The sequence below is a fragment of the Ursus americanus genome, chromosome 6 (genome assembly GCF_024610735.1).
Source record: "Ursus americanus isolate L20-20 chromosome 6, mUrsAme1.1.p, whole genome shotgun sequence".
In the NCBI taxonomy this organism is placed as follows: domain Eukaryota; kingdom Metazoa; phylum Chordata; class Mammalia; order Carnivora; family Ursidae; genus Ursus; species Ursus americanus.
Genome location: NC_142132.1, coordinates 39543769 through 40005581, shown reverse-complemented (window position 1 = coordinate 40005581; position 461813 = coordinate 39543769). Strand labels below are relative to the sequence as shown.

Here is a 461813-nt window from a genome sequence, read left to right as displayed (position 1 = left end):
CCATGCTCCCTCCCTGAACCTCACAGTGCCCCCATGTCCACTGATCCCCAAATGAAATATGAACGTGGAATCAACTTTGGCTGCTGGATGTCCAGAATTTCTGGAGACTAGGGGTCTAGCCCCTGCAGCAATCCATGCTAGAGGACAGGGTCTGGCCTACAGAGAGGAGGGGAGAATTGGAGAGGTCAAGGACTCATCAGGATGTGGGGGTCCAATGGCCAGGTGGCAGGGAGAAAGCAGAGTCCCTGGAGACAGAGCTGTCTTACTCCGCACCCAGTCACTTTTTCTGGCCCCCAGCCACCCCTCAGGAGAGAGGAATCAGTAGTTTGAGATAATATTCAAGGCCTTTCATGGTACAGTTCACGGCTTCATCCATGACTTATCTCTTGCTAATGCTACACATGGCCATGTGCACATGCAGCCCATGTGCCCCCGGGCCTTTGCACCAGTGGTTCCCTCTCCCGGGAGTATCCTTTCCCACAGTTTCAGTTACATAAGCCTGATCATTCTAAGTCCCTGTGAAAGTCTCCTGATTCTACCACCAGAAGGAGCCATTAAGCACTTCCCCAGGGCTCCGAGCTGTGTCTCAGACTGCCCAACACCCCTCCTGCACTCCCAGTCCTCAGCCTCAGGCTGGACTCAGGCCACGAGCCATGTGAGGAATATTGGCTTGAGGGACAGATCCGAGAAACACCACTGAATGACCGAATTGCCCTCCTTTTCCTTTCAGCCCAGGTAGAGGCCGGGTCAGGCTGGGACACAGGCCACCCGGGAGGAGTGGGGAGGATACAGATCTGGAAAACCTCATGTTGACATCAGGGTCACAGGGTGAGGTCCCGTGGCCAGTGACAATGTCTTGAGCAATCCTGAAGCCCTGTGAGTAATGCAGCCTGGACCACGTCCTCCAAGCCAGAGGCAGGAAAATGCCCTGAAGACTTAGTTTGGGTCCACTCACACTTGTTTTGGTTAAGAAACCACCCCCGGGTGCTTTTCCTGTGCAGCTGTTTCCCCCAATGACATTGAGTCGCTGCGCTCCCCCGCCTGCTTTTCCTGGGATCAGTGTTGGAATCGGACAAAACCACGGAGGCTCTGGGCTCAAACCCAGAAGTAAAGCCGGGAAGAGGGCAAGATCTAGTCTGGACTCTGCACCTGAGAGCGATGGAGGATGGGGTTGTGGCGGGTGGGTGGGCAACGGAACTCTTCCTTTTCCCTGCTCTCAGACCATGTTCTCCAGGACTTCTCTGGAGGAGGGGATCCACAGGGTCCAGCTGGAAGGGATGTTAGCACCCCTTCCTTCCTGAAGTTTACAAAGGAAAGATACAGGCCTCTCACAGAAGTAGAGGCAGAGAGGCGGCCCTCTCTCCAGGGCCCTGCCCCTGCCTGCTCGGCACTCCCCCAGCTCCAGCAGTGGTCCTGGGTCTCCCCCAGTTTCCTGCCTGGCATTTTCCGAGGCTGCTGTGGGCCAGACTTGGCCAGGCGCTGAAGGGTGAGTAGAGAAGTTTGGGAGGGCAGAACTCTCCGAAGGCGGCTGCTGGAGCGCACACCTCTCAGTCAGGTGGTCACCCACCAACATCACGGGCCAGCACCAGCATGGCTTCAGGTCAGTGGCTCTCAACCTTGGCTGGATGTTGGGAAGTTTGAAAATTAATTTCTGTGTCCCATTGGCCATTGGGTCCTGTTGAGTCTGGCATGTGCACTGGTCATTGGGAGTTGTAAAAGCTCTTCCCATGATCCAGCATGTGGCCAGGGTTGAGAAGCACTACTTTAGAAGATAATTGCATATCCTTCAGCCTGGGGACACCAGAGGCAGTCTCTGTCTCCTGTCACCCCAAGAGAGTCTTCTTCTCAGACAGGGACACATTTTGCCAATCAGTCTCCCAGTCAGAAAGCAGAAAGGGGCCCCCCTCCCAAGTCTCAATGGGAGACTGCTCCATTCCACATGGAACCACATGTACGGTTGTACAGCCTGTTCACTGTACAACGGTGTCCAGCAGAGGAGGGAGTAAGGCTGGGTTTGGGCTCTGCTGGCAAAGCTGTGTGTTCTAGCACTGTTAGAGGGGATCCACTGCCAGGAGGGTGAGCCTTTCACTGTTTTTTACCAAGACTTCTTCTAGATAGCAGAAACCTGCTTCCCCATTCCAGAACGTGCAGAGGAGGCAGAGGGAGAAAACACTGCTACCCTGGGTCTGAGATGCCTGCACAGTGGTCACCAGCACCAGTGTCCCCTGACTTCCTGCTTCGACTGCTCTCTGTCCCTGTTGCCAGGAGGCTTTGGCTCCAGCCCTCTCGTGTGTCACGTCTGCCCATCCCAGTGGTGCGCTGGAACAGCTGGCCGGAACAGAAGCCAATGAGAGCTGATTGCTAAGTTTTCAGGAATTTTGCAATTTTAATACAGGCATCATTGGAGATTAAATTTTATAAACTTACAGTGAAATAAATCAGATAAAAACAAACATATACAAATACATACCCAACACACACCACTTCCTAATTATTTTACTACATTTTAGTATTCTCTACATTCTTACAGTTATTTGCACTATAGTATCTGCGTGATAGTGAGAACACTCTCGTGAGGGCTGATTTTGTATGGCATCTTGACTGGGTCACGGGGTGCCCAGCCAGACATTTGGTCAAGCATTATTCCCGGTGTGTGCCCGTGAAGGTGTTTCTGGATGAAATTGGCATTTGAATCAGTAGACTGAATAAAGCATGTTGCCCTTCCTGATGTGGGTGGGCCGCATCCAATCAGTTGGGGGCCTGAAAAGAACAAAAAGGCTCACCTTCCCATGCATAGAAGGGAACTCATCCTGCCTGACTGCCTTGAGAGGGGACGTTGGTTTTTTTCCTGCCTTTGGAGTAGAACTGAAAATCGGCTCTTCCGCGGTCTTGAGCCTGCTGGCCTTTGAACTAGAACGACACTGACCCTCCTCAGTGTCCAGCTTGCCAACTGTCATCTTGGGACATTTCAGCCTCAATAACATACAGTATGTATGCATAAATATGTATATATTCTTATGACACTCTTGAGAGCTATGTAGCTCTCTTCCGTTGGTTCTCTTTCTCTCAAGAACCCTAACTCATCTGCTTATTGGGCTGCAATCACACGTCTCTCAGCAGCGCCTTGTTCAGGGATCATGCTGGTACTTTGAAATGGATGGTAGTGGGAGTATTTACATCAAGAAAATTAGCACACGCTACCAATCCAGACTTAAGTGTTTTTTCCTTCCAGAGAGCCAGTCGTGAGGTGTTTGCCAGCCACCTCTGGCCATTCCCTACCCCGTCGACGCTGTGTGCCCCACCACTGTCGACTCCCTGCTGTGGGCAGAGGAGGCTAGCTCTGCACCGGATCTGCTCTCCCCTCCCTCCTGGGCATGGCCCGATGCTCTACATTTCCCAGGCTCCTTGAAGTTCCACGTGACCCTGTCCTGGCCATTGTTTCTGAGCAGACATGATGTGGCCGCTTCTGGGCCTGGCCCACAGGACCCCTCCCTCCAACACTCCTCCAGGCTTGTCTCCCTTTTCTGGGGCCACCTGGAAGGTCCATGCAGGGGGAGCAGAGGCCCTGCAGTCTGAGCCTCTGAGTGACTGAGGGAGGGCAAGCCCCACCGTCAACCTGGAAGCATCTCGGATGTCTATGAGAGGGAGGAGAGCCATTACCTAGTGGGTCCTCTTCATGACTCCAGCTAACCTTTCCGCCACATATACCCTCTGCCTGCCCTGCTTTGCCTCTCAGACTTCAATGCCTCCTTTTGGACCCTGTTTCAGTGTCCCCTCCCTGCTCGGTGGCCACGGTTAGTGTCCAGCACCTTTACTATCTCCCTCATCACCCAAGCCTGAGGCCACAGGAACCTTCTAAAAGGCCTCTTGCCAGGGCTGGTGAAGACATGACCCATAATTTTAATATATACAATTTAAATTACCCATAATTATTACCCATAATCAACCCATAATTTAAAAATTAACCCATAATTTAAATATGATAACCCATAATTTAAATATAAACTATAAACAAAACTTAAGAGTATGTTGAATTTGAAGTGTTCTTTCTAGAGTTTTTAATTGCACGATTGTGTGGGATTCATCAAAGGTGAACTTTTCTGCCACTTTGGTGGCCTTGCCTTGCTGGTACTCTGAGCATATCCTTGGTTTTACCTGCGGGCACTTGGGTGCTGTGAGCTGCTCTGTCCCGGAGAGCAGGGCCTCTCTCCCTGCCCACTGTCCCAAGGTCCTGTGGCCTTAGGCTTAATGTCTGTCTCTGCTTTTGGCCCAATGCCTCCTTCAGATGCCTAGCTTGGCTTCTCATTTCAGTCTCATGCACACACCTCGGCGTATGGTACAGCCTCGCATACTAGCCCAGGCCCCCAGAATGGGTCTAGAGCCCTGGACTCCTACTTTTCTGGGTCTTTGGTTCTGGGTCTAGGCTCCTGGCCAGAAAGTCAGAAGGACAAAGATGCAGAATCCTGGATTGGGTATTGCAAAATCACCCAGACACGCCAGGCCAGAGCAAGAGGGTGGAGACCAGAACCTGGAGGCCTTGCTTGGAAAGCCCCTCCTTTATGACTTGTAGCCTCGGGCATGGTTTCTAGAGTTCTGCAGCCCTGGTGTCAGGGCAGAGGTGGCCCAGGGTCCCAAGCGGGTTCAGACACCACAGCCTTCTGCTCCAACCTCCACTGTCATGCTTGTCACATGTCACCTTCTACTTTGGACAGGCTAATGTCCAAGCAGCTGATGTCGGGGGCGGGGGGCTTGCTGTGTGCGATGGATGAGTGATTGGTTACTGGCTGGGTTCTCTAGGGCAGATGCTGAGATGCGAGTTCTATTGGGAATGAACACCTGTTCAGGAGTGTGGTGGGAGGGGAGTGTTAGAGCACCAAGCGAACCAGACGGCGTCTCTGCCAGCACTCTGGGGAGCTCCAAAGCAGAGGGCCCAATAGGGGGTCTGGCTTTGGGTGGAGGTGGTCAGGCCTGTGTGCCACTGCCTTTCCAGTCACTGGCTGGGGGTCTTCTCAAGAAGAGCATGACCTTGGCCATCATTGCTTGGCATAGTTGTTGGCTGGGGGCCCCCCAAGAACAGCAGGGACTTGGCTTGAAAGCTGAGGCTGACTCTAAAAGAGGTAATAGTCAGTGGCTCAGCCGATTCCTCTCCCTGCAGCTGGGCAGTTAGTCGTTTCTCGAAGGGGGCTCTGAGCGGCTACCACACAGGGGTTCTACGGAACTCAAAGGCCTCATTTTTAAGTCTCTGTAAAGGCTGCGTTCAGACACATACTACTTGCTTAAGAATCTTTATTTGGCCAACTGTCTGAACTCCCCATTTAATTGGGAAGCTTTCAGATAAAGATTTTATTGAGCTGCAAAGTCTCACTGAGGGTTTCTTAGAAGGGAAGCTTCTATTAAAGAGTGTGTGGAGCTGACAGTGGGACAGCCCTGCTGTGAGTATGTGGGGTCCCCCAGGGCACCAGCGGAGGGGCAGGAAGGACCCCAGACCACAGGCCTGACACCCTGGGCCAGGCAGGATCCCTTGCTGAGCTCCTGCTTTTGGCAGAGGCTGAGAGGAAAGAGGGAAATGTGGCCTCACTAGTGGGTTTCTGAGTCCTGGAAATAGAATGTACCGAGGTTCCAAGGAGCTGTCACTCTTCCCCTGAAGCAGCGGCGGGGGACCCAGTGGTGGGGCTACTGCCTGCCCAAGTTCAAATGGCAAAACCTGTCCTCGCTTGGATCCAGCGAGGAAGCAGGTCTGAAATGTTTTCCACTCCCCAAAGAGTCGGATTTTAGAAAGTGATGACTCACCACTTTAGTCAGTTTTGTATTGTTGAAAAACAAGTCTGCTCCCTCGTGAAAACACCTGCTAGTTGTGGAATGGCCGGGTTTGGGATAGATGGGAAGAACGGAAATTTCCCAGAAGCCTTCTCTCTCAACTCACACCTCTCCCCAAGGTCAGGATTCCTTCCCTGCACAACCAGCCCTGCCCCTTGCTCCTCTCCTCTGGGCACCCTGGGCTCCCCTCCCCCTGACACATAACGTCCCTCTGCTCTTCTAGACATTTCCCCTCCTTTTGCATCTTTAATCCCTCCCTTGCTCACTGGCTCTTTTCTCCAAGTTGACAAAACCACTCAAGAGTCCCCTGCTCTCAAACTTACACCTTTTCTTTCCTTCATTTGTTATGGTGGAATGGAACTTATTTGGGGGCTGCCCAATATCCAGCCCCTTCCTATCGTGGTGGTGGGGGGGATATCTTCCACCATCTCCCTCTTTGGAAACCATAAGGAATGGATCTGCTACGGCCCTGCAGGCAGTCAGATGTGGCCAGGTGACAGAGGCTCAGCCCACCAGACACCCCTGCCTGGTTTTTAATCTAATCTTGAACATCACAAAAAGTCGGACACACGATTAGAATGGACTTTCCAGCACCGGCAGCAGTGACAATGTCCTGCTGTGACAGTGGTGCCATCCCATATGGGGGAGCTATCAGGCAGGGGTGTCTCGACCATGCCATCCCGCGAGAAAAGAATCCTTATGCTTCTTTCTTTTAGGCCCTCTGGGGCCACCATCATTCTTGTGCATTTTTCAAGCCTAGTTCTTCAGCTCTCAAAAGATTTTGTAAATCTCCAATATACTTCTGATAAATTCCCCTTTCTGGCTTCAGCTGGTTTCGGGTGCCTTCCAGATTTCTAGCTGGGGCCCATATCATGCCTCTCAGCCCCTGTTTCCATATTCCTCTTCTCTCTCACTTCTTGATCCTCCTGAGTCAGCACAGATGGTGCATCTCCCGTGTGTCTGTTCTCTCACAGATGGTATTTCCTTCCTTATTACTCCAATTCTGCCACCAAGCTAATCATCGCACGTCTCAGACTGGAAACCACAGACTCTCCTTCCTAACCATGGCTGCCTGTTGCCATGTTTCCCGGGTGAGGCTCTTGTGGGTTATGACTGACAGTCATCGCAGCTCAACCAGAAGGGGCAGCTGGATGGGGTCTTCCCACTCTGACTGATACTTCTTTCCTTCCGGACTCTTTCCTCCTCATCTGTTCAAAATTCAGCTCCTGTCTGGGTGTGCACCTCTGCCCTTGTTAAGTATCTGGTACACACACCACCTTCCTTTAACCCACAGTGGGGGGACTTATTTAGCCTTTGGTGCTGAAAAAAAAAAAAATCCTGTCAACCAAGAGTTCGATATCTGATGAAATTATTCTTCCAAAATGAAGTAGCGATTAACACATTCCCAAATAAACAAAACTTGGGACGGCTAATTGCAAGCAGACCCACCCACCAAGAAATGTTAAAGGGAGTCCTTCAGGCTGAAATGAAAGGACACTAGACGGTAACTCAAATCCACGTGAAGAAATAAAGAACAGCAGTAAACTATAGAGGTAAATATTTAAGACAGGATTAATGTATTTTTTTGTAACTTCTCTTTTTTTCTTATCTGATTTAAAAGATAACTGCATCAAACAATAATGGTAAATATATGGTGAGGAATACCCACTGTATAAAGCACACAGTGTATGAAGATGTAACACGTGCATAAGTATGTGTGTGGGGATAGAGATATCTAAGACAAGGTTTTGTATAGTTGGTATTAATCCAAAGTAGATTGCTATAAATTAAGATGTAATCCCCAAGGCAACTGCTAAGAAAATAATCCAAAAATAGGTAGTAAAAGAAGGAACAACAAGGGAATTATGAGTATGTCAGAAAATATCTACTTAACACAAAAGAAGTTAGTAATTAAAGATCTGAGGAACAAAAAATGATATGTGACACAGAAAAAAGTAGCAAAGTAGCAAAAGCAAATCCTTCCTTATCAGTAATTACATTAAATATAAATGGGTTAAGCTCTCCAATTAAAAGGCTGAAGTGGAAGAATGGATTAAAAAGATACCAACAATATGCTGTCTAAAAAGACTTACAGTAGCCCCCTTTATCCATGAGGGAGAGGCTCCAAGACCCCGTGGATGCCTGAACCACAGATAGTACCAAACCCTATACATATTATGTTTTTTCCTATACCTGTATACCTCTGATAAAATTTAACTTTTAAATTAGGCACAGTAGGAGAGTAACAACACTTCATAAACAAAGAGAACAATTATAACAATATACTGTAATGAAAAATGTGGTCTCTCTCAAAATATCTTATTATACTGTATTTACCTTTCTTCTTGTGATGATGTGATAAAATACCCACGTAATGAGATGAAATGAGGTGAATGACATAGGCAATGTGAATAGGGTTAGGCTAGTATTGTCTTTCTGATGACACATCAGAAGGAGGATTATCTACTTCTAGCCCATGTTCGACCACAGGTAACTGACACTGGGGAAGTTGAAACCACAGGTAAGGAGGGACTACTGTACTTTAGATTCAAAGACACAAATAGGTTGAAAGTAAAAGGATTGAAAAAGATATCCCACACCAACAGTAAACAAAGGAGAGCTGGAGTGGGGTACTAAATTCAGACAAGATATAGTTTAAGACAACAATTACTATAAGGGAGAAAGAAGGACTATAAGTATTAATAAAAGAGTCAATATATCAAGAATATGTAACAATTATAAACATATATTCACCTAACAATAAAGCACCAAAGTTCATGAGGCAAAAACAGACTCAAGAGAGTAATAGTGCAGCAACAGTAATTGGAAACTTTAATACCCCACTTGTAATAATGGATAGAACATCAATGAGGAAATAGAGGACTTGAAGAACACTGCAAACCACCTAGACCTAACAGATATTTATAGGACACTTTGCCCAAGAACAGCAGAATACATATTTTTCTCAAATGCACATGGAACACATTCTAGAACAGACCAAATGCTAGACCACATAACAAGTTTCAATAGATTTAAAAGGATATCTGCTCTCACCACTTCTAGTCCACATTGTACTGGAGGTTCTAGCCAGGCAGTTAGGGAAGAAAAAGAAATAAAAGTATCCAGATTAGGAAAGAAGTAAAACTATCTCTGTTCACAGATGACATGACCTCGTACATTGAAATTTTTAATGAATCTGCTCAAAAACTATTAGCATTAGTAGATGAGACCAGCAAGACTGAAGGTTAACAAGATCAATATACAAAAATCAATTGTATTTTTACACACTTGCTGTGAACAATCTAAGAATGAAGTCAGAAAAGAAAATTATTCCATTCATGATAGCATTAAATAGAATAAAATATACAGGGATAAATTTAATAAGACAAATGCAAAACTTATTCTCAGAAAACTAGAAAACACTGTTGAAAGGAATTTAGCTGAAAACATCTAAATAAATGGAAAAACATCCTATGTTCAATGACTGGAAGACTTAACATTAAGACGGCAACACCCCCCAAATGATCTACGGATTTAACACAATCCCAGATGACTTCTTTGTAGAGATTGACAAGCTGATTCTAAAGCTTATATGGAATTGCAAGGCACACAGAATAGCCCAAACATGTGTCCGACATCAAGCCCCAGTGCAGTGGTGATTTTGGCCACAGCACAGGGAGATGCGTTTGTCATGGTTGCTGACTTCGATGTGAAAGTTGGTCCTAAATGTCTTTGTCTACAGGCAAAAGGGTGGCTCCCTACTCTGTATCCTACCCACTTTGTTCCTTACCTCTGCGAGGGAAGCAACACTCCTTTTCTCCACCCACAGCCTCCGACTCATCCATCTTTCCACCCAAGAGGTAGGCTCATCCTACAGGATGGCTTCCAAGGGGGACAAGGTGGCTCTTTGGGAGCACTGGAGGCTGAGAATTGAGCAGGAGGATTGGAATGATCTAGGCCAGGGATGACTAAGGCTCCAACTAAAGTAAACTGGAAATGGTTGCAGTGGCCAGCTGAAAACAGCTCTCACAGTGGGGAGCCAAGAGGATGAAGAGCAAGAGACCAGAGTCTGACTCCTGGCTCCACCACCCTTGATCTGAGTTACTTGGAGCAAGTCCCTTAACTTCTCTGTGCCTGTTCCTTCACCCATCAAACGGAGACGATCATTTCTTTTCTGCCCATCCCAAATGGGCCATACTAAGGTAGGAAGGCTGTGTATGTGGACGCTCTTTGCAAACTGCCGAACACTATATAAGGACATGTACGAGAGTGTGTATAAGCCTACAACTCTGTGGCCCACGATGAGCAAGAACCAGCTGTGCGCTGACAACCCAGTAAACTCTGAGAAGAACCACTCCTGGTCATTCTTCCCCAAGATTTTGGCCCCGAGAGCTGGATTCGTATCCCACAATATGACATATGCTCAGTAACAGCCACCATGATATCTCTGCTCTTACCGATGAAGGTAACACACTTATTTGCACTGCACGTTAAAAGCGTTTGCTCACTAGCTTGCGGTTTGCTCTGACGTCTTTGGCATGTGAGCCTTGTGTTTTGGTCAATAATTTCAAGCCTTCCCAAACGTGGCTTCTCTGTTTACAGCTCTGCGTAACTCAGCAGGCAGTCTCTTGATGTAAATACAACAGGGAGCGGAGGGGGGAGGTGACTTCAGAGGAAGTGAGCTGGTGGGGACACTCACTGTGCCCGCTTACGGCGTGCCACCGCTCTAGTTTGGCACACACCACATACCAACGCCGAGCGCTCGCTGCCCCGTCAGCCCTCTGCACACCCAATGCTCTGATGAGCTTCTATCATCTGATTAGCTTTTTCCGTTCTTGGTTTCTGTTTGCCAGGTTATGGGAGGCAGTGCGATATCACGGACAGAGCCTGGGCTTTGGGATCAAAATCTGGCCCCACCATGCACTGGCTGAATGGATTGAGCAAGCCCCTTCATCTCTCGGTAGCTTAGTCACCTCAGCTGCAAAATGGGGGTGGCGACTGCCACCTCCCCGGCCAGGGTGGTGATGGAGATGAAGTGAGACCAGGATTTAAAGCCGGGAGCATATGCTTGGAACACATTTGACCCTCCGTAACACGTAGGTATGTGGCTTCCTTTATGTCGGTTATGAAACAGGTAACCTGACAAGCAGGGCTGCTGCTTTTAAGAGCCTATAATCTTGTGAAAGGGGGAGGCAGATACGAAACTGCTAACCCTCACACATGCACTCACATGTGCACACACTCACATGCACACACACACGTGCACACACACGCACGCACCCTCACAGTCTTACATACACACCCTCACACTCACATGCATACACACATTCTGTCCCAGGCACATGATCATGCTCCGGTTCAGACACAGTCGCACACTTCCCTTTGAACTCGGCTTCACCACCCACGCATGCGTGTGTACATACAGCCTGACACGTACCCACAGGCTCACCCTCACACAGGTGTGCTCACCGTCATGAAGTCACATGTTGTGACGGCCCTGGAAAACACTCTAGCCCTGCTGTCCATGAGCCCCACTCCTCTGTCACCATCTGCTGCTGCCCAGTGTGGGGATCTGTGCTGACTTGGGGGGTGGGCTCCCCATCACCAGACGGTGGCATGGCTCCCTGGCCTTCCTCATGCTCAGGGCTTATTCTCAGAAAATATTGACTTTAGGGGCGCCTGGGTGGCACAGTTGTTAAGCATCTGCCTTCGGCTCAGGGCGTGATCCTGGGCATTATGGGATCGAGCCCCACATCAGGCTCCTCTGCCCTGAGCCTGCTTCTTCCTCTCCCACTCCCCCTGCTTGTGTTCCCTCTCTCACTGGCTGTCTCTATCTCTGTCAAATAAATAAATAAAATCTTTTAAAAAAATGTTTAAAAAAAAGAAAGAAAATATTGACTTTGGTCGATAGCCTATCAGCCCCCTTTCTACGAGCAAAAGCCTCTGGTCCAGAGGTAACTACGTGCAAAATGTGCTTCTGTGGGCTCCATCAGGGACCAGCAGCCTGCTGACCCAGCCTGGCCACATCCGGGTACTTCCCGGTTCTGTCTGGTCCTCCTACTGTGAGCTCTGCCTTCCTCTCCTGCCTTCAACCAGCCTTCAACCAGCCTTCCATGAACCATCCTGGCCATCTCTGAGCTAAGGGGCCTTAGGAATGCCTGCTGCTCTCTATTGCCCCCAACTGGTCACCCCGCGCTGGCCAAAGCAGCCTGGCATCTCCATCTGTGTAGCAACGCGAAGAAGACTGCATGGTCACAGTTGTGATCTAGTTCTGTGAGTATGTCTTAACTTTCCTAGGGGTTCTTCCAGAAACCAAATCATCCCTTGCACAGCTTTGCATCTCCAGGGACCTTAATAACTAGTCACTGAATGAATGACTGAACCATCTAAGGACAAATTTGCCATGGTGCCTTGGTGGAAGGTTGAGATAGGCTGTAGAAAGAGGGTGTATCACTTCTGCCCCAAACACACTAAAATGGACTAAACAACAGAGGAGAGCCCAGCAGGCGCCTTGTTGTTCAGGTCAGGGGACACCTCTATCTCTTCAGAACCCCTTGGAGGTGACCTTACTGCCAAACAAATCTGGACTCATCACCAAGTTACTGGTTCAGAGAAGACCAGGTCCAATCTCCGGGGGTGGGCGGGGGGTGGCTGAGCTGATATAGAAACTGCCACACAAGAATGTTTTGGGCACATCCTGGAAAGAGGAACCTGGCACGGAGGATCACTGTGACTCATTTGCTCTTCCATTTCTCAAGAGGAAGTCAAATCAATCACAAAATACCACTTCCTGAAATGACGAGTGGTTAGAGTGTTTTCTTCTCCTTGTGAAATACAATTCCCTAATATTGGGGTAGGCGTGTGTATTTCTCAGTTGCTCTTCTTGAATCAGTCTCTGTAGTCACAGCTGACTTCCAGTGCCAGGTTGGCCACTGACGAGAGGTTGGACCCTGGACAGATCAATTCATCTTTCTGTGCCTTTGTTTCCTCTTTTTTAAAATGGGGACATGACACCATGTGTGGCCAGCACTGTTGAGAGGATTAAATAAGAGGACTTATGTACATCTCTTTGGACAACCCAGGAAAATACAGATGTTAAGCACTTGGTCTCTGGACTTTAGAACCTATCCCAATGTTCTGAGTCTCATGCAGCCCAGATCTTTTCCCTCTTCTAGAAAACACAAGAATGGGACTGGATAACTTTGATGGCATCTTCCAGATCTGAGAGAACATGACTGGGTCAACAGAAAGGTGGCCATTTTGAGCCAACTCCGAGAAAGATAAGTTCTCATGTCACTGAGAGAGAAGCATGTTGAGCAGTGTGTCCAGGGTGAAAGGATTCTACCACATTCAAACTCTAATGAGAGGCCCTGTTCCTAATAACAGTTGTCGCTTCCCCCCAAAATAAGGTTGATTCTCAGGTGACCACACCTAAGCCATTGTGCTGAGTGAAGAGTAGGTAAAATATCTACGTTACGCTCTTCTGGGATCTGGTCACCAGAGGTCTTTCACAAGGAGTCAGTCAAGGGAGGCCTGGGGAGTCAAGGAGATGACTTTGACTTTATGTCCCATGAGACCTGAGTTCACATCCTTCACCTGCCTGTGGGTAGCTCCAAGAACTTGGGCCAGTGGCTTGTGTTCTCTGAGCTTCAGCTCCCTTATATGTGAAATAGGGATACCGGCGCTGTGGGGAAGTTAGAGGTCAGAGAGGAAGTCTCATGAATGAGCTCCTCTCCCATGACTCATACCTTCACAGCAGGGATGAATATGTTATGATCGAATTGCATTTATGAGCACACACTGTGGAACAGGGACTCTTGTAAGTACTTTAGCTCAAAGCACTCTGAGTTAGCTGCCATCGTGACCTCCGGTGGAGCTGAGGGCTGCCGTGGCCTAACGGAGGTCATGCAGGGAGTCAGGGTGGGGCTGGGATTTAAGTCCAGATCCATCTGCCTCTAGGATTTATATCTGAATCATAATGTGACACAGCCACCAGGGCATGTGGCAATGCATTAAAGGATTTCAAAAAACATGCACTTGATATTTGCAATATGCCCAAGTTAAGGGTCATTCCTTCCAGAGCTATTATTTTGCATTTCCACCCTGAAGTGATTTCCTAACTCTCCTTCAGCTTAAAGATGGCTGAGTCTAGCAGGAATTAGACCAGATGGTGCTTACATTGCCCTTTCTTGCAAAGGAGGGGCTCCCCCCAGCATACACACTCATGCACCTGCTTGCTGGGCCTTTCTTCTGGCCCAGGCTTGGCTCAGGCTGGTGCCTCAGCCTCAAGGCCCCCAGGAAGTAGGCTCTGCTCCATACCTATCCACACTCAGCCACCCCAGGGTCCTAGCAAAGGAGCGGGTATAGACACGCACAACATGTCACCTAGAACAGAAAGTGCTTCTCAAACACTTAGCTCACCTCCAGGAAATCTAGCCCCAGGAGAGAATCAGGAAAACAAACATCCAATTCTTAAAAGCAGCCATGTCCCTCCTGTGGTAGAGTAGTTGCAAAAATCTCCCAAATCCCTCAGCCCTTTCTGCATCCACAAAAGACACGTGGCCCCATCACCCTAGTGTTTGCCCTAGCAGACAGCCAGCAACCATCACAAAATGAGGGAGGCCATCCCTACCAGCATCCTCACCATGGACACACCAGCAGAGCACAGAAGACTGCATGAGCCCAGGAGAGCTTGACCCACCAGCAAGAATAATTGCTTATTCTTTGAAGCCGCTGAGTTTTATGGCTTGTTATACTGCGATAGCTAACCTCACCCACCCCAGTTGCACCCAGTTATAACCTGAACTCCCCCAGCCACACCTCCTTGGTTCTGAATTTCTCATGCCCTGATTCCAGCCAGGAGACCCGACAGGGGGTTGGTGAGAAACAGGCTAGGTTTGAATCCTAATTACCCGCCCCCCAGCCCAAGTCTTAGCCCCTCAGATCCTCCTTGGGACTAATGCTATCCAGCCCTCGGGGCCATCGTGAAAACCCAAGAGAACATAGATGAAGCTTAACACTGGGTAGGTTTTCAATAAATGGTAGCTTCTGGGAAGTGCTACATTGACATTTGTTAAGTTTTTGTCTTCAAAATTGAAGCCCTGTTTCAAACCCATGGCAACACCGTTGGGGTTTCAGGGAAGGTGGAAGATATTCGATCCCTTCCTCTCCTTGTGTATTTGTGAAAAATCCGTGCTACACAAAGTCCAGTGCCGAGCACAATGGAAGGATCCAACTTGGGAGAATGCAGTCCTCATCTCTAGGATGGACACTCGCATGGAGGACATGTATAATGGGAAATTTATATTTGGTCTTTGTCCCTGGTTCCTGGCACAAAACTCTGAAAACTCTTGGAATTTCCTGAGCAATGGGAACATCTTGGTTATTCATATCAACCCCTTTGAACCACACCTGTGTCTATGCTACTGTGGTGACTCCTGACAGGCTCCCAGATACCTTCAAGGTGGGGGCTGACCTCCAGAAAGACCAAGACATGATTGGCCGGCTGGAGCTCCCAGCCCCACCTCTCACTCCTACCCCTGCCTCTGGGGAGGGGGCTGGGACTCAAAGTTGATTTCAATCACTAACAGCCAATGATTTGATCAATCTTGCCTATGTCACAAGACCTCCACAAAACCCCCCGAATGACAGAGTTCACAGAGCTTCCGGCATGGAGGTGTTGGGATGGTGGCATGCCCGGGGAGGTACGGGGTGCTACCTTCAACCCATACCTCAATTATGCATCTCTTCCCATTTGGCTGTCCCCGAGTTTGTACCCCTTAACATAAATCAGTAACAGTGAAGCGTTTTCGTGAGTTCTGTGAGCCATTTGAGCAATTATCAAAACTGAGAAGGGGGTCACATGAATCCCTAAATTTGTAGCCGAGTTGGACAGAGGTGTCCGGGCAACCCATTTGCAACTAGGGTCTGAAGTGGGGGCAGTTTTGTGGGACCGGGCCCTTAACCTGCGGGGTCGGTGCTCATTCTGAATGGCTAATGCCAGAATTAAGTTGAATTGAATTGTTGGAGACTCAGTTGGTGTCAGAATCAGAGAGAGTAAGCCAAATATCCAAGGCTATCATCTTCCCTCTAGATGTGAACGCTCAAGGCCATGGCCTGTCACACTCCCTCCTGGGACTATGCCCATGGCAGGCTTTGGGAGAGAGCAAAGGACCAGGGACTGTGCAGGGGCTCTGGTCTCTCCCCGGGCAGGGCCATGGGGAACAGCTTGGGCCTGTGTCCATGGCAACTTTCTCCTCTTTCCAAATTTGCAATTTTGAATATCAGTCTCTGCCAATATCCCAGGGGATTCACAGGAGACTCCCAAACCTATAATTTGGGGCACACACTGTAAGAACCCTTGTGTGGGGCTGGGCATTTGGGTCCTGCTGCCAGTGTGCCTAGCGGAAGAGACGCAGGGGGCTTCGTTCAGGCCCTGCTCTGCGGTCTGGGCCTGGGGCTGGCTCAGCCTGGAAGAAGGACACCTCTGTTATTGGCAGAAAGGTACTGTCTAGCCTCAGGCCCTGGCCCAGTACAGTGAGATGCTTGGAGAATCAGTCCCAAGGCGAAGGGTTGAACACAGTACTCCGAATTCAAAGAAAGGGGCAATAGCCAGAGGTGACAGCAGGGTACTGACATCAGGCCTATTTCTCTTGCTCGCAGCGGGCACGTGAATCCAGCCTGCCCTCTGTTCAGGACAGCCCCGCCTTCACCGGCGTGCTCTCACGCAGTCTCAGAGCCAGACCGGTCAGTAAGGAGCATACTGTGCCCCTGTGGGAGCACCTCCCCCATGCAGATTGGTGTAATCCTATGTTAGCGGTTATCATTTGCTGAGCACATACCATGCGCCAAGCCCTGATATCATGGTTCACACACCCTCCAAAGATGTCTTGTTCATTCCTGTTTTAAGAGGAAAGTAAGGCCCAGAGGTCGTAAGTGACATATGCCAGGTCACCCGCGAGCAGGCACTAAGCTGGCATCTCAACCCCAGCCTGCCAGGGGGTCTGACACCAGGTGGCTCCGTCTGTTTCTACAGTGAGGACGGGGCATAGGTGTCCACCAGATGGTACGTGTGTGATGGAGCTGACTGCGTGTTCTGTGGGCTCTACCCACCCAGCCCTGGAGCCCCCAAACCACTGATAGGCCCAGAAATCTGCTTTCAAGGCATTTGATTCTCCTTGGTGACCTCTGTTAGCAAATTTAAAGGATAAAGACTTTTGAAAATCATCAAGTCATGGACTCAGTAATATTTGTTTAGGCATATTCATAACCAACAGGATTTCATCATAAAATGGGCCTAACCCCCTCCTCATTCTCCATGCGGCTCCCTGGAGCTCTTTCTTTGCTACAGGTAAGATGTGGGGGCAACAGTCATGTATCCTGCTGGGGAGGGTCAGAACTTGCCTTGCCAGCCATCAACCCAGGGAGTCTGAGTGGAGAGAGGAACGCCACTGTTCACAGGCAGCCCAGGCCCAAGGACGGGACTCGGGGAGGAAGGCAGCACTCACCCCTGACCCAGCAGTTCAGCCCCTGGGGCCGTATTCTGCAGATGCATTATCTTGCAGACAAAAGTGCCTTCACAGCCTGGCTTATAACCATGAAGATCTAGAGATGGCCCGTGAGATGGCCCGTCGTGGGCTCTGCTGTGTAACCCGGATGCTCCGAGCACTGACATACAGCCCCCCATGCCTCTCCCTCCACTGTAGATGTCCTCACCTAAGGTGCACTCCCTTCCTGGGGGCAGCCGCCACCGATGGCTGGTCACTGTGGGGGTATAAAGGCCTGGTCCTCTCGCCCCAACTCAGCACAGCCCTGAGCGCCCACCCCAGCCTCAGGTGAGGCTCTGTTGTGCCTCCATCATAGTCTAGCATCTCCCTCTGCTCAGTCCTGCTCGCGGACTCCTCTCTGGTGCTGGTCCCCATAAACTTCCTCCAGGCTAATCCCCACCTCACAGCCGTTATGAGATAACCATGGTGTCGTCGGAAAGTCTGTAACACACACGTCATAGTTATTTTAAATTCTCCACCTTATTATGCCGAAATCTCTGCCATGTCTGAGTCTGGTTCTGAGGCGTGGCTAGAGCTGCCTGGAGCTGGGTATTTGCGTTCTTTAGGTCAGTCAGGCTCCGATCATACTCCATTAGGTTGGGCTCTGAGGAAATAATTTCCTTTGACGTCAGGCCTTGTTAAGAACAGAACACTCGGGTCAAAACTGGTTCCTTTTCCTCTCCTCCCGCGGATATTTACTGCGGGAACCCAGCCAGGCTCCTGGAGGTAAATCGCACAATGTGGTGGGGTTCTTGCCTTGCGGGGTTGTCCACACCGAGCTGCCCGCAATTCACCAGCTACATTGCAGTTTCCCTCTGCGGGCTCTGGTTCCCACGGTGGCGTCCACATGCGAGTTTCTGCTGTAGTTGTGACTCCTCGTGCCTGCTTGTCTGTCTCCAATCCGGCAGGCAGTGGTTTGCCCTGCGTCCTCCCTTCTCTTATGGCTCCCAGAGGAGGGATCAATTTTTCAGTGGGTTCAGCTTGTACCTGTTCCTGGGACGGGGTGGTGACTTCCAAGCTCCTTCCACGGGCTTGGTTGTTCTCTTCAGGTGGTGTTTTGGTCTTGCTGTTTGGCATGTTTTCTCATTGTTGGTGGGAAGCCATGCATAATGTATTGGGTAACCAAAACTGAAGCGAGTTGCTCTTCGTGTGGGGTTTTATGTTAATCTGGCCAGGCGCCATGCTCGGATTAACACTGATGGTAACCGTAGGCACCAGACATTTCAGTTTTTCTGGCTTCCTTGTTTTTTTTTTTTTTTTTTTTTTTTTTTTTAGCTTTCTCAATGGTTTTGGGTTTCCCTAAGAACTCCTCCTTAAATAGAGCCTCTGCTTGCAGCTCCTTGGGCTGCGATGTGCTGTTACACTGGAGCCCAGCGATGCGCTGGTGAAGTGTGAGAAGGGAAAGCATTTTATAATCTTGTGATTAACTCTCAGGCTTTTTGTGGGCCTGAGTCCCCGGGCTATGACCCTCAGAAGTATGAAATAGGCCACGCCCTTTTTTTCTTCCTCCCCTGAGGTGAGAGGGAAGTCTAGATGAAGCTGGAGTTGGCTACCTACCTTCCCACCAGGTCACTATGGCTCTGCTAGGTGGTTTTGCTATGGAGAACATTTTGGTGATATTTCCCAGTGGTTACTTTTTCCTCCCCCCTGTCCAAAACACACAGGGATTTTTCTTGATTCTTTACCTTGAGAATCTGGCAAAGTTCCTGAAGGTAAAACCCACAAAAGCATGCCCCTCTCACTGGCTGATTCTGGGACCCCAGGAGTTTCTCACTCTCAAGCTAATCCACAGCCCGCCTCCAGCAGGTAGTCAAATTTAGCACATCAGTGTTCGTGCCAGATCATGATTCCAGTGGCTTCTGTTCCAGGTAAACTGATCTTGGCTATTATTTTCTGAATTCCCCAATGTCTCCAGATTTGAGGTGGTGGTTTGCCCTGGGACCTCAATTTTCTGATGAGTCTAAGAAAAGTCATTGATATTAAGTTCATTTACATTTTTCCTTGTTGTATGAGTGGAAATGACAATTTCCAAGCTTTTTCCATGTCAAATTTTATAGCTGCTGCAGAATAATTATTCTTTTTCAAACAACTCCTACTGTACCTCCCATCCTCCTGTCCCTAGGGGCTCCTGTCCCTCCATGTCCCAGGGGCCCATGATCTACAGAAGACTTGAAAGAACAGCTTCCTTCAGATCCCGCCATTAGACTGTAACAAGTGATGAATGAGCTCCAGGAAGTGGGCATTTTTATCAGTTTTGTTACCTGCTGTATCCCCAGTGCCTGGAACAGTGCCTGGCACAGTGACTGTGTCCTGAGTGACTAAATGAACTATCAACCTTTTGTTAGAGAACCCTTGAGTGAACTTCCCAGGTGTGGCCACCTTTGATGGCCTCAGCTAGCTTTCATCTCTATGACGGTCTGACTGTCTCTGGGACCCTCAGTTGACTGGTATTGGGTTAACATTCCCTGAACACTGGAGAAATAAGACAGGGTGCCTGGTTCCAAGTAGAGGGTCCTTGTGCCCAGTCTCCATCAGGCACAAATTGATCATTCCACTTTCTTTTTTAAAAAATTGCCAAAGGCAACAGCTCAGAGCCAGAGATTAATAGTAGAATCCAATGGTTTGTCTGGACAGGAATTCTTATTCATTCAGGAATTACCCTGTGCCCTTCTTTGAACTCTTTGTTTTTTATTAGATACGTAATCCTTATAAAGTTTCTGTGATGTGACCTCTCATGATCTCCCTTCTATAGTGAGGAACCCAAACAAAGAGACTATATAACTTGAATAAGCTCACAGAGTAAGTGTTGGACCTCGGATCTACATCCAGACTTGGCTTTCTCCAAAAACTAGTCTTATCTTTTCAGAATTGGGAAAATGATGTCAGCAGCAGGTGGGAGGGTTGACTTTCCCTGTGCACTGGTGAATTAACAGGAACTGGATCACAACATGGGGCAAAGAGGAGGAGGGAGCAGAGGTCTGGGTAGAGGAGGGAGGGCCATTGCTTAACTGAACACTGGGCAGAGCTGGTCTTCAGGATGCCTGACTCTTAGATGGCATTTAGGGCAGCTGTCTGAAGGTCAAGGCCATGGGCATCTATGTTCCCATGTTCATCTTCACTTTCCTCCCAGGTCACCAGGATGCTGCTTCCTCCTCTCCTTGTTTCTGGGGTCTCTGGCTGGCACTGATAGCCATCTAACGTGTTGAGAGAAGCCAGTTTGTACCATTAACCCAGTCCTACTGCAGGGAGCCGGATGGGCACGTTCCAGATGGGGGATTTGATGGCCATGGCCAAGGGTGTGGCCGATGTCCATAAAGGCAGAGGTACAGCTGTGAATGAGCACTAGAGATGGGTCAGCTCAGATCTGGGTTGAGTCCTGTCTCTGCCACTCACTGGCTGGGTGCCCTCAGGAGTCAAATTGCTTCCTGAATCTCAGCTTCTTTATCTGGCCAACAGGGGGAGCTGCTCTGCCCCCAGGAAGCTGGGGCAGCATCAAATGAAGACTGCGGGGGACGGGGAGCTGTGGGGTGCAGAAGGGCTGTGAGCCCTCTCTGCGGTCTGCTATTTTGCAATCATTCTCAGGGTCAAATCACTTCTCCCAGATGTGCAGGAACAGAAATCATCGTAAGGAAATGGCTCCCTAAGGAAAGCCTCTGACTCAGCCCCTACTTGGTTCAGTCGCTGGGGGTGGGTAAGTGTGGGCTTCCGCTTGGCTCCCCAGTGGGCAGTGTGTCTGGCAGAGCTTCTGTCTAGACATTCACTAGGGGCTCTGCCCAGCCTCTCCTGAGCCTCCTTGTTCCCGGGGCACAGATGCCTCCAGCCTGCCAGCTCGGAGCCCAGGAAAACAAGAGGGCTCCTTCCCGATGTTATGGGCTGTATCCCCTCCTAAAATTGAAGTCCTAAGCCCCGGCCTTTCACAATGTGACTGTATTTGGAGGTAAGGTTATTAAAGAGGTAATTAAGTTAAAATGAAGTCATTAGGTCAGGTCCTAAATCCAACGTAACTGGTTAGAAGAAGAAATTAGGACACAGACACCCACAGAGAAGGACATGTGAAGACACAGGGAGAAGACGCCAGCTGCAAGCTAAGGGGAGAGGCCTCCAAAGAAACTAACCTTGCCGATACCTTGATCTCAGACTTCTAGCCCACAGAGCTAGAAGAAAATAAATTTCTCTTGTTTAAGCCACTCAGCCTGGGACACTTTGTTATGGCAGCTAGAGCAAACCAGCATGCCTGGCTTTCCTCCTCACGGTGAGTCAGGGTGAGGCAGAGACGCCATGAGAGACAGGCGCAGGGACGGACTGGTTGCCCAATCAAGGCCAGGAGGCAGCAGTAACAATTATAAATATACACACACACGAAGAGTCTTAAATCATATGAGGCAAAAACTGACAGCAGACGATTGAATAATAAGAACTGGAGATTTCATATCTTTCTCAGTAATTGATAGAACAATTAGACAGAGCATCAGCAATGATCTAGAAGGCCCGAGCAACATGATCAACCAATCTGACCTAATTGCTATGTATTGGACACTCCTTATTATGGGTGCAGAATATACATTATTTTCATGTACGTACGGAATGTTGCTCAGGATAGGTCATATGCTAGGCCATAAAACGAGAAACCAACCAAAATGTACATCCATGTAATTGAAGCATCATTCAGCTAAAAAGGAACAAACCACTGATACACACAGGACCACGAATGAAGCTCAAAGACTTCAGGCTGAGTGAAGGACTTCTGATACAAAAGACTACATAGTAGTGGGGTGCCTGGGTAGCGCAGTCATTGAGCGTCTGCCTTCGGCTCAGGGCGTGATCCCAGAGTTATGGGATCGAGCCCCGCATCGGGCTCCTCTGCTGGGAGCCTGCTTCTTCCTCTCCCACTCCCCCTGCTGTGTTCCCTCTCTCGCTGGCTGTCTCTCTGTCACATAAATAAATAAAATCTTAAAAAAAAAAAAAAAGACTACATAATACAGGATTCCATTTCCATATCTAGAAAAGGCAAATTTATAAAGACAAATGGCAGATCCATGGTTTCCTTGGGCTGGAGTGGGAGTAGGGATTAATTGCAAATGTGCACCATGGAATTTTTTTGGGTGATAGAAATGTCCTAAACTTGGATTATGGTGATGGTTGTACAATTCTACAAATATACTAAAAATCATGGAATTGTACATTTAGAATGGGTGAATTTTATCATACATAAGCTACACCTCCATAAAGCCGTTAAATACATATGAGGGGCACCTGGGTGGCACAGTTGGTTAAGTGTCCATCTCTTGGTTTTGGCTCAGATCGTGATCTCGGGGTCGTGAGACTGAGCCCCACGTCAGGCTCTCCACTCAGCACAGAGTCTACTTAAATTTCTTCCTCCCTTCCCCCTGCCCTTTCCCCCTGTGCTTTCTCTTTCTCTCTGTCTCTAAAATAAAGAAATAAATCTTTAAAAAATAAATAAATCCACCCACACTTATATGAGATAACAAATGATGTGAAGAAAAATAGGCAGTGAAGAAGGGTAGGAAGGTCACAGTGGTTTGCAAATAGTGCAGTCATCCGTGGCATTTGCCAAATACTTTCAAATTCCCCTTCTAGGCACATGGTAGGATGACACTTCCTGGACTCCTTATGGGTAGTTGGACAGTGAGTTGACAATGAGTGTGACGTGCGGGACTTCCAGACCGAGGATTCCATTGCTCACCCGGGATCTTTCTAGAGCTCAGTCTCTCCCTTGACCCCCTGGCCTGGCCACCAGCACCACGTACATGATTGTTTCATCAGCCTGGGTGTTTGAGTCACTGCGATGGACAGGTGACCCATGACTCAGTTACTGCATGACCTACCCTACTGGGACGCAGACAGGTGGTCAGGGAAAGCCTCAAAAGATGGGAAAAGTCCGAGGGAGGTCAGTTTGTGAGTCAGGTGGGTGTCTGGGGGGAAAGGGTACTCCGGAGAGAGGACAGAGCACGTGCAAAGACCTGGGGCATTGGAGGAAGAGCAAGGAAGCCGGTGTTGCTGGTGCTCAGCAAGTGGGGGGCAGGGGAGATGATGTGTGACGCGTAACGGTGAGTCAGCTGGAGAAATCCACCGGGATGTGCTCAGCGAGTGCTGCTCCTCTAGGCTTTAAGAGCCTTGTTCCAGCTGCAATATTGGGAGGAGATGGATAGGCCGGAGGTAGAATCAGGAAGACCAGTAAGGAGGTCTTTGTAAGAATCTAGGTGAGAGCTGCCTTCACACTCTGCCACCGCATCATTCTTCCTATAAAAAATTCTTTTCTCCCCCAGCTTTATTAGGATATAATTGATATCCAGCACTCTATAAGTTTAAGGTACACAGCATATAATTTGATTTACATCTATTGTGAAATGATGACCACAATCCATTTAGTTAATATCTGCCATCTCATGTAGGTACAAAAAAAAAAAAAAAAAAAAGAGAGAGAGAAAAAGAAAAAAAATACTTTTTTTCCTTGTGATGGTAACCCTCAGGATCGCCTCTCTTAACTTCGAAGTGTATCTTACAGCAGTGTTCATAGACTCACCGTGCTGTGCACACCACTCCTCTGTGGGACTTGCTTATCTTACAACTGGACATTTGTACACTTTGACTGTTTTCCACCAATTCCCCCTCCCCCTGCCCCACTTCCAGTAACCACAGATCTGATCTATTTTTCTTTCTTTTTTAACTTGGAAGTGTAGTTGACATATGATGTTGTAAGTTTCAGGTGTCCTATAAATCTGATCCAATTAGTCCTACACTTAAAACTTTCAACAGCTCCGTATTGAGCATGAAAAAGAGTCCACGTTTCTCAACATGGCATCAACCTACCTCCCCTGCACCACCCACCACTTCCCTTTCTATGATTTCGGTTCCCCTGTCTCTGAGTCTCCTATTCTCCCACACACTCGCCTCCCCACCTGGGTCCATGTGGTTTCCTCATGTCCCTGCCATCCACAGCAGGGAGGGGAGAGGAGATGTTCCAGAGAAAGACCACTTGAGAGAAGCCAGAGCTGGGAGGGCGCTGGGGTAGGGTGTGAGGGAGGATGTCCAGTCCAAGCTGCCCCCTGGTCTTGGTCCTGGAGGTTAGCTTGTGGGCCAAGGAGCTGGGGTTCTGAATGGATGATTGGACTCAGAGTGGCTTCTCCTTCCTTCTGGACTCTCTGGCCCAGTGTGGGCAGAGGTTACCCTCTTTCTGCCCACCATGATTCAGACCTGGCTACTCATGGTGGGAAGTACCCAGGAGGGTCAGCTAACCGGGTGAAGCCCCCAGCCCTTGGGAGAGAACCGGGCAGGCCAGTGGGCAGCAGCAGCGTGGGAAGCTGGTGAGCCAGGAGGCTGGAACTGGTCTGAACGGGCAGGATCGTGCCACAGGAAAAGCTTACAAGGGTGAGAGTTTTAGCCAGCTCTCATTTAGTCTCTCCCCGAATGAGAGACCAAAGTGCTGGCTGGCCTCTGGCTTCCTGCTACGTGGCAGTTCCCTGACTCAACAAAACTCTGGGCAGAGTGAAGAGATGAAGTACAGCACCACAGTGTAACCCCGAAGGATCTCCCACCTGCCCCAATTCCCTGGAAATATCCGTTCAAAGCGAGCTCACGTTCCCAAATGACTTCCTCCAGAATCTATGGTGAGAGAGAGGAGAGAAGAGGGAGAGTCAGAGAGTCAGACAGAGGGACAGAAAGACGGAAAGAGAGAAATCAAGAGAGGAAGAGAGACAGCACAGCTGACCCAGAGAGACCAAGGATGGGGAGGAGAACCCACTTGCCCGGTGCTGGCTGCCTTTCCTATTTTCAGAGCCTTCTGTAGAACAGCATGGCTGGCCCGTTGTTATAAAGCTGCCAAGCTGTTTGTGGTCAGATAATGATTTTAAAGTTAATTAAGTCTGAAGGAATGAAGTACAGACGCCTGCTACCATGTGATCAATCTCAGACACGTCACTCTGAGCCAAAGATTTCAGACACAAAAGGACACACGCCATGTGGTTGCATTTGTATGAACTACCCAGAGTAGGTAAGTCCTAGGGACAGAAAGCAGATCGGTGGGTGCCAGGGCTGGGGGAGGTGGGGAGCCACTGCTCAGTGGGTATGGGGTTTTCTTTCGGGGTGGCGAACATGCTTTGGGACTAGAGAGAGGGGGCAGTTGCACAACATCGTCAAGGTACGAATCACTGCGGAAGTAATGGCTTGCTTTCAAATGGTTAATTGGGTTACGTGAATTTCACTGCCCTTAAAAATGTAATTCAACCAACTTCTTTAAATTCAGGTATCTCATGCAATATCTCACTCGTCTTTTCCTTAAAGAATTAGCATCTGTACTAATTAGCATCTGTCCCGAAGCCAGGAGATGGGGGGTGGGGGTGGAGGCGGGTGGGTATCTGCTATACTGTGAAAATCTGGTGGCCCAGAAGCTTCCACAAAAGCAAGTGACTTTTCCTTTCAAATCAGATTATGCTATAAACCCAACTGAGGGGAAAATATCTGATGATTTCACAGACCCTTAATGCATTAGACCTGACCAGAATTAAAGGCTGATTTCAGCTGCTCCCCACCCCTACTACAGAAAGGGAGATTCAGGAGATGACACATTCTGAGAGGTGTCCTGTAGCATGTGTCCAGCTCTGCGTCAGATCCAGGCCACCTGGCTTTGTGAACCCAGAGCTTGAGTCCTCATCCCTACACACCCAGACCACAGCAAGGGCCGCTGTGTGCCATCTGAGGCCTCCCCAGCCTGGGTCGGGTGGTTCCGGGCCCTGGGCGCATGGGAGGTTCACCTGGGAACTGAAAAATATGCTGATGTCTGGAACCCACTCCAGACCAGTCTCCAAGTATCTAAAAATACCTGGGGATTTTTAAAAGCTCCTTCAGGATTCTAACGTCGAGCTAGGTTGAAGACCACTGTCTGTGTTTCTTCCTCTGGTATCTGGAATTTCAATCATCCTCGGAAATTGTCCAGGTCCAGAGAACAGGAAACACCACGGCACAACCCCCCAGCCAGCATCTGTGTGATCCCCCAACAAGCAGCTGCACGACCACCCACGCAGCAGCTGCACGTGACCCACCCCGAGGGATGTCCCACCGTGCCTCGGTGACCTCCTGGCACTTCACTGAGGGCTACTGCATCAACTCCCTGGCCGGACCGCTTCCAAGCAGGATACGGGGCTGCTGTAGGATGCACCCCATTCCCCGTGAAGGACCTGCCTCTTGTCCCCATAGTCTCTGGGCACAGTGGTCTTTCCAGACGCTGACTGTCATCAGAGCCCTGAGTCACTGGACTCAAATCCCTGCAACAAGTATGGTCATGTTGAAGGCTCTGTGTTTCAGGCAGACCCAGAACAGCTCCCAAGTTCAGGGGTGAGGGCTGTGGGCACCATCAGCCAGTGCCCAGGCCCTGACCACCGATGATGCCCCTTGACGCTTCCAGCCTGCGGGACCAAGACAGCTCCTTGAGTGACCCCATCTCTCAGCCTCAAGTGACCCCCATCTCGCAAGCAAGAAGCCAAGAGCAAAGGTAATCATACTCCACATAGAATAAAATAAAATTCTTACCGAAATATCTGGCTGCAAATGTTCTTCTTTTGCTGGAAGCTGTCGGCAGCATAATGAAGCTGGCAGACTATGTGCAAATTTCTTGTGTATCCTTTTTATAAAGAACCAACCACATCCTCAAGCAGACAAGCTAATTCCTGTTTTCCAGTAACAGGAGATCAGCATCTATAGAAAAGAAATATATTTAGAATGCCCTTTATCTGGTGTTTTCTTGGATTTCAAACAAGAAAGCTTGCTGTGAGGAATTCGTCCCTCAAATACAAGTGGGCCCAGGCATCTTGGAATGGCCTTGGGCAAGTCACGGGACGCCTAGGTATCAGTTCCTCATCTGTAAAATGGGAACAATAATGACAACTGCCTCTCCGGGCAAGCAGAAGATCAACAAGACAAGGGAGGCTGTGAAACAGCAAAGCCCTTCACACGTCAGTTCCCACACAGCCTAGAAAGTGGCCACAATGCCCTGCAAGTACGCAGAGACTGCCAGGATGCTGTCTGACTCCCGTCTGGTATGTGCCAGAGTCCTGCTAGCGGGGAGACCGAGGACATGGTCCCCACGGCCGCATGGAGAGACGAAGCCCCCACAGCAGCCAGCAGCAGACCGTCAGCCTCGTACTCTGGCTGCTCATGGTGCAGCTTTTTGTTCCATTGCTAGAAAATTCAGCACCATCCCTGCATCACTTCAGGTGTGGGAAATTGAAAAGGAAATCCCAATTAGGAAACAGCCAAGTGACATTTAGGCAGCCATCAATGTCATTGACATTGTGGTCTTGGCCATCTCAGGGAAAGGCAGTTCCCAGGGGGCGGTGCTGTTCCATTTAAATACATATGGAGCTTACAGAGGCCAGGAGCAACCCCTGGGAGGACAGCCCCCAGAATGTTCTTCCTACTCCCCTTCTTGTCTTCTCTGATCCCGTCTCTGCAGTATTGCACGTGTAGTGTGTTCGTGATCGCAGAACCGATCCCTGCCATGCAGGTAAAACAAGCATTGGCCAGCACTCGGTGTGGGCAGGTCCCTTCCCCCGTAGGCTGCAGGAAAGCAGGGACTCAGGCTGCCACTGCCACATGAGGTGGAGGCGGGGCTGTGGGCTGCTGGGCCGGGCAGCACTGTCCTAGGCTGCAGGGGGGCCAGCCTTGGCCATCTGCGGACAGTTCCAGCTGCTGGCATCCCTGAGGGGTGCACGGGGCCAGTACAGAGGAATCGCCCAGTGGTGCCTCTGGGGAGTGACCTGGGACAGCTGGCCGCCAAAGAAACCACACTGTTCGAAGACAGCAGCAAAGCCCCAAACCAGAGGCTGGGGTGGAGCCCAGCCCAGGGGCTACAGGAGCAGTGTAGCAAGCAGAGAACTCTGGAGCTGGGACAGACTCAAGGACCTTTAGGGACCCAGAGTGACATCTCTCTGTATTCTCCAAGCACACAGGGCTAGGAGGGGAATAAAGAGTGATAGGTAGAAGCCCTTCCTATGACCTTGTGTAATAGGGGCTTTAGAATTGAAAACTCTGTGTCTGTGTCCAGGCTTTTCCTTTTTCTAGTAGTGTGAATCTGGACATGCTACTGAGATAGGGCTACCAGAAATAGCAAATACAAATACAGAATGCCCAGTTATGTTTTTAGTGCAAGTGTGTTCCAAATATTGCATGGCACATAGTATCTAGTATAAAGGTATTCATTGTTGGTCTGAAATTCAGATTTAACGGACTATTCTGTATTTTATCTGGCAACCTTATGCTTATACCTTCTGAGTATCCATTTTATCTTTGGTCAAAAGAAAGATAATCAGGTAAGAAACTTTCAGTTGCTGGAAACAAAAAGGACAACTGAAATTGTCTTAAAACATAAGGGGGGATATTTTGGATCCTTTAGTGGTAAAGACCTCATCATATGGACTTCAGACCTGGCTGGATCCAGCAGCTGATAATGTCAACCAAGTCTGGTTCCCTCCCACCCTCCCCTGTTTGCTTCCTGGGTGTCTGTTTCATCCACATCAAGGTTTCCTAATTATTAAAAAATGCTGAATGCCATCTTTGGGAGCTAATATTTTCTCCTTTGTGTCTAATAGGAAGAGAACGTATCTTTTGGTGTTTCTCTCAGAAATGCTGGGAAGCTTCTCTTCCCTACCTTCCCAAATATCTCTTGCCTTATGGCTTTGACTGGGCAACCAAATCCATCCTTGAACCAGTCCTGATGGCTGGGGAATGAGATGTATGTACTGGCTAAACCAACCTGGTCTCATCCCAGGAGCTGGGTGGACCAGGCTGGTATAGGAAAGAGGTAGATGCTGGAATAGATGTCAGAGCCCTGTGACCAAAGTGGGGAGCCGGCTCCAAATACAGTGCCCACAGCAGACTGCTCTAAGGATAAGATAGATGAGACTGACCTCAGGTGTGTGTGTGTGTGCACATGTGTGTGTATGTGTGTGTAAAATGTTAGCTTTTCCCCTTGGACATGATCACTCTTACTTTCTTTCTCAGCCCCTACCTTTCTCCCGGCCAGATGTATGACCCAATCTCCACTCCGCTATCACAGAGCAAAGAGGCCTCCCTGGGAACCAGTGTGCTGGGCCTCTGTCCTGGCTCTGCCATGTGCCCTTAGCAGGTCTCTGCCCCTCAATGGCCCCCATTTACATCATGGGGGTAGTGCATGTGTGTAGGGGTGTGGGGAGCGTGATTGTACCAGGAGGGCTCTGGTTCGAGGAGTGACCTTTGCAGACCTCAGCCTGCAGTGAGAATGACAAGGCTCTAGGGCATGGGCTTCTGCTTTGGGGAAAACAAGGGTGGAAGGGCAGATATGGTGGGCCTTGCTTGTCAGCCGCAGGGAGAGGGGAAGCAACCTCAGGGGCAGAGGAGACAGGAGAACTGCTCTCCAAGCACCCAGCCTAGCCCTCCCCTTATCTTCACTCATCTTTCTTGGCAGCAGTGTTCAAGGGCAAGCCACATCCCAGGTAAGCCCAGCAGAGTTGGGGCACTGCTCCCAGTGCCTAGCAGCGCCCAGCCAGGTAGTCGTGGGGAGCCAGGGGATGACTCAGCCAGGAGCAGCTTGACTGGCACCAGCCACACGGCCAACGGGCTCACTGTGGGAGAGCGTGCTGGGAGCACCAGGTCTCCTGGCCTCAGGCCAGTGTGCCCTGCACGAGGCGTGCCCCGACCCACAGGCATTATGCACAATGACGACCAGCTCTCAGTAGGCTGGCTGTGGAGCAGACTTGTTAACCTGACAGTTTACCGGGTGAATATTTCAGCGGACTCGTGGGTCACCCCAGCACAGTTTAGCGTTGTGGAGGCGGAACCTTCAAACCCACGGTGCTCGAGGCTCACTGCCACCCCATCCCTCTAGGGTGGCCGAAGGGTCCCGCTGTGCGGCACTGGCCCGGCACGTGTTCACCCTGTGGCCCCTCGTTCATCCCCGGCAGCCTCACGCTGCGCCTGCGTGGGAGCCATGCCAACGAGCGCCCACCACCCGGCGGGCATCCGGACGTCCAGGAAAGCTGCCTGGGTGCTGCCCGCTGGGGTCTGCTCACCTGGGACCCGGGGCCGGACACCGCCGTCTCCGCCGCCCAGAGCCGGCCTGGGATCCTTCCTCGGACACCGCCTGGGAGCCATCCTCGGGCTCCCTGCCCTCTCTGTTCACCCAGTGGCGGTGGCCTTGGCCCTGCCCCCTGTCCCCCATGTGACGAGTGGGCAGGGGAGGCGGGCAGGACCAGGAGGAAGCTGCCCGGGCCCAACATCATCAGTCAGATGCAGGCTCCCTGGCTCCTCGGTGCCTCTGGGGACGTTGTGTTGACGGCAGTCCTTGGCCTGCTAAGAGCCTGCGGCTGCCCCGCCTGAAGAAGCCTTGCCTGCCAGGCTAACCTCTGCCAGGAGGGGCTGCGGCAGGCCGGCGGAAGCCCGCCTGGAGTTCGACTTGGTGCAGAGCGCCCCCTGGCGGGCACCAGCGCACACCGCCTCGCACACCGGGGGACCGTGGCCTTCCTCGCAGACCCAGCTCAGGGGCTCCCAGCCTGGGTGGGCCAGCTCCCACCCTCCCCACCCTCGCCTGTAGCCTCACCTTTCCTGGTGCCACATGTGGCTGGGAGGGTGTGTAGGATTCCTGGGGATTTCCACACTGGGTCTTCCTGAATTCTGCCCAGCGGGCCAGTCTTGTATCTTCAGTCTGGGCAGGAAGGTGGGGCTGCAGGCCTTTAGCAGGGCAGGAGCCCTGTTCAGGTTGGGCAGGGGGATCTGAACCACTTCCCAAAGAACCAGCATCGCTTAAATCTCCCCACTTGGGCAACTGAGGTCAGAAATGTTCAGTGAATCTCCCAAGAAGACAGATTTCAAGTGGTATTGCTGAGATTTGAAACCAAGGCCAAGGACAGAAACAGGAGGGTAGCCTTCATTGACCTGGCCTTCCAGTGGCTCTGGTGGGCAGTCCCCTTCTGTGAGGGTGTGCCAGCTCCCCTTCCCCTGGACTCAGTGTGGCCCTTTGCTCTTGTCCTCCTGACCAAAGCAGGGTGGCTGGCCACGGACTGGAAACCTTAGAAAGTCTGATTTGGCATCTGGGCAGAGCTGGGGCTGGGATGGAGTCTGGGTCAGTCCAGTCTCAGGAAGATGATGATGGCAGAGGCAGGCCCATCATCTACCCTAAGCACTGCCCTTGGAGTTCCCTGGGAGTAGAGCGGGTGGGCCGTGGTGGGGAGTAGTTGCTGGCAGAGGCAAAGAGGCATGCAACCTGGCACAGGGCCAGAGCTCAGGGCTTGTGAGAAGCAAGGTGTAGTGTATTGTTCTTGGACCCCGTCCGTCCCCATGGCTACCGTGGGCATGATGGCAAAGCAGCAGGCTAGGCCTCCTTTGGGCATGCACTATGGAGGGCTATGACCTCGCTCCTGGCTTGCTGGGGGAGGGGTGGGCGCTGTAACAGAGGGCGCAGAAGCACTGGAGTCCGGCAAAGGTGGTTTTGACTCCTGCCTGGACATCTTTTAGCTGGGTCACTGGTAAGTTACACTGCCTCTCTGAGTCCCGTTCCCCATCACGGCAGTGGGGATTGAGGGAGGTAAGCCGCTCCAAGAACCTGGCTAAGTGCTCTGGACCTGTCCTAATGGCCATAATGCAGCTGCACTTAACAGGGGCCCAGGAAGGGTTGTTTCCTCCGTCGTCAGCTGCGGCATTAGCTAGGGCTAGTGTTTGGTTCTCGAACCGGGTCTCCTGCACATTTTATACATTCTGCACTTGAATTTACATTACACATTAAAGAGTGAGCCATTTTTATAAGGTGGGATGACCACCTTATAATCAAACACTCCTAGGTGATGTCAGGACCTGAGTTTTCATTTGTACTTAACACAATTGACAGCAAGTGGCAGAGAACGTGCCTATCTTTAATGTTTCTGTTGGGCTCTGGTGCCCTTGGTCTTGGGAGCCAGCAGTCATACTATGGCTGCCTCTTGGGCTTTTTTCTGGGGCCAGGAGATGGAGTAGGAACCCTCAGTCCTAGCCAGAAGCCTGTCACCATCCATGGGCTGACTAGCTTCTGTGAAGTTAGGGTCCTGGGAAAGGGAAGTCCCCAGAAATCATGGTGGTCACAATGACCCTCTGGAAGCTTCTTATCAATGAGCTACTGAACCCCAGCAGTCACAAATTCAGCCAGAACCACTCTGTAGATCACATTGCATTAAGAAACCTTAGGAGACATTTTGTTTGTTTTTACATAGCAAAGTTTTGTTTTCCCTAGTTGTTGAAAGTTATAAACATTGGAAGGATATATATTATTTTATGCATATAAATATTTAATTTGATGCTGGAGTCAGGGGATTGTTTCCCCTTTCTTTTGAAGAGGGCTTACCATTGTTGAATAGAAGAAGCACTGAACTAGTTAGTATAGATAGAGCAAGGGGTGCGTGGGTGGCTCTGTTGGTTAAGTGTCCAGCTCTTGATTTCGACTCAGGTCATGATCTCAGGGTCATGGACTCGGGGCCTGGAGTCTGCTTAAGATTGTCTCTTTCTCTCTCTTCCTCTTCCCCTCCCTCTTCCTTCTCCCCCACCCCTGACTGGCACACTCTCACTCAAAAAATGTATGTATGTAGAGCAACCCTGGCTGTAATTGGCAATTGTGGCCACACGATGGTGCTCTCAGAACACTACTTACAAGTGCGTGCGTGCATGTGTGTGTGTGTGTGTGTGTGTGTGTGTGTGTGTGTGTGTTTTCAGCAGCACACTGTCATTTCCGAGGAAGCCCTTCTGAGGTGGGGCTCTGTAGGCCTGAGGGCGGTCAGAGGAGTGACTTGAGAAGCACCCATGGGAAACACACACTTCTGGGCAGTTCAAGGCTGGGACAAGGGTGAGGCAAGTGAGGCGAGCCAGGTGCAAATCTGAAGGAGGGCAAGCAGTCCAGGACCTGGCCTACTGGGCTGAGATGAATGGCACAAGCCCTGGGGAACGGCCCCCTAAGTCCTCAGGAGAGAGGAAGATGCTTTGACTATGACCCTGGTCAGGTAGGACCCAGAGAGTGTGGCCAACATAATCAGATGCACATTCTGGGGGAGGGTTAAGAGGAATGGGCAAGGTGCTGCTCATTGGCAGTCCCGCTCTGAGTCAGAGGTGAGTGTGAGCGTGGCGGCCAGCCACAGAGAGGCCGGCGGGATGAGGAAGCCGAGTGGAGCATCACCCTGGAGGCTGCCCACCTGTCCGCAGCTCAGGCTTGCCGTGGCCTTTGGTGGCCCCTGCCCACGGCAGCTGCCCCTGAGGTAGAAGAGGCCACAGTGCAGCAGCTGGACTCCAACAGAGCCGTGGAGGGCCTGGTGCCTGCGGCAGGTGTGTCTCTGCCCAGGTCCGGGTCCTTAATATTACTAGTGACACCGAGAGAGTCAATGCGGCCTGCAGTGTGGCCTCTGGAAGCCAACAGAAAGAGCTGACCTGCAAAGAAGGGTCCCAAGTGTACAGGTGGACGAAGAAGTCAGCAGATGTTGTGGTCAGTCTAAGTCATCATTGTCTATAAAAGAAATGAGAGTAATGAATGAAGACAGGGGCGTGACTACTACTGAATATAAGAACATGGAAGAGAAGAATGGGGCAGAATTAGAACCTCCAGACTCCTGGGTCCTTCCTTGGGGCTTGAACGTTGTCTCATAGAGATATAATGGGAGCCATACATGCAATTAAATTTTTTCTAGTAGTCACATGGAAAAAGGCAGAGGAAATCGCTTAATAATATAATTTCTCTAATACAACATATCAAAATATGATACAGTTGGCTCTTGAATGATGTGGGGGCTCAGGGTGCTGAACCTCTGCCATCATCATCTTCCTGAGACTGGACTGACCCAGACTCCATCGCAGCCCCAGATGCCAAATCAGACTTTCTAAGGTTTCCAGTCCGTGGCCAGCCACCCTGCTTTGATCAGGAGGACAAGAGCAAAGGGCCACACTGAGTCCAGGGGAAGGGGAGCTGGCACACCCTCACAGAAGGGGACTGCCCACCAGAGCCACTGGAAGGCCAGGTCAATGAAGGCTACCCTCCTGTTTCTGTCCTTGGCCTTGGTTTCAAATCTCAGCAATACCACTTGAAATCTGTCTCCTTGGGAGATTCACTGAACATTTCTGACCTCAGTTGCCCAAGTGGGGAGATTTAAGATTTAAATTCCGCTTTTGACTCCCACAGAACTTAACTGCTAATACCTATTGCTGATTGAAAGCCTTGCTGATAACAGTTGATCCGCACATATTTTGTATTCTATATGTATCATCTACCATATTCTTACGATCAAGGGAGCTAGAGAAAGGAAAATTTTATTAAGAAAATCTTAAGGAAGAGAAAATCCATTTATAATACTGTACTACTGTATTTATCAAGAAACTCATGTTATTCAAAGGTCAACTGTCATTTCAACATGAAACCAGTATAAGTACTATCAATGAAAAATTTTATATTCTTTTTATACTAAGCCTTCCAAATCTGGTGTGTATTTTAACATTTATACCACATCTCATTTGGATGCTAAATTTCCACTGGACTATTTCACCTGTATTTAGATTTCACAAGATTTGGAGTCAAAAAAGACAATTCACCTACCCAAATTTTTCCAAGCATATGTAAAAGCTTTCCAACAACTAGATTGTGTATCGATTTTTAAATCAAAATGAAAATTAATTAAAATGAATAATTTAATTGTCTGTTGATCCCATTTCAAATGTTCAATAGCCAGAGGTGGCTGGAAGCCCTGCTATAATGCACAGTTCAGCTCTAGACTTTTTCTTTAATTAATTAATTACTTAATTAAATTTAAATATTGTTAGTTACATACAGTGCAATATTGGTTTCAAGAGTAGAATTCAGTGATTCGTCACTTACCTACAACACCCAGGCTCATCACAACCAGTGTCCCCTTTTAATATCCATCACCCATCTAGCCCATCCCCCACTCACCTCCCTCCATCAACTAGCTCTAGACTTTTTAAGGTCAAGTATGTGTTAACATTTAAGAATACCAAGTAAAGAATAGAAATAGAATGTATAACTTCCAAACCAATAGAGGGAGATAAAGACCAAACCAAAACCAAAACCAAAAAATGCACCAAGAAATACTTCCTAAATTCAACAGAAGAAAGACAGGAAAAAAAAAAAAAAAAAAGAACTTAAAAGAAAAATCATGGTAAATAGAAACACAAAAGAAGGTTAAAAAAATAGGTATAAACATATCAGTAATCATAGTAAATGTGAACAGATTCGGCTCATATAGTAAAAAATAGAGGTTACTTAGGTTGAATTTTTAAAAAATCAAATTCTAGCTGTTTGCCAAGAGATATACCTAAAACATAAGAACACCGAAATATTGAAAATAAATGAACTGAATCTGATATACCCCCAAATAGGAGCTAAACGTGCTGTAGTGCTTGAAATAAGACAGAAGATGTACTGAGGAGAAGCTTTAATGAGGATAAAGTTTATTGTCACCACAAGATAATAAAGAGAACAATTCTTGGAGATACAAAAGTCTTGAACCTCTAAACACCTAAAAAAGCTTGAAAGGAAGAAAACAAGCAAACACGAACCTGTGACCTAATGAGGAGAATCTGACCAGTTTACAACCTTAGTGGACATTTTATGACAGCACTCTCAGAAACCAATAGAATAAACAGAATTGAAAAAAATTAGTAGAGAAGTAAAGATTTTATTTTATTTCGTTAGTTGACAGAGAGAGAGAGTGAGAGAGCACAAGCAAGGGGAGAGGCAGAAGGAGAAGCAGGCTCCCTGCTCAGCAAGGAGCATGACGATGGGGCTTGATCTCAGGACCCTGGGATTATGGCCTGAGCCGAAGGCAGATGCTTAACTGGCTGAGCCACCCAGGTGCCTGAGAAGCAAAGATTTTTTTTTTAAAGATTTTATTTATTTATTCGACAGAGATAGAGACAGCCAGCGAGAGAGGGAACACAAGCAGGGGGAGTGGGAGAGGAAGAAGCAGGCTCCTAGCGGAGGAGCCTGATGTGGGGCTCGATCCCATAATGACGGGATCACGCCCTGAGCCGAAGGCAGACGCTTAACCGCTGTGCCACCCAGGCGCCCCGAGAAGCAAAGATTTTGAGCAACACAAGGAGCACGCTTGAAGTAATGGATATTCACAGAAGCCTTCGTGGAACATTGATAGAAACCGAGCGCATAGCCCATCACAAAAAAGGCACGACAGATCAACACTGAAGAATCGTTATTATTCACAGTTCTCCAACCTCTGTGCAATAAAATCAAGTATCAGTAAGAAAAAAGAGCTGAAAATAAAGGATGTGTATTGAACGCTAAAAAACTCATTGTTTGTTTATGTCTCAAAGCAGATATTGGAATGGAAATTACAGAATATTTAGAACCGCATGCAACACAAACAATGCGTTTTAAGACTCATCGTAGGTAGCTCGCTAACACCGTCCCTCAAAGGAAACGTATGGTGTTAAATGTGTATGATTAGAAAACAGGAAAGTTGAAAACTGAGCATGAGTTGAAGACATGAAACAAAGGCAGCACGTAATGACAGCTGTTGTTGTCGTGTTTGGTCTATCCAATTCAGCTCTGCGGGGGGTTGGAGAAATGGCTTGTCCGTGCGATGTACAAGTTCTAACTTCAGGACCTAGGCTCAGCCCTTTCCTTCTTGTACACTCTCCCAGTCATCTTATCCACTTCTACCATGTTTTAAGATACCCTCTAATGAGCCTCAAATTGATATTGACAGATAACACCCCTAAGTTATAGGCTTCCTTTTCTGGCTGCCCCGTTACCCTCACTGGTTGGCTTAACACATCCCACACTGGTGGCCCAGCCTGTCCCAAGCTTGCTCCTTTCTCCATGTCAATAAATGTTACTGCCCACACTAACTTTCAGCAAAATCCCAGGAGGTCATTCTTGATTTTACCTTCTGACCCATTCCATGAGGAAGGCTTACGGTTACTTCTGTTTCCAATGCATATCCCCAATCCAACCCTTTCTCTCTGTCCCCACTATTATCACCCTAGATGGGCCGCCACCACGTCTTGTCTGGCCTTATACAGGGACTTCCTCACTGGCTTCCACATGTGCCCCATCCCCCCCCCCGGCCATTCTCCACATGGCAGTAAATAGTGAATTGGAGTGTGCCACTTCTCTGCTTAAAACACTTCACTCATCATGAAAGTCTCAAGTCCAAACTCCCCTCCAGATCTTAGAAGGTCTTCCCTGAGGGGTTCTTGCCTGTTTCTCCATGTCATCTTGGAGACACCCCCACCCCACCCCCTGCTCCACCCCTTACCAGCATTATGCTCTGGGCAAACCGGTCACTTAACTCCTTTCCTGTCCCAAAGCCTTTGCACCTGCTTCTCTCCTTGAAATCCTCCCCACCTACTCTGTCAATAACACCTTGACTTTGTTGAATAAACAAATACATACTTATCTGTTAACATAGGAATTTTTTTAAAAATCCTTATTACATAGCCAAAGACCATGAGGCCCAGAGAGATTGAGTCTATTTTTTAAGGCATTTTTGACTATAAGAACATAAACCTAATGGTTCCAGCAAAACATTTGAGATGCTTTCTGGCTGGACCACCGAGGTCCACACACACATTACTGTGGCTAGGGCAGAGAATAATCTCATCTGATAGACCCTGGTCATGTGTCCATCCCACTGCTGAGGGGTGGGATCAACTCCCACCAATCCCCATGGAGAGAGGATAGGTGAAGAGAGGTTTCCTGAAGCAGCTATATTTGCAACAGCCCCAGAGAGAATGCATTCAACGTGGTGAAACAGGTGAGTAGTTAAACTGTGGTACATCGAATCCTACTCAGCAATAAAAAGGGATGAGCTTTTGATACACGTGGCAAGGTAGATGGATCACAAGGGTATTATGCCGAGAGAAAAAAAGCCAATCTCAAACAGTCATATACTGTATGATTCTATTTAGATAGCATTCTCAAAATGACAAGATTGTATACATGAAGATCAGACTAGTGGTTGCCAGGGTTAGGGATGGAGGGGGCAGGAGGTGGGTGTGATTACAAAAGGGGTAGCACCAAGGAGATCTTTGTGGTGACGGAATAATTCTGTCTCTTGGCAGTTACAGAAATCTACCCATGTGATAAACTGTCACAGCATGATACACATTGTACCAATGTCAGTTTCCTGGTTCTGAGATGTAGCCAGTGGGGAAAACAGGGTAAAGGGTATGTGGGACTTCCCTGTAACATTTTTGCAACTTCCTATGAATCTATAATCATTTCAAAATACAAAGTTTAAAACATAGAATATTCACTAATAGCAACTGTATACATTCCGAATCTATTATGTATCTACATAGAAAGGTCTTCTTAGGAAGTTAAAACTTGCTAATATAGTCACTTTAAAAGATTTCTCTAAAAGATCAAAAGGCAAAAGGTATATGATAATTAATGAATATAAAATTGAAATAAAAACTTTTGGAACAAAACTAAATTTTTATTGTGGTTTAAAAAAATATAAATATAGGGGCGCCTGGGTGGCACAGCGGTTAAGCGTCTGCCTTCAGCTCAGGGCGTGATCCCGGCGTTATGGGGTCGAGCCCCACATCAGGCTCCTCCGCTAGGAGCCTGCTTCTTCCTCTCCCACTCCCCCTGCTTGTGTTCCCTCTCTCGCTGGCTGTGTCTCTCTCTGTCAAATAAATAAATAAAATCTTTAATAAAAAAAATTAAAAATAAATAAATATAAAAAATAAACTATTGGTAACTCCGGTGTTGATTGTCCATCCAGTGGCCACTGGGAAGCATCGGTGTCACACTTGTGTATATTATGTCTAGAGCTATGTCTATGTGTTTAGGAGTAAGTGAATTGTATAATGTTACAGAACATTTCCAAGCCGCTACATGGAAACACTGTGACTATTGCACGGATGTGCTGTGCCTGCGGGACGATGAATTTGAGCTCTAAGAGAAACAAGAAAATGGATGCTTGGCGCTGTTGGGAAATGAGATTTTGTTGTGGAGAATCTACCACTTTCAAGTGCTCTGCAAGGAAGGGTTTGAAAAGTTAAATAGATTTTTTAAATCATTTCTATATTCAGTCTCTCCCCACACAGCGGATGGTGGCCGTGCTGGCCCTGCCACAACATATAACATAAACCTGAACCTACAAACCAAATCCATGACATTTGCTTTTTCTCTTGAGGATGTAGGGCAAGCCATGTGGCTTCTGGACAGTGCTTAACATTTTTAATCAAGCATTTCCTCATGGCATTAAAAAGAACATCCGAAGGGCATATTCACGACCAAGTCATGTTATTTTAAAGTCCCCTAAAACAGGACACTTTCGATGATTTCTCCCATGCTGAGTGCACCTTCCTGCATAAAGGTTTGCTCTGCTCCTGCATATTATTTATCTTCCCACAATATTACATTATTTAAAAAAGGATTTGAGGCAGGTATGTGAAAAGCTTTTTCTGACTATTGGGTCATTTCCTTCAGATAGATTCACGGAGGGTAAATAAAATACTTCAAGTTTAGGGTTTTCTGCAAGAAACCTCTGGAAGGAAAAGACAATCGGTCTCCATGAGTGAGCGTCACATCCACCCATATTTAGAGCGATCATTCCCACATTTCATAGTTCTCCAGAAACACAGAGAGGTACTTCGGCAGAGGACCCAGCTATAATGACTTATAATGAAACTGCCCATAAATTTTCCCTTAAAACCTGAAGTGAACCTGTGGCTGAGGTTTGAGAATTCAAATGTGCTCTCCGGGCAGATACCTCGGTGGCTGTGAGCAGAAAGCAGAAGTGGCCTGCCTCCCTGCTTCTGCCCCTTGCATCAGAATCAGGCCAGCTCCTGCAAGAGCCCCGGTGGGGACAGCTTCCCAAGCTCTCCAGGCAAGCCCGGCAGCAGGTGGCCTTGGGGAGTTTGAGCCACGGGTCCTGCTGGTGGCTGGTGGTGGGGATGGGGGCTCCTCTCTGAAGGGGCAGATGTTGCCCCCTGGGCCTGCACACTGGCACAACCACGATATTTATAGAGTCTCACAACTGCCCCCTGAGCCTGGGGGGAGGGATCAGCAGCCTCTTTTTAGAAATGTGGGTGAAGGCACAGAGGAGTGATCTGCCCTGCAGCCCTGCTGTTTCCAGCGTTTGTTTCCCCATCACCAGAGCCAAGTCCTAGTTATCCTTGTGGTGAGTCCTCTAGCACCAACACCCCTTTTCCCCCTGTACCACACTGGCCCTGGAGCATGGGAGGAGGAGACCTTTCCATAGTCTCCTGATTTCTTATGTGATGTGATGGTGAGGTCAGCAAGCCTGTGAGACGGTGGTGTGCTGGTAAGCCCTTAACAACCAGCTCTCAAAAATATGTCTGCCTGCCTGCCTATCTATCTATATCTATGTCTGTCTATCTATCTATCTATCTATCTATCTATCTATCTATCTATCTATCTATCATCTATCTATCATCTACCTATCTATCTACTATCTATCTACTATCTATCTATCTATCTATCTATCTATCTATCTATCTATCATCTATCTATCATCTATCTACTATCTATCTATCATCTATCTACTATCTATCTATCTATCTATCTATCTATCTTCTATCATCTATCTATCTATCTGCTATCTATCTATCTATCTATCTATCTATCTATCTATCTATTATCTATTTCAGTTTATTATACATTTTACGATATAAAGCATGTGGAGCCCATAATTTACAAATAATAATAAAGCATACAATTCTCGACTGCAAATTCTTTTTTTTTTAAAGATATTATTTATTTATTTGACAGAGATAGAGACAGCCAGCGAGAGAGGGAACACAAGCAGGGGGAGTGGGAGAGGAAGAAGCAGGCTCATAGCAGAGGAGCCTGATGCAGGGCTCGATCCCGGAACGCCGGGATCACGCCCTGAGCCGAAGGCAGACGCTTAACCGCTGTGCCACCCAGGCGCCCCTCGACTGCAAATTCTATTTAGTCAATTAGTTTTTATGGAATGCCGTTATTACTTTTTGCCCAATTTTTGAATCTGTAGCCAAACTAGACCGTCAATTTAACCATGATTTGACAAACGGAGTGGCGTCCTGATTCACAGCGCTTTACCCTGTAATTTATGGTCATTAAGTCTGATATGTAATTTACTGCTAAACTCTTTCTCAGATGATGTTCATTAACTGAAACCATTTTCAGCTTTCGAGCTACGTATGTCAGAACTTTCCTCAGTTGTCAACGGCTTGAGTGACTTTGTTGAACTGGATAATTGTTTTCGAACACCAAAAAAAGTATTTCCTCAAGTTTGTATGCTCTTGACAATGTGATGGCTATAGACACGGCCCGATTTAAATTTAATCTGTGTTAACATTTCCCCACCACTTCCTTTTTTTTTTTTTTTAAAGATTTTATTTACTTATTTGACAGAGAGACAGCCAGCCAGCGAGAGAGGGAACACAAGCAGGGGGAGTGGGAGAGGAAGAAGCAGGCTCCCAGCGGAGGAGCCTGATGTGGGGCTCGATCCCAGAATGCCAGGATCACGCCCTGAGCCGAAGGCAGACGCTTAACGACTGAGCCACCCAGGCGCCCCTAACTTTAAGGTTTTAATGACACAAGAGTACTTTTCTTCTCTCTGGGTCAATCATGTTTCTTGATTCTACAATGAATATTGTGTGAAACCACATTACTGTCAATGCCGTTGATTAGTTTTCAAGTTTTTAGGACCAACCTATCGACAAAACAAGTAAGAGTCTTATAGTCCCCTAACACAAAGATTTTAAACCACAATGACATGAAAACAGTAAGAAAACTTAATAAGGGGATGAGAGAGGAAGTGTAACCAAGCTAGTATCTTTATCTTTCATAGCAACGAATACAGTCTTGATTTAGTAACGGAAGACTGCACGTACTATGAAAATCATGACAGTAACTGCCAGAAAGAAATAGAAGAACATGATGAACAAACTTGGAAAGGCACAGGTAGAAGAATAAACTACAAATACGATTACGAATCAGGAAGGAGTCTGAGAGAGGAAGAAGTAAATAAGGGAAGGAAGCAAATTTTCTTGTTTTTCATTTCTGAAGGTCAAAAGGTACCGTCTGGAATTAACCCTAAAATAGAATTATCAGTTAAAGTTGTAATGGTAACCATGAGCAGATCTGTAAAAAATCACTCTTAGTGATTATTTGGGCCAAGGTGAAAATAATCACAGGCAAAAGAGAAGCTAGTTTTTGTGTTTTTATAAGCTGAATTTTGCTTCCATGTGCAGGTATAGTTTTATAAGTGAAAAAAAAAACACCCCACATCAGTATTAAAAAAGCGACTTCTGCTTCCTCATCCTGGACCCCGTTTACTTTGCAGTAGTCTTTTTTACAGCATATTTTGCTTTCGACCACATATGCAAATATCCTGCATTCACATTTCATCCGTATTCCCACTTTCCTTGGCTCTCCCCTTTCCCCCTTGCCAGCCAGGGGAATTCTCTCCTTACACTGAGAAGTGGTCACATTTTGTGCTTGTCTACACTCCAAATATTCACAATATGCTGAGCGTTGCGTTTGGCCATAGGTACATTCTTATTATTTAAATCCCATTACCCTAAATGTATGTGTTGGAAAGGGAGGCTCAGGGGGCTTAGACACCTTACTCTGAGTGCTACAGTTTAATGGCTTACGTTGGCACATTCCTGTTCTTTGCAGCAAAGGATTAAGATAGTTAAACCAATATGAGCACGGGCACCTCCCAGGAAACGCCCCCAGGCAGAACTGTTGAGAAGTGAAGGGTGACCTGACCAGCCAGGTTACACACTTGTTCTATTTGATTCTCATGAAAGCAAAATCCATATGAAACTGTAATTTCTTCATTTTCAGATGAGGGGACAATCTCAGTGCAGTTAAATAATGGGCCTGAGCTCACCTCTCCCCACCTGCTTCTCCCCGCCCCCAACCACCTGCCTACAGGAACACGTGGTCAGTCCCTTCCTCTGATAGGTCTCCTGGCTGCCGGGAATGGTGCTCCCTGGAGGGAGGACAACAGGGTCCTGCAGCCTCCTCTCTGAGCACAGGGGCTCAGCGCCTCTGATGGGAACTGTGGCAGCCCTGCTCCCGTCGCTGTTCAACGTGCAGAGCTCCCGCCGATCTCCTGCTCTGCCGTTTCTGCAGGGCGCGTCCGGGAGCCACGCCTGAGTGGAGGCCCCAGGGCCCCCAGGCCAGCTGGCGAAGTGGTTACTGAAGCAGGGAGCCAGCACCTGCTGTGCTTCCGCTGCTTTCCCCTGTCACCGAAGGCCACTGTCTGGTGCCAAAGCACAGAGGCCCCCGGGATGGCTGCAGAGGAGTTGGGCTCTGTACCCTGAAACAAGGGATGTGGGACCCGAAGAACAGCCCTGGGATGTGGAGAAAGGTGCGTCCCTCCCTTTGCATCATCTCGGCGCATCTTGGCAGGAGTTGGGAGGAAGGCTCCTCCACAGAGACCTCTGATCTTGCCTGAGCTCGCACATCCAAGAACGGAAGCTGGGCCACCCTGCTCTTTCTGCTCCACCCTGCCTCTCCTCACAGTCCTCGGGCAGCGGTCTTAACCCCACTCAGCAACTCTGGACCCCCCAACCCCAGCCTCCCAGGCCTTTGCTTCCCTGTCTCCGGGGGCAAACATGGCAGCAGCTCATTCAATGGGGCCTTTCTGTTTCCTTCTGCTCAAGGAGAGGACAGGCTTCGCGGCCTTGCAGGGACCTTTTCTGGGGCATGGGCCCCTGGCTGGGTGTGAGGCTGTAAGGATGCAGGATGAGAGGGCCTTCCCTGCACCTGTCCTGCCCCCAGCCCCTCAAGAGGTGGCAGCCAGGACAGCCAGCTGTGCTCAGGGCAAGCCATCAGCGGTTGTTCTGATCGGGCACTTGACCGTGGTGACCCCAAAATGACCTAATCACCATCACTTCCCAGGCCCCACCCAGGCCTCATTTGTTTGGTCCAGGTGTTTATGGTTCCAAATGAAGATGTGAGAGGAGGGCACAGCTCTCTCTGGGAGGCTGAGCTCACATGAGAGAGGACACTTAGGAACCACGCATGGCCATGTTCCCCCGTGGATGCCGCGGACCGGGGAAGGGAACAGGTGGAATGATACAGACAGCAGGAAGCAGGGACCAGAGGAACAGCACCCGTGCTCACTTCAGTGAAGGCAGCCACTGGGTTTCTGCTCCAACGGGGAGCTTACCCAGTGAGGCCTGTGGAAGAATCACCCAGGCTCCTGCCTGTGGGGGCTGAGGACACACGTCCCATGCAGGCCCTACACTAGGCTTCACTAAGGACAACGGAGACAAGTCTCGCCTTCAGAAACCATGTCTCTGTTCTCTGCCCCAGCCTCCCTCCAAAAGGTCAAAGACATGGTAGCCCGGACACCGCGGCCACGGTGTGGCGTCTTCATTCGGGGCTTGCCTGGGGGTCAGTTTTACTTCACAGCCAAGCCTTGGAGGTGCATAGCAGGTCCTTGGGTGCCACTTTCCCCCCTTTATCTTCCTGGTGACAGCCCGGGAAAGCTGAGCACAACTCCATCCAGACCAGACATCCCTGCCCCGCCTGCCCCGCCTGCCCTCCCTGCGCTGGAACGTGGCCTCCTGTACGTTCCCAGCTGGCCTCTGAATATCTCTGCCTTCCTACCCTCTGCTTCCCAGGCCTCGCCTAGCGGGCTCCCAGCACCTCCATCCTCTCGCGGTGCAGACTGTCTTCAAGGAGCCTGAGGCTCCAAGGTAAATTCTTCTCAGGCCCTCCCCTAGGGTGAGTTCGCTGTAGCCAGTAAGGGTTGAATGGGGCCTTTGGAAGTGGAAAAGCAGCCCCTCCTGGATTAGGTAGAATTTTGGAAGGGCCATCATCTAGAGGTCTAACCCCTCTCTCGTGGCCTTGCCACCCCATCCTTCTGCTGCCGGCTGTGTCCGAGATTCAGCGGGGGCTTGCATGGCTGTTCTAGGTGCCACAGCAATGCAGAGTGCTCCCCTCCTCCCCTGCCCCCTCCCCTTCCTTCCTCCCTCTCCCCAGTACAGCTGTTGTAGCTGTGGTTGACCTGGTGCAATGACCGGAAGGCAGTTCATCCCTTCCCTGGCATAGCCCCAGGCCCTTGTGTGATGAACGTGGTTTTACTTTGGTTTCTCCTGGTTTCCCCAGGCCTGCAAGCAGCCTCTGGGACCCCACGCCCCACTGCTCAGCTATGCCTGCTCCTGGAACCCTAGCTCTTCATGTTAGCCCCTCCTTGGGCTCTCACTTGAGGTCTGGGTCCCAGGCCTTGCCCCTGCCATCTTTTTGGGACTGACCAGCTTCGCGGTCACCTCTCTGCAAACATGTCCCCCCAGCACCTACCAGATGCTTTGTGAATGCTTTTCATTTTTTTTTTTTTTAGCATTTTTTTTGCATGTAAACAGTGGGTTCATTTAGCTTTTATTGAGCTGTGAGAAATGATCTAATTTTATTCTTTCCTTGTATTTCTATCTAGTTGTCTTAGTTTCACTTACTAATAGTTCATCTTTCCCCACTGACGTGAGATGTCGCCTTTGAGTGCGCTAAATCTGCACACCTGATTGAGCCTATTTCTGGATCTTACGTGCCGTTGTTCCTTCTAATTATCCCTGAGAACACTTTTCCCATGATGGAAGATACAGGGTATGTTAGGGTTTGCAGTATACCTAGTACTCCCTTCCTGCTCTCTTTCTTTCTCTTCTAAAACAAGTTTCATTATGGAAAATATTTAATATACATAAATATAATAATATAATGAACCCATGTACCCACAGTTCAACTTCAACTTCGATCAGCATTTTGCCATTTAAAAAAAAAAAAGATTTTATTTATTTATTTGACAGAGAGAGACAGTGAGAGAGGGAACACAAGCAGGGGGAGTGGGAGAGGAAGAAGCAGGCTCCCAGGGGAGCAGGGAGCCCGATGCGGGGCTCCATCCCAGGACCCTGGGATCACGCCCTGGGCTGAAGGCAGACGCTTAACGACTGAGCCCCCCAGGCGCCCCCGTTTTGCCATTTTTGGTTATGTATATCCTATCCCCTACTTAATTATTTTACTCATTTTTTAATGTAAAATTTTGTATATGTTGAAATGCATGACTTAAAAAAATTCCTCCATTTGGGTATGTAACCCATACCTCTATCAAAGCATAAAATATTTCCATCACTTCAGAAAGTTCCTTTGGTCTTCCTTCCATTCCGTACTTCCTTCCCAGAGGCAACCACTGCTCTGATTTTTTTTTTTTTTTTTTACCAGGGGTTCTTTTTCATTTAAATGCACTTTTTGTGTGTGGCTTCATGCAGTCAGTAAGGTCTGTGAGATTCATCCGTGTTGCAGGCTGTATTGATGGAAGGATCTTTTTATTGCTGAGTAGAATTCTATTATATGAATATACCATGATTTGTTTATTCATTATCCAGTTGGTGGACATTTGGGCTGTTTCTGGTTTTTAGCTATCATAAATAAAGCTATTATGAATATTTATGAATGATCTTTGTGTGGACATGTGTTTTAATTTATCTTGGGTCAGTAGGTAGGAATGCATTCCTGAGTCACATAAGTGTATGTTTAACTTTGTGAAAACTGCTGAACTGTTTCTGAAAGTAGTTATATCATTACACATTCCTATCAGCAATGTAGGAACATTCCAGTTGCTCCAAGTCCTCACTATTTGGTGTTAATCATCTCTTTTAGCCATCCTAGTGCGTGTGTTGAGGCATCTCAGTGTGATTTTAATTTCCACTTACTGATAAGTAATAATGTTGAGCACCTTTTCATGTACCTTTTGGTCATTTGTATATATTTGTGTATATATGTATATATTCATGTATATATATGCATATATGTATATATTTTATATATTAAAATTTTTTTTGGTATCTAAGGCTTTTGTACATTTTTTATTGGGTTGTAAATCTTTAAATTGTTGATTTGATGGAGTTCCTTATATGTTCTGGTTAATTCACTGGTCAGATATATCCTTTGGGAATATAATCCCGGCCTGTGATTTGCTTTTTCATTGTCTAACAATGCCTTGTCCAAGAAGCTTTTTCCTCCTCTCAGGGCCCATAGATATTTTTTAATGTTTTCTCTCAGGAGCATTATAGCTTTAACTCTTTCATTCTGAGAAACCCCTTACGTTTTGTTTATTTGTTGTGTTTAAGGGTTTTTTGTTCGTTTGTTTGTTTGTTTCTTTTTTTTTTTTTTGGTATATGGTGTGAGGTAAGAATCAAGATTGATTTATTTTCATCATGGACATCCATGTTTTTCCAGCACCATTTCTTTTTTAAAAATTTTATTTAGATTCAATTAATTAACATATAGTAATTATTAGTTTCAGAGGTAGAGTTCAGTGATTCATCAATCATATATAACACCCAGTGCTCAGTACATCACGTGCCCTCCTTAATGCTCATCATAGAGTTAAGGGTCCATTTCTGGGTTCTTTATTCTGTTCCATTGATCTGTGTGTCTGTTTTTTGTGCCAGTACCATGCTGTCTTGATGATCATAGCTTTGTAATAAAGCTTGAAGTCCAGAATTGTGATGCCACCAGCTTTGGTTTTCTTTTTCAACATTCCTCTGGCTATACGGGGTCTTTTCTGGTTCAATACAAATTTTAGGATTATTTGTTCTAGCTCTGTGAAAAAAGTCGATGGTATTTTGATAGAGATTGCATTAAATGTGTAGATTGCTCTAGGTAGCATAGACATTTTAAATAACATTTGTTCTTCCAACCCATGAGCATGGAATGTTTTTCCATTTTTTTTGTGTCTTCCTCAATTTCTTTCCTGAGTGTTCTATCGTTTTCAGAGTACAGATCCTTTGCCTCTTTAGTTAGGTTCATTCCTAGGTATCTCATGGTTTTTGGTGCAATTGTAAATGGGATCAACTCCTTAATTTCTCTGTGTTGTGTCTCATTGTTAGTGTATAGAAATGCAACTGATTTCTGTGCATTGATTTAATAACCTGCCACGTTGCTGAATTCCTGTATGAGTTCAAGCAATTTGGGGTGGAGTCTTTTGGGTTTTCCATATAAAGTATCATGTCATCTGTGAAGAGTGAGAATTGGACTTCTTCTTTGCCAGTTTGAATGCTCTCTATTTCTTTTTGTTGTCTGTTTGCTGAGGCTAGAACTTCTAGTACTATGTTGAACAACAGTGGTCCAGTACCATTTCTTGAAAAGGCCCTTTTTCCCATGAATCTTTTTTCAAAACATACCCTCACCTTCCTTATTGCCAGAAGCCGCACTCCATTCCCCTTCTAAGCTGGCTCCTCACTGATACCCTGGCTCTGATCTCATGAGATCTCCCTGCAAAGTGGAGCCTCTTTAGGGAAGACCTCATTGCTGTCAGTGTCACATCAGTGGTGGGAGGGCATAAAGGCACTCAGAATTAAACAGAAGTTTCAGCTGTTTAGTCCTACTTCCCTAAAATAAAACCGTTTTGGCATGACAGGTGTGTGGCTGTGCATGATGAGTCCGATGTCTATGAATTTCCCACAGACAGACCAGATCTCATCACACCAGGTATCGAGCATGGCGGAAGGCATATGGTGGTGTTGAGGAGATGGCAGTGGGACAAATGGAGGTGTAAATCAAGAGAGGTTTTGTCCAGTGCCTTACTGAAGCTCACATCCTTAGTGATGTCTTTACCTTCTCAACCACCAAAGATAAATGAGCTTAGCCTAAAGGACTTGTTCTTGGGTTTAAAGTTCCTTGAGAAAGGCATTCTTCTCTCTTATTTGTGTCTGCAGAACCCAGCTTAATACCTGGTCCTAGCAAATCATTATGCTGGCTGAAGAGGGTTGAGTGGCTTAAGTTTGACTGAATAATAGCTTATGGTTCTTCTTTATCTTCTCAGTGAGCTCCTTGTTGGGTATGATGTCAATGCTACTGATGCGGAGCTGTAAATTCTACCTTCCAGCTATTTTTGAAAATTAAAAGAAGTATTTGACCATCTGTAGTCTTCCGATACTCTGTCATTCTCCAAGTCTCCACCAGAATTTACCACTACTCCTGTAGGCTCCAGGTGTCTTGTAGGGTTATTTCCCAGTCACACCAGTATTCACGTCCTCCATCTCCAAGAAAGCACAATTTGCTGGTTGGATTTCCTCTCTTTTTCTGGAGTTTATCATAATCCTACAGGGAACATGAAAATTCAAGGACATTGCTTTCGCTTTGGATTTAAAAAAAATGTCCCACTGCTATGTAAACAGCCTTCTTTCTTCTTGATTCCAACTTGTTGTAAGAAATACATTGTAATAATGACATGGGAAAGAGTTTATGATGAATTAAGTGAGAAAAAACCCCCAACATGTTATAAAGCAGAATTTATGGCATGATTTTAAATTTGTTAAGAAAAAAATAAAGACCAAAGAAATATATTTTGGTAAACACAGAAAAGAAATGAAATGTTATTCTCACATGGGTTATTGCTTAGCAGTTTATGGTATTTAGGATATTAATGATTTTAATTTTATGCTGTATTCTTTATACTTTTTTTGCATCATGTGTGAAGTTAACATGATTTATTTTAAAAATCAGGAGATTATTATCAACTTTTTTGTTTATTGCCCTAAGTGTGGATCATAAGCTCTCTGCAGAGAGTATGATAGAGACTACCAAAATGCATTCTCTCCGGGTAATAGGATTAAGGCTGGCACATGGCTGAACTGCACCTCCCAGCCTTCCTTGCCATTAGATATGGCCATGCAATCGCAATGGATTGTGAGCCAAAATGATGCATGCCACTCACAGGTTGGGCTTTTGTGAGTAAAGATGGGCTTTGTCCATTTGCTTTCCCAGTTTGCTGATGGGTTGCAGATGACAACAAGTCTTTAAAGGACAAAGTAGCTTGTGTTCCTGTATCACTATCTGAGGGAGAACCACCTGCCCTCTTGAATTGTAGGAAATAGCCTTAATGGAAGCTTTGTTTACTTATCTCAGTTTCTCCAGGGTCTAGCTGGGACCTGGCACAGAATAGGTGCTCAGTGCGTTTGTTGATAAGAACTGAATGTTGACTTTCCTGGTATCTTTGTCACAAAGTTATAAATAAAATATGTATCCTTAACTTATCTCAATCTTATTATGCAGAGTTAGTAAAATACTACGGCATGTAAAATGTGAGAAGCTTGCAACAGTATGTCTCACTTACTCCCTCATCTTTGTGAGACTGCTGTCATATATTTTTTGTGGGTATGGTATAAACGCCAAAGTACAGTATTACATTTTTTGTTTTAAACAGTCCTAGTGTTTTAAAGAAATTAAGGCAAGAAACAGTAAATAGTTTGATTATATTTGCCATTACTAGTGCTCTTCTTTTCTTTCTGTAGACCTACATTTCCATCTGGTTTCTTTTCCCTTCAACCTCAAAAACTTCCTTTAGAATTTTTTTTTTATTTTAAGATTTTATTTATTTATTTGACAGAGAGAGAGAGAGAGAGAGAGCAAGCACAAGCAGGGGGAGTGGCAGAAGGAGAGGGAGAAGCAGTTGGTGAGATCAAGCCACCAATTTGTGGCTCCATCCCAGGACCCTGGGATCATGACCGGAGTGGAAGGCAGATGCTTAACCTACTGAGCCACCCAGGCACCCCCCCCTTTAGAATTTCTTGTAGCACAAATCTTCTGGAGATAAATGATTTCAGCTGTTATTAATCTGAAAATAAATTTGGTTCTTATTTTTTTTCAAGGATTTTGTTACCAATTTCTGGTTTTTTCTTTTAATATGCTAGAGATATTTTTCCATTGTCTTATGACTTCCATTTTTTCCTGACAAAACATTGGCCTGGGGTTGTGTTTTTGTTCCCCTGTATGTAATACTAGTTTTCTCTGTTTCTAAGATAACCTTTCGTTTTTCAATGTTAGGAGTTTGACCCTGATGTCCCTAAGTGTGGGTTTCTTTCTGCTTTGTTGTGCTTGGGGCTTACTAAGCTTATTGTATCTGCAATTTGTTACTTTTCAACAAACTTTGGAAATTTCAAACATTATTTCTTCAAATATTTTTCTCTACTCTCTTCTCTCTCTTCTTTCCCTCTGGGACTTCAGTTACACATCTATTATGCCATTTGGTATTGTCCCAAAGGCAACTGAGTGCAGCATGTTTATTTTTCTTCAATTTTTTCTTCTCTATCTTTCAGATTGAATAATTTCTATCGATTGGTCTTTAAGCTCATTATTTTTTTTTCTTTTGCAGTCACCATTCTGCTGTTGGCCATCAGTAAAGTTTTCATTTCAATTATACTTTCTGGTTCTAAAATTTACATTGTTTTGCCCTTCTCTTATTTTATTAACACATACAGTGTTATATTAGTTTCAGGTGTACAATATAGTGATTCAACACTTCATACAGCTCCCAGTGCTCATCACAACAAGTGCCCTCCTTAATTCCCATCACCTATTTAATCCAACCCCCACCCCATCCCCTCTGGTAACCATCAGTTTGTTCTCTATAGTTAAGAGTCTGTTTCTTGGTTTGCCCCCCCTTTTTTCCTTTGCTTGTTTGTTTTGTTTCTTAAACTTCACAGATGAGTGAAATCATATGGTATTTGTCTTTCCCTGACTGACTTATTTCACTTAGCATTATACCCTCTAGCTCCATCCATGTCATTGCAAATGCCAAGATTTCATTTTTTGTTATGGTTGAATAATATTCCATTACATACTTATACCACAACTTCTTTATCCATTCATCTGTTGATGAATACTTGGGCTGCTTCCATAATCTGGTTATTATAAATAGTGCTGCTGTAAACATACGGGTGCATGTAGCCCTTTGAATTAGTGTTCTTGTATATTTGGGGTAAATACCCAGTGGTGTGATTACTGGATCCAGGGTAGTTCTGGTTTTAACTTTTGTTTTCCGCAGTGGCTGCACCAGTTTGCATTCCCACCAATAGTGCCCGAGGGTTCCTTTATTTCCACATCCTCACCAACACTTGTTGCTTCTTGTGTCTTTTTAAAATTTTAGCCATTCTGACAGGCGTGAGGTGATATCTCATTGTAGTTTTGATTTGCATTTCCCCAATGATGAGTGATGTTGAGCATTGTTTCATGTGTCTGTTGGCCATCTGGATGTCTTCTTTGGAGAAATGTCTGTTCATTTCTTCTGCCTGTTTTTTCATTGGATTAGTTATTTTTTGGGTGTTGATTTGTGTAAGTTCTTTTTCTTTTTTTAAAAAATGTTTATTACGTTATGTTAGTCACCATACAGTACATCCTTAGTTTTTGATGTAGTGTTCCATGCTTCATTGTTTGGCGTATAACACCCAGTTGTGTAAGTTCTTTATGCATCTTGGGTACTAACTCTTTATTGGATATGTCATTTGCAAATATCTTCTTACATTCAGTAGGTTGCCTTTTAGTTTTGTTGATTGTTTCCTTTGCCATGTAGACGCTTCTTATTTTGATGTAGTCTCAATAGTTTATTTTTTCTTTTATTTCCCTTGCCTCAGGAGACATATCTAGAAAAATGTTGTTATGGCTGGTGTCAGAGACCTTACTGCCTGTGCTCTCTTAAAAAATAAGGATTTTTATGGTTTTAAGTCTCACATTTAGGTCTTTAATCCATTTTTAAAATTTTATTTATTTGATCCATTTTGAATTTATTTTTGTGTATGGTGTAAGGAAGTGGTCCAGTTTCATTCTTTTGCATGTAGCTGACCAGTTTTCCCAGCACCATTCGTGGGAGAGACTGTCTTTTTCCCATTGGATCTTCTATGTTCCAATCTTCTTATATTTTCCATTTATTTGCTGAAATTTCCTACCTTGCAGTTATTATAACTATCTCTTCTTTTTAAATCCTTGAATATGTCTCTAATAACTGCTTTAAAGTCCTTGGGTGATACTTCCAACATTGGGTTCATCTTGGGGTCTGTTTGTATTGACAGTTATTTTTCTTCTTATAGGTCACATTTTTCTATTTCTCCAGATTTTCACTAATTTTAGTCATATGCTGGAGAATGTAGATGGTACACTGAAGGGATGCTGCATTATGTTTTCTTCCATTAAAAAATGATTAGTTTTGTTCTGGTTTTCAGTTTAACTGCTGGAATCTCCTTTTGGTTCTGCCAGGTTTGCTTCAATTATTTGTTAGGGCTTTCCTGTTTCAGTTTTGAAGTTGTTCCTGGTTCATAGCTCCTACTCTAGGGTGTGGTTCTTACTCCTCTGCGTGGACTTTCTGGACCGTGAGATGAATTCTCAACATGTTCAGTGAGGTCTTTCCAATCTGAATGGGATGTAACTCTAGCCTTCCTAACACTGCCCAACCTCCATTCAGTTCTCAGCCTTGGAGAAGGTGATCTAGGTCGTTTGGGGTCTTACCCCATGTGTGCACAAGCAACCCTTGGCCAAGGACACACACGATGAGTTCCCACAAAACACATTCTTCTTAGGACTCTACCCTGAACATTCCAGCCCCTTCCATCTTACACATGTTTAGTTCAGGGAGATTATTGTCCCCAGGCCTCTGCTTGCCTGTGCCCTGTCAGGAAGTCACCATAGGAAGAAAGCCAGGGCAACTGTGGGGCTCACACCTATTGTGTTATTCTTATCTCAAGGACTGTAGTCTTCTGCTGCCTGCTGTTTAATGCCGGGAAACAGTTGTCTTATATATTTAGAGTTACTTTCAGTGGGCGGGTATGTTCTGTAACAGTTACATATCACAAATAGAAGCAGAAGTATAATTGCTATTTTTGGACATTTTTAAAAAAAATCATAGAATCTCACATTTCCCTTCAATAAAAATACAGACGTACACGAGCAGTCCATAGTTCCCTGGCTGCTGCAGGGTCCGAGCATGGGCAAGTGTCTCAAGAATAACAACTTGTCTTCGTGCAGCTCTTTCTAGTGTTTAAAAACCTACTGGCAAATATTACTTGATTTGTTCCTATGACATCACAGTCGTTCCACCCCACAGATAAGACATAAAGTCTTATGTAAAGATGGTAACTGTCTTAGTACAGTAGTGAAAATTTCAACTGAGATCTTCAACCCAGAGCCCACCCTCTAACAACTTTCCTCTTCAGTCGACAAAAGCAAGTCTCTCCCTGGGGAAGAGTCTTGGCCCAGCTGCCAAGAAAATTAACATTTCTTTTCCCACAGTGGTGCACACTATATAGCATCATGGATCTTGGAAATAGTATAACCAGAGATTTTAATTAGTTGCTTTAAAAGCAGTGGCACCCACTGTGGACTGACAAGGTGATTCTCGTGCAGCTGCACGCACTGCGGCGTGTCTCAGGGTGACCCCAGGTGCCCCTCCTGTGCTTCCAGATTTCCAGCTTCCAGTGTAGCTTCCTTGGTACCTGTGGATAGCAGATGAGAAATGAAAGTTCAAGTAAGAATGCTGGTAACTCTGCCCCCTGCCCCCTGCCGGGGAATGGGCCTGGGGTCAGCAGGGCTGTATGGCCTAGGTGTTAAGCTGGACGGGTCTCCCATTTTGGCTGCTGCCTCCTGGCAAGTTTGCACTGGCAAGAGTTGAGTTTCATTGTAACGGTGTTTTCATTTTTGAGCCAATGTCAGAGACTTTTTGCCCCCCATGATAAAGGATGTTGCCCCTCACTTACAGTTATGTAGGAAAGGTCAGTTGATTGTGAACTAGGAACAGGTGGTGAGCTGGCCTGCAAAGATCAGGCGTTCACGGTACCTACTGCTTTTGCTCATGGGCCACAGGGAGGTACTCTGTTTGGAGGGACTTGCTGGCCGTTGCTACACGGATGATGCTGTGGATAGGTGATATGAGATGATACAAACTAATGAACCTGAAGGAAAGAGAATTGTGAGGCTGAGTTTCAGAGAACTTCATCCTATTACTTAAACTTTTCTTTCATGATGACTTCAGTGTTGCCCCACAGCCGGCCATCTAACGCTGGAGGACTCCCTATGTCAGTAGTACAACTTAGGTCTGAGGACGGAAGAGGATGGAATCCAAGTGAAAACTCTCTCTGGGCCCGAGAGAGAGGAGGCTGATGACCCCATGCAATGTCCACGGGTGCACTTTAGACACATCTCTAACTAAATTCACCTAAGCCCCACTATTGTCTGTGTTTTACCAGAGGTTCAAGGGGAATTCCAACTGGACAGCACAGGGCTAAATTCTGTGTCCACTACTCACTAGCTTTTCCTCTTTGTCCTTGGCCCCAGCCAGCCCTGCTTGACTGCTGAGCTCACTGCCCTAAGGGGCCTTTCTGTAGGGCCCGAATCATCCACCAGAACCAGGCAGTGCTGGTCATGTCTGGGTAATGGGCAGAAGCAAGCATCTGCTGACTCTCCACTTCTGCTTTCTCCAGGAAATGAGCAGAAACGCAGTTCAAGTGATTCATAGTGAAACGTTGCTGGAGACTAACCATGCTGGCTGAATCCTCTTCCCCCAGGTCTGAGGGGCTCTGGCTGGGTCTGGGGGCACCCATGCCACCTGACGTCTGCAGGCCCTGACCGCCGCACCTCTGGGTAGGTCTCCTTGTTCCTGGCCAGGCCACGCCGGGCCAGAGGTGGGCATGGAGGTCCTGTCTGTCAGGGAAGGGCCTACTGGCCGCCTCCTGAAAAGCTGGGCCTGGGAGCACACGTGACCGCCCGTGCCTGAGCTGGGCTTGTGGATGGGGGGGGGGTGCTGATGAGCGGGAAGTGTGTGCCTGTGGGCGGTGCAGGTAGTTGGGGCCACTCGAAGGCGTGGGTCTGCTGGGGTGTCTGTCGCTGCTGGAGTTTGCTGAGCCGGCCTCGGCTCCAGCTCCATTCCTCATCCTCCGACCTCAGGTCAAGCCCTTTCTCACGGTTCTGCTAAGGAAGGTGACGAGCCGCACCTGGGGGAGGCTGGATGCAGGCCTGTCTGTGCTAAATCCCAGGGATGGAGAGGGGAGGCTGACCGGGAGCCCCTCCGCCCAGCCCCCGCCCAGGCCTCTGAAGGGTGCTGAGCAGTGTGGGCCGCGTCAGCCCGGTCACCAAGAGACCTAGCTTTGTCCTGGTCCGGGGGTCCTTCCCCGGGGGTCTGGTAAGTAGGTGCCTCTTTGGGCCTCCCTTTACTCATGTGAATTACCCCATCAAACCCCAGAAACGCCAACATTTTCTGAATCAGCAGGACCACCTGGCTCACAGAGACTTTGCTTTTCTCCCCTGAAATCATACCTTATCGAACACTGAACCAATCCTTTGTCCCAGCTTCTCTCAAGCGATGAGGAGCGAATCGGGCAACTCGGGATTTCATGTATTACTCTTTCCAAGGACATTTCGATGTTGACATGACGTTCTGCAAAATCATCCATTTAATTATTCGAGAAATACTGAGGGAGAGCCACTTCCTGCCAGCCCTGTTAAAGGCATTGGTGCGGTGGGCTGAAGTGGGATGGGGGGGTGGGAGTAGGGGATTGAGAGGCCAGGAATGTGTGTGCCTCCTGGGTGGAGTCCTGAAGGAAGAGAGGGTCTGAGCCCTGTGATCTTTGAGAAGCATTCTGGGGCGGGGAATAGAGAACGTCAGGGTGCACTGCAAGGAGGCCTGGTGGGGGCCAGTGGGGCAAAGAGTGGCGAGGTGCAGGCCGGGTGACCCGGCCAGAGAGGGATGCCATGGGGTCAAGTAAGGGAGGGCCTTCCCGTTCAGTGTGAGGACCTGGGTTGTGCCCCCCCAGACTTAGGGAGATTCTAAATGGTGAGTAGGTAGAAAAGAAAATTTAGAAACAGTGATTAGGGTATAAGAAATATCACCTAAGTGTTTTTTTGTTTGTTTGTTTCGTTTTGTTTTAAATCATCAGCACCTTTGAGGTCCTTCATAGGCTTGGCCTCTCCATCTCTTGTCAGACAACATGGTTGTCCAGAATTTGGGGCTTACTGGTCCCTTGCTTTTCTTTATAGTTTTACCTCATATGTTGAAATTGCTAAATACGTCTTATTTAGTTTTGCATGTTTTTTGGACTTTGTAAATAGGAATTAAAAATTCTTTTAAGACTTGCTTCGTTTGCTCCACATTATGGTTCTGGAATTCCTTCATATTGTTGCATGTGCTTCTAATTCATTCATGTTTCCTGCTTGCTGTATAGTATTCTGTTATATATAAATGTATCTCGATCTATTTCCCCAAGTTAATTCTGATGGGCACTTGGGATTTTTTTTAGGTTTTTGTTTTTGTTTTTCTATTATAAGCTGTTAGGTGCTCCAGCACTTGCAAGTATTACTAGGACTCCCCTTATGCATATATCCCAGGCTACGTGTGCAAGAATTCCCTAAGGTACGTACCCTGGAAGTGGAATGGGTAGGTTCACATATCTTCACCCTTACTGGATGATAACAAATTGCTTTCTAAACCAATTGCACTATTTTACCCCCCCCCCATCAGCAATATGTAAAAGTTTCTCTTGCTCCACATGCTCGCCAACAGTTGATATTGCTGGAGTTTCCATTGTTGCCAATCTAGTGAAAATGAAAATCTACCTATGTTTTTAATTTGCATTTCCTGGATTACTAAGGTCAGGCATCTCTTCATATGCTTATTGGTCATTGTGGATTCTTTTTCCCGTTCAAATCTTTTGTCCATTTCTCATTGGGGTCATCTGTCTTTTTTACTCTACTGATTTTCTGTAATTTAATACATAATTGGATATTAATCCTTTTGTCATATATGTCTATTATAGTTTTCTCTTGTTTGTGCCTTGTCTCATTACATTATTTGCAATGTCTGCTAATGATCAAATTTCTTAATCTCAAATGAGCTTCATGTATCCATATGTTCTTTTATGATATATGTGTGTTATCTAAGAAATTCTTGTCCACTATGAAATCATAAAATTATTCTCTTACATTTTTGTTTTCTTTTATAATTTTGCTTTTCACATTTAAATATTTTTGTCCCATCTAAAAATGATTTTTCTGTATGGTGTGAGACAAAGGGTAACATTTTATTTTATTTTGTTTCTCCCAAATGGATAACAAAGAGCGTTAGCTCTATTAATTAAAAAGACCATTCTTGGGCGCCTGAGTAGCTCAGCTGGTTAAGGGTCGGGTCATGATCCCAGGATCCTGGGATCGAGTCCTGCATCAGGCTCCCTGCTCAGCAGGGGGTCTGCTTCTCCCTCTGCCCCCCTCTCTGCTTATGCTCACTCTCTCACAAAAATAAATACATAAAAATTTTAAAAAATTTAAACATAAAAAGGCCATTCTTCAGGCGCTGATCTACACGAGCTCTGCTGTAAATCAGGGTGTCACGTACATGAGGTCTGTTTCTGGGCCCTCTCTTCTGCCCATTTGTTTATTCCTTTGCCACTACTATATTTGATTAATTCTACGCTTATAACAAACTTTGATATCTGAAAAGAGTCTCTTTATTTTTTTTCTTCTTCTTCCATCCTGTCTTGACATTCTTGGTACGTTCTTCCTTCATATGAATTTTAGAAACAGTTTGTCAGACTCTACAGAAAGCTCTGATCAGGTTTGATTGAAAATGCAATTTGGAGAGATATACTATCTTAATGAAAATGACTCTTCCAACTTATGAACCTGGTTTGTATCCTTATTTATTTAGATGTTCTTTAAAATGTTGAAATTACATTTTATAATTTTCTTTATAAAATAGTGCATATTTTGTTCAGAGTTATTCCTAAGTGGTGTATTTTTATGCATTTAATACATACATGTTTTTATACACTTAATACATAGACATCTAATTTTATACATTTAATATGTACATATACATATATGTATTTTATATCATTTTGTATTTATATTTATATCATTTTATATGATTTTTTATCACTTTAATTGTCACTAAAAATATGTGTTTCTGACTTGCTGATGTATGCTTGCATTTTAAAGAAGAATCATTTTAGCTGTTCTATGGGTAGCAAAGGAAGAAGGCAGACTATCAGTTAAAAGGATGTTGTACTGATTCAGACTAGAGGTATTGGTGGCTCATCCTGAAGTGACAGTAGAGATAATGAGAAGTGGTCAGAGTGCTGCGATTCTAGATACTTTCTGAGTGTGAGATTTGATGATGTTTTAAGTGTAGGGTGTGCGAGAGGGAAGTTGAAGACGACTCCGGAGCACGCGGGAGAATGGGATTGTCATAGTTTGAGATTGGTCAGGGGCAGAAGGAACATACTTGCAAAGTGGTGGTTGTTCCAGAATATAGGTTTGAACAGATAAAGGTGGAGCTGTAGATTAGACACCAAGTGTAGAAGTGAAGTCTCGGCAGCCCCTGACCCTGTGCGACCTTCATGGTAGAAAAGCAAGACAGCTTGGTCACCTGGGGGGTTAAGGGGGAGATAGCTTGCGCAGGAGGGAGGGAAAGAAGACAAGCTCCTCGGAGTTCTTGAGCCATACTATAGAGCTTTTGAAATTTTATTTAGTTACATATATTTATTTCCAAATGGGGACTTGAATTTATTTCCATTTGTTATGTAAACCATCAAAGTCCATGTGCATTTTGCACCTGAAATGATGTTTCCTGGCAACACGCTTAAGCCCTTGGTTGACGGTCCCATTTGAAGCATCTGCACACCTGTTAGAAGCTTCCATCTCAAAGTCTAGAGCTGTGCTAGCTAACACAGAAGCCTCTAACCACACCTGAAATCCCAGTCTCAACTGAGATGTGCTGTAAGGCAAACTGCACATCAGATATCAAAGATGTTACAAACAACAAGAAAAAGGAATCTGAAATATCTAATCGATACTTAGAAATAGTGATTGCATATTGAAATGATAGTATTTTGGACATACTGGGCTAAATAAAATATATTTAAAAATATATTTGAATAAATGGCTTAATTAATTTTGGTTCTTTACTTTTACTTTTTAAATGTGGCTACCAAAACAATTTTAAGTTACACATGTGGCCTGAATTCGTGGCTGGCTTTGTATTTCTTCTGGGCAGTACCCTTCAGATGTATTCATGTTCGATGGCCAGAGGCTTTTGTGGGAAACACAGTTCAAGAAGGAAGGGAAGCCACAGAAGTGAAGAGCCACTCGTCCTGAATAATTCCAGGGAGAAAGAAAGTATGGAGGGTAAGAAGAATGGATTTAGTACTTACAATAAATTAGACACGGGGCAGGGCCCTGGTATTTGCCATTTTATTTAATCCCCACAATAAGCTCAGTGTCATTACTCCCATTTTACAGATGAGGAAATGGAGGCTCAGAGAAGTAAGGTCCTTCATCCTCAGACAGTAAGTGGTTCAGCTGGGATTTGAACTTAAAGCCTGTGCACTTTGAATTAGCGCCACCACCACTGTGAGTGGAAGAGGAATAGTCAAGGTTTGGCCGAAGTGTGAAAACTGCTCTTCCCTTTTAGCAAATGGTTAATCCTTTTTTTGAAAATTCATCTTTGCAGAAGATTCACAGCAAACAAAAAGGTTGCGTGGGGATCCTTTTTATCCCAGCATTGCCCATAACAGCAATGGAGACACCCGACGCATCCCATGATTAGGGAGTGGGAGTCAGTTATAGACAATAGACCAAGAACAGCTTCCTGGTCATTAAACCCGATAATTTAAGGGAAACGGCAACATAGGCTATGTTTATGATATGATGACGGACGGTTGATACAATGAAACTGTTTATACATCAGTTATAAGTCAAACATGCTTCGACGTGAAAAGTAGCATGCAGAAAAAAAGGGAAGTATCTTAATTTTTGTTTTTAACATGATAATAATAACAATAATAATAGTAATAATAATACAGCCCAAGTAGCACTCCAATACGGCTTTTTGAAGGACAGGCACAAAATAGAGATATAGAGGCATAGATGAGTAAAGACGCATACAGGAAGAAACTGCTAGGGAGGCTGGTCCGAGCTTATCAGGAGTTAGGAAGGCCGAAGCATGCTGCGGGGAACCCACAGGCTTCCTCCTCCTACTCTTTGGGTGTGGACCAGATCGAGCAGCGAGGGGCAGCTGGCTGGCCGATGGACGTACTAAAGGCAGGGCCCAACGACCCTGCCGCTCTTTCTGCGTTTCCGCCCAGAGCATGCAGCACACCCCTTTACTGGAGTGGGACTCGGGGAGTCTTTCACCTCCTCCGCGGGTGCGCGAGGCTCTCCCCTTCTGTAGTGCATCCAGCGCATGCGCAGCAGCTGCAGGGGTGGGGGTGGGAGGTGCAGGGGGTGGGCAGGGACGGCCACCATCTTTGTAGAGAGCGAAGGGTGAGTGAAGAACCAGGAGAATCCAATAGGGTCGGGCAAATATCCATGTATTGAAAAGGGGAAAAAACCAAACAAAGGGACAATACTCTGCAATCAGAACACAGAGCCTTGTAACTTCTAGTTCTTCCTTTCCCATACCTGTCTCTGGGAAACATTTAATTATGTAAATTAACGGGGGGCACGTACCCCTCCAGAGGGATTCCACTGCTTCCCCTTGTGGAAGGGATCGCTCTCAGAATCTCCCATCTAAAACATGTCTTGGTTCCAAGAAATACTTCTTACCTCACGCAATTTAAAGTGTCTGAATAGTCTCAATTTTGACATGTGTATTTAATGGGATGATCCCCCTCCTCCCATATAATGAAATAATAGTGTCATTTTATAACTGATAGAAACTTGGAGTTGAGGAAATAGAGGAAAGAGAAAGGGAAAGTGTATTGATGAAAAGTGACCACACAAGGAAGAAAGTGATGGGTGCCCCAGTTACTACAGGCAGTAGGTACTGATAAATTTGGGAATTACCAGGTGCTCCCTTTTATTCTGCTTGACTCCACACACGGTGTCCGGGCACAAGTGGCTTTCACAACCAGGCTCCCCCTTTCAGCTGCACCTGGGTGTAATTACTAACACCTTGCAGTTTGGATGTAGGATTGAAGCCTGGGAAGTGCTGTCATCGAGTAAGGGGGGGATAGGAGGCTACGGAGGGAGGGATAGATAGGACGCTACCTGACTAGGCTCAGGTAGGGGGCCACATGATCAGGCTCACCCCAAATCCCAGAAATGCTGAGGCCTAACAAAACCAGAGATAAGAGAACAAAGCAGACCACCCTGCCCTGGGTGTCAGAGGTCGGGTCTTTTCTGGCAATCACATTGTGGCCATAAAGAATGACCAGGCCCTAAAGAAGAAGTAAGCCATTAAAGATGTTATCACCAGTCCTTACTCAATGGTGCTATCAGTGGTAGAGGCATTAAAAAGATTTAAGTTCCCCGGTCAGTTTTCAATAAAAGACCAACCATAAAAGCCCTCAGTGGCAACTTGCTTGTTTGAGACCTCTCTCACTCCTGAGAGCTTTTGTGGTCTCCTGGCTTAATAAAATTCTGTCACTTTGCTCACTCTCCTTTGTCTGCAAGGTTCATTCTTTGACTCTGAGGCAAGAACCTCACTCTCTTGCTTCATCATGTGCTGGTAGTGGCTACTTTCTAATCACAGGATGGCTCCGTGGTGGTAGGAGTTTGGAAGTTGGAGAGAAGAGGGTTATTTCTCGGTTGGGGCATCAGGGATACCTGGCCCAGGAGGCAGCCAGGAGCTGTGTTTGGAAGGTGACAACACGGGGTTACGTGGAACAGAAGGAGGGGCATCCCAGGGAGAGAATACTGAGTAAAGGCAAAGGATCAGGTGATGAATGAACAGTCCATTTGGCCAGACCAGACCCCACTGGAGGTGCAGTGGGAAGTTAGGCAAGGAAGGAGGTTGGGCCATATCATTGATGGCCAAGAGCTTGGGAGTGTTCCTTGAAAACATGGGGAGCCATTGAAGATAATAGAGCAAGGGAGTGGTGTGATGGAGCTGTGCTCCCCGGTCTGCCACTGCGGGGTGAGTGGGAGACAGTGGGGAGCCTGGAGGCAGAGAGGCCTGCCAGGGCACGGCTGGGGAAGACATGGAGCAGCAGAGCGCTCACCCCGGGCTGCCAGGAGATGCCCCGCAGAGGGCAGGCCGCCCATCTCATCCATTCGTGTACTATTTTGAGGTTCCTTGACTCCTTTTGAGGCTCCTCAGGGTCATTCTCGCATTTCCTGTGCACGTAGAAGAATTACGTCTGGGTCAGAAAATATTTCTTTTTTTTTTTTTTTAAAGATTTTATTTATTTATTCAACAGAGATAGAGACAGCTAGCCAGAGAGGGAACCCAAGCAGGGGGAGTGGGAGAGGAAGAAGCAGGCTCATAGCGGAGGAGCCCGATGTGGGGCTCGATCCCATAACGCCGGGATCACGCCCTGAGCCGAAGGCAGACGCTTAACTGCTGTGCCACCCAGGCGCCCCGCTGGGTCAGAAAATATTTCTGACACATCCAGAAACTCACGAGCTTGTAGGACTCTCTTTTGGGTTAAACACATATCCAGGTGTCAGAAGAGAAATGTGAAGGCGCTGAACGCGAAGCTAATTTGAAAAGTAAAACTTCATTGGTGGACTGACCCTTACGGAGCATTATTCCAGGTGCTTCGTGTTACAGGTGGGGAAGTGAGTCACTTGCACCCCTGAGGGTAAGCTTTCAAGTCCAGCGTGGGGACCAGCGGCAGTTCCTCTCCTTCCATGTTTCATGCACAAACGACCCGGCGCACGGAGAAAGCTGTACAGAGCCACAGTTCCGGGGGCTTGTTCCGGAGGCTGAGTGTGTCATGCTGGGTGTGCTGCTGCTGGCAGCCCGGGAGAGGCCGGCCAGCTGGGGTCCACCTTGTGCCCGGGCTCATGAACCGTCGCGGTTCCTGGAGATCAGCTCCTGCCTGTGGGGATGGTGAGGTCGCCCTGCTCTGGGCCAGCTTGCCTGGGCCGCACAGCGGACCCGGCACCACATCTCCTTCGGCCGGACCTCAGCAGCACCTTTGCAGAGCCAGTCAGGGAAGCCCTGCGGTGCTGCTGGCGATTAAGAGCTTCCCGCTAGAGCCCAAGGTGCCCTCAAGGTACATTTTTACCACCGTTGCTGACTGGGTCAGGCCAGCCTGGACCGCTGGAAGGGGAAGAAGGGTTTCACAGTCAGAAAAGTCTGGGTTTGTCCTTGGTTCTGATGCTTGTTAGCAGTCTGAGTTCGGATAAGGTACCAATTTTCTCTGAATGTCAATTTCTCCGAGGCTTGCTTTCCCCTCTATGTCAGGGGAATGATAATATCGACCATGCATATTTTCTAAGATCAGAGAGCACAGACGGCTCTGCGGGTAGATGCTCGTCCAGTGACGGCGATGTGTCCACGAGCGGCACTTCCTGAGGTTCCCCGGGAGAATGAGCCACAGACTAGCTCCCACCATGGAGCGGCTCCCCAGTGGTGGGGGCTGGGCTTCTTGTTCCTTGTGCTGTCCCTAGCCCATGCCTTCGTGCAGACAGTGACAGCTCGGTTGCAGCTAAGCTTGGAGGGTCTGGCCAGGGGAACTGCTCCCTGGCTATTTCAGGCAATGTGGAAGTCAGTGCACATACCGAGATACAAAACCAGGGACCCTCCTGCAGGACACGGCAAGTTCCTATATTCTGTTGCTATTGCACAAACCGCAGAGGTGTGTGATAAGCGGGAGTGCTTGGACTGGAATCAGAAAAAGGAAGTTACTATGGCCATGGCAGGTGCAAGCTGCCCAGTTCCTGTCAATCAAAATCCCCATCTTAGTCTTCATGGGGGATCCCTCAACTTTTGGAAATAACCGAGTCATTTGAGGCAGGATGTAGGGCTCTGGGCTCTGCTGTTCTCTGCTGGTGGGAGCTCTCAGCCCTTGGCTGATGGAGGAGGTGGGGACACTTGCTAACTGAAGAGGGCTTGGGGCAGCACCCAGGCGTCTGCTGGTCCTTGCCCTAGAATGGGATGTCAAGTCTCTCAGGGAGCCTCCAGCACTACTCGTTCCTCTGTCCTCCCGGCCATTGTCTGCAGGGACGCTCGCCACAAGAGGGGTCCCCCTACATGTGCTCTTGTCCTTGCCCTGGAGCTGGCTCTTGGAGACCGCACTCCTGCTCCTGGTTCCCACTCTTTGTCTTCAAGATGGCCACCTCACCACCTCTAGCTTTGTCTCTGTGCGTCCCAGGACATTCCTCCGAAGTCTTGATTTAATCCACTGAGTGTCCTGCTATCTGTTTAAAATCAGTGCCTCTTTGTGAGGAAATCTGAGATCAGACACTCTCAGCAGACAGGCCAGGAGGGGGCTGATACAGAAGAGAAACCAGGTCTAGGGTGGGGGCAGCTTGCCTTGTCTGCGGGGCTGGGCCCTAAAAAGTGACTGAGGCCCCAGAGCACATCCATGGAGGGCTCTCTGGGATTAGACCCCTCCTGGAAGTGCAGGCAGATTTTAGGAGCCTGGAGGCAACAACACACACAATGGGAGTGGGGTAAGGTGTGGCACGTATGGGGGCTGGTGTGAGCCGCAGGGCAAGAGGCAAGGGTGTTCTGCCGACATCTAGCCTGAACTGGCTGTGCTCTCATGTATATTCACTTGTTTAATTCTTTCCACAGCCTTTTGAGAAGATATTGTTCCCATTTTACAGGTGTAGGTATGGAGGCTCAGAGACCGTAAGGCACGAAGGCAGAAAGCTAGAGAGAGGTCGAGCGAGGATTTGAATGAGATCTGTCTGAGGCTGCTCTGGGTCTGCCCTAGGAGCTGGGTCAGGATGCAGTGAGACAGGTCCTGCCCGAAAGTCCAGGTTCAGGGTGGTGGTGGTGTCTTACTGGGGAATCAAGGCTGCCATATAGCCAGACTCAGAGGTCCCGTTCCCAGACATCCTGAGCTGGTCTGCTGGTGGGCCTGGCACCCTTGGCCCCCGCCCAGCTCACAGTCAGCCCAGGAGCTGCTGTCAGGCCTCCACACATAGCTCCTCATCTCGCTCTGGACTTCTTTAAGGAAGCACTCCTCCAGGGGCTTGCGACCTCTTCCCAGGCCTCTTGCCTCTCCTGGGGCCACCTCGAAATCCCCTGAGACCTTGTAGAAACCATGCTCGCCAGGGGCCCACCCAGACCAGTGAAGTGGTCATCTCCAAGGAGCAAGGCCCCCCCAAGGGGTTCTGGTGCGCGGCCTGGGTTGGCGAGGATTGCTCTGTTTCTAGACGCGTTGAACTATGCTTCATCCCGTCGGATTCTCTTGGATGTCCCTTTGCCTCTGTGCTTCCAAAGCAACCCTTCCTCGCCTGCACCTGGGCTGTACTTTAGCCTCCTGGCTCTTCTAGCTTCTTGTCTTTCCCTCCTCCAGACCTGGCTTAGTGCAAGCCAGGAAGCACATTTCTAGAATATGTTTATCGGGTTGTTCTCCTCTTCCACACCTTCAAGATCTCCTCGTTATCTAGAACACCACGTCCGTGTCAGCCTACCCTCCTGGTCCTTCCTGACTCAGCTGCACTGTGATTTCCCGTGATGCCCGCGGGCACCCTTCTCCCCTCTGGAGAGCCGGGCTGCTTGCACTGACCTTGTTGCCTGCTCACCGTCCTGTTCCAGCCCTTTAGCTGGTTCTGGTCTGTGCTGTGCTGTTAGTGAAGCCCTTTTGAGCAGCAGCCTCAGTAGGACAGGGAGAGGCAGGATTGGTTGGTTCTCAGCTGCAAAGACAGCTGGGGGGTGTATCTTTTACCCACAACCCCAAATCTGGCTCCTCCTTGCTCCTAAGAAGCTACAGCCCGACGCTGTGGCTGCCGCATGGTACTTGCTCAGCAAATGCTGAGGACTTCACGGCAAGCAGGAAGGGCTGCCTGGAGGAGGGTTCTGCGCGCCGTCATCTAGCACTGCCATGCTGCTGAGCTCTGAGGGAGGCTAGAGCTCTCTCTGGAACTGCGGCTTTTCAGGAGCTCAATGCAGCCCCCGCGGGCAGTCTCGGGCCCCAGGGAGCACCTGCTACAGTCATGACAAAGCTTGGTCGCTTCTCCTCTTGCTCTTTCAGGGACAGCTGGTACTCACCCTGGTGGCCCGGTGAGGCGTGGGACGTGGTGGTCTGAGGAGAGGGAAGTGGGAGGTGGAGGAGTGTCTGTGGACAGGGCTCTCTGGGGGACCGAGGGGAAGCCAAGGTGGTTGTGGTTGTGGCCGTCCTCCGTGCCTCGGCTGTGTGGCCCCTGGGCAAGGCAGGCAAGGAAGGAGGTCATATGTTCCATGCTCAGAGGTCTCTGGTTTGGGGGCCTGCAGCGTGGAGCCTCTCGAAGCCAGCAGAGGCAGAAGCTAAAGGGACGGTATCACCTCTGTCTCCTGCCCGTGTCACGTCACACGGGTGCACATGCCCCTGATGTCATTTCTGTTCCTGGAATTTCGCCTTTTCCAGAATGTCATGGAAATGAGGTAACACAGTGTGTGGCCTTTTGAGACTGGCTCCTGTCACGTGGTGTCAGGCCTCTGAGGTCCATCGGGTTGCGGTGTGGATCAGTAGAGTGTTCTTTTTTACCGTGGAGGAACATTCCATTGAGCGGCTATACCTGAGTTTGTTTATTCCTTCACCCCTGAGGGACATTTAGGTTGTCGCCAGGCTTGGGGGCTATGAATAGACTTGCCGTAAACATTCATGTGCAGGTTCTGGACGGACGCGAGTGTTTATTTCTCTGGGTAAACACCCACGAGCGTAACTGCTGCGTGGGTATATGTTTAACTTTCTCAAAAAAGTGCCCTTAGTGGCTGGACTGCTTGCGTTCCCATCAGTCAGGGTGAGAGTTGTGGTGTCTATGCATCCTTGCCAACACGTAACAATTTGTGTGTGTTTGTTTGTTAAAGACATTCGAATAGGCACATCCTGGTATCTCAGTGTGGTCTTCATGAGCAGTCCACTAACTGTCCACCTCGAAACTTCTGCTTGCAGTAGGCTGGGAGTGAGCAGAGCGTCTGTATAACCATAACTTCTCCTACAACAGATCCTTCTTTTCAGTTTACTTTTAACTTGTAAGCTGTCCTGTTAGCAGGAAATGCTGGGGAAGAGGAAGCAAAGCCTAGCCCCACCTTGCCCATGTATTTGGAACAAGAATGGCTTTATTTTTTTCTGAGAGCTCTAGGTGGAGGCCAGGTCCTTGCTGACACAGGAGCAAGGGGTCTGGATCTGCTGACATGCAGCGAGGAACTGACTTTCGAAGGGAAAGGAAAGCAGATCACTTCTAACCTTGCATGGGAAGTGTGCTGTTCTGTTCTGTCTTGTCTGGTTTAGAGGCTCCCCCGGCTCTGGGGCCTGGGGGCCATGGTCTGTGATGTGGGTGGTAAACAGGTATGCCTCTGTACAACCCAGGGGTGGGAAGAGTCACATATGCTGATGAGAAACAGGGAGAGGATTCTGTCTTGAATCTTATCATAGCAGCTCTTTGTCACCAGGTTTGAGCTTCTCCACAGGAGACCTGAGGCCCAGGCTTCCCTGCGACCTGCCCCCCGAGAGAGCGGCTCCACACGCCTTCCTGCTCCATTTTCCCTGGAGTCTCTTCCTGGCACCTTAGCTCCAGGGGCTGCTAAATCACATCTTATATCCTGAGATTTTACCTGTTGGCAAATCACTTCACAGAAAGCCAGGGAGGACACGGTCCATAGAATGTTGGTTTAGCAGCACGAATATCTGCAACCCAGCGGATTCTCCAGGCTCTGGATGTTATCCTCCAGTGCGCAGCCGTGAGCCGGATGCCCTGGGCGCTCTGTCTCTGACCCTGGGGGCCCACGTGGCCACTCCCTGGGAATCCCTCCCGGAATCGTCACTAGACGCATCCTCTGGTTCCCTGCCCACGTGCGCAGACAGGGAACACCGCCCCTGCACCGGCCCACCGCACACAGCCACAGGCTCGCAGCCCACTCAGGCACCTCTCCAGCCACTCTGCGCTGACTCACGGTCCCACATCTCTTCTGTGGTCAATGCATAAAGGCCAGAGGGTAGAACTGAGATCACCAAGGTCATTTCAGTGAGGAGAAACCTAGTGTCAGAGAGGGGAAATAACTTGGTGAAGGCACCACAGCAGCCCGGCTGGGACTGGACCCCTGCCCTGGGATTCCCATCCCAGCCCTGAGGCTCCCCTCTGCCTTGGGGGCTGCATGAGTGGGCGGCTTCCTGCCTAGCACCTCTCTCTTGCTGCCTCACGCAGGCTGCAGGAAAGCAAGGCCTCTAGCCTGCCTGGTTGGACGTGCGAGGAACCATGACTAAACCGTGCTGTGTGTCACATGCCCTAAGCCTGACTGGGAAACAGCTCACTGGCAGAGAGGCGGCCTGGAGAGCCCTGGGACCCCCCCCTGCCCCCCAGCATCCAGTCCTCTGGTTCTGCCAAAGCCATCTTTCCCTTAACCTTGCCCCATCCCCACCCCCACCCTGCTCCGCCCTGCAAACTTCCACCTCTCCAAGAGATCTTTATGGGGAGGCACGCCTTCCCTCAGCCTGGGTTACCTGCCAAGCAGGTGTCCAAGCCCTTCTGTCTACCCAGGGCCCCAAACCAGCTCTTGTTTGAGCTTAGCCTCCAGTGTGCATTGCTGCCTACAGACTCAGGACGGATTCTGCTTTGGCCGCTGACTGACAATGGCACCCTGGGTGGGTCCCTTCCCTGCTCCGAGCCTTGGTACCAGCTGTAGACGCAGGCTGATAACTTTGACATCGCTGGAAGGTAGGAAGATTACGTGAAGTGATGCAGGTAAAGGCCTGTACCAAGGGGGCACCAATAAATGACCATCCATCCCCCCATCCTAACGACATGTGCCAAGTACTGACTTAACCCTGGTGCCCTGTGAGGGATCCTGCTATTATCCCATTTTATAAATGAGGACAGAGGCACTGTATGTTTCATCTATTTGGTCTAAGCCATTGATTCAAACTGGAGTGTCCTGGTTCCAGAGTCTCTGCTGGTGGCTGATACGCTGTGTGTATTAGAATAGAATCTATGGAAGTTTGGGCTTTGAAGTGGTGTTTGTTCAAATTGTTGATTTTTGTGAAAAAATGCCCTCAGCTCCCATTCTCATCAGGTGAGGCCAGTGGGTGGGGTCAGGGATCTTGTGGGTGAGAATCTGTCTCTTTTTGAAATTCTGATGTTCGTTCATCATGGATTTTTTGGTATTAATTTTTATTTTCAAAGATATTGCATTAAAGTGTTATTTATCTGGGCTACTGAGATTTTACACGTTCCCTTACATCTTCTGCCTGAGGTGAGTGTCTTACTTGCCTCCCCCTAAACCCAGCCCTACCCCAGTGAACCTACCCCAACTTATTGCATTTTGCCCAGGATAGGAAAGCATTAGCACCTTCTTACAGAGGTAAGAAGGCACTTTTGATAATGAAGTAGGTTAGAATGATTTCTTCTTGCCATTTGTCACGTAGCCCTGAGAAGTTAGTTACGCCTTGTCACCTTCCTCTTCCAAATAAAACTGAAGTAGGTCTAGAACCGGGAGGGGGGATGGCCACAGCCTGACAACTGAGTTAGACAACTTCTCCCTGGGATTTCACAGATCCCCATTTGTTAGAAATTCTTGTTTTGAAAACATCTCTATTGAAGAGAATGTGTTTCAAACGTTTCACTTCAGTAAATATGGCTTCTTAATTTCAGAGGAAGTCTGAAGTGGTTTCCAATATCTCCCCTGCATATCCAGCCACTTTCCCCAGGACCACATTTTCACCTTATTATCTCACCTTCTTAGTCTGAAAATGTGGCATGGCGGCGAGCCCACAGAAGGGTTATTGAATGGATCTATTAGTAGTGCCTGTAGGTGTGGCTACAAAATGACTTTTATGTGCTGGAGGCAACACTTAGCTTGGCTCTAACAGCCATCCTGTGCGTTGCGTTACCTGTGCTGGACCTGGGACTGGTTCTGTTGGTGATGGAGATGGTGGTTTGGTTGGGACATAGGGACTGTCAGAGTCTGGGAAATCCAAGTAGAGATCTTGAAGTGAGAAAAGAGACCTTGTTTAGAAGAGGGGTCTGGACTACAGAGAGAGAGAGAGAGAGGGAGGGAGATTTGGGTGCCATCAGTATATAGGTTCATTCATTCATTCATTCATTCATTCATTCATTCATTCATTCATTCGTTCGTTCATCCGTTTATACAGGAACATTTGGTTGAGCACCTATGCCGTGCCAACCACTGACCTAGGTGCACTGCCTTCCTTCATGGGGCTAACAGTCAGTGGATCTGTGGCTCTCAGGGGGAGGAGCCCACGAAATGAAAACACTTGCCGTCTGACTCCAGAAAACCACTGCAGGGATCCCTGAAGGAGACTGAGCACCAGACAGGCAGAAACGCAGGGCAGCAAGATATGTGGCGAGATGCAACAGAGATGCCATTGCTTTTTCACCTACCAAGTGAGCACAAATGAAAAAATGATAAGTCAGAAAGTGTGAACTCGTGTGCATTCGTGGTCAGAGGACTATACAGTGATGCAGAGTTTAAGGAGAAATGGTTTGGAAATATGCGTCAAGATCCAGCTATTTCCTTTGCAGGAATTTAAGAATGTATTACAAGCTATCATTTAGTCACCGATACATGCAAAGACTTAGATAGGAGGCCTATCGTCATAGTGTTATTTATAGTAGTGAATAATTTGAAACTAAATGAATGATCAACATGGCTCTACGGTCACCATAAGCCATTCAAAATGACGTAGACGATCTTGAACATGGAAAATATTCATGAGATGTTTTTGTGACAAAAAGTTGTGAACTAATTTAAAAGAAGATATTTGTGATTTTTAAAACCAATGAAGGAGAAGTTTCTAGAATATACTCCCTCAAAGCAATAAGAAAAAGACTGGCAAGAAAAAAATAAACAAAGGTTACAGATAGTCAGCTGGCAGAGAAGGAACTACAAATAGCTAAGAGGCATCTGTGCTGCTCAGGCTCATTAGAGAAATGCAAATTAAAATGACAGTGAGGGATCACTTTACTTCAATCAGATTGGCAGACATTAGAGAGCCAGGTAATTGGTGAGATGGAAGAGGAGCCTGTGGGCAAAGTGTGGTCTGGTGCCAGTTTCCTGGAAGCATCTTAGTTGGTGATACTTTGTTGAAGTAAGCAGGTGTATAACCTTGACTCAGCTCTCCTGCTCCCAAGTCCATACCCAGAGGCAGTCACATGCAGCCCCATGAAGGGACCTGCATGGGAAATGTCCAGAACAAAATTGAGTGCAGTATGGAAAGTTGTGGGCAATCTGGCCGTGACTGCAGAGTGAACAAGTCCAACAGGCACGTGATGCCCACTTTGTAACATGGGGCAGCAGTTAGAAGAAACGAAGCTGACAAACACAGAGCCACATGGGTAGGTCTGAAGGCATATGCTGAGTTAAAAAGTGAGTGGCAGAAAAGATGCAGAAGGTCATTTGGGGAATTCAAAATGCCTGTATTCAGAAATCATGTCATCTGTACCACGTTTTATAGGGACCCAGGTTGTGAAGCAGGTGGGGTGGGCAGGGTGGGGAAGAAGGCAATGTGAGTGGGAAATGGGGGCCAAGCAATAAGTGAATCAACCAACGAAGCCAGACAGGAGCCTGGTCCAGGGCAGGGAGGACTACGCGGGGATGTGAGGCACCCACCACCTGCTCCTGAGGGCCAGCCCCACAAAACAAAACTCCTACCAAGCCCCAGCCAACCAACCATCAAAAGTAAAAGTATAAAGTTTGCTTCAACAATATTAGGAGGATTTTTTTTTTATTAAACAACATATTCATAGATAAAGGTCGGGACACCAACTGGCATTTTTCTAGGTATAGGCAAGCTGGTGTCAAAGGCTCAGAAACATCCAGAGTAAAGCCAGTGCATCACTGAGATACTAATTAGTGAAAACTGATCGTGCACACACCAAAAAAGACACTTTACGATGTGGGAGCACTCAATCCAAAACACAGGATGAGGCTCAGGGGTATATTGTTACAAAGCAGCTTATATAGTGAGACAGCAGTGACTTCATTCTTCACAGTGAGTGGTTATAATGTTAGAATTTTTTAAATGACAGGCAGTTGGTCAGTGGTTGCCTCATATCAATCTTGGAAAACAGCTTAAATTTTGCTTCTGATTTCCAGATATGTAAGCAAGAAACAACTGAGGTCAAGTTAGTCTTGCAAAATAAGTTAAATTAAGCTTTGCTTGTATGACTAAACTGGTTTTGTCTGCTCAGGGAATTTTCAAGGTTGGTTTGTTTTTTGTTTTAATACTTGATATTCTTCCCGATATTTGGTTCCTTTCCTATTTTGACACTGAACTTTGTAATAAGAAAATGAAGTTTGAGAGTGATAAGCATGTGTGCTGGAAAGAGCGCTAGGGACTCATGGAGTTGTGTACATAAAGGGTGAGAATGTTTCAAAGGGGGATGGTAAGTGTGGCCACATGGCCCTTCGTCCATTCCCATTCTAGCCTGCAGGGAGGTGTGTGCTGGGCTAAAAATAAAGCATGACATAGCCCAGAGAAGAACACTGGTGGTTCCATCTTTGTGTGCCCAACCCTCTGGTTGCTACCCCATGATGTGTGGTTGTTGGTCACCGACCAGACTCCACAATGGACGCCTACATGGTGACACTGTGGTCAGGGAGGGCTTTTTGCAGGAAGCCTGGACATTCTGGGCTGCACGTGGAGTTTCCTATACTCCTGACATGCAACGAACAAATCTTTGCTGTGCTGTGAGTCAGTCATGACTCAACTAAAGACTAGGACAATTGAGAAGTTGAGGACACAAGGGCATCTTCTCAAGGTTACCCTTCTGGCCAATCGGTCTTTGGCTATTTTTACTGCATAAGTTCTCGTCTCATGCCTACTGACCCAAGATCAGCAGCTTGCACCCAACACCCCTGTGTGCTCTAATAAAGGAGCTCTTTAAAGTTAGCATGGGGGGGGGTTCAAGAGTCCTTTTGAAGACTAAGTTCTCTAAAAATATGGAATGTGAACCAAATCATGCTGAGAGTGAAGAACCTATATCCTTTCAGACTCGTGTGGTAGAGGGGCGTTACCACTGCAGATATAGAATTACAGGCCTGTGCAAATACGGGTGACAGTTGCACGTACCCCTTCTACTTTCTCCACTGTTTAGAGGAGGAACAGCAGCAGGTAATAAATAAAACAGAACCAAACAACAGCAAAAAAAAAAAAAACAAAAAAAAACCACACTTTGGTGTTAAAGGTTTGCACTTCAACTGGACATCTAGCTGCCCGTATGCCTTTGCCCAGCCAGCTTCCTTCCTTATATAGAGAAAATAAAAATGCCCATTTCTCCCCCGAGTCTGGGGAAAGAGCCCAGCACAGTGCCAGACACATGTCAGATTGTCCCTATAAAGTCACATCTAAGTCAGAATCTCCTTTAAAAAAAGTCTTCCTATTTTTGTCAGTTTCCTTTCAGATTATCAGGGGAACCATCTGCAATAGGAACTGAACCGCGTGAGTGCAGCACCTTGTCCCACACCCAGCTTCATCAGGAAGTGCTGTGACAGGTCTTGACATTTCTGTTTTTTTGTTCTGAATTCAGATCTGCTTTGCTAAGGCATGGAGGCAGAAGACGTTTCAAGGGCTGAAGACAGAGCTGAGTATCCGGGTTCCAAAAATGAAGGCCAGCCTGATGTTGCTCAGCCTGACCTCCCACGTGGAGGGCAATCTCCTGGTCCCACTGCTCTCTGGGAGATGCTAGAGAAGAAATTTCTGGAATACCAGAAGTTGGCCCATGGGAGCCCGTCTGAACATCAGCAGAGCCTGTTGAATCTCCTCCCACTGTTCCTGAAGGTCAGTATTCTTATTTTTGAAACTGTAAGAAGACGATACAGTGCTCTGGGGACACTTCTGGGATGATCGGAAGCCGGAGTTGGTGGTTTTAATATCATCACAAGTGGTCCCTATTGGGTTTCTTAGAGGGGAGTGTTGTGCTATTTAATGAAGATGGCAAGCAAGGCTCATCTCCAGGATGAGAAAGAGTTGGAAAGGACAGTTGGCTCTTGAGTAATATTGTCTCCTTAGTTAAAAAAAATTATATTGTTCAACCACAATCCCGGTGTGGGAGCCAGAGAAAGACCAGCTCCTCTGAAGTTAGGGAAAGAATGTGTGTCCTGGGTTGCAGGGATGGCAGGTAACCTCAAACACCAGCAATGCCAACAGTGAGGCCTGGGAGAACCCAGCCACGGGCATGGGAGAGAAGCCCAGCTTGTCCACTGAGCTGCCATTCTGGCCAGTGGCAGCTGGTGACAGTTTGGGTACAAAGGATTCCCTTTGTTATCTCAGAGCAAAGGTCCTGCCCATGAGGTCTGCTTTATAGTTGAATATATTGAAGTTAAGTTGCAGAGTTGGAAACACGTCTTTTTATGAGGACTTAATTTTGCTTGACTATTGATTCTTGGTTATTATTTTAAAAAAAAACATATAGGTACATTCAAAGCACAGAGAATATGAGATACCTTTCACATTTGAAACTAGACTAAGACAGATGGAGACCTGGCTGGTTTTCATTGGGAAATTCCCTTGCTGATTTGTTTCATCTAACTTATTAACCAGAAATAGTTAAGGACTTCCAAAGATGAATCAGAATCTTCTTGGGATCGTATTTCTAGGATGCATTGAGTACTTAGGCATGTCTTTCTGTAAAAAATTTTTCCAAGTAACTTACCGTCCATGAATTCATTATTTTCCTCCATCTTTTGGACTTGTATAGCTCATCCATTCCATTTCACAGATTGGATAACTGGCACATAAAGAACGTACTGGAAAAGAAGAACTAGGAGAGGACAGACAGCTCAGGTTTCTCATTCTTAGCCCTCCCTGCCCTGACAACCCTGCTTCTGGAGGGTGGTTTAGTCTCCCCCAGTTCTCAGGTCAACTTTGCCTTATGGAAAGAAAAATCTAAACAACATCTTGCCCCCCCGCCCCACCAAAATTTGCTGCTCTCCGTGCATGTGGGCTTGGCCATCACATTATCCCTTTGCCACCCACTGGACATCCGTGGCTCAGTTGAAAGGACTCTTGTTCACGAGCCAGAGCTTGGTCCTCCTTCACTTCTTTCCAGATTGTTGATCAGAGAATTCATTCATTTGTTGTCCACATATTTATTAAACTTTTATACCCTGTGTTGGGGCCTGGGGCTCTGAGAGTTAAGAATATAGACAGAGGTTTTACCATCGTGGAGAGTTTAGTCCAGGGTGGAGGATAAATAGCACCCAGAATGTGTCGTATTTGCTTGTAGGGGTTAACGACTTTCAAAATGGAAAGTTTTCACATGAAAAATCAGATTTCCAGTGTCTCTTGAAAATTTTGGTAGATGTCAGTAGTACTAACCATTGGATGGAGATGGTGAGGGGCACCCCTTTTAGACAGAAGCTGGTCTCTGTTTCTCAGTTTATCTCAGTCCTCCACTCCCTAATATCTTTTACCCAACCCACGTTCCTCATTTATGTTGCCTGACCTGAAGGCATTTGAGCTTTGACCCCACATGTACACGCAGTTCCTATTACTGAACTTCGATATTGGTCCGTGTTTCCCAAGCTCTGCTCTTGTAACTAGAGGCACAATGGCCCTATTGTTGAACGCATGGGCTTTGGGGTCAGAGAGGGTGTCAAGTCCTGGCTCCATTACTAATTAGCTATGCATCCTTGAGCAAATTATTAAATATTGCTGAACCTCACTTTCCTTATCTGTGAAGTGGAATCAATAACACTTTGCTGGGAGTCCGTGAGGGTGAGAGAAGATAATGATTGTAAAGTTCACAGCACATGGAGAGCAGACAGGATCCCAATGACCTTTCCACCAGCCGCCAGGATACTAACTGCGGGTGTGCCGTTTGAGATCCCATTGCCACAAGTCCCCAGACTGCTGACACAGTCTGATAGGTTTTGAGTCCCTGGAGCTCACCTCTGATGAACCCTGAAGAAGCAGAATATTACAGGCTTTTGATCTTTGCTTAAAATCTATATTCTTTTATTAAGTCCTACATGTCTACAAGCCTCTTGTTTCTGTGAAATTCTAACTAAGAAAACCCCACCAGAGTCAGAGCCCTTTAGGCTTCTTCATTAAGGGTTGGTGATGGAAAGAAACATGGGGAAGGTCAGAGGGTTTGTTTTGTTTTGAGTGTAGTGCAGATAAAGTCTGAAATGTAGATGAAGATGGAGAACCCCGTTGGAACACAGGTCCTTGTGTAAGAAGTCAAGCTTGAAACCGCTCCGTTCGGACTGTTATAACCGCAAAACCGTGTTCTTCAAGGTTGTCTGTTACGCACTGCCTTGGAAATACATGAGAATTTAAAAAGTTATGCCAAAGGGGTGCCTGGGAGGCTCAGTTGGTTAAGCATCTGACTCTTGGTTTCGGCTCAGGCCAACATCTCAGGGTCATGGGATCCAGCCCCCTGTCTGGCTCTACATTCAGCACAGAGTCTGCTCGAGAATCTCTCTCCTTCTCCCTCTGCTGTTCCCACTCAAGCACTCCCTCTCTCTAAAATAAATAAATAAATAAAATCTTTTAAAGAAGTAAAAGAATAAAAAGTTATGCCAAAGCCTTCGTCATGTACTGGTTGTCATGGCAACCATGCCCCCTGTGGACCCTGAGACAACCGAGCGCTCTAAAGGAGTCCCGGACTACTTTGTTCAGTGGAGTGCAACTCTCTATACCTGACTCTTTTCACTTTGGGCCCAAGGAAAACTAGGATAATCTAGAATATTCTTTGTTTTAAGATAATGCACACAAGGCATGTTGAATTGCCGCTCCTGCTTGGAAAGGGCCGCGTGCCTGGGTTGCGGGCACTTGCCTGCCTGGCCCAGGCCCCGTGTCGGTCAGAGGCAGTATGCAAGGGGCAGCCCATGTGTAGTCCGGGCTCGGGTGAAGGTTGACAGCAGTGAGTGCCCTGCCGCAGCGGCCGCCACCTGCCTCGACCTAGTGAGTCTTGAGATTTGGCGAGAGGTACTGTTCTGTGTGGGAGACTCCCTCAGAGCTGCTGCTTTCCCATCTTCTTCCCAAAGAACTTCCTTTTAGCCTCTTCAGCTTTCTCTCCTATTTGATTCCTCCAAATCCACAGCAGAGGACAATGTTTTCCCTAACTCTGCATTAACTGCTAGGCAAGCGCAAGGATGGGTTTGGTTGGTTCTGTAGCAAATCCCAGCCCCATTGCCTCCTGAGTGGAGAACAGCTGCAGGCTGTTGAAAAGTGAACCCATGCACAATCTAGGTGACTGTCTTGGTAGTAAGGAAGAACTTGATGGAATTTCAGGGCGTTGGAACCCCAACAAGGAACTTCTCTGGAAGGATGAGTCAGAAAAGAAGTTCTCATCCAGAACTGCATGCTCTCCTCCCCCGCCAGACTCCATCGGGCCTCTCTTGAGGTCAGGGAGGAGCTCTTAGCCAGGGCAGGCAGGCCCTTTCACGGATACTAGCTAATACCATTCATTGTGCTCTACCTACCTCTTGTTTAGTGTTATGAGCCCTCATAATACCCGTGAGGTCGGCGCCATTTTGATCCCAGCCTTGCCGCTGAGGAAAGAGAGGTTTAGAGATGTTGCGTAACTTGGCCGAGGTCACCTCGCTGTTCGCGAGGAGCAGAACTTAACTGGGCCGCTCTGTCCAGGCCTGTGTCATTAGCCCCTGGGCTCCCTCCCTTGGGCAGTGCTGGGGTTCGTAGAGCAGAGCTCATTTGGCTTCCTTCCCTGTCCCGTGACTCCCTGGACATCCAGCTTCGCCTGGCTAGTACCGATTGTGTACAAAAGAATGTCATGCCCTCTCCATGTGATGTTTGGGCAGCCCCAGGATGTTGCAGACAAGAATGAGGTTTCATTGCCTCACACAGGAAGCAGCACAGAACTAATGACTTCTCAGCGTGCACAGCAGTGTTTCCACGAAGGATTCAAGCGACTGTTGCTGTGTTCCTGCCACGAGCCTTGGGCTTTGGTCTTTCTAGAACCCTTCCTGTCATAGGGTCTCACACCAGGAGAAGAAAGCCTTCCTCTAGCAAGCCTGGGCTGATCCTGCTGGCTCTTGGTTGAGCTGGCTTTGGGGGAAAAGGAAACACTGCAGATCCTCACGTTGCCCAGAGATATCCGGTGATAATAGACACCGGGAAAGCTGGAGCTATAGATGTAGCTGTTCAGGATTGTTCTTGGAATTTGTACCTTGAGAGAAAACAGGCAGAAAGCTAGGGAACCCCTGGCAGTGAATGCAAAATTCCTCACCGTCTGGGACAGACAGCCTGGGGTGGGGGGAACCAATGGGGACGAGGGGAGCTCTGTGGATGTGCTAGATTAAAGATGCGAGAATGGGTCCACACGGCTCCCTTGAAGAGGTGGGATCCACATCCCCTCCCCTGGGATCTGGATGGATTTGTGATGACTCGGCTAATGGAATAGGGCAGACGTGACATTTGCAGGTCCAGGCTTCAAGAGACTTGCAGCTTTTTCTTCCCATCGCTTCTCACTTCCTGTCACTCTCAGGACCCTGCTGCCATGCTGTGGGGAAGTCTCAGCAGCCCTGAGTAAAAGCCTATGTGTAAAGGAACCAAAGCCCCCGACCTTGCTGCTGACAGCCAGTGCCAACTTACCAGCCATGTGGGTGTGCCGTCCAGCAGGTGGATCTCTAGCCCTGTTAGCTGCCCCAGCTGAACGAAGCAGAGAAAAGCTGTCCCTGCTGAGCCCTGCTCAAATTGCAGATCCATGAGAAAAATAAGCCCCTCAATTTGGGGGCGGTTTGTTGTGGACCGATCTCTAGCCAGAACAGTGGGTAACACGGGGAGGAATCATTCATTTCCTAGTGTGGAGGGATTGGAATTAACACTAACTCGATTGCACTTGGCAGTGAGTGTTCGTGCATGCGTGTGTGTGCATGTGTGCAGATATACAGGTAATTACAGGTACCTCTGAGACGCACAACCCTGCCAGTGGTGCAGAGCTTATGCCTTTGAGTGTGGCCGATCATTCTCATATAAACCACGCGTGAACCCAACTGACAGCGGGAGAGAGAGAAGTAACATTAAATATAACAATAGGAATGAGCAGTAATTGTTCCCAAGTGTAGTGTCCTGAGGGAGCATTGAAGGTAAATACCCTTCTTTGTCCATCCCTGACATAGCCAACCTCAGAGTGGGGTCCATGACATGGCGAATTACCATCTCAGAGAAACAACATTTTGTGTGTGCAAGCAAAGTTTTGATGCATCACTTTTTTGTAAATTTAATTTACAGCGGAGAGGGTCATCTGTATCACACTAGCAGGGAAAATTCGCATGAAGTCTCTGAAATGTTTTAAGCTCACTTAAAGATCAAACCACCAAACTCGAGGGTAAGGAAGACATAGTAACATTGCAGCCATCCTTGAAAACCAGCCAGGTTCTGTCATTCAAAAGCTGGGGTTTTCTCCCATCCCCTTAAGAGCTTTTTTCGTTCTCATCTTCCTTTGGAGGCCACAGCATCATTTTCTTTCTCTTTCTTCCATGGGAGAGACAGCCACGAGGCACGATGGTGCAGCTTAGATAATGTGAGTAAATAAAACTTAAAAAAAATATTGAGCAATATTCTCCCAGCATGCAAGTCCCAGTTTGGGAAAAAATTAGGTCCTTTTGGAAGCTGCCTTAACTCTTTGGGGGTCTCCATGGTACCATTCAGTAAATGATTGACTCTGTGCACCAAAGTGCACCCCAGTGGCCTGAAAGAGTTAATGTGGCCTCCAGAAGTGCCCATCGCGGTCCCAGGAAGGAGTGTGAGCCTTGGGAGACTCTGGCTGAGCATACAATTACTGTTCAGCTCACAGTGGCCCAATTTACTTTATTGTAGAGTGCCTGCAGGAGTCCCACTGCTTGAAGACGATCTGGATGCTTCTGAGTCGACTGCCTGCAAATTGGTCTTTGAGGGGTTTGCCCGAGCAGGGAGGAGGCACAGGAATTTGTTAGGAAGACATCATAGCAGAGTTTTCAGTCCTGGACAGGAGATAATCGTATCAGAAATTCCTAGCGGAAAGGACTGATTTTTTCTTTCCGGGGATTCAAATTACCAAGTGATAGCCGGTTTCCAGGGGGCAGCCATAAATTTCTTAGCTATGCACATGCAACCTGGGTATGAGTGAGATAGCTCTTCACTCTGCTGCTTACCTGATTCTCCGGGCTTACTCTCCTGCCTCAGCCTTAGTTTCTGTAAAGTGGGAATAATCATAACAACCCCAATTTCAAAGGTTGTCGTAGGACTAATGGAAACAATGCACATAAGGGCTTGGCCCAGCGATTGGCACAAACCCGGCATGCAATACATTCAGCCGTCAGTCTGCGTGTTGTGGATTCATAATCATGTATTCGCTTATCGAATATTTGTTGAAGGTCTACTATGTGCTATAGCTTTTAACATTCACTTAGCATGTCTGTAGTGTTTTTTCCTTTTTTAAGATTTTATTTATTTATTTGACAAAGAGAGAGTGAGCGAGTAAGTGTGAGAGCACAAGTGGTGGAGGGGGGAGAGGGAGAGGGAGAAGCGGGCTCCCGGCAGAGCAGGGATCCCCACGTGGGGCTTGATTCCAGGATCCTGGGATCATGACCTGAGCCGAAGGCAGACCCTTAACCAGCTGAGCCACCCAGGCGCCCCTAGCATGTCTGTAGTTTTAGCAAAGTTCTGATGAACTGCTTTTTTATTTACAAAGGAAAGGGGCAACTCTGTCCATTTATAGGGCAGACAATATAAGAAGTATTTCAGGTCACAAAGTTTTGTTCAAAACAAAATAAATATCCATGTACTCACCACCCATATAAAAGAAAGAAAATATTTCAGATAAACTGAAGCCACCTGGGAATGGGTGCTAGAGTTCATTCCCCTTCTGCCCTCCTCCAGTACAAACCCCCATCCTGCTGAGTTATCATTCCCTGTGGGGGAATATATGGATATAGTACACGCATCAAAGTGCATGAACATAGATATTCATTGAATATATTATATGGATACAATATGTATTATGTATATCCAAATATATCTATATCCACGTTATACGATAATATGAATACATTTTAATAATCCTAAGTGATATTATTGTGAATTCTATTTGTAGATTGACAGGTTTTCTAGATTCAAGATTCTAATATGCTTTGGCAACTTGCTTTTTACACCCAACATTCTATTTCTGGATTTATCCATATTGATACCTGTAACTCTATTTCTTTTTCAGTTCTGTATAGTATCCTTACATAAGTATGCCGCAAGTTATTCATTCACTGTCCTATTGATGAACATTGAGTTCTTCCAATGTGACACAATCATAGATAAGATGCTTAATAGTTCATGTTCATGTCTCCTTGTGCACATGTGCCAGCATTTCTTTTTTTTTTTATAATGATTTTTTATTATATTATGTTAGTCACCATACAGTACATCCCCGGTTTCCGATGATGTGCCAGCATTTCTATAGGGAATATGCCTAGAAGGGAATTGCTGGGCCATAGGATGTGTCCTCCTATAACTTTATTGGATTGGGTTAAATACTTTTCAAAGGGATTTTTTGCAAGTTGTGCTCCATCAGTAGATCGTGGGGGTTTCCTGGTGCTTTCCCACATTTAGTATTGTCAGGCTTTGCGTTCTCACTAACCAGAAAAATATGACTATCTCATTGCACTTTTAATTTGCATTTTCCCGATTATTAGTAATTTGGTATTTAGTGTATCTTTTATAAGTTACTTGTTTCATTTGCCTATTTAAAAAAATGAGGGTTTTTTTATTAATTTGTAGGAATCTGGATACTATTCCTTTGTCTGTTATATGCATTGAAAATATTTTTTCCCAATCTGTGGCTTATTTCCCTTGTATGTAGTATCCTCTAATATAGAGAAAAATTCTAGAAGGTTTTTACTCTTTAATGAATGCGGTGTCTACAGCAAGGAAACACATTTCCCCCTGGAATTTTATTGCTTTTCTCACCTTTTCTAGAAGGACGATCTCTGCTTTAAAAAACTCGGTCATGTCTTTGGGCAGGAATATAATTTAATATGGCTGGTGAGCAGGAGCAGTGAATGGCAGTCCAGCAAAACCGTATTTTGTTGAGGCCACTAATTGCCAGGAACGTGCTCAGAAGCCTACCTTCCTGGGAAGGTGGGAAACCAGAAATGGGGAGTTGCCAGGAACTCAAGTCCTGTGCCAAGAGTAGTCACTCCATTCTGACTATTGGTCTAGAGAGAGCTCTCCTCATCCTGGGACTAGTAACGTCTGCCTGTGACAACACAGGCGAACAAAGAGAGAAGATTCTAATGAGAAGCAGACTGGGAGGGAATTCTGAAAAGGGTCAGGCATCCTAAGTGGAATTTTAAAATTAATGACTTCTTTTAAATAGTATCCTAAACAATGAAAGAAAAAGTCCAAGGCAAAAAGATGAACAGATAGGATAGAACTAGAGATGGAACAGAAAAGAGAGAATTTTAAAGAATTAAAAAAAAAAAAGAAATAGGAGATTAAAAGCGACAACAACTTGGACTCAAAAGAATTTCCTGAGCCTGGAACTAAAGCTAGAAAGCAAAGGAATAGATCGAGAAATTTCATTTCATGTGAATTTCAGATTTCTGTACAGTGAAACCTAATAATATCAAATTAAAAGAGAAAATGGCAAATTAAAAAAAATCACAATAGTATTATGGACATTTTTTTATGCGTAAAGAGCTTTTTAAAACAAATAATAGTGAAAACCCTAGTAGAATAATAGGCTAAGGGTAAAAACAGGTAATTCAAGAAGCATGAAAAATGCTTGTCTATTTCAGTAATCAAAAGGCTGCAATCGAGGTGAGATCTTTTTTCTTCTATCAGTTTTCTTATTTAAGATGAAAAAACATGATAGTGCTCAATGGGTGTAGAGAAACTAGTCCTCTCCCAGGGAGGCCCTGGCGAGGCTAATCGGGTCAACTTCCTCTGGGGAATGAGTTAGGAATATGCACCGAAGCACTAAAAAAATAAAATAAGAAGCATGCCCTTGTAACTTGCAATCCCACTCTTTAGAATTTATCAAAGGAAATAACTGTCTGACTTAAACTAAGATATCTGCGCAAGGTTCTGGAAGCATGAAGCCTGCGAGAGGAGAATCTGTGAGATGCAGCAGTGGGTGGGGTAAGGAAGGTGAGGGAGAGGGGAACCTAGAGAACCACCTTAGAATTTCCCACTGGGGCAACTTGTGCTTGGTAGAACCATTTGTGGAGACGAGATACAATAGATTTGGGAAGAAGGCAATGGTTTGGATTATGTGTACTTGACACTTCAGGAACACGAGTTCAGGGCCCAGTTAGATGTGGGTTTGGAGCTCAGCAGAAGTTGAAGACTTCACGGGCACTAGGGTAGGGATACAGTGGAAGCCGCTGGGGTAGGTGTTTCGGTGGCCTTTGGGATGCACCTGGGACAGTGAGGTGGCCCACTGGCTCGGGCCGGCGGGGACAGTGGCAAGGCAAGGCTCATGCCTTGATCTGTAGCTTTGACATGTCTGATGGAATCCTGTGTATTGCACTTCAGGCCTGGGAAAACTCTGTGGGGATCATCTGCTTTCCCAGTCTCCAAAGGCTGGCAGAAGATATTTCTAACCAGCTCGCCCAAGAGATACAGAAGGCACTTGCGGGAAAGCCTGCAGGTAAGAGAACGCTTAATGGAGAGCAAAACAGCCTTGCGTGCTCCTCCCAGGACTTCTGTGAAGCCCCTCCCTGCTTTCCAGTGGAGTCGGAGTGGTGCCTTCCAGAGAGCCCCACAGGCTCACTTCTGCCACTGAGGATGTTGGGAGTGAAGGGAAAGGTTGGCAGAGGAGGGAAGAGGGACTTGCAGAATTCTGCTGCTCCTGGGAGGGATACACACACACACACACACACACACACACACACACACACACACACACACACACACAGGACCAGGGTTTCTGGCGGGGGGGTACTAGGATAAAAATGTGTGTTCAGTGAATAGCTCGATCCAGAAAAGACACAGAAGTGAAAGCCAAGCACGTTTTCTGTTTTGGGGTCTCCTGACTTGCATTCTTCTGCTCCTAGAGCTGGACCCTGGAGGCTGGGCAGGAGGGGACTCTAGGGGGAAGCATAGTGTGGGTTGCAGAACTCTTCTGCATAGTGTGGGTTGCATAGTGTGGGTTGCAGAACTCTTCTGCGACATAAGGGGCTGGAGAATACAGGAAGTGGGGTGAAGACTCTGGATTGTGAGAAGTCCAATAGCTGAGGCACTTCTTATTATTTGGTAATGGAGAGCCATTGATAGTTGTTGAGCAGGGATGGTGGCAAGATAAAGACAATCCTCCAAGGAGATTAATCTGGCAGAGTGTGAGATGGCATGGGTTCGGATGGCATGGTGGAGAGGAAAGGAGACAGAAGTGCCCTAAGGATGCGAGGGCACATCTCACGGGAAAGGAGGCCAAGGGGAGGGAAAGATGGCTGGACAGGTCACCGCACCGCCCTGCTGATAACGCTTTCTCCCCTTCATGTGCTGTTGCCAGAGCAAGCAAGGGAGGCAGCCGGCCAGTTGCTGCGGTGGAAGGGGGATGTGGATCAGGACGGCTCCCTGCTCCTCAAGTCAGTGTTTGTGCTCACGGGGACCAACGCGGTAAGTGTCGGGCCCCGCGGGCCCCAGCTGGGGAGCTCTGTATCCACGTGTGGCAGGAAGTCCCAGCAAAGGCAGTGGCACATCTCAAGAGTGTCTTTTTTGCTATGATACTGAATTATCGTTTCTCCGGCCCTATTTCCCTTCTGACCTAGAACATGGACTTGAGCATCTGAAATTCACTTTCGAATCCTGCTTTTTCAGTTGACAAGCTGCGTGTAACCTTGGGCAAATTGTCACCTTTCTGTGACACAATTGCGTGGCTAATTTTAGAATGGGGGATAATGCCTTAGTTCAAGGGTTAGTGCAGGGGTGAACAACGGCTGAGGTGTATGGACAGTTTCGTGTGTCCGGGCAAGCCTGGGATGTCTTGTGAAGGTCAATGAAACCCCCCACGCCCCCTGAGTCAGACTACGAAGCCACCTTAGTTACCATCCTGTGTAACTGCTGTCTGTCTGACTCCAGAGCCTGTGCCCTGAGCCACGGCTCTTTACTGCCTCCTGCTAAACTAAGATGGAAGGAGCCAGCATCAGGCACCTGTCTCTGCCTGCCCAGAGACAGCGCCTGGATGAGACTGGCTCCTCTTTCTTCCCTTCCCACGGTGCCCCATCCTGGTGGCTGATGTGTCCTCCACTGTGAAGCTGGGGCTCTGGGGCTTCCCTGCGAGTGGACAGCGGATGGCTGGTGTCCTCTTAGGCAAAAGAAGGCCCCGGCAGCTGTGGCTATCAGCAGAAATGGCCAGAGGTCCTGGACAGGGCAGGCCCAGAGACTCATGTGTCTGGTGAGAGTGCCCACTGCATGCCAGCCTGGCACTCAGCGCCGGGAGCAGCAGAGAACCAGATGGGGACACGGCCACCCTGAGGCTAAAGGTGAACACAGACCTCAGCCGGGCATCTGAAACAGTGCGCAGAGCCGTGAGAGGAGCTGGGAGTGCAGTTGCTAACTGCAGGGAGGATCCCCTGGCCTTTGCTCTATATACCCCCCCCCCCCGCCCCCAACCACCGCCAGCACAGCAGCCTGAAGCACAGGGCAGGAGCCTTTCTGCCCGTGGGGCAGGACTGTTCACAGTCTGGTAGTATAAATTAACCTAAGGGCTTGTTTTCCACTGTGAGCAGCCAGCCCTAAAGGCAGTGAGACAAGTAAGCAGCTGGCTTTCAGGGGAGCCAGTGCAGCACGGAGGACAGGGGAGCCCCCTGAGCAGGGTCCCAGCAGAGCCAGGTGTCCAATACGGGTGTGGCCATTATAGTGTGCCGGAAGCTTCGAGGGGAAAGGGTGGGACCAGCCGCCTGCATTACCTTCCTGGTCCTGACCCAGACTATACATTCTTCCTTTCTCTTTTTCTCATTTTGCCACTGTATCTGTCACATTAGTCAGCTGGGTGGGAAGTTGGGTGAACAGTGTGCTTTAGAGTAATGCCATATGTGTGCACACGCACACACATGTGCACACACACACATGCAGACATGGCTGGGGGGTTGCCGTAACCCCCAGGGGAGCTGCAGGCAGAGCACGAGGAAGAAAGCCTCCAGGACGCTCCATTCTGAGGCTGGTCCCCTCTCGGCCCCCTTCCTGTCTTCTCCCGTCTCTGACCACCCTGGTTATCAGGCTTCCCCTGTAGGACCTTTTCGGTCTTGGGGAAGTCTCAGATCTGAACAAGGGGACGGGAAGGGCCTTGATCAGGTCCTTCACGTGTTATGAACATGTCCTCCTGAGTGTCCAATTCTCTAATCAGGAGGCAACCTACCCAAATCAGTAGTGTGATCGTTTAGGAAAGCCCTTGTTTTTAGCTCTGCACCTGTCCTTCCCTCCCTCTCTTCCTTCCTTCTTTCCTCCTTTCCTTCCTTCCTATTATCTATCCTATAAAAGATGAAAAGTTTATCGAGCACATAGTGGACACTCTGTATAAATTCAATCTTCACAGCCGCCCTAGGTGGGTCAGATGCGTGTCTCCACTCTTATGTGAGCCTGTGTTGTCCAGAGAGAGGACGGGATTTGCCCATGTTCCGGCTAAAACGGCTGCAGGGGCTGGACCATGCTGCGCGGGGTGGTCACGTCTGCGCTTCCCTTGCAGGAGACCCTGGGCAGAGTTGCTGAGTCTGGCCTTCCAGCCCTGCTCCTGCAGTGCCTTTACCTCTTCTTTGTCTTTCCTCTGGAAAAGGACGAGCTTATTGAGAGTGATGTGCAAGTTCAGAGGATGTTCGTGCAGGTGAGTGAGAGGAGGGCTCCACGTCCCTGGGCCAAGACTCTGCTCTGCTTCTTGGAGATGTTTTCGTCTTCCTCAGCCACAGGCCTAAAGCAACTCTGTCCTCCTGGAGGGCCAGCTCCTCTGTCTGCCCCCAGGCTCTGCAAATGCCAGCAATCCTGTGCATCTGGAAGATGAATGTCCTTCTCTCCGTCTTGTTGCATCCCTGTATCAATAGTCCCCTGGTTCTCCCCCAGAAAAGTGTGCCGCTCCTCTTCCTCCTTCACTTGGCCCCAGCAGCTCCTCTTCCTCCAGGCTGCGTTCCCGGGCCCTGCCTGCCCCTCCCAGCAGGGGGAGCCTCCTGTCCCCCTGCCTTCTCTGAGGACAAGCATGCTAACAGCATCTGCATAAGGGTAGCTGACGTTTTCCAAGTACTTCCCTGTACCCACCCCTGCCATGGCCTCCCCGAGCCCTCTCTTCGTTCCAGGATGTGTGTAGTATTACAATTCTGATTCCATGTCAACTAAAGGATGGTGAGTGAAAGTGGGTCCAGGGTCACAGAGGTAGCGGGTGGGGGGCTGGGATCGGGACCCTGGAGATCTGGCTCCCAAGCCCACTTTGTGATGTCACCACCTTCCCCCTCCCGGAAGCTGTCTCAGGCTGCTGCACATCAAATGTAGTTTCTTGGCGTCCTTCCCCGTCTTTCCTCTCCTCTCTCACTACCAGCTGCAACTTTTAGCATAACTTCTCGCCTCTTTCCCTGCCCCCTTACTGACCACTTCTGCTTTCTCAGCTTCCCAGATGCTGCATTCACCAGAAAACTCCTCCTGCCTCTCTGGAGGAGACCTTGGCGGGGGAAGGGTAAGGAGGGCCCTGTGTCCTCCTCATCTTCCTGCAGCCAGGGCCTCCAGCACCATCTCACAGAGCAGGTGCTGAAGAGCTTTTGTGAATTTCCAATTGCGCGTGTGCATTGCACATGGGCATTCACGTTAGCGTCTGTTTGAGATTCATTCTCAAGCCATTATCATCGTTATCAGAGGTTATCTCACAGTTCACTTGTGGTAGGTTACCCTTAAGTTGCATTTGTTGGAAACTTAGGCCTCATTTAACTGTGTATAAATGATATTCTAAGTGGTGGCCAGGATGCAGTACTGGGCATTTTGACACATCTTTACCATGTGGCTTTTACGTGTCCTGCAGAGAACTAGTGAAGCCCCGCCTTCACGGCCCGATCCATATATGGGCAGAACGCGAGCCACAGTGATAGGCCATGGCGGCGTTCCTCAGGGTTTTCCTCATTTCATTCTGCAAAAATATATGGAGCTGCTCCCATGTGCTGCCCTACACCAGGCTGATGGTTCCAGGAGCAAGCATAGTACTCTCTCTCGTAGAGGTGGCAGAAAGACAGGGAAGCCAAACAGGGAAAATAATCATGTAATTAAAGAACAGTGTCCCAATGTTTTAAGCGCTCTGAAGGAAAAATGGAAGGTGTGCTGGGAAATGAGGACAAGGGAACCTGATTTATAGTAAAGCATAAAGGAAGGCTGCCTGGAGGAAATGGCCTTAAACCAGAGCTGAAGGTTGTAACGGAGGTGTGAAGGGGAAGGGGAGGGGACAGGAGCAGAAATGGTGTCCAAGCCAAGGGTCACATGGCCATGCCCACCGGCTGGGGAGGCCAGCAGATGGGGTCTGGAGCTCAGCTCTGTGGCTGTCCAGCTTGGACTCTGTCACTGTGTCCAGAAGGGGCTAACAGATTCAGATGGAAGGAGCCCTCCATATTTGCCCAGCTAGAAGGAGATCCAGGTGGACCCCCCAGAGCCAAAGGGAGGGCTGCACACAGTCACAGGAGAGAGGAGGCAGGGCTGGTCTGCACAGAACTCTGTGAGCCACAGTTTACCCCAAGTGGCAGGAAGGTATCAGAAGTCTCTCTGGTAGCCATAGGGAGACAGGTGGGGAGGAGGCACGGGGCCCAGATAGGAAGTCATATGCTAAGGCTCATGATCTTATGAGAAGTAGAGTTTGAGTGCCAACCAGGGATCTGGGAACACATTTTTTTTTTTTTAAGATTTTATTTATTTGAGAGAGAGAGCGAGCATGAGGACGATCAGTGGGGAGGGGCAGAGGGAGAGGGAGAAAGAGACTCCCCACTGAGCAGGGAGCCCGACCTGGGGCTTGATCCCAGGACCCTGAGATCATGACCTGAGCCGAGGGCAGGTGTTTAACTGACTGAGCCACCCAGGCGCCTGGGAGCACACCTCTTTTTAAATAGTACTGGGTCCTATTAATTCTGTGCTTAACTTTTGATGGCATTTTTTCCCTGCACTTCTTTGTAAAAGGACAGCTCCCTAAGTCAAACCCTTCTTTGTTATTCTGAATTGGAAAGGGTAACAACTGCTTGTGTTAAGATTGTGCCCTGGGGGTTATACGCAACGAATGAATCATGGAACTTTACATCAAAAACCAGGGATATACTGTATGGTGACTAACATAATATAACAAAAAATATTATTATTTGAAAAAAAAAGGAGTACAGACTTGAGCCCACGCCCTGTCACCCTTTTCTAGGTGGCGCTGCTGACCATGGTGCTCTGGGGCAGAGGGTGACCCGTACAACCCATCCTTTGCACTGAGACATACCCTTCTGAGCTCTGGAAAAGGAGGGAAGAAATCTGTTACAGGAAAGAGGCTTCCTAACTAGGCATCTTTTTTTTTTTTTTTTTCCAGATGTTGCTGAACATTTGCAGTGAGTCTCAGGGGCTGGAGAGACTTCTATCAGGAAATGAGCTCCAATCTCTAGTGATTGCCACTACCTGTCTCCGGGAACACAGCTGCAGTTTTTGGAAGGAGCCCACCTTCTGTGTGCTGAGGGCAATCTCCAAAGCTCAGAACCTCGGCATCATCCAGTACCTGCAGGGTATGACCCCGGGAGACCAGGGCTGGGATGTGGGCCCACTTTCTACAACGAGACCCTGGAACCAAAATAGAGATGGACAAACAGGGTCTTCACGGATGCCCATCTATGCCCTGTGGATGACCCTTCGCTTGGTTTCCTTCATGAAAGTGCGTTTATTATTTACCGTGGTGCTCCATCGGGGGAGGAAAGGAAAGGGGAACTCATTTAGTGCACACACGCTATCACACACACACCACCGTGCTGGGCCCATTCGTGCAGTGTCTCATCTGTCTCTTTGAGATGGATATCAGTGCCGTTGTGTAATGGGGAAAGCGGAGGCTGAGGGTGGAAGAACTTGCCCAGCTCCCTCGCTCACAAACAGGAGAATCACGTTCTAAACCCGGAGATGCCCAATCCTGTGCTTTTGGCTCCGCTCTGGGCAGCGTCTGTAGGGGTGAAGGTCGTAGATTCTGGAACCAGACAGCTGGGCTGTGGACTCCAGCTCTGTTCTCCTGTTTTCATACCTGAATGACCTTGAGCTCTTAAGCGCCTATGTGGCTCAGTTCTTTTATCTGTGAAATAGGGGTAGGAAACCCTTGCCCTGTGGTCTGTCTTCTCTCTGGGGCCTCCTGTAACAGGGGGCGTCAGTTGCTGACAGCTGAGAGAGTTCACCAAGCCCACTGCCCTACTGTAACTGAGCCCAGGACCAAACGTCAGCCCCAAGCTAGGGATTCAAGGCTCCCGGGAAGGCCAGGGCCCAGCAGAAATGGCCCCGGGCTGAGTTGGCCTGAGAAGCTCAGTAGCCCAGGGAACTAAACTCCATAGGCTGGAGTCAGAGAGCCCTGAGAAAAAGCTGCGTGCATTGGCGGCACGGGTCTCTCACTGTGTCATTATTGTTAGCTGTCCCAGACAATAACCAGAAAAGAAAATACGCACTTCGGTGGGGAGACTGCTGCCTGGAGCACTGAGCCCAGGACCCCCTTAGGTTCGGAACGGGTAGTTTCCATGGGCGTAGAGGCTGAAGAGAAGGTCTGGAAGAAAGGGCTGGCCTGGTGGTTACCTGCCAAGCCTGCAGTTCTTGGGGCTAACCTGCCCCACATGCAGACTCTGGGGGGCATCTGAAGCCTTGCAGCTGAGGGACAGAGCATGTGTTAGACACACGTGTGTCTTTGCTGACACCCAGAAGCAGCTACTTCCAGTGAAAGAGCTCGAAAAATAGTGATCCACTGAATGCAAATCCAATGACATCCCTCTTCTGACTCAAACCCTCCCTTGGCTTCTCACAGCTCTGGGTAACTGGCAAGTTGCACGGCCAGGGCCCACACATGAGCTGGCCCTGCCTTCCTCCCCCTCCGTCGTGGCCCACACTTCTGGGTGCTAAACCGCTGGGTACCTTAGTAGCGGAAACACACCATCTTTTGGTCCCTCGCCTTCTTACATACTCCTATATCCTGCCCTGAACTTTTTTATCAGGTGATCTCTGAGCATCTACGGTGTGGCTTCCTTAAGAAGGTCTTTCTCAGTGCCCAGTGCTGGCATCGTGTAGCTCACTACCCGATGGACCCGCCCCTCCTGCCCCTGCTGCATGCTGGGAATTAGGAGCAGCCAGCTAAGACGCTTCCTTCCTCTTCCTGTTTCACCCACTCTCCATCTGGGTCTGCAGAGTGTGGCTCTTGGGATGGCACTGCCCATGGGGGAGACTTCTTCTTGACTCAAGACCCAGCAGAAAAGTGTTTTGAATTAATTCACATTTACATCTTGATATACACAGTTTAAAGGAGGGCCGGGAGGGGACAACCATGACAGAGAAGCTACGGCCTCCAAACTCAACAGGGTTGTTTTCTTCCTGCAGCCATGGATTGCATCAAACTGTCCCTTCAGAACCTCTCCAAGCTTGCAGACAGCCTCCCGGCTCCCGAGGTGAGCGAGGCAGTGAACCTCATCTTGGGCTTTGTGAAGGACTCCTACCCTATCTCCTCGGCTCTGTTTCTAGAGTTCGAGAATGGAGAGGGCTACCCTCTGCTCCTCAAAGTGTTGCTTCGGTAAGTGGTTGTCGTTGGTGGGGGAGAAACTGCCAAAGCCTAGGTCCTCAGTATCATTTGGGGGGCTTTGGAGAAAGACAGAGATTGAGGCTTCTTGGAATGTCTTCTGAAACATAAATTTCCACAGAGCATGGCCAGAGAAACTTTTATTGCAAAAAATAATTCAAGGAGCATCAGGGTTTGGAAGCCACTTCCTTTGAGGCCTGATGAAGAATTACCATGTTCATCTGGTGATATATACCACACGCATGCCCACTGGCTTGCCAGCCACCTATCAGAACCCACATCTCCATGTTGGAGGGCTCTCTGGGACTGTTGTAACCAGCTCTGCCGACTTGCTTGGGGGCTGAAAGTGCTGAGGAGTCAACAACCCCCAGAAGTAGCCCTCAGCTGAGGGCTGGCAGGAGTTGATGTATAAATACCCAGCAAAGTTGCCCCTTGGGTGGGACATCTCTACCCCTCTCCCAGAGTCCCCAGGAGCATTACACTCCTGTTGCCCCGCAAGGTGCTTACCTGATAATGCCCCTGCACTGGCTTCCTTCCCTTCCTTCTTACAGACTCCTTCCACTATCAGTAGTTTTTGGTCCAACTCCCAAATAAAATAGCTTCTCTCTCTCAAATCTTTGACTATGAGAAACTCAAATGTAGACACCATTGAGCTGGGCCAGGACTCATCTCCTGCAGTCTGACTTGCCATATCATTTTCAGGTCAGGTCCAGGGATAGATAAGACAAGAGATGGAAATCAAAGAAATTCTTTGATTGTTCCAACTTCTCCATTGGTCTTGGGGAAGCTGCTTAAAGGCAGGGCCACGTACACTCTCTTGTGCTCTGCTGTGTGAATGTGAGAAGCTGTTTTCGTCCATGGGGTATTGCTTCCCACTGTGCTTCACAGACTTCACTGCAGAGTCAGGTTTCCGGTCTAGAGGGGTCAGTTGGATGAGGGGGCTGAAGCCCCAAAAGGATGTGATTAGATGACAACACCTTGAGGGCCTTCCTCCAAAGGGACATTACGCATAAACGTTCCTGTGGGGTTGCTAGGTTTTACACTGGTCTGGACCATAACCAACTGGCTACTGCTCCCAAGGCGGTTTGTGTCATAGCAATTCCTAAACGTGTCTTTCGTTAAATGAGTGGTTGGTTTTCCTCAGACTTTTTGTGGAAGCCAGAGGGGGAAATGAGCCTGTTCTGGGGAGTGTCAGGAAGGACCCATCTCAGCTCATTGGTTTTTTTTGTTTTTTTTTCCCCTGTCTTACTTGAAGTCATAGTGGAAGCACTTTTGCTCTTGACATGGCAGAGCTGGAATAAGATTTGATAGAGAGACAGACCCTTCTCCACAAGAAGAGAAAGGTAGCCCACCTACACATGAGTAGCTAAGAATGAAAATAATACTCAACCTTGACATAAGCATAAGGAAATCTAATAAAGTTTGATTACTTCCCAAGAGGTTTGTTTGTCCACTCGAAATATTAAATCTCTCATTTTGGGGGTGCCCTACTCTGCTGGTGTGCATGTCTTTTGGGGTAGGTTCCGCCATAGAAACCAGAAACATGAGTAAATGCTATAGCTCTTCACAGGTTTCTACGTATTCCGACTGCATGTCCTTACACCTAAGGCTGACGTTTGCAGAGTGACTTTTATCCAGGGCGCTCCCCTTGCCTTTTGGTGCCAAACTGGTGCGGACCTCTGGGGGCCTGCCATTGCCTCTGCACCCCAATGAGGAGCGCCATGAACAAACATGGCTGCCCCATCCAAGAAGTCCATGGAGCTGGCCTTGTCTGTCCCTGCAGGTACAATGGCCCGACGCAGAGCGAGGTGGACCCCCACCTGGAGGAGCTCCTGGATCTGGTGATGTGGCTGACCACCTGTGGGAGGTCGGAGCTGAAGGTGTTTGACAGTGTCACGTACCCTCAGCTGGAAGGCTTCAAGTTCCATCACGAGGCTACTGGTGGGTCATTTTATGTCTCTGGGGGCCTGGCAGTGGCTGGCACTGTGCCCTGACAAATGCTACATGGGTCTTTTCCTGATTCTTTGTGAGGAAACCAACACTGGGCACCTGTTAGTGATTCTGTCATGCCTTCATGGAGATGACCTATGGATTTAAACTTGCTCCTCTTTGGATGTTTTTAGATGTCTTGGTGGGACTTAGAGGAAATTTTTTGCTTAATGAATGCAAAGACCCTCTCAGGTAATGGAGGGAGCCTCTGACCTCCACCCCCACCTCTACTGTGACTTACTCTGCAACGTGTGTTCCTATGCGAGGACTGATGGCCCCAAAATAGCCACCCAGCCTCAGAGTCAGGGCCTCCTCAGTTCTTTGAGGTTGGTTGGTTATTTGCTTGATGAACTCTGCTTAGCAGAGGCACCGGTGTGACCAGGCAGGTATCTGCTCCCTGAAATATCTCTGTAGAGACTGTCACACACACTGAATTATGATCTCTGCAAGTGGCTGATAAATGCATCAGGGACAATGCACTGTGACACCAGGCAGGTGGGTCGGGTCAGGAAACTGCCCAGAAGGAACCATTCAGGTGGGGTCTCAAGGTTCAGAGTGGACCACCTAGGGAAAAGGAAGAGGATAAAGTTTAAAGGCAGGAAGTACAGGCTGAGGGAAGACGTGGGAACTGCAGACGTCCCAGTGAGTCTGGGGAAATGGGCACGGAGACAGGAGCAGACCAGAGCGGGGAGGCTGTGAAGCTGCAAGGCCGGCTTAGGGGAGGGCACCTTTGGACGCAACTCCAGGAGATGCACAGGGAAGAGTCTAGATCAGAGGGGAGTTCCAGGAACATCTCTGGGGTCTGAGGCGGGGAGGGCTGGAGCCAGGGTGTTCTCCGATGGAGTGTCTCCTGGGCAAGAGAAGACGAGGCTTCTCCTTCGAGCTGAAGAGAAAGGAGGGGATGACTTCCGAAGGTGTCCCTGCTTAGCCACTTGGCTAGAAATGAAACTGACTTTGCTTAGTAATCTTTAACATCATTTGATTTTAATTGATTAAAACCAACCCTCCAGCCCAGCTTTCTCCAAAGGAAATATAATGTGAGACATATCACATAATTTTAAATGGCCTAGTAGCCATATTTTTAAAAAAAATTAGAACAGGTTATTTTTCATAATATATTTTAGTTAACCTAATACATCCAAAATATTACCACTTCAACATGTGGCCATATAAATGATTGTTAATGGCGTTTTGGGGCCTTCTTTGTGCCACATCTTAGAAATCTGGTGTCTATTCTTATACTTATGGAACATCCTGGTTGGATGGCCACATTTCCAGGGCTCTGTGAGCCACCACATCTTGGACAATGCAGCTCTAGCCTTACTCACACCGTGGGCAGCTGGCTTTTCTGGACTTGCAATAGACATTTACCCACAGGAGCTGGAAAATAGAAACTGTAGATGGTACTTCCTGATGGCAACGCAAGGACGTGTTTCTAAGCATAGGCAGGAGAAATGACCTGCAGGATTATTCCTTCTTTCATCTTCAGGGGTGACTGTTAAGAATCTTCAGGCCTTCCAAGTCCTACAGAATGTTTTCCACAAAGCCAACAACCCCGTCCTCTGCACCAAGGTCCTGGCCGCCATCAGGACCATGTGGGCCTGGAATGCCCGCAACTTCTTCTTGCTGGAGTGGACCCTGCAGCCCATCTCGCAGTTCGTGGAGATCGTGCCCCTGAAGGCAGCCCCAGTGCAGAAGCACTTCTTCCAGCTGCTGGAGGCCCTGGTGTTCGAGCTGCATTACGTGCCCCACGAGATCCTGCGGAAGGTGCAGTGCCTGATCAAGGAGAGCCCCGAATCGCCCTGCACTCTGGTGGCCCTGCAGAGTGTGCTCAGAATAGTCGGCAGGGACCTGCTCTTCACCGACATCTTCCGGGACTCCGGTCTGCTGGGCCTGCTGCTGGCCCAGCTGCGGAAGCGGGCCAAGATCCTGAGGAAGTCAGGTGCCTCCCGGGAGTGCTGGGAGGGGGCGGGGGAGCAGGCTGGGGGGTCTGTGTGCCACTCTGCTGCCCATCCACATAACAGGAAAAGTGAGCGTGCCCGTGTCCCCTGGCACCGTGAGGGTTGGAGAAGGTACCTTGGGCACGTGGCTTCACAGAGCAGGCAGCCCCTCTATTTCCTATAACCAGACTGATATCCAGGAAGAGGCCAGAGGGATGAGTGTACCTCTAAACAGACTCATGGGGCTAACTCCGCCTGACGAATTCTCAGCTTGCAGATCTCTCCTGCACCACATAGTGTCGGAGTATGGAGCTGGAGAGACGTCGGGGGGGGGGGGGTAAAGGAGCTCAGAGAGTCCTGGGGCTCTGGCAGGGCAGAGGGTAGGGGACATATGTGTGTGTGTGTGTGTGTGTGTGTGTGTGTGTGTTGGGGGGGTCAGCTGGTACACAGCCTCTTTTTGGTGCTATCAGGCCCAATAGTCTCCCCTCTGGAGCAGTAATCACTGCAGCCCGGCTTCCCCTCCAAGTCTTGTCCCGCTTCTGTGTCCTTCTGGGCTCTGCACCTGTGGCACCTTGGCAATATCCCTTCACCCCTACCTTGGCCCTGGGCTCTCAACCTCAGCAGCCTCTGCTCCGCCGGTGGGACTTCAGGCTCCCTTCTGTCCAGGCGGGAGTGCTGGCCTGAGCTCTGTCACTGCCTGACCACACACCCCACACACAGACCCTGCTGTGGTTGGTCCACGCCTCCCACCTCCACCCACCTGCGGATAGCAGCCAGGGTGTGAAAACTCCTTTTCCAGTTCTTCCGGGCTTTCCTGCCCCTGCCCCTCTGGCCTTTCAGCCTGGAGAAGGCACACTGGGACACTGAATCCAGCCCCTTACCTCTCCCCACCTTTTGGCCTTTCCTCCTTGTACTGCATTGTCTGGGAGGGGCTGAGGGCTCTCTAGCCATTGGCTGCTTTTGGAATTGGGCTTCAGAGTCAAGCTAAAGTCGTCCGTCTGCCTATTCCCTGATCCTGTCTCAGGGGAAGAAGCTGAAGGAGAGAGTGTGGGCATTGGGGCCAGACAACCCTGGATGGGAATCCTGTTCATGTTACTTACGAGCTGAGTGATCCTGAACAAGTTACTTAACCTCTCTGAGCCACTTTCCTCCTCTGTTAAATGGGTGCAAGAATGTCTACATCATAAGGATGTGGTTAGTACTAAGAGGAAGCACTGAGAAGGTCTCCCTGCTGTGCCTGGGGTATCTTAGGTGCTCGAGAGATGTTAGTGGTCTTCTCCCCCGTAGCTTCTGTGGTACTGCATGGAGGACTGAGAGAGGCAACTTTGGGAGGCCAGGAAGGACTCACATCTCCCTGGGAGCGTTTGCAAATAGGGTCAAGATTGAGGGTGAGGAGCTCCCAGCTTTATACATCTGGGCCTCTGGACCGGGCCTTGGAGACCGTTTTGCCATGTGCTTTTCTCCCCTGCCCTTTGCATAGTCTTTTTGTTTAGTGTTTCTGTGTTACCTTACTGGGTATTGCTTCTCAGCAGCCTGCTATTGGACTTGCTTTTAAATCCAGTCCTCAGACTATGACCATTCCCAGCAGAACTGGAAATTTTTTGTGAGATGGTGCGCACTCAGTTTTACTTTGTGCTTTCTGTTGCTATACAGTCGTAACGCTATTTATGTTTCTATTGTTATGGTGTCTAGTGCTTAGTGTTTCTATTGTTTCTTATTCTTCTTAGATACTTTGTCTCCTGGGTAATAAACTCTCCATTCATTCATTCATTCATTCATTCATTCATTCCCCAAAGAGGTATTGAGTTTCTCTCTTGTGTCAGGCACTTTTCTGGCACGCAGGATGCCAGGCAACAGTGAACACACAGGCCTGGTTTGCCCTCATGAACCTGATGGAAACACCCATCCACTCCGGAATCTGTCAAGCGTCTCCGCACGTCAGGTGTGAGCTGGCAGTCCTCCCTCCCAGCCACGAATGGCACAATGTAAAACTGTCCAAAGGAAAGTCAGAAGGCAGGCCTTGGGCATCACGGAGAGCGCTGGTTCTCAAAGAGTGATCCTCAGACCGACTCCGTCAGCATCATGATCTGGGAACTTAAAAAAAAAATGCAGTTATAGAATCTCACCTGAGACCTCCTAAGCTAGAACTCTGGGGAGGAATTCCAGCTTCTGGATTTTAGCTTACTCCCCAGGGGATTCTGATGGGCTTAAGTTGGAGATCTATGGCTGTAAGGAGTTATAAGATGACTTCTGCTGAATGGGGATGTGCACTCCCTTATAATAGATGAAGTATGTTCTCATTTCCTTAAGAGTATAGAAAACTAATGGAATCAGAGATTTGGGGGCCATACCATGTGTACTTAAGATTGTATTTATTGCTTCTTAAATACGACAGGAAGCAAAGAGTCCTCGCTTGATGTGCACGATACAGAGAGAGAACTGACCTGTGTGATGCTGAGAACGGTAGTCACACTTCTGAAAGGCTCAGTACGAAATGCAGGTAAGGATGGTACCAAACTCATCTTGTCACTGCTTGGTAAGACATTAATTATCTCCGGTGGTTTATGTCAGTGCTCCAGGTTATATCCAAGGAATAACCAACACTAAAGCTGTGGCTAATGTCCATTTGCTGGTTGATGTCCAGTGACCATCAGTAAATTGGTAGACATCTTGGTTGACAGATTTTACTTTTAAGATTGCTAAATAAGTTTGCGATAGAGATATCCTAAAGAGATATCCTAAATTTATGAGACCACAGGGTGCTCTCCCCCTCTTTCAAGTAAAATCTATTAATATCCTGCTGTGCCAACTAAGGTGCTTTTTTAAAAAATCAGAATTATAAAATATAGGTAAAGAAAACTAATCATTTTTAAGAGGCTTCCAGACCATGATTAACTTAGTAGCTCCATCCAGCCAAAACATTTTCAGCTTCTTAAGATCATTGACTTCCATTTTTTAAAAAAATAGGTGCATTACCTATGCATGTGTATATATTAGGTTATGAAACAGATGTATCAACAAAGTGACATCAGTGGGTTTAGGGATTCGGGGTGTCTTTATCTGAGCCCCTCTTGGATCAATGATACCAAATGTGAATGATTATTTCATATGCAGGGAGTGTCTAATGTTAGACTATAAATGCATATTCCTAGGCTCCCTCCCAGAGATCTAATTAGTAGCAGGTCAAGGTAGAGCTCGAGAATCTTTTTTTTTTTTTTTTTTTAAGTAAGCTCCATGCCCAGCATGGAGCCTAGTACAGGGCTTAAACTCAAGTTCATGAGATCAAGTGTAAGATGCTTAACTGACTGAGCCACCCAGGCACCCCAGGAATCTACTTTAAAACAGGCTTCCAAGGTGATTTCCATGTAGGGGTGCCTGGCCCATAAGTGGAAAAATCCTGTTTCATGGAGTCGACCAGCTCAAATCCACATCACACCACTTGAATGATTTGGTTACTTCCTAATTCTTATTCCACATGTGATCCCACCAAATATCAATCCTGCAAAAGAAATTTTTTCTGATTACTTTTAAACAAAAGCATACCACTAGTCAAAGTTCTTTAATCCCCCCACTCCGGGCAACTAGCTCAGAACTAAATATATTCGTAACTTCAATTCTGGTTTGTTTTCAGTAAGAATTTTGGCAGAGAAGAGAGGGAGTTGTCATTGGCCCTGGATTAGGCTACTAAGTGGCAATAAAGGATAGAGGTATTATCTAGTTAAAGTTTGTATTAGGTAGGTGTCTTTAAAAAAATTCACTGAAAAATTTTTGAAAAAAAATTCAAAAACAATTTTCATTGAATAAAAAAACAAATTTTTTTTTGTTTTGTTTGTTTTGTTTTGTTTTTGTTTTTGTTTTAATTGCTCCGTAGCTTCAGCTTCTCTTTTCCCCTTCTCATTTTAACAGTGGGTATGGATTTGGGGGGAAAAAAGTTTCTAGTGGGCAGAAGACACGCATATAAAGGGAGCAAAACAAACTTGGATGTTGTAAGAGAAAGCTTTCTTGTCATTAAAGCCAAGGCACCGAGGCCCCATTGCTCTAGCCCCGTCCTGTCTGTCTGGCCCACAGTTGTCCTGAAAGACCACGGCATGGTGCCCTTCATCAAGATCTTCCTGGATGACGAGTGGTACCGGGAAGCCTCGCTCAGCATCTTGGAGCAGCTCTCCGTCATCAACGCCGAGGAGTATATGAGCATCATTGTGGGCGCTTTGTGCTCGTCCACTCAAGGCGAGCTGCAGCTGAAACTGGATCTTCTGCAGGTGACGTCCAGTCTCCCTCTGTGACGGGCTTTCCCTTGGACAGGTAGTAGGTGCTCGGCATTTGCGCAGGCATTCCCTTGGTCCCTGTACTGTCCGGGTCAGGTCGTACTAACTGCTCTCACAAAAAGTCCCGCATCCTCCGTAGCCTGACCGCCGGGGAGTTTCTTTCCTGTAGAGTCCAATCAGTGGGGGAGGGGGATGCCATTCAGGGACAGCTGCCATCTGGGCATCTCGCTCAGCCAGGGGACAGAGAAAGGAGCATGGAGAGCTGCACGAGGCGTTCTGCAACCTTGGAACTGGCACACTTCTGTCCAGCTTGCTTGGGGCACAACTCACTTGGATACGAGGGGCACCAGGAAAGGTACTGTGGCTGGGCAGCCGCTTCGCAGACACACTGTCAACGGTGGAAGCGAAGTCTGGTGGCTAAGCAGCTGCCTTGTTGAGTTGACCAGCATTTAGCGAGTGTCTACCCCCTAGCAGCCGAGTGCCCAGCTCACACAGCCATCCGGGCGCTCAGAGACGAGTGCTCCTAAGAAGTGAGCAGTCATTGCAATGCAGTGCGGTAATGCCCTGGGAGGTCCTGAGTGCGGGCTTAGCCACGGGCGCAGAGGCTAGCAGAGCCCACTCCTGCCTCGCACGTTGAGGACGGCTTGCAGGAGGATGTTGGCGCTAGGACGAGAGGCCTGGCCGCAGAGGACACAAGGGGAGGAGTCACACCAGGGTGTCCCTTGTGGGTAACGAAGATGAGTGTAGGTTTTTGTTTTTGTAATATTTTAAGGATCATCAAATAATCATAACACAGTTAAAGCGATAACACATGCCCTCACCACCATGCCTTCTGCCTTACGATTTTGTTGTCCTTGTTTTTCCATGCCTTTTGTCTTTGTGGCCTTACACGTTTTTTAAATTTCCCTTTCTTTTGTTATATCTTGTTGAAGAGAAGAGCGGATGTAAATGCAAGTATCCCCCAGGGGCCCTCACGTACATGTGCAGCACAACCCCGTGCACAATACACACTCGTGTCTCAGTGACGTACGGCTACTCTCGATCATCGGTGAATTTAAAAAAAATACGGAGTTGCTCTGACTTCCAGAATTAAACCAGCAGGCCTACCCAGCCATGACTATTTCTGTACAAAACCATTTGAACATTTAGAGAATGGTGCTCGGTTTCTTTTACCTACTTGCTTCTCTGCAGAGCCTGTCACTGTCATGTGATTGTCCGACACGTGTGTTCCCATCATCACATGGCCTGAGCTTGTGCTTGGCATGGCCAAGGTGTCATGAGAAGCCAATTCAAAAGGGACAAGATGACCATAATTACCACGCATTTCACAGATGACCAGAACCAAAACAGTGATGTAATTATAGGGCCAAAGAAATCATGGGGCGCCTGGGTGGCTCAGTCAGTTAAGTGTCTGCCTTGGGCTCAGGTCATGATCCCAGGGTCCTGGGTTCGAGCCCCACATCGAGCGCCCTATTCAGCTGAGAGCCTGCGTCTCCTTCTCTCCCTGCTTATGTGCTCTCTCTCTCTATCAAGTAAATAAATATAATTTTATAAAAAGAAATTAGTTTTATATGAAATAAAATCAGACTTATATGAAACAAAAAGTTAACTATCTGTTGAAAGGTACTAGAGTCCCATGATTATGTGAGGTAAAGAGACTGAGAGGGAGCATGTGAGGGAGCGTAAGGGAGAGAGAGAAGAAGAATTAAAGGCAATTTGCGGCTCGGAAGGACCTGAGCTTCATGTGGTCTGGTCCTACTGTTCCATCAGGGACATGTCCAGAAAGCATTTAATATAAATTGTGCGTTGTAGCTTGAATCTAAAACTAGTGACTTATAATCTAGGGATCTTTCCTCCTTAGCCTGCCATTTATTACATTTTTTTTCTCACATGTCTGTCTCCAGCCTGATTTACACGAGCCTTATGCCAATAAGCAACAGAGAAGGCATGACCAAAGTAGTCAGGCCCTTGGGTTCCTGGTGGATGAATCATTGGAATCCCCAACTGTTTCTGGTATTTTCCTATTAAGAGTCAAACAGATTTACAGAGAGGAAAGTTTTGGCTTTACTCTGCTTGGAGACAACAAGAGTCTCTGTGTCCGTTATAAAGTATCCTGCTTTGCTCATGGAAAGTTCATCTTACTTACTCTGCAGCCCAGAGACACGTTATTGGAGTGTCAGCCCTTGGGTAATAGGACTGAATTTCTAGAATTAGCAATGTAAAGCCTTTATGGTATTTTACAGATTCAATACCATTTCAGAGTCATGCTATCAAGGGATTAACACTGTGTTAAGCTTATTTAACAAAGTCATACCCTGTGTTCAATGTGCCATCTTCTCCCTTGGTGCCAAGTCACTACTGGACAATTTGGGGTGGCACCTGGAGCTGCTAGGGCTCTCCCAGGACCGGGGCTGTAGGCACGTTGTTGCTCTAGTGGGTGGTGGGGAGACATGGGGCTGCTCCCGACTGGCCCACCACCGAGTCATGTGAGGGGCTATCCAGTGTTTGCTGGAGTCTGGTATGGAATCTGCATTTGTTCCAAACGTCTTGGGAATCTGTTGGAACTTTAGAAACAAAGAGAGAAAATTAGCTCTTTCTGGATGGATCTCCCTCTTTAGAAGTTGAGGGTGGACTCTGCTCAAAGCACCGTGCCTGCAAAGTGAGTCAGATGCAGGATGAGGGGGAAGTGATGGAGCGGGGTGACCTCTGAGACCCTACCCTCTGCCCCCCCCCCCGGAGGTTTGCCATCTCTGACAGGCATTTATACCCAGGTGTGACCCTCACTTCCTTTCCCTGAGGCAGTCGGCCAGTTGCTTTGGAGGAGAGAATTCCTCCAGAAACACCCAACTTCAGGCAGTCGTTTCCAAAATCCAGTGGCGCTTCCATACCAACAGGAAAGCACATGTGACTTCACCACCTAATCCTGGCAAATGATAATTGAGTTAAAGAATAATGTAAGCAAATGAATTTCCTCTCCACTGCCTGTGGGACTGTGATTGGGTTATGCACAAATTCAGATTGATCTGCTAATATACATTTAGCTGTTCAACTCTGTGCTTAATCGCATTACCTCACGAGTCTTCTAGCATGACACATGGAAAATTATGAGGAATAACACATAATAGAATGTGAAATAAATCCTGTTAGTCCTAACGTAGTTAGCGCTTTGCTGCAGACATCCATTTTATAGATTCAAGCTGGAGGAATACTAACTCAGAGACAATGACATGGTAACTGAGTTAAGGAGGAGAAAATGTGCTTAACGCTGACCTTTCTTGAAATGTGTCAACCCTACCCTGATTACTTTGACTTCAGCTGATTAAATTTACTCCCTTCCGCAGACTGGCAAGCCTTGGTGATGCATTATCATGCAAAGTTGAATGACAGTAATGGAGACCCTCCTCCTAGGCCCCCAGTTCCTGACAAATCGTTTCCCGAAGTAGCACAGTATTTATTTTCCTTTATGATAGAAATGTTTCTCTTTAGTTGCTATGAAATTAAGCCTTTGTAATTGGATTCTGGACTCTTTACTTTATGACTCTGCAAATATGAAATTAACCCCATCCCAAGAAATAATAGAGCAGTCTAAGTTCTAATGAGATTACCCCCATTTTAGATAATGATTCTGAATTTAATAAATCAAACAAAGCAACAATTAAGGACAGCCATTTCTTTCTCCTCCCCCCTCCCAGCAGGAGGAGAAAGGAGCCATCTAGGAATTACAGGGGACAGACCCTCTACGAGACACAGGTCCTAAGACGGACTTTCATTGGGTCGCTCTGTTTTAAAAATATCCCCTCTCAACACTCCTTGAATGATGGAGTCCTTTGACCAATATCTGGTTGAAATTGGATGATTGGAAGGTGGCTTCTTGAATAAGAGGGGAGTTTGGTGGTCACCCATGCTGAGACAAGTGCCTGTAATTTGATTTGTTTGTTTTTTGCTCATTCTCCCTTTTTCGTATTTGTTTTGTCCTGTGTCCTTGTGATAAACAACAGAACTTCATTCCATTCGTTTACCTTCAACATCCTCCTACTAGCTTTAGGAGCCGCCGAAAGCACTCCTATAAGTTTAGAGGGCTTAACATCCTACAACTTCAGATTTCCCAATGTATTGGTGATTGGTTTATTTTTCAAGGCATGAGTCACATGTCCAGGCACAAGGTCAGATGCAGACAGTGCAATGCATGCTGTAAATTTACCAGTGCCCATCCCGTCACCCAGAGTATCAGTCGGTGGGACGAGACCAGCACCACCACACACACTGCAAGGTTAGAGTGTGTTTCCAAATTGGTGGAAGAAGTAATATTCTGTTGGGAGTGAGTTGCTCACACGAGGCAGGCACAGATGCAGCAGATCTGGGTGTGGTTGTCCTGGCCCGGAGTCCCCTGGGTGGGGAATAGGGGCAGGCTGCTGCAGGGATGCTGTCTACACAGAGAAAGGCCTTGTTTGTCTAGAAGGCTTGGTGTTGCTACACCATGAACTTCACACTCCCTGAGCATCAGCCTAATGGAGAACCTGCTTTCACAGTCTACATGCTTCTTTTAAGGACCTGCCTATAAAGTAAACTTTCCTGGGTTTTGAGCCAAATTCAGAAGTAGTTAGTCCAGATCTTTCCCTCTCTCCCCCCTCCCTCCCTCCTTCTTTTCCTCTCTCCTTCCTTCCCTCTCTCCCGTCCTCCTTCCCTCCCTCTAAAACATTTGTCAAATACTGTACATTGCACACGGACCTCAATGAACGGCATGCTGTAAGTGCTCAATAAATGTTTGATTTTAGAAGGAAGTAGGAGTTTTGTCTAGTACTATCTCAGTGATATGAAGAAGGTAGATTCTACTATGTATGTTATAAATAGCCTAAAGTCCACATATGGTCTATTCTAGAAGCTATAGTTATGTTTCCTTCCATCGAAAGTTTCTCTTCTCTGCCTTCATGACTTCATATTTTTCAACCAGATATTAATAGACTCATTTTACCATCTTTCTTCATTAGAGGTACTCATGCTTGCACAGAGGGAGATAAATAATGATAAGCTCCTTCATATAGATTTCACTGTGAGTCTTCTTTGCAATGGAAGAGATGGTTCATGCCACCCATTCAGCAAATATTGATTCAGTGCGCGCTACATTCCACGGCAGTGGGTTGCCTGATTTCACAGAGCTTCAGTCTAGTGGAGGGCCGAGGCAATTTTCAAGTAACTTCATGACAGTGTGAAGAGAGTTTGGTTCAGCAAATGAGAGGGGGCTGTGTGAGCACTCGGCCCGGGGTGAGTACAATCCAGGGGTCAAAGGAAGCTTTCTGGAGGAAGATGCATCAAAGTTAAGATCCAGGAGGGGAAACCAACCCTATCCCTGAGCATAGGCTTCGACAGCAGCCTATGAAAGGAGGCACTGAGGGGTAACCTAAAACTAAAAGGAGGAGGAACAAGATGGGCACCCCACTGTTCGGAAGCACCCTCAGCCAGCTCACTGCTCCCACACCTTGAACAGGGAAGAGCACAGGCAGTGCTTTGGCAGGGGGGTGCTGGAGCTTGGCGTTAACAAGCTGCCTCCTGGGCTTTCCTCATTTTTATCCTGTTGATGTCTCAGTCTCTACTCAGGATCCTGGAGACCCCCAAAGGCCGTGCCGCTTTCAGAGTGTCCAGTGGCTTCAATGGACTCCTGTCCCTGCTCTCTGACCTGGAGGGGTCTCTCCAGGAGCCCCCGCTGCAGACATGGGGGATGGTGTCCCCCAGCCAAACCCTGGATCTGGTCCTGCACACCCTCCGTGCCTTGTCCGCGGCGTTGCACCTGGACCCTGTCAATGGGGACTTCTTCAAGAGGAACGGGCTTTTTGAGAAGCTGGCCGAGGACCTCTGTTTGCTGGGTTGTTTCGGAGCCCAGGAGGAAGAGGGAGCCCCTCTGCACTCTGGGGCGGACACAAAGGCCAGGCCATTTGCTGATTTGCTGAGTGTGGCCTTCACCTCCGCCAGCCCACTCCCACCCAAGATACAGAGCTGCCTCCAGGTCCTCAGCTTTCTGGACAGCATGGCCAGTGGCACCCTCCACCTGCGCAGAGACCTAAAGGAGTTCCCAAGGCCTGGGCAGGACCCAGTTGTGAATGCCCAGAAGGAAGAAGCTGGCAGGGACTCCCAAGGAAACTTCAAGCAGTGGCCAGAACTGGAGGAGAGGTAGACCTTTGCTGCTGGCTTCTGTAATCGGCTTATCAGTGTATTTCTCTCTCCTGTTTTCTCCCAAATATCCTGTGCATGTGTAGTGGGTAGGAAGCCTAGACCTACAAACTGGGGGGAGGTGGGTGGGGGAAGGGGTGCAAAAATGTCACATGACTTTTTTCCTTTAAATCAAGTTAACTTCGACTCCAATCTCTTCTACCTTGGGTGCTGGCAGAGAACCAATCTGAGTCAATACATGGTTAGAGGATGCTTTTGAGTGACACAAGAACTGGGGGGCTTCCCAGATCTTGGAAACCAAGGACAGAACTCTGCCGATAAGCTCATTTTCTCTTTTGCCATCTTTGCTGCTGTTCCGGGGAGGCTTGGAGCCTGTACCCAGCCACCCTGGTGTGCTGGGCAGACTTTGCCTTTGGGAGTCTGAGCTTACCCACTGCCCCCACCCCACCTTTGTCCCTGCACAACCCGGGGGTGGAATTGAGGTCCTCTGACTTGCAGGATAACCATTGTATCCTTCCCCCTCACTAGTTCCTCCTGTTCTTTTCTCACTGCTTCCACTTCTCGTAACAAAGACAATCATCTCCGCTTTCCTCACAGGCCCATCTCCTCCATGAGCCCAGACTTTTGCAGACAACGCTTTACTTTCATTCCTGTAAGACAAACTTCCACTAAAGCAAGGAAGCCCAGAGAACACCCCTCTTCCTTTGGCGTGGCAGGGGAAGAAAATGAAAGAACATGTAACAAGAGTGGGTTCTCTTTTTTATTCCCCTAAGGTAGCAATGACAAAACACAAATTAATATTGCAATAAACTATCCTGCCTACCACCTCTCCACACCCTCTGATGTTTACCGGCCACAGAACGCCCTTCTGAGAGACGTGTACTTTTATCCAGCGATGTTGGATTGGCCAGACTTCAGTGCTGGGGGCTGGTGGTGAGGGGAATAGATGCCAAATCTCCAACTACGTAGATAATCATATCATTGTTCTCGTCTCTCTGGCTAATTTGCTAAATTAATTGGTTTTCTAATCTTGCATTTGCGCAGACACCAACTTGCTCATGAAGTATGTATTGCTGGCTTTGATTTGCTAATTTTTTAAAAGGACTTTTGTTCATGAGAAAGTTTGGTCTTTCACTCTCTTTCCTTGACTATTTTTACTATCAAGTTTATGATAGCTGCCTAACGTGAGTTGGGCAGTGTTTTCTCTTCTATTCTCTGGAAGAGTTTATGTAAATAAAGATTACTATTTCTGTTCCTTAGCTGTGTGATGGAATTTGCCAGTAAGAACCTCATAAGCTCAATGTTTTCTTGTAAGAAGATTTATTTTGTGATAATAAATTTATATTTCTTCTTGAATCATTCTTAGTAACTTTTCAAGTTCATTTTCCCATTCCAAGTTTCAATTTACTGGCATAAGGCTGTTCACAATATCTTTTTAACTTTTTGCTCCTGACACGATCCTTTGTGTCTTTTCTCTTCCCCTGCCCCCCAGCACCCCAGCATTCTTGACAGAGTTTCATTTATCAGCGTATCCCATGAGCCAACGTTCAGCTTTTCCGATCTCTCATACATATATTTTCTATTTCTGTTTTCATTTGTTTGTTCTAATTATGTCCTCTACTTTCTTTGGGTTTATTCTGGTACTCTTCTCCTTAGTTTAATTGATTAGGAGACTAGTTTTCAGTTCTCTTTTTAAATGCAAATTTCTCTGTCACTTTTTTTAGCTGTTACCACTCAAGTTTCATTATGTTGCACTTCCAATATTATTTAGTCCTAAATATTTTAATTTCCTTTGTGACTTATAGTTTGATTCTTGAATCTTGTTTGAATTGTGAATTTCCAAAGTTACAGGGTATTTTTGGTCATTTTTCATTGTTGTTGAGTTCTTATTTTATCATCATGAGAGAAGGCGGGCTGTATAATGGTAATCCTCTGAAATTAGTTGAACTTGACTCTGTGGCCTCCAATGTGATAAATCTTCATAAGTGTTCTGTGGGTGCTTGAAAAGAATGCATATTTTCCAGTTGTTACACTCAATGTTCTATTTCTGTCCTTTATATCAAATTTGTCTATTCTTCAAATTTTCAGATTATTTAATCTGCTTGACACATCAGTTACTAAGCTATGTTAGATATTTTTCATTATGTGATAGATAAGTCAATTTCTGTCCATTTTTGCCTTATATTTGAGGCTATTAGAATCACACATATTTACAATTTTTATATCATCTCGTGGAATCGAAAAATTTCACTTTATATGGTGACCTTCTTTATCTCTAATAATACATTTTGCCGTAAAAACAATTTCGTCTAGTCATAATAAGGCTATACCAGCTTTCTTTTGGTTAGTATACGCCTGGAATTTTTTAAAATATTCTTTTGTTTCAAGCTTTCCAGGTCCTAATGTTTTAGGTGTTTCTTCTGTCAACACTAGAGAGCTAGTTTTTTGTTTTATTTTATCATTTAACCCCGCCTGGTATTTTTTGTTACTGAAGAATGTGCTTTGTTTATACATATATTTTTAAAGATTTTATTTATTTATTTGATAGAGATAGAGACAGCCAGTGAGAGAGGGAACACAAGCAGGAGGAGTGGGAGAGGAAGAAGCAGGCTCATAGCGGAGGAGCCTGATGTGGGGCTCGATCCCAAAACGCCGGGATCACGCCCTGAGCTGAAGGCAGATGCTTAACCGCTGTGCCACCCAGGCGCCCCTGCTTTGTTTATATTTTTATAATTATTGGTATGTTTGGAATTATTTCTACTTTGCTACTTTGTATTTTCTATTGCTCCACATTTTAAAAAAATTTTTTCCTTGTCTTCTTTTGAATTATTAGAATTAAAATTTTTAATTTAATTTTTCCCATTGACTAATTTGGATTTTATACTCTCTGTTAGTCTTTCAGTGGTTACCCTAAAATAATTTCACAGTCATCCTCATAATGTTTAACTATTTCTTTATTTACTATTGCTGTTTATCCTTATCCTCTTTCCAATACATACGTGTTACATATGTAATATGGAAGCACTTAATTTAACTCTTAAATGTATTCTTTTATATCTAATGTATATATTACTATTGCCCAATATTAATTTTGGGCAGTCCATCAATCTAATCTAAATCTCATTTTGCTAATCCATCAAATAAGGCATTTATTCATGTATTTTTTGTTGAGGTATAATTGACATATTATATTACTTCAGGTATAAAACATAGTGATTCAATATTTGCATATAAATATATATTTTAAAGACTTTATTTACTTGAGAGAAAGAGCGAGAACGCTCAAGTGGGATCCAGGGCAGAGGGAGAGAATCTCAAGCACACCCTCACTGAGTACAGAGTTCAACGTGGGGCTCGATCTCACAACCCATGAGGTCATGACCCGAGCCAAAACCAAGAGTTGGACGCTCAACCGACTCCTCAACCGAGGAGCCACGCAGGCGCCCCTCAGTGTTTTTACATATTGGGAAATGATCACAACAGCAAGTCTAGTCATTAACACCCATCATCACACTAGTTCACATGTTTTTTCTTGTGGTAAGAGCTTTTAAGATTCATTTTCTTTGCAACTTTCAAATATACGGTATAGTATTATTAACTGTAGTCGCCAGGCTGTACCTTATGTTCCCATGACTTATTTATTTTAAAACTGGAAATTTGTACCTTTTGACTCCCTTCACTTATTTTGCCAATACCTCTACACCCTGCTTCTGGCGACCACCAATCTATTCTCTGTATCTATGAGCTCTTTGTATTTATTTTTTTTTAGATTTCACATAGAAGTGAGATCATATGGTATTTGTCTTTCTCTGAACTATTTTACTTAGCATAATGCCCTCAAGGTCCATCCATGTTGTCACAAATGACACGATCTCCTTTTTTTGGCTGAATATTCCATTGTGTGTATATATCACATCTTCATCCATTCATTCATCCATCGTCGCTTAGGTTGTTTCTGTATCTTGGCTAGTGTAAAGAATGCTGCAGTAAATATAGGGGTACATGTGTCTTTTCAAGTTGGTGTTTTCATTTTCTTCAGATAAATACCCAGAAGTAGAATTGCTCAATCATATGGTAGCTCTATTTTTAGTTTTTTGAAGAATCTTCATAGTCTTTTCCATAATAGCTGCATCAATTTACATTCCATCACCAACACTTGTTATTTCTTGTCTTTTTGATGATAGCCATTCTAACAGGTGTTGAGGTGGTGTCTCATTATGGTTTTGATTTGCATTCCCTTGATGATTAATGATGAAGAGCACCTTTTCATCACCTATATATCTTCTTTGGAAAGATGTCTCTTCAGATGTTCTGCCCATTTTTAAAAAAAGATTTTATTTATTTATTTGACACAGAGAGAGCGCACAAGCAGGGGGAGTGGAAGGCAGAGGGAGGAGAAGCAGGCTCCCCGCTGAGCAAGGAGCCCGATGTGGGACTCCATCCCAGGACCCTGGGATCATGACCTGAGCCGGAGGCAGACGCTTAAACAACTGAGCCAGCCAGGTGCCCCGTTCTGCCCATTTTTGATTGGATTTTTTTTTTTGGTATCGAGTTGTATAAGCTCTTTATATATTTTGGGCATTGACCCTTTATCATTTATTCCATTTGCAAATGTCTTCTCCCATTCTGTAGGCGCCTTTTCATGTCACCGACGGTGTCCTCTGCTGTACAGAAGCTTCTTAATTTGATGTAGTTCTACTGGTTTATTTTTGCTTTTGTTGTTTTTGCTTTTTGTGTCAAATCCATAAAATCGTTGCCAAGATCAATGTCGAGGAGCTTATGTTTTTTTCCAGGAGCTTTATGGTTTCAGGTCTTATGTTTACATCAAGTCTTTAATCCATTTTGGGTTAATTTTTGTATATGGTGTAAGGCAATGGTCCAGTTTCATCCTTCCGCATGTGGCTGTCTAGTTTTTTCTCAACACTATTCATTGCAATTCGGTCCTTTCCTCACTGTATAGTCTTGTCTCCTTTGTTGTAAATTAATTGACCACATATATGTGGGTTGATATGGTCTCTCTATTCTGTTCCATTAATCTATGTATCTTATGCCAACGCCATCCTATTTTGATTACTCTGCCTTTGTAAAATCAGGGAGCGGGATGCCTCCTGCTTTGTTCTTCTTTCTCAAGATTGGGACATTGCTCACTGCACTGGTACCACAGCTGCACTTTGTGAGCCAGGCCTTGACCAGATTCCAGGCCCTTCTCTTCTTGCTTTGTCTTGGGGACAATTCCCTTTCTGAGGCTCCCTGGTCTCTCTCTTCTGGGGGAGGAGGCCTCTACCCTGGCCACCTGGAGAGCACGCAGGTAAACTTGGTATCTCAGCATTGAGCCTTTTTCTACCAGCTCTTAGAGGGCAGGGAAGTCGTTGTCAGCACCAGAAGACACGAGTAAGTGGTATTGAGTGATGAGAAGCAATAGTCATTTTTCAAATGTCTCTGGGGGCTAAGCACTAAACACTTCTATTCACTTAACTCCTTCCCAATCCTAGAACTTCACTAATAAAGAAACCAAGGCTAAGAAAGGATAAGGAGCATGGCCAAAGTCACACATTTAGTAAGTAAGCAATAGAACCAGATTCTGATCCCAGGTCTATTTCCTAAACCTGTGTGTGTGTGTGTGTGTGTGTGTGTGTGTGTGTGTGTGTCTGTCTGTCTGTGTGTGTGTCTGTGTGTTCTTCCTGCATCTTCTGGAAACTGCCACATTAATGGTGATGATTTTCCAAATGTTCTGACACAATAGCTTAAATAGTTTAAAGCTGGTCTCTAACCTATAGATGGCATCAGCCCGAATTCTTTACAGAGTAATCCTGTGTCAGATGTCATCTTGGTTTCACAATGAGTAATTTTTAAATGTGTAAGAGTCAGATTTCAAAAATAGAGCAATTTTTTCCTCATTAAAACTAATACATCACCCTGGACCTTTCCTAATGGTTAGAGAATAAGTGAAACCCTAGCCTCTCATGAGAGAATCAGGGGGATAAAGGCAGGGCAGTGGGCTGGGAATGGGGGACATGGTGAACACCGTGAACACTTGGCATCTTCTTGACAAGTGCCTTGGCTCAGCCCTGTCTGTGCAAAGTGGGACTTGCGCTCCAGGGAGGAAGGGCAGAGGCTGTGGGCCTTGGACTCAGGCCAAATGCTCTATGCCTTAGTAGCCATGTTCTTTGGGCCTATTGCTTTATCTCCCTGAGCTTCGATTTCCTGGTTTGAAGGCAGTGGTAACAAAAGTATCCACTTTGAAGGCCGTTGTGAGGTGAGGGCTGGAGAGGAGAATGGTTCTAGTCATTGCGATCAAGGATGCTGTCTCCCAAGGACTTGTGTGCCGGTTGCTGTGCTCTGCTCTCCATAAGCCTTGGTTGGTTTAATTCATACAGCAACTATGATTTAAGTATCATTGTTCACAAAGTGGAAGTTATATATTATGGATTTGCCCAAATGCATATGCAATGTCCAAAATACAGAATAGATAATCTCTATGAGACGTACACCCCCGCACACAGCACACCCATACCACACACACACACACACACACACCCCATACAGAACACCCCTACACCACATCCCCCCATAGACCTTTACACACACACACACACACACACACGCAGGCACACACCCCACACTCACACTGCCCCCCAACCCCCCCACACAAATGTTGTTTAACGGAGTTTAATAAATGGTGGCTACAGTCGTGATAACCATATGGGGACCTTCTCTGGTATCTACCAGGTCCTGCTACCTGAGATGGATAACAGCCTTCTTGGCCAGCCAATCCACAGTGAGGGTCTGGAGGTGAAGGTGGAGTGAGGAGTGAGTCAGGCCATGGCAGGCCTTGCAAGCTCACCACATGAGGCCATCTTAGTTTTGTCCTACAGGTGATGTGGAGCCATGGAAGCCTTTGGGCACGGCTGTGGAATGATGGGCTTTGTGTTCTAGAAAGGCCACTCTGTACGACTGGGACCGGAGAGGTCCCTCTTCAAAACCAGGAGTGCTCCAAGTCTGTTGGCTGTCAGAGGACTTGGTTCCTGCCCTAGCATTTGACCTCACCTGGCCCCTGCTGGGCCTCGTGGGCTGACCTTCGTTCATTATATCAGCAACAGGAACGATATCAATGACTTGGAATTTGAAGCCAAGTCGTGGCTGTAATGCAACAGGAACGCGGTGTGCGCCCGGCAAAGACACGGTTACAGCGGGCGCTCTGCAGACCAGAGCCCTAAACTGTCCTTTGCAGTCCTCTGCTGCTGTTCATCTGGGGTCGGATCTAGTAGTCACTCAGTAAATATCATCATGTTCAAAACCCAGAAAGATTTTACTTTCTGGACATATACAATATATGCTGTCAATTCCAGAGACCCAGCGAGAGTGCTGGTAAACTGTAAAGCTGAAGTATACGAACCTTTTGCCTTTCTCACAGTAGCTGTGGCTCAGACATTGCTACATACCCACAGCTCTGGGACAGTCTAGGGGTTTGCTGGAGTCAGAAGCTCCGCACACCAGGCTGCATTAGGGCCTGACTTTTTGCAGCTCTGGCTGAGGCTTGTAGGCCCCGGGATGGAGGCATTTTGGAGGGTGTCCCTCTGATGCTAGCCCCCACTCAGTCCTCCTTGACATCAGCAACCTATTCTCCGACATTCAATGCCTGGGGGCAGTCTTGGATCTGGGTCTTAGGTGGCCTTGGAGGGTGGCCTGGCTTTTTCCCTGGTGACTCCCCTGAGCGGTCACCCCCCAAAGGGGTCTTGCTCTGTCACATCTGCCATTCAGGCTGGGCCTGCTTTTCCATGCTCCTCTGGATGGCCAGGGATTGAATGTGTGCACGCGTGCGTGGTGTGTGCGGGCGCATGCAGACATGTGTGGGTACTTGTGCGTGTGCACGTGCATGTGAGTACGTGGGATGTTGGGTGTGCATCTCAAGTGTGAGAACCCAGCTGAGCCCGAAGCGTCTGCGCAAAGCCTGTCCTCCCTTCTGTGGACCTGTGGCTTTGCAGGGAGCTTCCTCTTAAACCGCAATGCGCCAGTCCGCGGCGACCCCATCTGAAGTTTCGTTTTCGGCAGTTTCGCTTCTGGCAGCCAACACGGTCTGGAAGCAGGTGCTCTTCCTCCTGACGAATCGTCAGCAGGCCAATAGCAGCCTAACGCAGCGTCCGTGCCTGCGTCCGGCACGTCCCTCCCTCTCCTCTCTGGGTATTTTATCCGCTCCCGTCGCCACAAGAACGGTGAGTACGGAACGGGAAGATATTTGGAGACACAGAGACCACATTCACGTAACTTTGATTGCGGCATATTGTTAGAGTTTTTCTATTTATTGTTAGTTGCTATTAATCTCTTACTGTGCCGAATTTACAATTAAACTTTATCATAGGTATGTATGCATAGGGAAGAAAACAGGGTATACAGGGCTTGGTACTCTCTGGGGTTTCTGGCATCCCTGCAGATAAGGGAGGACTACGGTTTCTTGTCGTGTCTTTTTTTTTTTTTTAAGATTTTATTTTTTTATTTGAGAGAGAGAGGGAGTGCATGAGCGGGGGGAGGGGCAGAGGGAGAAGCACACTCCCCGCTGAGCAGGGAGTCGGATGCTGGACTCAACCCCAGGACCTTAGGATCATGACCTGAGCTGAAGGCAGACGCTTAACCGACTGAGCCACCCAGGCGCCCCTCTTGTCGTGGCTTCTGAGATCAGGAGAGCTGACTGTTAGAGCTGCCTGCCGTGCAGCCTGGTGCCGAGCCAAGCTGCCCACTGCGGCAGGATGGCTGCCCTAGCGCGTCCCTAACATATCTCCTGGACAGTGGTGGCACGGCTTCTCCTCCAGAAGGCAGCTCCTGCCTGCACCTCTCTGGCTCCCTCCCTGGCAGACATGGAGTCTGGAGAACGCGAGTCCAGAACTTCAGTAAGCACTCAGGGAATGCCCACACTGGTGCAAGGCACTCGGGCCAGGCACCGGTGAGTACTTGGGGGAAGGGACAAATGACTGCTGCCCTAGCCCTACACCTGGGTGTGGGAGAATCAGAAGTGTGAGTGGATCATTACCCCTGTGCGGTGGATGCCGTCCAGGGCAGCCCCAGAGATTAAGGGGGAACAGAGCAGTGCACCTGACACAGCCTGGGAGACGAGTTCGGTGGGGCCTTCCTGGGAGAGGGGATCCCTGAGCTAAGCTACGATGAGAGAGACAGGGGCCTGGATCAGGAGGGCTTGGAGAGGGCATTCCCAGGCCTGAAAGACAGACCCCAAATCAGCCCTGCTGAGGGAAGAAAGCTTAGGGCCTTGGTAGGGATTACAGAGACAGAGCCACACACTTGAGGGCGGTGCTGAGACCTGAGCCTAGAAGGGGGTCCAGGCACGAATGGCCCCAGGGCTGGCAGGAAGGGGGGCTGTTATTCCTTGGGGAGCGGGCAGACATGTTGCAGAGGCCACTCTGGTGTGTGTGTATGTGTGAGACTGTGTGTGAATGCAAGAGTGTGAGTGAGTGTGAATGTGTGAGTGTGGTTATGTGTGTGTGTGTGTGTGTGTGAGTGTGGAGGGGGAGAGATGGATAGAAATGACAACGAGGAGGGGGAGGAAGGCAGGGGCTGGGGGTCTACCCCCCCAGCTATGGTAATGGCCGGCATCCAGACAGCAGGGAGCTGGCAGGAGAACCTTTTGAGACCTGTTTTTAGGACATAATGTCCTGGCCCTGGTAACCAATGGGGTGAGCCTGGGGGAGGAGTGGCTGGTGCAGGCCCTGACAGGGAAGCCCTGGTGGAAGATCTGGTTTGGGAGAAGGTGGCGGCTGTCTGCAGTAGCCTGTGCAGACGGCGAAAATGAGATCGTATGCCTTTTAATTTTCTAATGAATTAGTCAGGAATCCACTGGCCATAGTAAGAAGAGATAGAGTAGCTTAACCTGCCCTGAGAATTTGGATATTGTCTGGATGAGGGATAGTCTGACTTCCGCAGCTAAGCAGGAAAAATCCCTGGATCAGATGTGAGCACCATCATTGACGACGTGCCGCTGCTGTGGTCACTGGGCCAGGGGATGGGGATAGCCAAGCTCGGGCTCTGTGTGATGCGATGTGATGTGGTTCCACTGGTTCCGAAATCCCTGCAGGCCTCTGGGTTTTTCAAAGGCAATGACATCACTCTTACTTTGTAAAACTTGGCCAAGCATCCCTCTTCCCCTGTCCTCACCTCTGGGCCTTGAGAGATACAGATAATCATGTATATGATTTTGGATTATAACTTCTGGATTATAACTTTCAGTTACACGCACAGGTCTTTTGCAAGATACAAGCCATCCAGGAACACTAGGTCATGTGGGATATCACTGTCCGCCCTCCTTGGCATTCAGAACCCCTACCCTCATTCCTGCTCTTGGGATCCACACCTCAGAGCAATGCTTCTCCAAGTATGGCCTATAGCCCAGCTGCCCGCATCAGAATCAGTTATGAAAGTGCTAAAATACAGTCTCATAAACCAGATTTCCTGAATCACAATCACTGGGGTTGGAGTTTAGGGATCTGTTTTTTTTTTTTTTTTTAAGTTCCTCTCATTATTTTTAAGCACATTAAACTTTAAGAACTTCTGCCCCAGGTACTGGGTGTCTTTTCCTTAAAAATGTTTTTTTTAAACACCTAACTTTTTTTTTCTTCAAGTGAAATTCACATAACATGAAATTAACAATTTAAAAGCACACAACTTGGTGGCATTTAGTACATTCATGATGGTGTGCAAACACCACCTCTGTCTAGTTTCAAAATATTTTCATTATTCTAAGAGGAAAACCCTATATATATATTCTCATTCCTTCAGCCAACCCCTGTGCAAACATCAATGTTTCTGTCTCTTTGGATTTCCCTCTTCTGGATATTTCATATGATTAGAATCATACAATACGTAGTCTTTTGTGTCTGGTTTCTTTTCACTTAACATATTTTCAAAGTTTATTCCTATTGTAACATAAATGATTACTTTATTCCTTTGTTATGTGTGAATATCATCCCATTGTATGCATACACCACAATTTGCTTATCTATTCATCTGCTGATGGACATTTGGCTTGTTTCCACCTTTTGGTTATTGTAAATAGTGCTGCTGCGAACGTGTATGTAAATGTATTTGAGTATTTGCAGTTCTTTGGTGTAAATATATAGGAGTGGAATTGCTGGATCAAATGATAATTCTACGTTCAATGTTTTGAGGAGCCACCAAACAGTCCTCCATGTTAGCTGAACAAATTTTATATTTACCAGCAATGTATGAGGATTCCAATTTCTTCAGATGCTCACCAATATTTATTTTCCATTAAAAAAATTATAGCCATCCTAGTGAGTGGGAAGTAGAATGTCGTTGTGGTTTTGATTTGCATTTCTCTGATGGCTAATGATGTTGAGTATCTTCATGGGCTTGCTGGCCATTTCTGTATCTTCTTTGGGGAAATATCTATTCAAGTCCTTTGCTCATTTTTAAATTGAATTGTTTCTCTTTGTGTTGTTTAGGTGTATAATTTCTTTGTATATTATGAATAATAGACACTTATCAGATACATGATTTGCAAATATTTTCTCCCATTCCTGTTCTTTCACACTTTTAATAATGTCCTTTGATGCATAAAAGCTTTTTTTTTTGATGAAATCTACTTTATGTATTTTTTCTTTAGTAGCTCATGCTTTTGGTGTCACATGTAAGAATCCATTGCCAAATCCTAAGTCATGAGGATTTACCTCTGTGTTTTCCCCTAAAAGTTTTATGGTTTTAGCTCTTATGTTTAGTTCATTGATCCATTATATGGTGTGAGGCCAGGGTTCAACTTCATTCTTTTGCATGTGGCTATGCACTTCTCTCAGCACCTTGTGTTGATGATTCTATTCTTTCCCCCACTGAATGGTCTTAGCATCCTTGTTGAGGACTGTCAATTCTATTCCATTGGACTGTGTGTCTGTCCTCAAGCGAGTACCACACTGTTTTGATTACCGTAGTATTGTAGTAAGTTTTGAACTCAAGAAGTGGGAATAGTCCAGCTTTGTTCTTTTTAAATATGGTTTTGGCTATTTAGAGTCCCTTGCAAGTCCATATGAATTTGAGGACTAGCTTATATCATTGAGTATGTTAGCTGTGGTCTTTTCATAAATGTCCTTTATCATGTTGAGGAAGTTCCTGTTGATTCCTAGTTTTCTGAGTATTTTTATCATGAAAAGGTGTTGGATATTATCAAATGCTTTTTCTGCATCAACTGAGCAATCCTTTATTTCTTTTCCCTTTGTCTACTAATAGTGTATTACATTGACTGATTTTCTTATGTTGAATCACTCACATTCTTGCATTCCTGGGATAAACCCCACTTAATCATAGTGTATAATTCTTTAAATATGCTGTTAGATTTGGTTTGCTAGTATGTTGTTGAGGATTTTTGTGTGTATATTCATTAGGGATATTGTCTGTAGTTTTCTTTTTTCTTTGTTTAGCTTTGGTATCAAGGTAGTAATATAGGCTTCCTTGCTGTTCCCTGAACATGCTGCACATACTCCCACCTTAGGGCCTTTTGCATTGGCTGTTCCGGTTATTTGAAATGCTTTTCCCACAGATATTTGCCTCCCTCTTTCAAGTCTGTCCAGTTGTCACCTTCTCAAGGAGGCTGACTCTGCCACCCAAATTAAAATTGCAAATTGCTTCCCTCCTCCACCCTAACACTCTTCATTCTTTCTCTGCTCGAATTTTTTCTCTCAATGACACATAATATATAATTAACTTATTCATGATAATATATTAATATATTATACTATATTATAATAATGTAGTATGTATTACACAATAAGAACTTTTATTATTTATAATTTACATATTTATTATGATTATCCACTCCTCCTCTCACATCCTGGGTATGGGCTTCAGTTTGTTTAATTTATAGATGTATCTAAAGTGCCTGGCAAATTGTTAGGTCAATAAATATTTGTTCAGTTGAATTGAATAAATTAACACCAATCATTTCACTCCTGGCAGATTAGCCATCCTTGGCTGACAGTGCCAAGGACAACCTGACCGTGGGCTATAAGGATAGCGCAATGGGCATGATGTTTGAAGATCAGGTGTTTGTAATTGGGATCAGATTTGTGGGGGTTTTGTGTGTTTGTTTTTATTGTTATTATTAATTTGAGAATTTATACACAGTAAAAGTCCCTTTATTGCTGTGAAGTTCTATGGGTTTTCATTCATTTAATTTCATGCCATGTGACCACAGTCAGGACACAGAACAGTCCCATCACCTCAAATAATTCCTGAATGTTGCCGCTTGATAGTGAAATCCTTTCTCTACCCCTAACCCCTGGCAATCACTGACATACAGTTTTGTCTTTTCCAGAATACCATGTAAATGCAGGTATACCATGTGTAATCTTTTGAGGCTAGCCTTTTCCATTCAGCGTAAGGCCTTTGAGATCCATCCGTTTCTTTGCATGAGTTGTTCATGCATTTTTATGCAGGTACTCCATTGTACGGATGCCAGGATTTTCTCCATCTGTAGCTTGTCTTTTCATCTTTAAAGAGATTTTCATAGAATGAAAATCTTTAATTTTGATGAAGTACAATTTATTAATGTTTTCTTTTGTTGGGCTTTTGGTATCGTGTGAGAGCTCTGCCTAGCTCTGGGTCACCAAGATTTTGTCCTGTGTTTTCTTTTAAAAGTTTTATAGGTCTGTGATCCATTTTGAATTTCTTTTACTACAGGGTGTGAAGTTAAAGTCAAGATCATTTTTTTTTGCGTTTGGATATCTAATTCCTCCTATGCCATTTGTAGAAAATATTATCCTTCTCCATTGAATTATCTTTGTACCTTTGTGAAAAATCAATTGGCCTTATTTATGTAGGTCTTTTTCTGGACTCTATTCTGTTCCATTGATCTGTGTGTCTAGCCCGTCACGAATACTGTCTTGATCACTGTAGCTTTGTAATAAGTCATAAAACCAGCAAATGTGAGTCCTCCAAATATATTCACCTTTTTTAAAATTGCTTTGATTATTTTAGCTCTTTTGCCCCTGGTTGTTCTAGTGTATGTAAATATAATGATCAGGGGCGCCCGGGTGGCTCAGCCCGTAAGCATCTGCCTTTTGCTCTCAGGTCATGATCCCAGGGTTCTAGGATCGAGTCCTGCATTGGACTCCCTGCTCAGCGGGGAGCCGGCTTCTTCCTCTCCCACTCCCCCTGCTTGTGTTCCCTCTCTCGCTGTCTGTCAAATAAGTAAATAAAATCTTTAAAAAAATATATAATGATCGGCTTGCTTGCATTTACAAAAAATGTTGGGATCTTGATTAGAATTCATTAAATCTATAGATGAATTTAGGGAAAATTGAGACAATTCTATTACATTTTACAAACCACAAATATTGTATGTTTTTCCTTTTATATTGGTCATTCTTTCTTTCATTCTTTCTTTTTTTCTTTTTTTAAAATCAAGTTCTGTGGTCATTAGAATACAGAGCCAGCACAATTTTTTAAAAAAAGATTTATACCTAAGTGTTTAATCATTTTTCAAGCATTATTTTAAATAACATTTTTGAAGTTTTGTTTTCCAATTGTTTACTTCTAGTATATAGGAATATGTCTAGTTTTTACATGTGACTGTGTATCCTGAGACCTTGCTAAGTTCACTTGTTAGTTCTAGTATTTTTTTAGATAGACTGCTTGGGATTTTCTATGTAGACAATCATGTTGTCCGTGAATAGTGAGGTTTTTCCAATCTTTTGTTCCAACATGGTGTTGAATAGGAGTGTGGAAAGCAGATACCCTTGCTTTGTTCTTAGTCATAGGGAGAAAGCCTTCAGTCTTTTGCCATCAAACATCAGCTATGTTTTTTTTTTCTCCTCCTCTTCTTCTTCTCCTCCTCCTCCTCCTCCCCCCCTCCTCCCCTCCCCCTCCTCCCCCTCCTCCTCTCTCTCCTCCTCCTCCTCCTTCCCATGATTAGGTTATGGATGATTCCTTCTATTTCTAGTTTACTGATAATTTTTATCAAGAACAAATGTTGGATTTTTCAAATGCTTTTTTTCTGTGTATGATCATGTTTTTTTTTCCTTCTTTAGTTTATTAATATGATGGATTACATGGATTTATTTATTTTTATTTAAATTCAAGTTAGTTAACATATAGTCTATTATTAGTTTCAGGGGTAGGCTTCAGTGATTCATCAGTTGCATGTAACACCCAGGGCTCAGTACATCAAGTGCCCTCCTTAATGCCCACCACCCAGTTACCCCATCCCCCCACCCTCTGCCCTCCTGCAACCCTTGTTTTGTTTCCTAGAGTTAAGGGTCTCTTATGGTTTGCCTCTCTCTGTTTTTATCTTCATTTTTCCTTCCCTTCCCCTTTGTTCATCTGTTTTGTTTCTTCAATTCCACATATCGGGGCACTTGGGTGGTTCAGTCAGTTAAGCGTCTGCCTTCACTCAGGTCATGATCCCGGGGTCCTGGGATCGAGCCCCACGTCGGGCTCCCTGCTCAGTGGGGGGTCAGCTTCTCCCTCTCCTGCTTCCCGTGCTTGTTCTCTCTCCCTCTCTCTCTCTCTGTCAAATAAATAAATAACTTAAAAAATTCCACATGTGAGTGAAGTCATATGGTATTTGTCACATTGACTGATTTTTGATAGTGAAACAGCCTTGCATTTATAGGATAAGTCCGGTTGGTCATAGTGCCTTATTTGTTTTACACATAATTATATTTGATTTTTAAATAGTCTTTTTAAGGATTCTTGCACCTCTATTTGGAAGAGATGTTGGCAGGTAGTTTCTGTAATGGCTTTGTCTGCTTTTGCTACCAGGGTAATTTTGGCTTCATGAAATGCATTGGGAAGTGTTCTTTTATATTTTTTGAAAGAAATTGTATAGAATCAGTGTTATTTATCTTTTAAATGTAGAATTCACCAATGTAAAACTGGGCCTGGAGTTTTCTTTGTGGGAAGGCCTCTAACAACATAATCAGTGTTTGTAATAGCCACAAACTATTTTGCTTATTTATTTCTTCTTGCTTGACTTTTGGTAGTTTGTGGCTTTGAATGAATTGGTCCAATTCACTTAAATTGTCAAATCTGTCTGCACAGAGTTATTTGTAGCATTTTCATATTATCTCTTTAATGTCTGGGGGTATGTAAGGATATTCTCTCTTTCATTACTCATGTTGATATTTTGTGTCTTTTCCCTTTTTTGTTAGTTTAGCTAGTGGTTTTTCAATTTTTAAAATGTTTTCAAGGAACTAAATTTTTACTTTATTTTCTCTGTTGTTTTTCAGTTTTTAATTTCGTTGATTTTTGTTATCTTTATTATTATTATTATTTGCTGCTTATTTTGAGTTTATTCATTTATTTATTTTTAAATAGTGTCATCACTGCTCAGCCTTTTGGCTAAGATCAAGTGTACAATATAGTGTCTTAAGGTGCAGGCTATAGATTTTTAATTGGAGAACTTCTGTCTTTTGTAATGTAAGCGTTTCATCCTACACATTTTCCTCTATGCCCTGCTTTAGGACCATCTCACATATTTTTCTGATATATGTCCTTTTTATTTGAGTTCAAAATATCTTAAAATTTTCCTTGAAACTTTCTCTTGGACCCATAGGCTATTTAGAAATGTGTCGTTTACAATACGAATGTACTAGATACTACTGAACCGTACACTAGAAAATGGTTAAGACAGCAAGTTTTAGGTTATTTGTATTTTATCACAATTAATAAGAAATATGTTTTTTAGGGGCGCCTGGGTGGCACAGCGGTTAAGCATCTGCCTTTGGCCCAGGGCGTGATCCTGGTGTTATGGGATCAAGCCTCGCATCAGGCTCCTCTGCTGGAAGCCTGCTTCTTCCTCTCCCACTCCCCCTGCTTGTGTTCCCTCTCTCGCTGGCTGTCTCTATCTGTCAAATAAATAAATAAAAAAATCTTAAAAAAAAATAAGAAATATGATTTTTAACTCCCACGAACATGGAGATTTTTCAGTTATCTTTCTATTATTCATTTTTAATTTAAATCTGTTATGATCAGAGAACATACTTTGTATGATTTTACTTATTTGATATGTTTTAAGGTTTATTTTATGACCTACAGTCTATTGTGACAAATTCCCACAGAACGTGAAGTGTGTTCTGAAGTTGTTGAGTGAGATCACGTCAGTTGGTTGATGGTGCTGCTCGGTTCCATACCTTTGATTATTTTCTGTCTACTTTTCCCATCAATCACTGGGCGAAGAACGTTGAATCTCCAGCTATAATTGTGAATTTGTCCATTTGTCCTTTCACTTCTACCAGTTTTTGTTTATAAATTTTGATGCTCTGTTGTGAAGTGCCTACACATTTGGATGTACGCCTCCTTTAATGATGATGCAAATAACATTTTTTTTTTAACATTCCTGGTAATTTCCTTGCTCTGAAGTCTGCTTTCTCTAAGATTAGTAGAGCCATACCAGCTTTCTTTTCATTACTGTTAGCATGGTTTAAATTCTTTTTTACTTTTAACCTATCTAATATCATTATATTAAGTGGGTTTCTTGCAGACGGCATATAGTTTGGTTTTTTATTTTTCTCCATTCTGACGCTATGTGTCTATTAAATGGTATATGTAGGGGCGCCTGGGTGGCAGAGCGGTTAAGCGTCTGCCTTCAGCTCAGGGCGTGATCCCGGCGTTCCGGGATCAAGCCCCACATCAGGCTCCTCTGCTATGAGCCTGCTTCTTCCTCTCCCCCCCCCCCCCCGCTTGTGTTCCCTCTCTCGCTGGCTGTCTCTGTCTCTGTCAGATGAATAAATAAAATCTTAAAAAAAAATGGTATATGTAGGCAGTTTTTACTTAATGTAATTTCTGATGTGTTTGGACTTAGGTCTTCCATTTTATTTTTTGTTTTCTCTTTGTTCCCCCTTCTTTGTTCCTCTGTTTCTCTTTCCCTACCTTTTTGTGGATTATTTGAATAGATTTTAGTATTCAGTTTGAATTTATCTATTGAATTTTTGACTCTCTTTTTGTCTAGTTTTTTCAGCGCTCGTTCTAAGGATTAGAGTGTACATACTTAACATTCTACTGTTAAGTATCAAATGGAATACAGGAAGTTTACCTCTATGCAGATCCCTTTATTCTCTGCTATTTTTGTTGTAATTGTCATACATGTTGTATCTAATAATATTTTGCTTTCAACCATCAATACATATTTTAAGAACTTAACAAACGATATAGTCTTCTATTATGTTTACCCAAATATTTACCATTTCTCTTGGTCTTTCTTCATTCCTGAAATACCAAGTTTCTTTCTGTTATTGTTTCCCTTCCAGCAGAAAAACTCCTTTCAGTATTTTAGAGAAAATCATGACAAGAAATTCTCTTTGTTTTCCTTCATCTGGGAATCTATTTATTTTGTCCTTATTTCTGAAAGATAGTTTTGCTGGACATGAAATTATGTATATTTCTTTTCAGCACTTTAAAATTGTTGTGCCTATACCTTCTGATTTCTCATGAGAAAATCCACAGTCGTTCAAATTGTTCTTCCCCTGTATGTAATGTGTTGTTTTTCTCTGGCTTCTTTCAAGATTTTTCCCATTGTCGTTAGAGTTTAGCAGTTTGACTATGATGTGCCGGGGCAGACATTGCTTTGTTGCTTTTGTTTGGGTTTTGCTAAGCTTCTTGAATTTTTAAGGTTCTGTATGCACCAAATTTAAAATTTAAAGAAATAATGGCTAAAAGCTTCCTGAACTTTTTTTTTTCCCCCCACACGACACTCCTTCTCTTCTTCTGGAACTCCTACAATGGGATATTAGATCTTTTAGTATCGTTACACGTGAGCTTGAGGATTTCTTACATTTAAAAAAAAATCTTTTGGGGCGCCTGGGTGGCACAGCGGTTAAGCGTCTGCCTTCGGCTCAGGGCGTGATCCCGGCGTTATGGGATCGAGCCCCACATCAGGCTTCTCCGCTATGAGCCTGCTTCTCCCTCTCCCACTCCCCCTGCTTGTGTTCCCTCTCTCGCTGGCTGTCTCTATCTCTGTTGAATAGATAAATAAAATCTTAAAAAAAAAACTTTTTCCTTTTTGTTGTTCAGATTGGGCAATTTCTACTGATCTATCCTTAAATTCATGGACTCTCTCTTATCTTTCTTTTATTGTTCTCATTTGGTGAGATGTTTAAATTTGTTATTGTATTTTCAGTTCTTAACTTTCCACTTGGTTCTTTTTTATTACTCCTATTTCTTTACTGAGACTTCCTAGTTTTTCATTCATTTCAGTCATAGTCACCCTTACTCCTTAGAGTGTGGTCAAACAGCTGATTTAAAGTTTTTGTCTGATTAAAAAAAATAAAGTTTTTGTCTGATAGTTCCAACATCTGGGTCACCTCAGGCTTGGCATCTGTCGATTATCTTTTTCTGGGTGAGGTATTGAGATTTCCCAGATTTGTTCTATGCTAAGTAATTTCAGATTGTGCCCTGGACATTTTGAATGTTAGGAACTCTGGCTTTTTTTGACGTCTGGAGAATGTTGATTATCTTGTTTTAGCAGGCAATCGACCAGGTTAGGTTCAGTCTGCAAGTTCTTACCCACCTTCTGTGGACCATGTTTCCAGTATTAGTTTGGTTTCACCGACTTGGCAGTGAGATTTGATCTATTCTCTCTTTGCTTCATGAAGTAGTCAGTCTTGGGTGATGCTTTACCCTTGAGTTCAGTTCTCAAAGCCTCTGGAATGTGATTTAGGGTCAGATCCACACACAGAGCTCAGAATTGAGCCCAGAGGCTAATACATAGTCTAACTTTCTTAAGCTTCCTCCTCTTCATCATCTCCCCAACACTTTATGGCTCCCAGGGGCCTCTTCCTTCTCCTCTGTCCATGAAGCCGAGGCTTTAGTTTCCCTGCTTTGCCATGTATTTCCTACCACTGCATCTGTTTCTGGTGACAAGCCAGAAAAGGAAAAAGAGAGACAAGAACAATGGAGATTTTGCCTACACTCTTGGAACCGTAGTTCTTCTGGTTAGAGAGAAGGCTTGTCTTCTCCCAGATATTCAGACACCTGCCTGGCTGCTGCTACCGCTATGAGGTTACCTGGAGTCTGGCTCAGAAAGAATGAAGGAACCCAACAAAGAAAATCGCAGGGGTTCTCATCCATGCTCTGTGATCTTCAGGAGGCTTCTTTCCTGTTCCTCAGGCCAGAAACAGAGATGTTTTCTTGGTGCTCTGTCCTTGTCTGCACGTGGCGCACATTTCTGTTTTCAGATCCCCCGTGAGCACATACCAAGGAATTCTGGAGGGGGACACCCTAGGAAATTCAATGCCAGTTGCATGGTGCTTTGGGTTTGGTTTCCTTCTCTGCTACCACTTACTTTTCAGAGTCATCAGAGAGCTGCTTATGTGCTCTATGGGAGTTTTGAGTCACATTCAGTGGGTAGGGCAGAGTAGAGTGTGCTTACACCATCTTGAAGGGATCCAGAAGCCCGTATGTGTATGTGCTTAACATAAAATGAGAGCTTCTCCATCTCCTCTATGTCTGGAGGGAAGGGGAGAAGACCAGGCAACTAACTTGTGTTGAATATCAACTATGAGACAGCCACTGTGTCCCAGGGCCCAAAAGCATTATTCTATCTCTTTGAGAGAAGTATGGTGTTGTGAGTTCCACTGTACAGTTGGGGGAAATTAGGCTCAGATTAATTACTTCAAGTTATACAGATAATAAGTGGTAGACTGAGGATGTGTATTATGGCCTGTCTGAGAAAGATTCAGAAAGGTTTATGAAAAGCAGAAGAGACCAGAAAACTCAGATCTGATATCCCACTTTCCCTCTCTCTGCAGGGCGGATGAAGGGGACACTGTGATCACACACCCCGGGGTCCTGTGCGTCATGGTGAGACTGCTGCCTCGGTTGTACCACGCAAACCACCCCCAGGTACTTGCTGATGAACACACATATTTATCTTTTTCACGTGACTGATCATTTAAGCTCCTTCTGGCCAGACTTCTTCTTTGCCTTTGCCCTCAGTACCTTGCGTTAGCAGACCACCCTTGCAAAGCACCTTCTGCTGGGGAGACTAGAACGTCTGGGACCCTTGACTGAGTTCTGCCATCCTTCCTTCCAAGGCCACTTGAAATAGGTCATTTCTGCTGGGGAAGTGACCTTCTAAAAACAACCACCAAACAAAAACTAGCTGAAATGATTCAACCTTCATGAGGCACACCCTGGGTTCTAAGGACAGCAGTGGGCATTGGTGGGGCCAGAAGTCCTTTGCCCCCCCCCCCCCATCTAGTCATTGATCCTGCAGGTGCTGGCTGTGATCGTGGCTCGGTGCTCTGTACAGGACACGCTGGGCTAACAAGATGGACACTGTCCGTGCATCTTGTGTCCATCATGGGGACCAAGAGATGGTGCCGGTGCAGACAGACTAAATAAATAAGCTCACAAATGAATATACAATTACAAATTGTGACAAGTGATTATAAGGGGGAAAAACAGGATGCTGAGAAAGAATAATGGGAATGGAGGTGGGGGAAGACCTGATTAAATCTAATTTAGAGGAAGGGGTGGAGGTCAGGGAAGCCATCTCCTAGATGGTGACATTTAAGCAGGGCCTGGAAAGATGAGTAGCAATTAACCAGGCAGGAAGGAGCCTGCTGCAGGCGGCTGGGGTGGGAGTAAAGGGGGAGAGTGGGAAATGTGCCATATGGGGCAGGCACAGGAAGGCTGGAGCCCTGTTTAAGTATGGAGTTTTGTCCCAAGGGCAGCAAGAAGCCTCTCAAGTGAGTAGAGGATGACTCTATCAGGTTTTTGTCTCTGTTTGTTGCATGGGGAATGGCCTGGGAATGGGGGCAGCAGTTAGGAAGCCATGTCTGTGGTACCACATTGAAGGTAGCTCAGATACAGTGGTGTCTGGGCAAGTGCAAAGAGAGAGGAGAGACAGAATCTCAGGACCTGGAGATGAATGAGTCCAGAGAATAGGAAGAGGGAGACTCAAAGACAACCCCCAAGTTCTTGTCCTGGCAGAACGAAGGGCTCCATTGTAGGGTGAAAGGATTGAGTAACAAAACAAGACAGTCCTTGTTGAGGAAAACCTGGAGAGTGCACGCTCCGATGAGTGCAGATGAAAGGAAATGAATTGAACTGAGCAACCAGGTGTGGCGCTGGACCCTTTCGTGGTTTGCCCTCCTGGCAGTTTTCTCAGGAGTATTATTTGTTTTAACCAGCGGGGAAACAGAGGCTCAGAGAATGTAAATGACTTTGAAGGATTCCCAGTTGGTGGACCCGGTATTAAATGTGGTCCTACCTGGTGGCAGATCTCCTGGTCCTTCCCCTGCACAGCAGTGGCTTCCATAGGAAGAATGAGGGGCCAGGGTTGCAGGTCCAGCTGTGTTCTGTCCAGGATTTAAAAAGGAAGTGATAGGTTCTAAGGGGAAATGAACACTAGTGGTGTTATTAATCACAGCCTGAAAATGACAATGACCTAGAAAATATTGCAAGCCCACCAAAATCAGTGAGAGAAGTGGAGCGGGGCAGCAAAAGCCTTCATGTGTAAGGAAGGGGACTGTTTTCACCAAGGAAATTCTGTAATGCTTCATACATTGCAAAAAAGGACTGACCTGGTTCCATGTCTCAACATCCCTTTGTAACTAGAATCTTTTTTCTGGTTCCTGTTCCTTTGCTGGAAGGTGATGATGAAGTGATGATCAAACCAACGAATAGAGACACATCTCATAGTGAAATGGAACGCACTTACATTTCTCAACATTTACAGAAAAGCAATAGCTGGAATAAAATGGGCTTGATCGTTTTATTAGTTACCTGTTTCTGTGTAACAAAATGCTGCCCAGTTAAACTATGTCATTCTTTCTTACGGTGCCCGTGGCGTGGGTGGCCTCCATCTGTGTCCCTCCAAGTGAATTCTCCCACAAGCCACACAGTAGCTTAGGGCTCCCAAAGACAGAAAAGCCGAAGCTGCCAGGCCTTCCAAAGGTTTAGGCCTTGAACAAGCTGTTGCTTCCACAGCATTGGTTTGTTGGTCAAAGTGAGTCACAGGTTCAGCTTAGACTTAGTGGGAAGGGCCATATGCCTCCGCTACTGTTGTGAGGGGTTACATATGTGTATAAGACAGAGGGAATTGTCGGGGGTCATCTTTTAAGACTAGTACCTACTGGCCTTTAGCATCAGCTGGTACATAAACATATTTGACCCCGAAATAAAGTGTCTTCTAGTTCTTTACATGTCTTCTAGTCATTTAGTTGTCTCAAGTCTGGGACTTTACTTTCCTTACCTTGACATTCAAGACAGGGTCTGCCCAGAGCACTTTGGACACTAATCCACCCTTAGGGCTACTTCTGTGCCAGGCATGTTGTTTCATCAATATTCGTCACAGCTCATCCCAGCACACTAGAATCTCCCCACATTGCAGGTGCTTGAGGCTCAAGAAAGTTGTGTAGCTTCTTACGGTCATGGAGCTGCTGAGGGGAGGTCTGGAACTCACTCCTGGGCCCCAAATCAAGGTGTGTTTGATGAATAGGTCTTTCGCCTTTGCAGCTTTTGCAGAATATAAGGTCATGAATTCTTGGCATAGTACATTTTTCCAGGTGCAGTAGCCTCATTGTAAGGATGTCTGGTTTCCTTCGCTGTATTTCCAGCCATGCAGTGTACTTGGAATGAGAACAACGAAGCCAGTGGTTTAGGTGGCCTTAGCAGCCAAATGGTTGCTGATGGGTATGTCGTGCTAAACGTCACTGCAGTGATGACCGATGAAGTGATGTAGAGCAGAGGGTGGCCTGTCTCTCCACTGCTAGTGAATGGAAACTGCATGGCTGAACCTGAGTTTCAGATACACTCGGAGTTGTCACATTAGTGTATGGAGTGGAACTCGACTCCTCTGTGATGGTAATTGGACACATTAAGTATGCAAATGAGAATTCCATTTGGTATTCAGGTCACAATAAGTAATTTAGGAAAAGTCTAATTCTCCCTCACTGTCTCTCAAAATGCAAATGAAATGTAGTAGTGCATTTTCTCAAATATTTTCCGCAGATGCCAAATCAGCAGCTATTAAAAGTTGAATAATTACAGTAATTAATTTCTGAAAGGGGGGGTGGGAAACCTCATAGCAATCAATAGAACAGTAAATCAAATGAGAAACGAGACCACACAGGAAAATGCTGGAATGAAAAGGACTGCAGGACCGCATCTTTGGCGTGGGAAGGTTCAGTAGATGGCAGTGTTAGTAAGAAGATGGAATGTGAGTTCCCCTCATCTCCCTGTTGGTTGGCTTGATGGTTCCCAGCATAACGCTCTTAGCCACCTTCCTACCTGGTGGATGCTCTTCCTTCCTGGCGGATGAGAAATTGATGGCTTTCCAAGGTACAGACGTCATTTCAGGAGTGACGACTTAAATAACTACGTATATGGGTGGTCTGATTTATTTCTAATTATGGCCACATGAAATTTGTTTTGCTCATAACCAAAAGGTGTCTTTCCCCCTTCCAAAATGCTAGCACCATGAGCTGCTCTGGAAAGATAAACCAGCTGTGTCATCACTGGTATTAAAATTGGACTGTGGGAATTGAACTGTGAATGTTGCTGTCCTAAGCATGAGGCAGAAATGGAGTCCAGCTCAGTTCTCTGGGAGCTAAGTTGGCCTCAGAACGAAACAACTAATTGGAAAGAAGACATTTTCCCTTTCTAGCACGCTCAGCAGCCACGAGGGTCTTTCTGTAGGGATGTGGCTGTGGGCTGGAACTCTGACCTGTCCTCTCTGGTCCCCGGCATCACTCTGCTTTCATCAGGATTGCGGCCTTTATTCAGTTCCTAGCAGCGGGGTATTTGCTTGTGCTCATGACAACCGTAGCTCAGAGGGTGGGAAGCCAGGTCCAGTTTAGCAGAGGTGGGACTCACACTGTGTTGGAGCCACCAGTGTGACACATGTGCACCTGTGAATAATTTTACTCAGCATCTTCTAGATGCCACTGGGGATTCAGAGACGAATGTCACAGGAAGTCACAGACTGAGTTGAGAGTGGCTAGGAGTGTAGAAGACAGTAAGACCACACTCATGACTAGAACAGAGGTTTGCCCACTGGGCCTTGGGGACAGAGGGGAGGGAAAGCCACAGAGAGCTGGGGACACTGGAACCAGGCTTTAAAGGAAAGACATGCCCATGCCAGATCAGGTAGAGGAGGGAGGGAAGAGGAGAGGCTCATCCACAGAGACAGGCACACGTGACGATGTCCATTTGGGGACTGAGTAGTTCAGTTGGGCTAGGATAGACCATGTGGATCGGCAGTGCGTGGGGCTGCAAAGTCCGGCCAAAGCCATACCATGAAGGGCGCTGAACACCATGCTAAGAGAATTGAACTTTATTGGGTTACCATCCATCATCATCATCATCATCATCATCATCATCACGAGACTCCAGTCTTAATGTGAACACCTGCTATGTGAGGCAGAGTTCAGGCTCTGGAGACACTAGAATTTCATCAGATCTCAGCTCCGCCACTTAGCAGTCACACAGCCATGGGAAATGAAGCCTCTGTGAGCCTTCACTTTCTTTGCTGTAGTATGGGGGTAATAATGTTGTCCTCGTGGCATTATTGTGAAGATTAAATGAATGAGTCCTTAGCATGGTGAGTGGTGAGCAGAACGTACACTACACCATGGGAAACACTTGCTGAATGGTAGAACTACTGCTACTAGTTGCCAGAAACTCTGTATTTTATCACTTAATCTTTATAATAACCCTGCAAGGTGGGTATCAGTATTGCCACTCTGCTGATGAGGACTTGAAACTTGTAGAAGTCGAGTGACAGAGTTAACACGGTTGCTAGGTGGTGGATGCCCATGACGCCAGGCTCCTGGACCTCCTGGCTCTGTGCTAAGGGACTTTTCCTGTATGGACGTGGTAGCCATGGGAGGCTATTGGAAAGCAACACCATGATCAGACCTGAGCGTTAGAGAGACTGTGATCTACAGTCAGCCGGCACTGCGAGTCATTGTTGGCTGTGTTCCAGATTCTACTGCCATGGAAATGTCCTGTGCAGTCTGATGGGACAGAGAAAAGACTGGGCTCTGGGCTGCATTTGTCTATCAACTCATTCTTGATTTGGAAAAGGGTGCCATTTTCTGGAATTAGCCTGCATTTCAAACACATTGAACTAACCGTATGGGTTTCAAATAACTAAAATATTGACAGCATTAATAGCCCTTGGTAGCATTGTGTAAGGGCGTGCTATTTGCAAAGAGCCATTTCCTCCAACAAGGAAATGGGTAAAGTAGGAGTCTCATTTTGTTAAATTATGACACATTAGAAATTCCAAATATGTTGAATTTTATGTATCCTATGCTATTTCATACTGAAACCCCATCCCCCCATTCCTGTTGTTGCTAAGCGGGAAAATGTCAATCCTGGTCAAAATCCAGTTTACTTTTTAGAGGAAATAAACATAATTTCACAGGACAACAAAAAGGATCAAAAGCAAAATGCAGTGGATGTAGATTGATGGAGCAGAAGTTAAAGTTGTATGGGAAGGCGTCCGGCCCAATTCGTTCTGTGACTGATGTAGGCTACTTCCAGTCTCCACACCTCAGTGTCGGCTACTGAGATTTGGCCTAGACCACAGGGGTTGCAAACTCAATGTCTTGGGGCCAAGAAGGTCAAAGAAATGTATAGGTGGAAATAATAGGGAGTGGTGAGGTCTGTGGCTGTCAGGAAGGGTACTTCTCCTGCCTACAGGCACTTTCACTTAAATAGGGGCAGTAAAACAGAAGAAAAGTCAGACTATGCCCACCAAATAAAACACTTTTAGACACCATCAGTTTAGGACACTTATGAGATCAGAGTTCCCTTCCTTATGAGCACATCATACTATGTTAAAATCATGGGCTTTGGAGTAAGACTTGGTTGAATGCCAGTTCTGACACTTATTAGCTGTGTGACCCTAGGAAATTGATGTATCTTCAAGTCTCAGTGTCCCCTTATAATATTTTCCCATTGGGAAAAGTAGTGGAGAGTAGGGTTGTAAAGTACTGAGCACAGTACCTGGCACACAGTATCTGCTCATCAGATGGTGGCTCCATTATACCACCCCCCGCCCCGACAAGTGCCCCTTTTCTTCTAGTTTTGGCGTCTGTATTCCTAGGACTTTGGGTCATGGCATATAGAAATCTGGAAATAGTAAATGGAAGATAATACATTTTAAGTATATTTCCAACTGGCGTTTTACTATTATTAAATTAATAACAGAGAATTGGTGTTGAGCTGTATGTTGCAGTCTACTTGTGAATCAAAAGACTAAGTCTTCTCTTCTGCCTGTTTTGCATTTGATCCATGACCTGAGTGAACTCAAATGGCAGATGACATAAAGCTGGGAGGAGGAGTTACCCACTGGCTGACAAAATGGGGATGTGAGGGGTTCCTACTAGCTTGGGAAATGGATCAGAAACCTTTTGGGTCAAAATTCAGCAGAGATGATCAGGCCTGAGCTCATGTCTTAATGCACAGGGAAGAACAGAATAGAATATGTGAAGGAGTCCTAGGGGGTTTACTGCATGGTCAGTAATTGTCCCAAGTGGGGTAAGGACACTGCTATGGTGAGTTCTACTTCCCTCTCTATTTACAGAAGTATAGTGCCCAGCTAAAGGGAGGTGGTAGTCCAATGACCACTTAACATGCTACATCTGTGTTTGTCCAGAGGAGAGAAGCCAGGATGGTGAGGAATTTGAGAAACTTCCTTAGTCATGGAAGGAAGAGTGAACAGATCTCAGGGTAGGTAGCTTAGAGAGAAAGGCATTGGGGAAATAAGAGCTGGGCAAATACTTGTTAGTCAATTGGTGGCAGAACAGTACACACAAAGACCAGTTAGTTATGCAGCAAATGATCTGGGCTCAATATAAGGACAAACTTGCCCAGACTAGATGGGCAGCTGTGGAGGTAGTGAGCTAGTCTGCACTGGGGGTTCCAAGTAGCTTGGAAATGTGGCCATTGGTGGGTTACATATATATGAGACTCCCACCTATCCTCTCAAGATGGCAGAAATGGTCAAACCCATTTAGGTCTTGCACACAGCAAATATTGTGTACCAGTTACTAAATTCAGATGATCCCAGTGTGGGCTAAAGCAATGAGCACTTAGTTTTTCCTTGATGTTTTGAGACATTGGCCTAGGACAGGATGGGATAGGTACCCACTGCCCAACCCATAGAGTCACCAGTTTGAATTGGCTTTGCCTTGAAAACCCAGAGCTGGCCAGTGCTCTGCAAGCTTCTGCACCTTGGGGCCTGGAATGCAGTGATCCCAGTGATAAAGTGGAGCTGACCTTCTGGTTTGAATTCCTGTCCCTCCACTCACCATGTAATCTCAGCAAGCCATAATCTCTCTGGGCCTCAGTTCCTGCATCTGTAAAATGGGGTAATAATAGCATCTAGTTCATGGTGTTTGGGGATTAAGGTGTTTGGGGATGAGCCAGTACACGAAAGCACTTAGAAGAATGAGCCTTCAAATAGTGAGTGGGCAGTGATGTTAGCTCCCATCGCTAGCCACGGGGCCTGCAAACATGGTAGCTGTGTGCCCCTGCTCTTGCACTGAGCTGGTACAATGCTCAGTGGCCACGAAACCAGATGCTCAGTTGGAAGGAATCTTCTTGCTATTAGAAGAGAAGACCACAACTAAGAAGTGTTGATTTCCTGAAAACACTTGTATTCTATAAGAAAAAGCACTTTCACAGAAACTGTTTCTACTGACTCCCACAAACAACATACCAGGGGGGTTGGTATTTTCATTATCTCCATTTTAAAGCTAAGGAACTGAGGCTTTGAGAAAATAAGTAACCTGCCCAAGTTCACCCATTAGTTAGTGTCAAAGCAGCACGAGAACCTAGCTGTGGGAAGATTTTGTTGTCCTGTGCTTAGAAGGTGAAGGAAGGGTGAACGTCTATCTGGAAGCTCAGAAACAACACGCCAGGGCTTAAGCCACAGTTTGCTTATGAATAGATCCCTCATCTCTACCAGAGACTGTATACTGTACAGTACGCAGTCCTTTGTCCGGGAAGATCCTCCAGACAGTCGTGGATGGCTATCTGTTAGCCGCAACAAAAATCTGCTCTAAAAATATCTCTTAACTAGGCAACCCATGGAACGGGAGAAGATATTTGCAAATGACATTACAGATAAAGGGCAGGTATCAAAGATCTATGAAGAACTTCTCAAACTCAACACCCAAAAAACAAATAATCAAGTCAAAAAATGGGCAGAAGACATGAACAGACACTTCTCCAAAGAAGACATACGAGTGGCTAACAGATGTGAAAAAATGTTCAACATCATTAGCTATCAGGAAAATCCAATCAAAATTCAAATCAAAACCACATTGAGATACCACCTTACACCAGTTAGAATGGCAAAAACTAACAAGGCAGGAAACAACAAATGGAGAGGATGGAGAAAGGGGAACCCTCTTACACTGTTGGTGGGAATGCAAGTTGGTGCAGCCACTTTGGAAAACAGTATGGAGGTTCCTCAAAAAGTTAAAAATAGAGCTACGCTATGACCCAGCAGTTGCATTACTGAGTATTTACCCCAAAGATACAGATGTAGTGAAGAGAAGGGCCACATGCACCCCAATGTTCATAGCAGCAATGTCCACAATAGCCAAACTGTGGAAGGAGCCAAGATGTCCTTCAACAGATGAATGGATAAAGAAGATGTGGTTCATATATACAATGAAATATTACTCAGCCACCAGAAAGAATGAATACCCACCATTTGCATCAACATGGATGGAACTGAAGGGGATTATGCTAAGTGAAATAAGTCAAGCAGAGAAAGACAATTATCATATGGTTTCACTCATAGGTGGAACATAAGGAATAGCACGGAGGACATTAGGGGAAGGAAGGGAAAATGGATGGGGGAAAATCAGAGGGGGAGATGAACCATGAGAGACTATAGACTCTGGGAAACAATTGAGGGTTTCAGAGAAGAGGGGGGTGGGGAGATGGGTTAGCCCGTAATGAGTATTAAGGAGGGCATGTGTTGCATGGAGCACTGGGTGTTAAACGCAAATAATGAATCATGGAACACTACATCAAAAACTAAGGAGGTACTGTATGGTGACTAACATAACATAATAATAATAATAATAATAATAATAATAATAATAATGATAATGATATCTCTTAACAAAAGTTGTGTCAACAGTATACCTTGACTAAAGCACCAGACACACTCGGGGAAGTTTATACTGCCTTTTCTTGGTGGGGAGGAAGCCCTGGTGGCAGGCGGAAAGGGTTCTGGCTGGAGAGTGGTGTTGGGCCTCACACAGCCCTCCGCTCGCTCCACTGCTCACCTGACCCAGCTGTCATGTAGTGAGGATGTGTGTGTCCAAGGTGATGGAAACTCTCCACTGATGTTACAGGGTCCAGGCTGGGCAGGCATCCTCCTGGATGGATATTCGCAGGCTGGTTTCCCTGGTGGTGTTCTCAGGGCTGACCACAGACTCATTGTGGGGAAGGTGTTGGGAGCTGGGGGTGAGTAGGCCTGGCTGACAACTGCCCATGATCCCCAGCCTTTCCCTGAAAAGCCATGCCCACTTTCACCCCTTCATCTTTGCATGTGCTGTCCCCACTCCCAGGAAGACCATTTTCCCTGCTGGCGTGGTTCTCTCATCATTATCCTCCAACGCTTAGTTGGTGCCTCACCTTTTCTGGGCACTTGCAGCCCTCTGGGTTAGGGGTCCCTCCTGTGTTTCTGCCCTTGTGCTTGCACTTAGCAGGCAACTCTGGCATTTGAGGCAGAGACAGGTACTAGGGCAACAAGGGTGAAGAGTCATTGTCTCAGGCAGCAGTTCCCAGTGTGGTGGGGGCAGGGGGTGGTGGGAAGAGATCTATCTATCTATCTATCTATCTATCTATCTATCTATCTATCATCTATCTACCGAGAGAGCTATCAGAGTGTATTATTTATGGCTGAAGGACGGACAGTGCTGCTTGGGAAAATCAAAATGATTTCTCAGATGAGAGAACATGTGAATTGTCTCTTGAATAATAAATAGGAGCTCAGCAAAGGGATGGGACTGGAAGGGACATTCCCAGCTTCGGGCAGCAGTCAAGAGCGTGGTGCATTCAGCAAAGGGAGAGAATGTAACTAGGGCTGGATCACGGGGTGGACCAAAGGGAAGGATGAAGTAAAGTTGGGAAGAGACAAATACTTTGTAAGTACGAGCTCCTAGGCTTCTCTCACCGGGCAGCATTAGACATCATATGCGGTGATTTGTGAGGGAAGCAGAAGGTTTGGAGCAGGTGCCCGCATGCATCTCGGTCTTAGTTGCAAGGGCATCAAGGAAGCCTTGTCTTGTGACATGGCTTCTACGGATTCAGTGGGACTCAGATCTCTTACACGTAAACCAAGATCACAAACTCCCACACCTACAAGGCCAGGTGGACACCACAAATCAGTCTACCAGGCCGATGGGGACTGTGGCAAAGGGGAAAATTTACACCCCTGTATAGAAAGAACTAATCCTAAGTAAGCAAAGATAACCATAGCAACTTATCAAATGAAACCCATCTGTGGGCCTTATTTACCTGTGCTATTTCGGAAGAGCTGAGGTCCCTTAACTTGTACCATCTCTTTTCCAAAATCATCAAAGAACATTTCAGCCAAATTGGAATAAGCAGCTAATCCAAATTCGAGGAGCTCAGTAGAACTCCCTGGTTCTTTCTAAGTGTCTGGGGGAGACCATGGTCATCTGATGGTTTTTACATCTATGTCAGGACACATCATAGACTTATGTGTCCAAAGCCCATGCCCCCTGGGAGGGACCCACCCCACCAGCACCCAGTCCTCAATGGGCTCTGGGACTGTATTAATCTGGACCAGAAGAGAAAGTGGTGGGGGGGGAGAGGGAGAGATAAAGAACAGCAAACATCCACAGCTGGACAAGGATAGACTCGAAGCCTTGACTGTTAAGTGGAGAAAGGAAAAAGCTCCTGAAGGCTGCCCCGCAAATCGCTCTGTGATAATTTGCCTTGCGGGTCCAGCCTGCCCGCCAGCCCATGACCCCACGCGCTCACCGCGGAGTCCTAATTGAACCACCATCCCCTAGCCTGCATTGGAAGTAATATGCGTTAGGAAAATCAATCCATTTGTAGGGGGAGAAACCAGACTGGTTTCCTGCTACTGCTCATATTTTCACTAAAACCCCATTTTACTGGAACCAACATTGAAAAAAACAGCACATTTTATTCAAAACAAGGCAATATTGGTATTGACAGAGCTGCAGTGATAATGAGGACGATCGATGTCCCCTCCTCCATTATGGGGTATTGAGCAATTTTGGAGTAAACTTGTGGCATCATTAGACAAGATCAGCATTTCTCCCTTTTGAAAACTTTCGGGTTTTTTTCTTTGTTTCTTTTTTTTCCTGCTTTTTTGCATATTTAGATTTTAAGTAGCTCTTCTCTGGTGGATAAAAAAAGAAAAAAAGCAAGCAACAACGAAAAAAGAAAGCCAAAAGTCCTCAAAGTAATAAGTGAAGTGCTGATAATAAAACTGAAGATTGTAGACATTTCTTTTTAATTCTTATTAATAATACATTGTGATGTTATTTTTGCATCTTGCTTCATACAGACTGTCTCCCCAACTTTTGCCCCAAATTAAAATATTGCAGTCACCAAATAATCCAGGTTCTGGAAGAGGGAAAATTCAGAGCAAGCAGGTAGAGGCTCCCTCTGTGTTCTGAGAGGAGGAGACAAGAGGAAGGGCAGAGGTGTGGGCTCCGTGGGATGCAGGGAGGGACCCACATGGAGGAACTCCTCAAGTAAAAGTGATGGAATTGTTTGGTGCAAGTGAGTTTTGACATTTCTTCCTTCTGTCTCTGGTCCCTATTGGGCTGTACATTGCCTCTAACAGTTTACACTGGCTGTGTCAATACCGTAGTGACAGGGAAGGGACTGTCTCAGTCCATCCAGGCTGCTATCACAAGATACCATAGACTGGGTGCCTTATAAACAACAGAAACTTATTTTTCATCGTTCTGGAGGCTGGAAGCACCAGGAGCATGGTGCTGGCAGATTCATTGTCTGGTGAGGGGCCACTTCCCCACTGATGGCCCAATTCTTACTATGTTCTTATATGGCACAAGGCAAGAGAAGGCTCTCCGGGGTCCCTTTTATAAGGACACTAATAACTAATGAGGGGTCCGCTCTCATGTCCTAATCACCTGGCAAAGGCCCCACCTCCAAATACATCATGTCGGAAATTAGGTTTCAATATATGAGTTCTGGGGGACACAGACATCTGGCCCATTACAGGGACCATCTTCTCCCAATGATGAGATCTTCCCGTGGCATCAGGGATAGTGACAAAATGGTGACACTTCAGAATGATAAAATCTGCCTGGGAGCAATTGCCCTGAAAAACCATTCTAATGTAGTTTAAATTTTAAACTAAAACTAAGATGGCCTAAAATTTTAAGTTGGAAGTGTTACTGGAGACACTGTAAAGATGGAAATTTCACTAAATGCCATCAGTTTGAAACAGGAGCTCTAGGTGATGTGGTCCTGGAAGGAGGAAGGGAAGCCGAAGGGTGAGCTGCGAGACCCACCTTTTTTTTTTTTTAATCTAAAAACCAGGAACTTGTTGAGAATTTTGGCGTCCATATTCACCAGGGATATCGGTCTGTAATTCTCCTTCTTGATGGGGTCTTTGCCTGGTTTGGGATCAAGGTAATGCTGGCCTCAGAGAATGAGTTTGGAAGTTTTCCTTCTGTTTCTATTTTTTTGAAACAGCTTCAGGAGAATAGGTGTTATTTCTTATTTGAATGTTTGGTAGAATTCCCCAGGGAATCCATCAGGCCCTGGACTCTTTTGTTTTTTGGGAGGTTTTTGATCACCGCTTCAATCTTGTTACTGGTTATTGGTCTATTTAGGTTGTCAGTTTCTTCCTGTTTCAGTCTTGGTAGTTTATAGGTTTCCAGGAAGGCATCCATTCCTTCCAGGTTGCTTAATTTATTGGCATATAGTTGTTGGTAATAATTTCTAATAATTGTTTCTATTTACAAATGTTGGAGAGGATGGAGAAAGGGGAACCCTCTTACACTGTTGATGGGAATGCAAGTTGGTGCAGCCACTTTGGAAAACAGTGTGGAGGTCCCTCAAAAATTTAAAAATAGAGCTACCCTATGACCCAGCAATTGCACTACTGGGTATTTACCCTAAAGATATGGATGTAGTGAAGAGAAGGGCCATATATACCCCAATGTTCATAGCAGCAATGTCCGCAATAGCCGAACTGTGGAAGGAGCCAAGATGTCCTTCAACAGACAAATGAATAAGGAAGATGCGGTCCATATATACAATGGAATATTACAGCCACCAGGAAGGATGATTACCCAACATTTACATGAACGTGGGTGGAACTGGAGGAGATCATGCTAAGTGAAATAAGTCAAGCAGAGAAAGACAATTATCATATGGTTTCACTCATTTGTGGAACATAAGGAATAGCAGGGAGGACATTAGGAGAAGAAAGGGAAAAATGAAGGGGGGAAAATCAGAGGGGGAAATGAACCATGAGAGACTATGGACTCTGGGAAACAAAATGAGGGGTTCAGAGGGGAGGGGCAGGGGGAGATGGGCTAGCCCGGTGATGGGCATTAAGAAGGGCACGTACTGCATGGAGCACTGGGTGTTATATGCAAACAATGAATCATGGAACACTACATCAAAAACTAAGGATGTACTGTATGGCGACCAACATAACATAATTAAAAAAAACCCTAAAAACTGATGATAAACAGTGTAAATATGTGTCCCAATACATTTTAATCCTTGAAAGATATATGCTACTAAGTGCCATTTGTAGCCTGCAGATGAATGCCATCTTATTGATTTCTGTCTCTTAGTGATACAAACATACCCTTGACCACCGTGACAGGGTGACCCCAAATCACTGCACTTGTGAGGTAGAGATGGGAAGTGAGGTGAACCTGAGCATGGAGTCTGGGGTCAAAGCCAGGCTCTGACCTTACCATGTGGCCTGGACAATGTACTTCTCTGGGCTCAGTTTCCTCATCTGTAAAATGGGCAGAGTAATACTACCTCCCTCCTAGGGTTCCTCAAAGGGACTGTATAATCTGTATACGTCAAAGTGTTTAGACGGGGGCCTGGCACATCCTGAATACCCAGGAATTATTCTCATCCCAGGGTAAAATCGGGCTCCCACAGGAGATGCCAGGCCTGGATTCCCTTCTAAATCCAAGAGCTCCATGAAATATGTGAGGGGCTGCAGGGAGCCCCTCCCTCGCAGACACTGTAAATCCTCTGTGAGAGCTCATTTGTCATTGTTCTGAGACTGTCCCTTCACCTGTCTTGCCTGTAGCCCCTGATTCCCTTGAGAGCAAGGACAGTGTCATGTTAATTTTGAAATGCCTAGAATTTTACCCAGCGCCTGACACTGAAGAGGCAGTTAGTAACTTGTTTGAGGGAGAGCGGGAAGAAGGAGAAGCGGGGAAAGACCCCAAGAAAGCTTTCATGGGGAGGTGTGCATATCAGATGGTCTGAGACTCTATGGGACGAGAAGCCAGTCGTCATTAGAAAGAACTTTATTCAAATGAGTGCCTCTGCGGTTTCTCCTGGCATTACGCTGGCGGACTCAACTAGACATGACCTACATTGTCAGGGGTCTCTTTTCTTGAAACCAGACACCAGGGCAAAGATGTGCAATACGAAAAGCATGCTAGAGCCTCAGGTCGGGTTCCGGGGAAGTGGAGCCCAAGACAGAGGTATAGGTACGTCAGATCCTTCAAGGGAGGGACCAGGGATGGGGAGTGACGGAAGCAGATGGTGCAGGGGAAGCTCAGTGAGGATGTGCCAACCTCAGCCTGAGCCCACAGCACAGGGCTCTCGGCATGAATGGCACCACAAAGCCTGAAGGACTTGACCTCGTGGGCTACAGTCTGGTGTGTGTGCATGTGCGCGTGTGCACATGGTACATGGGTGTGTGTGCGTTTGCACATACACAGGTATATGTATAGCTATGCGGGCATGTATACATGTGTGCATGCTTACGTGTGCACACACGTGCATGTACACACACGTGTATACATGTGTACATGGCTGCACATGTGTGTACACATTTGTGTGTCTGTGTGCATGCATGAACATATATGGGGGGACAAATAGCCCCTGGGCAGGAAGCTCCCACTTAGGGCAGAGCAGTCTTCCAGAGAAGGGGAAATGGTGATGGGTACACAGGAGGTCTGGGGGAGGCTCCCATAGCATCCACTGCAGGAAGATTCCATTAAGTTCTAACTGGTATCTCACCTTAAACCATACCATATACAACAGTAAAAGAGAATGTGGGCAGTCCTAAGAGTTTTTGTAGAGGAATTTCCACCCCCTACCCCCAACACCCCTACCCTTGCGTATATGTGCAGAGGCCTGGAAATTCCAGGGGTTTCTATTGTTATGAAGAAAGGAAGATTGCAAAAGCAATGTATTTGGCTCAAATATTTACTGAGCTGACTCTCTGCGCTCTCTTCTGTGGAATTCAAGGACAGAAAGATGCCAAAATGACTGGAAAACTAGTAAGGGTGCGATGACATGGCTGTCCGTGTCCAAGAGGTGGACGAAGGACAGTTGCAAGGTGTGGGGGGGACAACAGCCAGGGGCACTGAAGGCTTTTGGCACTGGAGCTACAGCTGCTGCTGGCCTGGGCACTGAGCGTGGTCTGGTCGGGCCACAGCCAGTCGGCAAGGGCGCTGCCTGGGGGCCTGCCTCCCGGGCACACTGCACCCTCTGTGCCAGGGGTACGGACTCAAACACAGGACTGCTAGGGGCCCACGAAAGGCACAGCCACTGGCCAGCCCCAGCTGCCTCTCACAGACACAGGACTGCAACCTGTCCGACCCCGCCTTCCTACTTTCCGAGAGAGGCCACGCGTCCGGACTTTTAGGTAAAATCTCCAGATGTTTAAATGTCAGCAGTTAATTCAGAAACTGCTTAAACATCGCCTGGGTCAGACACCGTGACCCTGGGGCAGATGCAGCTTCTCACTGGCTGCTTCACAGTCTCTATTTCAAGCCTGGCCCTCTTCAGCAGCTGACCCCAGTGGCCCCCCTCCTCCTGCATGGGACAAGGGCACGTCTGAGAACTCCTGAGACAGATGGGGTGCAGTGAGAACAGGCCATGTGGGTGCAGTTGCCTGACCCCCCAACCTTTTTGAGGCCTGGTTGGGGGTCAATCCAAGTTGCCCACAAAGTAGTCTGACCTCAGGGCTCACCGCTTGCTTTTCTACCTCTTAGCTTTCCCAGGAGATCCAGTGCTCCGTGGCCAGTCACATCCAGTCCCTGGTGAAATCGGAGAAGAACCGGCAGGTCATGTGTGAGGCGGGGATGCTCAGGACCCTCATGGCCTCCTGCCACACAGCCCTGACCACCAGCCCCAACCCCTTGCACTCCGGCCTCATCAGGATTTTTGAAAAGCTTGCCTCCCAAGCCATCGAACCAGACGTGTTAAGGTACCGTGTGCCGTGCATTAAATGCAGCTGAGCCATTGGCATCCATGCTCAGGTACAGCGGACAGGAGGAGTGCACAGGGTCAGGTCTCCCCCTGCTCCCTCCTGCCTCTCCTCTGCAGGGTGTGGCCCTTCCCAGCACCAGATGCTGTGAGTCCGGGGAGGAGCCTTGGGTCCATGCAAGCAGGGGGCAGGCCCACAAAACAGACATGGCCCCTCCCATGGAGCTGAGAGTCCTGGGGGAGAGGGTCCCGCAGACAACACAGAATAGCATTGTGGGGGATACTCAGTGGACAGTGCCAGAGCTGTGTGAACGGGGAGGGACACAGTTGGGAGAGCATGTGGAAAGGGGCAGGGCTTCAAGGCAGTGGGTGGCTTAGGCCTGAGGTCTGTGCTGGCGTTCGTGGGACCCGGAGAGGAGGGAAGAGGGCATGTGAGGATGCCCCACTGAGAGGAATGGGGGCTGTGAGGGCTTGACACCCCAAGGGGCCAGACTGCAGGGAGCTGGGCTGCTGTGAGGAGCAGGGGCCGGGACTCCTGACAAGGAGAGGGACACAGGCAGTGCTCCCTTGTATCCTTGGGGAGCCTTCCCGCTGGCAGCCCCTCCAGGAAGGCACCTGTTTCCTGGAAAGCTGAGCAGGATGGAGAGGCACAAAGCAGAGCAGACACAGCAGACACAGACCAAAGTAGAGCAAATTCCTTTTTCCTTCAAGGTCCAGTTTGAGGCTCCTGGCTGGTCACTGGTCAAGTCAAAGACACCTAAATGCACTAGCTCTGTGGTCTGGGTGCCAGGCCAGGGACACCCTGCTTCTGCATGGTTTGAGGAAAGGTTTCCAGGCAGAGAGAAAAGCGTGGAGGAGGGGACCAGGGAGCACCGAGATTTAGGAAAGTGTTCAGATGAAGCTGGAGAACACTTCGGCCCATAAAAGGTCTTCATTTCTTTCTCTTGTATGTTATGATTCCTAGACAGTTTCTCGGTCTTGGAATTCCTCCACCTCCATCGTCGGCTGCAATGAAAATCCTCCATTCATCTTCTGTGCACAGAGGGGACTCTGGAGGCTCAGGTGAGGACAGAGGAAAGAACAGGGATAGGTTAACGGGAATCGAAGAGACTATGCATTCCTTATAGGGGAGCCTTAACAACAGGTGGGAAGCAGCCAGCCTTAAAAAATGGTATTGCCTGCTGCGCAGCGGAGCAAACGAGGAAAAGCAGGATTGGTTGTCCCAGAGAAAGACCAGATCGGGAAGGAAAAGGATGACCCCCACCCTCATATAAGATAGGTGATGGTGAGCGTGTACTTGACCCCTTTGGGTGCAGATCACAGAAACAGCGATAGGGTTTCCTTCACGACACACCACGTGTTCAAGTACCCAGTGCTGCGCCTGGACAGCGGTGCCAGTGATGGCTTTTTGCACAGCTCTCAGCTCAGGGGTCAGCTAGGAGATCAAGAGGCCAAAGCATTGGGTGGACCCCTAATATCGGGCATGGTCCCTGGGAGGCTGCTGGCTCCAGGGAGCAACTTAAAGAAAAGAAAGCAGTGAGCATACCGAATGTGAGGTCACATAAAGGCATAAAGGCAAGGAGGTCTTTGCGGAAAAGCATGGATGGAGAGTCAGCTTGTGCTGGCAGCCGGAGATGGGGAGCAGAGCTTTCAAAGAGACAAGCTACTGTGAGTGGGGAGGTCAGGGAGCCAGGACAAAGCATCCTGAGTGACGACCAGTGGGGTAAGCCGGGAAGCGGGGGGTGTTTGTGGGGAATGGTGGGTTGAAGGGAGAAGTTTCTAGGAGCATATTGTTGCTGCAGTTCACTGTTACTGAGTCAGCAGAGGGCCACCTGGTTGGGTTAGCCCTCCTTCTGGGCTGTGGCAGAAACACTGGGACTGTTGTCAGAAGAGCAGTGGATATGTTTGAACAGGGACGTGGCTCTTCATCTCTCCTCTGGCTTTTGCCCTAGGGTCCCAGGCTGGCGCAGCCGGGACTGCTGAAGGTCCCGCGGGAGCTGCCCTGGATGCCGGCCCCGGCCCAGCAGTCACACAGGCCCTCAGGCCCTCGGGGACATCCCCCGGCTCAACCACCGCCCTTCAGACCTCACTAAGCCTCATCTCCATGACCTCCCCGCGCCACCTGCAGCCTCAGAGGGCGGTCCTGGCGCCATCGTTTGTGGAATTCGACATGTCCGTGGAAGGTTATGGGTACGATAGGCTTTCTTATATTTGGAATGCCCTTTATTAATTTCCCAATGCCTCTGGTGAATTATAATACTGATTACAAAACCGTCGTTCTCATCAGCTCTCACCACTCCGGAGTGGAAGATGTCTGGGTCAGGGACACCCTGTCTACTCAGTGGCTTCTTGGGGCCAGCATCCTCAGACACGTAGTGCTATGACCCTCTCCTTCCCCTGTGGGCCTGCTTTCCAGAATGCCCTCCCCTTCAGGGTCCAGTGTGAATTCCATCTCTTGGGGCCCTCATAACAGCATCAGCCACTTTCTGTCCTCATGGTGTAAGAAGGAGTGAGGCCCTGCAGAGGGACAGAGGGGAGATGTCATGGCCAGAAGCCGGATTGCTGTTCACCGATCTGAGACACTTTTCTGTTTCCAGCTGTTTGTTTATTCCGACCCTGTCTACAGTTATGGGAAGCAGCACAGAGTATCTGGTGTCCGGAGGGATTGGGACAGGTAGGTGATTCTCGGGGGTGGGGGGTGTCAGCTTGCTGAGCTGAACTTGATGTCAGACTTCCACTTGGCATTTCAAGAGAGTGGGAGTCTCCCTTATTTCTGTATCTCTGCCAATGCGTCATCCTTGCAGTTTGCCGTGCCTGTGTTAGGGCCCAGCCACGACTCCGCACACAGTGGGGACGCAGTGAACACTGATGCGCTCAGTTGGTGATTTGATGGTGGAGTCTGGGTTGGATTCATTTTGTTAGTGATTGACACACGTTGAAATGAACACTTCACCCCACCTTAAGTCTCTTTCTAGAAAGGAATGTGCATTCTGTGTGGATGGCCATCTGACCTACCTGGGCCCTGGCAGGCTTTGCGCAGTGCTGTGCTCAGCTAAAAACTGGCTGGGCAGGACAGGGCAAGCGCCCAGTGCTGTCTGAACTAAGCACCTTTGGTTAGGAGAACCAGGGCTTCTCTGGGATGGTGGGTGCTGAGGAGCCATTGCATTCACAGTCCATCTGCACGGGGCACCAAGTCTGATTCTGCTAATTCATGGAGAACGGTGGGCCTGCTCTGTACTGCCGACCCTGTTGCGGGCAGGAGGACATGGGTTTCTCTAGAGCGGAAACTTCCCCATACAAGGTTCAGCTGAACGAGGCTGGTGTCTCTGCCTCACATAGCGTACTGCCCAGCTTTAGATCAGCCAATGATGACCGTCTGCAGGGCTGTGTCACCTCTCCACGCCCTTGGCAAGGTGGCGCAGATTGATAGGTGGGATAGAATTGGAGGGAGGCTGTGGGGATCGAGACTCAAGTTCTGGTGGGAATATCACTTACTCCTGCGAGTACGAATACGGGGATGAGCTTCAGTGGTGTAGGGTTGACATAAAGTGGCCAGGAGTCAGACCAGGCACAGACCAGACTGGTACATAGTAGGGTCACACCTGGGCCGAATGAGAGCCACGATGACTCAAGACAAGATTCCAAGGCAGGAGAAAGTCTAAGGGGATGCTTGTGTTCTGACTCCAGGTGCAGCCAGGGCATTCCCTCCGTCTGGGGGCCTGACCTTCTCCTGCTGGTTCCTGATCGGCAGGCACAGCACAGTCATCGAGGGCCACCCTCTGCGCTTCCTAACCCTGGTGCGTCACCTGGCCAGGACTGAGCAGCCCTTCGTCTGCTTCTCTGTCAGCCTGTGCCCGGACGACCTCTCCTTGGTTGTGTCTACGGAAGAGAAAGCCTTTCAGCCCCTGGGTAAGGTGTTGGGGGCTGGAGCTGTCTTTGCCCACTGTGGGGGAAATGGAGCTAAGTCAGCAGCTCTTGGCACGAGAGCCTGGGAGACCGACCCTCCTTCAGTGGCTGGTGGCTGGTCCAGCCTCTGCCATTTAGAGTTCTGCTTGGCTCTCTAAGCTCATCCCCCTATGACGGCCAGAAATGGCCTGTTCTTCTTGTGTGCCCTGAGAGTGTCCCTGTTTCATAGGGGGCCACCCAGAAGGCGCCAGGGGTGGCTTGCCATCATTGTCACAAAGCACAACTCCCTGGGGCGCCTGGGTGGCTCATCGTTAAGCGTCTGCCTTCGGCCCAGGGCGGGGTGTGATCCCAGAGTCCTGGGATCGAGCCCCACATCAGGCTCCTCCACTGGGAGCCTGCTTCTTCCTCTCCCACTCCCCCTGCCTGTGTTCCCTCTCTCACATGCTGTCTCTCTCTCTGTCAAATAAATAAATAAAATCTTAAAAAAACCAAACAAACACAACTCCCTATCTCCCCCAACCTTCTGAGGACTCTAGGGCAAACGTGCATTGCCGCAGAGGCAATCTCGTGTAGGGTAGACCCCGAAGCCTGACTCCTGGGTTGGAGTCCTGCTGCACGATCCTGGGCAAATTATATAACCTGTTTGTGCCTCAGAAGGGTAGATGCGGATTGTGATAGCGCCTACCTCACAGGGAGGCGTGAAAACGAAATGAAGCGACATTCGTAACCATTCTTAAACCAGTGTCTGGTACAAAGCAGGACCTCAAGCAACGATGGCTGCTGTTGCGGTTATTTTGCGAGGGGGTCTAGGCCACGGCTCCTCGGCATGAGCCCTGCTCTCCTGGGTTGCTGCAGCATGACGCTGTATGTGAAGTGTGGCGTCTGTGTTCCCTTGCAGATGTCATGGAACCCGAGGAGGATCCTGAGCCTTCTGCCGGACGCCAGCTTCGGGTCAGGTGTGGCCAGCTGCTGGCCTGCGGTCAGTGGCACCACCTGGCTGTGGTGGTCACCAAGGAAATGAAAAGGAATTGCACCGTCTCCACCTATCTGGATGGACAGATCACCGGCTCAGCCAAGGTGAGCTAGTTGCCCCGAGCTCTGCTTGCCCCACTGGCATGCTGCACTACCTGGAGTGGTCTCACTTCCGTTCCTCATTCTCATTCGGCAGCAGGGTCAGTATCTAATGAAACTCTCCCTTGCTATCCAGAACACTTGGCTGAGCTCAAACATGAGAAAAACCCAAAACACAATAAAGTGAAAATCCTTCAGAAACTGGAGTGAAAGCCACACGACCAGAGCAGAAGGTGAAACATGGAAATAAGAATAGTCATAAGAGAATAGAAAGTTCCAGAGTGAACAAGGCTTTTCACAGTATAAGTTGTGGCTTCCCCCGGAACGTTGATGCAGGGTCTAAGATTCTGCTTTTCTAAGAAGCTACCTGGTGAACCTATTACGACTGTTTGCATACTAGACTTAGGAGCCAGGCACGAGAGCTTGCAAGGACACCAACACCTCTTACCAGATTTACAGAAAGAATGATGAGGAAAAGATGGTTCCCTGCATAAAGAACACATAGCTGGAGGGGGTGTCTTATCACTGCCATTTAGCATCACCTGAAGTCCTGAGGCATAAGGGAGAGGGGCATGGCAGGTGTGCTCCAGCATCCACGGTTAGAGATCCCCAAAGCAGCCAGAGAGAGAAGGGCCCAGAAGAATTCCGAGGGAAAGTGCAGCCAGAATTTCGCCCGGATTACAGAGAGAGCATCTCAATGTAGGCTGCATTCTAGAATCACCCGGAAAGTATTTTTAAAGTTCTATTGTGCAGGCTATTCCTAAGATCAATCATACCAGGATCTCTGTGTGCAGGGTAATTTGGTCATGTGTTCAGAGTTTCTTCGGTGATTCTATTATTCAGCCAGAATGGAGAACCTTAGATTAATAGGGTTTCTCATTTTGATAGTTTGACACTTGGGACTCGATAATTCTTTGTTGTAGGGGCCCATTCTGTGTATAGTAGGATAGACACTTAGCAGCATCTGTGGCCTCCCTCGATGCCGTAGCATCTCCACCTCTCTCTCTCCAGTTGTGACCACCAAAAATGTCTCCACACACTTCCAGATGCCCTCTGTGGGACAAAATCACCCCATGGTGAGAGTCATTAGGTTAGAACAACCTAAATTTGATATAACACAAAAGATGAATTCAATGCTATCTTCTAGTATAATTGTCTTATCAGAAAAAGCAGTGGTGAGCAGAAAGATTCAGCAGGAGCATAACAAAAATAGGTCTTCCAAAACATGAAGTTAACTCTTTTCTCAAATCCTTGATGATACTTGCCCTTCCTTCCTTCCTCCATTTCTCCCCTCCCCTCCCATCCCCTCCCTTCCTCCCTCCCTCCCTTCCTCCCTCCCTCCCTTCCTCCCTCCCTCCCTTCCTCCCTCCTTCCCTTCCTCCCTCCCTCCCTTCCTTCCTTCAATATTTTGGAGCACCCACTCTTTGTTAGGTACTGTTTTTTTTTTTTTTTAAGATTTTATTCATTTATTTGACAAAGAGAGAGACAGCCAGCGAGAGAGGGAACACAGGCAGGGGGAGTGGGAGAGGAAGAAGCAAGCTCCCAGCAGAGGAGCCTGATGTGGGGCTCGATCCCAGAACGCCTGGATCACGCCCTGAGCCTAAGGCAGACGCTTAACGACTGCGCCACCCAGGCGCCCCTTGTTAGGTACTGTTTTAGATACTAGGAATTGTCCGTGCCCACCGGCCAAATACCTCCAGGAGTGTGCATGTAGTACAAAACAAAAGTTAGATTTATTAAGCTTGCTATAGCAAGACACTCTATTCCATGGGGTAACAAAGACTTGGAAGGAGCATAGATAGGATTAGGGCTTATTTTAGGTATTTGGGGGAGGGTTCAAATAAATGGTTCAAATAAATATTCTCATTTGTGTGCTGTCAGAAAGAGGGAATTTGATGTCTGTGTATGTTCAGAACTTTTATCCAGGAAGTAGGAGGAATGGAGCAGGTTAGAGTTGCCATTGGAGAAAAAAGCAGCATCACTCATGTTAGCCGGGATGGAAGGTGTGGTTACTTTTGTGGTTGTACAGCATCTTTGTTATTATCTGTTCAGGCATGATTACAGAGTGGGCTTGTTTGTTGTTGTTGGTGTTGTTTGTTTTTCTTCTTTTGCAAAACTTGCTAGTATTCTTGTTTTGTCTTATAGAATAGGTTGGTATTCTGTGAACTATTTCATGGACTTTGAGGCTAAGAAACAAGTCCTATTGATGTTCAGACCTCGATCACACCTAGCACAGGGGCTGGCACACAGTAAGCATGTAATAAATATTTGATGAACTGCATTGAATTGACAGCCACAAGGAGTAAGATGGGCTGGATGATAGCGTAGTTGAGTGAGTTGGTACATGGATGAACAATTGACCTCATGGGACCAGCTAAGCCAGAGTCCGTCAGCAGGAAGGTTGGCAGTGGTGTGATGCCACAGGGATATGCCAAAATATGCCATGGGGAATGACCAAGACTTGAGTCAGACAGAGTTGACTTTCCAAGATGACCTCAATAAGTTGGTTCAGGATCAGCAAGTGAAATTTAATTGAGGTAAATGTGAAGGCCTGTGTTTACATGCAGACATTTGCTGAGCAAGAACAGGATGGGAGAGCTTAGGTTGGGGATGACCCAGCTTAACGATGGTTCTCTAATGTTAGAGCCTTTGTTTTAATTTCCAAGGGAAGACAAGTTCAATTTTAAGAGGTGGGGAGTATTTCAGCAGCCTGAATTGAGCAAAATGGTGTGGGAGCAATTTGAGACATCTTCTGTTTGTAATCAATGCAGATGGTGCAGTGAGTATGTGTAGTAGGAATTTGGGGAGAAAGGCAAGCTGGATTGCTGGGGTGGGGCAGAGCCTCAGCGCAGGAGACAGAGAAGTCCCTGCCTGGCCGGAGGCGAGAGGGGGTGAGAGAAGTGTGGACCCCACACTAGGCAGGCCTGGTGACTGAAAACTTGTTTGTTTTTGTTTGAAAATCTCGTTTAATTGGTAGAAAAAGACTATTTCTGAAATTGTATGACCTCTCATTTGAAAAATATGTTTTTATGTACATAAATGTGGATATGGTGATTTTATAGTCATTATAAAAACACATTTTGATATACCTGAAAAATATTGAAAAGAAGAAAGAATGCCTATATTCCTTCTATCTTACCATAGTTTGTAGTTTCTTTTCGTTTTTTCCCTTTAAAAAATTAGCTGTGACTTTATTGCAGAGAAACTGTTGTATATTATTTAGTTAATTTTTACTATTAGTTAAAAAATATTTACCCACGTAAGCTTTGAAATTATCATTTTAAAATTTGTGATACTCTGTTAACTAGTTTTATTATTGAAATTCTTATTGAGTTAATTGTAGGTTAAAATGTAGTTGTAAGAAATAACAGCAAGACAAGTTGGTGCAGCCACTTTGGAAAGCAGTGGAGTTCCCTTAAGAAGTTAAAAATAGAGCTACCCTATGATCCAGCAATTGCACTACTGGGTATTTACCCCAAAGATACAGACGTAGGGAAGAGAAGGGCCTTATGCACCCCAATGTTCATAGCAGCATTGTCCACAATAGCTAAATCATGGAAGGAGCCGAGATGCCCTTCAACAGATGACTGGATTTAAGAAGATGTGGTCTGTATATACAATGGAATATTACTCAGCCATCAGAAAGAACGATTACCCAACATTTGCAGCAACATGGACAGAACTGGAGGAGATTATGCTAAGTGAAATAAGTCAAGCAGAGAAAGACAATTATCATATGGTTTCACTCATTTATGGAACATAAGAAGTAGGAAGATCGGTAGGAGAAGAAAGGGAAGAAGAAGGGGGGGATAAACAGAAGGGGGAATGAACCATGAGAGACTATGGACTCTGGGAAACAAACTGAGGGCTTCAGAGGGGAGGGGGGTGGGGGACTGGAATAGGCTGGTGATGGGTATTAAGGAGGGCACATATTGCATGGTGCGCTGGGTGTTATATGCAAGTAATGAATCGTGGAATACTACATCAAAAACTAAGGATGTACTGTATGGTGACTAACATAACGTAATAAAAAATTATTAAAAAAAAAGAAATAATAACAAGAAATCTTGTGTACCTTTTACCCAGTTTCCCCCCAATGGTGGCATCTTATAAAACTGTAGAACAATTTCATAACGAAAATATTGATATTGATGCAACCTACTAATTTATTCGGATTTCCCAGTTTTACTTGTGCTTGGGTATATGTGTATGTGTTCCACACAATTTTATCACACGTGTAGGTTCCTGTGTCCATGACTCCTGCCAAGATTCATAGTGTTTATGTCACCACAATGCTCCCTTGTGTTGCCTTTTTATAAAAATTAAAACTACAGCCACTCCCACTCACCCACACCTCCCTCCCCCATCCCTGTCCCTAACCTTGGCAACCAATAATCTAGAATGTTGTCATTTCAAGGATATTATATATATGGAACTGTACAGTATGTGATCTTTTAGGATTAGATTTTCAATCAGCGAAGTTCTCTGAAAATTCATCCAAATTGTTGCTGTGTGTCAATAGGTAATTCCTTTTTATCACTGAGTAGTATTCCATGATGTGAATATATTTGTAACCACTCACTGATTGAAGGACATTTGGGTTGTTTCCAGTTTTTGGATATTACAAATAAAGCTGCTATGAACACTTTTTTCCTTTTTTGCTTTTTATCTTATTTTGCTATGAACATTTGTGTACGGGTTTTTCTGTGAACTTAAGTCCATATTTCTCTGGGATAAATGCCTAAGAGTTCAGTTGTTGAGTCATATGGTGATTGTGTGTTTAGTTTTATAAGAAACAGCCAAATCATTTTCCCAGAGTGACTGTACCATTTTACATTTCCCACCAGCGATGGTTGAGCAGTCTAGTTTATCTGCATTCGGTGTGGTCACTGTTTTTCATATTAGCCATTCTGACAGGTGTAGAGTGATAGCTCATTGTGTTTTTAATTTGTATTTCTTTAATGGCTAATGAGATTAAAAATCTTCTCAAGTGCTTATTTGCCATCTGTGTATCCTCTTTTTTATATAATAATATTTTTTTATTGTATTACGTTAGTCACCATACAGTACATCCCTAGTTTTTGATGTAAAGTTCCATGATTCATTACTTGCGTAAGGAGGGCACGTATTGCATGGTGCACTGGGTGTTATACCCATCTGTGTATCCTCTTAAGTGATGTCTGTTCAGGTCTTGTGGCCATTTTCTAATTGGATTGTTTGTTTTCCCTTTTGAGTTTTAAGGGTTTTCTATATATGCTAGATACTAGTCCTTTGATGTGTGATTTGCCAAAGAATTTCTCCGAGTCAGTAGCTTGTGTTCCATCTTCTTTCCCATAGGAGTTCGCAGAACAAAAGTTTTTATTTTGTTGAAGTATAATTCATCAGATTTTCCTCTTATGACTCAAGCTTTTGGTGTCAAGTCTAAGAACTCTTTGCCTAGCCCTAGATCCTGAAGATTTTCTTCTGTGTTTTTTTTTTTTCTACAAGTTTTCTAGATTCACATTTAAATCTCTTATGAGTTAACTTTTGTAGGAGGATAAAGTTTAGGTTGAAGTTCATTTCTTTGCCCATGGATGTCCAGTTGTTCCAGCAACATTGGTTGAAGAGGCTATCCTTCCTCCATTGAATTGCTTTTGAACCCTCATCAAAAATCTGGATTTATTTCCAGATTCTGTATTCTGTTCTACTTATCTATGTGACTATACCCCAACCAATACTACAGTATTATAATTATTGTAGCTACGTAATAAGCTATGTAATAATATTGGTTAGAATGGTGCCTCCCACTTAATTCTTCTCTTTCAAAAAAGATAATCAAAATCACTCTTCTTTTTTGAAAAAGAAGAATTAAGCTATTTGTTTTAAGTTATTCTTGTGCCTTCAAATATAAATTTTAGAATTTGATTGTGTCTGCAAAAGCCTTCTGACATTTTGATAGGAACTGCATTAACCTATAGATCACTTTAGGGAGAAATAATATTTTTACTGTGTTGAGCGTTCCTATCCAGAAACATGGTATGCCTTTCCGTTTATATAGGTCTTCTTTGATTTCTTTCATCCTAGTTTTTGAATTTTTAGTACATAGATTTCATATATTTTTTATTTAAATATTTCATTTTCTTTAGAACAATTGTAAATGATAGTGTTTTTAATTTTAGTTTCTGCATGTTCATTGTCAGCCTATAGAATGTGATTGATTTTTGTATGTTGACCATGTATCCTGTGACCTTGCCGAACTCACTTATTAGTTCTAGGCATTTTTCTTTTTTTTTTTTTGGTAGATTCTTTGGAATTTTCCACATGGACATGTCATCTGCAAATAGAGATAATTTTATTTCTTCCTTTCCATTTGGATGTGTCTGTAATTATTTTAGTACATAAAACTTAATGGATGTACAAATACTGGACATTTAGGTTCTCAGTGGAACGACTGGAACAAAAAAGATAAACATTTTAGTGGCTCTTAATATTCCTCATCAAATTTGTTTCCAAAGGCACAGTGTCAGTTTTTTACTCTCACCAGCATTTTGTAAACTGTTTTCCTGCATTGTTTCTAAGCTTTAAGAGTGAGCTTTTTAATATTTGTAGTAAAATAAGCTTTTTTTAATTTTTTTTATTATATTATGTTAGTCACCATACAGTACATCCCTGGTTTCTGATGTAAAGTTCGATGATTCATTAGTTGCGTATAACACCCAGTGCACCATGCAATACGTGCCCTCCTTACTACCCATCACCAGCCTATCCCATTCCCCCACCCCCTCGCCCCTGAAGCTTTTACTTTGAGAGAATAAGGTATATCATTTTATATCCTCCGGTGTTTATTTGTTTAATTCTGAGGTTAAATTTCTCCCTTTCCCTCTCCCCCCACCCTTTTGATTTTAACAGATGTTGTATATTCAGGCCTTACCAGGGCCTTTCCTTTCAATGGATCCATCTTCATTTGTGGATGTTTATGGATATATCGCTACCCCTCGAGTTTGGAAACAAAAGTCATCATTAATATGGCGTCTTGGCCCTACATACCTCTTTGAAGAAGCCATCTCAATGGACACTCTGGAAGTTATTAACAAACTTGGCCCAAGATACTGTGGTAACTTCCAAGCTGTGCATGCCCAAGGTATGGAGTGCTTTGATTTATAATGATCTTGCTGATATTATTTTTTAAATGGACATCCAGTTATTTATAGCATATTTATAAAGAATAAACTCAGTATAGGTCAGTCATTAGGGAAGACCTCTGTAATTGGATCATTATAAATTTACAAGCCAACAGAAAATGTCACAGAAAAGGACATGACAATATCCGTTAGATTTCAACTCCAAAGCACATAATGGAGGAGAATGGGTAGGTAATACCATCAGCAAAGAAAGAGAGAAGAGAATGCGATAAATAAGTTACATTCCTTTTAATGAAGAAGCTTTTTAACTAAAGTATACTGTTGTCTTCAATTATTAAACAGGCAGACAAACACATCCACATTTCCATTATTGATTGCTGGCTGTTCAAGTAGGGAGTACTGCTCTCTGTGCTCCGTCAAGTCAAGGGGGTCAGCTCCCATCTGGAAAGAATGATGAATGAATTTATGTACAGAAGCCTTGTGCATAGTGAAGGGCGATTGAGCACCGGAGAGTGTTTCTGTCTCCAGACCCCATGTCTTCTTCAAGCTGCCATTTCCTCTGGCAAATGGCACTGGCCAGAGCCATGCGACGAGGTCAAGTCTAGAGCCAAAATTTTGCCCACTGGGTACTCAGGCCATGCAGTTCTGGTAGCATGCGTGGCTCTTCTTGACCCAGGGGCCAGGGTGCTCTTTCCAAGTGGAATGTTCACCGTGGCATGTAGCTCATTGAAAATCTTCAAGCTTTTAGCCCAGTCTCTCTCTCTCTCTCTCTCTCTCTCTCTCTCTCTCTCTCTCTCTCTCTCTTTTATAAGTCAGCTTTCTTATTACTAAGCATTTTGGTTTTGGAGGGTGAGGTTATATCATCTCCTTTGTAGATGTTTCAAGCTTTAGCGAGTTTACACCTCGAATGCCTTATTTTATAGTAGAGTTAATCCTGTGAGATTTATCCACAGTTTCCTGTAAATGTGAGAGAAGCACAGATGGGGCAAACATGTAACATAAACATATACAACATACAAACGTACAATATAAAAACACAAGACAGTCTCTCAACGAGAGCTTCGCCATAGAGCCATATCTGGTTATTTTACTGAACTTGTACTTTCTTTTCTGTGAAGAGAGTAGAGATGATCAAAGATGTGTTGTTTTAGGAGTGGACCCTGATACAGAAGCAGCGCCCCTGGTTGCGGAGGAAAGGATTTCCTTTGGCCTTCACTTGGCCAGCTCCTCCACCACCAGTGTGACGGACATCAGAAACACTTACAGTGAGGTGGACAGCCGCCTGATTGCCAAAGAGGTACGACTTCTGCCTCACTTGTGCCCCCTTTTGGAATCATGATCTCATAGCTTGCTTCAGCTTTCAGTGCTTAAGTGAACACTAATTCATGTTTGTGCATGTGTAGACAGATACACACAGGCGTGCTGCCCATTTCATTCGTTAAAATAGCGTATGCTTCTCCACCCATTAGCATCCCCTGAGACCAAACCTTTTATTTATAATTGCTCAGAGGAGAAAGTAGGTGCTCTTTATTCTTCACTGGAGAACAGGAACAAATGGAATTTGAAAAACCTTTGTGACGCTGAAAACATTATTGAGCTTCTCTTTTCTGGATGCTACTGACCGCCCCCCCCAGCCCTGCAAAATATTCTATGAATTGCCATGTTTATTTTAAGCAGCAAACTTGCGAAATAGCAAGCAGACGTGTTTGTCGATGTAGATGCCATTAGATGAAGTAGTTCCTAATTCCTGCCCAGCGCTCTTCCGCTTAACGCTGATGAATTTGGGCCGAGTTGTTTACATTTTCTCCACCCTCACAGACAGAGGGACTTCTCCCTTTACCGAAGAGGCTCAGTAAACAAGGGACGAGGTCTCGTTGAGCAGCACAGCTGTGCCTGACCCACAGAGCACCCTGGACTCCCATCTGCCTAGTCCTCTGAGATGAGTGAGGCCGGGACCTGCAGAGGCTGGACAGCCTGGACCGGCAAGGAGGCAGCCTGGTTCTCGTGGACCCGTTCCACCTCCACCTGCCCTTGGGTCCCCCTTGCCCTCTTTAGCTCTTCATTGCGACATGTGGGACATCTGGGGCTCGACTGCCCCACCAGAGCTGCTCCCACGTGACTAAGCCACAGCCTGGGAGGCGGGGCATGGGAACCCGAATTTTGGCTTCTGTCTCCCTGACTTTGGTTCATTTATTATTTAGTCACTGACTTTCTCTTACTGGGCACCAACACTGGACCAGGCCTTGGGTGCCTGACCGCCCGGATCTTATGAATAAAAGCTCTTTGATTCCAGGGAAGTTTCTTCGGACTAATTGTTGCTCATTTCTCTAGATGAACATTTCATCCCGTGACAATGCCATGCCTGTGTTCTTGCTAAGAAATTGTGCTGGCCACCTCTCGGGTTCTCTTCGAACCATTGGAGCGGTGGCTGTGGGCCATTTAGGTAGGTAGGGGCTTGACCTTTTACTACTATTTGGGAAGATGGGTATGTGGCTGTCATTGCTTGTGTAGCCGGGACTTCTGAGCCATTATCCAGTGAGGGTGAGAGTTGGAGAGTTAGCCCTGTCGGAGAGTTGGCCTTCCACATCGCACAGAGGTCAGTTCACCTTGCCGCATCCGGCAGCTGCTAGTGAACTCAGCTACTAAACAGGCGGGCATCCATGCACAATGCAGCCTGTCTACTGGGCACACTGGGGCCCTTCGACAGAGGCGGTGGTTGTGGTTGTTTGACAGCCAGTGACTGCTGCTTGTCATGCGGTTGGGCAACAGCAGTGAGCAGGGGCTTGGGGCAAGGTCCAATCTCGCAGGATCTAGAGAGCAGACAAGGGTCTCGTGTTGTCCAAGCAATCAGCGGCCTGAGGCTCAGAGAGCTTGTGGCTCGCGCAGCACTCTGGATGGAGACAGAGGCGCTGATCTGAAATCCTCTGGGCTGTTTCAGCCTTTTGATGACCCAGGAAGAGCTCAGTGCAGGATCTCTCAGTGAGCTAAGACTTTCAAACCTCCCTCCCTTCCTCCCAGACCCAGCCTGTCCCAGGCATACAGGCCCCTCTACTCTGAGTGCATGGTGGCACTGGCACTGGCAGCTCTTTTGCCCTTGCAGGCTTCCAGGGGACTTGCCACTGCCCTGAAGCTGCGATCTATTGATGGAATGCCCCTTCGTCCCACACAGGCGTAAGGGTGTTCCACTCCATCCCAGCAGCCAGCAGCCTGGACTTCATTGGCGGGCCCACCATCCTCCTGGGCCTCATTTCCTTAGCGACAGATGACCACACCATGTATGCGGCCGTGAAAGTCCTGCACTCTGTCCTGACCAGCAATGTCATGTGTGATCGCTTGATGCAACACATCTCTGGGTACCAGGTAATCCCAGCCTCCCGGCCGAGCCTGTAACTCCCCAAAAGGCTGTCATTCCCAAGGAGCAGGGAAGAGCTTCCCTGGCCCGAGGGGACTTTCCCTCCAGGGTAACTTCTGGAGAAGGGAGACCAAGAAGGAAGGGTCTTGAAACCAGTGTCTTCACAGCAGAGGGCCAAGTGATGGCCAGGCGGAGAGGGACTCTGATCGGAATGGGGGTGTTCATCTATATACCTGTACCTTTCACTGAATTCAGAAATCATTTGTGATCCGCCTGCTTCACACCTAATACGAGGGCTAGGAGCCCGGGTGGAGGAACAAGGGTGCTGAGTTTGAATCTTGCCTCTTCCTCAAACTTGCTATGTAACTTGTTGAGTTACTTACCCTCTCTGCCTCAGTTTCCTTAATAGTATGATATGGACTATCTCATGTCCTGTGTCGTGGGGTTGTAGTGAGCACTAGATCGTTTAACTCAAGTGGAGGGCTGAGCATTACGGCTGTGCAGAATAAGGGCTCTGTAAGTGCCAGCCATCTCTAGTTCTTAATCTCTTTGTGCCTCAGTTCCCCTATGTGTAAAATGGGAATAATAACAACACTTATTGTGTAGGGCTATGATGATTAAGTGAGTTAATACATGCTGAGTGTTCAGAAGAGAACCTACCCAGAGTAACTGTGATTGTTAGTGCTGTTTACTATTTGCGAGGTCACATGAGACATGTTCACTGCCCTCGAGTACCTTTCTGCATGGCTGGAAGGAAATCAGGAAGGGCAGGACAAGTGTCAAAATCTAGACAATGTCACTGGGGTACAAAGGCCATGGTGGTTCCTCCTGGGTACAGCAGGAGCTAAGAGAAAACCTCCCTATCTCTTTGGCCTCCAAGTCAGGGTCTGAGAAGAAGAAAGCTTCTCAGGCACACCCTCTCTTGCCTAGACTGCTGCCACAGAATCTCACTGATACCAGTCCCAGTTCTACGTTACAGACCTGATGATGCCTCTTTCCAGTACAAACCCTTCAAAGACACCCAGTCACTGATACAGTATCCCAAATTCCTTGTACTGGATTCTAAAGGCCTTTAAAAACTGGCCACCAACCTGTCCTTCCAGCCCCATTTAGCCCCATTGCCTGCCCAGCCAAGGCACCTTCCTCCCAGAATCTTGCATGGTCATGGATTGCTAACCACATCATATTACTTTGTGTACCTGTGTCCTCAGCTTGGAGTACCATCTCCCTCTCTTCCCCAGGTCCAGCTCAAATGGCAAAGGGGATCTCTCCTCTAAGCCCTGAGCTGAGTGTGTGGCCGTCTCTTGGCTGCGCTCGGCACCGCGCATGTGCCCGGTCTCACTGCTCTTACCCAGTGCTGTAATTATGACTCTGCTCATCTCTGTGAGACCGTAATTGTCTAAAGGCCTGGGTGTTTCCTTATTCTTTGCCAGTATATTACTGAAACCAAACAGATACTCAGTAAATATTTTGGTAATAAGCAAATGGGTGTGTCTGGGTTTATATGAAAACTCAAGAATTGGGGCTTTTGGGATATTAAAAACTTTCTTTGATCATGTTGTTAAAAGCAGCAGTAGTGGGATGTGTTCCCCTTCAGCACATACGGATCTGCCGTGACTAGGGACTTGGGCAATTATTATGAGTATTTCCAAAAAGGTACATAGCACTTCCTGCTCTCATAGGTTTATCTAGAAAGATAAAATAAGACAAATACCAAGATGATTCTAGTATTCATTGAGTGCAGTAAGTGTCTGAGGTTCTCTTCCAGAACTACCATGCTCTCTGTGACTTGGGTGTTCTGTAGTCATCTTCCCAGAAACTCTGGGCTCATGGAGATCTGGAATGCTCACACACACTCACTGTGGCCTCCCCACTGCTAAGTGTAGGGCCTAGTGCATTGTGAATTCTCAGTGAGTGTTTTCTTTGCCTGAGCAGATGCCTTGAGAGAGGTAATGTGCTACAGAGCTATAAAGGTGGCCAACATCACATGTGGGACTGTGTTGCTTGAGTTTTTCAGGAAGAAGGAGATGGTGGAGACAAGGAGTAGTCCATGGATGGAATCTATTTACTCAGTTCATATTGTCCGGATATCTCCAAGGAGCTAGGTACTGGGGCTAGGCAGCAGGGATATGGATGAGTCCCAATATGGGCCTCGATCCCAGGACCCTGGGGTCATGACCTGAACCAAAGGCAGACGCTTAACCGACTGAGCCACCCAGGCATCCCGGGAGGGTTCTTTTTAAGATGAGAAATACTAGAGCATTTTTGTTGGTGGGAAGAAGTGACAGAAGAGAGAGAGATGGATGCAGCTAGGAGAGAAAGCTGTCCCATGGAGCCATGTCCTCAAGAAGGTGAGGGGTGGGTTCCTGGGGCCACATGGATGGAGAACCTCATCTTTAGGATGAAGAAAACCAGCTTACTAGAAAAACAGAGTTGAAGTGCCAGGCCAAATGAGGACTATTCTGGCATTTGACACTATTACTGCAAAGTGAAACCAGTCAGCCTGCGTGTGTGATTTTTCTCAAGCAACTTTCAGCCATCCTAATTATGTTTTGGTGGGGGAGTGGGGAGTGGTCGGATTTCAGATATATCTAAGAAGTGACTAGAGCAGTCTGGAATATTACTCAGGCATCAAAAAGAATGAAATCTTGCCATTTGCAACGACATGGATGGAGTTACAGAGTATTTTGCTAAGCAAACTAAGTCAGTAAGAGGAAGACAAATTTCATATGATTTCACTCATATGTGGAATTTAAGAAACAGATGAACCTAGGGTTAGGGAAGGAAAAATAAAATAAGAAGAAAATTGAGAGGGAGGCAAACCATAACAGACTTAACTATAGAAAATAAACCGAGGGCTGATGGAGGCAAGGTAGGGGGGATGGGGTAACCGGGTGGTGGGCATTAAGGAGGGCACTTGACGTACTGAGCCCTGGGTGTTATATGCAACTGATGAATCACTGAACTCTTCCTCTGAAACTAAAAAAGAAAAGAAAAGAAAAAAGAAAAAAAAAAAAGAAAGAAATATAGGAGGAAACCAAGAGAGAGTGGTGTTCTGGAAACACAGGGGGAGCTTTTCAGGAAGAAGCAGGGGGTCCTTAGTGAGAGGTCAAGTCATACAAGTGCACGAGTACAGGAAAGTGCACACTGGTGGGAAGCAGCCACAGAAGCTGGCATTTTTTCCTCTGAGAACATGGGAACGAAGGAGGTAGCAGCAGAGGGCAGAGGGCTTGCAGGCTTGGCTGTCGACAGGGGCTGGTGGAACAGGCAGGTGAAGGAGAAGGAGTCCTAATGATGCATTCACGAGGAAATTGCGTTGTGTTCTAACTTTTTCAGATAATGGCTTTTCTCCTGAGGAAAAAGACCTCTCTCCTGAACCACCGAATTTTTCAGCTCATCCTCTCCATTGCTGGCACTGCCGAACTAGGCTTCGGGTCATCTGCTGTCACCAACGTTGGCGTCTTTCGACACATCCTCTGCAATTTTGAGGTAAACTGGAGACCGGTCATTACCCTGAAGGAGTGGGTGTGTGTGATGGTAAAGAACATGTGGAGCTGCCTCCGCACTCCGCAGGCCAGCTTCCTCAATAATCGTGAGGGTGGTGAGAAGGAAAACCTCAAAGGCTTTGGAGCCCGGAGGCCTGGGTTTATGCTTAATAAGAGACCATCGATGGGCTGCATGGCCTTGGGCAAGTCTCTTGATTTCTCTGAGTTCTAGTCTTCTCATGTGAAATGGGAAGCATCCCCTGTCCCTCACAGGCTGGTGTGGGGGTCAAACCAGATACTATCTGGGAACGGATTCTAAAACTGTGGAGTACCATATATATATATGGGCTTAAAAAATATATTACCCCGATTCCTTTGGATGGTGATTTGGTGTTGACAAATACTCCTTGAAAGTGCTGACTGAGAGACCCTGAGGGCAGGCCTAAGACTAAGTGAGGGGTACTACACAGAACTTTGGGGGATTGCTCTATTCACAAAGCACCATTTACTGAGTGCCCAAGGGGTCAGGCACTGGCCATGTCCTGGAGACACGTTGATAATCAGGATTCAGCCTCTCCACACAGCTGCCTGGGCCCAGGACGTGACCAGGCCTGCAATGTGCTGGATGCCACAACGAGACAGGCACAGGGCATCAGGGGAGTGGGGTAAGAGCACAGTCTGTTCCGATTTGCAGATCAGGGACTCTGAGGCTGAGTGGGGCAGAATGCATTCAGTGGGGGAGCATTCCAGGTGGAGTGTATGCTGTTTGCACACAGGGGGGATGAGAACAACTGTGAGGATTAGAGAGCAAGTGGCTTGGAGGGTGCCTGCGGGGCTGTTTGTTTCAGGAAGAGGTGAGGCTGGAGGGGGACGGAGATGAGACAGGCAGGAGATACTAGGCTGCACGAGAGGACGAGCACTTTGGCCAGTCCCTGCTGCAGAAGGATTTTAAAAATGGATTTTCTTAATTTAAAAAATGATATACGCTTATTATAGAGTATTTTAAATTACAGAAAAGTGGGGGTGGAAGCTCCTATTTCTGAGATCCACATGACCATTGTCAACTTTTACGGCATTGCGTTTTTGTACATTCTAGGCATACTATGCATGGATTTTTATATCGTAGTCATGATCATAGTGTAGATATATTTCAAGTCCTGCTTTTTCTCACATAACAGACATTAAAAATATTTATTATAGACTCTTCTTTTTTCTTTTTTGGTTAAAACACTTTAAACGAAAACAAAGACACTAATATTCTGCTTGTCTGCTCCCTACATCTGACTACGTTAGGAAGGTCTGGAACCAAACCTTTGGAGGAAAATCCATCAGCCAGGCCAGTCACTAGCACAGCCCTTACTCTCTCCTCCTCACAACTCTGGTTCCAAAGGCGCCTGTGTTAAGAGTAAATACTGCATCTCATTACAAGACAGAGAGACAGGGAGAGCGCCTCCTAGAGCTCATCTCCCAAAGTCTGGGACTCTAAGAGCCAGAGAGTGGCAAAGACACAGCCCTGGCCCATGGACAGGCAAAGTGGGGAGGAAGTAGGGCTTGAGAAGGGAAGATGAGAAACATACGAGGGGCCAGGGAATAAAGGAGGGAGGTATGTGAACCTAGAAGCACATGAGTGCCAGGAAATCCCTGATGACCTGTGCTGCACTGCTGCACAGCCAGTCACTCGTAGTCCAAAGAGCATTCGTGAGACCCGCCCAATCCAGAATTCAAGGTCCCCTCCATGACGGCATGCCCTTTCTTAATCTCACAGCCCAACAAGCCCAGCGCTTGAGCAGCGCTCTTCAACGCTCCATCATGACTCCTTCGATGACCCTCACCAATAATGCTTGTTAAAAATACAAACTTCACATTTTAAAACATTTATTATGAACTTTTACAAGATTTGTTCTGAATCAGAGCAATATCTGTCTTATAGCGAGTTCCCGGTTTCTTTACCATTCCCCTATTGTCAAAGTCTTAGATTTCCCCCTAGATTGTTGTTTTGAATAAATGTTATTATAGATGGCAATTTTGTGCATATATTTCCCTTGCTTTGAAAACTATTTCCTTTGAATAAATGATCAAAGTGAAATTATTAGGATAAAGGCTTTATAAATAATTTTTAGATTATTACTAAAGTTTTCCTAACTGTTGATACCTAAGGATGTTAACTAAAGAATGACATGTTAGAATTTTATTTTAGGCCCATTACTCTGGTGGCAGGAGCTCAAGAGAAGGGACAGTGGGTCGTGGGATTGTTACAGAAATCCAGGTGGAAGATTTTGAAATCTAATTTTGGCAAAGGCAGTGGGATAAAGAGGATTAATGAAGTTCATCATTCAAATTAGAAGTGATTTAGAACTTAATGAAAGGAACACACTATATAACACTGTGTATAACAAAATACTGTGGGGAGGGGTGCTGCTGAGAGCTAGATTTAGAGGAAAATTTATAGTCACCGGTGTAATGTATATTAGAAAAAAGAACATTTAAAATTAATGAACGGAACCTTTAGATCAGTAAGTTAGAATGAGCAAACAAAAATGGAAACACAAAAACCCCAAACAAACAAACAAAAACAAAATTCAGAGAAAGAAGGAAAGAAAAAAGAGATGAGAACATTACCTAAGTAGGAAAGAAACAAACATAGACAGGATCACCAAGGCCAATAACTAGTTCTTGCAACACAAACAGACCTGTTGAGATTGGCTAAGGGGGAAAAAACAAACAGGAGGCACAACTAAATAATATTAGGAAGGAAAGGGGTGAGTAACCACAGAGGAATGAGCAATTAGGTCGGCAACAAGAAAATAGGATCAGCAGATTGGTGCCAGTAAATGTGAACACACTTAGCTCATTCCAACAATCTCCAAAATTCACTCAAAAAGAAATAAAAACTCAGATGGTCCCCTAACCATCAAATAACAGAATCACAGGTTTAAAATCTTACAAACAAACAACATCCATAAGGCAAGTCCAGGCCCAGCGTGTCTGTAGGCAAGTTCTGCCAGTCAGGAAATGGGCCATTCCAGCCTTATCAACTCTTCCAGGAAACTGGGAAGAGAGCGCTCCCAGCTTATTTTATGAGCCGATCTTGATTGCAGAACCAAGAAAGGACATATGGGAAATGAAAAAGTACAGGCCAATCTTATTCATAAACATTGCTACAAAAATCCTAAATAAAATATTAGCTAATTGAACCAGGCTCTGGATCTGGGTCTGAAGATGGATGAGAGGGTTATGCAGGAAGCCAGCCAGGTGTGGAATATCGTCTCCCTGTGCACAAGAGGAAAGGAGATATGCATAAATGACCTCACTACACTGATAAACAAGACAGCATGCCTTGGCTGCACCTGACCTTCCAAAATGATGTGGCTGAGTTCAGGCAGCTTGGCTCCAAAGCATCCCCGCCAGCAGCCTCGCCCAGATATTACCCGTGGAGGAACCCACCACCCTCCCGCTGCCTGTTCCTGGAATGACCATGGGCACCACCCCACCCCTCCCTGAGTAAACGTTTAGGTAAGCTGGTGCTTTTAAAGCTGGAGTTAAGAAAACAAACAACCCACAAAAACCAGAAGCTTAAAAAAAAAAAAAGGAAAACAAAATGACATGAAATAAAATTTAAAGATTAGGGGAACAAAATTTCAAAAAGAAGAGAACTTTTCCAAATGTCTGCCTCTATCAAGTAAAGGAAGGGCAAGGATGTGTAAGTTGTAGATTTTGTAATTTGTAGGATTGTGTAAAATTTGGAAGTCACTTAGAGGTCAACTGAAGGTCACTGACAAGCCTAGAAAAAAGGCAAATAATGGGGTCAGAAGTGAGGCAAAGGGAGGAGGATGCAGTTGAGACAGTCAGTGGGCTTTTGAAGAAGAAAAAAAGAGAAGAAAATAGAAGGGAAGAAGTTTCAAGACTTAAGGGACTTGAGTCTGGCTGTAGGCTGAGGAGGAGGCAGCAGCAGAAAAGGAGGGTTAAAAATACCTGTAGCAGAATCAGTACTGATGGGACAAATCCTTGAAGGAGAGGGAAAGTTTAGAGATAAAAGAGTGGGTTACAAGAGATAGGGTGGGTTCCATGCATGATGATTGGGACAGATAGTTGAGAGGGAGGAGAGAGATAAGAAGCTGAGAAGTAGGGAGAGACAGGAAGTTGAGAAGCAGGGGAGAGACAGGAAGTTGAGAAGCAGGGGAGGGGAAGGAAGTTGAGGCTTTGGGTTCCTTGAAGAAGGGATAGGCCAGCCGATTCTGAGAGTGAGTTGATCCCGGGGTGGGGAGAGGACAAAATCTGAGGTACTATCCATTTGATATTTAATGAAATCTAATCCAGACATCTTAATGCCGTTCTCAGTACAAAGGTTATGTGACACAGGATAATAACCAAAAGATTACATCAAAAACTGGGGATGTACTGTATGGTGACTAATATAACAAAGTAAAAATTATTGAAAAATAAAAATAAAAATAAACCCTAAAAATAGGCAAAAAAAAAAAAATAACCAAAAGATTCAATTATTCATGTTTCCCAAAATTCAGATACTTGGGATTATGTAAGTTCTAAAGAGCTAGGCAGCCTCCAATGTGATGAGGCAGGTTCTTATTGTTCTCGTGCTCTGGAAAGGAAATAGGAATATGCTTCTGCAGGAAAGGTAAGGGCTCAGGGCACACAAGGTCGGTCGGTCCAATCTTACTGTCTCAGTTCTCCCAGCATTGAGTCGGACAAAGCATTTGCTCGATGACTGCCTTCATGAGTGAACATTCCAAGAGTGCAGGCTCTTGGGCTTCTACAGCCTTGCATGTTGGGGTGCCATGCCTGCCTACCCCCACCCCTGCTGGGGCCGCATCAGCCCACACCAGCTCTCCCAAACGGCAGCTGCCCTCTTCTGTGTGTGCCGGGCAGTGGCTGTGCAAACAGGAGCTGGAAATCTGGTCGTGTGCTCTGGCTTAAGAGCAATCCACTTATTTCATCTTGATTTACTTTGTGTTCACTCTTTTAAAAAATATGATGTGTCCTTATTAAGTGCCCTCTATGTGGCATGTGTGGTGCTAGGCCCTGGGGATTAGAGAGGGTGGTCTCTGCCTTCATGGGCCTCCTCAGAAACCTAGGTTCTTTGCGGCTCTTTTGCTTTCATTCTTAAGTAAGAGGATGGAGCCATGGTCCCCTGCTCGATTCAAGTGAGGTCGATTATTGACCCTACGGGTCATTGTCTGCAGGAGATGCTTGCGGGAGCACAGTGAGCAGACAAGAAGATGGGCTCTGTGGTCAGACAGACCAGGCTTTGAAATCGGGCTCTGCCAATTAGAAACCGTGGGGCTCCAGGCAAGTTTCTTAGTCTCTCTGAGCCTCACTCTTCTTAGCTACTACATGCAGATAATGATACCGCTTTAGGACTTTGCTGGGCCCTTCTTGCCCCTAGAAAATGGTCTCATTTATAAGTGTGGGGTCTTTAAACTGCTCCATGAATGCACTCTTACAATGCCACGTCAGAACCGTCTCCATTCTGGGCTCTAGGAAATGTCAGTATTTGGAAGTAAGGAATAGTAGAGCTCTCTAAAGGGAAACAGGCAGGAGACCTGAAGGCACCCCATGCACGTGCCCCAGCAGGACAGTTAGCAGCTGCGTTTTGTTTGTTGTGAATGATAAAGTTCACTCTTGGAATCTGAGTGCGTTCCCTTCAGTGTGCAGCTCGCAGTGTGGCTGTGCGGGAGGGGAGGGGTCTATGCAGGAGGGGAGGGGGCTGTGCTGCAGGTTTCATGGAGGAGGGGATCGAAGAAAGTGACGCGAGCACAAGTTGGGTGTGTGGTTGCGGTAGCATCAAACCAGACAGGCAAGACTCAGCTTCTAATTCCAGTCCTACCACTCGCTGCTGGTGAGTGGGACTTGCCCCTCAACTGGTCTGTCTCAACCTCCATTTCCTCCTGTCTAAGCTTGGATGACTGGTGCTTGCTTTCCAGGCCCCAGTGAGGATGAGCTGCATTTGGTGTGGGGCTACAGGGGCTGCAGGGCTGAGGGAAGACGGGTGTCCTTGCTTCCAAGCTAGACTCCCATTGAAGCACTGGGCAGCCACAGAGATGGGCAAGAGAGGAATGGTGTCTGAGCTTTCCGCTGGGAAAGGCACCCTCTAAGTTCTAGGTGTCAGGAGAGCTGGTCCGGTTCCTGAGCTGCTAAATGTTGTTTGTGATTTCAAGCCTAAGGAGACCATGTCCAGCCCTGGACCTGCTCACATTGCCTGGAATCTCTTCTTTACACGTGTCCTGGTTTCACTGTGTGTTTGTTGTCTCCAGCTCTGGATGAATACTGCGGACAACCTGGAGCTCTCCCTCTTTTCCCACCTTGCGGAAATCCTTCGATCTCCAAGGTAGGCTGGGTTTTGGCAGGGTGGGGGCTAGAACTAACGGCTTCATGCCAAGAAGGGGAACTGAGGGGGCAGGACAGGCAGGGGCTCGGCAGCCACGGCCTTCTCCCATTTCCAGAGCCCTGAGTTCCCAGGTGGCAGCACGTCTGTCTTAGTCCCTGTGGAATGCTGTAACAAACTATGATAGACGGGGTGGCGTATAAACAACTGAAGTGTCTTTCTCACAGTTCCAGGGGCTGGAAGCCTAACATCAAAGCCCTGGCAGATTCTGTGTCTGGTGAGGGTCCCGCTCCCTGGTTAAGAGCAGTCTTCTCACTATGATGTCACCTGGTGGGAGGGGTGAGCGGGCTCGCTGGCATCTCTATTATAAAGGCACTAATCCCACCACGAGGGCTCCACTCTCATGACCTGTTTACCTCCCAAAGACTGCACCTGCAAATACTGTTGCATTGAGGGTTAGGTTTCAATGTATGAATTTTGGGGGACACAAACATTCAGTCTGTGGCAGCGTCCTTCCCGGTGGCTCACATATGTGAGGCAAGTCTCTCTCCTGGTGGATTTGGGCCCCAGGAGGGGACTTTCCAGCTCTGCAACTAGCACCGTCTCAGGGGCTCAGCAAACGAAAACCCTTCTCTGTGTCCCGTTTGCCTCCCAACCCACTTTCCCTCGAAGTGACTTCTCCAAGTCACTTTTTAAATTGTTCGGGGCTCTTTTGGTTTCAAGTGGTAGAAATGCAACTCCAACCACCTTAAGGAAGGAAGAAAGGAAGGAAGGGAGGAGGGAGGGCAAAAGGAAGGTTGAGAAAGGACTTTATTGGCTCATACGTTGGAATGGGGCAGATCTTCACACGTGGCTGGTGGTGCTCACACTACTTCATCTGCCACCTGTTACCCATCTTGTCCATGCTTTCCTCCATGCTGGCTTCATGTGGGCAGACGTAAAGATGGCCGCCAGACAGCTCCTCAGAGCATATCTTCTGTCAGCACAGGCAGCACAGAAGGCTTCTTTTTTACTCATTAGTCTCAGTAATAGGCTAGGGTCTCACTGGGCCATCTTGGGTTATGGGGCCAGGCCAGAGCATGACTTCACCTCTGGAATGGCTGGAGGGGAGTTAGAAAATGGTAGGTCCCCCCAAAAATCAGGGACTGGGATCAGAATAAGGGAGAAGGGAGGCAGGGAAGCCGCCATAGCAACCCATCTCCTTCCTCACCTCAGGCTGGTCACACCCACGTCCACCTGCCTCCTTTGATGTCTTGACTACATTTGTGAACATCTTTTCACTCAGCCACTCACTGAATATCTATTACAAACCCATTCCATTTCATACCGAGTTCTTAGTGCTGGAAGTTCAAGAGCAGGACAGTGCCGTGGAGAAGGAACACAGAAAAACAGGCCGCATAGTGCTGTGATAAGACAGAACACAAAACACAGTAGGAGCTTATAGGTGGGTGAGCGCACATCTTGCCCATTAGGCTGATGAATACAAACCACACACAGACCTGGGCTGGGTCCGCCTCTGTGTGTATCAGGGATGTGCAGCTTGCAAGAATTTATCGTATTAGTGCTGAAAAGGAAGGAGCCATCCACTCAAATTCACCCTCCTTCATCTTCCTTTTTTCCTTCCCACTTTCTTTCTGCACTTGTTTCTAAAAGATGGACATTTATCCTGGGAGCTGTTTTCTTTGGGGGAGTAGAATTTACTGGAAATTGAATTTGTGATTATCCTAAGAAGGAGGATGCGGATGCTTGAATTCTGTCTTTTTCCCCTTTGACTCTCAATGGCGTGTTCATCCACTTTGTGGTTTGGGGCGGGCAGGAAGAGCACACACCCAGACAGACTCGCCAGGGGCCCGCGCTCCTGGCTGTGGGGAAGTGCTCCGCGGTCACACGCGAGTCTGCTGTCTTTGGTCTGAGTTTTCTGAGACCAGCATTAGTTTTCCCCGAGGCTTAGAATTTAAAAGTCAATAACTGGGGGTTGTCTTTGAAGGCAGTTTCGGGGGGTGGAAGGGCACAGGAGGCTCATCCCTGAACAGCTCTGGCACTTGGCAGACGCATATTCAGTGGGTGTCTGACACCATTTTGATGAGTTGCCAAGAGAGCATTGGAGTCAGAGGGCCATGGAGCAAGCCCAGCCTGGGAAACCTTTTTAGCAGAAACACAGCAAATTTGGTTCATTCCAGTAAAAGCTTTTACTGCCTCTCTCCTGGGCTCACAGGGAAGGACCCCGGAATGCTGAAGTTGCTCACCAGACACAGCTTATACCCAAGCTCGTCTTCCTCTTCAATGAGCAAGGCCTCACCTTTTCCAAGATCCCTACCATCATTGCCATCCTGGGCTGTCAGCTGAGGGGCCACTTCAGTATCCAGGACTTGCTCAGGTACTGTGCCAGGCTTCCTAGGGGGATGGGCAGAGCCTTGGGACTATTTCACAAGGGAATATAGGCCCTAGTTCTCTCCTGACCACACTCAACCCAGCAACATGACCCTTCAATGCAGTGGCAGATTCCATTTCCTTGGAACCTTCTAGAGGTTCTGTTCAGGGGTGAGAGTTGAGAAGAGGGTCTAGTCCGCTAGACTCCCGGCAGGGCTATGTGCTCACTGTTCCCTGGTGCTCAGACACACTTACTACCCTGAGAATTCAAGAATTTCCATGAGCACAGTCATCCTCATCAGCCGTTGACCCAACAGGTCTGCTTTTTGCAGACTTCCCAAAGGACAGTCCCAGCTGGCATGGTATTTAGCCTTTTCCATCCTCATCACTACCTATTCTGTTGATCTGGCAGAGCCAGAGCTAACTGCTCTGATGAATCCCGACAGATTGTAGAAGTCTCTGGAAACACTGCATTGATCACAGAATAACATGATTCACCTCAAACCCTCCCTGGAAGCGGATTTGGGTGGATCTGTGTACAAAACCTTTATGTGTGTTGAGTAAACATGGGTTGAGCCCACCTTTGAATGTATCCTTCTCTCTCTGCATTAAGAATCGGGCTGTTTGTTGTATACACCCTCCAGCCTTCTTCCGTGAACGAGAGGCAGATCTGCGTGGATGGGGGCCTGGACTCCTCAGTGCCTGGTGAGAAGACCTTTCTCAGACGCCAGTCTGAAGGCAGCAGGATGAGCCTGATGGCACCCCCGAGAGCCACCTGTTGTGGGGCCACTTTGTAGAGGGAAGGGCTGAGGCAGAGGAAGGGGACAGTAGCCACAACTGAGCAGTTACTCCCAAGTACGGGCTTGTGAGGTCATTGTTTTTATGAGCCGGGTTGCAATCAAATCAAATTGTGTATTCTTCCTTTACAACCTGGAATGGCTTCTAAGACCTCCAGAATAAAACTCAGTTCCCGATTGGCCAACAGGGGGAGTCCTTCATGATCCAGTTCCTGCCTACTTCTTGGTTGAAACTGTCCTACCCTTGCTCCCCTGGTGAGCCCCAACTTCAGCACTCTGAAGCACCCGCACATCCTAGTGTGTGATAACGCCCTCCAGCCATGCTTTGCAGGTGCTGTTGCCTTGGCAGAAATGCCTCTCCGGTCCCACCCCACTCCCTACTTCACCCACTGGGGACAGAAATGCCTCCTGGTCCCACCAAGCCAGTTAACTCACCTCCTCTGCTTCTAAAACCCTTGGGCTTACTCTAATGTGCAGGTTTGTGGTTTGTTTCTTTGAGTTTCTCTCCTCCCAGCCAGGTGCGAAACAAGAGCTGTGTCATGTTCCTTCTGCTAGGGCAGGTGTGAAGGGAACAATCACTGACCACTTTGTCCTGGGCCCTCCAGATCTGTGCTGTCCAAGACGGGAGCCTCTAGCCCCATGTGGCCACTTAAATTGAAATTTTAACTGATAGAAGTTAAATACAATTAAAAGTTTAATTCTTCAGTCACACCAGGGACGTTCCAAGTACTTGCTAATCACAGGAGGCTAGTGGTTACTGCATCGGACAAGGGAGATATGAAACCTTCTTTTCATTGCAAAAGATTCTACTGGACAATGTTACTCAGTCTAGAAAAAAATCTATTATCCTTAGGTCAAATCTGAATAGTAGGAATTACTATTCCCATTTTGTAGATGAGGAAACGGAGGCTCAGAGAGATTAAGACCTTTGGGGCTAGAATCCAAGTAGAGAGAAATCTGACCCAACTTCTCCAAGCTGCCTCATTAGTCTTATTTCTGCAGCATGGCTTGTGTGCTCTGAATTGGTTGTAAAGTAACTGGCTAACCAAGGGGATGCATGAATGAATGGGTAATGGGACAAAAAATAAGCTTATTTAGTCACCCCCTCCTTCTTATATGGACTTCATTCTGAACTCTGCAATTCAAGCTCTGTGTTTAGTGTGACATCGGCATGCTGAAGGCCTAGCCTGGAAGCACACTGAGAACAGGAATTGAGATCAAGTACCCAAAATCTCCACTATGCTCTTCCCAGTGCCTCCCATAATGCCCAGCATGTAGTAGGTGGTCAAGAAATGTTACAGCCTATGATGATAATGGGGAAAAAAAAAACACTCTTCTATTAGAAGATAAATTTGACCCTATTTTTAGGATTTTTGGGGGGGAGTGATGGGAAGCATCAGAAACATCTCCAGTTAAAGGGAACTTTAGGAACATTTTCTGAAGTTCTTTTTAAGCATTGCATAGAAGTCTAGACTTGAATGCCAAAATTTTGAGTCCCATCCATGCCCAAATTCCTGAGTGAACTAAGCATTTGGTGAATATGATTGCTTACTGCAGCAAATATTATGTCTCTTTACATCCGTTTTCTCTCAAATCTGAATTTCCTTTTTTTGTAGCTGGAAGCCAAACATCTGGAAAGACAATCTGGCTCAGAAACCAGTTGCTGGAGATGCTGTTCAGCGTAATATCTTCTTCCCAACTTCATCTGTCCTCTGAGTAAGTAGCTCCAGGAAGAGCGATTTGGCATGAAGTTGCCTCATACAGGGTGCGGTATTAAAACCTTTTCTTAATGAAAAGTTTAGCATCTCTGAGTCGGTTTTCTGCAGTGTGTTTCCTGCACCAGTCAGAAAGAAAATTACATTCTCTCCACCCAATAAAGCAGACCTTGCCCTAAGATATTCTGATGCAAATGTGCAATGGGCATGAGTAACTCAGAACAGATTTGGTATAATTACAATAAGCTCCTTTTGTCACCATTGCTATAGTGTAATTGTTATTGTTTTGGCAGTTGTGACAATTACTGATTTTGATGTCCTGTACTTGGCAGACAATAGAGTGGAGAAATGGTTAGCCTAAATAACATCTATCAAGGAAAAGGCTTGCCAAATTCTTCTGCTATTTACTGTCAGTTTTTTAGTTATTTTTCCAAGTTGGAAAAAGAAGTATCTGCCTTCAATTAACTTTCAAAACAATGTGTAACCATAAAATTCCATTAACCCTCTCCCTCTGACTGCCTGCTTTATGTCCAACTCCGGAGTCAGTCATTCAACAACTATTTGTTGAGCACTTACTGTGTGCCAGACACCATCCCTCACTCCGAGAATGCAGTGCTGAGAAGTCAGTCCAGATCCTTGCTCCCACTGAGTTGACATTTTCATGTGTATGTGTATTTGGGGGACAGAGGAATGGGGTGAGGAGTCACCCTTCAGTAAAACAGCCTTACAAGTAGTGCTTAAAAAGTCTGCATTCCTAGAATCTAAGCATGGTAGAACTGGAAGATGCCTGGGAGATGAGCTAGTCTCTTTCCTTTTTCATCTTTTTGAGTGAGAATATAGTGTAGTGCTTAATCAGTGGAGCTCTGATCTCTAGACCTTCTGGGTTCAAAGCCCAGCTCTGCTTCCAGAGACCTTGGGGAGGTTAGTTAAGCCTTCTGTGCCCTCTTCTTCTCATCTATCTGAGGATAAAATTAGTACCTGCTAAAGATGGAAGTTAATATGTGGCTTGCCCTAAGCACAGTGTCTGGGATACTATAGATACCCCATAAGCTAACTGCTATCATCATCATCATCTCACCATCCCTGCCATCATCATCAACATCATCACCACCACCATCATCATCACCACCACCATCACCATCACCATCATTATCATTACCACCATCATCACTACTACCATGATCATCAGCACTACCATCATCATCAGCACTACCATCATCATCACCACTACCATCATCATCAACACCATCACCATCACCATCATTATCATTACCACCATCATCACCACTACCATCAGCAGCAGCACTACCATCGTCATCACCACTACCATCGTCATCACCACTACCATCATCATCAACACCATCATCATCACCACCAACATCAACATCAAGAAAAATGACCAGAGCTCATCAAGAGCCCTTCCAGAGTCATCCAGTTAGTCACAGGAGGCAGGGAGAGAAGAGAGGACAGTTCTTTGACTCCTAGTCCTGTGGCCACAGCCTCACTCCCTTGTCTGGCAGCTGGCACTGAGAACACTGCCCAGCAAAGATGGACCCTTCTCTGGCTCCCAGGAGGCAGAGTCCTTTGCTGACCCATTACTCCTGAGGTTTGGTTGCCCACCTCCCTGCCCTCCAGTCCCTTCTAGCAAGTTTGTATTCTCCAAACTCATCATTTTAAAATTCATTTTTGAAAGTGACAGTTAAACATGTATTTTGCCTAAACTGATAAAGATGCATAAATATTGGACTATTCCATTGAGATTAATTTTGACCTGTATATTTGAAAACGGAGTTTACCAACCATTGTGTGTTTTATGTGATTGTATTGATATGATTAGATGAGTGGCTAGTCAGACCCTGTAAGTATGAATACTAGTGGGGTAGGGCTATCGAGGGGCCTACACATTTGTACAGGTTGATACAGTTTCAAATTGCTTTGAAAAACTTTAGCCAACTTACACTTCAGCCATTAATAAACATATTCAGCCATTTAACAGCAAACTTGCCAGCATTTTATTTTACCGTTCTTTAAAAATATAACATGTACTTCACTAAGTAATATCCAGATTAACCTTAATTTGCCTCTCCTCGATGACAAGTGAGGCTGGACATTACTTGTATTTCCTGGATGTGTTCTTTGCTCACAGACTGTGAGATAATTTATTGCATTTATTGACCCCACAGGACAAAGGAAGAGATGTTTCTGAGCCTGGGGCCTGACTGGTTCCTGCTCCTCGTGCAGGGCCATGTGCATTCCAGCACCACCGTGCTGGGGTTGAAACTGCTGCTGCACTTTTTGGCAAGCCCCTCTCTCCGTGGGCGATTTAAAGATGGCCTGTTTGCGGGATCCTGGGTGGAGCGCAGCTCTGAGGGCGTGGACATTGTGATAGGTGAGTGTGTGGCCTTCTCCAGGGGGTGGGGTGCCATCTGAGCCTGGGCTGCGGGTGAGGACCTGCCAGGCTCCTTCCTGCTGGGGGCTTCACTGCTCTTGCAGTAGGATCACCTTGACCCATGACCCCAGTCGGCCCCAGTCCCCTCTTACTTCCTGGTCAGGATCCTCTTTTGTCCTTACTGCTTTCCAGATGCTGGGGCCTTCCTTCCAGTCCTCAAAAGTTTCTTAGCTCTTTTGCTCTTCCTGAGTTGTTTCCCCCAACCCACAACACCAGTAAGGCTCTCCTGGCTGGTGTGGGTTCATCTGTCAGGTCTTAGTTCAAATGCCACTTCCTCCAGGAGAGGAGGGCCCCACCTGAATTAGGGCACCTCTGTTTTACTCTTTTTGCCCTAATACTTTTCTTTATGCTGCTTGTCACAATTCACAAGCATATATTTATTTGGATATTTAATTCCTTAATGTCCATCCCTCCCACTGAATTCCAAGTACTTGGTGAGGGTCTGGGCTTCTGTATATTTGGTTGAAATGCTACGTCCCTGTTGCTTAGTATAAAGTTGCCCTAGTGCTTCTAAGGTTGTAGGCACTAAATACGGATCTGTTTTTGAATAAACGAATGAAGGAATGAATCAGTATGTCAGGAATAGGAAAAGGAAGTCTTGTTGAATACTTTCTTATGTCCATGCATGTATGACATATTCTATCTGGCATTTCTATGGAATGGGTAGGTGGCAGGGAATCCCTTCATGGGCCCAATCCCCACCTTGACCAGAAGCATTTTCGACTGTTACCGATTGGATTTTGTTCCCCTTCCATCTGATCAACAGATAACCTGAAGAGCCAGCCCCCCACGTCTGACCAGAGCCCCTGCCTACTTCCTGGGTTCCGAGTCTTGAAGGACTTTCTGGGCCACCATGTGCACATTCCGGAAGTCTACCTCATTGTGTCCAGCTTCTTCCTGCAGACGCCACTTACAGAGTTGACAGATGGGCCCAAAGTAAGTTCCTGGAGTGTCCCTGGGTTGGAGTGACACACCTGGTTTTCTGATCCTATGTGACCAAGGTGGTTCCCTAAGATTCTCCACCCCTACCTCCATCCACTTCTTCTAACTCATGTGTTTGACCTACTTCCTTCCCCTTTGGGCAGCTTTTCAGATCCCCTGAGCTCCTGGGCCTCTGCCTCCCATCCTCCCTGCCGGCAGGTCTGTGTTTTAAGTCTTTCTCCTTCTGGGCATGGCTAGAGCAGTCACATGATGATGGGTGTGGCATGGGGAGGTTAATTGCTGCCCCCACAGAATTAGAGCCTCAGCTTATGCCTTCTGAAAAAGCCTGTCTCTTTACCTAAACCATGCCCCTCGATTCCCCTACATTTTAGCGTAAACCATCTTCTGCCCCAAAGCTGCCTTTGCTCAGATGATTTACCTCACAGTGGGAGTGGAGAACCCCAGAGGGGGGCATTGCCCTGGCACCCCACTTTCCACCACCTGTTTATGCCATGACCCTCTTTATCACCCTCTCTCTATTGTCACTGGCAAAGGGTAGCTCTTCCAGGCTGATCTGGATTCCTTCCGCTGCTTTCCTGAGTGACCTCGCCAGTGGTTGACCCTTCTTTCTCCTGTGTTTTTAGCACCTCCTTTCTACGGACTTTTTCCTCATAGACCATAAGTATTGCGAACTGCATCCCACCTAAAACCACTTGACTCACACTCTTGACCAACTGCTGTCTTATTTATCATCCTCGTGTCCTTCCTTAGCCAAATTTCTCCAAAGAGGAGCATGCACTCACTATACACAGCTTCTCACCACGCACCCACTCACTCATTTGCACCACATCCAAGACTTCATGAGCTCCCCTGTGGGACCCTTTGTGATTGGGTGCCCGCCTTGTCTCTCCAGCCCAGCTTCTTCGCTTGCCTGCCCTTTGTGCTGTGCACCTCCTGAGTCACCTCTCCGATAAGGCCAGCTGCTTTGTGCTTGCCCCCCCTGTGCCCTTAATGAGCTCTTACTCCCATGTCTCCTGCCTGGTGAGGGGTCGCCCCTCAGTCCTCAGCTCAGATTCCAGCTCCGGCTTCGACCCCTAGACAGGGGGACTCATTCCCTCCCGTACGCACACCTTCCCCTTAACCGGCACTGACACGGTTATGTGGTTTCCTCTCTCCTTAGCCACTGAGCCCCTCGAGAACATACCCTACTTCTTTCCTTCCTGGGTGCCTGAAAAATAGCAGATTCAAAAATTGTTTTTCAGTCTCAACTGAGTTGAGTTAAATTGCACTGAGTTGAGTTTGGGGGAGGGGCATGGCTCTATAAATAGAAGTCTAGAAAATCTACCTCTCATGCACATCCTTATACTTGACCTCTCTAAATCTTGATATATGCTAATAATATTAGAGACCACACTTCAAAATAAAGTTCTTAATATACTGTGCTAGGTTCACCGCAACCCTGTATTTCAATTTCTCCAAGAATGTATCGTAGGGAACAAACATCTGCTGAATGTCAGGACCCATGATAGATGTTTTACGTATTTTATTTCGCTTGATATTTATAACCATCCTGTGGGGTAGAGAATGTAATTTTCATTTTACAGAGAAGGAAACTGAGTTGCCAAGAGGCCGAATAAGCTGCATAAGCCCAGCTTTTAAGGAGGCAAAGTCAGATCACCCTGCTGGTCAACCCCTATTTTCCCTCTGCTACACTCGGCACTTTCCCCAAAGCCTTTGAATTCCTCATATGTCCTCTGTAATCTCATTTACAAAAATTCATTTAAGTTGATTGTGATTTCACACCAAACGAAAGAGCTAAACTCGATGCAAATTGCTGGTGGGTCTGCAGCACCTTCTTGGGGGTGTGCATTTCCCTTGTGCACCCCTGAGTGGGCCGAAGTTCTCCACATGGGCCAGCCACCTAGGCTGCTACTGTGCTGTCTTTCCTTTCCCACTCGGGCCCCCTGGGAAACACGATACATCGGCTGGACAGCCGGTCCCCTTGGTATGCTTCCATGTCTCTCTACAGCCCTTGCCCCCTCTTTCAGGGTAGCCTGGACGCCATGCTCCAGTGGCTCCTGCAGAAGCACCACAACGAAGAGGTCCTCCGGGCTGGGCTGTGCACTGAAGGTGCCCTGCTGCTTCTGGAAATGCTGAAAGCCACCATGAACCAGGTGAGAGCCATTCCCCTCATCTCATGAGGGGGTTTCTGATGGGAAGACAAGTTTGACTTTTTCCAGCAGCTTCCCTTGCTGATAATTAGCAAGTGTTATTCAGAACTCTTGATAGAAGAGGCAAGGTGGGTTCCTTGTGATAACTTGGTTGCTCAGTGGAAAACACAGCCTAAATGTCCCCAGTGGAGTTTACACACTCTTGCCAGAAGACATCTATTTTCCATTGGTTTACATATTTGAGTCTCTTCAGTGGGAGATTTAATGCCTTCCGTCAGGGGAACATTCCTGAGCAACTGCTCTAGGTCAGCAGCTTCAGTGGCTGGCAGGGGGTGGAAGGGGGTCTCTCCCCTCAAGGAGCTCACCTCCACCAGGACAGGTGGGCCTCACACGTGAGTGAGCTGTGAGGTCGAAACCTGTTAGAGAAGACACATGCCCACCAACTACGTACATGACATGGAGAGCCATTGACTCAGGCCTTCAGAGTCCAACAGAGGTAGGTGGAGAGGTTATTTTAGACATGAAGGCAAGTGTGAGGGAGTAAAGGCCATGTGGCCTGTGAATGGGGGTAATTGTGAGCCAGATAAACAAGAACGTGCATGAAAGGCTGGAAACTTCTGACTTCATTCTGTAGACCCCAAGGGTGACTGGAGGCTTGATTCTGTGTGGGGAAATCCTCTTACTTCTGTAAAATGATGCATGCTTACCTTTACAATTTAAACAGAAGAGAAAGCTAGAAAGTAAACATCACCTGAAACACATGCAGAGATAACCACTGTGAACTTTAGTGGAATGTTCTCCCAGACGCTTAAGATTATACCACCTCCTTAGAGAGGGTTAGGCCACGTAAGCCACTCTTGCCTTTTTTTCTCAACATGTTGTTGGGAATTACCCTTATTTGTACATGGAAATTTATGTTGTTTTTCAGAATGTTCATTGTTATAAAAAGTCTGTAATGAACTTTTTTGAGCAGATATCCTTTCTCTGTAGTTTATATTCTCCTTAGGGTGAATTCTGGAATGTAGGATAGTGGGTCAAAGTGTCCTTCATGTATTTTCTTTTGGACACACTTCTCAGAAGGTTGCATTAGACATTAAACATACACGGTCCTCCCCCTAAGGTACCTCCCGCCATCTTGCATAGGAGTGCCCAGCCCATCCTCACAGCCCCAGCTGTTGGGTCTTGGCTTTTGACTCAGTTTAAAAGTCACATCTCTAATATACCAGATAAATGTTTTATGTTTGGCATTAGAATGTAAATGCCTGGCCTTTTTTTTTTTTTTCTCCTTTCAGCATACTATACATTTCCTTTATTTTATCTGCTTTCATGTTATTCGTTTCATTTGCTTTTTAAAAATAACATTAACTGGTTAGAAAGGTAACAAACTCTTTATGCTGCAAACAGAAAATATGCATTTTTTTCAGGCACACAACCCCAAAATTAATTGAACAATTAATTCCATGTAATGGAACCATGAGTACGTTTTCCAAAGAAGGAAAGTATACAATTCACGTGCTCTGACTAGGACAAAACAAAATAAAATGGATCGCAACAATAAAAAGCAGAGAGTTTAACCACGTTAAAATAATATGAATCAAGAGGTCTTTAAAACTGCAATCACATTAATTCTAGAAAACAAAAAAAAATTTGAAGATGCCAAATGTCAAAATCTTAGAACTAGACAGAAAAAAAAATCAGGAGACTATATCTAAAGTTCTTTAAATCAATCCACAAGTCCTCAGCCCCTTAGGTAGTGGGAGAGTGTGGGGTAAAGTGGGAGAAGGTGGGGTAAAGAGAGCATGAGCCTACAAATACAGAATAAGAAGGAAGAAATAATCCTACAGAAAATTAAATGAAGTAAAAGAGGCCATTTGTGCAAACTGAATAAAATATCTATTAAAGAAGATCAAAGAGACATTTAAGAGCCTAAACAAGGCAATAATGAAAAAAATTGGGGCCCAAGAGTTTCATAGGAACAACTTAAATAATATAAGAATTATGGATTTAACATCTTCTTGAAAAAAAGAAAAGAGAACAGGTTTTTTTCAGTAAAGCTAGCATAATAATTATATCAAACCTGACAAACATATAACAAAAAGAAAACTGTGGCCCACTATCATTTATAAATATGCACTCAAAATCATACATAAAATATTTAAAAACAGAATAAGGAAGTGCACTGAAAGAATAGGAACAGAGTAACTTCGTGAGCTCTTTGCAAAAATGCAAAAAATCTGTTGATGCAATTTGTCATAGGTAAGTGGCTAAAAAAACAAGCATATGATTACCTAATTACATGCTAAAAGAATATATAATAAAAAAATTAAATACATTCTTGTCTTTAAAAAGAACAAAAAGTGTGATCTGTACTTTCTTAGCATAATCCCCCCCCCACACACACACACATACACACAAAAGCCCGATTGCCTGGGTTCAGTTCTTGGCTTCGTCCCTTATCTGTCGGGTAACTTTGGCAAGCTACTTAACCTCTCTGCGCCTCTGTCTTCCCCCCTGTAAAACAGGAGTAAATGTAGAGAGTTGATGTGAGGGGAGAGGAGGAATGCCTGTGAAGCCCTTGCAACAATGCCTGCACACATTAAACCCCTCCCCAACGGATGGCCAGTATCCTGGGCTAATCCATAGACTTACGTGTCTGCAGTTAGGTGTCTTGCTGACCGTCTCAGAAAGCCCCCTGGCTCCTCTTCAGCCCCCAGTCACGTTCCCGTGCACGTTCTCATGAAGTGTGCCTTCAGCCCTCAGGAGGCTCTGGAGATGACGCCTGGGAACGGACTTTCCCTGCCAGTGTGCTGCAGTTCCTGGGCCTTGTGCACAGCACCTACCCCCAGGATCCTGCCTGGCGGGCCCCGGAGTTCCTCCAGACATTGGCTGCAGTCACCTTCCCTCTGGGAACCCGCAAGGTAGGACATGTCACTGTTCTGCCCAGTGAGAGCAGGGGTGAACGTCATCATGCTTCAAGGGCAAAGGGAGAAATTCCTCTCTATCCCTACCCCAAACTAAAATGCATTTTAAGGCAACTTGGCTGAAACATGAAGTAAACAACTTGGGTAACTTTCCTTTACTTGGCTGAGATGCAGCTTGAGGTCACTTTCAGCTCTGAGATTCAGTAATTTTTTGAGTTATCAGGAATCTTAGTAATGAGAAATTTGATGGCAGACCAAGTCCAGCTCTATATGGAATACTCACACTGCTAGCGTGAACCAACAAATTCCACCGCAGGAAGCCACTGGCCCATACACACCAGACAGGAGACAGGGAACAGGAAGCGTCCTATCTTCAGGTCTCATGACTCTCATCCTGTCTGCAGGTCACGCCCTGGGACTCCTTGCTGTCAGAGGGTTTGCTGAGGCTCAGCTTAGAGCCAGACAAACCGAGGTTGGGAGGGCAAAGGGCCAACTGGGTTCTGAGGACGTGGTGTGAGTGTGAGCCACGGAAAGACCCAGCAGGCCAAGGGGGCTCGGTGGGTTGGGAGCGTGTGGCAGCTGAGAGGAGCAGGTGAGGACGGTGGAAAGGGCTGGTGCAGGAGAGGAAGGGCAGGCCTCCCCTCATCACCCCTACCATCGTGTAGTAGGAAGTTCAACAGGGAGGGTAAACCAGTGACACGTGTCTGCAAATCCATAACTATAGCTAAAGGAACATGTTAGAAGGCACGCGGTGCTAGGTGGAAGGTTTAGAAGCCGTGGCGAACACAGCGTGGGCATGCAGTATTTGCTCCATAATTCTTTGCTGAACAACCAAATGAATAGGACCAATGTGTTCGTTCAGCTACTCTATTTTAGGTGTGTGTTCATGGTGATAAGCTGCCATCTCCTGACCACCTCAGCAGTCCTGAGCCTGGAGCTTTATCTAACCTTAGTAGCACGCTAGGCAGGAGGATTCTGCAAGGGGAAAGTGAGATCCAGAGGGGCCAAGTGGGGCTGAGCAGTTTCTGCTGCATTTAGTGGGGACTGTAAGACCCATCTCACAAAATGTTCGAGAGAATGAAATAGGCCAGAGTTTACATGATTCATGAGTGACAGAGCCAAGATTGAAACCTCACTCTCACCTCAAGGCCTGCATCATTTCCATCAGTCAGTTTAAAATGAAATTAAATGGCCAAGTAAAATTGGAGTAGTTTTAATGAAAAAACTAAATATAATGACTAGAAGATTTGCAAAAAGATAAAATGGTTTGGTGGGTTAATGAGTTAAAGGAACATACTGGAAAAGTAGGCGTTAAAAAAAAAGATGTGGCAAAGAGCAAAGGCAGTCACTGTGGGCAGCCCAGGAGGGGTGGTGGATGGGAGAGAGTCCAGGCGCCCCTGGACCAGTCAGGGAGGATGGACGATCCTTCAGGCTGCCCCTCACCATCCCCCAAACTAGGGCTTCTGGAGGGGACCAGGACCCCGAAGTCTGTGGCCTGACATCCTTAGTCCAGGTCCCCACCTTAGCTTCTACACCTGCAGGCCAGGCTCACCATATGCTGAGCCGGGGTTCCAGCTGGCTGCCCGCCCACAGCCCACACTCTGACCCAGGGCTCTTCCTCCTCACACTCAACAGTTCCTGCCTGGAGGCAGGCCTGGCCCAAAGTCACTTCCCCAGCGACCACAGATAAGCCAGACTCTGTCTTGGGACTCCTGGCTCCAGTTTCAAAGTCTTATCCCCACACCTCTGAGCTGTGTCCCAGCTCCCCGTCAGCTTCAAAAGGCCTTTGTTGCACAGAAAACACGATAGGCCCTCTTCATGCAGAAGGCTGGTGGCCAGAAGGCTTCGATTTGCTGTAAATATATATGGCATCTTTCCAGTCAAGGCCGCTTGGAGCTAATTAATGCAGCCACCACCTCCCTAGGTGCCATTAAATTCATTTTATGGCTTAATTAAGAATGGCTGCATTAATTTTATGAATGAGCAAAGGGAGGTGCCAACAGATGAACGTGCATGAAAAGTTCATGGGCCAGGAGTCAGGAGCCCCTGGCCGCGTGTCCTTGGGTGTGTCATTCGGTCTCCCAGCATCCTCATGTCCTCCTGGAGGGATCTGGGCTGACAACCCCTGCCTCATCAATCTCAGATTTTTATAAACATAAAAATGAGAAAGTGAAGGCCAAGGCATTTCAGGGACTTGGATGTCAGGACTTGAGGAAGTTCTATTTGTCTTCCCAGACGGTCCAGTCTGTCAACATCAGCAGGGCTGGCAGGCAGTAAAGGTGAGGGCTCCACCAGGAGGTGGGAACAGCCTCTCCTGAACATAGCACTGCTACACGCACTGTTTTCTCACTGTGGCCTCATGTGTCTTTGTGAGGTCTTTTCATGGTCGTCATTTGACTGACCATGAGCTCTGGCTTCAAGGAGGAAGTGGCTTGCCCAGGATCCAGTCTGGGCTTCAGTGGCCACCACTGCAGGCCTCTCTTGCTCCATGCTCAGCTTCTTTCCATGGCTCCCACCTACCTCATGTTCAGAGACCACAGCAGGCCCTCTGATGAGCAGTGGGACTCTGGGCAAGTCACCCTTCTCCTCAGAGCCTTCATTTCCTTACATGTTAGTGGGTTTGATAAGGACCCCACCCATGTACACCCCAGAGGTGGACGTGAGAGTGCTCTGAGGCAGGGCAGGCCACTCATGCTGGGGCTCTCTTGTCTCTGAGGAGCCCATGACTCAGCCTGCCCAGAACGCCAGCAGCCCGGGGACTGAAGCCGAAGGCGACGGCATTGCAGAGGGTCTGCAGGCTCCTGCCTTGTCACATCCCACCTGGCGGCAGCTGAGGGAGTTCATGCAGCTACTCTTGAGGGAGTTCTTGCTGGCGGCCTCCAACCCCAAGCAGTGGCTGCCACTGGAAGTGCTTCTGGAGGTGAGCTGGAAAGGGTGTTTTAGGGCTGTGTGCTGTGGGAACAGGCCTGCGAGGACACGGGCATCACAAGGGCAGGGGATGCCCAGGAAGACCCGGAGATGGTCTTTTTGGAGAGCTCGCCTAGGCCTGCAGATGCCGGCCCGCTGGGGGTTGAGAACACCTGCTGGGAACGCAGTGGTGCGGTGGGAACCACAGACCCTGGCACGGCAGGGAACTCACCAAGCAGCTTGTGGACAGATGGGTGAGGGCAGGGCTTAGCCAGGTCCCTAGAAGCAGAGCCCGAGGCTGGGATTTTGCGGAAGTGATTTGGGGGCTGTGCTCTCAGGAGAAGCAGGGAAGGGCGGCAGAGGGGTTCAGGGGGAAAGCGAGCTAAGAAATGGTCTCCGCCATAGCCTGGTCCCAAGGGGAACACTTGGTGTGCTATCTGCATCCCCGAGTTGCCCCACCTTGAGGTACCTGCCCGGTAGTTGTTGCCTGTGGGTCCTCCACAACTTGCCTCCTCCACTCAGGAAGTAGGCGTCACCTCTCGGGTGAGGGAACCTCGTCAGCAGAGGGCAATGCCCTGGAGAAGGGGCAGCCGGCACTCCTGGGAGCTGCGTAGTAGCCTACGGGCCATGCAAGAAAACTCGGTGGGCACGAAGTGGACGTGATGGCTGTGTGGGCACTCTCTTAGTCCCCAGTGTGCTTCCAGGCTTGTCCGGACAATGCCACCAGCCAACAGAAGCGAGACTTCCAGTCTGAGGTCCTGCTTTCCACCATGGAAATATTTCACACGCTGAGTGGAGGCAACGTGCCCATGCTCAGAGGTGAGTGGGGGGTGACTTTTTCCTCCTAATGACACAGAGCTTCTGACAGCTGAGCAGGAAAGCCAGCCCCTGGCTCACAGTGCTGCAGGGCCCCTTGGGAGCCATGGGAAGCCACCCTCCACCTGCACATCGTCCTTCCACAAATCCACAATGAGAGCTCATTGGCCCTGCCTAGAGGCCCCAGGGGAGGCATGTGTGCCCCTCTCCAGGACACCCCTGCCATCTCTGGGCCACTCAGAGACAAAGCCTCTGAGCTCAAATCCATTCTCCTCTGGCTTCAGTAGGATTCGCCTTTTCCATTGAGGGAAGTCAAGCTGGCAATTGGAATTTAACATTCTTCTGCTCAGCATCTTGTTCTGTGGTTTCTGAGCCACGGAATCCTTAGTGACATGGCTCATCTTCTGACTCTTCCTTGTCCCACAGTGTGGCAACCCTGACTTTTGGTCTTTCTTGGGGAGCTTCTGTGGGGTGGTAAGGTAGCGCGGTGAAAAGCATGAGCTGGGAGTCCCAGTTCCACTCTTGGCTCTGTCACTAGACAGCGGTGTCACTCGGGGCAGGTGCCTGAAGCTGTGAGCGGGATGGCAACTGTGGCTAACTCAGAGGGTTGTTACAAGGATAGCTGAGGTCATCACATCCCCATCTGAGCACAGTGCCTGCTTTATCCTCTGTTCCCTGTAGCAACGGAGCCTTGGGTCACCGTGACAGCCTTCCCATTTACCTTATGCCTTCAATTTTCCTCCACCCTCCTTCCAAATGCCTACTAGAAGAAATGCCACCCCTGGTTTGCCTTTTCCCCACTTGGTTTATGTCACTGACTAGATTGTTCAAGATTAATTTACTTTGAAAAAAAAGTGTATTCATTGGGCACCTACTGTGTATAAGACCCATTTTCCAGCAACGGTATATAGAAGGTTACATCGGGGTATACAGAGGTGAGTAAGCTGTGGTTGGTTACCACGAGGGGCTTGGAGACTGTTGTGGAGAGAAGGCTATTTGGACTCTGATGATTTCTCAGACGTGGTCTGTGTCCTCACTGCCCCTGCCCCCAGGCAGTAAAGAGCCTCAGCCAAATACAGAAGCTGCTGCTGCTCCTTCACTCGCAAACATCTCCCACTTCACCCAGAAGCTGGTGGAGAAACTGTACAGTGGGATGTTCTCAGCAGACCCCAGACACGTTCTTCTCTTCATCACAGACCGCATCGTGGTGGTAAGAACCCTGGGCTGGCCATGGTTGGGTGGGGATCTCCTGCTGACCCACCAAGTGTCTGTATGACACACTGTTAGCTGCTGACTAGTTGGTCCAGTTGGAGCTGCTGTCCTTCCTGGAAATACATTCTGAGAGGGTTTGGAGGAAGGAGGAGGAGCTTTCTGGCCCAGGTAGTACCTGGTGGATGTTGAGTGCCCTGCAGGGCTCTTACCTCAGACCATTTGAGATCCATCGCAGTGAGTGGGAGCAGCAGGCCCCTGTGCTGGCGGCTGAGCTCTGTCCCCTCCTAGACTCTACATCCCTACTTTGGATTTTTATTGTGATTGTTGGTTTAATCTTAGTTATTATTATTGCTCATTGACAAAGGGCCAAAAAGCTCCTTATCTCCAAAAGGCCTATTTCATTTCATTCTTACTATGCACCTCCATGGGTCATATTTGGGCCTTCCTGAAATTGCCATGAGTATTTTTTCCTAACCCTATTATTCCTGCGTGCGCTCTCCTTCTCTCCCCAGATCAACCTACACACACACCCACACAAGCAAATGCATGTCTGTAGATACACCTTTAGATGTAAGTGTGTGTGTGTATACATGTGCACACATATTTTATTGTACATGTGTACACACACACAGAATCACACCATCTCAGAATTCTGGTTGGGAACTCTACCTTGTCCTCATCTTCCATTCTAGAAACTTTTCCTGACAAGTGGCCGTTCACTCTTTCCTTGAACCCTTCCTGTCTGAGGAGCTCACGCTGGCGTAAGGCAGTCCCAGCCAGTGGGGCACCTGTGATTGCTGGAAAGCTGAAATCTGCCTCCAGAAACTCCTGCCAGTGATTCTCAGCATGCTTTCTGCAGCAGAACCCAGGGGAGCCACTCTCCTTCCTCTTCACACCTCATAGAGAGGGTGACATCAGTGTCCCCAGAATACTTCTGTCTGTGGAGTCAGCTGCAGACCCCAGGACTGGGCCTTGGCATAGTTCCTAGGGTGCTAGTCAGTCTGGCTGTCTCACAGTTCTGGGCAAGCCTGAAAAGGACGTATTCAGATGCTTCCTCAAGAATAACCCCAAGATGGGAGAAATAGCCTTCTCAACTCTGAAGGGATTAAAATCAGATTCTTGGGAAGTTGTGTTGAGAAATGAGAGTAGCCACTGAGCTCCCATCTTAGCTCAGGCCACAAAGACAACACCACGGACTGTCAACCATGGACTAAACAACAGACATTCTTTCTCACAGTTCTAGAGGCTGGCAAGTCCAAGATCAAGGTGCCCAGAGATCTGGTGTCTGGGGAGAGTCCTGTCCTGGTTTGCAGATGGCCATCTCCTCACTGAATCTTAACATGATGGAGGGAGAGGGGAAGCAAGCTCTTTCTTGTCTCTTCTCATAAGGCCACTCATCCCACCATGAGGGCTCCATCTTCAAGACCTCCTTACCTCCCAGAGACCCCATCTCCAAGTGAGAAGCTAGGGTTTCAACATAGTTTTGGGGGGATGTAAACATTCAGTCCATAGAAGCTCCCCAGTGCTCAAAGCAAACACTCAGAGCTAACATCAGAGAGTGGGTGCCCCCTGGGGCTGATGTGCTTTCAAGGGGGTGCCAGGTCAGACTCCGCTCTGCACATATCCGCCATCCTTCTCTCCTCCTTGCTGCCTTGGACTCTCACAAATCTTAACTTCAGGTTGACAGATGTGACCCATCTGAGGAGTAGGACAGGATGATGATTAAAAACATGAATCCCAATTTCCAGAAGATTTAAATAAAACTTAAAGTCATAGGTATAAACACATACCTATGTAATTCGAAGAGAGCAATCTATAACTGACAGGTGACCTAATAGACTGAAACATTTTGCACATAATTTTTGGATATGGATTCTTTAAACATTTTTAAATTTATTTTTATTGAGATATAATTGACATATAACATTGTATAAGTTTAAGGTATGCCACGTTGACTTGGTACATTTATGTATTGCGACAGGATAACCATCATGGTGTTACCTAACACCTCTATCAAGTCACGTAATTATCTTTTTTTTTTTTTTTGTGGTGGGAACAATGAAGATCTAGTCTCTTAGCACTTTTAAGGTTTATAAGACAGTATTATTGCCTATAATCACTATGCTGTGCATTAGACCTCCAGGATTTTTTTTTTAATCTATTAGTTATGATGAAGCAATGCAGCCAAGTAGATGGTTGGTCCCATCAATGTTAAGGCTTCAAATCAGGACCTTCTGCCCTCCCTCCTAAGTTTCTCATCTACTAAAATTTGTTTGCCTCCTTTCTACTTTAGATGGTATGGTGGGTAAGAGCATGACTCCAGAGTCTGGTGTGGGTTTGACTCTTGCTGACCACTTAACCTCTCTGACCCTCAACCTTCTTATCCCTAAAATGGAATAATCTTACTTCATGATGCTAACTTATGATGTTATGATGCTTAAATGAGGCAATTCATGTAAATCAGTGCAAAAATGCTTAATAGGATAACTGGAATATTGTAAACACTCTACACATAACTATTATTAATAGTTAATAATATATTAAAAATTAGACACTATTAATAGTATGTTCTTATATAGAGAGAATCAAGTATCAACCATGTTCCTGGCATTTCAGAAATTTCTGGTTCCTGTCTATTTTTATAATAGGATGGTGGTAAACTTCTAATTTCTTTCTTTTTTTTAATTTCCTTTTTTCTTTTTTTAATTTTTAATTATAATTTTTAAAAAATTTCATTCCGACACAAGTGTTTGATAAATCCAGATGTTTGAATTAACTTTAGTGATCATTCACTTAAATAGAAGCTCAAAGGTAAAGGAAAGTAGCCCTATTTGAATTTTAGATCACATCGCTCTCTGAAATACAGAACAGAATCTAAGATTGTGTCATTTTCACAGTTAACTGGGTCAGTAACTAAAACATGCAGTGTTCACAAGCACGTGTGTGTGTGTGTGTGTGTGTGTGTGTGTGTATTTATTTTACGGCACAGGTCATCGAGAATGCCTCTTCTCAAAGGGATGCTGGCATCAGTGCTCTATACAGCAGTTTAAATAAAGTCATTCTTTACTGCCTGTCCAAGCCCCAGCAGTCCCTCTCCGAGTGCCTCAGTCTTCTCAGCGTCTTGGGCTTCCTACAGGAACACTGGGACATTATCTTTGCTACTTATAACTCCAACGTCAGCTTCCTCCTGTGTCTCATGCACTGCTTTTTGCTGCTCAATGAGAGAAGGTAAGAGCTGCCTACTTGTTTCCTCGCCTGCTAGTGGTCCATGCAGAAAAGCAAGCTTTAGCGGGACCCTTGATTGGAGTCAATTTGAATGTTATATATATTTTTTGTTTATCTGGTTGTCCAAATTATGTGCAGTTTTTGACAGTATAGTTGATTGTCCTCAAATCTGTCCATGTAACTGAACCACTGGAATCATCATGGAATAATAGTTTATCCCATTTCCACATTCTCCGGTCATAAGATAGCTTATTGATTTAATTTTAGGGCCAGAAACTCCAACACTGAATATATACATTGATTTTATGCTGCAGCCAGATTTCAGAAATATTAACGTTTGATAAATGCAATCTTAGACTGGGAAAATATGTAATAAATTGTATCGTGCAAGCCAGGCATAATTTTCTATATGCAGACAATTTATAATAGAAAATGATATCCATAAGCACACTTGTGTAAGAAATACTAATAAAAAGAAACTGAATTAAGTTTATTTTTTTAAAGATTTTATTTATTTGAGAGAGAGAGAGCATGAGCGGTGGGGGAGGAGCAGAGGGAGAGAGACAAGCAGACTCTGCATTGAACGTGGAGCCCTACACAGAGCTCGATCCCACAACCCTGAGATCATGACTTGACCTGAAACAAGAGTCAGGTGCTTAACTGACTAAGCCACCCAAGCACCCCCTGATTTAAGTTTATTTAAATCCTTTTCTTGAAGCCCAAAGTTTGAAAATATGTTAGGTTTCTCTGTGTATATGCACTTTCTTCTTTTTCTCTGTGAATATTCTATCTCATGGCATCCTACTGCTTACAAATGTTATCTCTTGTTAATAGAGCCATGGTGAGCATAGAGGAAAGGAGGGCTATGGGATATTATACTTTGCTCTTGTCTTGTTGTTGTTGCTATTGTTGTTTAACCCCAGTACACATTATGTTTACTTACTTGAAAAAATTCTAAAAATCCTGTCAAACTGACTATTGAATGTTATAAAACTCAACTTGATTTGTCTTAAAACTCTCTGGGAATCCCTGGAAAACACTTATAGCCCAGAAGAGGCACTTGCCATTTTATTTGTTTGAAATAAAATAATCCATTTTTGGTGGGTTAAATTGAGAGGTTCTTCTCTCTTGCCTGTGTTCTAAGAGTTAAGCCTCCCCATACTGGAAGCATAGGTAAGAACAGAGGAATGCTAGCTTATGTATATGCTTGGACCTCCACCTTCCTCAGATCCCTGTGTTTAGCTAAATAGCCTCCAGATCCAAAAGGACTTTTTTTTTTTTTTAGAAATTTCAAGGATGGACATTCTCATATGATGGTAAATTTTCATTTCCTTGTTTGTCATTTTGGGTTCAATCCACAAACATGTAGTGAGTGTCTGTTCTGCTTGGTTGACTGAAGGGGCCCAGAGAAGAAGGCATGTGGACGTTAACAAGATTAGGAACCCTAGAGCACACGGTTCACGGGGAACCTAGTACGTAAACCACTATGCCTCCACTTAGAGCCAACTATATGATGTGCAGGAAAAATGGAGATGTGGGGCCTTGTTCAAAAATTACTAAGATTTCAAGACAGTGACAGCAGCGCGGAAGCATGGACTCTTTCTGAGTGTGGACCCTGCATAACTGCACAGGTCACGGGCCCATAAAGCTGGCCTGGCCCCTTCCAGGTGGGATGAGATGAGTGCCAAACAAGGCAGAGTTCAATATTTTGAGAATCTACAAAAACAAATAATCAGTTACAATGGTTGGGAAACAGGGAGAAAGTTCAGGGGGGCTGCTGGAACATGGATTAGATTTAATAAGACTGGAATTTTAAAAAATGAATTTTTCATATTTTTCCTATTGCTATTGTATAATATCTGCCACGGAAGTTGTCATGAGGCGTTTACTTTAACTTGATTAGACAAGTTTTTCCAATTGATAATGTACTGAGTTTGGAGGGTGATTATTTGTAATAAAGAACAATGGAATGATCCCAAAGAAATGAGTTTACAGTGAAAAATCTCTTGTCTCCTAGTTATCCGGAAGGATTTGGATTGGAACCCAAGCCTAGAATGACTCCTTACCATCAAGTCTTTCTTTCTCCAAGTGAAGAAGGGAGAGAAAAAGGAGAGGAAGACTTCCCAAATTTGAGTGATGGTACGTTTTATTTGTTGTTTGTTTTAGGGGGAGTGGATGGGTGGCGGTAACTTCTGGGTTGCATTCTTCAACTTTGTGGGACTTGGTCGGACTAAGAGCTTGTCAGACTTACTATGAAATTCCAGAGGACTGCACCATAAGGTGATTTCACTTCTCAGGTGGTCTCTTGAATTTCCCTTCAGATCACTAGAACTGGCATGTCATCTCACCTCGTTCAAGCTGTTCCCTAGCTCTCTCTCAATTTTCTTCTCTAGAAAATGGGAATGGAGTAAATAAATTTCTTATTTTTATAAGATTTTTGGCTGATGGAGTTTATTTTTGGATTTGCTAACATCAAATCAAGTTAAAGGGATTGGCAATTAAAAAAAAATAACAGCCAGATCCATGTGTCTAGAAATTGCTCTTTTGATCCAGGAAACTTCAACAGACTTTCTTTCACCACTTTGGTTTGCCAACTGTGCTACTTATCTCGTGATACCAGATAGTTGGCACAAGGGCCTCTGTCTTCTGGTCATGTGGTCATGTAGGTGCCCAAAGCCAGTGCTTAAAACTCTTGTGAGTTTAAAGTGTACTCTGACACAGTGTTAATTACAACATGAACATTCATATTTTGGGTTTGGCTAGTAAAATGGACGGAGCAATGTCCATCCTCCTAGAGCGAGAAAAATGGACTATAGAGGCTGGTACTAAAGGAGTGACTCAGTGCTCTGAGATCCAAGGGCATTTAGGCATTTAGGGTACTATAATTATGGGGCATAGCAGGTAAAACTGGCCTGATAGACTGGTCCATATCTGGGCAATCCAGGGCACTGAGATTGGTGGGTGGTGGGAAGCATGATTCAGTGTCAGGAAAGAGGACTGGCTTGGGTCCTGGGTCCCTAAGCATAGTTTTGGGTTTGGTGTTCATTCTCTTGAGGGGCCAACATAAAAGGTACGTTAGAAGGAGCTGTTGGAGGTGGTATTTGGTTACCCAGAGCTTACACAGGTATTTTTCTGTTTGTTATCTGATGGAATTGAGAAGTAGGAGAAAGAGACTCCTTGTGTCCATCAATCATGCTTCCCAGCTCTGAACATCTGAGCAGGCAGGACTTGGTGGTGGGCAGGTGGGGGTGGGGAAATGGCAGCTCACATGCATCTTGGTAGCATTGTCTACATACTGACTGCTTTCTGGCCAGAGCTTGCAAAGCTTGAGTGATGTTCAAGAGAAATGCAATAAAAGCAGCCATGATACACCATGTCCCGGCCCTTGCTGGGAGAGGCACCAAGGCCATCCTGACTGTGTGATGTGCTCTCTCTGTTAGTCCAGCACAACATCCAAAAAATGGTGCGGACCCTCTGGCAGCAGCTCATGGCACAGAGGCGGCAGGAGCTGGAGGACACCTTCAAGATTGATCTCTCTGTGAAACCTGGAGAGAGCGAAGTGAAGATTGAAGAGATTACCCCACTCTGGGAGGAGACGATGCTCAAGGCCTGGCAGCATTACTTAGGTCTCTGTCCATTTGGCTCCAGGGAATAGAACTGCTGGGTCTCACAGATGCAGACTTTCCCAAAGTTCCACTCAGGGCCCAGAGACTTTTCCAACCAGATCTCTCTCATCCCTTTGGTGGGTGGGATTTACATCACTGAAACCTCATGAATCTTTGCTCACAAAGAATGAGTGTTGCTTTGCATCTTGGGTGAAAGAAGGCCAGAATTCAAGCAAAGTCTGGTAATCTCTTAGAGAGAATGGATACTGTGTCACAGCTCTAGCCGAGAACCCTAGCCTAGAGCTCGGGGTTCTAGGTCTTGCCCTGATATTCATCTACCAGCTTTGAAACCCTTCACCAAGTCATGCAGTGACCTGGAGCCTCAGGTTCTTCATGTTCCAAGTGAAAGTTTTCATCCCTAATGTATCAATGATCCTTGAATTCTTTTAGTGACTCAACCGTTTTCCCCTTCATATTAGTTAATGCAGCTGTAGGAATGTTGTTTTAATTTTTAATTTTTTTTGAGATTTTATTTTTAAGTAATCTCTACACCCAGCATGGGCTTGAATTTACAACCCCGAGATCAAGAGTTGCACACTCTACTGACTGAGCCAGCCAGCCCACCCACCCAGAATTTTGTTTTTAAATTGGTCATTGCTCCTAAATTATAGCTCATGTACTTGTTTTAAGTCTTTCAGCATCACAAAATTCACAGTGATTCAAGAGTTAGTTATTTCCATATGTATCATCCCACACTGCCTGGCAATAGAGAACTTTTATTTCATCGGGTTTCTAAACTAGCCCTGGAAGATATGTATGTATGTACATGCCTATGTATATACATGTATAATTTGAAGCCAAAATGTCAGATTCCATTTCAGAGAAAAGCTTAATAAAATAGGACATCTACCCCCATACACATATAGTGAATAAAGTGGTGAGATGGACCTCAGAGCTTACAAATGGCTCTCTTTTTTGCCAACAATCACATAGAAAATTCCCTACCTTTGATGATCTGTGTTTTAAACACATAATCTTATTTGTCCTCCATGACACCAGAATGAGATTAGGTGCTATTATCCCCAATTGACAGGATGAGAACACAGGAACTTTAGCTAACTTGTCCGGCATCTCACTTTGAGTCAGTGAAGCTAGGAGTCTAAGCTGGGTCTGGTGACCCCGAAACCCACACTGTATGTCTTAGCAGGAGATGGCAGTGTGTGCTTGCAGCCTGGGCTGTTTTCCTTCCTGGAGGTGGCTCACTGGGTTTGTGCCCCTGGCTGGCCCTTTGAAAGCCAAGCCCGTTGTAGAAATAGTGTGCGCTCTCCTCTCAACTTCACCTCTGACAGTTTTTACTTCCCTGTTCCTAGCATCTGAGAAGAAGTCACTGGCCAGTCGCTCGACCGTGGGACACCACAGCAAAATGTCTTCATGGAGTGGCAGCTTGTCTTCAGCCATGAGGCTGATGCCAGGGCGGCAGGCCAAGGACCCTGAGTGCAAGACAGAGGTGAGCTCAGACCCCTTTCCTTAGAGAAGCATTGGGCATTTGTTCCAAACCCCATGAGTCATGTCTTCTCTCCCTCTTGTTTCTGGACATGATCCAATTCCATATTCTTCTGAGCATGTAAGTTTATCCATGTGACTTCCCAGTTGAGACTATTTTAGCCAGGTTTTAGGCTAGCTTTAACTTGAAGTGAATATGGGCTCCCCTTGAGCTCCAAGAGCAGGTGTTCCTTGTAGCATTAAAGCCCAAACCAGTCCTTGTTCCTACACTCTTTTTGAGTTAGCTGTGCTCAGAGAGTACTAGCTTGCAGCTCAGCCGGAGCTGTATGTGTGGGCTCAGCAAAGGGGGACAGAAACATTGGCACCATTACCAGGAAATGTAGTGGTGGATCGTCTTAACTATGTGGGGCTGAGTTTTGGGGATTTTTTTTTTTTCTTTCCAAATTCATTTCTTTAAAGCTGCACAAGAAACCATCTTAAAATTCAGTGGCACCAACAATGACAGTGGATGCTGTCATAAGGAATTTGGAGCACAACAGGGGTGGGGAGGTATCTCTACTCCATGTGGTCTAGAGCCTTGGTTGGGACCATCAGAAGGCTCATTTACTCACACATCTGGTGGTTCCTGCTGACTTTAGTCTGAGACCTTAGCTGAGACTGTGGGCTGGAAGACCTATACCTAGCTTCTCCATGTGTCCTGGCCTTCCTTACAACCTGGTGGCTGGATTTCATGGGCTAATTTCCAAAGAAGGGGGAAGGAGAGAGAGACAGACAGACAGAGAGATACAGAGAGAGAGTCAGGAGGAAGCCTCATTGCCTTCTATGACCTCGCTTCACCTCTGCTGTATTCCTGTGGTCGAGACAGGCATGGAGTTCTGCCTGGGTTCAAGGGGAGGGAAACAGACTCTTCTTCTGGTGGGGAAGTGCAAGGTTCTGAAAGAGCATGTAGGACTAGAAATATTGCTGAGGCTCTGTTGGGAGAACACAATCTGTCATATTCTACTGCTGGGGTCACTGACTTATTTTTAGAGGCAATCTGTGGTCATTGAATGGACATGACCTTAGAGTCAGAAGACCTTGGGCTATTAACTTCCTTGAGTCTTTATCTCCTTATCAACACAATGGGATAGATAACTGTGGGGAATTGTGGGAAGGGGTTCCCCAGGGAGGTAGGATAGATGGTTGATAGACACATGACACAACTAGAGCTCTCGGCCCATGTAACTTTGGAAGATGAGGTTGACTCCAAATCCCACCTGCTCCGAGTATGGGCTCCGCTGTCCCCATGGCTCTGTTGTCCACTGTGGCCAGTGACTGATGGGAGGACACTATCGTCAGATGCTAGGGAGGAGAGGAGCAAGGGCTGCCTGGGCAGGGGAAGGAGTCTTTCCTTTTTCCGAGCTTCAGAAACAAGAGGATTTAGGACATCTGGGGAAAGAGCCCAGACATCGAAGGGAAGACAGAAGATGAACTTGACTGGGCTCTCTGGCCACCCGGTGTTCAGAACTGTGGGTAGGCTGTGTCCTTAACATGTTGGCTTGTGGAAGACACTGCGCAGTCAGCTTGTTGACTGGCTAACCGAGTGAACAACTCACTTAGATTTGTAACAGCTGTATCACACAACTATTATCAGCCCCATTGTATAGATGTAGAAACTGAATCTTAAAAAAAAAAAAAAAAGTCAAGGGTTTTACAGTCAGGAAATGGCAGCGTGGAGAAAGGATCTCCTGTCTCTGTACTGCCAAGCATGACCGTAGGCAATTCTGTGACCTCTCAGAGCCTCAATTCCTGATCTTACTACTGGGACTGTTCACACTAGAACCTGTGAAAGCCCTTGGAAACTGCAAGTGCTTTAGAAATGGGAGACAATTTCCAAAATTCCGTCTTACCTTATCACTCCCTGCCCAAGGGAGGACCATTACACAGGTGGTATGGCTGCACTGAGCCCCAGACGCTGGAGCACCCCCACCTGAGCCCAAGCACTTCCTCCTGACCTGGCGGGGTCCAGCCCCTCTTCCCCTGGCTTCACCCTGGACCAAGCCAGTTCTGTCCCCAGGAGGTCGGTCCAGTCCGGCTGCGATGCTGGGCACGGGCACGCATTGTATGGGAACCCTTGCAGGCCCTTGCCAGTCCCACAGCCCCTCCCAGGTCACTGTCATTAGCATGGCTCAGTTGCCTCTGAGTCCTGGGGAGACTGGTTGAGAAATGGTTCATCTGAAAGAAGCTGAATAGATTGCAATGTTTGAGGCCCTGTAGGTCTACAAATGGCTTGTAATAATTTGCTCTGGGCTCACACTGAGAGATCTGGAGGCAAAAAATATTTTAAATTGGCTGTCTTTGGTGAAGGCAGGCTGCTAAAGATACTGTCTTCTACCTCAGTTGAGGTCTTCATTCATTCATTCATTCATTCACTCAACTAATAGTTATTAAATGCTTACTTTGTACCTTGCTATAAGCACTGAGGTTACAGAAGAGAGAAAATCTGACATATTCTCTGCTTTCATGGAGACTGCATTTTAGGGGGTGAAGATAGACAATAAACAGATAATTTGTAAATATGGAGGGTGCTAATTGCAATGAGGAAAAATGGAACAGGGTAAGTGGGAGAGGGAGGCTGTTTAGATGAAGGTGGTCAGAAGCCCTCTCTGGAAGGGGGGCATAGGAGCAGAGAAATAAGGAAGAGACTCTCTGGAAAGAGTGGTCAGGCACAGAGGACCATCAGACAAAGGCGCTGAGATAGGCATGTGCTAGGGTTTTCTAAGGCAGCAAAGACCAGTGTGGCTGGACTGACAGTGGAGAGGGGATCCCTGGGGGACGTCTCCCTCAGCTGTCACCATCAGGAAGACCTGGGCTTTTCCACAGCAACTCACGAACCCCAGGACTTCTGTTACACTTGCATTTCTCAGCACAGTCATCTGGGCACTCAGAAGCTCGGAGAGTTTACCGTGGCCCAGCTCTCGTAACTGCACACACCTAGTGCCATACATTTCTGCAAAACACACACACACACGCACACATGTACACGCACACACCCCTCTCCCTGCTTCTGCCTCTCTGTTTGAACCTCGTCCATCTTTGATCTGATTTAGTCATCCTTTCTTCAGTTTATATTCTCTTGCAGGCTTTTTAAAGAAAAATTCGTTTTGAAACAAAGTAGACTGTGTTTTTAGAAATGAATTGTGTCTTTGCTTTGGAGCACTCTATACCAGTAACTTGGTCTGGGCTGGGCACAGTGCCTGGTACGTAGGAGGCCCTTAAAGAATGTGTGTGGCACTGCATGGAGTGAGGGAGTAACACGCCTTCCCTCTTCTCGCTGAGATGAAACTCAGCCTTCAGACCCTGCATCCATCACTCATCCTCGCGAGATGCCTTTGTTGCTAACAGAAGGCACAACTTCTCAGGTACATATGTAGACTGTGATGTCATAGGAGAAGAGCATCAACTATTTGCCCTGGGGTCTGTTTAATTATTTTTAAAAATTAATTTTGATTATTACAGCTGATTACACCTCAGTGAGCAATGTAATTGATATTTTCTAATGTATCCCAAGGAACATTTTGTACAACACGCTTTTTGTTGTTGAAGGTTAAAGACTCCGTTATTGGTTTTTGCCTAAATATGCCCACATCATTAGTCCCTCCAGTGAGAAGGTCGCCATCTGGAAAAAGCAGCATGGAGACATTATTCAGGCACAAGTGCATGAAATTGGTGTTTCTGCATCTTCTGTCTCTCTTCTGGAAAGAAGAGGCTTGTAATTAAAGGAGTTGGTTTTGGAGGAAACATTATTCATTTGGTGTTATTCCTTATCATGTCAGCGGCTGACAGCTCTGTAGCACTGATAAATTGTTCCTTGGAGTGAGACATACGATGTACATTCCTAATTCCTCTTACCTGTCTTTGTTTTTAGTAGAAAACGTTTTCCTCTTGGCAGGTGAGCTGAAGTTTGAGGCAAGGCGGTATGATGGGTGTTATTTCTTCCTTTTCTTCTCCTGACCCCATCACAGTCCCCTCTGGGGTCAGATGGTGAAGTTACGGCCTCTCCTAGCGTTAATGAAGGCTGTGGGGGTCGGCCTGTTGGACAGAGCTTGGGACCCTGGGCTCCCTTGAGGCCACCAGAGGCCAACGATGGTGTCCTGAAAGCTGCTTCCTCATGTCCACCTTCAGCTTAGAGCAACCCAGAGTGTGTACCCCGGCCAGCTGTTCCCCATCATGGCCCTGTGTGCAACTTGCCGACTCGGTTTTAGACCATCTTATTTAACAATAAGTCAAAAAAACACCAACAACTCATGTTGGTTTCTTAGCTCTAACAGATACACTATGGCAGTGTATGATGTTAACATTATGGGGAAGCAGGTGAGGGGTTGACGGAACCCTCTAGACTATCTTTGTAACTTTTCTGTAAATGCAGAATTATTCCAAAATATATAGTAGGCAACCTTCTTTTTTTCTTTTTCTTTTTTAAAGAAAGAGCATTAGCAAATGGAAAATAGGCAGACAGAACACGAGAGCTAGGGGCTGGGTGGGAAGGGGCCGTGAGGATGAGTGGGTGCGAGACCTGTGAGCAGGGGGATGCTTGAGGTCACTGGGGGATGCAGGGAGGATGCCATGGCTCATGCTAGATGTGCCCAAAGTGAGGGCCTAAGTAGTGGGGGAGCGGTATGTTTCTGTGTGTAGGGGTAGGGTTGGAGGGTAGAGCCCCCGAGGGAGGGGCCAGGCTGGCAACTGTGGCATCATTTAGATGGGAGATAACGGAGGCCGCAGGGGCAGGGGTTGGAGCAGTGGAAAGCAAAGAACACACAAGAGAATTCTGTAGAACCAAGGCTGGGATGAACAAAAGAAGAGGGCTGCCGCGGACAGAGGCCCTGGCCTCTTTGTAATCAGGCAGTGAGGAGAGAGGACCCTGGGGCGTGGCAGGTGTGGGAGATATGTGACCCTCACGGTTCTGTTGGATCTGCAGAGCATGGGCGGAACAAGCCAGAGGAAGGAGGTTGAGCGTCAGGGCCACTTCTAGCCTGTAAAAGGGTGGGAGTCCCTCTGGGTGGGCACAGCTGCCTGACCTGTGTCTTGTTCAGCAAAGTGTGAGCTGGACCTTACCCCACTTTCCTCCTGGGATCGGCGGTACCTGGGCGGGCAGCTGTTCCATGCAGGGGCCAGGTGGACCCCACCTGAGGAGGGAGATGCACACTCCTGCCTCCAAGCAAAGCTGAGGGGCTTATAGGGGCGTAAGGCCCTTTGGAGCAGGGCCAGGCTCAGGATTCACGTTTCTATGGCTTTTAGAGATAGCCGAGCAAGCTTCCGATTGCTGTCTTCAGAGTTGAAATGGCCCAGGTAGGGAAGCCAGGGCTGTGCAAGAATTAATAGAAGGGACAAGAAAGCACCACAGCCAGGGGGTGAGACCTGCAGTTGCTGAAGTAGCAAAGACAAGCTCTTTGCAGGAAGTCTCTGCCTGCTCTGGCAGGGACACAGACGCGGGTCACACACTTGCTCCGAGGTCCCTGGTCTCTAAGGGCTGCCTTGTGAGTGAGCCCTTTGCCCACCAGGTACACTAGGGCCTCTTGTAAGATGTCAGTGCCCACTCATGGGAACCTTGATCTCAGGGCCCAGACACGTGTGTGGGCAGGGTGACCGCAGACTTGCCATTGGCTACCTCCTGAATGTGTGCCCGGGCCCACCGTCCCAGCCGCAGACCCAGAGCAGCCCTGCCCCTCGTGGAGGAAGAGATGCTGCCCGAGGCCAGCAACTGAATGACAGCTGAATGAAGGGCAGCCCTGGCTCGGGTGCCTGGCAAGGGAAATGACATTTTTGACCATTCAACTCTGAGCACTTAACCCATTATCTCTTTTAAAAATCATTGTGGAAAATTTCAAACATATACCACAGTAGAGAAAATAATAAGATGAATCCCCATGTATCTATCCATCACTTCACAACCACAACGTTCAACTCCTGGCCAATCTCGTCTCATCTATCACTACCCACTTTCCCCGGCTGCACGGAATAATTTTGAAGCAACATCCCAGATATCATATCATCTCACGCATAAATGCTTCTGTATACTTATTTTCTCTTAAAAGAAATCACGAAACCCAAATGGAAATTGCAGGAAGGGAGGCAAGTACGCAGGATGGGAAGGCTTTCGCGGTCACTGGGGGAGTGATCAAGCAGTTCCTGGTCTTTCTTTCTGGCATGTTTGTTCGTCTCCTGCTGCTGTGTGACTTTGGTCTTGCTGAGGCTGAAGGCACAATGAGCCTCAGGGAACTCAATGCCTCTGCTTCTGGAAGGAGGGGAGGGACTGACGAGGACACAACGCTTTTGAGTTTGGTGTTTCGTGCTTCTGAGTTCAGGGGATGCTCAGCACTTAGGGTGGAAGCCTCAGCTGTCACTCACCTGGGGGAAAGGCAGGAGAGCCCCAGCGCTGAGAACAGATTTTTGAAAATGGAAAGAAATGGGCTTTGACACAATGGGAAGTCAGTGGCGGAGTATCGCGGAGCAGCTGGAGGAAGTCAAAATGCAAGTGTGGAAACAGAAGTCAGAGTTCCCAGGGTCTGTCTACTGTAAGAGTTTCAGTCACAAATCTGTAAGAAATTTAAAAAATCTGAAATTCAGAAGATTGTCATGTGGACTCTTGTCGTAAATTCAACATGATATTTGTGGGCAATAGAGAAAGCACTTTCCCAGGAGATGAATACGCCTTTAAGAGAGATGTGTGAAAGCAGGTGGCCTAAATTTTGGGGGAAATTAAGACACATGAGGTCTTCTAAAATTAGGCCAGAGGACCTAGAGAGGGGTGCGATCCTGGTAGTACGTTCTCGCTGCCGTGGCAGAAGGGCAGGAAGACAGCCTCTGCCAGCAAATCAAGGGAGGAGCTGGAGGGACAAAGCCACTGGAAAGAGAAGAGTGCGTCAGAAAACCTAAAATCAAGCACTTGATGCGAAGTCACAATGATGTGTTGTTGGAAAACCCCATTGTGTTCAGTGGTGGGAAAAGTCTGGTGAGCAAGTAATTAAATGGGACTGTGTGTTAGAGGAACAAAACCACTCGGAAACAAATGAAAGTGTGATTTAAGAAGAGGCTTTGGAAAGTGTAAATCCCTCTATGGATGTGAGCACAGTGACTAAGGCCTTCTGCTAAACGGGATCTTCGTTTTTGTAATTGCCGTGGGCAAGGCTGCCAGTGACTTACTTTCTCTTGATGCTTTTCCAGAGATAACTCACCCTAAAAATAGTGTCACTCTCCCCAGCCTGAACTTAGAGCTCTTCATGGTATGTCTGGACTAGAATTAGTTCCAGAAAGGACTTCTATTATGCTTTGGTTGTAGACGTATTAGGGAGCAAGAAAGAGAAAAATGATGGGGTCCACTATCTTATTTCTTAAACCCTGAAGTTTCCTTTTTCACTGACGCTGAAGTTATGTAGCATGAATCATGGCCCTGGTCTTGCAGGAGTGGTGTTCCAACGCCACACCCAGAATGGACCTTCCCAGGGGAGCAAGGTATCCAGGTGGTGGAGGTGGGGACACAGCGCTGTAGGCTCATAGGAAGGCAGCCGGGCTGGGGCGACACCTGTGCGTGTGTATTCGTGCATGCGCAAATTGCCCTTTAGGTTTTTTTCAAGTGGTCTGGGCACCCAACCAGGGTGCTGTCTCTCACTTCCGCTATTCCCTTGACATGCTTGTGTGTGTGCGTGCTCACGCACACACACACCATTTTTCAAACAATTGATGTTAGAACCCACTCATCACATCGTCATCGAGAGGTGACCAGGAAGGAGTTGGTTCGGACAAGAAACTCCATACCAGCAATGAGCGTGGACGATGGGTCCCGACAGCAGAGGGTTTGAAAGAGCAGCAGCATTACCCACGCAGCATTCCTTTCCAGAACAGGGGGGAAGGACAATCACGGGCCGACGGAGACCGTGGCTTTTCTTTTTCCATTTTAAGGAAATCTTTAATGTTACTAGTCTATCAAAAGTCCTTGTTACAGGAGTTTGGAAAATAGAAGTAAATGAACAAAGCAAACACCGATACCTTTAATGATGTTTCTTTACCAAGTGCATCATTTGTGAGACATCCTTATCTTCCTAATAGAAGGATAATTAACATCACTAATTATCTAATTAAGTTCATTAAGCATCCACCAACAGCGCACCGGGAAGTTGACATTATGTTCTACTGTCAACAAATGCTTTTGATTTCTTAGGAAGTAATTAAAATGTAAATTAGCATGCAATTATATGCACGGGGGAAGGTTTGAATTAGATATTCATTTCAAAACTGCTTAGAGCAACATAGTTTTTGTTTTTTTCTTCAATAAAAGCAGACATTTTGCTATTGATGGTAAATATGAGAGTTGCCATTCTGCGGTGCAGTGTTTGAGTCATTGCCAGGTTCGAGGACTGAGAGGACACGGAGTGTTTAGTTGATACGTTGCTACTGTGCTTCGTGCTTTTGTTCTTATTCGAGCATTTTATTTAATACGTTGGTGTGTTTGTGTCTTTTGTGTTTAAAAAAATCACAACTGATTTTTTTTTTCCTGAAAACTTTCTGTAACTTAAATCTCTAGCTGACTTTGCCCTTTAAAGGTGTTTTAGGTCAAGTTTTTTAATGTATTCTTTCCATCAGGTTAGATTCAGGGAATGTAATCAGTGGCTTGCTAAGTGCAGGTCGCACACACTCCCCTCCATACACAGGAAAGAGGGAAGCTGTAAAGATCAAACTTGTGGTCCAGTCATCCTTGATTGCAGGTTTACATTTCTCTACTTTTTAAGGTGGCCCCTTGGTTTCTGATGAAATATTATAACTTAATGTATTATAATGAGATATTACAACTGTTGTGCTAAATACAGCGACCTCATCAGATTAGAACCCTTCCTGAAACATCACGGAGTCCCCAGACATTTGCTGGAAAAGAGGGCATCAAGACAGAAACCACCATGGCCAAATCCCTAAAGTTCTCACTTTTTAAACAATCCCAATTGAATCCTGGAATGCCCATGTTTTATTAAAGCGCGGGGTTTATTGTCAGAGCTCAGTGGGTGGGATGCCCACCTTCACCATCTCCTAGCATGAAGACACTGGGCCCTTTGAGCATCAACCTGATGTCACTTGTTCAGTGAGGAGGAAAAGTCTCTGCTGGTGATATTGAACACCCCCAATCACTTTTTGGATGATGTTTTCAGGGATGGATTTAGGTGTTGCCGGATCCAGGCCCTTCAGTTTCGTGTGAACGAGATTTCAGATAAATGCAGAGAGAACACAGTGGCATGAGAGAGACTGTCCCTTGTTCTCTTGAAAAGACTGGCGTCAGGGTTTGGCTGTGAGTAGAGCCTGCTGAACCACTGGCTGCTCATCACTGTGGGTGCAGACATCCCCAGAGTCCAGGCAGAGAGAGGCTGGTCTCCCAGGACCGGTGGGGGACAGGTAGCATGGCACAGGGCCCGGTGGATGGACATGAGGCTGGCTGGACCCTGACAAGCAGAGACATCATGCCAGAGGAAACCCACACAGGGCTCTCCATAGAGACAGGCAGTTGTGGGGGTGGGCCCCGACTTCTGTCCCAGCTCTGCCAGCAAGCTGTGAGCTGTGGTGTGGTCTTCGTCTTTGTTCTCATTTGTCAGTCCAGAAGGGGCTCCTTTTTTCCATTCATGTAAAGGGTAGTATCTGAGCTGGTGGAGACCTTGGCCTGACCAAGGTCTCCCACTGCTAAAATCAGATGATGCTGACCTTGAAATAGGCAGCAAGCACCCACCTCAGCAAGAGAAAGAATTTTCTTTACCTAGAATTTTCCTCTCAACTGTTTATTCCTGAAACTTATCATAAAATGTGGTCTGCTATATCATGACTTCCTAAGAATACAAAGTCCGCACAACAGATGAATAATTAATACCAACAGTAACTCACTCCACCCCATGGCTGGCTTGCGGTCCTTCTTCCTGCTAATCACACATTTCCTCATCCGTGACCGGCATGAAAGGATGGCAGCATCACCGTGCTCCACGAATGCACCATGACACCAAGGGCTCTCCCACCTGAGAGTGGCCCAAAGCTACCTCTGAGTGTTTTTCTGGTCATTCAGCCTCACAAGCAATGGGGCTAACGTTGCTTTGCTGTTGGCAGCAAGGCAATAGCTTGAACCGTCTCCAAAAGAGACAGCACTGAGGTCATGCAAGTTCCATAAATCAATGGAATATGTTCAGCATCAGGTCCTGACCACGGCCCATTGAAAGGTGCATTGAATCTAAATTATGTTTGAAAAGTCTTTAGGGACAAATGCTCAGTTCCTTCTCCAGAGATGTCTATCCAAACAGAAACATCGAGTCTGAAAAAGTTAACTGGATCTTCTCACCTTCTTCTCTTTTTTCTGATTTTCTTTCTTTCTCTTCTGTAGTATTTTTTTAAGATTTTATTTATTTGAGAGAAAGAGAGAGAGCAAGTGAGGGGAGGGGCAGAGGGAGAAGCAGACTTCCCGCTGAGAAGGAAGCCCAACGCCAGGCTCTATCCCAGGACGCTGGGATCATGACCTGAGTCAAAGGCAGATGGTTAGCTGACTAAGCCACCCAGGCGCCCCTCTTTTGTAGTATTTTTATTACAAAATCAGGCTGTGTTCATAGGCCATTTTTGGTGGGTGTCTTGAGGACTGTTTCAAAGTAACCGGAAGTCCAAGTCTTCAGCTCAATCCACAATATTTTAATGTATATAAATACCACATCCTATGTTCAACAACACATGAATTTATTGAATGGACATAGTGTTCCTCGCTAAAAATATAGAGATGAATAACTCATGAACCCCATATTTAAAGAATCCTTGTGCTGTTTATTGATCTCCCTACTCAGAAGGCATCTAAGAAGAATCAGAGTAAATGGGTTTCTGAAAAAAAAAATGTCTATCGGTCAAGATTTTGTAAATTGAAACAGATTTGAAATTAATTTAGGAACCTGGCAATTTAAAAGAATCGTGGGTTGAATCCTTTTGAAAACTGAATATGGTCCTTTACTTTAAAGGCGAATTATACCCAGGAATCTACTTTAAGGTTCGGATTTTTGTATATTAGATTTCCTAATGTGAGACACACCTGCATTCCAAAAACTAATGTGGTGTTTAGGGGGAAGGTATCATCATCCTAAAAAATGCTTTCAATTGTGAAAAATTATGACCTAAGGATGGGGGGAAACACATTTTTGTTTACTTCTCTAAATTTGGGTTTTTAAAACTTAAATATATTCGTCAATGCAAAAATGCTTTTGAGTTCATGAGACAGAAGTGTCCCCAATTTTATAAATGAGAAACCGGCAGATGGTCGTGGGGTGGAGAAGGAGCGTGGGGCCCTCCCGAGGTGCTGCTGCCATTCACAACCCGCTAGGGTCTGCTCCCAGCTTGGCCACCAGGCGCCTGCCACGTGAGTTACAGCCGCCTTCTCGCCCTGGGACCCATCTATTATGAGAAACCATTTTGGTTAATTAAAAAAGTGTTTCAAAGTCTCAGAACAGGAAGTTCTGAAATTTTCTTCTCTTTGCTGTTGCCGTTGGGGGTTGGTGTCATCTCGGCTCCGTGGCCTGGCATAGGAGGGAGAGTGGGGACAGCAGAAGGAAGCGTGGCAGTCCAGTCCTGGGGGCCTGGGAGAAAGGTTCAGAGGTCCTCAAACTGATCGGTGCTGGTTGATCTACTGCTATAACCAGGGGTGACGAAGGGAGTAGCTGAGGCTGTCGAGCAAAACAAAAGTGCAGTTGAATGAGCGTGTGTCCGACTGGTTCTTAGAGATCGTCCCCAGCTCATGGATTTCTGTGTGTAGGAGCTGCTGTAAGGCTGGGGTGCCAGGTGAAGTGTCTGCTCTTGGTTTTCGGGAAACAGACTATAAGCACAAGGGAATGGATGAGAAACTATTAGATAGTGTGATGTAATCTGAAGGAAACAGATGATGTGCTAGAGACTGCCTTGTGATCACTGTGGGCTGGAAGCGACAATGAACTTGAGAGGAAAGAGGAGCCATCCAGCATCCGGGGAATGTGGGCGCTCAGCACGGACCCAGCTAGTGCCAATGCTCGATGTGGGAATGAGTTTGTATATTGGAGAACAGAGAGAGGTCCATATCAATGGAGCATGGAGCTCAAATGGGAGCGTGGTCCAGGAGGAGGGTCCAGGACCCGGTTGTCAGGCACCTTTCCATCTTCCCTGGAGGATCAGAAAACATGTGCTCTAGCTTTTTGGCCGCCATTGTGGAGCATATAAAGCCTATAGAAGGAAGCCTCCCCATAACCTGCAGCTCCCCTTTGTTTTCTCTCTCTGAAGTGTTAGTTGCTGTGTGCAGTCTGCTTCTAGGTTAGGCATTGTCCAGAGTGAAGGAAGCTGTATGAGTTTGCCAGTGCCGCCATAATACAGCAAGGCAGACGGGAGGCTTCCCCAGCAGGCTTCTCTTTTCTCACACTTCCCATCCATCTGAGCCTCGTGGGGGCCCTGACACCCAAGAAGGAGGCACAGAGGAGGGAGGGTGGCTTCCTTGAGAAGGCCCGATACCTACGATTCCAAAGCTTTTGTCCTTTGCTACACTGGAGTGTTGTGTTTTTTTTTTAAGTAGTCATGCTCCATGTACTCATGACAATTGAATTTAATAAAAACATCACAGTTCAAAAAAGACAAATTAGAAACCACTGTTCATCTTAGAAGTTAATATGTGAGTGAATTTAACGAGAGATGAATTGAGCTGTGGTGATCTGGTCCCTCCTCAGCCACTCTGAGCACCAGTGGTTTGTCATTATTGCTGGAAATATGGTTATTACTCCGGTACTGCTTGACATTTATTAGGAATCCAGGGGCTATGTCTCCATAGCAGAGAGAAGTGCAATTATCTGGGCACTTGGAGAAAAGAGTGTTTCCTGGCCGGAGTCATCCAAGTAGATATCCTGCAAAGACCCCTTGACCATGACCACGCCTTGCTCACTGGGCATACGCCCCTTCTTCATATCAGTCTGCTAACATTTGATGGGCGCACATGTAGATATTCTCCATGGCTTACCATAAACAAGGATGGCATTTACTTGCTTTTGTCAGGGAACCCAAACGGGGTCTCCACCAAGGACTTATATTTAAAGGCAGATGCGTCAGTCTTACACAGAGAAGGCATAACAGAAAAACTTTATTGAATGTTTCACAACCAGGAAAATACTGAATTTCAGATGGGTTTAAAGTGCAGGGTGTGTGCAGACCAGACCCGAAAGTTTTGCCACTGACCCTGATGGGTCCCCTTAATCCTGACCCCAGCTGCAGAGAATTCAGCCCAGCAGAGTGACAAGGGTCTATGAGTTTCATTTCAGTCTCTCAAACTTTGATCATTGCATCTGTTTTCCTGGCCCTTGGGGACAGAGATGGGCAGTGTCCCTGAGGAGCTTATTCTAGTCCGGGGAGGAGGCTGGTGGGAAATTCAGAGTACTGCTCTGACAGGGTTTCTTCTCTGCCGTGGGAGCCCTGAGGAGGTGTTCCAGGAAAGAGCAGAGAATTAATGATGGTTTCTTGTTAACTTCAAAGTGTGCACACAGACACAGTTTCTTCTGTCACTCATTGCCACCCAGTAACATTGTACTGTTAATCAAACCTCTCATCCTCTCAGCCCCCACCAATGGAGAAGAGGGGGCCAGTGAGTGACAGTGAGAGTGACCAATGAGAATGTGAGATCCATGGGGGTGGAAGTCTCTTCCACCTTGGTTTCACTCCTGTCTAGGTGAATGGGAGTTCACCTGAATTTGACTTGAACCTGTCTCTTTTTCCTTTGGCCAGAGAAAGTCAGAGTTTAAGGAATCTAGATTTGACGCTAAAATCAAACAGCATGGTTATTGCTTTTTCTTTATTTAAAATATTTTATTTATTTATTTGACAAAGAGACAGCCAGTGAGAGAGGGAACACAAGCAGGGGGAGTGGGAGAGGAAGAAGCAGGCTCCCAGTGGAGCCGGGAGCCCAATGTGGGGCTTGATTCCAGGACCCTGGGATCACACCCTGAGCCGAAGGCAGAGCTTAACGACTGAGCCACCCAGGCGCCCCTGCTTTTTCTTTATGGAATTAGTAGTGAATACTTAGAAACTTTAAAAAAGTGTAAAGAAGACTGCCTACAGTGGAATCATGTTATATAGGGTTAAGTTTAAAAATATGTTCACGAAATGAAAATCAAGTTGTCAACAACACTCTTAAAATTCCCTGACATTATTTGTCAAGAATGATGCCATTTGTGACTTTGTGAATTTGGTACCATCCTTCTGTATATCCACCAGGCAGCTTTTCCACCATTTGCGAGATTAAATACTATTTCTTTGTTAAGTGTCTGGTGAAGTGGTTGGCTCATGCAATTAGGGGAACTAGATTTACCAAAAATTATTTGTCTTTAAGCATGAGAATTACACTCAGTACAATGAGTTGTTTACACCCAAGGGAAATGTGGGACTGTCCAACTGGGAGAACAGTGACTCATATCTTCCATCTCAGTTTCATGATGGGGCTTAGGCGGAAAGGTTGTGAGAATTCTATTGTATTTTCTAATACACATTTTACTTAGGAATACCTTTCATGTACTTTCCATATTCATATTCAATACTGCTACTCCTCACCCAGCCTCCCCTGTTGCTAACATCTTATATTACCATGGTGCCTGTGTCAAAGTGAAGAAACTGACATTGGTGCATTACTAGTAACTAAACTCCAGACCTTATTTTGCTTTCCCTAGTTTTCCCACTAATCCAGGATCCAGTCTGGGCACCACATTACATTGAGTTATCATGTCTCCTTAGGCTCCTCTGATTTGTGACAATTTCTCCGACTTTCCTTGTCTTCCATGACCTTGATAGTTTTGAGGAATACTGGTCAGATGTTTTGTAGAATGTGCCTCAGTTTTGGTTTGCTTAATATTTTCTCATAATTAGCTTGGGTTGTGGAGCTTTGGAAGGAAGATCACAGAGGAGAAGTGTACTTCTCATCACACTGTGTCCGGTCAGGGGCGCATGACACGCATGTAAGTTCATCACATGATCGTGGTGGTGTCTGCCAGATTGTTCCGCTGCAGACTTCCTATTGTTCCCCTCCCATACTTGATTCTTTGGAAACAAGTCCTAAGTCCAGCGCACCCTTAAGGGTGGCCTCCTGGTGAGGGAAACATCTACATATATTATTTAAAATTCTTCTGTAAAGAAGGTTTGTCTCTTCTGCCCCATTATTTATTTATTCAATCTTTTACTTGTATCAGTAGGGACTCACGCATATTTATTTTATAATTTGGGCTATAATCCATTAAACCTGTTATTTATCTTGTGCTCAAATTGCTCCAGCTTTTTGCTGAGAGTATTTAATTGATTTCACACTTGCTTTCTTGATCTTTTTTTCACTGATCACACAAATGAATCCATATGAATTTTATGTTTTAATGCATCCCACTGTAATAATTCTAACATTTTTGGAGTGTGTATTACTCAGGATAAGTTATGTTATGTTACAGTTACAAACATCCCCAAATCTAATTGTCCTAAAATAGCAAAGGCATGTTTCTCACTTGTGCTACAAGTACTGTGTGAGTTGGCCAGGAGTCTGCTGTGCCTTGTCCTCACTCAGAGATACTGGCTCATGGAGCAGCCATCATCTAGAACATTGAGTGTTGCCATGGCAATTAAAAAAGAACTTAGCAAATGGCTCATGAACCCTCAAGCTTCTGCACACTTCTTCTCAGCATTACATAGCTCAAAGGTAGCGGGAAGGGTAATCATGCCATGTACCTACAGGAGGAGAGAACTGGAAATATTTAGCAAACAGCACTATTGACTAGCATACTGTATTTTCTTTTAGGTTTTCTTTTCTATGCAAATTCATACAGATTTAATTGTTGTTATTGTTAGCATATGGTTTTCTAACCTCCCTTTATTTTTTTATTTTATTTATTTTTTTTTAAGATTTTATTTTATTTATTTTACAGAGACAGCCAGCGAGAGAGGGAACACAAGCAGGGGGAGTGGGAGAGGAAGAAGCAGGCTCCTAGCAGAGGAGCCTGATGTGGGGCTTGATCCCAGAACGTTGGGATCACACCCTGAGCCGAAGGCAGATGCTTAACGACTGCGCCACCCAGGCGCCCCTCTAACCTCCCTTTAAACATATGAATATATCAAAAACCTGGTTCGATATCATTAAATCTTTTTTTGACAACAGGGCTGCAGTGAATGATTGTAGAGGTTACATATAAAGACATCTGGCCAGAGTGGCAAAAGGACGCTGAAATCCAGCCTTTGTCCCACTGTTCAAGTTATCCATCCAGGCCTAGAACAGTGTCTGCCCAAAGGGGGCACAAAGGTGCCATGTGGGCTACTGGTGGTCCTTTGGGAGAGCATGATTGGTGGTGACTATATGATACTGTCTCATCAGGTCGCGCCATTCTTCCATGTGTTGATATTTATGTTGTGCCATTTTGTGCTACTGTAAATAGGGTGGTGGAAAATCTTGTCAGTGAATATTTGTGCATGTCTATCTTCTAGTTTCCTTGCAAGAAATTACTAGCAGTGAAAATGGTGAGGTTTCAAAAGAAATGTGCAGCATGTCAGCACACTGTAGATACAGTCCCGGTGAAGAGTTTAGTCCCAGACCCAGCATGTGCAGTGCATGGCTGGAGAGCCCAGGACCTCTAAGTGTAATCTTGGCCCCAGGTTTCTGAGCGGGCTCTGAGGGGCTGCCTTCAGATGTTGGCCTTCCTTGTGTTGGCAAGGCCACACAGCTGTGATTACAGGGCTAATGATGCTTTAAACAAACAAGTGTAACGACCGTCATCAGTGGACAGCGGGTGCTTCCTGTGAGGCAGGCGGGTCACCAGCAGCCGGCCAGCCCCAGGGGTGCCCTGGCAAAGGTGGACCCCACCAAGCTGAGGTCAGCTCACTTAATGGTGACCCTTCAATTGGATGTGCCCCATTCCCCATTCCAAGATCTGGTCTGGATCCTGTAGCTAAACCCTTCCCTAAGGAGACACTGGGAGAGCAGGGCACAGGCTCTAAACCAGATCTGCATCCTTCTCAAATCTCCAAACGGCCTCCTGAGGCCCTTTGTTCTACTTCAGAGGTTCTCAAACTCTTTAGCACACAGGCAGTTGCTAAGCAAAGGCTATTTAGTTCCAATAAGCTCTGCTCGGAATTTGTCCCTGATCGACGTACCACATCCACTGCTGCCCAGGCAGATGGGCCTCTGCCCTTGAACCGACCCAGATCACCCACCTCCCGTCTCCACATCCTGAGCGTGACAACTTTCCAGAGCGCGAAAGGTCTCAAAGGCCAATAGGAAAGTAACGTTTGCCTAGCACTGTGCAGACACACAGGGGTGGAAATTCAAGTCGGGGAGACACACATGATGGCAGTGTCCAGGAATTCATCTTCCGGCAATGCATTTCCCTGGAGTGTTTTGTTGGAGTCCCTCACCCTTGCTTAGCCCACTTCCTCTTCTGTAAAGTGGGAGCAATCACAATACAGATTTGTCAGGAGACTAAACAATAAATGTGATAATGCATATGGAAACTTCTTTGTCAGGTGTAAAGTGCTAGGTCCTTCCTTTCACCTCTGAGCATGAGGAGCCTCTCCCTCCCCGACTTCAGGTGCACCTCTGTTGGGCTGCCAGTTCCATCCTTTCTTGCTCATTTGGTAGAACCTGCACCATCAGGGACCTTTTCCTTTGCTTTTCAACCTTCTCCCACCCACTGCCAAGGTCCCGCAGCTTGGTACTACATTTGCGTCATGTTCTTCCACTTTTATCGTGTGACTCTGCTCCCACTTGTTTCTCTTCTTCATGAGTCAAGTTTCTCGAATGAGTTGCTTTATACTCCATGTCTCCACTGTCTTCTCTCCACATTTCTAGCTGACTCATTGCTGTCTCATCGTTCCTCTGAAATAACTCACAGAAGTTACCAATGACCAGTTTCTGCAGACACATCCCACGGACATTTTCAGGCCTCATCTTATAGGACTTCTCTGGAGCATTCACTATGGTTACATGGCCCTTGGCTTCCATGACATCTCTTTCTGATTTTCCTTAAACCTCTAACCTTTCTCCTCCTGGCCTGAACTTCGCTAGTGTTCTCCAGGTCTCGTACCTTTCCTCACTGGTCTCCTCTCTGTACTTATTCTCTGCATCCCTCAGGGTTTGCCTAGCATCTGGTTGTTTATGACTCACAAATCTATCAACCTTGGATATCGCACCTGAGATTTATTCTAGGGAGGTGCAGCTGTACCTCCAGCACTTGAAATTCAGCATGTCCTCATATCACTTACTCTTGCTTTTTATCTTGTTCTTGTGATCGCTCTTAATTTTTCTTAGTTTAGTTTATCTAATTTAATTCATTAGGCAAACCAGAAATTTTGGAGAAATTCTTACCGTTTCATACAGTCACTGACTCCTACCAATTTTACATTTCATATAGTTCTTGAATTTGACTGTTCCACTTCACTCATTCCACCGTGTGGTGTCTCACTTGAACTGTCATGGTAGTGTCCTAAGGGGGCTCCCTACTTCCTATCTTGCCTTCATTAAATTCATCTTCCAAATTTCTGTAACAATGAGTTATCTATAATGCTAATGGACCACATCAGACTCCTATTCAAAACCTCTCCTTTAATTGGGGCACCTGGGTGACTCAGTTGGTTAAGCAGCTGGCTTTGGTTCAGGTCATGATCCCAGGGTCCTAGGATCAAGTCTTGCGTTGGGCTCCTGGCTCAGCAAGGAGCCTGCTTCTTCCTCATCCTCTGCCCCTCCTCCTGTTTGTGCTCTCTCTCTCGAATACATAAATACAATCTTTAAAACAAAAAAAAAACACCTCTCCTTTAAGATACAGCTGAAGCAACATCTCAAACACAGAGCCTAAGGTGAACATGATTTGGGACAAGGTCCCCTCCTCTGTGTGTTTACTGGGTCCTGTGTTACTGTGTCCTGTGCACAGCTCTGGCTCAACATTGGCCATGGCAGCTCATAAGCATCTGTCTCTTCCATTGGACTCCACAAAAAGAGGTATCAGGTTTATCTTTGTACTCCAGTACCTGGGAAATAGTAGGTGAACTATGAATATTTTGACCTTGACAATGGAGAGTAAATTTGAAATTAGAAATGAAGTATCTGAGCAAGGATGTAAGCAACCCTGAACTATAGATTGTAGGTACGATATGTATTTGAAGAGGAAAGACGATTTATAACTTAACTCACATAGCATTTTATCTGATTGTGAAGTTTGAAGAGACCATCTAGGTCAACTGTTTTCAACTGATCTTACCCATGACCTACACACAAATAGTCTCTTTGGGGGACCCTTTTTGGTTTACAAAGTACTTTCAGCATATGGTCTCATGCTCTCTTCATAACATCTCTTCAGAATAGTCAAAGGAGGTACTTTGAACTCATCTTACAGATGGCAAATCAGATTTCGAAAGCACTGAGTGGTTTGCCCATACTGTGGCCAGCAGGGCCAAGAACCAAGGTCCCTGGACTTCTACTCTTTCTACCTCCCATTCTCTCATTTAGCAACACTGAACAACATGGAAATCTGGATATCTTTTCATAAGCCTTGCTGAAGTCTGCCTGCCTGAAACTCCCTACCCTGGTCCCAGTTAATCCCCGTGGCCCTCCACACAAAGCCCATCCCTTTATGGCAAGATGGCACACGTGCCATTTGACGGGAGCTGCTTTGTGTCCAAGTATTCCCCAAGAGTTCTCTTCTCCTGCTGCATGTCTCCAAGGCATCGTATTAGAAAGAAGTCTGGGCTTTTGCCTTAACTGTAAAATTAGTCAAATTTGTCAGCATTTCATTTCACTTGTGATGCTCATAAGGATTGCTTTACTTACAAATGTGTGTAAACAGCAACATTAAAGAAAATTTTGCAAAAAAAAAAAAAAAAGGAAATAAAAGAAAAGAGAGAAATCATCCTATTCCCAGTACTCCAAAACTGCAACTGGGGTTTTAAAATTGTATTGTTTTCATATTTTTGAGTCTTTGCTGATAAACACTTTTTTATATTACTGAAATATACATAGAAAAAAGTGTTCAAATCAAAAATACACAGATTTAAGAATTTGACAGGTGAACATGTGACCAGTACCCAGAAAAGAAAATGCAGCCCAGAGGCACTCCCAAACCCCATGTCCCATCCTAGTCACTAATCCCCTCTTTCCCCAAAGTAGCAACTATTCTGGCATCTAATATCATACATTAGTTTTTCACAGTGTTACTTTTATGTCAGTGAAATGACAGAGTATATAGGCTTTTCTCTGGCTTATTTCACTCCAAACTATGTTTGTGCAATTTATCTATGTCATTGCATGAAGTAGCCATCATTCGTTTTCATAGTGTTAGAATAATAATTCTTGGGAACTGTTTACCCTCTTAAAAATGATTGAGGACTCCAAGAAGCTTTTGATTATGTAGCCTGTATCAATTGATATTTACCACATTAGAAATTAAAATAAAATTTAAAAGTAATGCCTTTTTTAATTCATTTAAAAATAACAGTAATAAACCCATTACATTTAAAATAAATAACACTTTTAATGAATAACCGTATTTTTCAAAATGAAAAATTATTAAAAGAGTAGTATTGTTTTATATTTTTGCAAGTCTCTTTAATATCTATTTGGCTTAGTAAGAAGACAACTGGATTCTTGTATCTGCTTTTTTACTCAATCAGTTGTACTATTTTGTTGTTGTTGTTGTTGAAATATATGAAGAAAATCTAGCCCCCTGAAGATATGTAGTTAGAGAAGAAAGGAATATTTTAATAGCCTTTTCAGAAAATAGTAGACATTCTTTGATATTACACCAAAACTCAACAAGTAGTAGTTTCTTAAGGGTTAGTTGAAACCTTTATCAGTGAAATTTTTGTCCTCCATTACATTAAAATATACTGATCTGTTTTGCACTTTGAATGGATATTTTAATTCATACGTGATTTTGTAACATGCATCCTAGCACGCTTTAGGAATATTGGTTTCCTGAGTTACATAGATCTCCCTAATGGTGGCATGCTTCCTTGTGCAGCATGATAAAAATCACATCACCACCAATCTTATAAGAAAAACTTTTAGCTCCTGGGAAACCATTAAGCTCAAAGAGGCAGATTCACATTTTCCGACATTCTAATATTTAACATTTGAAAGCCAAATTTCATCTTTGGCAGCAAATAGTGTCAGATTGTTGTATTTGAGATGACAGATTAACATTGTTCATTTTCAAGAAAACATCTGCCACACACTTCAGTCTTAATAACTGTAATTTTGTCTTTCAGTTATTCTTTCAAATAAAAATGCTGTTCTGTGACAAAAGCAGCTAGTTTAGCTCCTAACTCTAACAATTGCATAGTGCTTTTTCTTGAAACAACCATCGTGTTTTTTGGTATTGCTTTATGGATACTTCCATTTTATCACACAGACTATTAAAAAAGTGTATTCAAAAGTTGAGATTTAATACAATTAATAATTTCTACTGTTTTATCAATGACATTCTTATGTGAGGACTTTTTCCTGTTATGAGTTCCTAGTGGTGAGGAATATACACAATCATTATTCTACGGTTGGTGCCAAGCCCTCGATTTAGATTATGATGCTAGTTTTACTCACCATTGCTTTTGGGTGATCAATGCAAATGTCAACACAGTGAAAAAAAAAGGCAAAGATGTCCCAGTGTTTTGAAAGTAGCTTTTATGTCACAGATTTCCTGAAAGGGTTTCAGGAACCTCCAGGATTTATGGACCCCTTTAAGAACCATTACTGTAGGATATTCAGTATACAAATATATATCATAATTGATGTACCCAGTCTATTGCTGATGGACATGTGCATTGTTTCCAGACTATTCAAATACTGAATAGTACTGACCAGTACCGAATAGGGACTATTTCAAACACTGCTGTTATGAACATTGTTTTACATGACTATAGAAACACATATGTATGAATTTCGCTTGGGTATATATCCAGGAACGAAATTTCTAACTCATTGAGTATACATATATTCACTTTTTAAGATAGTACCAAACAATGTTCCAAAATGGTTGTACCAATATAGCAGTGTAAGAGAGTTCGTTTGCTCCATATCATAATCAAATATGATATTATTAGCCTATTTGAATTTTGAATATTCTCATTGTGGTTTTAATTTTTGTTCCCCAGATGACAAACGAATTGATCACATTCTTATATGTCTGTTGGTCAGTAGAACATCTTTTATTTATTTAAATTTTTAAAAAGATTTATTTTATTTATTTGTCAGAGAGAAAGAGAGAGCACAAGCAGGGGGAGCAGCAGGCAGAGGAAGAAGCTGGCTCCCTGCTGAGCAAGGAGCCTGATGTAGGACTCGATCCCATGACCCTGGGATCATGACCTGAGCTGAAGGCAGATACTTAACTAACTGAGCCACCTAAGCATCCCTAGGACATCTTTCAAAATTAAAAGCCTGTTCAATTTTTTCTTTCTAAAAATTCTTATTGAGGTTTTTCTGGGGTTTTTTCCTTATTGATTTATAGCAGTTTTTCTATATATTCTGGATATGAGTATTTTTTTTTAGAATGGTAAAAATAAAGCCCTCAATGACTTTTTTTAACTTTTTATCCTGAGAATTGTAGATTTATATGCAGTTAGAAGAGATAATGCAGGGGTGCCTGGGTGGCTAAGTTGGTTAAGTATCTAACTCTTGATTTTGGCTCAGGTCATGATCTCAGAGTCGTGAGATCAAGCCCAGTGTCAGGATTCACATTGAGCTTGGAGCCTACTTAAGATTCTCTCTCTCCCTCTCCCTCTGTTCCTTCCTGGCTTGTGCATGCTCTTTCTCTCTCAAAAGGAAAGAAGGAAGGAAGGAAGGAAGGGCAGCAGAGAGATACCATGTACCATTTACCCAGCTCCCCCAGTGGTATCATCTTACAAAACTGCAGCAAATGTCACAACGAGGAACATTTCAGTCACCACGAGAATCCCTCATGTTGCCCTGTGACAGCCATTTCCACTACCTTTCCCCCTATTCCTATAACCTCTCATAACCATTAACATGTTTTCCATTTCTATAATTGTGTCATTTCAAAATATTATTTAAATGGAACCATACAGTATATGACCTTTGGGGATTGTCTTTTCACACTCACCATACTTCTTTGCAGATTCATCCAGGTTGTTGCTGCATGTAGCAACAACCAACAATTCATCCTTTTTATTGTTAAGTGTTCCATGGTATGGATGCGTCACAATGTGTTTAACCACTTGCCTGCTGAAGGACATCTGGGTTGTTTCCAGTTTTTGTCTATTACGAATAAAGCTGCTATAAACATTTATGTATGGGTTTTCAGTTTCTGTGTGAGTATAAGTTTTCATTTCATTGGGGTAAATCCCCAGGGGTACAACTGCTGGGTCATATGGTAGTTGCATAGATTTTTGAAAACACTACTGACCTGTTTTCCAGAGTGGCTGTATGGTACATTCTTACCAGAAGTACATGAGGGTTCTAACTTCTCTGTATCCTCACAGTCATTTGGTGTTATTACCTTTTAATTTTAGCAGTTTGGATAGGTGTGTATTGATATCTTACTGTGGTTTTTTGTTTGTTTGTTTGTTCATTTGTTTTTTTTTTTTACTTTAAATTCAATTAATTAACATAGTGTATTATTAGTTTCAGAGGTACGGTTCAGTGATTCATCAGTTGTATATAACACCCAGTGCTCATTACATCATGTGCCCTCTTTAATGCCCATCACCCTGTTACCCCATCCTCCCACCGCCCCCTCTCACTGGGGTTTTAATTTTCATTTTCCTAATGGATAATGATGTAGAACATATTTTCATGTGCCAAGTTGCCATCTGTATATTCTCTAGTGAAAAATCTATTCATGTCTCTACATATATTATAATGGGTTTTGTATATAATGTGATATAGGGATCCAATTTCATTCTTCTGTGTGTAGATACCCAGTTTTACCAACACTATTTATTGACACACAAGATACACCACATCCCCATTGTGTATTTTTGGCACTCTTGTTGGAGATCAATTGACTATAGATACATGGATTTATTTCCGGGGTCTCTATTCTGTTCCATTGGTTTATGTTTGTTTTATGTCAATATTTAAATAAAAATACTATACTGTTTTATTAATATAGTTTTATAATATATTTTGAAGTTAGGAAATGTGATGCCTCTGGTTTTGTTCTTTGTATTCAGTGTTGCTTTGACTATTCAGGGTCTTTGTGATTCCATATGAACTTGAGGATTGCTTTTTCTCTTTCTTTAAAAAAATGCCATTGGGATTTTGATAGAGATTGAATTGAGTCATAAATCACTTCAGCTAATATGGACATTTTAACAGTATTAATTCTTCCAATCCATGAATAAGGGATATGTTTTCATTTATCCGTGTTTTCTTTAATTCCCTTCATTAGTGTTTTATAATTTTTAGTGTACAAGTCTTAACTCTTTGGTTAAATTTGTTTTATTTTACTCTCTTTGTTGCTGTTGTGAATGGGACTGTTTCCTTAATTTCCTTTTAAGATAGTTTGTTGTTTGGGTTGGAACATAACTGATTTTTGTATGTTGCTTTTTTTTTTTTATAATGATTTTTTATTATATTACGTTAGTCACCATACAGTACATCCCCGGTTTCCGATGTAAGGCTCGATGATTCATTAGTTGCGTATAACACCCAGTGCACCATGCAATACGTGCCCTCCTTACTACCCATCACCGGTCTATCCCATTCCCCCACTCCCCCTCCCCTCTGAGGCCCTCAGTTTGTTTCTCATAGTCCATAGTCTCTCGTGTTGCTTTTGTATCCTACAACTTTACTGAATCATTTATTAGTTTAGTTCTAACAGGTTTGTTGTCTTTGTTCGTTTGAGTCTGTAAGGTTTTCTACATATATGTTTATATCATCTGCAAACAGAGATAATTTTACTTCTTCCTTTCTGATTTGGATGCCTTTTATTTCTTTTTCTTATTTAATTACTCAGGTTAGGACTTCAGTACTATATTGAATAGAGGTGGTGAGAGTAGACGTTCTTGCTTTTTGCTGGATCTTAGTGGGAAAGCTTTCAGTTTTCCTCATTGATTATGATGTTAGTTGTGGGCTTTTCATACATGGCCTTTATTGTGTTGAGGTAAATTCTTTCCATACTTCTTTTGTTAAGAGTTTTTATCGTGAATAAATGTTAAACTTTGTCAGATACTTTCTCTATGTCTTTTGAGGTGCTTACGTGTGTGTGTGTTTCTTTTCTTTTCACTCTGTTAATGTGGTGTATTAAATTGCTTGATTCCCAGATGTTGAATCATCCTTGCATCCTAGGGAAAAATCCCTCTTGGTCATGGTGCATTATTTTTGCATTGTGCTGTGAATTCTGTTTGCTAGTATTTTATTGAGGATTTTTGCATCTATGTTCATCAGGCATATTGGCCTCTGGCATTCTTTTTTTTCTGATGTCTGCTTGGCTTTGGTATTAGGATGATGCCAGCCTCATAAAATGAGTTTGGAAGTGTTCTCTTTTTTTTTTTTTTTTGAAAATTTAAGAAGGATTGGTATTAATTTTGTGGGAATATATTATACTTTTATATATTGCTGATTTCAATTGAAATTTTTTCTCAAATTTCTCTCTCATCCTCTAACTACGATTTATGCTCAGGCCTGAAATTTTCTTTGTGGGAAGAGTTTTATTTACAGATTTAGTTTCAATAATAGACATTGCACAATTCAGATTTTCTATTTCTTTTTGTATCAGTTTTGGTAGGTTATGTGTTCCAAGGAGCGTATCTAGTTCATCCAAATTTCAAATGTGTTAGCATAAAATTATTCGTAATGATTCTTCAAGTGTTTGTAGAATCTAGAATGATGTCTCATTTTCTCATTCCTGCTCCTAGTAATTTTTGCCTGCTTCCTTTTTTCTTATCAGACTTTCTGGGGAGATTTTAAATGTATTTTCCTTGGGTTTATTTTTTTTTCAAATTTCTAAATATATATGATTAATTTACATGCCTATTTTTTCCTAATAATACCATTGATGATCACATATATTCCCACAAAAAAGTTTTAGCTCTATCATACATGCTTCATTATGTCATATTTTCATTTTCATTTAGGCTAAAATATTTTCTAACTTCCATTTTGATTTCTTCCTTGATCCATGGGTTATTTAAAATATTATTGCTTAATTTTTAAATATTTGGGGATTTAATATATTTGCGACTTAATCCCTCTATGTTCAAAAAGTATATTCTGTGTGATTTTATTAGTCATTTGAAATTATTTTACCTTTGCTTCATGTTCCATCCTGTGGCAGGTTTCAGTAGTGATTCCATTTGTGCATTTTGTCTCATTTGACTTTCTGCATTTTTTAAAACAATTGATGAGATAGGGTTTGCTTATTATATTCTTCAATATTCTATATTTCTATCTTTCTTGTCAGCTTATTCTGTTAGTTACTGAGAGATGAGTTAACATCTTCCTGTGTGATTGTAGCCTTGTTTGTTTCTGCTTTTAGTTCTGTTAGTCTATATATTATGTATTTTGAAGCTATGTTATTAGATGCTTCACGTTTAGATCTTAAACTTTCCTAGTGTATTTATTCTTTATCATTATGAAACATCCATCTTTGTGCCTAGTGACAATTCTTGCTTTAAAGGCCCCTTCAAGTGACATCTATATGGCTTTACCAGATTTCTTTTGGTTAAGTGTTTCTCCAGTTTATTTATTTTTTACCATCTTTTCACTTTCAACCTTTTGTGTCCTTATTTTCAAGGAGTGTCTCTTGTGAGTAGCATTTACTTAGTTTTTCCTTTTTGATACAGTGTGACTCTGTTTATCTTTTATTTGGAGCATTTATTCTGTTTACATTTTATGTAATGAGTGACAATTTTAGTTTAAATCCATCTTATTTAAAATTTTTTGCTTTTATATCTGTTATTTATTCCTTTTTTTGTCTTTCAACATATTATTAACTGTTTTAAATTATTGTACATCCCTTCTATTAGCTGGAAGTCACATATTTTTTTATTTTGTTTTTAGTGGTTACGCTAGAAATTACAACAGCATGCACATTTGCTGTATTAGAGACTAATGTAAATTAGACCCTTTTCCCAAATTTTTAATTGAAAAACTTAGAACATTATTTCATTTACCCCATCCATCTTGTTATTTTTTCATATATTTCAATTCTTCATTTTTCAGATCCCATTTTCAAATCCCGTTATTATCATTGTTTTATTATCTTCCTACAACCAATATCCATTTAGATATACTAATATATACCATTTCCATAGTGTTTCATTCATTCCAAAGATTCAGACTTCAAAATGGAATCATTTTCATTCTACTGAAAAAGTTCCTTCAGTGTTTCACTTGGTGCAGTTCCAATGGTGACACATTCTTCCACTGTTATTCACCTGAAAATGTTTTAGTTTGTCCTTATTTTTGAAAGATATTTTCACTGGCTAGAGACTTTAAATTGGTCAGTTTTTTTTTTTTCAGGATTTGAAAATGTTATTTCATTGTTTCAATGCTATCATTCTTACTGTTGCTTCTTTAAAGATAATATAATGTGCTTTCTGTCCTTTTGAATATTTTGGGGGGGTTAATATTCAAAATGTATTTTATTTATTTTATTTTTATTTTTTATTATCCTTTTGAATATTTTTTGTCTTTTTTTTGCAGTTTCATTGTGATGGGCTTATGTGTTTTTTCTTTGTATATTTCTTGTTTCAGAATTATAGAATTTCTCAAATCTGTGGCTCAATGCCTTCCATCTATTTCGGAAGATTCTCATTAACTTCTCAGATATTGCTTCTGATCCATTCTTTTATCTCCTCTCCTTTTGAGACACCGATCCACATATGCTAGGTGCTTTCTCTATATGATATATGTATCTAACTATTTATCTCTTAAATATTTTCCATATTTTTGTCTCACCATATTTAGCAAGAATATTTCTTCAAGTTCATTCACCCTCTGTTTAGGTGTATCCACTCTGCTGTTAAACTTACCTATAGAGTGTCTAATTTCAATTAATTCATTTCACAGATTTAGAATTTTTATCTGGTTATTTTTCATAGATTACATATCTCTTGCAAAAGTCTCCATATTGCATTTTTTGGACCACATTACTTGCATTGTTTTGAGGTTCATGTGTGATAACTCTAATACCTGGATACATGTAGGTATGTTTTTATTATGTTTCTCTCTTGGCCCTTTTTTTGGGAACATCTAGTAATTTCTGCTTGACCACTGAATATTTCATATGAAAGTTCTCCATTAGAGGCTTCAGATGGTGTGATCGTTCTCCAGAAAGGACTTTCTTCGTCTTCTGACATGTATTTGAAGTGGGGGCAGATTGCTATAATGTACTCAGAAGTTGAGCTCATTGGAAGTTGGGTTTCAGCTTTCTAAGACCTGGTCTATTTCCAATTTGCCTTTATTTCTATGGTGCAACTCTTCAGAGATCCCTCTTTAAAGCCCATCTCCTATTGGTTTCTCCAAATCCCACTGCTTATGCGTTCACAACTACTTAAAGAACATCAGTGCAGGAAGTTGGGCTTACTTCACTGTCCTATTTCTGGACTCTTGGTCTCTTATGGCCTAGATGTCTTGGTGAGCCTAAATTCCAGTTTTTGTCTTCTTAGCCACCTGAAAGCACCAAAAGCTCTGTTAAGCTTCTCTGCTTTTTAGTCATCCCTTTCTGGTCACCTTCTTGACCTCTTCTGTTATTTGAAAACTTGCAAATATCTCAGGGGCAAAAAAAAAAAAAAATCATGGATATTGGGCATTGGGCACATCTCAGTGAGTTTTCTTTATCTCCAAGATCTTGACTCTTTAAGTCTTGGCTGTCTTGGTAGCTCTCTGCTGTCTTAAAGCAGATTATTCCAATATGGCTTTTTCTAGTTATTCTTAGGAGGAAGATTGACCTGTTATAACCAAGTCATCATAGCTGGAAGTGGAAGTAAACCTTAGACATGTATGTGAGTGTGTCTGTGTGTGTGTGTCTGTGTGTGTCTGTGTGTGTGTGTGTGTGTGTGTAGTATCAACATAGATAAAGTCTTTATTTATGGGGTTGTGATTGATTTAACCAACAAAACTTGTAACTCTTATTTCCCATGATAATTGGTCAGAGTAGGGAAGTTCTCATCTAAAATCACAACTGTCATCAAGCTGTGACTTGCTTCTTTTCTTTTCCAGGATTTTGTGTCATGTATCGAGAACTACAGAAGAAGAGGACAGGAACTATATGCATCTTTATACAAAGATCATGTGCAGGTAAACAACAAGCTCTTTTCTCTGCACAGAAGACTAGAATCTACCTTGATTCTGAAATAAGGAATCAGAAGGGCTTTTGGCTTAAATTCTAGTTGGCTAAGTCAGTCATTGGTCAGCAACGATTCAGTTCTCCTTGCATGACCTGTGCAGTGGATTTGGACCCATGCTGTCAGCAGCTGAGGAGACATGTAGCATGTTTATCCTCTTACCTACTGATTCATCCACTAGTAAGTAGGTGTCAAGAGCCCAGGGTGCCTCAGACTCTGTGCTGTGAGCTAGGGGCACAATTGTACACAGAGCAGACCCGGGCCTCGCTCTCTGGTAGCTTCACTCTATCTCTATGGAGGGATATATATTAAATAACTGCACAAGTAAATAGATCATTATTGCCTATGATGAGCAAGAGACATGGAAAATATAGGTACAACGAGAGATTATGATGTGGGGAGAATTTAACTTGGGCAGATCAGAGGTCCCCTCCAAGAAACTGACCATTAGGTTGAGATCTGAAGGAGGAGGAGGATGGGCTGAAGTATTTTGAGGATGTGTTTTTGGCTAAGGGAGGACATGTGGGAGGGTCCTGATCAGGAAAGAGCTGGATGTGGCCAGTTGACTGGAAGAAGAAGTGACTGGGTGACCTGAGCTGGGAACGAAGAGGGGTGAAGATGAGGAAGGACTGGAGCACGAAGGGCTTGCTGCCACCTTAGGGCTTTCAAATTTTATCCTAAATGCAAGGGGTCACCACTCACGAGGGCAGATTTAGGTAGTTAAAACAGCTCTCTAGGGGTGATTTCTGGGCAGTCAGAGTAAAGAGCATTGTCTACCATGCCAGGGAGATCTCTAGCTGAGTCTCAGATCTGCCTCTTCCCAGGCATGCAGTCTGAGCCTTAGGGTCCCCTTCTCGAAGACGGGATCATACTGCCTAACTGTGAAGACTGAAGAACCAGTGTAGAGCACCCAGAAGTGGCTGGCAGGGAATACATGGCCCGTGTGTAGTTATGGAAGGGCCAAGAAGTTCATCTTCAGTCAATGCTGTTGTTAACAAAATGTTGTTTAAAAATGGTTGCTAATAATAGAGCACAACATATAGTATTAAAACCATACTAAATATATTATTTTCTCTATGATTTCTCTGTTCCAAAGCCTATGCTACGTATAGGAAAGGCAGAGATTAACATGCCACTGCTGTGCCTGGAAGGTTCTTAAAACTCAGCAGAGGGACCAAGAGTAAAGAAATAAGTACAAGCAGGGTGATGAGGCCAGTGCTAGGATGTTCTTCTGCAAAGAGAAGAGCAGTAGGGTGTAAGGAACCGTGGGCTGTGCCTGGGGTGAGGTGAGGTGGAACAGCGGGGCCAAAATGTCAGGGAAACAAAATAGGCTCTGATCAACTTAAGCCAAGTAACCTGGTCTAATTCTCTCCATATAAGCTCATTTAGGAGCCCGCACATGGCCCTGGGACTAGGGATTCATGAGATGTGTGGCCTGCACCCCAGAAACATGAAGGTTAGCAACACAGCCTCCCTGGCTATTTTGTAAAGAGGGGGCCAGTTTATCAGACTTGACAGGGGTGGAAGAGGACTCGGGGGGTCTACAGGACATGCTACTGTCAAAGCTATCAAGAGGCATTCTGGTTTCTCTGGCAGCACAGGCTCTTAAACAGACTCTCAGTTTGGAGAAGGTCCTCATCAGGGGCAACCCCCTCCACCCCAACATTGCTGACTGCACCTCACAGCGGGATGGGTGCCCTGCTGGAATATTTGCATTTTACCTGTGACCCTCAGACAGACCCTTGCATATCGGTGTCCCACCATTTGTATTCGCTGACTTCTTTCAGGACTAGCAATATGGCTAATAAATTCAGTTGTTATCGGGGGAAAAATAGGATGAATCGTTTAAGATTACATTCTTTATTTATGGACACCCTTGTCACACTTATTCCATTTCAAGTTGGAGGATGTTGTTTGTCTAAATGTCCAAAACAGCATCCAGTCAAGAGTGTGAGCATCTCTCTTCTTACTGTTGGAAGAGCCTGGGAGATTTGCTTATGGCTAGGAGAGATGTGCTGTGTGGTACTTTGTAAGTTTCTGCTGAAATTTGTGAGATTGAAAGTTCATGGGGGGAAAGGACAGAACCTCAGCAGAGGCTCTGAGCCCAGAAGGAATGTGTCCGGCCTTCTAAAACATTGACCTGGCTCATTTTCAGCAGCGGGCCTGAATGGGGTTCGGATAATACTTGAGATAGTTGTGTAGAGTTTTACTGTTGGAGGTATTTTTGAGAAAATCAGTATTTTGAGGCTAATCCATAAGGATACTTTCCAAGTGTTTAAATATTTAAGACAGATTGTTTCAACATTTAGAGGAATGCAGAGGTAATCACTGTCTGCCGGAGATAATGGGGTCTGGAGCATCCACCCTGCTTTTTTAAGGGGCAATACATTTTCCCGGTGCAGGCCCCACTCCACTTCCAGAAAAGCCACGTCCAGATGCTGTAAAGAGATCAGACTTGTGGAACCTGCCATGTTCTTCAAGGACAGCTTCTCCCAAGTGTACTCTGTGAGGTCTCCCCAGGAGGGTGGGGCTACTGAGATTCAGGGATCCTGGCCCACAGGGCTCTCGGGAATAGGTGGTGTAAGACTTCTCTAACTTGGCATTTACCCACAACCGAGAGGTCTCCGGAGATGGCAGGAGCCCACAGCATGACAAGGTCACATTACCCAGTGCCCTGGAAGTTAATCCAAACATCATTATATCCCATCATTATATTACCAGTAAATCAGGCAATTCTGATATTCAGTCTCCCCAGTTTCTTGTCGCTCCAGAAGTCCTGGCAAAAACCATTTCTTCTCCTCTGGCCCTGCCCAGATTCCCCTTTGCCTTCTCCACATTATATTTCTTCTCTTCCCTGCGGTCCAGCTGCTCTGGTTCTGCTCTGTTGTATGCCTAGACCATGCTGTTCTTGGGGGGGTGGGGGAGTCCTTACCATCATGTACGGAAATGCCTCATTCTTCCTGTGATGTTTTTAAAACATTCCAGGCTTTCCTGGTTAAAGCGCTTTGCAAATGCCTGCCATCCCAGAAGTAGCCTTTCTTCTAGTATGTGAGAGGCACTGTCCTGTAGCACTTTTGGGTTCTCTAGGGGCCAACAGGCTGTTGCCATTTCTTGCTCAGTTTCTGTATATCCATCAAGTGTTTGTCACAGCTCTTTCTTTCTTTCTTTTTTTTTTTTTTAAAGATTTTATTTATTTATTTGACAGAGATAGAGACAGCCAGTGAGAGAGGGAACACAAGCAGGGGGAGTGGGAGAGGAAGAAGCAGGCTCCCAGCAGAGGAGCCCGATGTGGGGCTCGATCCCATAACGCCAGGATCACGCCCTGAGCCGAAGGCAGACGCTTAACCGCTGTGCCACCCAGGCGCCCCAGCTCTTTCTTTTTTAAAAATAAATTCAATTAGCCAACATACAGTACATCGTTAGTTTCCGATGTAGAGTTCAGGAATTCATCAGTTGTGTATAACACCCAATGTCATCACATCACATGCCCTCCTTAAGGCCCATCACCCAGTTACCCCATCCCCCATCCACCTCCCTTCAGCAACCCTCAGTTTGTTTCCTATAGTTAAAAGTCTCTTATGGTTTGTCTCCCTCTCCAATTTCTTCCCACTCAGTTTTCCCTCCCTTGCCCTATGATCCTCTGTGCTGTTCCTTATATTCCACATACGAGTGAAACTATATGATAACTATATTTCTCTGATTGACTTATTTCATTTAGCATAATACCCTCCAGTTCCACCCACATTGATGTAAGTGGTAAGATTTCATCCTTTTTGATTTTTTGATGGCTGAGTAATATTCCATTATATATAGATATAGATACACACACATATATACATATGTATCACATCTTCTTTAACCATTCATCTGTTGATGGACATCTTGGCTCTTTCCATAGTTTGGCTATTGAAAAAATGCTCCACATCACTTGGCATCAGGGAAATACAAATCAAAACCAATGAGATACCACCTCACACCAGTCAGAATGGCTAAAATGAACAAGTCAGGAAACAACAGATGTTGGTGAGGATGCGGAGAAAAGGGAACCGTCCTACACTGTTGGTGGGAATGCAAGCTGGTGCAGCCACTCTGGAAAACAGGATGGAGGTTCCTCAAGAAGTTAAAAATAGAGCTACTCTAAGACCCAGAAATTGCATGACTAGGTATTTACAGAGATACAAAATGTAGTGATCTGAAGGGGCACCTGTACAACAGTGTTCATAGCAGCAATGTCACAGCACTTTCAGATGCAAATACCAGAAACTCAGCTCAAACTGTTATGTCATACTGAAAAATCTAGGGGAAGCAAGCTTCAAGAAGAGCTGGATCCAGGGATTCGAGCTCTGTTCTAAGCAATCAGTCCTCTCTCTCCCTCTTCCTCTCTTTCACACACTTCCCCCCAAACAGACACACACACCCCCCCACGTTCACATCAGCACACACACAGCTATGTATGAGACTCCTACAACATAAAGGCGCCAGCGCACATGGATGGGGAGCCCGGTGATCTCATACTCCCAGGCTGTGCATCCTAGAAGTAGGCAGGGCTCATGCAAAGCCTGGGAGCCACTCTCTAACCAGTACAAAGGTTGTGTCTTCTTGCTGAACCATGTGCCTATGGGCTATCTCTGCCTCGGGGAGCACGGCTGATGCACGTAAAGGCACTCCGGTTCGAGGCAGGTGGCCATGACCGTGTACCCATACATCCACCTCTCTACACTGTCCGCTCCAGATGGGCTGCAGAGAGCACTGTTCCCAATCCCGGGGAAGGATGCACGTTAGCCCGTCCCATTATCATCCTTCATCCCTTGGAGTAGCCGGATTTAGATGCCATTCAGGACTGAAGCCAGGGCTGGACTCAGCCCCTCCAAAGCATGGGGGACCAAAAGCAGGGAAGGGCTGGTTGCCCAGAAGAAAAGCTCATCAATGCTACCCAAAAGTTTCCATTAAGCCCCAAATCATAGCTACCTCTGACATACCAGAAACCCTGTCTCTGAGTCTCTGGTGTGGCATTTGGCTCTATCAAGCTTTAAACTGAAAGGGGACCTTACCTGGTGCAGAAACATGGGCATCACAGAGCACCTTGCAGGTGTGGGAACTCAGGGCTTTTCTGTTTGGTCATCTCATGCCCTCTGTCCTGGGACCACCTGTAGCTTTCTATCACGGACTAAATAATCACTCATCTCTGAGAGGTCTCACCACTGACACACGTCTGTCTGGCCACAGGTATTCCAGACAACTTATTTGCCCTGTGATGAAGATTCGGGCAGCCGTGAACCCTCAGGCTGCATGGGTAGATCATTGGGGGTGAAGAGGATACTCTTAAAAGACTAATTTTAAGTCCAGGGTGGACAACCCAATAGTTTGGGATTGTTCATGCTCTCTGAAGCTCTATATGTTATTCCAAGCCCAGTGGCAATCTCGAAGGAGTTGAAATATTTTTCTCAAATGAGTATTCATTTCATATAGCCTAATCCCTGTAAAAGGCTTTGGACAGGCATTATTTTTCTGGAGTTCCTTATGAACCAGTTGGAATATTATGTAAAATGCTGTAACTATTTTGGATAAGAATTTAAGAAACAAAATAATCTTGCTTTGAAATAGGATTTGCTTTATTCACAGTAATAATACTGTTTATGCCAGGCAAGTCACTACGTAAAACTCTTGAAAATATTGTCTCATTTAATCCTTCCATAAACCCATGGTTTTATTATTATTGTAATATTATTAACTGCATTTGGTGAGGAAGCTGAAGCTCCTTTATACCAGACTACTGGGGAAAAGCAGAAACACCATGACAACCCAGCTCCATCTGACGCCAAAGACCATGGACTAAGCACTGTATTGTCTGCTATATTTTCTTTATTTTTTTAAGACTTTATTTATTTGAGAGAGAGAGAGAAAGAGAGGATGAGCCAGGGGGAGGAGCAGAGGGAGAGGGAGAAGCAGACTCCCTACTGAGCAGGGATCCCGATGCGGGGCTCGATCCCAGGACCCTGAGGTCACATGAGCTGAGCCGTAGGCAGACGCTTAACCAACTGAGCCACCCAGACTCCCTGTTGTATTTTCATGGGAATTTTCTAGTTCCAAGAATGATTTACCTGTTCCAAATGGCCCACATTTACAGGCCTAGCTCTAAGTCCGCCATGCCAGTCTTTGAAGTAATAGCATCAGAAATCATGAGTTAATAGAATGAGGGCAGGCCCTCAGGAAAGGAATCAGCAGGCAGACTTAAGTGGAGGCTTTGGAATCAGATAGACTGGGTTTGAATCTCAGCTCCATCACCTGGTGGTCCTTGGAGAAGTCATTTCTCCTTTCCCAGACTTGATTTGTTTATGAGGATAATAGGAATTCTTTACAAGTTTCAAGTTTCACTCGTGGTGCCACTGGGTAGAGCATATGAGATGCAGCAGGTGAGGGGCTCGGCCCTAATGTATGATAATGATTTTTTTTCTCTTTATGTTAAGTTTATGAGATCTGTGCTTCTTGTCACTAACACTATCACCTTTTAGTTTTCTGAAAACTTAAAATCAAATTTTAGGGCAAATGCCATCAAGTATTTGAATAATTGCAAAATTTCACCCTGCAGACAAAGCTGATTCCACTGTTGAAACAGACAGGTGTCAAAGTTCCCTTGGCAGGTGATGTTGAAAACTTCAGTGTGGCATACAAAAGCAGTTTAGGGGTATATTTTATAGAAGGTTCGAGTTACACTGTAGCAGAAGGTGTGTCAAGTGTCACGTATGCAAACTATGAAGATTGCATAGGTAAGGGATTATTTTCAGTTATATCAAAGGTTTTAGCTTTTATGAACATTCTAGAACTCTTCAACATTCTAGAGTCCTATGATATTAGGATTTAAAAGACCCTTAAACAACATCTAGGCCAAATCTCTCATTTATCAGTTAGAGAATCTGAGGTCCAGAGACAGGAATGACTTGTTTAGATCTACCAATTGTTGGCAGATTTACTAATCCCCCACACCTCCGGTCCAGACACTGAAAGGAGTATCCTCAGCATCATTTTTGAAGAGTAGGGTCTGTGGTGAGATTCTACGTTCCGTTTATAAAATAGCTGTCCAATCTACTCTGATGAACAGTCCCAGGACCTTTGGGACTAGTTGTGCTTTGCACAGCACCCAGCAGTTACATTGCTCTGAAGGCCAAAGGGCAGATGGTTTTTCTCCTCCTTTGACCTGGATTAAATGGTCTCAAAGCTAAAAAAACTGATCTCTTCTCCTGGCCTAGTCCTGGCTCCAGAGTATATTACACACCCTCAGGTGTGCAGGGCCACCTAGAAGGGGTTATTTCTCTCGAACAGTTAAGTGGGCTTGGTCTGTTCACCCCCAAGCCCATGAGAAATGTGTCCAGGAGTGACCCCGTCCTTCTGCTTTCCAGAGGCAGAGATGTGGCAACATCAAGGCAGCCAACGCCTGGGCCAGGATTCAGGAGCAGCTTTTTGGGGAGCTGGGCTTGTGGGGCCAGAGAGCAGAAGCCACACTTTGCTCCAGGTGGGAACTGGACTGGAGAGAAGGACCAGCTCGCATGAGGAGACGCATCAGACGCTTGTCTCCCCTGGAAACTCTGAGTTCGGAAAGGTTCAAGGTAAGAGTTTAACGCAGCAAACCAATGATGCTTCCAGGCAGGAAATGTGTAGGGAAGTGTCTCCTTTGCTTTTCCTTCCCATGCTCTCTTCATCAGGAGTGCTTTGAGAATGCTTTGGCATGGGCAGGCAGGAGGGGTCCTGTGCACAGTTAAATGTAGGAGTGCTGTAATTTATTCTTGATGCCATTTAACAGAAGAAAAGAAACACTCTTTCTCCCTGGTACATAGAAGGGTTGCTCTAACCACAGCCTGAATGAATAAGTAAATGAGTGATTGAATGAATAGTGGAGTGGTTCATTCTGACACCACTAACCCAGGACAACACGGACATCCACAAAAGTCCAGTGGGATAATCTGGACATCAGTGTTTGCAAAGAGCCTAGTGATGGCCATTGTGTGTTTGTACAAATTATTGGCCATGGAGCAGTCATAACCAGCCCTGCTATGGGCATTATCACACAACCAAATCTCGTAACAGGTTTTACAGTGGAAATATCTTGAACCCAGCTGTTTCTGCAAGCTTGAGCTCGTGACCCATGTAATCCAAACAACATTGAGGCCATATTGGATTCCCAACCAACGGCATCTAGGTAGTCCCTGGGAGTTACCTGTGATGAAGTTTGAGCTCTGTGTTGTCAAACTGACAGTGTTGCCTTTTAAAGAATGGGGAGCTGGTTGGATTAGGAGTGGGTATGGAAAAATTTGTTAATAGTTCTTTCATGTCCTCGTTGAACAATTCCAATTCAAGATATTCTAGAAGGCAGCCTTCCAGACACTAGAATGCAAGACATTTCCTTCTGCATTCATCCTGAGATACAATGTTGGGTTTATTCTCTAGTCTGTAACCTCAAGATCTTTTATCCACTTTAAATCCTTTATAAAACTTAATGAAAAAAATTATATTTCATTTACACTTGAATTTTTAATGTACTCTCAGTAAACCTCTGGTTTTATATAGTATTTTTCCCTCAATACATTCCTTAGGAAGTGGAGGCAGGAAAATTAAGTATCCTGCCCTCTGTGCTAGTGACAAAGTCAAAATCTGGCCAGAAAACCTGGTCTCTGGTCTTTCAGGCTGCCCAGCCCCAGATCCTGGGCCTGGTCCCCTCTCCAGGGTGGCCCATACCACAGACATCCGGGATGCTATTGAATCCCATTTTGGCATCATCTTTGGTAATTACTGTAAGTCCTACTTAATGGAAGATTGTGGGTTTTTTCCCCTTTGACTCGGGACCATGAATACTTGCATTTTATTGTGGTCCTTTAGGATTTAGCTCCCTCCCTTTTGCATCTAAGACTAGAGTATATGAGTAATTCCAGGGGGTCACGTGCATGTGTGTGTGTTTGTGGGTCTGTGTGATGGGGTGGGGAGCACAAGAGTAGTCTTCGGATTTCATTTCTCTTTTCTCTGGTTTTATTTCAGGAATACCAAGACAGAAACGGCAGTGTTTCGGAAACAAATGTTGAAAAGCAAGGTATTTCATTTATCTGTTTAGCTGTTTTTTCATTCGTCATTAAACCACTTCTTGGCTTTATTTAATATGAAATAATATTTTGGAGAAGAAAATGCTGCCAGTCTAAAGTAGGTGGTGCTAAGACTCTTTTCTTTACTGTGCTCTCCAGTATAAGGAGGAACCAAGAATTTTACGTTAAGGTTGTAACAGTAAGAATTTTATCTTGTCAATTTGCTATATTAGAGAGACCTTAAAAGTATCCCCAAGTAATACAAATACACGCTCGGTATGTGACCCAAAATACATAGGAAAAAATAAGAAAATGCTTTAAAATAAAAATGGTTTAAAGAGATATTTGTACTTTTTACACTGAATTCTGATGATAACAATGACAGCTACAATAGTCATTATTATTTCCCAGGCTAAAAAAAAAATACTTTGAGTCATTTTTTATATTTACACTTACTCTTTATTTGTATAATTCTCATGGAGAAATTTGGTTGGGTTGGCTTTGCTGGAAATCCTGGGTTTATTTTCAGAGGTCATTTGGCATGACCACATCCAAGCACCCGTGCACACACGGAAATACAACACGCACATGCACACAGACACCTGCACTCTATTCTAGACTGTGTTTCTGTCTTTGCTTCAAACGCTCCCTGTTTGTGAGTTTCATTGTCTCCTGAGGTGCAGCTAGGGTCCTATCCTTAACCAAGTGACAACTTCGAGCGCTGATCAAACTTGTCTCATTTAGTGCCCAAGTACTGGATTTGGCATTGAGCTTGCTGTCTTGCCAGTCTGCAGTAACTGTGCCCGGAAGTGAGGGTGCTGGACCCTGAACCCAGGTTGATTTGGGGGTCCCACTGTGGCACAGGACTTGGGATAATGTCGTAATGCCCATTGGCTTCTCTTCTCTTTACCCTAAGCCCCACAGCTCCACGATCAGAGGAGAAGTCTACAGAGATTGCGGTGGTGGAAAGCATGTGCTGATGTGGACTATGGGCATGGGCTGTTCAGTCCCCTCGTCCCGATGTGCAGACCCCTGCCCCCAGTAGGGACCTCAGCCGGGGAAGAAGAAAGGGCTATGGTTCTTCCCTGTGCTTCCCTGGGTGTCTATATCTATACAGTGTTCTCTGTGCATGGGGAAAACCAGCAGACACTTTCATTCATCCAACTGAGAGACTCCCAGGTGGGGAGGAGCTCAAAGAGGTGAGCATCTTAGCACAAAGAAAATGGCCAGTAGCCCCTCAACTTTGCAGTCACGTGCCATATGCCTGCCTGCTTTTGGCAAGTGGACATTTAGGACAGGGTTGGGGAGCAGGATCCAGAAACCATGCGGTCCGTGCTCAGCTGGAACCCAAATGCCTGTGCCCAGGAGTGCATGCTTGGGAAATAATCTGGGTGTGCACACACATGACCACAACACAGCGCACTCATGCTAGAAATAGAAACTGTCTGTGCCTCCGAAAAATTGGAGATGGATTAGGTGATTATGAAAGAGCCACAAATAGAATATTATATAGCTGGTTTAGGTGAGTTTAAAGAACTTTTAATGGAATGAGAAAGTGCTCATAATCTCAAAAAAATTCTAGAAAAGAGGAGGCGCCTGGGTGGCTCAGTCGATTTAGCTTCTGCCCACAGCTCTGGGATCGAGCCCTGCATCAGGCTCCCGGCTCGGCAGGGAATCTGCTTCTCCCTCTCCCTCTACCCCTCCCCTCTCCTTGTGCTCTCTCTCACTCTCTCAAAATAAATAAATAAAATCTTTAAAAAATTCTAGAAAAAAAAAGTAGACGCAGCATGATTCTTACGATGTCAAAAAATCGTGTGTGTGTGTGTGTGTGTGTGTGTACATGCGTGTGCAGGCAGGCACATAGCTATACGTCCAGAAAAGATATTAGAAGTAAAGAACCCAAATTGTGAACAGGGAAGAGAAACAGACTTGGTTCAGATTCGGCCTCTAGTTCTTTGTGACCATATGACCTTGAGCAAAGTAATTGGCCTCTTCCACTTTTCCCCGATTGTGAAGGGAGGTTGAAATAGAATCTGCAACCCCATAGGAGTAGATGAAAAAAATGTCACCAAAAGCATCCAGCACAGAGAAGGAGCTTACTTACTCCATCTGAGCTCTTGTTATTAGCAGTATGTCTGGGTGCATGAGCGATACTTGTTTTACTTCTCAAATATTTTAAATTTATTCTCACAATTTTATGGATTTTCCAAGTTTTTTTTTTTTCACACTAGGATCATAGTGCATCCATAATTAGAAAAAAAAAACCCCACTCTTTTAAAAGAATGAATAAGTGAAATTCAGAAAAAAACAGATTCTAAATGACCCTAAAACGAATTTCTCTATTGATTAATGAGGGTGAATTTTGAGATGTTGCCCTGTGGTCACTCTGGAGCTACAGAGCAGCCAGACCTGGGCACACCTTCCAGAATAAATCAGCCTAACAGTGTGTTGACTGCACCACAGGGTCAGAGGGGTGATGTCCACTTTAGTGAGGGACACGCTGAGATCCACACCACTCACCCCTGCCCTGAAACCTTGCAGTTTCTCTCAGTGACTCAGGCCCACACTATGCACCATCCCTTGTAAGGTCAAGTGGCTTACACCAAAAACGTGTGTCCCTTTATGCTGCTGCAGATGACCTGACACCAAAGGAAGCTGAGAGCAGAAGAGAGGAGGTGGCAGTGGACTGCACTCAGCTGACCTTCTTCCCTGCCTTACGTGAAAGTCTGCACTCCGAAGATTTCTTGGAACTATGTAGGGAAAGACAAGTTATTTTACAAGAGCTCCTTGATCATGAAAAGGTAATATAGCCCATCATGATTGTTCTTTAAAAATTATCAGACATGAGATCAAGCTTTCTTCATTCACGTGGGAGGTGATATTTCTCTTCATTATAAAAAAAAAATGAGCAAAAAGAACAGGCCTGCTTCTAAATTGTTGGGCCCAGAGCAGGGGCACAAATGGAAACTGACAGACCCTGCATTGAGATGTTTAAAAGATATAAATTAAGGGGCACCAGTGTGGCTCAGTTGGTTAGGTGTCTGCTTTCTGCTCAGGTCACGATCCTGGGTCCTGGGACCGAGCCCCACATAGGGCTCCCTGCTCAGCGGGGAGCCTGCTTCTCCCTCTGCCTGCCGCTCCCCCTGCTTGTGCTCTCTCTCTCTCTCTCTCTGTCAAATAAAAAAATAAATAAAAGCTTTTTTTTTAAAATATACAAATCAAGCTAATACACTGTTATGAAATATGCTCTAACTTCCAACACTGACCTTTATAATACCTGGAAGACCTGGAAGTTTTCAGATTTAGAATTCTTGATATCATTTGGCACTTTGGCTCCCTGCCTGCAGTCTGACCACCTTGAGGGATCCATCCCACATTGAATGTGGATGTGTTTGGACACTCAGCCCATAGGTCCAGGCTGTGCCTGCACTGCTCACCCTGCCACCAGCCTCCCCTGGGTGCCCACTCAGGCCTAGGGGTGAGCACACTTATGGTCCTGTCAGCCCTCTGCAGGGTGGACCTGGAGAAGATGAGTGCATGGGCCAGGGGGCAGGCTGGGCAGTTAGCAGGGAAGTCCGCAGCCCAGGATGCCTGGAGTGGGGTTGGAGGACCCACGGCATGGCTGCCTGGTGTGACTGGACTAGGGCCGGAGGGATCCTTAAAGTATGGACCCAGCAGAGGATTCCTCTTACCCAAATCTAAGGAAGGCATGGAAGATGAAGTTTATGTCTTAGAGTAAAACAGCCTGAGCTCAAATCCCAACTTGGCAACGTACTAAATTGCATGTTACCTAACCTTTGTGAGCCTCAATTTTTCTTATCTTTAATAGCGAATGTAGAGCAACCATTTCATAAAATTCTTGTAGGTCTACCATGGGACAGTGTAAGCAAAGAGACTGCTCAGAGCTGCGCACACGTGAGGTAGCCCATTTAGGACCAGCTCTCTTCTTTTGCTAAAGGCTGGGTGGTTTAAGGGCCTCCGAGTCCCACCCATCAACCCTTCCGTTCACGACGTAAGAGAAGGAGATGCACCAGCAGGACAGAGGAGCGGGCAGGGTGTGGCCCGGAGGCCGTGCAGGGACTACGCAGAGATGAGCGTAGGAGAGCTGAGGGCTAGTCTGGTGGATGAGAGTGGATCCGGACTAAGGGCCACCGAGTAAGCAGCCTGGATTTCCAGGAGCAGGTGCCGAGCTCAGCGAGCCTGTGAGGGGGCATCAGCAGGTGCAGACATGAAGCCTGTCCTTTCCAGGGCCGGGTTCCTTGCAGAGGCTCCCGGGGGTGTTAAACTGGGATTTGCTCCTTGTAGGGATTGGAGAGAAGGGGGCCGGCTTGAAGTGCGTTGCCAAATGGTCTGCTGCAGCACTTTTATCAAGTTCCTTAGCTGCTCTCAGACTGGGGTCAGAGTTTAATCCGCGCCGTCTTGTAACATCATCCTTCTTACACCTGCTTACTCCAAAGCTTGCCGGCATAGAGCACATTTGCAGTCCCGATCACAGCTCGCTACCTATGACTGGGCTCGTGCTGGTGCGTCTACCTGCACTGCCCCGGCCGCTGACTCTCTGAAGCCCATCTGGACCGCCTCCCGCTCTGGGACCTGAAGTACCTGCGGTCTCCATTGCCTCACCCCTACCCTTGCTCCTGGCACACACACTAACCTTCCCCGCTTCACCTGTCTACCTCTCTCACTGCACTGATGCCCCTTAACAGGGAACCACTGGGTACCTAACCTCAGGCATGCCTGGAGTAGACATTCAGTAAACACTGATGAATGAAGATCTGTTAAATTCATGTTCATTTTACTTTGATTATAGAAGTAAAGTAGGTCTACTTTATAAAATCTTTAAAAATGGAAATCAAAATGTGTGTGTATATATATATATATCACATATACACACACATATACATTTATATACTGTGTGGTATTCATAATACCCAGCTGCTGAGGACTAACAGCTGATAACGGTTTGGAAATTAATATAGGATTGTGCTCATTTGAGAAATGCTTATTTAGTAAATGTGTAATCAATTGAAAAACAGCTAGGGGATCAATGTTTTTTTCTATAAAAACTTTTCTTTGCCTTATGGCCTTAAAAGATTATGTAAAGCAGGGGGCAGCTTTACCCCCAGGGGACATTTGCCAATGTCTGGAGACATTTTCAGGTTCATGAGTTGCTGGGGAAGGGATGCTGTTGACCTCTAGTAGGCAGAGACCAGGGATACTGTTAACTATCCTACGAAGCCCAGGACAGTCCCTCCCTCCACCAGAAAAGAACTATTCAGTCCAAAATGTCTACGGTGTGAAGGTGGAAAACCGCGATAGGCAGGGTGCCTCTTAAGCCGATGTCATGTTCAGCTATCTACTCCTACAATCTTGACAGGGTAAGGAAGTATTGGATTGTATGTGTCCATATTGGTTATTTTCATCGTTCTGATAAGAACAGGTCAGTGGCTTTGCTTCTGCTTGGTGTATTGATCTTCCGTTGCTGCCGTAACACACAACCACAAACTTAGTGATTATAAACAGCACATTATCATCTCAGAAGTCCCAGCACAACATGGTTCAGCTGGTTCTCCGCTGAGAGTCACACAGGGATGAAAGCAAGGTGTTGGCAAAGCTACATTTCTTTCAAGAAGTTCTGGAAATGAATCCATTTTCAAGCTTATCCAGGTGTTGGCAGAATTGGGTCCAAATGCTTCTATAGGACTGAGGTCCCCGTTCCTTTGCTGCCTGTCGGACAGGGATCATTCTCAGCCTCTAGAGACCACCCACATCCTTTGCCTTGTGGCCCTCTCCTCCTTCCTCAAAGCCGGCCACTGCAGGGCAAGTCCTCTCCCCCTTCAGACCTTGCCGGCCCCCTTCTGCCTCCCTGTCACATTACATCTCTCCCACTAGCCAACTCTTCTGCCCTCTTCTGTTGCTAAGGGCTCATGGGAGTACATTGGACCCAGCAGGTCATCCATGACAACCTCCCTATTCTAAAGTCTGCTGATCTGTACCTTAATTTTTTCTGCAGGTTCTTTCAAGCAGCACCTAGATAAGTATCTGATGGGTACATCAGGGGTGAGGTTCCTGGGGGACATCTTTGGAATACTGCCTACCATTTAGTATCACTTGGGGTCCATATCCTACCTAATCCATGTCCTCAGCTTCCAAGGGGAGCTTCTGTGGGTAGCCTGGCTCCCGTATACTTCCCAAGGCCAGCCCGGGCGGAGGGCAACATCTGGAGTTCACCGTCACAGCCAAGAGCTAGTCTTAGCCTCAGTGTATGCAGCAGGTGGGTGACATTGGTAAGTGTCCTGGCCTCTGAGAGTTTTATTTTTGCTGGTTGTCCCACTCAGTGGCATTTCCCTCAGGGGTCCTGTTGGAGGTGGTGGGGGGCAAGAGCCTGAAGCCCACAGGTGACTGACTTTGCCAGCCCCCAAGAGGCAGGACAGGACCAGGAAGAGACTGTTCTCTCATCCTCCCCTGTCTTGTACTTAAACTTCAGTCTTCCTTGGTCTCCATGTCACACAGCAGAAGCACCACACGTGGCTTGTTGTGGTAGCAGGGATCTCCAGGCTGTGCAGACAGGAGCACGCTGAACCCAGCAGCGGCTGCGAACAAGAGCATTCGTGTTTCCACTTAGCACTTGGTATATCCCCTTGCCTGCCTGGAGGGGACAGCCTGGGGGCAGGGGCCCAAACAGATGTCAGCTCCCTGGAACCAGAGACTGAGCAGCTGAAAGGTCAAGGTGATTCCTGCCATTATCTGGACATTTGTTCTTTGCACAAGTTGTTTTGATTCGCTTCATTGGGTTGTGCTTGTTGCCTCTGGTTTCATGGTAAATTACGGGAGAGGTTATTTCCTGATTCAGCCTGAGTTTCTCCAGGATCAATGGAACCAAACCACTGGACGCATTTGCTCCCTGGAGAAGGAGGTGTGGGAGGAGAGCAGCCAGGGCCACACAGGGGCAGGCTCCTGATGGTGGGGTCAGTGGGGGGTGGGGCAGAGGCTGCAAGCCGACTTTGTACAGACCCCACTTACCCAATCCCACCTCCACCACGTACAGACCTAATGACTTTGAGTAAGTAATGGAACCACTTCTGACCTCATTTGCTTTATGTTTAAAATGGGGTTATACTCCTTGACTGACCAGCATTGCGTGTCCCTACCCGAAACTCTGTGCTCCATGCAAGGGGAGCTCTCAGTGGGTAGTATCTTATCACTGTAGGCCATTGCTCCTCCTTTAATAGTACCTCAGGATTTGTTCTCTCACTCCAAGAAGGAAGGAGATATGGGGTGCAAACCCAGGTGCCTAATTCATGGCCCTGAGGAAGTGGGAAAGGGCCTGTCAGTGCAAACAATGAAATGCTCTGATTCAAACCTGGCGCCCGCCGGCCTGACCCCTGGGGTGCTCCTGTGAGGCGAGGTGCTGCAGGGGCACAATGCAAGACTCAAGGGGTCTGAGTGAGGCTGTTGTCCTGCTGCCATGGTGGAGAATGAGGCAGAGAGTCAGCGAGGAGCCTAGGAGAGACCTGGCCCACTGGGGTGGGGCCCCCATGGGAGTTCCTGCACCCACCACAAAATGCAACATTCTGTGAGAAAGAGGGAAGTTGGCAGGCTTGGGGCCTGAAACAGAAGGAGTCCCTAAACTTGAAGCATGGGGCAGGAAGGAGCACGGGGAAGCAGGCCGCAGGAAACCGAGAACATCCTGGGAGTCAGGTCTAGACTAACAGCTCTCCAAGGAGCAGGCCCTGGCTGGCTGTGGGGGGGATGGACCCGCCCTGACGGGCCCTCCTCCCCTCCCCCACCTCCACCAGCCAGGTGCTCATGGTCTGTGCCCCCGCTCCCCGCTGCCTGTAGCCGAAGCCGCCTTCCGAGCAGTCTGTCCTGGTGTCTGGTGCAGGCCCACCGCACTCTGCCCACTCTGCCGCCAGCACCACCTCAGCACATGGCTGTCATCATTGCCGAGTCTTCCTGTGGTTTTGTTACAGGCAGGGACAGGCTTGCACTCATCCTCATCCTTCCCTTTTCTGCCATGAAGCATGTGTGCTGGCGAAAGGTCTGCCGCACTGGAGAGTGTGTCAAGAGGCGGCCGCAGGGAGCCAGCCAGGGGTGCAGGGCTCAGGGAGTGGGCCTACGGCCTGCAGCCAAGACCTGGACTACTCGCGGGTACCTGGGGACCTGGCTAGTGGGGGAACCCCTCTGTGAGCAGGAGGGCTTCCACAGCAAATCCACCACCAGCACCAGGAGGCCGATGCTGGCAGTTCGTGCCCTGGAGGGCAGCTGGGCACAGGACAAGTGCTCAGACTGGACTCAGAGCCTCCCTTTGCTCTTTGTTTATCGCTGTTAGTGGCAAAAAAAAATGTCACTAGCTGGATGTCTGGAGCTTGCTCTGTGTGCTTTCCCTACAGCACTTCATCTAGTCTCACACCTGTGGGGGTGGCTGTTACTTCCCTTTCCCTGGTGGTGACAGTTGGGCCTGGAGGGCCTGGTAGCTGGAGTTGCTGGGATCTGAGCTCAGATCTGTGTTGCTCGAAAGCCATGTGGCTCTCCATGCTCTCCCAGCTCACTGTGTTGAGCAAGTTATACTAACGCCCTACTGCCCTGTTCCCATACTGGGGCTCAGGCATGTTGGCTCCAGGCCCTGTTGTGCTTCTTTTGTAAACTTTCTGGTTAGCAGTGGTCCAAGCGGGCAGGCCTCCAGGTCCCTTACCACACACGGCATGTCTGCCCAGGACACAGCGTGCTGAGCACGTGCCAGGCCGCCTGGCCGCCTGCTCATGCCCTCGCCCGTGGTCCACTGCGGCCTTCATCTCCCGTGCACTTTCCTTATTGTCAAGGACAGGAGCTGGATGTTGAGAAAGGAGGGATTGTTGCACTGACCCCTGTCCTCCGAACATGTTCTGGCAACAAAGTTTGCACATGGCAAGTGTGTATGTATATTTGGAAGGAGGGGGTGGTATCCTCTGTCTTTCTCAGGCTGGCACTTTCTGCCTGTATGGAGACAGTTTGTAGCCAGCATTGGTTGTAAGCTGGGATTCCTCTAATTCACACGTCTCCATTAGACCTTTTGGGTCCGTGCTTTTTCTCAATTTCTCAGTGAAAGCACAGCCACACAGGGCCGTGAGGCGGGTGTGCATCTGCGCTCAGAAAACCTGCCGCCAACGAGCCATGGTATAAGCTGGCCACCCCACGGCGAGCCCCCGGTTTCCCCTCCCCTGCCACCTCAGAAGTGCTTTGCCAGAACAGTCTAGGAGACTCTCCGGGTTGTAACCTCTTTCCAGGCCTCTGGGGGGCCTGTTCCTGCCAGAGACTCCAGGGGGATGCAGGCAGGCCTGGGGCTCCAGAATGACAGCGGCTTAACTCCTGTCTGTGTGGCGTGGGAGCTCTGATTGCCCCCAGCGATACCTGCGACAGTAATTACTCTGTGCTACCTTTGCGTCATTGATTAATGATTCCCAGAACCACAAACACATTTCTCTGCGAATAGCTCCGTTTGACATGAGAAGCGGTATATTTAATGCATGTTAATTATGGGCCTGAGTCAGCCACTGTGCTGTTGGGGATGATGCTTTGTATCCTGCCACCTGAGCTGCTCTTAGAGCTGAGGCTCCACGTGGCAAAATGGGCTTCCAGAGTCCTGTCCAGAGTCAGGACTCAAGTGGCAGTTGTTTTTGCTGTTGCTATTCTCTTTAATTATATGAAAAACAAAAATTATTTTTTATACAAACTCAATGTGAAGTATTAGCTTGAGTTTGCTCGCAGGGAATCAGGTCAAAGGGAGTAAATTTTTGCTCTGGACAGCAGAGAGCAGCATCAAGCTCTTCCCAGGTATTTTGAGATGAGGCCATTTATAGAAAGTGAAGAAGCGTGTTAACCTTTCTAGGTGGTAACTTCCCGCCCAGGCAGGTGAATGGCCAGGACTGACTCTAAGATGCAGAGCTGGGTGTGTCCCTACTTCACACCTTCTGTGACCCTCTTTGGCATACTTTGTGCACAAGGCCGCTCCCAAGCTGGTCCTGCCCCTCCCTGCACGTGTCTCTGTCACCCTTATGTACACACACACACACACACACGCTCACACCTGACTTTTGACTCTAACTGTTCACAGCTACTTATGATCTCCAAACATGTCCAGCTAGTTCAAGACTTTGTGTCTTGGAATGCTTCTCCCCTGGTTTTGTCCTCTTTACTCCAGGGTCACCTCCTTGGGGACCATTTCTACGAGGTCAGCCCTGCCCCCATTCTCACCCCTGTCTGGGCCAGACAGCCCCCTGTGTGTCCTGAGTGCTTGTGTTCCCCCCTCTGCATGCCATGCTGCGACAGTCGATATTCTCTTTCCTGTCAGACCATGAGCATTGTCAAGGTGGGCTTTGTCTCCCTCCACGCCCAGCAGTGCATGGGACACGCACTAACCATTCAGTGCAGACCTGGTAAATGAACACAGGAACGAATGAAGGCGTTACGAGCAATATGCTGATATGAGATGAGACCTCCTCCTTCATAGCCTCGCTGGCGTCTGGGAGTCAGCTTCTCAGAGTATGGTCTTCAGATGACCTGCGTCAGAATCAGGCTGCTTAGCAAAATGCAGATTCCAGGCCCCACTGCATACCTGCTGCACCAGAACATCTGGGAATGGAGCCTGGGAATATGAACTTTAACAGGCTGCCCAGGTGATTCTCACTCATTCTCTTTGAATAAATGCCCGAGATCCACAAGTCCAGGTTTTACAATTTTCAGAGCTGCCCTGGCTAGAAATGTGCTCCAATTTCAGTCAGTCGCCAACGAGCAATCCTTAGTACATGCGGCCTCCCTAGACTCTGTGCTTTGAACAGTCCTCAATGCGTTTCACATGATGCTGGAACAATTTCTGTCCTTTCCATCTGGTCTCATCTGAGCCAGCCGTGAAAGACGGGGAGGCTCTGCTGTGTGCAGGCTTGCCTGTGGAAGTGGCACCTGCGGGCAGGCAGGGGGCATCCCCGCTCCTTGTCTCTGCCTGGAAAGATGAGCTGCTGTAAGGAGAGCCACACATTCTGCTTCTTCTCAGATTTGCCGAATTGATATAAAAATTATCTCTTTCTTGTTTTATGATACATTTTTTGAATACTTGTATGACCGAATGCTCCATTTAAAACTGATGTAGATGCCAGAGTTCACAGGTAACCAAAATAAATGGAATTTATGTAGTCTCTCCCCTTATTATAATTAACTTTTTTGTGGCAATCGGTACATTTTTGAAAAATCAGAATACTTATTCCATATGCCGGGAGAACAGGATGCACTGATACCAGGGCCTAGGCGAGCAGAAGATGTACAGAAGGGACATGTGATCCGCGTGAGCAGGGCTGAAGCTTCCTTTACTGTAGATCCGCACAGGTGCAAGGAAATGTACGCATCTGCTCTGTTCCGGGGTGTTTCAGACGGCTCTGCACCTCGCTTTTTCTGCCCATCAGATTAGGGCATTGCACTAACTTGCAGACTAATAGTGCTGGAAGAACCGCAGAGGGCCCCAGCTGACCTTCCCCTTTTGCAGATGTGCACACTGAGGCCTGACATGCTGGCAGGGGCTGCCATGGAATGTCCCAGCAAACTGTTGCCCCTGTAACTTCAGCTCTGGGATTTTTGGATTTCCAGCCAGCCTGTTCCTTGTCATACATGGGGCCAAGTACGGCCACATACTTAGTGACCCACCTGCCAGGAGGAATGATATATTATCTAGCCGACCTCCAAACCATTCTACTTCTGAAGCAGAAGTTCCTCTCTTTCTAAAGTGATCGATAGAATCACGGCATGAGGGATTTTTTAACCATGAGTAAACTTGGGAGGCAGCCCTCCCAGGGCTAATTTAAATAGAAGAGCAGGTAAGAGTTCACTTGGGTTCATTTTTTAGTTTTTAAAATGCCATTCTTTTCCAGCAGAATCAATTTTTAAGCTATTAACCCAGCTCTCACCAGACATTTTTCTTGTGGTTTGGTTTATTCTGGTTGTTACTTAATTCTCCCCAAAGGAAAACACTAGGAGCTCATAGGAATGTGCTCTGGCCTCTGCCGTGGGCACCACAGAAGGTGGGCAAGCGGGAGCTTCGCAGGGAGGGGGGAGGCTTGGAGGTACGCAGGCCAGGGCTGATACCGGGGCTGTCTACATCTCACTGTGAGAACTTGAGGATGAGGTCTGCTCGTACAAAGGGATAAGAGGAAACGTTTAAACAGGCTGGCTTCACAGCCTCCTGACGGTGCTGGTGGGCGTGTAAATTGGGGCCACCTTACAGGGAAGCAGTCCAGCAATAGAGGAAAATTTAAGATACCCACAGCCTTGATCTTCAGTCCGACTTCTGGGAATATATCCTTCAACCCACCATCCTGTGTGTTCCAAGTGATATATGTCCAAGGATGGTCACCGCAGCATCGCTTGTAATGTCCAAACATTTGAAAACAGCCTGAATCCACAGGGGATTGGCTGAATAAGTTCTAGTGCGTCCTTGCAAGGAAATACTCTGTAGCTATCAATAAGAGTGAGGCAGCTCTGTAAGAAGTGATTCGGCAGGGTCTCCAAGGTGGGACATTAAGGGAAAATACTAGATGCAGAAGAGTGAGCATATGAGTATGCTATTTCTATAAGATAAAAAGGATGTATGAACATCTTACGCAGTTACGGAATCTCTTTGAGTGGTTATGCTGTAGGAAAGGTACAACTTTTTCCCTCCCCTCTGAGACTCCCCAGCTAGCCTGGAGAATTAAGTTGACAGAAGACAGATCAGCAGGATAACACAGCTTTTACTTTTACAGGTACGTGCGAGTCTTCACAGGAAGATTAAGAACCCCAAAAGTGGTTAGGCGAACACAGCGTAGTAATTGTGAAAAAGTAACCAAAGTATACAGGGAGGATAAAGGGAGCTTCGTTCAGCCAGGTTTATTTGTACGAATTTGTACACTCTGTGTCTCGGGTGCTGAGAATGTTCTTTTCCTCCTAATGTAAGGAGGGCATTTTTCACCTAAGAGTTTTATCTCCCGCTTTCAAGGGGAATAAAAGGGTAGGCCAGAGTGCCCTTTCTGCACCTGCTGCTTTTTAAGTGTTTTTGACTCAAAATAGTCATGACACACTGGCATATTTTAGGGTGGCACATCTGCTGTCTGTCAATACAATGAAGTGGTGATGGTGCTTGCCTCTGGAGGAAGCTCTCAGCGAAGCCGGCGGGCTCCATTCAGTTGCCTAAAGTAGACGTGTATCCTCAATCCTTCCTATTATTGTTATTGCTTTTATTGGTTTTGCCGTTTGTCTGGTAGCAGTTCTTGTTAATTCTACCAATTCTTGCTTAGATTCCCTACTTCTCTCTTTCCTCCCATTTGTCTCTGCAGCCATATCCCAAGCCGTCTTTCTTGAGTGGACCACAGAAATAGCTACATGACTGATCATGTTCCCTCCACTCTTGGCTCTTCTGATCTACTCTGCACCCAGCAGCCTCTTTCAGAAATTGAACCTTCCCATGGCTTCCTGTTGCAATAAGCGTAGAACCCAATAGCCTTACCAAGACACCCAACCCCCGCCCCCCCAACCCGGGATCTAAACATACCTACTTCTCAACTTCATCTCAGCTACTGTGAACTCTTTTCTGCTCTCCAGATCTGCCCTTCCTGCCTCTAGGCTCTGGACTGGATGTTCTTTCCCCTCAAATGTCCTCCGAGTTTTCCATGGCCGCTCCCCCTTCCATACATCAGGTCTCAGAGTTTGTCTAAAATAGTGTCCCCTTTAAGCTTCTCTCTTCCTTGTGATCACCCCACTTTTTCTCTCTGAACACATATCATCATTGGTGATAGTTTATTGGTTGACATGCATGCTTACCATCCATCTACCCCCCTGGATTTTAAGCCAGGGTAAGGCTTCTTGTTTGAGGGTAAGGTCCTTGATTATCTTGGCCATCTCTCTAGCTCCGAAGCCCAGCTGGCATGTGGTAGGTGCCGAGTGCAAACTTCTGAATAGATGACTGGATGAATGAACAAATGGGAAATGTGTCCATGGTGAACGGTGGCTCTGCCGGGGGCTTGAGGGCTACCTCCTTTGACAAGGCGGATGCAGGAGGGGCCAGGGGAGCCAGCTGCCCACAGGAGGCTCGGGTTTTACGTATCAGGACTCTAAGCGAATCCTGATTTAGGAAAAATAGTTCAGAGACGACTGTGGGTCCTGCTTCTCTCGGAACAAAAAACCCTTGGCAAATCTTCACTTTCAAGCCGTGGCCCTGACTTTGATCCCATTAGATGCACAAGTTAGGGAGCCGGGATTCAAGGCCTGCTTTTCCGATTTCATCGCTGTGGCCCCAATACTGTTCCCAACGGTGAGCAGGGAGCTTAGCTTCAATCTCAGGCTCTGCCACTACTAGGTGACTGATCTTTGGTGAGACTCTTCTCTCTGGGACCTCTTTTTTTTCCTCCCCAGTAGTAAAATCTCCCTCGCCTGGTTGTAAGGATTATATTGATTAGTATGTATAAAATGTTTACAATGGTTATATGTTAGATAGTAAAAATCAATCAATCAATCAATCAATCAATCAATTCCTCTTTTGTGTAATTAGAATTATCACAGAATTACCGTGAGAAAATTTTGGCCTTGGCCTTACTTTTGGTCCATTTGGGCTCCTGTCATCTAGAATTCATTTATCTCCTCATTTGTTCAGGGATTTATTCCATGTAAAGACCCACTGAGTCCTTACTTCATGCAGAACTCCAGGTCATACCAACACACTGTCCCAGGTCAGCCTCCCCGGGAAGCCAGCTCTGGGCCGGAGTGTGCACGTGGGACATTCACTGAGAGATGACAGCCACAGGGTCGTGCAGAGGGAGAAGTGCAATTCTGATGCAGTCTCAGCCAAGGCCTCAGTTGATACCACGAGAGCAGGAGGTATGGGGTGGAATTGAGGCACAGAGTGACTCTTCCTGCCCTGCAGAGACCAGATGTTGGGTAGAGACTGCCACCGGAAAAGGGGCGTGCCCTGTAGCCAGGCACGCTCGTTAGCACAGGTGTTCTGGAAAGCTGTCAGCATTTCCAGCTGCTGAGAATGAACCTGAGTCTTTAAGGAAGGGTCTGGGGGGAGCACGTGCCTCCTCTGCGTATACCTGGACGAGCCTTGGCCTTGCAGAGACAGCCGGACCAGTCTCACACTGGTGGTTCTGGACAGACTTGTTCCAGTCCTGGCTCAGCCACTTATCAGCTGGCCCCCTGACAAGCTCCATTACGTCCTTAACTGAGGGATGCCTGGGACCCTGAAAACCTTCCTCGTTGTTAACCACAGAATGTTTTGCATGGCTGTGGAGGGTTTAAAGTGAGAGGAAGATTGTCCATGTGCTCAGTACAGCCATGAATACTCATCCGCGTGTCTTGGTGGGGGTGGGGGTGGGCTTGGGTAATTCAAATAACGAAACAGGGTGTTGGGTGTAGAAGTGCCACGCAGACTGTGAAGAGCAGGGCCGCGCTCAGGCAGTGGCTCTGTCCCTCTCTCCAGGTGCTGCTCCCACCTCCAAACGCTCAGTGGGCGACTGGTCGCTGCCTTCGTGCCCTCCATAGGAATGATGGGCGTGCTTCACGTGCACATGGACTGACTCTGACACTGTCTCCCTCCAGGTGACACAGAGGTACTCCCTGGTGATCGTGCAGGGCCATCTGGTCTCCGAAGGGGTCCTGCTCTTCGGCCACCAGCACTTCTACATCTGCGAGAACTTCACGCTCTCTCCCGTGGGGGATGTCTACTGCACCCGCCACTGCTTATCCAAGTGAGTTCCCGACTCTCCCGGCACACTCTTCCCTGAGCCTCGACTTCCTTCTCAGCCACCCCGAGTCCTACCCCTCCCCCCTTGGCGTTACTGTGGGCTTCAGTTTGGGCCTGAAACTGAGCCATGAGAAAAAGCAGAAGGACCTTAAGCCATAGGCATCCGTGACGCCGGTTTCCCAAAGCTAGACTCTGGAGTGGGTAACAAGGAGTCAGCTCCTCATGCTTCGTGTGGGATGGAATGCGCCTCAGGACAAGGGGGAGCTCTCCTTAGCTTGTTTGGATGATTGACAGGCCCGTCAGCTTACTCATTCAGCAGCTTGTCGATTGCTCATGTGGTGCGAAGCATCGGGCTCCGCCCCTCTTGCTGAGTGAGAAGCACGAGTGCACTCGGCCGCACAAACAGGTTCTTTTGGAAAGAGTGTGGAGCACCCTATTTTCATGGAACAAAATATTTGTCGTGGGAGGACTCTTCTGGGCTCGCAGTGGATGACATGGGGCTAGTGTGCTGAGGGAGGGCTACTGGAAAACATGGACTGAGATCTGGGTTTGGAAGGATGGATGAGATTTGGGTAGAAATTTGAAGAGTCATTTTTTTTTACACCAACTAATACCAGAGGTCTTTGGCAGGAGATTCAGAGGTTCTTCTTTATAATCCAGGATATTTATTCTATTCGGGTTCAGGTAGCTCTCATTGATTCTCTTGGGTTTACAAAGTGCAACCACTGAACATCAAAGTGGCTGTGTTCACGCTTTTGCTGGGAGTTCGGTTGTCGGCTCCTGTGTTTCCACTTGGTCATCACATCTGAATACGTTTGGATGAAGACATCTTGATTTTTCTGGCTAGCAAAGATTCAAATGATGACAAGACAACTTCTTAACCCAGTGGCTCTCAAACTAATATCAAGTCACCTTGAGGGCTACTTAAAACAGACTTCTGGGGCCCCCCTTCACCCCAGTTTCTAGTTTGGTAGGTCTGTGGTAGGGGTTGAGATTTCAACAAGTTCGCAGCTGATGCTGATGGTACCAGTCTGGGACCACACTTTGAGAACCACTGTTTTAGACTATTGACAGGAAAACCAGAATCTTAACCTGCCAATAACTAAGAATTTTAATGCCTGGTTTTCATATCATTTCCAGCCTATGGCAGGAAGCAAGAGTTTAAGGAGTGTGGAAGAATGTCAACTCAGCCTCCCTTGATTGAGACTTGCTCTAAAATGCTTGGCCTTTTTCTTTCTGCTAATTTCCATCTTTTATTCATACCAAATGTTCACCGATTGCCGTGAGTCTTCTGTGCTTTTCCAAGGCAGGAGGAGCATAATTAATACTTGGCACATGCATCCCATCTTATTGCTCATGTTTTATTGATACTGATCAATACGGACAATGGGTCTGCAGACTCGCGTTTCTGAGAGCTGATGAAAGCTTTCTGCTCTACCTCTATGCATGGGATGCCCGTGTAATGACTTGTAGAATCCATTGCTCCGCTCTCGGCCTCTGGCTTAAATCGAGTTAGTGTTAGATAAGCTCTTATTGATTAGGCAGATTGTGTTTATGAGGTGCCTCTAATCGAGGTCAAACTGACTATAGCTGCACTTTTGATAGAAGCCCCGTTGTCAGGTTGTAGGTACTCACCTGATTTGCAATGGCAAAGGGGCCTTCCCATGTCTGGGAATGTACTTTTCTAGAATGCAAGTAGGAGTGGAGTGAGAACAGATTACTACCCTGGAATATCATTTGGGAATTGCTTAGGTAATTCTAGTCACCAGACCTCAGAGAAGTATTTGTTAATCAGACAGTGCTTTCTATCTGAGGTCTTGTCTGCTGCCCTAAGAAACTGCTAGCTCTCATGGAGATGTGGTTCTCAGAGACTGGCTATTAGATCACGTCAGATCAATGGGGATTAAGTCTTATTTTGACCATGGAGACTAAGGAAGACACATAAATAAGCCAGTTAAAAATAAAGCTAACGCAACCCTGAAATGTCTCTCTAAAAGACTGCCATTAAATTGAGTATAGTTGAGCACTAGACCTTGAAAGAGGCTCTCTGATGCACCATAAAAATATCCCAAATAAAACTCAGGAACAGTGCAAATCCTCCAGCATTGATCGCACTTGCGTACTTTGGAACTTTCCTCAGAAAGTGAGAACCTTTCCAGAAGGTTTATTTTGCTTTTATTGAGATCCCCTGTTGCCTGAATCAAATGACTATATTTGTTTCCTAAGGCTGTATAACAAAGTACCAAAAACTGGGTGGCTTGAGAAAACAAATTTATGGCCTTCCAGTTCTGGAGGCTAGAAGTCCAAGATCAAGGTGTCGGCGGGGCCGTGGTCCCTCCACAGCTCTAGGGAGGATCCTGCCTTTCTCCTTCTAGCCTCTGGTGTGTCCCTATAGCCCTCAGCCTTCCTTGGCTTGCAGATCCGTCACTCCAGTCATGGCCGCCTTCTCTCTGTGTGTCTTCACGAGATTGTCCCTCTGTGTGTGTGCCTGTGTCCAAATTTCCCCTTGATTTAAGGATGCTGGTCCTATTGGATTAGGGCCAAATACCCTATTCCTAAAAAAAAAAAGAAAAAGAAAAAAGTCACATTCTAAGGGATTGGAGGTTTAGGATTTCAACATATCCCTCTTGGGGGACACTACCCAGAATAGCGGGAGGCAAGGTCACAAAGTACAAGATTGGATTCATCTTATGGGAATCCAAGCCACCCAGCTGGTTCTTCGTGATAGGGTGTGATGTGGAGATAGTCTCCACATCAGTCACAGCAGCTCTGAAGCGTCGTTGCTCTGTTTAAGTCGATTCAACAGATCCTCTCTGGACATCTGGACTGTGCCTGGCACTGTGGTCGACTCCATAAACACAAAGAGCCAAGTCAGATGTGGGCTGAGTCTGGGAAAGAGCTTGTGATCTAGTGGTTGATTCTGGGTTAAGTTACAGGTATAAATTCTGACAACCATTGGATAACTTCAGAAATAATTTCAAATATTTCAGTCTGAAATCCCCACTTTGACTCTCAAAGACCACATCAACCCATAAGATTATCACTTAGTTTGCTGTGGTTTCCCTAATTAAGAATATTAAAAATTACACTGTGGCCACTCTGGAAAACTTGCAGATGTCATGACAGCTGTCAGGCAAAGGGCTGCGATACCCTCCTAGAAACTATGGCCACAGCTCTCCCTAAAGAAGAACATGCAGCAGGCCCTCCTTTCCATTCACTGGCCTTAGGCCCTCGAGGTCTGACTCAGTGCACAGAACACGGGGAGTACAGCGTTGGCCGAGAGACCCAGTCGTGGCTGTTTGTGACTAACGCTACGTAAGATAGAACTCCAGTGTGGACTTACATCCGTGAACTCAGTAATGTTTTTTACAGTGTAGTCTTCCTGAGCATTCGGGTCTGTCTGAGCATTCCTGCGCTAGATGGTTATTCATTCCCTCCAAGTAGGAGAAAAATGAGTGCCTGTCCTCCTAAAAGCATTTTCCGGAGCATTGTTCCTCATGTCACCAGTGTCTCAGAATGCTGGGTTACAGGATCAGTCAGCACAGAGGACCTGAAAGGAGGGAGCTCACAGGGAGAGCTCCATATGAGCCGGCGAGCCTTTCTGCCTCAGAGGAGAGAAAAGCGGTTAGTGAATGAGCTTGGGTTTTAGAGTCAGAGGACCCAGGTTGGAATTCAGTTCCACGTGACCTTGGAAAAGTCACTTCTCCTCTTTGCTGACCTGTGTGACAGACCCACGTCTCTGCTTCCCCCAGGAAGCATGGCCCGAAGGCCAATTGGCCTGTTGTGCAGGCCGGGTGGCGAGGGCCACCCTCAGAGCTGGGGTGGGGAGGAGGCGGAGTGCCAGCTTCTCACCCATTCCTGCCGCCTTGTGCGGGTGCAGGGGCTCTTCCAGCTCTTGGCTCTTTGGATCTGCGGTTGATGCATAGGCTTCTTGAGGGCTGAGGTGCCCGGGATGGGGAGCGGGGGGCTCTAGTTCTCAAGTCCTTAAAGGGCATTTGACCAGAGCTTTTGCAGCCATGCACCCAATTTAAATTTGCTGCGTAACTCAGAATAAGTCTCTAACTGAAATCAGTTTTGTTAAGTCCCCGCTCATTGGTGGTGAAGAGCTTCATTTGGGTCCCTAAAGGTGTTGCCGTTACTCCCAGTGCATGAACTGTCCTCTTGGGAATGAACTGGAGTCCATTTCATTATTTTCCCTTTTTCCCCTCTCCCTGTCTTCCCAAGGGGAGTCATTCTGACCTCCGAGAGGGCTCCAGGCTCGGGGCCGGTGCTCTGGGGGCCACCGCCGATGCTGTGGCCAGTGTCCTTCAGCCTGCCGGCTCTCTTAGCCCACTGCATACGTCTTTGGGGCTCAGGGGTAGCTGGGCCACCCCAGGCCCACGATGCCGAAGCCTCACTGAACACAGGTTTTTTATGGAGGCTGCCTCTTCATCTTTCCGCCCTTGCCTTCTGGCCTGAAATTTCTCCATGTGTAATGGCGTCTTTCACTCTTCCCCACCCCCTTGACCCACGTTTGATCCCCGTACCCAGAGAAACTTCTTACACTCACACCCTGTGCCACTGTCTGCCCTGGAGGCTGTCCCCTTGCCTGGTGACACTCGTGCGCCACCCTGCTCCAGGGCAGGGCTCACAGAGGCAGCAGCTCAGAAAGGGGTCAGCGGGTCAGCAGTGCTGGCTCCCCGAGCTGGCGGTGATGGCAGCCCTCCACCCACAGTCTGCAGAACCAGGCGTGGGGCCACACGGCAAGAAGCAGAATAAGCCCTCCATATGCCCTCTCACTGCTTGTCCTGTCTCCTCTCCAGCATCAGCGATCCATTCATCTTCAACATGTGCAGCAAAGACAGGTCCTCCGACCATTACTCGTGCCACAGTCACAGCTACGGGGACCTCAGGGAGCTCCGGCAGGCACGCTTCCTCCTGCAGGTAAGCCCCGGGGAGGGGGCAGGTGGTCCAGGTGCTAGTGAGGCCCCATCGGTGAGGGACATAGTCCGTGACCCTCTTCACACCTGTGCACAGCCCAGTGCCCTTTGGGACACATCTGTGAGTGTGACTTATGTTGGGCCTGGTTTCCTGGTTGGGAGTTTTGACATCTGCTTCACTCTCTTCCCAGTCCCTGCTATTTGGCTATTGGAACCTTCTCTCTCTTGGTGTGTCATTTAGGACCCCCCTTTGCTTTATTTTCCCCTTGACATGCCCCAGAGTGGTCTTGAAGATTCTGGAGCACAGGACAGGGCAGCTCCGTTCCCTCGTGGCAGTGCTGATGACTATGAGTCGAGGGCCAGCCTGCCCTGTCTGAGAGTGTGGACTGCCTCCACTGACCTCCACCCCTGCCCTTTGCCCTCCCTGTAACCAAGCCCATCTCCAAACTCCTGGGCATTTCCTGTGCAAGTAGTTTGGAGATCTCCTGACTGTCCCTGCCAGCCAGGGTCCCAGGGCTTCACCCAGCGCCTCCAAGGGCTCACCAGGGGCTAAAGGAGTCAGTTCCCTTCAGAGGCGGGGCTCTGCCACCAGCAAGGCACAACCTAAGGCTTCTCACTTGAGTTGCAAAGGGAGGAGCCCCTGCTGGCCTCAGGCACATCTGGTCTCCCCCAGCCCAGCCTTACTAGTAACGAAGCTGCATCTGTGTCCAGAGGCCTCCCAGGCGGCAGGCAGAGCAAGAGAGGAGAGACCACCCTTGTAGGAGGGGAGGAGCCCCATCTCTCCTCTACCCTTTCTGTAAGGTCTCTGTTCCGCAAAGGTTGGGGCGGTGTTTGGCCCTAATCAACCTAGTCATAAGAGTGTTTTATTGGTACATGTCGTTGGGTCTGTAATTCATCATGTGATCCTCCTGCCGTGGGGCCTCCTTACAATTCTCTGAAGCTCAGGGAGGCCTTTCAGGGGGGCTCATTCTAGAAAGGGTCTGCGAGCTGCTGGAATCCGACCAGCCCTCTGCCTCCCTCTCCGCTGATCTTTCCCACAAAGTGTTGGTTCTCATCAAAGCACACTCGTGTGCTTCTTTGCAAGGAGAGTGAGCGAGAAGGGGACAGCCGGAAGGAGCCCTGCCCCGAGGGTTCTGGGCAGCGTGGGCAGCATGGGCCTCATCCTGACCATGGCCCTGCCGCTGTAGCGACCACACCTGGTGTCTTCCACCATTATGTAGATAGCACTCAGCACATTTTTCGGCACATCTAAGTACTCAAAATTATTATTTTATGATTTTGCCTACCTTATAGGTTTTATGTGGTAGCACATAGGTTTCAGCAAGTGAGTTTCGTCCCCCTCAGTAACAGGGATGGTTTCCAGATGTTAGCCTGACAGTAGCGGAAAGGAGAAGCGGGAGGGTGTGTGAGCATGGCCAAGTAGGGTGGGATTTGGGGGAGGGAAGAGCTTCGTGAGCAAGGCCCCCATTTCTCTTGGGTTCTCCCAGGAGAAGGTCAGATCTTGGCTACTCAAGGCTGCCAGGAGAAGCCATTATGTCTACCTTGACCATCTGTTTTGCACAGTATTTAGATTTTTATTTGTAGAAAAATATCCGAGGCCCCTGCATGCAACCCCCAGCCAGAGGCATTTGCGTTATCATCACAGGTGCTTTGCCTCTGCTCGGGAGCCTAGTGAACTGGACTTTGAGAGCTCACTTCCAGCCAGGTGGAAGCGGGACCTGCCTCTGTTGTTGGAGGCAGTGCCCCCTCTGTGCCTCCGTGCCCGGGGCCTCACCCCTGCGTCCAGCCCTGGGAATTGTCTCCCTGACCCCATCTCATCCCCGAGCCTCATCCTCCATCTAGACTCTCTCTGTGGCTGTTCCAAGTCTGTTATTTACACAGCTTGGAATAGAAGGAAGGGAGACAGCGAGGGAGGAGAGAAAGGAAAAAGAGAGGAGATTATGTAGAGTTCATTGAGGCATTAACAAAATACCCTTGCTAGGTCTGCACGGCCACATCAGATTGGCTCTGCCAAATGCGCTGGGCAAAGCGCCTGGCGCCTGCAGGTCTGTAGGTCGGCACACAGTGCTGCCCAGAGGACAAGTGGCACCCACCCAGCCAGTGCCCCTAATGTTTCTGAATGTGTGACTCTCTGGTTCAGGAAGCCAAACTCGTGACCCAGAAGTGAAAGTGTCTGAAGGTATCACCGGGCCCTTTCCTCCCTCTCTCTGTTCCAGGCTTATCCTGGGAGTGGGGTTCTTGCTTCCTGCTTCAGGCAAAGGAAGTCTGAGGCCCCCTGCCCTCCTACCCATTCTGCGGGGACTCCCCTCGTCACCATCGCCAAGGTCTTTGTACCCCCTGGGGAGGGTGAAAGAACCAACCAGGAAGGGTTGCCTGAGACAGAGAACCAAATGACCCATTTGGGGGGTCACCCATTGTGGCCTGGGGTCTCTCCGTTCCAGGCAACTTCAGCAGCAGTGAGAGGGGTTTCTCTTTATAGGACATCGCCCTGGAGCTCTTTTTCCAAAATGGATATTCCAAGTTTCTTGTCTTTCACAACAACGATCGGAATAAGGTCTTCAAAAGGTAAGGGTTTGAAAATCCTCCAAGAAAAATGATCATGAACTGATTGCAGATCAGAGACGGGGCTGCTCTGTTCTCAGGAGCACTGTTCTCAACCCACAGCAAGCAGGATTTAGGTCAGACACAGGAAGGACTTGCTGACCTGCAGAGCTATTAAATCATGGAACCAAGTACAGAGAAAGATGCAGAAATGTCTTCCCTAAATCCTGGGAAACAGGCTCCATTTCATGGACTGAAGTAGTTTAGGACAGTAATGACTAAAGAGGGAAGAACTTACGCAGACACAACACATTTAAGAGGCTAGCTGTTTAATGGGCCTTCCAGAATCTTCTGGCTTTGTTTTTTTAATTTTCCAAATAATTTTTTTGGCTTAATCTTTCTTTTTGATCCCAGTTGCCAATTTTAGTTGTTCCAATTTCATATTTCACTGGAAAGAATTCCAAACAACTGATTTCCCACTTTTTCATGGAACATCTTTTTTTTCCTTAAAGAGAGAAGCCTGTTGTTTTAGTTTAACTTCTTTCTGCAAATAGATGAATCAATCGAAGAAATTGAAGCTAGTGTTTAAATGTTTTGAGACTAACGGTTATTTTTTTGCGTCATTACTAAAGTTACAGACAAACAGATTTATGGAGAATCTAGAAGGGCCAGTGAAGGAAGGCAGGTTCCTAGCCACAGACAGAAAACACAGAAGGTGGATCAGCAGAAGGGGTGGGTCAGCTCCCCTTTGGGCTGGGAGTTCGAGGTGCTATTTGACACCCCCATTTTGAGCTCAGAGGTTCTAGCCTTGCCTTCCTGTTGGCCGTGGCCAGTCACTGGCGCCACGACCAGCTGCCGGATCCAAAGGGCAGGGCCAGCATGGGGAAGACGACTCCTGCAGAGAGGCCGTCGCCCCAGCTCCGGGCACATCTCCATTGCCTGTGGGCCTTCCTCCGGGGCCCTTCCAAGGAGGGCTATTACACGGCCTCTTGAGGCTTTCTCCAAGTTCCATTTTAGACCAAACCAAAGAAGTAGGCAGGCAATGCAGAATCTCACATCCATCTCTTCCCAGGATTCCTGTGTGTTAAACACAGTTTTGCACAGTTAATCCTGAAGTTTTCTATACCATAGTTCAGGCAGTGAATGGTGGTCAAACCATACCCAACCCCGCCTCAAGGAGCCTTAAGTTAGATGGCATTTTCGTGGCTGCCCAGATTGGCAATGGAATTGTCAAGTGCCCGGCCCAGCCTGCCAGGATGCATCGTTTTTATTGTAATGAGTGTTTTAGTGTTATCTTTTTTATCAAGGCTAAAGTGTGTAATGCCAGGGGGTGCCACAGGCATGCCGCAGAGGTACACCCGGGTCTGGTGTTCATGACCTGGGGGGCAGGATGGAGGGGGGAGGGGCAAGTATGTACCCTATCTCTTGACTGACACCAAAAATGTCTCCCTGGTGGTAGAAGAGTCTTGACTCTGCTGCTGGAATGATCCTTTCCTTTTTTTGTTTAGCTTCTGCTCTTTCCAACCCAGCTTGAAGGGGAAAGGCATCACAGAGGAGCCCCTCAATCTAAGGTAATGGCACAGGCAGGAGTCAAGCCATGCTCTCGGGGCATGACGCTGGCCTTGCTTTGATTGTTCTCATTTGTCTGATCCTACAGTGACGTTGTCTTGCGAAGAGCACATCTATCTACCTTCCCCTTCATTTTTCTCTCTCTCATCCTCATCCTTTCAGCCTCCTCCTGGCGTTTCTTCTGGCAATTAAACCTCTGCAAAGGGACTTGAAATTCCATGTGCTCTGTGGCTTTTTCAGACCAACATGCAAGAATCGGCCCTCTGCCCATGGTGGGCGGGGCAGGTAGCCGGGTGTGGTGTCAACGCAGGCCCAGCCTTGGTGTCAGGACCCCAGGCGGGGGCTGTGAGCAATCCCGGCTTCCTATATGAGACTCTCCAAAAGCTCAGAAGCTCAGTTAGCATATGGTGGCATGTGAGTCAGATACTAACTTACGACCCTGTGATACGGAGCACCTTGCCAGGGAATGAAATGCTTACAGCCTCCTCCCTTTACAAGTACCCAGTTCTCTGGAGGGCTCATCCGGGATTGGTAAGTGCTTTTATTTCAATTAGGAATGAAATGAGGAGGAGAGATGGTTGCTGGTTTTTCTCTAGGAGTTTATGTCGAAAGGGGTGTCCCCAGGAGATTCAAAGTATTTATAGTAAAAAAAAATATTTATAATGAGTATGGAACAGGTTCCACCAAGTCATTCCCAATAATTTATCGATAGCTTGTTATGTGTGGTGGTTGCTGCTTGACAGAATAACAGGCAAAGCACCCAGCATCTTCCCTGTCCTTACTCGTTTCCATTTTCTCGAGGAAGGTAGAAGGAGGCAATTTCAGTGAGTGAAATACGAAGCATATTAGACAGTAAGCATAAGTGTAAAAAATGAGGTAGGTAGATCAGGGATTGAAATCTTGGGCTGGTAAGGGAAACCCTCACCAAGAAAGCAATATTTGGATTCAGCTGTGAACAAAGTGGGGAAAGGAGCTATGCAGGTAGCCAGGGAAAGTGTGTTTCAGGCTGAGGGAAGAGCAAAGCAAAGGTCGTGGTGGGGGTGGGGGAGGACAGTGGGCTCAGCTGAGACCAGAATGCTTGGGGCGCAGGGAAGAGGGGGGAGAGGTAGCAGGGGCTAGTTCATGCAAGCCTTGGGGGCTGCTGGTAATTGTGTTGGCTTTTACTCTGAATAAATGGACAGTGTTGGAGGAATGATGTGACCTAACTTATATTTTAAAAGAATCACTCTGGCTTCTGTGTCAAGAATAAGCATCGTAGGTCCAAGGCAGAAGTGGGAGTCCAGTTAGGCGGCTTTGGCAGTAATGCAGCCGAGAGATGCTGATGGCCTCGATCGAGTGGGGGGGGGGGCACAAAGATGGTATGAAGTACTCTGTTTATGGACACGTTTTGACGCCATGTCTGCTGGGATCTGTTGACAAATCAAGTGTGGTGTGCATGTGTGTGTGTGTGTGTGTGTGTGTGTGTGTGTGAATTTAAAGATAAGACCAAGGGTTTAGGCTTGAGCAATTGGAAGATGGAATGGGAAGACTGCAGAAAGAACTACTGCAGGGAGTGGTGGATCCAGGAGCTCAGTTTGGAACATGTTAATTTTGAGATGCCTGCCAGACATCAAGGTGGAGGTGTCATGTAGGCCAGTGGATATATAAATTTAGAGTTTAAGGGAAAGGTCCAGGTGAGATGGAAACTTGGAATCTGATGGCTATGTGGGCCTATGGGAACAGGATCTTCCAGGACCATTCTGCACCTGTCTGGCATAGCCCCAGCACAGCTCCAAGCATGGAGGCCCTTGGGAAATATAAAATGGGAAAGTTCTGGAGTCAATTGGGAACAATGCATAATGCACCAGAGAAAGGCTTATCTAAGCTCATGGAAGGTGGACTTTGACAAAATGAGGAAGCCCCAGTGGAAGCCCTGGTCCTAGGCGCTGGGACCACCCAAGCAGGGACCTGGTGAGACAGTGTTGCAACAGCCAGCAGTGGGCTTTGAGATTAAATTGATTTGGGCTCATAGTAGGTGCTCGATAAATACTATAATTCCTTCACTTAGTTTTAGCTTCACTGTATTTGTAGGCGTGCATATGGAATAATTGATTAAAAACAGGTGGCTGTCTGTGCTCCCAGACCTTGTGCATCTCTCCTCAACAGCTCTTCTTCTCTCATCAGCCACACTGGACCTTCAGGAGTTTCAGAGAGGAAAGGGAACAGTGGCCCCCAGCCTTCAGAAGGCTTGGCTGGCCATTGCCCCATGCCTAGAGCAAACTTAATTATTTTCCATTTGGATTACTAAGGGCAATGCCAGATCCACACAGTAAGTCTTGAAAAATACCCATCTTCTTTTCAGACATTCTAGGAAACTTGAGCTTCTCATCTCTCATAGAAGTGTGCAGTTCGTTCTGAGAGTTTTTACCTAGCCCAAGAGTCTTGGCCTGTGCTGTAGGTTTTTGTATCTTCAACTCCCAGCTTTTGAGAACTGATTTGGCCTCTCTGCAGGCCATTCCCTACATGTAGGAAACCTGAGCTTTGGGGTACCAGAGTTTTGCCTAGAATTCCCACGACAATGGCTGTCTCCATAACTGAATTCCAGGAAGGTTCTGTAGGCCTGGATCCTAAGTGGGAAATACTTGCAAAGCCTTGGATGAACCTGGGATCTGTAATCCATCCGTGGCTCCCCATGGTACAAGACTAGAGCATTCTGATAAAAGCATGGTGGCATCATCAGATATTGATAGGGTGCAAGATTCTGCAAGCCTCCAGGGGTTTCTCATAGAAAGCCAGCTAGACACTTTGCCAGCTAAGTGTCTGGCAGCCAGAAAGTCCCACAGGCAGGCTCTGCTGAGGTCTGAGGAGGACTAGTTGGAAGAATAGAAAGAACAGCTGAAGTGACAGGGAAGGCCAGCTGGTTGAGAATGTCCATGTGAATAAACACATCCTTACACTCGCAATTCTCTGTATCCTCCACAAAAGGTTGCAAACAGCTTTGAAATTAAATGCAGGGTACAATGATCATTTTTAAATGACCCCCAAATTCCTTTAAGGGAGAAAAAAATAGATGTGATCAGCTACCTGGGGTGATCTAGTTACCTAATTGCCCTGAAAATAACAACAAAAATACAATTGTTCTGGGTTACATCATTTTCCAGTGACAGAAAACAAGAAATAGGGGGCTTTTTGAACTTTTTTTTTTTCCTGGAAAATACTTCCTCTTGGCAGGGACTATCAAATTTGTCCTTGGCTAAAGGGTAGTCGGTACCAAAGAAGGCAGTTCCCTTTTTACAAGATAAGAAAAAAGAGCACTGCAGAATTTAATCTTCTATACTGATGCTCTGAAAAAGTAGGGCTCTACCATTTGGACTTATTTCTGTGCAGATATTTCTTTGGGATGCCAGCATTCTATTTTTTCCCAGTGGTCTCAGTTCACACTGAGCCCAGAGTTTAGAAGACTTTGTATAGAGAAATACAAAGCACGGATGCCTGTCTGGTTCTTCTCACAAATCCCTGTTGTATACAGCACACACCTTTATTTTTTTAATTTTTTATTTAAATTCACTTTAGTTAACATATAGTGTATTATTAATATCAGAGGTAGAGTTTAGTGATTCATCAGTTGCGTATAACATCCAGGGCTCATTACATGATGTGCCCTCCTCCATGTCCATCACCCAGGTACCCCAGGCCCCCCACCTCCCCTCCAGCAACCCTCAGTTTGATTCCTAGAGTTAAGAGTCTCTTACTGTTTGCCTCCCTCTCAATTTTCATCTTATTTTATTTTTCCTTCCCTTCCCCTATGTTCATATGTTTTGTTTCTTAAATTCCACATATGAGTGAAATCATATGGTATTTGTCTTTCTCTGACTGACTTATTTTGCTTAACGTAATACCCTCTAGTTCCATTCATGCCATTGCAAATGGCAAGATTTCATTCTCTGTTATGGCTGAGTAATATTCCATTATATATATACACTACATCTTTTTTATCCATTCATCTGTCAATGGACATCTGGACTCTTTCCATATTTTGGCGATGGTGGACATTGCTGCTATAAACATTGAGGTGCTTGTGCCCCTTCGAATTCCTATGTTTGTATCCTTTGGATAAATACACACACATGCCTTTAAATGGGCCAGAGGCATCCTTCCATATCGATGGTCCCTGAGATGCTCCCTTGCTGTGTCATCAAGGCAAAGTGTCCCTGGGCTGGAGTGGGCTGTTAGGTATAAACAGAGCTTGTATTTGGGACCTGATTGTATCTGGGTATTTGTAGTTTCTGAAATGTTCTCTCAATTGTATAGCTTACTTAAATATAACATTTAAAATGAAATGCATTTTTTGGCAAAGTTCTACAGTTGAGTGTTGTCAGAGTTTCCTTTATAGATTCTCTTTGAAAAATAATGAAAGACAAAGCTCTCAGAAAACCAACCATAAGAAGCTATAAATTCCCATAAGATGATGATCTTTCAAGACAATCAATCACACCCTCACAGGCACCACTGCTAGCAGCATGGAGGCTAAAATTCAAGTACCTTTCCTGCCCATGAGGGCTCCTTCAGTCCTGCTCTCCAGAGATCAACACTGTTGACTAGCTGGGAGGCTAGGAATCTGTCACATATGTGATTACTTTGATAAAGATAGCTTCAGCCTCATCACTGAGTGCAGAAACATGTTCCCTGTGCTTCTTGGGAAAGCACAGCCCTGGGGTCGGGGGAGGCAATGGTAGACACTGCCCAACTCAGACCGCGGCGTCTAGAGCAGAGTTGCTGGACCAGAAGTGAACTAAACAACCTGGTGGTATAACCAATACTCCAGCATTTAGGAACTTTTCACATGGTTGGCTCAACAGGCTGTGAGCAGCTGAGTCCGGTGACCTGCAGTGAGCCCTACCCAGGTCATGCATAGACCTTGGTTTCGGGCCCCGTTCATGTTACTCTTATCTCTCTTGCTCATATCTCCTCTTTGCTATACCCTTAGCCATGACCTCAGATCCACTTCTGGGTAGAAGCTGAAATTAAGCCTCTCTGTCTATACCAACAGTGGCCCCTTTGTCCTTCCAGCTCCACTCAGTCATGTTGCTTCCATGGGGCCAGGAGGGGTTGGGGTGAAAACCCAGAACTATGAAGAGAGAGGCTCGCTGGTTCCAGGTCCCCCACCCAGCTTGCTACTTGTGCTCAGTCACCACCAGAAAACCTGGAACATGGGTAAAGAAGCCATACGTTTCTTTTTATTATTATAGCATCTTCCAGGACAAAATGAACAATGGATAATTTTAGATTAGTCTGGTGAACTGAGGTTAAGTTGCTCTTTCTCTTGAAATGCCTTAGCTCTTCGGGATGGCTGTAACTTGTCATATTTATTCATAAATTAGCACTTGGCAGATGGACAAGGATCTGTTTATTGCTGCATCTAGGCTGCAAGATTGTTTTAAAAAATTTTTTTATTTTAAAATAACTATAGATTCACAGGAAGTTGCAAAAATAATACATAGAGCCTCCATACAGCCTTCTCTTAATTTCCCCATATGGTTGTTACATTTTATGTAACTATAGTACAATTTCGAAACCAGGAAATTGACATTGATACAATATGTGTGCATAGTTCTGTGTCATTTTATCCTACGTGTAGATTCTATAACCACCACCCCTATAACATAATTAGTTGTTTTTAGCACCACGGAGATATCTCTTGTGCTACCATTTTATGGTCCTACCCACCCTCCACCACCTCTCACAGTGTTAAAGCCTGGCAACCCCTGATCTGTTTTTCAGTACAATCATTTTGTTCTTTAGAGAACGATCTAAAAATGGAGATGGGGATGGAGATACAAGAGACCGAGGCAGTGACTCCAGGTCATGGAGGCAAAGCACAGCAAGGGCAGAGGTCACACAGGGGTCACCTAGGTCATGGCTGGCTTGCAGAGAGGGCAGTGATGAGTATGTGACCCACGGAGGTTGGCCTTTTTTAACTCAGAATAATGCTACTGAGATCCATCCAAACTATTGCATGAATCAATAGTATGTTCCATTTTATTGCTGAATAGTTTTCCAGGATATGGATATACCAAGGTTTGCTTAACCAATTGCCCATGGAGAGAAATTTGGCTGTTTCTAGTTTGGGGCCATTACAAATAAAGAAGACTATTTACGTTTATATAATTATTGAAACGTTAGGATATAAATCAGCCATTTTATTTTTTGTTTCCCTGTTTATGTTTTTCGCTGTTGTTCATTTCTCTGTTTTTCTTTTCTTTCCGCCTACCTGTGCATTACTGAAAGATCTGTTAAATTTCTTTTTTTTTTAAATAATATTTTTCATTATATTATATTAGTCACCATACAGTACATCCCTGGTTTCTGACGTAAAGTTCGATGATTCATTAGTTGCGTGTAACACCCAGTGTACCATGCAATATGTGCCCTCCTTACTACCCATCACCAGTCTATCCCATTCCCCCACTCCCCTCCCCTCTGAAGACCTCAGTTTGTTTCCCAGAGTCCATAGTCTCTCATGTTTCAACATGAGATCTGTTAAATTTCTACTTTGATTTATCTATAGTACTTTTGAGTGTATTTCTTTGTATGAATCTTTTGTATACATTTTAGTTGCTTGAGGGATTGCATTATACATACGTAACTTACCACAGGCGACTGGCATTGAGACTTTACCAGTTTGAGTATAAAGACCATAAGTCTTTCAAGTCTTAAAGTCTTCTTATAAAACTTTAATTTTCTATGACTTATGTCTATCATCTTCTTAAACATTTCCTCTATATATGTAAAAAAAATTCACCAAATATTTCCCAAAGTCATTTTCACACACAGATAGTCTAAAGCAAAGAAAGGCAAAGTGAATTTAAGAAGCAAGTCAGTATCTTGGCCAGCACCAGAGAGCCTGGCTTCCAGAACGTTCCCCTTACCACTCTCTTTCTTCTCCTAACTGAGGGCTTTTCTTCTCCAGAGTCGTTTATTCTCGTTGGCTGATTAGTCTTCAGGTTTTTGCCATAAGCTACTCTAGGGAGATGTTGAACGGATCCTGGGGATGGAGACACAAGAGACTGAGGTAATGACTCCAGGTCATGGAGGCAAAACACAGCAAGGGCAGAGGTCACACAGGGGTCACCTAGGTCATGCCTGGCTTTCAGAGAGGGCAGTGACTAGTTTAGCCTAAATAGGGTTTTTGATCTGTTTGAGGAAAGTGAAACCCCAGGGTTTTCCTACCAAGTGTTTTTAGGCTTAATACAAATCTCAGGAAAGAAAAATGACCTATTTTAGAGCATGAAAGAATGTCAACATCAAACCTTTTCCTCGATGAGAAAAAAAGAAAGAAAATGTGCAAGATGACACCTAACTCATCTGTATCTCCACTCTTTGCTTCATTCTACTGCCAGGGTTTCCTGGCTAACAAGATATCTAATGTGACTATCTCCTGCAGCAAATCAAAGCCCCTTGCGTATTTATTTATCAGTCCTGGTGAAGGCCAACACACTTACAACGCTTTCCTAAGACATGGCTGTGAGAATGAAAGCATTATAAAGCACCCAGACCAACGATGGCAAAGAAATGTCGTCTTGCACCCCAACCGCGCCGTTGGCCGCGAATCCGGGATCGATGCCTGGAGGTACTGAGGACCAGGCGTGGTAGCGGAAGTGTGGTGTGACACAGCAGGAGAGGGAGTAGGGGGCAGGTCTGTGGTCCAGAACAAGATCCTGCCTAGCAGCCCAGGGGGGGCATTTTTTCTTAATTCCCGTTCTTTGCCAATCCCTCTGAGTGACTAAGAGGGGAACAGCAGTTCTGAAGGAAACGTGTCTCCAGGGGTTAGAAATGAAAATGGATAGTTCCAAATAACTGGCCACCACTCTCTGTTTGGATCATATGCCCTGCACGGGTTCTGGACTTCTTGGGTGAGACATGAAGTAGCTAAAACAGCAGAGTGGCTACCTTAGGGACATGTGCAAGGCCCCCCACGTGCTAGTGGTGGCTCTTGAGCCTTCGGCATGACATCTCATCACACACGTCATAGACGCGACTGCTCCGTTAGTCTTGGGAAGGGCTTCTAGTAAATCACTTCAGACATTCAACGAAAGGGAGAACGTAAAGGATGATACTCTCAAAGCTTACCAGGATGCGGTGAAACATTCTCTAATATGTTACTGGTAGATACGTAAATGTGTAATCTTGTTGTAAACTGTGTGATAGCATGTATCAAAAATTATTTTTAAAAAAACACACTGTTTAACATATTTGCAATAATGAAGCTGCGCCAAGAAAACAATGTAAAATAGTTTTTAAAGTTTTCATCATACAGGCTTTCATCACAAAATGGCTTCAATTAGTGAAAAACTGGAAACAACTTGAATGCCCAATAGTAACTTATGTGTGTTTGTTCAACTGGCTTGCAGATGTTTTAAATTACGGTTATTAAGACCATGTAACAACATGGATTTCAAAGCAGGATAAAAATGAGGTAAATGCCGTAATTTTAACTGCATATAAGAATATATACAGAAACATAACTCGTAAGGAAATCTGTCAGTATTATAGCTGGCTCACGCTGCAGAGATGTGGATACTTTAAGAAGTTATATTTAAAACTATGTTGTGGTTTTGTTATTTTTATAACAGAAAACATTTAATAAAGGGAAAAGCTGAAAAGGGAATTTTGAATCGTATTTTCAGAGATTTTGGAGAAAGCGTTGTCACAGCTAAGCATTACAAAGGAAAGTAAGCAGTGAGGAGGGAAGAAATGAAGTATGCTGTCTGCTTTGCTTTTTCATGTGAAAAAGAAACAAGCTAGTCCCACTGGGTTAACAGATGCCCCTGGTTTTCCACTGACCACTGCAAAACCCGCCACCAACATAGGAAAGTCTTGATTAGGAAAAAAAAAAAAAGTTTTCCTAAATATATCTTCCTTGATCCTTTCCTTTCAGGCAGTACAAAGGTATGAGTGAGTGTGAGTGAACAGTACAGGGAAGGTTCTCGGCCACTGTGAGAATTGACTCCACCACTGTCAGTTCTGCCAAAGATCTAGTATGACTAGGGACACCGTCCAAAGCAGTATTTCAGTGCTGAGATGCACCAAGCTTTGGTTTGTGCAGAGAACTGACTTCTCCTGAGTACTCTGTGTGCTCTCTGCTTTAGACGCACGACAGCCCTTGCAGCTGGGGCTGGTGTTCTCCCACTTTACAGATGAGGGAACCAAAGCTAAGCAAGACGTCCAGGGACATGAAAAGAAAGAAGCAGAGCTATCCTGGACCTAGAACTGTCCAGCTCTAGAATCTTTGACTTTTCTCTATTGCAGGCCAGCCCTGCATACCACTTGGCCCTGATCTCCTAACTTTCTCAGACAATAACATTCTGTTCTGTCTTCTTTCAACTGGTCTGCACAGGACAAGGCAAGCTTCCCTCCCCCCACCCCTAGACACAGCCCCTGCATCTAGCACAGTGCCTGGTAAGGTATTTATTTATTGACTGCACCAACCCATACCTGCACCCATTCTTTCCTTACTCCCACCAGAGTCTGGAAAAGACTTGGACATAATAAGATGGGAATGCAATCTCATTCGTTCACAGCCAGTCAAGAGCTTGCAGATTCAGTCTAGAAAGCTCCTAGAACAAATTGTGTATGTGCAGACAAGAGAAAAAAAAAGATAGTACTGGTTCCAGCCCAAGATATTACCTGCCAACACTTAATGATAATATCTGCCCATCTCTATAGCTCAGTTTTGTCACCTTCCCAAGACTGAATGTCCCTCCGCCCTCCTACCAATCCATGCTCTGAGATTCTTGACCTCCAAAGCTCTGAACCAAAGCATTCCCACAGAATGAACTCCACATTTGGGAACTGGCAGTCAGTCCTGAAGTGCATGACAATGTGACTAAGAGCGTGCTGGCAGTATTGGCTGCCCTGGCCACGGGTTGTAGGCAGGAAAATTCTGGGAAGAATGCGGATGGATGACCCTCTTCTGATTCATTGTGCCTGTACGTGTGGATGTTTGCGTGCAGAGAAGAGAGAAGAGGTAAAGAACTAAAAGCCCTTCGGTCAACAAAATCACAAGCCAGGGAGGAAGGGAAAGGTATTTTATGGGCTTGGCTGGAGGAGCTGTTGCAGGAATGGAGGGATCCCACAATTCCCTGGAGATGCAGCCTCCTGCCTTCTCCCCTCCCTCCCTTTTCCCTTCCTGCCTCAGGGTCCCAGGTCACCTCCAATCTTCCTGGGAATCCTTGGCCATGGAGTTGGGTGAGACCAGATTGGAAAAGATGGCCTTTCTTGGTGCCGTTGTGGCCATAGTCTTGATTTTGTTCAGCTTGTCCCGGGCTTGTTGGCATTTTCTGAGGCAATTCGAACACAGATCTTTCTCTTCTACCAGATATAAGTTGTCCAGCCTCTTGATGGTATCTATGAATGTATCTGACTCCTCTGCCTTGGGAAAGGGGTTTCGCTTTGTGTTGAGCTTTTTGAGCTTGGGGAGCTTAGAGATGCTCTTGGGAATGCTGGTCAGCAGGTTGTCATGTAGCCCGACCTCATGGAGCTCCTTCAGAGCACCCAGCGTGGTGGGCACACTGTCCAGATGGTTCAAGCCTAGGTTCACAGTGCGGATGTTTTTGAGCTGATTGAGCTCCACAGGCAGCCCGTTGGTGGTCAGCCTGTTGTTGCTGACGTTGAGGTACAGCAGAGTGGTCATCTGGCCGATGGACTCAGGAAGCTTGTCGATGTAGTTGCTGTGCAGGTCCAGCCACCGCAGGTTCTGGAACTTGGAGATTGATTCTGGGATTTTTCTGATCAGATTCCGGCTAAGGTCGAGCTCATCCACATCAGTCAGTCTCAGGATACACTTGGGGAAGTTGGTAATTCCCATCTTGCTCAAGTCAAGGCGTTTTCTCCCATCAAATGTGATTTTGATACAATTCTTGGCCACATTGAGGGTGATCTTCTTGCCCTTGGGGCCTTTCCCGCCCTTGGCCATGTTCTTTTAGTAAGGGTGTGTGTTTGAAGCGTGTTGTTCTGATTGGTTGGTGATCGGTTTGAGGGAAAAGTCACAAGAAACTGCTAGATATACTGTGACAAGAAGAGAACAGATGTCTAGTTAGGAGATGACATGAGGGCACTAGACTCCCCCCAGATTGTAATGCTTCACTCACTAGTCATCAAAGGAGAGAAAGAGGAGGGTGAACAGAAATTAGGGCATCAGCAGAAGTCACCTAGCCAAAGATCTTCAGCAAATTCAGTGTCCCCTTTGGCGTTGAAGGGTCAGCCTGAAGGATGCTCACTGCCCCTCTGGCTGTACCATTCCCTGACATATGAATCTCTCCATTGTCCTGGACTCAAACGTATGCCCCCACCACCAAGGGGTTCATGTGTGTGTGTGTGTGTGTGTGTGTGTGTGTGTGTGTGTGTGTGTACGTGTGTTCTCGTCTATCTGCCACATCCCAGACCCTCACAAAAATCTAGTGTTTCCCTATGGCTATCCCATGAGTCCCTAGGGGTGGAACTACTGAGTTCTCAGAAGCAGCATAGCCTGGATATGAGGGAATAGGTGGGAGTTAAGAATGCCTTATGTATTACATCTCTCCTCACCTTCCTTCTGGACCCAGAGGCACCAATCAGGCCTGAGCTACTGTCATTGCGGTGCAAAGGAACAACACGAAAGTGTCTTTCACTCAGCCCGAAGTGGGTGTGTGTGCCTACACCTCGCTGAGGAGTGCGAAGGAGCGAGGGTTGAGCCTGGCAGTAAGAGAATGCTGTCTTTTCTACTTCCTACCCCCTATGCTTCCTCCCTTACATCCTTCATGCTGTAATCCCAGTGTAAACACCTATGCTGCTGCCATATGGAGAAGTATAGAATAGACAGAGTCATGGGTAGATTCTGGCCTCAGAATACTTGGCTTAGAAGTCTAGATCTGCATTAAAGAATTTTCTTAAATTTTTAGTGCCATGGTTTTCTCATTTATGAAAACAGCTCCCTTGTAGGGCTCTTGGGGAGTGTAAATTATCTAAGCTATAAAATGCTTACAACAGTGCCTGGCACATAGTAAAAGATTGATTAATGTTAACTATTAAATATTATTATCAGGAACTTTGCACATATTCCTTGCAACCTTCAACAATCCAGTAGGATCCATAGGATTATCTCCATTGTGAAGAGAAGAAGACTGAGGCTTGGGAGTGAGGATGGTCTTTAGTTAGGAAGAGGATGCAAACTGTCCTGTCCTATTCTAAAACTTAGTGCCTCTTGCTGGCTGATTTCCTATTTTGGACCAAGGTTCCACTCTGGACAAAAGCATGCTGTCAGGAAACAGTGCTTGCATTAGCTCCATTTCCCCACAGGGATGAGTGGGAGAGATGCCCTGCAGTTTATATAGTTCATCATTCAGGCCCTTTATCAGGAACCAGGTTTACAAAACGCAAGAAGCACCAGCCATCGGGGTATGTGAATCTATCATCACACTTTTTCCTCATACAGTAATCCTCAGTGTCAAAAGGAACTGGGTAAAACTTACCTTCCACGTGCTTACTATCAATCCTGCTATTGCCATTCCTAGCTAAGGTCAGAGGGTCCTACCCTGCATAAGTCATCCTGGGATGGAGATCTCCATGGTAAACCAATGAAAGCATTCTCAGCGCTCAGCAGCACTGATGTTCTTTCAAGCAGGCCCTATAAGCTGCTCGTAACTTTAGAAACAATGAACGAGCCATGTTCAGGCATAATTGGCTAGTTACCCAGGACAGTACTGTGTTTGCCGCTCCTGAAACTTTTATGTCATGCGGTGTTGAGGAACGAAAAAGGATACAGCAGCTTAAAAACAAAGGCCGGGGTTCTAGCCACAGTTAAGATGGAGGAAGTGCATCCTCCCTTGTCTCACCTATTGAACGCAACTAAAGGCCCCAGACAGAACTTCTGGAGAAGCTGAGGATAAGATGAACAATAAGGTAAAAAGATATCTGAGGATAAGATGATAAATAGTATCAGACAGATTGGAAAAGTAACTCAAAATAAGACCAACTTTGCAGCAGTGGTGATGGAAAGAAAATCCCCTTTCTATGGCCAAAACCAAGAAAGGGGGTCTTTTGGGATTATAGAGAATGAGGGAGATCTCCTGGTTTTTTCCCTGTTTATTTTTTCCATCCTCTGCTGCCTCAGCCCCAGGCAATCCCGTATCACTAGAGTCAGCCAGGCAGGCAGCTAGAACTCTGAGGGAGGAGGGCCATTGTCTCTGACCAAACTTCAGTCCCAAGGACATGGAGGTTGCTCTTTTCTCTCTACCCTACTGCCATTTGGCCCCAGAGGTAGAAATAGTGGCAGGAAGTATACAGCAGATTAAGAAAATAAAAATCCCTAGATTTCTATCCGGAAGACCAAGGACAGAGGCCACTCCTAGAGCCACAAAGGGTGATTGTAAAGAGGAAGGGGTTTAATTAGGCTGTATATGAACCCTGGACACACATTGAGATGGCTATGCATGCATAGAGCCCTGAACAGGATCTTTAGTACCTAATCCCAAACTGTGAACCCCAAAACTTTGAACATTCAGCTGAGAGGTAGACCACTGCACAGGGAGAGGTACTGATTTGAATAGCACTGCAAATTCTTTGACAACTGAATGGACACTATAACCATAGTCCACAGAATCTACAGAAGGTGTGCCAGAACTTGTAGCCTGTGATTGCCTCCTAAAATACATATATGTCAATATCCATATATAGGTATATCCTAGAAGAAGGAGAGGAAAAAGTTGTGGTGCAGAACAATATTTGAAGGAAAAATGGGTAAAAACTTTTAACTGTTGGTGAAAGATATAAAAATGACAGTTTTATGAAATAAGCTCCATGAACTCCAAAGAGGACAAATAAGCTTAAAAAAAATCCACACTCGGACATATAATCAAACTACTTAAAATTAAAAACAAAAAAATTCACCTTCACAACCTGCCAGAGAACGCATATTATCTGTAGGGTCCAGCAATGCAAATAGATGTAGGTTCCTCACTGCAAACCATGGGGGCCAGAAGCACTGGAAAAATACTGTTTTCAAGTGCTGAAAGTAAGGAACAGTCAGGCAGACAGGGAATGAAGGTGTTCTGGATGAATGAAGGCAAAATGAAGACATCCTCAGATGAATGAAAAATAAAAGGATCTTCTACTAGCTGAGCTGCTGTACAAGAAATGCTAAGGGAAGTTCAGACGAAAGGGAAATGATGTTAGAAAGAAACTTGGACTTGGGAATAGAGGAAGAGTTATGGAAATGGTAAACATCTGATAAACATAATAGACCTCTCTTCTCCTCTTAAGATCTTTTAAAAAATGTGTGACAGTTAAAAGCAAAAATTGTAACACTGTCAGGTGGGGTTTTCAATGTATGTAGATGAAATACATATGACAATTACAACATAATGGGGGGAGTTATTGGGACCTAAATGGTAGGTAAGATTTTTACACTGCTTTGGTAAAATATTAATTCTAAGTAGGCTGTGGAAAGTTAAGTATATATATTTTAATCTCCAGAGTGATCACTAAAACAACGGACAGACAGAGGAATAAATGAAATATATACATTAAAATGAAACTAAAAAAATAAGAAGTCAAATAACCTAACAGGAAGCAGAAAAGGCAAAATGGAAAAAAAGAAAAGCAACTATTAAAATGGTAACCTAAATCCAAACATGTCAATACTTCCATTAAATGAAAATGATCTAAACACAACAATCCAAAGTATAATTATCAGAATGGATAATAAAAGAGCAAGACCCAGTTATATGCTATCTATAAGAAATCCACTTTATATAAACGAAAGTAAGTTGAACTAAAAGAATGAAAAAAGATATACTATGCAAACACTGAAGGGAAACAAGTGACATTATTAGCATCAGACAACATATATTTCAGAGCATGAAAATTTACCTGAGATTAAGAAGAATACTACATAAAAGAGACACTTCACCATGAAGGTATAAAAATACTAAATGTATATGTACTTAAGACCACAGCTTTGATGTAAAAGAATAAAAACTGATAAAATTGAAAAAAGGAAATGGACAAATCTATAATTAGAGGTGGAGACATCAATACTTGTCTCTCAACCAAAAAAACAACTAAACAGAAAATCACAAAGGACAGGGCTTTTCAACCTTGGCTCTATTGACATTTGGGGCCAGATAATTCTTTATTTTCTTTGTGGGTAACAAGGGTGGGGCAGTGATGCGGAAAAGACTTGTTCCATGCAATGTGGGATATTTAGCAGCAGAAGGCCAGAAGAGTCTATGCACTAAGTGCAAGTAGCTCTCCACTAGTTGTAACAACCAATAATGTCTCCAAACATTGCCAACTCCCCAATGGGGGGCAAAATCGCCTCCAGATCAGAGCCGCTAATATAGAAGAAGTGAACATTACCATTAATCAACTGGATCTAATTGACACATAAAACATTCTACCTAGCAACAGTATACACATTCTTTCCAAGTGCAGATGGAACATTCACAAATATGGACTATATTCTTGGTTATGAAACAAACCTTAACAATTATAAATAAATCAAAATAATGTAAAGAATGTTCTCTGAAAATAATGGAATTAAATCAGAAATCAATATCAGAATGACAACTGAAAAATCTCCAAATACTTAACAATCACATATTTATAATTATTCATTGAGTCAAAGAAATCTCAAGGTAAATTAGGAAATGTCCTGAACTGAAGAAAATGAAAATAGAACATATCTAAACTTGCGGTACGCAACTAAAGCAGTGATTAGAGGGAAATTTATAGCTTTAAATGTTCATACTAGCAACATTTTAAAAAGTAAGAAAGGTCTCAAACCAATAATATAAACTTCCATCTTAAAAAACTAGCAAAGAATAGGGGCGCCTGGGTAGCGCAGTGGTTAAGCATCTGCCTTGGGCTCAGGGCGTGATCCCAGAGTCCTGGGATCGAGCCCCACATCAGGCTCCTCCGCTATGAGCCTGCTTCTTCATCTCCCACTCCCCCTGCTTGTGTTCCCTCTCTCGCTGGCTGTCTCTCTCTGTCAAATAAATAAATAAAATCTTTAAAAAAAAAACCTAGCAAAGAATAGCAAAAAAACCTAAAGCATGCATGTAGGGTAAATAATAAAGAAAGAGAAGAAATTAATAAAATTGAAAGGAGAAAGACAACAGAGAAAATCAATGAAACTAAAAGCTGTTTTTTTGAAGAGATTAGTAAAATTGACAAATCTTTAGCCAGACTGACAATGCAAAAAGAGAGAGAAGACACATATTATGAATATCAGTAATTAAAGAGAGGAAATGACTAAAACCCCACAGACATAAAAGGAATAATAAGGGAATAATATGAACAACCTTAGAAAAAAAATTGGATGTTATCAACCACAAACTATAAAAATCTCACCGATGAAGAAACAGAGAAACTATGAAGACCAATATTTATTAAAGAGACTGAATTCATACTTGGAAACCTTCCCTCCCATAATCTCCAGACCCAAATAATTTTATTGACAAATTCTACCAAACATTTAAAGACAACACCAATTTTATATGATCTTTTCTGAAAAATTGCATTGTTTTTATTTTTTTAAAACTCAGTTAAAAAAGACTAAAACGTTCTTTCAAAAGAGGCATCTAAATGGGTTCCTAATTTTGTATATGGGCTTAGGTTTTGTAACCAATAAAAAAAGCTGCTATCAAATATGAAAAAAAATATAAAAGGAAGCAATGCCTAACTTATTTTCTAAGGCCAACATTCCCCTAATGCTAAAATTACACAGAGACAATATAAAGAAAGAAAACTATGGACCAATATTCCTCATGAACATAGACACAAAAATCCTCCATAAAATATTAGCAAATTGAATCTAGCAATATGTTAAAAGAAAAATACATGACAACCAAATGGGAAGGCAAGTTTGACTCAATACTCAGAAATAAATGTAATGCAACATATTAAGAGACTAAAAAGAAAAAAATACATGATCATTTCAACTGATGCTAAAAAAAAAATCTGTGACAAAAGTTAACATCCATTTATGACAGCAAACCAGTAATAAAGAGTTAAGGAAGAGTTTAGGCTCTTCCTTAACCTGAGGCTCTTCCTTAACCTGATAAAATGCTTATACACACCCACACTCACACACACACACATACACACACACACACACTCACACACACACACACTCACACACACACACACACACACACACACACACAAACCCTATATTTTGTATCATACTTGGTGACAGACTAAATGCTTTCCCCCTAAGTTGGGCAACAAAGCAAGAAGGTGAACTCTCAGTATGCTATTCAACATCATATCAGAAGTTCTAGCCAGTGCAGTAACACAAGAAAAATAAAAGCATACAGATAGGAAAGAACGAAATAAAACTCTCCTTACAGATCATCTGCTTGTCCACCTAGAGAGTTCCACAAAATTTAAAAAACACTCTTGGAAGTAATTAATGAGTTTAGCAAGGTTGCAGGACATAAGATTAACACCTCGGTTAACACACAAAAATCTTGTCTATCCCAGCAATAAACAACGGGAATATGAAATTTGAAAAATAATAGCACTTCAAAAAATAAAACTTTTGTGTATTTCACATAAGTAATAAAAATGTACAGGATTTCTATGATAAAATTACAAAACAGTAACACAATAAAGCAAAGAAGATCTGAATAAATTGAGAAACATAGCATGTTCATGAGTTGAAAGACTCAATATCGTTAAGTCTATTAACATTAAGTCTATTAACCAATTAAATTGGTCTAAAGATCAATGCAAATTCCAGTAGGATTATTTGTATACATGAATGAACAAATTTTAAAATTTATATTGAAAGGAAGAGGAACTAGAAATCCAAAAAATTCTGAAAAAGAAAACATGAAGTTAAGGGGTTCATGCTTCCAGTGTTAAAATTTACTGTGTAATTACAACATGTAGTTTTGGTGAAGGGACACATACACAGACCATTGGAATAGAAAACAGTCCAGAAATAGAGCCACCCAAATATAGCCAAATGGTCAAATGACTTTTGACAAAAGTTCAAAGGAAATTCAATGGAGAAACAATGAACTTTCCAACAAATAGTGCTGGAACAATTGGTTACCCACATACAAAAAAATAATAATCTCAAACTATTGAAGTTAACTCAGATTAACTCAAAATGAATCACAGATATGAATGTAAAGTGTAAAACCATGAAACATCTAAAAGAAAACATACAAGAAAATCTTCATAAGCTTGAGTTAGGCAAAAGTACAACCCATAAAAAAATAAAAGAAAATATTGACAAATTGGACTTCCACAAAACTTAAAATTTCCGCTCTGTTAAAAAAATCAAGAATCGAAGGACAAGCTACAGAATGGAAGAAAACATTTACAAATCACATGTCTTACAAAGGACTATTATCTAGAATCTATAAAGAGCTCAAGGTCAACAGTAAGAAGACAAACAATACAATAAGAATAAAATGCCCAAGAGATTTGACAAGACTTTTCACCATAGAAGTTACATGGTTGGCAAATAAGCCCACAAGTTGCTCAGCATCATTAGTCACGAGGAAAATGCCAATTAAAATCACAAGCAGAGACCACTACACAGTTATTAGAATGTCTAAAATAAAAAAACAAAAAAAAATAAAAATCTATACAGTACAAAGGTTTGATGAGGATACAGAGCAACCACCACACTCATGGGAATTCAGAATGTTAGTCTGTAAAACGGTTTGGCAGTTTCTTATAAAATGAACTGTATACTTACCATATGACCCAGCATTTCCCCCAACTAGGTAATTACCCTAGAAAAACAAAACTTTAGGTTCACACAAAAACTTACTCGTGTGTGTTTTAGCTGCTCTATTCATAATTGCCAAAACCAGAAGAAAACAACCCAAAGACCTTTTGGTGGGTGGATGGATGAAGAAATGGTGGCATATCCTTATCATGGAACACTGTTAAACAGGAAGAGGACAAATCCATTGATACATACAACACTTGGATGAATCTCAAAAGCATTTTGCTGAATAGAAGAAACCAATCTTAGAAGCCTATATGATGAGTGGTTCCATGGATATAGCATTCTAAAAAAGCCACAATGATAGTACAGAAAACAGATGAGTGGTTGCCAGGGATGAGGGGCGGGGAAGGTTTGACTACAAGGGAGCAGCAGGAGGGAGCTTTCTGGGATGCTGGAACTGCCTATATCCTCACTGTGGTGCTTATGTGAAACTGCACATATGTAAAAGCCCAGGGAACTGTGCACTAAAAAAGAGAGGAAATTTTACCATACGTAAATTTACAATTTTTTTAAAATCTTAAAAATATGTGGGACTCCACTTCTGTTTCTGTCCTTCTCACTGTGGCTGCTTGCTTGGCCTGGTTTAGAAGTCTGTGACTTTTTATGCCCCCACTTAGCCCTGTCCTGCCCAGTAAAGGGCATCCAGATATGTACCATATGGCATTGCTCTGGCATATGTGCATATCAGCACAGGGAACAGTATGCACAAAGTGGTATGTCAGAGAAACTGTCCAGCTGCACTTGAGTTGAAATCTTAATTTAAAGAAAGATGGCCCAAGAGCAAGGGATCCTGTGCTCTGATCTTAATGTTTATCAATGACTTTTCTGCATGGTAAGGTTGCCAGATTTAGCAAATAAAATTACCCATTCCCAGCTAAATTTGAGCTTCAGATAAACAACAGATTATTTTTAGTTTACGTGTGCCCCGAACATTGCATAGTTCTGTATTTTATTTGGCAATTCTATCCCATGGGTCTGAACAAATAGTAAAATTTCCTTTGTTCATGATCCTTGTATTAGTCCTTTGGGACTAGTTTAAGCCAAATCGATGTGCTTATTCCTGCATTCATTCATTTGTTCACTCACCGAGTAAGTATATTGAGAGCCTAGTAGGTGCTACACAGGTGAGCAATAAAAAAGGCCAGTCCCCAAGCTCAAAGATCTAAAACCTAGATTGTTACTGATTCTCCTGAGCTCCCCAAACTTTGGGCTGTCTTTTGTATTTCTTATATTCAAGATAAAGTTCAGCTCAAACACAATAAGCATGGGCTAGACGGGCCCTGGATGAGAAGGATGCTTCCCATAGACTGAAGACCCACCTAGGTGAGCCCTGCTGAGCCTGCTCCCCAGAACCTATCCACACCCTTATAAGAAGCCCTCCAGGGGCGCCTGGGTGGCACAGCGGTTAAGCGCCTGCCTTCGGCTCAGGGCGTGATCCCGGCGTTATGGGATCGAGCCCCACATCAGGCTCCTCTGCTATGAGCCTGCTTCTTCCTCTCCCACTCCCCCTGCTTGTGTTCCCTCTCTCGCTGGCTGTCTCTATCTCTGTCAAATAAATAAATAAAATACTTAAAAAAAAAAAAAAGAAGAAGAAGCCCTCCAGTGCTGATGAATCATGGGAAGGCAGCAGCATGGAGCTGCCCACAGAGGACTTCTCCATTAAAGAGCTTCTCTCCAACAGGCCCATTGGTTCTGAGCCTGCTCATGAATTACCTGCAAGGCAAAGCAGGGGCTAAGATGATGCACCCCACCTCCTCCCCAGCACATCTGGGTCCCCAGTCAGCCACAGGCCAGATGAAGCATGATCAGCTTACCTGGCTGGGGACCTTGCTCTTGGTTATGGAGAACAGGGTGTGTTGTATTTGCTTAGGGTCCATCAGGACCCCCTTAGCTGCTGAGTGCCACTGGAAGCAGACCAGTGCAGAAGCCCCCAAAGACCAGGAATAACCCTTCTCTCATTCAACTCAGAATGGTCAGCATCCTGCCCAGTTCTGCCCATCGAGTAGGAGAACAAGTATGGGCAAAAATGTGTAAAACTCATGATCTTTTGATTCAACAAAAACTGGTTAGATGGTCTGATATTATCAATTCACAGAATCCTAAAACGTCAGAGTGGGACCAACAACCCTCACAAGGGAAGCTGGAAAATGGAGAAGGAGACATAAATTGAGAAATGGATAGATGGATAGATGGATGGATGGACAGAAAGATGAACAAATGGATAGACAAATAAGAGATTTCATATTATCCGAATAGCTGAGAAGCCCTAAGACAAGAAGCTCTTAAATGTGCTGGGTCTTTTCGTCTTGAACAATTGGTTTTTATACTTTGGAAAAACTGGACCGGTTGGTTGATTCTAATTTCTAATTAATTTTTCTATCTAGTCATTGTGAATCAAACAGCATGGTGGGACACCCCATGGATATCTAAATTAAAAACATAATGGCAACCTATATTTTAGTGCCATCAAAATATTTGCAGGCAATTTTTTAGTTTTAAGATTGTTATCACCACTATGATAATAGAATTTATCCTGTGCCTCACACTCATGTGTCTTTACATTTCTAATTAAGACTGACTTTGTATATATCTGATATCTTTTAACATCTTGCTAATGTGATCTCACAATAATTATTTCACTCTTTTGACTAATGCATTGAGACACAGGGTAGACACACTGTACAACTGAAACCCCAAAAGTCACTGCTGTTTCCCAGCCAGTGTTTGGAGCTAACTTTTCATGCTGTATGGGTGAGAAATATCTTTTGCTTGAGGGCCATCTCTTAAGGGAAAATAATGTAAACTTCCTTCAATAGAATCACTCATTCCAATGGCACTGCGCTTACTCTCTCCTGACTTTGATAAGACCCATTCACTGGACACGTAAGAGGCCAGCCTCACCTCCGTTGTGACTACTCACGCGGCTTCAAATCATTGCCTGAGCCCTCCACCCCTTCCCCAAACGTGCTGTACCTTCTCATAAGCAGCCAGGTGGCAGGTGGAGATGTGGGTGGTCACTGTGGGGCCGCCCGTGGAGTGCATCTGTCTGGAACAGCTGGCCAGGGCTCTAAAATGGGCACTAACTTTTGACTGGGGCCGAGGCTGCCCTGGGGGAAAGAATTACCATTTGTCTAGTGCCCCCTCCTGGCCAGGAACTGTGCGCTCGCCTACTGCTTTACCGTGTTAGCTGGTTTCCAGAGTATAGGCTCATGGGGGTGTAAACATGAAGTGCTTTTGTGTTTTCCATCCCTGCCCCCAGCTGTGTTAGGTTGAGTCCCTCTTTCCTGTGGGCAGAGAGACAGATCGCTAGGGATAGGGGACAACCTGGAGGCAGAAAGATGTCTGTGGAGCTCAGAGCAGCAGCTCCACTGCACATGCGGCACAGTTGATGCAGAGAGATGCAGACAGCAGGAGTGGGGTCTTACAGGGACCCCATGACTGGGGGAGTTCCCTGACGACATCAGAAGATCCACTCAATATCATTCACTCAGGTGACATGTACCAAAGTAACGATTGCAGACCTGCGGTGGGGCCCTTCCTCTGTCTCCACAGCAACCATGCAAAGTGTCATTCTTATCTTTAGAATAAGAGAATTGAGGCTCAGAGAAGTCAAATGACTTTCCCAAGGTAACACAGACAACACAGCACAGCCAAAGCAAACCTAGGTATGTCCGATACCAAAGCTTAGGATCTTTGTGCTCTACTATGCTGCCTTTCTTTTCTCTTTCTACTGTTGCCTTTGCTCTAGCAGTAGGCAACGCTTATCCTGGGGGGCACATTGCCAGCCCCCTGACTCCAAGGAGAAGAAGGCGTTCTGGAATCCTAGCATTTCCAGGGTGAAATACACCTGGAACAGAAATTAAAGCTGCTTGTCCCTCATGTCCCCCAAAAAGTGTGCTGTTGGCTTTGGAATCTGTTGTCCCTCAGCCACACTACTCCCCCAGGACCCCCATAGTGTGAGCTTCTGGCCACAATGAATGTGTCAAGAAAGTAAAGATACAGATTTTTCATCCAGCGTGGCCGGGAAATGTCAGCCCACTGCATTCCCAGGTGCTCACCAGAGACTCGGGGCCCTCTTCTGCCGTGGGGGCCTGCTGGCTGTGTAGGGGTCCTGCGAGGCTGTATGCAGACCACCAGAAGTTTGATTTTCACTGTGTGGGCTCGCTGTAAAATCTAACCCCTGTAAGACGCACGTCCGATCTTCCCAGACAACAGGCCATCCCCATGTGTCAATCACATGATGCTCCCCACCCCCTCGCCATCCGACACAGACATGCTCAGCCCTTAGAGCACATCATGCCCTCTGCTTCGCAAAGCCACATCCCTTTGCCATTTCATTCAGTCCTCACTACTCTCCTGTGAAGTGAGAATATTCCTCCTACCCCAAGATAAGGATGCCGTGGGGTGGAGTGAGGCATGAAGTAGTTTATCCAAGCTCACACAGCTCACCTTATTCCACGGTTTCTGGGTGAACGTTCTTTCCGTGATAATAGAGCTGCCGCAGAGTGTCAGGTTCACTCCACGTGGCAGTTATCTGGTTAATCTGATCAGCGCAGCTCTAAGTATCTTCCTGGGCTATTATGCATGTGTAGCTCTGTCTGCCCCTAATATTATTTACTTCTCCATCCTGAGCCCCAGTGCGGCTGTGCACATGTGCTTCCTGGGAAGCCGTTATCTGTCAAACTGCCTCCTTCCCCTGGTGGATAATAAGAATTCAACTTTTATTTGGAGCAAAAGTTCCCAGGGGGTCACATGGCCCAATAACAAAAGATTCTGATTTCTTATTGGTTTAATAGCATCTATTTTGTAATTCTGAACGTACTCTGTTTTAATTGGATTTGTTAAAGGAACAAAAGGGAATAGGTGCCTTACAATTAAAATAAAATATTAAGATTATTAGTTTAACAGACTAGAAACGCCTTGTTCATCAACGAACGCATTCAAAACACACAAACCAACCTCCACACACAGGAAAGCAGAAGGACCAGTCAGTCCTGGTACCTGGAAACCTCAAGAGATGAGCGTTAATTCAATTTCAACCAACGTGGTTTAAATACTGCTACTGCCAGATAGATGTTATTGCATTTTCTCCCCACAGCCTTGGCCTTTCCTACAGATAAGGCAATGGGCCCCGAAAAGTGGCCTGGAAGGGTGAAAAGTACAGGGGCTTGAGACCCACCTGGGTTGCCACCTGCCTCCCCCTCTACCATCTGGGGGACCCTGGACGGTCCCCTGAGCCTCACTGAGCTTCAGCTCCCACTTCTGTGAACAGATCATAGAGTGGCTGCTTCTGAAGGTGGGGTGGGGGTGAGCGAGCCCTGGGGGCCTGCCTTGTGCCTTTGTGTGTTGGGGGAGAGGGGAAATAGTGGCATGATCAGGACAGCGTAACTGGTCAACAGTGGAGCCAGGACTCCACGGTTCCCACGAAGTAGAAATCTGATTCAGGCTCCACAGCCCCGCCTCCCTACTGCGGCATTTCTGCCTCGCCAGGGGCACACTTTGGATTACTTAATCCTGCAGAACGAGCAGACATAGCTCCTTGAGGCACAGGCCCCCAAGATTGCAGAGACGGGGGCCGTGCCCTGCGGGTGTGCGTTTCTTCTGTACCCCACCTGGCCCCGGGGAGAACTTGCTGAGGGGCGAACACGACAGGGACCCCTGTGTACCCTGGAGGCATACACTGGCGGGTACCCTGATGTGGTGCCTTCATCTGCTGTAGGAAGGCCCCCAGCTCCGAGGGGGCTATAAATCCTCCCGCCGTGAAGCTGTGAGATACTGTGAAGGGGAGCCCTGAAGATCGAACTTAAGGGAACAGTTGAACTTCCCATGGCCCTTTTGGATTTATTCGTTCATTAACAATAGGTCCCTGATAAGCGCCATGGATGGGTGTGGTTTTATACAGCAAGCAACATGAAGAAGGAGAGGAACAAAAGCAAAGAAGTAAAAGATGCCAGGTGGCAAGGAGTGCAAGGGGGAGAAAGAGTCAGGACACAAGAAACAGAGATGGGGTGGGCAGTAGGGTGGCGTACGTTTCTGGAGAGGGTGACCAGGAAGGGCCTCCTTGAGAAGAAGACATCCGGGCAGAGACTGAAGGAAGCAAGGATCCAGGGAGATGGGGAGGGGCTTCTGGATAGAAGAAGAATCAGATGGAAAGGCCCTATGGCAGAGGGGAGGGGAGGAATAAGCACAGGGGAGAAGGAGGGGGGGTAGATGGAAGGAAGGAAAGAGAGAAGGAGGGTGGTGGAAGGCAGGGAGAGAAGAAAGGGAGGCAGGCAGGCCAGAGGCACAATTAAAAACAAAATAAGCAAAAAAGAATGAGAACAGACAGACTCTGGCTTATTTTCCAAATAATACTGTGGTTGAAAAAAATCCCCAGGGCATGTCAAACCAGAGAGAGAAAGGCAGGCCCTACACTTCCCCCAAGGCCATCCCAGACAAGCCTGTGTCCTCTCCTCTCTAATTTCTATCTGAGACAGGAGGAAACCTAGACTCCCGGCTGGCATCAGCCATAATGTGGTGCTGGGCTGTTTACCTCGCTGTGAAGTGTGTGCCCTCAGATAGGGTCTCAGGTCCACCAGGAAGCTACCATGTGCAGGACCCCTTACATGCAGCCCACTGAGTGGGAGCCCTGGGGGGCTGTGGATGTAAACCAGACATGGCAGGGAAGTTGACCAGGCTGGATGAGAACTGTGTCTGCCATGGGTTCCCTGGGGGCCATGGCCAAGCCACTCACCTCTTCTCTGTCTACACTCCATACCTTGGTGATCTCACCTAGTCTCATTGTTTTAAATACACGAATGACTCCCCAACTTTTGTTTCTTGTCTAGATCTCGCCCACCCATCCCAGACTTATGTATCCTTCTGCCTATTTAACATTTCTACTTGTACTATGTAAAGACATCAAAATATATTGTGTCCAAACCCGAGCTCCCTGTCCACCCGCTGCACCTACAGCCTCCTCCGGCCAGGCCAACAGCAACAGCATCTCGTGTGTCAGGCCCCAAACTGTGGCATCACACTCAACACCCCTTTTCCTCTTAGGTTCCATGTTCAGTCTGTCAGGAAATCCTGCTCGCTCTGGGCTCAAAGTAGATCCAGCCAGAATCCTACCATTGCCCACCACGTGCCCAGGCACCACCCTGGGCTGAGTCACTGCCCTTTGCCACTGGGCCTTTGCGGTAGCCTCTTATCTTGTTTTCCTGCACCTGTCTTTGCCCCATGCAGTCTGTTCTCGACACAGCAGCCAGGGGATTTCTGTTACCACAGCAAGTCCCACCATGTTACTTCTTGGCGCACAGCCCTGCAGTGACTCCTGTTTCACCCAAGAAAGGGCTGGACACCTTCCAGTGGCCCCATGGCCTGACCCACCACCACCTCTCTGAGGGGCTCCCCACCGCTCGCCCCCACACTCACTCCACATCTACCACCCAGCCCAGCCATTCCTCTAATCTGCCCCCACAAACTCCTCTTTATGGCCTTTGCTCCAGCTGTTTCATTCTTCTGGAAGGTTCTTCTCTCAGATATTTACTTGACTGACCTGTTCATCTTCTTCAAGGTTTTGGGTAAAATTTACTTTCTCAAGTCAGCCTGCCCTGATCCCCCAATTAATGATGCAAACTGAACCCCAAAATGTCTTGATCCTCCTTGCTCTGCTGTACCTTCTTCCATAACACTTACCACCTAAATACTATTTTATAATAGGCTTACTTGTTGTGCTTATTTGTATTGTCTGTCCCTTGTTTTCCTCCCCTAACAGACTCTAAACTCCCAGTGCCTGGCATGCAGGAGGCCCTCAGTCAATCTTGGTACCAAAGTCATCCCAGTTCCCATGACCTCAGACAGGGGTCAGCTTCATCCCAGATTCCACAGCTTGCAACCGCCGCTGCAGAATCCCTCTCGGCCCACTGTTTTCCCACCTACTTTGAAAAGGCTTCTGGAACATGCAGACTATTTTTTAAGGGAGAGGTCTATGGGGAAAAGTCATCACTTTGACACCACATATTTATTAGTCACCGAGTGTGTACCCAGCCCTGGGTGGGACACCCTTGAGGACAGGAAGATTCGTCCAAATAGATGCATGCAACGGCGTGGAGAACTTTTTGGCTGTGAGATTAAGTGTGCAGGGCAGCTGGAAAGCGGGTTAGCAGTACAACAAATGAAGTTTTAATTGAGTTAGTCCAAAGGGAAAGAAAAGCTTCCAAAAGTAGGCATGAACAAATGCAAAAGTAGTGCGATGAGATCAAGCAAGAGGTCTGAGGAGATGGGGCTGACTGTCAGGATGAGACCTCCCCCCTACCCCCCAACCCAGTCACCAGGAGGCACAGATGTCACTTCTAAGAACCTCTTTTCAAGAAATAAGAACAAAACATTTTGTATAAATATGTTTATGGCAGTGCCATCCATTTAAAATAATAAAAACAAATGGACATCATCCATATATCTAACAATGGACAATTGACAACTTACTGTCCAGTCACAGCATGGAATGAATATTCAACAGCAGCTAAAACAAAACTAAAACATCATTTTCCAAGAAATGCTGAAAGGAAACATTTTGAGATAAAATGTTATGAAGAAAACATCTGCACCCATATGACCCCCATGCTCTCGTGAGCGTGCACACACACTTTAAGGAAAAAGATGGAAGAATGTCAAAATATTAGCAGGAATGCCTTCTGGAAATTATGGTGTCAGGTTATTTTTACTTTCTTTCTTAAATGTCTGTGTAGTTTCCAAATTCTCTGCAATAGATATAAAATCAATGTCTAATCAGGAAAGAAAGTTACAAACACATTTCACGTGCACACACACGCACACACATGCGCGCACACACACACACACCCCTACTTCCTTTCCAGTTGCATGAATTCTGTAAAGCCACTCAAGTCACTCTGTTTAAAATAGGTGTGTGTGTGTGTGTGTGTGTGTGTGTGTGTGTGTGTGTGTGTAAAAAAAGAGATTTTAAAATACTGAGCTATTGAGCATATTTGAGTCAAAGAGGGCAATCTAAGAAAATATTCCCTGGACAAAGACGAGAAGGGACCACATGTGTAGAGGGCCACGGCTTTGGAGGTGGACCAGCGGGGCTCACATCCTGACTTCCTATTTCCTGCTAATGTATCACCAGCCTCGGTTTCCTTGGGTAAAGTGGGGTGATGAGAGGGTTGCATAGGAGAGAAAGGTCAGGGTGTGACAGGTGTTAGTGAATGGGAGCTTTGGTGACAGGATGGCAGCCGTGGTGCTGGTTGTTAGATGATAACCCCGATTTGCCCGGCTGCAGTGGCAGATGGAGGTTGGGGAGCACCTGAGAAGCGACCCACCAACTGCAGACAATGCAAATTAAGCCGAAGTGGAGGGCTGGGTTTTTGAGGCAGCCCCTTGCTTGGCCATGCTGAGAGGGCGGTGGAGGGGTGGGGGTGGGGTGGGAGGCAGCCATTCTTGTTCCCTCCAGAGACGTTCCCTGAGAGCCAGCCAGCCCTCCATCACACTGAAAACCCTCATCAACCACAGACGACTGATACACAAACCGCGTGGCCTTTTATGTGTTGGTGACCCAAACTAGGCTGCAATGTAGGGGAGGATATTTGTGTAAACGGTGGCTAACTTTTCTCCATCCAGAGAGGAAGGCCGCTGGAAGGGACCAAGGGCTGATTTTTAAAGGGACACTAAGGGTGGTTAAAAAGGTGGTTTGGGGCTCGTTGCTTGTATGTAAAGCACCTGTCTTTCGAAAATGCTGTGACTTCTAATCTTCATTTTTTTTTCTGTAGAACTATTTCCTAAATGCAGATTTAGGAAAATTCAGATTTCCCATGCCTCCTCGAGTCTTTAGCGGGCTTACTTGAAGTTATTACTGAAGGATTCAGCCCTATCACCAGTAAGAGAGACCCCTTTTCTGACTCTGGGCAGCTAGATATAACTTGCTGGCCATGATAGGAGAGATGGCAACAAAGACAGCCAGCAGCACCTTGTTTAGGCTGCAGCAGCTCTTCTCCGTAGTGACCACGTGTTAGCTATTTCGTCCACTCCCTTCTTGATGTGTATAAAAGTACTTAAAAGAAGGCAGGCACTCGGGCAGCAGGGAACGCAGGGGCTTTGAGGCCAGTAGAACTGGGCTCCACCCCTCCTTTACAGCCAGCCAGATTTTAATCCTGAGATCAGTTTGCTGATCTGCAAAATGGGTCAGAAAAATGCAGCTTGTTACGAAGAGTAAATGCCGGGATGACTATACATTGAGTGGTCAGTGCGTAGGGGGCGCTCAGTGAGTGGTTATCTGGCTCCCGTGGTCAGTGCCTTTATGATCGTAAATCCACCGAACAGCACCGTAGTGATCTCTTCCCTGCAGTGAGTAGCCCTGGGACACTCCCCACTGGTCCTTGATACCAGATGTAAGACGTGAGGAACAATCTGCTGGTTCCCAAGGACAAAACTCTTTGCAACCTTTTAAACACAAATTATTAATGATGATATTAATAACAAAAGAAAAAACATAGTAGCAAAGAGAAGGTATAATGAAAAGGTGTGATTATACCTTTGTGCACTCTTAACCTCTAGAGCTTGCTACAGCCCAAGCTACTCACTTGCTCATTCATTCATTCAACAATTTGTATTTGCGTCATTCTATAGGTCAGGGTCAGCTTGGAAGAGATGCGGTGAACAGGACAGACATTGCTGTATTTCTCAGGAAGCTCCTATTTTAGAAGCAAATCAATAAAAACAAACAAAAAGACCCAAGATCATTTCAGTTGGTGTAGACGCTCTAAAAAAATCAAACCTGGCGGATGCCAAAGGGAATGCCGAGGGTCAGGGAGAGAATATTGGGGCGGGGGGTGGCCTAATGTAGACGGAGAAGGTCGGGGAAGTCCTCTCCGAGGTGACATTTGAGCTGACACTAGGATAAGGGCACGCGGGAGGATTTGGGGAAGAACACCCCCGGGAGGGTGCCCCAAATGCAAAGTCCTACCAGTGGGGAGGAGCTCGCGGTGTTCAAGAGAAAGGAGAGGCCTTAGGCGCTGGAGCAGGGCCACCAAGGAGAGGGTGGGAGATGAGGACAAAGAGCTGGGGAGGGCCTGCATGAGGGGGGACAGCATCACCCCGGCTGCTAGGAAGTCTCCAGAGGTAAAAGAAGACAGCCCCTTGCAGGCAGAAGAAGAAGAGTGTGTACAGCAAGGGGGTGGGGAGGAGAAGGATGGCGCGTATTTACCGTATGTGGTAGAAGCAGAATCAGTGGAAGGGTCAGCTGGGTTGCAGGTGTGGGTCAACGAGAAAATGCAGGCTGAAGTTCTAGCGGGCCTGGCGTTTTCTAGACACGTTCCCTCTTTTGTGCTGAGGGCTAATTTATGTCCGAGTGCATTACGTGTGTTATCTCATTGGATCCATTCGCCCTCCTTTAACCCATAAGCACTGAGCCTTCAGAGCGTGTCCCCTGTCCAAGTCACACGCCGGTCAGACAGAGAGCCAGTATCTGCTCGGTCTTCTTGTCTGTGGGCTGAACTGCCATTCGGCTTTTCCAACGGCTTTTCCATTTTGGATTTTACAACGTCCAGGCATAAATCTGGCCCTCTGGGCTGACAAGGAAGCTCCTGATTCATGTTTTCCAGACATAGGCTCAATGGACCTAGATTCTGTGGCACTCTCATTCTAGACCAGGCCAAGCCCCATCCTTAAGACTCACCCGTCACGGCGCAGATAACGTGTGTGTTATCGGACCTAGCTCTGGGGGCTGAGATGGGATCTATGATGAGAGACAGGGAGGAAAGTGGAAGTTGGCAATGAATCGGATTGGCAGTGGATGGAAAGCCTGGTGATGGATCGTGTGGTAGGGGAGCCCACCATGCCTGTTTAGAGGGGCGCATGTTTCTGTGCACACCTTCTGTTCTAGGGATCCCAGGGACCAGGAAACATCACCCAGTTTGACTTTCCCATCACCCAGGTGATGGCTGGAGGGAGAGAGCATGAAGTCACCCTCACCTCTCGACAGCAAGAGTAGGAGACCCTAGGATCCCCAAGAGGACATTGGAGCCACCAAGCACTAGGCCCTAAAAAATCAGTCCTTAGACAACTGTGGGGTCAGGTGCTCTGCAGAGTGGGCAGTGGCTCTCTCAGTACTTCCCTGTCCCCTCCAAGCTCAGGCTCAGGCTCAGGCCCAAAGGCGTATGAGTCATGGACCAGTCGCAGCTTTGTCTCTCCCTAGATGTGTGACTTTGTACCCATTTCCTAACCTTTCTGACTCCCCGTCTCATCCCGCAGGAGCTGGCGTTCAGTACTTGGTTCACAAAACATATCACCTACGGTTCATAAGTGTATTGAGAGCCTACTATGTGCCAGACCCTTTGCAAGGCAATGACACTGCATAGTTGTTAACACATTTGAATTCAGTTCCTGCTTTCAGACTGTGTGTATAGATTATATTGACCACCTACTATGGGCCAGACATTTTACAGACATTATACGGAATTCTTATAACCACCTAATGTATTGATTTTCATCTCCACTGGACAGATATGGCAACTAAGGCTCAGAGAGGCCAAGTAGCTTGTCCGAAGTCACAAAGACTGGAAGTAGGAGCACTTACCTTTTCCCATTATACTTGTCATGGAAATAGGGACATAAGGCATGTGTTCTAGTGTGTTCCTTGAAGAGTCCTTGCAAGACCCAGCCCAGCCTAGGACTACTTGTTAATGGGTCCCAGCATTCAGGATAACTTGTAGCAAGGGTTTTCCTCCAGACTTCTCTCTCAAAAGATAGATTGTGACCCCAAACCCCACCACAGTCAGCAGTCATTAGACTCCAGGCTCGTGAGTGAAGAAGAGTACCCGTTCTGCACTTTCTTTGAGGGGTCACTGGTGGGGTTAAGAAGCAGTTCAAACTCTAGTCTCCCCCTGCTTGTGGAACAGCAAAATGCTCCGGATGCAGACTTTGGAAAGAGACCCAATCGTGACCCCAAAATTCCCCAGACTCACACACCGTCCTTCCCAAGCTGGCCCATGGCCCCAGGCACCCGAGAAAGGCCAGCTGGGTCCCCAGCTAGGGCCCCTGCTAGCCGCCCTTCCTGCCTGGGGCTCAAGGCCAGCTCCCTCCTCTCCTAAATAATGAATCAGCTCCTGTCTGGGGTTTGTAAATAAAGCACGCCAAGAGAACCAGCATTTCCAAAGTTGCTTACTCAACGGAGGGGAGCAAAAAGCAGAGTTTGTTTGTCAGAGTTCGAGTAAATCGATAAACACAGGGCCACCACCAGAGAAAAACTTACCCCGATTCCTGCCAGTTCCTCCTCCTCAACTGTGAAACTTTGTCACCAGGCAACAAGAGACTGGGGACCTGGGAGTTAATTAGCATAATCTTGACGCCAGCCTGCAAGGTGAGAGAACGCAATAGCTGAAAAGGTCTCCAGGACACCACAGGCCAGGCGCAGCTAGCTGCCCACGCAGAGGGACGCCCAGGCCCCGGCTCCTCCGGCTTCTTGTCACGGGTGGGGGGAATGGGGGGTGGGGGAGTGGGGGCGGTTTCCTCCCAGCCACCCCCCGCAGCGCAGTGGACACTTCGCCACCAGGCAGCGCCCGCTTGCCATGGCCACGCCAGAAGTGGACATTGCTAACAGGGAAAAACAGCCATGCCTGCCCCTTTTAAGGGACAAATACTTTACTTTTATAGAAAGCATTGAGTGAGTCCCACGAAACATCACTCGACTTGTTTATCCAAATAGCTTTTTCAGTTCTTTGATCTGTGAGTTATCTTTTATCTGTTCATTTGAATTTAATTATTTCTTGCAGATTTCTCTTTGTGCCCTTTTTAGACTATGAAGTCAGAATAACCATAATGCTCGTAAAAACCATACAAATATATAGTCATTTTTTTCCTCACTGAATATTATGTCAAATGCTGATGTGTAATTTCTAAAATCTACCTTTTGATTGAATGTGTAACAATCTGGTGGACTGTGCTTTCCTGCTGTTTCCAATTTGGTGCCATTGTGAATAGGGTTGCAATGAATATATTTGTACATTTATAATCTTTTTGTTCAGTTTTTTTTCTTTAAATTAAATTCCCAGAAATTGAGAGCAGCAAAAAGTTACATATGAAAACTATTATTCAAATAATAAAAACATTGTAGAAAAATTTGAAAATGCATACAAAGAAATAAAGAAATAAATATACTCTAAATTGCACTACCCAAATAAAGTTAGGAAATAAATAAGTTAATTAGCAAATAAATAATTTGAACTACAAAATAAATCTAAGCATTACACATTTTGAAAAGTACAAAAAAGCAAAAGGAAATAGTTTAAATTAAAAAATAAAAATATGGTTAACCACAAAAACTTTAAATACATGGATGCCACCACTGTTTTGTTTAATGCAAAGCTAAAAGAAAACATCATTTAATTTAAACAATAAATGGATTTAAAATAATTATCAAATTCAGATGAGTAGAAAATTAAAAATTACCCGAAGTCCTATGACCCAGTGCATAAAAGTACATAATTTAAATTAGAAAATAAATAATGTGAAAATCATAAAACACAGATAAGCAAAAATAAAATCAGTATTTTATGGAAGAAAACGCACAAGAAGATCAATACATTTTAAAATGCAGATATGTAAAACCTCATGAGAATTATAGCCGCTCAATTTCAGCATCTGGAGGTAACGTCCTGTTCTATACCCTTCCAGACTTTAAACACCTCTTCGTGTTTATCTCACGGATGTGCAGTAATAACTTGGCAACTTTCCTCATGCTCATTGTTTAACTCCAGAGGTACACAAATTACTAATTTGTCAGGTAACTGCCTTCTAAGTCAGCCAGAACTAAGGCTTTTGCTGTTGTTGCTTTTTGTTTACTTTTGTTTTCTTTTCCTGGTCAGAGGGAAGAGCTTTTCTTGCGGGTCAGGGCCCAGGGTCAAGGTTTAGTCCGGGCAGGTGCTTTCTTTGCACAGCCCAGTGTGTCAGGGGTTCACAGATCCCTGCTCTGCGAGGGCTTGGGGTGGCTCCAGCAAGCCGCCCTGAACTCCCTGGGGCTGCACACCACTCCCTCACCCCACCCACCCACTTCCTCATCTGTAAGTGAAGTAATGGCTGCTTCATTGGGTCGCTGTGGAAGTCAGACAAAAGTCTTTGCAATCCTTAATGCATGATGATAATAATAATAATAATTATTATATATTATTATATAATATTATATAATATATAATTACATATTATATATTTATATATAATATATGTATAGTCATATATTTTTATATATAATTATATAATTATGTATATATATTATTATAATTATGTATATAATTATAATATTATTAGGTCTTATATATATTTAATTTATTATATTGTATATTTATATATTTAATATTTATTAAATATAATTAATATATTATTATATTGTATATTTAATATATATAAAATATATGTATATTTACATGTATTTTATATATATTTAATATCATATATATCTTATATATAATTATATTATATATTTAATATAATTATATATTATATATTTAAATATAATTAATATATTATATTATTAAATATGTATATATATTATATATATTATTATATATAATAATAATTATTATTATTATTATTTTTAGGGTCTATGAGTGAAGGGGGTGGGAGATACAGGCTTCCAGTTACGGAATGACTAAGTCACAGGAATAAAAGGCACAGCCTAGGGAATACCGTCAGGGATATTGGTCTAGCGCTGTGTGGGGACAGACAGTAGCTACACTTGTGGTGAGCACAACATAATGTCTAGAGATGTTGAGTCACCGTGTTGTACACCTGAAACTAATGAAACATTGTGTGTCAACTGGACTCAAATAAAAATAGATATATATAAATTTTTAAAGAAGAAAAAAATCCGTGTAGGCGTATACACATAAATTCTCAGATCAAATGAAATAAGACAGAAGTGGAAGTGGAAAAATAAAACAAACACATAAAAACAAACAAAACGTTAGAGACTGAGTCACCTTTGGTTCGGTGTCTCGGCACTGCTGGTGACAGCGTCCTTTGCTGGTAGTGAGGGAACGATGGATCTTCCTCGGAGCTCATAGCCGATGAAATGAGAAATGGGACGGTGACATGGCTCTATCTTCTGCACACCATTCCACATGCAGGCAGTGTCACAAAAGACCACCGGTAAAATTCTAGAACCCTCTCTGAAATGGAAAATGACCGAGGCTGTCTCTCATTTCCTGAGCTATAATAGGTACATTTTCTTCCCTTGTTTCCTGCTCCCGTCAGACTTACAAAATCAAGTAGCAAGACTAGCAAGCTTGGCCGTACTAACTCTACGTCCTTGTAGCTCGACCTCCCCAGGAAGGCTCAGCACCGTCCTTTCCAAGGTGGTGACCCCTACTGTCTCCAGCCTGGGCTCTGCCCATGTTTGTAGCCTTCGAGGCAGCCTGCCTTCCAGAACAGGGACAGGTGGCAGGCTCACAGACTGAGCAAGAGAACCAAATCTTCATTTGAGCCTTTGCAACCGAAAGCAATAAACTTGACCATGTTTTGCTTCTGTTCATTGTTACTGTTGTTTGCCTGGATAAAATGGACGTTATGGATGATTTCTCTACTGGGGGTGGTGGGGGGGGACAGGTGAAGCCAGGCCTGGGAGCTGCATTTTGTCTGTAAGAAACCTCCCAAGGAAAGAATTGAAGAAGAGGGATGGGAAGCCTGAGACAGAGTATAGGCTGGCAGAGCTGTGGTGGGAAGGTGAAGGGGCACTTCCCCTGCTAGGGCACTTGGGCGGCCAGGCCTTGTCTGGAAGGATCCTAGTGCAGTGCACATGAGTGGAACGTGCAATGCATGTGGGGTGGGATCTGTGGGCACCTGAACGGGACCGAAGAGCAGGGAATGGCTGGAAGGAGGAGACGTGATATGGTTGGGTTTGGCAGAACATCTCGAACAAAGGTCTTAAGAGCAGAAGGAGAGTCTCACAGAAACAGAGAGGGGAAGAAAACAGAGCTGGAAAAGGAACCAAGGGATACCTCCGAGGCCAAGGAACTGGGCTCTACAAATCCCGTGCTGAGCAGAAAGGGCATTTGACATGGAGAAAACCCCTCCCCACGCCCTTCCCTGCACGACAGCTTGTTGTCTTTCTAAACTCCTTCCCACCACATTGGTCAAAAACAGTATTTCTTTGGTTCAGTTTGTATTTCTTAATTATATGTGTAGAAACATAAACCAGTACAGCCTTTTAAGAGGACAGTTTGGCAGTATGTAGCAAACTGGAAAATGCTCGTACTTTTTATCCCAGTAGAACCGCTGCCAGAAATTTCTCTCCTGGGTACACTCACCAAGCGCCCAGAGATTTATGTCTGAAGCTGGTCACAGAAAGGTCATTTGTGAGGACCAAACCCACCCCAGGGGCAGTCTGGACCCATGTGTACAGTGGGGTCCTGGGGCTGTAGAAACGAATGTCCTAGAGCAACGCAAACAGACTCCACCCAGCTGTGAAGCCAGTGAAAAGCACAGATGGGAGTATCCCAGGTATCGTCAGTTAAAAAAACAACACCCACGACAGAAGCATATAGACAGGCATGGGGTAAAACTATTCCGGAAACCGTTAACCATGGCTCCTTCTTGAGTGGGAGCTGCAGTTCAGAGACTTACATTTTGTGGCCTTCTACATTTTTTAAACTACGTACATGAATTATAGTCACATGTCAGTATATTATAATCACACATATTACATGTACATGGGTAAAGCAGGCTGAGGCGTGGCTGTGGGAAATCCAGCGTGGGGTTGTGAGGCTTGAGCCTGCTTCTGCATGGCCCTGGGACTTCCCACAGACCACACGTAAGGCAGCAGTAGAATGTGCCAGCATCACAGCAGAGCGGAAGTGACTGCAAGAGCCTAACCTTCAGTAGGGTAGTGTGGGGGCAGGCAGAGCTTGGATAATAATTTTGTTACCCTGCTGGGAGAGGGGCTGTATGCCCTGGGGAGTCTGTGGCTTTCCTGGATGCCCTGGTCCCACAGAACCCCAGAAATTTCCACCTCTCCCCTCATTCATGCCTTGAGATATTTGGTCACCATCATTGTTTTCTGTCCCACAGGAGATACCCTGGCTCCGACAGGACCATGCTGCAGAGGTGGCAGGTATTGTGACCCCCATAGAGGACTCTCGGTCTGGGGAAACCCTCTAGGAAAGCACATCAGAAAATAGCTCAGGCCCCAGTGATGCAGAGACAAAGCATGTGGGTGACTCGGGAGGGATTGAATTTTTTAATTTACCAAAATGTCCCAAGTATTTCCCTAAAAAGATCTTAGTGATCGAAAGTGGTACTTGAGGCTTGGAGCCAGAGCTGGGTAGTGTGTGTGTGTGTGTGTGTGTGTGTGTGTGTGTGTGTGTACCTGTGTATGCACTTGCTCAGCCATGCAGATAGACGCATATGTATAAATAGACACAGTGTAGAGGGGCTCAAGGGTTCGCTTCGTGTTCTGAGAAGACGCACGGGACTCTCAGCTTGAATGGACGGACATGTAGCCTGTGATTCTCAGTGAAAGGCAGGGACCCCAAGAGGGCCAGTCCTAGAGATCACATGGCAACAAGAAATAAACTTGGTCATTCTTGTCCAAAATCCTTTCCCAGCGAGAGGGCCAAGCAAGAGGACAGCGTGCGGGTCCCCTGTAAGAGGTGACAGCTGTGCTAGACTGTTCATTCACCCCTTGGCCTTGCTGATTTTTCCCAAATACAGTCCCTGACTCCGCCTTGACTGTGCATTCTAAGATCATAAGAACGAGTGTTATCCCAATAGGCGGGGACAGAAAAGAAAGTCCCTAAATTCCCAGAGGGAGACAGATCGTTAAGCCTCTGGGTGAGGGCTCCTTTCTCTGTGACCGCAAGGTCCCCTCGGCTTACTTTTTAATCATAAAAAGGTCAACAGTAAGTTCACCCACAGCATTCGTGCTCTTATTTTAATCAACTTTTGAGTATCACACCACCAGCTAAACAAAAGAAGGCTTTATCCTTGGCTTTGGACTGCTGAGCTCTCTTTTTTTTTTTTTTTTTCCTGGCCACCTTTGCTTCCTGAATATATTTGCTTCAGTTCACGCTGGAATTAGTGTGGCCTCCCTGCTTCAGCCTGGCTTGGGTGCAAGGTGCACGGGGAACAGTGGAGGTGTGTGCTGCCCACTTTCACTTACACAGCGACGGCTGCAAAGGGCTGAGAGATGGACCCCATGGCCCTTAGGAAGATGCCAGTCGTGTTTGGTTTATCTCCTCTTTGTCTCCTCTGGTAGAAAAGGGACATCAGCAATTTCGAGTATCTCATGCATCTCAACACGGCAGCTGGAAGGACCTACAATGACTACATGCAGTATCCGGTGTTTCCCTGGGTGCTGGCAGACTACACCTCACAGGTAGAGTATTCACGCGGACGCGGTTCAGATGTCCTGAGGCTTCCTGACCCTGAAGACCAGGGCGTACTAAAAGCGGCACACAGAGCCTCTGCTGCGAGATTCAGTCCCCCTGGGCCTGAGGGCTGCTCCAAGCTCCAAAGGAGACCTTTGGAGTCTGGCTGCTTGGGTTCCTGTTCAGATCGACCTGTGGGAAGGTGACCCCACCTGTGGGATGGTCAGCGTGATGAGGACAGTTGCTAACATGAGCCCCAGAGGGCTTCCTGGCTTCCTCACTACCACGAAGGCAACGGATACCCATCTGCTGAGACATGGCCGTGGACCAGTGCTGGTCCTTCAAGCGAAGGAGGCCATGGAATGTGTTCCTTGAATCAACATGCGTGGGGTTAGGCGTAGAGGAAAGGAGAAAGACAGAGAGAGACGCAGAGATCCAGAGAGAACAAACTACTCCCCCATAGCCTGACTTCAGCAATAGAGATGCTGGTATGTGGACTTCACTCAGGATCTGGACTGAGACGTGTTGGGACAGGGGAGGCTGACGGCAAGGCCAGATCATCCCCTCTTAGAGCTGTGCCCCTGGCCCTCAGCAGGCAGGAGAGGGAGGAGGAAAGCTGACACAACTGGGCCGAGGTGACATTGCCGGGAATGGCCTGGCTATGAAGCACTGTCCCAGCCACGTAGGCTCTGGCCATCAAGGGGTGTGTTGGGGTGTGTATGTAAAGGACAAAAGGTGGCAAAGTCCTGGTTCAGACCAGCCCTTGCCAGTCCTGCCTACGGCTGCTTGAAGACTGACACCCAGGCTTTGGGAGAGGGAGCCTCAGTCTTTTCTGACCGTCCATTCCCAAATAAGACATTGAACACAAAACTTTTCTCCTCAGCAGCATATTGCCTTTATTTCCCTAAGGACCCATCTGAGGCTGAGGTATTTCAAAAACGAAACATGCAAACAGCAGCTGTAACTCACGTGTTGGAAAGTGGTGGTTTACCAGCCCCTTTTGTTTAGCCCAAAACGTTCATGACTTACCCATTTTTACGAATCAGGAGATTTCTCCTAAAAATCTGGATTTCCGATATCTTTTGGAGAATCAGGAGATCTAGCAGCTCAGAAGCCCCATGCTGTCCTGGCAAAATCAGCAGTGGCTGAGCACGGCTCTCCACGTGTGCCGTCAGTCACGGGGTCTGAGAAGGGCCTGCTTCGCTCTGCCCCCACCCCCGTTCTGCAGGTGTGAGATGGGGACTGGCCCTGTCTCCCCAGGGGCACTGCTGTGGTTCACGGCTAGTGAAAAGGAAGAGAAGTATAAAGAAACACTTTCTGTGAAACGTGCCAATCCCGGGGGATACACAGCTCCTCTGCTAACATGTACAGCGTCTCTGCTCAAAGCAAACATCTCTGAGGACACTTGGCCCTAAAAACTTCAGGTCTCCACTGCCTTGTATTATATTCCCCAGGACAGAGGAAGGGGTGACATTACATGCTGTCATTGCCCAGAAGGGAGCGGGCTCCAGAAAAAGGAGGCCGTTCCTCACATTTCCTCCCTGAACAGAACAGAGGACTTCTAACTTCCAGAAAGTTAGTTTGATTCCCGGCAAGGACCGTGAACTACTGAAGCATACAGCTCTCTCCGCGAGGGCTGGGGCCCAGCGCCTCGTAGACAACAGGGCTTCTTTTCAAAGTCTCTTTTCAGTAACTGGTGGCAATGTTCTGATTTGGGTCAACTTGGAACAGGTTCAGTGTGAACTCAATCTTCCCCTCCTCTTACTTTCCTTCTCTCCCTTATTAAGTCTTTGTGGATCACTGGCTCTGGGACCATAAAACCCCAGCACGCCTGCTAATCACCAGAGAGGGGTCAGACCAAACGACGATAAACCAATAAAGAGAACCATAAAACTAAAGAGCGTGACTCCTGAAGTCTCGCTGGGGCACAAGAGGGTCTGAGGGGAGTTAACTCCAGCTACACATCTACCTTCTAGACATTGAACTTGACGAATCCCAAGACTTTCCGTGATCTCTCAAAGCCCATGGGGGCTCAGACCAAGGAAAGGAAGCTGAAATTCATCCAGAGGTTTAAAGAAGTTGAGAAGACTGAAGGTGGGTAGATCCCGGCTTGACTCCTTTTTCTGCAGTGTTGCTCATTCAAGTGCCTTGAAATGGTCGTTGGGAAGGATTTAGGCTCTCACCTAGCCTGGAAACAATTACGTTTGGGTAGGGAACAGCTCTAATGCGCCGGTCTGCACCCTGGCTGTGTGAAGGATCGCCTAGGCAGGTTTCACACGCATGGATGTCCGGGCTCCATCTCTAGAAAATCTCACTGAAGTAAGGCTGTGGTGAGGTGCCGGGGACTGAGAACCACTGTGCTCAGAGTGAATACCTCGGACCTAGGGGCTGCCCGAGGGATGAGTACATTCCTTCAGCAGTTTGTCGGGCTGAATGTGCACAGGCCAGCCTGCGCTCGTACATACAACGGTCCATTTCAAAGAGAAGGAAGTTCAACTCCGAGAGTTCAGGCAACGCATCCAGGATCACAGCTTCTAAATGGCAGAGCCTGTATTTGCCTGGCTCTAGAACCGACTTCCCAAACTTTGTTCATCTGCACATCCCCTTTACAGTTTTTGCCACATTCACATACGGCTAAAACTCCTAATGTCTTAATTTTTTTTCTTTAGGTCTAGTCACTTCTGAACTTTCATGAATGTAATTTAAAAAGAAATTTTTCTATCATGTATTTGATATTAGCTGTATTGGTTTTCTCAAATGCTTTGAAATACACATATAATTTGAAGTAAGGAGCAGCCGTCCATGCACCATGAAAAATCCCTCAGGAACCAGAGGGGTTGTGCTTTGGAAAGGCTTACTTGGCCCAGAGACATTGCTTTTAGTGAGCAGGTTCTCAGCAGGACAGGGAGGCTCCTGCTGCATCCCGCACAGTGCCGTAGAGGCCCACGTGGGACCCCTGCACTGCGTGGGGCTGGCACCCAGACTTGCTCAGGGAAGATGGGAGGATGTGGACGGTTGGGCAGGCCCTCCTGCCCAGCTATTTCCTCCTGACCCTGAAGTTCGATCGTTAGGACCCCTCTTGGGTCCCCCACCCAGGTGGTGTTCCTCTGGCTGCCAGGCATGGCTGAGTTCTTTCCACAGAGGCAGGCCGGGGGAGCATGGGATCTCACCGTCCTCTCGCATCTCACCCTGGGTGTGCATTGGAGATGCCCATTGGGCTTGGGACCTCATACACATCCCTCCACCGTCCTCCCAATCAACTGACTTTAGAGAGCTCCTGCATGGCACAAGGGAGGGCTTCAGGCTGGGCATGGAGCTGGAGGCAAGATGGCGGAGCAGTCACTGCAGGGAGCTGGTTCAGGCCTTTGTCAGCTGCGCTGGTGGGACTGTAGGCACACTGGGGCTTTCTACGTACCCCTTTGCTCAGAAGACCAAAGCATTGTCTCCCCGTGAATCCTGAGCACAGCCTTCCCAGAGCCTGGCTCTGCCCACGTTCTTGGCAGTAGAACACTGAGGACGTGGGAGTGCAGCTGACGGTCTTGAATGTGCTTTTGACCACCGTGGCTACTGGCCAAATCATAATGGCGTCTGTGAGCAGAACCAAGGCTCGTTGGCCTGCAGGCGCTCTCTCGAGCAGGGCTTGTGCTCGCTGCTCATGCTCGAGCACCGTGGAGCCTGTGTGTCTACAGTCTGCCCCAGCACAGGTGGGAAATCTACCCCAGACATGTCCTTTCTTGCAGGAGACATGACCGTCCAGTGCCACTACTGTACTCACTACTCCTCGGCCATCATTGTCGCCTCCTACCTGGTCCGGATGCCACCCTATACCCAGGCCTTCTGCTCTCTGCAGGTGAGCTCCCCTCCACACACACGCATACACACACACACACACACACACACACACACACACAACTGTATCTCACAGACTAAGGGCTGGGCTTGGATGAAGCAGAGATCTCCCTGCTAGAAATCCAATTTCCAGCCGGTGATTCTCACTTGATGCTGGCTCCAGGATTCTGGGCGGTCCAGCTGAGGAAGGCTGTTCGTCACCAGTAACCTGTGGTGACCTGCGTGTCTGCCCAATAGTGTTGCAAAAAGACTCTAAAGATAAGGAATGAAAGATACGGAGAAAAAAATACTTAATATAAGTCGGTTTTAGTGGAAAAGGAAAAGCAGAAAGCGTGAAGATTTCCTTGTAAGTAGGTGGTAGGAAATTAGAAAAATAAATACAAAGAAGGAAAAGTGAAAAGAGTACCATTTGTGACTTCAGAATGCAGACAGCCATGCTAAGTACAAGTTGAAAGGCTTAAAAGGACAAAGTATTTGAATAATGAATAGCTGAACCAGAGAGAGAAACTAACCAGCTTACCCACCCATAAACCAAGAGACCATTCATCATGCCCGCTTAGCGTTGCCAGATTTCACAAATAAAAACAGGATGTCCAGGTACGTTTGAATTTCAGATAACCAGTGAATTTTTTATACTAAAAAAATTATTTGTTGTTTATCTGAAATTCAAATATAGCTGGGCCCCCTTCTGTTCTACCTCAGCCCTACACAGCGTGAAGTGAGCAAGTCTGGCTCCGAGTGGGTGGTGTTGTCCAAGGCTTGTAGGGTTGCGGGGATAGAGTCCTCTGCAGGCAGCCGAGATGTTTTCTCTTTTCTTTCTCACCTTATCCCTGGGATCCTGCTTCCCAGGTTGTCCCAGGGGCACAGCTTTGGACTGGGGAGAGCCACTGGGTAGCCCAGCTGCAGCCAGCTGGCTCAGTCAGCTCCAAAGTGAATGCAGCACACAGCCCAAGTGTAGTCCCTGATCTGCTCCAGGCCTCACAAGTGTCCTACGGAGAGGAAGGCATGAGCCCCGGGGGCAACAGGCCACGAATATGCACAGACTCACTCTGATAGCGAAGTTCATCAAAGAGAAAGTGCGAGTGTTCCAGGAATTGTGGGTTTTGGTCTGACCTCACCAAGAGGCCACTCTCTGTGGTCAGATGACCTTGCCCCTGAGAGACCAAAGGCCATGTCAGCACTAAATCCGACTCCTGAGCCCTAGGTGGGAACGGGTAGGCAAGGTCAAGGTGATTTCTCCAATTAGGAACAGAATCCCTCCTGTCTTCCGTGTCTTGGCACAGTGTTCTCTCTCCTTAAAGGCATGGATTGTCTAGACATTGTATAACCTCCTCTCCCTGGAAATTCACTCAAAAATAATAAGTGTGCTTCCCCTGAGCCTTTCTCAGGCAACAAGCATTTTAAGTAAGTTTGGTTTGGAGAACAAACGGTCCCAGAGCTACAGCCCGAGCCAGGAATCCCATCCAGATGTTGCTCATTAACCCACAAGAAGCGATGATCTCTGTTGATGAGGAGGGTGATGCATTCCGCTGCAGCGTTCCCTCCAGGCGGTTCGATGCTTTAAAAGCTTTCTTTTGTCCCTCCAGTCTAATGCTCTAAGCCCCATCTCTACCTGTGACTAAGGGTCCTCTCTCATGGACGGACAGGAGGCAGAGTGAACGCGAAACAGCATCAGCTGTGAGATTTATACGCTGCTCCACGGATACAAAATCTTCTGCAAGTGATTTTGCCTCTGGAAATGAGGGTTAATTATGCGCCGCCCCCTGAGCTGTTGAGATGAAAGGAGGAAATGCGGGTAAAGCCCCTAGCTCAGGGCTTGACACCGCGTAAGTGATCAATCATTGTTACTTCCCTTCTTCTCCCTGCAATCAGCCAGGTCACATCTGAGCAAGCCCGAACTTGTTCGAGCTGGTCCGCTCTGGGCTCAGCTAATTCAAGACAGTCTGGACTGCAGAGAAGCATTCCAGGATGGCATGAGCCAGATGAAACAGGTGTGCTGCAGACCCCCAAAGATACTGGGTTAAGGCCACTCTGAAGTTAGTCATGACAAGCTTGAGCTTTCTTTTTAGCTAGTTTGATCCGTGGATGACCACACTAAACTGGTTTGAGACGGTCTAAACCAGTGCAAGATGGTCAGAACCAATTTTATCTGCTTTTGGGAGACACACATGTAGTCACATTAGCTCCAGCCCTTTGACTCCCATGTTGAAGTCCGATGTGATCCACGGTTTTTCCTGGTTCAGACCTATCTGTGGCATGTTGGCCCATCTGAGTTGAAATCATCTGGGCTGTCCATATGTGCTGCTTTTTACTGACTCTTCTAGTGCACCATAAAGAAAACCCACCATCTTCTGCTTTTTCCTTAGAATAAAAGATGAATTTTAGCTCCCAAGGGAATGGGTTAAAGGCTACATCTGGGGGAAAATGCACCTGGCTCTCCTTTGGGAGGCTCTCCTGGGGCCTTCACAGAGCTCCTTAGGAATGTTCTGGCATCTTCCTGAAGTTAGGCTTTTTCTTCTGTCCCACCCTGCTTCCTAGGGGGCACGCTCATTTCTTCTTAAGAGACCTTTGCTTCACCCCTGTGTGGTGACAAGGAAAGGAGCCTCACCATATTCTCCGTGGACTAGACTTCCATTCCCCAGCATGGACCATGGGGTAGGGAAGAGTAAGAAAGGTGGAGAAGATGCAGAATCCAGGCGTGAGCGCTTCTTATTTTATTTAACTGGAAAGCAGGGAACTGAGAATGTCCGGTGTTTCCAGAGCCGGGTGTGCACGCAGGAGTCAGCATGACAAACAGCATGCTTCCCCATTCTGCATGAAGTAAGCTCTGCCTCTTGCCTATTCTTGTGAACAAGCCAGAGCGCCTTGCTCATTTGATGGCTCGGCGGGGGGAAGGCGTGCATTTATGCGTTGCACCCTGTGTGGTCCGGTGCACTGTCGAGAGACAGACAGGCATTCCTTGGGCACTGTGGCCTACCCGCCCCCCCCACCTCAAGCGGGATGTGGACGGAAGGAGGGGCTCTCACCCGCGGCCTAGAATTGCCATGCCACATGTTCTGATCCCGGGGTGGAAAGGGTGCTCTCTTCCCTTCATGTTTGCATCCTACTGACTTTTGCTGCTCTTGGAATCACCGTGTTCCTCTGTGGTTGCTGTGTTTGATCTTCTGCCTCAAACCTGGCATTACAATGATAGACTGTCACAGTCCAGAAGATACGGCATAGGCGCAATGCGAGCTGAGCAGGGACACGCACAAGTCATGGGATGAGAGGCAAGCCGGTTGTGTGCTGTTGTCCCCACACTTGGAGGTGTGAGACCACTGTCTGCCTGAGCTGGGGGCTTGGCTCCTGGGGTACCACCACTCTCCGTGTCTCCCTGCCTGGAGCTGGTGCCCAAGAGCCCCCCGGAGGCCACACCGCTGCCGGGGCCGCAGCCTGGGCCCCTGCTCCCACGCTGGCAGGAGCACCAGTGGCCGTCAGGCCCGCGAGGAGACTTGCCTGGGCAGGGCAGAGCGAGGCAGCAGCGCCCCAGCGAGGGCACAGTGGCAGTGCTGCCGTGGCTGCTGTTACATTTAATAAGAAGCTGAAATAAAGTGCTGTGTTAATTAAGTCGCAGCCCGTGTGACGGCAGCTGTTACCAGCAGTGGGGAAGGGTTTTCTCAACCACCTGAGGCGAGATGGCTGGTTTTCGTGTAAGACAGATGCTAACTGTAGAGAGAACTGTGAACCGCCCGGGAGGTCTGCCTGGGAGCTCTGGGGGTGCCACACCACAGGTCTGGGTGGAGTTGTGTCCAAAACAAAGGCACAGTTAGCGTTATACTGACTCAACGAGGAGCACTAGAACAGGCTCATGTAATAGAGACAGGCAGACCTGGGACAAAGTCCTGGCTCTAGAACTTTCTAATTGGTAGTATTGAATAACTCAGCCTCCCTTCCTCCTCCTATAGAATAAGCCCTGTCTCGGTAGGTGGTAGAGATGAGGTGAGCACAGCAGGGGAGCCCTTGGGCTGGTTTCTAAGTGCTCCCTGTGTGTCTACCCTCCTCCCCATAGGAATAGGCCGCAGGTTTTTCAAAAACCTTTGTGGATTTTGTCTGTTGAGTAAAGGGCCACATCCTCCAGGAAAGAAAGCTAATGGCTACTCCGGGGTCAGCCCACCCTCCATGGAGAGCAAGACTGACAAGGCAGCCCAGCTGGAACACAGGCTTCCCCAATTCTCTGTCGGACCGACAGCTCCGCTTACTGAGTGCGAGGTTAGAGCCTGGCATTTTCCTGAAGAAGCCTGCAGAGGGCTGAGCCCGGCTCTCTCCCAACTGCACCCGTTGGCCCCTTTGTTTCTTTGGCGGTGGTGGTGTCTCAAAATGACCCTGATGCCCTGCCTGCTCTTTTCTTCCGGCCCCTGTCCCAGGACCCCACCCCTCCTCACTTCCCCGCAGACCCCACCTTCTGCTTCCAGTAACTTTTAAAATCTTTTTCTTTTTCTTCTCCGGAGCTGCTGTTACCTTACCCGTGCACACCGAGGTCGGAGCCCAAGCCCCGGGTGGCTCCTCAGTTCCCAGTCTGAGAAGGAAAGGGGTGTCGGGGCGGGGCTCTTGGGGCACCTCTTCCTGTACGCCTGGTACTGCCGGAGGAACCTCACACATGCACACTCACACTCATGTGCACACACACGTCTTCACACCCACAGCAATCACCCAGGTTGCCGAGGAGAGTGTGGGAGACACTAAGACTTGAAGAAACCCCCTGGTGTTCACACTGCCAGGAGTGCGGAAACTCCCGTGCAAGTCCAGCTGGGCACCCTCTCCTCTCGCCACACACTGCCTGTTTGACGGACAGAGGACAGCAGCTTAGATCAACTGATGTGCACACAGGGCCCTATAAGCGAATTGGTTACATGGGATACTTGTAAATTACCAGAAAGACCTTCTGCCAGGAGAATGGGTTGTCAGCCTGCTCAGTAAACCAATCCCATTACTCAGATGTGGCAGTGGATTGACTTGGGTCGGTCCCGCAGGAAAGGAAGACTAGACTTTCTAGCACATAGTGCATGAGTCTCTGTGTTTACGTGTCCTTGAGCACATGTAGTTGCTGTACTCCCTGTGGGTGTTGGTCAAGAATTGAATGGGTTTTTTCCACATAGTTTCCCTGCCCGTACTGGAGGGGGGTTTAAAGAATGTGGCTCTTGAAATGCTTACCCAGGGATACAGGTGCGTGTGGACCTTATGGTCTTACACGTGGGAGTAGTGCCTTTAATACAGAACACTCCTTTCAAGATCGTTTCTAGTTTTAATAGACGTACCACAATCATGGGCTTTCTTTGGATTTGAACTCCTGTCAGTGTCCAACGGAAGTCCTTATGGGCCATTTATCTCCCCATTATTTTGCTTTTAATTTTGATTCATCTCTTCACAGAATTTTGCACCTCTTGAAAGTATTTTAATTGAGGGAGGATACCTAGGGTTATATTGTTTCTGAGCCGTTAAATATTCAGAATATCTTTCTGGCTTCTCCATGAAGGAGTGATATCAGTTGGACATAAAATCCAAAGCCTGTACGTCTTGCCTCGGAAACCTCCAGCCTTGGCTGCCTTGTCTTCTAGCTTTTTAACGTCACATGGGAAAAGTTTTCTGCCAACGAGAGGTTGTTCCTTCCTTGATCATAATAATCTTACTATTATTTTTTTCAGCATGTTGGCTACACATAGGATTCATTGTTCTTGACACTCAAGAATATCTGTGGAATAGATTTAGGAGCAAATCCTGGCTCCGTAATTCTCTGTGATCGTTTGGTTTCCATCCAGCCTCTAGACTTAATTTCATTGTGGTTTTATTTTATTTTGTTTTGCACTTTCCTTATGGTGGCGCTCTGCAGACCTTCACTGTGCCTCCCTGCTTCGCTCCTTCTCTCCCTCCCTTTCCTCGTCTTCTCCTCCTTTTCTCCTGCCTTCCTTTCCTGAGATCGAGTCCTGGCTGAGCCGCACTGCTGGCGGCCCGCAGAGTCTGTGTCCACCCACAGACTTACAGTACAAGCAACAAAGTAGCTCCGCTTTTTCTTCTAGGGAATTTGGCCTTTCTTTTGTATTGCAGAGTGAGAAAACCCATTAATTTTGAAACAAATGTATGCAAATACATTTATTAATATAGGAAATAGGAAAATCAGTTATTGCTTCCTTTATAAATAATACAGGCTTAAGTTTTAAAGATATTACTTTTGCTAAAATGCATTAGACAGCTGTGAAAAAAATAACATTTTTCTTTGTGGTAATATCTTTAACCAGATTTGTAGCACTAACAATATTTCCTATGTATATATTATTTTTATTTAATACAGGTAATCTTTTTATTACCAAATCATATTGTTTCTCAGGAGATTACCATCAGCACTCATAAAAGCTGCAAAAGGAATCCGGGAGGACGAGAAGGCATCAATCTCTTGCAGATGTGAGGCTCGGGCCGCAGATTAAATATGCAAAGTTCTTAATATGTTTCAATGAGCCACTTGTTAGGTGCAGATTTATTTAAAAACACTCTCCCCCTATTTTGTTTCCATTTCAATTTGAATCTGATGGTGGGCATTGTCCCCTAATTTCAACCCAAGAGCAAAGTGACCTTGGAGAAAAGCCAAATCTTTAAGCTGCCCAGGTAGCCAGGTAGCGTGTTCTGTTGCAACTCCAGGGGCAACTGGCTTTCTTGGTGTCCCTGTCCATGTGCAGAGAACGACCCACGGGCCTCCCTGGATGCTCAAGTCTGACTCGGAAAGCTGACCGGTCCACCAAGATGTCCAGCATGGCCTCCTCAGGCATGTGGCAGATTGTCCCTTCTCAGAAAGAGCTGACACCCCTTGCCCCCCACGTAGGAGATCACGTTGGCCCCAGGCCCAGGGATTGTCCCAATAAGCTGGCACAAGGGCAAAGAATGCATGCCCTTCGGAGGGGCACCCATGGGTTTGACCCGGTTCTGCCTTCATTGCTTTGATAGCTTTGGGAAAACCAGTATACTTTGAGGAGGTTCCGTTTTCTCATGTGCAAAATGGAAGTACAGTTCCTTCCTGACATAGCTGCTGTGAGGATTAAGAGCCCACGGCTCCGTATCAAGTGCCTAACATGGGGCAGACTTGCCAAGAGGAGCCTGTGGCCCTTCTTTACCCTTCATCCACTCCTGCAGCTGCCCCAAAGTTTCCTTGGGCAAATGCTGACGGGAAACCTCAGCCCCTGAGACGTGAAGGGAGCTGACAGGAGCAGAGGAGGACACTACCCATTTGTTTCAGGCTACAGGAACTCTGCAGAAGTTGGCAGAAGGACGACAAGTTCTCACTGAACAAAGGCCCAGCCTTGATGGGGACAAGTGAAATATCCAAGCCCAGGCAGGTGTTTTTGGGGTGCCCCTAAACTTAAGTAGACCCAAACACCTCTTTCCCGAAGTCCCTCTGCCCCCAGCATCCTCATTCCTCCAACCAGACCTTTCTTCCTCCACCCAGCCCTCGAGGCCCCCTAATAAATAAGGATAACAGCAACTAAAGAGATTTGATGATTCAGATGAGAGAAGCAGAGAATCCAAGGAAAGAGTTTGCTTTAAGACTTACCTGGGCCAATCCTAGCTGCCCAGCTTGGGATGCCTCAGGCCACCTGTGGAAATGGGCCTTGGAACCAGGGCCGCCCGTGGAGAGTGTGTATACACCTTCATGGACCAGCTTCCTGTCTGGGAGGTTGGTGTACCTCCAGCTCTTCAACCTCAGACCTGTTCTCACTTGTCAGATGTCAGCAGGGCCCTGACCTAGCCTATTTTCTTCTGCTTCGTTCTTGGCCTTGGCCTTGCCTCTGCTCAGAACACTGCCGTCTTCTCTGTCACCAGGCTTGCAAACTCGCCAGGGGTCCGGTTCTCCAGGAAACTTGCCCTGATCCCACACGGCATGGCTGACCTGCTCTCTGTCCTGTAGCGGGTTCGTTGTATCCTGTCTGTGCCTGATTCAGAGCGGGCCCTTAGCAAATGTGGGGAATGGTCAGATGAACGACTGTGTGCTTCCTGTCTCTGATCTGAGCCAGAATTTCTGAAATGGAGAATAAATAGTGCATCATGTATCCTCTGGGGAAGCCTCCGTGCAAGGGTCCAGAGAATGATCAAGTGAACAGAGGCACGAAGAAACCGTGTCACGCATGCATGGAGCTGTGAACGAACGTGTGTGGGAGTGACTGGATGGTGGAACCCATGCCTCAGTGGCCATGAACGAGAAGAAGCCCACACAGGCGGTGCCTGGACATCTTACCACACACAGGTGATCACATCGGCTCCTTTTCCTCACAGGGCGGAAGCTTTGATGTGGCAGACAGAATGTTCCACAGTGTGAAGAACGCGTGGGAGTCGGCCTCCAGGGAGAACATGAGTGACGTCAGGGAGCTGACTCCGGAGTTTTTCTACCTGCCCGAGTTCCTCATCAACTGCAATGCCGTGGAGTTCGGTGCGTGGAGGCCGTGGTGTGGCCGGGGTGGGCTGGGCAGGGATCACCGCCCCCTCCACCCTGAAGCTCAGGTAGTGACTAGCATTATCAGTAACTTTGCTGGGCAACTGAATGAACAGGCCCTTCGCCAAACCAGTGTGGCTGTTGTGAGGGCTCCCCTTGATGGCGGCACTCAATGACGAGGTGGGAGCCAAGGAAGGACCTTAGGCCCTGGGCTGCCAGGATGGCTCTGAGCCATGGTCCCACCCATGACCCATCCTGTGAGGGTCCCCAGGCCTCAGGCTGCTAACAACCGGGTCTGGCACTGCCCTGCTTCGGGACCTGGGGCAAACACCCACCCCTCTGGGGCCTCATGTTCCTCCACGGCCCACAAATAGGTTAACCTGGACTCGGCGAGTTGGACCCAGAGAAGCTGGGTGTCCTGGGAGAGACTGCTTGCTGGATGGCGTCTAAGGGTGGCTGTGTGGGGATGCTGGTGGCTCCTCCTCTTTCCTGTGCTCCAGGCCCCACCCCAGGATGAACTATGCCTTCTCACTGGTTTAGAAGAGGAACAACAATTCCAGGAAGCCCCCGTGAGCCGGTCCCCTGGGGGCTGTGTGTGGACCTTGGGAGCCTCCACGACAAATGTCAGGGTGACTTGTGGAAGGGGCCGTTGTGGTCAGAGCCCGAGGCAGGGTGTGGGCCAGTCTCCCCCCAGAGGAAGGGGGATGGGATCACTCACCCTGTGGAGGACACTCATGAACTATCACCAGCACACACCTGTGCCCCAGAGCTCCCCTTCCCGGGGGCCCTCCTTCTTCGTCCGAAAAGCACACAGGGGCATGCAGGAACTTTTTTAGACCTTGGGGATTTAGTTGGGCCTCCTGGAATTGACTGTCTTGAAGGTGTTTACATTCTGTACGGGGATGGAGGAAAGGGAGAGAAAATATAACATGTTTATGTAAGTGAAAAGCTGCCTGATGCTGAGAATTGTTATGAGGAAAGAAGGTAGGAAAATGGTTCAAGAATGACTCAGAGGGCCCTGTGTTATTCTGGTCTCTGGGAACGATTACCTGAGTTGGTGACAGGTGAGCTGAGACTGGCTGGTAAGAAGAGCCCCATCAGGCACAGACCCGTAGGCCAGAGAGAGGAGGGGAAGGTTTTATTCTAGTTGCATCATGAAGGCTCTGGAGGGTTTAAGCAAGACCATAACTGATGTTTATTAGGCAACCATCATATGCCTGGAGTTTTTCTAAGCACATTATGCATATTTCTCTTTTAATCCTTCTACCAGCCCTCGGGGGGCAGGGGGGGAGGTTGGTAACAGGTAGAAAAAGTGAATCCCAAAGAGATGAAGCAATACGTCCAAGGTTGTGTGGCTAATGGGTAGGAGAGAGACTTGGGCTTGGATCCAGACTCTTTCTAATGTCTCGGGAAGCTGCCTCTAAAAACCTTGCTGTCCTTACTTTAACAATGGAGAGAAAATGCATAAATTATAGAGTTAAATGAAGATTCAATAAGACGATGTGTGCCAAGCACCTGTGCCCTGGCATAGAGTTAGGTGCTCAAAATACGATAGCCTTTACTGTTAGTGTGATTATCTCCTCACTGCTCTAGCCCTGGATAGAAAGCTCCCAGATGAGGGGCGTCTGGGTGGCGCAGTTGTTAAGCGTCTGCCTTCGGCTCAGGGCGTGATCCCAGTGTTCTGGGATCGAGCCCCACATCAGGCTTCTCTGCTGGGAGCCTGCTTCTTCCTCTCCCACTCCCCCTGCTTGTGTTCCCTCTCTCACTGGCTGTCTCTCTCTGTCAAATAAATAAATAAAATCTTAAAAAAAAAAAAGAAAGAAAGAAAGCTCCCAGATGAAAAGGCATAGAATAAGAGGGAGGATGACAATGACCACACTGCTGCCATTTGATAGGACTTGGGAATCAAGCACGAACCCACCTGGGAAGCAAGGAGGGCCTCGTGGAGGGTCAAGGCTTAGAGACCAAGTAGGAGTATTCCAAGCAGAGGAGTGGGGGGGACACACCCTACAGAAGAAGCAGGAAGTAGTGAGGCCTGCGGAGGACACTTGCCTGATCTGCCTGGAATCAGAAGTCCTAGACAGCACAGTGTGTATCCCCCTGGTTCCTAGCCCGGTGTGGACTCCCACTTACCCAAAGCCCTGCTCTTTCTCACCCCACTCAGGCTGCATGCAGGATGGGACAGCACTGGGGGACGTGCAACTCCCTCCCTGGGCTGATAGCGACCCTCGGAAATTCATCAGCTTGCACAGACAGGTGAGTTGACCAGGGTCATGGCCTGAAGACCACAGTATCTTCTCAATGTCCATGGAGGCTTTCTGGGCAAGCAGAGGGCTAGCGACAAGTGCCTCTGAAGATTTTATGTCTAGAAAGCCCAGAGAAAGTGCTAGGTTCCATGCTCCGGGTTAACAGGAAAAAGCTTGTGTTCTGGGCTCTTTTAAGAGTTCCATTAGACTTTACCCCTTTTTTTTTTTTTTAAAGATTTAATTTATTTGACAGAGATAGAGACAGCCAGCGAGAGAGGGAACACAAGCAGGGGGAGTGGGAGAGGAAGAAGCAGGCTCATAGCAGAAGAGCCTGATGTGGGGCTCGATCCCAGATCGCCGGGATCATGCCCTGAGCCGTAGGCAGACGCTTAACCGCTGTGCCACCCAGGCACCCCTAGACTTTACCCTTGTGCCAGTTTGTTGTGGGAATCACTGGGGGAAGAAAATTCAGGTTCTTTTTGGATGCCCTGGGTCAAGTCAGTGTCTTTAACTGGCCCCATAGGCAGGGCCATGCCCTGGGCCATACTGTTCAGTATAGCTCAGAGAGGGGCTGAGGGCCCCAGGAGGCTCCTACTGGCCAAAGGATTGGCTAGGCCTGGGGAAGACTTGGTTTATTAACCAGAGAGGTCGGGACACATATCCTGAATCAAATATATGCATTAGGATAAACCACAAAAACACGTGCAACATCATCAGTCATCAGGAAACATATATTAAAACCACAGGAGATGACATTACATACTTACAAGAGTGGCTTAAATTTTAAATATTGACAAAACCAAGAGTAAGCAAGATAGGGAGCAATCAGAAGTCATTACACAATGTTGGTAGGAAAATAAAATGGTACAGCCACTTTGGAAAAAAACTTAGAAGTTTCTTATAAAGTTGAAGATGCATTTGCCTTATCACCCAGCAGTTCTACTTGTGTATATTGACCCAAGAGAAATAAAGACAGGTCCACGGAAAAGCATTCACATAAATATGGGAATTAATTTTACTCATATTAATCAAAAACTGAAAATAACCCAAATGTCCAGCAACTGGTAATGAATAAACAAATGATACATCCACACAATGGAATACTACTCAGCAATAAAAAGAAACAGATTGCTGATACATGGGGCAACATGAATTAATCTCAAAAGCATTATCCTAAGCAAAAGAAGCCAAAACCCAAAGCTACATACTATGGGATTCTATTTATGTGACATTCTGGAAAAGGTAAAACTGTGGGGACAGAAGGCAGATCAGTAGTTACTAAGGTCTGGAGTAGGGGATGTTGGGAAAGGAGTACAAGAGAACATTTTGAGTTGATGTAAATGTCCTATATCTCGGTTATGGTGGTGGTTACATGATTGCGTGCATTTGTCAGAATACATGGAACTATACCTTTAAAAAGGGTGAACTTTCTTTTATGTAAATTATACCTAAAAAGAAAAAATCTGGGGTGGGCCTGACTAGTAAAAACAAAGCTGTACTCTTTCTTCTGTCCTTCTCCCTTGGCAAGGAGAAAATTCTTCCCTGGTCTATCCTTGCCTCTGGAAATGTTGTAATGGTAAGCATCTCTCCCACAACCCACTGGTCTTGAGTAGTTGGACCAGAGATGAACTTAACCTTCAGGTGGCAGCAGCCCTCTGCCAAGGTGTTCTCAGAAAAGTTCTTGGCCTGGGCTGAGTGAGCAAATTCACTCTATAGGCCTGACTACAGATGCCAGTAGTCTAATGGGGAGGGAGCTTGATTAAATAACCACACAAATAACAAGGAAATTATAACTGCACAACATGCTACAAAGGAGAGAAATTCAGTGCCATCAGATAAAGGTTAGAGGTGTGACCTAGGGGAACTGGGTGGTGACAACAGTGGGGAGACCTCTTTTGGTGGATTAAAGATTAGGTTGGAGTGGATTGGGATGTTAATGATCAATGTCAGTGAAAATATCAGAGTAGGAATCTCTGAAAATCCTCTACTCCAAAAAAGCAATAAGAATAATGGCAGAGATTGTCATAAAAACTTTTCAGAACTCTGGAAATTAACCAGAGGCTTGGAAAAACCAGGGGAGTATTCCTTTGAGAAAAATGGCTGAATCTTTGTAAGGACAGCAAGCTTTGTAGTGTTTTAACTTACACTATTCTTATTTCTCCTCTTCAGCTCCATAGCAGCTTTGAAAACCAACAGCCCACAATAACAGTGGAAACCAACAGCCTAGCAGTCATTGGAGGGGGAAGATTGGGGTTGGAGCTCCTTCAAAGCCCCATACCCAGCAAACTGTCATTATTTGACCTGTTAGTGGTTCCCTGAAAGTCCCCACCAGCGAGGCTGTCTTTATTTGATCTCAAAGCCTGCATAGTACAAAAGCCTTTTCTTTGGAGACATTTGTGAAAAAATAAACCAGAGACAATTGTTCACCACTGTGGCTGCCAGAGGCAGTGGATATAATTGGGCAAACAGGAGACTAACCAAAAACTTAAATGGAAAAACCAGGGAATGAGATATTTATTAGGAGGCCTTGAAACAACTTCAAAATATCCCTGAAATCTAGAAGGACACACACATCTGTAGGGCTGCTTTCATGCCCAAGGCTGTGTCCATGCTCCTAAGGTCCTACCTACGCTTCCCTTCTGGCTAAAATTGAGGCTCTGTGCAAGCAGGATATGAGGCAAAGGCAGAGTTTTTACCAGGAGGCTTCTGCCTGGCTGAACACTAAAGCTATGCCCTAACATGGACACAAAGCCCCTCCCTGGCCAAAGACTGGCATACTAGCTGGTTCTAGGCATTTAAAGAAATCTTCATCCAATCGTAAGATGACCATTGAGCTAATAGAGCAGAGGTTTTAGTGGCCACATACAACAAAAACGACAGACTTTATAGAACTAGTTCAGAAAAGTCACTAAACAAACAAAGAACAATAACAAATGAGACAACAACAACAAACCCTCGGGAGAGGGGAAAATCTGTTTTCCGGAGTTGACACCCCATATTATATAAAATGTCCAGTTTTCCACAAAAATTATGAGACATGTAAAGAAAAAGAAAGTTTGGTTCATACAGAGCAAAAAAGCAGTCAATAGAAATATCTCTGAGGAAGCCTGAACTTTGGACTTACTAGACAAAGACTCTAAATTGGCTTTTGTAAATATATTCAAATTATTAATTAAACAATGTTTAAAGACCTAAAGGAGAGTATGACAATGAGAAAATAGAAATAAGGAGATAGAAATTGTGGAGCCGATAAGTACAGTAACTGAGATGGAAAATTCACCAGAAGGGATCAATAGCAGGCAGAAGAAAGAATTAACAAACTTGGAAGATAGGTCAATTGAGGTTATCCAGTCTGGGAAACAGGAAGAAATGAGTGAAGAAAGATGAAAAGAACCTAAGCACCTGTGGAACACCACCAACCATACCAACATACACAAATGGCAAGTACCAGAAAGAGAGGGGAGAAAGGGGTAGAAAGAATATCTGAAAAAATAATGTTCAAAAATATCCCAATTTTGATGCCAAACATTAATTTATACATCCAGGACACTCAGCAAATTCTAAAGAGATCTATACTTAGACACATCATAAGCTGTCAAAAAGGAAAGTCAAAGGAAGAGTCTGGAAAGCAACAAAAGCAACTCATCACTTAAAAGTTTACTTATAAGATTAACAGTTAATATATCATTAGAAGCCATAGAGGTGGGGTGCTGGGGTGGCTCAGTTGGTCGGGCATCTGCCTTTGGCTCAGGTCACGATCCCAGGGTCCTGGGATCGAGCCCTGCATCAGGCTCCCTGTTCAGTGGGGAGTCTGCTTCTCCCTCTCCCTCTGCCCCTCCACCCATTCTTGTGCTCTCTTGCTCATGCTCTGTCTCTCTCTCAAATAAATCAATATAATCTTAAAAAAAAAAAAAGAAACCATAGAGGTAAGAAGGCAGAGGTATGAAATATCCAAAGTGCTGAAAGACTATCAGCCAAGAATTTTATAGCCAGCAAAACTATTCTTCAACAATGAAGAAATTAAGACATTCCCAGACATATAAAGCTAAAAGAACTTATCATTAGCAGACCCACCCTATAAGAAACACTAAAGGGAGTTCTTCATGCTAAAATAAAAGACAGTAACTCAAGTCCACGTGAAGAAATAAAAGTGAATGATAATAAGGAAACAGAAATGGTAAGGATGGGAAGAGACAATACACATCAACCCCAAGCTGGTGCCTGGCACCTAGTAGATATGCAGTGTAATCATTGTAGCAGACGTTACCTGGAGCTCACGGTGTGCCAGGCACGGACACAAACCAACCCTCACATAAGTCCACAAAGAAGGTACATTTCATAGATGAAGAAGGTGAAGGAACTGAGGAACAGAGCTATTAAGGAACGTCCACGGCAGTGCTGGGGTCCAGCCTGCCCCAGAGCCTGTTCTCCTAACTGCTACACTTAGTCTCAACCTCTTGACATCTCTGGTCAGAATCAGCTCTCCCTTTTTCTTATATTGATCTCAACAGGACCCTGAGACTTTATTTTCAGCCTTCTCTTTAGATACCACGGCAAGACATAGATATTCTGAACCTCATGGTTATAATATGGAGTGAATGAGCTAGAGTTATGAGAGCAGTCAGATCTGTCTTCCCACTAGCTGGAGGCAGGAATTGGATGGTCATTGGGTGGCCCACGTGTCTTCCCACTTAGTGCTCATGAAGCTCGGTGAGATGTCACATCTTTCCTGTGCAGAGCCAGCATCCTGAGGCATGTGTCCCCCACCCCTGCCGTGATCTGTGCAGAGGGCTCACAAGTCCAAGAGAGGCCTTCATTTTTCATGCTCTTTGGATTTTGGTTCTAGGCTCTGGAAAGCGACTTCGTCAGTGCCAACCTCCACCACTGGATAGACCTCATTTTTGGGTACAAGCAGCAGGGGTCAGCTGCGGTGGAAGCCGTTAACACCTTCCACCCCTACTTCTACGGTGACAAAATGGACCTCAGCAGCATCGGGGACCCCTTGATCAGGAGCACCATCCTGGGGTTTGTCAGCAACTTTGGACAGGTGCCCAAACAGGTGCGGCATCCATGTTCTTGGTCTTGCTTTCTCCAAAGAGTGTGTGCACTGTGAGCTTGGGAGTGAAAGTGAGGGTGTTTTCTCCTGGATAGGAACAAGAGAGGCCTGGGGAGGGGAAATGGTCTTCCTACACCCCCCAACATCAGGGCTTACCCCTCTGCTACCGTCTGATGTTGATAATGATGATGACGTCAGTAGTGATAATGATGAGGACTGCGTTCCCCTGTGATATATGTGCGTCTATGCCGCAGAGTTGCTGTGACGAGCCAACGAATGGAGACATTAAGTGCTCAAAAGTGCCTGAAATATGATGGGCACTCCGCGAATGTTAGTTACTAGTTAGATTCCCTCATTGAATCCTCTCATAAGCTCTGGGTGTAAGGATTATTCTTTTACAGGTCAGGAAGCTGAGGCTCAGCGAGGCTAAATACGTAACTTGCCTACAATTGCACTTTAACAGATGCCAGAGGTAGAGCTGTAGTCCCATCTGGCCCCAAAGCCTACACCGTATCACCAGCAGTGGGAGAGTATCTACGTTCTGCCCCGGGGCCCTGGTGAAGCTGCTGGAATCTCATGTGGGCCTTTTGCTCCACTGGCTCCATCCAGGAACAGGATAGTCGTGTAGTGATGTGAAGCTATGTGTTCACGGTGACATCCTGGGGACTGGTGTGCATGAGGAGTGCTTATTTCACTCATCCCAGCCTTGTTGACCCTCACACTTCAGTTCATCGTGGAGAGGTTTTATTCTTAGGGACAGCCACCTGGGCTACTAGCATGGCCCCATGGGCTGAGGTCTCAGCCTGGGCAGTCAGGAGCCATGCTGGGAAATGAGTGCATAAGCCTAGCCAATTCCAGGGCCATCTTGGGCAGCAGCCTTCCCCGCACGTAACCACGAGGCTTAGATGAGCTCATCTTAGAGTGCAAAACTAGCACCATCTTTTCAACCTGGTCTTGCATGACATGCTCCAGGTTTGCTCAGCTCCCAGGGGAGGGCAGTGTGAGAAGTGTCTAAGGGTGAGTTGGAGAATGCCCAGTGTATCCAAAATGTGGGTTTGGCCAGGGAACGCTTTGTAGGAAGGAGAGAATTTCAGGAAAGAAGCTTGGGTTGCCTAATGGTTTCATTTCTTTAAGAGATGAAATAATCCCGATAAAGCAATTAAATCAGAATAGTAGCCACCCCCATCCAATTGTGTCCTGGTTGATATACTCATAGTCCTTGTCCACAAGCAAAAAATACTTTCACATCAGTGTGCTCACAGAGTGCGCACAATTTTAGATTCTGAGTTTATATAACGATGTAGCATTTGAGCATTTACGAAAATATTTCTAAGTAAGCATCAGAATCAGAGTTCTTCCAGTGGTCCCAACTAGAGGCAGGATTCAAGTATTCCAGGCCCGTGCACTCGCCATCGAGGGGCTGTGCGTGCTGAGGCTGTGACAGGCCTCTCTAGCCTATGGTGCTTTAGTCATTCTGTGCAAGGAGGGACGTTCTTTATTGAATGCTCATTAAAAGTCACCGCTCCGATTTCTGTTTGTCTTGCTCACCCACCCGGCTTTAGTAGGTAGACCAGTATCTGACTGAGGGCTGTCTCGGAGCCTAGGCTGCTGTGAGAACCCCCTTCCCCCCACCCTCCGGCTGCCTGTGGAGCCTCGCCTCTGCCCCCGTGCCCGGCTGGGGCCGGCTCTCACCCCTGCATTGTGGCACCCAGTGGATGTTTCCATCGAGGAGCATGGGCCCAATGGCTGGAAAACACAGCCTCGTTGGGGAGGGGAGGGTGGAGAGCTGGAGCTGGCCTCAGCTGCCCTCTGTGGCAGCCGCGCAATTCTGCCAGCAGCGTGGCCTTGTACCGAGATTCTGCCAGCAGCGTGGCCTTGTACCGAGATTCTGCCAGCAGCGTGGCCTTGTACTTCATGTGTTGCCCGGTTGTGCAAAACGTCTGGCATTAGGGACAGTTTGACAGCAGAGATCTAAGAAAAACGAAAATAAAAAAGGCCACTAATGGGGTTTGCCTGTGCTCCTCAGCATGTTTGGACGGATGCTATTAAAGAATTCTGTGTGGATGCCCAGATGGATGTGCCTGCAGAGCGTCCGGAAGGGAAAGGGAAAACTATGGGAAGCAGCTCCAGCGAACGAAGAGAGGCATGTGACCCAGAGAGGAAAGAGGGTCATTCTGACCCCATGATATGAGAGGCAGCTCTGCCAGGGACCAGGGCTCCTCGGCGAGGTCATCCTGTTCCCAGGCAGCGTGGAGACGAGGCAGCGAGGAGAGCTATTTCTGCTGGTTCTGCGCTGTGAGCTGGGGAAAGTAGCTGCCCCTCTCTGAGCCCCAAGCCCCTCATCTGCAGCGTCCCAGGGTTGAACCAGATAGTTCTGTGTATGCTCATCTCAGTGAGGAGCAAACCCGGCTCCGGCAGCACTCAGAGCAGAGGTGCCACGGTGACTTGCATGGGGACGCCGCCGCCGCCTCTGGCCATCTGTCCCTAATGGCTTGTATGGTCTGCGTCTGTCCCCTGTCTCTCCAGCTTTTTACGAAACCCCACCCAACCAGGAGCGCTGCGGGCAAGCCTTCACCTGGAAAGGATGCCATCCTGCCTGGAAGCCTGCCCAGCCACCCACAGCCCTTCTTCTACAACCTGCAGGCGCTGAGGCCCTCCCAGGTCACAGTCAAAGGTGACTACCTGGTCTGCTTTGTTTGGCGCCCTGTCCCAGAGTTGCCCCTTCAGCGACTGTCATTCCTTTGGAGGTTCAGGAGTACAGACCCTTCAGGGTCTTGGGGTTTGCCTTTAGGTGGCTGTGTCTCAAGTCACAGAAGGAATCTGGGAGGCCTCTGCTCTGGAAGTGTCCAGAACCACCTCTGTTAGATCCTGACAGACTCACCTGTCCGTCTGTCCAAGACACACGTTCCTGTCTTTCTTTCATATATATGTGCACACACACACACATCTCTCTCTTTCTCTCTCTTTCCTGCACACACAGACACCCCTTCTCACCTCGAAAGCCAAGTGAGGAAGTCCCAGATTTCCCGAGGGAGGGTTGCAGCCTCCGCTCCTTGGTTCCCACCGTCACTGTTGCTCCCGAGCCCCCAGGTGGGCCTGCCCTGCCCCGGGGCGCACGGCCCAGTGGGAGTTCCAGCCTTGCTGCTTCCTAGAGATACGGCGTGTGGGAAGTCTGACGTCTGTGCCACCTGCAGGCTGCGCAGCTTTGGGGAAATCCCACTACGTGGGCAACATCTGGAGTTGTATAAGGAGGATAAGGTCCGCTTTACTGGGGTTTTGCGATGTGTCCTTTTTTCCTTTCAAATCCAAGAACAGTGTCTTTGGCATACCCAGCCCTGCTAGATAAGGTGCCTGGGAGGGGCAGGAAGGGCAGAGCCCCCCAAGGCTCCTGTGGCTTTGTGCCATCTGCCCGGACAGCCTCAGCCACTCCTCCCATGACATCAGCCCTTAGAGACACTGAAGACCTGCATGGCCACATGCGAGCTTCATGTATGTGTGAAAGCAGGGGAGGAACCTAGGGCCAGAGGACCCAGCTCGGGACCAGGGTCTAACACAGCCCCTGGAGTGAGGCCCTTGGGTGACGGCCTTGGCGAGCAAGCGGGTCCTGCCCAGGTTGTGCTTTGCCAAGTCTGGGTCACCTGCCATGGCTCTTCTCTGGGCCCAGTGATAGGGGGTGTGGTCCTTTGGTGTATAAGCTCCACCGTACTAACTGGGGGGCAGATATGTACCTTTTCTCTCTAGGCTCGGAATCCCCCAAAGGAGCCATTGGCCACATCGTTCCTACCGAGAAGACCATCCTGGCCGTGGAGAAGAACAAGGTGCTGCTGCCTCCTCTCTGGAATAGGACCTTCAGCTGGGGCTTTGACGACTTCAGCTGCTGCCTGGGGAACTATGGCTCCGACAAGGTGGGTGGGCATGGGGTGCAGGGCCGGGCTTTGGGGTGCAGGGCAGGCGCAGGGCCTTGGCCACCATCTGTGGGGGCAGAGGTGGTTCGATGATGGGCCAGCCCAAAGCAGGTACAGCTGCCCACACCCTACTGCCCCCACGTGGCTGTGCCCCCTGCCTGGGAGGGAGAGGGTTTGTATAGCTGGGCTCAGGGCCCTCGTGGGCCAAGCCTCCAACTCGTGTTCCAAGGAGCGGAGCTTACACGTTCTCAGTGCACGCTGTCACCTCAGAGCAGTCTCTGCCACCAGCTGGTCACTCGGCTGTATGGAGGCCACTCAGACTCTCACTTAGCCTGGGTGGGAAGTCAGGTTCCTCTGGCCCCGGTCATGGCTGAGAGTCAGAGGACAGTCCCCGAGCATTCAGCCGGTGCCAGAAGCCAACCATCTGCTGACCCTTCCTCCACCCTTGACTCCGGCCCTCCAGTGACCTCCCTTCTTGCTGTGGCCCTGGCAGCCTCCCAGGCTCCTTGCTTAGCCCTACTCCCCTCCCACCCTAATTCCCACCACTGATCACATGGCATGAACTCCCCACCCACCAAGCTCTCTCTCCCCACACCCAGCCTGCCTTACCACTTCATGAGGAAACCGGAAACCAGTCCCAGATGTCAGCCCCTCCTGAAAGCTGTTTCTGACCTCCTCAGGCTGTCGTTGGCCTCCTGGGGCTCACTGTGCTCCCGAGGGATTTTCACAAAGTCCCCATGACTGCCTGCTCGCTTGTCTCTCCCCTCTCCCTAGAGTATGAGCTCCCTGGCGACAGACTTGCACTGCCTGGATTTTGTCACCAGAGCCAGCCTCCCGAACAAGTGACATGTCCCCCAGTTCCCATGGCACACAGGCAGGCCAGTAGTCTCCAGACCTGCCTCTGTCCCTCTGTCACCCTGTCCCGACTCCCAGCCCTGTGCTGGCCGGGGCACCGTGCTCATCCCACTTGTCTCCTCTAGATTCTAATGACGTTTGAGAACCTGGCTGCCTGGGGCCGCTGTCTGTGTACCGTGTGCCCAGCCCCCACAATGATCATCACCTCCGGGGCCAGCGCTGTGGTGTGTGTGTGGGAGCTCAGCATAGCCAAAGGCCGCCCAAGAAGCCTGCACCTCAAGCAGGTATGGAGCCTCAGGTGGGGACGGCGCCTGGGGCGGGTGCGGGGCCCGAGCGCGGTCTCCCAAGCTGCCTCCCTCAGCAGCAGAGAACACGTGAGGCACTGGGGGCAGCACACGGCTGCCATGAGAGGGCCACGGTTTCAGGGCCACGGTGGATTTGACAAGCCCACAGGGCGGGGGCCTCGGTGGGAGACGCCGCTTGCACCGCAGAGCCAGTGAAACCAGTTTCCTTGCGCTAAAGAACGTTTACGACCATGTGCTGGGGACACTTTTATGCCGACAGCCTCATCTTACCTTCTCAACAGCCCTGTCAAATAGGTACGATTATCATCTTTACTGGTGAAAAAACCAGTTGCGAGGAAGAGACTCGCACTAGAGGCAGAAATGGAGAGGCTGTTTCAGAGCAGAAGTGGTTGTGCAGGAGTCGAGCGAAAGCAGGGGACAGCTGACTCATTCTGGTCCTGCCACGGGAACCGCCGCTGCCCTGATACCAAGCAGAGTGTCCTTACAGCTTACTTAAGACTCTGTACATTCATTTCACTCTTGTAAAGCAGGCACTGCCACTCCCATGTTCGCAGGAGGAGACTGAAGCTCAGGAAAAGCGAGTTTGCCTTTTAATCTAGGTCGATCTAACTCGAAACCCCTGCTTCCTGCCTGTGCACCCTTGAACTTGCCTGAGAGTACCACTAGGTAGCCTCAGCTCTAAAGTGCCACTTATTTTTACATCTGTTTTGTAGTTGGCCATATAGACCCAAGATAACGAAAACACAAATGAATCCTGCAAAACTCACGATGGGCCAGATTTCCTAAACTGAACATGTTTCACGGGAACCGATCCTGGGTTTCCCTGGATGCTCTTCAAGCTACCCCCCAGCGCGTGGGCAGTACGCGGTGGGCTCTCAGTGAACCTCGAGTGAGGTGAAGGAAAGAATCGATCAGTGCTGAGGGGGCTGATGAATCCTGGGGAGCAGGGGCGCCTTGCCTTTTCACGTGTTCACGTCATTCTGGGTTTCCCTGCTCCCTTCCACGAACTGCGGTCAGGGGGCTGGGTTCTTATTCCAGGCCTGAGTGAAGAGACCGTGCTTTACTCTGTGACATGTCCCCCTCTCCCAGGCCCCATTCTGGGGACAGCCGCAGACCCAGCCTGACTGCGGAGCTGGCCAGCCATGGGGAGTCAGGGAAGCGGCCTCCCCGGCTGCTCCAAGGTCCCTTTTAGAAATGAAGATGAACTGTAAAAGCCCCGGTATTGACAGCATAAAAATGTCCTTCATCATCCTCTCCTAGCTATAAATCAAGAGGAAAAGGGAGGGGGAATCCCACAAGCTCTTTTTTCCTAGGCAAAATAAAATACTTTCGCATTTACCGATAGCGGCTGACATGGCCTTGGGGATCCCCCAGACCACCAGCTGCTCAGTGAGGGCATCTGTCCCCGACTGGTTGACAAAATCATCGTTAGTTTCATAAGCAGTTTTTTTTAAGTGTTTTATTTTTTAAAGATATTACAACATTAAAGACAAATTTCAAATTCACTTCAAAGTTGAACAATTCTCTCTAATCCCTATAAAAGTTTTCATTGTTGCATGCTGCCATCCCCAGATGTACATATTTATACCATTCTGATCATTGTGTAGTTATGTTTATTCTATTTTCGCCCAGCCTATCAAATCGTTTCTGCTTTTCCACAGTCTCTATAATTTACATTTCCATTGTTCCATATTATTCCATTTCCATAAAATTACATTTCAATTGTTTTGTTATGTCAGTGCGCCACGGTTTAATAAACCATTTCTTCTAAAACTAGACAATTACGTTACTTCCAGATTTTAACTATTTTAAATAGTGCTGCAGAAGACAACTTATACAGATTGCTGTTTGCTTCTGATTAATTGTTCCCTTAAAATAAATTTCCAGAAGTGGAATTACCAAGCAGGGACATAATGCTTTATCTACAGTGGCTCCGTAGCTTTACGGCCCCGACGAGTCAGTGCGCCCAAGTCGCCACAGGTGGTCAGCGGGAGCGCTTATTTCCAGAGGCTTCTAGTTTATTTTTTGCTACTTTAGTTAGGTACGATGACATCATGAAGTTATTTTGATCGCCCGGGCAAACAGGTCCTGCACTAGTCCCCTCCCCTCTGCCCCTTTATTCTGGTTTCACTTCCTGTGGTCTCCGTTACCTGCGGTCACCCGCGACCCAGAAGCAGATGCTTCTCCTTCTGACTCCTTGTCAGAAGGTCAGTAGTAGAGTGACACCGCGTCACGGTGCCTATGCCATTCCCCTTGTGTCATCTCATCAACTCACATCATCACCGGAAGGGTGATACGGTGTCCAAGAAGATATTTCGAGAGGGAAAGGTCACATTCACATAACTTTTGTTACAGTATATTATTATAACTATTCTGTTTTGTTATTAGTTATTGCTATTAATCTATTACTGTGCCTAATTCGTAAGGTAAATTTTGTCATAGTTACGTATGTATAGGAGAAAAAACACAGTAGACACAGGGGTCGGTACTTTCTGCCGTTTCAGGCACCTGCTGAGGGTCTTGGAGCGTGTCCCCCATGGAGAAGGGGGGACTACCGCATTCTGAGAAAACAAGAGGCAGTAGAGAACACATTGAAATTGGGTGTCCTCCTTCGCTGATTCCCCCAGCCTTTCCTGACGGGGCGGGCTAAGTGCTCATGGTGCCGCGGGCTTGGGTCCATTAATGGGCAGCACACGTGTAGGCACTTGGGCTCAGAGCTTCACCTTCTGAATCCCCAGCCCTGACTGCAGGGTCCCCTGGTTTACACACTTTGGAGTCGCCATGTCCCCTGCAGTCAGAACTTAGACATCAGAGCTCTGGTCAAAGCCTCTCTTTTTCTCTTCCTTTAGACAGTTTCCGGTTTCCTAAGATGACCCAAAGCATCTTCTGTGGGTCACGTCCAGAACCTTGCCAGCACCGTCTGGTTGTTGCCACATTAGGGTCTGTTAGAAACAAACAGGAATCCCTGGCCGAACTTCTAATTGCTGGGCCCAGGCAAAGTGACAGCTTTGAAAAATGCTGCTCAGCCTCCTTGACCCAAATGAGGGAGCTGTCATCTGCCCTGAGGGTGGAGGTTTGCCACGAGCTAAGCCAGGGTGGTCACGATTGAGAAGGCCACCTCCGCACTTCTCTGGCTGACTCCAAAGGACGGCAGCACATGCGCACACGGGAGTCCTCAGATCACGCTTACCTGGCAGCTTCTGGGACAGTTGTGACGGAAACCACACTGTTGCCTGCAGCAGTGGGCCTGGGGGTGTCAGGCCACCGCAGCCCCTCTGGCACGCGTCCCTGGGAAGCAAGGCCTCTGGCCCTATCTGGATACGTGGGCATCTGTGAACCAGGCCAGACCTAGCACAGGCCAACCTGAGGGCCAAGACCAAGGCCCTGAGTCACCTGCTGCCATGTGGCCAGACAGGCTATGAACCCAGACCCATCGTACGTGAAAAGTCGCTTCTTTTGTAACTGTGACCTGACCTCCCTGCCTTCTTCCCATTTTAGTGGGCAGATGCATACTTGTTTCCGAGGCTCCCTTGGTGTAATGCTCAAACCTGAGCATGCCCAGAAATTTCCTGGAAGACTTGTGAAAACCCATGTTTTGGGGCCCAACCCCAGAGTTTCTGATTCAGTAGGTCTTTGATAGGTCCCAGGAATTTGTGTTTCTAACATGTTCTCGGACAATGCTCACGCACCTGGTTGTAACGGCACACTTTGCAAATCAGGAGCCTTGCATGTGACCAGCTGCAAGACAGTGCGGGGGGCACACAGCAAGAGGGCGCTGCTGGCCTGTTTCGGTTATCGTAAATGGACTGCAGACCCACTCAGGCCGGGCCTCAACTCCCAGAAATGGATGGAACTGAGAGGCCAGCGTGGACACACACACACACGCACACACACACACACACACGTGTACACATACCACAGACTTTGGAATCACAGACTTACCCTGAATCTCTGTTTCCTCCTCTGGGCCCAACAGTGAAAGAGAGGGCAGGATTTCTCCCCAGGTAGCTGGATGGAGGGTCCCTTTCCTCACCTGTGGGTCTGCCTCTTGTCTCCAGGCCTTGTATGGACACACCCAGGCTGTCACATGCCTGGCAGCATCAGTCGCCTTCAGCCTCCTGGTGAGTGGCTCCCAAGACTGTACCTGCATCCTGTGGGACCTGGACCACCTCACCCACGTGGCCCGCCTGCCTGCCCACCGAGAGGCCATCTCTGCTCTCGCCATCAGTGACGTCTCGGTAAGGCCCTGCCTTCTCCATGTCTGGGAGCCCGCCTGGCAGCACGGTGCAGTGCCCCAAGAGAAAACCCAGGGGCAGAGAGAGGCTGACCACGCAAGAATGTGGAGGGGCTCCCGAATGTGCGGGCTGTTCTTTACCAGGCAGAGCGGAGCCATCAACGTGTGCAGCATCTGGGTCTAGATTTTGGTTTTTTCCTTTTTTATTTTTCTCCCTCAGGGGGCTGGGGGTGGTGGGAAGTGTCTGTTCTGGCACAGGCATGGAGTTGGCTTTGGTAAGAGCTCTGCTGGGCTTGACTGACTGATTGAGCTCACTGACCAAATCATCGTTAACTCAGCAGGTGCTTCTGGTCTCCATGGCAGAAAGTGCTTCTGCTTGTCCCTCCATGCTGGCTACCATAGATGAGCCTGTCAGGAACATGTGTGTGTTTGAGAAAGACAGAGACAGAGAGAAGAGAGAGAGTTAGAGAAATAGATATCTAAATCTCAGTGTGGAGTTTCTCCCAGGCTGGAATCCCCATCGTAGGGCACAGGGTTCCCTGAGGATTCAAAGCCTCTGCAACTGCTCGCAGAAAGCCCCAGGAGGTCCAGTGCATGGACAGAATGGGCAAAGGGATAATAGAAGGAGGGGGAGATGCTCAAGAAGGCTCCTGGTACCAACTTTAGTCCAAAGTGGTCTCCAGGTAGGCCTGAATCGAGGATGACTGTTACATGGGCAGATAGAGGATGGATGGATGGATGGATGGATGGATGGATGGATGGATGGATGATAGGTGGATAGATGGGTAGGTGGATGGATGGGAAGATTGAAGGATAAATAGGTGGATGGCGATAGGTGGATGGATGGATGGATGAATAGGTATGTGGGTGGTTGGAATTTGGGTGAATTAGTGGGTAGATAGGTAGATGGACAGATAGAGAGTGGACGGGTGGATGAATAGATGAATGGATGGTGGGTGAATGAATGAACTGGGGGATGTATTGGGAAAGGAACCAAGCCCTGATCTGAGAGAGCATAAAACCCATAAAGAATAATGTCCTCAGTCCTCAGAGAAGACTTACATCAGGACAACAACTTGTTGACTTCAACTTGTCCTGAAACCAGTTGTGCTCACCAATTGAGTGCCTGCTGGGCCCAGTGCTGGGTACTGGGCAGAGATGTATCAAACATGGTCCTTGGCCTCAAGCAGACTCTATACTGAACAGTTCAGGAAAAGACATGATGGAGCCCAGTCTAGAAGGCTACGGAAGGGCAATGAGTTCCCCACATCCCTTTTGTGGTTAGGGCAAGACTCAAAGGCATGGCTCCAGCTGGTTTTATGAGACCTCAGTGACAGTGACCACTACACCATTGGCTATAATATAGACAAGGACGTGAGAAGAAAACTCTGGACATAAACATTACAGGAGATTCAATGGGGACATTTTTCCTCAGAAATTCCCTTCAGAGGGACGTTGTCCAATTTTATGAGCCATATACAATCATTCAGACCTCTCCTTGCCCTCCATCAGGTGATATCCAGATTTTCTTGGGTATAGGGCTGGCCAGCCAGGTATAGGTCCCATGTCCAGAGCCAGGGGCAGTCTCCAAGCTGGATCTTCTATGCCAGTCAGTATATGGTCAGGGAGAGGGCTGTGGAAGGACCCCAGTGGGTGAGCCAGTCAGCTTGTGTCAGGGAAAGCAGTATCCAAACACATGGTTGCAATAGGAAAATAGCCAGGAATTTGCTGTGTGTGAAAACACAAGAGACCTATGAGTCATCTGGGAAGAAGCGGGTGTCTTAGAAGGTCTTGGATTACCGTGGTTAGTCTTCAGAAGATAGCAGGGTAAGGGTGCATGGGTGTAAACTCTGGCTGAGCAGTGGCAGATGGGCAGGCAGTGACCTCCGCATGGGGAGTAAAGCCGGCTCTCGCTGCTGCAGGGCACCATTGTCTCCTGTGCGGGAGCCCACTTATCTCTATGGAATGTCAACGGACAGCCCCTGGCCAGCATCACCACGGCCTGGGGCCCTGAAGGAGCCATAACCTGCTGCTGCGTGATGGAGGGGCCAGCATGGGACACAAACCATGTCATCATCACTGGGAGTCAAGACGGCATGGTTCGGGTAGGTGTGTCTTGGGCAGAATGAAAGCATGGTACAAGAAAGTGTTTTTCTTTGTTTTGCTCACTTCCGCCAAGAGTCTAAATCTGTAGGCTGCATTTGAAACCAGGTGGCATGCCAGACCAGGTCTCCACAGCAAGGGAGGACAAAGGCAAGTCTCACTCCAGGCAAAAAGTAAATAAATAAGTACATACATAAAATTATATATATAGTTTTATACACACATACACTAACGTAATGAAATAAACACTTATTATCACAAGGTGTAAAACCCGAATGGTCAAATGCACAAGAACATACCCAGTTCTGAAAAGAAATATTTGGGCCATCCATTCACACACTTGCCCATCCATCCATCCACCCATCTGTCCGCCCACTAATCCAACCAGCTATTTATCTCTATACTTATTCATCCATCCATCCATCCATCCATCCATCCATCCATCCATCCATCCATTTATTTTTCCATCTGTCCATCCATTCATCCATCTACCCATCCATCTATTCATCCATCCACCAAATAATACAACTATCTACCTACCCAACTATTTATCTCTTTCCTCCCTTCCTTCCTTCCTTCCTTCCTTCCTTCCTCCCTCCCTCCCTCCCTCCCTCCCTCCCTCCCTCCCTCCCTTCCTTCCTTCCTTCCTTCCTCCCTCCCTCCCTCCCTCCGCCCCTCCCTCCCTCCCTCCCTCCCTCCCTCCCTCCCTCCCTCCCTCCCTCCCTTCCTTCCTCCCTCCCTTCCTCCCTCCCTTCCTCCCTCCCTCCCTCCCTTCCTTCCTTCCTCCCTCCCTCCCTCCCTCCCTCCCTCCCTCCCTCCCTCCCTTCCTTCCTCCCTTCCTCCCTCCCTTCCTCCCTTCCTTCCTTCCTTCCTGTCCTTCCTTCCTTCCTTCCTCCTTCCCTCCCTTCCTTCCTTCCTTCTTTCCTTCCTTCCTTCCTTCCTTCCTTCCTTCCTTCCTTCCTTCCTATCCCTCTATCCAATGATCTGACCTTCCATATATCCATCCATTTACCCACGAATCCATCTACCCACCCACATATTTGTTCATCTACCCATGTATCCATCCCCCTAACTCTGGCTCTGTGCCAAATTCTTCATACGCGCCATAGGGGACACAGAAATTAATGGTAATAGGCCCTTACCCTCAAGATGCTCGTATCCTAGACGACAAGACAAACAGAATACACGTATGCAGTGCATGCTATGACCATGCTATGACTTCCTCTGAGGAAGGCCATGGCGAGGGAAAGCATCAAGAAACCAGGAAGAGAAGGAAACAAACACTGAGGTGTGAGGATTAGCACAGGAAGAACAAGGTTATTTTTCTGAGACTGACAGGAGAGATGAAGGAATAAGTAAAGATAACTCAGAGGCTTACTCAAGAAACTGTCAATTGAATTCCACAGTTTATGAAAGGAAATGTCAACTGAATGCCACGAGATATTAAAGAAAAGGCCCATTGAATTCTATAGATATTTATGAAAGCTTGCTGTGTGCCAGCATGGCTACAACTTAGCCTTGCCTTCCAGATGTCCAGGCCCCCAGTTTCAGAAGAAGCAGAAGATGATACTTGCAGAATGAATATGTGGGGAGGGTCCACAGGGAGACTGGATTTATTTCTAACAGAGAGACACGAGCGGGGGTGGCAGTGTAGCTGAGTCCCGAGGAGGAGGAAAGGTCACAGCATACGGAGAGGCTGGGCAGGCCAAGGGGCCAGTGTGTGTGGATAAGAGACAAGACTGAGGAGGGCCCCTTAAGAAGCCCGATCTGCGGCTCTGAGGGGCACATGGTCTCTGCAGAGAGCAGGGCGTCCTGGGCTAGCCAGAACAGGAGGGGGGTCGGCGAGGCCTGGGTTTGGTGGGGTGTGGTCCACGCCCTGGGTCAGTCAGAGGAGCCCGGCCTGCCTGGGCAGCAGGTGCATTTCTTTCAAAGGCCCCCCACTGATGAGTGGGAGTCTCTCATACACTCAGCACTCATTTATCCGGGATGGTAACCGAGCTCCTGTGATGGCCCGGCGCTGTGCTAGGCCTGGTGTGGAGATCGGAGAAGCTTTAAGGGAAGGCTGGTCCTTGTCCTTTGGCTACGACATGTCCAGACTTAGCAAGTGAGAAGCTGTAGGTGGTCAGCCTGAGGACACTCCCAGGAGGGCTTGGGACCAAGAGCCAGACACAGAGGATGGGGAGGCCCGGCTGCTGAGTGAGGAGGGAGGCCTCCAGGGATGGCGGCAGTGGAATGTGCGGGCATTCGCTGAGTAAAATGACAATAAGCTAGCTGCTGAGTCTCACCCCACCGCTAAGAGGCGGAGGGCAGGGGCACTGCGGTCACAGGAGGGCAGAGCGAACCCATCCAAGCTGCGACTGTGCTGGGCCGAAGCCTCAGTAAGCTGTCCCAGAGAATCCATGAGTCCTGGAGGTGAAAGGGCACCATGCTCCCACCCCTTCCCTCAGAGTCACTTGGATGTGAGAGAATGGGTGGGCCCGAGGCTCCAGACGGGATCATCTCCCCAGCCATGGCCTTTTCTCTTTTCTGGACAGATTTGGAGGACTGAGGACATGAAGACGTCAGTTCCTGGGCTGGCAACACCAGAGGAGCCCTCGGCTCCCCCTCCAAGCCCTAGAGGTACCTGCCCTGCTGGGGGGGGGGGGCACCCTTGCCTTGCTCACTCTTTCCTCTCCTCTGCCCTCCAGAGCTCCATTCAGGCCTACAGAGCCCAGGGAAGGGGGACAGAGCACAGTTTATTGCAAGCCGTTAGTGGGATGTGAAGCATTATGGAGAAGTCCTGTTGCATCCTGGCCCCATCATGCTGGGACCAGTGAGCTCTGGGCTGCTCCTTGGACGTGCGAGCAGTGGTGATGGCGATTGTCAGGAGCTCCTGAGCTTCAGAAAGGGGAGGGAGGGACACGCCTTGCAGAACTTGGTTTGATGTTCTCCGTCTGCCTGGATGACTCTTCAATGCCAAACTTCTCAGCCTAGAACCTGGGTCCAAATACCTACTTGCTTAGACAGCCAGGCTATAGACAGCAGCAGGCAGGAGCCAGGGAGGGGCCTTGCCCTATGCCTGGGGAGAGGATGTGATTCCATAGTGTCCGAGCCTGCCCTCTGGATCCTGGCTCAACCCACCCAACCCCATGGCAAGCTCCTCAAAGTGGGTCTGGGGGTCCTCTGCATCAGCAGCGCCCAGGAGTCTTATTAAATATATAGATCTGGGTCCTGCTCTTACCTTCAACCCCAGCAAACAATTGGGGTTGTTAGAATTTCCATATCTAACAGGTGCCCAGGTAAGTGTGGTGTGCGCCAAAGTAAGAGAACAACTATTCCAGAATCCTCTTTGGGTTGTGGCGGATGGGACTGAAGTAGGAAAATCTGTTCTCTCTCCTTCCATCACGGCCGCTGGTACCACCACCAGCATGGCCACCATGACAGAACTCGGAGGGAGAGGGCTGACCAGGAGCGGCCTCCCTGGTGCACACTTGTCACACATTCTCTTATTTGTCACGGCAACCGTGCGAGGTAGATTTTACTATAACAGCCCTGTGAAGGAGAAGGAAATTGAAGCCCAGAGAGGCTTAGTAACTTGCCCAAAGGTGTGTGACTACTATAGTTCTCACTTCTGCCACCAGAGCAGACACAACCAACCTCAGACTACCTTCACACCCAGACTAACCTCAGCCACAGGTACTGCCACACGTCACCATCCACAGCGCCACCCCCAACCACAGGCACAGAGGTCACCATCAACACCATCGCCTCCTTCTCTTCCACCACAGCTGTCCCAGTGGCCCCCACCATTATCTCCTCCAATGCAGCAAACTTCCCTTCTCAGCTCTGTCTTCATTGAAGATTCTGGCCCAGAACCGAGACATCTTTCCTGGTGTCCACGAAGTGTGAATTCTCCTGTCATCATGAGTCCCTCTGGTTTGCTCTACATGCCAGGACCCATGACCTTTCATGGGAGAGAATTTTCCAGAGTGCTGAGGGCTTCCTTCTGAAAAGAATAGCCATTTTCAGTTAGTTCCTTTCTAGAATGTATTCCACACCTCCTTGAGTCATTTAGTCATCCATTATGGTTCTTTCTTCACACAAGCATATACAGACATTGGATCAGCCCTTGCTAGGTCGCAGGCTCTGCACGGGGAATCCCTTCTTCAAAATAAGCCATCCAGGAACACTTGTCAATAATCTGGGCTGACCCAGAGCAGTGACCTCACAAGGATCTACAACCACATTCACTTCACGGGTCTCAGTGTCTCGAGGGTCCTTTGGCACTACAAGGAATCAGCCCATCTCGGCAGAAAAAGAAAGATGTGCCGGGCTTATGCATTCTAAGAAACTGACAGCAGTTCTTTGGAGAGCAGGGGCCAGACTTCCTCCCCGCTGGCCACCCACGTGGAAGAGAGTTGGCATGGGATCCTTATTCTGCAGCCTGCCATGAACAAGTCTGTGGTACACCTGCCCAAGAGCGTGCCGGGGCAGGCTGGGCACCACTGCCCATTTCTGAAGCTATGGAGGTCCAGGGAGGAAAAGGTACATAAACACACGTCTGAACAAGAATGCTGGGCGGATGGAAAGACAGATGAACAGAGGGCACCTCAGAGACGTTCTACTTGTTCTGAAAGTGCCAACGTATTCATGGATTTCTACTCAAGAACAACAGTTATGCTGAGATCGTGCTCTTTGGGAATGGGGTCCGGAGCAATGGGAGTGAGAGAAAAAGCAGGAGACAAGGCTCTAGACCTGGCTGGCCCCAACAGCTTCTCTGTCCCTCAGTTCGCCCACCCCGTCAGATGGCGATCATCCTAACGTGATAACAGAAAAATAATAGGGCATAGACAAGAGTCTACTCAACAAAAAAATGCAGCTCGTCCTTATAATTTTCACAGGCTTGTGAGAGCCTCCCCCCCTCATATACCGGCTGATGGCATTAGGGAGCTCACAAGATGGTTTCAGGCCGGCAAGGGCCCCCTTAGGCCCAGGTCCACATCCTTCCCCTGTCGTTTGTGCTGAGGGTGCCTGAGGCCACCCCTGTCAAATAGAATTAGGTGCCAGGGTCGTGATCACAGTTCAAGGGCACATGAGGGCACAGACACATTCATGAAAACCAGGCTGGGCCACAGGACGGAGCCAGCAAGCCCATATGCAGGCTTACACACCTAAGCCAGTGGAGGTCTTGCTGTTCTCAAAATATCGCTCAAAATGGTTTTGCTGGAAGGCGACAGTATTGGGCATGACTCATAGATATTTGCACACGTGTCCTATGGCGTGCATATCGCTGCATCCTGAGACGTCGTAAAGGGCAAGAGAGGAGATCTTTGAAGATATTAAGGATGCTGCATCCGTGTGCGGATGTAATCTAATTTCTGCCTGGAATTCATTAATTTGTCATTTGCAGCAAGGACCAACCCCGTTGAGCACAATTCATTTTAGGAATCACTGCGTAGATCTGGACTCAAACTGGTACATAAAAAATGCTCGAGGAAGGCTTGTTGCTGGACTTTTGCACAAACACAAAATGCACATGCATTTCCCAGTGCACAGGCCTGTGTGTGCACAGAAGAGGCCACCTCGGCACAGCTGGGACAGCGGCATCTTCCCACCCGGCCACCGAGGGACCTCGCGGGGATGTACCCAGCTGATGTCCCTCCATCTCACCCCTCCATGCTGAAGGAATTACTGTCTGTCCCCAAATGCAGTCATTAAAATGAGTGAAGTAACAATCATTGAGTTATATTTTTTGAAAAAACGTTCTCAGCATTTAATTATTGGTTGTGGCGTGAGAGGATTTAGATAAGTTGATAATGCCGACTTTATGTAATTTATTTTTACTAGGCAATTACGGGCTGCATTACATCCTGGCAGCAAGGTATTGTGGGGCATCTTATTAAGCATAAAGCCAGTAAACACTGATGAACAATTTTGCTGAACTAGGCATGCAATTTAGAAAGCAATAATACACAAATCCAATTTGGTACACAATGGATACCGCAGCACGTCAGCACATGTAACTATCACAGCCTGCAAATTAAATTGGGACGGCCCTTTTTGCAACAGCACAGGCCAAGATTAAATATATTTCCCTCTCAATTTAACAAGTTGCTGACCACAAATATAAATACGTGTGTATGTGTTTGTGGCCCCGTGTGTGGACGCACACGTGCATGTGTGTGAGGCCACTCGGGGTTTCGAATGATTCTCCTGCACGATGCCCACAGGTCACAGGTGGGAGAAGAATCTTGCCCTGTGTCGAGAGCTGGATGTCAGCCTCGCTCTGACCGGGAAGCCCAGCAAGACCAGCCCTGCGGTGACAGCTCTGGCTGTGTCCAGGTAACCAAGGCCCGTGTTCTTCAGGCCACCAGCAGGGGGCGCCGGGGTTGCCCCTAGGAAAGTCCCCGTGGCTCTAGGCTCAGGTCTCATGGCCCTGGGAGGTGGCCTCACCGCTACAGTGACCTGGGAGGGCCCACCACGCACAAGAGGCCAACGAGGTGCCCCTGCAGGGCCCTAGGACATTTTTTTAACACACACATGTTCTTGCTCTCTCTCTCTCTCTCTCAAATATCCATGAATTCATGAAGAAATCTAGAAGGTAGAAGTATATGGCTTGGTAGTGTCATGCTGGAGAGGGACTTCCTTCCTGAGGCCCACTACCAATCAGGACATTTGGTGTGGTGATGATCCTTGGTTACCAAAAAAAAACCCAGCCTTTTGAAAGCTCTAAGCCAGTGTAGAGTAGCCAAGTGTCAGGCACTACGCTGGATAGACACTGTTTAATTCTTCACAGTTACCCTGTGGCAGTAAGTGGTACTTACTCTCGTTAAGCCAAATACACTAGGAAGTGTAGCCTCAGGAGGCCACGGGCCTTTGAGACCTGTTTCCCTTCTTCCCTCACTGCCCTGGAGTGGGGGCTCAGGTTCCGTGGTGGTCGGAACCACACCATGTTCTAGAAACCATGCTGAAGTGAGGTGGGCGAGGCTGGGCCATGGACAAAGGGACGGAGAGTCCAGAGCCCTGACTCTTTGCAGGAAATCTTGCCATTTGTTTGGCTGGGGTTGGGCGGGGTGGCGGCTGTGTGTTCACAGGACAGCAGGCACACCTGGAGATGCTGGAGAGAAAAGTCTGGGCCTCACCCTGCTCCCTGGAGCCTGGACATCTTGGACTGTCCCCCTATACTCAGGAGGGAGACCACAATCCTCATAGTTCAAAAGTCCCCCTCCCCCCAGGTCAAAACATTCTCCAGTTCTCCCAGCCCCTCCCCCTGCCTCAGATGGAGGCCAGGTGCAGGCCCCACGGGGTCCTGGACTGAACCCCCCTCCCCCCTGTGTCGCGTTTCCTGAGGGCCAGCTGGGGTAAGTGGGACTCACAGGCTTGGCTCTAACAGTCCTGTTTATTCCTTCTCTTCCCAAGAAACCAGACCAAACTCCTGGTCGGCGATGAGAAGGGGAGAATATTCTGCTGGTCTGCGGAAGGGTAGGAAGAAAGAGACGGCGGAGGTCTGGCCGAGCAGCGTGCGTCCTGAGCGGCAGCGGCACCCCACGAATGCGGGCTGATGCAGTGCCTGGGGTGCAGAGGAGTGTCCCCCGAGGAAGGGACTGCTGGACCTCACAGCTGCACACGCTGAGCCACTGCATGGCCTGTGGGACTTCGGCCGTGGACTGTCCAAGGACACGCTCTGTAAAAAGGAGAGCACCTGGGAGCCTGTGAGCAACGACCTAGAAACCGTGACTCGCTCACAAGCTTCCCACGAACTCACAAGACTCACCTTTCCAGAGGGCTTATTACATGGGAAAAAAATTGGGTCGCTTACTGGAAACTAATGGGAAATATTGGATTGTCTTTATTTTATTAAAACAACTGTTTTCCAGATGCCAGAGGGCTCGTGAGTATAAAATCACCACCCTTTTCCACTCAGGTGTTTGCCTCCCCTACCTAGAAAGCCAGGAAGGCCTCAGGGACGCACAGCCCACTCTCAGAGTGTTTCTCAGGCCCTCTTGTCTCCCTCCGTGGAACCGCCTCTCCTGCAGGCTTGTCTGCTGGACAGGGGCCCGGGGGGAGCAAGGGGCCACGCTCAGAAGGCTTACTTCCATGGCTGAGACACAGGATATGGACATGAGGCCACCCATGTCAGCCTGGGAAATGGGGGAGAGACACCCCGCCAAGGTATGCCTGCCCTGTCTCTGTACCCCACAGCAGGCCTGCTCTTGGCAGGCTCTTCCCTGGGCCTGTCCTGACATGAAGGTCAAGGCATATGCCTTGAGAGTGAGTGAGGGATGGAGAGGAAAGAGTGATCTATCTGTAAATTTCGAGGGCTTTGCGAAGGGCAAGACGGAGGAGAAGGTGCTTCTGAGGTCCACTGCGCCCCTCCCTGGGTATGAAGGGCCTGTGTCTGCCCCCGGGGCCGGGATCACCCCACCTCCGGCACCGTCTGCGTGCGCTATTAGCAGACAGCCCATTTGCAATCCCCTCGTCAGTCTGGGGCTGCACTGAAGGACCATAAATTGAAGAGCAGAGAGCACCACTCCCCAGGAAGGCCAAGAAGCAGGGTCATAAATATCATGGCGGGGCTGCTGTCATGTTTCAAAACACCATTCATCGCGTTTTCCCAGGGCTGAAAGGTCTGTCGCCCCAAAGACTGCCTTGGGCTCATTCACTGGACAAACGTTTCCTGAACGCTGTCTTTTGCTTCCCCACATCACTGAGAAAAGGGGGGACGGCGTCAGGTCTTATTGTTGGAGTCTTGGGGCGAAGATGTCTGTGCCGACAAACGTGACTGGAGGTGGAAACGCTAAAGAGAGAGACGCCCCGTGCCCGAGGGTAGGCCCCGGGTGACAGTGTGGCTGTCCTAGTCTGCTCGGGCTGCAGGACAAAGTGCTGGGTAACTTAAACAGAAAGACTTTTCACAGTTCTGGAGCCTGGAAGTTCGAGATCAAGGTGGCGGCAGGTTTGGTTTCTGCCGCGGCGTCTCTCCCTGGCTTGTAGTGGCTGTCTCCCCTGCGTCCTCAGCTGGAGCTCCCTCTGTGTCTGTGTCCTAACCTCCTCCTCTTGTAAAGATACCGTCATGTTGGATTAAGGTCCAATCTCATGACCTCAGTTTACCTTAATTACCTCTTTAAAGATGTTCTCTCCAAAAACTGTCACATTCTGAGGTCCTAGGGATCAGGACCTCAACCTACGAGTTTGGCCGGGACACAATTCAGCCCAGAAGGAGGTGGCCCTCTGGCAAAGCTGGGAAGGGCGGATATGACTTAGCCGTGTGCAGGTGGAGACTAGGGAGACTAGGCAGGAAGAGGAGACCGCACTGGCGAGGGCGCAGGGCAGGCCAGGCCGGAGCCAGAAAGAGCAAGCTGCCAAAGAGAGAAGGCCGCGCGGAGGCTGGGAGGAAGAGAGGCTGTGGCCCCGGAGCTGCGGGGACTGCAGCAAGCGCGGGCTGGCGGTGGGGCAGGGCCAGCGGGAGTGGGGGCCCAGGAGTTGGATCCCCAGGGCCCAGCTCCCAGAAGATGCTCTGCGCGTGTTGCTGGCCTACGTGACCGTGCAGATTAATGGATGAGCCGTGGTGTCGGGCACTGCTGAGCAGGGCATTCTGGGGGTGAGAAATAGCTCTGAGTGACCGCAGGCCAGGCAGCAGCCCTGCCCATGGGGGCGGGAGGCGAGCATGGGGGGGGGTGGCTAGGGGGCAAAAGGGACTGAAGAAGGTGAGAAGAGACTGGAGGGGACTGGTGAGGCCCAGGATGTGTCTGGGGACGGCATGGGGGAGGCGGCCCCGGCAGCAGTGGAGCGTCTGTGGGAGCCGGTGGGGGCTGTGGGCCCAGCAGGAGCAGGAGGCAGAGGAGGAGCGGAGGAGAAAGGGCCCCGTTTGCACGCTCCAGCGGCTGGGTCCGGGGAGACTCTGGCGCGTGCCTGGTGGCAGCCTCTCTCCCCGCTCTACGAAAGGAAGCGAGCTCCATGTGTCCCCAGGGCCTCGGGGGCACCCCTCCGGGACCAGCTTTCTGGCACTGGGGGAGGGAAGCCACTCCACACCCAGATCCAGAGGGGTCAGGGACACCCCCCCCCCACCCCGGGGCCTCACCGCTGACCCGGCCCTGCTGCGGAACCCGCAGGGTCAGAAGGCGAGTATGCCGGAGGACAGAAGGAGCAGGCCCAGGACGGGCTGAAGAGGGAAGCCCCGGGAGCAGCGGAGGTCCAGAGGGACAGGCTTCTGCTGGCCTTCGTATTGCATCCGCCAGTCGGTGCTGGGGGCCCTGACAGTTGTTGGGGATGGAGGGACGTCCAGGGCAGAGGTGAGGAGCGCCGGCAGACGGGGCTGAGCTGCGACGGTCACGTGGGTCCAGGCCCCTGCCGGTACCCCCAAATCTAGCAGTGACAAGGGGACCCCAGAGCAGGAGCCCTGCCAAGAAGTCCAGACGTAGCTCGGTATCTAGAGGCTGGACGCTGCAGATGGATCATGAATAAGAGCAGTTCCCCGGGCCCCAGGCAGCCTGAGCCCTTTTCCCAGCATCCCCACTTCCTGCCAACAGCAGCCTCAGTTTCTCTATCTGTAAAATTGGATCCTGGTGCCTACCTAATGGCTTGTCATGAGATGAATGTCGTATCTCTTTATTTTATGGAGGGCTGAAGCAGACACCAGACCGCCTGTCCTAACATGATGCATCTCTCAATATATCGCTGGTTCAGTCACTCACCAGTATCTTCTCCGCCTGAGCCAAGCCCTGTGCCAGGGTCCTGGGGACAGAGAAGCCTTCTGCCTATTCCCACAGACGCTCTGTGCCTGGACTGGGGCGAGGCACAGAGAGAACCTGACGGGAAGCAAGCTCTTGCGTCCTGAGGCTTCTCAGGCTGGAGCAGTGATGTTCACGCAGGACGGCATTGCTTCAGGAAGATTCTGGAATGCAAACCCACCTCTCCGTTTCCTGGTCCCTCCTAGAGCAGAAGCCGTATCCGCGTGTTCAACAGTTTCCCAGGCCGTGCTGTTGTGGGTGCCAGACCTACTCGGAGACATTCTGGAATAGACAGTGACAGGACCTGGCAGGGATGGAGGTCATTTACCCCCTGCTGCCCACCTTGCAGTCTCAAGACAGGTGGTGGGGGGCTTCCCTGGCTTCTGGGGTCAGGGAGCCCCATGTTCCACTCACTTTCACTGGCCCAGCCAGAGACAGTAGCTGTGCCCAGTTCTCACCCAGTTGAGCTCCTCCTCGTGACAACTACTTAACGACTGTGAGACTGGCTGGCACAGTCGGTTGAGCGTCTGACTCCTGGTTTCGGCTCAGGTCGTGATCTCAAGATCCTGAGATCAAGCCTCCATCGGGCTCCTCGCTCAGTGGGGAGTCTGCTGGAGATTCTCTTTCCCTCTCCCTCTGCCTCTGCTTCTGCCCCTGCTCTCTCTCTCTCTCTCTCAAAATAAATAAATAAATCTTAAAAAAACAAAACTGCGAGACCAGCCCCCACCCCCCAATCCCATCACTGTGATGACAGAGGGCTCCCACACTCGCATCCTGGGAAAGTCTCAGCTCTGTTCACCATTCCAAATAAATGCTGCTTTCCCACCCATTCATCACAGTAATGCTCACCCTGACCTCCTTTGGTTCTCCATCTCCTCTGAGAGGCCAGGGAAGAGAATCTAGAGCAATGGACAGCGTCTAATTGCAAAGAGGCAGAGAGGAAAGCAGGGCTTTCCAGTTCAGTCTGCAAAAGTGCAAGACCACGGTGTGCATCTGAGTCAACCCTCTGGGAGACACCTTTACCCACTGTGGGTCCCAGCAAGGCTTGAGCCATGCCCACCTCTCTATCTGGATAGGCTTGGGCTCACATGGGACATACTTACCCTAAAAACTATTCATTGCTTATCAGAAGTCCAAATTCAACTGGGTGTTTTGTATTTGTTAAGTCCCAGTGCCATGCTGTGTGGACCACCCAGAGGCGGGGAAGGATGGCGGCCTGCCCAACGACCCCACATGCCCATAGTACACAGTGCGTGCTGGTGAATTGCTTCTGTGAATTGCTGGCACCTGGTGGAGGGACCACAAGGGGTTCTTTGTGCCACCAGACATGTTTCCTCTGGCCCTCACTCTTGGTGTGCACACCCTGACCTTCTGGTTTTCTTCCTTTGTGCTCTGGACTCCACTTGGGACAGCAGCTGCTTCCCCCAGGCTCAGCCAGCAGCCAGGAGCCAAGTCCTGAGGACCCGGTCACAGGCCTGTAGAGAACTCAGAGATTGGATTTGGCCACATTAGCATGCAGCCGAGCAGGGCACATGTGGGGGGAATAGACTCTTCATATGAAAATCCTGATGAAATTTGTTTAGCATAAAATCAAATCTCTCTAAGCCAAAATCAGTTTTGCTTTAGTAAATTCTGGATACATATCACATGTGCCTATCCAGGGTGTGTGTGTGCGCACGTGTGTGTGTGTGTGTGTGTGTGCCCACACAAGCATGTTGTTTCCATTTCATTCTTAGGGCTGCTGCCAGTAGCAGCTTCCCAGTCTTCTTAGTAAACAGGATTCTCCAGATTATCTCCTTCCCCCAAATCCCTGAAAGCTCGGAGAACCCCGTGTGGCCCTGGGCTGAGCTCTCTGCCCGCAAAGCAGCGGCTGATGCAGACGCCCCTTGCCCAAGACCCGCTATTGTCATTTGCCAGAAATGACCACCTTACACCCACCACCCTGCCTTGACTCCAGCTCCCCCGGGCCCAGCGCGGTGCCCAGCACACTGCGCAGCCCTGGTCTTCACTCAGGCAGTAGCACTGATGCGACCTCACTGACGGCAGAGGATGGCTTACGATAACTGTCCATCCAGGCAATTGTTCATTCATTCAATCATTCATTCACTCACTCACATTGCCCAGGTCCACTGAGTGCCTGTTCCAAGCCAGGCTGGGGCCTGATGGAGAGAGGCTGAGTCTGGACACGGATGCCTGAAACTTAACCCCTAAGAGCCTGTAGCCATCAGAGATCACACAGCCCCTCTAATTCTGCTATTTTACAGGTGGGGAAACCAGGGTCCAGAAAAGGGAAGGGACATAGCTAAGGTCATGGAGCGGGTAAGTGGCAGAACCTGGTCAGGGCTCTGGACAAGAACGGCCCCTCTGCAGTACCACATGGCCTTATGTTCCTTGGGGGGGGGGGGGGGCACGGGCAGATGGAGGTCTAAACAGCCGGCCACCAGGCCCTGGAAACTCAGCGCCCTACCTTACTCTCCAGTGCCTGGGTTTCTGGGACCAGCTGCCCCGTCCCACCTCACAACAAAGCACGGAAGATGAAAAGTGGGCGTAAATGCTTTTGGAGGAATGAAAAAAAAAAGAAAATGGGTCGAACACTTTGTATCAGAAGAGCCCAGCTTGGATACCTCCTGCAACAAGGAACTCACTACCTCAAAAAGCAGCGTGCTGGGACCAGGAAGTTCATCGTCCCTGTGTGGAGCACAAGTGGCAGGAGGCCCTGCACCGGGCGGCTGGGCCCTGGAGCCCTGGGAGCAGAGCCTGTGGCGTCGCCCTTTCTGACCCCACGCGGCTCTCCGGCTCTGTGCCCCTGCGCCCCGGTTGTCCGTCCTTCCTGGGGTTCTGTAAAGTCGGACTGACAATTCCCCTCCTCACAGGCTGCTGGAAGAGCCAATGAGAGCACGTGTGTAAGCTCTACCACAGAGCAGGGGCCCAGGAAAGGCTTATTATGGTTATTACACTGATTATCGTGCTTTCTCACACAGGGCCTGATAAGAGAGTAATACTTTCCTTTTCTTCTCTCTCCTCTCTGGGGCATTATCCCCTCATTCAAACACTTCCAGAACTTTCCTCATTCCCGTACTACCTTCACAATTTCTCTAGACCACTTGTATCAACTACAATGATCTTAATGTTGTCTTGAACTTCACAGGTTCCGTGAACCTTAACCGCATCTAAGCATGAATGTCGGTGAAATCACAGGTTGGAGGCACAGCCTCTGTTTTTTCTAATTACATAAAAATAAAAGGAAAAACAACAATTCTTGTCCATGTCCCCCTACAACCACCCAGTCCGGGGTCTCTTAAGATACAACACCAAAGATATGACCCACTAGGGAAAAAGTGGTTAGACTGGACCTTGTCAAATTCAAGATCTTCTGTTCTTTGAAAGATACTGTTAACAAAATAAAAGCCAAGTTACAGATTAAGAAAAAAAATATTTGCAAGTCACATATCTGACCCAGAACTTGTATCCAGATGACATTTTAAAACTCCCAAAATTCAAAGAAAAGAAAATAAACAACCTGGTTTAAAAAAAAATGCAAAAGATTGGAACAGACACTTCACCAAAGAAGGTATCTGGCTGGCAAGTATGCCTACCAAAAGATCTCAATATCGTTATCATTTGGCAAATGCAAATTAAAACGAAATAATAGGCCACAACATTATAAAAATGACTAAAGCTAAAAAGATTGACCATACCAAATATCGGCAAGGACGCGGAGGACCTGGAACTCCTATATGGCAGAAGGAAATATAAAATGGTACGACCACTTTGGAGAACAGTTTGGAAGTTTCTAGAAAGATAAATTCTTTCTTCCCTTACAGTATGAAAGCAGCAATAGACAATGCATAGATAACGTAAAGGGATAGGCATGCCTGTTTTAATACAACTTTATTTATGGATATGGAAATTTGAATTTCATGTAATTTTCACACCACAAAGTATTATTATTCTTTTGATTTTTTTGAACATTTAAAAATGGAAAAACCACTCTTCGCCTGCAGGCTTTATCAAAACAGGGCTGCAGCTTGCTGACCCTGCTCTTGGGTGAGGAGCCAGGGCCATTTCCATGAGGAACAAGGACAGGCTTTAGGCGTAAGGCCTCTGCTGGAAGACTGCAGGCAGCAAAGCCAGGTTCAGGTTGGGGGAGGCATCTTGTCGCCATTTCTGTGTGAAACAGCATGATTGGGGTTCAGTGAGCTGAGGGATATGAGCTACCCCCGCTGGCTGTGGAGCACCGATGAGAGAAGGTGAGGAAGGTGGAGAGCCCTCGAGGGGCTGAGGGTGACACCCACAGGAGGCTGGAGCAGGGAAATCCCCAGAGTCAGCTCCCAGGGACAAGGGACACCCCCAGGTGACTTCCTGGAATAACCGAGGGGTCATCCCATTTGGATGACTCGCCATTGCGCAGCAAAGAAAGCCCAGGAAGGAGGGGCATTCCCACTCCTCACTTGAACCCTGTGCTGGAGAAGCCTATGGACTTCGGGGTCCCACGGTGCACAGTAAGCATGCTCCCCCTCACCAGTGGGAGGGGCTTCGGCTCTACAGGCGCCCACAGTGAGCAGGGGATTGGCCAGCTGGGCTCCTGGCCTCTATGGCTCAGAGTAGTGAACAGTGATTACCCCCAGCAGCCTCGAGGAGGGGCCGCCCAACCTCACCTATTGGAGGTCTTTGGGGCCCTGAGACCACGGCAGGGTCACAAACTGCTGGTTTGAGGATCCAGGTAGAGCCTGCAGGTGTCTTCAGTCTGGGCCATTAGAGGGAATCATTATTTAGAGTCTGAATGCCTTGGGGAGGTTTGAACGGCACTTCTGCGTGGAGCAGACCCTGCTTCCTCCCCTTGCTGTGGTTTTGCAGGCTGTGTCAGGTTCACAGCATCAAGCTGGCCCCCAAACCCATTTTAACTTACAACCACTGGGCCGGCACATTGGCAGAGGCTCAAAGCTGGGGAAATGTGCAGATACCCCCACTGCACTGCACGCAGGCGCAAAGGAACACAGGCCCGGGGTTCCCACGAACCCAGACCCCTCAGAGTCAGTACGTGGCTGGAGAGAATTTCTCAGCCATTCGCTGGGGTGATGCCCTCCTCCGGGCACTTTCTCAGCCATTCCACGTTTATCCATAAGTACTTCTCCAGCACCGGCTCTTCTCAGGGCCACGATGCAATGGTGAACAAGACAGATTAAGGTCCCTGCCCTTGGGTGGCTGATAGTCCAGTCATGGAGACGGACAAGGACAAAATGAAAAGATCACAGCTCATGAGGAAGTGGGACATCAGGGGACACTCAAGGTACAGCAGTGAGGGACACCCTTCAGAGAATTGGTGGCTGAAGGACAAACCCAGATACATGTTGTCTCATGTTATCTCCTGTCTTACAGTTAGGGAAACTGAGACTGGGAGAGGCTGGGGGCCCAGTCCCAGCTAGAGGGGCCTGGATTCAGGGGAATCTGTGTCCCCACCTAACACGGCATCACAATGAAGAAATTCAGGAGGTCCTTGTCAGGACAGCACTTAGCCCTGCTGGGCCTCTCCCAGTGTCCTCTCCTTGGCTCTAAGATGTGGCCCACCCTGTCCTCCCCTGACCTTCCTTCCAAGGCATCATGGCTCTCTCTCCCCCATGCTCCACAGGCCACCTGGGCAGCGCGTGGCGCAGGGAGGGGTGGGCCCTTCTGTGCCGTCTGCTTCCCTGTGGACCTACCTATTACCAATATAGGAGACAGCACCTGCTTCCTCTCTGAGCACTAGTGCCAAGCCCAGGGCCTGCTGCAGGGAACAGGGACACATGGCCGTGAAAGGAGCCCAAAGTGGGCACTTCGTGGCCGGGTGAACCCAGGTGAGGCAGCGCCCTCTGGGTGGCAGGGGGAAGCCTTCCCATAATGACTCCAAGGAAGGCTCTTTATCCCACCTCAGTTGCAGGAGAAGAGCTTTGCGGGGAGAGGAGAGCCTGGACCGAAACACCAATCAGCCCCCAGCAAGACTCTTCCCTGACCCCTCTTCCGCAAGAGCAAGATTTCCCCTTTCCTGTCCAACCCCCTGAGCATCTGTGAGGTCCTGAATATCAGAGATAATGTCCTGTGTATTTACTTCTGTCCGCACTGCCTAAAGGGACTGATCCCATGTGGGCACTCCAGGAATGTATGATGAACGAATGAATGATGAACTGAAAGGAACCCTCAAAAATTCTACAAATATGTTTTCCCAGTGTCTGGCCAGCCCTAAGCGAAGAGCACCACCGTGGCTGGGAGGCTGGGGCTGAGCTCCGGCAGGGGTACCCTCTGTCTGCTTGTGCCATGGACACTGTGGCCTGGAGACTAGCAGGCACTGGGCTTGGCACTAAAGCAATGAAGATTAGAGATGGCAGACAGAGGTACAAAGGGCAGTGAGAGACAAAGAAAGAGTGGAAAACGTCATGGGAGCAGGTCGCCTCTTGGGACAGGACCTGGGCAACAGGCGGGACACCTGGTAACCAGCTAAACACAACTGGGCCTTCCTGAGATTGGCAGTCTCACTGCAGCAGCCAACAGGTGGGAACACTGGACCCTGGCTGAGACGTGGCTTTGAAGTCGGACAGACTGTGGCTAATGTCCCAGCTCTGCTGGGGAACTCGAGGAACCTGATGTAACCTCTCTGAGCCTCGTTTCCCAAGTCTGTGAAATGTCCACGATCATACCCAATCCCACTGGAGGGTTAAAACGTATTAGGTGCAGCACATGCATCCCCTTAGCCGGGCGCCTGGCACGGCTGCTAACTGGCGAAGCTGGCCCTTCGGTGTCCGCTTGTCGGCCAGCCTAGAGCCGTGGGCTGCCCATCTCCTCCAAGGACATTCCAGCCTGTTCTCCTGGCTTCCCATCCACTCATTCATTGAACACTGAACACTCTTCACCAAGTGATCACGGTGTGTCCAGTGCCGGTGAGGGCCCTGGAGGTGCAGCAGTGCCTGATAAACAAAGCCCCAGCCTGCAAGGAGCTTGCATGCTACTCCAGGAGACAAACGGTAGGTACGGAAGGAAAATACCTGGTAAGTAAAGTGCCACTCCGAGGAGATACAGGTGGGAGGGGGGCAAGGAAGAGGGGAGGAGACACGTGACAGGGCGCCCAGGGATCGCTGCCCCAGGAAAGTGAGAGCTGAAGCAAGCAAGGGATGAGCCAGGTGGGTGCTGGGGGGTGGGGGGGAACATTTCAGCACAGAGATGAGCCAGTGCTCCGAGAAACCACAGGGGTGAGGGGGGTGACTTTGATTGGGGGCAGAGCGATGGAGAGAAGCAGGGACAGGGGCAGAGTAGAAAAGAGGGGAGGGTCATAGGGAGCCCGTCCCCCAGGATGGCCAGCGGTCTCTGCTCTGCAGACGTGGGGGAGGGGGGCAGCTTCTAAAATATAGCAACAGAAGGTTCCAGTCTGGCCAAGTCTGGCTAGGTGACCCTGGCCTCTCGCACCACCCACATCCTGAGAAGGTGACTACCAGCTCCACCCGAAGAGGCCGAGTGCTCACCCCCACTGCCACCAGCTCTTGGGGGCCACTCCTTCCCGTTCCCGTGTCCGCGGCATCTCACGTCACTGGGAGCCTTCTCTGGAGTCCGGCCACAACGCTGTGGGCATTACCCAAACCGGGAGGCCCATGTCAACCTCCTCCCCACTTGGCTGAGGCCGGACCCCTGGTCCCCCGCGCCCAGCAGGGACCTGCTCATGTCTGCTCCCAGAACAGGGTGTCCCGGGCCAGGCAGGAATCCAGCCACCGGACTCCAGGCGGAGCCCAGGGCCGTGCGTGGGGATCGCTGTGAAAAATAACACAGATGGTGAGCCTCGCCATTTCCTGTACAACACATAATTAGGTTAGATAAGAAACTAGCTGTGTCTAAGTGCTATAAATGTCTATATTAAGCTATTTTGAAAGTGCCGAGCACTTTGACATTTCAGAGTTCAGAGTAATTGAGGTATTGAAATAAAATTGCTTCTGTTATTTAAAAGGTCATTATCGTCTTCAGCTAGATATATGAGGACTATTTTCCACTCTAGTGAGCCGTTCTCCCCGGCACAATTAGCATCGCTTGAGCAGAGGCCTGCTGGGGGACTCCCAGCCGCAGCCCCCGCCAGAGCCCAAAGCAGCCGCGAGGACGCATGGAACGGCAGGAGAGCGGAGGAGAGCCTCGTCCGCGGTCGTGGACCCACCCTCCGTGCGGTGCCTCCGCAGCCTCATGCCGCGCAGTTCGTCTGTTCGTCCCGCCCTCACGGGGGCTCCAAGGACACAGCACTGTGGGAACGCTGCTGTGGATGGAGCCGAGGCCACCTGCAGGGATGGAGCGGCGGGCGGGGGCCCGGGGGGGCCGGCAGGGAGGTGAGCGCCAGCCCCTGTGTGCTGAACACTTAGCACGCTCCCGGAGTCTGCCAGCCCTCTACTGTCCTGGCTCCTTCGAGCCTTGTCATCTCCCTAGAGGAAACGTGTCCATTTCAAAGATGAGAAAACTGATTCTCAGGGAGGTTGAGAAGCTGGAAATAGCAAGAAAGTGGCCAGAAATGTCATAAGAGTCAAGAAGGGGAAGAGTATTGCTCAGTGCCCAACCCTGCTCCCTGTAGCTCAGACCACTCGCTTGGGCCTCGCTCCACCACATCCTGACCCTCCCCCGGCCCATGCTCCTCGCACCTCGAGGGCTCCTTGCGAAGAACAGAAACAAGAGTGGCCTCGGCTGCACTACTCAGCCCGCAAACTTAGACCAGCGGTTTCTGGGAGGCAGGCTTTGCTGACCTGGGGTGCTGGCTTACAGGAGAGCTGGGCACCAGCTCGTGGGAAGCCTGACGGGTACAGGGTGCCTTGCAAGTCCTCATCAGTCACATGGGTTCCTGAGAGCATCCAAACCAGGTGCAGATCTCAAACTCCCCTCCTCAAGCACGACTCCTGGAGCGTCCCACCGAAGAAACCAAACATTGCAGCTTTTCCCCCATTCTCATTCAAGCCACTTACCACCCCCACCCCCAACAGTTACGTTCAATAAATAGAATGTTCTTAACTACCAATGAGACACCTAATTTAGTACTAAAATATATCCTTGGTTATCAGTGATTTAATGTATCACAATCTCCAAATGTCCCTCAAAGGGAATCTTGACTTCCAAAGGCATCTTCCTCTCAACAGCATGGGCCCCACTGCTCCAGGGAAGAGATAAGTGGCAACAAGTCAGCCTGGGCGTATCCGTTGGGCACTCCATCTGCGTGAGGCCCTGCGCTGGGCAATGGGGAAAAGCTTCAGAAAAAGCACTCAGTCTCTGAAAGCAGGGGGTCAAACGGATATTCGAACACCCCCGTTCACGGCGGCACTATTCACAGAAGCCAAAGAATAGAAACAACTCACGTGCCCATCGACGGATGAACAGGTAAGCAAAACATGGTAGAGAGAGGCGATGTCACAGTACTCAGCCTTCTAAAGGCAGGAAATTCTGACACGTGCAACTCTAGGGATAAACCTTCAAGACATTATGATAAGCAGAGCAAGCCAGTCACAAAAAGACAAATATTGAATGATGCCAATTATGTGAGGTACCTGGAATGACCGAAAAGAGACAGAAAGCAGAATGGTCGTGGCCAGGGACTCAGGAGAGAGGGGGTGTTGGGCAATTATTGTTTACGGGGAACAGAGTTTCAGTTTGGGAAGATGGAGAAGTTCGAGAGAAGGATGACAGAGATCACTGACTCCGTGTGAGCGCACTCATTCACTACAAACCGCCAAGGCAGTCCATTTGTAGTATATTTTACTACAATAAAACAAATAAGAGTAAAAAGTAAAGAAACATGCATCCTAGTGGGGCCATCGACACTGCCAATGACGTGTGGCGGCATGCAGGAAAGCTCAAGGGACACGAGGCAGAGTAATCCGTTTGAAGTCGGGCTTCCTTGGGCTCATTTGTGGTTAGAAGTTCTATTTCTTTTTTCTTTTTTATAATTTTTATTTTGTTATATTAGTCACCATACAGTACATCCCCAGTTTTTGATGCAATGTTCCATGATTCATTATAAAAGTTCTATTTCTCTCTGCTACATTATGTCCGTTCGTGAGCTCTAAAGTCACACTGAGCTCCTCAGAGGAGAAGCGAGTCTGGCTGAGCAGCGCGAGCAGCAGGGCAGATGGGACTGTGGCGTCCCCGGGGGGCATGAAAGGCTACCCCACACGGACAAGGAACCGGAGAGGGTGGGCCAGGCTGGGGTGCAGGGAGGGAGCAGCTGACACCCCTGCTTTTGCCAAGGAGCAGGGAAGGGCTAGAGTGGCTGGAAATTAGACCAACCCTGACCCTTTTCCAGAGAGAGTACTAGAAAACTAGGTGTTGAATTTGGGAGAGAAAAACAATACACCTGAACACCCTTTGTAAAGTGTAAGCAACTTAGCATGTCTAAGCTTCCCTCACTACCTGGTTCCAGAGTTGGGATTCCATCTGGGGAAATAAAATATTGCCTAAGCCTCTACACATTAGCCTGACCCCGTCTAGACACTGAAACCAGGTATCTTCCTTGGGAGGCAAGGATTTTTCGCCCAGACCCAAGCCCTCAGCTCTGGTCTTCTGACTGTGGTGGTTCCAGGTGTTTCTGAGGCTGTGGGGCGAGCCCCGAGCCAGCCTCCTGGCCGTTGTGGTCCAGTGCTTTCCTGGGAAAATGCACTGCCTCCTTCTTGTCCCAGAGAAGAGGAACCTCTGCGGGTCTCTGAGGAAGTAGATACCCTGGGGTTCCCGTCAAGCCCCCCACCCTGCCGGGACTGACCACAGCCAGAGTGCAGCCAGCCACGGCCGCCTCACCACCGCCCCCCCACGCCCGACAAGCATGTGATTTCAGGCTGGTCTTTGATGGAAACTGGCAGAGGGGGCTGCCAACAGGACAAATATAGCCGTGTCTTTTTGCTGAGTTGTGGAAGCTCTGGATAACGTGGTTTGGAGCACAGGATTCGGATGCCTTCGGGAGGAATAAAATCTATAGGAAAAAAAATTCCCTCCATGTGGGTTGTGTTTTTTAGTTTTCAAAACACCTTCACTGTCCTTTTCCATGCTTTGTCCCCTTTCTAGGTTATCAAGAAGCAGTTGGGTACTAGGCTCTGTGACAGGCTACAGGGACAGTGTGGTGACAAAGCAGATAAGGGCTGCCCTTATGGGACTCCCTGCGCCCTGGGGAGAAGAAAGCCATCATTTCATTGTCCTGTTCCCCAGCGGCGAGCGCTCTGGGAAGGAAGACGTGTTAAGGAAGCAGGGCCAGGAGCTGGAGACCAGGAGCTGGAGGCCAGGAGCTGGAGGCCAGGAGCTGGAGACCAGGAGCTGGAGGCCAGGAGCTGGAGACCAGGAGCTGGAGACCAGGAGCTGGAGGCCAGGAGCTGGAGACCAGGAGCTGGAGACCAGGAGCTGGAGACCAGGAGCTGGAGACCAGGAGCTGGAGGCCAGGAGCTGGAGACCAGTTGCTGGCACCTCGTGGAAGGCCCTGGGAGCAAGGAAAGGCCGCGACTGCACCCAGGCCCAGCACTCCTTGCGTTCCTGTGGGTCAAATAAATACCAGTAGATGTTTTCATCCTCAGTCTGAGTGAGAACAAGTCGATGGGAGAGCCAGCCCGGGCGCTAGAACTCCCTGCACCAGCACTCCCCTCCTGGGCCTTGGGGCGGCTCCTTTCTGGGGTGCAGCCCCTCTGGGAGCCCTCCACTCGCCTGCCCTTCCCTGTTGTCTTCTGAGGCCCACATCGAGGGGTGGTGATGACGAGCCCAGCCTCCCCTCTCCTCCAGAGGCAGACTTGTCCCATAAGGGAAGGTAACTCTTTAAATGTTCATCGGCTCTGGTCATTTCTCACACGAGGACACTGAAGACCAGAGAGCTCAAATAGCTTCTCAAAGACACACAGCAATTAACAGGCAGACTCAGAATTTGGACCAGAGCTTCTGACTAAATCCTGTGCTCCTGCTACTGAGTGAGGAAAGCCAGGACGCCGGCAAAAGAATACAAAGTGCATGTGAAGGGAAAGAACGCCAGACACAGAACTCCATTTATAGGTTCTGATCTGGGCTCTGGCCCCCGAGCCAGAGAATGGCTGGACCCGAGCGCTCGGGTCATAGCCTGCTTACGGCACATGACGGAATCACTGCTTTCCTTGCAAATAGAGTGAAGGCATGAGGAGAGCGGGAAAGGGAGTGAATACGGTAAGAGCAAGAGTGGGATTTGGTGAAGGCCAGAGTAGGAAGAGCATGTGCGGGAATGTAGAGGAGAGGCAGAAGGAGCTGCCTGGAGGAGAGGTCCTGCCAACGATGGGTGGTAGCACGGGAGGGAGCATAAGAGGTCCGCAAGTTCTCAGTGGTGGCCACCAGGGGGCGCTGCCAAGCCCCCCCCCCCCCCCGCCCCCCAAGCAGCAGGGCTGTTGTCCAGAGTTGGCCAAAGAGGAATAGAGGTGGGAGAAGCGCCTGGCCGGAAGAGCTGGGGGAGGGGCGAGGAAACGGGGTGTGTCCCCACCGCATTCCAGTCTGTTAATTCAGGAAGTCCTAAACCCTGGATGGATCCCTCATGATTCCCTTCCTACCGCTCATGGTCACACGGGCCATAAACAGAAAGAGCTTGTCAATGAGCAAAGGTCTCCTTTTTACTCACTTATCTGGAACAAGCATGTGGCCAGTTATGTGCATAAATTCCAAATCTATCAAAATAAGAGAACGCACTAAAGCTGAAAGTAACCAGGCCACCAATCTCCCTTCATTGGGGATGGGAGTGGGCAGAATTCCAGATTTTTAGGGACTTTAAGTAAAGACCTTTTCTCTGCAGTGTTACCCGTCAGGTGTACCAAATGCTCTTTTCACTGCAGCTTGTCTCCTAACCGGAATGGCTGCAGTTTCTGCATGATGATACGGTGATCCCCACTGCTGGTTGTGAGGGGAAGCACAGTGCCCAGCATCCCTCCCAGCCTGGACACTGCTTGCAATCCCATTTGAAAGGTCCGGGGCCCATCTCCCTTCCCAGGCAGCCCTGGCTCCCGTACACCAGGGTCCCCCAGGTGAGGCAGACGAGGAGCTGCACGCTGCCTGCTCTCGCCATGTACCTTCCCACCAAGAGCTCTGTATGTAGCTGGATAGTTAAAGACCAGGGAGCCCCTTGCCCCCTCTGGGAGGATTCTTGCCTCTCCACAGAGCTCTGCTCAAATGGACACTTTTTCAAAAAAAGCCTGCCCTGACCCTTTCCTCCTTCTGGTTGCCAGGGTTGGGATTATTTCCTTTGTGTTTCTTGTGCCAGACCACAATAGAAAGAGAACAGGATTGACACCGAGCAACCGTGACTTTTAATCCAGCTCTGCGACGCATGGTGCAGCCTTGGGCAAGCTACGTAGATGCTCTGAACCGCATTTCTCCCAGTCATAATACAGCAGCAATGCCACCTTCCGTCAGGACTGCTGTGAAGCCCACAGCAACAGAGAGCCATGCCCAGCACACCCGAGTACTGCCCGCAGTAGCCACTGTCCATACAACTTGCCCGTTGGCTGTGCTTCTTTGTACGGGCTTCTGCATTCGGTGCCTGGCACATACTCGGGTGTTCCGTAAACATGCGTGGCACTGAGTGTTGCCCCGTGGAACTCCCCTGGTGCTAAGCTTGCCCAGTTTGATGATTCCACACCCCTGCAACACTGACCTTGCTCATTTCAGCTGGAAGCCATTAGCTGTCCCCTCCGGGTGGGTGCTCTCCATCAGCCCCCCTTGATCAGGCTGAGACATGCCTGACCTCTGAGGGTGGGGCGGGGATGGAATGCACACAGGCTGGGGCAAGAAGAGTTATGGAAAGAAGGCGAGCCCTGTGTTGGGATCCTGATGACCACTAATGAGGTTTTGTGACCTTTAAGTCATGGTCTTATTTGTAAAGTGATGGGGGACTGACGGCAAGGTTTAAGCAGACAACCTCTCAGGTCTCTGTAAGTCCTAACATTCTATAAAGAGGGCATGTTCCTGGATGCCAAGTCATTGGCTTCTGTTACCTGGAGTCCCGTGTTGCCAGCTGGGGCCACAGATAAGATCTGTCCCTTCACGGTGACATGTGACTTGAGTGGCACTCTCTCAGTTCAGGAGGAGGCCCAGTCTTCCTTTGCTCGCCCCTCCACTGACATCACAGAAGGCCCAGATCAATCCCGGCTAAGCTTACTCTGCCAGTGTAGACAAAACGCTATGTACCTCCCGAGAGGTAGAGGTCTCTCTATTCTATTGCCTCTAGTGCCTAAGGAGCACGTTGTTCCAGAGCTTGTCACCCCTGTGCTACCAAAGCCAGCAGCTATGTCTGTGGCACTCAGGGAGCACGGTGACCCCGCCTGGGCTCCTTGGTCCTGGGGCTCTGGCCCTAGATGCCATGGAAGCAGGAGCTGTGTGACTGCGTGGCTGCCCCTGGGGCTTCGGTCAGTGCCCAGAGGCGTGGTCTCAGCTCCCATGCTCTGAGAAGTGCTGTGCGGCCTCCGTGGCCAGAGCTGCCTCCTCTCGCAGCCCCGACGCCCACCGTGGGCTGAGCAAACGGTGTCAGGGGAGGGGGCGGGCAGCGGTATTGGAACCAGCAAGGGAGGCGGGCCCCCACAGCTCTGGGAGGCTGAGCCTCATCCTACGGGCGGCCGTGGAGAGTGGGGTTTCAGGCAGGCGGTGACTCAGGCAGTCCGCACTTTAGAGGCATCCCTCTGGCAGCACTTCGGAGAATGGGTTAGCCAGCAGGAAGAAGGTCAAGGGTGAATACAGAGGCCCGGAGGGAGGTGCCCGGAGCAGAGCTGGTGGAACGCAGGAGCCATGTGGCCAGAGGGGAGGGGCAGGTGCTGGTACCGTGAGGGAGGACACAGGATGCAGCATGACTCCAGCGCTGTCATCGTGAGCAAGCTCGCTGAGCTCTCTGACCCTCTGCTTCTTTGACGGCAGATGGGGGCGGGACGGTATTGGTTTAATGAGGTAATACGGAAAATGTGCTCAGGACGGTGCCTGGCCCCTGGTATTTTTCTAGAAAATCAGCAACAATTCTGTGGCTTCTGCTCATGACCTACATCTCCGACGACACCAGGTTTCCTGTCTTCATTAGGAGATGAATGGTGGCGTTCTTAAGGAGCACGGCTGAGCTGTTGAGGGGCACGGGGTGTTCAGGATGTGGTCAGCAGTGAACACTGGCTTCTGGGAGACATGGAGGTGCTCTGAGGGGAAGGGCTAGTGGGTAGACATGGAGCCCAGGAGAAGGGTCCAGAGACTCCAACTGGTAGGCTGCCTGGGGCCAGAGCTTGGTGGTGGAGTTGGGGGGTTAGGGTGGGGATATTGAAGAGGGGATGGTCACCACTAGTCCCTTCCCACTCCTTACCCTCCCAGCTGGAAAGTGACAGACTTCATCACGATGCTCCTAGGGGACCTTGCCGTTAGGACCCTGGCGAAGAGTCTCCAAGGGTCCCATCTCATGTGGAGCACGGACTCCTTTAGAAAATTGAAGAGAGCATCAGGCCCTCGCACAAGCAACACAGACTTCTGCATAAAAATTCCTGGGTGTTCGTGGATACTCTCAGATCCCCCCCATAGACCCAGGAGCCTGGGGTCCTCGATCGTACTTATGCCCAGGGCGCCCTCACACCCACCTGCCAGCTAGCAAGCTGTAATAAAGGAAAACGGACTGCTGGCTCTGCCCGCCGCAGCCACGGCCCCCACACACACCAGCGACTAATGAGTTTTTCTCCTGTTTGCTGATGGAGGACACTTGTAATAAAGTTTAATGTGGAAGAACAAGGTGCATTTAAACCAAAGCTGTAAACATCTCTAATTCTATTTAAAACTATAGGGTCCAGTACATTAACGTTTAACAATCAGACACTAAATTGGCGTGAAGCTAATTGAGCTGTGTTTATTAGAAAGTAGACACCAAGTCATCTTTTATCAATGACAACAGAAGGAGCAGAAAACTGCAGTGGCCACCCTCACCCCCCCACCCTATGCATTAATTAAGAGTCTTCCCCAAATCGCCACCCTATGGAAAGACTCTGATTGCTTGGGGGAAATCCACTGACCAGAGCACATGGGGCTCAGCGCCAAAGTCTGTTAGCCCTGTGCACTTGGGGAATTGTTTTCCCCAGCAAAACAAATCATTTTTAAAAATGCAAAATGTACAATTAATTCAGAAAGAGCCAAGGCTCAACCTCTATTCTATTTGACCTCTGCCACGTGCACACTGCTGAGCGCCTCCTCCTTTGAGAAACTCCCAGACATGGCTTTCTCCAACCCTCTCCCCCTCCTCTGATCGCTTGCTCTCCCCTAGCCTCCTTCAGGCTCCTCACCTGCTCCTGGAGCTGCCAGCAGGGAGCTCCCCATCACTCAGGCCAAGACACCTTCTCTCCACTTTGGGCTGCTTCTCCCTGGGGATTTGGCTTCAAGGTGGCAGACTTCAGCTGTGACCTACACTCTGAGGACAGCCCTCAACCCTTCAGGGGGTCCAGACCCCACATTTCCCAACAGTTTATACTCATGCCACTCAACAGGTGGTCTGGATTCAGAAGCATGGGCATTCCTTGGGGGCTTGTCAGAAACACAGACTCCCAGGCCCCCTATAGACTTCCCGAACCATGATCCACAGCTTAACAAGACCTGGTGATGTAGTCAAGTTTGGGGAGCCCTCGTCTACCCTACCCACTGGACACTCCGCCGGAGCTCCCATTCAACCTGTCACGCAGAAGGCATGCCCTTCCTCCAAACCATGAATGTCTTCTTTGCGTCCAATCCCAGTGAACAGTCTCTGTCCAGTGTAGGGGGTGGGGGTGGGGTAGGATGTGATGGAGAGTCAACATCCCACCATGTGGCTGCCTCAACTTCCCCTAATGGGCTAAGAATGACACAGAGCTGGGTCCCACCCTCTCCCCAGGAAATGCAGGGATACTGAAAGACATCATCTTCTATACGGAAGCCACCCAAAACTTCACAGCCACGCAAAAAGACTCTCTCCAGTATCCCTGTGACGTGGCTCATTTGAATCTCCACCTTGTGCCCTCCCCCTGCTGTCCCCAGTGCTGCTTCGTACTACTCTAGGCCTGCTGGTGTCCCTACTCCAAGCCAGAGGGTCCCTCCATCAGGAGAAGCCTGAGAGTCCCTCTCCATCGAGAAGAGTGTCCTCAGGGCCCTGAGAAGGCCTGCTCGGCGGGAAGGTGCAGGGCACAGCAGGAGCTCGTGGCGGTGTGTACCTCAGGGGACATAATGTAAGCGGACTCCCTGGGCAGGGACACTCAGGGCGAGTCTTCTGCTTCTTGAGCCGGGAAGCAGCTTGGATGCATACCGTATCAGTCAGAACCCTCACCACTGCCACCTGATGGGCTTGCCCAAAAGTAGGGTGTGGAAGGTAGGAAAATGGGGTAGTTAATGGAATCAAAGGAAGATCTGAAGGAAAGAGAAAGTCTGAGGGATTCTAGAGTCTGGGAGCCAGGATTCTGTGCTTCCGGGACATTTTCCTCCCTGCTTCTCTCTCAAAGTCTCCTTCATTCTTCAAGGCTTCTCTACCCACCAGAGACGTGGCTGGAGGCAGATCCGATACGCGGCATCCTCGCTTCGCTGCCCAAGCGAAAGATGGTTTGTTTCTCCCAAGGATTCTGATTCGCCCAGGCCAGGCCTCTTGCAAGCTTTGGACCATTTTTTTTTTTTTTTTTGTGGCCTGGAGCACGAGCCCCATTCTTGGCTCAGCCTAGGCTGTAGTCATGCATATCAGAAGCTGAGTGATGACCAAGGGCGTGAATAGTCTCGAAGAGCATCAACTGGTTTAGTGTTTTTATCCCAAGTGAGTGTCTGGGTTTATCGATGTGTGGGATGGCCCAGATGACTACGCACTAAAAATACCAAATGCCCCATGTCATTTGCACTCCAGCAAGTATCAGGAAGGGTGGGGGCTGCTGGCTTTTTCTGACCCGTCCTGTGAGCTAACAAAATCATGACGCTTTAATGAAGACATGATCCCAATGAAATCCCAACCCTTTCCCCGCACCACTCCTGCTTTAGTTCAGAGCTTGGGAATGCTGTTTCTCACTGCCTTGCTTCCTGCCATGTTTCCATGCTTCCATGCTATACCTGGCTGAGGTCAAACTCACCACCAAATCTTAGCGTATCTACGAGCAATGGGTTCTTACTTGTTCTGACTTCATTTAAATATACAAGCAATTGTCCCTTTTACAAACTGCTTTAATATAGTTTCAATAGATGCCTGAGAGTAAAAGCAAGTTGAAGAGCTTTTCCTAATTTTTATTTGATATATTTCCCCTTACTTATCTTTAGAAATGTAAGGCATGGTTCGTGATTCATTTGATAGAGAATAAATGAGTAGACCCACGTTTTAAGTTTACTATAACAATAATGTCAAGATTTATCATTCCAAAGAAACACCAGGGATGACCAGGGACAGGTCATCCATTGCTTGTAGTTCTGAGCAGAACTGGGATGGTTTGCTTCTGGAGAGAACGGTGGGATGAGCTCTGCTTGGATGTGGACGGTACCTTCCAAGATTCCCTCAGGAAGCATCTTCAGTAGGGGGTGATGGCTGGCAGGCTCCTTTTATACTCCATGTCCAGCTGGTCCCTCAGTCACCCCGCATAGCGTGGATTTGTGCAGCTACGACCAGAATGTTGGAGGAAACGTCTGAGTGGACTCTACGACCATGACCTGTTAGACTAACCTGCAGCTACCAGCTCTTAGAAGCTTGTGCCCTTCTGGTGACACATGTTTATGTCCATATATGATGGCCCTAACCCCCCTCTGAATTTAAGGAGAGGGTTTGAGAGTGATCGAAGTTCAGTTTGGTTCTGCAGAAGCCTCTGGGCTCCCTACCCTCTTGCCTGTCCCCACGATCTTCTCTTCACGTGCCCCACTCTCCACCCCCACCTGGCACCCCCGGGACCCCACTAGCCTGTATGGCTCCTCGTGCAGATGAAGAAATCACCCTCCTTTCTCAAAACACCACTGAACCACACTCTGCTGGAACGCTGCCGTGATAAAACAGGATAGGCTGCCCATGGTGATTATGACATGAATTGTGTGCCAACCACACATTCTGCGCTCCTAAAAGATGCTCTGGGAAGTTCCAGTAATGCCTTCCAAGTGGTATTTCTCCCTCAAAACTGTGTGGTTTATTCACTACCTTTGAAATTTGGCAGAGAGGAAGGGAATGGTACGGGTATAGGCCAGAGAGAATGATTTCCTCTTTGTAAAGTCAGGCTTCTTCTGCTTCTAGAAAATATACCTGCTCCCAGTGTGGAACCTTTCCAATAAAACACAAGAGGTACTCATAAGCTATCACGGGGTCCTTGGGAGTGTTAATATAGAGCCAAGTTCACGGATAGACATTGGTTTTTGAAGCTATTGTAATGAGAGCCTTGCACTGTAAAGAAATGTTCACTCTGAAACTACGGACTGGGCGTCGCATGAATGTTAACACAGTGTAGTGTGAAGCAATGTATAGTAGCCCGAATCTCGCAGTATTCGTTATCCTGACAGGTTAAGTCACCTTTAATATAAACATGAGTCTGAGATAATTAGGGAATAAGGAACTCGACCGAGTTCACATGGCTATACAGGGTTATACAGAGGGGCACAACTCACACTCAAGGTTGTGTTTAAAATACATAATTTACCATACAAACATGATCCACTACAAAGCCGAACGATTCGTGCAGTGCGCAGTAAATAACCACCCGGAGCGCACCCACACGAGAAGTGTCCTTAACAACACAGTCGACAGGGCGTCTCTCTTCTAGAAGGTCTCCATCTTCAGGGAGATCCCGGATGTTGTATCGTCCACACAGAACGACTTCTGCACAGATGTATTTGCCCCGCGTCCCTGCCTGAGCCGAACCCAAACACGCGAGAAACCGCGCGGGACGTTGAGTCGGGAGAGGCCCTTTACAACAGTAGGGTCTTTAAAACACATTTTTCCAGCTTGGCCTGCACTTTCTACCCCAGGGGAACCAGGCAAAAACTCTGCTCACACACGAGTGGACGTTCAATCAGAGGTGGTAACCTTGGCACACTTCCAAGAGGCCCCCTTCCTCCAGTGTGTCCATGGATGGCTAGCTCCCTCCCTTGCTCCTTTGGAAAACAGTGAGTAAGAACTTTCTGGAGAATGTAAGTTTCTAGAGCAATATAGGTCCACCGTGCTGAAGGGGGGAAGTCCTTCAGAATGGTATGCTACTCGCCCTGCAGCCTTGAATGATCACAGGCGGGGAAATGGGCAGTGGCGTATTTAGACAGTGGACTGTTCGCTTAGACATCGAAGTTCCCCGCAATCTGCCTCTGCCCTTAAATCACCAGGGTCAGTGCATCTATTTAAAACAAGAGATGCTATCTTGAGTGACCATTTGCAATAAGCGGTTCGCTCTGCTCGAGGCACCCTAGAAATGTTCTCTGACCTTTTGAAAAACCAGTTAGTACGTATCTACCATCTCATACTTTGGTCTATAATGGCATTTCCTCTAGCTATATACTATGAGCTTGATATCACAAATACAGGAAGAGTACAAGATTAAAATAAGATTTTAAAAAGATTAAAACCCAAAGAAAGGAGAAGAAAACATGAAGGGGTTTGGCTCAGCAGAAAATCTCCTTGAGTGCTCTCAGAATCAGAGTCCACACTGCTCAGGGCTCGGACCCAGACACATCCTGTCCTGGGAGATTCATCCAAGGGCTGTGGCCCCTACTCTTTGACGGAGAGGAGTCTCATACCTCGTGCGTCATACCTCTCCTCGAAGGCACCTGGGACGCCGTTGGAAAGAGGCTCCCCACCACACAGAAGGCACGAGGGAAAATACAAAAATAAGGATTTTGTTTCCAAGGTATCATAAATAACTAGGGTGGCAGGTATTAAATAGGACCACAGAAGAGGACCGCGGAAGAGGACGCCACGTTACAGCTTGTTCTCCTCAAAGAGGATCTGGGCGTAGACGGTGCTGGTGGGGAGGCCTTTGGCAGCTCGGTGGGGTTTGACCAGCTCCAGCTCAGCGTAGGTCAGGTTCTCCTCGGCAATCTTCGGCTAGAAGACAGAACACAACACAACTCTAGCTGACCACAGTGAGTTCCGCATCATACCTTCATTCATCAGGTGCGCATTTTCACCGCATTCTGGGGATCCAAGGGGGAACAAATGGACAAAAAATTTCCAAGGATAGATAAAACCTAAATAACACAATAATACAGATCTCATTGTCTTCTAAAGAACATTATGCCCTGCAGAGAGACATCATGATTTATTCTTGACACAGAAAGCTAACAATAGGGGCGCCTGGGTGGCTCAGCTGTTAAGTGTCTGCCTTTGACTCAGGTCATGATCCCAGGGTCCTGGGATCCAGCCCTGCATCGGGCTCTCTGCTCGGCCTGCTTCAGGGACTCACACTCCCCTTGCTTGTGTTCCCTCTCTCGCCGTCTCTCTCTGTCAAATAAATAAAAATAAAATCTTAAAAAAGAAAAAAAAGAAAGCTAACAAAAAATGATTAAACATTAGGCCACAAAGTAAACTCTAATTCTGAAAATAATGTTAACAAACAGTTTCTCTCTTTTTTTAAAAAAGATTTTATTTATTTATTTGAGAGAGAGAGAGAGAGCACAAGAGCGGGGAGGGGCAGAGGGAGAGAATCTTAAGCAGACTCCCCACTAAGTGTGGGGCCCAACTCAGGGCTTGACCCCATGACCCTAAGATCATGATCTAAATGGAAATCAAGAGTTGGAAGCTTGGGGCGCCTGGGTGGCACAGTGGTTAAGCGCCTGCCTTCGGCTCAGGGCGTGATCCTGGCGTTATGGGATCGAGCCCCACATCAGGCTCCTTCGCTATGAGCCTGCTTCTTCCTCTCCCACTCCCCCTGCTTGTGTTCCCTCTCTCGCTGGCTGTCTCTATCTCTGTCAAATAAATAAATAAAAAATCTTTAAAAAAAAAAAAAGAGTTGGAAGCTTAACCAACTGAGCCACTCAGTCATCCCACTAACAGTTTCTGATCAAAAGGAAAAAATAAAATGAAAGAGACAGAAACAAAAAATTCTAGAAATTAATAACGAAATTAGAATGACACCATCTAGACATTTTCTTGAATGACTTAATATGTACAAAACTAAAGCTCTGGAATATCTTGATAATGATGAAAAAGAAAATATTACTTGCTAGAACTCAAAGAATTCAGTACTCACAGAAAAATCATAGTCTTAAATATTTATATTAATAATATGAATTAAATGGATCAAGCACCCAATTAAAGAAGTTAGAAAAGAGCAAAATAAATGGGAAAAAAAGTAGAAAGAAAGACCAGTAAAATTAAAACCAGACTGTATGAATCAGAAAGCAGAACAACAGTAGAATTATAAAAAGACCCAAAAGCTTGTGTTTAGAAAACACCAATACAACAAATAAACTGAAAAATAAATTAACCAAGATAAAAAGGGGAAAAAGCCCAAATGAATAAAATAGGAAATGAGGAAGGGGATATAATGTTAATAAATTTTTTAAATTAAAAAAACTACTTTGCTCAACTCATTGTCCCACATTTTGCAATATAGTATAAAATGGGTAATGTTCCAAAAAGTATAAATTATAAAGATTAACTCCAGAAAATATGAATGTACTAATTATCATCAAAAAAAAAGGAAGAAAAGGAAAGGAAAATAAAAGAAAGAAAAGAAGGGAAGGAGGGAAGACGGGAGGGAGGGAGGGAATATTGCCAAAGAACTCTTTCTTAAAAACACCAGGCCCAGGCAGCTTTATAGGAAACTTTCTACAAGAAATTCCTTTAAGGAAAAGATAATTCCGGTATAATTAAACTGATCCAGAACATTAAAAGAAGAAAAACTTCACGTATTTTAAAACAATCTCATTTATCGATGTACAGTTTAAATCAGATTTACTCAGAATGAGGAAGCACATTAAAAGGCAGATAACTGCGTTCCAGGAATGCAAAGACGGTTCAATATTAGAAAATTCTCCCGATACAATCGACGATAGCCATAGATGCAAACAACAATATGGTTATCTCTATAGATGCTGGAAAGGCATTTAGTAAAATTAAAAAGAAATGTTTTTGTTAAAAACAACTTTTGAACGAAGCAGGCATAGATAGATGTATACTTCCCCGCCATGATTAAGGCACATAATTAAGATAAAGAATCGTGGGTGGATTGCGACGGAGTGATGGCAGCATCACAGCAGCAGAAGCCATCCCTTTTTTCTCTCCCCTTCCATGTACAACTAGTCGGACATCCGTAATCAAAAAGAAAAGCACCTCTGCACAGTATCCCAGGACACCTGAGAGCTCTGTCCATCTGTGCACCTGAAGGGTGGACCGGACTGCAGAGGGAGGGTGGTGGTGGTGGAGCCAGCAGTGGCACGGGCGGTGATGGCAGAGAAGGTGTGGCTGCTCCGGTGACCAGCCAGCACCACCTTTCTGGCAGAGGAGGTGGAGGGTGAAGGCAGTGAAGCCTCCTGGGCTGGCTCTGTGCCTCACAGCTGGAGGGACCAGTGCCCTCTCTGAGGAGACCACAGTGATGGGGGAGAGGAAAAGAGACTGAGAGAGGACCATCCCCACTCAGGATCCCCCTACGGAGCAGTGGGCATACCGAAAGCCCCAAGCACTGAGCACACACCTTCCCCACTCACCCCTGCTCTGTCCCCACCTTTTGCTTTTTTTAAAATGCACAGTCCTCCCAACCTGAGCAGCCTGTCAGATCCCTTAACAGAAGCCAAAAACTTGTGCTATAGCGCCACCTTCTGGAAAACAAAAGGGAGGCTCCTAACTACCAACCTGTTGAACCGTTAGAATCAAAGTAAACAAAACCTTGCCTACATAAAAAAGGTGTTCACTACTTCAAATGCAGTGGCAGAACCACTTCTCTTCAAACACCATGAAAAATCACAGTAATATGAAAACAATCACAGTAACACGCTATCACAAAAATAAAAGACAATTTTCCAGCAACCAAACCCAAAGACATGGAATACTGTAACCTAACTGATAATTTAAAATACTTGTTGTAAGGAAGTTCGATGAGCCACAAGAAAACTCAGGAAGACAATGCAGTGATCTGAGTAATAAAACTAATAAACAGAAGGAATACTTTACCAAAGAGAATGAAGTTCCAGAACAGAAACAAACAGAAATTCTGGAGCTAAAGAACTCAATAAATGAGATGAAGAATGCACTAGAATGTACTGGAAATACAGCAGATCATATGGAAGAGAGAATTAGTAAGCTCAAGGACAGAAATATAGAAATGATTCTGGTGGAAGAGAAGAGAGACCTAAAATTTTCAATAGTGAAGAAACTATGTGAGTCATCTGACTCCATTAGAAAAGCCAACATGAGAATAATGGGTATCACAGAAAGAAGAGAGAGGGGAAGGGAAGAGAGCCTATTCAAAGAAATAAGAGCTGAGAACTTCCCATTCCTGGGGAAGGAACTGGATATACAAGTCCACAAAACTAATAGAACACCTTATTATCTCAATGCAAAAAGACCCTCGCCAAGACACATTATATTAAAACTGTCAAAAGTCAACAATAAAGACTTTTAAAAACAGCCAAGGGGGAAAAAAGACAGTAACCTACAAAGTACCCCTGTTAGGCTATCAGCAGATTTCTCAGCAGAAACTCCACAGGCCAAGGGAGAGAGGAATGACATATTTGAAGTACTGGAAGATAAAAACTTGTCAGCCAAGAGTATTTGGCAAAGTTATCCTTCAGAAATAAAGAAGAAATAAAGGTTTTCCCAAACAAAAGCTGAGAGAGTTCACCACCTGCCTTACAAGAAATGTTGAAAGGAGCTCCTCAAGCTGAAATGAAAAGACGAAAGTACACAAAACTCTGATTAAGGCGATACATAGAACTAGACTACAATAACTCTTCTTTAGAATAGCATATTAACTCCTTAACCACAGCATAAAGGTTAAAGGAAAAGAGCATTAAAGACATTAAAGATAACTATAGTTACTACAACTTGGTAACAAAATCACAGTATAAAAAGAGATCATTTGTGACATCAAAAAGGGGAACAGTAAAAGAATGGAGGCTTTATAGGCCAGTCAAGATAACTTGCTATCTGCAGAAAAAGGACTGTGTTATCTATGAAATGTTTTGTGTAAACCTCATGGCGACCAAAAAGCAAATATCTAAAGCATAGACACAAAACATTAAAAAAAGGAGGGGGAGGGGACTGTGCCAACAACCATGAAAAATCATCAACTTACAAAAGTAGACAGAAACAGAAGGAAAAAGAAACAATGGAGAGACAAAATAACCAGGAGGCAAAAGATGAAATGGAAGCAGTAAACACTTACATACCAATAATCACCCTGAATGTGAATGGATCGAACTCACCCATCAGAAGACACAAGTGGCTGGATATATAAAAAATAAGACCCAACTAAATTCTGCCTATAGGAGACTCACTTCAGCTTTAAAGTTACACATAGGCTTAAAGTGAAAAAATGGAAGATGTTACTCCAACAAGCAGAAATGAAAAGTTAGGCATAATCATACTTATATTAGACAAAATAGACTTCAAGCCAAAAAGAGTAACCAGAGAAAAAGATCATTACATAATGATAAAGGGGTCAACACATCAAGCAGATATAACAATTGTAAATATATATGCTCCCAACAACTAAGCAATGAAATTAAGTATATATTAACTATATTAAGTAATTAATACTATTTAAGCCTACATGTATACTATATATTAAGTCATTAATAAATGTAATTAAGTAATTAATAAAAGATCATAAGGGAGAAATAGACAATAATACAATAATTGTAGGGGACTTCAATACCCCACTATCAGCAATGGATAGACCATTCAGACAGAAAATCTACAATGAAATGTTGAAATTGAAACATACTTTAGAACACATGGAGTTAACAGACATATATAGAACATTCCCCCCAATAGCAGCAGAATACACATTTTCTCAAGTGCACATGGGACATTCTCCAGGATAGATCATGTTAGTCCACAAAACTAACCTTAGGAAATTTAAGAAGACTGAAATCATAACAACTATCTTCTCTGACCACGTGGTATAAAACTAGAAATCAACAAGAGGAAAGTGAGAAGATCTAAAAATATGTGGAAACTAAACAACACATTTCTAAACAACCACTGGATCAAAGAAGAAATCAAAAGAGAAATAAAAAATTATCTCCAAACAAATGAAAACGAAAACACAACATCAGTACAGTGGGGTATATCAAAAGCAGATCTGAGAGTTATTGTTTATAACAATAACTGCATATATTACGAAATTAGGAAGATCTCAAACAACCCAATTTTACACCATAAGGAACTAAAAAAAAGAAAACAAACCAAGCCCAAAGTTATCAGAAAGAAGTAAAAAGTAAGGATCAGCGTGGAAATAAATGAAATAGAAACCAGAAAAATAATAGAAAGATTCAGTGAAACTAAGAGCTGGTTCTTTGAAAAGATAAACAAAATTGACAAACCTTAAGCTAGACTAATTAAAGAAAAATAGAGAAAACTCAAATAAAAAAAATTAGAAATGAAAGAGAAGACTTTAGAACAGACACTACAGAAATACACAGAGTCATGAGACTACTATAAACCATTATATGCCAAAAAATTACATAATTGAGAATAAATATTTACATTTCTAGAAACACACAACCTAAGAAGACTGAATCAGGAAGAAACAGAAAAGCTAAAGAGTAGCTTTAGCTAACTGTAAAGAGATCAAATCAGTAATAAAATACTCCCAACACAAAAAACTTCAAGGCCAGACAGCTTCATTGGAAAATTCTACCATACATGTAAAGAACAATTAATACCAATCCTCTTCAAACTCTCCTAAAGTATCAAGGAGGAGGGAATGCTTCCAAACTCATTCTATGCGATCATCATCACTTTGATACAAAAACCAGACAGGGATATCACAAGAAAAAGAAACTATAGACCAATATCCCTGATGAATATAGATGCAAAAATTCTCAAAATAATGTTAGCAAATCAAATTCATGAACATATTAAAAGGATTATACACCATGACCAAGTGGAATTTATTCCTGAAATTCAAGGATGGTTCAACACACAAATCAATAAATGGAATTCACCACGTCAATAAAATGAAAGATAAAAATCACAGGTTCATGTCAATAGATACAGAAAAAGCATCTGGCGAAATACAACATCCTTTTATGATAAAAAAACTTTAATAGACTGGATATAAAAGTAACATACAAAAGGCCATATATGACAAACCCACAGCTAACATTATACTTAATGGGGAGAAACTGAAAGTGTTTTCCCCAGGATCAGGAACAAGGCAAGGATGCCCACTCTCACCACTCCTATTCAATATAATACTGGAAGTCCAAGCTAGAGCAATTAAGCACGACAAAGAAATAAAAGGCATTCAAATCAGAAGGGAAGAAGTAAAATTGTTATTGCTTGCTGATGACATGATCCCTACATATAGAATATCCCAAAGAATTAGTAAAAAACCTATATCAGAAGAGAGGCAGGAAACAAAACCAACATATAGAAATTAACTGCACTCCTTTGCACTGAAGACGAAGCACCTGAAAAACAAATAAAGAAAATGAACCCATTCATAATAGCATCAAAAAAATACTTAGGGATAAAATTAACCAAGTGAAAGATCTATACAATGAAAATTACAAAACTTTGCTGAAAGAAATTGAAGAAGACACAAACAAACAGAAAGATATCCCATGTCATGGATTGGAAGAATTAATATTGCTAAGATGGCCATACTACCCAAGGCCATCTACAGATTCAACATAATCCCCATCAAAGTACCAACGGCATTCTTCACAGAAATAAAAGAAACAATCCCAAACTTTGTGTGGAACCACAAAAGATCCCAAATAGCCAAAGCAATCTTAAGAAAAAAGAACAAAGCCAGTAGTAGTATGCTTCCAGATTTCAAACTATAGTACAAAGCCACACTATGGTACTGGCACAAATATAGACACATCAGACAACTTAAAAACCCTAGCATCTATGGTCAACTAATATTTGACAAGGGAGACAAGAACACCCAATAGTGAAAGGATAGTCTCTTCAACAAATAGTGCTAAGAAAATTGGAGAAACACACACAGAATAATGAAATTGGACCACCAACTCACATCATTCATGAAAACTAACTTGAAATGAAATGAAACAGAAGTCCTAGAAGAAAACATGTGGAAGAACCTCATTGATATTGGTCTTGGAAATTTTTTTTTCTTTTGGAAATAACACCAAAGGCACAAACGACAAAAGAAAATATTAACAAATGGTACTACATAAAACCAAAAAGCTCCTACGGAGCATAAGAAACAATTAACAAAATGAAAAGACAACCTACAGAATGGGAGAACTTTTTTTCAAACTATATTAATGGATGAGGGGTTGAAATATTCAAATAATATCCAAAATATATAAAGAATTCCATCAACTCAGTAACAAAAGAAAACAACATAATCCAATTTAAAAATGGGCAAAAGAATTAGACATTTCTCCAAAGACGACATCATAACGGCCAATAGACACAGGAAAAGATTCGCAACATCACTCATCATCAGGGACCTGCAAATCAAAACCACAATGAGATATCACCTCACACCTGTGAGAATGCCTATCATCAAGAAGACAAGAAACCACAGGAGCTGGTAAGGATGTGGTAAAACCCTTACACTTTGCTGGGAAGAATGTAAATTGGTCCAACCACTATGGAAACAATATGGCGGTTCCTCAAAATATTAAAAATAGATGTACTATATAACCCAGCAATTCCACTTCTGGGTATATCCCCCAAAAAAACACCAAAAAACAGGACTTCAATGAGTTGTATGCAAGCCCATTGAATTGCAGCACGATTCACAAAGCCAAGATATGGAAACAACCCAAATGCCCATCAATGGATGAATGGATAAAAAAGATGTGCTGCATATAGACAATGGAATAGTATTCAGCCATGAGGAAGGAAGACATTCTCCCATTTGTGACAACACAGATAGACCTGGAGCACATTATGCTAAGATAAGTGAGACAGAGAAAGACAAGTACTGCATGATATTACTTATACGTGGAATCTAAAAGTTAAACCTATAAAAAACAGTAAAATGGTGGTTGTCAGAGGGGACTGAGAGGCATCAAATACAAGTGATGGTGCCTAAGGGTACAAACTTGTAACAAGCAGTAATAAGGCACTGAGATCTAATGCACAGGATAATGCATGTAGACAATAATATTGTACTATAATTATGTGCATGTATAATTATGTAATGTGATGAACATCGCTACATTGGCAATCATATTACAATATGTAAATGTATCCAAATAGCATATGTATACCTTAAACTTATTTTTTAATAAGTTTAATATTCTTTTTAGAATAACTGGTAATCCGATTCTAGTGATATTAAAATCTAAGGCTGTAATAATTAAAATACTGTGTTACTGGCAAAGGAATACACCTGTATGTCAATGAAACTGATGAGAAAGTCTAGAAATGAACCCCAAATTATAAAATAAATTATTATTTTCCAATAAATAGTGTTAAGACACTTGGGCAGCCATTTGAAAAAAAAAATCATATCCCTACATCATTCTTTACACCAGACAAATTCCTGATAAATTTCAAATTTTAATGTGGAAAGTAAATTCATAAAAAGTGCTGGAAGAATGTGTGGGGACATTTTTTAAAAATAACCTCAGTGTATAGAAGGTATTTTACAGAATAACCCAGGATCGATACAAAAAAGATATGAACACCTTCATGCCACAGACAGTGAAATATTTCCTAAATAAAGTCAAAGGATAATTAAAAAATGAAGAAAATATTTGCAACTCATATCAAAGGCCCTACAATGCAACATAGATAATGGCCAATAATCCATGAGAAAATTAAGCAAAGAACAACAGACAGGACCAGATAGTTCACAGGAAAGGAAATTACAAAGACTCGTACACACAAATGAGACTCAACCTCTAGGAATAAGAGAATCAGGATTTAAAATCAGACATCACTTTTTGTCTTTTACATTAACAAACATTAAAAGAGAAAAGGTGCAGAAAGAAACAGAAGAAACAGGCCCTCTTGTATATCGTCAGTGGAGGTGTTTGTTGGTACAAGCAAAAATCCGGAAACACTTCAATGAACATCGGCGGGAGACTGGTGTATTCGTACAACGGGTATATGGTGCAGTCTTTAAAAAGAATGATGGAACCATACGTGTACTGTATGTTTTCCTATCATTTGGGTAAATATGTGTGCATGTATCTTACGTGCTTAGAAAGCCCTTGGAACCTGCTTGGGAAATCAAGCACCTGGTACCTATCCATCTTGCCCTCTGGTGACGTCACCTGGCTGGCCGAAGGGAGACATACAATTTAGCATGCAGATGTGTTGATACCTTTCACATTTTCTTGTAGGCACATGTATTTAAACAACACATTAGTTAATTTTAAGTCATCATCGGAAAAATAAAAGTCAGTCACTACTTTACAGTCATAAAGACACGTGACTTAGCAACCTGCTTTTCGTTCTTGTTTCTTGGCTTTGGTTGTGTTGTTTTGATTTCTGATTTTTCGTGCTTCCACCTTGGTTATCTTGCCAAGATTCAGGACAAGTAAATCATTCACATTCAATTTAACATTCTTAAAAAGAATGCCTAAAGCAAAAAGTCTCTTTTCTTTTGAAATGGAACATCATAATAGAGACAGGAAGCAAGAGACAAAGAGAGTTCCTAACTCCTACAGCCAGTACAATTGCCAAGCGACCTTCGCAAACTGGCCATTTTTAAATTTCAAAGGACATTTGGAGGGATGAGAGCCTCCTGTTTTTCTTTTGACATCAGAAGTCTTTACACTGCTTCTTAGTTGTCCATATATTCCAAAGCCAACAAAAATCCCGTTTACATCTTGCCTTTCAGTTTAATTACATTTCACATTATAATGATTCCATTTAGAAATGCCATGTGTCCTCAGATAAGCACGCAAAACCCAACTCATGTAAATTTTAGAACCAGGATTTATGAAATCATATTGTCCAGGTGTTTTATTACATTACCTTGAAATTGCATTGTTTTCTAGTGTAGATTATCTGTTTATTCTTAAGTTATTCCATTACGTTTGGATATGAAAAATAACACTAGCTTTCTCAATACAGGTCACCAGGCTGGCTGGGCTGATGTGTTGTTTTCATACATTTTTATGATGTTCCTATAGTAAACATAATTCAATAAAGCCAAAGCACACTAAATAAATAATTGCATCTAGAAAAGCAATAAAAACAAATAAAATTAGTACTTTCATAAGTGGAAAGGTACTTCAATTACTGCTACAAGCCAACAACCCACCATAAAATGTGTAGAATCATTTCCCTTATGCATATTTCTGGGATATAATAATTTGATTGAAGATATGAGGCAGCACACAGGAGGCTCCGAATTGCGAAGTGTATACAGTTTCCAACAGAAGATGCATAATGTCGGTCCTTGACACCTTTAAAGAACCTGTCATTTTTCCGGCGTGCACACTGGGCTGTCACCATCAACCATGTGCTTAATTACATTTCCTGGCTTGTTTAACTGGAAATAAATTCCTAATGGCCAATGAAAGGCGGTAAATGCAGACTCCTCACCAGTTCTCACCAAGCCGCCTTGTTTTTGCCCGGATGCTTTAGTGGAAGGTTCAGGGCAGAAGCAGCTTAGAGCAAATGATCGGAGTCATTCATTATTGGTGAAACTATATAACTGGCAGGAAAACCAGGAGCCAGGACAGCACGTAAAGGGTGAAATGGGTGATGCGATGGGGCACCGCCGGGGTGAGGACCCTGCAGTGGGTCCTCAAAACCCCATCCTAATCACACAGAAGTAGATGGGCACTCCAGGGTACAACCTTCAGTGATCTCGAACGGGCTGTTCACACCTCGCAAGTGCTTCAGACTGCTCGCAGACACAAAAGAAACTCCTGGAAGCAGGATTTCCAGGCCTCGGACACTTAGGTCTGATGTTGCTGTATTCACTGGACAGCAGGAACAGGAAGAAATGGGAAGGAGGGGAAGTGGACCAACGGCTGGGAGGGTCAGACAGGGTCCTTTAGAAAAGGCCCTAGAACTTTCCAAACATGTGAGAAGCAACTGCCCCATTTCCTCTTTCCCAGGACTGTTTGGTTTTATTTTCTTTTCCCCCTCAGCCTACAGACCCCTGGTCAGTTTCTCCATTCCTCCATAAGGGCCTGGTGTTTGTGATCCACTGCTTGGGATCTTGTCTGTTCTAACCCTCTTTGCTTTATGTACCTGTAATCTCACTTCTGATACATTTCCTCCCAGCCGAGGGAGAATCCATTCCTTAGTCCGGAAGAGGATTCAATAAGCAAGAGGGGATGGCGGTTCACATACAAATACATGTTGATGCATCAAAGAAAGGTTGGAATGGAACTCTGAAAAAATCTCTTGGTTGGTGGAAAGGTTCATGGGGAGGAGGCAAGGAGACCGGCCCTGAGGCCATCATCCCGTGGCTGCCGGCAGAGCATGGCTGCAGGGCACTTTGGACCGGACTTCAAATGTCAGCTGTGTGACCCTTCTGCTGTCCTTAAGGACCTCACAGACCCCACACTTGAACTCAACTGCTCATTGACCACCACTGAGCCAAATTAAACTCCCACATAGCACAACTTCCCCTCGGAAGGCTTCAGAAAGCATTAGCACACATGCCAGTTTTCTCATGCAGTGATGGAACCTTCCGGACTCTAGGTGTAACAAGGTCAGTGTGCAGTGAAATGCCAAGTCTTCCATGGCCCATCCTTCTGTTCTGCCAGTGGTGAGACATTCACCCGCAGACGACACCCCCTGGGCTGGACCTCCCACTTCCAACTTAAGCGCTTCTGTCCCCCAGTTTTGGAGTATTGATTATGGAACGTGGCTCTGTGGAGAAGGATTCACTTGCTACGGCTCACACTAGAAAAGTCAACCCCCAAGAATCCAGAAGTTGTGCACCTGTTGGGGACACACCACACTTCAAGGTCCTCATTGGTAGTTTGAGTATTTCATGCTAGGATTCAAGCCAAAAATTAACATTCCTACCAGGAGAGAGAGAAAGAGAGAGGAAGAGAGAGGTTGATTGAACATTCTCTGCGGACTCCTGCAACACACCACTTTCTCATAGCTATGATCACCTCTGGGTGTGCACGCTGAATTAAGTTGCAGGAATAAAAGAAAAATGGAATTGCAGCCACTGCAAGTTCTCCGATGTCAGAAGTTCAATTGGGGAATAGCATTATCTGAGCAAAAGATCAATAACCAGGACATGGGGATGTTTATGCTAACGTCACCTTAGAGTTAAAAAATGTGATTGCAGTTCTACCGACTCGCACTATCAGGAATCTATTTACCCAAGAGAGAATTACATATTATCGAGGGCAGACTTCCTCTTCCCCCTTCAAGATAAGTGCTCATTTTTTATTCAACAGAGGAGTATCTAGTAAAACAAATTCTCCCCTCATGATGCGCGCACGCACACACACACACACACACACACACACACACACACACACACCGAGGAGCTGGAGGCCGTGCAATCAGTGAGGCTCTATTCAATGGAGGGCCCTTGATGGTATCCGTAGGTCCAAAATCGGGAAAGAAAACTATGTCATAGTTCTTACTGGTCCAGTTAGAATCGGCGTGCCTTGGATACGAACTTGACTAAATTTTGAGTTCCACAGGTCTGCCCATGGGCATACTCTGCTTTGGCCAGGCTGTGCGGCAGGTGGCAAAAGACCTTTTTTTTTTTTTAAGATTTTATTTATCTATTTATTTTAGGGATAGAGAGAGAGGAGGGGGAGGAGCAGAGGGAGAGAGACAAGCAGACTCTGTGCTGAGTGCAGAGCCTGATGCGGGGCTTGATCCCACGACCCTGACATCATGACCTGAGCCGAAATCAAGAGTCAGAGGCTTAACTGACTGCGCCACTCAGGCGCACCTGGAAACAAGACTCTTGATTAGAGATGTCCACTGGACAGGTGGGAATAGGAAGCTAAGCGGTGAAAGGGTAGAACTAGAGAAGGCCAGGGGAATTTTCTGAGTAATTGCTGGAGCCACATGCCAGGTCTACGCACCATCTCCTTAGAGGTGAGATCACTGGTCCACTAGGACCTCTGGCTTCAGCAGCATGACTGATACCAGAATCCTCACTCCCAGGTGAGGGCTGGAATTCAGCTGCACTCCCCAAATTCAGCATGCAGCTGTGACTGCTGACATGGGTGCCTCTTGACACTCTGAGCCAGGGTCTAGCGACCAGGACCCTTGGTCATCACACAGGGAGCACAGGTAGTCTCTGAGGCACAAAATGCCTACTTTCTCTGTTGCTTCAGAAGTCCATAAACCTTGGGATTATATCTACCCAAATTCCTACCCCCTGCCTGGCTTTCACATGATTATTCAGTAACTGATGGCCAATGAAGCAGTGTTCTCTATTTCTTTGGAAGGATTAGAAAGGATCTGGAACTCAGGAGAGAAGTTTTGGATGGAGATTAAGATTTCAAAGTTGTATCCAGGTTTTTGGCACCGTGAGTTGGATGAAGTCACTTGGAACTCTTGAGCAGAGCAAATTCGCATCATGCTCTTGACTCTGGAGAATTCAAAGGATGTTTAGCAAAGCGCGTTCCCAGAATGAATATGACATGATGGAAAGTCACATGCCCCCGGCTAATTGCTCTGAGGACACACAGAGGTGACCAGCTATAGAACTTACTAAAACCATGCACAGAAAAGGCCCAAGGCTTTACAAGTCATCAGACAGACGGAGGTCTCTAGATTTCACCAATGTATGTTTGGAAGCTAAAATGTGATTATAGATAAAGCTCTTGGGGAGGGTCCTGACACATGAAACTCTTCATAGTGGCACAGTGATAGCGGCGATTAGCTCCGTGATCTAATACAGACACTCATTTTCTCTTCCCCATGGACCATAGATGTATGTTTTCCCAGCTTCCTTCCAAAAGTACTTTTACTGGCAATATTATTCAAAAGAATATTTATGTTTAGAAAAAGAGAGTGTTTGGTTATCTCCTTCTATGTAGGAGTCTGCTCAGAGAATCTTCCATTTTGAAACCTCAGTCTTCCAATCAACTGCAATCTTTAACGCTCTAACTCATCAGGTGTCTGGGGTTCAAGGGTCTACCTGGTGGTTTTAAGGGCATAGATTCTCGGAGACAGAAAGACTGCCGTTTACCATCTGTGTGACCTTGGGCAAGTTTCTGAGTTTCTCTGTGCCGCCATTTCCTTGCCTGACACACCTCACCTATGAGACTCATAATAGTACCTATCCCACAGGGTTATTTTGAGGATTAAATGCGTTAATACATGTAATGTACTTAGAAAATTACCTTGTGGGTAAACAGTAAATATCACACAAGTGTTCACTTATTATTATTACTGTAATTTTTATTATAGAGTACAGCAAGTGTTGTTTTGAAAACTGGTCTGTTTGAAACACTTAGAGGCAGAGAGAAGACGACACTCCAAGATCATTTGGAAAACACCACCTGCCAGATTCTTTTTTTTTTAATGATTTTTTATTATATTATGTTAGTCACCATACAGTACATCCCCGGTTTCTGATGTAAGGCTCGATGATTCATTAGTTGCGTATAACACCCAGTGCACCATGCAATACGTGCCCTCCTTACTACCCATCACCGGTCTATCCCATTCCCCCACCCCCTCCCCTCTGAGGCCCTCAGTTTGTTTCTCATAGTCCATAGTCTCTCATGTTTCATTCCCCCTTCTGATTACCCCCCCTTTCTTTATCCCTTTCTTCCCCTACTGATCATCCTAGTTCTTATGTTCCATAGATGAGAGAAATCATATGCACCTGCCAGATTCTGATGGATGCCATTGGATCTCAGGCCAGTGCCAAATAAATCCAGTGAGATATATGTATATATATATATATATATATATATATATATATATATATATATATATTTTATAGTGATAAAGTTAAACCTTCTAAAAAGATAAGTCAAACCACTCACTGCCCTGCACAAAATTCTCCAATGGTTTCTTACTACACTTAGAATAAAATCTGGAGTCCCGGGGACGCCTGGGTGGCTCAGTCGTTAAGCGTCTGCCTTCAGCTCAGGGCGTGATCCCAGAGTCCTGGGATCGAGCCCCACATCAGGCTCCTCCGCTGGGAGCCTGCCTCTTCCTCTCCTACTCCCCCTGCTGTGTTCCCTCTCTCACTATCTCTCTCTCTCTCTGTGTCAAATAAATAAATAAAATCTTTAAAAAAAAATCTGGAGTCCCTATCAGGACACTGATCCTTCCTGACTTTGCCCTGGGACTCATCTGACCTCAGTTCACACCACACAGTACCCTTTTGGACCAACGCTCCAGCCAGACTGGCCTCCTGGTGTGTGTCAGACACGCCTGCGCCGTACTCCTTGCCCAGAGCCCACCTCAGGGCTTTTGCCCGGGCTGTGCTCTCTGCCTGGAATGTTCTTCCCCCAAATAGCAGTGTGGCTTGCTGCCTCATTTTATTGGGCCTTTGCTCCAAGGAGGCTCCTCCCCGCCAAACACAGTCCCCCCCTCGCTCTTTGCTCTGCAGTCCTGCTCTGCCGAACATGTGTCACTCCTGGGAATTACAAAGTCCTGTTCATTTGTCTTCTCCCACCAGAACGTAGTCATAGTACCTAATACTTAGTGCACCGACAACTATGCAGAAAGTACTCTTACTAGCATCCTCATTTTACACGGGTAGAAACAGAGGCACCGAAATGGCAAGCTTGCGGCCAACAGCTAGTCACTGGGGGAGCTGGTGCTAGAGCGAGCATCTAACCAAACCACTCAGCTCTCCAAAGCACTGACTTTGTCAAACCTCCGTCCACGGCACGCTGGGAAATTGTGAGCAACTAGTTCTCCCAGAAAAACGTTCTGCTTTATAGCACTGGCTGACTTACATGCACAAATTTCACGATGCCAAAGAAATCTGTTCTCTCTCATGGACGGAAGTGGGCTGGAGCACACCCCTGGCTGTAACTTAGCTTCCAGAAGGTACCCGACTCAGGTGCTAGCTTGGCACGTAGGGGACAGTCAGTGCACATGTTTACATGATTGACTGAATGAGTTCAAGACAAAATGAAAGAAAACCAGTCTGAAAAAACCTTCCTTTAAATATGCTGGGGCCTCAGGAATCCAGCAAGTGGATGCTTTTGGATATCATGAGCAGAACCATGGGACTTTCTTCTCTTTCGGCCTATCTAGGGTTTCCATGTGGACATTGTACCAAGAAGAAGGCTACCTACGTTCTACTACTTGCAATCACGTAAATCCACACGTGGCTTTCAACTTCAGAGGTTAAAATATAGATGTATGATGATACCAGATTGATAGATAGATGATAGAAAGATGACAGATAGATAGATAGATGATAGATAGATAGATAGATGATAGATAGATAGATAGATAGATAGATAGATAGATAGATAAATAGATGATAGATAGACAGACAGACTGATGAAAGAAATGATTATACCGTGACACTTTGCCGTTATTAAAAGAATGGGACGGATCTGTGCGTACTGATGTAGAAATATGAGCCTGATATATTGTTAATGGGAAAATACTTCAATGCGTAAACATTTTGTTTAAGATCAACCTCATTTTAGGGAAGTTGGCACACACTAATTATTTGTCATAATCTGTAGCCATGACCTACACTGACTGTGGGGTGACTGGGTATACATTTTGGGAATAGAGAGACAGAGATGGATATAAGTTTGTATATACACAGAAAACTGCTTAAAGAATATAAGCCAAATAGGAATTTGGCGACTGCAGAGAAATGAGAGCCTACGGAAAGAATTTCACTGTCTAATCTTAACAAACGGATATTCGGAACTGCCAGCCCCGCTCCGCGCCCCACTTAGAATCACCACTGCAACTTTCATCATATAAAACCCGCCCAGTGAGGTCAAGACAGAAACCGCTCCGAGACTTGGTGGACTAGAACTTTACTGAGTGCTCTCGGTGAGGGACAGTGGAGCCCGGAGCCCAGTGGGAAGGAACAGGGACCCGAGGCCAAGTGCCCGACCAGACCCTGCACTGCCACTTCCCGGTGGGGGCGCGTGTGCTGGTCCTTACCTCCCTGTGGCTTCCTGCCTCATCGGGGAGACGGAGCCAATAGCCATGCTTAGGTCAGGTTGTCCCCGCGTTCCTAGGGACAAGCACCAGGATACCGCCTGCATGGGAAAGTGTCAGGGGAGGTGAAGGGTGTGTGTCAGCACCATTGTCACCAAGTTCTTCACCATCATCACCTTCATCCCATCACCACCATCACCATCACCATCACTAGCATTATGTCATGGACACAATGGACAGGGCACAAACCAAGCCTTAAGACCAGACATCAAATTACAGCAGGTATGCTGGCTCATTTGTTGAATTCATACGTAACGTGAACAATGGGCACCCATGACTCAATTCGTAGTTTGCAATCTTCATCTTTCTCTGCCTGCTCTAGTCATACACTCACGAGGCTGTGTCTTATCGCCTTTTGGACATCACATGTGCTTGCTGGAATTTATAAATTTGGCTTTTGGGAGTTATAACAATAAATTAGAATTAAATCTGGCTAGGGGCATAAAATCCTTTCAATGTTCCATTAGTTTGTCATGAACTCAGAATTTCACATCAAGATATTCTTCTGGATATTTTGAATAATTTAGCTTGATGTCACAGATATAGTGACTATTTTCCCCCCCAAAATGGCACCTTTTTCTAGTATTCTGTATTTGAGATTGAAAAAGTCTTCTAATAACAATTCCAAAATGTTCTGCACTCAAAACTGAGGTTTTAAATCAGCTTTTTCTATAAAAAAATCAAATGTGAGCACAAATGATATTGTTCCATGAGATTACAAAAATAAAATAGAGTAAAAAAGTTAAAAAAAAAATTTCCCAGCAGTGCAATGATCCCAACAACGAAGGGCCCAATAAAAGCAGCAAATCAGCTGAGCTGAGCTGGAAAACAAGCTACTTCTCTGAAGGGACATTCCCTGCAGACACACGGGGGTGGGCCTTCCCACAGCGGGGCCTCTCCAGGACCCCCAGGAGCAGGATGAGCCCGTGCCACCCGGTAGGGTCACTCTCGCAGCTGGACCGGCAGGACCTTCAGGCCTCCCTCTGGACTCAGCCAACTTCCTTTTTTTTTTTTTTTTAACTGGGCCAACTTCTGGCCCAGCTTCCCTCTCCGCCACCTGTTCCCTTCCATCAGAAGATTCTAAGGCTCGTGCCCCTGTCCCCACAACTCCTTGCACACTGCCCGTCGGCACTCCATAAATGCATGAGGAATGAAGAGGCACGTGGAAGACTGCGACACACTATGACTGCATCAATGACGCAGTGAACAGGGGACCACAGTCCTGAGGTGGTCTCAAAGCACAAGGTCCCATCGTCCTCCTACAGCGGGGTGAGGCAGGCTCCCGCTGCAGCGCTGTGGAGGAGGGTCCCCACCGTCTCCTCAAGGGACTTGCTCATGACTGCCTAAGGTGCTACCAGTCTTAAAAGACCCCTGGAGTCTTTTAAGCAAAATCTTTTGAGTACAATCAGGGCCTCCAGCAATTTCCACTGGCCTCAGACACAGCTGAGAAGCATCCAGCCTGGTGGCTGTCTGTGGTCAGTGCCAGGCAGCAGAGGGCCTGGGAGGTGACAGCCTTGTGACAGAGTTAACAGTCCCTAACTCATCACCTCCACTTGGGGCGGGGTGGGGGCGGGGCCCGCCTCACCTCCCTGACTCTGCTTCGCTCTTTCCACAGGGCCTGCCGCCTGCTCTCTCCGGACTGGAGGAAATTCATGAAACCAAATGACTTCTGTTTCCCCTCCTCTCATCCCTTCCGAAGCTCAGCATCTATTCTCCCCTCCAGTCAACATACATAACTCCCCGTGACAATAATGGGATATGCATGTGTACCGAGGGGAGCATAGAATTTTTATCTCTGTAAAAATGGTACTAGCGTGGTACCAGCAAAGTTTGTGTTTTTTTCCCAAGGCTTTTACTTGGGGCAATATATTGTACATGTGGTTGTGGGTTTTTTTCTTCTTTTTAATTTTAAATCGAGATTATGAACATATTTTATGCAGGTTAATATATCCTTTTCATGTAAAATTTAACTGAAACCAGTTCTAGCCCATTAACGACAACAAGAGAAATTCTCTGGCTTATTATAAACATCCTTCAAGAAACCTGAAATGCGTGTCCTCTGGAAATAATTTTGCTGGGATTTGGGTTATTATTAAAATCCTCTCAGAATTCTATCACTGGCGCCTTTAATGTGCCTCCAAGCCCTGTTCTGCTACGGATCAGAGAGAAACTTCTGGTCTGGGCAGGATATTCTCGAGAGTGAAATGGGGCCGGGGAAAGGGGCTTCTTCCCTGAGACCAGGAAAACGCCAGACAAGGCGAGGCATCTGGGTCCTGCGCTGACCACTCAGTGGAAGGCCGTTCCTAAGACAGGTTCCCGCTCAGCTCTGATGGCATGAACCGCATCCTCTGTGTCCATCCGGAGTGCTCCGATCTTCAGAATCCATGAGAGGAGGCAGGGGCACTGCAGACTAAGCTCGAGGGAATCCCAGGTGGGCAGGTCTTGGTCACACAACCCCTACGTGTCAGAACTCTCTAGCTGTGAGAGGCCCCAGGAGATCACAGGGCAGAGCTACCCTCAGCTGACACAGGGATAAGCTGTCCAGGAAAAGTCCTCAGGAATGAAGGAAACTCACCGTACCCTTTAGAAGCGGATTCTCGTGTTTAATTTTCTCTTTGTGGATAAATAAGAAAACCCACCATTCTCCCCAGTGGGCTGAACTCTTTACTAAAATGTAAAAACAGTCTTCTCCAGATGTGACCCTGACAAGACTCTGTCTTGTCGGCAGTGACCCCCCAGAGCTGGCTCCTGAGTTTGATGAGTTATTCAGAGCCACACTCTCAAGCTTTCATGTTTCTCAGATTCGCCGGGGATCTTGCTGAGTTGCAGAGTCTCATTCAGCAGGCCTAGGTGGGGTCTGAGCTTCTACTTTTCCAAGAAATTCCCAGGTGATGCCCAGACTGCTAGTCCGTGGATGGCACTTTGAGCAGTGAGGACTCAGAGCTCCGATCACAGATCTCTGTCCTCAATCGTCCATTCACTCCACACACACTCTGCAAGTTCCAGCTCCTTGACTAGAAACACAGGGATGAGGAGCACAAGTCCTTGATTATTTTTAAACTAGTGCTAATGTAAAACTTCTGTGCATTGAAGGACACAATCGAGAAAGGGAAAAGGCCACCTACAGAATGAGTGAAAATATTTGCAAATTATATATCTGGGAAGAGGTTAATATCCAGAATATATAAAGAGCTTCTACAACTCAACAACAACAACAACAACAACAAACAACCTGATTTAAAAAAAAACAGGGGGAAGACTTGAACCCACATTTCTCCAAAGAAGATGTACAAATGGCCAACAAGAACATAAAAAAGATGTTCGACATCACTAATTGTTAGGGCACTGCAAATGAAAACCACCAGGAGATACCATCTCACAGCCATTAAGACGGCTACTATCACAAAGACAGGAGACAGCAGTGTTGGCAAGGATGTGGAGAAATTCAATCCTTGTGCACTGTTGGTGGTAATGTAAAATGGCACAGCCGCTGTGGGAAACAGTAGGGTAGTTCCTCCAAAAATTAAAAATAGAACTACCATACAACTCAGCAATTCTACTTCTAGGTTTATATCCAAAAGAACTGAAATCAAGAACTCGAAAACATATTTGTACATCCGTGTTCACAACAGCATTATTCATAAGAGCTAACGTGGAAGCCACGTGAGTGTCTATGGACAGATGAATGGATAAGCCAACTGTGGTATATACATTCAAGGAAATATTATTCACCCTTACAAAAAAGAAAAAAAGAAAGAAAGAAATTCTGACACATGTTACAACATGGATGGTCCTTAACAATGTTATGCTAAGTGAAATCAGCCAGTCACAAAAAGAGAAATACTATGTGATTCCACTTGCACGAGGTCCCGAGAGTCGTCAAGTTCATAAAGACAGAGAGTAGAGGGTGGGTTTCAGGGACAAGGAGAGGGGGGATTGTTTTATTTAATGAGTACAGAGCTTTGCAAGATGAAAAGAGTTTTGGAGCTTGTTTGCACAGCAATGTGAACGTACTTAACACTACTCAACTGTAAAAATGGCTAAGATGGTGAATTTGATGTCATGGGCATTTGAGCACAATTTTCAAAAAAACAGCCCCTCCTGTCTCCACCATCTAAGGCGTCTACGATGTAGAGCCTTTGTTGTCCAAGAAACGTAGAAGTTGCTCCGTAAAAAGGAACCATATGGTGCCAGGGGAGGAGAACGTCAAATCGGGCAACTAAGCATGATTTCAGTGTGGTGTGGGAAGTGCTAAAACACAGGTCAGGTGCCGTGGGGACCCCACGGAGAGGCCCTGAGGTCAGATGGATGGGGAGGCGGTGGGCATGTGAGCCAGTTGTGGCAATGAGTAGGGGGGGCAGGGACAAGACTGGGCATACTGAGAAGTAACAGTCACCACCGCACAAGCTGCGGGGAGGCCGACGGCACCTAGATTCTGGACGGGACAGCCATTCCCAGAGGCAGGGGTATCCTGGGAGGAGCAGGTAATGAGCCCCGTGTGCGCTGTGCTGAATGTGGGGGGCAGGTGGAGCCTCCAAGGGAAGGTACCATCAACAGAAGAACCAGTCTGGAACAGCCTTAAAGACCCAAGTGAGGGAACAGACGGGCTGCCACATGGCTGCAGCCCCTGTGCCAGTGGTTCCTCCCCCAGGCAATCCGCTCAAGAAGAAGGGTACCCCAGACACAGCCAACGTCCCAGAGAGGTGGAGAAGGAGAAGCTAGCCGAACCACCTGCGGAAGGGCCACAGCTGGGAAGCGGAGCAGTCAGCTGGGGTGGTGGCAGACGACCCAAATTTACCTCCAGGAACAAGGACGCCGATGCCTCAAAGGGTCAGAAATAACAGTTTCACCGAAAAGTGCCATGAGGGTGGGTGACGGGGAGCTCACTGACGCGCAGGGGCATAACTGGTGCCTGGAGAACCAGATTACCAAACTAGTGGGTAAGTGGGGCTCAAGGGGCAGAAGGGCTCCGAACGGTCGTGAGCGAGCCACAAGGTGAGTGGCAGCTCTGCGGCAGGATGAGGTGGGGCAGCAGGGGCAGGACAGAGCCGGTGGGGCCACCGGGGCACCGGGGCCAGCGGGAGGCAGCCCGCACGTGTGCGGCTCCCAGGAAGCCGTGCTTCATGCTGGAAGCGAGGGGGAGCCCGGAGAGTATTTTAAACGGGAAAACGAGGAGCTGTGGTCAGAGCTGTGTTGGAGAACAATCTCTAGGCAGCAATGTGGAGGATGGATCTGAGCGGACAGACAGGGTACCAGAGACCTGCGGGGAGACTTGCAGTAATGAAGCCGTGATGTGCCTGTGTTCTCTGTGTCTTCAGTCTGTCTCTCACAGAAGATCGTTTTCTCCTCAGAGAAGAGAGGTGGCCTGAGCCTTCCAGCTCCTGAGCACTACACCCAAGTGCCTTCGTTAGAGGTGTCCTCAGCGAGGAGGACGTGGACTCGGAGGTAGGAGTGTGCGAAAGTCCACTGAGCCCAAAGGACTGCGCTCTCTTCTCTTTTGGTCCGTGTCGGGGTGCTGACTACCGTCCTCTCAAACTCACCCTCCCTGTGGCTATTCTTGAAGCCCTGGGCTCCTGCCTGCACACCACAGAAATGGTGTCCTCTTCCACCTCTTGGCCTCCCGATCAATGAACTGACCCGGTGCAATAAAGATCAATCAAAAGGCACTTGTGGCTTTGTCTGTTTCTTCGGAAACCAGGAAGCCAGGATGGTTTTCCTGGAAGTATCTGCGTTCGCTCCGTGGGTCCTGGGGGGGCTCTGCTGCGGGGCTGCTTAGCCCGAGGGAGGCAGTGGGGGTCCCCAGAAGGCTTCAGGGGGTCTTGAGCCAGTGCCAATCCCTCTCCCCCAGCTGAAAGGAAAACTACATATTTCGAGGGCTGTGAGAGTACTCCACTGTCCCTAAAAGGAGGAGGAACCTCTGATGTAGGAGCAACGCCTCACTGTCAGTGTTGAGGGTTATTAGACAAACCGATCACATCGTCAGTCAGAGAGACCCTGCGTGATCGCACACGCCTCACTCTCCGACGAGGTCACCGTGAGAGCGGGCTGCTGTGTTTGTTTTGTTAAAAAAGAGGAGGGTCAGTGTCTGTATCTTGATTATAAAATGCTTAAAATGCCTTTCTCACCTCTTTTTTTCCTCTTGAATCCTATCTTTTAAACTGTCCAACCACTCTCAGGCCCTGGCATCCATAGTGCCCACGACACGCCATGCTGTCTCGGAAACATACAAAAGGATTCCCACGTTTATGCTTTGAGGGTGAAATCACAAAGAAACACGTCTGTCCTCTGGGCCTGCCGGCGTCCAGAGGGCCCACCAGGAGCGCGCATGTGCACTTCAGATGAGTGAGACAGGGACGGCGAGCCCCTAGAAGAGAAGCTGGCACACAGTAGGGACTCAGCAAACACAGATTCTCCCTTCTTGTCAAGGAATAGCTGGAGGCGGCGGGCAGCTTGGCTTCTCGGGGTGAGCATGTGCTAACGTCCCTCTGGAAAGAGGGCTGGGGGGGGCTCTGCAGCCCACTGACCACTCCAGGAAGCACCATTTTATGCAGATGGTGGCAAAATGGAACAGCGATAAAAATAAACACCTCAACTAGTACCAGGCCCCGAAGAAGAGATGTCTCCAAATTCCTTCCTAAAGCACCCACCAAGGCCTCTGTGAGTCAACAAGTATGTATCGACTCTAGTTTCAGCTCCCATCAAGACTTATTGATCTGAGAGCTAAATATCGACCCAATTGAGACTAAGGTCAATGTTGCCCTCCCGGGAAAATAAATCTTAATATTAACTAAAACCTGCAGACGCTAGGCCTGGTATTTTTGACTCTAAACTGCTGGTCAGACGGAGTCCCATTCAAAGTCAGCTCTTTTCTTTATTGCCTATTGTTATGGGTATAAACTGGTTTCCAAATGGTCTCGTTTCTGGAAAATTCTGGTAAGGAAAAGTTTAGGTCTTTTCATTTCGTAAACGATCCACAGATAATTCGGTATGTAGCAGCTTTTATTGGAGATACTTCCATCAAACAAAGATCCCCTCCGAAATGCATGTAACTGCCCCAAGTTACTTTCTGTGAAGATGAAGAATGTCTTGTGTTGCATCTGCGAGAGGAGCACACCAGCTCGAACGAACACACAAGCAAAGCTCAGCAACTAACACTTGTGATTAAGACCAGAAAACGCTGCTGACTCCATCTGTTTACAGGTGGCCCCAAAGTGCCTAATGAAGCATTCTGTCCCCAGAAAGTGTACAACTGATTTTTGTTTAATGGATACATGAGAGATGCCTCCCACCCCAGGCTGTGGACTAGAGGAAGTTGTCCCTTTATGACCGGCGGCACTGAGAAGGGGCTGTCCTCTGGAGCGGCAGCACCGTCTTCACTGGAAGTGGATCGCTACTCCTGTGAGTTGTAGGAACTCGGTTTTCTTAACCAGGGTGTGTGTCCTTCTATGCAAAACTGGAGATCGAGGGGGGAGCTGATTGTGAGAATTAACCATGATGACATGCAAAAAGTACTTTTTTGGCTCTCTCTCTGGGGTATACCCATGGAGTATCAGTAAATAGCTGTTTCTGTTATTACCAGGGCTAAAATTTTGGATTAGAAGCAACAGCTCTTGAGCAACTCAGAGAGAAGGTAGGGTGCGAAAATTTACAAGGCATGTCCTTTTTTGAGGTTGTTGATAAATATCAGAACAAGGAGAAAAGATCTGAAAAAGATACACAGACACTCACACTTATGTGCAGTGATATGCACAGTGGAAGAAGTGAGAAAAGTTGATAGATTTAGCCTTTGTGCCCCACCGAGTTTCTAAAAGCCCACCGAATGACCAGAGAGCTATTAAAATCAGCAAACACTCTATAGCTGCATCTGAGGACAAGACAGGGGTAGTCAATACAGCAGAACTGGTGAGGAATTTTTGATGATCTGAACCAGATGCAATCACACGAAATGGAAAGTCCATTGGAACCCACAATTCACTGCAAGCAAAAGAAGGCTCTCTTTGGAAAACAGGTGAACTAGCCTCTCTGGCAGAACAGCAGGAAACATGGGTGCAAAGCAGCAAGGGCGGGGGCGAGGCTGAGCTAGGACGGTATGTCCAACCCATGCCAGGAGAGCCACCAGACCCAGGCTCCACCCGGAGGCAAGAACCCAAATGAGCTGGTTAAAACCTTATGTTCTGGATTCAGAAGGAGCAGAGCCAAGTCTGCATGACCTTGGGTTCCGTTCTGCACCGCACTGACTCTGCATCTCACTGTGCCCATCTGTAAAAGCAGAATGACAGCACCCACTCCACGGAACAGGTATGCAGTGTCATTAACAAATCTCCATCATGCTGGGCCCTGCTTTGGGCATGGGGGACATCGCAGCAACCAGAGCAGACAAGCTTCCTGCCTTGATGGGCTGGGCATTCTGGTAGAAGGGAGAGGCAATTAATAGATAAATATAAAGTACGTCGGGATACCTGTCACAAGGAGTGCCATCAGAGGGTGAGCAATGTTTTACATAGGATTGCAGGAAGGCTTCTCCATCAAGGTGACATCTGCATACAGACCTTACAGGGAGTGACAAGCCACAAAGCATATCCTGGGGAGAATGTTCCAGGCAGAGTGAAATGGTGCAAAGGCCCTTCCAGAACATGCTTGGTATGTTTAAGGACTAGCAAGGAGGCCAGGGTGGCCAGAGGGGAACAAAGAAGGGAGACAATGTCAAAAATGATGTCAAAGAGGTAAGGGGAGCTAGATCTTATAGGGCTGAGCTCTCCAATATGGTAGCCACTAGTCAAACGTGGCTCTTCAGCACTGAAAACGTGGCTCTGAAATGAGCTGTACATTAGGTGCAAAATATATGGTAGATTTTGAAGGCTTCGGAGAACAAAAAGCATGTAAAATATTTCATTAATAATTTCTGCATAGATTATATGTTTAAATGATAATCTTTTTGCCATATTGGGTTAAATAAACCATATTATTAAAATTGGTTTCACCTGTCTCTTTTTACTTCTTTAATGTGGCTACTAAAAATTTAAATGACATAAGTGGCTTGTATGATAAAGGGCATTATAGGCCACAGTATGGAACTTGGCATTTACATTGAGCAATATGGGAAGTAAATAGAAATGCACATGAGGTGCTCTGCATATTTCTCAAAACTAGAATTTTATTCCCAAACTGCTCAGATGTAAAGGCAAATAAAGATATTTGGGAGGAAGACATTAGATTCAAGAAAGAATAATAACAAAACTAGTAAACGTTTAGTTCGAATAACTGTTTAGAATGTAGGGATGAAGTGTAACAAAATTGGCAAGGAATGATTATTGAAATATGACATAAAGTAAAATAAAAAGGAATCTGACAAACAGATAAAACTGAATACATTCCCAAATTCCCAATGGGCCAGAGAAAAACAGGCAAAAAAAAAAAAAAAAAAAAGGAAAAGTGTTTCATTTTAGCCATCCTCCTAGATGTTAACTTTCACTTTTTAACTCGCATTGCCATAATGCCAATGAGGCTAATACTTCGCATGTGCTCACTATTGGTGTATCTCCTTCTGTGAAGTGCACGTTGAAGATTTCTGTTGCTTCTGCTTCTTCTTCTTTTTTTCTTTTTTTTTTTTTTTTTTGGTAGAGTTGTCGTTTTATTTCCTACTGATTTGTGGGTGTTCAGACATTCTGGGTAAGAATCCTCCGCGGGAGGCATGCATGCCGTCACGTTCTTCCAACCTGTGGTTTGCCTTTGCATTCTTTCCTGGTGCCTTTAAATCACAATCGACTTTCTAAATTTTAAGGTTTTTTATTTTTTTATTTTTATTTTTAGAGAGAGAGAGAGCAGGGGGCGGGGCAGAGGCAGAGGAAGAGAGAAAATCTCAAGCCAGCTCTGCACTGAGTACGGAGTCCGAAGGGGGCTCGATCCCACAACCCTGAGATCACAGCCAGAGCCAAAATCAAGCGCTGGACGTTCAACTGACCCAGCCACGCAGGCACCCCGACAATCAACATTCGAAATTTTAAGGTAATCCAAATTTTTCAATCTTTTCCTTTATGATCGGTACTTAATGAGTCTTGTTTTAGGAAGTCTTTGCCTGTGCTGAAGTTAGGGATATATGCAATCTTTAGGAAGCTTTATATTTACCTTTCCTATTTAAGTCTATGATCCTTCTCTAATTAATTTTTGTCTATGGGATAACGGATCGTTGTTTTTCATATGGATAGCCAACAGACCCATCACCCTATATTGAAAAGTAATCCCTCCCCTGCCTTGCAATGTCACTTCTGTAAAAAATCAAGTGACAATACATACGTGGATCTGTTTGGGGCTCTTTATTCTGTTCCTTTGATCTATTTATCTATCTTTGTGCTAATACCATAGTTTATCAATTATTGTAGCTTCAAGGTAAATCTTGAGAATTGGTATATAAATTCTCCACTTTGTTCTTTTCCTTCAAGCTCATCTCGGCCCTTCCCGGTACATCCGCATTTAGAATAGGGCTGCCAATACCTCTCCTTCTCAGTCTCTCTCTCTCTCTCCCTCCGTCTCCGCCTGTCTGTCTCTCTGTCTCTCTTTCTCTCACACACAAATATACGACTGCTAAGCAATGTTAGTGACAAAGTAAATAACAATTAGAAACTTAAAATTTTTCATATGTGTGCACCCATACCAATACAAACTAGTGAATAAATAAAAGAGAGGAGGTGTCCAGCTCTTCCTTACAGAAGAATTTCAAGTAGTAAAAATAGAAGGATTAAGGAAAAAACAAAATCACCATTAGTACACCATAGTAATAACTGCTACAAGCAAAATCCATGGATGAATGCTAAAATCGTGGGCAAAAGTTCAAGGAAAAACAGGCTATTGCTTAGACTTGACATATCTTCCCCGAAATAGTTATTAATTACTGTGGTGGTTAGCAGATACCCTCAAATTCTTTAATACTTCTCTCCTTCCCTGAGTAGGACTGGACTAACTGACAGGCTTCTTCTTCTTTTTTCTTTTTTTTTTAGATTTTATTTATTTTTTTGTCAGAGAAAGAGAGAGCACAAGCAGAGAGAGCAGCAGGCAGAGGGAGAAGCAGGCTCCCCGCTGAGCAAGGAGCCCGATGCGGGACTTGATCCCAGGACCTGAGCCAAAGGCAGATGTTTAACCGACTGAGCCACCCAGGCGTCCCTAGTGACTGGCTTCTAACAAACAGGTCTGGAAAGGGAAAAATAGTAACTTCTTATGGAGGAAGCCTGGCATGAACAGCACCCTAACCAGGTGATCACGATTAATGCCACCATGAGTAAGACATGTTGACGCCACACATCCCCAAACACATGCGATGAGGAGGAAACATCACCTCTGTATTCCTCTCCAAAATCCAGAACTTCATCTCTACTCATCAGAAAACCTCAGAGAAAGCCAAATCAAGGGACATTGTAAACAAAAAAAAATTAACTGGCTACTTTTCTTCAGAAGTGTCAAGGCCACAGAAGAAAAAGAAAGACTAAGGAATGTCACAGACTGGAGGAGACAGGACACGTGACAACAGGGTGCAATGTGATATCTTGGACTGGATCCTGGAACAGGAGAAGAACATGGGTGGAAAAACGGTTGAAATCTGGCCGGAGTCTGGAGTGTGGTAAACAGCAATGTGCTGACGGTAATCTTCCTTTTGACAAAGACACTAGGACTCTGGGAGATACTAACCCTAGGAGAAGCTGGGTGAAGGGCAGACAGGAACTTGCCGTGTCTTTACAACTCTTCTGTAAATCTACGGTTACGTCAAAATAAATAGCTACCACCTATTTTCTGGAAGGTTCTTCAGCAGTCTCTTCAGCGTAGTTATCAGGTAAATTTATATAAACAGGTCCATACTCTATTTATACCCTCTGAAGTGTGGCTTTTTTTTCCATCTTTTTGAAACATAGCGTTTATAATGGAACATGGTTTTCCTTGGATTTTTAAAAAGCCACTCTGGGAACCAGATGTAGAGAAAAGATGGCTCAAAAGCTGACCCAAGAAGAGAGAATGCCTTTGACTGGGGACCAAAGCACCAAGATCTTTCAGCACGTTTTGAGTCAGGAAAGGTACTCCTTGCACCTCCAGTATGTTTAAGGCTTGCGGGGACAACAACAACACAGAATACGGTTACTCACCAGGGTGACTTTCCTTTGTGGTTTCAGCAGCTTCGGTTTATGGAATGTGGCAGCTATGGGAGCTGTGGAAGCATGTCAAGGGTTTAGCTTGCATTTCCTCCAGGATTCGAAACGCCCACATAGCACGAGCATTGCAGACATACTCTGTGGAGACTCACGCACCCCTTCCTGCCCCCGTAGAAGAAGTTCGATTTCTGACCTAGACACCACTGGGTCCCCCTCCATGGACAGCAATCATACCCTAGTCTTTGGACATGTCATCCTCTCCCACCAGCAAGGTCAGTGAAACAACTCTGCATAGAACACTGCCAGCTACCAAGAGGTCAGGTGTGCGGGTGAGAACCAGGTATGTTTGGTAAAGCCTACGCCAGGAACTTCCCTGGGGCTTCATCCTAACTACATACTGACAGTTAGAGTAGTGACCGTGACCCTCACAGCAGCCCTCAGAGGTCATCAGGGAGGCGGGTCTTATTGTCCCCATTTAACAGAGGAGGAAACTGAGGCTCTTCCCCCCAATATCATGTAATGACTATTTCAATGTTTTGGAACTTGAGCTTGACCTTGAAAGTCGGGCAGACCTCACCTCCAAGCCAGGCTCTACCACTTAGCTCTCTGAGGCTCTCTTTCATCTTTCGTAAGGTAGGGTACTATGTACTCTGATTGAATGAGACGTTACAGCAGGGTTCTCTGCCCCCTTCCCTCCCCAGATCTACACTTGCCATGCCTCCCAGAATGCCCAGGCTTTCCAGCCCCTCTGTCCACCCAACATGTGTTCAGCCTGAGCGCAGGTGGCTTTCAGCACAGGACCCCAAGGATCCCTAGGGGACAGTCCTCGTACTTCCAACTACATTTCAAACTCTTTGAGGTATGAACATCTCCAAACATTGGCCACGGTAATTTTAGGAACTATCTGTAAATGGTCTCAGTTCTCCTAAGACATGAGCCGTTCTCTTCTCCAGAAGCACTCATCTTCCTCACCTGTGTTGCTCTACATTACAACCGGAATCAAAGACAACCCTCATTTTATCCCCAGAACAAATCCAAAATAAACTACATGCCTGGTTTACATCTTTAGAAAAATCAGAGAGGCTTCATTGCCTTGAACGAACCAAGAAGATGTTGATACCCCTTTGTCCCACCCCACCATGTGTGAGCATGTTAATAGGTCAAGGTGAAATACATTGTGGAATCAATCTGTGCACGTTGACCTCCCCCTCCCATCTCCCCACTAATGCCATGCTGGGCCAGTGCACCCCCCTCAGCCCCACCCCAGTGATGGAGCTCAGTTATGATCAGAACCTAGGTGGGGTTCTCCAGGCTATATAATCACCGGATGTCACAGCCTCCATCTGTCTACTCCCCCTGTCCCGATCCCACTGCAAACCCCGGACCCACTTCTAGATGAGCCGTGCTGGTTCCCACATGGGTAACCGTAGGCTAGCCTCCTACCTTTGGCAGGCACGGCAGGAGGGACGTCGGCCTTCTCCTTCCGCCTCTTGCCCTTCTTGGGTTGCAGTGGGGCCAAGCTGGTCACACTGGTGACAGTCTCCCCTGAGCTATACAAGAAAAGAGTGGTGGTGAGGGCAAAAGCAGGTTTGTTGCAGGGAAAGGGAAAGGAAGCAAGAGCTTCTGTGTGCTTCCTGAGTACCTACGTAAGGTGAAGCTCTCTTACAGCCGGATGGGGATCACTGCAGGCTGATCTCCAGGGATGCCTGGGAGGTCTAGCACTGACCTGTGGCTAAGATAAGGGTGGTGAGACGAGCTGGTTGGTGATTTATAATGTGCCATTTAACGTTCAAAGATCCCTGGAGAGATCCGGGGCCAGCTTGTCTACGCAGTTACAGATGCAGAGATTGATGGTTTATACTGGTTGCCTCAGTTACAGTCTGGCTTGGCCACATCACCAAGGGTTTTAAGATACGATTAGAAACTTCCGCTTGAGCTACCCTAAGACCAAGATTCTTTGCACGTATTTTTGTGGTTCACCATCCACAGAGCACCTGCTGTGCAAGGGAGAAAGGGCCCTGGGAGCTGCACCCGGACATCTCCAGGGGCCCCCGTGACTGGTCCTGCTTTCTTCTCCCACTGTACCTTTACTCTTACTGGACGGTAAGTGGCTTCACCTCAGGAGGGCTGTGGGTGGTTTCAGTTATCTGGGCCTGTGTCCTCGCTGAGCTGTCAGGTTCTTTCTATCTGTCACCCAGAATGATGATACTGGTAAGCCTTACATTGCAGGTAAGAAAACCAAGACGCGAAGGTGTTAAGTGACAAAACTTACACACACAGACTGGCTTGATGGGAAACCTTGATGCTGCGTGCGGGATGGAGTCCACACGCTTCCTTGAATGGCTATCACTCTTATCTCAAATGCGTCGTAGTGGCTCCAGCAAAGGCCCCTTTCAGAGCCTCTTGTCCTGAGACACTCATTCCAGCCAGCTAGGTACAGTTACCAAGAGAGGCTGTCTGCCTAATGCAAAAAGAATGTCTAGTAATCCATAGAACTATGACTACTGCCTAACGATCAAAATGAAGGGGGGCAGTAAACAGTTATCGCACGAGAGGAAGGCTCTTACCTATGAAAACATGCTAAGGCTCCCTCACGAGAGGAAGCCAGATTAAAACAGACTGCACTCCCTTTCTCCACATACCCGAATGACAATAATCACATCGGATGTAAAGCACTTGTTTACCAAGGATGTAGAGAATCAGGCACTCAGAAGTACGGCTGGTATGAGTGTAAACCCTTCCCAAAGGAGACTAGCTTGGCAATCAGAACTATAGAGACATACACTCTGACCCGGCAATTTCACTTCCGGGAAGTTATTCTGTGGATATCCTTGCACGTGTATGAAATGTATCTGTAAGATTCGTCCTCACGGTGCAGTTGCTGACAGCAAGGGATAAGAAAGAACCCAACTGTCCCTCAGCAGGGGACTGGTTAAGGAAATGATGGTGAGTCCACAAATACACATGCGGGGTTCTCTGTAGCCGCAAAAAGGAGTAAGAAGCTATTTATGCTGAAAGATACATTGCTGAGTGGAAAAGCTGGATGTTGGACAATGTACAAAATGTGCCCTTTTTGTGTAAAAATAGAGAAAAATAAAAATATATATTAGTGTTTGCATATACATGCATAAAAAAACTCTGGAAGCAGCCACACGAATTTTTAAATAGTGGTTCCAGGGGCACCTGGGTGGCTCAGTCAGTTAAGTGTCCAACTCTTGGTTTCAGCTCAGGTCATGATCTCAGGTCATGAGATGGAGCCCCATGTCTGGCTCTACACTCAGCACAGAGTCTGCTTGGGATTCTCTGCCTCTCCCTCTGCCCCTCCCCCTATTCACCCTCTCTCTCTCTTTCTCTCTCAAATAATGAATGAATGAATGAATGAATGAATAAATAAAATTTAAAAAATAAAATAAAATAATGGTTCCTTAGAATGGGGGTGCTGAGGAACTAAACAGATGGGAGACCAGGCAGGAAGAATTATCACTATATCGATTTTTAGTCAATTATTTAACTTTTTTTTTTTAAGATTTTATTTATTTGACAGAAAGAGAGAGAGAGAGCACAAGCAGGGGGAGCTGCAGGCAGAGCAGGCAGAGGGAGAAGCCGGCTCTCCGCTGAGCAGGGAGCCCCACGTGGGACTCCATCCCAGGCCCCTGGGATCATGAACTGAGCCGAAGGCAGACGCTTAACTGACTGAGCCACCCAGGCAGTCCAATTGTTAAACTTTTTAATTTTAATTATTAAACCATGTGATTGTATAACCATTGAAAAACAGAATCATTGCAAAACAGTAAATTAAACACAAATAAATGTCTGCATCCATTTAAGAGAAGGTAAGCTATTCTAACAGAGTCCTGGGGTTTTTTAAATGAACAAAGACTGCCTCACGCATTGTGGGAAAAATTCCAAGAATACAGATCACGCTGAGATTCCCCAAAGACGGCTTATTTTTACTAGGAACTGAAACTCCAACGGGCCATAGGTTTAGAGTACAGGGTCAATTGTGTAAACTCACAAAGAGCCCAAAGGAATGTGCGTTTACAAAACGCTGACCACTAAGAAGAAACAAGGGATCAAAACCTCTCAGAATTGCTTAAATACACAACTGCACGAACAGCTTCATCTCACAGCTTTCAACTCTTGAAGTGTTTATTTTTTTCTTTCCATTTTAAATTAATGCATGTTCATGTTTTCAAATGGTAATTACAGGCATGGAGAAAAAGGAAAATAAATGTCTCTCCTAACCAAAACACAGCCTTCTTAGATATTTCCAGTCTTCTTCCTCTTTCTTGTCTAATTTTTTTAATGGGCTTCATTTATTTTAGAGAAGTTTTAGTTTCACAGCAAAATGGAGTAAAAGGTACAGAGATTTTTTTATATGCCCCCCCATGTCCCCTGCACATGCGCAGCCTCCCCCATCATCAACATCCCCCGCCATTGTGGGACGTTTGTTATGACTGATGAACCTGTATCAGGACGTCATTGGCACCCAAAGTCCATAACTGACATGAGGGGGAGTTGGGGGAGTTCCATGGCTTTGGACAAATACACAATGTATCCACCGTTGTACGATCACGCCGAATAGCTGAACCCCCCAAAACACTCTGTGCTCCCCCTATTCATCCCTCCTGCCCCCCAACCCCTGGCAACCATGATCTATACACTGTCTCCAGAGTTTTGCCTTCTCTGGAATCTTACATAGGTGCAATCATACACCGGGTCGCCTTTTCAGAATGGCTTCTTTCTCTTAGTGATAGGCATTTAAAGTTTCCTCCAAGTGTTTTCATGGCTTGATAGCTCATGTCTTTTTAGCCCTGAATGATATTCCTCTGTCTGGACGAACCACGGCTCGTTTACGCATTCCCCTACCGTGCAATATGTTGGCTGCTTCCAAGCTTGGGCCATTATGAAAAACACTGCCACAAACATCCATGTCCAAGTTTTTGTGTGGACATTAAGTTGAAACTCTTCCTTGATTTTTATTCATTGTATTTTTTTTTTGGTTGTAACGTAATATAATTTCACACCCTTTTTACCTAATCTCTATTTTCCATATTGTTACATGCTCATACTACTCTGCCGAGAAGCTATGCCACAGTTTTCTCAACCATTCTCTGACATCTAAGTAATAATACTTGATACACAAGTAATATTTCCATAAATGTATTTATGCATCATGGTTTTCCACTCTGAGACTTTTGTTTTAGGTGAGAATCTTAGAGCTGGGGTTACTAGTTCATGGAGGAGGACCATTTTAAAGGGTATTTAATTCCCACTGTCAAAACGATGTCCAACAAGTTCGTACTGCCTCACAGCCACTCAGTCAATGGACGAGGGTATTTCTGTTTTCAGTCTCCTTACCACCACAATTATTGGCTTAAAAAAATTACTCGCTTAATGAATAAAACCGTGATCTCCCTTTTACGTGCATTTCTCTGACTTCCAGTGAGAATGAGCATTTCCAGCATGTGTCTAGTTGTGTTTCCCCTTTTACGAATGATGTATGGACATCTGCTATCATTTATTAGAGTCCCGAGTTTCTCTTATAGATTAGCGTGCACCTTTCACATCGGTCTGACATATTTATTGCAGACATTTCCCCCCATTCCCTTTGAATTATGGCTTCTTGTTAAATGCGCGGTGATTTGTTTCTTTTGCTAAAATCATTCGGTGTTTTCTTTGTGTCTGTTGCCTCTGAGTTTGGAGCGCCCTCCCCAGGTGCAGCTCACGCCATGCAGAATCAAAGATTTCCCCTTCCCCTTCTCTCTTCTTGGACTCGGTCCTTTAGCTCTTTAATACGAAATGAAAGTTTTGGGACATCATTTGTATAAATGCGTGCTCGCAGGCCCAGGGCTTTCAGTAAGTTAAAAAAGACTTGCTCTGTCACCACCGTGTTCCTTCAAAACAGCAAAACTGCACTACACTAACTTTAGCTCTAATTCGTACTTCAACAATGAGAATTCATATACAATGAGTCAGCCCCATGACATGACCGATGATTTTGCTCGCAGAATATTATGTCTCCCATTGAGCCAGCAAGACTGGCAGAAATTCTTGACAAAGAAACTCCACATTATGATTCCCTTCCCAGGAAGTTAGTCTATATCTTAGATTGGAACAGGGCTGCGTTTTGTCTCCGACACAAGGGAGCAAGCGTTGCTGGAGCCAGTCAAACCCAAAAAGTTAGAGAACGGGCCGGAAAGTCTATCTAAATGAGAGAGCTGTGTGACTGGAAAGCAGTGTTATTTCTGGAAAACGGGGCTGTCTTTCTGGCTCCAACCAGGGCCACGTGGCTGGCACGCGTGTGTGACAGGTATAAGGTTCTGGCCGGACCAGCCCTCACGGCGTCCCCCTCCCACAAGAGCTGGGCACCTCTGCTCTGTGGCACATGGAGGTCGGATCCAGTGAATGGGCACTGGACAAGGGGATCAGGTCTGCACGAAATCAGGTCCCACTCTGACTGGAGGGGTGACCCTGGGCAAGTCACTCGCTTCCTGGGCCTCATTCCCCAATCTGTAAACACAGGGTTATAATGAGGCTCAGATGGGCTAGCATAGCCTAAATTAGACGGCGCAGGAAGTGGCTCAGTAGCACGGACCCCAGTCTCGGGTGTGGGGGTGCAGCGTGGAAGGTTTCATGGCGTGCCCCAGAGAGAACAAGGTTGCCACGTGGGTGTCTCCTGGCACCGTGTCTTGGCCCTGAGGGGAGGGCTACAAGTTACAACTTAAACTTTGATCAGAAAATCTTTCCTCCCAAGATGGTACAGCATGCTCTCCTATTACCACAGAGACAGCGGTGTTTTCTAGGAACCAGCACAGCACACAGCCGGCGGGTAAGGAGGTGGATGAGGCTGCCCCCCTGGGCAATGGACAGCTACTCCAACACACCAGATGAAGCAGGCAACCTGGATTTTGCTAGACTGAACACACTGCAAGCAACTATATTTTGCCGAACTGAAGTTAGTAAGAGCTGCACTTGCCTCTCTCCTATGCAAGGCACCGTGAAAAGTGTGTGATATCCATAATCTCGGACCCTCCCAGATGGAAAAATGAAGCCTCAGAGAGGTCCAGGCAGGAGACGTGGGATCTGATCCAGGTTGGCCTGTCTTCTTGGCCCCGAAGCAAGGACTCTGGGTCCAGCCCAGACAACAGAGAATAAGAAAACTAGGACAGGAAGAGGGTAAATCAAGCCAGATCCACAATGGCTGCTCTGGGCTTTAACCAGCTCCCTAAAGAGAAGGTACTGAAAGGCGAGATCAGCATTCCACTGCATGTAAGTCTGTACTAAATTTGGGTCTGTTACAGCTGCTAGAGCCCTGCCTGGGTGGGAGGAAGAGGGGCCAACCTGAGTGCTGGGCACTTGGAGGCAGGAGCTGTGGCTGGTGTCCAAGACCAAGGGCCAGCCGGGCCCAAGATTGGGCAGAGGAGGAGGGGACCATGTTCTTGTACCTGGAATTATCTGGAATAAGTGATGTCAGCTGTCAAAATGGAGGTGGGAGGAGGAAGGCCGCCATGTGGAAATTCGGTGCCTCTACTCTATAGCGAAGTGTTCGGGAGCAGAAAAAAACAATAAAACAGTACAAACGGAGCTGATCCCCCCAAAGAACATAATTAAGACGAACACTCGTAGACCCAGCCACATCTTGCCTCCATAACTAAATGTGAGATCAAAGCACCCTCATACTGAACCCCAGTGCCTGTGGCATAGGGGTCCTCACCCAACCATCAGTGACTGTCCTCATACCCGCCGCTCTCTGGGATAATACTAGAGGTGCGGCTAACCATTCACGCTGGGGGGCTTTAGTCCATCCAACCCTCGCCCCCCAGATGCCAAGTGTTTCCTTTGGTCCAGAGCAATCTTTGAGCCTCAACACAGGAACTATGAATCAAAATGCTTCCTTGAGGTCTGTTTGATCCTGTTTCCCATCGAATGAGCAGGCACCCTCGTCCCTGGGCACACAGCTGTCTGTCACATGCTGCAAAGGGATTTGTTGCTGTTTGAATTGGGATGGCCAGGATGCCAAGTGTTGTCTGTTGGCCAAACGAGCCCAGCCCAGAAAGCCCTTCGGGAACGGGGCTGAGGAAGACGCGCTGGTTCTGGTCCTGCCGGCATCCCCCTAGGCCTGTTTCTTGGAGCCATGTCCCGCCAAGCCCTTCTAGCTCCATGCTGTCTTTCCAAATCATTGCTTTAGTTGCCTATTTCATCTGCAGAAATGTCCATGTGCTTCCTTTCCTCCTGCCCACTTAGCTCAGTTTTGACACTGATGATGCCTGATACGGGTCCTCAGAGGACCATGAGCTCCTTGCCAAACAGCTCTGGGCTCCCTTGTCCAAGATCTCCTGCAGCACACTCATCGCCCCGTAACCCTGTACCCTGCAACGTCAAGTGTGGAATCTTAAAGGAGGAACACGGTCTCAACAACTACGGTGGCAACTCACTGTCATTACCAGTTATGGTCAATTATATCTCAATAAGCCGTGGGGAGAAGTGTGATTACAGCCCCCCCCACCCCCAGCTTGGCTGCCACGGAGAAAGGCCAATGACTCATGCAATAGGGCAAATTTCCCGACATCTCGCTCTAGGCTTCGGGACGTGCTCCGTGGGCTTCCCTGGCCACTGGACTACTCAAGGTTAATGGAAACCACATGCCAGGAGCTGCCTCAAAGTTGTAGAACTCCCCTCTCAAGATGGACGAAGGGTGACACCCACTCACGCGACTCCCTTGAAATGACTTCCATAAATGAGTGATACATGCCAAGAACACAGAACCGTGTCTGGTATGCAACGAGCATGTAATGGGTCTCACCTTCTATTATCTCACCAGTATTATTATCATCAGTACTATGGAATCTCCTCTCAGAGTCCTTGAATAGGGAGCCAGACATGACAGTTCTCTGCGACCGGGGCCAGAAGCAGTGCCCCTAGCAGAGCCCGGCAGACCCTTGGCAGTCACGGTGCATTACCCGCTGCTGCTTCCGTCCTGCGACGTCTTGGCGTGCACATTGCAAGCAGCATCAGAGCAAAGCTGCTTCTTTGTGAGCGAGTTGCCAAGGCGTCTCCCTGTCCACAGCCTCCATGGCCTTTTATCATAAATGGTTTACACAACCCGAGAGGTTCTGCTGGGGCCTCTGTGTTGAAGCCCGTCGTCTGCAGTCCCTGCCAGCTTTGTGAAGTCTGAGCAGAGGCTCTGCCAGGCCACTGAGTTGTTTGTGAATTTGAAGTCTCTGAATACAGGCTGCTAAGACCGGGAGGCACTTAGTTAATATTTGGTGGTTCCACGCAGTGTTCTCGTCTTGGGTCGTAGGAATAACGGCAGAGAGAGGTCGCGGGGGATGTGCGCCCCGCCTCTATCGCCTGTGCCCCTAGGGTTGAGGGTACGTGTTTGGGTGGGATTGACCCCAGCGACCCTCTGGCTACCGTGCTTGGTTCAGGCTGGTCCCCTAACACTGGGGGGTGACTGTGTTTGCTGTCAGGAAGCGAGACGAACTCCTTCATTAGGCCAGAAGGGAATGCACCTGCCACCATGTTTCTCTTCCCAAGGGGAGCCAGCCTGGCCTGAGCAGATGCCAACCTTTGAGGCAGCACTGCCCAGAGATAGGCTGGGGATGGAAGCCACCACCCTGGTAACACTGTGTCTCCTAGATAGAGCTGCCCTGAGGCCCACCTGCTGCAGCACCCCTAGTGACATGGGCCGGCCAAGCCCCTTCCTGGGTAAGAGCATCTGTGCTAGCCTTCCTGTCACCTGGAATCAAAAGGTTCGTAAATAGTACAGAGGGCTAGCTATTTATCTAGCAGTTGGCAGTTTTATTCCTGTTCTTAGTCTGGGGAGACTAATTTGTGCCTTGCAGGGTTTTATGAGGATTAGAAATAAATCCCATAAAGTGTTCAGAAGCGGGGGTGCAGGGGCATCCGGTGAGTAATTACGAGGAATTAGCCCACAGCGGCTGAGAGCCCATCGAATCCTCACAGCGACCCTGAGCGAAAGGGACAAAGGCAGACTTGCACCCATTTTGTGGAGGGTGAAAAATTCCCAGAGAAGCCAAGTGGCCCAAGGTCACCAAGCTGCCGGGTGAACGCTCCAGGTGGAATGTTCTTTACATTACGCGAGGAATAACAACCAAGCTCCATCTCACAGGCTGGCCCTTGTCATGCATGCCTCTGCCTGGGGGCTACGGAAGGACACTGGGCCTGAGAGCTGAGGTGGGGGGGCGGTGAGGATGAGAGGCCCAGCACGGATGTCAGGGATGCAGGACAGGGGCCAGGAGACACAACGCCCGCATCCGCTACCCCTGCGCGCACCACCTTCCAGCTCGGGTAAACATGGCCAGAGCGGAAGGCGTTTAGCAAGTATGTGGGCTAAAACCAACAAAACGACAACAACAAAGCCTGGAGCATTTGCAAATTGATGCCTGTGACCAGAGCACAATGACCTTTCAAAGTCAGGGGGGTGGAGGGCAGCTGCAGCCATGGCCAGCGTCTGTGCCTATACCCTTCCCTCTTCTCCTTCCACTGTCCTGGCTTCCTGTCGAGTCTCCTCCTCGTTCGTCTGTGCGAACACCAGCACTGCAGCCCTCACAAGCAAGTCTGAGCTTCCCAGCATGCCCAGGGCCAGAGCATCAGCCCTGGAGCCAGCTGGCCTGGGCTGGCCTCCCTCCCTGCTCCACCTCCACCCAGCAAAGACCTCACCACCATCCCACACTCTTTGTGCACCAGTTTTCATCTGTAGAATGGGGCAACCACAGCACCCACTCATGGGGTTATGGTGAGGAAGGAAGGAGATGCATTGTGTGAATGAATTCAATGAAGAAGTATGTGGCAATGCTTAGCCCTGTGCCCATCCCTGGCTTCTGGCCGTGCCACCCACTCCAGCCTCTTCTTCCTGGTGCTCTGCCCTGAATCCCCAGGGCACCTCACTCCTGTGGACCACGTGCCTCCAAGCCCCCAGCCTCCCATCCAGTGTACCCCTTTCTCCCCACTTCTGTGCGCTGCCCTCCCCCAACCCTCTTCTGGAACACTCTTACCCCGCCTTCAATACTTGGCCCAAATTTCATCTCCAGGAAGCTTTCCCTACCACCCACCGGCCCAGAAGACGGGGTTGGCGGCGCCCCCTCTAGGCGCCTGCATCAACTTTGTGGGTATCACATGGGCACTGCCACGGTTTTGCATCTCTAGTTCTCCCATTCAACACGGACCTCAAGGGCATGGGCTGCATATTATCTCATCCTTGCCCGTCAAGCCTTACAAGCTCACAAGAAGTTCTATATAGCAGAATCACTCATAAGTATGACTGAATAATAATAGAACCACTTGCATAGAGCTCACCATTTACAAGGACCATTGGAAGCACTTTATACAGACTCTTTCAATCCTCCCAACACCACCAAGCGCTGGGCTATCTTTGTCCCCATCTCACCAAAGACGTAGAAAAACTAGCCGAAGGCACACAGCAGATAGTGGCGGAGTGCAGATTTGAACCGAGGCAGCCTGGCCCCAGAAACTCTAAACATCACAGCACATTACCTTTCACAGAAGAAACAAATTTTGTAATACTACCACTCTGCAATATTATGAAAATGTACCAAGTAGTTACATATCTAAGCTTAGAGCTGATATGTTTACAATTCTCTCTGAAATCATTCCTGCCTTCATGCTAAGATCCTGAACAAGCCAATTATTCATTAAATCCTATACCGTAGGGGTATGTTTAAAAAAAAAATCTCTGATGGTTCAGAAAAAACTGAAAAATGTTTAAAGGAAGCTCATAAACCACAGTAACCCTGTGTCTGTAATTTATCCAACATATAAATAGTCCGTGCCCCTGCTTATCCGTGAGAAAGCGTACGTGCCAGAACCCATGAAGAAAACTTGGATTACTTCGGTCCCGTAACTGCTGTTGGCACAGGGAACATACTGTCCATTTCAATTTCTCCTGTTTGCAAATACTTTATTATCTCAACCCCATAAGAAGAAGTTAAGCAACAGGTCAGGAAATCTATTGACTAAGAACTGCCTTTTTGGTGTCCGTGTCCATCTTCTTGGCAACTTTCCTGAACTTGACCTACGGAAAGAAGGCATCTGGACCCGTGGAAGAAGACGTCATGGTGTGGGGACACACCGTATCTCTATGCAACTGGTGGCGCTTCATTTTCAAATCTGACTTTCTGGGACCTTTGGGAGTGGTTTTGTGCTTATCCATTGAGCTACTCTCAGGAGCTGCCTTCCCTGGGGAAAGCGCATTTAAAATCCTGCAGAGCCTTGAGAGCTCCCTCTGGCCCGGCCTTTCGCTCCAGAAGAGCACTTAGCCATGGGAAAGGAACAGCCTCCCAGCCCCAAAGTCAGCACCACCCTTCCCAGGAGATGGCAACTTCCGACTTTGGGAGCGACACCCATTCAAGACGAGACTCGTTTCCCTTCTGTATGAGCTTCTCGCAACAAGTCATTGAAACCCCTAGGGTCTCCAGGTTCTGCCCCAGTCACTTGGCAGGCTTTCTCTTTGTGACCACAGCCTCAGCCCCAGCACAGCCTCATCCTGGGGGGCCCTCCCCTGCCTGAGGGTTTCCGTTCCTGGCCTCTTGCCCTGGGCCCTGCGCTCTCTGCCCATTCTCCCTTAGGAGGAAGTGGTCAGAGGACAGAGAAGAACATTTATGCTGATAATAGCTTGAGACTCTAGGGGCCCAGCCGCCCACTGCCATAGCACAGATGGAGCTGGGGTCTGGGAGCCCCCAGCACCACAGGGACAGGAGGAACTCCCTGGGCCACAAAGAACAGTGCCGGCCGGAACCAGTCTGAAGGACTGACCGGTTCACTAGTGAGGCAGAGGATCTGGGCTGCAAGCAGTCAAACGGCCTGAGGTTCTGAGCAGCAAGACGAAGGGCTCCTCTGCATGGTCCTGGGGTGCAGTGGAGTAAAGGCAAGCTTTCCAGAGGTCGATCTGTGGGAGGCCCCCACAACAGACATGCGCATGGAGACAGCTTGACTCGGGCACTCAAACTGCCTCTGCAGTCATTTCTGATGTCTGGGAGGTATCCCGGGTCTGGGGAAGACCAAACTCCCCTGCCCACCAGGCTGGGGTAACACCCTCCTGTGCTCCAGCCTTAGCACCAGCTCAGACTAGGGGCAACCCACGGGTAAGACTTAGGAGCCCACATGCCTGGCACTGCTGGCTAACAGTGAAAGCCAGACAGGAGACCACAGCAAGCAAATCCTGTGAAGCACTGGCAGGCTGGCCCCTCACAGCCTCTGAGCCCCCCATCCATAACCTCCCGCCCACATCCAAAAGGCCGGTCCTGAGGGCCCCGTGGAGCACATGCTTTTAACAAGAAACAAGTACCTTTATGGAGAGATAATTGAGTCACCATAAAATTCATTAGCCTAAGCATACAATTCAATAATTTTTGGCAGATCTATGAAGTGGTGCGAACATCACTACAATATACTTTTGGACATTTCTGTTACCCCAAAAAGTTCCCTCTTGCCCACTTATAGTTAATTCCTGCTCCCACCCTCAGCTCTAAGCAACTATTTTCTGTTCCTATAAATTTACCTTTTCCGGACATTCCAAATGGATGCTGTCATACCACATGTGATTTTCTGCATCTGGTTTAGTTCGCTTAGCATAGTGTTTCTGAGTTCATCCATGTGTGGCACGTACCAGCAGTGTGTTCCTTTTTATTAGCAAATTGTATTTTATTGAGTGGATTACTAAACGGTGTTTATCCATTCACCAGTTGTTGGCTATATTTAGTTTGTTTCCAGCTTCTAGTTATTAGGAACAAAGCAGCTGTGAACAACAGTATGTATGTCTTTGCGTGGACATATGCTTTCATTTCTCTTAGGCAGATTTTTCTGGGTCATATGGTAAGTTTATGTTTAATGTTTTAAGAAACTACCAAATGGATTTCCAAAGAGGCTACACAATTTTACATCCCCCACCCCGCAACAAACAGCGTTCCAGTTTCTCCACATCCCCACCAACACCTGACATTGTCTTTTTATCATTGTGGGTATATAGTGACATCATATTGTGGTTTTATTTGCACCTCTTAATGACTAACAAACATATTTTCATGAACTTTTGGCCATTTGTATATCTTCTTTAGGGACATAACTATTGAAATCTTTTTTGTCTACTTCTAATTGTATTATTTGTCATCTTAGTATTGAGTTGTTAAGAGTTCTTTATGTATTTTATCCCAGCATTATTTATTGAAAAGACCACGCTTCTCAAATTTTTTGAAATAATTTGTGAAGGACTGGTGTTATTTTCCCCTTTAATTCTTGATATATTTCACCAGTAAAGTAATGGGGGCCTGGGCTTTTCCTGGTTGGAGAGATTTTAGCTAACAATTCAATTTCTTGACCTATTATAGATTTATTCACTTTATAGCTTTCTTTTTAAATCAATTTTGGTGATTTGTGCCTTTCTAGGAATTTTTCCATTTTATCTATGTTGTCTAATTTGTTAGAATCAATGTGTTCATGATATTTTCCTATAATCCTTTTAACTTTTAAAGAGTCTGTAGTGATTCCCTTTTTTTTTTTTTGACTTTTAAGTAGGCTCCACACCCAGCATGGAGCCCAACACAGGGCTTGAACTCATGACCCTGAGATCAAGACCTGAGCTGAGACGAAGAGCCAAATGCTTAATCAACTGAGCCACCCACGTGCCCCAGTGATTTCATTTTTGCCTCCTGATTTGGTAATTGGCTTTTTCTCTTTTTTATTTTCATGTATAGTCTAACTTAAGATCTGTCAATTCTATTGATCTTTTCAAAGAACCAACTTTGGTTTTATTGATTTTTCTGTGTGTGTGTGTGTGTGTATGTGTGTGTGTTCTCCATGTCATCGATTTCTGTTCTAATCTTTATTATATCCTTTCTTCTGCTTACTGTGGATATCACTTGCTCTTCTTTCTCTAGTTACTTATGCTGAAAGCCTAGGTTATTGATCTGAGATCCTCCCTCTTGTCTAATATGGGCATTTCGAGCCGTAAGTTTTTTAAGCACTGCGTTAGCAACATCTTTCAAGTTTTGATGTGTTTTGTTTCCACTTCTATTTAATTCAAAACATTTTCTAATTTCTCTTGTAATGTTTTCTTTGTATTATTTAGAACTGTGTTGTTTTAAATTTCAAAACGTTTGGGAATCTCCCAGATTTCTTTCTGTCATTAATTTCTATTTAGTTCTATTGCTCAGAGAATAAACTTTGTATGATTTCTTACATACATAAAATCTTTAAACTTATTCAGATTTGTTTCGTGGCCTAACTATATGGTCTGTCCTGGAGGATAGTCCCAGTGCACTTGACAAGTATGGCATGTGGTCACTGGGTAGAGTATTCTATGTCAAGTCAAAATTATTGATCTTCTGTGCCCTTGTTGATTTTCTGTCTAGGTATTCTATCAATTACTGAGAGTGGCCCATTGCAATCTCCAGCTATTATTCTAGAATCACCAACTTCATCTTTTAATTTTCTGTTTTTCTTCATGTATGCTGAGGCTCTGTTGTTAGGCCCATATACATTTATAATTGCTATATCTTCCTGGTGTGTTGATCCTTCACAATTTGTAATTTCCTTCTTGGTCTCTAGTCATATTTCTTGTCTTAAATCCTATCTTATCTGATATTAATTTAGCTACCATCTCTCTTGTTACTATTTGCATGGTATATTCTCTTCCTTTGGGTGCTCTCCATTCCCCACCACATAGGTGTGTTGCCTCAGCTAGAAATACACTTGCCCCAACTGTGACCAAAAGCTCAGGCTAACAGAGCTGTTGGGCCTCCCTGCTCAATCCCCTTAAGCAGGTCACCACCACTGATACCGCTGCTGAACGTGAGCACTGCCCACTGCTCCAAGTCACATGAGCCCCCTTCTAACAACAGAGCATCTGGTGGTCCTCACAGCACTCCCTGCAGGAAGGAAGAGTGTCAGAGCAACCGGAGGCCAAAACGCCACCAAATCCCACTGTTGCCAGCAGCAGCTCAGCAGTTTTTCAAGTATAAAAGCCTCTGAGTTTAGTATATACCTTTGGTCTTTCCAGAGTGCTAAAATGGTTATTTTTGTTGATTTTGTTCAATTTTATAGGTGCTTTTTTGGGGAGAGGACTTGCTGATCTCCTTACTTGGTCAGACATCTCTCCCAGGGACACATGCATTTGCACTCACTGCCTCGTAAGTTCCACAAAGCGGGGACTTCTGTCTCTTCGCTTCACGGCTAGACGACTCTTAGACAACAGCGTGGTAGACAGTAAACTCTCAATAAAAGAAGTTTGCAGTTTGATTTTAGTAACAGGGTTTCTCTGGATCCCAAACTCAGCAGAAGTAACACAAAGCAATCGGGTATAGGGACTGTTGGGGCTGCAAACAGTGTCCCCCAGAGCCATCCGAATTCACATTTAACTGAAGTTTTTATGAAGATAATTGTAGATTTACATACAGTCATAAGAAATGAAGCAAAGGCATCCTGGGTACACTTTACCCATTTTCTCCCAGCAGTCTCCTAAGAATCAGATTTTTGATCCATTGATTTTTCTGTTGTCTTGCTATTTTCATCAGTTTCTGCTTTGATCTTTATCATTTCGTTCCTTCTGTCTGCTTTGGGTCTAGTTTGCTCTTTTCCTAATATCCCGAGGTGAGACTTCAGATTATTGATTTGAGGGCTTTCCTAAACCTCTAATGTAAGCATTTAACACCATGTCTCTCCCCCTCAGCACTGCTTTAGATGCAACCCACATGTTTTTTTCTGTTTATTTTCATTTTTGGTCAATTCTCTGTATCTTTTTATTTCCTTTGAGACTTCCTCTTTGATCCACGTATTATTTTTAAAGTGTGTTGTTTCATTTCCACGTGTTTGTGTGATTTCCATTGCTTCAAATTTGTTGAGGTTTGTTTTAAAGCCCAACATTTGATCTAAGATAGACCAGATCTTACGGCGAATATTCTGCGGGGGCTGGAAATACAAGTGTTCTGCTGTTGGTGGTCCGAGAGCTCAATATGTATCAATTTGGTCCTGTCAGTTGATGGTGGTGTTTAGATCTTCAATACCCTTGCTAATTTCCGTCTAGAAGGTCTCCTGGTTGCTGAGAGGGGTTGTTGGAGCTGCCAACTGTATTGGGGATTTATCCATTTCTTCTTTCAGCTCTTTTGGCTTTTGCTTTACGTACTTATAATTCTCCTGTTTGGGGTATACATATTTAGGGTCTTTGCCTTCCTGGTGGATTGATCCTCTCATCATTATCTAATGTCCCTCTTTGTTTCTAGTAAGTTTCTCTGCTCTGAAGTCCATTTTATCGTATTACTAGCATACCACTCCTGATTTGTTTTGGTATTGCTCATGCGCTGTGACTTTCTCCATCCTTCTATTTCAGCCTACCTAAGTCACTGGGTCTGAAGTGAGTGTCTTGTAAAGAGAATATAGGTGGGTTGTGTTTTTTTTTTTTAAATCCACTCTGTCAATCTCTATCATTTAGCTGATATATTGAAACTGTTTTAAGTTTTCAACTGTTTAAGATAAACAGTATGTTAGTAATTAAGTCTGCTATTTTATTATCTGTTTTCTGTTTATTTCCTGTGGTTTTCATTCCTCTGTTCCTTTACGTTACTGGACCATATTTTAGGATTCTATCTTTATTTTTCTATACTGTTTTGAGTGCATGTTTTTCATAATCACTTTAATGATTGCTTTGAGCATGATAAATAAATGTGTGAGTTACCAAATTTCTATCACTTTAAGTGAAGTGTAAAAACCTCACTTCTATTTAGGTAACTTTGCATTCCCCACTTTTAAATATTTTAATGCTCTTCTTGAGTATCAGAGGGTTTTATAATTTTGGTTTCAATTATAAAATATTATTTTTAAAACTCAGGAGGAAAAGAATAGCTTACTTATGTACCCATATTTCTGCTCTACTGTTCCTTCCTCCTTCCTAATGTATCAAGTTTTTTTCTTCTATTTCAAGAATTTATTTTAGCTTTCTTTGAAAGTAGGCCTGATAGTGACAAATTCTTTCAGTTTCCCTTCATCTGAGAATGTCTTTATTTCCCCTTTATTCGTAAAGGACAGTTTTGCTGGATATAGAATTTGTAGTTGACAGCTCTTCACTCTCAATATTTGAAAGTGTGCCACTTCTTGGGCTGCCTGGGTGGCTCAGTCAGTTAAGTGTCCAACTATTAATTTCAGCTCAGGTCATGATCTCAGGGTCATGAGATCAAGCCCTGCGTCAGGCTCCGTGCTTAGTGAGGAGTCTTCTTGTGATTCTCTCTCTCCCTCTTCCCCTCCACATGCCCTCTCTGCTCATGTGCTCTCTCTCTCTTCCACTCTCTCTCTAAAATAAATAAATAAAATCTTTAAAAAAAGAAAACGAGGCCACTTCTTTCTGCCTTCCTCCGATTCAGATGAAAAATGCACTGTCATTCAAATTTGTGTTCCCTGTAGGTAATGCATTATTTCTCTCTGGTTGCTTTTAAGATTTTTTTCTCTGTCTTTGGCTTTCATCATTTTCTTCTTACCACCTTTCAGAGTCCTCCTTTGGTTGTTTCTGACATTATTTTCAGGGTTTATGGCTGTGCTTAGCAGGGAAGAGCAGGGAGAAACTGACCTATGCCATTGTGTCTGAACCAGAAGTCTCAAATTTCTAAATGCTGTGAGTCTGCAATATCTCCTTTAACTGTTATGCCACGTGTGAGGTGTGTTCCACCAGCTAGAAGGCTAGCATCTCAGCACATATATTTCTAATGGCCACGTTCTGCCGAGCAGGGCATAGGGCAAGCAGGCCCTGGTGGAAGGGAATTAGGAGGATTTGTGGTCAGAAGGCATCAAAGTGGTTCAGTCTAGCTGCTAGCTTCTTCCTAAACAGGGGAAACAAGCCTCTTCCAGCATGCATGTTGAACCAGCATGAGCCATATTTTCTCTGGACCCTCTAGGGGTGATAACCAGAGTATGCAATCTAGAAACATGCAAGTGCATGAAGAACACACATTTTTAGGCCAATCTGCAGACTAACATGCAGACCCTTAGGTAAAGATACAAATTTAGCCAATTTCTTGGTAATATCAATAGAAAGTAAAATATCAAAGAGTTTCATTTGAAAAAAGAAAGAAAATATTCTTACCTGTTCTGAGGACATTTCACCAAATAATGTCTCGCTGTAAAAAAAAAAAAAAAAAAAAGGAAAGAAAAGAAAAGAAATAGAAGATGGTAAATAAATGTTACTTTAGATATATACATGCTCCAGGAATCACTGGGAAATACAGGTGCCCAGGTGTTGCCCAGATGTTGGCACAAGCCACTTTCAGGGGCTTTCATACTTCTCTCTGGATGAATACAGCAGAACCATAGCATAGACACCACAGTGACTCGATACTATTCCACACCTACATTGAGTCAGCCATGACCTCCTAGTTTGATAACTCAAAGCGGTCTTTTTTTTTTTTTTTTTTTCCCAAGCCGGGTTGAGGTGGGTTCTAACCTGGCAGGTCCTGGAATAACAGTCACCCAATTTCGAAGCTCTGTCTTAGTCATGAGAAAGCCTTTTGAGACAACCTATTTCCACTTAGATGCTCCTCTCTGTAAACTGGCTTTTTGTTCTCTGATCAATGCTCTTCCAGAGGGGCCCTTGGAAAAACAGTCTTAGAGCAAGACATCCTCCCCAGTGGGTCTCACTGAGAAAAAACAGATTCGAGCAGCAGAGGAAAAATAAGAATACCTAGGTAGTTATCCTAGTAAATGTTCGGTCTAAGCTCACAATTGAGTTCACTTCAAATAGAAGGTAAGCCATGGGCACCGGAGGTGGGTGCCATTACATCAATGGCACCAATGAACCACACCTCCCTGTATCTATCTACACCCCTGTGAACCCCCCCACACACACACTGAGCTTGACTGCCAGATGTGCTCTGGCCAATGAAACAATAACCAATATGTCACAAGCACAGACATAACAGGCCCCTGTGCTCTGAGGTTTGCTCATTTGTTCCTTCTCTCATTGCAGGGAATTCTTCTGCTACCACGTAAAGAAGCCTGGCTAGCCTACTAGAAGATGAGACCACATCGAACAGACACAAGTCATCCCAGCTGAGGTCCCAAAGCAGCCAGGCCCCAGGGGATCCACCAGCAGGCTGCGGCTGCAGGAGCGACTCCAGCGAAGACCAGAAGAAATGCTCAGCTAAGCCCAGCTGAAGTCGCTGATGTATGGAATTGTGAGCAAATAAAATCGTTGTTGTTTCAAGCTGCTACACATGGAATGATCTGTCATATAGGTGACCAGGGGAGGTTCCAGACCAACATGACAGTGTCTCAGCTTTAGAGAGGGCTTTTTAGGGTTACGTGTCACAACCCCTTATTAGTGCAAAAACTCTTCGTCCTGTTTACTGAGCACCTACTCTGTGCTGAGTAATTTACAGATGTAGCAATAATAAAACCATACCTAGTATTCACAGAACACCTATGTTCCTGTCCTTACTCCAGGCTTAAATAAGTCAGTGATCATTTGTCTGGGGTTTGCAAACCAGTGGGCACCCCTAGGAAGGGCAGTTTTAAGGAAATCAGTTTCTAGATCCTCAACTAACATGGTGTTCTTTCCTCAGAATTCATTCTCCCAGAATGTGCCTGAGCTCTGGCTGTATTCCTTTCCCTCTCTCCCCATCACATCACTGTTTCTCTTCACAAAATCGAGGCACACCTCTTGCCCATCCTGACTTGTACTACAGAGGTAAAGAACAGTAGGCATCAACTGAGAAATGATTTGGAATGTTGGTGCCCGTGCTGAGAAAGCAAAAGACCAATGACTGGGCAATTAACCCTTTCACCAGCAGGGAGGCTTCCGATATTTTGTTTTCGACAAGGATTAACTAATGACCTAATCCAGTCGTCAGCTGATCGAGTATTAAATGACAGATCATATCCCCTTGCATGAATCTGCTTAATAACAGAATCCAGCATCGTTTCTATTCTTAGTAATAGAATTCAGCATCAATTCTATAGTTTAAAAAGTAGGAATAGAAAAGATGCTGAATTCCATTATTACGCAAATTTGTGCAAGGGTATATGAAGTAAAATAAAAGTTCATTTTAATAAAAATACATTTCCAATAAAATGTTCTTCTTATGACTGATTAAATTGATAACATCTATGGGGCTTTGATTAATTTTATACTCATTTTCCAAATCTTATTAATTGTACAATATTAATAATACAGAAAAAATGTAACGTCTAGAAACTTATGGATTAAGGAAATTTTAAATATTCTTAATTTTAATTTTTATACCCATTATTTTTATAGAGAAGTGTAAACAAAAAAAATTGTATTAAAGTGGGATAAAATTTCTGAGGGAACTAGATTGAAGATAAAAGTTCAAGGAGAAAAAGGAAAAATACACAATTTCTAACGGCTAAAGCATGTTCATGGAGTCTTTTTAAATAAAAAGAGGTAGTTATTATATTCATGACATTTAGATGTAAAAGAAATTCAACCATTTCATTTTAAGATATCAATATTTGTGATGCCCTAGAAATTACCTCCTTTGCAACAATTTACATTTATGATGAAAAAGTTTAAACGTCAACAAAAAAAAGTTCAAAGATACATAGTTTTTGAAATGCTTTCAGGTGCTATGCAGGCAAAAATGTTTGAAGACCACGACTTTGCACTTGAATTTAATCTTCACAAAAACTTTGTCATTGCACTTAATTCTACGGTGGAGGGCACTGAGGCACATTGAGATTAATGACCGTGCCCAAGGTCACACAGCTGGTGTTAGGGGCTGAGCTGCGTCCCTCCTATGTTGAAGCCCCTAAAACCCTACCCCTCTGAATGTGACTGTAGCTGAAGATGAGGCCTTTGAACAGGTGATTCAGTTAAGATGAGGTCACTGGGGTGGGCCCTGATCCAACATGACTGATGTCCTTCTAAGAAGAAATTAGGAAACTGACAAGTGCAGAGGAAAGACCATGTGAAGCCACAGGGAGAACACAGCCACCTAGAAGCTTTACTACGGCAGCCCAAGCAAACTAATACACCTAGGAAGGGGCAAAACTGGGCAGCCTGACTCCAGAGCCCTCTCGTAACTACTCCTCACCCTTCTCAGAGAAGCTGGGCGGCTGGCATTCGAGTTCCTATAGACGAAGAAAGTGGCTGGAGCAGGGCGGAGCTGGGGCTGGAGCCCTAGAGAATCCATACACTGACCTGTATCTTGGGAAATCCAGTCCAGGGGCAGTGAGGTGAGCAGCCTGGAGACCAGGAAGCCAGGGAGTAGGAGGATGGGCCAGGGACACTCATAATAGTTGGCCATAGGGCAGGGGGCTGACTCAGAAAGACCAGGAGCCCAGTGAGGATGGTCAGTGCCGGGCACAAAATAGGCACAGCAGCCAGCACCTGCTGACCGATGCTTATAAGGTCTCAGACCAGTAAATGCAGGGCCGATGTCCCTTGAATGAAGAGGGACTGCCCAGGGAACCAAAAGTAATCCTGGATACCAGACATAAGACTTACGGGCATCTGAGAAATAGCCCTTGCCCAGAGTCACCTTCAAACGTACGTAACTTAATCAGTGCTGATTCCAGAGCTAGGGCTGCCCTGGGAGCAGAGCCTGTAAGATAAGCACTTCAGTACAAAGAGTCTATGTGGGACGTGATCCCAGCAAATCCACCGGAGAGCGGGGAAGTGAGACCAGGAAAGGAAGGAAGCCAATAAAGGGGGATCCTGGAGCCAGTCTCCATCATGGGCCATGGCCTCGCAGCCAGCACACTGACCCAGAGGCTGCAGGCTCCGCACAAGGCAACCATACTGCACAGAAATGAAAACTCAGGACACTGTTCTTTTTCAATGGTGATCTTATGATCTTTAGGGCTTTGAAGACTAAAAGGAAGGACTGGGTTTTTTTTTTAAAGATTTTATTTATTTGAGAGAGAGAGAGTGAGAGAGAGAGAGAGAGCACGAGAGGGGGGAGGGTCAGAGGGAGAAGCAGACTCCCTGCTGAGCAGGGAGCCAGATGCATGTGGGACTCGATCTTGGGACTCCAGGATCATGACCTGAGCTGAAGGCAGTCGCTTAACCATCTGAGCCACCCAGGTGCCCACAGGACTGTTTTTCTCACCTCCTGGCAGAAAGATGTCTGTGAGCACCAAGCCCTGGGGCTACCCTTTCTCTGCTCCTTCAGCCAGAGCCATACTGCTCTCAGCCCCCACCTCACGGCCAACCTCCCAGACGACCTGTCCAGGCTGAAGACTGTGTCATCCCCATCTGGGCCTGCCTCTGTCACCACTACCACCCCCAGACAGGTGCTTTAGGGTGCAGGTAGCCATCCTCCCCCATCTCATCAGGCCCTGTAGCAGTGTTGGGGCCTCAAGGTAGAGCTGACCCTCCCCTGTCTTTCACCTAATTTGCCTGCACCCTCTCCAGACCCCAGGCCTTGCAGAGACCCTGAGATAGGACCCATGGATATCTCTCCTGTTCCCCAAGCATCTCCCGCACTGGGTGAACACTGTAACAGCCCCTGCAAAAGGTCCCATGCATTTGCAGAAGGAGCTAGAACGACTAGGCACAGTGCTCTCTCAGCCTCCCCCGGCACCGGCAGGGAGCCAGGCAGCCTGGAAAAGGACCATCTGCACTTCCCTGGGGGGAGGGATAAGACCAGAGGTGTCCCCCGCTTCCTGCCAGCCCTTCCCTTCACACAAGAACTGTGCTCCCACCATGTCACATCCAAAACCCCAGCCCCTTCCAGGAAGCAGCCCTGCCTTGACCATGTTTCCGGGCTGGCGAAGTTCCAAGGACAGGTGAAGCCATTTCTCCCGGTCACCAGGTGGAAAGCTGCGAAGGAGAATGAGGTTTTCTATCGCCTGTTCTCTTACCAGAGAGCAGCTTCATGGCCCCACGAAAAGCACTGATGGAAAGCACCAGCACATAAAGGTGTGTGTCTAGAGACTCGTCCTATATGGAAGTCGTGAGCCCCAGGCGGCTACCTAGCACTCGAAATGTGCCTCGTCCAAAATGCCGGAAGTATGGAATCATGCTGGATTCCACCCTTTGTATGAACAAAGGAATGTAAAGTATCTCATTCAGAATCTTTATGTTGATACTGGTTGAATGCTATTTTAAATATATTGAGTTAAATAAAAGAGATTTTTTATTTTTTAACTTGTTAACGTGGCTACTAAAAAAATGTCCAATGACAAATGTGGCTGGCAGTGTATCTCTACTGGGGACAATGCTCGGGGGGCTCTGCTTGCCGTTGCTGCCTGGATGGCTGATCCCGCAGTCACCATGACCATGATGGAAGGATGTAGGTTTGGAAAGTGAGCCCGCACAGGGAGGATAGGCCCCCTTCCCATGGCAGCAGTGGGCCCACGAGAGCCAGCCGAACATTCCCACACACTCTGAAGACCAAGTCTGTGTCTGAGAAGTATGTGGAGAGGAGGGCTCATGCTAGGATTGTCCAAGTGTCTGTGACACCAGGCAGGTGAGCCCTTCTACTTCCCCAAGGCCCCAGGGTCGCCCCTCTGCTCCTCATCCATAGCCACCGCACCCCATGCTCTGAGCCTCCTCCCCGCACTGAGTGTGACCGTGACAGGGGTGCACCCCCACCTTCTTCCTTGTACCGCTGGGAGTAGAGATCACGGGCTCTTTGGCCCCATCGCCATGGGGAAGCGGTGGGAACAAGCCTGCAGCTGGGGAGGGGAACACAGGGGTCTAGCAAGTTCTAGGCAGCCCCAGCTCCAGGCTAGGGTTCTGGCACATCAAGTGCCAGCCAGACTGAGACATCACGAACACAGAGCGTAGGGACAAGGGTGTGAGCCCCTCTCCTTCTGTCTGGTTCTAGTGTGCCTCCAAACCACCCCCGTAAGAGCTCAGGCAGGGAAGGTTGGGGGATTGCTGGAGCCCCCTCAAAGCAGCGAGTCTGGACTCACTCCTGAACAGGCAAAGGCCACTGGAAACCCGCGTGCTTGAGGCGCCACGAGAGTAACTCCCAGCTTGGTCCTGGGCCCCCAGGACGGGTGTTTTCCAGGGGGACTCAGAGCCGCAGAGGCCCTGGGACGAGGCTGCAGGCACCAGGCACTAACAGCCAGGACAGAGACTCACAGTTCGGGAGGAAAGGGGAAAGCACGTAACACTTGGGCGCAATGAACTCTGGCTCACGTGAAACAAGGCAGAGCGAGGCCGGGGTGAGGGCAGAGCAGCGGGAAGGCGGAGAGGGAAGGACAACGGCCCCTGGCCTCCTAGCTTCCAGGCTGGGCTTCGTCTACCCCGGGCACCGTCCAGGCGATTGCATTGGCAGGGGAGACAGCCACTCCGATATCCTCTTTGAAGACAGATCCTGCTGAAGCAGCGGGAGTGAAGGTGCTGGGCTCACCCCCACTTTCTGTGTGTACGTGAGCAGACTACAGGCCTGGGTGCTCTGTGGTTCTTACTCCGGTGAGAGAGCTTGGCTTTCCTCCATGTGGCCAGGATGCAGAAGGCCCGATCCACACGGTGACATAGAAAACCCAGAAAATGTCCATATAACAAGGGGGTCTGGGCCTGATTGTATTTTTTGAGGGTACAGGAAACATATCTCATCTCTGAGTTTCATTTCAAGACAGTAATGGGATCCTTTCAAAATATTTGTTATAAAAGAGGGGTACAGAAGAGGGCAGAGTTCAGAAGAACCGGCTCTAAGGCCTTGCTACTCAAAGTGTGGCCTCATACCAGCAGTGGTGGCCCCACTGAGATCTCATAAGAAGTAGGGAATCAGAATCCTCGTCTGAGCAGGTTCCCTGGTGAATGGTCTGCTCGTTAATGTTTGAGCAGTGCTGCGCTAAGTCTCTGAGGTCTGGGTGAGGGCTAACCCTGGGCGCCCCACGCACAGTCCTCTGTCCCCAGCCCTGTGGTGGCTGGGAGGTGCGTGGCTGCTAGCGCCCCATGGGGCAGGACCTGCCCTCCAGGCCTACAAGAAGGCCAGCCTGCTGGAGAAAGCCAAGCTCCGGCTCCCTGGGGGCTCAGCAGCTCTGCTGGCTGTTGGGAAAGGACCTTGGCAGCAGCCATGGAAGGCTGAAGGCAAATTCCTTGGCAAGGCTGGCTCCCAGATGGCGAAGGTTTCTTTGAACAGAAATTTCCTCGGAATCAGGCTGGGCTCTGCCACACCCGTTTCAGGACTTTCTCAAGCTCCTCCTCTGTGTCGTCTTGCAAATGGGAGCAATAGGGATGGTCATTGCCAGACCGGTGGTGAGGATTGCCCAAGAACGTGGAGGAGCCCGTGAGCAGTGCGGCCGGCAGCAGGTGCCCCGGCGAAGCTCTTGGAAGCCCAGTCGGGCTTTCCGACGCTGTGCGAGGGTGCACACGAGGCTGTCTGGGCCAGCTCCACGAGGGGCAAGGGCGACTAGGATCTGGGTTCTCAGCGGCTGTGTGTGAGGCCTGGCGTACGTGTCTCAGTCGGCCTCGCTGGCTCCGGAAGGGATGGATGTCTCCCGAACGAAACTCTGCTTTGTTTCCCCGATTCTGCCTGCGAACTAAGAGCCTGTCCCGCTCCTGACCCCAGGCAGCCGCGCCTTTGCCGCAACATGGGCTGGGAGACTGCTTGTGTGGCTTCCAGACCCTGACAGCTGGGAGCAAAGCAGCTGGGAAACACACAGTTGTGCCCCATTTGCAAGCAGCTGTCGTAAGCCAAATTCCAAGGCGAGTGAGTCAGGTGACGGGCCTGTGCCTTCCTCAGGAGTCTCTCGAAGGGGGCGCGTGCATCTGTACACGGGCAACGGAGGCGTGGGCAAGGGTCTGGAGCCGGAGCAAGGCTCAGGCACTCTTGACAAGGTAGGCAGGTGCTGCCCAGGAAGGCTCTCCCGCACAGCACGGAGACCGCACAGAGCACTGTGGGAAGGCTACGGGCCAAGAAGGGTTGGCCACAGGCTCTGTCTCCAGCGCTGAGTGTGCTGGGTGTCTCGGGCCCTCTCCACCCTGACCCCCAGAGGCTGGCCTCCGCGCCCTGCCCTCTGGCTCCTGGTTGGTGAGAGCAAAACAAAGCAGGAGCAGGACATCCAGAGGAGAGGGGGGAAGGGAGGGCTGAGGGATGAATGCTCCCGGCTCCCCCCCTGCTGCTTCCTGGTTTGGCATTGCCTGGGTCCCTCTTCTAAGACTCCTGCTGGTGACACTTCTCCCGCAGCAGCAGCTCTCGCAAGTTCCAGGAGCCTCTCCTGCCCTCATCTGCTAACTCTGCGATGGCAACAGCGTCCTGCAGGCTGGCCCCTGAGTGCACCCCCACCTTCCCTCCGGGGTTCCCTGAGCCCTGCCTGCACCTTAGTGGAGAGGCCCCCCGGAAGCACTGCACCGTCTCCCTGTCCAAGTGTTCCCTTCCACCGTGACCGCCACATCTAACACTGCCCAGCTTGGTGACCTCAGGCTGACGCGTCACTCTAACCTCACGTCATCGTGCACGCAGGACACTTACAAGCGTCAGCATGTGTTAAAGTTTTCGTTGCTATTGTTGTTGAACTCTATCCTCTCAGTAACGCCATGAGACGGCACACTCCTGCTTTCCCATGACTTGGATGGGCAAGGTGAGGCTCCCCGCGTAGGTCATCAGCTGGTAAGTGAAGCAGCCATGTGAACCAGAGCCGGTCTAATTCCAGAGCCCAGCTGTCACCCACGTCATCTCGGGGAGCGACAGCACCCACACCTGCTTTGGGAATTCAGAAGGTTGGGCAGGGAGGGCATTTCAGAGGAAACACACCGGCTCTGGTGGAAACGAGACAATGAGGCTTGGTGAGACGTGGGGGCTGGAGAGGGAAAGCAGGCAGCCTGCACAGGGAGGTAAAAGTTGGAGTCCCCAGGGGCGCCTGGGTGGCTCAGTCGTTAAGCATCTGCCTTCGGTTCAGGGCGTGATCCCTGCGTTATGGGATCGAGCCCCACATCGGGCTCCTCCGCTAGGAGCCTGCTTTTTCCTCTCCCACTCCCCCTGCTTGTGTTCCCTCTCTCGCTGGCTGTCTCTCTCTCTCTCTGTCAAATGAATAAACAAAATCTTTAATAAAAAAAAAAAAGTTGGAGTCCCCAGAACTGTAATCATTAAGAGAGAAAGAGCAGAGCAAGAAGGGGCTGAGGACAGATGCAGGGCAACAGGGATGCCGACAGGAGAGGAGACGGAAGGGACCCCTCAAGCTGGGTCGAGCCTTCCTGACCCCACCTGCCCGCGGGACACCGCGCCAGTACTGTGACAAAATAATGAACACTCACAACCGTGTGCAATCTGAGGAAGGCTGTGTCCACCCCAGTTCATGTCACAGAGGAGGACACCGAAGCTCAGGGTGGCTAAGGAACACGTCTAAAATCAGTCTCCTGCGGCAGAGCCAGAAGCGAATCCAGGTTCGTCTGACTCCACAGCCCCTTCTGGGCGAATGACAGAGGTAAGGGCCACCCCCTCAGAGAGTGCGGAAGGAAGGGATTTGAGAAAAAGAGAAATTTCAATGTGGGCACAGCTGACTTCAGCAGAGTCCAAGGGAGACACGTGGCCTCGCTCGCTGTACTCACCAGTCACAGGGACACGATCCCTGACTCACGATGCATTTTTCAAACTAGGTTATACTTTGCCCAGCATCTTCCGCCTGTCTGTGGTTTGGTTGTGCTCCCATTCCAGACATGACCTTATTGGTTCTCTTACCTCTGGCTTTCCTCTTGCTAAACACAGACTGCCAGACGATGGTCAGGGTGAAGAGGAGGACGCTGAGGATTCCCACACAGCACACGAGCACAGCATAGATGTAGAGATCTGAAGGCAAGCGCACAGTGGGGCGTTGTCAGCACAAGCCACAGCAGAGACAAACTTCATACGTTACCAAAAATCAACTCAAAATAAACCACAAGCCTAAAATAGAAAATATAAACTAGAAAACGTGGGGGGGGGGGAATAGGAGAAAAATCTTCGGAATCTAGGACTAGGCAGAGAATTTTTTTTAATAATTTTTTTATAAATATATTTTTAAGGACATTTTATTTATTTGTCAGAGACAGTCAGCAAGCACAAGCAGGGGGAGTGTCAGGCAGAGGGAGAAACAGACTCCCCGCTGAGCAAGGAGCCCAGTCCGGACTTGATCCCAGGACCCTGGGATCATGACCTGAGCCAAAGGCAGACGCTTAACTGACTGAGCCAACCAGGCGCCCCATTAGCAGAGAACTTTTATACTTGACACCGAAAGCATCATCCATATAAAGAAAACTTGATCAATTTGATTTCATCAAAATTTAAAACTTTAGTTCTGTTAACACCCATATGAAGAGGATGAAAAGACAAGCTAAAGATTGGGAGGAAATATTTATAACTGTATATCCAACAAAAGACCAATATGTAAAATATAAAGAACTCTCAAAACTCAACAGTAAAAAATAAACAACCAGTCCGGGGCGTCTGGGTGGCGCAGTCGTTAAGCGTCTGCCTTCGGCTCAGGGCATGATCCTGGGATTCTGGAATCGAGCCCCACATCAGGCTCCTCTGCTGGGAGCCTGCTTCTTCCTCTCACACTCCCCCTGCTGTGTTCCCTCTCTCCCTGACTGTCCCTCTGTCAAATAAATAACTAAATAAAATCTTTAAAAAAATAAAAAAATAAACAACCAATCCTACTAGACAATGAGCAGAAACAGAGACATTTCACTAAAGACACTATACAAGTGGCAAATAAGTTCATGAGAAGATGTTCAACTTCCTCAGCCAATCCAGAAACGCAAATTTAAACCACACTGAGATATCTCACACACCCATCAGAACAAACAAAATAAAAAATAGTGACAATACCAAATGCCAGGAAAGATATGAATAAACTGGGTCACTCGGCATTGCTGCTGGAAATGTAAAATGGTACAGCTACCCCAGAAAACAGTTTCTTAGAAGATACATCCACAAATACCCTTCAATTCGGCAACTGAACCCTGGGGCATTTGTCCCAGAGAAAAGCAAACTTCCGTTCACGCAAAATAGCAGCTTTATTTACAGGAGCCCGAAACTGGGAACTGCCCAGATGTCCTTCAGGAGGTGAATGGCTCAACAAACCGTGGTCCATACACACCACGGAATACTGCTCGGTGATGTAGCAATCTGGAACTTCCAAAGAACGATGCTGTGTGTGTGTGTGTGTGTGTGTGTGTGTGTGTGTGTGTTGGGGGGGGGGTGGGAATCCCAGAAGGCCACATACTATATGATTTTATTCATATAACGTTCTTGAAATGACAAAACTATAGAAATAGAGAACAGATTAGCAATTGCCAGAGGTTAAGGAGGGACAAGCTGATGGGAGGAAAGTGGGTTTGGCTAAAGGAAGCCCTTGTGGGGATGGGAACGTTCTGCGTCTTGGCCGTATCAAAGTCAACATCCTGGTTGCCATGTTGTACTATAGTTTTGCAAGATGTTGCCATTGGGACAAATTGGGGAATGGGTGCAAGGGATCCCTGTATCATTTCTTAGTCATACATGTTCATATACAATTGTCTCAAAACAATTCTTTTAGGTTAAACAATGATCATATGTGTCTCAGTCAATTTGGGCCGCTGTCACAGAATACCATCGACTGAGCAATTGAAACGATAAACATATACTTCTCCCAGGAGCAAGGTGGTGGCAGAGCCGGTATCTGGTAAGAGCTCTCTTTTTGGTTTGGGGACATTTCCTCTTGGTATCCTCACATGACAAAGAACAGAAAGACACCGGGGGCGCCTGGGTGGCACAGTGGTTAAGCCTCTGCCTTCGGCTCAGGGCGTGATCCCGGCGTTATGGGATCGAGCCCCACATCAGGCTCCTCCGCTGGGAGCCTGCTTCTTCCTCTCCCACTCCCCCTGCTTGTGTTCCCTCTCTCGCTGGCTGTCTCTCTCTCTGTCGAATAAATAAATAAAATCTTTAAAAAAAAAAAAAAAAAAAAAAAAAGAACAGAAAGACACCAAGCAAGCTCTTACGGGGTCTCGTCTTATAAGGGCAAATAATCCCATTCTTGAGGGCTCCACTCTGGTGACATAATCACTTCCCACAGGCCCCACCTCCTAATTACGGTCATATTAGGGGCTAGGATTTCAACATACGAATTTGGGGGGGACACCAACCTTGAGCTCATAACAACCTACATTCATTTCTTAAACTCCAATGATCAACATCCTCGCCAGTCTGGTTGATAAAATGCCAACTGCTCAGAAAGGGAAAGGGAAGCCAAAGGCAGTGTTTTACCCTTCTCTGCAGCAAAAAGCTTCAGTTGTTTGAACTTGGCAAAAATGTTTTTCTACTGACTTAAATTTCTTGAGCCAACAGACATTTATTATCAGCCATGTTCAGCACTCGCCTAAGTACAAGAAATATAACAATGGACATTTAAAAGTTTCATCAAGAAATCAGAGGGCGGCATGGCATTTGCGAAAACAGGAGCGTGTGCCCAGTACTAGAAACACACAGGGAAGGAACTCAACCGGCCTGAGGAGGACTGGAGCTCTGTGCTGAGTCATATTTAAAAAAACACAGAAAGTGCAAAAGTGTATGGAAATAATAAAAACACAGAGAGAGACAGGGTGAAAAAAGTGGAAGCAGCTTCATGGGACCTTATTACTGGCCACTCGAAGTGTTTCTAACTGCTCCCTATAATAAAGGAGTACAACGAGCACTTACAAACGCAAACCTTCATGCATCTCTCGTATGAGGTTTTTAAGATGAAGTTCCTAGAAGTGGAATTGCTGAGGCAACAGGAATGCACCTTTGTAAAGCCCTCGGGACCTGGAGAAGCAGTTAGTAAAGTGTCCCAAAGGAAAAAGCAAGTATGCTGGGAGCAACAGGGGGGCTGGCTTCCACAGGGAGCTGGGGAGGCAGGTAAGGCTATGGTCGGTGAGAGATGAAGAGGGAACATGGGATGGAATCAGACATCTCAGGTTCCTTTCGACTCTCTCTTCCCCGGGAGGCTCAGTGTCGTCTCTGACCCAGAGTCCACGATCCTCCCGCGGTCTTAGGCTCAGTCAGCATTTTTGCCTCAGCTAGTCTCAGAAGGTTTCTGTTCTGGAGCTTAGAAGCCTGGACTAAAGTAAAAGAAGTAGAAAGCACAGCAGGATAAGGCTGCAGGTGAAAGGAACACCTGCCCTAATATTTAAGGGAACAGGAGGGTGGATAGGGGGAGCTGGGAGCCAGTCACAGAAGCAGAGGAAGACTGAAGTGAGAGTTCTAGAAGCCAAGAGAGTAGATGTTGTAAGAAAGATTCAATAGTATCAAGTGCTGCTGGAAAATATCCACTGGATTTCCCTGCTTGGAAGCTACTGGAAAAGTCCTGGGGGCAAGCCAATTCAGTGGGATGGTGGGGGCCGAGCCAGATTACAGGGGTCGAGAAGTTTGAGACAGGAAGAGCAGAAACCCTCTCCTACAACAAAAATCAAAACTGCCTTTCGGTAGAGACACCTGTGTCTCCGATGCGTGGGCTTTGCAGATTCACTCGGTGGGAGCTCTGAGTGGTCCGAGTTCAGGGCTTGGGTCTCCATTTAAACAATGAAACTGAGAGCTAGAGCAGAGGTCACAGACCAGGATTCACGACAGGAGCACAGGATGGGCCAGAACACGGAGAACATACGTCCAGTCCTGGATTTACAAGCAGTTGAGCAAACTGCTTGGGGACCAGGACTGCGTAGCTATTTCTGGCGCGAGAGGATGGCAAGTAAGGCAGTCCCACTGCCAGACGTGGGGCGCGAGGACCCAACATCTGCCTTGAAGGGATTCCAAAGATTCAGGAAAGGCAAGGGCAATCTGGCTTCTGTCTCACTCTTGGTAGGAGAGACAAACTGTGTCACTGAAGTTGCTGGACCACTGGAGCACAGCAGCGCCCTCCACAAGCTCCCTCTTCACCGGAGCCCTTTCCTTGGTTTGGAAACTGTGGCAATCAAGCAGGGACAAGGTCGTGGTGAGACTCTCCCACAAGCGTCCCCAGGAGCACGCTGTAGACATCTGCGGCCCGTCCTGCCCTGGCAGGAGGCGAGGGGCTGGGAGAGGTACAGGCACTGGTTTCAGATCACAGCCTCCACCACGTGGCACAGAGGGGGCTCTCCACAGGCAGCCCTCGCTGCAGACCATAAAACATCTGGCCAGTCCGGAAGGCTCGGCTACGCCGCCAAGCACGCAGGCCCACGGGCTGGGGACACTGGCCGACGGGCACCAGCCGCCTGTGTGTGTGTCCCCACAGGCCTGGGAGCCATCGCGCCTGCTCTCCGTTGTGTGCTTGAGACCATAGGAACCTGAGCAAGCGTCACCTTGCAGGGGGAGCGAAGCTCAAAAAGAACATCTGAGTTTCCCTGGATGGGCAGCGCCCAGGGCCCGAGTTCTAGTTTTACCCTCTGTTTCACGTGTTCCTTTTGCTGCATACAGACAATTGCCCTGTTTAATCTACTCAAAACACTGAAACCACCTCCCCCGATTTTCTCTGCAAACAGAGGTAAAACACTGAGCCATCTGAGCCAGGGTCACAAACCCTTAGATGGACCCTGGCCCCGCCACCCGGCGAGCTCGAGCAAAGCTGTGCTCTGTCCGGCAGAGGCGGCCCCCACGCTGCTCCAGACAGTCCTGCTCCGCCTGGAAGCCCGCCCCGTGCGGCCTTCTCTCTGCCTTTCCCTCAACTTCCTCGTACACACCTCTCTAATTATAAATGTTGGCTCAAAGGTTTTAAAACTCAGACCAGACCGGGCCAAACAATGCTTGTCTGGAGGCTGAATCCAAGCCTTCGGATCCAAACTGAACAGAACACGTGCCCTTAGCTGAATCTGGGGTTTGCTTTTAAAACACCACATACACCTGCGCCCTTGAAATCATTCTAAAAATCTTGTTACGTTCCTCAAACACATGTGCAGCTTTGTCTTCTGCCATCGGACTTCCAAAGGCACCAATGTCATTTTTAGGCTCAATTGCAAGCTGCCATGCAGAAAATGTGCCCCCCGCCCCAGTCCAGGCCTCCCTGAAGCAGATGGTGGGGCCGGCAGGCTGGAGGGCCCCTCACGCGGCAGGGAGGCCGAGACGGGGGGCGCAGCGAGCCTGTGCCAGCTCCCCCCTCCCAGCCCACCAAGCCACCCCAGGGCAGGCCGGGTGGAGAGGCCCCAGCGAGAGGCAGGCAGCACCTGTTGCCCAGCAACCCTGAGGCCAGCGGGAATATTCCGTGCTGCTCTGAAGCCAGGTGGTCCCAGCATGCCTCTGCACAGTGAATGAAGCAACTCTCCTGACCACTGACTCGAGAAAGTCGATGTCAGTCCTCAACTTTTCCAGGGAAAATGCAAACACCAAGATCTCAGGTCTCTGCAGCAATTGTGTTTCTTTTTTTTTTTTTTTTTTAATCCAGCTTGTGATATCATCTTGCTCGGGGAGGAATACCTGAACAATAACCCTGAGGGATTTTAACTCACTCCAGCATTTCACCAAGAGGCCTGACAATGCTGGGGTTTGTGCTGCAGGCATGTGACCCGCTGAGCAAAGTCCCGGGAGGACGGCTGTCCATCAGCAAGCCGGGCTGCCGCTCGCCCATTCAGGAACAAAAGGGCAAAGGCCCGGGATCAGGCGCCAGGGAGTTTCATCTGTACCCCTGACCTTGCCGACACTGTGGCTGGGGTAAGAAAGCAAAACACACGGCTCCTGCTGCCGGAACCACAGGGCAAGGACGCTCTGGAAACAGCTGCTCTGAGGCATTAGACAGAGTGAGGATCCCGATTCTTTTCTGAAGGGACCTAATTCTCTGTGTCGAGAAGTAAGCCCACGCTGGGCTACGGATTTGGGGCACAGAGCTACGTCAACAGTGACCCCGATAGTTGATAGCTACGTGTGAATTATAAAGTACTATTAATTATACACTTGTTTTAGACATGCTGATTATGCTGCAAGGCATGGCGGGACCATATGCTGCAATCTTTCCAAATATATGAAGTCTTTTTTTTTGTACCATGGGTATTTTTTTTTTAAGATTTTATTCATTTATTTGAGACAGAGAGAGAGAGGGAGAAGCAGGCTCCCTGCTGAGCAGGGAGCCTGGCATGCGGCTCGATCCCAGGACCCCAATATCATGACCTAAGCCAAAGGCAAACACTTAACCGACTGAGCCACCGAGGCTCAGTACCATGGGTTACTTCTAAATAGGGTCCTTAGACCACTTGCGTTGGGGAAACAGCCTGGGCCCAATACAAATGTTTTGCTCCCTTCCTAATGCAATAATCAGATTCTCGGTGGGGAGCCCAGAATCCGGGTTACTAACAACCCTCCAGGAGATCCTTATGCATCAGATGATAAACAAGGCTCCCGCTGTCACAGCTGCCAGGGACCTACCTTAGGGATGCCCTGGATGTCTCCATACTTCTCCCCCACCGTAAGGCCTGGGTCATGGGGCAACTCCCAGAAACACGGGGGAAATCAATTGTTTTTTTCTACTGCTTCGCTCTATGAGGAGTCAAGTCACTTTCATCTCCTTGCTAACAAATAGGCATTCCCTGAATGAAAGGCTGAGGGAAGGAGCTGGGGATTATTTTGCTGGGAGAGCCTCATGAAATAAAAAGCCACAAAGCGGGGCGCCTGGGTGGCATAGTGGTTGAGTGTCTGCCTTCAGCTCAGGGCGTGATCCCGGCGTTCTGGGATCGAGCCCCACATCAGGCTCCTCCGCTATGAGCCTGCTTCTTCCTCTCCCGCTCCCCCTGCTTGTGTTCCCTCTCTCGCTGGCTGTCTCTATCTCTGTACAATGAATAAATAAAATCTTTAAAAAAAAAAAAGCCACAAAGCCTACATAAGAAAAGGCTGGGAATACAGGGGATCTCTATTGAATGAGAGTGCAATCTGACAAAGAAAATATTTGATGGCAAAACAATGAATCCCAATGTCCTATCTGGGTGACACTGTCTGGTTTGCAAATAATGTTCATAATCACATTTACATTTTTCTGAGAGAGAAGGTGCCTCCATGCACTGCTTTTAACTGGCTATTGGAAGAGGTGGGTTTGGATCCAAGCGGCCGTCCCACCCCCATGGGACACGATCTCCTTCCGCCACAACTGTGAGTTTCCTAAAGGTGAGGGAAGGCCCCGAGGCCCACTCACATCTCCCCAGATCTGTTCGGCACGGGGATTCATCAGCAATAGATGCCACGCCTCCGCTAGATGCAATCCGTCAGTTTCCTGATCACCTTTTGACATTCATCAGTTTTTCACTGACCAAAGGCTCTGCCTAAGAACTCACAAAGTGCATTCTTTCATTGCTTCCGGTCATAATCTTCACCTGCTTTGTGATGATAATTCCCGTGAACTTTCCTCACTCTAAGTAAGGCCAGGCTCCTCCACCGCAGCGCTCCTGGACATTTGGGGCCACATACTTCCTCACTGTGGGGAGCGGAGCCGTGCATTGTTAAGACCTTGAGCAGCACCCCTGGCCTCTACCCGGTCGATGCCAGGAGCATCAAAAGGTTAGTAGTGGGGGTGTCAGGGTGGCTCAGTCGGTTAAGCAGCTGCCTTCAGCTCAGGTCATGATCTCAGGGTCCTGGGATCGAGCCCTGCGTCGGGCTCCTTGCTCAGTGGAGAGCCTGCTTCTCCCTCTCCCTCTGCCTGCTGCTCTGCCTACTTGTGCTCTCTCTCTGTCAAGTAAATAAATTAAATCTTTAAAAAAAAAAAAAAAAAGGCTAGTAGAGGCAACCAAAAACGTATCCAGACATTGGCAGATGTGCCCTGGAGGGGAACACCCACGTCCTGCTGAGAATCACTGCTCCAAGGCTCCACTGTGAGTGCAGCAGAATCCCCTCCGGGGGTCCGGTGAAAACCCAGATCGCTGGGCACCACCCCGAGTGTTTCTGATCCTGTAAGTGAGGGGCGGGCCCGACAGCACGCATCTGCATCGGACTCCCAGGTAATGCTGCTGAGGCTGCTGCTGGGATCACCGGGAGAGCTTTCAACAAATTCCGGCTCAATCAGACTTTCCAGAGCTGTGGCCTAGGCATCAGTGTTTTGTTTTTGTTTTTTTTTTTTAAAGATTTTATTTATTTATTTGACAGAGATAGAGACAGCCAGCGAGAGAGGGAACACAAGCAGGGGCAGTGGGAGAGGAAGAAGCAGGCTCCTAGCGGAGGAGCCCGATGTGGGGCTCGATCCCAGAACGCCGGGATCACGCCCTGAGCCGAAGGCAGACGCTTAACCGCTGTGCCACCCAGGCGCCCCATGGCATCAGTGTTTTTAAAGCTCCCCAGGGGATTCTAACATGGGTTGAAAATCACTTGCTGAAGGTTCTCAAACTATTTCTAGAATCCCAAGCTCTGCAAGAAACAGGAGATAAAATTTGTCAGAGTAAATGTACGTTTCATTTTTATACTACTCGAGGATCCCTCCCTAAAATCGCTTAGGAGTAGGAATTCTAGAACAAAACAAAACACATAACCCCAAAGTATACAGATTGGAGCTTTGGCCTCCACTCTTTCAAAACCCAGGGGCTGATACCACCAGGGATTCCCACCCTACTCTTTATTTATATATGAAGTACACCCCCTTCCTCTCTCTCTCTCTCTCTCTCTATATATATATATATACACACAGTTTTTTGGGTTTTTCAAAAGATTTTACTTACTTGTTTTAGAGAGAGAGAGAGAGCACAAGTGGGTGAGGGGCAGAGGGGAAGGGAGAGGGACAAGCAGCCTCTGTGCTGAGCCCAATGTGGGGCTCCATCTCACGACCCCAAGGTCATGACCTGAACTGAAATAGTCAAGAGTCGATGCTTAACCAACTGAGCCACCCAGGTGTCCCCTCCCACCCTACTCTTGAGTAAGTTTACGATAAGAAAACAACTTGATAGGGGCGCCTGGGTGGCACAGCAGTTAAGCGTCTGCCTTCGGCTCAGGGCGTGAACCCGGCGTTCTGGGATCGAGCCCCACATCGGGCTCCTCCGCTAGGAGCCTGCTTCTTCCTCTCCCACTGCCCCTGCTTGTGTTCCCTCTCTCGCTGGCTGTCTCTATCTCTGTCAAATAAATAAATAAAATCTTTAAAAAAAAAAAAAAAAAACTTGATGTCATAGCACAACTAAGAAGTCAGGGTCTTTTGTTGGCTAAAATGCAGGAGGAAATTACTCAAATAAGAGGGATGGAAGCTATCAGCAGAAGGTGGGAGGGGAAGGGACAAAAGCAGGGAAGGAATGTGTTTCTTTTCATAGAACCAGCAGTTCCAGCCAAGGAGATGGGCAAGTCGGTGTTTCACCTAAGACCCCCCACCCTTGCTAGGGATGTCTCCGCTAACAGCCCCCATGGGAGCCAGTGGGAGCCAGGCTGGAGCTGCGCAGAAGCCCCCTGAGCTGACCTGAAGTTACCTTTAGCTCACGATACTAACATCACTTCCTACGGGCAGCATGTCCTGCCATTTTTAGAACGTGCGAGGTACGCATTTGCATGCGGACACGCTAGGCATGGGCGAAGGAACGGAAAATACCGATGCCAGCTCCCCGCCCCAGACCCTAACACAATGAATAAACGCTTCCTGTACTAACCCCATGGGGAGATGGTGCTTTGAGAACTATCTCCCTGTCCCCTCACCTGTAACAAGTAATAAGAAGTCCTTAGCTTTCGATATTTCCTTGGGTTGTGTGTTCAGTTTGGTATACCCCAAGTGCACCTTCTTCCCATTCTATTCCCTTCCTATTATCTAAAAGGAGGGGCATCTTATAATAAGGAAACATGCAAGACCTACCTTCAAAAAATGCCCAGGTCTCCTTCTTTTTCTCAAAGGACGCATCTTCAGAAGCTTTGAGGGAAATCACTGTAAGACAAAAAAAGAAATGGCACAGCGTGAAGGACAGTAGTTTCTGGGCCCGGCGCACACTGTTCTCCAACATAATGCCATATGGTGTGTACGGCACTTACATTTATAAAGCAATTTTCCCATTTGCAAAACCACATTTAATTATCACAACTCACACATTAGGGAGAGGTACAATGCCTGACACATAACAGTTGAGGCACCAGTGGGGGGAAGTAGGTTGTCTTTGTTTAAAAGCCAATAAATAGCAAAGCTGGGACTCAGTAACGTAGAAGTCCCACTTGCCTCATATACTTGCAATACAGAGTCCTCCAGTGGGAATCCCAAGAACCAAAACATTTATTTTACCATTTTAGTGGCCATCTTTCTAGGTACAGTGCATTTGCCGGGTACCCCTAGAAAGAGGAGCCTGAAGTCATCTGACGGCTCAGGGTCTGCGCTCTGAGCACCATTCCATGCCAGGCAGACACACACAGCAGGAAGCATCTGATTTTGGGATTATTTTGTCCACTTTTAGCCGGTAGTTGGTCATTGACCTTTTTGTGCCTGCTTTCAACAGTCCGGGAAACAGAACGGAACCACACAGTGTAAAACCTTGAATGTTACATGAAAGAGGCTGGAACCATGGAAGGAAAGATTCCATGCATAAGAGTAATCTTATCATGGGTCAAAAGATAAAAATTAAGCTGACCAAAAAAAGCATAATGTCAAGGAATGAGATTACTGTCCGATAGAACTTTCCAGGACGAAGGAAATGTTCTACGTGTGTTCTGTACATTTAGTAGTCACTGGCTACTTGTGGCTACTTGAGAATGTGAAATGTGGCTAGTCCACATGGGCCTGAGGAATTGAATTTTTAATTTAATTTTAATTTAAATTTATCTAGCCACCTGTGGTCTGTGGCTACCACACTGGAGACTTCTAGAGAAGAGAATCTAGGACCTGAACAGAAAGACAAAGGAGATTGGAATGGAGATGGAATCAGAATGAGAGGCAAGGCATATGGCAGAGATGGTCTGAAACTTTAACTCTATTTACTGTCCCTTCCCAAAACTTTTGTATTATATTGTCATGAATTTCAATCTCGATTTTCCATCTTTTTACTCCTCTAGGCCTTATACTGGGTATTTCCTATTGACCCATCTTGCAGATCACCAATCTTCCCATCTGATAAACCCGTCTATTAATTCTTTTTTATATTTAATTAATTTATTCATCTTTATATATCCCAGCTCCCAGATGAATTTCTCCAGCTTGTCACCTAATTTCGCAACCATATTTTCATATTAGTTTAATGCATATGCCTGATAACTTTCATATCTGCATCCCCAGTAGATCTGTTTGTTATCTGTCTTTGCTTTCGATCCTGTCCCTTGCTATGTCCTAACACTTTTTTTTTAATTGAATGCCAGACATTGTATATAGAAAACTATGGAAATGCTAGACAAAATTTTATTTTCCAGGGTGCCTGGCAGGGTCAGTGGGCAGAGTATGCAACTCTTGATCTCAGGGTTGTGAGTTCGAGCCCCACATTGGGTGTAAGGATTACTTAAAAATAAGATATTTTTTTTTCAGTGTCCATAAAGTTTTATTCGAACATAGCCACATTTATTTGTTTACATATTTTTTATTAATAATATTTTTATTATATTATGTTAGTCACCATACAGTACATCCCTAGCTTTTGATGTAAAGTTCCATGATTCATTACTTGCAAATAACACCCAGTGCACCATGCAATACGTGCCCTCCTTAATACCCATCACCGGCCTATCCCATTCCCCCACCCCCTCCCCTCTGAAGCCCTCAGTTTGTTTCCCAGAATCCATAGCCTCTCATGGTTCATTCCCCCTTCTGTTTACCCCCCCTTTCTTCTTCCCTTTCTTCTCCTACCGATCTTCCTACTTCTTATGTTCCATAAATGAGTGAACATTTTTTTACTTAAAAATAAAATCTTAATTTTTTTTTTCCTGGTAACAAGTTAAAGTAGAAGGATGAACACCTAATCCAATCAGGATTTTAACTGCCTAGAGTCTAGGTTTCAGTTTTATATGGTCTGGACTATCTCTGGTTTGCCCTTATTTCAGGGATCCTCAGTGAAAATCCTAGAGTATTAACCAGGGCCCTTCTAATTGTTAAAATTGCCAAAAGCTCTGCTTGCCTCCTAGGCATCCTGATTGATACTTTCTGCACAGCTTCTCTTAACTAGTGCTGCTTAAGTACGGTTGAATTTCTTAAAGAGTTAAGTGTCTCCAACAATTGGGGTCACTAGCTACTCTTCTCTATGCTCTATCTATCTAGGCAGTCCTTCAGAGAACAATTAGGATAGCTGAAATATATATGTGCACATATAATTATGTAATATAAATGTATTTATGATATATAAATATGTAATTAGGACAACTGAAATGCAGCTTTTTTTCCCCACTTTCTAATTGTTCTCAGAAGGAAGGCTTTGGTCTGCTATAAGCTAGTCTGCGACTACTAAAGAACTCTCCCGTTAGAACCTAAATTCCTTAAAACATATCTTCTGTATCCCCAACACCTGGTAGACTGCGTAGCAGCTGGTAAGTGCCTAGTAAATAAATGGGTAATCCATTTCTTTCTGAGTGTCCCACAAAGTAAGCAGTCTGGCCCTCCAGGAATGAACTCTCGGTCTTGCATGGAATATTTGATAAGCCACATAATTTGCCCATCATCCGTCCTGCTTAATTTCCCCACCCACAGCTGACTGCCGGAGCAATCAATCAAATTCTTCCTTCAAGAATTTAACTAAGAAACACAGTATATCTGGTTGTTGTGGGTCCTGCGGCCCAAAGAGCTGGTGGCCTTCCGGGCGGCAGCCATGTTGGAAAAACAGGCAAGTGGAATGGAGCAGGGGCAGAACCCACAAGGGGAAACTGGAAGTGAGAGGACTCGTGGAGCTGAGCACTTGATCTTGCTGGAGCTCTAGGTCCCAAGAGGGCTGATGTAATGTGGTTGCTATCCTTGCATTCTATGAGCTCCATATCCTTCAACTATCCCTACCTTTCTTCTGAATTAGTTTGAAAGGGTGTTCATAGCTTCAACTAATTGAGCCTAGGCTAGGATAACCATAAAGAGACCCAATGAAGACAATATAGAAAGGAAAGACAGATTATCTCCAAGGACCTGAGTTTTCAGGAGATCGAGGACGCCCTTCATCATCCAGAGCCTTATCACTCCAAATGTGGCCCACAGATCACAAGTGCAATGCCACAAGTGCACAATCACAGGGTCCCCAAGTCAGACCTACTGGATCAGAATCTGCTTTTAAACCAGATACCCTGGGTCAATCACATGCACTTTAAAGTTTGAGATGCACTAATACGCACTGGGTTGAAAAAATAAGTTGCCATTTACTGGTTGCGTAACCTTGGGCAAGTTGCTTGATTTCCCAGTGCCTTAGTCTCACAAATAGGGATGACAAGTGCCTACTCTTAAGGGATGTGTAAGAGTCAAATGGGTTAATACACGTGAAGTGCTTAGAACAGTGCCTGAGGGGCGCCTGGGTAGTGCAGTCATTAACCGTCTGCCTTCGGCTCAGGGCGTGATCCCGGCGGCGTTCGGGGATTGAGCCCCACATCGGGCTCCTCTGCTGGGAGCCTGCTTCTTCCTCTCCCACTCCCCTGCTGTGTTCCCTCTCTCGCTGGCTGTCTCTCTGTCACATAAATAAATAAAATCTTTAAAAAAAAAAAAAAGAACAGTGCCTGAGACCGAGTGAGCCATTTTTATCCACAACGATGTTAACTCTATGAGAAAAGGGATTTTTGTCTATTTTCTTCACTGCTCTAATTCCTGTACCTAATTCCAGCGTGGTCCTTTGCTGACAGCCCTTTGTTTCACCGTGTGACTCTTCAATCATCCAAATGGGCCACAAGAAAGGCTTCCTTGTCCTTGTCGCTAAATGTCTACAGTTCAAAAGGACTGCTACCGTCCTAGCAGAGGCAGGTGCCTTCGGATAACTTTTTCTTCATTTTTCATTTTTTCCTTGCAGAAATTGTGGGCCCTTGATGTAGTCGATAACAATGGCTTTGCCTTATTTGGGATACAAGAAAACAAGGTCTCCCTGACCAACTTCTAGAGATATGTGTTGAAAGAGCCAACAAACTGGGATCCTAAGCTAACAGGGCTCTGAGCAACGAATTAATGGATGTTCCTCATTTCCCTCCAGCACAACTTTTTTATGGGAAAATGCAGTAACTTGGTTTGCACGCGATTACCAACACCGGTCATAACTGTATCTGTTCGCGGACTCTTTCAGAGCTTCGGAAATTTTTCCAAGATTTTGCCATAACTATCTTGTTTCAGCTGCTAATCCCCTGCTATCTCAAAGTGAACTTGATACATTGTCAAGCCCTGTGTCTGAGTTCACACACTGTGAGGAAACAGTGTGGGACACGGCCAGATGGATAGAAGGGCTTTGTAGTGGACAAGCAGTGAGTCGGCCGACTTGATCAGCGCGCTGCCCTCACGGCACGGCTGCACGTGGCGGACATAAATTTACAGCTGCCAACCTGGGGACGCTGAGTGCAAGAGGCCACTGCAGGGCAGATATGGAAAAGGGTAAAATGATTCAAGGAAACATTCTGCTTCGCCACGGAAAGAGCGGCAAGTTTCCAACCGCCGATTATTCATGTTGATCAAAGACTCTCAGAAATAAAATGCAAGTTTCTTGATCATAGAGCATTTGTAACGGCTTCCGATGAACTTAGCCATCAGAAGGCTGCAGCCTTTTAAATGAAATTCCATAAATCTATGACTTCCAACTACATTTCCCTCGCCTGGTGATCTGGCTGGATTCTCAGACAACTGGAAAGAAGGCAGCAAGCAACCTTTCATACCCAAAGTGATAACTCTTCCAGCTCAGGGGCTGAAAGTCCTTGCCTTCTAATAGCTACCTCTCATTGGGGGTGTTCCCACCATAATCCCTCAAAGATTAGGAATTCACATGCATTCAGACAGCCTTTTAACCACTGGGTTGTCTTGTAGGGTCATGCAGGAGGGATGGGGGCTCATCTTCTGTGCTGGGTTTCCAAGGTTGGGAGGAGGAATAGCACTTCTGTCCTTCCCAGAAGGGAGGTTTACTTGAATATCCCTGCCTGACCCTCCCTCCTGTCCCACATCCACTCACCCACCCACTCCCCCAGGGAAGGGGGTTGGGGAGGAGTCCCTGATCCAGGGGAGCTCCTGACACATTGCCCCTCTCTGGGAATGTAGTCAAGCCCTGCACAAGGTAGCCTCTGTCTTGCTACCTGCTCTGAGACTGGGCTCTCAGCAAATAGCTAATGAGGGGATAGGCAGTGTGCGGCCCGTCGGGAAGGTCTCATTACCCCAGCCCCTGGGAGTGATGCCAACCCTGCTTCCTGGGGAGCCCTGCCACTCATGTGCACTCTCCTCTTCCATCCCACCTGCAAGGACCACCTCCACCCATGACGCGTAGAGACCCCAGCCTGCCACGCTGGGCCTGGGGGAGGGTCCCATGGAGGGTAGTGCAACTGATCAGGAGAGCAAAAGGAAGTCCAATTAGGTCTCGGCACCAAACCACTTTTCTCAATACAGCTTTATCTGGAATAAAGTGGGCATTTTTATCTCTGTCTGACTCCTAGGCCCATTTATCGATCGGTTTGGGCTCACAGTAGAGAAAATAAGTAAAGAGCATTCAAAGCTAGGTGACCTACTGACTGCTTTGTAATTTCTTGGGACCCCAGTGCCCAGCGGGCAGAGCCTGCGTCAGAACTTCTGGTGAGGTGGGGGCCCAGATGATGGAGCTTCAGGCTGTCTGGGGGCCTCTACCCAGGGCAGCAGGATCAGATGAATCTCGAAAGGGGCAAGTTGTGAGATCCACCCTATCTCGGTCCCTCTCGGAAGAACTGGTTGAAAGTGGCTACAGGATCAAACAGTCTGGAAGAATGCAGCTCAGAGGCACCCAGACGAACTGATCGTATCAGCCTCATGTCTGGAGAAGCAAGTTGGAAAGAAAGAATCTTAGTCAAGCCCCCTGTGATGAGACCCGTGGGGAAACCATCACTCAAAGAGGTGTGAAAACTGAGAGGCTTGATTCCTAACTTGGACAGAATGTCCTGCCAACTCCCGTGGGGAGGGCATGTTTCACAGGCTGTGGCACACTGTGTCCCCTGAGTTTACACTGAGACCCTGGGACAATGCCCTCCAGGCTGAGGGGCCTCCCACTCCCCTCCTGGTCTGCTTTTCACAGTTAATATTGACACCCTTCTCTGGACCTGCGCTGACCCCGTCAGCCATAGAACAGGTGGCTGACGATTTTTAGGAGCCGTGGAAAGGCTCCCTTTCTTCCAAAACTCTTTCTCATCTGCTGCCTTGTGTCCCCAGTTCCTTTAACAAAAGGTCTTGCAATTAAAGGAGTTTAAATTGCAACCATGGGTTACAACCAAAGGAAGGTACACAGCACATTTCTGATACAGAAAGCCTTCCGGAATGCAGGTATTGATGGAGAGAGGTGTAGAGGGGTCCCCAGCACAGCCAAGAGGACTAAGGAGGTTGCGGGGACACGGGAAAGGCCAGCCTGAGTTCAGGAGACACACCTTTGCCTTTCTATTCCCACGGCTTGTCAGGTGGGGCTGAAGTTTTCTCCCAGATTACACGGCTTTTAATCATAGAGGGTGTTACCTTTATTTAGTGCCCAAGACCAAGATTCCTAAACTTCGGTGTGCAGTGGAATTCACTGGGACTCTTGCTAAAATGAACATTCCCAGGCATCACCCCTGGGCTTCTGACGAGAAATCTGGGGAGGGCTTGGGAATGTGCGTGATTAGGGAGCACATCGTCCAGGAAAGCCTGAGGCTCGGCGTCTCACGGCTCCACTCAGAGAAGCCCTGGCTCATCCGCTCTGAGTAGAGAGGTGAGCACAGAGTCCAAGTCCGGGGGAGAGGTGATTCAAGTCATGAGGAGCCAGACCCTGGAGCTCAACCGCTCGTCCAGTCCAGGGCAGGGTCCGGAGCTCGAAACTCAAACAATGCGTCTTCCCGTTTAACCCAGGGAAAAGAAAAGTAACAGTAAAGCCTAAGGAGTAAGCCTAACCCATGAGTGTTGTTTACAAAAAACTCCAGACAGGCCCTTTAAATAGCATGTCTCAGGACACAAGCACACAGTTTTCAAGGAAGTTACTTTCTAAAGAGCAGACCACGTATAACGACTGATGTGTCTCCCCATGCGGCTGACTCAAACTGGAAACCGGAGAGAATCTGAGTGAGAGACACCGTCCTCCAATGGTGACCTGATATTTCATGCCCTCCCTCCTGCACAACGTGTTGCCTGAGAAAGCATCACGGTGCCTCACTCCTTCATCTTGCTCGTTAGCCACACCCCCAGCTGACGCGAAGGTGACAGCTGGCACTGCACACCTCTTCGCGTCCCAGAATCCTTCTTGGCCCTTGTAAGTCATAGTTACTTTGAATGAACACGTGAATGGAATGAGCATGAGCATTGGTATTGGTGGGTCAAGACCTCCCAAAAAGAACTTGGTCCTGGGACAATGACACTGTTACATTCTGGAAGGCTGGGAAGAGAGGCCAGGAAGAGACCCATCCTACCCAGTCACCTCCCTTCATCTGGAAGCCCCTGCCTCCGAAGCATGGGAGTACACCATACACTGAGCCATCAAGCCTGACTTCTCCGCAGAGTTCTGGCCTCGGAGTTCTGGGTCTGCTGTGATTGATCTTAGGGCCTCTGAGTTCTTAGTTCATTACAGAATGGAGGCAGGAAGTCCCAAGACCTTAAGCAGAAGACAATTCTTAAGTTCACTGGAGTTGGAAGGAGACCAGCCACTGAAAGCCCTGGTCCCTGGCATGTAGATCGCGTTGATTTGCACCCAGGGGCTGTAGGAATCCAGACGGCAGACACCGCCCTGCCTCAGTTTCCTTAAGCAGCATCTTGTACAGAACCATAGGAGGGAAAAACCAAAGGAGACCAAAAGAGGTTGGTGATAGGAAATACGCACAAGGAAAGATTCTTAAAGAAAATAAAGAGGAGTCAATACTTTCATTGCAAATTCAAAAATGAATATACTCCGTTCGCTGTCCCTCCTTATTCAATGATGGGACAGTTTCCCAAGGAAAAAACTTAAAAATGTAGCTGTGTAGCCACTATTTATAACTGGATCAGCGTTCTCAGGGAAGGCAACTGCAGCCCCAGGGACACACAGAGACTTTCTCTGTCTCTGACCCTCGGAAGTTCGCCTATTGCTTCACTTCCCCCTTGTGTCTCCAAGATTCAGGCCAAAGGCAGTGTCTCTTGGGGATCAGACAAAGCCATCCATGTGAGGAAGGCCTCTGCGTGACCTACAGGGAGCAGCTGATGAGAAACGGAAAAGCTCCAGCTGTGTCTATTTCAAGCCACGCTTTTCTTCTGCATCCCCGTAAGACAAATTCTAAAACACAAAGGAAGGCAAAAGAGCAAACAAACAAACAAACAAAAAACCCTGGATTAAATAGACTTCCCATTATGACAAGGCAGTTGGAAAAGAAGGTCGCCTTGGGAGATGGAATCCGCCTTGGGAGATGGAATCTGCCTTGGGAGATGGAATCCGTGGCAGAATACAAAGGCCATGTGTATGCCCCTGAACAGCCAGTAGGAAACGCTGAGATGTAGGGCTTGGGGGCGCCTGGGTGGTGCAGTCATTGGGCGTCTGCCTTTGGCTCAGGGCATGATCCCAGAGTTCTGGGATCGAGCCCCACATCAGGCTCCTCCACTAGGAGCCTGCTTCTTCCTCTCCCACTCCCCCTGCTTGTGTTCCCTCTCTCGCTGGCTGTCTCTCTCTGTCAAATAAATAAATAAAGTCTTAAAAAAAAAAAAATGTAGGGCTTGGGAACTGGCCCTCTCCAGATACAATGCTGGGCCAGGTCTCTATATTTGCTCGCTACCACCTTCCACTCCTTGTTGACATTCATTAAAATGGCATTTTACCAAAGAGCCTGGGTCACTTGTTCATTCTTTCTTCAAAAAAAAAAAAAATCCTCACTGAGCCCTTCTATGTACCATGCATTTGAGAAGAATCCGGCAGAGTCCCTGGAGTCGAGGTCCCTGGCCAGGTCCACCTGCCAACCTTGGCTCTTACCGCTGCCCCCTCTGGCCCTCACCAACCACAAACATGCAGCCAGCTTCAAGTCATCTGCAAATTCCTCTTCTCCCCTCGTCTATCCTTTAGCTGGACCTGTTTTGTCTCTTGACATGGCACGGCCCACAGCTGTCATAGCCCTCCTCACCCTGTGGCCCACCCGCATCCTCTGGGTGACCTTCTCATTTCCCCCGGGAATGTATCCTTGTCTCTCCTTTACTCCCAAGCTAGCATCACCCTCGTCTATGGCCCGTTCACATTCCCTTTTTATTAGCTATCTCCATAATATCTATCAGATCTATGCTCGTATCTACATGTCCCCTCCTCCAGATTGCGAGGCTGGGGCCTGGAGAGGGTGGAGATCAGACCTCCCCACCCGTCCCTCTCTTTAAGGTAGGCACAGTGATATCGGGTTCATAAACAGGGACTTAATACATGTTTGTTCAGTTTGATTTCAGCCTCTTAAATTCTTTCAAGACCACGGCAGTTGGAGTGAGGGTAGGCACACTGAAGAATTGTTTCAAGTGTTGTTTAAATTACACTCCTGTTGTCAATTTGTTCCCTTTGAGGATCTGGACCTGTTGACACTTTCAACATCATGATGTGTGCTTGCTTAATTAAGCAGTAGCACTAAATGTTTAGTAAATCTCACTCCTAATTATCTGCTCCGTGTCTCCAGAGAAAAAGGAATTATTTAATTTCTTCCCCTGAAACTTGAAATACAGGTTCCCTATGGTAGTACTTTCAGATCCAATTATTAAATTCCCTCTAACATTTTGGGGCTAAGTAGTCAAATAAGAAATTGTAATTTCATCTTTGCCCCCAAATACTTTTAGGGTAACGGAGTTTTCCGTTTGCTTTGTTCATTCCCCGCATTTAAAGCTTATTTATATAATCTTAAGTCAAATAGTCATTTGGCTTATTAAAATATGTTATTTGGGGTCAGACTGAGATACTGATTAAATTGCAGGAGACAGCCTTTGCAAATTGCTTCTATTATTAGCATTTTCACTGTTAATGAAGACGTCTCCATCGGAAAGTATGCAGATTCATTTTGGCTCAGACTATCAGTCTGCCTCTGAGTCTGTGGGCGGCAGGACTGGGCTGAAAAGCCATCAAAGGTAACGTTTTATGAGGTCTGGGGAATTAAAGTTGCTGTCCCTTAAGACCTCGCCAAGCAGCTTCATCTCACCATTGGGTGGTAGCCCAAACCTCTGCTTGCACTCTTTTATTTCCATTCTGATTTCCTTGTTCTGCCAACTGCAACCTTTCTATATCACCGTGCTGGGTGCAGGGCACTCAGGACACCACCTCCCTGCTATCCCTGGGGTCAGGCAGGACCTCACCCTGCGCTTCACCTCATTGTGTCTCACCTGCAGTGAGGCCCAATCTGCATTTCACCTGCTCATGATGAATGAGTGAGAAGATACTACGTAAAGGTGACTGTCATTGGAGCGGGAGACACAGGGCTCCCGGGGCCCCTGGGGATCGACGTGACTGCACCTGGTCCCCAACTAGAGCACTGTGCTTCTCTGGATTTCCCACAGACTGACCTTCAGGGGCTCCCGGCAAAGAGCTCTGTACCTTCTCCCTCCAGTGCTGACCTTCTACTAAGAACATTCTGCTTTTTCCAGACCACCAATGGGCTGGTCTGGGGGAGCCTGAACCAACACCAACCCAAACTAGCTCCTTCTGTTGCCCCAAATGTTGGCTCCATCTCTGGTCCCTGTCTCCTGGCATTCTCACCCCCCGTCCCCCCGCCATGGCTTCAGCTGCCTGACTCAGAAATCAGTTCTCAGTAGCCAGATCAGACAGAAGCTTCAGCTCCTCATGCCTGTGCACCTACCAGACATTGGTGCAGTGTGGCCTCCAGCTATCTTCCTCTCAATCCTAAATGTCCCCTATGGACCAGCTGTGGGCCCCACCCTGCTCATACTACTGAGTTAGACCTCGGGGTGCCATCCCCAAGCTCTCTCTCTTCTCTCAATCGATTACTAAAGACTTCTCATCTGACCTTTCCACGTCCCTCCATTCCTCCTACCAAATGTCGTCCTCCATCATTCCAAGCCTGGGCAACTACAAAAGGCTGCCTCCTCGTCCTCCAGTCTGGTCCCCCAAATCCATGCCCTGAACAGGCAGCACAGGGATCTGTCAGAAGACTTTAATACTTCCCAGGGTTTTCCAAGGCCTAAAGCAGAGATCCCCCAAACTGCCTGATGATCAAATCACCTAGACTTCATGTTAAATATGCAAATTCCACCCCAGGCCTAATAGACTGGAATCCCCTGGGCAGATGCTTGGGAATCATGGGAATGTTGACAGTGGCCCCGTCGATTCTTGTCATTAGGAGAGGTTGAGAAGAACAGCCTACAAAATCAAGTGTAAATTCCTTAACATTCAGTACAAGTCCCTCCACCTTCAGCCCTGCCTGCCTCCCCCAGTGATCCACGGCCACCCCCGCCCAGCTCAGGCTCCAGCCCCAGTTCAGGCTCTGGAACCGCGGTGATGGGACGCCCACACGCGGAGATGCCGCCTCCTCCCGTTCCCAGCCCTGCAGAAATAGCACGGCCTTCTCCCTCATGCTCAGGGGCTCTCCCGTGGGTCGAATGAATGCCCCGTGCACACCGCGATCACTGCACCTACATTACCCTGGAAAATCCTATCTGTGTTATCAGCCACCCCTATAGACAGATCTACCCACATGTGTCCCCAGGTCCCCAGCAGACCAGGTACTCGGTAAAACGCCCACTGAGTGAAGGGATAAATGAGCCCACCCAGCGCGGCTGAACCCTCTTCAACGTGTTATTTCCCGAGGCCATGTGTTCCCTGAGCCCAGCAAAGCTTCCTCCGCTGAACTGATCGCATCTCTGGAGGCTGCCACTCATTTCCTAATCACGTTCGCCCCTCTTCCCTAGTTTGAGTCGATCTTTCTGGAAATGAGGTTCCCAAAACGCACTGCTGTAGTCCCCATGAATCTCACCAGTGCCGCACACACGACACAACCGCCTTCCTTCGCGGGGACACCAGGCCAGTTCGTACGCGGACGGAAACCCGGGCGGCTGTTCGCGCTGCCGAATCACACCGCAGACGCGCGTCCAAGTCCCTGCCGCCGTCACCAAGGTCCCCGCACAGAGACAGCCTCTCGGCCTCTCGTGGACGACCCGACAGTGCCTGAGGTGCGTTTTCCCCGCATGCATCGCTGTGCCATTTTCCAAATGGAATCTCATTCTGTTATTTCCTGCCTGTATTTCTTACCTCTCTGGATTCGTTTTCATTATGTTTTTACTCCTCGCTGACTTGAAAAACATTTCCCAATTTTGTATTTTCTGTAAAGTTCATTAGGGTGCCGTGTGCTCCTTTTTCAATGTCGTTGATTAAACAATTAAATGAAATCAAACCTAACATTGGCCCTCCCGGTTTCCACTGAGAACCTCTCCAGGGGGTTCCAGCACCATGTGTCACTTAGGACTTTTTGATCCATTTTCTCCGCAGGCAGGGCTTGCTCAGTCCCATGCTCACAGAGCACGAACAATTGAAGAATCTGCATAACATTCTTTACCTTTCCTTCTCCCTCCATGTAATAAAAACAACAGAGGTTCGGGGCGCCTGGGTGGCACAGCGGTTAAGCGTCTGCCTTCGGCTCAGGGTGTGATCCCGGCGTTGTGGGATCGAGCCCCACATCAGGCTCCTCCGCTATGAGCCTGCTTCTTCCTCTCCCACTCCCCCTGCTTGTGTTCCCTCTCTCGCTGGCTGTCTCTATCTCTGTAGAATAAATAAATAAAATCTTAAAAAAAAAAACACAACAACAACAGAGGTTCATCTGATAGGATTTCTCCAAAATAAGGTGAGCGTGACCCCCCCCGCCCCTGTCCTCTAGAGGGTCACGTATTTTCAGTTGTCATTATTTATCATTGCATTTTGTGCCACAAAGAACCCACAACCCTACAGTCAGGAGCCCTCCCTCCCACGATCTCACACAGACATGATTTGCAGATAAACCCCAATTTATCAATGCCCTAGTCTTCAAAATCCCCACTTCTCCATCACGTTTTACTGACATGCACAGCTAAAACATAAAACGGCAAGTTGTGCTTTGCCTCAAATTAATACAACTTACATTTCTTACCCAAACACTTTCAGAGATGTCTCCAGGGAAAAAAGCCACAACGAATCCATATGTTGGTGTAGATTTTTTTTCCCAAAAACTTGCTTTTTTTTCCCCACCACATATACATGCTCCAGGACTCACTCCAAATTGGGGGAAACTCAAAAATATATAAAGCAAATAACACTGCAGATATGGGGATGAGCTTGTTATTTGGTTTGGTCTTGGGTATTTTGTTCTGGTTTTTTTATTACTCTGTATGACATTTATAAAGCATTTTACAAGCACATGGATAACGAGCTGGACTTTGTAAGGAGCCCCCCTCTTAGGGATGCAGCAGGGATGTGCCAGGTCGTGGTTTCTGTACAATTCCCTGAACACCCCGTGTAACTCCATCCCTTGTCCTCCCCTTCAGCAGATCAAATCAAAGTGTAGGTGATACAAACTGACATAGGCTCACACCCTTGACTCCACTATCATATGTAGAAACAATTTAAAGATGCTAGACTTTAATCAGCGCTCATGAAAATTCAGTTGTGGTGCCACCATGATATGCACGAGTTTCATTTATTCAACAACCTGGCAAGTGAACTTTCCCAGAAACGACCTTTGCAACCGATAGGCCAATAACCACATTTCCATCCCTTTCTTCCTCAGAGGAGAGCAACATGTGACCTTTCCTAAGTGATAATCACTCCCAGGTCACAGAGGACTCCAGCTAAGGAAAAGTCAGGTGTCTTGGAGAATGCTAGAGGCTTGGAGACAGGGATTCGGAGGCACCTGCCTATGCCAGGATGAAGTCAGCCTAGGCCCTGATCTCCTTACAACTGCAGTGTTTCAAAATGAAAGCTCTTGGAATATCCAGCTGCCCCTTTGCGCTTTTCCTCTCGAGGCACTTCTTGTACAGACCAGGAACTTGCAGATAACCTCGGCCCCCTTCCATAATCCATCGCCCTAGGCCACCTCAAAGGTGCTGCACTGACTCAGGAAGCCAGAAGCCACAAGCTTGAAACAAGCGCCAGGTTGCAACTTACAACCAGTTTGCTCCTGCAAAGACCAGACCAGACCCAGTCAGAGCCACAGTGGACCCCAGCTCTGACCTTTGGACTTTTTCCCTCATTATAATACTAAAAATCATGCCTGGGGGGTGGAGACTTAGCATGCAAATAAAATGTTCTGTCAACTCACCTGCGTGCCCAAGTCCCTGTATTTCCCTACCTTTACATGGGACATGTATACATGACGTCACCCCTTTCCTGCCTTTTCTTTCCTTCAAACACTTTCCCCCACCCTGGTTCGGGGAGCAGCCTGGTATCCCTCTTACTAAGGCTGTCTCGCTCATGCCCAGGCATGAGCTTGCCGCCGTAAACGCTATCCACGCCATCCTTGGCCTTCTGTCTGTTCCTACCTGGGAGGGTCAGAGAACCCGGAGGTCAGTAACACCTTGACTTAAAAAAAAAAAATAGTAGGAAACTAGGTTTTAAAACTTTAGGCTATCTCTGACAAGTTTCTGGAATGGATTTTTTTATTATTATTAAGACTTGAATTTTTTTTAGAGCAGTTTTAGGTTCAGAGCAAAATTGAGGGAAGGGTTCAGAGCTGTCCCATACCTCCAGCCCCTACACGTGCACAGCCTCCCCCACTGGCAACACCCCCCACCAGAGGAATGCATTTGTTACAACAGATGAACCCACACTGATACATCATAACCACCCAGCGTGCATCATTTACCTTAGGGGTCACTCTTGGTATGGGACGTTCTATGGGCTTGGACAAATTAATCAGGACATGTCTCCACCATTATAGTATCACACAGAATGTTCTCATTGCTGTAAAAGTCCTCTGTGCTCCACCTATTCATCCCTCCCTCCCCGCAACCCCTGGCAACCACTGGTCTTTTTACTGTCTCCATAGTTCGCCTTTTCCAGAATGTCACGTGGTTGGAATCATACAGTTTGTACCTTCTTAGATTGGCCTCATTCACCGCACAATATGCCTTTAAGATTCCTCATGTGTTCATGGCTTGATAGCTCATTTCTTTAGAGTGGATTTTTTTAAAGAGTTTTAAGAAATTTAAGAAGGAAAAGGAAAATCCTAAGAGACATTGGCAGGTCAATCCCAATTGCTTTTCTGATAGGTTTACTAGTAGGGATCATGAAAAAGTTACAGATATCTCAAAGCTGGTTTTTCAGTAGAGAACTGATAGTCACTAGCAGTGGCCATGTGGGCTAGATGGAAAAATATGGTCAAGATAAAAGCCCAAATGGTAAAATTAAAGTTCCCAGCACTGTCAACAAAAAGAGTACAGGTAGATAGATGACTCACTACCCCTAAAGTCCTGGCCAATGCAATAAGGTCAGCAAAAACAAAATCAATTTGCAGACATTCTTGAGAAGCAACTGAAAAGGTCTATATTCAAAAAAAATAAGATAAGTCACTGTGTTGCCAAATGTTAGTCAACAACGTTTCTATACATCAGCAATAACCAATTTAAAAGAAGTGTGTGTGTGTGTGTGTGTGTGTGTGTGTGTGCATGTAGGGAGAAGGGATAGATCTTACTTACAAGTGTACAATACTTAGAAATAAACTTAATAAAAAATATTCAAGACTCATGTTAAGATACCTTTTACTGAAAGATTAAAAAAACATCACCTCACTCGCATGAAGGAACCTAGCAGTTCCGTGGACAGGAACATTTAAAATCATAAAAACATTGGCCACCTGGGTGGCTAAGTAGGTTCAGCATTCGACTTTTGATTTCAGCTCAGGTCAGATCTCAGGGTCCTGAGATCATTGCAGTACACTGAGCTCCACACTGGGAGTGGAGCCTGATGAAGATTCTCTCTCTCCCCCCCTCGGCCCCTCCCACCTCTCCCTCCCTTTAAAACACACACACACACACACACACACACACACACACACACACATAAAGACATAAGATGTATATATCCCACATCAAAGTAATTTATAAAGTCAATTAAATCCCAATAAAATCAAAACCCAACATAATTTCTAAAAAAACTATGTAAGATCAGCTGAAGAAAAAACTAAATGAGACTAGGCAAGACATTTATTTAAAAAATGAGACTTGCCCTATTCTCTAATAATTAAAATAGTGCTTTATTGGTGAGTATGGAGTTTGCATTTAAATGTAGGAATTTTGCTCATGACATTGTAGCATTTCAAAACAGGGAAATTTTATCTGTTCAATAGATAATGTAGGGACAATGGGATAGCCATTTGGAAACAAAGAGTTATTTATTATTATTATTGTTGTTGTTATTATTCCACACCTTATACAAAAATGGATTCCAAAGAGATAAAGGAGTAAAACTTTCTTTTAATCCTTTAAAAATATTAACGAAAAATACATAAAATACTTTTATAAGCTTGGGTGGGAAATACCTTCCCAGATAATATACGAAACCAAGGCACCATGTGCAGTTTATTGAATAAATTACATCTCAATTTAAAAAATATATACATGACTGAAAAAAGGAATACCATAAAGGAAAAAAAAAACCCAGCAAATTTGACAACATAAATATCCTGAAAATATAAAATATCTATGTGGTAAAAAAAAATAAATAAACAAAGTGTAAGGATAAGTAACAAACAGGAAGAAAATTCTGTATCATATATAACACCTAAAGAATTAATGATCAGGAAAAATTTATATATATATGTATATGTATGTATGAAAAAGACAGCAACCAATTGAAAAATAGGCAAGTGTTAGGGACAGGCAATGACAGAAGAAATTTTTTTTGTTATGTTCAGTTAGCCAGCATATGGTACATCATAAGTTTTCGTTGTACTGTTCAACGATTTGTTCGTTGCATATAACACCCAGTGCTCGTTCCGACATGTGCCCTCCTTAATACCCATTACCAGGCCACCCCAAATTTTAAGATTTATTTATTTTTAGGGAGAGAAACAGAGAGAGAGAGAGAGATAGCACGAACAGGAGGGGCACAGGCAGAAGGAGAGAAAGAATCCCAAGCAGACTCCATGCTAAGTGCAGAGCCCAACACAGGGCTCGATCCCTCAACCCTGAGATCACGACCTGAGCTGAAACCAAGAGTCAGATGCTTGACTGACTATGCCACCCAGGCGCCCTGACAGAAGAAATTTTTTTAAACAGTCAATAAACATATGATGAGATGTTCGACCTCACTAATAATTGAATACAATAATTGAAATTAAATTGTGCTGAATATAATAATCGAAATTAAAACAACAATGAAATATTCTTCTTCCCATCATTGGGATAAATAATGAAAAAGATTAATAATATCCATTGGTAATGAGGCTTCAGGGAAATAGACCCTATCATGCAATGATGGTCAGAGTATAAATTTGTAAAATCTTTTTGGAGAGCATACGGGCATTGTCTATTAAAAATTTAAATATGCATGGCCTTAGGCCCAGCAATTCTCTTTCCAGGAATCCCAAAGATGCACTTGAAAATGTGTAGAATGATGTTCACTGAAGCACTTGTTGTGTTAATGAAGAATTAGAAGTTTCGCGAGACTTCATCACCAGGGGAACGATGGCATGCAGGCTGGTGTTGTCTGGCTATGTAATAGCAATTACAGAAAGTGTAAATAATATCATGGGCAATGCTTGTAAAGCATGAAGTGTAGTGTTGTTGGAATATATGGGTGTGGGTGTGCACGCAATGTCCAAAGAAGACAGACTTGATGGATGCAGACCACACCATTGACCACGATGACCTCGGGGGACGGCAGTGCACCTGAGGACGTGAGGATGTAAGCTAGATCTCTGTGGGCTAGCATGCACACGGAAGTCCTGAGGAAAGAGGAAGGATGGACAAGGGCCTCGAATGAGATGTATAACTAGAACAGGCCAAGGGAAAGAGAGGTGACTTGTCCCAGAGAAGGTAAATTACCCACCGAGTCTTGCCCACCTCAAAGTATCGGTAGCAAGAAGGGCTATCAAAGACCATTTCATTCGTTCATCAAGTACTTATTGAGGGTCAACTGTATACCAGGCATTCATAGTCCTCTTCCTCTTCCTCCTCCTCCTCCTCATCTCCAAAAAGTCTACATTACATAGAACCAATCCGTGGGAAAAAGGCATGGTCAGGGCTGGTGGGAATATAAACTCGTGAACGACTCTACAGGTCAATTCACCTCCTTAAATCGTATCAATCTAAATTGTATCAATCATTAAATTGAATATACCTTTGGACCCAGCAATCTTATTTCCAGGACTTTATTGTAAAGGCAGGGAGATTTGTGGAGATTTATTGACAAGAATTTCGAACGACTTCACTGTCCAGTAACAGTAACGGAAAAGATAAATGGTGATACGTCCCCTTCTTGGAATACTACCCTGCCATTAAAATTACGCGACGGAAGCACATTTAACAACATGGGAAACCGTGCACACTCTAGTAACACGAGAAAAGCCAGTCAGAAAATTGTACTTGCGGTATGAGTGGAATTAGGTTCTTAATTTTTATTTGCACACAAGTGACTGGGAGGGTCTACACTGAAATGTCAACTTAGGCCTGGGTGGAGATATTGCAAGCCATTTTTATTTTCTTCTTTAAACCCTTTCAGTATCTCTTCATATATTCCCTACTTGAACTATATTATTTTTGCAATAGGAAACAGCCAACATGTGGAGACCAGGCTACACTGCTGTTAACACCTGCGCTGTGCCAGGAACCACCCCTCATCCCCTACCCCCCACCCCCCCACCCCCCTGTACACAGCACGAGTCAACCTCCTTTTGCAACAGTGAGAGGAGAAAACACATGTGTCAACCATTCTTCCTGGGAGTTTCCAGTGGAAGACCAGCAATTTTTTCTCACATTAAGAGCAACGCAAGGAGAGCACCACAGTCCGTGGTCAAGGGTAGGGGAGAGGGGTAGTGTTAAAAACATTCCCAAGAAAATTTCCCCTCTCCTGTGAATGGCTTGTGAAGCCTGCAGGAAGGAGAGCAAAGTGAGTTCCTTAGAACAGAGGGACTCTGCAGCCCGGAGGAGGAAAGGGACTCACTCCAAAAACACTTCTGAGAATGGCTATTCAGTGTTATAAGCCAAAAGTATTTGCCCACAGAACTTTTCATTGTGTTTGTTTTTATTCTGGTTTTCCATACAACAATTATTAATATGAGGTGAAGATTTAGGAAAACAAGGCCCCTGGAAATGAGCAAGGAAAAGGGCCTGGGGAATGGTGCCCCGGGAGGCTGGAGCCACGGGCCTGTTCCCTGCCTTGCCCAGGAAGGACAGTGAGCCAAGCTTCCGCAAGCTCCCCCCAGCCTGGGGCGGACATGTTCCAACCTAAACAAGCCTGTCTGCTCTCAGGTCATTTACGTAGAGTCACCTTTTCTTAACCTCCCGGTGTAGTCCCCTTGAAGCCCACACGGAACGTTCTAGAAGGTATGGTCATCCCTTCCTAAGGTTTCCAATCATCCCGTTGGAAAACCACAGTCCTGCTCAGAGGCTGAGACAGGACGAGGAGCAAGAGGCTCTGAGGCAGAACAGACACAGCCCAGGAGGCCCAGCTCTGCTGTGAGATTAAAACCACTCCCAGGGCCTATGAGGGGTGAGCATGAGACAGACAGAGACAGGGAAAAGAGGAGGAAGAAAAGAGGAAGTGAAGGGACAGGGACGGAGGAGGGGAAGAATCAGAAATGGGAGGACCAGGAGATGGAAAGAAAAGGAGAGAAAGAAGAGAAAGGAGGTTCGGAGAAAAGAGAGGCAACAGGAGGAAGGGAGGTAGGGGAGGCAGGGGAAGGGGGAGAAGTAGGACAAGGGTCTGTACTTCCAGTGAAACCTATGAACCACCTCAGGTTCGGGGAGCACATACCTCAATAAACATTCTAGAAGGAACCCACCTTCTCTCACTGAAAGTAGATTCACATTAAGTAATGAACTACATGACAGCACTTGAATGCAGGCAACCTTCTCATCTATTCTAATTGGCACAGGGTCCTTACTACCGAGAGACGTAGTGCACAGTTCCAGAATATACTGCGACATAAAAACAAAAAGGACATGTATAAGATCTTATGTTTCAGAGCCGAGTGATATTCAGAGTGGATGCCCTCCTCGGCCCTTGGTCATCTGATGCATTTTTCTGTTTTCTGTGCCAAAAGATATATTTATACTAATAGTCATTTGTTTTCTTGAATGAATTTGCTTAGGGAGAAAAAGTGCACATTTCAGATAATACATCATTCCGTGCTTAAGAACATTATAATGAGCAAACTCCAAAGGCAAATAAAGTTTGTACTAACCCCTACCTACATAAATTATCTACTTTAACATGTCCCTTATTCATGCAGGATATTAAAAATACCCTTTCTCTTTCCATCAAAAAAAAAAAAAAACTCTTCACAACTGAGTTTTATCCCTTCAAAAAAAGTTTGTCAAAATAACATCACTAATGCCTTCAATATTGTATTACACATATATAATAAAATTAGATTCTTTCTCACACTTGGGACCATCAGCTTTACTTTGTGATCCTCTTTACGTACTAGACCAAATTCAAGTTCAAGGCAATCAAAAATGCAATATTTAGCACACAATAGAAAGTCTTATTAAAACTGTAGAACATTTGTGATAAAAAACGATAACCTTCAAATATGGTGCTTGGTAGATAAGATGTTCCAGAACATGGCCCATGCCTCCTATCTTTCTCCAGGAAGGGAGGGCTGCCTCTGGTCCTTTGCCCACACTCGGATGATTTTCTCAGTGAGATGCTACCTGGGACTTGGATCAGTTCCTCTGGGCAAAAGATCAGAGCCACCAGCCTGCCCTGCTCAGGGGCCTGGAAACTGACATCAGGACCTCCCGGTGCCTGCCTCCCCGCCGTGGACGCCCAGCACCCTGCAGCCAGAGCAACCAAGGCTGATTGCCCCCTGAGCTCGGGGCAAAGCACACGCATGGCCCGTCCAATCTTTTGGATATGAAGCTTTTGCCCAGGGCCAGGTTGGGCAGGATGGGGCCAGGCACTTGCTCCTTCCTCTCCTTCCTTTCACATTAGCCCCAGTGTCCAAGGAAAGATCTAGCCTCGTTCCCACAGCCTGGATCACATGGCCAGGGCCCACAGCGGCCATGCAGATGCATTCTAGCCCAGCAGAGCCCTCTCACCGATGAGAGGGAGGACCACTGATCTGTCCCCCATCTCTCCGCAAAGAATGGATATGCCCTTACCTCTCATTTCCGTCGCCGAGGAGCCATTGGACCAGGCGGTCCACTTATTCCTGTGCTTGCTGATCTCCTGGACTTTGCAGACGTAATGCCCTTGATCTGCCGGCCGGAGGGTCAAAACAGAGAGCGTGTAGAGCGCCCCGCGCCTCTCCTCGAGGAGGCACAGCCTCTGCCTGAAGGCGCTGCGGCTGTAGTTGCCATAGTACTGCACCACCCGGAGCTTGGTCATCTTAACCATCAAGGCCTCCTGCGAGTCGGGCCGTGCGAAGAACCAGCGCACGGCCAGCAAGCTGTCCTTCCGTCTTTTCTGGGAGACATGGCAGAGAAGCGTGGCATTTTCCCCCTCCAGGTAGTCGACCACAGGCCCTGGGGACACGGTGACATTGAGGGCCCCACACACCTCTGCGGAGGAAAAAGGAAGGAAGAAAATGAGCATGGCCACGGCCTTCCCCGGAAGGACACACAGTGCGTCTTTTCTCCAGGAGCCATCTGCATGGCCAGAGGGGCAGGCCACCCTGCTCCCCTCCACGCTCACTCTGTGCCTTTGTGCTGGACAGGAGGGCTCCTTCTGGAGCATGGCAGGGACAGGGGTTTTCCGTGGGCTCCCACGTCCTCATTCACGGGACAATCCCATCCACGTGACATGCCACTGACCACCTGGCCCAGACATAGTTGGAAATTTTCCTTAATTAGCTACTGACATTTAACATTCAGGAAATTTCACATAAAGATTGGGGTTTGGGGAATCTGTTAAAAATTTCCAGCCTGCATCCCATCCGCCAGCCTGCCTCCCAGGGTCCAATTTTGATCGGTCTCATCCCCTGCCTGAGTTGGCAATGCTGTGGGTCCAGGAGCTGCCCTTCCCAGCCCCTTGCCCAGTCTCAGCTATCTCCACTGTAACCAAGGCAGAGTATCAGTGCTGGTCAGGCAGGCACTGACTAGTACCAAGGAGCTGGAACAGCAGAGGTTTCTCGGTTTCTTGCTCTAAGTCTTTTGCGGACTTGCGGTCCATGGTCCTAGAGCTGCAGTGCGGGACTAAAGAATGAATGAGCCCAGGAACGGGGAGGAGTGGCAGAACCCCCGACAACTCGAAAGATGCTCCAAAATCCCAGACCTGGTCTACTACTTCCTGTCCTTTGTGTTCTTCATTAGATCCACCCCAAGGGCTGCCCCTCCCGAACTGCCCTTCTGCCCCCCCAAGCTGACCTTGGAGGGAGCCATCCCAACACCCACCCAGAGCTGCCAGCCCAGCAGACCTCACACAGAGGCCTTCCCCGGGAGACTCACTACATGGTGACAACAGGGACCGAGCAGTGCATCCGCCCTGCCCTGGAGCTCATCGCTGAAGCCATCAGCTGGCAGGCAGAGCCCAGAAAGGGTGTTTCCACACAGGAAACCTGACGGCAGGGCTGTCTTCACCCCAGGTCCCACATCCTCTCCCTGCACGGCCAACTGTCCAACAGCAGCAAGCACCATCCCCCTCCTGCCCCACCACACAAGCAGGAGTCCCTGGGGTCATCTCAAGCCATGGCTTTCAGCCCCAAATGTCACCTCTGGTCACATGAAGGGGCTTGGGACCTGATGTGAGGGTCACCAAAAGTTTTGAACTTTGGCCAACACTGCAGGTAAGCAAGAAGGAAGGATGAAAAATTGATCAGGAAAGACTTGAACCCTCCTCTGTGAAGAGGCCGTGAGGCAATAAGGTGAGGCCCTGTGTCTGTCAGGGTGGGAAAGTCTCCTGTGAAAAATATTCTTCACGGTGAAAGTCCAGGCAATAAGCTCATCCTCCTATACGGATTCCACTATTGAGTTCATAAACTGAATATGTCCAGAGATATGACTGAAGGCTCGATTTTCTCGAATTTTCTTTCCCATGTCTCAGAAGCCAGGCCCACCAGGATAGTCCAGGACACTCCAAGATCCTTACTTAACTTAATCACATCCATAAAGTACATTTTGCCACATAAGGTAACATTCACAGGTTCCAGGAATTAGTACACAGACATCATTGGGCGCCATCATTCAGTTTTACCACATCGTGATACTCTTCTGTTACCTCAAAAAACAGATGGACATAATTCACAAGAAAAAGGTTAGTGCTGGGCTGGACTCTCCTTGTGGAACAGAATGAGACCTTCCCTGTCTATAGCGATAAAGGACAAAGCCAGTCCAGGGAGATACTAGCGGAAGGAGGGGCGTCAGCAACCAAGGAAGGTGCACATTCTCTAATAACAACCTCGCTGTGACAGAAATGGCTCATGTTGGACAACAGAGGAGGAAATGCTCCCCGCTGTCTCCCCCTGCCTCTCGCCCATCTGCCCTATACCTTGCCCAGACGCCATATTAAATTAGCTCACGTCCCTCCTGACTGCTCAGGCCCTGTCTGAAGTCCCCACGGGCCACAGCCAGGACACCAGGCGGACCCACTCCAACAGCTGCCCGGGGATCGACAGGCGGAGAGCAGCAGAGAGCGGCAGCTGGCTTCCAGAACTGAAGCCCAGCTTTACCCGCCCCCAAGGGCCCCCCACTGGAGTCAAGGGGAGAACTGGGGAAAGCAGGAAATTGAAACAAGATGGGTGGGATGGGAGAGCCCAGACCCCACACCCCAGTCCCCTCCTATTCACGCCGCGCGAAGGAGGGGTTATTTATAGTGACTGAAACCAGGAGAATGTGCCAAGTGCTCAGTCCCCATGGGAGGCCAGATTCCATCCTGGAGGCCAACGAGTAACTCTTCCACTTCTGCAGCTCAGACCAGGAGTCAGCAGCTCCCGGGAAAGCCAACGGACTGAACCATCTGCCTAAAAGGACCCCTCCTTTCGTCTTTACCGGGGCACCTCTCCGCCTTCATCTTCCCTATATTCTCTTACAAGTGGTCCACACACGCTTCTCCCACCAAAGTGCAAAGACCCTCGTTATGGGCTGAATTGTGCCCCCGAATCCATATGTTGGAAGCTCCAATCCCCACTCCTCAGAATGTGACTGTATGTGGAGATAGGACCTTTCTAGAGGTGACTAAGTTTAAATGAAGACCTTCACCCAACAGGTGCGGTGTCCTCATAAGAGGAACTCTGGGCACGGACACGTACACGCACAGGAGGCCGCCCATGTGAGGACACAGGGAGAGAAGATGGTCATCTGCAAGCCAAACAGGGAGCCTCGAGAAAACCAACCTTCCCAACACCTCAGTCTCACACTTTGGGCCTCCAGGGCTGTGGGAAATAAATGTCTGTGGTTTAAGCCCCCCAGTCCGTGGCACTTTGTTCCGACAACCCTAGCAAGTCATACAACCTTGTTCCCAAGAAAGCTCGTTTTGGCCCTACGTCTGCCTCCAACCCAGATATTTACACCCACTTGCAACTCAAAGGCAGGAGTGGAGGGTGACTGAAATTCAGGGCCAAGGGCCCCTCAGGGGTGTAAAGCTTTGCCAGAGGACATAGGCTCTCAGGGGTCCCCAGGTCTGCGATGAGCCCTCCTTGAATGCCAGGTATTCCCAGTAGCACCCTTCCTTTGGCACTGGAGATGGCTAGCTGAAACCCAGTGAACACAGCTCCCGTGCCGGCCTGGAGAGGAGGGGGGAGTGCAGGTGGAGGCCCCAGGGCCTAGCAGATGTCCGCTGAGCTGGATGTTTAGTTAAATACTAGGAAAGACAGCATCACACAGCACCCGCCCTGGGCAGCTGGCAGGCCCCCTAGGGCTCAGCAAAGAACACAGCAGGTGGGAGGCAGGACAGTGGGAAGCAAGGGTGACACCAAGCAGTGTATGGAGTCAGGCTGACCAGAAGGCAGTGCCTGTAGGAGTCCAGGCCTTTCCCTTCTGGGTCTGTCTGAATGACAGAGCATACGCCCACCGTGCGGGGCAGAGGGGCAAGCCAAGCAAACATGGGCCAAGCCAGCTACAAGACAGGGGGGTATGGGTGTCACCCCCCAGGCAGGGCGGGCTCCCCTCTCCTGGCCTAGGACAGAGAATTGTCAAAAAGTCATTCTCGCCCAGAGAAGAAATGAATTTCTTGCTTTGTGACCCTGCATTGCAGGGAAGTGAAGTGGGAGGTAGACTCCCCAAACCTCCTGCCCCAGGCACCTCTGCACCCAGAGTTCCCACTTCCTCCAGCTTCTGTCCCAGCCTGTGCTTCATTCATACCCCACAAATACTTGCTGGTCAGGCATTGCACAAAGAAGACAGCATTCCTAACCTCATGGAGCCGACAGTCCAGTGGGCAAGGCGGCCTGTCGGTCCTGGGGGAAAACAACACAGGAGGAATGACAAACAGTGTCACATGCTACAGAAAAAAGGTGCAAAGTTTTAAAAAATCAGGGCAAAATCCTGATCTAGTCTGTGGGGTCAGGGAAGAAGGAGACTCTGGGGAGGTGACTGTGAGCTAAAGGCTGAGTTGGGGCTAATGACATAAAACTCAGGAAAGCTGCAAAGGCTGACCTTCCTGGGAGAGAGGGGGCGTCACCTGTGCAAAGACCCTGAGGCACGAGGAACCTGGTACAGGCTGGAGGAGAAAGCACAGTGTCCTCTGGTGAAGGGTACCACACAATGGCCCAGAAAGCCACCAGGCCTGCCAGTGGATCTCAGGAGGGAACTTCCGACCCCAATAAGGACCCCTTCAAGGCCAGTTCTCGAAGGAAGAATATGACAACATTGGCAGGGAAGAGACTGAACGAAACTGAGCAAAATGGATTCTGGCCACAAGGAACCCTCCCTCATGTGGGCTGGGCACTGGGATTCTCACGGCCTGGGCCTTCCCAGTGTCCTGACGGGGCTGGGCAGAGAGCCAGGGGTTGGTGTTCAATAGAGCAGGGCTAGAAACTCGGTACTATTAGCCTCAGTTTCCTCGTCTGAAAAATTGGAAAATGATGCCTGGCAAGGTGAGTGTAGGCTCCAGTGAGGAAACACCTTTAAAATCCTGATACTCGTAAGCTTACCCTGTAAGCTCTGAGAGCTGGGCAGGGGAGGGCAACAGAAAATGACACATGCTGACCTGTGAGGAGGGTAGGCTTCTTGGGTGTATGATCCACAGTCATCCAAGGCCCTACACATGGAGGGGCCTGCCACTTGGCTTAATCTCTGCTGTCACTCTCTTGAAATTTTTAATCAGGGACCCCACATTTTCATGTTACACTGGATCCCACAAATTATGTAGCCGCTTATGCCTGTAGGTAAATACAGGCATCTCTATGAATTCACTTCCTGTAGATAGGATTTCTGGGGTCTAAGCGTCTTGCTCACTGGCCATGCAGTGGAAGAGGGCAATTGCCAGCTGCAGGGGAGTGTAGGCCTTCTAACAGAAACAAGGCACCCACCTGGCCTGGGACCCAGAGGTGGGTATGGCCGCCAGCCATGTACTAGCGGCTCCGTGGCCCTCACTCCTTCTCTGTCCTGAAGAAACTGCTCCCACTCACTCACATCATTCCTCTGGCTGCTGCCCTGAATTTTATGTCATTAACTCAGCCTTCAGCTCCCCAGGGTCTCTTTCTTCCCTGACCTCACTTAGCCAGAAGTTTCTGCATTCATAAAGAATGCAAATCGTGGGTACCATTCAGCAGCAAAAATCTCATTCTTATCAAAAAGACAGTCTGAATTCATGACAAATAAATCTCTGAAAGATATACAATTGTATTGTTTAAAAACCCATGGCACTGGGAGCCTGTAAGGATCAAGCACCAAGGAGAAGTGCTACCAGACCCAGCCTATGGGGCGTTGCTTTCACATGAAGCCCATCCCCTGAGAACAGCTCTCATCCGGGAAAAACACAGGACCCTGGCCAACGATGAAGGCTACCACTCTATGCCAAGCATTGTCCTAAGCGTTTTAGGGTTATTTTCCCAACTGATCCTCATACTATGATTACCCTCATTTAACAGAGAGAAGGGCTGCCTCGCAGAGAAACTCAGTGCCCGGCTCAAGCTCGCACAACACAGCAGAGCAGGAATTTGAACACCAGCCAACTGGCTTCAAAGGCAACCCTCAACCACCACTCTGGACCACAGCTTGGCTTTTAGTAAATATTGTGCCCCTCGGTTTCCTTTCTGGTAAAATGAGGGGTTGGACCAAGTAACTGCGAAGGTCCCACTCTGCTCCCAAATCAAGAAGTAGGGAAAGCGCGGCGGTAAAGAGTCCAGACCCACGTCTAAAGCCTAAAGCGGCTCTGCCAGGCCCGCCGTCGGGGATCGCGGCCAGGAGTCAGGGGGGGACGCTCAGCAGAGGGTGGCGTTCAGCGCATGCCACACAAGCGGGGCTGTCATGATTATCCACCGCGTGGCCTTGGGCACAGCCAGGGCAGACTCTAAAGGATCCCGAATTGCCTCTCTCAAGGCTTCTGAAGTCTCCCGAAAACATAAAAATTTCCTTGACTCCCCCCACAAAAGTCACTCTCTGGGGGTGCCCTCCTTGATAGCACCTGTGATCACGAAGGGGGTCAGGGCGCCTGGGGGTGGGGGGTGAGGACCCCTGTGCCCCCTTGCATGCTGCTGGCTGCTGGCTACTCCACCAGAGCTGTCCTGGCCCAACCATCCCAGTCAATGTCCCAGTCAGACCTCGCATTTCCCACAGCACCAATTTCAGATTGACCAGACACCCCGCTGCACTGGCAGCCAGAGGACAATGGGTGAATCTCTTCCCACTGTGCTCCAAGTCCCTCCTCCTCAGACTCTGATCTAGCCTGGCTCAAATGTCAGCTCCACCACTTGGTAGCTAGGTCACCCTTGGAAAATCACTTAATCTGAGCATCCGCTTCCTTACTTACAAAACACAGCTTAGACGGGATGAGCACAGTCCAGAGCCAGGCTCCCTGGGTTCAAATCTCCGCTCTACAACTCACAAGCCTGTGACTTCAGCCAAGTCGATGCCCGGGCCGGGGCCTCAGTTTCCTCATTTATAAAGTGGGGATACTAACAGCACCACCTCCAAAGGTTATTGGCAAACTGAGTGAATGTTTGCAAGGCACCTGCATATATAAACTTTGCTCTTGATTACTTTAAAGCACTGTTGTGATGAAGTGAGATATGCGTAGCAGGACACCTGGCCCCACAGGCACCCAGGAAATGTAAGAGCCATCGAAATATTCATTATTAACTATTATTCTAGCCCTTGGACTCTTCAGCTCCGAGGCAGGCAGGCAGGGCTCCGGGAATCAAGAAAGACACTTCTTGAGCAACTCAGAAGTGAGAGCAGCAACCCCAAGAGAGCGCCAGCAGTGCGGGCAGAGGCTGTCCTAAAGCAGGGGGCTCCGGTAAAGGGTCCCACTTCTTCCAGGCGCGGACACCGTGTCTCACCCGGCCTGGTCTCGCAAACCGCCCGCGGACAAGCCCCGGGCTGCCGGGGCGGATCCAGCCCTTCCGACGGGGTCCGAGAAACTCCCCGCAGCGGTAGAGGAAAGTTGCTGCTGCACACTACCTGCCACCAGTTGTTGGTCCTGACTGTCATGGAGAAAGAAAGAAGACAAACCAACAACTAGGGCCGGCGCGTCCCCGCTTCAATCTGGCCCCCCAAGGCTGGGCCCCGGAGGGCGCGGGGGCCCTTGCGAGTGTCTGCGGAGCCGCAGGGCCCGGCGGAGGCAGGAAGGGGGCCCCCGCACGGCAGCCCCGGGGAGCCGGGGAGGTGCCGCCGCGCTCCGCCGGGCTGGCGCGGCCACAGGGACCCGCGGAGCCCCGGCCCCCCGGGCGCGGACGGGGAGGGGGCGGACCGGGAGGCTGCAGGGCCTCCCCGCCAGGCCCCGGCCCCGAGCCCCGGCCTCCCCGGCGCGGGCTGCCCTCGCCCCACCCGCGCGCCCGGCCCCGCCGCGCTTACCCGGGGCCGGAGCCCGCGCCAGCAGCACGGCCGCCGCCAGCGCCAGGAGCCGCATCTCCCCGCCGCCGCCCGGCGCTGTGACGCCCGAGCAGCGCCGCCGCCCGCCCGGCCCCGCCGCCAGCCCGCCCGGCCCCGCCGCCAGCCCGCCCCGTGCCGCGCCCGGCCCCGACCCGGCCCGCCCCTCCCGCGGCCCGCCCGCGCTGGCCCCGGGCTGCTGGGTGCCGCGTGCCGCACGGGGCCAGGCGGGCCCCCCTCATCCCCCCAACCCCCCACCGCCATCGGCTCGCCCAACCACCTGTGGGGGGCTCCTTGTCGCCCCCCCTCCATTTCACAGATGAGAAAACTGAGGTTCTGAGAGGGGATCGCTGGAAGCAGGGAATGCACAGCTGCGGTGGGCTTTGCGGTCTCTGTATCACAGATGGTTATTGCCAAGGGGAAGGGCGCTTGGAGTTTGGGGCTGTTGCGGGGCGGGGGGGGGGGCGGCCACGAAATGTAGTGGCTGCTGGGACCTGAGGCTAACCTGCTTCCCAGTGGACCTCTGCCATCTCTCCACAACGACCTTTGAGAGTCAAGGAGCAGCTAAGGGAGAAAAAGCCCTCTTTGCCCTGAACTGGGCGCAGGGGATGTCAGGAATGAGCTGGAAAATCTTGGAAAACTGAGAGAGTCCACACAGACAAGTTCAGAGTGTGTGGACACTGTTAAAACCAATGACTTGGGGCACCTGGGTGGCTCAGTAGTTAAGCCTCTGCCTTCAGCTCAGGTCATGATCCCAGAACCTGGGATCCAGCCGCTGTCCAGCTCCCTGCTCGGCTGGGAGCCTGTTTCTTCCTCTCTCACTCCCCCTGCTTGTGTTCCCTCTCTCGCTGGCTATCTTTCTCTCTCTGTCAAATAAAAAAATAAAAATAAAATTTAAAAAATCTTAAAAAAAATGAAGACAAAGAAAAAAACCAATGACCACTCCGAGTCCGCTCAGCCACAACCTGGGCTAAGTACTTTGCACCATGTTACTGAATCCTGACACTGTAAGACCTTGGGACAGTTCCTTAACCTCCATGTGCCTCAGTTTCTTCCATTGTGCAATGGGGAAACAGTCATGTCCATCATGGGGTGTTTAGGATCAAATGAGACAGCTCCAGTGAAGACAGGGACCGTGGCCCCTGGTCCGTGAATGTCAGCTATCATTACAAGTATCATATAGATAAGGAAGCTGAGGCAGGAAGATGAAGGAGCTGACTCAGTCACACAGCGAGGGAGTGGGGACAAGGCCACTCAGCCCAGGTCACTCTGAGCCAATACTGGTCTCTTTGCCATGGTTCTAAAGTTGGTGTCTGAGCCCGACTGATGTGTTAGTCCAGCATCTCGAAGAACAAGAACAGTATATATTAACTATGTTCTGTGTGTGTCTGTCAGGGGAGGTCTTTCTGGGAAAAAGGTGGGTCCTCCTTGGGAGTGGGTCCCTGCAGAAGGAGAACAGGGTCCCCATTTCTTTCCCTCTAAGGGCAGAGGAGGGGTGGAGAAGGCATGGAGAGAGAGGTGGTGGTGCCCCCTGGTGCTGAGCCACAGGGCCTGTCCCTGAGGGACCATAGACCCCTGCAGCCCAGACCAGAGGGTGCAAGACTTTGTGATCTCTCTCCAAATCCCAGGCACTTCCCGGGATCCCTGGTCCCTATAGGGCTTTTCTAGTTGGGAGACCATTCCATAGAGCGGGCCCCTGCAGTGACTGGGCTGACCGTCAGGGTAGCCAGACAGGAGGGAGCGGCCCCACACTTCAGCCAGGCTGCTGAAAGGACCCGAGGAGTCAGCGGTGAGCTGGCTGCAAGGTCTCTGGGTCTGAAGTCAAGGAGAAGTAAGGACAGGAACTCACGTCAAACTGATTCCTACACCCCAGGCAAGCATTCCTAGGAGACTTCCAGATGGGAGCTTGGAAAGTGTAAGCAACTAAGCCTCATACCCCATCCCTGTGAGGTCCCAGGTTCCATTTTTCAGATTAGAAAACTCAGACTCAAAGGGGACAGCAGACCTGTCCAGGGTTCTGTGGGCCCCCGGGTGTCCGACATGGGACTTGGCTTTGTGCCAGAAGGGCCTCGGTTCTGAAAGCGAACCTGCATTTGACCCTTGGTAACAGTGTGGGTCCTCGGGCAATGTAACGTCTCTGCACTTCATTCTCCAGCTGAAGGTGACGTATGTAAAATAGCATGTCCACATGACTGTCCCGCATGTGGACAGTGAGCAAGGAGGTGGCAGGGCTGCTCAGTGTCTGCCGTGACCTCCCCTCACACCTTGTACTTGCAATTTACCCCTCTTGTTGGTGAAAAGTCGAAGGAGCCCCTTACACATGTTGGCCACGCTTGAAGGAGCCAGTTCCTGCTTTGATCATTGTATCTTTTCTAAATATCAATCTCTCCCCAAAGGACTGAATGGACATTCAACCCAGCATTAGACCTAAGTGCCCACCCTTGGCTTTGCTTTCTCTGGAGCTATGCCGGAGACTTGGGGCTGGAAAGTGCTTTTCGTGTGCTTCTATGATATATGACATTGTTCTGTTTTCAACTGTGTGCTCTCTCAGTACCTTCCAATTTCCCAAATAATCTACCAGATCATCTCAGTAAGACCTTTGCTTCATGGCACAGGAGTGGGAAAATACACCCACTCCCCAAGGGAGAAACAGCCAGTGACCCAGGGGAGACTCGATCTTTCAGCTTTCTCTGGACTGCAGGAGCAAAGGCCTTCACCCTGCCCCCTGCCCACTCCCTCACAAGCTTAAGATGATTTGAAAATCCTGCACTGACTTGTTTGTCCATCCCCTGGCTTTATCAGGTCTGACCGTGTTCTGAATTAGAAGAATAATACAAGCCAATTAATTTTTTTTAATACCTCTTTTAAAAATACCTGTCTGGAGTTTCTGGATGAGGGTCCAGACTATTCTAAAGTTGATATGGGTCCCTGCGGACACTGAGCGGCATGGAAGCTCTCCTCGACTAATCTGGATTCTATCAGTCACCACCAAAAGAATCTTAGAAATTCGAATTCCCCCTAAATAACTGTGTTCTATGACATGGCGGGCTGGGGAGGAGTAGAGGTCCCCTCTCCTCTTTCTTTACACAGTTGTCTGCTAAAACCTGGGTCTGAGATGAGAGAATGGCATGGTTCAGGAATGAGCCTGATTTTGTATACAGCAAATATATCCCTACACTAAAGCACCGAGGAAAAGTAAAGTAAACATCCGCTTCTGAGGTGTTGGGCAGATTTCTGGGCTGCTTTTTCAGTCTGGCTTTATACGAGTAACTTTTGAGATTTCCTCCTTACTGCTCACCAGCATTTCACCACTAAAAGCAGTCAGTTGCACACTTGAATTATCACAGAAAGAGAGTGAATAAAGAGTGGACTCTGGATTGAAAGGGTTTTAGCTCTGACTGATGGGGTTGGGGGAAGGGTATGAAAGAAGAGATCATGGCTACAGAGGATGCGTCCATCCGAGCAGAGGGAAAAGCCGTGAGCTAGCCATGGTGGAACTACCATGAACGCTGCAGCCTCTGTCCCCTGCATAACTGGGAAGGGGTGTGAGGTGCACCGGTATTCCCTAAAGGGAAGGAATGTGAAGCTGGTGGGCTGACAGTAGATCTAGATAGAAAGAGCTTCTCCAAACCAACCTCACTGGTGACCCTGATCGTTAGGATCATTCCATGACTTTAGCTGTGACTGTGAGCTTCGTGCTAGGGGCTCTGCAGGCTGGCTGGATGCAGAGAGAAATGGCCCCAGATTCTAGAAGGCTCCAGAAGGAAAGGATTGGAATGAGGGAGGGATAAAGAACTAGATGTGTTTTCTGTTTCACTGACCACAACGGAGGCCGTGCCCACTTCCTCTTCCTAGTCATGCTGGAAACATTCACACGAAGGTAGCCCTTGAACTGAGCTTGGAAGGACACTGGGAGAATCCTGACAGAAGAGAAGTGAGGGCCTTGTTCTAGGCAAGGGAGCAATGTGTGTCAAAGCACAAAGGCTACAGGCCACAGGACTTTAGAGTTTCATAGGTGGCTTCTAGGGGCCTAGAAGACCAGTTGTCCAGGAAGTGAGATGTGGACCCAGGAGTTTATGCTTCAAATCAACAATGGTGGGTACCACTGAAGGAGGGGAGATCTCACGAGGGTCCCCTAGGAATCATACCTGCGTGGCGTCTGCAGAGGGGTCCTGTCTCCCTCTGCAATCAGCGGGCCAGCTGACTGCTGCTCCTAGCTACCCTCGACCTTGACGGAGAGCAAACCAGGGAATCA

General features: G+C 47.0%; 3 protein-coding genes across 9 annotated transcripts; 1 reads left to right on the top strand and 2 right to left on the bottom strand.

The window, feature by feature from the left end:
* The first annotated feature begins 55640 nt into the window (after positions 1-55640).
* On the top strand, positions 55641-336506 carry WDFY4 (WDFY family member 4). 4 transcript variants are annotated; one of them, XM_087862949.1, is made up of 62 exons: positions 55641-55773; positions 74548-74798; positions 84492-84606; positions 85468-85574; positions 87643-87777; positions 90478-90667; positions 92499-92688; positions 94478-94635; positions 96173-96625; positions 99019-99123; positions 100692-100882; positions 106473-107053; positions 127813-127906; positions 144283-144497; positions 145461-145558; positions 146449-146686; positions 147094-147170; positions 148184-148405; positions 149301-149479; positions 156362-156593; positions 157746-157891; positions 158926-159037; positions 159764-159954; positions 163283-163435; positions 169704-169777; positions 171990-172151; positions 172758-172849; positions 174558-174657; positions 176840-177045; positions 177872-178041; positions 180075-180200; positions 182951-183115; positions 185838-186038; positions 186730-186844; positions 187894-188051; positions 191043-191281; positions 193296-193417; positions 194719-194904; positions 196254-196390; positions 225563-225640; positions 233085-233291; positions 234715-234766; positions 237390-237556; positions 250350-250498; positions 255297-255417; positions 257893-257978; positions 259463-259525; positions 296347-296389; positions 297533-297652; positions 299621-299738; positions 301385-301494; positions 309789-309942; positions 312110-312201; positions 317038-317250; positions 319774-319921; positions 320968-321152; positions 322133-322291; positions 326371-326550; positions 328469-328651; positions 331184-331268; positions 334859-334970; positions 336048-336506. In XM_087862949.1, the coding sequence occupies exons 2-62, from the start codon at positions 74565-74567 to the stop codon at positions 336112-336114; spliced, it is 9561 nt and encodes a 3186-aa protein (XP_087719075.1). In that variant the 5' UTR covers positions 55641-55773; positions 74548-74564; the 3' UTR covers positions 336115-336506. The 4 variants fall into 4 exon arrangements, with proteins under 4 accessions (XP_087719075.1, XP_087719076.1, XP_087719073.1 ...); XM_087862950.1 differs by having other exon boundaries at positions 185835-186038; positions 320989-321152; XM_087862947.1 differs by having other exon boundaries at positions 185835-186038.
* On the bottom strand, positions 269480-270558 carry LRRC18 (leucine rich repeat containing 18). Its single transcript, XM_045809971.2, has one exon. The coding sequence runs from the start codon at positions 270475-270477 to the stop codon at positions 269710-269712; it is 768 nt and encodes a 255-aa protein (XP_045665927.1). The 5' UTR covers positions 270478-270558; the 3' UTR covers positions 269480-269709.
* Positions 336507-358804: 22298 nt separating the features above from the next.
* VSTM4 (V-set and transmembrane domain containing 4) lies at positions 358805-457662 on the bottom strand. Of its 4 annotated transcripts, XM_087862944.1 has the most exons (9): positions 457544-457662; positions 449756-450154; positions 428276-428344; positions 418255-418362; positions 408747-408780; positions 391082-391188; positions 389633-389694; positions 377448-377545; positions 358805-360341 (listed from the first exon to the last, which is right to left on the bottom strand). In XM_087862944.1, the coding sequence occupies exons 1-9, from the start codon at positions 457596-457598 to the stop codon at positions 360317-360319; spliced, it is 957 nt and encodes a 318-aa protein (XP_087719070.1). In that variant the 5' UTR covers positions 457599-457662; the 3' UTR covers positions 358805-360316. The 4 variants fall into 4 exon arrangements, with proteins under 4 accessions (XP_087719070.1, XP_045665863.1, XP_087719072.1 ...); XM_045809907.2 differs by lacking the exon at positions 377448-377545; XM_087862946.1 differs by lacking the exons at positions 358805-360341; positions 377448-377545 and adding an exon at positions 360359-360737.
* Between the last annotated feature and the right edge of the window lie 4151 nt (positions 457663-461813).

Coding starts and splice junctions, on each gene's coding strand:
- WDFY4 (XM_087862947.1), top strand. CDS start 74,565: ATGGAGGCAGAAGACGTTTCAAGGGCTGAAGACAGAGCTGAGTATCCG. Junction 188,052..191,042: donor TCACAGACCGCATCGTGGTG/GTAAGAACCCTG, acceptor TTTACGGCACAG/GTCATCGAGAATGCCTCTTC. Junction 317,251..319,773: donor TTGGACAGGTGCCCAAACAG/GTGCGGCATCCA, acceptor CTGTCTCTCCAG/CTTTTTACGAAACCCCACCC.
- VSTM4 (XM_045809907.2), bottom strand. CDS start 457,598: ATGCGGCTCCTGGCGCTGGCGGCGGCCGTGCTGCTGGCGCGGGCTCCG. Junction 408,781..418,254: donor TAGCAAGAGGAAAGCCAGAG/GTAAGAGAACCA, acceptor TTTTTTTTACAG/CGAGACATTATTTGGTGAAA. Junction 360,342..389,632: donor CACAAAGGAAAGTCACCCTG/GTGAGTAACCGT, acceptor TCTGTCTTCTAG/CCGAAGATTGCCGAGGAGAA.
- LRRC18 (XM_045809971.2), bottom strand. CDS start 270,477: ATGGCCAAGGGCGGGAAAGGCCCCAAGGGCAAGAAGATCACCCTCAAT.